Source organism: Homo sapiens, chromosome 5 (genome assembly GCF_000001405.40).
Source record: "Homo sapiens chromosome 5, GRCh38.p14 Primary Assembly".
Lineage (NCBI taxonomy): Eukaryota > Metazoa > Chordata > Mammalia > Primates > Hominidae > Homo > Homo sapiens.
In genome coordinates, this window is record NC_000005.10 from 55,616,624 (window position 1) to 56,056,813 (window position 440,190).

The 440,190-nt window shown below is 40.2% G+C and overlaps 4 protein-coding genes, 1 long non-coding RNA gene, 1 other non-coding gene and 3 pseudogenes across 76 annotated transcripts, besides 23 other annotated features; 4 read left to right on the top strand and 5 right to left on the bottom strand.

Moving 5' to 3' along the window:
• Nucleotides 8,719-9,533: an enhancer, noted in NCBI's record as "NANOG-H3K27ac-H3K4me1 hESC enhancer chr5:54921170-54921984 (GRCh37/hg19 assembly coordinates)". NCBI's record gives its function as "activates a minimal SCP1, AML or CMV promoter by ChIP-STARR-seq in naive H9 embryonic stem cells {active_cell/tissue: H9 hESC(naive)}" and the evidence as "EXISTENCE:reporter gene assay evidence [ECO:0000049][PMID:30033119]".
• Nucleotides 9,222-95,712, bottom strand: SLC38A9 (solute carrier family 38 member 9). 47 transcript variants are annotated; one of them, XM_011543174.2, is made up of 19 exons: nucleotides 95,594-95,712; nucleotides 94,829-94,876; nucleotides 87,699-87,811; nucleotides 87,420-87,517; nucleotides 86,116-86,268; nucleotides 81,223-81,369; nucleotides 55,940-56,072; nucleotides 53,135-53,256; nucleotides 52,934-52,997; nucleotides 52,605-52,698; nucleotides 48,070-48,240; nucleotides 40,092-40,151; nucleotides 35,906-36,100; nucleotides 32,584-32,691; nucleotides 29,166-29,272; nucleotides 18,921-19,034; nucleotides 17,131-17,279; nucleotides 11,268-11,357; nucleotides 9,222-10,036 (listed from the first exon to the last, which is right to left on the bottom strand). In XM_011543174.2, exons 6-19 carry the CDS (start codon nucleotides 81,333-81,335, stop codon nucleotides 9,871-9,873), a joined length of 1,686 nt encoding a protein of 561 aa, XP_011541476.1. In that variant the 5' UTR covers nucleotides 81,336-81,369; nucleotides 86,116-86,268; nucleotides 87,420-87,517; nucleotides 87,699-87,811; nucleotides 94,829-94,876; nucleotides 95,594-95,712; the 3' UTR covers nucleotides 9,222-9,870. The 47 variants fall into 47 exon arrangements, 43 of the variants coding, with proteins under 43 accessions (XP_011541476.1, XP_047272734.1, NP_001336312.1 ...); XM_047416778.1 differs by having other exon boundaries at nucleotides 86,116-86,271; NM_001349383.1 differs by lacking the exon at nucleotides 87,420-87,517.
• Nucleotides 25,540-26,039: an enhancer, noted in NCBI's record as "H3K4me1 hESC enhancer chr5:54937991-54938490 (GRCh37/hg19 assembly coordinates)". NCBI's record gives its function as "activates a minimal SCP1, AML or CMV promoter by ChIP-STARR-seq in naive H9 embryonic stem cells {active_cell/tissue: H9 hESC(naive)}" and the evidence as "EXISTENCE:reporter gene assay evidence [ECO:0000049][PMID:30033119]".
• Nucleotides 78,595-79,125: an enhancer, noted in NCBI's record as "NANOG-H3K27ac-H3K4me1 hESC enhancer chr5:54991046-54991576 (GRCh37/hg19 assembly coordinates)". NCBI's record gives its function as "activates a minimal SCP1, AML or CMV promoter by ChIP-STARR-seq in naive H9 embryonic stem cells {active_cell/tissue: H9 hESC(naive)}" and the evidence as "EXISTENCE:reporter gene assay evidence [ECO:0000049][PMID:30033119]".
• Nucleotides 95,149-95,228: an enhancer, noted in NCBI's record as "active region_22556". NCBI's record gives its function as "activates an Ori minimal core promoter by ATAC-STARR-seq in GM12878 lymphoblastoid cells {active_cell/tissue: GM12878}" and the evidence as "EXISTENCE:reporter gene assay evidence [ECO:0000049][PMID:35858748]".
• Nucleotides 95,799-95,848: an enhancer, noted in NCBI's record as "active region_22557". NCBI's record gives its function as "activates an Ori minimal core promoter by ATAC-STARR-seq in GM12878 lymphoblastoid cells {active_cell/tissue: GM12878}" and the evidence as "EXISTENCE:reporter gene assay evidence [ECO:0000049][PMID:35858748]".
• Nucleotides 95,939-96,128: an enhancer, noted in NCBI's record as "active region_22558". NCBI's record gives its function as "activates an Ori minimal core promoter by ATAC-STARR-seq in GM12878 lymphoblastoid cells {active_cell/tissue: GM12878}" and the evidence as "EXISTENCE:reporter gene assay evidence [ECO:0000049][PMID:35858748]".
• Nucleotides 95,939-96,607: a biological region, named in NCBI's record as "H3K27ac hESC enhancer GRCh37_chr5:55008415-55009058".
• Nucleotides 95,964-96,607: an enhancer, noted in NCBI's record as "H3K27ac hESC enhancer chr5:55008415-55009058 (GRCh37/hg19 assembly coordinates)". NCBI's record gives its function as "activates a minimal SCP1, AML or CMV promoter by ChIP-STARR-seq in naive H9 embryonic stem cells {active_cell/tissue: H9 hESC(naive)}" and the evidence as "EXISTENCE:reporter gene assay evidence [ECO:0000049][PMID:30033119]".
• DDX4 (DEAD-box helicase 4) lies at nucleotides 121,438-200,534 on the top strand. Of its 7 annotated transcripts, none has more exons than XM_024446119.2 (22): nucleotides 121,438-121,717; nucleotides 122,327-122,409; nucleotides 129,541-129,598; nucleotides 143,577-143,654; nucleotides 146,552-146,629; nucleotides 147,391-147,441; nucleotides 151,258-151,317; nucleotides 163,341-163,442; nucleotides 164,443-164,523; nucleotides 165,311-165,358; nucleotides 168,674-168,721; nucleotides 168,824-168,871; nucleotides 169,106-169,248; nucleotides 169,895-170,047; nucleotides 171,223-171,377; nucleotides 173,953-174,082; nucleotides 176,018-176,184; nucleotides 181,803-181,948; nucleotides 197,050-197,149; nucleotides 198,278-198,548; nucleotides 198,690-198,800; nucleotides 199,840-200,534. In XM_024446119.2, exons 2-22 carry the CDS (start codon nucleotides 122,341-122,343, stop codon nucleotides 199,915-199,917), a joined length of 2,175 nt encoding a protein of 724 aa, XP_024301887.1. In that variant the 5' UTR covers nucleotides 121,438-121,717; nucleotides 122,327-122,340; the 3' UTR covers nucleotides 199,918-200,534. The 7 variants fall into 7 exon arrangements, with proteins under 7 accessions (XP_024301887.1, NP_077726.1, NP_001136021.1 ...); NM_024415.3 differs by having other exon boundaries at nucleotides 121,438-121,478; NM_001142549.2 differs by lacking the exon at nucleotides 163,341-163,442 and having other exon boundaries at nucleotides 121,438-121,478.
• On the bottom strand, nucleotides 133,565-135,448 carry LOC107986371 (S-phase kinase-associated protein 1-like; annotated as a pseudogene).
• Nucleotides 160,846-160,964, top strand: RNA5SP183 (RNA, 5S ribosomal pseudogene 183; annotated as a pseudogene).
• Nucleotides 186,419-186,602: a silencer, noted in NCBI's record as "fragment chr5:55098870-55099053 (GRCh37/hg19 assembly coordinates)". NCBI's record gives its function as "represses an EF-1alpha promoter that drives an FKBP-Casp9 reporter gene in an ReSE screen in K562 erythroleukemia cells {active_cell/tissue: K562}" and the evidence as "EXISTENCE:reporter gene assay evidence [ECO:0000049][PMID:32094911]".
• Nucleotides 221,929-223,469, bottom strand: HNRNPH1P3 (heterogeneous nuclear ribonucleoprotein H1 pseudogene 3; annotated as a pseudogene).
• IL31RA (interleukin 31 receptor A) lies at nucleotides 223,166-306,227 on the top strand. Of its 10 annotated transcripts, NM_001242638.2 has the most exons (18): nucleotides 234,734-235,010; nucleotides 235,572-235,689; nucleotides 236,699-236,944; nucleotides 242,886-242,976; nucleotides 252,168-252,285; nucleotides 255,647-255,828; nucleotides 266,421-266,572; nucleotides 273,347-273,512; nucleotides 279,727-279,806; nucleotides 283,293-283,509; nucleotides 289,483-289,665; nucleotides 290,736-290,837; nucleotides 291,642-291,788; nucleotides 293,909-294,049; nucleotides 296,854-296,947; nucleotides 298,224-298,305; nucleotides 300,021-300,211; nucleotides 305,773-306,227. In NM_001242638.2, the coding sequence occupies exons 3-18, from the start codon at nucleotides 236,939-236,941 to the stop codon at nucleotides 305,807-305,809; spliced, it is 1,989 nt and encodes a 662-aa protein (NP_001229567.1). In that variant the 5' UTR covers nucleotides 234,734-235,010; nucleotides 235,572-235,689; nucleotides 236,699-236,938; the 3' UTR covers nucleotides 305,810-306,227. The 10 variants fall into 10 exon arrangements, with proteins under 10 accessions (XP_011541444.1, NP_001229567.1, NP_001229566.1 ...); NM_001242637.2 differs by lacking the exons at nucleotides 235,572-235,689; nucleotides 236,699-236,944; NM_001242639.2 differs by lacking the exons at nucleotides 234,734-235,010; nucleotides 235,572-235,689 and adding an exon at nucleotides 249,988-250,131 and having other exon boundaries at nucleotides 236,794-236,944; nucleotides 300,021-306,227.
• Nucleotides 286,278-286,779: an enhancer, noted in NCBI's record as "H3K4me1 hESC enhancer chr5:55198729-55199230 (GRCh37/hg19 assembly coordinates)". NCBI's record gives its function as "activates a minimal SCP1, AML or CMV promoter by ChIP-STARR-seq in naive H9 embryonic stem cells {active_cell/tissue: H9 hESC(naive)}" and the evidence as "EXISTENCE:reporter gene assay evidence [ECO:0000049][PMID:30033119]".
• Nucleotides 286,278-287,279: a biological region, named in NCBI's record as "H3K4me1 hESC enhancers GRCh37_chr5:55198729-55199230 and GRCh37_chr5:55199231-55199730".
• Nucleotides 286,569-287,218: an enhancer, noted in NCBI's record as "active region_22559". NCBI's record gives its function as "activates an Ori minimal core promoter by ATAC-STARR-seq in GM12878 lymphoblastoid cells {active_cell/tissue: GM12878}" and the evidence as "EXISTENCE:reporter gene assay evidence [ECO:0000049][PMID:35858748]".
• Nucleotides 286,780-287,279: an enhancer, noted in NCBI's record as "H3K4me1 hESC enhancer chr5:55199231-55199730 (GRCh37/hg19 assembly coordinates)". NCBI's record gives its function as "activates a minimal SCP1, AML or CMV promoter by ChIP-STARR-seq in primed H9 embryonic stem cells {active_cell/tissue: H9 hESC(primed)}" and the evidence as "EXISTENCE:reporter gene assay evidence [ECO:0000049][PMID:30033119]".
• Nucleotides 294,195-295,394: an enhancer, noted in NCBI's record as "BRD4-independent group 4 enhancer chr5:55206646-55207845 (GRCh37/hg19 assembly coordinates)". NCBI's record gives its function as "activates an origin of replication core promoter dependent on BRD2, P300/CBP, MED14 and CDK7 cofactors, and independent of BRD4, by STARR-seq in HCT116 cells {active_cell/tissue: HCT116}" and the evidence as "EXISTENCE:reporter gene assay evidence [ECO:0000049][PMID:35650434]".
• Nucleotides 306,209-306,809: an enhancer, noted in NCBI's record as "H3K27ac-H3K4me1 hESC enhancer chr5:55218660-55219260 (GRCh37/hg19 assembly coordinates)". NCBI's record gives its function as "activates a minimal SCP1, AML or CMV promoter by ChIP-STARR-seq in primed H9 embryonic stem cells {active_cell/tissue: H9 hESC(primed)}" and the evidence as "EXISTENCE:reporter gene assay evidence [ECO:0000049][PMID:30033119]".
• Nucleotides 318,472-378,340, bottom strand: IL6ST (interleukin 6 cytokine family signal transducer). 10 transcript variants are annotated; one of them, NR_157112.2, is made up of 18 exons: nucleotides 378,161-378,340; nucleotides 366,101-366,188; nucleotides 359,592-359,670; nucleotides 352,927-353,232; nucleotides 351,653-351,773; nucleotides 347,523-347,689; nucleotides 346,729-346,883; nucleotides 343,779-343,938; nucleotides 340,586-340,668; nucleotides 339,402-339,612; nucleotides 338,187-338,369; nucleotides 335,627-335,728; nucleotides 335,306-335,452; nucleotides 334,841-334,981; nucleotides 331,479-332,359; nucleotides 330,870-330,966; nucleotides 326,047-326,128; nucleotides 318,472-325,196 (listed from the first exon to the last, which is right to left on the bottom strand). NR_157112.2 is itself a non-coding variant. In NM_001364276.2 (17 exons), exons 3-17 carry the CDS (start codon nucleotides 359,653-359,655, stop codon nucleotides 324,459-324,461), a joined length of 2,547 nt encoding a protein of 848 aa, NP_001351205.1. In that variant the 5' UTR covers nucleotides 359,656-359,670; nucleotides 366,101-366,188; nucleotides 378,161-378,340; the 3' UTR covers nucleotides 318,472-324,458. The 10 variants fall into 10 exon arrangements, 8 of the variants coding, with proteins under 8 accessions (NP_001351205.1, NP_001351206.1, NP_002175.2 ...); NR_120480.2 differs by lacking the exon at nucleotides 331,479-332,359 and adding an exon at nucleotides 343,003-343,048; NM_001364276.2 differs by lacking the exon at nucleotides 331,479-332,359 and having other exon boundaries at nucleotides 353,137-353,232.
• Nucleotides 377,108-379,426: a transcriptional cis regulatory region, noted in NCBI's record as "chr5:55289559-55291877 region (GRCh37/hg19 assembly coordinates) targeted for CRISPR interference". NCBI's record gives its function as "positively regulates IL6ST gene expression in GM12878 lymphoblastoid cells {active_cell/tissue: GM12878}" and the evidence as "EXISTENCE:mutant phenotype evidence [ECO:0000015][PMID:33828297]".
• Nucleotides 378,071-378,550: a silencer, noted in NCBI's record as "silent region_16017". NCBI's record gives its function as "represses an Ori minimal core promoter by ATAC-STARR-seq in GM12878 lymphoblastoid cells {active_cell/tissue: GM12878}" and the evidence as "EXISTENCE:reporter gene assay evidence [ECO:0000049][PMID:35858748]".
• Nucleotides 378,120-378,793: a transcriptional cis regulatory region, noted in NCBI's record as "chr5:55290571-55291244 region (GRCh37/hg19 assembly coordinates) targeted for CRISPR interference". NCBI's record gives its function as "positively regulates IL6ST gene expression in BJAB lymphoma cells, Jurkat T cells and THP-1 monocytic cells {active_cell/tissue: BJAB | Jurkat | THP-1}" and the evidence as "EXISTENCE:mutant phenotype evidence [ECO:0000015][PMID:33828297]".
• Nucleotides 378,382-378,893: an enhancer, noted in NCBI's record as "H3K27ac hESC enhancer chr5:55290833-55291344 (GRCh37/hg19 assembly coordinates)". NCBI's record gives its function as "activates a minimal SCP1, AML or CMV promoter by ChIP-STARR-seq in naive H9 embryonic stem cells {active_cell/tissue: H9 hESC(naive)}" and the evidence as "EXISTENCE:reporter gene assay evidence [ECO:0000049][PMID:30033119]".
• On the top strand, nucleotides 378,544-387,026 carry IL6ST-DT (IL6ST divergent transcript). Its single transcript, NR_102755.1, has 2 exons — nucleotides 378,544-378,931; nucleotides 385,126-387,026. It is a non-coding gene; the product is annotated as an IL6ST divergent transcript (long non-coding RNA).
• Nucleotides 383,895-383,998, bottom strand: LOC124901197 (small nucleolar RNA U13). Its single transcript, XR_007059161.1, has one exon. It is a non-coding gene; the product is annotated as a small nucleolar RNA U13 (small nucleolar RNA).
• Nucleotides 386,538-386,832: an enhancer, noted in NCBI's record as "tiled region #5314; HepG2 Activating DNase unmatched - State 5:Enh". NCBI's record gives its function as "activates a minimal TATA promoter and a strong SV40 promoter by Sharpr-MPRA in HepG2 cells {active_cell/tissue: HepG2}" and the evidence as "EXISTENCE:reporter gene assay evidence [ECO:0000049][PMID:27701403]".
• Nucleotides 395,362-395,431: an enhancer, noted in NCBI's record as "active region_22560". NCBI's record gives its function as "activates an Ori minimal core promoter by ATAC-STARR-seq in GM12878 lymphoblastoid cells {active_cell/tissue: GM12878}" and the evidence as "EXISTENCE:reporter gene assay evidence [ECO:0000049][PMID:35858748]".
• Nucleotides 395,582-395,711: an enhancer, noted in NCBI's record as "active region_22561". NCBI's record gives its function as "activates an Ori minimal core promoter by ATAC-STARR-seq in GM12878 lymphoblastoid cells {active_cell/tissue: GM12878}" and the evidence as "EXISTENCE:reporter gene assay evidence [ECO:0000049][PMID:35858748]".
• Nucleotides 395,842-395,891: a silencer, noted in NCBI's record as "silent region_16018". NCBI's record gives its function as "represses an Ori minimal core promoter by ATAC-STARR-seq in GM12878 lymphoblastoid cells {active_cell/tissue: GM12878}" and the evidence as "EXISTENCE:reporter gene assay evidence [ECO:0000049][PMID:35858748]".

Here is a 440,190-nt window from a genome sequence, read left to right on the forward strand (position 1 = left end):
CCCTCAGCTAAACCTTAAAGTACTTACAGAATCAGGAAGGAGCCATCTATACCAATTTTAAGTTAATATGGACTGAATGAGGTCTTATTAATAGCAAAGAATAATTGATATCCCAAACTTACAAGGTTTTCAACAGAAGTAAAGTTTGCTAAAAGTTAACAGTATAAAATGTGTTATCCTAACTTCAAAGCTTGTGGAAATCAGACCCTATCAGTACCCCTCAAAGCTCAAGTCAGTTAGCACAGAGCCATACAACTAATACCCCTACTTAAAGGGTTAGGAATGGCCACTGCTACAGGAACCAGAATAGCCAGTTTATCTACTTCACTATCCTACTACCACACACTCTCAAAAGATTTCTGACAGTTTACAAGAAATAACAAAATCTATCCTTACTCTACAATCCCAAATAGACTCTTTGGCAGCAGTAACTCTCCAAAACCGCCAAGGCCTAGACCTCCTCACTGCTGAGAAAGGAGGACTGTGCACCTTCTTAGGGGAAGAGTGTTGCTTTTACACTAACCAGTCAGGGATAGTATGAGACACTGCCTGGCATTTACAGGAAAAGGCTTCTGAATCAGACAACACCTTTCAAACTCTTATACCAACCTCTGGAGTTGGGCAACATGGCTTCTCCCCTTTCTAGGTCCCGTGACAGCCATCTTGCTATTACTCACCTTCGGGCCCTGTATTTTTAACCTGCTTGTCAAATTTGTTTCCTCCAGGATGGAGGCCATCAAGCTACAGATGGTCTTACAAATGGAACCCCAAATGAGCTCAACTCAAAACTTCTACTGAGGACCCCTGGATCTTTGACTGGCCTAGAGAGTTCCCCTCTGGAGGACACTACCACTGCAGGGCCCCTTCTTCGCCCCTATCCAGCAGAAGTAGCTAGAGTGGTCATTGCCCAATTCCCAACAGTAGTTGGGGTGTCATGTTTAGAGGGGGGATTGAGAGGTGAAGCCAGCTGGACTTCTGGGTCAGGAGGGGGACTTGAAGAACTTTTCTGTAGCTAGCTAGAGGTTTGTAAAATGGACCAATCAGCACCCTGTAAAATGGACCAATCAGTGCTCTGTAAAATGGACCAATCAGCAGGACATGGATGGGGACAAATAAGGGAATAAAAGCTGGCCGCCCCAGTCAGCAGCGGCAACCTGCTTGGGTCCCCTTTCACGCTGTGGAAGCTTTGTTCTTTGGCTCTTCACAATAAATCTGCTCACTCTGGATCTGTGCAACCTTTAAGAGCTGTAATGCTCACCGCAAAGGTCCGCACCTTCATTCTTGAAGTCAGCGAGACCAAGAACCCACTGGAAGGAACCAACTCTGGATGCAGGACTGCAGACACATGCCACCATGCCTGGCAAATTTTTTAATTTTTAGGAGAGATGAGGTCTTGATATGTTGCCCAAGCTGGTCTTGAACTCCTGGGCTCAAGTGATCCTCCTGCCTTGGCCTCTCAAAGTGTTAGGATTACAGATGTGAGCCACCATGTTCAGCCCTGTGCCTATTTTTCTACTGGGGCACTGAAGGATTTTACAGAGAAAGGCATAGTCAGTTTCATATTAATTAAAGATAACTCTGGCAGCACTAGAAATGATGGCTCTATCTTTGCATTTCCAACTCTAGGACAATGAGTAAAAGTTTACTGCATTGGATTGGGCTTTAATCTATCTGCAATAAAGGTTTTATATATAATACAGCACCGAGGAGTGATAAAATTATTTATGTGAATTAAGTCTTAGTTTCCTCTCCTCAAGGAGTGTCATAAATTTCTAATTTAGTTTCTAAAAAAAACTTAACATTAATCCTTTAAAGCTGGGCACTTTCGTGCAGTAGAATTAGATCCTTTCTGGAACAAGGTGGAGTATAAAGAAATGTTGCCTTACTCTAATGTTGCTCTTGGTTGTTTGTTTTATGCGTCAAGAGCCCTTAAAAGGTTCCTCATCGCTAAGATAGACTAATACTAGAAACTCTTTGAAAATTAAACCGTTCTTTGAATTCTTCAATATTGCTGAAAGTATCTCTTAAAAGACCCATACCCAGGTAAAAACTTTCCAATCTAAAAAAGAAAAATGTCCTACTTTGATCTCAACCATTACTGAATTTGTATCCCATGCTATTTTGCTAAATCCAATTTAACTGTTCCAGAAATAATGCTTAGGTTTGGTAAAAGTTGCAGTTCTTAAAGGTAGTGGAGAAACTCAGAGCTTGACATAATCAAACAAGGTGACTGAAACATTTCTTCTTATTCCTCCTTCTAACATTCCTTCCAGTTGCCCCTGCGCAGAGTGGTTTGTGGATGGTTTGCCTTAAAGCTGCTGTCAAGGCTCCTCACTTGCATGGGCTCCTTTTTTTTTTTTTTTTTTTAAACGGAGTCTCACTCTTGTTGCCCAGGCTGGAGTGTAGTGGTGCGATCTCAGCTCACTGCAACGTCTGCCTCCTGGGTTCAAGCGATTCTCCTGCCTCAACTTCCTGAATAGCAGGGATTACAGGCACCCGCCATCATCCATGCCTGGCTAATTTTTGTATTTTTAATAGAGTCTGGGTTTTGCCATGTTGGCCAGGCTGGTCTTGAACTCCTGACCTCAGCTGATCCGCCCGCCTTGGCCTCCCAAAGTGCTGGGATTACAGGTGTGAGCCACTGCACCCGGTCGGCCTCCTTTCTAATTTGGGACTCCTAATGTTGTGTATCTCCTTAAAGAGATAACTCCAAACTGTATAAGCCTCAGGCCCCACAAAACCTGAATCTACCCCTTTCACCAAGGATCTTTCTCACCTATCCTAAAGGTTCTCCGTCGGTAGGTTCTTGATTTAATGGGTTGACTGTAGCTATATTTCTACAAGTCTTCTTTTCCATGATTTATCTTAGACAGACATCTTTTTAGAAAAATCTGTTAAATAATAAAGTAATAACATAAATGAGTCACTTAGAATCCCCCATAAAACGTCATTCATGTTCATTCTGTGACCACATAACCTTATGTGATTATCATTAACCTAGGTTTTTTGTTGTCGTTTTTTTTTTTTGCTCTGTCACCCAAGCTGGAGTGCAGTAGTACAATCACAGCTCATTGCAGCCTTGAACTCCTGGCCTCAAGCGATCCTCTCGCTTTGGCCTCCTAAGTAGCTAGGACTACAGGCAAGTGTGTCACCATGCCTGGTTAACTTTCTGTTATTATTTTCAGAGACAGCGTCTCATTATGTTGCACAAGCTGGTCTCAAACTCCTGGCCTCAAGTGATCCTCCCACCTCAGCCTCCTGAGTACCTGGGATTACAAGTGCAAGCTACGGCACCCAGCTCTAACTTTTTAAAAGCAGTTTTATTTTGATAAAAATGATTCACTTTACAGAGACCTACTTACTGCAACATTGTCCTATATTCTTCTCTTCAAAACATGTGTATGATGTGGCCACAGCACAGCATTCAGTTGAGACAGGCAGCAGGAAGGGGCAATAGCCTGGCATTTCGGTGACACCTGGAAGGATGACCTGGTTGTTGATGCCTAGAGGTTGGTGAGGGATATTAAAGTGTCAGAGCCACATCTGGCTTGTTCACCACTGTATGCTCAGTGCTTAGCATAAGGTCTGGCAACCAGTCAGTACTTAGTTATTGACTGAATGACTAATATTGAACCTGCTGACCCCAATTTTATTTTGTAATGGTTTTGGGGCTATGGAACAACATCCTAGATAATAGCAATTACCTTATTATTTTCCATAAAGAATCCTGACTAGTTAATTAATTGATTAAACAAGTGTATATTGAGTGCCTACTATGACCAAACAATAGGATCACTTGGGATTGAGAGAGAGCCAAAGGAGGAAAAATCTGGAGTGTGAGCAATTTCCCATCCCCATCGCAGGCCTGTACTTTATGGCCTGAGATAAGTAAGAATGGCCAGGCGCAGTGGCTCAGGCCTGTAATCCCAGCACTCCGCAAAGCTGAGCTGGGGTGGGTCACTTGAGGTCAGGAGTTTGAGAGAGACCAGCCTGGCCAACATGGCAAAACCCCGTCTCTACTGAAAACACAAAAATTAGCTGGTTGTGGTGGCTGGCTCCTGTTATTCCATCTACTTGGGAGGCTGAAGCAGGAGAATTGCTTAAACTCGGGAGGTGGAAGTTGCAGTGAGCCAAGATTGCACCACTGTACTCCAGCCTGGGTAACAGAGCGAGACTCCATCTCAAAAGAGAATAGAGAAGTTGAAAAAGACATAGCCTTATTTTATTTTTGCCGAAGAGATGGAACATAAAAATAATACTGGGGAAGAAGTAATAGTACTTAGAGAAGGGGGAAAATTAGAGCCCTCTATTGGCTTAAGTGGCTCTGGAGGATTAGGACATCAAGCTCTTCCAGGAACTAGGCTCTACTTAACATTCATCGGAAATATTCTTAGAGGGAGAGGTCACAACAGTATATTGTCCTAAAGATATAGTCATTTTAGGTTTCAGTTAACATAATGTAATGCCTTTCTTTAGGATCAGAACACTTTGCGGGGCTCCTTGGGGCCTGATGTGAGGCACAGGGGCAAAGTCACTTGAGAAGTTTGACCCGGCGAAAGATGGAACCCAGCTTCTTCCTGACCTTGGGGCCAGTGCTACCAAGCAATAATATTTCCCAGCAAAATTCAATTAAACAAAATCCCAGAGTTGTTTTCCTTCAAATTATCTTTGATTTAATTTCTTCTTTTATATAAAAGACAACAAATTACATTTCAGAGAACAATGTTTAGGTTATAAGGTTCCCGTCAGAGCTGTTTCACAACACGTGTTTACATAATCTGAAGTGAAGGCAGCAGTGGACTGTAAAACCGGCCAGCCAGGCCAGTTTGTGTGCATCTAGGGGATTAATTTCACTTTGGGTCACAAACTAATGTAACATTCTACTGTTTAGGTGTCAACTAGATTTGGATTTGGTTTTGGATATTCTAATGGGGATGAAATTGAGTTTAGAAAAAACAAAAACCACCACCACCAGATTCTAAAAAGCAATTAGGTCAGTGCTTTGTAAAGAAAACATACAACATCAATATTTTCTGCTCTTATCAATGAGTTCAAACATTTGACACTTTGAATACTGATATTTAAATAAGTCAAATCTTTGGTGAGAAAAACTTATGCATTTTTCTGTTTGTACCACCCAATGTGTTACTAATTATTTGCCCTATTAATCCATTGTGCTTTGCTGTCCAAGATTAACAGAATAATGCAATGTGTTCAAAATGCAAAGAGAATAAATAGCATACAGAAGCATTAAACAAGTCGCAGAAAACTTATCTTAGAGGAAATTTACCAAACTAAAAGCGAATACATTTAACCTATATGATTGCATTTGCTGGTGAAGGTACCAAATATTAAATTTTGGACAGTTATGAGGAGGAACCTGAAAATGGGTCGTTGCTGCTTGACCTCTCGGCTTCTTTTATCAACCCTCCTCAAGGCTCCCAACTGAAAGGGATCTGTTTCTCTAATAGTCCTCAGTATAAATTGCTTTGCATCATAGTTAATTATATACACAGTTCCTTTACTAGATTAAAAGTTCATTTCAGATATGAATGATGTCTTATACATCTTTATCTCCTCCAAAGCACTGGACAGAAAAGTCTTTTACTTCTATAGTTAGTAGCTGCATTGCATTTGCAAAATATACTTAATATAAATAAAGTATTTCCCTTTAATATAGTCCCCTTTTATGAATAAATTTATTCCTTACATCAAAGCATTTTTTGGGTGTGATAATAAAATTGATTTTGGATGATCACCCACAGGTGTCAAACTTAATTTTCTTTGTCCTTTCTGGCTATTAGCATACCACATATTCATATATAGACTTTCTAAGGAAGACCCCTCTAAATAATCCATATTTTACTTAATAATATCCTCAGTTGTATGTTAAGCTAAATTCAAGAGTTAAGCATGAGAGCAAAAAGTGAAAGAAATTCAATTAGAAAATTCAAAGAGATGACAGCAGACAAAGAAGGTCTAAAATTAGTTGAGATATGAATGACTTCATATCTCATCATTCTAATGTGTGGGCCAGGATATACACACTTACAAAGAGTTCTCTGACCAAGCCAAATAATAGGCCAAAGAGTTGATCTCATGAAAAAAAAACTTAAGAAGGCAAAGTCATACAGCGTAAGTCTAATACAAGATTTTAGAAGTTCTAAATTATCGAGTCTTTTTTTCTTTTTTTTGAGATGGAGTTTCACTCTTGTTGCCCAGGCTGGAGTGCAATGGCACGATCTCAGCTCACTGCAACCTCTGCCTCCCGGGTTCAAGCGATTCTCCTGCCTCAGCCTACTGAGTACCTGGGATTATAGGCACACGCCACCACGCCCGGCTAATTTTGTATTTTTAGTGGAGATGGGGGTTTCTCCATGTTGGTCAGGCTAGTCTCAAACTCCCGACCTCAGGTGATCTGCCTGCCTCGGCCTCCCAAAGTGCTGGGATTACAGGTGTGAGCCACCACACCCAGCCAATTATTTTTTTCTTTAATTAAAAAAATTGTTTTTTTGAGACAGGGTCTTACTCTGTTGCTCAGGCCGGAGTACAGTGGCACAATCAGGGCTCATTGATGTCCTGGGCTCAAGCAATCCTCTCACCTCAGCTTCCTGGGTACCTGGGACTACAGCTGCATGACACTGTGCCCAGCTAATTTTTTTTAAATTTATTTTTTTGTAGAGACAGGGTCTCACTATGTTGTCCTGGCTGGTCTTGAACTCCTGGGCTCAAGTGATCCTCCCACCTCAGTCTTCCAAGAGCTGGGATCACAGCTGTGCCCACATCAAGTCTTTTCGTTTTGTTTTGTTTTTTGAGATGGAATTTCGCTTTTGTCACCCAGGCTGGAGTGCAGTGGCGTGATCTTGGCTCACTGCAACCTCCGCCTCCTGGGTTCAAGCAATTCTCCTGCCTCAGCCTCCTGAGTAGCTGGGATTACAGGTGCACGCCACCACGCCCAACTAATTCTTGTATTTTTAGTAAAGACGGGGTTTCACTGTGTTGGCGAGGCTGAGTCTTGAACTCCTGGCCTCATGTGATCCGCCCACCTTGGCCTCCTAAAGTGCTGGGATTACAGGCATGAGCCACCATGCCCGGCCTCACATCAAGTCTTTTAAAGAAACAATAGCAAAGATTCACATTGTCTTTTAGTTTAGTAAATACCTCATTCATTGTCATATTCACTTAGTTCATTAAATGGACAAAAATATATTAAATCATTTTTTCCATGTGTTAAAACATTCAAGTACATTATTGAAAAGTGGCAATGAAACTCTGTCTCCACCTCTCAAAGAACTGGGATGACAGGCATGAGCCACAGTGCCCAGCCCTGTTTCTGAAGTTTTTACAGAGAAGGAAGGTGACTGGGGATAAACTGGGATTAAGCCTAGATCGCTCCCAGTGCTGTCTGGCTTTTGAATCCTATGTCTCTTAACTGAATAAGATTCTGAAGTCATAAAGATTCAGGGGCTCTCAAGCACAGAGAAGCACTTTCTCCATTCATTATACTCCTTTTCTAAGAGAAATTAACACAGTGATCTGACACCTACTGCAGAATTTTCCAATTAACCGAACTCCTACTACCAGCAATTTATGTGAACAAAAACTTTTGAGACTATTTCCATCAATGTAACTATGTTCAAAAGGCTATTACTAATAGCTGTAAATTAAGGTTTGTAGTGATGAAATAACATCTGAGATTGACAATATTTCAGTGGAAAAGAAAAAAAAAGATAGGTGAAGCAAATACAGCCAAGTTTTATAATTATTAATCTAGGGGATAGGCATTGTGAGGTTCACCGTATTACTCCATGTTACTTTTGTGTGGGCTTGAGATTTTCATAATGAGACTTTTTATTAAAACAAACGAGCTTTAGGAAATACAGTTCATCATTAATATAGGTCTATGGCTTTATGAATAGGACAGAAAGCTTTGCTGAAAGAAATTAAGGCTGATCTTGAATCTGGGCTCCTTACTAGGTTTGCAAAAACCATTTTTCTTTTTCAAAGGAAGGAAATAACACAAATCCATACACTATCTGAGAGGTGAACATACAATAGATTTTTAAACTTTAGCTTAAAATTAGAGAAATCTAATTTTTTCAGAAAAAAAAAATCACCATGTTGTATCCTGACCTGGACACAGAGGCTGTATTACTTGGAAAACGTGAATGTGGATACTAGTTTAGCTTTTAGTTCAGAAGAAATAAGGGAAGAGCGTCGATTCCAAGGATCCAGATTCCTTAATCTTTTTCTCAGATTTAAGGAGTTTTTCTCACAGGGTTTTAACTCTGTACTGTCAGAGGCATGTGAACCAGAGCAACTCCTGTCTTGAATAGCAGCTGGGTAAAATGAGGCTGAGACCTGCCAGGCTGCATTCTCAGATGGTTAAGGCATTCTAGGTCACAGGATAAGACAGGAGGTCGGCACAAGATTCAGGTCATAAAGATCTTGCTGATAAAACAGGTTGCAGTAAAGAAGCCGACTAAAACCCACCAAAACCAAGATGGCAATGAGAGTGACCTCTGGTCTTCTCACTGCTACACCCCCACCAGCGCCATGACAGTTTACAAATGCCATGGCAATGTCAGGACGTTAGCCTATATGGTCTGAAAGGGGCAGGCATGAATAATCCACCCCTTGATTAGCATATCACCAAGAAATAACCATAAAAATGGGCAGCCAGCAGCCCTCGGGGCTGCTTTGTCTATGGAGTAGCCATTCTTTTATTCCTTTACTTTCCTAATAAACTTGCTTTCACTTTACTCTGTGGACCTGCCTGGAATTCTTTCTTGCGCAAGATCCAAGAACCTTCTCTCACGGTCTGGATCAGGACCCCTTTCCTGTAACAGTACTGCCAGTTACAGAAGTAAGCAGATGGAGGTCTCTTTCTGAAGGTCATACCTCAAACAAAATCAATCCTTTTTTGTGGTGCAGAAACCAGTCCACCCCCAGAGGACACAAAATATGCTGGGCTGAGGCCTCTTCCTCCCTGGCCCCTTCTCTGTTCGCCGTCTCCCCTATGGGCCTCTCAGGCTCCTCTCTGCCATGCTTTCCCCACTGGGTCCATCATGACAGCCTACGCTGGGATCTCAGGGATCCAAAAAGCAAAAGCACCCCCTGGGTCTATGGGGACAATCATTCTTGTTCTTATGCAAAGTCTGGCTTGGGGAACTGTAATTTCGATCTAAGTCACTGGTACTGGATTAGAAATAAAAGAGGAGTTAGACAGCAACAAACTCTCCTACTTTATTTATTTTGTATACATTTCATGATCCTGGGGATTACATTGACATTACTTTTGTCTCTACTTTTTCTTCAAATAGAGATTAAGACTCAGTTAAAAATGTACTTTATTAACACTGATGCCATGAAAACTTCTTTTTAAAAATGAGGTATTTGGCTTACTGTCCCAAACAGTAGAGGTTTGGGCAAACTGCAGAAATGGTCTAGTAAGTAAGAAAATGAAAGTGAATACACTGAAACATAAAACAGAAGCAGGATTTGACAATATGCTGCTCTGACACCCTGAGAATCTTTACTGCAGGCAAAATAAATCCACCACCTTTTATCTCTAAAAGCAAAACCCAGCATGATTTCTTCCTAGGGCATACATTTCTATTCAGAAAAGACCACAGAATAAAGAGGTGAGTTAATATGAGAAAGGTAAAGACACTAAGATCATTCTTTTTGCCCCTTTCCCCACCCCAATAAAAAAATACTCATTAAGGGGCCACTATTTCCCTTGCTTTCAAATTATCTTAGAAAATATTTAGAATTACACAACAGCAGCATTTACAAGTGAATTTATATAGAACTGTTGTCAAGGCTCAAAATATCATGAGAGCTCTTGAAAAAAACAGTTGAGGTATTTCACATAAAAAACTGAACAATCAGGTTAGCCACGCCCAAAATGATGATGAAAACGTGGAAGATTAATTTAGGCCATGTCAGACGCTCTTCTTGGTGGAGGGAAATTATATAGATGAGAGATGGGTATATGAATACAAAGGCCAGTCCACATGCTGCTCCTGAATATCTGCAAAATAAAAGCTTTTGGGGTTAATATTCATCTTGCACTTTGCTTTTTACAATTAAGGTAAACATAGTACAATTTAAATCCTCCTCAGTCTGATAGCTCAACAAAAATTATTTTTGATTCATTTGTTGTTGACATAAAACATCTGGGTTTAAAACTTACTTTACTTGCTAAGTTAATATAAAATATGATTTCCTGCTCATCTTTATAGCATCTGCTTAACAAAGACTTTTTATTCATCCCTCAAATCTCTGTAGTTCCTCTGTATTTGGTGATTGTGGCTACTTCCTCAGAAACATCTGGAGCTAGGCCTCCTATCTTTGATCTTTTATAAACTAATTACTCATTCTCAGTTTTTGAGGGACCGTTAGCATCCCGGTTTAAGTATAAGAACAGATAAATGCTACCATGGCATTCAGCATGATTACGAAAGATAATAACAAAAATACTTAAACATGAGACTGTGACAGAGAAATATGCACTTTCTTCTCCTTTTCTCTATACTTGGGTTTTCTTGAGGAACAGTTCAATAGGAACTGGTAAGCCCTTTATATTCAATAAGCATCAGGCTAACAATCTCCCCTTCTTGTTCCTTGTTACTTTCTTAGGTAAGAGTGTTCCAAAAAAAATGACTCCTTCCTGCTGTCCATAGTAAGAGAAATCAGATCATTCTAAATCCCAATTTCCCATGAGAATTTGAGGTACAACTTTATTCCTACTCTATTCATCCTGTCACGTTTTTAGGAAAAGGATATTAAAGAAAGCCATCTAGGGTCTAAATTCTTACTTAAACTCTTACTTTTTGACTACAATTGACATTGAAAAATACTTTTGAGTAGAAATGGATTAAGGAACTTAGAATGGATTAAGGAAGCTCTGACAAATAAAGGACCTCCCAGGTAATCCCAAAAAGTTATACATATATTAAAAATAACTTTTTATTTTGGATATAGAGAGGAAATAAAGTGGAAGATGATGAGAGAAAGAAAAAGAAAATGATGCCTGAGGCTAAGGGATAATGGAGCTTCTAGAGTGAGTTCTCCACCAGAACAAACAGAAAGGGAAGATAATGAGCATCTTAACTGATACCAAGGGGCTGCATTTGAATATTACTAGTTTTAAATACTCATAGGAATTTCATACAATTAAATTAAAACAACAACAACAACAGGAAAAGCCTGAAAATAAAGACCAATATATGTAAGGGCACCATTCCCTTACAAGGCAGTACCTTATGATCCCTCCTATGTTTGGGTAGAAACAGGCCATGATCACTCCAGCTCCCACAATAATTAGATTAAGAATCAGCACATGGAAAATGCTAGAAGTTGAGAAGAGAGTTTGGAAGAAAGAAAAAATATAAAAATAGGCAAATTATAACCACTAATATGAGACTACAGTTCATTCTTAACATCGTTAAAATCAAAATGTCTTAAGCTTGATAAAATCACAGCAAAAATAGAAGGTAACAGTAGTCCTCAATTGTGGTAACGAGAAAGTGAAATTAGCTCTTCTGTGCAATTATACTGGTTAAATTTTGTAGAAGTACACTGGTAGTGTGTATCAGAATTCACATTCTTTGATCTATTATTCCATTTGGAATATCTTGAGAAAATAATCCAAACAATGAAAATGCTATGAATATCAAGATATTTATGAAAAAACAGAAGAATCCTGGACATAGCAAGACAATAATTTACTTGACAGAATATGTTAAAAATTATTTAAAATAACTTATCACCATTACCTTGTCAGGTAAAATACTATCTAGGCAATTCAGAAAAAAAGCCAGCTAGGTTTTCACTACACAAGAAAACCCCAAAAACATTTGGAAAAAAAAATCAGAAGGATATACACTGAGAAGGCAGTAGTGATTTTGTTACAATTTGGGGTTTTGGATAACATTGCCTCTTTCTATATTTAACAAACTTTTCATAAAGTGTTCAAATTACTTTTATATTAAACACATTATATTAAGGGAAAGACAAAATGGGCAGGTTTTTATCTTCCAGATTTAACCACTTAAAGAAAGTGGTCATACTTCATACTTTGACCATAAAGAAAGAACTTAAAGCTACTCACTACCATGAAGAGAATATTTACTAAATACTTTAACTAGATATTAACAATTCAAGGTTTGGGAAACAATTTTGGACACAAACAAAAATAATGTAGATGAAAATTTGATGCTGAAGAAAGAACTCCATTTCCCCTGAAAATGATTCTCAAAAGCCAAATGTACACATCAAAGCAACCCTTTGGGCCCAAGTCATCAGAGGTTAATTAATCCCAGATAAAGATTACAGAGAATTAGAAACAAAGAAAATTATTTATATAAATAAGTGGTTAGTCATATACCCTGATGAATTAGAAAGATATTAGGGCTTACAGATCTTACTGTTTACCCAGAAACTCTAACCTTAAAATTGCTTCAGAGCTTTGAGGTATTGGCTGGGCTTTTGTTATTTCTGCATTATAAACGGAAACAACTTTGTATACACAGAGGGAGGCAGTTGCATCCATCTGTATTCCTTTTCTAAAATTTTAATTAATTATTATTATTTTTTTAAGAGACAGGGTCTTGCTCTGTCATCCAGGCTGCAGTGCAGTGGGGCAATAATGGCTTACTGAAGGCTTGAACTTCTGGGCTCAAACCAACCTCCTGAATAGCTGGGACTACAGGTGTGTGTCACCATGACCGGCTAACACCCATGCTTTCTATACTCTATTCTTTAATGCCAAACACTCTCCAAAGTATAAAAAAAGTCCTTGATAAAGGAGTAGAACATTAATTTTGCTAAATCTCATGTTTGAATATATATCCTTTAAATATTCTATGTGATCAAATAGGAAAGTCATAATAAAGCACATCTGCGCGTACTGCAGTACAGTACGCTGGAAGTCTTGAGGAAAAGTACCTGTGTGGCTGAGCTGAAGGGGACCTAGCTGTTTTGCCTACCAAATGCTACTTTTACTTGAATTGCAGTCAAACTATGGTCATTCAAACTCAGGTGTTTGACAGAGATTTTCCAGAAAAATGAATTATATAAGCTTGTCACTTATATAATTCAAGGAAAACAACTGGCAGTATTTGTTGCCAAAGATAAAATTAAAGTTTTCAAATAAAAACTAGAATTTTGGAAAACTTGTATTTGCTACCCTGAGCTTGACAGTTTCCCAATGTTTAAAGGCTCTTGTGATGAAATTAGTGATAGTATTAATGAAAGTGGGTTTTGATATTGTAAAATGAAGTGTGTCAACATTTGGAAGATCCACAGAACTCAGTGAACCAATATTTTCCAAATGATCAAACAGATGTTACAAAATCATGCATGCGTAAAAGATCCAAAGTGCACGATAGACCAATTGGTTTTAATGTAAACAAGTTTCAGATTCCACGATGCAACTCATAAGAAGCTACCACTCGTCAGGTTTTGGCACAGTATCAAAGAAGAATATCCACAATTATATGAAAAAGCTATTAAAAGTACTCCTTCTTTTTCCAACTATCTATGTGAGGCTGGATTTTCTTCACAAATCTAAACGAAAACAGGATATTATAACATGGAATGCAGAAGTAGAGAGGAGAATCAATTGTCTGCTAGTAAAACAAACATCAGAGTTTTGCAAATGTAAATTAAAGGGTTTTTTTGTTTGTTTGTTTTTGTTTTTTTTTGAGATGGAGTCTCGCTCTGTCACCCAGGCTGGAGTGCAGTGGTGCCATCTTGGCTCACTGCAACCTCCGCCTCCTGGGTTCAAGCAATTCTCCTACCTCAGCCTCCCGAGTACCTGGGATTACAAGCGCCTGCCACTACGCCAGGCTAATTTCTGTATTTTTAGTAGAGATGGGGTTTCACCATGGTGGCCAGGATGGTCTCGATCTCCTGACCTCATGATCCACCCGCCTTGGCCTCCCAAAGTGCTGGGATTACAGGTGTGAGCCACCACGAACGGCTAAATTAAAAATTTTTTGAAAGCAGTTATTTTTATTTTTTTAAATTTTGGTGGGTACATAGTAGGTGTATATATTTATGGGGCACATAAGATGTTTTCATACAGGCATGTAATACATAATAATCACATCATGGAGACTGGGGTATCCATCCCCTGAAAGTGTTTTTTTACAAAAATGTTACTTATGTTAACAAGTAATGGTTTTATTATTGATTTTAAACAAATTAAAAATACTTTGCTGGGCACGGTGGCTCATGCCTGTAATACCAGCACTTTGGGAGGCTGAGGCAGGCAGATCACCTGAGGTCAGGAGTTCAAGACCAGCCTGCCCAACATGGCGAAACACCATCTTTACTAAAAACACAAAAAATTAGGCAGACATGGTGGTGGGTGCCTGTAATCCCAGCTACTCGGGAGGCTGAGGTAGGAGAATTGCTTGAACCCAGGAGGCAGGGGTTGCAGTGAGCCAAGATCATGCCACTGCACTCCAGCCTGGGCGACAAGAGTGAAACTCCGTCTCAAAAAAACGAAAAACAAAAAACCTAAATTCTATTTTTTAATATTTAAATACTGATAGCTATACCTGCATAAACTAAAGCTCCTGGAGTCCTCAATACATTTTTAAGAGCATAAAGGGTCCTGAGACCAAAAATTATGCTCCAAAGTATGCACACTCTATAAAGTGCTTATAACTGTCGGATAAATGAAAATGACAATGTGTTCTTGGTGGTAGGGGAAGAACTGTAATGTGAAAACAAAAGGGAAATCTCTGACTTTTTCCAAGAAGAAAAAACATTATTGTAAAGATAGCCACATTCTGCAAAATAATGGTAGAAAACAGGAATAATGTATTTGCTTAGCATTTTTTCATCTATGACTTCACTGTATTTATTTTCTTTGATGAATATAAATACAGCAGAGTAGAAACACAATCAGAGGCTTACATTTATTGAGCTCCAATCTTCTGGATAATAACACTAGAACCATAGCTGCTGCTATACTTATCAGTGCTTGAGACCTGGTAACTCCTGACTTTTGCTTTGTTTTGAAACCAACATATTTATGGCAAAAATTATTTATCGAAGAAGCAGACTACATCAGTTCATTTTAAACAAGAACTGATTAAGACCACTTGTTTAGTTGCTTACTGTAAATGCAATTTTTTTCAAATTTTATTTAAGTTATCTTTCTTTAAAAGAACATATGCCTAATAAAAGTGGACTAGGTTCTTTTCACTAAGATGAACCTATAAAAAGACTTAATGTAAGGGTAGGAGTTAACCAAAGGTCCACAAGAAGGCTGCTGGGAAACTCTGAAATGACATATAGAAATTTCTCTTGAAAAAAAAAAAGAAATTTCTCTTGGATGAGGGTAACCAGCTTTGAAAAGATTTTCAAAAGAACTCACAACTCCTTCATCCCTAATAAGAGGTTAACAATTATAGCAGTAATTTAAACTTGTTATATATCAAATAAAAATTAATTATATATCTGACCTTCAATTCTAAACAATTGATCATTTATGTAAAATTGCATAAATGTAGGCCGGGTGCAGTGGCTCACGCCGGTAATCCCAGCACTTTGGAAGGCTGAGGCGGGCGGATTACAAGGTCAGGAGATTGAGACCATCCTGGCTAACACAGTGAAACCCCACCACTACTAAAAAATACAAAAAATTAGCCGGGCATGGTGGTGGGCGCCTGTAGTCCCAGCTACTCAGGAGGCTGAGGCAGGAGAATGGCGTGAACCCGGGAGGTGGAGCTTGCAGTGAGCCGAGATCGCGCCACTGCACTCCAGCCTGGGCGGCAGAGCGAGACTCAGTCTCAGAAAACAAAAACAAACAACAACAACAACAAAAACTGCATAAATGTTAATGAATATAAAAGTAAGGATTGTTGGACTCAGAAAACCATACCCTAAAATGAAAGCCTCAGAAACAAAAGTTTTTCTCTGACCTTCTGAATCTCAGTCCCATTCTCCCGAAGCTATCTTAGAAACTAGAATCCCTCTTCCCCAAAGTGGAACATGGAAACCTTTTCCCTCAAGCTGGCCGTAAAACCTAAAAATATCACTCCAATTTCCCACTATTTCTGTGTAAAAACTAGCCATAAAGAAATGATCTGACCTGTCTTGTTTGACTGCAGGTCATAAGACTCCCATTCCAGAGAGGGTCCTGCCCCAGACGCAGATGAAAAAAACACATGCTCAGAGAGGCTAAGAATCTAGACAGAGGGGCCTTGCTGGAGTTCCCCACTCAGTCTATTAGCATTAGACATGGCTGTTCACATAAACATAACCATAAAAAAGGACAATTTCCCCTGTATCTTTGGGTCTTCTTTCTAAAGGCTCCCATGTAACATAAAACCACATTCAAATACATTTATATGCCTTTTCTCCTTTTTTTTTTTCTTTTGGAGTCAGGGTCTCACTGTATCACCCAGAGCAGTGGCGTGATCTCAGCTCACTGCAGCCTCGATCTCCCGGGCTCAAACGATCCTCCTCCTCCCACCTCAGCCTCCTGAGTAACTGGGACTACAAGCATGCCCACTATGCTCGGCTGATTTTTTAAAATTTTGTAGAGATGGAGTTTCAGTATGTTGCCCAGGCTGGTCTTGAACTCCTGGGCTCAAGCGATCCACACACCTTGGCCTCCAAAAGTGCTAGGATTACAGGCATGAGCCACTGAGCCGGGCCCTTTTTGCCTATTAATCTGCCTCTTGTCGGTCATTTTCAACAAAACTTCAGAGGGCAAAGGGGAAGTTTTCCCTTGGCCCTGATAGTTTCAATGACCAATAATTAAAAGTGTTGCTTCTCATTAGCTACACATTGCCAACATAGGTACTATACACTATAAACTTCTTGACAATATGTAAATCAATAGCAATTAAATAATAAGATAAATATAAATGGTATCGGAGCTAATTAACTATACTGGAAGGAATGAACTTTAAATCATTCTAGACAAGGGAGTGGCTTCTATTTTTAAAGCTCTTCAGGGAAGAGGACACCAATGATCTATCTTTAGTCACCACTTGCATTAGGCATTTTTATAGCAAAAGGATCAGTCACACTTTAAACTGACCTGCTTGCACAGTCATTTGTTGCTTGGCACATCCTGCTGGTCAAGAGAAGAGCCCTTACCTAGGATAAATGTCACCGAAGATATGGCCCAAAAGCTGGACACGAGCCAGGTAGCCTAAGAGTGGGTATACAGTCATCATCTGGAACAGCAGGAATATCCTTGCAATGAAGGACAGGGTGTCACTGCTAGGGAAGTTGTCTAAAAAATTCTAATCCAAGAAAGATAATGAGGTCATGTTAAAAATCAAATTCAGTACACACATTCATAAAATGGAATGTCTTCTGCTTATTTTGAACACAGGTGCTACTCCGATTGTGGTTTGTGGACTAGTGCCCATCCACAACTACTTGTTAAGTATTTTTTCAATGAGGTAAGTATAGAAACCGAAAGTGTTCAGAAACTTTTACAGGAATCTGACATTGCCACAATTTTATTCTATTTTACAAAAGTATCAGCCTGCAATTTATTTAACATTAAAGCAACAGCAAAGACAATTTTGTCCTTCACCACAGATAGATCGAGAAAGCATTGCTTTATGTGGTTCAAGGAAAATACCAGTCCACTTTAAAGATGTAAAGAGCTAATTTAATTCAGTGTTATTTTACCCTCTCTGGCTCTGCTGCTTTCCTCCTCTGAAGCACTGTAAGCACTTTTGAAGTAAAGATGACAGAATAAGGTGAGAGTATGTCTATCACCTACTACATCATTGTTTAGTCTATCACTAAATTTAAAAGGATTTATCTCTACTTCCTTTCATGACCCTTTTCTCCATTTTGGTTTGGTATCTTAAAAAAAAGTTAATTACTTAGAATTTTTATCTTTTCTTTCAAATACAAATACCACAAATATTCCTATTCCCAAGGGAGTAGGCTTTGTATGAGTTTGTTCATATCAGGGAAATTGCCAGCAAACATTTGGCTGCCAAAGAACTTCTGGAGTCAAGGAAATCAAGAAAATAAGAACATTTCCAAGCTGCCATAATAGCAGTAATTCAAACTTATTTCTCTTATAAAGATGAGAACACTATTAACATTATTTTGCTGAAATAACCATTATAATTCAGCTGTAATAAATCACATTAGTATATTCCATTGTACTCTATAAGAGGAATTTCTTCTGACCAGAAAGTCACTTGTGAAATGTTGTTTTTTGTGAGAAACTCTTCAGTCACTTATAACTAAAGACTATACTATTGCTAAGTTTTTGATGGGTTAAATCAAAGAAAATATTAGTTATGGCAATCTTTTATTAAAATATTTTTTTCTTTTACTCTGTCTCTCTTTTTTTTTTTTTTTAACCCTCTGGTGACTCATAGGACATCTCTCTCTCTTTTTTTAACAGCCAAATACTCTTTTTTTGTTTTGCTGCCTGTCACTCAATATAAGAATGAGAGTCTGATTAATCATTAGAGTCTGATAAACAAAGACTCTAGTTTATCCAGGGCATTCCTGATACAGGCTTTTAAAAATAGGGAGTTCCTTCAATGTATTCTCTGTGGTTTTATAACTACATGAGAACTACTTGTACCAGTTCCCCACAAAAAGAGAAATATATGTACATAATAGTAGACATTTATTTGAGTACCACAAGGTGCCTGGCATGTAGTACATTATCTCAGAGTCCATCTAAAAATCAAATGGGGGTACTTATTATACTATTTAATGGAAAAGAAAAATAAAGCTCAGAAAGAAAAGGGAAGGTGCCTAAATTCCCATACTTGGAGTAGATAGCAGAGATGGTATTAAAACCCAGGCCTATCTGATGTTATATCTTGCCACTGTATCACCCTACCTACTATAAATACATGAAAGTGTACACAATCACACAGAGAGGGTACACGGTGCCTTACCTGCTCAATACAATCTTTGGATAATGGTGGTGAAGGAAATGAAGCAAAAACCAGGACTCCAATATAGAGATAAGTTAATGTCACCAGCATATAAGCAATGCACAAGTCCCTCACCTGTAAATACAGAACAAAAGTCCCATAATACTGAAGAACCTTGTAGTAAGTCTACCTTAATAGGCTAAGGAGACTAACAAATAAATATAAAATTTGTCTTTTTACCTTGTACATGTGTGTATATACTTCTAGATATTCAATTTGTTCACAGAAAGTAGTTAAAACAAAATCCACACACTTTACAATTAGTCTGGCAATTTTTTTTAAAAAAGTACTCTGAAGTATGTAGACTAAGCTACCTGTTGGCAGACTTAGAAGTTAACATAGTGGTTTAACATGACTGAAATTCTGACTTAATTTCAAAAGATAATTTAGTTGCCAAATTACAAAATATTTAACTACAATAATAAAGCTAAGGGACAACAAGAAAGTAAGCATAGCCACTTCAGTATGGTCTGCAACATTTTAAAAATTCGTCCTTTGGTAAATTAACTTATATTATTAAAACATGCCTAGACCACAGCAGAGCAGAACATACTAAAATATATTTAATAAAGAAAGAAAGCTAGTTAAAGAACAGACAACAAGCAGTATTAAAGACAAGCTTAATAAATCTAAACAGTAAACAAAAGGAAATCAAAAGGCAGCTGTTCAAACAGCTGCACAATGTTACTGGAATCAGCAAACAAATGCAGAACATTAAATAAAGCGGACTGCTTTCTTCTATTGCGGTTCCCACCCTCCCAACCTCCCATATCCATGCAAAGTAAAAAGCTCCAAGATATTTAATGTAGCCAGCTGTCAGATCCAAACAGAACAGATTCCCCAGCTCAAAAATCTGGTCTTCATCACCACTGAAGTTATGGCCAAACAATTCAGCACAATTAAATTATGGCAACAAGCCTATTCATTTTTCATTTTAAACAAAAATTACTCTGAAAGCTAAGGAAACAAATTAGAAAAAAATAAACTTAAAAACATTTGATAGCACAATAAAAAAACTGGACATTTGGTATTAGGGAACATTTCTGACTTTTTGGATTACTTTCTTCCTTAAATGGGCTAGCTAACGTAGTAGAGTTTTATAAACTTGAATGTTGACAAATTCAGTTAAAAAGCAAGTAACAAGTTATGAGAAATCTTAAGGTCAGGTCTAAATTGACAATCAGCTTGAAAGTAAGTTAAGGGTTTTAAACCCTAAATTAGATGGTGGATAAGCCCATGGAGCTAAAGGCTTATGCAGATTGGTTCCAGCCCTCTCAAAATGCGTCTAATTGCTTAGGAATGAGGAAGAGGATGACCGGGCACAGTTTCAAAATCATTCCTCTTTAGTTCATGAAGCTCTAGGTCTGACGGGAGGCCAGAGTTCAGTCACCCCTAGGGTTGCCTCATGATCTTGTGTGGGATGAACAGCAATGAACCAGGCCAAATCTACTTTTTTGTCAAAAGTAGTAGTTTCCCATTATGATGGCTGAAAGTCATTCTACACTCAACCTACTCAATGCCACTCAAGAACAGAGGTAGCCTTGTAAAAAAATCTTGGGAGGCAAAGCAGCTGGGCCTGAGACAGCTCTCTGTAAAGTGGGACAGCCACCATCCCATAGACAGTTTTCAGCTTATCTACTACCTGATCACCACGTTATTTTGGTCTGACATCTTGCAAAGAAGTGTACCATAGCATACCTAGGGGGAAATCTGATTAAGATGCAAAGGCTATGGTGCACAGCTTCCAACAAGACTTTTCCCTTCCGCTTCTCTGTTCTCACGGCACTATATACTTATCTCAAATTCAGCAACTATTCTACTGTATTGTGACAGTCATTAATTTTTATTATAAAAGTAAACCATGTGCATGATATAAAGAATTTCAAGTGGAAATAAAATGTCCCTTGACATCCCTAAAATAGCCAAGGTTAATAGTTCTTGCATCATGTTGGTATTTTTTCTTCAAATGTGTCTGTACCACAAGACTCTGGGATTCTGAGGAGAGAGACCACGTCTTTTTCTTCTTTGTATCCCCAATACCCAGGACCACGCCTGGTACATAGGAGGAACTTGGTAAATGTAGATAAAGAATAATAGCCACACTGGCTTTATTAAGTGCTTGTAGGTGCCAGGCTATATTGCTAAGCACATTACAAGTGTCATCTCATTTAATCCTCATTGCAACCTTATAATGTAGATACTGTCATTTTCTTCATTTTACAGATGTAAACTAAGTGCAGCAAGGTTACAAAACTCGTTTGTGGCTGCAAAGTGAGTATCTGGTGAAACCAATATTCAAATCAAGATCTTTTTAGTTCCAAATTGCAGGTCCTTAGCTACTATGATGGGGAGCTGACCAGTCTCCAGTGCAATTGTGTCATAGTTAATAAACAATAATAATAAAAAAAAAGAGAGGTAACAAGTTATGAGTAACAACTATACAACAGAACACATACAGGGATGCTTCCATTTTGAGATACTAAAATCAGAAAAGTTTTATTTCACAGTACTCCAACATACCTTAAGTAAAAGTGGCTCAGGAGCTGCATATGTGTTTTCATCTGAATACTCCAATGAACAGAAATTATGCTTTTATTATAAAAGCAGCTGAGGTTTAGCATGACACTGGGAAACATGCCACTTATGAACAGTATACACATATGTGGGCTTTGCTATTCTCTGGCTCAAACACAAGCCATTAGGCCTAAAGATATAGCCTATTTAATGGAATAGCCTTGAAAGCCCATTTAATGGAACAGGATAGAAAAAAGCTATTATTTAGAAAACGAGGCTCAAAGTAAAAAATATATTTAAAAAGAGACACAAGCGACAATATAAGCTGGTAATTATGTCAAGAAGCCTATACATTAATAAGGTAACTGACTCTGTCTTGTGAATAAGAAATGGCTGGCAGGGTTGACGGTAGAAAACTAAAGACAGGTAGAATGCCAAGTCAGAATGAAAACTGGATCTACAACAGGCCCAGAAGTAGGTTTGGGAACACATTCTGTTTGTCAGACATGGTTTATTATTTGTTCCACGTACCGTTCATAGTGAAAATACTATTCAGTGGAGCATTTACTAACAAAAATGACAGAAACTGACCACACAGACTGACCCCAAACATTTACATAACTTCTCCTGGTATATAGCCAAGTAAACCACAGATTCATATGAAGAAGGAAAAAGTAAATAACAAATCACAATATGAGGTATTTCAAATCGTTTTAAAGAACAAAGCAGGGTAATACAACTAAACACAGACAAAACAAAACCAAACAAAAGAAGCACTTAGAGGTTCTGATTCAAATACAATGAGGAAATATCAAGAGGTCAATCCACACAACCAGGAGGGTTATAGGGACTACATATTCTGGTGATAAACTAGTTGGATGGTCTTCAGCTCCCTAATCCCCTTTTTTTGGTAAGATACGACAAAAGAATAGAAATGATGGCCAGGCGCGGTGGTTCACGCCTGTAATCCCAACACTTTGGGAGGCCGAGGCGGGCGGATCACCCCATTTCTACTAAAAATACAAAAGTAGCCAGACGTGGTGGTACATGCCTGTTATCTCAGCTACTTGGGAGGCTGAGGCAGGAGAACTGCTTGAACCGGGAAGGCGGAGGTTGCAGCGAGCCAAGATGGTGCCACTGCACTCCAGCCTGGGCAACAAGAACGAAACTCTGTCTAAAAAAAAAAAAAAAAAAAAAAGAATAGAAATGATATCCCATTTACACATATAACAAACTGCATTTCGTGGGAAAAAAAAATGTATGAAATGAAGTTGAACTTGGAAAACCTGGAAAATTTGCTCACTACACCTATTTAGGAGTTTGTTTCTTTCTTTGCAAATGTCTTTAGTTCAAGTCCAGCTATAGTTTATACAGAAGAGGAGGCCTTTTCTATTCTTTTGTCTTCTTTTCTATTTTCAAACTCTTGTTTACTGAGCTTGGAATGATCCAGTATCCACATTATGAATTCAGAGTCCCTGGCAAGCTTTACATTTTCTGACTTTAATCTCAAGAAAATATTATGCCATGATATTAACAGGACTTCTTTCAAAGTACTTACTGAAACTTGCTTAAAGGTATAATCATTAAATAAATGAAATGACAAAAAGTTTTTCTCAGAATATAGTACCCATTTAGGTTGATTTTTGCTAACATAAAAGCCAATTTCAGTATAATCAAAAAGAGAGTATATATATTTACATATAGTCAAAGTGTTTAGAATGTTGCTGGCACATAGTGCTTCATAAATGTTAGCTTTATCCTTAGTAATTATTAATATTTTAAGAAGTTAACATGAAGTACAACTAGTTTTTTGAAAGGTAGACCATCACTTCATAACCCAATTTCAATTAAGACAGTAAAAAAAAAAAAATCCATTTAAACCTTTGCTTTTTTTTTTTTTTTTTTTTGAGATGGAGTCTCGCTCTGTCACCCAGGCTGGAGGGCAGTGGTGTGATCTCAGCTCACTGCAACCTCTGCCTCCTGGGTTCAAGTGATTCTCCTGTCTCAGCCTCCCAAGTAGCTGGGATTGGAGGGGCCCACCACCATGCTCGGCTAATTTCTGTATTTTTAGTAGAGACGGGGTTTTGCCATGTTGGCCAGGCTGGTCTCAAACTCCTGACCTCAGGTGATCCAACCACCTCAGCCTCCCAAAGTGCTGGAATTACAGGTGTGAGCTACCATGCCCAGCCATTTAAACCTTTGCTTTTAAGCCTTTGTTTTAAAAATAGTTTCCACAAGTGACAAAAGGTGAATCAAATTGTATTAGCTGAACCTAACATAATAGTTCTACAAAGCCCTAGTCCTAATACTAAGTGGAAAGAACTCATTTTATGGTATTTACATATGAAATACGGATTTCAAGGCCCACTGAGTGTTCTACTAAGAAAGGCAAAGACATGTCCTCAGTCTTTGGGAGACCATGCATTAAGAACGCCCATCTCAGTCCAGCCCTGAGCTTCTCACAATGGGGCGTATACATCTCCAGATAAACTGGTGTGACTTTCCAGAAAAGCAATTCAACTTGAGAATTTTGGCGAGTGAAAAGTTAAGCACAGACAGTCCTCACTTTGCAGGGTAGTATGAGATTATAAAAATTACTATGCAACCTGAAACTGTGCAAAGTGATCACAATAATCAATGGGAAAAATTATAATTGTTCTAAGATCTTTAACAATTGTCAAAACATTAAATACTCTTACTGTCAGTTATAAATGTATAGGGAAATGAAGAAAAAGTAAAATATGTATATATATTTTTGAGACAGAGTTTCACTCTTGTTGCCCATGCTGGAGTGCAACAGTGTGATCTCGGCTCACTGCAACCTCCGCCTGCCAGGTTCAAGCGATTCTCCTGCCTCAGCCTCCCTACTAGCTGGGATTACAGGCATGTGCCACCACGCCCAGCTAATTTTTTTTGTATTTTTAGTAGAGATGGGGTTTCTCCATGTTGGTCAGGCTGGTCTCGAACTCCCAACCTCAGGTGATCCACGCACCTCGGCCTCCCAAAGTGCTGGGATTACAGGCATGAGCCACCATGCCCGGCCAACATCTTTTAAAGTACATTGCAATGTCAAAAATATTGAGCTTAAAATATTTTATTTTTTGGTAAAAACCTACCAAGAGTAGTCTGAACTATGTTCGCCTCCTTCTTCTCACTGTATAACTTAACAATATGGAGCAGGCATCTTTTCCATGCCTTGGTGAACTGCCATACTCCTTTATCCTTACTGTGCACCAGCTTCTAACATTTCATCTTTTGTGCTTTCAATGTTGTGAGACATCTCTGAGAATTCGATTAATGTGAAGTTTTCTGACAATGTCAATTCCTCTGGGATATCTTCATTCTTGTAATCATAACCACTTTCTGAATGCACGTTGATAAGCTCACCTTCCTTAAGTTTCTCTAGCTGCATATCTGGAGTCTCTTGTATGGCAGCAGTGTCAACATTTCCACAGTTGGCTATTTCTTTTATAACTCTCTATATAGAGTTCAATTCAAATTTCACTTCTTGCATTATTGTTTTGTTTCATTGTAGCACTTTGTTTGACAATTCCCCATTCAAGTATCCATTTTTTGTAAAATATCATGTCAGTTTATCACTGGGAGACAAGGAGTTAACACAACTATCTGCTTTGCAGACTGTACAGTGAAAAACATACACAGTGACCAGTCATTGACAGACTTTGAAAGAAGTTATGTGATTGGTTACTAATTATCACGTGCACTTGTTATTTATGTAGTGCTTTGTGAAGTGAGGGCTAGCAGCTACTACTTTACAAGTACTAATAGTTCAAATTCTTTGGTAACTGAGATTTGAACAAATGTTGTTAGGAGGAACTGATGTAATTTAACTAAACCAGATTAATGAAACTGGTGCATGTAAGAACCATGCAACATGAGAACTGCCTGTAATCTAACTCATTTTGAGCCCTTCCCCTTCCCCTTTCCCTTCCTTGTTTCTTTTTTGAGACGGAGTCTCACTCTTGTCACCCAGGCTGGAGTGCAGTGGCGCGATCTCGGCTCACCACAACATCCACCTCCCAGGTTCAAGTGATTCTCCTGCCTCAGCCTCCTGAGTAGTGGGGACTACAGGCATGTGCCACCACACCCGGCTAATTTTTTGTATTTTTAGTAGAGACGGGGTTTCACTGTGTTAGCCAGGAAGGTCTCAATCTCCTGACCTTGTGATCCGCCCGCCTCAGCTTCCCAAAGTGTTGGGATTACAGGCGTGAGCCACCGTGCCCAGCCTGAGACTGTTTTCTAGTAATACAAACAAATAATGAGCATGATAAAAATATGTGTAAATGTTTAAGATAAAACATGACACTTCAATAAGATTGTGTTTGTCTTCCCTAGATTCCTAGGTACATGAGGTTGTTCTGTTATTAGGGAGACTTTGGTGGTAAAGTTTGAGAAGCACAGCTTTATGGATAGGATCATCCAATACATGAGAATTCTACTTAACAAAATGAGTTTCTAGGGCACTTGGGCTAACTTGGCTTACAAGAACAGACTGTAAATATCAGGAAAGAAAGGGTAAGAGGGGTAAAAATACTAAAAATTTCCAGCCTCTATTGTATGTTAGATCATGTTAACATCACAACCCTGATAGGTAGCTATAATTTTTACATATGACAAAAATGGAATTTGAGATCAGTTCACCAAGATAGGAAGTATGAAAAATCCAGATTGACTCAAGTCCAACTCCATTTACAGGTAACATGCTACATGTATGGTCAGTAAAGATGAAGATGGAAAAGCTTAATTTATATTTTTGCTCTAGAGAGCTTACTTCCTCTACTTAGAAAGGTTTTTGCCTTCTTAATGACTGCCAAACATTACCCCTTACTCAAAGCCTTCTCAGAATCTCCAGGCACAGCAAATCCTTCCTTCTTTTGCATTTCAGTAACAACTGTATAGACCTCTATTAGAACTTCATTATGACTTTTGTTTACAAGGTCAGAAGCTGTTAAATTGAGCACAAAATCTGCAGACAAGCCAACAAGTAACTGGTTAACTTTTGTTTGCCTTGGGTTTAGTTTGCTTTACTTTTTCTATCGTCTAAGGTAGAAAGTTAGGTTTTTCAGATCTTCATTTTTAGTGTAGGTGTTTACAGCTATACATTTCCCTGTAAGCACTGCTTTAAGTAAACTCAAAGTAGTTCTAATTTTTCTTGTGATTTCTTCTTTGACCCATTGGTTATTTAAGAGTATGCTGTTCAATTTCCACAATTTGTGAATTTCCCAAATTTCTTTCTGTTATTGATTTGTATCTTCACTCCATTATGGTTAGAGAACATACTCTGTATGATTTAAATCCTTTCAAATTTATTGAGAATTGTTTTATGACCCAGCATATGGTCTATCTTGGAAAATGTTCTTATGTATTTAAGAAGAATGTGCATTCCGCAGTTGAGAGAAAACTTTATAAATATATATTAGATTAAATAGGTTGACAGTGTTTTTCATGCTTCCTCTACCCTTACTGATTTTAATCTATTTGTTCTATCAATTACTTGAAGGAGGGTGATAAAACGTCCAATTATAATTGTGGATTTGTCTACTTCTCTTTTCAGTTTTGCAATTGTTAATTCATTTATTTTGAAGCTCTGTCACTGGGTACATATACATTTAGGATTATTATGTCTTCTTGATGAACTGATCCCTACAGATCATTATGTAAAGTTCCTCTTTATCTCTGGCAATACTGCCAGTTCTAAAGTCTATTTCATCTGATATCAATTTGGCCACTCCAGCTTTCTTATGTTTAATATTTGCATGGTATATCTTTATGTTTAATATAAATTCCTTGTAGACAACATATAGTTAGGCTTTGTTTTTTAACAAGTCTGAAAATCTCTTTTATTTATTTATTTATTTTTTGAGATGGAGTGTTGCTCTGTTGCTCAGGCTGGAGTGCAGTGGCACGATCTCTGCTCACTGCAACCTCCACCCCTTGGGTTCAAGTAATTCTCCTGCCTCAGCCTCCTGAGTAGCTGGGATGACAGGTGTGCACCACCATGCCTGGCTAATTTTTGTATTTTTAGTAGAGACAGGGTTTCACCATGTTGGCCAGGCTGGTCTCGAACACCTGGCCTCAAGTTATCCACCTGCCTCAGCCTCTCAAAGTGGTGGGATTATAGGTGTGAGCCACCACACCTGGCCTCTTTTAATCTTTTAACTGCAGAGTCTTTTAATGTAATTATCAATACAATGGGTTTAAATCTACTATGTTGCTATTTGTTTTCTATTTGTCACTATTTGTTTTCTATTTGTCACATCTATTCTTTGGTCCCTTTTCCATGGCTTCTTTTGGATCAGTTGCATTTTTTGTTTGTTTGTTTTTGTGAGATGGAGTCTGGATCTGTTGCCCAGGCTGAAGTGCAGTGGCTATCTCGGCTCACTGCAACCTCTGCCTCCCAGTTCAAGCAATTCTCTGCCTCAGCTTCCTGAGTTGCTGGGATTACAGGCGCCCAACACCATACCCGACTAATTTTTGTATTTTTAGTAGAGACGGCGTTTCACCATCTTGGCCAGGCTGGTCTTGAACTCTTGACCTCGTGTCCACCCGCCTTGGCCTCCTGAAGTGCTGGGATTACAGGCGTGAGCCACCATGCCCAGCCGCATTATTATTATTATACTTTAAGTTTTAGGGTACATGTGCACAATATGCAGATTAGTTACATATGTATACATGTGCCATGCTGGTGTGCTGCACCCATTAACTCATCATTTAGCATTAGGTATATCTCCTAATGCTATCCCTCCCCACTCCCCCCACCCCACAACAGTCCCCAGAGTGTGATGTTCCCCTTCCTGTGTCCATGTGTTCTCATTGTTCAATTCCCATCTATGAGTGAGAACATGCGGTGTTTGGTTTTTTGTCCTTGCGATAGTTTACTGAGAACGGTGATTTCCAATTTCATCCATGTCCCTACAAAGGACATGAACTCATCATTTTTTATCAGCCGCATTTATTTTTTAAGATGGGGTTTTGCTCTGTTGACCGGGCTAGAGTGCAGTGGCATGAACACAGTTCACCACAGCCTTGGCTTCCTGGGCTTAAGCAATCCTGCTGCCTCAGCCTCCCAAGTAGCTGGGACTATAGGCATGTGCTACCAAACCAGGCTAATTTTCTTTGTAGAGACAGGGTCTAACCATGTTGCCCAGGCTGGTCTCGAATTCCTGGGCTCAAGTGATCTTCCTGCCTCGGACTCCCAAAGTGCTGGTATTACAGGCCTGAGCCACCACGCCCAGGGTATCTTTAAAAGATTTTACCACCATTAATGGCTTATTAGCCATACCTCTATTTTTTCAGTGGTTGCTCTATGGCAGGCACTGGCAAACTATGACTCATGGGCCAAATCTTGTCTGATGTCTGTTTTTGTAAACAGTTTCATTGAAACAATGCCATCACCCATTTGTTTATGTATTATCTATGGCTGCTTTCATAACATAACAGCACAGTTGGGGAGCTGCAACAAAAACCATAAGGCCTACAAGGCCTGAAATATTTATCATCTGAACCTTTACAGAAAAATTTGCTGACGACTGCTCTATGGTTTAAGTTTAAAAATTAAGATCTTGTAACAAAATTGCCTAATTGTACTCTAAATATAAAGTGCCTCAAATACTGACTTAAAAAATTTATCCTCGGGAGATACAAAAGTCAATTCCAAAGATAATTACTCACATTGTTTTCTTGTTTCTTGTTGTTCTTCAAGAGTGTGATGATACAATTATGAATAAAAAAAGCAAGGGTAAGCACTCCAGTCAGCTGTGGAAACTGAAATCTTATCTCTAGGAGAAAAATAAAAACAAGAACATTAAAACTGACAATTAGAAAATGAGTATTGGTAGCCAAAAGTTGACTACTAAAAATCAGTTGTCACTGTTTTATCCAGGGAATAAGAATATTAAAATGTCTTTACAAAGTTCCTCGAGGCCAGCATTATACTTGGGCGAAGCACTCAAAAGGGGGAAAAAAAGGTATGCTCTGGCTGAGTGTGGTGGCTCACACCTGTAATCCTAACATTTTGGGAGGCCAAGGTGGGCGGATCACCTGAGGTAAGGAGTTTGAGACCAGCCTGGCCAACATGGCGAAACCTTGTCTTTACTAAAAATACAAAAATTAGCGTGGTGGTGGAAGCCTGTAATCCCCGCTACTTGGGAGGCTGAGGCAGGGGAATCGCTTGAACCTAGAAGGCAGAGGTTGTAGTAAGCCGAGATCACACCATTACACTGCAGCCTGGGTGAAAGAGCGAGACTCCATCTCAAAAAAAAAAGTATACTCTGTGCAGGTGCTTTATATCAATTATTCCTATTTGAGGTCATACAACTGGTATGGAGAAGGGCAGGATTCAAATTTAGGGTCTGTCTGACTTTAAAGTCCTTCATTTTTTTAATACCTGAATTTGCCAGAAAAGTACCTCTAGAAAAGGAATTATGAAAGGGCAAACTGGTCATTTAACTTTCTTCACTGACAAATCTAAAAAACATAATGTAAAAATATTAGAAATAAGTGTCCACCTACAGAGGATTCATTAAATTGAGATACAGTTGTGCAGTGGTATATGGTATCAAAAATTATGTTGTGGAGGCAGTTTCTTTTTTTCCCTATGATTGAAATAGCATACATACTGTGATTTTACTTTTTATTGTTTTATTCTTTTTGAGATAGGGTCTCACTCTGTCACCCAGGCTGGAATGCAGTGGCACAAACACAGCTGACTACAGCCCCAACTTTCTGGGCTCAAGTGATATTCCTATCTCAGCTTCCCTGGTAACTAGGATTATAGGTGCATGCCACCACACCCAGCTAAGTTTAAAAGAATTATTTTTTTGTAGAAACAGGGTCTCACCATGTTGTCCAGGCTGGTCTTGAACTCAAGTAATCCTCCCACCACAGCCTCCCAAAGTGCTGGGATTACAGACATGAGCCATTGTGCCTGGCCTACTTTTATTTTTAAAATATATGTGTGTATATAGATGTGTGTATGCAAAGAAAAAAGACTGGTGAGGGGGTATCCACAAAAATATAAATAGTGGTTATGTCAGGTTATGCAATTTATTTTATTTTATTTTATTTTTTATTTTTTTTTGCAATTTATTTTAAATTAACCACTTACCTATAATCTCTAAATGTTCTGCAATAAACACAAAGCTGCTTTAAAGTGAGAATAAAATAACATTGCAAAAGCACTGCCAATTTCTGTTTTGACTGCTAATAGAAAGAAAAAAAATGATTTTATGTAGAATAAAACCATGATTTACTTGAAAATACTGCTGGTCTAGCCAAACCCATCTCAGAGGATTCCTTAGTGTAAAAAGTAGAAACGTATAAAAAGTCCACTGACTCTGCTATATTATTTTAGGAAAAGAAGAGAAAACAAGAATCAAGCACTAGCTCTAAAATAAAATAAACAAATCTAAATAAAATAAGATCTATTAGTTTTCAACACGTTCTTTTCAATTTAGCTGAATTTCCTGTCTCTCAGAGTAATCAATTCTGTTACTTAGTTAAGATACCCTGTAAAGCAATTTGTTAGCTAATCCTTTTCTATCTTTTCTAATTAAGGCAAGTAAGACCACTGTTAGGTTTCTAACTTGTCATATTACAGTGGGTAAATAGTCAGCTTTTTCCCATTAACTAACAAAAGCTATCTTTTTGAGAAAATTTCTTGAAAACCTGAGATTCTTTTTAATAGCACTATTGAAATAAAATTCATGTTTCACCTACTTGAAGTGTACAACTAGTTTTTAACTGAATAGCATATTCACAGAGTTGTACAACCATAACCACAGCACTTCATTCCTTTTCTATTGCCAAATAATATCCCATTGTACAGATATACCACATTTTGGCCGGGTGTGGTGGCTCACACCTGTAATCCCAGCACTTTGGGAGGCTGAGGCAGGTGGATCACCTGAGGTCAGGAGTTTGAGACCAGCCTGGCCAACATGGTGAAACCCTGTCTCTACTAAAAATACAAAATTAGCCGGGCATGGTGGTGCGTGCCTGTAATCCCAGCTACTCAGGAGGCTGAGGCAGGAGAATCACTTGAACCTGGGAGGGGGAAGGTGCAGTGAGTTGAGACTGTGCCACTGCACTCGAGCCTGGGTGACACAGTGAGACTCTGTCTCAAAAGAAAAAAGAAAGATATACCACATTTTATTTATCCATTTGTTATTGATAGACATTGGGCTGTTTCTATTTTTGGCTATTATGAATAATGCTGCTATAAACATGCATGTACAAGTTTTTGTGTGGAAAATACACTTTTTTAAAGAACATAGACATTTACACCATGATTATTACATAATACATTAAATAACAGACTCCTTCACAAAATGGTTTTAAAGAAGCTCCAAACTTCTCATCATTTTCAAACTGCTTACTTTATTCCTTTGAAAAGGCATATCAAGAAAGGATGTAAGCAGGAAGAAGATAATTGCATTACATGTATTTGAGAAAGGATTCATATTTGGAATGTGTAAAGAACTCCTATAAATCAGTATGAAAAAAACAGACAGTTAAATAGAAAAACAGAAGAAGCACTTCAGAAAAGATGAAATCCAAATGGCCAACAAACATATGAAAAGTTGCTAACTCCACTGATCATTACAGAAATGCAAATTAAAACCACATTGTACGTTCCCAACAAAAAGATAAATGTTTGAGGTGATGGATATCCCAATTACCCTGATTTGAGCACTACACATTGCATAGAGGTATTAAAATATCATATGTTCCCCCCAAATATGTACAACTATTATATGTCAATAAAAATGTTTAATTAAAAACCACAAAACCACAATGTAATAGCACATTATATACCCATAAGAAAGGCTAGATGAAAAACACAGAAAATTCAAGTATTAGTGCACTATAACTTAAATGAATTTCAACTAACAAGTAGAAATGACAAAGGGCCCTGGTTACCACTAACTGCAGGAAATCCAAAATAATCTCAACTGTAGTCCTGTTTTTAACTTAATAGCATTTATAAAAATGCTCAGCATAAAAAAAAAATCATTACTTGTTTTAGAATAGCATATGACAATGGTTAAGATCACATTATTATAATTTATTATTTTGCCAAAAAGCTCACCTGGTACAAAAAATTCTGTTGGTATAAACCAATGAAATTCCAAATGAAATCCCAAGCGAACAGCCTTAAAGGTGACAAGGAAAATCAAATAAAGGACAGACACTGTGCCTGTGAGGAAAAAATTCAGAAACCATTTATTATCTTTGTGTGTTTTACAGATTATTTTAAAATCAAGCATTGTTTCCATAGTCTCAGCAAAGTGTGGGAAACTGTTAACTGCATTGATTATCTCCACTAACACCCAGCTGGGATCTAAAGACTAGAAACAAGCTGAGGGAGTTACCAGAAAAAAAACAAAACACTCTATGTAGTAGGCCTAAGAAGAACCAGATGAGCTGGGCATGGTGGCTCACACCTGTAATCCCAGCACTTTGGGAGGCTGAGGTGGGCAGACCACCTGAGGTCAGGAGTTCGAGACCAAACCGGCCAACATGGCGAAACTTCATCTCTACTAAAAATACAAAAGTTAGCCAGGTGTGGTGGCACACGCCTATAATCACAGCTACTCGGGAGGCTGAGACAGGAGAATCACTTGAATTCGGGAAGCAGAGTTTGCAGTGAGCCAAGATTGCACCACTGCACTCCAGCCTGGGCAACAGAGCGAGACTCCATCTCAAAGGAAAAAAAAAAGAATAAGAAAAGAAGAATCAGATGAAGGTAGCTCATACAATGCTGAATGCAAAACTGCTTCATTTACTTATGAGTTGAGTTTAAGCAGAAGATACAAGCAGAGAGTCCATTACAAAATTATAGGATTACATAGGATTGAAAAAAACAACATGAAACTTACTTTTATTCTTTGAATTGGAAGTGTTAGAGTCAGTCTGTCACAGTATTTAATGTGAGATGGTAAGAGGGTAAAGAAAGAAAAGCAGTGAATGTGGATCAAAAGCATATTTGAGAAAGGTGAGAAGCCAAATACATGAACAATCCTGATCTAGTATCTAGATGAGGTTTTGACTGGGTAGCACTACTTGCTAGACAGAGATTCCAGACTCCATTCTCAGGTATTATATACAAGGTAAAATGGGCATTCAGAATATTTTAGTAGTGTAGAAGGTAGAAGATTATTCCTTTTAAGAAATTAAGTCTAGTCATTATGGAGTAGAGTCAGAAAATTCAGGAAGGCCTTAGATGCTAATTCCTCTAATGAAGCTATGGTTTTAAGAGAAAGGGAAAGTACCAAGGAAAAGAACAAAAGCAGAATATCCTTAAGGAGCTGAAGAATGAACAATCAACCTGGTTGGAAGTCTGGTGATTGTTGTGCCCAATTGAGCAAATCCTTCTATAAGTTTATATTCTTTTAAAAGATCTGTTTCACAGAAAAGTTGGCAAGCAAATCAGGAAACCACGAATGAGCGATATAAGCAGTACTGTGGGTTTGGAGATTAGCTGATTCAGAAAGGATGAAAACAGGACGCCAGAGCTTATATAACCACAACTCTTCATCTTCTGTGTGTCTATGGCAGCTTACAGTGAATCCTGTTCCTGAGGCAGACAGGCAAAGAGAAATAATTTTAACTTTTCCTTTGGTCTTCTGGAAACCTAGAAGCCACTGCCTTGTTCCTTGATATGCTGGGTTATTTATTTATTTATTTGTTGAGACAGAGTTTTCGCTCTTGTTGCCCACGCTGGAGTGCAATGGCATGATCTCGGCTCACTGCAACCTCCGCCTCCTGGGTTTAAGCAGTTCTCCTGCCTCAGCCTCCCGAGTAGCTGGGATTACAGGCATGCGCCACCATGCCTGGCTAATTTTGTATTTTTAGTAGAGACAGGGTTGCTCCATGTTGGTCAGTTTGGTCTCGAACTCCTGACCTCAGGTGATCTGCCTGCCTCAGCTTCCCAAAGTGCTGGGATTACAGGCGTGAGCCACCGCACCCAGCCTATCTATTTTATGCTCTAGACTGCCTGCCAGAGATCACATCCACAGGGAGGAAGTGAAATCGTATGGTTTATGTGGAGTTATCGATTCCTTATGAATGATATCCTTGTCCTTGGTTAGCCAGATCTGAACTTTCACTGGGGGGGTTCCTTTTGCCATCTTTTTTTTTTTTTTTTTTTTAAGACAGAGTCTCATTCTGTCACCCAGGCTGGAGTGCAGTGGCATAATCTTGGCTCACTGCAACCTCCACCTCCCAGGTTCAAGCAATTCTCTGCCTCAGCCTCCCAAGTAGCTGGGATTACAGGCACCAGCCACCACGCCCGGCTAATTTTTCTATTTTTAGTAGAGACAGGGTTTCACCATCTTGGCCAAGCTGGTCTTGAACTCCTGACCTCGTGATCCACCTGCGTCAGCCTCCCAAAGTGTTGGGAATACAGGCGTGAGCCACCACACCTGGCCCCTTTTGCCATCTTAAGTGGAGTAAAAACATTCGTTTAGTGGTTTCTGAAAAGCAGGGCTCACAGAAAGAGGTCTGTTCCTTGAAGAAGGCAATAGCGTTCTAAGAAAAAAAAGCACTGAGGAAGAGAGCAAAAGCAAAATAAACCTACGAAGCCTGAGATAGAGAATGATTTCCCAGGTTCAAAGTCAGGTGACAATTCTGCACAATACTCTTAGAGACTGTAGGAAAAAACATTCTATAACTTTCCTTAGTAAGTTCTGTTTCCAACCGTTAGAATCAAGAATTCCTATAATATCCAATTTGGATCTCTCCTCCTGAAATTTTCGTGTATTTCGTCTAGTTGTATCCTCAGAGAAAATGAGGAAGAATTGTTCAGTAAGTTTAGAATGAGAAACCAAATAATTCATGTCTCAAAAAAAAAAAACACACACACACAACAAAACCAAAAATGGTCATCTACACTTTTCTCCATGCCAAACTCCATAAAAAAAAATAGAAAAAATCAGGTTATCATAAGAATGAACAAATTGCCGGGCGTGCTGGCTCACACCTGTAATCCCAGCACTTTGGGAGGCTGAGGCAGGTCGATCACCTAAGGTCAGGGGTTTGAGACCAGCCTGGACAACATGGTGAAATCCCACCTCTACCAAAAATACAAAATTAGCTGGGTGTGGTGGCGCATACCTGTAATCCCAGCTACTTGGGAGGCTGAGGCCAAGAATTGCTTGAACCCCGGAAGCAGAGGTTGCAGTGAGCCAAGATTGAGCCATTGCACTCCACCCTGGGCAACAACAGTGAAACTCCGTCTCAAAAAAAAAAAAAAAAAAAAGAAAGAAAGAAAGAACAAAACAAAAACGAATGAACAAATTAAACACAGATGAACAGGCTTGGAAGGTAACTCCCCAATCAGACCATATTTCCCTAGACTCCACCACGTATTCTATTACACAAAGTCTCCATAATTCAGTGCTACTACTTACCTAGGATATTAAATTTTGAAAAAAATGAAGGAGACTTGAAATTGAGCAGTGGGAGGAGGAGCCCTACAAGATAAAAGGGGACTGTCCTGGACTTATCCCACCACTTTTCAAACTGTTGGGCTCCTGTGTCATTGGCATAGAAAATCATAGAGCTGTTGTCAGGATGGCCTCCACTCCCGGCACTTGGACAAATCACTGCAATAGGAAAGCACCAGATTAAAGAAGATGACAAAAAACAAAACAAAACAAAACAAAAAACAGAAAATGACTGCCTCTAGAGACAGACACTTGCTCTACCAACCTCAACTCTTCCTAGGAGCCTAAATTTCTCTTTTCTGGAAAAAATAGAGGGTTAATTTTAGGAATATTAGGACTCTTTCACCTAAAAATAAATAAGGGTGAGGGAATCTTTAAAATTTCTGAGATATTATCATTATTTTTATTTATTTATTTTCTGAGACAGAGTCTCGCTCTGTCGCCCAGGCTGGAGTCCAGTGGCGTGATCTCGGCTCACTGCAACCTCCGCCTCCTGGATTCAAGCGATTCTCTTGTTGCAGCCTCCCAAGTAGCTGGAACTACAGGCACACATCACCATGCCCAGCTAATTTTTGTATTTTTAGTAGAGAGGGCATTTTACCATGTTGGTCAGGCTGGTCTCAAACTCCTGACCTGAGGTGATCCACCCACCTTGGCTTCTCAAAGTGCTGGCATTACAGGCGTGAGCTACTGCGCCCAGCCCTGAGATATTATCTTTAAACTCTACTGGAAACTATAAAAATATCCCACCAAATATCCCTTGGTTCCATTGCCAGAGAGAAAATACTGGGCTGGATGGTATTTGGTCTTATTTACACAATAATATAAAAAATATCATTTAGGGTGACTGTTTATCACACGAATAACCCATAAAAAGGCCAAAGAGCAGATTTCTTTTAACAACAAACAAAATCTATGGGTTTGGAATAAAAAGCAAACATCATTGAAACAGCTGCCATGATATCATAATCACTGATAAAAATGCAAGAATCTTGAATCCCAACAATCCAAAATAATTCTGGAAGTTGATCATATTTGATAGAAGCCTAAGAGTCCAGATGGTATCCAGATGACTGGGAAATCAGTAAAATGTATGTTTCTTTTTTTTTTTTGAGATGGAGTCTCGCTCTGTCACCCAGGCTGGAGTGCAGTGGTGCGATCTCGGCTCACTGCAACCTCTGCCTCCTGGGGTCAAGTGATTCTCCTACCTCAGCCTCCTGAGTAGCTAGGATTACAGGCGCATGCCACCATGCCCGGCTAATTTTTGTATTTTTAGTAGAGACGGGGTTTCACCATGCTGGCCAGGCTGGTCACGAACTCTTGACCTCGTGATCTGCCCGCCTTGGCCTCCCAAAGTGCTGGGATTATAGGCCTGAGCCACCGCACTGGGCCTAAACGTATGTTTCTTAAATACTGATCTACAAGTGGCAATTTCTTCTGTTATCAGACAGAGTACCAGCCATTCTCATTGTTTCTAATGTCACAGTAGAGCTTTTGCTAATAATCAGCTTTTCGTAAAGAACTCTTAATGCAGGTAGAAAATACTCGTATTAAGTAACCCTTATGCTCATCATTTGTCAAAGAGAAAGAATATTCATTGTCAGTTCTATTTTTAATTTTATTCTCTATCCATTATTTGGCATGCCACAAAGCCAAACATTTAATTTTCTTTCTCCTTCTTAGTCAACATTTTAGTGTGCTTTTTTTCTTCTACGCTCTAGACAGAAATTTTCTTGTGCTAATTATAGTGGTTAAAAGCACAGGCTATGGCAGCTGGGCGCAGTGGCTCATTCCTTTAATCCCAGCACTTTGGGAGGCTGGGGCAGGAGGATCACTTGAGGCCAAGAGTTTGAGACTAGCCTAGAAAACATGGCAACCCTGTCTCTAAAAGAATAACAAAATTTTGCTGGATGGGATGTAGTTCCAGCTACTCGGGAGGTGGAGGTGGGAGGATTGCTGAAACCCAGAAGTACCAGGTTGCAGTGAGCTATGATCATTGCCACTATAGGCCAGCCTAGGCAGCAGAGAGAGATCTTGTCTCAAATAAAAAAAAAAAAAAGAGCACAGGCTGTGGATGGAAGTTAATTGACTGAATAATGAATCCCAACTCTGCCACTTAATATTTAGGTGTCCTTGGATGAAATTAACTTCTATGTTCCCTGGTCTCTTCACCTGGAAAATGGTGTTGACAGTATCTACCATTTAAGGTTGCTATAAAACATTTAATGCAATGCCTGCACACAGGCATTCAATAAATGTTAACATTCAATAAATGTTAGCTGTAATTTTTTTTTTGAGACAGGATCTCACTCACTCAGGCTGGAGGGCAGTGGCGTAACTATGGCTCACTGTAGCCTCAACCCCTCAGGCTCAAGTGATCCTCTTGCCTCAGCCTCCCGAGTAGCTCGGACTACAGGTGCACGCCACTATGGCCAGCTAATTAAAAATTTTTTTTTGTAGAGACAGGGTCTTGCTATGTTGCCCAGGCTGATCTCAAACTCCTGGGCTCAAGCAATCCTCCTGCCTCGGCCTCCCAAAGTGTTAGAATCAAAAGCGTGAGCCACCATGCTCAGCAGCTAAAATTTTTTACACTAACTGAAATGGATTGTTTCATACTCTCATTGTTTACTACACTGTTCAAAATAAACATTAGCAGAGAAATCAAGAAGTGCTGGATATAAGATATCACTATATAAACTGACTTTGCTGATGGGGTTCTCTAAATCATCAATGTGACTGTGATATTAATATTTATTACCCTAATGATGAACTGACTCCCTACTGGAGAAGTACTATTAACTTTAGATATTAGTAAACTAGTTTCATCAATTAATATCAGAATAGGTATAGTAAAATAATTTTCTCTTTAAATACAAGGATGTTATTTGATCCTTTGAAAATTCTGAAGTAAGGAATAGGGCACAAGAGATTTTAGGATAATAATTCAAAGGTATATGTGTATGTGTCCACAGGAATAAAAGCTAGTACTTTACTCACTCATTTTCTAGCATTAACAAAAGACAGGTTTAATTAGGGGGAAAAGTAAGACACTGAGTAGCAAACACTGGAATGTAAACTTCATGAGAGGAGGGACTTTTGTCTGTTCATTATTATATCCCTAGAGCCTAGAACAGTTCCTGACACATAGTAGGCTTAATAAATGTGTTTAATGAATCATCCTCTTAGTGATCAATGTGCATCTCCATCAACATGACATCAGTTTAGTATCCCTGAAATCTAAATACATAAAGCTTTAGGTGATGTTCAAGTTTAACAGCATAACTGTTACCAAAGTTATATTAATGTTTATATTCACTTTCCCTGTAACGGCCATACTGGATTAAACTCATTGGCTCACAAGGGTTTATTTTTTAAAAATAAAGAAAAATTTCTAAGAAATTAATTTCTTTTACAGGTTACAAATTTGTATAGCCTATATATTAATAACTAAAACAATAGATCTCTAAAACTAAGTTAAACTGAGAACTATGCTTCTAGACATCTGATATAATTAATAGTGATATAGGTTCTTGAAAATACTGATTATTCACAGGCAAATATGGATACTGTAGATAAAATTGTGAATTGTATAATATGAACTAAATGTTGCCTAGCTCACATTAATACAACCTATTGCTTGGTTGTATTAATAAATAAATTGAAAAAGCTTCAATTTATTTTTCCATATTTAGTTACTAACCTCTGTTTATTACTAGAAAATGAATTCTTTTACAGGTTACAAATTTGTATAGCATATATATTAATAACTAAAACAATAGACCTCTAAAACTAAGTTAAACTGAGAACTATGCTTCTAGACATCTGATATAATTAATAGTGATATAGATTCTTGAAAATACTGATTATTCACAGGCAAATATGGATACTGTAGATAAAATTGTGAATTGTATAATATGAACTAAATGTTGCCTAGCTCACATTAATACAACCTATTGCTTGGTTACATTAACACAGCCTTTTTGGAGGTTCTTTTTTTTTTAAACACACTACCAACAATTTAGTAGCAGCTCAGTAAACATAATAATTTTCTACTAATCGTTTACCTAAAATAAGGTCACATGTTCTACCTTAAATCCTTTTTGGAGCAAGGTGGAGAGTAAAGAAACAAACAACATCCCAAACTACTTACCAGGGTTGCTATTATTGGTACTCAGTATAGTGTCTGTGTCATTAATGTGATGAATAAAATCTAAAAATAAAGGAAAAAATATAGTTTAACACTGAATGAAAGACACTAAATCTATTACCCTTTAAGGTCTTTTATTTATAAAAATCTTTTTTTTTTCTTTCTTTGAGACGGAGTCTTGCTCTGTTGCCCAGGCTAGAGTGCAGTGGCACGATCTTGGCTTACTGCAAGCTCCGCCTCCCAGATTCACGCCATTCTCCTGCCTCAGCCTCCCGAGTAGCTGGGACTACAAGCGCCCACCACCACCCCTGGCTAATTTTTTGTATTTTTTTAGTAGAAACAGGTTTCACCGTGTTAGCCAGGATGGTCTCGATCTCCTGACTTCGTGATCCACCCACCTCGGCCTCCCAAAGTCAGTCACCGGGCCCAGCCTATAAAAATCTTTTAATATCTGTGTAGTAATCTAGTACACTGAACAAAGACTACTTCACTGTTAACATAGCTTCACCTTCTATAGTTTTCTTCACTTATGGGCATGATAATGTTAGTGTCTTCACAGTTCCACTGTGGAAAATCTTTACGTGTAAATTGAAGATTTCAAAAAAATCTATCCACAACACTGAATTAATGATAGTTTAAAGCCCCGGAATAAAGATATGTATGTAAGTTTTCTCTTATCCTCACACTAAAGTTATATTTCACACAGAGTACAGTTCTAAAGTGTGCAAAAAGGGGAAACCAACACTCATACACAGCTGATCTTACCTGGAAAATCAAAGTTTTTTTTTTTTTTACAAAGTACAATACATACTTTTATAGATCTAAGGCCATATACGAATTGTTATTTACATAAGAACCACTGAGTTAGACTAAAGGAAGTAACAAAGAACAAAGCACATGCAGATGGCTGAGCATTCATCATTCTACAGTGAAAGAGAGAACAGGCAGAGAATGTGTTTACTTGCCTCAGGGGGTTTACTTTATTCTGTTTGATATTAACCTTCTATAACCTGAGTAAGCATTAATAAAAGTATTTGTTGTGAAACTTGAATAAGATAGTAAAAGGTGCTGGGTTAGGTTTTAAGGTCATAAAAGTAAGTTAAATAGTTAAATTATTCATCTTCACCGTATGTTTCTCAAGATAGAATAAAAGAAACAGTATAGTACTTTGGGTTTTTATAATATCTCCAAAGGTTGTTTATGATTTAAGATTGGAATTTATGAATCTTTGTGTAATTTCTTGATGCCAAAGACTTACAGTAAGGCTAGTAAAATCTTGACACGAAGTGTACTGGGTTAAATAGCATTCCCCTTACCCCAAATTTATGTCCACTAGAAACCTCAGAATGTGACCTTATTTAAAAATAGAGTCTTTGTAGATACAATCAAGTTAAGATGAGGTCATAATAGATTAGGGTGGGCCCTAAAGCCAATGACTGATGTCTTTTATTTTATTTTATTTTAATTTTTTTGAGACAGAATCTTGCTGTCACCCAGGCTGGGGTAGAGTCGCATGACTGCAACCTCCACCTCCCAGGTTCAAGAAATTCTCCTGCCTCAGCCTCCCGAGTAGCTGGGATTACAGGTGCCTGCCACCACACCCACTGAATTTTTGTATTTTTAGTAGAGACAGGGTTTCACCATGTTGGCCAGGCTGGTCTCAAACTCCTGACCTCAGGTGATCTGCCTGCCTTGGCCTCCCAGAGTGCTGGGATTACAGGCATAAACCACCGCGCCCAGCCCAATTTATAGGAAGAGGGAAATTTGGACACAGACACACAGAGGGAAGAAGGCCATGTGAAGATGGAGGGAGAAACTGGAGTGATGTACCTACTTGCCAAGGAATGCCAAGGACCACCAGCAACCAACAAAGGTTAGGAAGAGGCAAGGAAGGATTCTTCCTTAGAGCCTTAGGAGGGACCAGGGCCCTGTTCACCCTTTGATTTCACATCTCTAGTCTCCATAGTTATGAAAGAAGAAATCTGTGTTGTTGTAAGCATATTTATGGTAATTTGTTACTGCACCCTTGGGAAACTAACACACCAAGGTTCATGGACAGCATGAAAAAGAAAAACCATAGGCCAATATTTGTTAGGAAAAGACACAAAAGATCTAAACAAATATTAGCTCCTACCCCTCCAAAAAAGCAAATTCAATCCAGTAAGGCATTTGAAAAATATGTCATGACTAATGAACTTATTTAAGTTTACCCCACAATACAAGGATGGTTTAAATTTTACAAAAAGTATTCATTTAATTCATCATATTGATAAAGGAGGAAATTTAATTAAGATAATCTCTTGATTGTCTCTTCATATCTTTTGATTATCTCGAGATGCAGAATAAATACTTGATAAAATTCAACCACTTTAATAAAAATACTTAAGTAGACAATAGGCGGGAATGTCTTTAAATTATTAAAGGGTACAACTGATATCCCACAATAAACATAATATTTGTGAAACATCAGAAAGATTTCCTTATGAACAATATAAGGATATCTACAAGCACCGCTTCAATGCAACTTCACATTAAAAAAAAAACCATCAATATATACATATAGATACACATTTATACGTATATGTCTGTGTACGTATATATAATTACATACGTATATAAATATAAATGTATGTATACATATATGAACTATTAAAAAAACTGGAAAGGTTTTTTTTTTTATTTTATTTTGATTTGAGATGGAGTCTCACTCTTGTTGCCCAGGCTTGAGTGCAGTGGCACGATCTTGGCTCACTGCAACCTCCACCTCCTGGGTTCAAGCCATTCTCCTGCCTCAGCCTCCTGAGTAGCAGTGATTACAGGTGCCCACCACCACGCCTGGCTAATTTTTGTACTTTTAGTAGAGACGGGGTTTCACTATGTTGGCCAGGCTGATCTGAAACTCCTGACCTCAGGTGATCCACCTGCCTTGGCCTCCCAAAGTGCTGAGATTACAGGCGTGAGCCACTAAGCCCAAACAGAAAGCTTTTTTAATTCACAGATGATATGATTATTTAAAAAGGAAACACAAAGTGCATCTACAAAATTTTTATTTTTTATTTATTTATTTTTTTTGAGACAGAGTCTAGCTCTGTTGCCCAGGCTGGAGTGCAGTGGCACGGTCTCCGCTCACTGCAAGCTCCGCCCCCCAGGTTCATGCCATTCTCCTGCGTCAGCCTCCCAAGTAGCTGGGACTACAGGCACCCGCCACCATGCCCGGCTAATTTTTGTGTACTTTTAGTAGAGACAGGGTTTCACCGTGTTCGCCAAGATGGTCTCGGTCTCCTGACCTCGTGATCTGCCCGCCTTGGCCTCCCAAAGTGCTGGGATTACAGGCATGAGCCACCACGCCCGGCTACAAAATTTTTAGAATCAGTAAGAGTTCAGCAAGTTTGCTAGATTAAAGATAAACATTCAAGGGGCAGGGCACGGTGGGTCACGCCTGTAATCCCAGCACTTTGGGAGGCCAAGGCGGGCAGACTGCTTGAACTCAGGAGTTCAAGACCAGCCTGGGCAACATGACGAAACCTGTCTCTACAAAAAATATAAAAATTAGCCGGGCATGGTGGTGGTATTTGCCTGTAGTCTCAGCTACTCGGGAGGCTGAGGTGAGAGGATCACCTGAGCCTGGAGAGGTCAAGGCTGCAGTGAGTTGTGATCACACCACTGCACCCCAGAGCCTGGGTGAAAGAGTGAAACTCTGTCTCAAAAAAACATTCAAAATGTAATTAGGTTCTTTTATAACAGCAACAAATAATTTGAATGTATAATCAAAAATTTATCATTACTTTCTGGGAAGATGGAAATGTTCTATTTCTTGAAGGAGGTGTATAGATGTATGTATGTATAATTAAGACTTGTTTATTTCAATGAATAAATTCTATCTAAAAGAAGAACTATACATATACTAATAGCTGAACTAGGTGGGGAGTGGGAATAGCATGGATTATGTCTTCTTAATGGATGTTACTCTCAAGAAGCACAAAATTCATTCTCAGGGTGTGAAAGAAACTCTTCCTACAGATAAAGCATATATATGCATACAGTTCATAAAGAGATTTACAGTATATCTTTGGTATTAAAATTTCATGGGGGGGGTGATCAGAAAAAAATATCTAAAAGGCTCCTTGAAGGGACAATAATGAAAAAATGGTTGAAAAACACTACTATAGATGATTTAAAAATGACGGAATGTTGATAACTGTTAAAACTAGGTAAGGAGAAATTATACTATTCTGTTTTTTTGTATGTGTTTGAGATTTTTTATAATAAAAACTGCATATTTGTATATTAGAACTACTGTTACAGAAAAAATGTTAAGATCCCGAGGAAAAAGTCCAAAAAAAAAGATACACAAGATCTTTATCAAGAAAAACTTAAAATTTTTTTTAAAGACCTAAATAAACAAAGAACTATGCCATGCCAAAGTCATGAGTAGGAAGACTCAGTATCTAGGCCGAGCGCAGTGGCTCACGCCTGTAATCCCAGCACTTTGGGAGGCCGAGGTGGGCGGATCATGAGGTCAGGAGATCCAGACCATCCTGGCTAACACGGTGAAACTCCGTCTCTACTAAAAATACAAAAACATTAGCCAGGCATGGTGGTGGGCGCCTGTAGTCCTAGCTGCTGGGGAGGCTGAGGCAGGAGAATGGCGTGAACCCAGCAGGCGGAGCTTGCAGTGAGCCGAGATCTCGCCCCGGCACTCAAGCCTGGGTGACAGAGCAAGACTCCGTCTCAAAAAAAAAAAAAAAAAAAAAAAAAAGGAAGACTCAGTATCTAAATGATATCAATTCTCTCCACATCAATAAATCCAGTGCAATGTCAATCAAATTCTAACCCAATACGCTACAATATCAATTACTATACGGTGTACCAACTGATAAAATCAATGCAATTCCAGTCAAGTTCTGATTGGAATTTTGTGGAACTTGATTAGTTGATTCTAAAATGTATATGGAAGAGTTGTGAATCATAATGGAGAAAAACACTAATTTTAAAATAAAAAACTTTTGAATAACACAGAGCTACCATATAAAAAGAGAAGACAAGCCACTAATTAGAAGATATTTGCAACACAATAATGGATAAATGGTTAGTATCCGAACTTTACAGAGTTCCTATAGGTAAGAAAAGGACCAACAACCCGATAGAAAAATGGGCAAAGGATATGAATAAGCTATTTAATGGTCAATATAATTAAGAAAAGATGATTAATGCCACTCCTTATGAGGAGAAATGCAAATTAAAACCACATCCTGATGGCAAAATTTAAGTCTGATAATACTGAGTGTGAGTGAGGATGTGGAACAAGGGTAACTTTCATAAACTGTTGGCAGGAGTGTAAGTAGTACAAGCATGATAAAGAACAATTCTGCAATTTCAAGTAAGGTTGAAAATGTGAATATCTTAAATTCCAGAAATGTGTCTATAAGGTCCATAACTTGGAGAAATTCTCCCCCATGTATACAAGGCAACAGAAATAAGGATGTTTAATAAAGCCTTGCTTGTAATAGCACAATAAGTGAAAACAAATTAAATGTTTATCAACGAGAACAGATAAAAAAGTTGTATATTCATATTACTAAATACTATAAGCAATCAGAATGAACTTTGTGTATTAACAGAGATGATGAAAGACAGAAAGCAAGTTGCAAAAGCGTTTATGTAGATTAAAAACAAGCGGCCAGGTGCCATGGCTCACACCTGTAATCCCAGCACTTTGGGAGGCTGAGGTGGGCGGATCACGACGTCAGGAGATCGAGACCATCCTGGCCAACATGGTGAAAATTTGTCTCTACTAAAAATACAAAAATTAGCTGGGTGTGGTGGTGCACGCCTATGATCTCCGCTACTCAGGAGGCTGAGGCAGGAGAATCGCTTGAACCTGGGAGGCAGAGATTGCAGTGAGCCGAGATCTCACCACTGCACTCCAGCCTGGTGACAGAGCAAGACTCCGTCTCAAAAAAACAAAAAAAAACCAAAAAAAAAAAATGCAAAACAAATAGTGTATGTTGCTCATATATTCATGTAGTAAAAGTCCAAAAAGTGCATGGGATTGATAAACACCAAATTCAGAGAAGGAAAATGAGATTGAGAAGGAGTGCATGTGGGGCTTCCACTCTATCCATAATATTTTCTTTTTATAGGAATACAGAACTACCTAAGCATAGTGGCTTGTGTCTATAATTCTTTTTTTTTTTTTTCTGAGATAGAGTCTTGCTCTGTTGCCCAGGCTGGAGTGCAGTGGTGCAATCTCAGTCACTGCAACCTCTGCCTCCCAGGTTCAAGAGATTCTCGTGCCTCAGGCTCCCGAGTAGCTGGGATTATAGGCATGTGCCACCACACCCAGCTAATTTTTGTATTTTTAGTAGACACAGGGTTTCACCATGTTGGCCGGGCTGGTCTTGAACTCCTGAGTTCAGATGTTCCACCAGCCTCGTCCTCCCAAAGTGCTGCGATTACAGGCGTGGGCCACCGTGCCTGGCCTGTGCCTATAATTCAAGCCTCTTAGCAAGCTGAGGTGGGAGAATCGCTTGAGGCCAGGAGGTAGAAACTAGTCTGGGCAACATACTGATACTCTGTCTCTACAAAAAAAAAAAAAAAAAAAAAAAAAAGGAGATCTAATAAAAATATGACAAAATGAGACACAAAAACTCATTAGTCAGTATACTGGTATTTATATTAGCTTTTGCATTTTTTGTAGTTTGAAATATTTCATAGTTTTTTAAACAATAAAGATGCTTGGGGCCAGGTGCGGTGGCTCATGCCTGTAATCCCAGCACTTTGGGAGGCCGAGGTGGGAGGATCACTTGAGGTCAGGAGATCGAGAACAGCCTGGCCAACATGGTAAAACCCCATCTCTAAAAATACAAAAATTAGCTGAGTGTTACCGCGGGTGCCTGTAATCCCAGCTACTCGGAAGGCCGAAGCAGGAGAATCACTTGAACCTGGGAGGTGGATGTTGCAGTGATCCGAGATCGCGCCACAGCACTCCAGCCTGGGTGACAGAGCAAGACTCTGTCTCCAAAAAACCTCTCAAAAAATAAAAATGCTTGGCAATAAAAATTATAAAGCTAATTTTATTCTTTAATGTTTAAAATGAAATAGAATTTATCTCCCTCATTCAAAGGCTCTTAGGGAAATTAGCTGTTGTGATTATGTTAGGACTTACTTTGAAATTTGGTTTTCACGTAAATCCAGATTTTAAATATATGCTTTATTTAAAGCTGCTAAACATATATTAAACTTTAGGTTTAGTGAAAACTTTAGTAAAACCTTTATACAGAAAAAGGTTTGGTATCTTTTACAATAAACTTCCAGCTCGGTACAGTGGCGTGAGTCTGTAACCAGGAGGCTGAGGTGGGAGGATCACTTGAGCCCAGGAGTTTGAGACCAGCCAGGGCAACATAGCAAGGCCCTGTCTCAAAAAAAGAAAAAAAAATTCATTAATTAAAAAAATGAACTTCCTCTATCTAACCTAAAAAAAATTATAAGAAGTATTTGGACTGATTTCTAAGACTCTCCTCAGAATTTAAGTAGCTGATTTGGGTAAATTATAATTCTGTGATATGTAAATATTAATAATATATTTATCACATAAATTCCATTATTCTTTGACTTCCTAATCTTATATCCTAACATGTTGAAAATAAGTGGCTGAAATTTGTTTTCCCTAGAGTCTACATACCAAATTCTTTAGTGAAACAAACTTAAAAGATCTGTTGGATTATAGACATATTTTATTTTAACTAAAGATTTTGGAGGAATATTATTCCTTCAAAGATTAATGTTTGGAAATAAGCATACACTATATTTGAGAGCACAACCACAGAAAGCCAACTGAATAAAATATATTTTCCAAAATTATATATGTTACTTCTTATTTTATTTATCCCAAGTCCTAGAATTTAAGGCTAGAACTAACATTACAGTGGTAATAGTATTTGAAAGTACTGTGTTAAAAGCATATGATATAGATACTTACTAAAAATAAACTTTCCAGTATTAAAAAGAAAATTTGACATAAGCACCCAATAAACTATCATTGCTCCAATGAGAGACACCAAGGAGAAAAGGAGACTCGACCACTGCCCAAAGGAGCCGAAATAATGTCTGCAGACATCTGGATATTCCCAGCTAGTGGTATCCAACGAAACTAGATAAAATAAGAGAAAGAATAAAACTAAATGTTGAACATATATTCCATATTCATAATTTGTGTTCCCCAAATAAACTCAAAATATTTGGCGAAAGATTATGGGTATTCTATCGCTAGACATTAGAATATATTATAAGATAATAAAATTAAAACATTATAGAAAAATAAAAGAAATGTAGATAAAATAGTACAGATAACCTGAGAAACAGATTATAGTATCATAACATTTTATAATTCATAAAAGCAAGTGATAAACTAAGGTTAGACAAATGCATCAGTAAGGGCCAGAAAATATTACTTAATATTTGGCATATTCAGATAACAACATTGCGGAAAGTTTCTTGAGTCACACTTTCTACCACATGCCAATATAAATTTCAGAAAATTGAGTCAAACAGGCCGGGCACGACAGCTCATGTCTGTAATCCCAGCACGTTGGGAGGCCGAGGCACGCAGATCACTTGAGGTCAGGAGTTTGAGATCAGCCTGGCCAACATGGTGAAACCCCATATCTATCAAAAAATACAAAAAAATTAGCTGGGCATAGTGGCGCGCCTGTAGTCCCAGCTACTCTGGAGGCTGAGGCATGAGAATTGTTTGAACCTGGGAGGCAGAGGTTGCAATGAGCTGAGATCATGCCACTGCACTCCAGCCTAGATGACAAAGTGAGACTCCATCTCAAAAAAAAAAAAAGAAAAAAAACAAAAGAAAGAAATCAAATAATAAAAAAGTTAGAAAACATAATGTAGAAATAGAACATGAAAGTTTATCTTCTAGCAACCGAAGAAACAAATTACAATGAAAAAGACAAACAGGGCTGGGCATGGTGGCTCAGGTCTGTAATCCTAGCACTTTGGGAGGCTGAGGTGGGCAGAATGCTTAAGCCTAAGAGTTGGAGACCAGCCTGAGCAACATGGCAAAACCCCATATTTAAAAAAATACAAAAATTAGCCAGGCGTGACAGCGTGCACCTGTAGTACCAGCTACTCAGGAGGCTGAGGTGGGAGGATCCCTTGAGACCAGGAGGTTGAGGCTGCAGTGAACCATGATCCCACCACTGCACCAAAAAGAAAGTAATTTAAAAGAATACAGAAAGTATATATAAAATATTTTTAGAAGAGTATTCTTTAGAATAGCAAAAACTAGCAATGACTTTAACATAAGACCTAGGGCAATGATTATGCAAATACAATAGAGCTGCCGTGTGCAACTGTATACAATCATTAAGAGACACAAATGGTGATCGTAGAAACATAACATGTACTAAAAAATAGGTGATAAAGTAGAAGACAACTAAAATACAATATGATTAACTTTAAAAAGCATGTATTTAGAGATTCCTATCATTTAGGATAGAAATTTACATAAGAAAACAAAAAACTAAAACCATTTGCTTTTCCATGATAGGATTATTATATTAGTAATATAAACTTTTTGTTTTACATTTCAATGTTCAAGAAAGAATATAGATAAGTATAACCTATGAAAGAGTATTTTAATTGTCATCAAAGGATAATTTTACAGTCTTTTTTCCTCTATGATCCCATGCTTTGAACTACTTTGAAATAATTATGTTTGATGAATACAGAAAAACTGAAGTTCTGCCACCTTTGAAGCAAAATATGGCAGCTAGTACATGGCAGAAAGCAGTCATAAGCCTGAAAAGTTGGGGACATTAGAATATGAGAATTCACATCTAGATAAAGAACATGAGGACAATATCACTATCAAGAATAACTGTTTCGGCTGGGCACGGTGGCTCATGCCTGTAATCCCAGCACTTCGGGAGGCTGAGGCAGGTGGATCAACTTGAGGTCAGAAGTTCGAGACCAGCCTGGCCAACATGGCGAAACACCATCTCTACAAAAAATACAAAAATTGCCAGGCACAGTGGCTCACGCCTGTAATCCCAGCACTTTGGGAGGCCGAGGCGGATGGATCACGAAGTCAGGAGATCGAGACCACAGTGAAATCCCGTCTCTACTAAAAATACAAAAAATTAGCCGGGCGTGGTGGTGGGTGCCTGTAGTTCCAGCTACTCGGGAGGCTGAGGCAGGAGAATGGCGTGAACCTGGGAGGCCAAGTTTGCAGTAAGCTGAGATCGCGCCACTGCACTCCAGCCTGGGTGACAGAGTGAGACTCCGTCTCAAAAAAAATAAAAATACAAAAAATACAAAAATTAACCAGGCGTGGTGGTGGGCGCCTGTAGTTCCAGCTACTCGGGAGGCTGAGGCATGAGAATTGCTTGAACCTGGGAGGAGGAGGTTGCATTGAGCTGAGTGACTCTTAGCATTTCTAATAAAATTATCTTTTGACTGATAATATAATTCTAAGTCTCTTCTAGTTTTTATATTATTTAGGGTTTTTTTTGCTGCATTTGACAATATCTCCAAAAAAAACTGATTAATTATGAATATTTCTATGTTTTCTTGACTTTAATGAAAACTGCTTTAGCATTTCATAATTTTAGAATGGTGCCGGTACTTGTCTGGGAATAAATAGACTTTGCTATTTTTAAGTAGTGCTTTTCACTTAGAGTTTTAATCAGAAACAGGTGCTGAATTCTATTAAGTGCCTTTTTGATATCTATTGATGTAATTATGAATTTTTCTTTAATTTGTTAATGTAGTGAATTATGTTGGATTTCTTAATAATGAAACATCCTTGCATTACTGGAATAAACCTTATCTTAGGCACAGGATATGTTTTGATATACTGTTGGATTCTATATGATAATGTTTTACAAATAAATTTTACGTTTCTATATTATTTTCTTTCTTTTTGGTAGTGTCAGGCTTTGTGTTAGGGGTGTGTGGACTTTGTAAAATGAATTGGTGGAAGTTCTTCTTTTTATTATTTTTATTTTATTTTATTTTATTTTAAGACAGTGTTTCACTCCATCACCCAGGCTGAAGTGCAGTGGCACAATCTTGGCTCACTGCAAGCTCCACTTCCTGGGTTCAAGCAATTCTCGTGCCTCAGCCTCTCTTCTTTTTAAATGGTGTGGAGTAGTTTAATAACATGGAAGTTAACAGTTATAGAGCCAATAATCCCAGCATTTTGGGAGGCAGAGGTGAGCAGATCACTTGAGCCCAGTAGTTCGAGACCAACTTGAGCAACATGGTGAAACCCTGTCTCTATGAAAAATACAAAAAATTAACTGGGCATGGTGGTATGCACCTGTAGTCCCAGCTACCTGGGAGGCTGAGGTGGGAGAATCACCTGTGCCCGGGAAGTCCAGGCAGCAGTGAGCTGTGATAGCGCTGCTGCATTCCAGCCTGGGTGACAGTGAGATCCTGTCTCCAAAAAAAAGGAAAATAAAAGAAAAAACAGTTATAGAGAGAACTCTGTGGGGGCTCTGTTCCAATTTTAAATGAGATGCTGAATTAGATAAGACATGAACTTACTGTATACATTTAAAGAAGTCTTCCAAGTTCAGCCACAATTTGCCTTAGAAACCAGAGGCTAAAATTATCTCCTCTTACCATTTAGAAACCAGAATGAATCTTCTCTCAAGACTTTTTTATTTTTTATTTATTTTTTATTTTTTAAGATGAAGTATTGCTACAGTGCCAAGGCTGGCCCCAAACTCCTGGGCTAAAGTGATCTTCCCACCTATGCCTCCTGAGTTGCTAGGGCTACAGACACACACCACCAGGTCTGGCTTCTCAAGACTTTTAAACAAATACTTGCCCAGTGACTAATAGGAGATCTGGTTAACATAAAGAAGGAAGCTGCTTAGTAGGCACAGAAAAAAACTGGAGGCAAAGTCTGGCCTGTTGATTCATACTTGCTAAGATTTAATGAAATAATGCATGTTTGTTTAGGTCCTAGACTACTTTAAAACAACCTAAAAAAGATATTTCCCTGATCCAGAATTTGTAGATACGAGTAGAGGTAAGGTGTTCACACAACTTCAAATATTCATTACTAGGGAGTTGCTTACATTTTCATATTTTTCTAGTTATAATTTCTACTTTTAGCAGATTCTAACATTTAGATCTTTTGGTATGAATAGGTCAAAACAAGTCACCATTAACTGACAGGAAGCACAGAATTCTCAATTTAGTTTTGGCAAAGACATTATTTTATAAATATGAGTTTTTAAATGATTCTTATGAAGAAACTAGCACCAAAGTGAATGCACTCTGCAAATAACTCCCAGCTTCTCTGAATTTCAAAAGCAGCCACTAAATATTATTAGCAAATCAATTTAGCTGAAAGCGATGAATTACAGAAGTAAATCTTTAGGTACAAAGTAGACAGCTGACACACATGTAGCATATACACACTAGTGATCTGCCTCAAAGGGAAATGCTTATTAATACCCATAATCTATTGTCACTGTGTCAAATTCTTACACATCATAGTCCGTGATTTCACTACTCTGTAGCAGCAATAAAGTGTTAAAAGGCCCATCAGTATGATGACACACATTCCAGTAGTAAATCCAGCCTGTTTAAAAATAAAAGTATAAAACAGCATATATCATCATGTAAGCATAAATTCATATGCAATTATTTTACCCTAAACAATCATGATAAAAACTTGACAACTCATGAAAAACTAAATATAACCATCTATTTTCTTTAATGAATTTTATGTAGATTTATTAAAACCTCTGTTATAAAACTTACAATATAAAGAGAAAAACATTTAGGCAAAAAGTGTGCTGAAAAATTAGTATTACCTGTTTTATGCCCCAAGGAATGCTTAGTATAGATGTTCCCATCATGGTATTCCAAATCATAAAACTGAAAACACAGAGTAATAGCAGTAAAAAAATGGAGTTTCACTCTTCAAACATTTTAATTGAGACAAAAATTTAAAAAACCAGTAATTTTCATCCATATACAGTTTAAGTCATGCTCCAAAAAGCAGTTTCACTCACATGGTTACTAAACTGGTGTTTTTACCGTATCCTTCAGTGTAACTTTGAAGTTTATAAGCAGAGCCCAATGGACTATACACATAGCACTCTTCTGGAGCTGGAACTACATGGTCTGGGGCAATCTGGTAAAAAGGAAACATAGATAAATTTCAGAACCAGGAAATGCAAAATAGGATATTTGTTACACATCAGAACACCTGACTCTAGACACCTTTTTTTTTCTTTTGAACGGAGTCTCGCCCTGTCGCCCAGGCTGGAGTGCAGTGACGCGATCTCGGCTCACTGCAAGCGCCGCCTCCTGGGTTCACGCCATTCTCCTGCCTCAGCCTCCCGAGTAGCTGGGACTACAGGTGCCCACCACCACGCCTGGCTAATTTTTTGTATTTTTTTGTAGAGACGGGGTTTCACCATGTTAGCCAGGATGGTCTCGATCTCCTGACCATGTCATGATCCACCCGCCTCGGCCTCCCAAAGTGCTGGGATTACAGGCGTAAGCCACCACGCCTGGCCCTCTAGACACATTTTAACTATCATAAACAAGTACTATGAATCTCTGATTAGTGAATTAAAAAATGACTTTTCAAATATAGAAAAACTAACTAAAAAAGCAAGTTTTAAAAACCCAAAATAATTTTGGAATTTTCAGAAAACGAGTGTGGATGCAAGTACTATGCATCCCTGATTAGTGAATTTAAAAATTATTTTTCAAATATAGAAAATCTAACTAAAAAAGCAAGAGTTTAAAAATCCAAAATAGTTTTGGGATTTTCAGAAAACGAGTGTGGATGTATACACACATTCATTAAGAATGGTTATATCATTGTCAATTTTACATCACTGTTTATATATTTTGACTTCCTAGACTCATCTCAGTGTCAGTTAACAAATGGCATTCAACTTTGGTGCACATGCTGACTCTATTTCCAGGCAAACAATATACATGCAGGTATAAACTTGCTCATCTGGGATCTTGGAGGTTTGTTTCCAAGAGCAGAGCCTCTAGAAGGTCTCAACTAGACCCAGAGATACAGGATTATCTCTACTCCTCCAAGGGCTTAAGTAATTCCATTATGGAACTAAGACTTCGCCACAACTACTGATGTCAAGGCCTAAGGGGAAAAAGCCGAAAAAAAAATTGGGAAAAAAATTATCCTACCCAGAACATTTTGGAAATCCCTATTTTGGCCATACAAGAGGAAATCTTAATATTTATTTCACATAGCTATTGTTTAGGCTTAAATGAGATAGCTACATTCCAGTGATGCCCAATCACTGGTCCTTATTAAATGTTAATGAATGTTGGTTCTCTTCTTTTTATTAATAATACTAATTTCAAAATCCTGTTTTCTCCCAGAATGTTCTTATTTTCAGTTAAACTTGCAAGTTTCTGACTATCTCATATGCGGTAGTTTTTATAAACTACCAAATTACTTATATATATTTTTTATCCTAAAATAGTAATAGAGATTTTTAGAAGATCAAGGGTCAACAAACTCCGGCCCATAGGCCAAATCTGGTTTCAACCTGATTATTATACAGCCTCTTTCCTGAGAATGGTTTTTATAATTTTATAAATTTTATAATTTATAATTTTGATGATCATAAACAAAATGAAGAATATCATGTGACCTCAAAGTCTAAGACATTTAGTATCTGGCTCTTTGACTCCTGGTTTTGATCAATAAAAGAATAATGCTAAATAAGAAACTACTATATTTATGTGTACATATTTCAGTTTCCCATTCTTCTTTTTTTTTTTTTTTAAGAGATGGGGTCACATGGCCGGGCACAGTGGCTCACGCCTGTAATCCCAGCACTTTGGGAGCACAGTGGCTCACGCCTGTAATCCCAGCACCTCAGGGTGGGTGGGTCACGAGGTCAGGAGTTCAAGACCAGCCTGGCCAACATGGTGAAACCGTGTCTCTACTCAAAATACAAAAATGAGCCAGGTGTGGTGGCGCACACCTGTAACCCCAGCTACTCAGGAGGCTGAGGCAGGAGAATGGCTGGAACCCAGGAGGCAGAGGTTGTGGTGAGCCGAGATTGCGCCACTGCACTCCAGCCTGGGTGATAGAGCGACACTCCATCTCAAAAAAAAAGAGATGGGTCACACTCTTTTGCTCAGTCTGGGTGGGATGCAGTGGCACAATCACAGCTCACTGCATCCTCAAGGGATCCATCCTGGGCTCAAGGGATCCTCCTGTCTCAGCCTCTCAAGTAGCTGGAACTATAGGTGCGAGCCATCATGCTTGGCTAATTAAAAAAATTTTTTTTTGTAGAGACAGGGTTTCACCATCTTCTCCAGGCTGGTCTTGAACCCCTGGGCTCAAGTGATCCTCTTGCCTTGGCCTCCCAAAATGCTGAGATTACAGGAGTGAGTCACTGTGCTTGGCCAGTTTCCCATTCTTGTAGAAAATTTCTAAAAAAATATTTCCCTTACAGCTTCAAAGTTAAAATTGTCCACACTAAGCAGAACATGTTATTATTTGCTATTAGTCAATGGCCTAACTTGCCATTTCAAAAGTAATTTATCCTCCTCAGAGATTTGGGGAATGGGGATCAGGAGAATTTAATCCAAAAAAATCTCCAGGTTGTTGTCAACATAGAAACATTGTTTCAAATTTAGATAAGAATGAACTGGCCTGAGATGTAGGATGTGTGTTAATTACTATCTTTGACTTTGCATGATGCTGTCCTTGAAATACAGTCAGAAAGAAGTTCAATCACTGGGAGGTGCCCTGGCTTATATTGTTCACTGTTCATTTCAACTGAATTTTAGACTATTAGTAATGTTTTGTCTCTTACCAGTGCCTTGTCTGCAGGAGTGGTGAGCCGGCTGTAGTAATGAATTCTCTTGTTCATGGCAGAGGCATGGTCACTAACCCTCTGAATGACATGATTCACATTCACGATGTTTGTGGGCTCTATACAGAAAGGCCTACAAAGGGAATATACACTTGACAAAAAGTGTTCAGCCAAAAATTCTGGAAGTCAGCCTTTGAAGAAAATAACTTCTTATCCTCCATTAGTAATGGGATGCACAAAGGCAAGGCATTGACTTCTCACTTTTGGTGCAAACAGAAAATGTTACAAAAGAAGTATTATCCTATCCACAGAATAAAGCTTTTGTCTCATAACACTTTTACTTTAAGCACACTTTTTTTGTAATCTTCAGGAATTTAGCAACCGAGAAGACAAAACAGAAAGAACTTAAAACAGTTATTAAAAAGAAATACAGCAGCTATCAATTTCCAACAATGAAACTTAAGACAGCTTTGAATAGTCTCTCAAAAAAGCTTTTGGCACTAAATCAGAGAAATTATGGACTAAAATGTCCCTCTCCTGAAGAGTCTCTACTCCTTCCTTATGGGCCCAAGTTATTTCCTATGATAAACAGAATTCTTATTCCTTGGTTCATGTATTAAGGATTAGTGACCTCAACTATCAGATCCCTTATGAGACTTATCCAACTCAGTATAAAATGGAACATCATGACAATGGAGATATTTTGCCTCATTCTACTTTTTGCGGATTTTAGTAACATACCCTTTTATTTATATACATGCTTCCTTTCCACGTCTGCATCCTAATCAACTGCAGATTTTGGTGTTCAATCATCCTTTTCAGTCATCAACCTCTTCAGTTCCTTTCTGAAACTCCCTCATTTTCTTCTGAAGTTTCCAGTAATATACTATCCAAAATGAAAAGACCAGGCAGAGTTTTATCAAAAGACTGTATCCCTCTGCTGATTCTTAGGCTCCTTGAAATCATAAGTGACACTGTGCCCCAAATTGCACATAATTTGCCATTTCAGGCACAGATCCAAAGAAAGAAGAAAAAAAATCCAGATTTATCATTGGTTCCACTAACTCCTCTATACTTATGGTTCTGAAAGGAACTTAAAATGTAGTAACATATGGTAACCATTTCTGGAGATACTGTTAATCTAATCTTTTTTTTTTTTTTTTTTTTGAGACAGAGTCTCACTCTATCGCCTAGGCTGGAGTGCAGTGGTGCGATCTCGGCTCACTGCAACCTCCACCTCCTGAGTTCAAGCAATTTTCTGGCCTCAGCCTCCAGAGTAGCTGGGACTACAGGTGTGCACCACCATGCCTGACTAATTTTTGTATTTTTAGTAGAGACAGGATTTCACCATGTTGGCCAGGCTGGTCTCCAACTCCTGACCTCAGGTGATCCACCTGCCTTGGCCTCCCAAAGAGTTGGGATTACAGGCATAAGCTACCTCACCCAGCCGTTAATCTAATCTTGTGGGAAGTACTTGAAAAGCCAAGTGACTGAACATTTAATTTCTGCTATTTTTCTTATTAATTCTGTGATATTTGAGAAATGGTAGCAGAGGTGTTAAACTTAGTTTTATCTCTCTAGTTAGCATACAGAATCTTTGAATCTTTTACTATTTGTTCTCTACCGCAAAACCTAAATATGCTGGGTACTATATAGGTCAACTCAATGAATATGTAAATAGAGCACTTATAGAGCAAATATGTGGATATAGGGATCAATATGACATATTATATATACTAGTGCTGTGGTTTGAATATGTCCCCCAAAGTTTATGTGTTGGAAGAAAATCTCCAATTCAACAGTCCCAACAGTGGGACCTTTAAGAGGTGATTAGGTCATGAGGGCTCTGAGTTCACAAACAGATTAATGACGTTATCTTGGGAGCAGGTTAATATCATAGGAGTGGGATCCTGGTAAAAGAATGAGTTCAGTTCCCTTCCTTTCCCCTACCCTCTCTCACGTACTCTTTGGCCCTTCCACAATGTTGTGATAAGCAAGAAGTCCCTCCCTACATGTGGGCCCTTTGACCTTGGACTTCCCAGTCTCCACAACTATAAGAAATAAATCTCTGTTCTTTTAAAATTACCCAGTCTCAGGTATTCTGTTACAGCAGAATAAAAGGAACTAAGACAATAAGCATATTATTGTTAAGTGAATTAAGTGGTGTCAATATATTTCAAAGGGATATAATAAAAATGAATGGATCAGAAGCTGAAAAAGCAATCCCTACTTGTAAATTTGGTAGTCTGCTGTAACTACCAATTATCCCAAAGCATTATGATGTCCAATATAATTTGCATCTCCACTATGACACTCAGTGGTACTAAAAAGCAACATAAAAATATTTATGTCTGGCAGATGGTTTAATTATACCTGGGGTCACACTCTATAGTGCATTCTCTTTTTGCTTTGCAAAAATGATGCCCTACAAAATTCAAGAAAGAATGATAGCTTTAATACCAACATAAGGCAAAGATTGAAGCTAGTCATGGATTACCAAAAGAGACTGATAAATATCATACTGATAGAAAGAGATGTAGATGTTCTACTGCTAGCCTTTTACTTTAAAAATTCAATATTATTGGTTCCAACCACTAAGTTGGTTTGAGGCCTGCTTGCTGAAAAGCAGTCAGGAAGTGCTAAATTTCTTGGCTCCTGGTTTCTTACAGAAGTGTTAACTGTACCAGTTTAGTTGGCTTGACTACTCTGAGGGCAGAATGACTCTGAAAGTTTTTCTTTTCCAACAGTTTTCATCGAGATGCTGAGTGCCTGTTCAAACAAATATTTTGGAATCTTTTCAAAACAGATTCTCTTCAAAAAATATACAACTCAGCATATTTAACTGAATTATTAGAAACATATGCTTAAAGCTTCATTTGAGAAGAAAAAATATAACTATATTTTTAAATTGAACTTTAGTTGGATCTGAAAACACTTTTAAAATTAAACAATACTATACAGAGAACAATATTCAGAATAAGACTTTTGAAACTTGGGCTTTCTTTTTTTGAACATAGTTTCACATTACTGCTCCCTATCAATGTTACTTCTCATTTGAAATGTAGTTCAGCTGTGCCACACTAAAAATAAATAAGTCATATTTGTCTTACCTTATAAATATTTATGGTCATGCCACAGAAAAAATGCTTTTAATATTAAGCAAAATGTACAAAATATTTTAAAATATGAGTCAAACCTCATATTTTCATTTAATACATGTATAAACAGAGAAACCTTATTTCTACCTAACACCTTTTCTAGGTTCCACTCCTTAAATTCCTTAAAAATTTTTGGCTTATACATCTGTCTCCACCCTCCTACTGACCAGTTATGCTTCTCTGAAATTTAATAACAATGCCATCACTCTTAAGAAGGTCTGTACCCCAAATAAGGTACAAAACCAGGTACAACTGAATTCAGTATTTAGGGATATACAGACAATAAAACTATTATAAAGCGTAGGGAAATTATTATACAAAGTCAAGATAGTGGTCATCCCTAGGGAGGATGGAGGATGTGTTTGGTGAAGGACACATGGAGAACTTTTAGGTTACTGCTGTGTTTTGACCTTATGTTGCTTGGATGGGTGTTGGCTTTATTATTCTTTCTTTCTTACTTTCTTTTTGAGACAGGATTTTACTCTATTGCCTAGGCCAGAGTGCAGTGGCATTAACATGGCTTACTGCAGCCTCAGCCATCTGGGCTCAAGCAACTTTCCTGCCTCAGTCTCAGCCTCCCAAGTATCTGGGACCACAGGCGTACACCACCATGCCCGTCTAATTAAAAAAAATTTTTTTATAGAGACAGGGTCTCGCCATATTGCCCAGGCTGGTCTCAAACTTCTGGCACAAGCAATCCTCCTGTCTTGGCCTCCCAAAGTGTTGGGATTAAAGGCAAGAGTCACCATACTGGCCTATAAATTTCTTAAATTGTACATATACAATGCACTTCTTTGTACATGTGATATACCAAAGATAAGCCTTTAAAAATAGATTTTAAGTGGACACATCCTTTCAAAATTTAGTAGAGAGACTCAAAAATATTTTGTATCATACAGAAATGTATTGGTTATGTTGTGGCAAACTTAAACAAGCTACCTATTTTTCTTCTACAAGAAACAACTGCTCCGAATTTGAAGACTTTTTCTACGACGACACATAGGTGTCAATAGTATGCTACGTAGGTACACAGCAGATATTAAAAACAAAAACAACCCCATCCCACATACTTAATTTATCTCCCTTCAAGATAAAGATGGTATTTTAATCGTCTGAGAAAGTAGTTGCTTTAAAAAAAAAACATGTTACACAAAGAACATTCTGATAATAAATGTTTAGAAATGTTTCCATTGTTAGATGGTTTTATTGCTGAACATGTCTGTCACCAATAAAAACTCCCATCTGCAATTTCACACACATGGATTCAAAATTTTCTAAGATTTAAAAACTTCCAAATGAAGAATTTAAATGGTCTTTGAACCTGACATTAAACATGACAGAAAAATCAAAGTAATAATTATAATTCTAAAGCAAATTGCACTACCAGTGTCTAGGTATTTACTCCATGTAATGCAAGTATTAATACTAATATTTTAATTGAAAAGTGTGCAGAAGTGTAACAATGTTTAGAAATCAGTGAAATTAAATACTCAACATACTTCAAATGTGGAAATTTACAAACATTATAAAGTATCAAATAAAACATTAATATATAAAACATAAACATTAAAAAATAAAAACATAAACATTAAACAGTTATGATTCTAACGTAAAGTATTCAATATGACTGTATGCAATGCTTCTTTACCCTTTGTAAACTTCCACCCAGTGTGTCTTTCAAAATGACACCTCTCAAGTAATCAGTCCAGAAAGACTTCAGGACCTTCCTAAAGTGTTTAGTACTCCTCCAATGGAACTTTCAGACCAGCTAGGCAGCTCCTTCACTCTGTACAGAAGCTACTGAATTGTAGGTCTTTTTTTGTTTGTTTGTTTTGAGATAGGGTTCCATTGTGTCGCCCAGGCTAGAGTACCGTGGTGCGCTGATAGCTCGCAGCAGCAACAAGAGGCTCAAGTGATCCTCTTGCCTCAGCCTCCCAAGAAGCTAGGACTCCAGGTGTGCACCACCGTGCCCAGCTAATTAAAAAAAAAAATTTTTTTTTTTTTGGTAGAGATGGGGCTGTTATGTTGCCCAGGCTGATCTCAACTGATCCTCCTGCCTCTGTCTCCCAAAATGCTGGAATTACAGGTGTGAGCCAACATGCCTGCCCAAGAATTGTTCTGTCTATCAACTCTTCTCCTTCCCCCAACAGAGAAACTTGCCACCTTCTGAGGGGTCCCTCTAAATCAATACTTTTTTTTTCTTTATTGTGTGTGTGTGTGTGTGTGTGTGTGTGTGTGTGTGTAGTGTGTTGGGAGGGAGGGTAGTGGCTGGAACAATTGGGTGGTAAAGTAGAGCTAGGAGGGTGTCAGAAATGAAGGGGAAGGCAGAAAAGTAGAAGAGAGGAGAGCTTAGGGGACAGGCTAGAGAGAAAAACTCAGACTAGACAGAAAACCACAAAAGGTGAACAAGGTTACTGGTTTTTTTTTCTTTTTTTGAGACAGTCTTGTTCTGTCTTGCCCAGGATGGAGAGCAGTGGCACAATCTCAGCTCACTGCAGCCTCCACCTCCCGGGTTCAAGCAATTCTCCTGTCTCAGTCTCCTGAGTAGCTGGGACTATAGGCATGTGCCACCACACCCAGCTAATTTTGTATTTTTAGTAGAGACAAGGTTTCACTATGTTGGCCAGGCTGATCTCGAGCTCCTGACCTCAGGTGTGCCACCCGCCTTCACCTCCCAAAGTGCTGGGATTACAGGCATGAGCCACTGTGCCCAGCCAATTACTGGTTGTTTCTAAATTAACAGTATTAAATCAATGAAAACACTAGTATTTTGAGCTTAAAAAATAGCATGGAATACTAAATATACAAACTAGTACTGCAATCACTAAATGTAAGAATTGAATGATATTATGGAGGATGAAAATTCATCATGCAAATTTCAACAAAAAACATCACATGTAATTGTTGGATAAGACTGAAATGAACTTTTTTTTTTTTTTTTTTTTTTTTTTTTTGAGACAGGGTCTTGCTCTGTCACCCAGGTTGGAGTGTAGTGGCGGTATGATCATTGGCTCACTATTACCTTGAACTCCTGGGCTCAAGTAATCCTCCTGCCTCAGCCTCCCGAGTAGCTGGGACTACAGGCATGTGCCACATGCCTGATTAATTTTTTTAATTTTTTGTAGAGATGAGGTCTTGCTATATTGCCCAGGTTGGTCTTAACTCCTGGCCTCAAGTAATCCTCCTACCTTGGCCTCCCAAAATGTTGAGATTACAGGCATGAGCCACTGTGCCTGGCCTGGAGTAAACTTTGAATCAGTTTAAATTACTGTGTGACAAACTATTAAATAATAAAGACTATTACAATGTTAAAGTGAAAACAAAAAATTGACTATACTGCCAATAAATCAAATTTAAAGTTAATTTTATCAAGATTATGTCTTTCTAATAATTAAAAATTTCTATTATGTTTTATAGAGTATATAATATGTAAGTATAGAAGTATATGTACATAATTTGCAAATGAATATGTGCATGCACACACACATAAGCAGTCTCATTTTTTTAAGATTGTTATTTTTTTTTTAACTAAGTGGCATGGTGAAAAAGCTTTTGAAGAAAGTAAATGTTAATAAACACTTGGTTGAAGATTATGAGTTCTCTGTTTTAGAATTCCAAACTGTTACTTAGCTGAAAGAAAACAACTTCATCAACAACATATAGACAAAGAACTTGACCTGAAAATTAATTCTCCGGCCCATGTATTTTATTACAGATTCTGCTGAGAATAAATTTCAAAATTCTTTTCAATGCAATTTATGTTCTTAAATTTTGGTTTTAAAAAAATCCATTAATTTTTAAAAATTCTACTATGCTGAGAATCTCTTATTTCTATGTCTACAAAATGATCAGTAAAAGAAATGCAAGTTTTTAGTTTTTTGTTTTTTTTTTAATAGCAGCAACACTGGAATGAGGCTTAAAGAATTATATAAACAACAGAAACATTTTAACCAAGTTAAGATGCTTCCATTTTTCTCTAGGTTGATGTAAACAGTAACACCACCACCACCACTGCAACCACTCCATTCCATCTACTATCTAGAAAGAGCAGTTCCAAATGGGAAATGGTGAGTGACATTCCACAAAGGAAAATTAGGAATGTGGAAAAAATTCCCAAGTGGGAAAGTTTTCCAAGCAGCTTCTCCTTTTATCCACTTTATTAGGATGTCAAAATAAATCGCAAATTGTCTCAATCTACTTAAGTGCAATAAGTTAAGAGTATTATTAACTTAATATTTTGAAATAAAGAGCATGTCTTAATTATAAATAAAGAGTAACTGCAATGCCATGCCAGTTATTACTCTCCTCCTTACACAAACCCACCAGAACAATTTCTGGAAAATTAATAAAATTTCCAGTTTCATAACCCAATTCCCCATGGGGGAAATAAAAGTGGGGAATAAGAAAAATGCCAGGCTAGCATTTTAACTAAAATTTCCTATCCTTAAAAACTAGAAAGACAATGAAAGACAGTAAAGGTTTCAGTGTATATATCTATATATATATAGAGAGAGAGAGATACATTTTATTTTTAATACTGTACATAGATGTGATGCAAACGAAACACATCTACTCCTTAAACAGATCACCAAAGAAAAATAGACTCTTTCTTGTTCCTTTCCCATATCTTAATGCTATAGTTTGAGTGTGTTCCCTCCAAAATTAAGGCATTGCCAATGTGATGATATTAAGAGGTGGAGCCTTTAGGAGGTGATTAGGCCGGGAGGGGTCCCCCCTCATTAAGGCCCTTACAAAAGAGGCTTAGCATAGCATTTGGCTAGCTTGTTCTTCAGCTCTTCTGACATGGATGACACAGCAACAAGGCCCGTGTCAGATCAAATGCCAGTGCCTTGATCTCAGACTTCTCAGCTTCCAGATTGTGAGAAATAAATTTCTGTTCTTTATAAATTATCCAGTCTCAAGTATTCCTTACACAGCACCAAATGGACAAGGCACTTAAGGAAAGGATTCTATACATCAAGCCTTAGAAATCCTCATCATAGCTCTCAAGAAAGGCAGACAGACAAAGAGAAATTCTGCTTTACCACTGGAAAGACACTGTCAACAAATGGTTTACACAAACTGGTCATTCAAAAGATGATGGCTGTATTTTCAATCCAGATGGCAAATATTGTAGTAGCCTGATCAGAATCTATTGCTAGTCGCATTCTGCAGATCAATCCCAGAATAACAGAACAGATAAAGGCAACAGCTCAAAGTGAAACCTGCCCTGCCAACTGGCTCCTATCAACTAATTTTTATCCATAGGAAAGTTTTACAAACTAAATATGAGATATTTTAGGAAAAAAAGAAAAAAGTAGTGCTAGAAAGTATATGCTGAAATAAGAACTGTCACACATTGCTAGTAGAAGTATAAGTTGGCACAATCTTTCTAGAAAGCAATTTGCAATATATATTACGAACCTTAATTCTGTTCATACCCTTCATTATAATACTTATATCTTTGAGACTCTGTTAGAAAGAAATCAAAATATGATATAAAAATTATGCAGAAAGCTGCTAATAACCGCATTTAAAATAATTAAAAATGTAAACATTTTAATATTAAAACACTCTTAAATTATGTATATTTAAATTTAAGATGATATTTAGAAAGAATTCCTAATATGGAAGAGTGCTTGTAAAACAAATTTCTTCTTTTGGCATTTCAGTGAGTCTTAAGGACAATTTTTATCATACCACTTTTTACTACTGTTTGAAAGCCAGTACTTTCCCCTTATCTATCATTCTTAGCTTCAGTCTCTACCCCTATGGTTTATGGCAGTTAAAATCTTTGGATGACCTTGCCAAAGGACTGCAGGTTTGCTTCAGGGTTTAGGAGAGGCTGGAGACTGTTTTGCTGTTTTGTTGTCCAAAGAGCCATTTTGATCAGAACATTTTTTATTAGAACTGTGGGGGTAGACTGAAATTAAGGTGAACGAGCCTGACCTTTTTATTAACTTCCTCAGAAACAAGGCAAGAGGTATCCCTATGGGTGTCACAGCAGTACGAAGTACAAGTCCCTATGGTTGCTGACATTAGAGTCCTTCTGTGCAGACCAGGGGTCGGTACACTATGGCCTGATAAAACAAATCCAAGCCCATGTCCTGTTTTCATAAATGTCCTGTTTTTGTAAATAAAATTTTTACTGGAACACAGCCAGGCCCATGCACTTATGTTTTGTCTATGGCTACTCCCACTCCACAACGGCAAAGTTGAGTCCGTATGCCCACAAAGCCTAAAGTATTTACTAACGTGTCCTTTATAGAAAAAAATTTACCAACTCTTGTCCTAGACCATCTTAAGGCCCCCTTAAGGACTCAGATGTGGAAAAGAGTCTTCCACTCTCCTCCTTGACGGGCAAAGGAGATGAATGAGGGAGGAGCCTACATGCCCTTAACAGATCCATGCCAGGGAGCATCTGAATAGGTTTTTCCTTCAGGAAAATAGGTAATATTTATAACCAGATGTCCCTAGGTGTCATTAGGCTTAATCCCTTGCAAAATTTACCTCTCACATTTAAAAACAAAAGCCAAACAAAAAATCCTCAACCTCAGCCAAAACAACTACAATAAATGTTCTTGCACAGAGCAGCACCTGCACAGAAACCTTCCCAAGGCACCTGGTCATCAATATTACATATGGCCTCATTCCACTGCTGGTACAACCAGAACCTATAGCATAGTCACTCACAGGAGTATGCCACAGGATTCTTGGTAATGCTAGTACAGGATGAGTTCAATTTGTATTTTTCCTAATGAAAAATGAGTTCTAAATATATACATGTATAGGCTGGGTGTGGTGGCTCATGCTTGTGATCCCAACATGAGGACTGATTGAGGCCGGGAGTTCAAGAACAGCTTGGGGAACACAGCAAGGCCCTTTCTCTACAAAAAATAGAAAAAGCAGCCAGGCATCCTGACATGCACTTGTACTCTCAGCCTCCAGGGAGGCTGAGGCAGGAGGACTGCTTGAGCCCAGGAGTTCAAAGTTACAAGGTGCTATGATCGTGCCACTGCACTCCAGCATGGCATGAGACCATGCCTCAAAAACAGACGTGTGTGTGTTTATACACATAAAATTAAGTATTTAGCACCCCTTATTTTTTGCTAGGTATCCATCTCCCCCACTGGAGGGTGGAGCTGTGTTTCAGTAAAGCTGTGTTTGAGTAAAGTGTCTGGCAAACAGAAGGAACATAATGAATGTTTGCTGACAAAAGAATAGAAGAAGGAAGGAAGGCAGGCAGGCAGAGGAGGAAAAGAGGGAGGGAGGGAGGGAAGAAAGATGGCAGGGAGGTGGGGAAGAAGAGAAGAAGAGAGGGAAGGAGGCAGGCAGACAGACAACTAGCGAATAACTTGCAGAAGTAATGATGGCATGTAATATAAATTTAAAATGAAAAAGCAGCACAATAAATTACATATACTATGTGATCTCACCTAAAAACGTCATAGAAAAGAAGGCTAGGAGTAAATACAGTAAATATACCAAAAGGTTTTTTGGTTTGTTTTACAGATGAGGTCTCATGATGTTGTCCAGGTTGGAGTGCAGTGGCTATTCACAGGCACGATCATAGTGCACTGTGGACTCAAACTCCTCGGCTCAAGGAATCCTCTTGCCTTAGCCTCCTGAGTAGCTGAGACTACCAAGGTAATTTAAACAAAGTTTTAAGAAAATGAGTTTTTCATTTTGTATATACCATTTTTATCCTAAGTTATAGGAATGCCATATTTTCGGAATAACTTTGTTCTCATTAGAAATGTAGCACATTGTCTACATTTAAGATAATCAAGAAGTTATTGAAGAAAATGAAATCACCTATCAGAAATAACCACTGTTAACATTTTAGTGCATTTCCTAGACACATATATGTACACACATGAATGAAATTAGTTTCATTTGCTTTCAAACTTCTCATAAAGTAGAATAATACAATATATATTTTTCTGTCTGGCTTCTTTTGCCAACATTATCTTTGTGACATTCACCCATATTCTGTATGTAGCTACAGTCTGTTCATGTTCATAGCTGTATAACATTCCATTATATAAAAACACAACAATTTACTTATCCATTCCTGTGATGGGTATCTGGGTTTCTTTGGAGCTCTTATAAATCAATTCTAATTTATATTCTCTTACATGTCCCTTTGTGCAATGTGCATACATTTTTACTGATTATAAACGTGGTGTATACTCAATGGTAGCAGATAATTACAAACTCATTTCCAAAATGACTGTACTTATACTTACTCTAGTACTATATGAGCATTCCCACTGTTCCACATTCTAGTCAACATTCATTATTGTCACTGATTTCTTAATTTGGGTACTGTAATTACAGAATTTCTATTTGATTCTTTTTGAAAAAACATTTTCCACAAATTTATTTTTTTCATATTTATCTCTAGTCACTGCCAAATTCTCAGTCTTATTTTAATTTCCTTGAACATGTTAAAGACAGTTCTTTAAAAGTCTGTTCCTGATAACTCCATTATCTGGATCACCTGTAAGTCTCTTTCTATTGTGTATTGAGTTTCTTAATTTCCAATCATCTTGTCCTGGCTTCTCTTACACTTGGCTAGTTTTTAGCAAGTTCCTGACATTGTAAATAAAAAAACTGTATAAATAACTTGAAACCTAAAGTATTTTCTTTAGAAAGAGTTTATATTGGCTTTGGGAAGTCAATTTGAGACAGGAGCAATCCTAGATCACCTTAATCCAGTTTGGGGGATTGAGATGAGTTAAAGTTGGGCTTCAGTTCCTGAAAGGAGGCCATTCTATTTCAAATTCATTCACATTTCTAGGCTGTAGCCCTTTGGGCTTCCAACCTAAAGTTTACGTGAAGTCTCTCTTAGTGGGCCCTGGATTCCAAATTTTCTTCCTCTAGCCCTATAGGCTGGCAAAGACTCTGGTTTTTGTTGTTGTTGTTATTGTTTGTTTGTTTGCTTTTCTGAGATGGAGTCTCACTCTGTCGCCCAGGCTGGAGTGCAGCGGTGCAATCTCAGCTCACTGCAGTCTCTACCTCCTGGGTTCAAGCGATTCTCCTGCCTCAGCCTCCCGAGTAGCTGGGATTACAGGCGCCTGCCACCATGCCCAACTAATTTTTGTATTTTTAATAGAGACAGGGTTTCACCATGTTGGCCAGGCTAGTCTCGAACTCCTGACCTCAGATGATTCACCTGCCTTGGCCTTCCAAGGTGCTGGGATTACAGATGTGAGCCACCACGCCTGGCCAAAAGCTCTGTTTTAAGCCTCTCAGCTAATAAACTGGAATTGGCAGATATTCTTGAGGAAATGCTGGGCTCTCCTTTCTGGCTTTGTCTTCTTCCTGATTTAGACCTCGGTATTCTACATTGTCTTATTAGTTGTCCTATGTCTTCAAGCATATTTTTAAAAACATTTTGTCAGCTTTTCTAGTTATTCTCAACAACTTGGTCAGCCCAAATTCCTTAATCTCTCAATTCACAGATTGATGACTGTACAGCCATCACCATAATCCATTTTAGAACATTTTTACCATCCCAAAAGAAGTCCCAGACCCCATTTTCCCCTTTCCCCAGCCCCTGGAAACCATTAATCTACTTTCTGTTTCTATGGCTTTACCGAATCTAGAAAGTTTATATAAATGGAATCATACAATATGTAGTCTTTTTTGTGTGGTTTCTTTCACACAGCATAATGTCTTCAAGGTTGATACATATTGTTGTTCATCAGTTGATGGACATTTGAGTTGTTTCCACTTTGACCATCATGAATGTTAGGAACATTTGTTTACAAGTATTTGTGTAGACATATGTTTTTAATTCTCTGGATAGATACCTAGAACTAGAATTGCTAGGTCATATGATAGCTCTGTATTTAACATTTGAGGAGCTATCAAACTGTTTTCAAAAATGGCTGTACATTTTTTTTTTAACTTTTAAGTTCAGGGTTACACGTGCAGGATGTGCCTATGTACATAGGCAAACATGTGTGATGGGGGTTTGTTGTACAGATTATTTCATCACCCAGGCATTAAGCCTAGTATCCATCAGTTATTTTTCCTCATCCTCTCCCTCCTCCCACCCTCCACCTTCCAGTAAGCCCCAGTGTGTGTTGTTCCCCTCTATGTGTCCATGGTGTTCTTAATATTTAGCTCCCACTTAAAAGTGAGTACATGTGGTATTTGGTTTTCTGTTCCTCTGTCAGTTTGCTAAGGATAACGGCCTCTAGCTTCATCCATGTCCCTGCAAAAGACATGATCTCATTCTTTTTTATGGCTGCACAGCATTGAATGGTGTATGCATTTTCTTTATCCAGTCTATCATTGATGGGCCTTTTGGTTGATTCCATGTCTTTGCTATTGTAAATACTGTTGCAGTGAACGTATGTGTACATGTATCTTTATAATATAACTATTTATATTCCTTTGGGTATATACCCAGTAATGGGATTGCTGGGTCGAATGGTATTTCTGTCTTTAAGTCTTTGAGGAATCACCACACTATCTTCCATAATGGCTCAACTAATTTACACTCCCACCAACAGTGTATAAGCCTTCCTTTTTCTCCAGAACCTCACCAGCATCTGTTACTTTTTAACTTTTTAATAATAACCATTCTGACTGGTGTGAGATGGTATTTCATTGTGGTTTTGATTTGCATTTCTCTAATGATCAGTGATATTGAGCTTTTTTTATATGCTTGTTGGCTGCATATATGTCTTCAGAAGTGTCTGCCTATTCATTTCTTTGCCCACTTTTTAATGGGGTTGTTTTTTCCTGTGAATGTGTTTAACTTCCTTATAGATGCTGGATATTAGACCTTTGTCAGATACATAGTTCGCAAAAATTTTCTTCCACTCTGTAGGTTGTCTGTTTACTCCATTGATAGTTTCTTTTGCCGTGCAGAAGCTCTTTAGTTTAATTAGATCCCATTTGTCAATTTTTCCTTTTTTGCAATTTTTTTGGCATCTTCATCATGAAATCTTTGCCTGTGCCTGTGTCCTGAAAGGTACTGCCTAGGTTGTCTTCCAGGGTTTTTATAGTTTTAGGTTTTATATTTAAGTCTTTAATCCATCTTGAGTTAATTTTTGTATATGGTTAAGGAAAAGGTCCAGTTTCAATTTTCTGTAAATGGCTACTCAGTTATCCCAGCAGCATTTATTCAATAGGGAATATTTCCCCATTGCTTGTTTTTGTCAGGTTTGTTGAAGATCAGATAGTTGTAGGTGTTCGGTCTTATTTCTGGGTTCTCTATCCTGTTCCATTGGTCTGTGGGTCTGTTCTTGTACCAGTACCATGCTGTTTTGGTTACTGTACTCCTGTAATATAATTTGAAGTTGGATAGCATGATGCCTCCAGCTTTGTTTTTTTTTTTTTTTTTTTTTTTTTGCTTAAGATTGCCTTGGCTATTCAGGCTCTTTTATGGCTCCATATGTATTTTTAAAAGTTTTTTCTAGGCCGGGCGCGGTGGCTCACGCCTGTAATCCCAGCACTTTGGGAGGCCGAGGCGGGCGGATCACGAGGTCAGGAGATCGAGACCACGGTGAAACCCCGTCTCTACTAAAAATACAAAAAATTAGCCGGGCGCAGTGGCGGGCGCCTGTGGTCCCAGCTACTCGGGAGGCTGAGGCAGGAGAATGGCGTGAACCCGGAAGGCGGAGCTTGCAGTGAGCGGAGATCGCGCCACAGCACTCCCGCCTGGGCGACAGAACGAGACTCCGTCTCAAAAAAAAAAAAAAAAAAAAAAAAAGTTTTTTCTAGTTCTGTGAAGAATGTCAATGGTAGTTTAATGGAAATAGCATTGAATCTATAAATTGCTTAGGGCAGTATGGCCATTTTAATGATATTGATTCTTCCTATCTATGAGCATATGAATGCTTTTCCATTTGTCTGTGTCATCTCTGATTTCTTTGAGCAGCAGTTTGTAGTTCTCCTTGTAGAGATCTTTCACTTCCCTAATTAGCTGTATTCCTAGTATTTTATTTTTTTATTATGTATTTATGTATTTATTTATTTTGAGACAGAGTCTCACTGTCGCCCAGGCTGGAGTGCAGTGGCGTGATCTCAGCTCACTGCAACCTCCGCCTCTTGGGTTCAAGAGATTCTCTGGCCTCAGCCTCCCGAGTGCTGGGACTATAGGTGCGTGTCACCATGTCCGGCTAATTTTTTGTATTTTTAGTAGAGACAGTGTTTCACTGTGTTAGCCAGGATGGTCTCAATCTCCTGACCTCATGATCCGCCCGCCTTGGCCTCCCAAAGTGTTGGGATTACAGGTGTGAGCCACTGCACCCGGCCGGTATTTTAGTTTTTTGTAGCAATTGTGAATGGGAGTTCATTCGAGATTTGGCTCTCGGCTTGACTGTTGTTGGTGTATAGGAATGCTAGCAATTTTTGCACATTGATTTTGTATCCTGAGACTTCACTGAAGTTGCTTATCAGCTTAAGAAGCTTTTGGACTGAGACGATACAGTTTTTTAGATATAGGATCACGTCATCTGCAAACAGGGATAGTTTGACTTCCTCTCTTCCTATTTGAATGAACTTTATTTCTTTCTCTTGCCTGATTGCTCTGGCCAGAACTTCCAATACTATGTTGAATAGGAGTAGTGAGGGAGGGCATCCTTGTCTTTGTACCATGTTTCAATCCCACCAGCAATGTATGAATTAGGGCATAATCTCTTTTTTTTTTTTTTTTTTTAAGACAGTCTCACTCTGTTGCCCAGGCTGGAGTGCAGTGGCCCGATCCCGGCTCACTGCAAGCTCTGCCTCCCGGGTTCACACCATTCTCCTGCCTCAGTCTCCAGAGTAGCTGGGACTACAGGTGCCCGCCACCATGCCCGGCTCATTTTTTTGTATTTTTAGTAGAGACGGGGTTTCACTGTGTTAGCCAGGATGGTCTCGATCTCCTGACCTCGTGATCCGCCCGCCTCGGCCTCCCAAAGTGCTGGGATTACAGGGGTGAGCCACTGCGCCCGGCCCTAGGGCATGACCTCTTTAAGCAATTATTTTTAATACCCCATTTACTAGCCTTAATAAAATAGAAAATATATAACTACCTAGAGACATAATTTTTAAAAAATAAAAATAACTCTCACTATAATAGAAAAGAGAAAGAAATGAAAATAACATAATGAAATTGTATTTTAACATGTAAATTCCCAGGCATAGCTACACTCAAAGACATAATAAAGAAGGCCAATGCTTGCCTCTATTTGAAATTAATAAGACAATTTAAGAGAAGTAAAACTAGAAGCCATTCTGTATATGAAGTATAGGTAAATAAAAAAGCAGAAGTTTTGATAGACATAAGTAAAAACTAGTGTTATTTTAAAAAGCTAGTGTTAGAATAAGTATCAGGTCAGATCTGTATACACTAAACAAAGATAAAAATAACCTTAGTTGAAGTAGTGATAATATACCAAGATAAACTATAAACTACTGAAGTAGAAAAAATAAGGAAGCATGATGTTCTAGCAAATGAACCAGGGCTTTTTATAAGTATAGCACCAAAACAATTCCCAATATGATTTTACAGAAAACATATCTCCTAACTTAAAATAAGGCATAGAAAAGCTATGTAATAGACTTCGGGGACAATTTCAGAATGAGACTAAAAAAAGTATCAGGCAAGCCAAAGATGCATAATCTCAATGTGTAATTTTCACACCAATTCCTTATCATTGGCCTATAGTCAGCCACTGAGCTATAACAAGACACTGGCATTTCATGTGCCTCCATCAATTCAATAATATTTGGTTTTAAGTCTGCTTGTTAAAAGAAGTTTCAAATCTCTTGTTATATACTTGCAATTGGTTTTACTGCTTTTATAGCATAATTATACTATTACACTAAAACCCTTTTGACTAAATATATACTTGGATGTGTTACAATATTGAGCAGACAGAGAACAATGCTAGCCCAACCCTTCATATTATTTCCTCCAAAAAACCCACACTTTTGATTTGGCCCTAACGAGTACCAGTCAAACCCAACGAGGCTCCCTCTTTCTTCAGGCTTCTCTAATACAGTCCCCAACTTACAGCAGTTCAACTTATGATTTTTTGACTTTATGATGGTTTTATCTGGGTATTAAATGCATTTTCAACTTAGGATATTTTTGGCTTATGATGGGTTTATCAGGAACACCCCAAAATAAGTGGAGAAGCATCATAATAATAATGAGACAGGAAGAAAAGATGATAAAGCAAAACTAGCTTCCAGGCAAGTAAACAAATAGTAAAATCAATTAGAACAGATTGATCTAGGAAAGAAAGAAGCCACTCAGGCAAGCAATTATGGATACAAAAGGGCAATTAAGCAAACAAAACTATTTGAAAAGAGAGGAAGAAAGAAAAATATATAAGGACAATGAATTTGTAAGAATAAAAGGATTCTAATGGGACTAGAAATAAGATCCCAGTCTAACAAAGTTTGTATTTAGATTTTTTTTGCTTTTGTAGAAATTTGCTAAGTTTTGCATATATCTCGCTATGTTGCCCAGGCTGGTCTCAAACTCCCGGCCTCAAGCAATACACCTCCCTCAGCCTCCCAAAGTGCTGGGATTACAGGTGTAAGCCACTGTGCCTTGCCTGTATTTAGATTTAAGGCATCTCTGACTCTAAGGCCAGGATTTGCTAAACACTCTTCAAGTGTTTAGCAAAAAGACAGTTCCTTTGAGGAAAAGTAACAGTGGAAAGTTGGAGAGAAGAGAGGGAGGCCCAAGTGTGAGAGAATGGAAGGGAAAGAGGATGGAGAAGGGTATAAAAGTAATACAATTAGCAAGTTGGCCATCCGCACTAGCCACTGATTAATGACCAAGGTCCTAGTCCATCTGTTTAACACTGATGTCAAGTTCCTCAAAATATAATTTATACAACTCTGGAAACCACCCCTCCTGGGAAAACTACTTTTCTGTCTTTTGTTGAACATCTGTATAATCCCAGCTATGAAACCATCAAGCCTCAATTACTTCCAATCACTGTCACTGGGCCAGGATCTATCTACTGTTACCTATTAATAGATAAACTCTTCACTTTGCCTTAGTAAATATCATTGTACTAGATTCCCCAAAGGAACTTTTTGTAAAGTGCTAAGAGGACAATCTGAGATGTGGAGTTAGAGATGTCTTAAATCTAAATATAAACTTGTTAGACTGCGACCTTATTTACAATCCCATCAGAATCCTTTTATTCTCTCAAATTCTTTGTCCTTATATATTTTTCCTTCTTCCTCTCTCCTAAGACCTTAAGTACCAAAAAGAGTCAACTTAGGCTGCTCTATAGTGACAGTATTAGTGACAGGTAAAACAGAAAGACCAATTTACAGATGTGCACGCTAGAGGACATTATAAAAAAGAGTGCCACAGCATACCTAGGTTGTTTGAAGGGCAGTAGGAATGCTGCCTGTACCCCACTTGGCTTATCAGAGCACCTGAAATGTTCTCAGTTAGAAAAATCTTGAAACTTTTGGTTAGGACTTCATATTTACCGGATTCTCCATGTTAAAATGCAAATAGCCATGGAAATGTAATAGACTAAGTCTCTGACATATCCAATTGTTTTCCATTATAATACCAAGCTGACAACAGAGCCCTGGAGGGAATAGGACAGATAAGTACTGGTGAATAAGGGGCAGAAGAAAAATATGGTTTACAAAGAATTGCCTAAGGGGTTAAGTCTGAGTGAATTCCTGCCCTGGGTAATACTGGGCATACAGAGAAGGATATGAAATCCCTAGGCCCTGGGGAAAATGGAAGAAGAGGAAACAGAGATAGAGAAAGACTGAAAAACAAGAGAAGCTCAAAAACAAATTAACTATTTCACAATCTGTTTGTAGGCTAGCTGGATGGGCAACTTCCCCAGGGCATAGTCCGAGAATAGCAGCAATCCTGAATATGCAGCAACATCAAGCAATACTGAAAATCAGGTTCTATCTTTGGCTACCAGAAAGTCTGAGAAAAACAGGAAAGTAACCTCTTAGACTGGTACTTGCTAATGGAATGTAGCACATATATCAAGATAGGAGACTTCTAAACCTTTCTGTCCCTCCACTCACATTCCTTATTCCACCCCCAAATCAGGGGGAAAACTGGTGGGGGAGGGGTATGCAGAATAAAAAGTAGGCCTGCATAGTTTGAAAAAGCCCCCCAAATGACTTGACATATATTATTCCCCTATAACAACAAGCTCCTTCCTCCACCTAAGTTTAGTTAGACCCCAGTTCCACTAAAAGGATAAGCGAACCATCATACTTTCAGTCCAAAGCAGTTATTAAAATTATGTGATTTTTATTGCCACCTAGTGGAAGAGATAGAAAACCACAAGCTAAACTGAGGATAAGTAATCTAAATATATACTTGACATACTCTGACAGCCAAAGACAGTTTCTCAAAGTATGGTAATATGTAAGATGATTGTAAGTAGCACAAGAATAAATGCTATTTAAACTAGTTGGTATTTAATGCAATGCGTATTAGAAAAAAAGCATAAACAACACTTCAAATCCATCGTTTTACAAAGCTGGGTTGAGGCTAAATTAACCCTAATTTTAAAAAGTAAATAGATTTTTGAAGAAACATTCACTTATATTATACAGGTACTATTGAAGATATTGCCAAAGTCATAAGGTAACTCTAAAATGACTACAGTTTTGGAAATAGTTGTCCTAATCTGGTTCTTCAAATGGAAGATAATTTTCCCACAGTGTAGATGAGTTTTATTTATATATGTAATGTGAAGTAATCCATATTTTAACAGAAATAACAATGTTTGAAGGTACTTACATTTTTTCTCATTAAATAGTTTGTTTTCCTAAACAAATTATTCCACAAGCAAATTAGCATTTAGTACTGCTAAGTCTCTATATTTGCCTTTCTTAAAACATGCTTACCTAGGTAGTTATGCCATGATTGTAAATAGCTGATTCCCTCTCATTTCAACAAGTTTCATTATAGAAAATATATTGCCATTTAATCTACGCAGTTAAACAAATTTACAGAGAACTGTTTGAACTCCTGCCAACTTACTGTAATGGAATGCACTTTAATGACTTACATTCTGTTGTCACAGTGGTCAATTATTTATCACAGAATTTAGAATTTTCAAGAAAACCCTGAGCATTCAAGTCAGCATTCATTAGTGCTTATATTTACTGACATTGGATTATATAAGTAAGAATCAAAAGTCTTATTTCATTATCTTTTCTGATGGCCACTATAAATGACAATGATAAATTTCTCATGTGATAAATTTCACATTTCCACCTCTAGTTTTAAGAAAGACTAAAAACTTAAGTATGTGCGAATGAAAATAGGATTATCAAGATTAGCTTAAACCAACCATCTTTCATCTCTTGGATGAAGACCCATTGTGACTCAAAAAAATAAGGATTCTGTTGACATTAAGGAATAGGTAGGGTTGCTGATTAATTGTTGGGTGTCTACCTAACAGTATCTGCCACACCATCCCGCCTAAAGCACTCAGTTTCCCTCTGAGGGGGCAACCATCTTACAGTTTCCTATTTACTACCCAAAACTTCATTTATACATATTATATTTATTTATTTTTACCCAAATGGTGGCATACTATACACACTGCTCTGTACTTCAATTTTTCACTTAACAAAATAAGTTGAAGACTTGTTCCATTTTGATATGTAATAAAGCCACCTCCTTTTTAAGAGGAAAAAATATTCCATTGTATAAATGTGCCACAACTTATTTATCCAATCCTGTAAGAAATTTTGATTGCTTTTAATCTTTACTACTATAAAAAATACTGCATTACACAACCTTGTACACATACAATTTTTGACAATGTGAATTAATGCTTAGAAGTGAAATTACTGATCCATATAAACTTTGGAATAGGCTGCTGGCATTTTAGGGGGGAAATCACATTAAATTTATGGATTAAAATTTGAAGACTATGACATCTTCAGAGTCTTCCCAATGAGAGCAGAATATGCCTCATTTAATTCTTTTTATTACATCATATTTTACTGATTCTAATATACATATTTAAACACTTCTAATTAAGGATGAATCTCATAATCTAGAACACTTTTTCATCACTGCCAGAGCCAGGCGTGGTGACTCACACCTGTAATCCCAACACTTTGGGAGGGCAAGGTGGGAGGATTGCTTGAGCCCTGGAGTTCAAGACCAGCCTGGCCAATAAAGTGAGATGCAATCTCTGCAAAAAATAAATTTGAAAAATTAGCCAGGTGCAGTGGTGTGCACCTGTAGTCCCAGCTACTTGGGAGGCTAAGATGGACAAATTGCTTGAGCCCAGGAGTTCAAGACCAGCCCCAGTAACACAGCAAGACCCCTTCTCTACAAAATAAAATTTAAAAAAAAATTAGCTGGTCACAGTGGCATGCACCTGTAGTCCCAGCTACTCAGGAGGCTGAAGTGGGAGGACTGCTTCAGCCCAGGAGATCAAGGCTGCAGCAAGCCATGATTGCACCATCACACTCCAGTGTGGGCTACAGAGTGAGACCCTGTCTCAAAAAAAAAAAAAAAAATCACTGTCAGCAAGTGACAATATGATAGTAGTTATTCCTGATGGCATGACAGGTAACTGCCATCCGTGGTCATGTCAGACAAACCATTTAAGGACCATTTGAGGAAGACAGATGGGTCATGTTCTTGTTAGAAAACCTTTTGTGACATCTTCTGGTAAGATCAGGAAAGTGCAAGCATCAAAACTTAAGTGTCAGTGACCTGGAAGAAAATCTTTTCAGGAAATGTTACAGCACCAGGGTTCTTAATGGCACTAAGGACAATTCTGTGTGTGTGTGTGTGGTGGGGGAAACAACTATTTTGATGACTCTACATCAAAAAATAATTCAGAAGAATCATATTCTAAATGTGAGGTGTCAGTAATACCTTAATCAATATACTTTGTTTCTATTTTCATTTTTATAATTGCACAAGAAATATAGGATAAAATATCACATAAGTCCAAGAGTTCTCCCTTTTCCCTTTTCCCTTCCCTTCCCTTCCCCTCCCCTCCCCTCCCCTCCGCTCCCCACCCTTCTCCTCTCCTCTCCTCTCCTTTCCTTTCCTTTCCTGACAGAGTCTTGCTCTATCACCAGGCTGGAGTGCAGTGGTACGATCTTGGCTTACTGCAACCTCTGCCTCCCAGGTTCAAGTGATTATCATGCCTCAGTCTCCCAAATAGCTGGGATTACAGGTGTGCGCCACCACGCCCAGCTAATTTTTGTACTTTTAGTAGAGACCAGGTTTTGCCATGTTGGCCAAGCTAGTCTGGAACTCTTGGCCTCAAGTGATCCACCCACCTCAGCCTCCCAAAGTGTTGGGATTACAGGCATGAGCCACCGTGCGTGGCCCAAGAGCTCTTGCAGTAAATACAAAACAAAAACTCTAAGTCCTAAGAGGTTATTGCATCAGAGTTATGGGCAGCAGTTTTTCTTAGTGTTAAATTTTTTTAATATGCAATTTATAATCAGTAGCATCTCAGATTTTATGAAATCCTCTAAATCTTATTTTATGTCAGAAGCATTTTAGTTTCTCTCATATAGATTTTACACATTCATGTTAAGACCATTTCTTTTTTTTTTTTTATTGATCATTCTTGGGTGTTTCTCACAGAGGGGGATTTGGCAGGGTCATAGGACAATAGTGGAGGGAAGGTCAGCAGATAAACAAGTGAACAAAGGTCTCTGGTTTTCCTAGGCAGAGGACCCTGCGGCCTTCTGCAGCGGTTGTGTCCCTGGGTACTTGAGATTAGGGAGTGGTGATGGCTCTTAATGAGCATGCTGCCTTCAAGCATCTGTTTAACAAAGCACATCTTGCACCGCCCTTAATCCATTTAACTCTGAGTGGACACAGCACATGTTTCAGAGAGCACAGGGTTGGGGGTAAGGTCACAGATCAACAGGATCCCAAGGCAGAAGAATTTTTCTTAGTACAGAACAAAATGAAAAGTCTCCCATGTCTACTTCTTTCTACACAGACACGGCAACCATCCGATTTCTCAATCTTTTCCCCACCTTTCCCCCCTTTCTATTCCACAAAGCTGCCATTGTCATCCTGGCCCGTTCTCAATGAGCTGTTGGGCACACCTCCCAGACGGGGTGGTGGCCGGGCAGAGGGGCTCCTCACTTCCCAGTAGGGGCGGCCGGGCAGAGGCGCCCCTCACCTCCCGGATGGGGCGGCTGGCCGGGCGGGGGGCTAACCCCCCCACCTCCCTCCCGGACGGGGCGGCTGGCCGGGCAGAGGGGCTCCTCACTTCCCAGTAGGGGCGGCTGGGCAGAGGCGCCCCTCACCTCCCGGACGGGGCAGCTGGCCGGGCGGGGGGCTGACCCCCCCACCTCCCTCCCGGACGGGGCGGCTGGCCGGGCGGGGGGCTGACCCCCCCACCTCCCTCCCGGACGGGGCGGCTGGCCGGGTGGGGGGCTGACCCCCCCACCTCCCTCCCGGACCGGGCGGCTGACCGGGCGGGGGGCTGACCCCCCCACCTCCCTCACGGACGGGGCGGCTGGCTGGGCAGAGGGGCTCCTCACTTCCCAGTAGAGACGGCCGGGCAGAGGCGCCCCTCACCTCCCGGACGGGCGGCTGGCCGGGCGGGGGGCTGATCCCCCCACCTCCCTCCCGGACTGGGCGGCTGGCCGGGCGGGGGGCTGACCCCCCCACCTCCCTCCCGGACGGGGCGGCTGGCCGGGCGGGGGGCTGACCCCCCCACCTCCCTCCCGGACGGGGCGGCTGGCCAGGCAGAGGGGCTCCTCACTTCCCAGTAGGGGCGGGCCGGGCAGAGGCGCCCCTCACCTCCTGGACGGGGCGGCTGGCCGGGCGGGGGGCTGACCCCCCCCACCTCCCTCCCAGACGGGGCGGCTGGCCGGGCGGGGGGCTGACCCCCTCACCTCCCTCCCGGACGGGGCGGCTGGCCGGGCAGAGGGGCTCCTCACTTCCCAGTAGGGGCGGCCGGGCAGAGGCGCCCCTCACCTCCCGGACGGGGCGGCTGGCCAGGCGGGGGGCTGACCCCCCCACCTCCCTCCCGGACGGGGTGGCTGCCGGGCGGAGACGCTCCTCACTTCCCAGACGGGGTGGCTGCCGGGTGGAGAGGCTCCTCACTTCTCATACGGGGCGGCTGCCGGGCGGAGGGTCTCCTCTCTTCTCAGACGGGGCGGCCGGGCAGAGACGCTCCTCACCTCCCAGACGGGGTGGCGGCCGGGCAGAGGCGCTCCTCACATCCCAGACGAGGCGGCGGGGCAGAGGCGCTCCCCACATCCCAGACGATGGGCAGCGGGGCAGAGACGCTCCTCACTTCCTAGATGTGATGGTGGCCGGGAAGAGGCGCTCCTCACTTCCCAGATGGGATGGCGGCGGGGCAGAGACGCTCCTCACTTTCCAGACTGGGCAGCCAGGCAGAGGGGCTCCTCACATCCCAGACGATGGGCGGCCAGGCAGAGACGCTCCTCACTTCCCAGACGGGGTGGCGGCCGGGCAGAGGCTGCAATCTCGGCACTTTGGGAGGCCAAGGCAGGCGGCTGGGAGGTGGAGGTTGTAGCGAGCCGAGATCACGCCACTGCACTCCAGCCTGGGCGCCATTGAGCACTCAAGACCATTTCTATGTATTTTATTTTTTCTTACATTTTCTCATTGGAAGTCTATTTATTTTTGCCTGTTTTGTAAGCAGCTACTTTATTGAATTCTCTTACTGTTTATAATTTTTTTGTGGATTCTTTTGGGTTTTACAGGTATACAATGAAATAAAATTTAAACTCAAATTATTTTAAACTATCTGCTGAAATTTTACCTCAATGAAGATGAAGATTTTCTATTACTTTTACTCTTCTACCTCGAGCACTTAGCATATTACCTTGCGCAAAGTGGGTAATCAATACATATTTGTTAAATGAATTATATCAATGTACCTTACTTTGTAAAGTTACCCCAACCACTCCCCCAACAGAGATGTTGAGTTTAGTGAAAAAAAAAAAAAAAAAAAAATATAAACCAGTAAATAGTATTCCTATTTACTTCTCTCCACATGTATACACACAAATCCTGTAAGAAAGTGGATATTTTATAATCAAATCTATACATGTTTGGTTATAATTAGATGTATTTTAATCATTAAAGACCCTAATTATGAAATGTGTTTTATTTTAAATGCTTACCTTTTGGATCTTAGATCCGATGGCTCAAACTGGATATTCATAGGTCCAGGATCTCTTTCATGATCTACCTCAGAGGTGCCAAGATGCCTAGAATCACTATTCATATTTGCCATTTTTCTCACACTCTAAGCACTGAAGAAGTTAGTCCTACACAAAGAAGATAAATAATTTAGTTTAATTTTAAAATATTTTATTATCCATCACTAATAAATATTCATGAATAACAAATTGGAAAAATACTGGAATTTGCTGAAGATATCTTAATGAGGTATATGCCTGAAATATTTATCAGAAACTTGCTAACCTTAAATGGAGTTATTTCTTGTTTTTCAGCTTACTAAAAAATAAGTGGGGCAATTCATTTTCAGTAATAAAACAGATTAGGCTATTCGGACTCATTTTTCCTGCGGAAAAAAAACTAAAAATACTGAATAAAATATTTTTAAAATCTTTGAAAAGCATCAAAAACAGTAAGGAAAATCAGGCCATTTGTAGGTGAAATTAAAGAACCAAGAGAGGAAAATGACTGAAAGAAACTGCTGCTGCCTGGAGGGTATTTGCTGTACCAGAAGAATTCCAGCTGAGGTTTTCAAAGCCTTGTGTAGTATTTGGGAAACAGAAGTCAAAGCTCAGTGTTCATCCAAAGTAAGGAATTATTATAATAATAAATCATCCCCTTTCCCCACTTCCCCACCACAATACAGCTGGAACTATAAAGACCTTTGCAATAAGAGTAAGGTTTAACAAGAAGTAAAATGGCTTATTCCCTCACAAGGGAACTACAAAGAAGTCTTCTTAAAATGGACCAGAGGCTATAGTGTCCACACCTGTAATCACAGCATTTTGAAAGGCTGAGGCAGATCGCTTGAGGCTGGGAGTCTGAGATTAGCCTGGGCAAAATGGCACAACCTCATCTCCACTAAAAAACAAACAAAACTAGCTGGGCATGGTGGCACATGCCTGTAGTCTCAGCTACTTTGGAGGCCGAGGCTGAAGCGGGAGGATTGCTTAAACCCAGGATTTGGAGGCTACAGTGAGCTATGATTGCGCCACTGCACTCCAGCCACCTGGATGATGGAGTGAGACCCTGTCTCAAATCAAACAAAAAACAACAAAAAAACAAACTGGCCAGGAGTGGTGGCTCACGTCTATAATCTCAACACTTTGGGAAGCAGAGGTGGGTGGATCACTTGAGGTCAGGAGTTTAAAACCAGCCTGGCCAACATGGTGAAACCCTGTCTCTACTAAAAATATAGAAAAATAGCCAGGCATGGTGGCACGCTCCTGTAATCCCAGTTACTTGAAAGGCTGAGGTAGGAGAATAGCTTGAACCCAGGAGGTGGAGGCTGCAGTGAGCCAAGATCGTGCCACTGCACTCTAGCCTGGGTGACAGAGCTAGACTCATCTCAAAAAAATAAATAAAAAAACACCCAAAACTACTGACCACATCATGTGTGTGTATGAGCTTTTTTGTTACCATAAACTGCACCTCATGAGAATTTGCAAGGAACACTTAAAGCTATGAATGTAATTTAAGATTAACCTGCTTGGTAGCACTTCTAGGTAACCAATAGAAGCAAATGTAAATCTTTCCTGTAAAGATACACCTTCATCGCAGGCCTCAAAGAAGTCCTGCTAACAATCATTTAAAGACAACAAACAGTGAGTCAAAAATAACCTAGCATATGAGGAAATAAAGTACTATGAGTGAGAACAAGAAACAAAAGCAGAAACAGACCCACAAGAACTTCAACTACAAAAATCAATGAAATAAAAATATAAAATAATGTTTCCTATGTTTAAATAAATAACAGAAAAAGTAGACATTTTCAAAAAGTGACTTAGTATGTTTAAATAAGGACCAGAGTGAATTTTTAGGAAAAAAAAAATTCAAGAGCCCAAATTCAACACTCAATGAATGAGTTTAAAAGTTGAAGAGAAAATTAACGACATAGAAGATAAGTCAGAAGAAACTACCTAGAATGTGGCAGAGAGAGAAAAATAAAGGCAGAAAATGTGGAAGGTGTTTAAGAAACATGAAGGATAGAATGAGATGGTCTGAAAAGCATGTAATTGGAGAATCAGAAAGTAAGAAGACAGAAGTAATATCTGTAGAGATAATGGCTGACCATTAAAGATACCTATCTACAGATTTATGAAATTTAATGAATGTAAGAGAATAAACATTACAGGGTTTGAAAAAAATAATTACAGCTGGGCACAGTGGCTCACATCTGTAATCCCAACACTTTGCGGGGGTCGAGGTGGGCAGATCACTTGAGGTCAGGAATTCGAGACCTGCCTGGCTAACATGGTGAAACCCCGTCTCTACTAAAAACATAAAAATTGGCCAGGCATGGTTGTGGGCGCCTGTAATTCCAGCTTCTTGGGAGGCTGTGGTGGGAAAATCACTTGAACCAGGGAGGCAGAGGTTGCAGTGAGCCAAGACTGCACCACTGCACTCCAGCCTGGTTGTCACAGAGTGAGACCCCAATTAAAAAAAATAAAACAAGCCAAAAAAAAAAAGAACTAAAATCCCAGACCAAAGGGGAAAAAAAAAGTCAGACGAAGGTCTTGGAATTAAAATGTCCAAAGGTCCTTATGTTGTCCAGATCAACATCACACATTGATGTTGTTATTTTAAGGTAACTATTAATAGAAAGCAGTGTATAACCTTAAATTTAGTAGAGGGGAAAGAAGAAGGATAAAAAATAACTGAACTAAAGGAAAGCAAAAGAGGAGAAAAAAATATAAAATAGGTGGGAAAAAATAGAAAGCACAAGATAAATAAGATCCTCTCATTCTTTCTTCAGCCTATGCTAATCATGATATCTTTCCTATCACTATACAGAAGCTGTTCTTATTGGATCACTAAAGATCTCCACATTGGTAACCCCAAGGGTTATTTCTCAGTCCTTAACTTACTTGACCTATTGGAAATATTTGCCAAAAGAATCACTTTCCTCCTTGACAAGCTGGATTCACTGGGCCTCCAGGTTTTTTCCCTACGTCACTGGTCCCTCCTCCTTCTCTGTCTCCTTTGCTGCTTTCTCATTTCTCAGATCCCTTTACAGTTGCAGAGTTCCAAGGTTCAGTCTTGACCTACCCTTGATCTCTTGGTAATCTTATGCAGTCTTATGGTTTTACTATCATAGCTCGTGCTGCCCAATACAGTGGCCACTAGTTAGGTGTGGCTACTTAAATTAACTAAAATAAAAAAATTCAATACCTCAGTCACACTAGCTACATTTGAAGTGCTCAAAATCCACATGTGGCCACATGTGTCTACCATATTAGACAGTATAGACATAAACATTTTTCCATCATTGTAGAAAGTTCTATTAATTTAGGCAATGACAATTTCCACACTAATATCTCTAGCCTAAACTTCTTTTTTGAATTTCAGGCTTGCTTATTCAACTGCCTACTCAACATCTTTAGCTAGATGTAATAGACAGCTCAAACCTAACATGTCCAAAATGGAATTTCTGATTTTCTTCCCCCAAAACTACCCCACCTAGTGTTTTCCTATTTCAGTTGATAAAATCTCTTTCTACTTGCTCAGGCCAAAATTCTTAGAATCACTCATGACTTCTTTTTCTCACAGTCCACATTCAACCCATTAGGAAATCTTATTGGCTTTTCCTTCAAATATATCCAGAATCTAATCACTACCATTTCTTACCAAGATTACCACAACAGCATTCTAATGGAGCTCCCTGCTTCTATCCTTATCCCCCTACACTGTACTCTACACAGCATGTCAAGAATTGTAGAAAAGGGTAATAAGGAATTTGGCCTTACCCAATTGGTTGTTAGAATTAAAGGGAGTGCTACTGACACCCAGTGGGTAGAGGTCGGGGATGCTGATGAAATAAATAGGTTTTAACATGTAAAAGCAAGGGATGTAGCTTTATTACTTACCCTGTAAATTACTATTATTATCCTCATTTTATAGATAAGTATACACAGCAGAGAAGTAACTGATCACAAAGTTAGTAAGTGGCAGAGTTGGAATTAAAAACGAGGCAGTCTAAATCCAGAGCCTGTTCTCTTTACCACTATGCTATGCTGTCTTTCCTGTTCTTTGTCATTTCTTTCTCAGTCCCTTGTATCTTTCACTTTCTTCTGTTACTTGTTACTGCCCAGACTACTTAACAAGTACAGTTTTATTGTTGCCATATTTGTTTAACGGACTCATATGTCCACTTTTCTTAATTTTCTAAATGTAACATTTATGAAACAGTAGGAAGAAAATAAAGTTTTTGAATTAGAAATCCTGTATCTAACACTCACTACCTGTGTAACTTAGCATTAACAATTTAATCTCCATGAGACTATCTCTGCATCTTCAAAATTTAAACAAATTAATGTTTGAGGATTAAATGAGATTATACATATTACATTTTAGCATTAATTTTTTTTTTTTTTGAGACAGGTTCTCACTGTGTCACCCAGGCTGGAGTGGTGCAGTGGCATGATCATGGCTCACTGCAGCCGCGACCTCTTGGGCTCCAGTGATCCTCCCACCTCAGCCTCCCAAGTAGCTAGGACTACAAGTGTGCACCACCATGCCTGGCTATTTTTTTTTTTGGTAGAGACGGAGTTTCACTATGTTGCCCAGGCTGGTCTTGAACTCCTGACCTCAAGTAATCTTTCTGCCTCAGCTTCCCAAAGTGCTAGGATTAAAGGCATGAGCCACCATGTCTGACCTCATTTAGTACTTTGTAATGGGAAAAAAAATGTTCAAATGTATTATCATTTCCATCAAAAACCAAATGAAAATACTTGCTCTTTTTTTTTTAAACATAGGCAGCCTCTTGAGGTTTTCCCTTTTTTAAGTGAAAAATTTTTCTTCAGTCATGAACATCTAGGCAAATGATGTCAACCTACCACTGATTATTATGTGACACAGATGTTAGTAACATGTTCTATTTCCCAAATATGTGCATTTTCTTTTCTCTGTTGTTTTGATTTCCACTTCCCTTTTCTCTTCTGCTTTCCTGCCCAACGTTTAAGCAAGTCAAAGCTCTCATTAGCTTAGTCCTACTAAAGACAAACAAATAAAGTTAAATAAAAATATTAAAGTAGTACCTTACAACAGTAACTTAAAAAAAAGTAAAACCAAAATACCACCATTTCCAAACAAGAAGGGCTTTATTTCTATATCTTATGAAGGGAGTGTGATGGTAAAAATGATTATCTATTTTAAGATGTGACAACTAAAATACTGAGTAATGGTAAACTCTGAACAATATATTCATTCAACAAGTTCTCAACAAGTCCCTACAATATACTGAGGTATTGAAAAACATAGAAAAAAAATTTAAGTCATGATCCCTACCCTCAATAAAGTTAAAAAAAAAATCATTTATGAAGCCTAGAGAAGTCAAGTAACTTGTCCTAAATCACTTGAATAATAAAACATATTAGGATGCTAATAACCAATTCCAATTTTCAGTTCATCATTTCACTTTCAGCTCAAATCTATACCAATTGCTAGCTCTAGCTGTCAAATTAGCTTAGTAATAGATCAGTGTAAAATTTATTCTTTTAAGATAAAAAGAATAAGTAAGTTGACTCTTTGAGACACAGATTCATATAATGTATTATACATATTCAAAAATCTATAGCATAAAAATGTTCTTGACTATAAAGTACATAATTCAGTGATAATTGTTACAAAAATCCCAGTAAGATGGGACCAACTGAGATAAAGTTACTCATTACTGTTAATTTCATTAAAATAGTTGAGCAGCAAAAAACAAAAGCCTGCTCTTTCTCTTCCTTCCTTTACATAATAAAACTGATTAACAATTCGGTTGACTTGTTTGGTCTTAAGTTTTAAAACTAAAAGGCAGAATTTTTCAAAATTAACCTACTAATTTATGACATTAAGATGGAATGAAGTTAGGATTGATAGAATCTGTTAAATCTTCTTAGTTTAAAACTGTCAAATTGACTAATTAACTTGAAAAGATGATTCCCCAGATGTAATAAATGAAAACATTCTATATAAATAGGCCTGGCATGGTGGCTCATTCCTGTAATCCCAGCACTTCGGGAGGCTAAGGCAGGAGGACCCTTTGAGGCCAGGAGATTCAGAGTTGAGACCAACCCTGGCAACATGGCAAGACCGTGTCTCTACAAAATTTGATTGATATATATATATGCATGCCAGGCATGGTGGTGCTCACCTACAGTCCCAGCTACTCAGGAGGCTGAGGTGGGAAGACAGTTGGAGCAAGAGGGTTTGAGGTCTCAGTGAGCTATGATCACACCACTGCAGTCCAGCCTGGGCGGAAGAGTGAGACCTTGTCTCAAAAAATAAAATAAAATACAATACCAACAGAAAATACATTTTAAATTAACCTGGGTGTAGCACCAGAATTAAAAGCTTAGGAAAGAAATAAACATATTGTAGAGAAGTTCTATTTAGAATTGTATTATAGCTTTATTGATTTTTAAAGCATTACCTCAATTTAAAAAATTAAACATTTTAGAAGTTGAAAAGATGATTGTAGGGAAGCCAGTATCCTTTCATCAAAAAGAATAACACAGAACTTGGGAAAAACTTATTCAGGAAACTCTGAAACACATGAAAATTTTAAAAACCTATAAGTTAGTAAGTACAAGCATTTAGAAAAATGTCAAACTTTTACCAAAGTCTGTGTAAGAGTTTACTATTATTATTTTTGAACTTAACGAAGGTTAATAAAATTTTTATATTGTAGGGAAGAACAGCAATCCATAGAATTGTTAAGAAATGCTAGAGAAAAATTTTAATATTGATAAGTAGCCAGAACCGTATCACTCCTAAATCTCCAACAATGCATAAAAGCACTTTCAGAAAGAACTGCAAGGCATTAATTTGTCTGAATTACACACATTGGGTAATTTGAGATTTGGGCTATTCTGGTGCTATCAAGTAGTGTGTGGTGGTTGATAGCTCACAAGTAAGATTGCCTGGATGTGAATCTTGGTTCTGCCATTTATTAACTGTGCAACTTTGGGCAACTTACTTAAATTCCCTAAGATTCATTGGTTTTGGAGATAATAAAAATACTAGTCTTACAGGGTTTCGGATTAAAATGAGATAATACATATAATGTGGCTGGTACACACTGAATATTCAACAAACATAGCTATCACTTTTATTATGAATTTGGCTGTTTAAAACTAGAAAAATTACTCGTTGGAAGGACATACAAGAAGAAACTTTTTTTAAAAGAAAAAGAAAAAATATGTATTGCCTTAACTTAGCGGCCTGAACAAAATCAGCTGATGTATCTACATGCCTTTAGTATAAAGTGAGCAAACTCAGCAAGGTAAGAAAAATAAAAAGGTTGACCTTTATATAATAGAATTATTGAACTGCCACAAACAAGATAGCACTAAAGGATATCAAAAAGACAAAACTTGGTGTCATTTTTGAAGGAAAATTGAGAGAAAAACACAAGTTAATAGAAGATAGTGGGAGATGGAACTAACATTTATTTATTGAATGCCTAATACTGGCCTAATGTTTTACATGTTATTGTTTAAATCCAATAAATCCTTAGAATTTGGGAAATGGGTATTACCTTCATATTACAAAAAAAAAAAAGAAAGAAAGAAAGAAAAAGAAAGAAATTAATTGAAGCTCAGAGAAGTAATTTGTCCTAAATCACTAAGCTAAGAAAACCATACTTGGGATTGAAACCAGGTCACTTTGATTCTAAATGTTATTTCCAGTATACTCTGATGTCTGCCTTAAAAAGGAGGAGTTAGGTTGGAAGACAAAAGAAGCATCTGAAAATCAGGTCTTCTTTGTTTAGTTTTGTAAATATAAAATAATAGCTATAATGGCAAATGGCCTTAAACTCTTTTTTTTTTTTTTGGTGACGGAGTCTCGCTCTGTCACCCAGGCTGGAGTGCAGTGGCACAATCTTGGCTCACTGCAACCTCCGCCTCCCCATTTCAAGCAATTCTCCTGCCTCAGCCTCCCGAGTAGCTGGGACTACAGGTGCCTGCCACCACACCCAGCTAATTTTTTTGTATTTTTAGTAGAGACGGGGTTTCACCATATTGGCCAGGCAGGTCTCGAACTCCTGACCTTGTGATCTGCCTGCCTCGGCCTCCCAAAGTGCTGGGATTACAGGCAGGAGCCACCGTGCCTGGCTGGCTTTAAACTCTTTAAGACATAATCAGGGCTAGAATGAGTGAAATTTCATGCCTGGGTATCCGGATTACACATTAAACACCATGAATCTGTTTTTCTTGAAGCAAGCTAGTTTAGGTAAATTTCTTTTGTTGCAAAATTTTTTGTCTCAAGGCTCAATATTTCCTTACCCAGCAACAACCCTTCCAGTGGCAGTGAAACAAGGGAAAGGACAGAAGCCAAGTCAGAGTAGCAAAAACATATCTGCCTAAACAATGGCAGAAATATATGGCTATACTTTCTAATTTACTTTGTAAACCAATATACTCTGTAGTATTGGTTCCTAAACTAAACTGAGAATGTGGGTGAGTTTAGAGAGAGAAGATCCTTTCACTTTCTGGAAATTAATACTTTACTTAAAGATTGAAAGTGAAGAAACCAGGAAAGAGGAGAAATCTAGAAAGATCCTTGGATTTCAGTGAACCTTATCAAAAAGTGAAATCAAGGTTGGGGAAAAATGTAAGGGCCACTGAGGAATTAAAATTTCCAGTTTAGTCACCTATGTGTATTTGTTCTGAGCAAATCCAAAGTTCTGCAGCATAGCAGAATTAGCTATTTATTCTAAATAAGTAGAAAACTGATGATTTCAAATAACAAATCATAAATGAGGAGTTCAAAGTCCCTGGTGCCTTTCAAAGATTTATAATATTCAAGTAAATATGAAGAACTGTAAGAAAACTGGTAATTTGCAGTTGTCTCAATTAGTCAATTAGCATGATGTTAAATTTTCAACAGAAATTTAATGTCCCCTCCTTTTTTCCCCACACAGAGCCAAGGTGGAATTTTTTTATTTAAATTTTTTAATTTTTATTTTTTTGTGTAGATGGTGCAAGTTTTGTCACAACAGAAACAACTGTACTCGTTGCTCCTGAGAATTTCAGGTGACAACAGATATGCTTTCTTTTTTTTTTTTTGAGACAGGGTCTCACTCTGTCACCCAGGCTGGAGTGCAGTAGTGCCATCTGGGCTTGCTGCAACCTCCTCCCGCCAGGCTCAAGCTATCCTCCCACCTCAGCCTCTAAAATAGCTGGGATCCCAGCTGTGCGCCACTATGTTGCCCAGCCTGGCCTCAAGTAATCTTCTTGCCTCAGCCTCCCAAAGTACCAAAGTGCTGGGATTATAGGCATGAGCCACCATGCCTAGTCTTAAAGCTTTTTTGAATGTCTTGATGAGAAGTATAAAATATCCCGAAGTTTGATGACTTAGGTTGAGAGGTGAATTAGAGTTCCACAGCAAATATTACATAGGTGATAATGCAGAATAGTTTATCAATGATTAACAAAAATGCTAAATACTTCTATAGTATTAATTTGTCAGACATTACATTGATATAATTTGGTAGGGGCTAAATATACAAGATGACATAAACAGACATATTCCAGCCTGGCCAACATAGTGAAACCCTGTCTCTACTAAAAGTACAAAAATTAGCCAGCAGTGGTGGCACACACGTGTAGTCCCAGCTACCCGGGAGGCTGAGGCAGGAGAATTGCTTGAACCCAGGAGGCAGAGGTTGCAGAGCAAGACTCTGTCTCAAAACAAAACCCAGACATAATCACTTTTAACATCTCACTCAATCTCTGAGTTTTAAAACAAAGTCCCAGATGCAAGACCACTAAGTCAAATCTAAGTCATTAAATGAGTCTCTAATTGTTTAAGATTGGTTTTAATAAGGAGTCCAGCTATGATTTGAATGTTTGTGTCCCGTCCAAAATTCATATGTTGAAACTTAATTGCCAATGTTATAGTATTAACAGGTAGACCCTTTTGGAGGTAATTATGTCAGGAAGGCAGAACCCTTATGAATGGAGTTAGTAACCTTATGAAAAGTTTGAAGGGAACTAGCTAGATCCCTTTTGTCTTTCCATCCCTTCCCCCATGTGAGGACACAGCACCAAGGCACCATCTTGGAAGCAGAGACCGGGTCCTCACCAAACATCAAATCTGCAGGTGGCTTGATCTTGGACTTCCCAGCCTCCACAACTGCTAGAAATTAATTTCTATTGTTTATAAATTACCTAGCCTCAAGTATTTCATTAGAGCAGCACCAAGAGACTGAGATAGGTCCCAGTAGGGAATGAACAGCTTAGTTGACTTGCTTGGTACTTTCGACTTTTATTTAAAATGTTGGTGACTGAGCCAGGCATGGTGGCTCATGCCTGTAATCTCAGCTACTCGGGAGGCTGAGGTGAGAGAACTGCTTGAGCCCAGGAGTTCGAGATTGCAGCGAGCTACAATGGCACCACTGCATTCCAGCCCAGGTGACAGAGTGAGACTGTCTCTAAAAGAACAAAAAATGTTAGTGCCTGTACTGAAGCACTTCTCTCCGTAAAAAGGACATAGAGAGCAATCAAAGTAAACTGGTATGACATTATTTTAAAAAGGTATTGACTGTGATTATTGGCGTATCTCAAAGAATATCAGCCCTTTCCATACTAGGCTCAGAAATGTCTTTTCACAATTCTTTGCAAAAATAAATCTATAGAATCTATGCCAAGATGCTAGCATCAATCTGCAATAGAATACACTAGCTTGTGCCCAAATAAATGTGACTATGGACCCACATACAACTATTATATATGTTCTTTCTCAGAGACTAAAAATGAATATTACTGAATACTTTTGTGTATGTTATAGAGTTTCAGATACTACATTTATACTCAGTGTCCTAGGCTAGAGGTTGACATATTTTTTTCTGTAAAGGGTCAGATAATAAATATTTCAGGCTTTTTGAGCCATATAGTTTCTGCAGCTACTCAATTCTACCTGTTAGCATGAAAGGCAATTGAGTGTGCATGGCTGTGTTCCAATAGAACTTTATGAAAAAAATATATCTGTCAGCAGGCCAAATTTGGTCATAGTTTACTCACCTCTGTAGTATGCCAACATAAAAGCAAATGGAACCACACCACAAAAAAGTCACCCTGGTGGAAGCAGTTATGCTATGTATATATATTTTCTTCTGTATTAGTCTGTAACAGCTATAAACTCCAATAACAAACTTATCTAAATCTCTTCCTGATGAATCATTTACTGGTTAGCCAATAGGATCTATAATGCTCCTATTCTGATGTGACAGTTGGAACATGCTTCCAACCTGATCAATAAATGCTTCAAAAGGCGTTAAATTTGACAGTGCTGGAGGATAGTGTGGTCTCACAAAAAAATTACCAAAGCAACGCTGTGGTACCAAAGAATCTCTCCTTCTACAATGGGAACACTAAATGCTCTCAAGTTATATTTCAGTGGTAAGAAAGAAAAAAACCCTAGCAAACGACAGAAATTTAAGTATGTTACAAAATGCAGGCCTGGTAGACATTTTTAACCTCTAAGTGATTTTTTTTTTTTAACTTTTAAGCCCATATATACTTTTTAAAAAATACCATATAGGTCCAGTGTGGTGGCTCATGCCTGTAATCCCAATGCTTTGGGAGGCTGAAGCAAGAGGATTGCTTGAACCTAGGAGTTCAAGGTAACAGTTAGCTATGACAGTGCCACTGCACTAAAGCTTGAGTATCAGAGCAAAACTCTGCCCCTAACCCCAAAAAGAAAAAAAAAATACTAAACAATACTATTTCAATTTGTAGTTCAGGTTGGTATTCCATCCTCCTATGCTGAGTTTACCCTTTATTGTAAGTATTTAGAGTATTATAAAATCACAATTAAAAGCATATTATTTTATGTATGTAACTGAAATATATAGTATTTAAGATTGTGATTAGAAATCTAAGGCTAACTGGCTGGGCGTGTGTGGCACACGCCTGTAATCCCAGCACTTTGGGAGGCCGAGGCAGGCAGATCAAGAGGTCAGGAGATCAAGACCATCCTGGCCAACATGGTGAAACCCCATCTCTACCAAAACACACACAAAAAATTAGCCGGGTATGGTGGCGTGTGCCTGTAGTCCCAGCTACTTGGGAGGCTAAGGCAGGGGAATCGCTTGAACCCGGGAGGCAGGGGTTGCAGTGAGCTGAGATTGCGCCACTGCACTCCAGCCTGGCAACAGAGCAAGACTCCATCTCAAAAAAAAAAAAAAAAAAGAAAAAAAAAAGAAAAAGAAAAGAAAAGGAATCTAAGTCTAACTGTTCTCAGAAGTCTAGGGGAAGGAAAGGTAAATTTTATTTTCTTAGAAACAAAGCAACTATATAGGTGACAACTTTTTTTTTTTTTTTTTTAAGACAGGATCTCCCTCTGTGGCTCAGGCTGGAGTGCAGTGGTGCAGTCTTGGCTCACTGCAACCTCCGCCTGCCGGGCTCAAGCAATTCTCCTGCCTCAGCATCCCAAGTAGCTGGGATTACAGATGAGACGCATACCACCACACCTGGCTGATTTTTGTATTTTTAGTAGAGACAGGGTTTCACCATGTTCGCCAGGCTGGTCTTGAACTCCTAACCTCAAATGATCCGCCCACCTCAGCCTCCCAAAAGTGTTGGGATTACAGGCGTTAGCCACCGCAATCCGCCGAACCTTCTATCTTAACACGAAGTTTGTAGTTGTTTATGAGGCAGAGAGATTTTTCTCAAGTTAGGACATGGGTAATTTTGACCTATTGAAACTTTTTTTGTTTAGTTTTTGTTTTTGTTTTTTTTGAGACGGAGCCTCACTCTGTCACCAGGCTGGAGTGCGGTGGCACGATCTCAGCTCACTGCAACCTCCGCCTCCTGGGTTCAAGCGATTCTCCTGCCTCAGCCTCCTGAGTAGCTGGGACTGCAGGCATGTGCCACCACACCTGGCTAATTTTGGTATTTTTTTTTAGTAGAGACGGGGTTTCACCATATTGGCCAGGATAGTCTTGATCTCTTGACCTCGTGATCTGCCTGCCTCAGCCTCCCAAAGTGCTGGGATTACAGGCGTGAGCCACGGCACCTGGCCAAAACGTTTTTAAAAAATCTTTCTCCTCAGCAGCTGCCTATCCTACATATGTCAGATCTTTGTCATGTCTGAAGGTATTAAAAAGAAAAAAGAGGCTGGGCGCAGTGGCCCACGCCTGTAATCCCAGCACTTTGGGAGGCCAAGGCAGGCGGATCACTTGAGATCAGGAGTTCAAGACCAGCCTGGCCAACATGGTGAAACCCCGTTTCTACTAAAAATACAAAAATTAGCGGGGCGTGGTGGCGGGCAGCTGTAATCCTAGCTACTCAGGAGGGTGAGGCACGAGAATCGCTTGAACCAGGGAGGCGGAGGTTGCAGTGAGCCGAGATCACTCCACTGCACTCCAGCCTGGGCGACAGAGCGAGACTCTTGTCTGAAAAAAAAAAAGAAAGAAAAGAAAAGAAAAAAGAAAACAAGGTGGAGGTACAACTTACAACTTATAGTGTGCTCATCTACAGAGCACGGCAATGGATAAGACACTGCCTGGGAGTCATGACAATTAGGTGTTGGTCGAGTTTGCCATTAAATGGTTACCTGGTGTTGAGTAGGTTTCTCCAACTCGGTGGACCTCAGTTTCCTTCTCTGTAAAATGAGGAGAATGCGCTTGACTAGCTGCTCTCAAACCCCTCTTCCAGCTTTACTATGCTGAGATGTCAAGCTACCCACTATCAACACACTCACTCTCACAACTGAGTCGTGTGAAAAGCGTGGCGAGGGCTTACCAGTCATGGCCCTCACCCCCTCTGTGGTCCTAGCTCAAGGCCCAAAGGGGGTTCCTCCCTCATGTTCCCCCTCTAGATGTCCCCAACTCGGGATGGAGAAAGGTGCTCCCAGCCGTGATCGCGCCACCTCACTCAAGCCCAAGCGACGGAGCAAGACCCTATCTCAAGAGAGAGAAAGAAGGGTGCTCCCATTCCTGCAAGTCCCACAATTCTCCTACTCCCTCCTTCTCTCACCCGAGGGTCAGGGTGTTCATTTACCCCAACCCTATCTTTTCTCTAAGGCTCCAGCTGACACCGACTCCCATAGACACTCGGATTTCCTCAGACCCCGAGGGACTCCTGACTTTCTTTCCCTGAGCCCTTGAGGAGCGCGCGCCGTGCCTCCGGAGCAGTCTCCGCGGCTCCAGGCTATGGCCTCCCTGAGCCCCAAAAGAAGAGACGGTTCCGATGCGCTGCAAAGAACTATCCCAGGTGACAGCCGGCTTCGCCCCAACTTCAACCCTTCCCGCCGCCTTCCCTCGGATACCTTCCCACCTCCCCGAGGGGCGAGTTTGCTAGACGTGGGAACGTGATCTACCTGAGCAGGCCGAGCCTTCAACCTCGGAGAACTAGACGAGAAGATAAAGATTCCCTTCCCAAATTCTCGCAATTTGCGACCGCGGGGCTCCTAGTCCAAACAGGAAGCGGCAATAGCCTGGGTCGCAGGGGCCGGCGGGAGTTGGAGTTCTGAATGCGCCAAGCCCGCGGTCGCTGTCAAACCTCTCGCCGCTACGGACTACAACTCCCAGAGGGCTCTGCGACGGCCAGCACGCCCATCACCGCAGGGCCCAGCCCCGAGGCTTCAGGAGGCTGGGCAGCCGGCGCGCCCAGGTGGGCGAGTCCAGTCGGAACTGCAGCCCCGAGTTTGCTCCAGTTCCTTGTCCCGGCTGGAGGCTGGGAGGGGTAGTAGAAGGAATGCAATCTCTTGCCATTCATAGAGCCCCGGAGGCCACGTGAGAAAACGCTGATGCGGCACCTCCATCGAGGGATCACCCCTCTTTTGGGCTTTCCTGGCGCGTGTTGTATGATCTGGTTACGTCCTTGGACCCTACAGACACAAAGGGAAGCTGGTTTGAAAAAACTGTTGAGTTGGCATGCTCCCTCCGTCGTCTAGATATTTGGGTTTGTTTTTTAAAAATGTGTTTGCAAATTAGTCTCTAGGCTAAAAGGGGCTTTAGAAGGATTTTAGAGGCCCACCCCACATACCCAGCAATTTTCCCCAAAACCTCCCCAAGTAAACATACAGTCTAAGTAAAATTAATGTGCTTGTTATGAAAATCAGTTCAAGGTCAGTCCCTGAAAAGCATATGGCCACCCTAAGCTCTTCTTACAAAGGAAGCCAGTGGCTCTTTTTGTTTCTTTTTCTTTTTTCTGTTTAAACCAGAAGAAACAGTGTCTGTAATGCCAGAAAAAAAACTAAAAATTTAGACCGGCTCCGTGGCTTATGCCTGTAATCTCACCATTTTGAGAGGCTGAGGTGGGAGAATCACTTGAGGCCAGGAGTTGGAGACCAGTCTGGGCAACATAGGGAGACCCCATTTCTACAAAAGAATTTAAAAAATTAACTGGGCAGGGTGGCACCTGCCTGTAGTCAAGCTTACTTGGGATGCTGAGGCAGGAGGATCATTTGAGGCCAGGAGTTAAGGCTGCAGTGAGCTATGATGGTGCCACTGCACTGCAGCCTGGGTGACAGAGCAAGACCCTGTCTCAAAAACAAAACGAAACAAAACAAAAAACCTAAACTTGAAAATTCAAATTTAGGCTGGGTGCGATGGCTCACACCTGTAATTGCAGCACTTTGGGAGGCTGAGGAGGGCAGATCACAAGGTCAGGAGTTTGAGACCAGCCTGACCAACATGGTGAAACCCGTCTCTGCTAAAAATACAAAAATTAGCCAGGCGTGGTGGTGTGCACCTGTAATCCCAGCTACTCTGGAGGCTGAGGCAGGAGAATCGCTTGAATCCGGTAGGCGGAGGTTGCAATGAGCTAAGATTGTGCCACTGCACTCCAGCATGGGCGACAGAGCGAGACTCAGTCTCTAAAATAAAATAAAATAAAAATTCAAATTTAACAAATAGCTAACATTGAATGCCAAGAATTTTACGTGTATATCTTTTTAAGTCTTTACCACAGTTCTGGAAATGATAATATCTCTTTAAGTCTTTATCACAGCTCTAGAAATGTATATTTTTCCTGTCTTACAGAAAAGGAAATAGTCCCAGAGAATTTAAGTGCCTTGTACAAGGCTAAACAACTACTAAGTGGCAGAAGATCTGGAATTCATACTAAGATCTTATCCCAAAGCCTGCGTGCTCTCAAACATTGCGTCTATTATGGAGGGCTTGACAAATGCAAGGCAAACGATTTAATGAATGTTGTCTTTAAGGGAGATAAAAGTTGTTTTGCTGATGGTATTCTTGTTCAAAAACTTTTTTAACTGTTCATTGGCCCTGCCTTCAAGTCAGGGCTGGTCAAGTAACACAAGTCAGTAATACATTCTTTTGATAGTTTCAGTGATAGCAACCTTTCTTTTTTTTCTGCATTCCAGGCTGAGAAAATAATTTCAAGCAAGGCTGGGAAACACAAAAGTAAATAGTATGAAATGATGTCAGCAAAAAATGGGAAAAAAGTAGGGAACTCAAAAATGAATAAGCTGGCAAAACTGTCAGGAGCACCTTTTTTGGAAACTCTGAAACTGATAAAAAAAACTCACAAAATCCAGGGGAACATGTAATGAAGAAAAAACTGCTGAATTTTGGTAAGAGAGTTCTGTGGTCATCTTCTATTCTCCAAGTTGTCAGTGGCCTTGAAGATGGCAGCCACATTCCTGGTGTGGGTTGCTGGCACCAGAGGGAGCACTATGGACCTTATCCTCAAGGAATTGTAGGTGTGTTTTGACCTCCCTGATGGTTTCCTGAAGGTTCAACTCAACGGCTTGCCTTTGTTTCACCTGCCTCAGAGCTTCCTCAGGGCTCAGGCAGCTTCCCAGGCAGTGTTTGTCAAAAACATTAAAGGCAAACAGCCAGTGTCACAGAAAGCAAGGTATGAAAGCCAGGACAAGCAATAAACAGACCAAAAATCCTGGGAAGGAAGAGGCTGGAGAAGGAGATAGTTGGGGGAATAAAGGCTTTGGAAAGCTTCATTTTATTCTGGGGAATCTAGAAGGCCATCGGCATGCCCTGGTCTGGATGCATACTCAGAGAAAAACCTAAGAACACCGTAAACTCTCACCTCTGACTGACCGTCAGCTTTCATGCAAGCAGGAAGTGAAGGCTAAGGTGGCGTTGTAAACTACCTCGTTAAGCATTGAAGGGGTGCCAGAACACATAGCTAACTGGCAAAGACTGGGAGTGTTTTCTCGCATTTTGGGCTTTTATCTTTTTATTTTTTGGTTTGAGACATTTAATAAAAGAAATAAACAACAACAAACTCTGGTGGGGAGTGGGAGAAGCAGATGTCCATAATTACCATATTATATACAAAATGTCCAGTTGTCAACAAGAAAAAATTATGAGGCATGCAAAGAAAAAAAGTATGGCTTATTTATAAGGAAAACATTTTTAAAGAACATTCCTTTGGGAAGCCCAGACATTGTCAACTGTCTTCAATATGCTCAAAGAACAAAGAAAATAATAGACAATAACTAAAGGAAACCAGGAAAAGTGAATTGTTCAATAAATAGAGGATACTATTAAAGAGGTAGAAATTATAAAAAGAAAGCAAATAGAGTTGCTGGAGTTGAAAAGCACAATAATTGAAATATAATGTTCACTGGAGGGGTTCAATAGCAGATTTGAGCAGGCAGAAGAAAGATTGGGGAATTTGAAGATACATCAAGAGTATACAGTTTGAGGAACAGAAAGAAAAAATAAGAAAAATGAACAAGACCTGTAAGGATTGTGGGACACTATCAAACAAACATTTGCACAGTGGGAATTCCAAAAGGAGAGGAGAAAATAAAGGAGTGTAAAGAATATTTGAAGAAATAATAGCTGAAAAATTACCAAATTTAATGAAAGACAGGCGTCTACACATCTAAGAAGCTCAATGAACTTCAGGGCGGATAAATTGAAAGGGATCGACACCAAGACAAATTGTGATTAAATTGTTAAAAGACAAAAACAGAGAATTTTGACAACAGCAAGAGAGAAATGACTGGTCATGTATAAGGAATCTTCATTAAGATTAACAGTAGGCTTATCATCAGAAACCATGGAGCTCAGAAAGCAGTGGAATGACGTAAGTGCTGCGAATAAAAGCCAAAAAAGAATCCTGAATCTGGCAAAAGTATCCTTAAAAAATGAAGGAGAAATAAATATGTTCCTAGAACAACAAAACGGAAGGAGTTCATAACTACAAGGAATACTAAAGGAAGTCCTTCAGCCTGAAAAGAGGCTAGGAGAGAGTAGCTCAAAGCCATATGAAGAACTAAAGAATATCAGTAAAGGTAACTACATAGGTGAAATTAAAAGTAAGTAGTTTTCTATTTTTGGATTTGTAACTCCTCTTTTTTAAGGAAAAAGGATTTAAAAAATAAATGCATAAAAGAATAATTATAAATCTATGTTAATGAGCACATAATATGTAAAGATGTAATTTTAGACAGTGCTACCCTAATAGTTGGAGAATTCAACACCTTGCATTCCATAAAGGCCCAGATAGAAGATCAACAAAAAAGTTGAAGACTTGAACAACACATAAACCAACTAGATCTAACAGACATTTATAGGACATCACTCCCTCCCAAGAACAGCAAAGTGTATGATATGGTTTGGCTGTGTGTCCCCACCCATACCTCATCTTGAATTGTACTTCTTATAGTTCCCACATGTTTTGGGAGGGACCTGGTGGGAGATAACTGAATCATGGGGGCAGTTTTCCCCATACTGTTCTTGTGGTAGTAAGTCTCATGAGATCTGATGGTTTTATAAGGGGTTTCTGCTTTCGCTTCTCTCTCGTTATCTCTTTGCCTGCCACCATCCATGTGAGATGAGACTTGCTCCTCCTTGCCTTCTGCCATGATTATGAGGCCTCCCCAGCCATGTGGAACTGTAAGTCCAATTAAACCTCTTTCTTTTGTAAATTCCCCAGTCACAGATATGTCTTTATCAGCAGCGGGAAAATGGACTAATACAGTAAATTGGCACCAGTACAGTGGGATGCTGCTGAAAAGATACCTGAAAATGTGGAAGCGACTTTGGAACTGGGTAACAGGCAGAGGTTGGAATAGTTTGGAGGGCTCAGAAGAAGACATGAAAATGTGGGAAAGTTTGGAACTTCCTAGAGACTTGTTGAATGGCTTTGACCAAACGCCTGATAGTGATGTGGACATAAGGTCCAGGCTGAGGTGGTCTCAGATGGAGATGAGGAACTTGTTGGGAACTGGAGTAAAGGTGACTTTTGTTATGTTTTAACAAAGAGACTGGTGGCATTTTGACCCTGCCCTAGAGATTTGTGGAACTTTGAACTTGAGAGAGATGATTTAGGGTATCTGGCAGGAGAAATTTCTAAGCAGCAAAGCATTCAAGAGGTGACTTGGGTGCTGTTAAAAGCATTCAGTTTTATAAGGGAAGCAGAGCATAAAAGTTTGGAAAATTTGTAGCCTGACAATGCAATGGAAAATAAAATCCCGTTTTCTGAGGAGAAATTCAAACCGGCTGCAGAAATTTGCATAAGTAACAAGGAGCAGAATGTTAATCCCCAAGACAATGGGGAAAATGTATCCAGGGCATGTCAGAGGCCTTCATGGCAGCCCTTCCCATCACAGGCCCAAGGCCTTGGAGAAAATGGTTTTATGGGCTGGGCCCAGGGTCCCCGTGCTGTGTGCAGTATAGGGACTTGGTGCCCTGCATCCCAGCCACTCCTTCCAGAGCCATGGCTAAAAGGGGTCAAGGTACAGCTCAGGCTGTGGCTTCAGAGGGTGGAAGCCCCAAGCCTTGGCAGCTTCCACATGGTATTGAGCCTGCGGGTACACAGATGTCAAGCATTGAGGTTTGGGAACCTCTGCCTAGATTTCAGAGGATGTATGGAAACGCTTGGATGCCCAGGCAAAAGTTTTCTGCAGGGGTGGGGGTGCTCATGGAGAACCTCTGCCAAGGCAGTGTGGAAGGGAAATGTAGGGTGGGAGCCCCCACAGACACTCCCTACTGGGGCACTGCCTAGTGGAGCTGTGAGAAGAGAGCTACCGTCTTCCAGACCCCAGAATAGTAGATCCACTGACAGCTTGCACCATGTGCCTGAAAAAGCCACAGACACTCAATGCCAGCCCATGAAAGCAGCCAGGAGGAAGGCTGTACCCTGAAAAGCCACAGGGGTGGAGCTGCCCAAGACTATGGGAACCTACCTCTTGCATCAGCGTGACCTAGACGTGAGACATGGAGTCAAAGGAGATAATTTTGGACCTTTAAAATTTGACTTCCCCACTGGATTTTGGACTTGCATGGGGCCTGCAGCCCCTTAGTTTTGGCCAATTTCTTCCATTTGGAACGGCTGTATTTACCCAATGCTTGTACTCCCATTGTATGTAGGAAGTAACTAACTTGCTTTTGATTTTACAGGCTCATAGGTGGAAGGGACTTGCTTGTCGCAGATGAGACTTTTATTTTTTTTAAGACAGTGTCTCACTCTGTCACCCAGGCTGGAGTGCAGTGGCATGATCTCAGCTCACTGCTGCAACCGCCACCTCCTGGTCTCAAGTGATTCTCCTGCCTCAGCTTCCTGAGTAGCTAGGAATATAGGCACCCACCACCACACCTGGCTAATTTGTGTATTTTTAGTAGAGATGGGGTTTCACCATGTTGTTCAGGCTGGTCTTGAATTCCGGACCTCAGGTGATGCCCCCACCTTGGCCTTCCAAAGTTCTGGGATTACAGGTGTGAGCCACTGCACCCAGCCTCAGATGAGACTTTGGACTATGGACTTTTGAGTTAATGCTAAAGTGAGTTAAGACTTTGGGAGACTGTTGGGAAGGCATTACTGGTTTTGAAATATGAGGACATGAGATTTGGCAGGGGCCAGGGACATAATGATATGGTTTGGCTATGTCCCTACCTAAATCTCATCTTGAGTTGTACTCCCATAATTCTCACACGTTGTGGGAGGGACGTGGTGTGAGATAATTGAATCATGGGGGTGGTCTTCCCCATACTGTTCTTGTGGCAGTGAGTAAGTCTCATGAGATCTGATGGTTTTTTTGTTTTGATTTTTTTTTTTTGAGACAGAGTTTCGCTCTTGTTGCCCAGGCTGGAGTGCAATGGTACAATCTTGGCTCACTGCAACCTCTGCCTCCCAGGTTCAAGTGATTCTCTTGCCTCAGCTTCCTGAATAGCTGGGATTACAGGCATGCGCCACCATGCCCGGCTAATTTTGTATTTTTAGTAGAGACAGGGTTTCTCCATGTTGGTCAGGCTGGTCTCAAACTCCTGACCTCAGGTGATCCTCCCACCTCAGCCTCCCAAAGTGCTGGGATTATAGGCATGAGCCATTGTGCCTGACCCCAAGATCTGATGGTTTTATAAAGGGTTTCCACTTTTGCTTCTGTCTCATTCTTTCTTTGCCTGCCGCCATCCATGTAAGATGTGACTTGCTCCTCCTTGCCTTCTGCTGGGATTGTGAGGCCTCTGCAGCCATGTGGAACTGTAAGTCCAATTAAACCTCTTTCTTTTGTATATTGCCCAGTCATGGGTATATCTTTATCAGCAGCATGAAAAAGGACTAATACAGTGTATGTTTTTCTCAAGTGCATATGGAACATTTACCAGGATAGACTATACGTTAGGCTACAAAACAAGTCTCAATAAGTTGTTTTTCGTTTCTTTGTTTTTTTTCTTGTTTTTCTTGAGACAGGGTCTCACTGTGTCACTCAGGCTGGAGTGCAGTGGCATGCTTATGGCCTACTGCAGCCTCAAACTCTCAGGCTCAAGTGATACGCCCCCCCACTTCAGCTTCCCCAGTAACTGGGACCACAGGTGTACACCACCATGCCCACCTAGTTTTTGTATTTTTTTAGAGACGAAAAATCCAAAAATATTTTGTAGGATTTTAGTCTTTTAAAACTTATTGAACAGGGTGCAGTGGCTCATGCCTGTAATCCCAACACTTTAGGAGGCTGAGGTGGGAGGACTGTTTGAGCCCAGGAGTTCGAGATCAGCCTGGGTAATGTGGTGAAACCCTGTCTCTACTAAAAATACAAAAATTAGCTGGGCATGGTGGTGCCTGCCTGTAATCCTTGCTACTTAGGAGGCTGAGGCAGGAGGATCTCTTGAGCCTGGGAGACGGAGGTTGCAGTGAGCCAAGCTTGCACCACTGCACTCCAGCCTGGATGACAGAGTGGGACTCTGTCTCAAAAAAAAAAAAAAAAAAAAAGAAAAGGAAAGATCTCAAATCAATAATCAAACTTTCCACCTTAAGGAACTTGAAAAATAAGGGCAAAGTAAACCCAAAGCTAGCAGGAGAAAGGAAATAATTAGGATTTTAGACGAGATAATTGATTTTTTTTAAAAAATAAGCCTGTCCAACATGGTGAGATCCTGTCTCTACAAAAAAATAGAGAAATAGCTGGGTGTGGTGGCATGCACCTGAAGTCCATCCCTTGGGCGGCTGAGATGGGAGGATTGCTTGAACGTAGGAGTTCAAGGATGCAGTGAGCTGTATGATTGTGTCACTGCATTCTAACCTGGGTGACAGAGCAAGACCCTGTCTCTCTTAAAAAAAAAAAAAAAAAGGAATAGAGAATAGAAAACAATAGAGAGAATCTACAAAACCAATAGTTGGTTCTTCCAAAAGATCAACAACATCAACAAACCTTTAGCTAGACTGGTAAGAAAAAAAGAAGAAAATTACTAAAAGAGAAGTGAAAGTGTGGTTATTACTACCAAACTTAACAGAAATAAAAAGGATTATGAGAGAATACTATGAACAATTATATGTTAACAAATTCAATGAGCTAGAAGAAATGGACAGATTCTTAGAAAATTGACTGGTATGTGATGAAAAAATGAGAGTTGATTGGGAAGAGTCCGGATAAACTACCAAAAGCATGTAATTGAATCAAAAATAGATTGGCAAAGACTTACAGTGTCGGAAACAACTAGGATTGATCCAAATTCTTCTAAATTCTCTAATCTGGAATCTACAGCTCTTGCACACTACAACCCTCAATTCTCATTCAATTGTTCTACAAAAATTTAAACCTCATACCAAATGTTTGAGTGGAGTTTTTTCTTGTAAGAGCTGCATAAGCTCCAAACACACGAACCTTCTCTTGTAACTAAATTCTTGACCTCTGCACAAAATACAATAAATGCCATCTGTGGCACTAAAGAGTAAGCAAAAGCAGGAGGGTAGATAACATTTGAAACAAGGGAACAGCACTAGGTCAGTTTCCCCTGTTTTTGCAGATTCCAGCATGAGAGTAGGCTCCAGTCTGCATCATGAGAAGTGGCTGGAAATCTGGTAGATCACCGCTTTTCTGGTCTAAAAAACTAGAGGACAGAATTTGAGACGATCAGCTGCTGGAAAGTAAGGGGGAATACCATAAGTAAAAAAGAGGGTAGAACCCCAAATTTTATGCATAAACTCTACCCAATCTTTCACTGACCACTAAATCATGCATGTAGAATAAATTCTAAGTAGTCCAGTTAAAAATTAAAGACCCAAACTGCTTTTTGAGTTGCCACCCATGAGACAGAGTTTGCAGTTTGAGTCCAAATAAGTGAAGTGACTCCTAAAACAAAGAAAATCAATGTTTTTTTGAGGGAACATAAAATAATCCACAGTTTCTACAAAATACCATACTTAAAAAATGACATTAAAGGATCAGTCATATTCTAAGCTCTTAATAAAAGAGGAAATGCTGGGATTGTATTATGTTTTATTTTATGCATGGCTAGAGACAGTTGACTATATAGTACACATGCATCATATGCATCATGTGGCAGTTAATCATAATATTTAATATGAATATTAACTCATTTGAATCCTCTGCTTTCATTTTTCTGTGTCATTTTTAGTAGCAATAAAAATTTACTTGAAGATTTTTTTTAAATCATAATGTCTAGGATACAATACAAAGTGACTCAACGTATGAGAAAAAAACAGGAAAACACACCCCATTTTCTTTTCTTTTTTTTTTTGTTTGAGACACATTTTCACTCTTTGTTGCCCAGGCTAGAGTGCAGTGGCGCCATCTCACTCACTGCAACCACCACCTCCCGCGTTCAAGCGATTCTGCTGTCTCAGCCTCCCGAGGAGCTGTGATTACAGTCGCCTGCCACCATGCCCAGCTAATTTTTGTAGTTTTAGTACAGACAGGGTTTCACCATGTTGGCCAGGCTGGTCTCGAACTCCTGACCTTAGATGATCCACCCGCCTCCGCCTCCCGAAGTGCTGGGATTACAGGTGTGAGCCACCACGCCCAGCCAAACACACCCCATTTTCAAGAGGAAAGACAACTAACAGAGAGACCAGTTCTAAGATGCCCAGATGTTTGAATTAGTAGACAGAGATTTTAAAGTAGCTATTAAACTAAGTCAAGGATGTGAAGGGAAATAAGATCACAATGATGAAAAAGTAGGAAATATTAGCAGAGAACTAAAAACCAGACATATATAAAGTACAAAACATCCCTGAAAATTTTAATATCTGAAATTAAAAATTCACCTTTTTACTGCATAGGCTTAACAGCAGAATGGAAGTGCCAGAAAAGAGTCAGTAAACTTGCAGATAAATCAACAGAAATTGTATAATCTGAACAACAGAGAAGTAAATGTTTGAAAAAAATAGCCTCAGGGACCCTTTTGATATGGGACAATATCAAAAGTTCTAACATAAATGAAATTATTTTCCTAGAAAATGAGGAGAGAGAGAATATTTGAAGAAATAAAAGGTGGGAAATTCCCCTAATGTTGTGAAAAATAAAACATCAGATTCAAGAAGGTTAATGAAACACAATAAGATTAATTTGGGGGACAGCTGGGGCCTGTGGCTCGTGCATGTAATCCCAGCACTTTGGGAGGCTGAGGTGGGTGGATCAGCTGAGGTCAGGAGTTCGAAACCAACCTGGCCAACATGGTGAAACCCTATACAACCTAATACAAAAAATTAGCTGGGCATGATGGCACATGTCTGTAATCCCAGCTACTCAGGAGGCTGAGACAGGAGAATCACCTGAACCCAGGAGGCAGTGGTTGCAGTGAGCCAAGATTGCACCACTGCACTACATCCTGGGTGACAGAGTGAGACTCTGTCTCAAAAAAATAAATAAATAAAAATAAAATCTGGAAAATTCCCCTAATGTTGTGAAAAATAAAACTTCAGATTCAAGAAGATTAATGAAACACAGTAAGTTTAATTGGGGGGACAGTGGGGCCCTGTGGTTCACACCTGTAATCCCAGCACTTTGGGAGGCCGAGGTGGGTGGATTACTTGAGGCCAGAGGCTCGAGACCAGGCTGGCCAACATGGTGAAACCCCATCTCTACTAAAAATACAAAAATTAACCAGGCCTGGTGGTGCACACCTGTGGTCCCAGCTACTTGGGAGGCTGAGGCAGGAGAATTGCTTGAACCCGGGAGGCAGAGGTTGCAGTGAGCCAAGATTGCACCACTGCATTCCAGCCTGAGCGACAGAGCAAGACTCTTCCTCAAAAAATAAAATAAAATAAAAAAGATTAACAAAGGGAAAAATTTGAGTGCCACACTTTTTCTCCACTCATTTCCTTCCTCTAACAAAATCTACCTGTTTAATGGTACTTTTTGTCTAACTAAGCAGGCATAGAGTTTTTTTTTTACAATATTTGTTTATTTAGCAATATAGGTTGTAAAAATACAAAGGTATAAAATATAAGTTGTAAAAAACTTTATGCCTGCTTGTTAAGAGAAAAATTCATATTTATTTAGCAATAAATATAAGTTATAAAAAACTCTGTGTGTTGTAAAAAACTCCGTGCCTGCTTAGTTGGACAAAACTCAGTCCCCAAGTCTGCCCCCCACCTCACCACACCAGTTTGAGTTGATTTAGACACCCTAATCTACTAGAAGTGAATAGGAATGACATGGTCTCTTCCAAGAAGGAACTTATATTCAAGTCAAGGAGAAAAACAATAATAATAACAATTAAAAGTAAACATTTTATTTAATAAATAGATGTTATGGTAAGTTCTGTTACATAAATAAACTGGGTGCCATTGTACAGTATAATGCTTTGAGGGTACTACTTTAAATCAAAAAGTCAGAAAAGGATACTGGAGTAGTTTAGATGAGAGATGATAACCACCAAACTACATTAGTGACAGTGGAGAACAGATAAATGAGCATTCAACGTATAAGATATTAGGATATTCAAGATATCCGAGGTAGAATTGACAGATTTTACTACCTGAATGTGGGGAGTGGTGGATATTGAGGAGTAAAGAATAGGATTCCCAGGTTTGGGAGTTGCACAAGTCTGTGAATGGTAGTGTCCTTCATTGAGATTGAGAATAAAGAGGGAAAACAGATTGGGAGGAGAGGTTGAGAGGATGAATTCAGCACTGGAAACGCTGAGTGAAGAGTAGCTGTAAAACATCTGACTGTAGGTATCTAGTGGGCTGCTGGGTGGCCAGATGTGGAACTCTACATTTGAGAGTTATCAACATGCAAGGGGTCATTGTAGCTTTCTTTAGGGAACGGAGATAGCTACTCTTATTTGCCCAGTAAAAATTTCCCTTTCTTCTGATAGTAGACCCTGCTCCCTTGGTCTTACCCAGGCCTCGTCATTCTACGTCATCCTCCCATATGGGGAACATGACTCAAAAGGCAAATCAGAGTCTTTCCCTAGAATTGGTGTCTAGACAGGAAGAGAAAGAAACTCTCTTCCTGGAGTTGCTTATTTGTTCACCAGATGGCTAAACTAGATGAATTTGATTCTGGGGCTGACGGTAGTCATCATTTTCCCTGCAGCATAAAGAGAGCCTGTCTTTAGAACAAAGACATCTCTGCTTGATGCATGGAGTTAGAGTGCCTAGACTAGTGGCACTAAGTCTAGGACTGATGTCTGGGTTCCTACAACTCTGATCTTCATTCTGTATTCTTCTCAGATAAATCTCCTTCACTGTTTTGTTTGTTTGTTTTGTTTTGTTATTTTTAAAGTGAGTTGAATAAGGTTTGTTACTGTTTGGGAGAAACTCTCAATGCATGTTTTTCCTCTGCTCTCATACTACCATGACAACAGTCATCAACACAGAAAAAGTCTTCTGTGACCAAGCGTGTTTCTTGGGTTTCTCCCCACCACCAAGCAAGCAATGAATTTTGCAGCGGACACCAACTGGGAGTCCTCCAATCAATTCTGATACTGGAGATAGCAACAGATTCCACAGGTTGAGGACTCAGTGCCCAAGATTGCCGCCAACCTCACAACACCAGTTGCAAGTCCAGGCCTCTGGAACTTCTGGTGGACAAGCTTCAAGTTGGGGTTCCCATGACCCCCTCTCTGGGTTCAGTTAATTTGCTGGAGTGGCTCACAGAACTCAAAGAAACACTTAATTATATGTACTGTTTTGTCATGAAGGATATTACGAAGGATATGAATGAAGACATGTATAGGGCGAGGTATGGGGGAAGGGGCATGAAGCTTCATGCACCCCCTTGGGTGCACCACCCTCCAGGAACCTCTACATGTGCAGGTATCCAGGAGCTCTCTGATCCCTGTCATTTTGGGTTTTTATGGAGGCTTCATTGCATAGGCATGATTGACAACTGTGTAGAAATGTGATTGGACAAAAAAAATTTGATTTAAACCCGGCAAGGCTTGTCTTTTCAGATTTTTCTTAGCCTCTCTGTATTGTATTCCTTCCTCTAAGGTGTGGGGCAGGGTGCTTTCTGGAATAAGGGTGTGTTGACCCACAATCAGATTACAGTCTTGGCTTGGGCAGGTAAAAGGAGGACAGGAGAAAGAAGGAGAGAGAGTCTATTTCCTAAGGCCTTAAGTGCCCCAACATTGTAACAAGGACTATGGGAGATAGGGGTCAGGAACCATGGACAAAAAACCAGTATATATCATAACATCATAGCCACTAAAACTTTGTTTTTGTTTGTTTGAGACAGGGTCTCACTCTATCGCCCAGGCTGGAGTGCAGTGGCACGATCACAGCTCACTGCAGCCTCTACCTCCCAGGCTCAAGAGATCCTCCCTACTCAGCTTCCTGAGTAGCTGGGACTACAGACGTGCACCACCACAGCTGCCTGATTTTTAAATTTTTTGTGGAGACGAGGTCTCCCTATGTTGCTTAGGCTGGTCTCCAACTCCTAGCCTCAAGTGACCCTCTCATCTCAGCCTACAAAAGTGCTGGGATTACTGGCACGTGCCATTGTAGCCAGAGGCCCTAAAACATTTTTGATTAATACACTCGTGCACTGTGAGAGAAGATAAAATCACTCAAGACAAAGAAAGTATGGGGCCAGGAATTGACAACAAATTCCAAGCAACCCCAACATTTAAGGACTAGGTAGAGACTCCCTGTATCTATCACTTATAGATGTTGCCTTATCTGTGTTATCACAGATATCACTCATCTGTGTTGCCCAGGCTGGCCTCAAACTCCTGAGCTCGAGGATCCTCCTGCCTTCGGCTCCTAAGTAACTGAGACTAGAGGTGTGTACCACTGTGCCTGGCAACTCAGTATGTATTTCTAAAAGATAAAGACTCTTTTAAGGCCGGGTGCAGTGGCTCATGCCTATAATCCCAGCACTTTGGGAGGCTGAGGCAGATAGATCCCTTGAGTCCAGGAGTTCAAGAAGAGTCAGGGCAACATGGGGAAACCCTGTTTCTACAAAAAAATACAAAAACTAGCTGGGCATGATGGTGTACACCTGTAGTCCCAGCTACTTGAGAGGATGAGATGGGAGGATCACCTGAGCCCAGGGAGTTTGGGGCTGCAGTGAGATTGCACTACTGCATTCCAGCCTGGGTGACAGAGTGAGACCCTGTCTCAAAACAACATCAAAAGACTCATCTAAAAATTATAACCACAATATAATTATCATATCTAAAACATTAATATTTACTTAGTATCATTTAGTATCATGAGTTTACAAATTCTTGAATTGTATTGTAATTTAATTCAGTTGGTTTGAGTCAGGATCCAAACAAGATCCACACATTGCAATTAGTTATGTTTCTTACATCCCCTTTAGTCTCTAAGTTAACCACCTCTTTTTTCCTTTTTTAAAGAAACGGAAGTATTTTTTTCCAGTAAAATTTCTTGTAGTCTAGATTTTGCTGATTATATCCCTGCAATGTTATTTAACATTCTCTATTCCCTCTAATTGCTGTAGGCTGGTAGTTAAGTCTGGAGAGTTGAACAATTGATCATATTCACACTTGATTTTTTAAAATCAAGCCTTTATAGATAGTGTTTTGTACTTCTATTGTAACACTTTGGGAAGCACATGATTTCTGGAGGTCTTTCTTTTGTGAGATTAAGGCTGTTCAGTGGGCTCAAATATTGTCTACGACAAAGTTCCTCATCTGCTTTTCACCTAATCGTTTCAGCAGCCGTTGATGATCATCCACTTGATCAGAAGTTCATGACACCTTTAGTGTCTGAATAATTTTTTCTCAGTTCCCATAGGTCAATAGAAGTACCTAACATTTCTGTTTATTAAGTAGTTAGGGTCAAACAAATTAATATTAGGTTGGTGCAAAAGTAATTATGGTTTTTGCTACTACTTTTAACATATGTATTTATGTCCTAATAACTTAGTAGCGACTTTAAAATATACACATAATTTGAAAGAGTAATACTTTAATTTCATTCTTAAATAACCACATTCGCTTACTAATGGGATGTCTATACCTCTTGGGCACCTCATAATTTCTGAAACCTTGAAATCAGGTGGGACACCACTACCCTCATTTCCTGTTCTTAACTGGATTCTGCACAACACTTTCTTGAGACCATAGCAACCACTGAAAACCTGACTGCAAAGATAGGTTAGTCAAAAGAATGTAATTTGCTCTAACGTTGAAAGTTTGAATTACCTCAGGCTGGTAGTTCACATGGCTTCTGACAGATGTCATCGTTGTTTCCCCCAAAATTTAAAATACCTACTGTGATGTCCCTGTGAGTTTGTTATAGTGCCCTCACGGTTTGGGCACTGGAGGTCATTGGCCATTATTCTCCCAGACTAGAGCAAGGATTGGCAAACTTTTTCTGTAAACAGCCCAGTAGTAAATATTTAGGCCTAGTAGCCACGCGGTCTCTGTCATAACTACTCAATTCTGCCTTTATGGTGTGAATGCAACCAGTATAGACAATATGTAAACAAATGGAGTGACTGTTGCCGTGCTTTGAATGTGTGTTACCTCCAAAATTCATGGTGAAACTTAATCACCATCATTGCAATAAGTGGGGCCTTTTTAGGAAGTGATGCTTATGAGAGCCATGCCCTCGTGAATGTAGGGCGTTTATAAAAGGGCTTGAGAGAGTACGTTTGCTCTCTTTACTCTTCTGCCATGTGAGGACACAGTGTTCTTCCCCTCCAGAGAATGCAGCAACAAGGTGCCATCTTGGAACTGGAAACTGAGCCCTCACCAGACACTGATCCTGCTGGTGCCTTGATCTTGGACTCCAAGCCTCTAGAACTGTGAGAAATAAGTTTATGTTCTTTATAAATTACCCAGTTGCAGGTATTTTTGTTATAACAAGCACAAACGGGCCAACACAACTGTATTCCAGTTTATTTACAGACACAGGTGTTGGGCTAGGTTTGTCCTGAGGACCTTGGTTTCCTGACCCCTGGCCTACAAAATAGAGAGGAATTTTTCATTTATTAGCTGGAGTTCTTCTAAGGAGAAGAATTTTCCCTCAACAGTTTGGTTACCCCAAGATAAAGTGTGCTTAAGAAATGTAGTATAAACATTTGCTTCTTTCTTTTTTTTGGTGGGGGGGGAACGGAGTCTCACTCTGTTGGCCAGGCTGGAGTGCAGTGGCACGATCTTAGCTCACTGCAACCACCACCTCCTGGGTTCAAGCGATTCTTCTGCCTTAGCTTCCTGAGTAGCTGGGACTATAGGCGCATGCCACCACGCCCAGCTAATTTTTGTATTTTTAGTAGAGACAGGGTTTCACCGTATTGGCCAGGCTGGTCTCGAACTCCTGACCTCGTGATCCACCCACCTAGGCCTGCCAAAGTGCTGGGATTACAGGCGTGAGCGACTGCACCTGGTTGCTTCTTTCTTTTTACTAGTTTTCAAAATTGGTTGATTCCCTAGCATCCAGCAAAGGGGGCCAATAAAGTTTTTGGGTTTTGACTTTTTTTGCATCGTTAATGATGAAGTCATAAAATTTAAAAATATATTTGATATGTTTCAGTCATTTGAAGATATTTTCTTTAATTTGAAAAAACTTCAAACTTGTAAAATATTGCAAAGATAGCACAAAGAATTCCCATATACTTTTACCCAGAGTTACCAATTGTTAACATTTTGCCATATTTGTTTTTTTATTCTCTCCCTCCTTCCCCGCTCCTGGCTTTCTCTCTCTCTCTCTCTCTCTCTCTCTCTCATATAGTTTTTCCTAAACCACTTGAGATTAAGTTGCAGACAATATGCCTCTGCCCTTAAATTCTTCAGTGTATATTTCCTAAAAACAAGGATGTTCACAGTACGGTTATTACAATTAGATCATTTTTTATTGACACAGTGCTCTTATTTAATCTATAAACCTTACTCAAATTTCACCAATTGTTCCAATAGTGTCCTTTATAGCATTCTTTTTTTCTCATCCAGCATCCAACCTAGGATTAATCATGCATTTAGTCTTCATGTCTCTTTAGGTTCCTTTAATCTGAATTAATTCCTTAGCCTTTCTTTGTCTTTCATGACATTGACATTTTTGAAGAGTATAGGCTATTTAGTAGAATGTCCCTTAATTCGAATCTATCCCAAGTTTCCTCATGATGAGGTTCAAGTTAAACATTTCTGGCAGAAATAGCACATGAGTATTGTAGTGTCTTTCTTACTGCATTACATCTGGAGGCACATGATGCATATTGATCGTCACTGATAGCTAGTCTCCAAGTTCTTCAGTGAACTATGTCCCCAGTTTTCATGGCCTTATGTTGTTCCCTCTCCTCGAATCTGGACTGGCCCAGTGACTTTCTTTTAACTAATAGAATGTGGCAGATGTGATTGTTTCTTCTTCTACTAGATCTGAAGAAGCCTTGCAGACAAGTGGCCTTGTCTCTTGGAATTTTGTCCTTGCAATGTTTGCTTGGTTGGAATGCTCACTCTGGGGGTAAGCAACCAACATAATAAGTCTGACTGAGACCACCAACTGTGAGGAAGCCCAAGCTAGCCACTTGGAGAGAGAGAGAGACACCTGGCCAGCACCCAGCTGTTCCAGGTATCCCAGTCACCAGATAGCTGAAGAAAGAAGCCATCTTGAATGTTAAACAAATTGATATCAAACGTTAAGATGAATCAAGTCCCAGCCAACATCTGAAGGTAACTGCATGAGAGATCCCAACTGAGCCCCCTCAATCAACAGAACCATGAAAGATAATAATAAATTGTTTTAAGCCACCAAGTTTTGGAGTAGTTTGTTATTCAGCAATAGATCACCAGAACAGTACTGTAAACTTTGGTCACTTGGTTAAGATAGTGTCTTCCAGGTTTCTCCATTGTACAGTTATTTTTTCCTTATAATTGATAACTAATTCATGGGGAGACACTATAAGACCTTATTAATGTCCTTTTTTCATCAGACTTTCAGCTGCTAGTTTTAGTAAGCCAGAGTCAAATATTAGTATGATAGTTGCAAAATGGTAACCAAAAAACTCCTCTATTAGTTCTTCTACGTTTGTTAGCTAGCATTCTGCTGTAAGAAAGAGATTTGCTGGCTGGGAAATCTCTTTGTGCCCGGCCTAGCACACGTTCTTATCCTTTGCTGGTTCCTTCTTTTCTTTCCATTTTATTAATTTTGGTTTATCCTTCCATTAAAAATGAGCAAATATGTCTTTTTAGATATAAACTAGCATACTGGACACACTACTCTGGCTTTTTTCCAATAATACATCCTGGCAATCACTCCATAGCAGTGTATAGAGATAATCCTCTTTTCTTTTAATGGCTGCAGAGTATTCCATTGGTAGATGTTTTGGCCTGCTATTGAGCAAGTTTTCAGTTGTTTTCAGTCTTTAGCTTTTGGTTGTGCAGTGAATAACTTTGTGTAAAATCCTTTTGTATTTTTTGCCAGTGTATCTCTGAGATAACTTCCAGAAGGAAGGTTGCTGGATCAAAGGGTACATGCATGTGTAATTTTGCTAGATCTTGTCAAATTCCCTTCCCTCAGGGTTATGCCATGGTACATTCCCAAGAGCAATATATGAGTGCCTATTACTTTACAGCTTTCTAACAGAGTACATTATCAAACATTTGCCATTCTAATAGGTGAAAAATTGTTTCTCAGTGTAGTTTTCATTTGCATTGCTCTTAAAATGAAGTTGAGATTCTCTTCATTTATTTAAGGACTATTTGCTTTTCTTTTTCTGTGAAATTCTTTGTTTATATCTCTTACCCATTTTTCTTGAGATTTGTTAATCTTTTTCTTTTTTACTTTTAGAAGCTCTCTCCATATTACAGATCTTAATCTTTTTACTGGGTGTATGTTGAAAATATATTTCTCCAGCTTTTCATTTGTCTTTTGGCTTTCTTATAGTTATTTTTTGCTATGAAGTTTTATTTTTAACCTTTACTTAGTCACATTACATAAAATTATTCCTTCGGGATTTTAAATCATAGGTAGAAAAGTTTTTGCAAGTACAGAAGAATTCATCAGTGTTTTCTTCTAGTTTTTGCATAGTATTATTGTTTCCATATTTGAACTTGTTATTCTGTATAATGTGAGAAACAGGTCAGATTTTGTCTTTTTCCATATGGCTATCTAGTTACATATAGAGTATTTTCATAAAGAAGTGGTCAACAGTGTCACTGACTGCTAAGAGGTCCCCTAGGTTAAGAACTGAAAACTGCCAATAGGGTTAGTAACAAGGAGGTCAATGTGACCTTGCCAGTAGCAATTTCAATAAAGCAATGAGGCAGAAGTCAGATTGCAGTGGATTGAGGATTGAAAGGTGAGGAAGTAGAAGGAACAAGTGTAGATAACTCTTTGTGAGGTCCTAAATTGATAGTCTTTTTATTAGGCACTACATATAAGTTTCAGAATTCCAAAAGACAGATTTCAGGCAAAGAAGTTTTCCAATAAAACCCCTGTATCAGTCAGGGACCAATCAGGCAAATAGAAACCATTCTAAGTATTTAAAATAGAGGGAATTTAACCTTTGTGAGAATTGGAATGGTGCCTCATATGAGTCGATGCAGCTGTGCAGGTGCCTGGCTTGTTCGTTAGAGAGCAGGCAGAGAGGGTTCAGCTATTTCTTGCCTTTTGGTTTGGTGCCTTTGTGCAGGATACAACCTCCATATCTGTATCTGATGGCCCTGGTTATCCCCGTTTTACAGAGAAAGATTAAATAACTTGCCCAAGGTCATATGGCTAATAAATGAATAATCAGAGATTACCAATGTTGAATTCACAGCCAATTCCTGGTGACTTTCCTCCTATTTGAAAGCTATAATCCTTCAGTCTTGGGAGAGGTAGACAAAAAGAGATTCATTCCTGGCCAAGGTTCATGGACAGGGTCTGGTCACTGCTTCTCCTCCTAGGGTACTATGCTTTCCTAGTGACTCTTCACTAAATTCCATAGTTCACTGGTCAAACACTGTTCTGTGACAAAGGGCCAATAAGACCCCTTGGTCTAAGGAAGTATTGTCCAAGGTAACCTGACACAGTGTTTGACTTTTATCCTTCACTTACTTTAAGCTCTCATTAAACACACTTATAACAGAGTTTAGGTGCCACTGAATGTGTTAATGTCATCTAGGAAGGCTGGTTGATTGCAAACAGGACCTCTCAGGAACACTAGTTAAGCTCAAACAAGACTGATTTGTAAACCAGAATTTCAATGTATGAATTCATAATAAGGAGCAAGTAAGGCTTGTATGTCTTATTTATGCCACCTCCTTTCCCAGTATCCAATCACTTGGGAAATTGAGTGATTAGTCAAGAAGTTGCTAAGTAAGCATGGAATCAGAACAGGTGCTGATGAAATATCTTTACTCATAATAGAGAACACTTCTCTAGTGGCCAGCCCCCAGATTTAGAGTCTTTTAAATTTTCACCAGTGTTTCCCAAGCTTCAGTCATTTGAATACCACCTTTATGATTTTACCATTCCTGCATTTCAATACACACATACTTAGTTTTCTTCCTTTCCTTCCTTTCCTTCCCCTCCTTCTCTTCCCTCCCTTCCCTCCCTTTCTTCCTCCTTTCTTTCCTTTTCCTTCCTCCTTTCTTTCCTTTTCCTTCCTTCTTTTCTTTTCTTTCTTTCCTTCCTTCCTTCTCTTTCCTCCTTCCTTCCTTCCTTCCTTCCTTCCTTCCTTCCTTCCTTCCTTCCTTCCTTCCATCCTTCCTTCTCTCTCTCTCTCTCCCTTTCCCTCTTTCCTTCTCTTCTCTTCTTTTCTCTTCTCTTTTCTCTTCTCTTCTTTCCTTGGAGTCTTGCTCTCTCGCCCGGGCTAGAGTGCAGTGGCGCGATCTCTGCTCACTGCAAGCTCCGCCTCCCGGGTTCACGCCATTCTCCTGCCTCGAGTAGCTGGGACTACAGGCGCCCGCCACCACGCCCGGCTAATTTTTTTGTATTTTTACTTGAGACGGGGTTTCACCGTGTTAGCCAGGATGGTCTCGATATCCTGACCTCGTGATCCGCCCGCCTCGGCCTCCCAAAGTGCTGGGATTACAGGCGTGAGCCACCCCGCCCGGCCCTTAGTTTTCTTAATTGAATAAGTTTTTAAAACAAAACATTTACTTTAGCTTCTTTCTAAGCAATTATATTTCTGAAATCATATTTGGTGTGCTAGTTTTCTAACACATATTGAAATAAATATAAACATTAAAATAACTACCAAAATGAAAATGTCCATGAACTGCTTAAACTCAGTGGTGTATATACCACACCTTAGTAAATATTGCCCTAGCCATTACTGGAAAAATAAAATACGTAAGTTTCTCTGAATCCTAGTTGGTGTGTTGAACACCTCTGTTGAATTTCTTCCTCAGGTGTGTACTAGCGTCATGGTATCTTGTACCATCATTGTACCCACCCCCTCTATTTTGTGTTGATTTTACAGGGCTCCAACCTACAGTATTTTATTCTATTTTATTTTTTTGAGATGGGGTCTTGCTGTGTTGCCCAGGCTGGAGTGCAGTGGTGCAATCTTGGCTCACTGCAACCTATGCCTCCCGGGTTCAAGTGACTCTCGTGCCTCAGCTTCCCGAGTAGCTGGGATTACAGATGAGCATGCCCAGCTAATTTTTGTATTTTTACTAGAGGCAGGGTTTCATCATGTTGGCCAGGCTGGTCTTGAACTCCTGACCTCAAGTGATCCACCCACCTCAGCCTCCCAAAGTGCTGGGATTATAGGCGTAAGCCCCCATGCCCCGCCTTCAACCTACAGTATTTGAAAGATAAAATATGAAATTTTATCTTTAGTATTTGTGATTTTGTGCATAGTAAGAGATTCTCAAATATTTGTGTACCTAATATTCTTGAATATTTTCTAACTATTCTCAAATATTTATAGTACCTAAGAATGAACATATACTCTACCATTTGAGGTGATTAATTTTGGCCTACTGGTGGATTAAAAGAATTTTTAACAGTGTCGACATGACGCTAGACACAATCCACATCAATAAAAAATCATTATTTGAATAAGACGAAGATAATGCTGAAAATATAAAAAGACTAAAATATCAGTTCTCTCTATTTGTATTAACTTTGAGAATTCAGTGTTTCAAAAGTGTGAAGGGTCTTAACTACAAACTTTGATTTAAAACTGAGACTTCTTTGAGGAAATTGTTTTGCTTTAATCCGTCCTTCTAAAAATGGGATTTAGAGAATTTGGAGGAAACTGTATACAATAAAGTTTTTTTTTTCACCTAAGCTTTCTAGTTAATCATTTGACACAGCAGTCTGAAGATTTTAAATTCCAGTTGCCACTGCCATTCTTTCCACTAGAATGTTGCTTGAGATATGGGCCAATTTTACTTAGCACCTAGCCTGGTACCTGGTGTATAGTAGGTGCTCATTTAAGGCTTATTTTACAACTAAGCGAATTCCTACCTTTTCTCTATGTTACAGAATATCACTAACACCAAGTTAAGATCTATAAGAGGGAATCAGAAAATAGAATATTAGTTTCACTTTCTTGGAACACACATGAAGGAGCAAATCTTTACAAAACTGTCTTTTTTCACTATTCATGGTCAATATTTGAATTATATTATTTTTATGCACTGCTTATTTATCCTTTCCTCAATATTGAACTTCAGTTCTCATCAGAATTCGCTTTTTCTTAACCAAGGATTCCTCTCACACACTATACATGCAGACTTTTTCATTAAGTCATTTTATTGCAATACCTGAAAGCAACAAGAATCTGTACTCTCCAAGTGAGTGAATAGCAGAGAATGTTTGCTAAGTGATTTTAAAAAATGTCTTCATTTTAGAAAATTTGCCCAAGTTTTCCATACTTGAAAAAAAACCTAGTTGTCATTCTCTCTACATGATTTTATATCTTGCTTTTTCTGCTTAGTAAATATTTTCCCATAGAATTAAAAATTTTGCAGGAACAATCTCTAATTTGAATTGAATTAATTTAATTCAATTGAATTGAATTAAAATACCTCAGAGGAATACAAATTCAGAACCTTGAAGATTGGTTGCTGTCCTCCACCATGCCTTGAGGGTATGTGATGTGAAAATTTGGTTTAAAAATGGAAATTATTTAAAATGAATTATATCAAACTGTATTTTGGTTTGGCCTTTGTTAAATATAATCTTTTTTTTTTTTTTTTTGAGCCGAGTCTCGCGATCTCAGCTCACTGCAATCTCTGCCTCCTGGGTTTGAACAAGCTATTCTCCTGCCTCAGCCTCCGAAGTAGTTGGGACTATGGGTGCGTGCCACCACACCCGGCTAATTTTTTGTATTTTCAGTAGAGACGGGGTTTCACCGTGTTAGCCAGAATGGTCTTGATCTCTTGACCTCGTGATCCACCTGCCTCAGCCTCCCAAAGTGCTGGGATTACAGGCGTGAGCCTCTGTGCCCAGCCTAAATATAATCTTTTAAGGTTGGGTGTGGCAGCTTATGGCTGTAATCCCAGCACTTTGGGAGGCTGAGGCAGGAGGCTCACTTGAGGCCAGAAATTGGAGACCAGCCTGGGCAACACAGGGAGACTCTTGGGAGGCTGAGGCAGGAGGCTCACTTGAGGCCCGGAATTGGAGACCAGCCTGGGCAACACAGGGAGACTCTTTCTCTACAAAATTTTTTTTAAAAATTAGCTGGGCATGGTGGCTTGTGCCTGTAGTCCCAGCTATTCGGGAGGCTGAGGTGGCAGGATCACTTGAGCACAGGAGGTTGAGGCTGCAGTAAGCTATGATCATTAGTGCACTCCCCTCTGGGTGACAGAGTGAGACCTTGTCTCAAAAATAAATAAATAAATAAATAAAAAATATATTCATTTTGATCATCTTGAGAATAGTCTGACAAAGTTTATTGCTAACTAGATGAATCCTGAAATTCTTGGTGGTGATGGTTCTAGAGATAAAAAGTATGAAGCAAGCCTGAGCCTATTAAGTGCTTTATCCTTTATGTACCAGTATCAAACTGTGTTGCTATTTATGTTCCTGAATGAGATAGGAATTTCTTCAGATTCAGAGAAGGGAAAATGACAGAAACGACAACAAAAATGAGAACTACACTTTTTTTTTTTTTTTTTTTTTTTGAGGCGGAGTCTCGGTCTGAGGCCCAGGCTGGAGTGCAGTCGCGCGATCTCGGCTCACTGCAAGCTCCGTCTCCCGGGTTCACGCCATTCTCCTGCCTCAACCTCTGGAGTAGCTGGGACTACAGGCGCCCGCCACCACGCCCGGCTAATTTTTTGTATTTTTAGTAGAGACGGGGTTTCGCCGTGTTAGCCAGGATGGTTGCATCTCCTGACCTCGTGATCCGCCCGCTTCGGCCTCCCCAAGTGCTGGGATTACAGACAGACGTAAGCCACCGCGCCCGGCCTCTGAGAACTACACTTTTAAAACAGCCCATGGTCACGCGTTTTGAAGGGCTGGGGAAATACTGAGGGATTTTACCTGCTTTTGGGGTGGGGGGTGGGGGCAGAACAAGAAAATCTGATTGAAGACAGCATGAAGTATCAAAATAACCCTTGGCCACTTTGGCTAGTGCCCGTAGGAATATAAACAGGTGGGCCACAAATCCAAGCCTTGATGAATGACCTATGCCAGCACCAATTTCCTCCCTCCTTCTGGATCAGAGCCTGTTTCCTTCCAAAGTGGTGGACCCCCGAAATCTTACAGGCTTTTTTTTTTTTTTTTTTTTCCTCTGTCTCACTCTGTCGCCCAGGTAGAGATCAATGGCATGATCTCGGTTCATTGCAACCTCTGCCTCCCGGGTTCAAGCGGTTCTCTTGCCTCAGCCTCCTGAGTAGCTGGGACTACAGGCAGCCGCCACCATACCCGGCTAATTTTTTTAATTTTAGTAGAGACGGGGTTTCACCATGTTGGCTAGGCTGGTCTCGAACTCCTAGCCTCATGTGATCCGCCCGCCTCGGCCTCCCAAAGTGCTGGGATTACAGGCGTGAGTCACCATGCCCAGCCGAGTCTAACTTTCTTTACGATTTCCTGGGGTCCCAGCTGGACGGAGTCTCATCCCTGCCCCCCTTACTGGGAGGAAAAGGGAATGCACCTCCTCCATGAGCCTCAGCTGCACTTTGAGGCACCTGGAATCCCCGGATGTGGAGCGAGTCTCTGAAATGCAGAACCCGAGGGGCCAACCCATGGACTGTGATGGGTAAAAGGGGAGAGAGCACTAAAGAGGCCAAGTAGGGAGGACATTATCCCTTTCCCCTTTTATTATTATTTTTTGTTAGAAAAAGGCAGGTGGACATATTTAGCTTGCGAAGCTTGCACAAGGAAAATCCAGAGCGTCTCCAGAATAAGGATCCCACGAGAGAACGTGGACACAAGTAGGCCCTCAGCCAGCCTTGTACCCACAGGCCCAACAGGCCACTTGGCTATGAGGCCAGAGCGTCGCCATAGGGGCCCGAACGCTAGCGTTTAGGGAATCCGCAGGCTAGAAGTGGAGGCGGGACGCCACTGGTCGTCTGAGCGCTGATTGGCTGGTGGCGCTAGTCACCAGCCAATCGTCAACAGACGCCATTTGTTGTTGGAGCCACGCACCTGACGCAGTGGGCGTCTTGCACGTGCAGCCGTTTAAGTCGCGTGGGCGCCTGCGAGGGCTTGGGAGAGCAAGCCGCGGAGAGGTGAGTGGGCCGCTTTTCTACGGGAACTGGCCTGAACTCGGCCGTACGGGCTCCCCAGTAACCGACCTTTGGCCAAAGTGTGGATGGAGTAGGAGGAGTTTTGAAGCCGTCCTTCGAAGCCTTTCTGCCTCGGGGTCTCAGAGTCCCACGGGTGCCCAAAGTCTGGGCTTGAGGCCTGCAGAGGAGGCGAAGGGGCCTTATTCCTGGCTTCTTCACTGCGTTTTCTCTGAACAGACATGGTCCGAGTACCATTTGTGTACAAATCCTTCTTGATGAAGCTGGTTGTCCTTTGTCGGCAGGATTTGGGCAACCATACCCTTCTTCCCTTCCCCACTAAAATCCAAGGCCTCCCTCTTCACCGAGTCGCCGCCCCCCTACCCAGTCGACTCCCGTACCCCTGTCCCCGCCCCCACGCACGCCACAAACACCCCAAAGCAAACATCCTATCCACCTTGGATGTTAATCATGCGAAGGGAGAAATCTTAAGTAGTTTCTGAAAAAAGTTGCCTCTCCCTTAATATTCAGTAAGTCGTTTGGGGACCCTTTGAGGGAGGAGATAAAGTCTATGAACAGATGTTTGGGAAAAGCCTAAGTCTTGCTGGGGACATGGCGATTGCTAGAATGACTAGGTAAGAGGTTCAACTAGTTTCTAAAGCTAAGAAAGGATGGAGATAAATGCCACCTTTAGATAAGAAGAGACCTAATTCCTTCTTTGGAAAAAACTTTTGGGGTATCAGCACCTAGTTGGGTAGTTTCAAGATGTATGTGAAACAATGAGTTTATGCTTTTAAAGTTATGATTCTGATCTAATTGAGTCCAAATGTGCATTTTTTTTTTTTTATGAATAGAACTTGAAGCCACCATGGGAGATGAAGATTGGGAAGCAGAAATCAACCCTCATATGTCTTCCTATGTTCCCATATTTGAGAAGGTAATAACATTTAAAGTTTAGTTATTAAATGCTACGGATTTTATCAAAGTTGAAAATCACTGTGGTGAGAGTTCTAAATTATACAGTCTGTGTCAGTGTTTATCTCCATGTGATTGTTATTAACTATTATATGGGGAATAAGAGACAACCTAAGCCTCGTATAGGATACAATAGCTTGAGGCAATTTGATAATTAAAAGCTAAAATAGATGTAAAAATATTAATGACCTAATTTAAATCTCAATGATTTAGGACTTCCTCAGGTGAAAGCAAACTTGGGCAAATGTGGTTGATATCAGTGAAAGACGCTTGTATGGAAAATTGAAAACAATAATTACGTTTTGGGAGATATTTTAAATTCTGAAAATTGATTTTGTGCAAGGAGGGTTCTCAGGATAAATGATACTAGGCTGATTGAGTTGGTAACATCAGTTTGTATGAATCTTCAGATCTTTTTTCTTAATGGCATTTGGGGAGTTACATTGTAATTTAGGGGACAGTGGGGTAAGTTTTTTGGGCTTCAGTTCTGACTTGGAAATTGGCTTTAAAAAGATGAATAGAAGGTACTTTAAAAGATAATAGATTATTTTTGCATGTGTTACTTACTATATGGTGTCTCTACAAGTTGATTTTTTTGTTCCCCTTCAGAATTTCCAGTTTGAGTGTATGTCAGTTCTGACACTTTCTGATTTCAAGTTTTGCCTTAGTGGAAGTTCTTATTTTAGACAAAAATATAAAATATGCAATCTTTTGTCTTAGTTGAATTTGATCTATATGTGAAGTTTATATTAAAATACCCAAAATACTAATATAAATTTATCATGTTTCTTTTCTTGGAACTTTTTAAAAGAAATAACATGTTACCTTTTTTTTTATTTTTTAAAATTTTTGTAGAGATGAAGTCTCACTATATTGCCCAGACTGGTTTCCAACTCCTGAGTTCAGGCGACATTCTCAAAGTGTTGGGATTACAGGCGCAAGCCATTGCACCTGGACTGTGTTATCTTTTTATAGTTCTCTTCTCATAATAAAAATATAGCTTTTTTGGGAAAAGTGGAGAAAGTCACCTACAAATCTTGCCCAATAGACAAGCACTCCTGTTAAAATTTTTAGTCAATTTTCTTCTGTTTTTTCCAAACATTTTTTGTTTGTTTTTGATACAGTGTCTTGCTCTGTCACCCAGGCTGGAGTGCACTCATGCAGTGTGGGCTCACTGCAGCCTCTGCCTTCTGGGTTCAAGCAATTCTCCTGCCTCAACCTCCCTCAGCGAGACTACAGGCGCATGCCACCACGCCCAGCTAATTTTTGTATTTTTAGTAGAGATGGGGTTTCCCCATGTTGGCCAGGCTGGTCTTGAACTCCTGATCTCAGGTGATTCACTCACCTGGGCCTTCCAAAATGCTGGATTACAGTCATGAGCCACCGTGCCCAGCCCAAACATGTTTTATATAGTTTTGATGATAGTATATAACAGTAATTTTTTTTTTTTTTTGAGATGGAGTCTCACTCTATTGCCCAGGCTGGAGTGCAGTGGTGCAGTCTCAGCTCACTGCAACCTCTGCCTCCTAGGTTCAAGCGATTTTCCTGCCTCAGCCTCCCAAGTAGCTGGGACTACACGTGTGTGCCACCACGCCCCGCTAATTTTTTTTTTTTTTTTTTTGTATTTTTAGTAGACACAGGGTTTCACTATGTTGGCCAGGCTGGTCTCAAACTCCTGACCTCAGGTGATCCTCCCACTTTGGCCTCCCAAAGTGCTGGGATTACAGGCATGGGCCACCACACCCAGCCATATAACAGTAACTTTTGAATCCATCTTTCTTGACACTTCAGCACTAACTATTCCATATTACAACTTTTGTGGGAATTTCAGTGGTGTTAGCTTCTCACTGTGTATTGTCATTAATGTTTACATCTTACTTGTTTTAATTTGGTAATTTTTTTCAAAAATGGAATTACTTGTTCAGAGGACATTTTTTATCATTCTTTTTCCTCCTTGTTCTCAATAGATTTGTTATAACACAAAGTTTAATTCACAGATAGATACTTTATTCCCCCTGGTCTTAATAGCCATCTGTCCAATTTCTTTTTTCTTAGTTTGAGATTTTTGTCTTCATGAAGTGTTTAAGCAGCACACTGCACTATAGCGTGTTGTGCATATTTATTGCATTGGGTTTCTGAAATTAAGGATGACTGTCAAATCTTTCAAATTTCCCTTTTTGGGATCTTTATGCTATTCAATAACATAGTTTCTTCACATTGGGAATACTAAATTGAATATGTTGACCAGTCTACCTTATGATGCTTAATACATTTGTGTTGGGTGAATTTGTAGTGTATCTTTTGCATTTGTCTGCAAACTTAACACCTGGTGTTGTGCTGGTTGTGCCATTAGTTCTATGCTTAGTTGACTCGAAGGAACATGGTGCAATCAGGATCTTTATTTGCCTTCCTAGGTTGAATAAAAAGTGCAGGATGGCCAGGTGCGGTGGTTCATGCCTGTAATCCCAGCACTTTGGGAGGCTGAGACAGCCAGATCACTTGAGGCCAGGAGTTCGAGACCAGCCTGGCCAACATAGCAAAACCCCTTCTCTACTAAAAATACAAAAAATTAGCTGGGAGTGGTGGCACACGCCAGTAGCCTCAGCTACTTGGGAGGCTGAGGCAGGAGAATCTCTTGAAATTGGGAGGTGGAGACTGCAGTGAGCCAAGTCCGGGCAGCTGCACTCCAGCCTGGGCAATGGAGCAAGACTCTGTCTGAAAAAAAAAAAAAGTGCAGAAACTAGAGATGAATACATTACATTTTTATGTAGAACAAATCTAAAGTCTTTCATTCCGTTTCTTTTAAAGACACCATTTTGATTTGTTCTAACTGAATTTGGTTTTCAAGAAAAAGCTGGCCTTCTCTTTTATAGCGGCTTTATCTGTGATCATCCTTTTCTGAGTGCTTCTCAGGAGCTTTATTTGGAGACTTAATGTTGACATACGCTTATATAATTTTGAAATAATTTGTCATTGTTCTAGTATAACAGATAGAATTTTGGGTAGAACTTCTCAATTCTAAATTTTAAAGTGAGTGTACCACCTGGGAATAGAACAGCGAAAGATGTGAAGTTAAGAAAGATTTTATAATGTGGCAATTATATAGTCCAGAAATCTCAACCATTAGGCATTTGCACGTTGCCTGCAGGCTTATTGGGGTGAGTGTTAGAATGGATGGGTATGGTGAGTGTATTAGATAATTCCGTTGCTTACTTACTAGCTGTGAGGCCTCTTGTTAACTGACCGTGAATGTAAGCCTGTATAGTGATCACTTCTGTCTGATCTATTTGCCATTTTTGTGGCACATTTCAGAAGGCAAAATCTCTTGTGGTTAAAGTGGAAACAGTAATTGAGTAATTAGACCATCCACAATTATAATTTTATTAAGCAGCAGTAGCAATGTTAGCAATAATTGTTGAGATAAGAAAATAAACATATATATGATATTACAAAATTGAAAGTAAGAATACAGGTGAAAAAAATGTGTTCATCAAAATGCAAAAGGATTATTTGTAGCTGCATGTGAGAACACTTATGTGTTAAACATTCGAAATTTCTGAATTGGTGCATTTGGGTGGTTTGAGAGATAATAATGGTTTACAGCTAAGTATTTTAAGAGGTAAGCTAAAGACAAGACCTATGATTCATTCAACATATTTTTGAGTTCTAGTAGGTGCTGGAGAGAGAGTGGTGAATATAAGGTGCTTGCTGTTACATTGTATTTTACTGGAGAAGACAGAATAAGCGCGTTTGAGAACCAAATAATTATAGTGAAAAGTACTATAAAAAATTAGAGAAATGTGTGTGTGAGACTGGTGTGGGGTGGATTTAGTTGGAGAGGGAAGGCTTCTCTCAGACAGTGACTCATGAGCCTGAGACTTAAAGGAGTCCCAGCAGGACATCAGGTGCAAAGGTTCTCAAGGAACCTTTGAGAAGGAGGAGGGAACAAACTTGGGGTATTAGGGCAACAAGAAGGCCAATGTGTTAGTTTTCTGTGGCTGCTATAACAAATTAACACAAACTGGGTAACTTAAAGCAACATAAATTTATTCTCATAGTTCTGGAAGCCTGAAGTTAAAAATCAAGGTGTCAGCAGCGCTGCCCTCCCTCTGGAGGTTCTGGGACAGAATCTTTGCTTCTTCTAGCTTCTAGTGGCTAAGGGCATTCCTCGGCTTGTGGCTGCATATCTCTTAGCTCTGTCTTCACATTGCACCTCCTTTGTGGGTCTTTGTGTTATTTCCCTCTGCCTCTCTATTATAAGGACACTTGTGATGGCAATTAGGACTCATGCCGATAATCCAGGGTAATCTCATCTCAAAATCTTTAACTTAATTTCATCTGCTGTGACCCCTTTTCTCTCTCTTTCTTTTCTTTTTTGAGACAGAGACTTGTTCTGTCACCTAGGCTGGAGTGCAGTGGCGCAATCTCGGCTCCCTTCAAGCTCCACCTCCTGGGTTCAGGCGATTCTCCTGCCTCAGTCTCCTGAGTAGCTGGGATTACAGGTGCCCGCCACCATGCCTGGCTAATTTTTGTATTTTTAGTAGAGATGGGGTTACACCATGTTGGACAGGCTGGTCTTGAACTCCTGACCTCAGGTGATCTGGCTGCCTCGGCTTCCCAAAGTTCTGGAATTACAGGCGTGAGCCACCGCGCCCAACCAGTTAAGCTTTTTTAATGATAAAATTCTGTTGGAAATTATTTTTGATGTATTTTTTCAAAATTCATCTTGGAATTTGTAAGTTGGATGTATGTGGGATATTAAGTTCCATAGCTTGAAGCTTAATAATAAGTTTTTCAGTTCTTTAGTGTAAGAGTGTTTTATAACACTTGTAAAACCAGCCTTTTTTTTTTTTTTTTTGCCTCTATTCACTCTATAGTACTTTGAGCCTTACAAACAAGAAAAAAGTCTTCAGATTTTAAATAGAAAATATTGGATAATTGTTCTTGTTTTAATGTCTGTGGTAGTAATAAACTGGAACTTTTTTTTACTGTAGCAATTACCAAAACCCCAAGTCATTTCAAGTATGTTGTTATTTTTGTGCCCTTAATGATGACTCGGAAAAATGTTTGGATGACTCTTGAGCTTTTTAAAAGTAGTTTTAAAAGTCAGTGTCTTTGAGAAAGAAATTTTAGCAAATAGATGTTACCTAAAGAAGCCTACCTTGGTGCATTCTCTCTAGGTTTGGGACTTAGTTAAATGAACTTATTTGAAGGAACATTGTAACTGTTGTAATATAGTTAGTTGATTAAGAGATCATCTGTAGATTTCCTTTCATTCTTAAATTATTAAATTCTGATTGTCATGTGCAAGAATTTCAGAGCCGTATTCTGAACTTTTGCCATAATTAAAGGAAGTTTACGTGAGAAGAAATAAAGATGTGGATTAATGATGATAAGGACACCCTAAGAGTTAGTGAGAAAAAAATTACTCAAATTGTCATTAATCTAGAGCTATCCAGAGAAATGTTGGAAGGTTCCAAAATTAACCTGCATTCAGCTATTGATTTTATAATAAGTTGAATTTTCTAAATCTGGCAGTCATTCTACCACTGCTAATGTAATGCATGTGTGTTAATAGTAAATGATTTTCTTTAGCCTAAAGTAGGGAAAGTGAACAGTTAGTATTTGGGAGCAAAGACAGTCTTCAGCTACTGCTGTGACAAATGTGATTAAAATTAACCATGAATATTCTGATGCTACAGCTGAGGATATACCTTTTCATTGTAGTTGTAGTGCAGTGGCAGGTTGCATATATAAATTGTTTCCAGTCCATAAGTGAATTTACTTTACAGTGAATCCTTTTTTTTCTTTTTTTTTGAGATGGTGTGAGACAGTGTTTTGCTCTTGTTGCCCAGGCTGGAGTGCAGTGGCACGATCTCGGCTCACCACAACCTCTGCCTCCTGGGTTCAAGCGATTCTTCTGCCTTAGGCTCCTGAGTAGCTGGGATTACAGGCGCCCATCACCATGCCAGGCTAATTTTGTATTTTTAGTAGAGATGGGGTTTCTCCATGTTGGTCAGGCTGGTCTTGAACTGCTGACCTCAGGTGATCTGCCCACCTTGGCCTCCCCAAAGTGCTTGGATTACAGGTGTGAGCCACTGAGCCCGGCCAGTGAATTCCTTTTTAAAACATGAGAGTACCATTAATTGGTTTCACTATAAATGCAGTAGAGATTTTAAAAATTTCTGTAGTACTTTTCTAGAGCAAAGATTAGTGTTAAATCACTAATACTCTGTAATATTGATGAATATACTGTAATATATGGAACTTGGCATACAATAGTGTGTATTGACCAGTGTTGATTTATTCATGTATTACTTGTCAGATTTTATAATGATATTTTATTATATTTTCTTTTCTATTTTTATTTTTTGAGACGGTCTTATTCTGTTACCCAGGCTGGAGTGAGTGGTGTGATCTCAGCTCACTTCAACTTCTGCCTCCCAGGCGAAGTGAACCTCCCATCTCAGCCTCCCGAGTAGCTGGGACTACAGGCTCATGCCACCACACCTAGCTAACTTTTTGTATTTTTAGTAAAGCTAGGGTTTCACCATGTTGCCCCGGCTGGTCTTGAACTCCTGGGCTCAAGTGATCCTCCTGCCTCAGCCTCCCACAGTGCTGGGATTACATACGAGAGCCACCACACCCAGCCTGATTGTACTTTTCAGGAATATGGGTGACTTAAATGACTAAACTTTTACTTTAAGTCAGGTGTCAGCAAACCCTTTCTATAAAGGGCCAGATAATAAATAATTTAGACTTTATAGGCCTTACCTGTCTGTCACAACTTTGCTGTTGTAGTACTTCAATCAAACTCTTTACAGAATCAGGTGGCCCACCAGATTTGGCTGGTGGCTGTAGTTTTCTGACCACTGTTCTATTGATATATATTAGTACTATATATACAGTGTTAAAGTGAAGATGTCTTGGAATAATTAGTAAAGGAACATCCAGTGATTTAGAAAACCTTACAGTCTATCATTATTTTGTTCTGAACAAAGCTCAATTGTTATAATTTTCTAGTATTTGTGAAATAAATGACACGTTCATATTCAAAGTAGGAAACTAGTTTTTTCTTTCTTCTTTCTCACAGGATAGGTATTCTGGAGAAAATGGAGACAATTTTAACAGGACTCCAGCTTCATCATCAGGTATGTGTTATGGGAAAAAGGTAAAACCCTTTTTAGTTTAAGGGTTTCATCTAGTGAATGAAGAGCAGCAGACTAGTAGACATCTTGTAGAGGGTGTTTTAAAAAATTTCTTAGTGAAAGTTCCTTCTGATTTGGATATTGTGGAATGGGGGTACTTCTAGTTAGAGGAATTGAGAGAGGGAAAAGAATAGACTGTATTATTTGATTTAATGGATTACTATAAAACATTTGCCTAACTTGGAAGTTGCACATTCAGCTTCCAGGCTGCTAGGGCATCATCATCATCAGGGTTCCTGACATAAGGGAGTAGAATATAGGACTATAAGGTTGTCGAAGCAGGTTACAATGGTGATGACCTGTCAGGATAATAACTGTTTAAGCCAAATCTGTCATACCATCAGGATATCTTGAGTTTCTTTGGGATCAGAAAACTAATTTGGGAAAGGTCTTAGGAGAACAATAAAAACGTGTCAAGGTAAAGGAACCCATATCCTTCCTGTTGCGCCCTCCTCCCAACCCCACTCTGAACTTGTTTTCACTTTGGTTGCCCCTCCCACCATCATTTTTCCCCTTGGGTTGTCCAACTCTATTTTACAGAGTGGATGTAGATGGGAAGATGGGTGGAAGTGGTAGGACTAGGCTGGGAAATTGAACTCATGGCAGTAGTTTTTCACATTGTTGAAGTCCAAAACAGGATGAAATGCAATTGTTACTATATTAAAATAATTTTGACCGGACTCTGGCTCATGCCTGTAATCCCAGCACTTTGGGAAGCCGAAGTAGGAAGACCATTTGGGGCCAGGAGATCAAATGATCATTTGAGGTCATTCGAGACCAGCTTGGGCAACATAGTTGGAGTCTTTGTCTACAGAAAATTTAGGCTGGGTATGGTGGCTCATGCCTGTAATCCCAGCACTCTGGGAGGCTGAGGCAGGTGAATCACAAGGTCAAGAGATTGAGACCATCCTGACCAACATGGTGAAACCCCGTCTCTACTAAAAATACAAAAATTAGGGTGTGGTGCTGCATGCCTGCAGTCCCAGCCACTCGGAAGGCTGAGGCAGGAGAATCGCTTGAACCCGGGAGGTGGAGGTTGCAGTAAGTCGAGATTACGCCACTGTACTCCAGCCTGGAGATGGAGTGAGACTCTGTCTCAAAAAACAAAAACAAAAAAAATTAAAAATTAGCTGGTCATGGTGGCCTGTGCCTGTAGTCCTAACTACTTGGCAGGTTGAGGATTGCTTGAGCCCAGGAGTTCAAGGCTACAGTGAACTATGATGATGCCACTGCACCCTTGCCTGGGCAATGGAGCAAAACCCTGTCTCTAAAAACAAAACAAAAACATTAAAAAACTATGATGAAGTATACATAAGATTTACCATTTTAATGTGTACAGTTCAGCAGCATTCAGTACAGTCTCATTAGTCTGTAACCATCATCCACCATCTACCCCCAGAACTTTCTTGTCTTCCCAAACTGGAACTCTGTACTCATTGAAAAATAACTCCCCATTTCCTCCTCTCCCCTGATCCTGGCAACCACCATCTACTTCCGGTGAATTTGAGTTACTATAACTTTACTATGAGTCTCTAAATCGAGTTACTACTATTTTTAAGGCAGACTAGCATAAGGAAGAGGGCCTGGTGGTATCAGGTAGTAATTTTATCATTTTTCTTATAAAAAATTAGTAGATGAGGTAAAACATTTTATGGTCAAGGGAGCTGCATGCTCACTGAAACCTGGCCTATGGTGGAAAACACCCATGGTGAGGTAGTTTCCAAAATGTGAGGATAGTTTGAGAGTCAGTTTATCAGGTTAAAGCAAATCTAATTCTCATGAGCATCTTAAGTTCAGGGTAAATATCTTGACAAAAGTTAAGTTTAAAAGAGATGACTTTGCTATTTTCAAAATATGTTTATCTTTTATAAGCATTTAAACACAGTGGTTTAATACAGAAATATTCAGATTCTCAGAAGTTCTTGGAATCCTGCCTGCTGAAACCCCAGCAAAGGGCTAATTTTGCTTCTACCATATAAACTCTGTGTGTACTTAGAGTATTCCAGAAAGACAAATGGATAAACGTAATAGATACCTTTTAACATGTCTATTTACATCGATTGCTGTGTAATCAGGAGAAACCTGGTTTTTTGAGGTATGAACAGAAGCCAATATTTGTAAAGGAATGAAAGTTTAGGTCTATAGTATATTAACGCATAACACTGTTTTGTATTGGAATTTTCAAGAAACTAGACTGAAATAACCACCAACTAAAAGCTAAGTTTTTTTTTTTAGCATTAGACCTATGAATGTTTAGGCTAATGAAATGAAATCATTAATGAAAATCACTAATGAAAAATATTGATTGCCTGCTTACCTTCTTCTAGATAACAAGTACTTTTTGTAGTTCTTCATAATTTTTTATTTTTTTATGAAAATTTTCTTATTAGAGAAATATAAACCAGGACAGTGAATGTAAGCCAAGCCAATACCTAAATATGCTTATTGTTTTAAAAAAAAGGAAAAAGGGAGAAATAAAATATGAAATCTTAGCCCCTAAATTTAGCTACCATTGATGTCTATTGACTCTGATTTTTTAGATTCCTGTGTATATTCCCACATACATGATCGTATGCCACTGGCATAATATATTAATACATATGTTCCTTTTTTATAAATACTTGTCTTGTTTTTCCTTTGCTTACCCATGCTTACCTTCCATGCCCTTTTCATGCTCTTAAAATTGTATTTAGACATGCGTCTTTTCATTCTGTATTTTATAGAAATGGAATCGTGTTATATCACATCTTGCTTTTATTTAATAGTCATGGAAACCCTTCTAAACAACTGGTATTATCTGATTATTTCCAAAATTAAGCGAAAACAATTTCACATTACTTGGCTTTAAAATGTCAATAGGAGGCAGGTGTAGTGGCTTATGCCTGTAATCCCTTTGCTTTGGGAGGCTGAGGTGGGAGAATTGCCTGAAACTGGGAGTTCAGAACCAGCATGGGAAACAAAGTAAACAAAGTGAGACACTGTCTGTACAAAAAATTTTTAAAAATTAGCTGGGCGTGGTGATGTGCACCTGTAATCCCAGCTACTCAAGAGGCTGAGGTAAGAGGATTGCTTGAGCCTAGAATTTTGAGGTTACAGTGAGCATTGATCACACTACTGCACTCCAGCAGGGCTGATGGAGTGAAACCCTGTCTCTTAAAAAAAAATTCTGCTGAACCTTGCCTGCCTTGTATTTGAGGGTGGATCATTAAAATCCTGGTTAGAAAGTCAGCTCTGTGCAGGGACGCACTGATGGGCTCTACCGTCAAGTGATTGGGCCAGGGCTAGGCTGTTTTGTTTGGGAGAGCAGGATCCTCTAGTCTCTGAGATTTAAGTTTTTGTAACTGTATATGCTAGTTCCAGCCTTTCCTTCCTCCCACTCTGTCCTCACTATATTGTACAGCTTCTATGTTGCTTTTGCTGATTTCTTTATTACTCATGTTTGATTTGAAACAAGCTGTTTGTGGGAGGAAGTTTTAGGGATTTTTTGCCCTCCCCTTCCCCAAAGGAGCAATTCTTTTGTATGTGTGTGTCTTTTTTTTTTTTTTTTCCCAGAAAACTTTTTGCAAGTTGTTTTATTTGCAATGCCCTTTGAAAGGCCACGAAAGTTAACTGGATTACAAACTAGGCAGAAATTGCTTTACAAAAGGAGGGAAATACCAAAATGTCAGTTTCTGTAGAGAATCCACAGTTCAGTTTTATTCAGAGCAAAAAAAAAAAAAACTTTTAATCACACTAGAAAAAACTCAGCAATAGATTTGGAATCTGTACTCAAACTACACATGCAATGACAGTATTCTGCTAATGCAGTCGATTTGCTGTTGTATTTGTCTACTTTTTTATATTAATAATTATAAACTCTAAAGCAGTGCAACTAGTATTTGGAACAATCTTTACAGTGTCAGGCACATTTCACTTTTCTTCACACCATTGGTTCTGTGTACGTGGGCTTCCTCCCCTTCAGTAAAGTCGTTTTGATATTGAAGGTCTTGGGAATGTCCACAGGTGTTTTCTCCTTGATCTTATTGGCAGCAGTCTTGCATGTAACAAACCTTTGATAATAGCTTGCAGCTAGAATAAGGTCAAAGAGAGTTCCTTGGTGAATTTTCAGGAATTCCTGGTCCCAAACAGGATTTTTATCTCTTCATTTTTCTTCTCATTATTCTCAGGAGGAGGAGGAGGGTCATCTTTATGGGGGGGTGCACCACTGAATGACCTTTTAAAATACTGCTTCATTATTTGGTAGAGGACTGGGTCATCATATCCTTCAATCATTCATTCCCAAATCTTCCAACGTGATCTTGATAGTATAGATTGTTTGGCAATTTCTACATTAACCTCAAATATTTCTTCATTGGAACTCCATAACTAATTGAAGGCAGGCTAGAGGCTGACATGAGCCGGGCAGCATCAGCACAGAAGGGAAGGGTGGAGGACATGACTGCTCTGTGTATGTTTTTAAACGTGTGTTTTCTGAGCATATTTTGATGTGTATTTTTAACTTAGAATTTTTTTTTTACTTTTCCCCCTCATCACTGTTTAAGATATATTCCTAATTGATAATTGATTTCCTTATTTCTAATGACTGTGTGGTATTTCATATACTTTTATCACCAAGTTTTATCTACTCCCATTCTTCCTCCATGATAGGCACTGAGATTACCTCCTGTTCCCCTCTGTTACCATAGGATGGGCATTCTTGTATATGTTCATTTATGGGCCAGAGTGAGAATTACTTTGGATAGTGGACTCGAGTAGAATTACAGGGTTATGGAAAGGAGTAATGTACTTAATTTGTCTAAATATTTCAAAAATTGCTCTCCAGAATAGCTATACCAGTTTATACTCCCATCATTAGGATGTGAGGGTTCTCATAGTCCCTATATTCCCACCAACATTTGACATTTTTAATTTTAATTAATTTTAGCCAGTCTATTTGGGTATAAAGTAAAATCTTTTTTTTGTTGTTGTTTTTTGAGACAGGGCCTTGCTCTGTTGTCCAGGCTGGAGTGCAGTGCTGCAGTCATAGCTCACTGCAGCTTCAATCTCCCAGGCTCAAGCAATCCTCCTGCCTCAGCCTCCTGGGTAGCTGGGACTACAGACTTGCACCACCATGTCTGGCTGATTTTTAAAATTTTTAGCAGAGATGAGGTATTGCTATGTTGCCCAGGCTGGTCTTGAACTCCTGAGCTCAAGTGATCCTCCTGCCTTGGCCTCCCAAAGTGCTGGGATTATAGGCGTGAGCCACCATGCCCAGCATCATTGCTTTACTATGCATGTATCTGACTGTCTCTTCATATACATGTTGTTATTCTGTAAGTTTCTACTTTTGTAAGTTGCCTGTTTGTATTTTTAGTCTATTTGTCTATTGAGCTAGCTTTTCCTATTGTTGATTGGCAGGCATTGTTAATATTCTAGATTTTAGGCTCTTTCCTGATTTAGACACTGAATATCTTCTTCCATTCTGTTGTCTGTCAGCTTTGTTCATGGTATGCCTTATTAATCAAAAATTTAATTCTGAAGTTATTAAATAATTTTTTTGCTTCTTGATTTGATTTTGTAGTTTAAGAAATTCTTCACCATCTCTGTCAAAAAGTAGCCTCCTACATTATCTTCCTTAGACTTTTGCCTTTCACATTGAGCTTTTAATCGTCTGAACTCATCCTTTTTGAATCATGGTGGCCATATTTATTTGAGTGTCAAATCAAGACATAGTGTATGCAGTATGAATATACCTAAATGACTCACAAAAAAGGAATCTTTGACGCTAAAGTTTTTCTGGTCAGCCCTGACCATTGGTCTCTAGTTATTGAGGAGTTTTGTTTGTGAACTGTGGTAAACTAGACATAATAGAAAATTTACTGTCTTAACCATTTTTATTTTATTTATTTATTAATTTTTTTCTTTTCTATTTTTTATTATTATACTTTAAGTTTTAGGGTACATGTGCACATTGTGCAGGTTAGTTACATATGTATACATGTGCCATGCTGGTGCGCTGCACCCACTAACTCGTCATCTAGCATTAGGTATATCTCCCAATGCTATCCCTCCCCCCTCCCCCCACCCCACAACAGTCCCCAGAGTGTGATATTCCCCTTCCTCTGTCCATGTGATCTCATTGTTCAGTTCCCACCTATGAGTGAGAATATGCGGTGTTTGGTTTTTTGTTCTTGAGATAGTTTACTGAGAATGATGATTTCCAATTTCATCCATGTCCCTACAAAGGAGATGAACTCATCATTTTTTATGGCTGCATAGTATTCCATGGTGTATATGTGCCACATTTTCTTAATCCAGTCTATCATTGTTGGACATTTGGGTTGGTTCCAAGTCTTTGCTGTCGTGAGTAATGCCGCAATAAACATACGTGTGCATGTGTCTTTATAGCAGCATGATTTATAGTCCTTTGGGTATATACCCAGTAATGGGATGGCTGGGTCAAATGGTATTTCCAGTTCTAGATCCCTGAGGAATCGCCACACTGACTTCCACAATGGTTGAACTAGTTTACAGTCCCACCAACAGTGTAAAAGTGTTCCTATTTCTCCACATCCTCTCCAGCACCTGTTGTTTCCTGACTTTTGAATGATTGCCATTCTAACTGGTGTGAGATGGTATCTCATTGTGGTTTTGATTTGCATTTCTCTGATGGCCAGTGATGGTGAGCATTTTTTCATGTGGTTTTTGGCTGCATAAATGTCTTCTTTTGAGAAGTGTCTGTTCATGTCCTTTGCCCACTTTTTGATGGGATTGTTTGTTTTTTTCTTGTAAATTTGTTTGAGTTCATTGTAGATTCTGGATATTAGCCCTTTATCAGATGAGTAGGTTGCGAAAATTTTCTCCCATTCTGTAGGTTGCCTGTTCACTCTGATGGTAGTTTCTTTTGCTGTGCAGAAGCTCTTTAGTTTAATTAGATCCCATTTGTCAATTTTGTCTTTTGTTGCCATTGCCCTATGAAGTCCTTGCCCATGCCTATGTCCTGAATGGTAATGCCTAGATTTTCTTCTAGGGTTTTTATGGTTTCTGGTCTAACGTTTAAGTCTTTAATCCATCTTGAATTGATTTTTGTGTAAGGTGTAAGGAAGGGATCCAGTTTCAGCTTTCTACATATGGCTAGCCAGTGTTCCCAGCACCATTTATTAAATAGGGAATCCTTTCCCCATTGCTTGTTTTTCTCAGGTTTGTCAAAGATCAGATAGTTGTAGATATGCTGCGTTATTTCTGAGGGCTCTGTTCTGTTCCATTGGTCTATATCTCTGTTTTGGTACCAGCACCATGCTGTTTTGGTTACTGTGGCCTTGTAGTATAGTTTGAAGTCAGGTAGTGTGATGCCTCCAGCTTTGTTCTTTTGGCTTAGGATTGACTTGGCGATGCGGGCTCTTTTTTGGTTCCATATGAACTTTAAAGTAGTTTTTTCCAATTCTGTGAAGAAAGTCATTGGTAGCTTGATGGGGATGGCATTGAATCTGTAAATTACCTTGGGCAGTATGGCCATTTTCACGATATTGATTCTTCCTACCCATGAGCATGGAATGTTCTTCCATTTGTTTGTATCCTCTTTTATTTCGTTGAGCAGTGGTTTGTAGTTCTCCTTGAAGAGGTCCTTCACATCCCTTGTAAGTTGGATTCCTAGGTATTTTATTCTCTTTGAAGCAATTGTGAATGGGAGTTCACTCATGATTTGGCTCTCTGTTTGTCTGTTGTTGGTGTATAAGAATGCTTGTGATTTTTGTACATTGATTTTGTATCCTGAGACTTTGCTGAAGTTGCTTATCAGCTTAAGGAGATTTTGGGCTGAGACGATGGGGTTTTCTAGATATACAATCATGTTGTCTGCAAACAGGGACAATTTGACTTCCTCTTTTCCTAATTGAATACCCTTTATTTCCTTCTCCTGCCTAATTGCCCTGGCCAGAACTTCCAACACTATGTTGAATAGGAGTGGTGAGAGAAGGCATCCCTGTCTTGTGCCTGTTTTCAAAGGGAATGCTTCCAGTTTTTGCCCATTCAGTATGATATTGGCTGTGGGTTTGTCATAGATAGCTCTTATTATTTTGAAATACGTCCCATCAATACCTAATTTATTGAGAGTTTTTAGCATGAAGGGTTGTTGAATTTTGTCAAAGGCTTTTTCTGCATCTATTGAGATAATCATGTGGTTTTTGTCTTTGGCTCTGTTTATATGCTGGATTACATTTATTGATTTGCGTATATTGAACCAGCTTTGCATCCCAGGGATGAAGCCCACTTGATCATGGTGGATAAGCTTTTTGATGTGCTGCTGGATTCGGTTTGCCAGTATTTTATTGAGGATTTTTGCATCAATGTTCATCAAGGATATTGGTCTAAAATTATCTTTTTTTGTTGTGTCTCTGCCTGGCTTTGGTATCAGAATGATGCTGGCCTCATAAAATGAGTTAGGGAGGATTCCCTCTTTTTCTATTGATTGGAATAGTTTCAGAAGGAATGGTACCAGTTCCTCCTTGTACCTCTGGTAGAATTCGGCTGTGAATCCATCTGGTCCTGGACTCTTTTTGGTTGGTAAGCTATTGATTATTGCCACAATTTCAGATACTGTTATTGGTCTATTCAGAGATTCAACTTCTTCCTGGTTTAGTCTTGGGAGAGTGTATGTGTCAAGGAATTTATCCATTTCTTCTAGATTTTCTAGTTTATTTGCATAGAGGTGTTTGTAGTATTCTCTGATGGTAGTAACCATTTTTAAATGTACCGTTGAATCCCTTTTTTTCAATATGGTGAGAAATAGGGATCCAATTTTATTTCTGTCCCTATAACAACCTAGTTTTTTCCAGCACCATCTAAGCATTCTGTCTTTTCCTTGTTGATGTGTGATGCAAATTTCATTTCTTAAACGATTTTGTTCTTTGTTGTCTTAAAGCATTGGATAAAATCTACAGTTCATTGACGAGTAGTAGAAATAACAAACATCTAGGCTTTTCCTCACTTCAATGGGAATGCTCCCAAATTTTTATAATTATGATGTTTGCATTAGGCTACTAATAGTTATTTTTTAAAATCATGCCAAGAGAGTTTCTTTTCATTTCTACTTGAATATTTGTTTTGTTCAGGAATGGCAGTTGAATGTTATCAAATGGCTTTTTAGAATTACTGATTTCTATTATTTCTCCCTTATATCTATTAATGTAGTAAATGAATTTTTAAATGAACTTTGTGTTCCTGGGCTAAGCCTTACGTGACTCTTTTATTGTACTATTGGATGAAATTAGATATTTTATTTAGCACTTCTGAATTAATGTAAGATTGGCGTATAGTTTTCTTCTGTCATGTCGTCCTCACTTGGTTTTGGTTTCAAGCTTTTCATGTTTTCCAGTAAGCTCCGGAACATGAAAATTACCTGTTTTTTTACAAGTTGTATAGAATTTGTTCATAAAACTGTCTAGGCCAGGGCAGATTCTTTTTTTTTTTAAACTTTATTGAAGCATAATGTACACATAGATTCAATATGTATTTCAGTAAGATACACAGCATAAATGTACAGCTCACTTAATTATCAGAAGCTGAACACTCCCTGAAAGCCAGCACTCAGATCAAGAAAAACAGCATTATTAACAGCACCCTTGAAGCCTTCCTTTTTCTTCCAGGCACCGTCCCTCTGTCCAGAAGTGACTATTATCCTGATTTCTAACAGCATAGATCAGTTTTCCCTATAAATGGCAGTCATATAAAATGGCGTCATACATTGTGTTCTTTTTTTGTTGAGGTTTTCTCCAGGTTGTTAGAAGTAGTTATAGGTTATTTGTGGATGTATGATATTCCCTATGTAAATATACCGTAAATTAAAATATTGATGGTCATTTTTATAGTTTCCAGTATTTGCCTGTTATGAGTGGTTCTCTTAAGAATGTTTTCCAATTCATGTCTTTCGGTGGATATAAAAATCTTCTCTGAATGTGATTGGCAGAACAGTAGCATTGGCATCACCTGGGAACTTGTTAGAAATGAAGAATCTCATACTGCACCCAGAACTACTGCATCAGAATGTGTGTTTTAATGAGATCACCAGGTAATTTGTATGCACATTACTGTTACACTCTGAAGTCTCTATTTGGAAGACTTGACACTGAATTCTAAGTGTTAGTGTTTCAGCTACTTGGGGTAATGAAAGGGATTAGAAGTCAGGAGAGCTGGCAGCCCTAAGCACCACTAAATAGTTTCAAAACTCTTTGCCCCTAAGTCTTTTCTCATCTTCCTTTAATTTTCCTCACTCTGGTTTAGGCAAATCACTGTGGAGAAAGGTTGGAAGATTATAGAGTCTTAGAGCGCATACTGAAGTCTCATACATAATTGGGTTCTTTTGCTTGGTGGTTTTAGTATATGGAATTTTTTTTAAGTTCTTGTTCAATATTTGAGCCTCTTTGGATTTGGTCCAAGTGTAACTATATTGAGAGATATTCTTTGTGGTCAGTTGTTGGGGATTGTGTACACTAACACTAAATTCATTTTAAATGGACTTCATTTTTATTTCTTTTGGTTTATTTTGGTGGATTTCATAGCATTCAAGAAGAGCATCTATACTCCATCATTTATTGGTATTAGAGTCTTATTTATTTTTATTGCTATGTATAATATGTATTGTGGGGATTGCCGTGATATATATCAATGACAGCATATCATTACATTCATGAAAGTGAATGTAAACTTTCACATTTACATGTGAAAGTACTGTGAGATTTAAAACTACTAAAAAATGGAAAGGAAATAATTGTATATTTTCCTTAGGATTGTGTGCTAATAACAAGGTAAACTGGGTTAATTCTTTCTTAGAACCTTCTACTCTTGTACCATCATTTTTATGTATTTTTTATTTACATAGGTTTTTGGGGAACAGGTGGTGTTTGCTTACATGAGTAAGTTCTTTAGTGGAGATTCGTGAGATTTTGTGAACCCATTACCTGAGCAGTATGCACTGTACCCAATTTGTAGTCTTTTATCCCTCACCCCTCATCGCACTCCTTTCCCCAAGTCCCCAAAGTCCATTGTATCATTCTTATGCCTTTGCATCCTCATAGCTTAGCTCCTGCTTATGAGTGAGAATATCTGCTATTTGGTTTTCCATTCCTGAGTTAATTCACTAAGAATAATGGTCTCCAATTCCATCCAGGTTGCTGCAAATGCCATTATTTCATTTCTTTTTCTGGCTGAATAGTATTCCATGGTGTATATATACACCACTCATTGATTGATGGGCATTTGGGCTGGTTCCATATTTTTGAAATTGCGAATTGTGCTGCTATAAACATGCGTTTGCAAGTATCTTTTCATATAATGACTTCTTTTCCAACTAGTGAGAGGTAGGATTCCCAAGAATAATTGTTACCCTGTGACTTTATTGTAGAATCTTTATTGAAGACCTTTTCATGAAAAAAATCTACTGTATTGAAGTCTTATGTAAACCATAAAGCTTAATGTTTTGAACCACCACTAATTTTAAGAACATTACCCACCGGGCGCGGTGGCTCACGCCTGTAGTCCCAGCACTATGGGAGGCTGAGGTGGGTGGATTACTTAAGGCCAGGAGTTCGAGACCTGCTTGGCCAATGTGGTGAAACCCTGTCTCTACAAAAAAATAAAAAAATTAGCTGGATATTGTGGTACACGCCTCTAGTCCGAGCTACTCAGGAGGCTGAGGCAGGAGAATTGCTTGAACCTGGGGGTCAGAGGTCGCAGTGAGCGGAAATTGTGCCACTGCACTCCAACCTGGGTGACAGAGCAAGACTCCATCTCAAACAAGACAAAACAAAAAAATTCTCATGCACATTTGGGTTGTTTCCTTTTTTGCTGTTATGAACAAACTCTCATCATTCCTTAGTTTGCTAAGTATATGTTAAGTCATGAAAGGTGTTAAATTATGTAATATACTTTATCTGGAGAGATTAGTTATTTTTTATTAATGTTGTGTGTTACCTTTTTTTAGATATGGTAGTGTTAAATACCCTTGCATACTGGGATAAACCCAATTAGTCATAATATATTTTATCCATTCAGTTTACTGTTGGGTTTGGTTTGCTAATATTTGTTTTTGAGATTTTGTATCTATGAGTAAGGTTTATAATTTTCTTCTGAACTTTCATATCAAGGTTATGTTGGTCTGTAGAATGAGTTGGTGAGTAATTTCTCTGTTTCCTGGAAGAGTTGTATGACAGTTGAATTATTTGTCCTTTGAGAGTTTGGTAGAACTCACCTGTAAAACCCGATCTCTCTGCATCTTTCTGATGCAGAAAATTAAGTACTGATTTAACTTCTGTAGGAGAGTTGGGTTTTTTATTGATTCTTGAGTCACTTCTGGTGAGTCAATTTTCTAGGAACTTTTTCATTTCTTTTAATTTACTAGCATAAAGTTGTTCAGAGAAGTTCTCTAGTTGTCTTTCTGTTCTTTGAGATTCTTTTTAAACACATTTCTAATACTGTTCACTTGTGTCTTTGTATCTGTTCTCCCTTCACCCCCATTATTAGTCCTCTAGTAGTTGGTTACCCTGGCAAATTTTATAGGTCTTTTCGAAGAACCAAGTTTTGGCCTTTTTGAGCTGCTGTATTACGTTTGTTTCCTTAAAAAAAAAAAAAAAAAAAAAAAAAAAAAAGAGGCAGACAGACAAGGTCTCTTTCTGTTTCCCAGGCTGGAGTGCAGTGGTTTAATAATAACTCACTGCAGCCTTGAATTCCTGGGCTCAAGTGATCCTCCTGCCTTAACCTCCTAAATAGCTGGGTCTACAGGTGTGCACCACCACACCCAGCTACTTAAATTTTTTTTTTGGTAGAGATACTGTCTTGCTATGTTGCCCAGGCTGGTCTCAAATTTCTGACCTCAAGCATCTCTTCCCACTTTGGTCTCCCAAAGCTGTTTCCTATTTTATTAATTTTCGTTCTTTATTTCCTTTACTTTTGTGTGATTTACTTTGTTTTTCTAATATTCTTGTTGAGATGGCTATTAAGCTTATTGAGTTCTTATTTTCTAGTATAAATATTTAAATACTGATAAAGTCACATTTTTATCATATAATTTGAAGTATTTTTAAACTTCCATTGTGAGTTTTTTTTTTGAGCTGTGGGTTATATAGAAATGTTTTTAAAAATACGTCACCAAATGGGATTTTAAACAATTTTTTTCATATTTAATAGCTTTTGATTTGATTGCATTGTGATAAGAGAATCTCATGTATATGAATTGATTATTGAACTCTTGTTGAATTTGCATTATGGCCCTTCTACATGGCCAGTTTATAAACACTCTCCATTGTTGAAGAATGTGAGCTCTTTAATGTTGAATGCTGTATATTTCTTTGGAATCCTTGTGCATACTATTGTATGGATGACCATAATTTCTTTATTCCACTTTGATCATTTATTTGGTATTACAGACAGTGCTTATAAAAATTTTTTTATGTCTGTCTGGATAACCATGTGATTATATCCAGAGGAGAAATTCATGTTACTGTACTTTCAGAGTATATGCCTTTTAAATTAGGATCAAGATTGATCTAGTTTATAATCTAAATACAGTGTATGTTTCGTGCCTGTTTCCCTGTGTCCTTGTTCTGGCTATTAGCAAATTTAAGACTGTTTTCCATTTTTTAAAAATTTATTTATTTTGTTATTTTCTTTCAGGGAATAGAAGGGACTTTTCCATTCAATTATGAGGTTAAAAATTGCTGTCTTTTGATTTCTAGTTCTTTATGAATCAGATTTAGTCACAATTTATTTTTCTTTAGGAGAACTGTCTATTCATGTAGCCATTTTTTTTTTTTTTTACTGGGCTGTTTGTCACCTTTTTTACTGCTATATAAAATTTCTCCTTTGCCACATGTGGCACAGAAGGCTTAAGGTTTGCAAGTACTAGATACTTGTTTTTATTTGACTTACTTCAAAATGTTGTTTGCTTTAGAAATGGATGATGGACCTTCTCGAAGAGATCATTTCATGAAAAGTGGATTTGCCTCTGGGCGGAATTTTGGAAACAGAGGTAAGCATCTTTGTCTTTCCTTAATCTCCTGAACTGTTGAATAATTGGATATATAGAGGCTTTCATGGCCATTTGGTACAAAGCTAAGTCTGTTGTAAGTCAGTGTGTAGTAGACTTGGTGTTGAGATAATGAGTTCATCATTTTTCCAAGTTCATTTTCTTTTTTCTGTTTTACTTCTTTGGGATAGTAGGGAGTAGTGTTAAGTTGATTAGACAGATTGGTTGGAGGGATGGATGGGTTGGATGGATGGATGATTCACAGAGCTGCTGCTTAATGTGTTTGTGATATTGATTTCCAACAATTGATGTGGGAAGAATATTTGTAAAAGCTTCAGGGATTAGAGGTGAGAGGGACTCTTTCTTGAATTTTATATTTTTCAAGAAAAGGCAGTATAGGAAACATTTGTTAGCTCATTAGTATTAATTTTTTAAGAGTTTATTTTGCCATTATTGGATTTTTAAATTTTACTTTTAGAACAACCACCTGATATGACAGATAATGACACAGCAAAACACCTTTCTACAGTCCATTTTTAGACTTAATATTAACATGCTAGAAATATGTGCTATATTTTATTATAGTGCAATAACATATTAGAACTTCAGGTTAAATTTATTTGAAAATCCATACGGTCATTTTTTTATCTTTTAGGGGATGCCATAGCGAGGGCTATTTGTTAAACATACTTGACACTTATTCTTGAATTTATGAGATGTTATTTTTTGAAAAACTCTATTGAGACTTGCAGATATTTTTGCTGTGGAAACTAAAAGATGCATGATGTTTTATTTGACATTTGGAAAATTTAATTTCTTTAGATACAATAAACACAAATTTGAGTTTTATATTTTGACATGTTTCTGCCACTAATAGAAATGATTTATTCAAATATACACATATATATTGGTTTTTAAGCCTGCATATTAAGATGCATTGTTTATTTGGACAATGTAATTGTGCTAAGAGATTCAGATGAGATTTTGTTAGCTACTATTAAAATTAGAAATATTTTAATATTACATTTAGGAGCATATTTATTATTTACGTATCTTTTAAAATTATATTTTAGTAGAGGTTATGTGATATTTTGATACAGGCTTCTAAATATTATTGAATAAAACCTTTTTCAGTGAGAAAATCATCACTGAGGCAGATTTTACCACAAATTATTTTCATGTTTTAGGTTGAAATACACATAAAATTTCCGATCAGAACTCTCAGTTGTTAATACTTTAAACAATTAGCTTTATATTACCTGGGACATTGTAGACCCATGAGTATAACTTATTTTCCATATGATTCTTCTAACATTTTATATAGTTTCCTTTTTTTTTTCTTTTTCTTTTTTGAGACAGTTTTGCTCTTGTTGCCTAGGCTGGAGTACAATGGCACAATCTCGGCTTACTGCAACCTTCACCTCCCAGGTTCAAGTGATTCTCCTGCCTCAGCCTTCCGAGTAGCTGAGATTACAGGTGTGCGCCACCACGCCCAGCTAATTGTTTTTTATTAGTAGTAGAGACAGGGTTTCACCATGTTGGCCAGGCTAGTCTTGAACTCCTGACCTCAGGTGATCCACCTGCCTCGGCCTCCCAGTGTGCTGGGATTATAGACGTGAGCCACCACGCCTGGACTGTATAGTTTCAATCTTGATTTTCTTCTCAGTAGAACTTGCATAACTAATAATGTGGTTTTTGAAGTTGACTCTTCATTGCTTAAAATATCGACTAGCTTGTTATGTCCTGTGAAGTATGTCTGAGTAGCTTGGACTTCTTGAATCACACATCTTTGAAATCTGATTAAAATACTTTTATAGTTGGGCATACACAATTTTACAGGTGGTTTCAGGAGTTACACAGATCCCTTTTAACTCCCCTCTACAAGGGTTTTACAGAGGTAAGTAAGACAGTATATAGGGATCACAGGGAATGCTTTAATTTTTTTCTCAGTGATAGTTTAAAGCATCATTTTATGCTGTTTTGGATGTCTCTCCTGTTCTTTTTTTAATGTTTTATTTTAAATAATCGTTCTTGCTATCACATCTCTGCTCTCGAGATTTTTAATTTAGTGGTAGAGAAACACATGGAAAGAAATACTACTTTAAAAAGGTACAGATAGTATGCTGTGGGAATGTGGAAGAAGGATAAATTATGACTGGAGGGCTAAAGGAAGACTTCACATAATTGGTTTTTTGAAGAATGAAGTGAATTTTGATAAGACAAATAAGAAAGTAGGGAATGCCATGCCAAAGGAATAGCATGTACAAAGATACAAAATATTAGCAGTTGACAGTGTGGAGTATTGGAGTTGTTTGGTGTGAATTAAAATGTTGGGTGTTTAGAATTACATAGTGAGAAACAAAGCTAAGAAGGTTAGTATGGGGAAATAGTATGGCGAGATGGGGAGGCCAGGAGGGGAGTGGTAGTCTTAGGTTTTTCCCTTATGTAGCCCCTTGTTTTAATTTTAAAAATGGAAAGGATATGATAAATATAAGAAATAGAAAAATAAAAAATAGAACAGTTAAACAGGACACGAGTGTAAGATTTTCAATAGCAGTGACTTTCACACAGGGCAGAGCGTAATAGCTGGCTCTATCAGGATGAGAATTCAACATATAGAAAACTATGGAGCAGAATTTTCCTGCTTGAAGGTCTCCAATATAATACCAACTAGTAGAAAGCTGTGTTTCACCGGTAGTAGATTTGTTTTTACCTTGGTATCATAATTTAAGAGTTTTTCTTTTAAGTTGCAGGTATATTAATTAATTTTAGGTTTCTGTGCTACTCTTTTCCCATCCTTGGAAGTCTCTTTACGCCAGAAATTCATTTAATTCTTAGTTTTTGATGATGACACACTTAATTTTATATGTTAAAGAGTTTAACTGTCCACCCTTTTTCAGATGCTGGTGAGTGTAATAAGCGAGATAATACATCCACAATGGGTGGTTTTGGAGTTGGAAAGAGTTTTGGAAACAGAGGTAATTACTTGGTTATGATATCTTACAATCAAAACTTGAGTGATTTTTTAATAATTGAGTTTAAATACTGATTGACAGACATTCCATATTGACATTTAATTTCAAGGTATATATTCTGTGAGTGCCTTTGCACTAAAGATTATCTTATTAAAACTTATTAAAAACATTTTTTAATTTTATGAAAGATTACTGATGAATGCTTTTAAAATTAATTCTAGAGACATGTCTGTATGCTTCAGAGATGCATAACTCTTAGACATAGGTTTTTAGGAAATAAGTTTGAAAGCAAAACTTGACGACTTTTTAAAAAAGAGTAAACAAAAAGAAGCTAACAAGATTTTCATGTTATTGAGGAGAAAATCATTGAGTTATTGGGTTATAATTTAGTTGTATTGTCCTTAGCAGATGAAGAGATTGAGTTTGTAAAATTTTGAGAATTTTGATGGTTTTAAATAGAAAACATATAGTGGTTACACTGACATATTCCTCTGTTTTGCCCATGTGCATACAGAGGAGTATATGACAATTGAGGTAATACAGAATTGGCTGAAAAGAAAGTTGTTTTTAACCTTAAGAGAATGGAGTTGATAAACTGACACAAAGCAGAAATTGTTGTACAGCCTGAGTGAATTTGCATGTGATAGCTATGTATACAATTGTGTATCGCTTATCTTAGAAGGCATCATAACTAGTAGTTCCTGTGTGGTTATCATTTTTACCACAGAGGTACAGGAAATTGTTTCATTTTATATTTTGTATAGGTTTTTCAAACAGCAGGTTTGAAGATGGTGATAGCTCTGGTTTCTGGAGAGGTAAGGTTGATATTTTTGTGTTTTAAAATTTAATGTCAAGAGTACATGCTAAAAAAGAGAAATTAAGATTAAGTCTCTTAGTCCGGGCCAATTCTAACTTATTTAAACCAGATTTTATGAAGTAGCTATATCCAAAGCCTTAACCAAGGATATTACTGCTTTGTACATAAAGAATTCAGGCATCCTAATTTGGCCTGTTGCCATCTGCCTTAATCCATGAGGTACAACTTTTGAATGCTCTGAAACTTAAGAAAATGGGGATAGATAATAAAAAGAAGTAGTCAAGAAGTGAAACTTCACTCTCTATATAAATACAGTTTGTGATGTATAGGGTCACATTTAGATTCAAATAAATCTAAGAAAAAGTTTCATGAGAATGTAAATCAGTGCTGAAATTAAAGACAATTCCATTGAAGGTACTGACACTCTACAGGAATACAGAGAATGATGAGAATGATGAAAATAATGATACCAGAAGATGGACTACGATAAACCAGTGCATTCCCAAATCTGATTGAGTCGATTTGGGTGAGGTCTTAGAACCTGTATTTAAAAGCATCCATGGTGATCCTGATACCTCCTGTGTTTGGTAATCATTGATGTATGAAATCTTTATAACATAGAACACTTTAGGGTGCCAAACTTGGCTTCATGTCTCTGCCTTGCTACCTGCTAGTTGAAGTAGAACAAGTTGCTTAATTTTTCTAAGCCAGTTTTCTGTTCCATAGAATGGAAGGTATTCATTTTATAGGTGGTTAGGCAGGCTAAGTGAGAATGCGTGTAAAAGCACACAGCTGAATACCAGACACATTCATGACAAACACTCAGATGTCATCCATCTATCTTCATTAAATATTTGAAGCTGATCTTATTAAACACTTTGATTCCCAAAGTCAAAACCAAGCCTAGACCTGATCACCTTAAAACACTTTTGGTATAAGGCCGGATTTTAATTATCAAATGAGACTGTTTCTCCAAACTATTGCCAGTCTCTTTCTCCCTACTTCTCTTTTTTTCTCCTATCCCGTTCAAATGAAAACATATATGATGTAGAACTAGTATTTGTGAGAGAAGAAAAATACCATCATTTTTATTCTTTTCCATTTCTATGTGTTTCTGTTCTGATCTCTTTTAACTCATTTAATATTCAAGATCATTTCTACTTATACACAGACCTTTCTACCTACTTGACCCCTTTGTAGAGATGGTGGGCCAGGGAGCTTTTGAATACAAATTCCAGTTTCTCATGGCACTTGAGAGAACTTCTCTCCGAAGTGGCCTGCTTGCTTTGTTTTGATCTACTTTCTTCTTTTTTCGTTTTTAGTTCCCCTAAAAAAAAAAAAAAAAAAATATATATATATATATATATATATGGATTGAATTCATTCATTGTCTCAGTTGTTAGCAAGCCCAAGTTCTGAGCTCACGGTAGAAGCTTTTTACTCTGGACACAAATGGATAGTATGTTTTTAAATTTTTTTCCCCTGTCATCTACTTTGCTTAAGCTGGTATATTGTAGTGATAAGGAACTCAGATACTGGATTTGAACACGTAGGTGTGAGACTCAGATCCTCCTCCTGGCAATTGTATTATCTTGAAAAAGCCTGTAACTTTCTGCTTTTCATTTTCTCTATTTGTATAATGATGACTATATCTACTTCACAAGGTTTTTGTGAAACTTTAGACTAAAGTTAATACATGTGATACATTTAGAACACGGCCAGGTACATACTTTATGTGTTGTTATTATTATTTTTCGAGACGGAGTCTCGCACTGTCACCTGGCCTGGAGTGCAGTGGTACAGTCTTGGCTCACTGCAACCTCTGCGTCCAGGGTTCAAGTGATTCTCCTGCCTCAGCCTCCTGAGTAGCTGGGATTACAGGGGCCCGCCATCACGCCCGACTAATTTTTTTTTTTTTTTTTTTGTATTTTTAGTAGAGACGGGGTTTCGTCACGTTGGCCAGGCTGGTCTCAAACTCCTGACCTCACGATCTGCCTGCCTCGGCCTCCCACAGTGCTAGGATTACAGGCATGAGCCACTGCGCCAGGCCATATGTTATTTTTGTATAATTAATAGGTTGTAACTAATCTTGGTATCATTATCTCATTTTTGTTTGTGCTTAGCTTTATTTCCTAACTGTATAGAGATCACTTATTTTTTAAAGTAATTTTTTATTTTGAAATAGTTTTATTCATAAGAAGTTGCAAAAATAGTACAGAGGTTTTTCATGTACCCATCACCCAACTTCTCTTAATGTTTTCTATTTTTATTCCCACTGTGATCAAAATAACTGTAGGTTTATTTTAGGGAAATAATTGGCCAAAGATATTGTGAGACTCTTTCCCTTGCCAGGTCCCAGATTAGTAGTTTTGTTTTTTTTTTTTTTTTCTCGAAAGCAGTAAATATTAGTTATCATCATTGTTATTCCAGGGCCAACTTTTCAAAACTTATTTCTTTCCTGCCCTTCTACATTGTATTAAGTCCTGCCTTCCAGAAAGTTGTCTTGTTAATGGCTCTTCAGGATTGTTTGTCAGTTGTCAGCTGCAGCTGAAATAGGAGACTGCAACAAGAGCTTTGGGTCACTGTTTATTGTAGAACATTATTAGTTGTTAAATGGATTGGGACTTTCACACAGGAACTTAGCTAATAACCTGCAAGCTGTTTGGTCACTTGCTGTCATTATTTTGACTTAATGTTCCCAGATATTAAATATTAATGATATGTACAAAGATCCCTTGAAACCATCTTTGTATTCCCAAATGTGACTTTTTTTGGAATCTTCTGGAAAGCCTGATGTCATAGTAATAACATAGAACTTTTACATTTCGAAAAATCATTCCTTTCAGAATAAACATTTCTGGGAATGGGGTCTAGGAATTTATTTTTAACCAACTCTCCAGGTAGTTTTCAGGCAGCCTTCAGTATAGTAATCTCTCATACTACTATTTTAAAACTCTGGGAATGTTACTTACTAATATCAAAAATGGAGAAGCTAGGATATCCCCAAATTATTTCATTAGCATGAATGGGGGAAAGTTTGCATATATTTAAGAAAGCACAAATGTCTTGAGTTTATTAAGAATGGTAAATTGGCCGGGTGTAGTGGCTCACGCCTGTAATCCCAGCACTTTGGGAGGCCAAGGTGGGCGAATCACCTGAGGTTCAGGAATTCAAGACCAGCCTGGCCAACATGGCAAAACCGCATCTCTCCTAAAAATACAAAAATTAGCCAGGCATGGTGGCGCATGCCTGTAATCCCAGCTACTCGGTAGGCTGAGGTGGGGATAATCGCTTGAACCCGGGAGGCGGAGGTTGCAGTGAGCAGAGGTTGTGCCAGTGCACTCCAGCCTGGGCAATACAGCTTGACTCCATCTCCAAAAATAAAGTAAATTACAGAAAAGATATGACATTATAAATAGAAGAGTCTAGTGGTCTATGGACCTTATGTGAGAACCACTTGATTACTTAATAGCTTAGATGTTCCTGAAATCATTTTTGGTCAAACTGAAATTTATGAAATTCTTATTTTTTGTTTTGTTTTGCTTTGCGTAGTATAATGCTTGGCAAATAGTAGGTTCTCAATTTCATATAATAAACATTTAATATTTAGATACATGAGATGATTTGTATAGGGAATCGACTCTGAGTAATGTCTTTATATATCTGTTAAAATTATTTGAAGAAATATGTTTATATTTTAACTTATGAAAATATTTTGTCTTCTTACTAATTTATCTTGTGACAGTGCTATTCTTTATATATTGCATCATTTAAGTTAATTAAATGCTATTTACATGTTAAATTTTTATTGAAGAGTCTAGTAATGACTGCGAAGATAATCCAACACGGAACAGAGGGTTTTCCAAGAGAGGCGGTAAGGACCACATTTTGGAACAATTTGTACTTAACACAGAGACACTAAACTGGTAAAACTGATTTTGAAGGAGCTGGATGAAAAACACTGATCGTGAAAACCTTTGAAGAAAAATACTTTGGTATATGTTTTCTGCTTTTAATATTTGAGTGAGTATTCAGTGGGTGCCCCTCCTTTCACTCTTTTATTTTATTTTTTTAAGTTTTTGGTTCAGGGGTTCATGTGTAGGTTTGTTATCTAGGTAAATTGCATGCCATGGGGTTTTGGTGTACAGATTATTTTGTCACCCAGATAATAAGCATAGTCCCTGATAGGTAGTTTTTTGATCCTGTACCTCCTCCCACTTTCTACCCTAAAGTAGGCCCCAGTGTCTGTTGTTCCCTTCTTTGTGTCCATGTGTTCTCAGTGTTTAGCTCCCACTTATAAGTGAGAACATTCAGTATTTGGCTTTCTGTTCCTGCATTAGTTTGCTTAGAATAATGGAGCTCCATTCATGTTCCTGCAAAGGACTTTATGTCATTCTTTTTTATGGCTGCCTAGTATTCCATGGCGCATATATACCACATTACCTTTGTCCAGTCTACTGTTGGTGGGCATTTAGGTTGATTTCTGTGTTTTTGCTATTGTGAATAGTGCTGTGGTGAACATATGTGTACATGTGACTTTATGGTAGAATTATTTATATTCCTTTGGGTATATACCTAATTATGGGATTGCTGGATCGAATGGTAGTTCTGTTTTACGTTCTTTGAGAAATCGCCACACTGTTTTCCACAATGGCTGAACTAATTTACACTCCCACCAGCAGTGTATAGGCATTCCCTTTTCTCTGCAAGCTTGCCAGCATCTGTTATTTTTTGATTTTTTAATAATAACCATTCTGACTGGTGTGAGATGGTATCTCATTGTGGTTTTGATTTGCATTTCTCTAACGATTAGTGATGCTGAGCATTTTTTCATCTGCCTGTTGGCTGTATATTGTCTTTTGAAACGTGCCCATGTCCATTGTCCACTTTTTAACGGAGTTGTTTGTTTTTCTGCTTGTACATTTAATTTCCTTATAGATTCTGGATATTAGGCCTTCGTCGGATGCATAGTTTGCAAATATTTTCTCCCATTCTGTAGGTTGTCTGTTTACTCTGCTGATAGTTTCTTTCGTTGTGCAGAAGCTTGTTCATTTAATTAGGTCCCATTTGTCAATTTTTGTTTCTGTTGCGGTGGCTTTTGGCATCTTCATCACAGAATCTTCCAGGGCCTGTGTCTAGAATGGTATTTTGTAGGTTATCTCCAGGGTTTTTATAGTTTTAGGTTTTACATGTTATTCTTTAATCCGTCTGGAGTTGATTTTTGTATGCGGTCTAAGGAAGGGGTCCAGTTTCAATCTTCTGCATATGGCTAGCCAGTTATCCTAGCGCCATTTATTGAATAAGGAATCCTTTCCTTATTGCTTGTTGTTGTCAACCCTGGCAAAAATCAGATGGTTGTAGGTGTGTGGAATTCCTATTTGCAGATGGTATGATTTTATACCTAGAAAACCCTATAATCTCTGCCCCAAAGTTCCTTGATCTGATAAATTACTTCAGCAGAATTTCAGGATACAAAATCAATGTACAAAAATCAGTGGCATTCCTATCCACTATATTGTTAAAATGGCCATACTGCCCAAAGCTATTTACAGATCCAATCTACCAATAACATTCTTCACAGAATTAGAAAAAAACAATTTTAAAATTCATATGGAACCAAAAAAGAGCATGAATAGGCAAGACAATCCCAAGCACAAAGAACAAAGCTGGAAAGCGTCACATTACCTGAGTTCAAACTATACTACAAGGCTGTAATAACCAAAACAGCGTGGTACTGGTCCAAAACCAGATACCTAGACCAGTGGAACAGAATAGAGAGCACAAAAATAATGCCTTCTTTTACTTTTTTTTTTTTTTTGAGATGGAGTCTCACTCTGTCACCCAGGCTGGAGTGCAGTGGTGTGATCTTGGCTCACTGCAACCTCCACCTCCCAGGTTCAAGTGATTCTTGTGCCTTTACCCTCTCTAGTAGCTGGGACTACAGGCATGTGCCAGCATGCCTGGCTAAGTTTTGTATTTTTAGTAGAGATGGAGTTTCACTATGTTGGCCAGGCTGGTCTGGAACTCCTGACCCTCAGGAGCTGTCACCTCAGCCTCCCAAAGTGCTGGGATTACCGGCATGAGCCACTGTGCCTGTCCTTGTTTTACTTTCTAATGTCACTGGATCTGTTGGTTGTGGTTTTTTTTTCCCCCCTATGATCTCCAGAATGTGCTATCAATTACAGAAGAGGGACAATGTGAATCTTGGTCAGTTGCAATTTAGATGAACTGGGGATGTCTTTGTCTCTGAATAGAGTCATTGGAAATTTGAGGGGGGAAGAAATTGTAGATTATTTTTTGTTCAAGTCTAGCTGTATTTCACCATACTCTGGTAATTCAGCTTCTATTGAATTTGAGATGAGATTGTATCAAAAATTACCATGCTTAATTCTTGATTATATATGGGCAGTCATGTTAAAATAGCAATGACAACAAAACGTATGAAGAATATAGTGAACTTACTATAAAATTGCTGAGGATGTGCAAATCTATGATAAGAGGTTTTATTGTTTGGAACTACATAGTAATCAGATACATCAGTGTTTTTACCGCACCTTGGAGACATTCTTTTCCTTTGCCCATTAGGTAGGTAGCTGGCTGAATTAGGCCCTCCCTAGTGAAGGTAGGACTTGTGGATTTCATAATGAGGGAAGACTGTCTCCTTAATTACTTCTTATGATAATTGTGGAGAGGGGTGGTGGTGGGGAGAAAGTTAAGCTAAGAAAAAACAAGACTCATCTTTTACCATATTTTTTTTAACAAGCAATTTTTGGCACTTAATGTTCCTAAAACATAGCTCATATTTGAAATTTTTTTCTTCAGACCAGTGAATATCTTTTGTACTATTAACATTTACTTTAAATCAATTTAATTCATATTTAAATGAGGCAGTCGAAACCATTTGCAGCTCTATGTGCTTGGTCCTGACTTACAGATTAGTGTAGGATAATTAGCAGGGGCACAGCCATTTTGCAGGGTATCCCTGATTTCCATTCTCTGTAGATGTATACATTTGAGGATAGGAAGTTTGCATATAGGGGTCACTCAGAAAATACACGTGTGTATATATGTTTATATTAAAATATGTAGACAGGTACACATACCATAAGTGTATAGTTCAATTATGTTTCACAAACTGAACTCACTTGAGTTCAGTGTGTTCACCAGCATTCAGGTCATGAAATACAAATTACTGGCACCTCAAAAGCCCCTTTTCATGTTCATTTTTTACTCACTAATGACTCATTACCCCCAAAACTTCTGTTATGACTTCTAACAGCATACGATAATTTCGTCTATTTTTATACTTGGTATAAATGGAATCATATAGTATGTAGTGTTTTATGTTTACCTTCTTAGTGTGTTTGTTGCAATTGTAGATCATTATTACTGTTTAGTATTCTTTTGTTTTACTGTTTTTCTATTAGTGATAGGTATTTGGATTACCTCCAGTTTGGGGCCATTGTGAAAGTGCTTCTGTAAACATTCTAGTATTCTTTTGGTTGTCATTAGTACATACTCAGAAGAAGAATTGCTAGGTCATAGGCTATATATATTTTTGGCTTTAATAGTATTGTCAAATGTTTTCAGCGTTTAAACTAAGATACACTCACATTCTAACCAATGCTTGGTATTTTCTTTTTCTCTCCTTTTAACCATTCTGCTGGTTGTGTGGTGGTGTACTCATTTTGTATTAAATTTCTATTTTTTTGGACTAATGGAATGTGGAGCACTTCTTATGTTTATTGGCCATTTGGACATCTGGACATCTTTTGTCAAGTCGTTTGCCCATTTTTCTGTTGAGTATCTTTACTTTTACCTTTTTATTTGTAAATGATTTAAAACTTAAAAGTTGCAAGAATAGTACATACAGATAGGCCGGACGCGGTGGCTTATGCCTGTAATGCCAGCACTTTGGGAGGCGGGCAGATCACTTAAGGTCAGGAGTTCGAGACCAGCCTGGCCAATATGGTGAAACCCCGTCTGTACTAAAAATACAAAAATTAGCTGGGCGCATGCCTGTAGTCCCACCTACTCGGCAGGCTGAGGCAGAAGAATCGCTTGAACCTGGGAGGCAGAGGTTGCAGTGAGCTGAGATTGCGCCACTGCACTCCAGCCTGGGCGACAGAGAGAGACTCCGTCTAAAACAAAAAAAAGTAATTGTCATTAATCTGGAGTTTATTTTTGTATATAATGTGGGAATCAATATACATTTTTTTTCCATATAGATGTTCAGTTGACCTAGTATCACTTACTGAAAAGACTGTCCCTTCTGCTTTGCACTACAGGGCTGCCTTTGTCCTAAATTAGGTGGCTTATATATGTGTATCTGTTTCTCTAGGTTTTATTCCGTTGGTCAGTTTTTCTATTTTTGTACCATTGCCCCATAATCTAATTACTGTGGTTTCATAATAGGTCCTGATATCTGGCATTGTAAGTCTTTCAAGTGCTTGTTTTTCAAGTGCTATGGTTTGGATGTTTGTCCTTCTCATGTTGAAATTTGATTCCCAGAGTTGGAGGTAGGGTCTAATGGGAGGTATTTGGGTCATGGGGGCGCAGATCTCTCATGAATAGACCTGTTTCCTTGTGGGGCTGTTGAGTGAGTTGCCTACTAGTTCCCTTGACAGCTAGTTGTTAAAAGGGCCTGGTACCCTCTACTTCCTCTGCATCATATGATCTCTGAACACACCAGCTCCCTTTCACCTTCAGCCATGGGTGGAAGCAGCCTGAGGCTCTTCCCAGATGCCCAGTCTTGAACATTTTCAGATATCAAATCTTGAGCCAAATAAACCTTTTTTTTCATTAATTATCCAGTCTCAGGTATTCCTTTATAACAACACAAAACAAATGAAAAACCTCAAGATTGCCTGTTATTTTTAGTCCTTTGCATTCCTGTGTGATTTTTAGAATGAGCTTAATCAATTTCCAGAAGAAAAAGCTATCTTAATTTGCATTGCTATAACAAAATGCTATAAACTGGGTAGCTTTGTAAACAACAGAAATTTATTTCTCACAGTTCTGGAGAGTCAGAAGTCTGAGATCAAGGCACCAGCAGATTCAGTGTCTGGTGAGGGCCCATTTCCTGGTTCATAGATGGTGTCTTCTCTCTGTGTCCTCACATGGTGGATAAGGCCAGGCAGCTCTCTGGGGCTTCTTTTATAAGAACACTAATTCCATTCATGAGGGCTCTACTGTTGTGTGGTTACATCACATTTGTTTATTCTTCAGCTGATGAATGTTTGAGTTGTTTCCACTTTTGGGCTATCATGGCTAATGCTGCCGTATTCATTTGTGTACAAGTTTTTATGTGAACCTGTGTTTTCATTTTTCTGGAGTATATACTTAGGAGTGGAATTGCTGTGTCATGTGCTAACTCTTAATGTTTAACTTTTTGAGGAACTGCCAAATTATTTTCTATAGTAGCTGTACCATTTTATATTACCACTCTCAATGTTATGAGGGTTCTGATTTCTCCACATCCACCGATACTAGTTATTACTGGTGTTTTTTTAATTATAGCCATTCTACTGAGTATGAAGTGGTATCTCATTGTGGGTTTTTTGTTTTTTTATTTTTTTGAGACAGGGTCTTACTCTCACCCAGGCTGGAGGGCTCTGTCACAATTTCGGCTCACTGCAGCCTCAACCTCCTAGGCTCAAATAATCCTTCCACCTCAGCCCTCTGTGTAGCTGGGACTACAGGCGTGTACTACCATGCCCTGCTAATTTTTGTATTTTTTTAGAGATGGGGTTCCACTACATTGCGCAGGCTGATATTGAACTCCTGAGTTCAAGCAATCTGCCTGCCTCAGCCTCCCAAAGTGCTGGGATTACAAGCATGTGTGCCACAGTGCCCAGCCCTTATTGTTGTTTTGATTGCATTTTTTGATGACTGTGATGTTGAGCAGCTTTTCATATGCTTATTGACCATTTGTATATCTTTGGAGAAATGTCTTTCAGATCCTTCACTCATTTTAACAATTGGGTTGTCTTTTTATGTTCTAAGATTTATTTATATATTCTCAATGTGAGTATCATCAGCTACCTGATTTGCAAATGTTTATTTTTTTTTAATTTATCTAATTTTTTTTTTTTTGTTTTTGAGACAGAGTCTCGCTCTGTCACCCAGACTCTGGGGTGCAGTGGCACAGTCATGGTTCATGACAGCTTCAACTTCCTGGTCTCAAGCAGTCCTCCCACCTCAGCCTCCTGAGTAGCTGGGACTATAGGCATGTGCCACCATGCCCAGCTAATTTCTTTATTTTTTGTAGGGATGGGGTCTCACTGTGTTGTCCAGGCTTGTCTCAAACTCCTGGGCTCAAGCAGTTCTCCCTTCTTGGCCTTCCAAAGTGCTCGGATTACAGGTGTGAGCCACTGCATCTGGCCTGCAAATGTTTAATAACCTCCTGTGGGTTGTCTTTTCCCTTTCTTGATAGTACCCTTTGAAACACTAAAATTTAACATTTTTATCAAACCCAGTTTATCTTTTTATGTTCTTTTGGTGTTATAACTAGAAAACTGTTGCCTAATCCAGAGTCATGCAGACTTTTTCCTTTGTTTCCTTCTAAGAATTTTATAGTTTTAGTTCTTACACTTAAGTCTTTGATGCATTTTGAATTCATTTTTATAGATGGTGTAGGGTGGGGGTCCAAATTCTTTTGCATATGGATACCCAGTTGTTCTAGCACCATTTGTTGATGTTTTATATTGATGTGTCTAGATGTGGATCTTTTTGGGTTTACCCTCCTTGGAGTTGAGCTTCTTGGATTTATAGATTAATAGTTTTCATGAAACTTGGGATATTTTGAGCTTTTTTGTGGTAAGATCTCTATAACATAAAATTCCCATATTAACTATTCTTAAGTGTATAATTTTTGGCATTAAGTGCACAGTATTCTGTCATCACTATCATCACCCAGATAGAAACTTTGTATTCCGTTAGACAACAATTCCCTGTGTACTCCCTTAACCCTGGTCTTTGGTAACCTCTATTCCATGTTCTCTATGAAATTTGTCTATTTTAGGTATTTCATACAAGTGGAATCGTACAATATTTGTCCTGTCGTATTTGGCTTATTTTACTTAGCATCTTGTTTTCAGTGTTCATCCATGTTGTAGCATGCATCAAAACTACATTTCTTTTAATGGTTGAATAATATAATGTATTTACCACATTTTGTTTATCCATGTGACGGACACTTGGATTGTTTCTTCTTTCCGACTATTGTAAGTCCGCTATGAACATTCACCTACAGTTATCTGTTTGAGTCCCTGTTTTCAAATCTTTTGGTTATATACTTACAAGTTGAGTTGCCGGGAGATGGAACTAGGTAAGTTAAAATGCTGCGAAATTTGCTGTTTAAAAGAAAAAATTCCCTGGGTTGCTTCAAGCCTTTTATTGATTTCTAGAGTTTGGAAAAAGTTAATTCTGACAGTTCTTGCCCATTTTTTTCCTTGCCTTTTTGGAGTAGTGGAATTTAGAGTTCCTTACTTGGCCATTTTTGCTGATATCAGTGATACATATCATTTTAGTGTTTTCATTTTATTCATTAGTATGTAGAAATATAATAACTATCTGGTAAGTATTTTTTTAAAAAGTAATAAAAGATGTTCCATTTTCTTTTATACAAAGGTTAGAGGATTTATAAGGTAATTTCTTTCTGAAGATATTGTCACCAAACATCTTTAAGAGTTAGATTGTCAGCTGTCCCTTATGAAATGCAGACTATACCTTCTGGGAGGACTCAGGTTACTTTAAGAAATATATTTTGTTGGCCGGGCGCAGTGGCTCACACCTGTAATCCCAGCACTTTGGGAGGCCGAAGTGGGTGGATCACCTAAGGTCAGGAGTTTGAGACCAACCTGGCCAACATGTTAAAACCCCGTCTCTACTAAAAATACAAAAATTAACTGGGCGTGGTGGTGCAGCCCTGTAGTCCCAGCTACTTGGAGTCTGAGGCAGGAGAATCACTTGAACCCAGGAGGTGGAGGTTGCAGTGAGCTGAGATGGCGCCACTGCACTCCAGCCTGGGTGACCGAACGAGACTCTGTCTCAAAAAACAAAAAACAAGAAAAGGACTCAATTTGAATTTTTAGAAACTTACAGAAAAGAACAGAGTGATTAAAGGTAAAGATTAAACACAGATGAAGAGAATGAATTAATTCAAAGATAAATCTGTGGAAATTCTCTAAACTTGGAAATGGAAAACACGAGAGTGGTTAATAAATAAGGTATGGAAGATAGACTAAGACCTGTGGTTCAACATATGACTGTCTCCTGAGGAGTGGCCAGAAAATGGGAGGAGGACAGGAAAGAAGAATATTCAAAGAGAATAGATGAGACTTTTCCAGAGTTAGAGAGGCACAAGAGTCCTCAGCAAATAAAATTAAAAAATTCATACCCTTATGCATGTATTGAAATTATAGTATTACAAAGATTTTTTAAAACCTATAAAACTACTAGAGAAAAAAGGTAGATTCACCTTTAGAAGAACATTATATTCACAACAGAATTTTCTTCAGTAAAGGTAGATTTCAGAATGTAATAGCATAGTATATTCAGAATGCTGAAGGAGAATAGCTCTGAATCCAAATAACTATATTCAGATAATTAGGTGCCAGGGAGAAATAATGCCATTCAGATAAAAATGGTGTTTAATACTCTCATATTGTTGAGTAAGAACTACTAAATTGTATACAGTAGTAAGACAACTGATTGCAGGAAGAAAGGCATAGGAAACAAGAAGCAATGAGGAGCGAAAAAAAAGATATGTAAAACAGGTAAACATATTGGTAAACTTAAATAAGTATTGACTATATAAACTAGCAATAATGACTATTAATTTAGGGGTTCCAGAAACAAAAGTGAATTAAAATACTAGCAAATGAAAAGACTGAAATTCTTGCCAGCTCAGTTGAAAGGAAAAATATTTCTTAATAAGTAAAATGAAGGGTAATCAGAGAAGGGATAAGATAAAATGTGTAACTTGCTGATGGAGGAAATCCAATAGAAGGACAGAGCTTTGTAGGAAGGAAGGTAGATTGAAAATAGTTTATTTCCTAAATATTCGTGGTGAAAATTGGTAAAAATAAAATACATAGCTTTACCATTTGGGGAAAACAGGACAGAAAGGAGAACAAAAAGCATCGAAAAAACTCTGTAAAGAGAAAACACAAAGATTGTAGAAATAAAAGACCTATGTATCAGTAATCATAATATAGGTAAGCATATTTCAATATGGAGTTGAAAGTAAAGAGGTCAGGCATGGTGGCTCATGCTTGTAATCCTAGCATTTTGGCAGGCCAACATGGGAGGGATCTCTTGAGGCCAGGAATTCAAGGCCAGCCTGAGCAACTAAATCTTGTCTCTACAAAAAAAAATTTTTTTTTTAAATTAGAAAATAGGCTATGGCCATACCACCCTGAACGTGTCCGATCTCGTCTGATCTTGGAAGCTAAGCAGGGTTGGACCTGGTTAGTACTTGGATGGGAGACTGCCTAGGAATACTAGGTGCTGTAGGTGTCGGGGGAGGGCAGGTGGGGGAAGAGAGCATTAGGGAAAAGAGCTAACGCATGCTGGGCTTAATACCTAGGTGATGGGTTGACAGGTGCAGCAAACTACCATAGCACACGTTTACCTATGTAACAAACCTGCACATCCTGCACACGTACCCTGAAACTTAAAAGTAAAGAGAAAAAAGTGTTCAGTAACTCAAAGCTGAATAGAAATAGAGACAAAGTATACTGTAAGGTAGAATTATTAAGGATAAATTCATCAGGAAGACATTATAGTTCTGAACATGGTTCTAATCTAACAATATACTAAGATGCACAAAGGAAAATAGACATAAGGAAAAATTCGCAAATCCTAGTAAGTTGAGACAGCAGAACAGAGATTAATAAGAATATAGAAGATCTGAATGCCACTTACTCAGCTTGATTTAATATTTGTTTGGAATCATATACTCTAAAATTATAAATCATATATTTTTCCAGCATGTATGGAAAATATGTACAATTTGATCATCTTTTAAGGATGACCTATGATAAATATATCATAGGTCATGTTCTCTTATTAAAATAAAAGAAATCAATAAGTCTAACCTTCATGATTTAGAAACTGAATTTCTCAGTTTATGAATAACAGTTCATATGGAAATCCTGAAATATTTAGAATTTAATAACAGTAAGAACAGAGCACATGAAAACTTTGAGGATATAGTTAAAGCAGCTGCCTCTTAGAGGAAATTTTATAGCCTTAAATGCATCAGAGAAAGGATAAAATGTAAAACTTGCTAATAGAGGAAATCTAGTAGGACAGAACTTTGTAGGAAGAAGACTAGATTAAAAATAGTTTAAATATTTCTTTTCTCAGAAAAAATAATGAGTTAAGTGTTCAAGCCAAGTAGTTAGAAGGGAGAAAACTCAAATAAAAAAGGTAGTAGACATAAATGAAATAGAAACAGATACAATAGAGTGTTCAGCAGTAAAAGAAAATGAGGTAGTTTCATATGTCAACAAAGTTGAATAAAAGGAAAAAGACGTGGGGCCAGGCGCTGTGGCTCACGCCTGTAATCCCAGCACTTTGGGAGGCCAAGGTGGGCAGATCACCTGAGGTCAGGAGTTCCAGACCAGCCTGGCCAACATGGTGAAACCCCGTCTCTACTGAAAATACAAAAATTAGCTGGGCATGTTGGTTCATGCCTGTAATCTCAGCTACTTGGGAGGCTGAGACAGGAGAATCGCTTGGACTCTGGAGGCAGAGGTTGCAGTGAGCCGAGATGATGCCACTGCACTCCAACCTGGGTGACAGAGTGAGACTTCGCCTCAAAAAAAAAAAAGATGTGGAAGACGATAAGTTCCATTTAGTTCGTAAAACTCTAACATAACACTAATATGTTGCTTAAGGCTAAGTACATAGTTGATAAAATTAAGAGCAAGGAAATGAAAAACTATTCAGGATATTGGCTTGTTGGATGTTAGTTGGAAGGAGTGCTCAGGGAGAAGAGAAGCATAGGGCAAAAGAAAAACATGGGCTGCAAATATGTTGGAAACATTTTAGTCTTAATCTGGGCAGTGGAGATAAGCTTTCATTTTATTATATTTTTAACTTACATATGTGTTCTTTTACTTTCATGAAAATATACCTTTACAGAAAAGGTTCCAGAAGATACAATTTTTTTGAAGAGTTTTGTTTCATTTTTAAATAGGTTTTAAAATACATATACTCTAATATTCAGAAATAGCATATATAGAATTTATCTTTATTCATCATTCTCTTTAAGTATAAATAGTTGCAAGTTTACAAACGGAACAGTCTTTATTTCCTGCCCAGTTGGCACTTTGGTTTTGCATTAATCTGGTTCTGCCCTATGAGTCTGCCCTATGAGTCTGCTCTATGTGCAATTAAATTTTACTTGAACTGCTTCTACTAATCTTTTGGTATTCAATTCAATTAAAAATTGTTCTTACCTGGAAATCAGACTTTATATGTGCCTGCATGTCTGTGCTTTGAGTAAGATGTTTACTATATTCTATATGGAGCAGATACAAGCCTAGGATTTATTTAATTCTTTTGTGCATTGTGGAAATCCAGTTAATGGTGCAGTTTTGGTGACTTTTAGTGTTTTAATTCAAGTGCTACTTTTTCCTTTAGGTGATTTTTAGACTTGATTCTCAAAGCAAGCAGTGAGGTTTTAAAAAATTGTAGCCATATCTATTTATATTAGTAAAATTGAACACTTAATAGGTCAAAATGTCATTTCTTTTTGACAACAATGCCTTTAAACACTTGTTTAAAGTTACTGAATTATTCAAGGCTTAAATTAAATTTGACCATGTCCCCAAGATTTCTTTGTTGTTGTTTTGTGTTGTTCTTGTGTGTGTTTTAACATTATAGGCTATCGAGATGGAAATAATTCAGAAGCTTCAGGGCCATACAGAAGAGGTGGAAGAGGTAGTTTCCGAGGTTGCCGTGGAGGATTTGGTCTAGGAAGTCCAAGTTAGTACTGGATTTGCAAATGATGTGCTTCATTAACTGTTAAAAAGAAAATGATTTAAAAAAATACGTATCAAAGAAGGTTGTTATGAGGATTATATGAGAATAGCTTAGCTCAGTGACTAATACACATTAATCACCACATTGTATATAACATTATTTTTTAGAGAGATTTGATTGCATATTGGTTAAGTTAAAATATATGAATTTAAAAAATAAGTTTGAGTGACTCAGTACTTTAATATTACATACTGTTCATTGTTTTAGAGCTTTGATAATATGGCTGACCTTATAAACAGGTGACCTTCTATGTGGCTTTACCTCCCCACATACCTTCTTTCACCAGTGTGGCTTTCTACCTTAAATTTTTCCAGCCATCATTTTTTAGAGATAAGGTACTGACTTCAGAGGTCACTGTTGGAATGTATGTGCCTCTTAACAGAGGAGAACAGATTTATGGTTTTGGAAGCTAAAAACATAAATTTGTAATAATGATTTAATAGATGCGTAGCAGACTAGTGAATTGTCACTTTCACAGAAGTTTAGGGATTTTGAAGGGTTACCATGCAGGACTGGTAAGGTTTGATTTGGCAACAGTGGGAGCAAGGGGTGCTATTTTGAAGAATAAGTAGTGAAATGATGCAATGTGAAGTTTCTCAGGCAATTTCTAGAGATTTAACTTGCTTGTATCATATTTTGGCATAGCACTGGCCCTAATTTATTTAACGAAATATTTTAAATACATTTTGAGGAAGTAATTTATCATTGAAGGACATTATTTGTAGAGAATTCCTTTGCACAATACTTAGTTTAACTTGGTTTAATAGAATAGTTTAACTTAGTTTAATAGAATAGTTTAACTTAGTTTAATAGGACAGTATTTTTCTATTTTACCCTGCATCTTTTAACTTCTGATACCATAACTTGATTTTTTTCTGTTTACTGAACGATTAAAAAACTTCTTCAAAGTAATGTAATCTAATTTTACTTTCTGCAAATCAAGATAATGACTTAGACCCAGACGAATGTATGCAGCGCACTGGTGGCCTTTTTGGTTCTAGAAGACCAGTATTAAGTGGCACAGGTGAGAAATAGAACTTATTACTGAATATTAGTTACTGATGTATGTTTTTAGCACTAGGATTAGTAAACCTAATATATATGTTAAAGTATACTAGTTTGGCTTATGATTTTCTCTGCTTTTAGATCTGTAGGTAAAAATATGTGGACAATTTTGTCTCCCTTATAAAATTTGTGCAATGTGAATTATTTATTCTGTGTTATCTACCAGTTAATTTGAGGTGTGAATTATTAACTAGAGGAATAAAGGATTCTGAGTTAGGGGAAAAGGATTTGTGTGAGTTGAAGTGAAAATGAAAACACAATTGATGAAAAATGTTCAAATGAGGTTAAGGTTAAAGTTAAACCTAGAGGCCGGGCGTGGTGGCTCATGCCTGTAATCCCAGCAGTTTGGGAGGCTGAGGCAGGTGGATCACTTGAGGCCAGGAGTTCGACACCAGCGTGGCCAACATGGCAAAACCCTATCTCTACTAAAAATACAGAAATTAGCTGGGCGTGGTGGTATGTGCCTGTAGTCCCAGCTACTCAGATGCCTGAGGCATGAGAATTGGTTGAACCCAGGAGATGGAGGTTGCAGAGAGCCAAGATCACGCCACTGCACTCCAGCCTTGGTGATAGAGTGAGACTTGAAAAAAAAAAAAAAAAAGTTAAATCTAAAATTAAGAGATGGATGGGTTAAAGGACCAGGATTCCTAAGTAATAACTTTGTTGAATAGAAATAACAACATGGTTTGTGTGCTTGAGCAGCAGCTGTGTTTTATCTAAATATGTTGTGAAACAATGCCTTACAGGTAATGGTGATACTTCTCAAAGCAGAAGTGGCAGTGGAAGTGAACGAGGTAAGTTCTTATTTTGTTTACCCGAAAGAAGTTAAAATCATTGTATTCCAAATTTAATTTTTTTCTGTACTTCACTGGTTGGAAACAAATTTAATTTTTGAAGTTAAAGGTAACTGTTATTGCTTTTATACACTGTGAGGACCATAAATTTACACAGCCTGTTTTAGATAGTTCCTTAATACCCTCCAGGTTATTGCCTCTCTGATCCAGCAATTCCATTATAGGAATTATATACTATAGATGTATTTGGAAATAAATGTACAAGGATGTTCACTGAGATGTCATTTATAATAAGTAAAAACTGAAAATCACCTAAAATTCATAAATAAAAAACTGTTTAAGTCCGGGTGCGGTGGCTCATGCCTGTAATTCTAGCACTTTCGGAGGCCTAGGCAGGCAGATCAGAAGGTCAAGATGAGACCATCCCGGCCAACATAGTGAAACCCCCGTCTCTACTAAAACAAAACTTAGCTGGGCATGGTGGTGTGTGCCTGTAGTGCCAGCTACTCAGGAGGCTAAGGCAGGAGAATCGCTTGAATCCGGGAGGCGGAGGTTGCAGTAAGCCGAGATCATACCACTGCACTCCAGCCTGGTGACAGAGCGAGACTGTCACCAGTTTTTTGTTTGTTAAACAAAAAAAAACTGTTTAATAAAATAATAATCATGAAATGAGATGCTGTGTGGAAGTTAAAGACAGATATAATATGTACAAATCCTTATTAAAACAATATGCTTTTTCTTATGGAATAGTTGATTTGGTCTGAAGGATAAAGTTAGCTCAATATATAATTTTTTACTCTTAAAGTTTTTTCTTTTCTTTTTTTTTTTTTTTGAGACAGAGTCTCACTCTGTCACCCAGGTTGGAGTGCAGTGGTGTGATCTCGGCTCACTGCAACTATCGCCTCCAGAGTTCAAGCCATTCTCCTGCCTCAGCCTCCCTAGCAGCTGGATTACAGGCACCTGCCACCACACCTGGCTAATTTTTGTATTTTTAGTAGAGATGGGGTTTCACCTTTGCCAGGCTGGTCTCAAACTCCTGACCTCAGGTGATCTGCCCACCTCAGCCTCCCAAAGTGCTAGGATTACAGGCATGAGCCACTGCGCCTGACCTTAAAGTTTTTTCAAAGTATAAATACTTCAGTGTCATATAAAAGTTAAAATGCTCTCCAGACTAGTAAATCAATGAAGCTTGCTCGATGTATTTGGAAGATTCTCAGTAATTATTATTAGTCTGAGAGAATTCAGAGTGACATTTCCCCCACCCCTGCTGATTCTTGGATTCTTCAATATAGAAAGAGTTTATTAAAGACTAGCTAAACCAAATCTCCTACAAATATTCACAGCCTATATGAAGGAGGATTTCAAGACCTGTGGACATACAAGATAAGAAAATTAGAGTTCACATATAAAAAATGTTACATCTCATTAGCTTTTGAATCTAATGCAGTCATAGTACCTAAAAGTGGAACAACAGATTACTCGTTATCTAAAAACCAGAAAGGTAATATATAGAAAGGAGTTAACAGGCCTGATTGTTCATCAAAAATTCATCAGTAAACGAAATTGAAAATCTTACTTAAAAGGCTGTTCCTTGGCTAGTGTATATTAGTTAGGGTTCTCCACAAAGACAGACCAAAAGGAAGGAGGGAGGAGATGGATGGATGGATGGATGGATGGATGGATGGATGGATGGATGAATGGATGGATGAATGGATGGATGGATGAGAAGGAACTAATTAGGGGAATTGGCTCGTGAGATTATGGAGCCTGAGAAAGTCCTATGATAGGCTGTCTGCAAGCTAAGAACCAGGGAAACCAGTAGTATTGTTCAATTCAAGTCCAAAGGAACCAGTAAAGTTTTTTTTTTTTTTTTAATACTTTAAGTTCTAGGGGACATGTGCACAATGTGCAAGTTTGTTACATAGGTATACATGTACCATGTTGGTGTGCTGCACCCATCAACTCATCATTTACATTAGGTATTTCTCCTAATGGTATCCCTTCCCCTGTCCCCCACCTTCCAACAGGCCCTGGTATGTGATACTCCCCTCCTCGTGTCCATGTGTTCTTATTGTTCATCTCCCACTTATGAGTGAGAACATACAGTGTTTGGTTTTCTGTCCTTGTGATAGTTTGCTGAGAATGATGGAACCAGGGAAGTTGATGGTGTAACTCTCAGTTCAAGGCCAAAGACCTGAGAACCTCTTGGTGGGGCGGAGTCAGGGGGCGGGGGATTGCTGGTACAAGTCCTAGAGTCCAAAGGCCAGAGAACCTGGAGTTCTGATGTCCAAGGACAAGAGAAGAAGGGTGTCCCAGCTCCAGAAGAGAGAGAAAATTTGCCTTTCCTCTGCCTTTTTGTTCTGTCTGGCCCCTAGCCTATTGGATGGTGCCTGCCCAGATTGGATGAGGGTCGATCTTCTTACTCTGTCCACTGATACAAATGCCAGTCTATTCTAAAACACCTTCACAGACATACCCAGAAATAATGGTTTATCAGCTACCTGGGTATCCCTTAATCTGGTCAAATTGACACCGCAAATTAACCATCACAGCTAGCATCTGAAAACTTGGATTTGGGACGGGTTCCCACCATCCTGATTGGTAAGAGCAACTCATTGTGTGTAAACCATTTGTGCATTGTGGTTTTTGCTGAATATTTGCTTTCCTTCTGGGAATCTGGAATTTGGTATGTGCCAGGCAGAAGGTGAGTACATTATTAGCCCCTAATAAAAACCCTGGGTACTGAGTCTCTAATGAGCTTCTGAGTCTCTAATACTCTTCTCTGGTAGAGTTTACATGTGTTGTCACAGCTCATTGCTGGGAGAACTAAGCACATCCTGTGTGACTGCAGTAGAAGACACTTGGAAACTGGTGCCTGGTTTTCTCTGGGTTTTGCCTATGTGCCTTTTCTTCTGCTGATAGTACTCCCTATTTTTTCACTAATAAATCATAACCATGAGTATGACTATATTCTGAGTCTGGTGAGTCTTCCTAGCAACTACTGAACTGGGAATGGTCTTGGGGACACCCCTCCAACACAGGTTCTTTTAGAAAATACATTCCTTTGCTGATTAGGAAAGAAATATAACAGTTTAAACAAAGTGTAGTAATATGTAATAGTCTCCTCTACGTAAAATCATCTTGAATACTACAGAAACTAAAAATGTACAAGGTTCTATTTAATTGTTTCAAGTATTTGTAAGAAGGGAATTTAAAGTTTTTTGGAACTTGTTCTCTTTGAAGACAAGCAACGAAAATAAAGATGTGCACAGCCTTACATCTTGACCGATTGTCACTTATGAATTTCTTTAATAGGTGGTTACAAAGGTTTAAATGAAGAAGTAATAACAGGCTCTGGAAAGAGTAAGTTTTCCTTAAACAAGGTGTTTGATTTTTATAGTGAGAGTTCTTTTACCTTTCAATTTTAAAAAACATGTATCTCTTTTTTATTTGATCCTCTTCAAGATTCTTGGAAGTCAGAAGCAGAAGGAGGAGAAAGTAGTGATACTCAAGGTATATTAACATTTGTGTGACTCACATAGAAGTATGTTGTGTTTTAATAATGCTTAAGTATTTTACTTAAAAACAAAGTTATCTTTTAAAAATTTGAACAGTGAAAACTTTAAAGGTAAGCAGTGGGAAGTTCCATAGTATTTAAAATTTGATCTTGTCAATTTTTGTCTATTTTCTCTTATATTTTCTTGTAGTCTCTGTAACGTACATTATGTTTTTAATTTAAATTCCAAGGACCAAAAGTGACCTACATACCCCCTCCTCCACCTGAGGATGAGGACTCCATCTTTGCACATTATCAGACAGGCATAAACTTCGACAAATACGACACTATTCTTGTGGAAGTGTCTGGACATGATGCACCACCAGCAATTCTGGTCAGTGTATTAATTGTTTCTGTATTAGCTATGTAGCACACTTTGCCTTTAAAATACATTATGTAGTTTGTAAAGCTGATATCAACACATAGATTTCACCTTTCGTATATAAGGTCTTAGGTTGGAAATTTAGAATGATGTCTTACCATCTATAATAGAATTAATTGCTATGTCAAAAGAGAGTAATAGATTTCATCCCCACTCCCCATACCAGGATGAGAATTTTATTTAAACTTACTTAAAAAATGCTTTTCCTAGTGATTCAAGATGTTTTCCCAAGATTGTGAGAAAGTGTGTCTTAGGGCAGTGATTTTTCTGAGAGGGGGAGCCCTCTGTCTCCTATTGATAATTATACTTAGAACAAGCCATTACTGAGCAGAATTCTTCATATCTCATAGGTTTTAAGGGGGCAGGAAAAATGTTTTTAAAGCCACCATTTGTGGAGAATACTTCATGATTCTGTCAAATCATATTATAATATACAGGCTTTGAATATTTACTTCTGAGTGGAGGCATGTTACTAAAGTCACTTTAGTATATAAAGTAGAATTAACAGAACTTGGAAAGTAGCTCGAATGAAATATGCTTATAAATGATCTGCATATGATATATAGAATGTAATCACTGCTTTTTTTTAAATTTTCAGACTTTTGAAGAAGCTAATCTCTGTCAGACACTGAATAACAACATTGCTAAAGCTGGTTATACTAAGCTTACTCCTGTGCAAAAATACAGTATTCCTATCATACTTGCAGGACGAGATTTGATGGCTTGCGCTCAAACAGGGTCTGGGAAGACTGTAAGTCTTTCCCCACATGTCCAAACTGTTAGGTTTTTTGAGCTTTGGTTCTTCCTTAGTAACTTGGTTTCTTCTTTTGAGTAGAAGGTTTGTAGATGGTTTCAGTTACCTGTCATAAGTATTGATGGTTTTGCTTCTGATTTTTATTAGGATTTGTGTACTTCGGAAGAAAGAATTCTGAACTATTCCTGGGGTGGTGTTGCTGTCCATAGATGTTTAATCTTTTCTGTGTGCAGCTCTTTCTGAAACATGGTAGTATCTTAAACAAAGTGACTGAAAGTCAAAGCAGAGCTTATAAAACAGAGAGGGAGAAAGTAATTTCTGTATTATAGCTGGTACACTCGAAGTCAAAAGATTAAAGAATGAGAAACAGTTATGCATTGTGCATGATTCCTTAGTATTCAGTGACCTCAGGTTATGCTAATTATAAAAGAAGTCTGATGAAACCAGTTGGTTTTAGGACTAATCTGGGAGATTTGTGTGTTAATTAACGACTCCATAAGATGAGACTCTTATTTCTATGATCATAGAGTCCATGAGGTCATACCATTTTAGTCTTAATCAGCCTTCATAGTAGAATTGTAGGGAAAAACAGGTATTGTATAGCAGCTGATGAGAGTGTTAAACGTGGTTTTGGAGGTGGATTTTAGCAAGTGTCTTATTTGCTTAAATGAGAAAACTGTAGCACAAAATTTCTGTTGCCAGATGTAACTTCAATAAGGGTAATGTGTTCAGTAATACAGATGATGATTTCTAAGTTTTTACTCTGTGGGCCACTTTTGTCATCCATTCTGAATGATAATTTTATGACCTCAAAAGGACTAACTTAGAGTAATTGTTCACTGTAATGATTTGCAGCGATTACATCTATCATATTCCTCTATAAATATGCTAATGTTGTTGATCTGTTTAGAATTCGTGGGTATGCTTTTGAAAATACACTGAAAAACTTTGATAGGTTAGATTAATTTTACCAAATTTTATATTGTATAATAAGAGCATAAAGACATAAATGTTAAGAACACCTTGAAATGAAAGTTGTTTTCATTTCTCATCTTAAATTTACCAGTAAGATGGAAGTAGAGTCTAAAGGCTATAAGGACATGAGGATTAGCTTTCCATAGGGATAAAAGTGTTGTGCTATAAGTTTGTAAACTAAGCAACTTAACTTCTAGGCGGCTTTTCTCCTACCAATTTTGGCTCATATGATGCATGATGGAATAACTGCCAGTCGTTTTAAAGAGTTGCAGGAACCAGAGTGTATTATTGTAGCACCAACTCGAGAATTGGTCAACCAGATTTATTTGGAAGCCAGAAAATTTTCTTTTGGGTAAGTACATCAGAGTGCTACTCACAAAATAGTTTTTTCTTTAGAGATTTTTTTCCCCTCACTTTTGGAAGAACTCAGTAATAATGCACTCATGTAATTTTTAGCATTACTTAAAGTATTTTTTTATTATCTTGTTTATGGAATCCTTTTCATTTTTGAAAAGAAATATGCTTATTAAAAATTAGGTTAATAGGTTGGACTTGGTGGCTCATGACTATAATCCCAGTGCTTTGTGAGGCCCAGGCAGGCAGACTGCTTGAGGCCAGGAGTTCGAGACCAGCCAGGGTAACATGGCAAGACCCCATCTCTACAAAAAATAAAATAACTAGCCAGCATGTGGTGATGCACACCTGTTGTCCTAGGAGTTTAGGAGGTTGAGGCAGAAGGATTGTTTGAGTCCAGGAGTTTGAGGCTGCAGTGAACTGTGATTGCACCACCACACTCAGAGCGAGACCCTGTCTCCAAAAAAGTAAAATTTTAATTTAAAAAACAGATAATACTAGAAGTAGAAAATAGTGAACATACTGGTATTATTTCTTGGTAGTTTTTAATGTATATTTAAAAATGAACTCAGGGTATTCTAATAATTTCCTATTCTTTTACATAAAACTTTATAACACAGAAAATTCTTATTTCATAATAAGAACTGATTTTTAATGACTTTTAAATTGCCCATGTGTATACATTTTATTTCTCTGTTCTGAGGTATTTAGGTTCTTTCTAACTTGGGGCTATTGTAAACAAAATTGCAATGTACATCTTGCTACATAGTTTTTCTGTTTTGGCCAGATATGATGTCTTACACCTGTAATCCTAGCACTTTGGGAGGCCAAGATGGGCAGATAGCTTGAGCCCAGGAGTTCAAGACCAGCCTGGAAAACATGGTGAAAACCCATCTCTACAAAAAAGAACAAAAACTAGCTAGGTGCAGTGGTGCACCCCTGTAGTCCCAGCTACTTGGGAGCCTGAGAGATTACCTGAGCCTGGGAGGTCGAGGCTGCAGTGAGCTGTGATTGCGCCACTGCATTCCAGCCTAGATGACAGTGAGACCTTGACTTATATATAAAAAAAACCAACAGTTTTCTGTTTTAAGTATTTTCTTAGAATAGAGTTTTATCAATTTTAATGTTAAAGAGCAGGAACTTATTTTAAAGCTTGTAATTAATGTATATTTGTGCCTGCAGTCTATCAGAAGTCCAATTTCAGTATACCCTTTGCCAACATTTAGTTATCGCTGCCTAACAAACTCCCTTAAAACATAGTTGCTTTCAACAATAAACATTTACTGTCTCACCATTTTGGGGGCTTAGGAATTGGGGAACAGCTTGGCTTAGCTGGGTCCTTCTGAGTTAAGAGTTTCTTATGAGATTGTAAACGAGATGTCAACCAATTCTGGTTTTATTGTCAACCAGACAAGATGTCAAGGCAGTCATCTGAGGGCTTCATTGGATCTCTCCATAGGGATGCATGATTAAATGGCACTGGCTTCCCCTAGATTAAGTGATCAGTAAGAACAAAGAGGAGGCTGTAATAGCTTTTATGAAATAGTCCCAGAAGTCACACATTGTCCTTCTGCCACATTCTCTTTGTAAGAAGCAAGTCACTAAGTTTGACCCCACTCAGGAGTGGCTATATTATAATTTATTGGAACTAGTGCAAAATTGAAAGTGCAGGGTCCTTTGTTGTAAAATTATTACAAATTTCAAGGCAGCGACAACAGAGCATTAAATGAAACACGGGATTCTTCTGAACTTGGGACTCTGTGTGACTGGACAGGTTGCACACTCATGAGGCCAGCCTTACCCACACTGAAGGGGGAAGGTAGAATCCATATTTGAAGGAAGGAATATATTGAAGAATTTGTATATGTATGTTAAAACCACCACAGGTGATTTTATTCTTTTCCATGCTTGAAATCACTTTAATATCAAACCTGATAGATCTTTTGGAAAAACATGTGGATTGCTTATTTCAGTGTTTATATCTTGCTAATCCTCATGTAACATGTTGCTTTCAGGCTTTTAAATCAAGTAAAAGATCTCAGAAATCACCACTAAATAACTTATCCATGTAACGAAATACCACCTGTTCCCCCAAAAGTATTGTAATTAAAAAAAAAAATCAAGTAAAATATCACCTTTTTTTTTTTTTTTTTTTTTTTTAAGATGGAGACTCGCTGTGTTGCCCAGGCTGGAGTAGAGTGGTGGGATCTCGGCTCACTGCAACCTCTGCCTCCTGGGTTCAAGCGATTCTCCTGCCTCAGCCACCTGAGTAGCTGGGATTATAGGCGCATGCTACCATGCCTGGCCAATTTTTTGCATTTTTAGTAGAGACTGGATTTTACCATGTTGGCCAGGCTGGTCTCAAACTCCTGACCTCAGGTGATTTGCCCGCCCTGGCCTCCCAAAGTGCTGGGATTACAGGCGTGAGCCACTGCACCCAGCCAGAATTTAATATTTTTTTAGATAGTTGAATGTTTGTTTTTTTCTTTTTGGATTTTGTTTTATATCTTGTTAGAAACAGATGCCTAATTTTTAAGTAACTAGAAAATAACATTTAGTTTTCTTGTTAATAGGACTTGTGTAAGAGCTGTTGTTATATATGGGGGAACCCAGCTGGGACATTCAATTCGACAAATAGTACAAGGCTGTAATATATTATGTGCTACTCCTGGAAGACTGATGGATATCATAGGCAAAGAAAAGGTACGCCTTATAGGAATAATGAAGTTGTGAGATTGATACTTTTTGTTTGGTATGGGAAAAGGAAAGAATGAGGTAAAGACAGATGTATTTAGTAGAGCACTATTTATGTGTTAGCCTCCATCACATTCTTTGAATGCATTCTTATATAATTCTCAAGATAATCGCAGGGAATAGTGTTTTCTAATTTATACTTGGGAAAACAAACTCAATGAGATTATGTAATTTATTTTAAAAATCCCTGAGTTAGCTCTAGTAAGTATAGAGCTAATGTTAGAATCTGGGTCTGATTCCAGAATCCATATTCTACATCCCACTACGCTGGGGGAAAAATGTAGTTAATAACTTTTTATCTGGTTTCATACATGTCTTGGGGAAATAGTTTTTCTCCTGTAAGAAACCCTTTGTGGCATCAATAATTCTGTCTCCTATGTAAGCATGGGAATGATATTAACCAGGATTGTTAATTTTCTAAATCTTTAAAAAGATTTTAGGGCCATGTACTTATTTAGGAATTCATATACTATATTTTTGTATCTCTCAATCAGTACTTTCAGTTCACCTTAATGAACCAGATTTGCTTTTTAAAAACTCTTTAAAGGGTGCTTCTGAGTTAAGAGTCATTTTCATCCCTCTGGGTTACTCAAAAAAATGTTATTTCTGCATAAACACACCTTTCTTAGTATACTTATTAAAAGGACCCAGAGATATCTACCTTACTTTCTTGCTAAACATCTTCATAGTGGTACCAAAATCACTTTGCAAGTGTGTTCTTCTGTTTATAGTAAAAGATGTTCATGCAAAGGTAAGAGGTTCCTGATTGTTCCCGAGTGATTAGAGAATGGAGAATTTACTAAGGATTTAAAGAGGTTAGAAAAAATTTTACCAGTTAGAAGATATTTGAATATGTCATGCTGTTAGGATATTTTCTTTCTTACATTAGAGTCTAACTTTATCAAATACTATAATCTAGATCTGTATTGTCCAATACAGTAACCACTAGCCACATGTAACAATTTAAATTTAAGAATGATAAAAATTCAGTTCCAAGTCACAGTAGCCACATTTCAAGCGCCTAATAGCTAGCTACCTTTGGCTAATGACTAACACGTTAAACAATGCAGATAGGCTGGGTGCAGTGGCTCACGCCTATAATCCCAGCACTTTGGGAAGCCGAGGCAGGCATATCACGAGGTCAGGAGATAGAGACCATCCTGGTTAACATGGTGAAACCCCGTCTCTACTAAAAACACACACACACACACACAAAAATTAGCCAGGCATGGGGGCATGTGCCTGTAGCCCCAGCTACTTGGGAGGCTGAGGCAGGAGAATCACTTGAACCCAGGAGGCAGAGGTTGCAGTGAGCTGAGCTTGTGCCACTGCACTCCAGCCTGGGCAACACAGCAAGACTCCTTCTCAAAAAAAAAAAAAAAAAAAAAAAAGCGCAGTTAATAGAACTTTTAAGTAATTGCAGAAAGTTTTATTGCACAGTGTTGATCTAGACATTTGGTTTCTTTTAGACTTAATTTTAAAAATGCTTTATAACAGAAAATTGAACTGAAATATACAGTAATATTATCTAAGCATATCAATTCTCATTTTATACACTAATTTCTAGTCTTTTTTCTTAACAGTATTTTATTTTTTTTTATTTTTATTTTTTTCTTTTTTTTGAGACGGAGTCTCGCTATGTTGCCCAGGCTGGAGTGCAGTGGCGCGATCTTGCTCACTGCAAGCTCTGCCTCCCGGGTTCACACCGTTCTCCTGCCTCAGCCTCCCAGGTAGCTGGGACTACAGGCGTCCGCCAACACGCCTGGCTAATTTTTTGTATTTTTTTTTTTTTCTTAACAGTATTTTAACAGTTGGAATTGTAGAGAATAGTTTAATATAAACTAATATGCATTTTCTGTTTTACCTTTGAAAATATCCTTAAAGATTGGTCTCAAACAGATCAAATACTTAGTTTTGGATGAAGCTGATCGCATGTTGGATATGGGTTTTGGTCCAGAAATGAAGAAGTTAATTTCTTGCCCAGGAATGCCATCAAAGGAACAGCGCCAAACCCTTATGTTCAGTGCAACTTTTCCAGAGGAAATTCAAAGGTTAAGTTTTTTTCTTAAAAATAATTTAATTATATATATATACATACTTTTATCAAAGTGGAAGCACTGTGAATATCCTATTTTTAGAGATTTGTCGTTAAGATTTTAATATAGGTAGTTTAAAAAGTAGATGTATTTCTAAAACGTTTGCCACATTTTCCATTGTTTCTTACCTTTATTCCTGGCTTTGTGTTAACATCACATTTTATTTAAAAAGTGTGTGTGTGTGTGTGTGTGTGTGTGTGTGTTTGTGTGTGTTGTTGTTGTTGTTGCATAGAATCCAGCTAGGGTTTAATAAGTGCTTACTAAATTAAGTTATTTTTATTATTATGCCTTCTTTTCAAACCTAAATCTATAGGATTTGGGAGAACTGAGGCTTTGGTAGAAAATTCATATACCAATTATTGGCAGATATTTGAGGATCATGTTATATACCATGGGGTCTAATGAATTCAGAGATTAGGGTGACACATCCCTACTGGAATGGTGACTCTTTTTCCTGCCAGCCCCTTGTCTCAAGGAGCCAGAAGTGCCCAGGCAACAGCAGAAGCTTATACAGATGGGTCCTATGGTTCAACATAAGATTTTATGATTTTTTTACTTTATAATGGTTTATCATAGGTATTAATTGCATTTTTGACTTAAGATATTTTGGACTTAAAATAGGTTTATCGGGATGTTAACCCTGTTGTAAGTTGGGAACCATCTGTAATTCAGCAGGACTCTTGCTATTTTCTCTAGTGGAACTGCGTTCTCTTTGGGAACCAAGACGTCAAAACCTGTAGAACATAAAGTTGGAGGACAAGAAGGGATGGGAAGCATAGATTTCCCTAGTGGGTCATTGAGAGTGATGGTAGGTGGGCCAGTAGTGCTTGCTCTCCTGGATTCCCAGACTCATGCACCATATATGGATATTTGATTTGAGGAATTACCGTGTCATGTTGGATAATGCCCTGTCTTCATAAAGAGTTGCCTCCAAACTCACCCTTGAACTGTTTTTTCTGCAGACAGTTCCAATGTTCCAATGTTCTCTCAGGTTGGCAGCTTCTGAGTGGTGCAGTATATATATTACCTGTGAATCCTATGGTTATGGGCCTGTCCCAACACCTCTTTTGCTTTAAAGTTGGTCCCCTGGTTTGATAGAATGTTACATGGGATCCTGTGCTAGTATATCAAACATTCCCAAACCCTTGAATAGTGGTGCTGGCTATTGATTTATTTTTTATATGGTAAATCTTTGTGTAAAGTTAGGAAGAGTTCTTTATTGGGGGAAAATAGAACTCATAAGACAGCATTAGGTCAATTGGCAGGATATTTTTCTTTCTTAGTGGTACATAAAACAATCATTTCTTAACAATTGAATAGTATTTTCTTTCTTTTTTTTTTTTTTTGTGATGAAGTCTTGCTCTTGCTCTTGTCCCCCAGGCTGGAGTGCAATGGCGCGATCTTGGCTCACTGCAACCTCAATCTCCCGGGTTCAAGCGATTCTCCTGCCTCAGCCTCCCAAGTAGCTGGGATTACAGGCGCCTGCCACCACGCCTGGTTAATTTTTTTTTTTTTTTTTGTATTTTTAGTAGAGACGGGGTTTCACCATGTTGGCCAGGCTGGTCTTGAACTCCTGACCTCAGGTGATCTGCCCACCTCAGCCTCCCAGAGTGCTGGGATTACAGGCATGAGCCACCACACCCAGCCCTATATAGTATTTTCAGGTGGAAATGGGGTATTTGCATTCCCACCATTTGCTTTGGTAACTATCTAATTAGCAGCCTGACTCTTTTTAGATTCACCCTGAAATGGGAAAGTATTTGTATGTTGGCCACCCAAAATGGCAAACGTACTATTGTCAGTCAGTAATATTTGTCGAGGATCTTTTGTGAATCATATTTGATTATAAGCTCTGGGGATATATGTTAAACAAAATAAGCTCCTATCTGACCTTGAGTTGTTTACATTCTTTGCTTCCTGACTCTCCCTCAGTTGCTTCATTTTATCTGTTCTTAAATGTTACCAGTTGCCCATCATTCTGTGCGAAGTCCTTTTCTCAATGTGCATATTCCCTGAGTTATGATATATCCGTTCCCTTGGCTTCTACTTATACCTGTAACTCTCCCAAATTTCTTCCCTGTATTCCTAATCTCTCTCTGTAGCCCCAGACCTTTTTTTTTTTTTTTTCTTGAGACAGAGTTTCGCTCTTGTTGCCCAGGCTAGAGTACAATGGCACGATCTCGGCTCACCGCAACCTCCGCCTCCAGGGTTCAAGCGACTCTCCTCCCTCAGCCTCCTGAGTGGCTGGGATTACAGGCATGTACCACCACGTCCGGCTAATTTTGTATTTTTAGTAGAGATGGGGTTTCTCCATGCTGGTCAGGCTGGTCTTGAACTCCTGACCTCAGCTGATCCGTCCGCCTCAGCCTCCCAGAGTGCTGGGATTGTAAGCGTGAGCCACCGCACCCGGCCCAGACTTTTAAATTTAACTTCTTGGGGTGTTTGTTCTCCCAGATGAATGACTAGTAACTCACGTTCATGTCCAAAATAGAACGTAATTTTTCTTCAGTTCCCTTTTTCCCGTTTTCTTTATTCTGGTTATTGGCATCATGATCTTTTAAAGCCAGAATTGTTTGAATCGTGGTGATTCTTCTCTCACAGTCTTTTAACTCCGCTTTTAAAAATACTGAACTTGGGCCAGGCGCAGTAGCTCATGCCTATAATCCCAACACTTTGGGAGGCTAAAGAGGGAGAAGCATTTGAGCCTAGAAGTTCAGGCCCAGCCTGGGCAACATAGTGAGACCCTGTCTCTATAAAAAACATTTAAAAAATTAGCTGGGTGTGGTGACACGCACCTGTAGGTTCAGCTACTCAGGAGGCTAAAGTGGGAGGATCTCTTGAGCCCAGGAAGTTGAGGCTGCAGTGAGCCATGATTGTGTGCCCCTGTACTCTGGCCTGGGCAACAGACTAAGACCCTGTCTCAGTACAACGTGGCAGTGATATTAGGGTTCTCCAGAAGGACAGAACCAATAATATATATGTAGATATAAAAGGAAGTTTATTAGGGAAAATTGGCTCACACAATCACAAGGTGAAGTCCCATGATAGGCTGTCTGCAAGCTGGAGAAGAGAGAAGCCAGTAGTGGCTCAGTCCAAGTCTGAAAGCCTCAAAACCAAGGAAGCTGATAGATTCCCCCAAGAAGCTGCTGGTGCAAGTCCCAGAGTCCAAAGTCCAAAGAACCTGGAGTATGATGTCCAAGGGTAGTAGGAGCAGAAGCAAGCATCCAACATGGGAAGAAGAAAGAGAGCCAGAAGAGTCAGCAGGCAAAGTTATCCCACCTTCTTCTGCCTGCGTTCTTGTAGCTGCGCTGGTAGCCAACTGGATGGTGTCCACCCACATTGAGGGTGGGCCTTCTTCTCCCAGTCTACCAACTGAAATGTCAGTCTCCTCTGGTAGCACCCTCAGAGACACATCCAGAAACAATGTTTCACTGGCCATCTAGGCATCCCTCAATATAATCAAGTTGACACCAAATATTAACCATTACGGTAGTAATCTCTAAAATATTTCACATCTGTTAGCTTCTCTATTTCCCACCTTAATTTAGGTCCTTATCAATTTTGCCCTGCTCACTGGAAGTGGCTTTTTAACCTGTCTCCCTGCTTCTAGTGTCACTTCTGCATTAGTGGCAATGCCAAAATAAAGTCTGATTCTTTTAAACATTTATTTAAAATAAACCTTCCCATATCTTTCCATCTTCATAGACTGATTTTTAAACTCTTTAACACATGACAGTCTCAGGCTCACCTGCTACTTTCTTACCTGGAGTCGTGTGTTTCTAGTCTACTAGAGCTATTTCCTCTTGGCTGAGAAAGCTGAATTTTACTTTCCTCATTATTTGTGCTTGTTTCTTCTTTCCTACTGCTTAGAATGCCTTTCCACAATCATTAGTGTTCCACATTCTTGCCTGCTGCTTCCCTAGATCAAGCTTCAAACTTGAAGACTTTTCTTTTCTTTTTTTCTTTCTTTCTTTTTTTTTTTTTTTTTTTTTTTTTTTTTTTTTTGGAGACAAGGTCTCACTCTTCTCGCCCAGGCTGAAGTTCAGAGGCACAATCATGGTTCACTGCCACCTTGACCTCCCTGGCTGAAGCGATCCTAGGCCCACCTCAGCCTCCTGGGTAGCTGGAACTACAGGCATGCGCATACACACCTGGCTAATTTTTTATTTTTTGTAGAGATGGGGTTTCACCATGTTGGCCAGAATGGTCTCAAACTCCTGGGCTCAGGTGATCCACATGCCTTGGCCTTCCAAAGTGCTAGGATTGTAGGCATGAGCCACTGTGCCCCGCCTCAAACTGGAGGATTTTTCTAAATAGACATCATTTCATCCATTTCCTGCCAGTGTATCTTGTGAAAGAAACTGTTTAAGTCACTTTGCACATTTCTTGGAACATAGTGTTCAGTAAACATTAACTATTCTAACACTAAACTGTAATTTTTCTTAATATATCTTTCCTACTTGAAGTGAGGATCTCATAGGCTAACACCATCATGTTCATCTTTGTACTCCCAGTACCTTGTACACATGACACAAAACACTCAGTAGTTTTAGTGAATGAAAAGGGTGATGGATAATCATCTGAAGAATTTCAGATGATTTCAAGATTTGTGCCTGGGTGAGAGAGTGACTCTAAAAGAAGGTATAAAAAAGCTTTTCTTTTATGATAAGAGATCAAGTAAGGAGAAAGAAGAAGCAGTGATTTATTAAGAGTCTGGATATGCTGAATTTGAGCTGTTTTCATGAAGGACTCAGCTGGTAAATAAGGGACTGCTACATAGGAGGGAGAGGCATTGAAGAGAGATTTGGGCCTCCCCATTTATCCCTAAAAACTCATCTTTCTCATTAGCAACTTTGTCCACTCCCCTATATTTCTATGTGATCTAAAGCAAGACTTCTCAATTGCAGCTGATAGTGAGTTAACTGTGTGTCAAGATATTGATACCCTTAACCTTTGGGGCAGGCACACCTATCCTGATTCCGCTATGTCCCTGGGCCTTTCATCTCGTCTCACTTGTTTTGCCCAATTGTGCTATGCAAATACTACTTTCTATGTGTGTCGTGACAGACAGAGCACTGACCTAAGATCTGGTTTGCTTGAAATCATTCATTTGAAGTAGAGTAATTTAATAGGTAATATTTTCAGAAAACAACTAATAATAGCATAAATAAAAGCAATGAGTGGAGAACAGAATTTGTGTCTCAGGCTTACATTTCAGGTTTTACTAAAAAATAATTCCTGCTTATTGCAGTTTATTTCTTTTAGTTCATGCTTTTTTTTAAGTGTTATACACATATTTTATATAGTTTTGCGTGGATAGCAAATCCACTTGTAATTACCATATCCATACTTTGACAAACTTTTTTTCTAGTAGTTATGTATTTTGCAAAATCCTAATATTTTATACTGATCTTTCACAATAGTACTTGGGTGATATAAGTAACCAACCATCTTATAGCTGTTATAATCTGCTGTCTGATTAATATTGAGATAACACCTACAGGAATTCAGTGGATATTATGGATACTGATGGAGAGGAGGATAAGTTAAAGAATAATCTTTTGTTTTTCAAGGTTGGCTGCAGAGTTTTTAAAGTCAAATTATCTGTTTGTTGCTGTTGGACAAGTGGGTGGAGCATGTAGAGATGTTCAGCAGACCGTTCTCCAAGTTGGCCAGTTCTCAAAAAGAGAAAAGCTCGTTGAAATTCTGCGAAACATAGGTATCTTACGTTGATACATTTTTTTGTCATGATTTTGATTTTTTTTAATGAATAATTTAAAAAATCACTAAAGAATTGTTTGGTCTGACTTTTCATAAGTTTGTTTTAAGTCTCTCTCCCTCTAAAGCTCTTTTATAAAAAATTTTATGATTCAGTTTTCTGGGTAAATTATATAAAAATATGGTCGTTTCTCCACCATTAAGTTTGAAAATAGGAAGGATTTGAGACTTCATTTTAACTATTCCACCAGAAATGTATCTATTTTTTGTTTTAGGAAACTAGAAAGGCTTAGTAGTGACACATATTTACATCACACTATTACTCCATCAAAAGCAGATTGTTTTTCTGTTTCTGGTTCCTAGCTCTTGCTTCCTAAGGCTTCCCAAATTCATAGATTTGAATAATTTTTTTAGCTAAAAGGGGCTTAAGATCTAGTTCTCTTCCTTCACAATATCTGTGGGAATTTTTTTTTCTCCTCTACTCCCCCAATCAATTTTTATTTTTATTATCTTTTTAGAGATAAGGTCTCACTTTGTTGCTCGGCCTGAAATAATTGTGTAGTCATAGCTTATGGCAGCCTCAAACTCCTGGCCTCAAGCGATCCTCCCACCTCAGCTTCCCAAGTAGCTGGGACTATAGGCATGCGCTACCATGCCTAGCTAATTCTATTATTTTTTGTAGAGATAGGGGTCTCACTATTGACCAGGCTGGCCTTGAACTGTTGGCCTCAATCCTCCCACCTTGTCCTTCCAAAGTGCTGAGGTTACAGCCATGAGCCACTGTACTCACCCCAATTTTACTTTTTATTATTTTTAATTTTTTGAGACGGGGCCTTGCTTTATTGCCAAGGCTGGAGTGCAGTAGCATGACCATGGCTCACTGCAGCCTCAAGCTCCCAGGCTCAAGCAGTTCTTCCACGTCAGTCCCCTGAGTAGCCGGGACTACAGGCGTGCACCACCATGCCCAACCAGTTTTTTAGTTTTTGTAGAGATGGGGTTTTTACCATGTTGCCCAGGCTGGTCTTGAACTCCTGGGCTCGAGTGATCCACTCACATTGGCCTCCCAAACTGCTGGGATTACAGGTGTAAGCCACCATTCCTGGCCCAATTTTTATTTTTGAAGTCATTTTTTTTAGTTCGGTTGTTTAGCCTTATTTTGAGACTGGAAGCAAAAATTTTAAATATGTTCATTTTAATACCTTCTCATTACCTCATAGGCTAGGTCTACTTACATGTTACACTTTCTCCATCCACACCCTCCATTTTAGTACTTGCGTTTCAGCTTGAATGTCAGTGTTGAGAGAGAAATGCGAAGGTGGTTCATCAGCTAATTTCCAATAATGAGCAAAAAGAAAAAATGGAAAGGTGACTTAAAAAGCACTTACAGGCTTCTGGTCTTTAATTTGTCCTAAGTTTTATAAAAACTTTTAAAAACCAAATACTCATCTTGAGTTTGAGAAATTTTATTGGTTGGCTTCATCAAATGTTTCATAATATACACTAATAGCATATAAAAATAATAATAGCTATGGGCCACATACTGTTCTAATTATTGGACATGTGTTAGCTCATTTAATTCCCAAAACAACCTTATGAAGTAGATTTTGTCATTATCCCCATTTTAGGGATGAAGAAACAAATATAGAGAGGTCAAATAACTTGTCCACCATAAATTGATGCTGCTAATGCCGAAGAGATGAGCACTATATGGTTTTGCTGAAGTTAGAACATATTTCTAATATAGTCACCTTAAGTTTTTTTTTTTTTTTTTGAGATGGAGTCTTGCTCTGTCACCCAGGCTGGAGTACAGTGGCACAATCTCGGCTCACTGCAACCTCTGCCTCCCGGGTTCACGCCATTCTCCTGCCTCAGCCTCCTGAGTAGCTGGGACTAGAGGCACGTGCCACCATACCCGGCTAATTTTTTTGTATTTTTAGTAAAGACAGGGTTTCACCGTGTTAGCCAGGATGGTCTTGATCTCCTGACCTTGTGATCTGCCTGCCTCGGCCTCCCAAAGTGCTGGGATTACAGGCATGAGCCACTGTGCCCGGCCAAGATTTTTTTTATATATGAGCTTGTGGGATAAAGTTTATTTTGCAAGTAATCCAAAAGGAGAGAGTTTTTCAGAAGAGCTGGTTTGCCCTTGAGAAAAGGTCAATGTATTATATATGAGCACTATTGATATACTTCTGTATTATTTAAGCTGTGAAATATTTTTTTTGGTTTAGTGTTCATAGTTGATACCTTTTTAACTTTGCATGTAATATCCATCCAGTATATCCTCAAATTATATAAATTTTGTTCATATGATTTATCTCCTTTTCTACTCTTTCACTTAATTATGCTATTTTTTTCCTTTTGCCTTTAAATATATAAGTTTATTTCGGAGTGGCATAGCCCAACTGCCTTTTTCATAATTTTAATTTTAAGTCAACAGAGATCAAAGAGTTTATTGAGCTCTTTAGTTACGAAAGGAACCAGTAAGATGTTACAGCTAGTCAAAAGGAGAATTAAAAAAATACATGTATATTTAGGCCAAGCTTGTCCAACCCACAGCTCACAGGCCACATGCATCCCTTTGATGTGGATAGCTTTGAATGTGGCTCAACGCAAATTCGTAACCTTTCTTAAAACATGATGGGGTGTTTTTTTTTTTTTTTTTTGCGATTAAAAAAACATTTTTTTAAAGCTCATCAGCTATCAGTAGTGTTACGGTATTTTATGTGTGGCCCAAGACAATTCTCCTAATGTGGCCCAAGGAAGCCAAAAGATTGGACACCCCTGGTTTAGGCAATTAGGAATGCTAAAATTAATTTAGAGGTAGATGTAAAACTGGTCATTATTCAAATGCAATAATCACATTTCAGGGGAAAACTTTATTTGCATTTTTACTGAGAATCATTGGCATTGCTATCCATTGCAACAGTTATGAAAAAGAATATAGAAGGCACAAAGAGTGTGCTAGACAGTAATCTTTTTTGCTTACTTCAAATTCTTCCATAATTTTTTCTGACAGCCTGTGTCTACCTCATGACCATAATAATCTCAGAGATAGTCTTGATGACAAGAAGTTTGGTCTTATGTTTGGCTTGCTTATTGGCATGGGTGCAGCAAGATTGTTCATTAACAATAAATGGGCCTCCTTAAGTTTGCTGAACAGTATTGACTTACTAAAGTCACAAAATTAACTTTTGTCTGGAAGTTTTCATAAGGAATGTCAGATTGAACTTTAAAAATCCTTTATTATTTGCTATCTAAGGGATAGGAAACTAAGTCTCAGAAACTCTCTCTACTAGGTTTCACCTGCAGTACCTATAAATTGGAGTGAATCTCACTCTACGAAAGGTCCCCCATATTTCCTGTGGTTCCTGTCCTGTCAGGAAGTGTATGACCTTCCTTAAAATCTCCAAGGCTGGGCCATGTAAGCCAAGCACCAGGTCAGCTTATATGGGAGGTCTTTGTAGGCATTGGTTCCATAAGGAAAGCCAACCTTTGTTCCTTAAAAAAAAGTATCTGGTCCTACCTACCATTCCATTTTCAAATACGAAATCCAGGTGAGATGTTAGTTGGACAGGTAACTTGTCCACTTATATCTTGGTTAAAGGAGGCAGACAGATTCTTATTTAACTGTTGCAGGTAACTACCATGAAAACTAAGGAGACTTAGTTAAGAAATCTGAATTTGGGTTGGGATGGGGTGTCAGTGAGATGCGAGATCAGATATGATTTTAGAATGTTTGATTTTAGTTTACAAAAGCAGAGTCTACTAAAATGTGTAAATGACAGCTAGCTTAAGAGGAAAAAAGCCTTCTTCATATATCCAGAAAATAGAATATTAAAATAATATTAACAGTATTGCAAACAAATGGCCACAGAGAGATATTCTCCATAAGCTCATTCAGTCCTTATGTAATTCTTATTTCATTGTATATGTTAGGGATCAGCTTGCATGATTCTGTCTGTTTCTAGAAGGACTAGTCCTGGAAATCTCACTCAGTCCAGTGATAGGGTCTAAAAGTTGTCAAAGCAGTCAACTTTAGAACCTTCTACCCAAGACTCTATTCTTTGAAGTATTAATAGTTCTTCACAAGGCTTGGAGTCTGTCCTTTAGGACATAGACTCTGATCTATAGCTTACAGCACAGCCTTTGGGCAAGCATCTAAAGAAAACAAAAGCTGTCTGAAGATGACAGATTTAATGATCATGGTAAATTTGTTACCGGTAATTGTTAAATATTGAGGGTCTGAGGAAGGTTCATGATAAGAATAATGCTACTGATAAATTTTTTTCTATGACATGCAAAATAAAGGTAATAAAGCCATTTAAAAAATACTAGGCAAAAAATCTGATTAAGCTTATTTTCTTTCTTTTTTTTTACAGTAAACCCTTTTTTTATTATATACTTTTTTAGGGTACATGTGCACAACATGCAGGTTTGTTACGTATGTATACATGTGCCATGTTGGTGTGCTGCACCCATTAACTAGTCATTTACATTAGGTATATCTCCTAATGCCATCCCTCCCGCCTCCCCCCACCCCACGACAGGCCCCAGTGTGTGATGTCCCCCTTCCTGTGTCCAAGTGTTCTCATTGTTCAATTCCCACCGATGAGTGAGAACATGTGGTGTTTGTTTTTTTGTCCTTGCAATAGTTTGCTGAGAATGATGGTTTCCAGCTTCATCCATGTCCCTACAAAGGACATGAACTCATCATTTTTTAAGGCTGCATAGTATTCCATGGTGTATATGTGCCACATTTTTATTATTATTATACTTTAAGTTTTAGGGTACATGTGCACAATGTGCAGGTTAGTTACATATGTATACATGTGCCATGCTGGTGAGCTGCACCCACTAACTCGTCATCTAGCATTAGGTATATCTCCCAATGCTATCCCTCCCCCCTCCCCCCACCCCACAACAGTCCCCAGAGTGTGATGTTCCCCTTCCTGTGTCCATGTGTTCTCATTGTTCAATTCCCACCTATGAGTGAGAATATGCGGTGTTTGGTTTTTTGTTCTTGTGATAGTTTACTTGAGAATGATGATTTCCAATTTCATCCATGTCCCTACAAAGGACATGAACTCATCATTTTTTATGGATGCACAGTATTCCATGGTGTATATGTGCCACATTTTCTTAATCCAGTCTATCATTGTTGGACATTTGGGTTGGTTCCAAGTCTTTGCTATTGTGAATAGTGCCTCAATAAACATACGTGTGCATGTGTCTTTATAGCAGCATGATTTATAGTCCTTTGGGTATGTACCCAGTAATGGGATGGCTGGGTCAAATGGTATTTCTAGTTCTAGATCCCTGAGGAATCGCCACACTGACTTCCACAATGACTAGTTTACAGTCCCACCAACAGTGTAAAAGTGTTCCTATTTCTCCACATCCTCTCCAGCACCTGTTGTTTCCTGACTTTTGAATGATTGCCATTCTAACTGGTGTGAGATGGTATCTCATTGTGGTTTTGATTTGCATTTCTCTGATGGCCAGTGATGGTGAGCATTTTTTCATGTGGTTTTTGGCTGCATAAATGTCTTCTTTTGAGAAGTGTCTGTTCATGTCCTTTGCCCACTTTTTGATGGGATTGTTTGTTTTTTTCTTGTAAATTTGTTTGAGTTCATTGTAGATTCTGGATATTAGCCCTTTGTCAGATGAGTAGGTTGCGAAAATTTTCTCCCGTTTTGTAGGTTGCCTGTTCACTCTGATGGTAGTTTCTTTTGCTGTGCAGAAGCTCTTTAGTTTAATTAGATCCCATTTGTCAATTTTGGCTTTTGTTGCCATTGCTTTTGGTGTTTTAGACATGAAGTCCTTGCCCATGCCTATGTCCTGAATGGTAATGCCTAGGTTTTCTTCTAGGGTTTTTATGGTTTCTGGTCTAACGTTTAAGTCTTTAATCCATCTTGAATTGATTTTTGTATAAGGTGTAAAGAAGGGATCCAGTTTCAGCTTTCTTTTTATGGCTAGCCAGTTTTCCCAGCACCATTTATTAAATAGGGAATCCTTTCCCCATTGCTTGTTTTTCTCAGGTTTGTCAAAGATCAGATAGTTGTAGATATGCTGCGTTATTTCTGAGGGCTCTGTTCTGTTCCATTGATCTATATCTCTGTTTTGGTACCAGTACCATGCTGTTTTGGTTACTGTGGCCTTGTAGTATAGTTTGAAGTCAGGTAGTGTGATGCCTCCAGCTTTGTTCTTTTGGCTTAGGATTGACTTGGCGATGCGGGCTCTTTTTTGGTTCCATATGAACTTTAAAGTTGGTTTTTCCAATTCTGTGAAGAAAGGCATTGGTAGCTTGATGGGGATGGCATTGAATCTGTAAATTACCTTGGGCAGTATGGCCATTTTCACGATATTGATTCTTCCTACCCATGAGCATGGAATGTTCTTCCATTTGTTTGTATCCTCTTTTATTTCGTTGAGCAGTGATTTGTAGTTCTCCTTGAAGAGGTCCTTCACATCCCTTGTAAGATGGATTCCTAGGTATTTTATTTTCTTTGAAGCAATTGTGAATGGGAGTTCACTCATGATTTGGCTCTCTGTTTGTCTGTTATTGGTGTATAAGAATGCTTGTGATTTTTGTACATTGATTTTGTATCCTGAGACTTTGCTGAAGTTGCCTATCAGCTTAAGGAGATTTTGGGCTGAGACGATGGGGTTTTCTAGATATACAGTCATGTCATCTGCAAACAGAGACAATTTGACTTCCTCTTTTCCTAATTGAATACCCTTTATTTCCTTCTCCTGCCTAATTGCCCTGGCCAGAACTTCCAACACTATGTTGAATAGGAGTGGTGAGAGAGGGCATCCCTGTCTTGTGCCAGTTTTCAAAGGGAATGCTTCCAGTTTTTGCCCATTCAGTATGATATTGGCTGTGGGTTTGTCATAGATAGCTCTTATTATTTTGAAATACGTCCCATCAATACCTAATTTATTGAGAGTTTTTAGCATGAAGAGTTGTTGAATTTTGTCAAAGGCCTTTTCTGCATCTGTTGAGATGATCATGTGGTTTTTGTCTTTGGCTCTGTTTCTATGCTGGATTACATTTATTGATTTGCATACATTGAACCAGCCTTGCATCCCAGGGATGAAGCCCACTTGATCATGGTGGATAAGCTTCTTGATGTGCTGCTGGATTCGGTTTGCCAGTATTTTCTTGAGGATTTTTGCATCAATGTTCATCAGGGATATTGGTCTAAAATTCTCTTTTTTTGTTGTATCTCTGCCCGGCTTTGGTATCAGGAAGATGCTGGCCTCATAAAATGAGTTAGGGAGGATTCCCTCTTTTTCTATTGATTGGAATAGTTTCAGAAGGAATGGTACCAGCTCCTCCTTGTACCTCTGGTAGAATTCAGCTGTGAATCCATCTGGTCCTGGACTTTTTTTGGTTGGTAAGCTATTAATTATTACCTCAATTTCAGAGCCTGTTATTCGTCTATTCAGAGATTCAACTTCTTCCTGATTTAGTTTTGGGAGGGTGTATGTGTCCATGAATTTATCCATTTCTTCTAGATTTTCTAGTTTATTTGCGTAGAGGTGTTTGTAGCATTCTCTGATGGTAGTTTGTATTTCTGTGGGATTGGTGGTGATATCCCCTTTATCATTTTTTATGCATCTATTTGATTCTTCTCTCTTTTCTTCTTTATTAGTCTTGCTAGCAGTCTGTCAATTTTGTTGATCTTTTCAAAAAACCAGCTCCTGGATTCATTGATTTTTTGAAGGGTTTTTTTTGTCTCTTATTTCCTTCAGTTCTGCTCTGATCTTAGTTATTTCTTGCCATCTGCTAGCTTTTGAATGTGTTTGCTCTTGCTTCTCTAGTTCTTTTAATTGTGATATTAGGGTGTCAGTTTTAGATCTTTCCTGCTTTCTCTTGTGGGCATTTAGTGCTGTAAATTTCCCTCTACACACTGCTTTGAATGTCTCCCAGAAATTCTGGTATGTTGTGTCTTTGTTCTCATTGGTTTCAAAGAACATCTTTATTTCTGCCTTCATTTTGTTATGTACCCAGTAGTCATTCAGGAGCAGGTTGTTCAGGTTCCATGTAGTTGAGTGGTTTTGAGTGAGTTTCTTAATCCTGAGTTCTAGTTTGATTGCACTGTGGTCTGAGAGACAGTTTGTTATAATTTCTGTTCTTTAACATTTGCTGAGGAGTGCTTTACTTCCAACTATGTGATCAATTTTGGAATAAGTGCGGTGTGGTGCTGAGAAGACTGTATATTCTGTTGATTTGGGTTGGAGAGTTCTATAGATGTCTGTTAGGTCCACTTGGTGCAGAGCTGAGTTCAATTCCTGGATATCCTTGTTAACTTTCTGTCTCGATCTGTCTAATGTTGACAGTGGGGTGTTAAAGTGTCCCATTATTATTGTGTGAGAGTCTAAGTCTCTTTGTAGGTCTCTAAGGACTTGCTTTATGAATCTGGGTGCTCCTGTATTGGGTGCATATATATTTAGGATAGTTAGCTCTTCTTGTTGTATTGATCCCTTTACCATTATGTAATGGCCTTCTTTGTCTCTTTTGTTCTTTTTTGGTTTAAAGTCTGTTTTATCAGAGACTAGGATTGCAACCCCTGCCTTTTTTTGTTTTCCATTTGCTTGGTAGATCTTCCTCCATCCCTTTATTTTGAGCCTATGTGTGGCTCTGCACATGAGCTGGGTCTCCTGAATACAGCACACTGATGGGTCTTGACTCTTTATCCAGTTTGCCAGTCTTTGTCTTTTAATTGGAGCATTTAGCCCATTTACATTTAAGGTTAATATTGTTATGTGTGAATTTGATCCTGTCATTATGATGTTGGCTGGTTATTTTGCTCGTTAGTTGATGCAGTTTCTTCCTAGCCTTGATGGTCTTTACAATTTGGCATGTTTTTGCAGTGGCTGGTACCGGTTATTCCTTTCCATGTTTATTGCTTCCTTCAGGAGCTCTTTTAGGGAAGGCCTGGTGGTGACAAAATGTCTCAGCATTTGCTTGTCTGTAAAGTATTTTATTTCTCCTTCACTTTTGAAGCTTAGTTTGGCTGGATATGAAATTCTGGGTTGCAGATTCTTTTCTTTAAGAATGTTGAATATTGGCCCCCACTCTCTTCTGACTTGTAGAGTTTCTGCCGAGAGATCAGCTGTTAGTCTGATGGGCTTCCCTTTGTGGGTAACCCGACCTTTCTCTCTGGCTGCCCTTAACATTTTTTCCTTCATTTCAACTTTGGTGAATCTGACAATTATGTGTCTTGGAGTTGCTCTTCTCGAGGAGTATCTTTGTGGCGTTCTCTCTTTCCTGAATTTGAATGTTGGCCTGCCTTGCTAGATTGAAGTTCTCATGGATAATATCCTGCAGAGTGTTTTCCAACTTTCTTCCATTCTCCCTGTCACTTTCAGGTACACCAATCAGATGTAGATATGGTCTTTTCACATAGTCCCATATTTCTTGGAGGCTTTGTTCGTTTCTTTTTATTCTTTTTTCTCGAAACTTCTCTTCACATTTCATTTCATTCATTTCATCTTCCATCAGTGATACCCTTTCTTCCAGTTGATTGAATCGGCTACTGAGGCTTGTGCATTCATCCTGTAGTTCTCATGCCTTGGTTTTCAGCTCCATCAGGTCCTTTAAGGACTTCTCTGCATTGGTTATTCTAGTTAGCCATTCGTCTAATTTTTTTTCAAGGTTTTTAACTTCTTTGCCATGGCTTTGTATTCCTCCTTTAGCTCTGAGTAGTTTGATCATCTGATGCCTTCTTCTCTCAACTCGTCAAAGTCATTCTCCGTCCAGCTTTGTTCCATTGCTGGTGAGGAGCTGCGTTCCTTTGGACGAGGAGTGGCACTCTGATTTTTAGAGTTTCCAGTATTTCTGCCCTGTTTTTTCCCCATTTTTGTGGTTTTATCTACCTTTGGTCTTTGATGATGGTGACGTACAGATGGGGTTTTGGTGTGGATGTCCTTTATGTTTGTTAGTTTTCCTTCTAACAGTCAGCACCCTCAGCTGCAGGTCTGTTGGAGTTTGCTGGAGGTCCACTCCAGACCTTGTTTGCCTGGGTATCAGCAGCGGAGGCTGCAGAACAGCAGATATTGGTGAACAGCAGATATTGCTACCTGATCGTTCCTCTGGAAGTTTTGTCTCAGAGGAGTACCTGGCTGTGTGAGGTGTCAGTCTGCCCCTACTGGGGGTGCCTCCCAGTTAGGCTCCTTGGGGGTCAGGGACCCGCTTGAGGAGGCAGTCTGTCCCTTCTCAGATGTCTGGCTGCGTGCTGGGAGAACCACTACTCTCTTCAAGGCTGTCAGACAGGGACATTTAAGTCTGCAGAGGATTCTGCTGCCTTTTGTTTGTCTGTGCCCTGCCCCCAGAGGTGGAGTCTACAGAGGCAGGCAGGCCTCCCTGAGATGCGGTGGGCTCCACCCAGTTCGAGCTTCCTGGCCGCTTTGTTTACCTAAGCAAGCCTAGGCAATGGCAGGTGCCCCTCCCCTAGCTTCGCTGCTGCCTTGCAGTTTGATCTCAGACTGCTGTGCTAGCAATGAGCGAGGCTCCATGGGGGTAGGACCCTTTGAGCCAGGTGTGGGATATAATCTCCTGGTGTGCCCTTTGCTAAGACCATTGGAAAAGTGCAGTATTATGGTGGGAGTGACCCGATTTTCCAGGTGCCGTCTGTCACCCCTTTCTTTGACTAGGAAAGGGAATTCCCTGACCCCTTGCGCTTCCCAGGTGAGGCGATGCCTGGCCGTGCTTCAGCTCACGCTCAGTGTGCTGCACCAAGTGTCCTGCACCCAGTTTCTGACACTCCCCAGTGAGATGAACCCGGCACCTCAGTTGGAAATGCAGAAATCAGCCGTCTTCTGCGTCACTTATGCTGGGAGCTGTAGACTGGAGCTGTTCCTATTTGGCCATCTTGGCTCCACCCCTGATTAAGCTTATTTTCAAAGAAGAAACCTGATTTATGAAAATGAGCAGATATAATTTTTCATATCAAGAATATAAAGTAAATAGATTTAGCAGTATAATTATGAAATCATTGTTTTTACCTCTCAGACCTCTTTAGAGGATCTTGGAGACTCTGGGAAAGACTTACTTTGTCATAAAGTGTCAGTTTGTTCCAGAACATTGAAAAAGCACAATGAAAGACAAAATGGGAACTGAGTTCACCTGTAGATGTAGAATAGGGTCCAGACATTTATATTTTTACAGAATGCCATGTGTAAGTCTGATGTACATCCCTAGTGAAGAACCACTGAAGAAGATGTTAGATTCAAGTTAGGAAAGAGGTAAGGTTAGAGACGTTTTAAAAAGTGAAATTATGACTGGCAACACTGTACTATTGCATCAGGCAGCATACCTTCAAGACTTTGATAAATATAGGGAAACTCTATAGAATTACTTTATAGAATTTTGAGCAGTGTTTCTCCTGAGGGTAAAAGTATACTTTGGATGGTGAGAGAACTTACAAATCATGAGGGACTCCCGTAAAGCATACACACACACACACAAAAAATAGAGGCCGAGTATCACTTATCCAAAATACTTGAGACCAGAAGTGCTTCATATTTTTTTTTTCTTTTTTTGGAGACGGAGTTTCGCTCTTGTCGCCCAGGCTAGAGTGTGACTGCGTGATCTTGGCTCACTGCAGCCTCTGTCTCCTGGGTTCAAGCGATTCTCCTCCCTCAGCCTCCCCAGTAGCTGGGATTTCAGGCACCTGCCATCACGCCTGGCTAATTTTTGTATTTTTAGTAGAGATGGGGTTTCACCACATTGGCCAGGCTGGTCTAGAACTCCTGACCTCAGGTGATCCGCCCGCCTTGGCCTCCCAAAGTGCTGGAATTACAGGTATGAGCCACCATGCCTAGCCATGTTTCGGATTTTTTTTAATTAACTTTTGGAATATTTGCAGTACGTTTATCACTTGATCATCCCTAATCCAAAACTCTGAAATGCTCCAGTGAGCATTTCCTTTGAGCATCATGTCAGTACTCAAAGAGTTTGGGATTTTGGATTTTCAAATTAGGAATGCTCAACGTGTATTAACATTTTATCTATTCTCTTTAATCTTGGAAAAGTGTAGTCTTTTCTGGTTTGACAACTCTTACCATACAACTCTTAAATAGTAATACATCTAAAAAAAATAATTTCTAGAATCCCTTCCTTTATAATGAAATAATAAACCTTTGTGCTTTTCCTGGGGCTCTCTCTGAGAAATCTCAAAAGTTTTCTGGGTGAATTTCTTCTTCTAAATTTTTAATTTGATCTTAAAAAGACAAAAGGAGTTGTCAGAGGAGAGTTGAATATTTGATTAGTGTAGGATTCGTGGGTATCAGAAAAACTATTTGGTTATCAATTTAATTGAAGTGACAAAACATTTAGAAGTAAACATAGAAAGTGACATGGTTGTAAATAACCACAGCTCTTTCATAAATAGGGAACCTTTTCTCTTTAGTCTTTTTTTCTTCTTTTTTTCCCTTCTTTAGTCTTTTTTTTTTTTTAAACAGACCTAATAAAGTCAACAGAATCTCTGCTGTCTAGGCTGATTACAAGGAAGGTAAAGAATAACTTTTTATCCAGTGTAATGGCTCTGAGGAAAAAAAACTCTCATAAGCGAAAGCATTAAACAGTAAATTAAGAAAGTAATTCCATACAAACTGAGTGACCTTTGCTAGAATATTAACACCTTTTATAGCTTATTTTAACCCAAGTGTTTTAAATCAAAGCAGATAAAATTCAGTTTCCAAGTTTTATCTTTCATTGTGCTTTTTCAGTTTTCTGGAACAAACTGACATTTTAGGACAAAATGTGTCTCCCCCAGGTTCTCTAAGATCCCCTAATTGGGTCTGCAAGGTAAAAATAATTTTCATGATTATACTAAGAATTATTTATTTTAATATGCAAATATTGTTCAAATAAAGATTATCTTGGTGTTAATTTTTAATATGGTAAATATCAAAACACACAAGAAAAACTCCAGGATTGTCAGTGTTTTATGAGTTTAAAGGTAACACTGACCAAAATGTTTGAAAGCCACTAAACTACTTTTTTTCCTTGAAGCAAAAGCAATTACAGTTTTTATTTCTGTCACTGTTATTCCTAGTGTAGTTGCAACCACTTATGTTAATTATATCTTTTAATCATAGTAACTTCTATTTCATAAAGGAAATTGGGAGCAGGGAGATGGGAAACTGGGAGATGTCATACACAAGCATTGTCTACTGTTTTCAGTTACCTGAAGATTTTGGAAATTATCTTCAAGATGATGTTTTTCAAAACATAAATACTGTTGAATAAATGACTAAATTTAGTTGAACACAGATTTCCGTTTTCATACTCTTAAACATCATGAAGGAATAATACTAGCTTATTTGGCTAGTAAACCTCTATACATTAGGAAAAACAAACCCAAGTAGAGTAAGTGTATTAAGCTTTACACTGATAATAGGGAGAAGATGTTTTGGTTTTTTTTAAACTAAAGGTATTAGTCTCATTTACCAAAGATTTCACTTAATTATGTAAACTTGGATTCTTAAAATGATTCTGATTCTTGTAATACGTTTTTTCAAAAGTTTAATATAGTTTAAAGTATATTTTTCAAAAGTGCAAGTTCAATTTCTTTACTTTCTGAGATTTTAGGAATATTTACCTTGATAACATTTCTCTTTTATTCATCTTTATAAACAAATTTGAATAGAATTCCTTTAAGAGACTTTGTAATTTAATGTGTTAATACTTCCGTAGGGGCCGGGCGCGGTGGTTCACGCCTGTAATCCCAGCACTTTGGGAGGCCGAGGCGGGCGGATCACGAGGTTAGGAGATTGAGACCATCCTGGCTAACACGGTGAAACCCCGTCTCTACTAAAAATACAAAAAAAAATTAGCTGGGTGTGGTGGCAGGTGCCTGTAGTCCCAGCTACTCAGGAGGCTGAGGCAGGAGAATGGCGTGAACCCGGGAGGCGGAGGTTGCAGTGAGCCGAGATTGTGCCACTGCACTCCAGCAAGCCGAGATTGCGCCACTGCACTCCAGCCTGGGCAACAGAGCGAGACTGCGTCTCAAAAAAAAAAAAATGCATTTCTCAGAGGCTTAGACTTGTCTTTCACTCTTCCTTAAGCTCTTTTCCTAGATACCTGCACAGTTCACTATCTTTATATCTTTACTAAGATACCATCTAATTGGGGTATCTAAAGTAGGCCTGTCTAATAAGCCTGTCTTAAAGTATCTAAAGTAATCATCTCTGGACCCTTTATCTTGCTGATTTTTTCCTTTTTAGTACTAAATGCGTAATATTTATTTGCCTCCCCATAGTGAAAGCAGGGGCTTTTATTTCCGCATTTCCAACAGAAACATGACAGGCATCTAGTAGGCACTAAATGTTTGCTGAATAAATGAATGAAGTGAGATTACAGAGAAATGGGGAGAGAGATTATGAACAGTAATACATTTTTATATGCTTTAAAGCTATAAATTATCTTTCTTCTCCAACATTTTATAGGGAAATTCCCTGTGTGGGAAAATCTCCGGCCCATGCTTGAATTTCTACCGGTTAAATATTTTAAGGAGTAAATATTCCTTAACAAGTTAAGACCCTGGGATAAGGTTGTCATTTAATTTTTTAATATGTAAGATATTTTGGGAATGAAGGGATTTGAATTAGAGATAATGTTTGGAACACTAATTATATAGAGTTAAGCAGCCCCAGGTCAGATGCCACTATTGTAAACACCTCAGGCAATCATGGGAGAATGAAAGATTGGATTATCTTGAGAGGTAGACAGCAAAAAACATTTATAGAGCGAGGGAAATGGAGGGGAGGAAAGGACTGAGACAATTTTATATTACTAAGAGTTGGCAGGCAGATATGATTTACCTTTCCCTAAGGTTCTACTTCTTGTGTTGGCCTGGGAGGAGGAAAGAGAAGCTAATTTTTTAAATCCCTCAACTAGGAAAACAGTCCTGTGTCTTTGACATCCATTCTGGAATTAGAGTCCCTCTTATGTACCAGGCTTGGCTGTGGTGCTGGTAGTAAATACAGTGGTGGACAAAGTTTCATATTCAAGCACTGCCTCCTATCCCTGCTTTATTTTTCATTTCCTGATTTTGAAGTTTGAATATTAATAATTTCATTGTCTTGTAGGGGATGAAAGAACTATGGTCTTTGTTGAAACTAAGAAAAAAGCAGATTTTATTGCAACTTTTCTTTGTCAAGAAAAAATATCAACTACAAGTATTCATGGGTGAGTAGATGAATATAATTACCTATTAGGGGAATGACTTCTATTTGGTATTTAAGAAACATCAGTTTATATAACTAATATGATATAATCCTAGGATTGGGATTCAGAATTCTCTCAGATCTAAACTGTTATTCTCCTTTATATGAGGAAAAGGATAATACCCAGGAGTACTAAACTATTATTTTTCATCCTCATTCTTAGTTTTTAGAACTAAGTGGTTGTGGTGGGTAAGATAAAGGTCTGCCTTACTCTCAAAATAAGGAGTGGAAATTTCTCAAGAGATCTCACTTAAGGATCTCTGGCCCCTTATCAAATTTTCCTTTGCTAAATCTAATCTTTCTTAGAGCTTTTTAAAATTGGAGTGCTTTAAAATGTCATATTAATACCGTTTTATGGGCACTTCATTAGTAGATCCTAAAATATCACGTAGTATATAGTGTTGTGAAATTATACTTTAAAAATATGTTTTTAAGCAAGCATTCTAATCAAGTAGTTGTATATTTTATGTCAAGACTATAAAGCATAGAGATTATAATAGGATTTGATTTTTGTCAGACTTGAGATTGTAGTCTGTCTCTACATATTAGCTGTTACTTTACCTCATTTGCAAATGGGGATAATTTTTGCAACTCAAAGTATTATATTGAGGATTAAATAAAATGGTAGCTTGGAAGGAATTAGTATAGTACCTGGTATGTAAGAAGTGAACATTAATGTTAAATGCTGCTATTCTTTTTTTTTTTTGAGAAAGTCTTGCCCAGTCATCCAGGCTGGAGTGCAATGGCACGATCTCAGCTCACCTCTGCTTCCCCGGTTCAAGTGATTCTCCTACTTCAGCCTCCCTAGTAGCTGGAATTACAGGTGCATGCCACCATGCCCAGCTAATTTTTTGTATCTTTAATAGAGATGGTGTTTCATCATGTTGGCCAGACTGGTCTCGATCTCCTCACCTTGTGATCCACCTGCTTCAGCCTCCCAAAGTGCTGGGGTTACAGGTGTGAGCCACTGCGCCCAGCCAAATGCTGCTATTCATACTATTATTAAAAAGAAATTTGTATGTTGAACTTTAATGATTCACTTTAATGATTTTAAGAGTGGTTCTAATAACATGCTTTCTTTTCTTTCAAGTGATCGGGAACAGAGAGAGCGGGAGCAAGCTCTTGGAGATTTTCGCTTTGGAAAGTGCCCAGTTCTTGTTGCTACTTCAGTAGCTGCCAGAGGGCTGGATATTGAAAATGTGCAACATGTTATCAATTTTGATCTTCCTTCTACCATTGATGAATATGTTCATCGAATTGGGCGTACTGGTCGTTGTGGGAATACTGGCAGAGCAATTTCCTTTTTTGATCTTGAATCGGATAACCATTTAGCACAGCCTCTAGTAAAAGTATTGACAGATGTAAGTTAAACTTTTATGATGGAATGGATAGTTTTCTTACTTTGTTGTTGAAAGTAGACATTTTATGCATGTGTATATAACAAGTAAACTTTTCCAATATTTAATACTTTATGTTGCATATGAAGTCAATTTTTTTTAAAGGCTCAACAGGATGTTCCTGCATGGTTGGAAGAAATTGCCTTTAGTACATACATTCCTGGCTTCAGTGGTAGTACAAGAGGAAACGTGTTTGCATCAGTTGATACCAGAAAGGTTAGTAGAAAGGAAAACTTGAGAACTTGTCTTCTAGTTACTCTTTGTAAATGTTGTGCTTAATATTGTGAAGTAACTATAATATTTAATAATCAAGCCATTGTTTTCGTGCCTGGAAGGTAGCTACTTTATTATTTCATTAACATTTTATGTATATACATATTTTTGGTTTTAAAGGTCAGGAATTAACTTTGAGATTTATGCCTAAACAGTCTCCTTTCCCAGATTTTAAATTTTAATTTGGAATCTTTTAAACTTCTGATGGAATTATTTAATTTTTGAATTCTGACAACATTAATTAATATAAAATACAGGACCTGTTGGGGTTACAAGTCTTTTCTTTTTCTTTTCTTTTTTTTTTTTTTTGAGATAGTGTCTGGCTCTGTTGTCCAGGCTGGAGTGCAGTGGCATGATCTTGGCTCACTGCAACCTCCGCCTCCCAGGTTCAAACAATTCTCATGCCTCAGCCTCCAGTGTATCTGGGATTACAGGCATGTGCCACCATCTTAGCTGGTTTTTTTTTTTTTTTTTTTTGTATTTTTAATAGAGACAGGGTTTCACCATGTTGGCCAGGCTGGTCTCAAACTCCTGGCCTCAAGTGATCCACCTGCTTCAACCTCCCAAAGTGCTGAGATTACAGGCGTGAGCCACTGCGCCCAGCCACGAGGCTACAAGTCTTTTCTGGTATGTCAGGTTTTTATAGGCTGAACACCGCCTTTATTCAGAAACAATGAGCATGTTAATTAAATATTTATGCTGATTCATTGAGTGTAGTGCATTAAGTTTTCCCCACTTGTCAAAACTATTGACTTAAAAAATATTTTTCTTGAAACATTTTGTGCAATTTAGATTTCCTCATTTGACAGGAGCCTTTTTTCAGGTGAATCAGATTTAGTGAGAATAAAGTTCTTTGATTATTTGGGGAAGACATGGTAGATACTTTGAGTCCTTGCTCTCAGTCTGAGTGATGTAACTTTAAAGCTGTCATAAAATTAAATGTTTGTTTGTTTCTTTTTTTTTTTTTTTAAATAATTACCAGGGCAAGAGCACTTTGAACACAGCTGGGTTTTCTTCTTCACAAGCTCCCAATCCAGTAGATGATGAGTCATGGGATTAAAGCCAAAACATCCTTCAAGTCTGTGGTTTTGATGCAGAGAAGAAAATAGTTTTGATTTTTGAGTTTTTAACAGAAGTATAAAACTTAACATTCTCATAGCTCCTGTCCTTGTATTCTCACTCCTACACTTAAAAAAAAAATCCTTACTGACTAGTTATGTGAGATGCTAAAACTTACAACATTGCAGTTACTGATACAAATGGTGTTAACTGGGAATATTAAAGCATTCTAAATGTCTTTCTTATTTCTGGTATATTCTTTAGGGGGCTTAGACATGTTTAATGTTTAAATGCCAAGTCTTACTATAGTGTTTATTGATCTTATAAAACAAGCAAATAGGATATGATACACTTTTGGTTAAAAATTACTGGGTCTCATTTTTACTTGAGTCTTTAAAACAGTAGTGTGTCACTATAATGTGATAATCTTTAAGAGAAAGTAGAATACTTAAGCCTTTCAAAGTGATTTTGATTTTTAGATCATCAGATGTATGATGAAAATGGTTAAATGTTTGTGATGGGAGCTCTGTACTCAATGGCATAACAATGTTTATTTTTATAATATACAATCTTTCCTTGAAATAAAGGATGAAACACTTTTCCCTTAAGTTTTCCATCAGCACTTTAAATTTTTCTTTGTTGCATATCCTAGCCCAAACTCCTATATTTTTGAAACTGTTTTTTTGTGTCTTGCGTAACCAGTGCAGTGAACAAAGTCTTACATAAATTAAATATTAATGTATAAACATTACTGCACAGATGTGGCAATGAAAATCAATCTTAGAACTCAAACCCGTTTATCAACAAAAAACAATGCTGCTTACTCTTTCCATAAGTTTTTGATTCATATTTTAAGATTGATGAAAGAACCCTGTCTTTCTTCATTTTCCATTATATATCTTGAACTTACTATGCCTAGAATAATGAAGTTCTTTTTTTTTTTGAGACGGAGTCTTGCTCTTGTTGCTAAGGCTGGAGTGTAATGGCGTGATCTTGGCTCACTGCAACCTCTGCCTCCCGGGTTCAAGCAGTTCTCCTGCCTCAGCCTCTCCCGAGTAGCTGGGATTACAGACACGCGCCACAATGCCCAGCTAATTTTTAGTAGAGACGGGTTTCACTATGTTGGCCAGCCTGGTCTCGAACTCCTGACCTCGTGATCCGCCCGCCTCCACCTCTCAAAGTGCTGGGATTACACGCGTGAGCCACCGCACCCAGCCCGAAGTTATTAATTAATTGTTAAATGAACGAACCCAAATATTTAAGACCCAGTGAGGTGTAAATACTGGGGAGACAAAAATGATTGGTATTAAGTGTTACTGTTCACCTAAACAATCCAAAGTGACATGTCCCTGATGTATATCTTGTTATAGGAATTTAGTTAATAAATGAGGCATCACATATGAAAAAGGAAGGCATATCAACAGATAGTGTTAGAATAACTGGGTAGATGCCTACCTCATGCCATATTTAAAATTAACTTCATGTGAATTATAAAATATTAAAGCTAATAGTTAAATATTAACCCTTTGAAGGGTTGACTTTAAGCTAAGGAACAGAAATCAAAAAAGAAACAACAGATTTGATCACTCAAGGAAAGATTAGTTGCCTACATAAAAAATAGTGAAAAGTAGACAAGGAAAAATATTACTGTGACCACAGTGGTTATCAGTGTTCTTTATATGTGGATATACTAATAGAAGAATACAAAGAACATAGAAACTCAAAAAGGGCACCAGCATGGCACATGTATACATATGTAACAAACCTGCATGTTGTGCACATGTACTCTAGAACTTCGAGTATAATAATAAAAAGAAAAAATGTTGACAACAAGAAAAACTCAAAAAGGGAAGTTCAATTAATAAAAATATGGGACATATTTCACTTTTCTTCTGTTATCTCACTTCTGGGAAAGGCTAAATGAATGAAGGTGTTTGGATTGTTATTTGTAATATCTGTATGTCTTAATTTTCTAGTTTCGTTTAGGAAGAGTATAGGCCAGTCTTGTCTCATTTTTTTCATTGCTTTTTTTTTTTTTAACAGATTGCTCCCTCTGAACTGATTCCTTTTAAGCTTTTGCTTGATTTGTCAGATTACCATAGTAGCATTACTGAATCAAATATAAAAAAGGAAAGGAAATGTATCATACATCTACCACCATTACAGATGAACTGTAAATGTCCCTATGTTTAATTACTCTCCTCATTTCTAGGTATAGGTTTGAATCATCTCTTTAAAAATTATCAAAGTAACATGCATAAATTAGAAAAGAAAATGCCATAGAAGCATTTATAATAGAAAGCAATATTTTTCTGCCCCTCCCCTTCCAAATTGCCATTCCACATCCAACAATCAGCTATTATTAACAATTTCTGTTCACTGCCATCATATACAGGTTGAGTATCCCTTATCTGAAATGCTCGGGACCAGAAATGTTTCAGATATCAGATTTTTTTTTGGATTTTGGAATATTTGCATAATATATAATGAGAGATCTTGGAGATGGGACCCAAGCCTAAACATGAAATTCATTTGTTTCATTATACCTCATATACAACTTGAAGATAAGTTTTGATATTTTAAGTAATTTTGTGCATGAAACAAAGTTTGTGTACCTTGAGCTGTCTGAAAACTAAGGTGTCACTATCTTAGTCACATGTGGACAATCTGAGGCATCACATTGGTGCTCAAGGTTTCAGGTTTAGGAGCATTTGGGATTTTGAATTTTTGGATTAGGGATGCTCAACCTGTATTTTTATGTCACCAACCAGAACGTCTGTTGACTTTGATATATGAAGATTTAACTCACATCTCTGACTCGCCGTAGAAGTATACCTGTGAGATGATTTTAAAGGCACCTTTTCCTTTCCTCTATTTGTATGTCATAACATCTGTAAACTGCACATTTACATTTCCCAAGTTAACATTTGCATTTTCTATAACCATAAAGTCTCCCTTATATACACAGATTCCAGAATTGAAAATCAAAAGCATGTGTTTATATAAATATTGTTCACTGGATGGGCCAATTCACACAGTCTTGATTGCCTCACCTTTACTATCTTCCTAATTTTATGACTTTTGTGTCTGCAGGGAGAATGGGAAGTGTCAGGGTCAAATGAAAACTGCCCAAAGCCATTCCACATACCAGCTTGCTTTGAATTTGGATCACACAATTTTTGAGCAATTTGTTTACCCTGTTTGTAGTGTTTTTTTGTTTTGAAGGAGACAGATCATGCATTTTTCATATTACCTTCCCAGGTTTGATGTTAATTTTCTTAAAAGATCCCAAAAGATATTGGTTGTCTTCACTTTTATGATGAATGCGACTTGTGTGTGATACTCAGGGTGCTTTGAAAATTGTTTTTTTTTTTTTTCTTGGTCCCTAGGAGTGTTTTTTGTATTTGATAATTTTTTTCCCAAGTTTTCTCTGTTCTCTATTTTTGGAGCTTCTATTAGATTCCAGAACTGAATTCTCTATTGTATCTTTCCTGTTTTTTTCATCTTTTATATTCTAGTATATATTTTTTACTTTCAACCGTTTTATTAGCAATTGTTTTTAATTCTCCAGAGCTCGCTTGCTCACTCTATATATGTTTAAATGTTGCTTAATAATAGTGAATTTTCTGCTTTACTAGTGCTTTTTAAATTCCTGGAATTTAACCTAAGAAATCATGTCTTATGTTGATCATTTGTTTTTCTGCTGCTTGGTGTCAGATATCTTAACCCTTGATCATTTTATAAGTTGTAGGTACACATGCTTCTCAATTTACAATGGAATTACATCCCGATAAACCCACTGTAAGTTGAAGATATCAGTAAGCCAAAAATCCATTAAATACACCTAAACCTGCTGAACATCATAGCTTAGCCTAACCTGCCTTAAACGTGCTGACAACACTTACATTAGCCTAAAGTTGGGCAAATTCGTCTATAAAAAGCCGATTTCATAATGTGTTGAATATCTCATCTCATTTATTGAATACTGAAAGTGAAAAACTGGTTGTATATGGGCACTCACCATTAACGTACACAGCTGAAAGCACACTGGGCCAAAGAATGTTTGAAACATCTAGAATTGCTGGATGACAGGGATGCCACGGTGACAGGGCAATCAATTTCTCTTCTGGTGAGGCTCAAGAATAAGCACTTGGGCATCCACACAGAATGCTTTAGCGTTTGGGTGGTTTACACTCGTGGTCTCATGGCTGGCTAAAAGCTGTGTCTGGCTGCTGCTGCCCATCATCACAGTCTCCATCCACCACATACTGCTAGCCTGGGAAAAGAGCAAAATTCACAGTACGATTTCTGCTGAATGCATATCGCTTTTACACCATCATAAAGTCAAAAAGTCATGTAAGTTTAACCACTGTAAGGGTCCGTTAGGTATATTTAATGCAACTCAAGATCAACTTTCATCAGATTCTGCAAGCTCTTCCATTTTTGTACTTTTCCCCTCAGCCCTTAGAATTGAGTGTCCTTTTTCTAATTATTTCAAGGTCTGCTCTCAAGGCAGAGGTTGAGATGTGACTGATAAGGCTTAACTTTTCTTCTTTGAATTCTTTGCATTTTAATAGGAGTGAAAGACTGTGGCCTTAGCTAAAAGGAAGCTCAAAATGTGGAATCACCATTTTGAGCAACATATGCTACGCAAACACCAGCTACGTATGTGAGAGTTGGGGAATAATGGTGATGTAGTGGGGAAGGAACATCAGGGGATACCTGATATCACACAGGATGGGTAACCTACCTGTTCCACCAGTCCCTGGGATCTTGGGGGTGGAGTAGATATGTCTTTTCTGATTTCACTGTTTGCACTTACAACATTTTCCCCTATTTATTTACTAGAGACAGGGTCCTGCTGTGTTGGCCAGGCTGATCTCGAACTCCTGGCCTCCCAAAGTGCTGGATTACAGGTACATGCCACAGTGCCTGGCTTTGATAACATTTTTATTATATAGGACGGCAGCAGTGGTCAGTTTTCCCCTCGCACCTTCCCCATAGCTTCACACTTGTGCTGGTTTGCGTAGATCTCTCTCATTAGTGCCCTAACTTGGGAGCAGCCATTTTTTCATTTTGTTCGGTGTGGCCTTCATCGATTTTTTTAGCGTATTGGAAATAGGGCGGTATTTTGTTTTCTAAAGCATTTTCTAAAAACTTCGACTTGCCAGTATGTGCTTATGCTCACTGTTGGATTTAGATTCCCCGGTCCACACCGAAGCGCGATCCTAGTACCTCCAGCGTGAAACAGTCCAGAAAGGAGTCGTCGATGTCCCGGGGCCCTGGCCGGGAGAACGCCTCGCGGGGCGGGCTGGTGGGTGGCTGTGTGCGGGGAGCCGCGGCGAAGCTGCTTCCGCCCGCGTGTCCCGAGCTCGCGGAGGCGGGCTTCCACGGGCGGCCCTGACCCGGTGGTCCTGACGCTCTCCCAGCCAGCGGCGGGAGGCTTCCCAGGGGCGGAGCGAGAGGTTGGCCCGGTAGGATCGGGGGACTGAGCCGAGAGTCACCGCGGTTCCTGCCCCGGGAGCCCGGGCTGGCCACACCCAGGTGAGTGGCACTGTGGGGCGCGGCGCAGCTAGGCTGGCCCCGCGGGTTTTCCTCGGGCTCTCACTTTAGAATAGCAGTTCTGATCTCTTTGGATCACATAAATTATAGAACCAAGTTTTACATAAAATTGCAGGGGCTTTAACCTTTAACCTCCTTGAAATCCATTAACAGACCCACCCAAGGGAGCCAAGAACTGCACATTGACCCCTGCTCTAGAGACAGATGGTGCCATGAGGGATTCCATGCCAGGAGGGGACAGGGGACCAGGGGTTGGTGTGTGGGGACACTGATGCTGGACACTGAGCAAATGAGATTTGTCCCAGTTCTTTGATCTTTACCTAAGTGATTCATTGTTTTGCTGTAATTTTTAGGATGTTTATCAAATCATCAAAGTAGCTCATCTGGAAGATACTTTTCTGTGGGAGATTTCTTGAAAGATTTTTTTGTCTCCATCAGAGTTTTCTGGATTTAGAGTCTCATATTTCTGTGGGATTCTTTTTCAGAATCAAAAATCTTTTCCCTCTCCTTCTGAACATAGGAACTTACTATCCCACCATCTTGGATATTTTAACTTGGTTTTAGTTTTGGAATGAGGCTTACCGTGTGGGAGATTGAAGAATTCTCAACAGAAATCAAAGCACTTTAAAATAGTTTTAAAAATTATGGATAGCAGGAGAAGCTTCTTCTATATAACAAAGTAAGCCTGATACTAGTTGGAGTAGCCTTAACATTGGCTATATTTGCCGACTTGTGTAGTACCTAGTGTTATCAATGACCTGCTTTAGGCTTTGATTTGCTTATGTGTAAAAGGAAGATAATAACTAGATTTTTTTCCCCACATCTCCATCTGATGAAGTCACACAGTCCATACAGTTACATAAAGTATTTTTAAGAGGCAGCCCTGTGTAAGAAGGCTCAGTATCATAGCTGAATGCTGGTGCACTTGGATTTTAGTGCTCAGGTCTTATTCTGGTATTGCATTAACTGCTTTGTCGATTTTAGAGAGTTGATTCTTAAGAAGTCAGTGATCACTTTGCCAACTCTAGTGGTTGAATCTCTATTACGATACAGTTTGCCCTTGGGATATCATACAGCAAGAGTGATGCCTGTTAATTGACCATTTTGGCATCTTATTATATACCTCCTCTAGCAATTGTTTCATTAATCTTAGATTGTTCCATTACTGGAGATTTATTCATGATAATCCACTGATGCCAATCAGCTAAGCATACTTCCCAATGTGTTCATGCCAGTTAAATGTTGCAATACAAGTTCTGGCAATTTCATCTTAACATGTTTGTTCTTCAGCTGAGGTATTTTATTGGGCTAGCAGTCATCTGGATAGGTGGAAAGTTTGGTTCCAATAATTTACTTCAGTTTTATAAACAGAATTACTGTTGCTATGATGCCACAAAGAAAACACTATCATTTGGAGTAGAATTTAGAATGTATACGTGCCAAAATAAGTTCAGTTTATCATAGTGTGAATACTATAAAATATGTACTGAGAGTAATGCCAATCACTTATTTAAATAGTAACAAACCTGTAGTTTTCTCATCTGTGTATGTAATTCACTAGGAAAATGAACCCTACTCTGGTGAAATGACTCAGATTAACCAAAGTTTGAATCCTATTACTAATTGTGTGATCTTGGGGAAGTTAATTTTTTTAATTTGAAATAAAACTTACCTACAATAAAATGCACAAATCTTAAGTTTACAGCTTAAATGTTTACCTATGTGTGCTCCTTGTAACCATCACCTAAATCAAGATGTGAAACATTTCTATCACCCTAAACAGTTTCCTCTTGCCCCTTTACAGTCAACTCCCTGGCCCAGAGCACTATTCTGATTTTTATCACCATAAATTGGGTTTGCCTGTTATTGAACGTCATATAAATGGAATCATAGAGTATCTCTCTTTTGTATATGGCTTCTTTTGTTCAACATAATAGCTGTGAGATTCATCCATGTTGTTTTGTGTAATAGTTTCTTTTTATTGTATCATGAATAACTACAAATTATTTTTGTAGTCTCCTATTGACAGGCATTTGGATTGTTTTCAGATTTTGAACAAAGCTCCTACAAATATTTTACTACAAGTCTTTTGGTCAACACAAGGACTCATTTTTCTGGGCATATACTCAGAAGTGGAATTGCTGGAACATAGGGTATAACTTTTTATTAGAAACAGCCAAAGAGTTTTCCAGAATGGTTGTACCATTTACTATAGCCACCAGCATCATAAGAATGTTCTGTTTGCTCCACATCCTCACCATCAGTATGTGTTACTGTTGTTTTTAATTCTAGCCATTTACTGTGGTTTTAATTTATATTTCCCTGATGATTAGTGATATTGGGCACCTTTTCATATGCTCATTGGCAGTTTCCTTCTTTCTTCACCTGTTTACGTGTCTGTCCAGTCACATAAAAGGGGGTGGAGAAAAGGTGGTGAAGCGGTGTTGTTTGTCTGAGGTAATGCCTGAGATTCATTGTCTCATGCCAAGGAAATCGAAGATGCGGCCATACAAGGAGTGGATTTAGGAGCAGAAAGTTTAATAGGCAAAAGAGAAAAGAGAATAACTCTCTCTCCTGCAGAGAGAGAGGGATGCCAGAGTGGGTCTTCTGGTCCCATGGTGAAGTGCACAGGGTTTTATAGTCTGGCTTGAGGAGGCAGTGTCTGATTTACATAGGGCCCAAAGATTGGTTGAACCAGGTGTGATGTTTATATAACAGTTGAAGAAGCTGGCCACCCCAATCTAATCTTTTATTATGCAAACAGATTTTCTACCTGGCTGGTGCCATGTTGTCTGCTCCCTACTGTACATATGGCTGACAAAGAAAAGGGAAGTTGGAGCCACCATGTTGAACATGCCTAGCCCCTAGGTAGCCTTTTCCTATTGTCACAGCTGCCAGCTTTCACCCGTGCAAGCTTCTAGCTTGCTTCTCTATGTCTGCGGCTCAATTTTACAGGCTGTTTTTTGTTAGAAAAGAAATGATTTGAAGGCTGCTTTTTATTAAAAGGGAAACCTGATCAAGGACTTCCTTACCCTCACTGTCTGCCTAAATAATTTTTTTGAACTCCTATATCATTGGGATCAAAGGATGAGGTGCTGTCTTGCTATTCAGTGGTGATACCAAGAGTTGTGAAAATAGTTTATCCTTAGGCTAAATTACAGTCCTTTGGGTTGCTCATTATATCTTTAGGGTGACATTTGCTGCTGTTACAACCCCAAAACTTCAGTGGCTTAACAAAATAGAAGTATGTTTTTTGCTTACCTGACTGTCCAAAAAGGGTATTCCTGGTAGGTAGGTGTCCTTCCCAGTAGTTACTTAAGAATCCAGGTTCCTTCCATCCTGTGGCTCTGCAGTCTGGTACAGCTTCCAAGATCTTTATGCTTCTCTTTATCAAGCCAGAGAAAGGGAAAGAGTTGGAGAGGAGAGAGACAAAGTGGACTTGTGGAACATTTTTATGGGTCAGGCAAAGAAATAAGCATATACATCTCAGATTCCACTGTTACAAACTTAGTCACATGTAACTGTAAGAGAGACTGGGAAATGTGGCCTTATCTGTGTGCTCAGAAAGCTGGGAATCAGCTAGCAGTTTTTGCCAATACTGTTGAAATGGGTTGTTCTCCAGGATGGTCAATGGATTTCTGTAGTAAATTGAGTCAGGACAAGACTTCTTGATCTTCACGTATCAAGGAATCTGTGTAAGCTGCTAAGAGTTCTTAAATAAGACACCTTCCCATTCTCTGCTTTCTGCAGCATGAAGGAGAGTGACCATGGAAATATAGATAATGATAACTGAAATCCATTCTGTGATGGTACAGAATGCTTGGCTGAAAGCTGTTCTCCATTCATGATGATTTTTTAAATCTAGTATCTAATATTTATAAAATAAATGCAATTTGGAATAAAGTAATCATATTTCATCTTTCATAAATAATCCAGAACTTAGGATTTTAAAAGTTTAAAAAAGTGATTAAGTAGTTTTAGTGACTTATTAGAAAATGACTTCTAAGACAGTCCGTGGGGAAAAGCAAAGCTGTTTCTTTCACACCTTTTTTTCCATTGGGCTACTAATATACTCCTATATTTGAGTTGCCAAGTCATTATACTGTTCTTTTGTCTTAAAATCCTCTATCAACGAGAGAGAAATTACTGTAAATCATTTAAACCTTGGGTCAGCAATCTTTCTAGCTCTTAAGAGTTCAGTACACATCATTGTTAGAGGAAGGAGAGGAAGAAGAAGGTAAAGGGGGAACAGAAAATGATCATGAGTTGAGGTGCAGTAGAGCTTCTCCAATTCCTATGTCTTGTAATAAAGTGGCCTTGTGTTGTCTAAGCTTTTCTTGGACAAATCATTACTCTAGAACTGTCCTGTAAAAATATAATGTGAGCCATATATGTAGTCGATATATCCCAAATACTGTCATTTCAACATGTAGTCAAATGTAATGATTATTGAGGTATTTTACATTTATGTACTAAATCTTTGAAACCCAGTACTTATTTTGCCTATGCTTACATCTCAATTTGGACACTAAGTTATCATTGGAAATACTTGATCTTTATTTAGAGTGTATGAAATGTGTAGTTATAGAGTAGATTCACACACCCAAGTTGTCCAAACATACTTGAAAGTTTTCCAACAGCTGAATCAAGTCTCAATTTTTAAATTTAAATTTAGACTAAGAAACATTAAATAAAATTAAAATTCAATTTCTTATTGCATTAGCCATGTTTCAAGTGCTCAATAGCCACATGTGGCTAGTGGCTACCACACTGACACTACAACTCTAGAGTCTAGATTGAGTTTAGACTGTAAGCTCAAAAAATGTTTGTGGATTGAAAATATTAATGTAGTTTTAAAATGTCTAAAATAGAATTGAAAGTAGTGCTTAATAAATAAGCTAATTTAATTGAATAGCTGGAGGGAAGCCAGACTTCCAAAGCTAAACCTTTATTTCAAAAACTTATTCCTGGTAAACATGCGAAGTGCAGATACTTAGATCAGAATGGCTATACCTTTTTTTGGAGAATGCCTCTTTCTAGCCCAATGGCTGGCAATTCTAGTCAAATTGCATGTTAATTGCCACATAACGGTTAGCTAACCAATTGTGGAGGAAAATTTTAAGCTGTCATTTCTGTAATCCATTGGTTTGCATTTGGGCATTATAAAGTAAACATGAATGTAGTCAAAACAATTAGGGTTGAGATTCTGAAAATAATTATGTCCCATTCCATATTCCATGTCACTCTGCAGAGGAAACAATTTTATTGTTATAGGGGCATGCACATCTAATTTTGAAAATCTAACCTGCCAAATATCCTGTGTGAAGAAAGCACTCTATTCTTTGAGAATGTGACTCTTCTACCCTAATGCCCAGACATCTTTTGTACTACCCAAATTTTACTAGTTCAATGCTTTACTCGAGTCGACCTTCTTTCACAAAGCTTTCCTTGATTACTGTAGTTCACATTGATCCCTCCCTTCCCTGAATTTATTTCTCACTCATGGTAACAACCAAATATTTTGTCAACCAAATACTATGTATCTACAATGCTGTGAATTGTTTCCCATTTGATTATTGAGTGTCATCACATCTAGCACATCCAACTCAGTGATTGATAAGTGGCAGTTGCTTAACATTTGCTTGAGTACACAGAAAACAAGAACACCATAGAAATCCTGGGTAATAAACATAAGAATCTCTGACTGTTCCATGCTTTGTGCTCAGATTGCTTTACTGCATTCTCTTGTCTTGAGTAGTGTCAGGAGCTCGGCTCAACTGGAGAGAGAGTGCTGAACTGCCAGGTGTTGTTGGAATACTGGATTAAAGGACAATCAAAATAAAAGTGACAGTCAAGCTTTTCATCACTTATTGCAATAGTATAAACAAGAGTCTAAACCAGAGAAAGCACCTGCTCCATTCCATTCCTCTCACAGCCCCCATGGAATGGCCCACTAGTTGAAAGTCAAGTAGACCAGCACAGAGAGAGGAGTTGTCCTCACTGTCTGAGAGCTCCAAACAAAAGGCTTGGGCAGTTTTATGGGCCCAGGGCCTAGCAGGAGGCAGAGGGAAGGGCTAGGAGTGCAAAAGCACTGAGTCAGGGTGGAGCAAATCATCTTCGAGTTTTCCCGATAAGGATACCTCTAAATGGAGGCAGCTGAGCCAGGAATGCAGCCATGTGTAAGGTCATGGTGGACCAGGGGACTGTAATGACTTCCAGAGACTGCAGTGCACTGGCAGTGCCACTAAGTCTGATGTGGAGAGAGCAGCTTTCACCCGTGAGGTCTGTCAGATAAAGTGTTTGTAATTGCCTATGATCAGGCCTGAAAAATCACTCAGGTTTTTTTTTTTGCCAGGAACCAGGCTCCTCAAGTAGGAAATCACTTCTATTGTCAAGGCCCAAAACTACTCTCATCTATTCTAGAAGGCACATTTTCTCACACTTTAACATCTCTGAAAGCAGGATGCATTTTACAATTGATGTCCTACAATTGTAGTGTCAGGTAACAGTTTATGATCTAGTTCTATGAAAAGCTTCTTTTGACACTTGTGTAAAGTCAAGAAAACACTGGCATCAAAAAGTCTTAGGTTTGATGAGATACAGTATTCTTTTACATCATAAACAGTGTCTACATCACATCTAGAGTTTGGCAGGTTTTGTCTTTGGCATCTCCATTTTAGTCCTTCCTAACATGTTCCAGTGAGCTTCCCAAGACTATGTAAATTCTTTGTCTGCCAGCTGAGAAGAATACAGTTTCTTTTCTGTTTTTTCTTTGACCAAAGTCTCTTGTTCTGTAAAGGTCAACATAGTCTTAAAAAAACCCTATCAGATCATATATCCTTTTTTTTCCCTTACTGATGTTTACCTTTTCCAGGGATTTTTGGAATCTTAAATCATGCCAAGCCTTTCTGGGAATAGCTTGAAGAATTTTGAGAAATAAGTGACATGACTAAAAATGAAATTTCACTCATTTGGCTAGCTGATGGGTCTAAAGTGGAAGGAGTTGGGAAGACCCTTCACACATGCAATGGATCCCCTCACTTGACTCTGTTGGGACTGCTGTGAACTGTCTTAAGCTCTGCCAGGGCAGAACAAATGAATTAAACTGTGGAATGTTCTGTGGGCTTCAGCACCCAATTGGAACCATTTTCCCCAAATCCAACTGTTAAACCTGTTTAGGATTAAGGACTGGGGATAAGATTCTGATGACATTCCAGTGGTGAACATCTGCACTGTTATTTGTCTTTAATGCAATTTGGGAACTAAATTCAAATGGTAGATAGGAGGAGGAAACCAAAGGATCCTCAGGGACCACATAAAAAATGTGGCAAGCAAAAGCCCTTTTATAGAAAAAAGATTTGGAGACCAAATTTTGGGATAGTGGTCCTGACAGCCCTCTCTGCCAATGACTGAACAAGAGGCTTAGGCACTGGACTCCCTGAAATGGACTCTACCTTCCTTCTTTTGTGTGACCCTTCTTTACCTTTTCCATATATTCTCTCTTCTAACACTCTCCTTAGCCTTGGGTTATTCTGATGTGCACCCCGCTCAAGAACCACTGGCTAGACTTTAGATATAGACAGCATGTTTAGGTAGATGTATAGTAACACCTTCTGTTCATTTTCTGCCTTCTTGAAATTTGTTTTAGTTACCCATCGCTGCATAATAAGTTACCCCAAAGCTAAGTGGCAGAAAAACTACATGTATTATCTCACTCTTTCTGTGCATTAGGAGCCTGGGCATGGCTTAGCTGGGTACTCTGGTTCTAGGTCTCTCACAGGATACAATCAAGGTGTTGGCTAGGATGCACCCATCTCAGGGATTAACTGGGAAATGATCTGCTTCCAAGCTCACTTGGGGTTGTTAGCAAGGTTCAGTTCCTTTGGGTTGTTGGACTAAAGGTCTCAGTTTCTTATGAGCTGTTGACCAAGGGCTGCCCTGAGTTCCTTACGATAAGTGCCTCTCCCTAGTGCAGTTTACAGCAAGGTAGCTGACTTCATCAGAGCAGGCGAGTGAGAGGGCTGGAGGGAGTGTGAGAAAGACAGAAGTTCCAGTCTCCTAACCTGATCTCAGAAGTGACATTCCGTTACTTTTACTGTACTCTGTTTGTTAGAAATGACTCACTCACTAGTTTCAACCTACACTCAAGAGAACATTATATAAGAGTGTGAATTGGGAGACATTTTAGAAGCTGTCTACCACAGAATGCAAATTATTGCATGAATGATATACCATTTAGAACAAGGGTATGGGTTTGAATTCTATTCCACATGTCTTGAATGTAATAATGTCACAGCGTTAAAAATTCAACTTGAATCTGACAGTCCCCATCCTACTGGAATAGCTGGAAGTTTTATCTCAGTCATTAGCGGGGAACCCCTCACCTTGTCACACACACTCATGCTTGTGCTGAGGTTCCAGGGTCATGAGCACCACCAAAGCCCTCGGGAAACTCTTCAGTTATCAATTGCCTGTCCACACTGCTTACTTCCAAGTTAGTTGTGGTGCTCTCAGCTCCATAGGCAGTGCTTTCGGGGCCAGTAGCCTTGCTGCTGCTGTGCCATCCTGGGGCAGGGAGTCTTTGTCAAGGCTGAGAGCTCCTGTTCCCAAGACCTGGCCACCCTCAATGTACCCTGTAGTCACCCTCTTTGGAGCATGACTACTAAGAGGAACACAGGCCACCAAACTATATGTGTACGTAATCTGGCTTTTGTTGTTAGTGTAGAAGTGACATACATTCTCTTGCAGTTTTCTACATTCTAAGCCAAAGTCTGAACTCAGCGTTCTATGACCTAGAATAAGCAAGACATTTTCCACAAATATAACTATAAGTAATCTTCAACGTAAAATCTATATTACAAAAGCAGAACACAAAACGTCCTTGTTGTAGTTAATGTAGAATCTTACAGAATTGTTCTCACAAAACAACAGCAGCAACAACAACAACAATACACACACACACAATGATAACAAAATGAAGAGTACACATAATCTTCCAAGAAAGAAAGCTTCATCCCAACTTGGTTAATGGGATGTTTATATTCTTAGTGTCTTCAGGATACCTTCTGTGTGCATACATATCTTTTGGTTTTTTAGTTTATCCATATAGCAAGATGTAATGGCCATCTGTGTCAACTGTCTTTTGATTTTTTCAAAATTCTTTGACAAATTGCAATATGAGTCCTGTGCTCTCTGGCTTTAGCTCTACTTGGCCAAGACTGATTTCCATTCATGCATTATAATAAGCACCCCAATAATAGTGCAGGTTGTGTTTGGATCTGGTGGTTCCATACCACGTAGCCCTAGACCTTGATTTATTTTTATCTGCTCCTTTGGACCCTTAGGATAAATACAGAGTACATGTATGTTTTAAATCAGCTCTCATATTCCACCTTATGACAGGCTTTACTTTGTAACAGATTAACTCACTCTTCCCTTTCACCTTACATATCCTGCAGACTTCCAAGGAATGAAGGAAAAGATTGCAGTTACCAGTGTGGGATTGATATGGTTTGGCTCTGTGTCCCCACCCAAATCTCATCTCGAATTGTAATCCCCACATGTCAGAGGAGGGGCCTGGTGGGAGATGATTGGATCACGGGGGCAGATTTCTCCTCTGCTGTTCTTGTGATAGTGAGTGAGTTCTCATGACAGCTGATGGTTTTAAAGTGAGGCACTTCCCCGCCTCCCTCTAGCACGCTCGCTAATGCCGCCATGTAACGTGTGCCTTTGCTTCCCCTTCACCTTCCACCATGATTATAAGTTTCCTGAGGCCTCCCCAGCCATGTGGAACTGTGAATCAATTAAATTATTTTCTTTATAAATTACCCACTCTCAGGTTGTATCTATAGCAATGTGAAAACAGACTAACAGTGATGTATCCCTTGTCCCAGCTTTGGGGCAGATCTGTGTCAGAGGCAGTGGTTAGTCTCAGGGACAAAACCCCTTTCTGGTAGGGGTTTTGATTTTTGTAAACCTTGGCTTTGATTCTGTCATCCTCTCCTGAGAAGGTAGGTAGGTGGCTTCTGTGCTCTGTGTTGTTCAGGGAAACGGATGCTTTGATTCTCATGTGGTGATATAGTTTGGATATTTGTCCCTGCCCAAATCTCATTTTGAAATTTAATCCCCAGTGTTGGAGGCAGAGGTGGGGCCTGGTGGGAGGTGTTTGGGTCATGGGGGTGGATCCATCATGGCTTTGTGCTGTCTTCCTAATAGTGAGTTCTCATGAGACCTAGTTGCTTGTGTGGCACCTCCCCCTCACTATCCCTCTCTCTTGCTCCTCCTTTCACCATGTGATGTGCCTGCTTTCCCTTTGTCTTCTGCCATGATTGGAAGCCTCCTGAGGCCCACCCAGAAGCAGATGCTGCTATACTTCCTGTACAGCCTGCAGAACTATGAGCCAATCAAACCTCTTTTCTTTACCCAGCCTCGGGCATTTCTTTATCGTAATGCAAGAATGGACTAACACAGGCCTGGAAAATGGCTGGTCGCGAGAGGGGCGGCCGGTTGCTGGGGAGGGAGTCGGGGCTGTGTGGGGGCATTGGTTCAGCCCCAGCGGAGTCCGAGTCGGGGTTTGCAGCATGTTTTGTGGTGATGTTTCCAATCTCTTTCCCAACCAATGGATCAGGACGGCGATCAGTAGCTTGGACGGTCGCGGATCCTGGCTCCGCAAACGTTAAAGGAAATTGATGATGTCTATGAAAAATATAAGAAAGCAATGATTCATTCCATGTTCATTAAGTGAGGGAGTGTCACAAGAAGATGAATTTCAAGAACTATTTGAAGAAAGAGAAAGAGAATGGTGAGTTCTTCTTCTAGGGTACCATTTGGAAAATGGCTATTCCCAGTGAATTATCCTTCCCAAATAGCATTTTGATGCTGTTGTTCCTTTCTTTGAGGTTCACAATGGTTCTTAATTTTCATCTAATTTATGAGACCCAGTTATCCAGCACATGAGCTATGGGAGGGCCTTTCCAACATAGCTCACAATAAGCTTACTGCTCTGGCTTGGCAAAAACACTCCTCTGCTCCTCAAACACTCCTTCTCCACTGTGCTCTGGGATGTAGCACCTGTCAGTCCTTTACTCAGAATGCTCTCACTCTGTTGAGCTACATGTTTTTCCTCTTCTGAAATTCTGTTTGAGACCCATCACTCTAGGAAGGCTTCCCTACTGGCTCACTTTGATTTGATGGTAAGTATGTTTCACATTCTGCTGAGACTGTGAGCCTTTCATGAGAAGGGACTGTGTGGCACTAGCATGTTAATATGTGGGTGCCCAATAAGTGGTAGCTGGCTGGTTGTGCCAGGATCCCCTTGGTACTTATGCTACATTCCACTCACTGCTGTGGGCTCAACTTCCATCCTTTGTGCCAGGAAAGAAAGCCATGGGAGAGATAGGATGTGACCAGAGAAGAAAGCCTAGGAATCACAGAAAATGTGTGTGACAGTAGAGACAAAGTAATGCAAACTGCAATGATGAATTTTAGTTATGGTTGCCATGTGTATTTGGGAAAGGAATTAGATGATTCTGATTAGCACCCCTCATTAAGAACCAGACCTGGCCGGGCACGGTGGCTCATGCCTGTAATCCCAGCACTTTGGGAGGCTGAGGCGGGCAGATCACGAGGTCAGGAGATCGAGACTCATGCTGGCTAACACGGTGAAACCCCATCTCTACTAAAAATACAAAAAAATTAGCCGGGCGTGGTGGCAGGTGCCTGTAGGGAGGCTGAGGCAGGAGAATGGTGTGAACCCAGGAGGCGGAGCTTGCAGTGAGCCCAGATCGGGCTACTGCACTCCAGCCTGGGTGACAGTGAGACTCCATCTCAAAAAAACAAAACAAAACAAAACAAAACAAAAACCCAGACCTGTGGACAGGACTGGCTATATACGTATATACGTTGTGGAGCTTAGTGCAAAATGAAAATATGGGGCTTGGGCTCAGAAACTTAAGAATTTCAAGACAGCAATAGCAAGGCATTAAACCAAATTCAGGGACCTTCTCACTGTAAGGCCCTGAGTGACCCAATTGTGCAGCTTGCGCATCTTGTCTATAAAAGATTAACAAGTAAGAGACAGAAGGTTGAATGTGACTCACCGAAAATAGAGATTTCTTTATTTAAAATCAAAACCAAAAAAGCCTATTACATTCCCAATAAAAATTATAGAGTCATGTTAGACTAAATCTTCTTGGTCTCATGGGATACAAAGAGAACTGACTCTATCTTCAATAAGTCAGAGATTTTCAAGTAGAGAAAGTCACCGACTATGTGCTATCTCTGAGAGTAGGAGTGAGTCAGATTTTTATGTTGATAAGAAGAGTGGGCCAGGCACGGTGGCTCACGCTTATAATCGTAGCACTTTGGGAGGCCGAGGTGGGGGGATGCAACATGGAGAAACCCCATCTCTACTAAAAATACAAAATTAGCCGGGTATGGTGGCACATGCCTATAATCCCAGCTACTCAGGAGGCCGAAGCAGGAGGATCACTTGACCATGAAGGTGGAGGTTGCAGTGGGCTGAGATCATGCCATTGCACTCCAGCCTGGGCAACAAGAGCGAAGCTCCGTCTAAAAAAAAAAAAAAAAAAAAAAGTGAACTTTTTATGTTGAAAAACATGGCTCTAGAAGAGACATAAATTTGGATATGAAAGATTGCTGTGAGATTTGCAAGAGACAGTGATTGGTCTGTCTATACCTTCATTCAATAAATATTCATGGCCTAATATATTGCCAAAAGCCAAGCTGCATGGCCAACTTCCTCTTGTATTGTGGAAATTTCCTGTGCTTGCTTTACTTTGGGGCTTTTGGGACATAGGGTGTTTATCAATGCCTGTGAATGGGAAGGGGCAGGAGCAGGCTTGGGCAGAGGGAGAACTCTGAATTGAGTTGCAGGTCCAACAAAGCCTGGGGATCTGCATTTCTTTTTTGTTTATTCTTCTTTTAGAGACAGGGTCTCACACTGTTGCCCAGACTGGAGTGCAGGGGCACAATCATAGCCTCAAACCCCTGGTCTCAAGTGATCCTTCCTCCTCAGCCTCCTGAGTAGCTGGGACTATAGATGCATGTCACCAGTACCAGCTAACTTTTTTTTTTTTTGAGACAGAGTCTCACTCTGTCACCCAGACTGGAGTGCAGTGGTATGATCTCCGCTCACTGCAACCTCCACCTCCCAGGTTCAAGCAATTCTTGTGCCTCAGCCTCCTGAGTAGCTGAGATTACAGGCATGCACCACCATGCTCAGCTAATTTTTGTATTTTTAGTAAAGACGGGGTTTCATCATGTTTACCAGGCTGGTCTCAAACTCCTGACTTCAACTGATCTGCCTGCCTCGGCCTCCCAAAGTTCTGCGATTATAGGCATGAACCACTGCACTTGACCCAATTTTTTATTTTATTTTTATTTTTATTTTATTTTTTTTGTAGAGATGGGGGTCTCACCATGCTGCCAGGGTGATCTGAAACTCTTGGCACTAAGCAATACTCTCACCTCAGCCTCCCAAAGTGCTGGGATTACAGGCATGAGCCACCACGTCTGGCCAGAATCTGCATTTCTACACAAGTTTCCAGTTAATGCCCATGTGACTGATCATGGCCACAGTTTGAATAGCAAAGTTCTGTAGCAAACTGACTGGTTTTCAGCTGATAATAAAACAATGAAGGAAGAAATGAACAACTGCTAACTGTGTCTATGGGTTCTTCATGGTTTCTTTTTTAATTATAATGATGTGGAAAAACTGTGAGCTATGCTTAATTATGTGATGAAAATGCAAATAATACTTTCCCTTCATGGTCTTAAAGAAATATTTTTGAAGATTAATGAGGTGAATGATTGAAAGGCTGGTAGAGTTTCCAGAAAGCATGGTACTGCTTTAGTGCTTGGCATGAATATGTAGTGGAGTCCACAGGTGAGTATTTCCTCGGAAAGTTGTTATGTGATTCTATTATATTTCAGAAAAGGAGACTTCAGAAACTGCATTTGAAAGTTTCTTATTCACATCACTGTTCTTAGGGACAGTGGGCACAGAGGTTTGGGCATTTTACTGCAGCTTTCCCTGCTGAGTTAGTGTAACCACAACCATATTCCGTGATTAGCCTATTAAGCTCCCAAGCCCTGGGAATGGGATTGTTTCTTCCTGAAGGTATAGAGTTGGAGGTGAGCACTGCAGAAGGCATAACTATACAGTCTAGAGATTTATTTTTTGAAAACAAACCAGAATTTAGTAATCTGAAAGAGTGTTATCCATCAGGGTGTCTGCTTATAAGACCACAAATGTATTTCAAGGATATTGCAGTTGCTCAACACTCAGTAATTCCATCTGCCCTTTTGGATATCCACGTCAACTGGCCTTTCTCAGCCAGGGCTCTGTGCAAGAATTAAGCCTGATTCCCTAAAGGTATCCATTGTATATAGTACATATTGTATGTGATAGGAATTAACTTCTCTTCTGTACATTTAGATTGGTACTAATTATGTTCCATTCTTGGTAAAATAAGAGTCACTTAAATTCTTTTCTGTGTTTTGTGGTTCAGATAAGGAACCTGGATGGAAAGGCTGCCAGTGATTCTTATTGTTTTCATAGAGCTATAATTATTAACTGGCAGATTGCTGTGTAATTAGTTCCTGCTATAATTATTAATTACAATAATTTAATAATTATTAAATTGAAGGAAGAAGGAGGGAGTCAGAAGTTTAAAGAAACAGTAACATATTTGCAACCTCCATTTGAGCTGGGCCAGGAAAATAGTCTTTGACTTAACACCAAAAAGTAGTATAGTGCAGCTGAAGATTTTCAGAGGCGGAGTAGAGGAGGAGAGAGGTAGAGGCAAGTCTGGAGTAAAGATCTCGAGCAGCACTGTCCAATAGAAATACAATGTGAGGCCGGGAGTGGTGGCTCAAGCCTGTAATCCCAGCACTTTGGGAGGCTGAGGCTGGTGGATCATGTGAGGTCAGGAGTTCAAGACCAGTCTGGCCAACATGGTGAAACCCTTTCTCTGCTAAAAATACAAAAATCAGCCAGGGGTGTTGTCGGGTAGCTGTAATCCCAGCTACTCGGGATGCTGAGGCAGGAGAATCGCTTGGGAGGCGGAGGTTGCGGTGAGCCAAGATCACACCACTGCACTCCAGCTAGGGTGACAGAGCAAGACTCCATATTAAAAAAAAAAAAAAAATCACAATGTGAACCTCATTTTAAAAAGTAAAAAAGATAAAATTAACTATAATAATATATATCATTTAACCCAAAGTGTTTTTAAATTATGATCAATATAATTATTTTTAATGAGAATTTTACATTCTTTTTTTGTATTCACCTTCAAAACCTTGTATGTATTGGATTTCCAGCACCACATCTCAGATTGGAATTGTCACACTTCAGTTGCTCAGTAGTCACCTGTAGCTAGTGCTACTGCATTGGACAGCACAGCTCTAGATGCCATATCACTACAAAGATTATGTAATTTATAATTAAACAGTAAAGTTGTATTTTTCAAAATGTCATAAAATACAAATATGCTAAAAGTAAAAATAAGTCATTTGTAGATTTTCTCTTTTTTTCCTCTCTCTCTTCCATCTTTCCTTCTCCCTCCATTCCTTCTGTCTAAGCCTTGGGGCACTCTACAATAGAGAGGTCAGGGAGAACAGGAGGCCTAGGTAAAGGGACTGAAAAAAGACCGGTGAGGCAGGAGGAGAGCCAGGAGAGTGTGGTGCTCCAGAAGCCATGGTATCCTGGAACCAGCTTCTGTCAGTTCACGAGGGCTGATTGGTAAATTTTCTGGAATTTAGTAAACAGGTTGAAGTATGGTCATTAGTAAAAATTATATAATTTAAATAAATTGTACTTTTAAAAAGTAGTACTCAAAACTCATTTCTTCTTATTTTTTTTTTAAAAATGAGGATTTATTTGACAAGTTTTACTTAGCTCAATATACGTAAAAGGAAATCACAGTACAATGGAAGACTTAAATCAAGGCCTCAGAATCTCATACAAACATCAAGACCAAAATCCTAAAGTATTGGTATTGCATCTCAAATTTTTCCCATTAACTTAAAAAAAAACAAAACTTAAACTTATGTGCCTTACAGGTTATTAAATAAAACTAGAATTAACAAAGAAGCCAAAATGTTTCACTTTAATTGTAGACAGACACAGCTCCTATATTGAGTTTTACAACAAAAAAACCCATGTCTTTCAGCATGCATCTACACAGTGTTCAATGTAATGTAGCAAAGGGCAACAGTGAACATAATTCAACTCCTTTTACCTCAATACACTTACTGCTTAAGAACATCCTATAATATAACTAACTTGAGCAAAGCTGGAACTTGTTTAACAGTTATAGTTTACTCAACTTCAGTGTTACATCCTAGATGAGTATTGTGTTAAAAAATACTGAGCCTTAAGTCTTCATAACAATCCTGATTTCTACTTAGAGAGTAAGCATAAATCATAAGTTTGTATTGCAGAAACTGTTAAACTGAAGTTTTGGGTTTTTCTTAAAAAAAAAATTGAGCAAGGGTCAGTGATCAATTATATTCCCCATCCACCACTCATACTGGACATGGTAGACATCCCTCCCATTCCATTCACACCTATAGATGCACAGCTTCCATTACTGTAGTAGCTGCTGTTCATTGCTCCTTGGCTACCTATGCAATGTCTGATTGAAAATCACATGAGTTTTCCTGTAAAACTTGGTCAAATCCACTCATGCTGCTGTGGCCACCATAGCCACCTCCATAACCACCACTCAGCTGCGGGCTGGCTGGGCCACCATAACTGGACTGGATTGACAAGCCCATGCCCCCCATCATTTGGCTACCGTAAGCAGTACCGCTGGCTCCTGCTGCACAATTCAAGAAGGGTTCTACATAGCTGTGTTGCATATTTGCTTTGTCTTTTGACATAGCTGCCACAGCATCTTCATGAGTTGCAAACTCAACATCTGCTTCACCAGTTACTCTGCCATCAGGACCAATTTCAATGTGTACCCTCACAGCATTGAGCAGTCAAAAAAATTACAAATGTCATTCTCAGTAGCTCTGTAAGGTAATCCACACGTATATACAGTGTCCTGTTGTGCTCTGGAAGGTAGAGCCACCATCCCCATATTTGTGATCAGACATTCCTGAAAAACAATAATTGAGGTCTCTTCCAAATCTATCTGACCCAAATCCATAGCCATAGCCATTATAATTGTCACAGGCTCCATATCCTCCACCATAAGCACCATGCCTCATCCTCTGAAAGCCAGCTCCTCTGCCAATGCTGTTAAAACCTCTGCCAGAACCAGGTCTGTCATGGGACCTGGCCGCCGCATGGCCATAAGCTTTTATGGTGGATTGTAGTGAGTTCCAACTTCAGCCCTGCTGCTTTTAAAGATTTCAATATACCTGTGCCCTATTCTTTCCTTGTGTTTCTTTAGAGCCTTTTCGGTTATTTTCTGCGAAGCAAACTGCACGAAGACCTCCCCTATACTCCTCCCCTGGAGTCCACTGGCAATGTTATCCGATTTGGCACGATTTCCAACCCTGAGAAGAACTGAACAATTTCTTCCTTGCTGCATTCAAAGGGAAGTCCTCTAAGCTGTACAAAGCCATCATTGGCCGTGTCAGGACTATTTCGACCGGTATGCTTCAACACCCAATCCATTTCAACGTTGTTTGACTTGAATGCTTCAACAAAACTGTGTCCCATAGTTTCTCTGTCCTTTTTCAGGGCCAATTTGACTTCATTTTCTGATTCAAGTTCAACAAAAGCCTTGTCACCCAGCCTGCCTTCTCTGTTGTAGATGAAACGAATACCTTGAGCCTTATTTTGAATTTTGCAGTCAGAAGAAACGCTGCACTTCATCGGCCAAGCAAGACCAGGGCAAGCCGTGGACCTTCAACATAAACCCCTCGCCACCTTTGGTGCCCAACATCATTGTCTCTTACCTGGTCTGGTGTCAAAACAGACCAGACACCTGACTTCGGCAGGGCTAAAAAGAAATGGCCCACTTCTTAATTATTTTGGTAGACTTTACTAGTATCTATGCTCCTGAGATTATGGCTGTTGCATCTGTGTGGTGGAAATACTACATAATGGAGTGTACTACTGTTCATCTCTTTCTAACTCAGCAGTCACGCTGGTAGACTGAAATTGGCCATAGTGGAAGTACTTACATCACAGAAATCAGCAAAGGCAACAAATTGGAACTTTTGAAAATTTTTCTGGAGAACCTGTTGTTAAACATTTACCAGCACACTACTGCCTGGAAGCCAAGAGAAGATGGAGTATCAAGGGGAGAGGAATCAGTTGTATCAAGTGCTGCTAAGATGAGGTTAGTAACGTAAGGTTTGGAAATTGAACATTGGATTAAGCTCCATGGATTTCACAAGGACTAAAAAAGACAAAATCGCTGCCTTTGTGGAACTTACATTCTGATGATTGACTTGGAAATTTAATAGCAAATAGAACAGAAAAAAATGTCCTGCCTTCATGGGTTGGGATGTAGTAGGCATTTTGAAGGACCTGCTGTTCTTGGAATAGTAAATTTCATTCTCTCCACCTTCTAAGCTTTGTATGTTCTCTGTGTTTAGACTGCCCTTTGCTGTCTTATTCTGCTGGTGTACATCTGTCTATTCATTTCTTTAGGATTCAGCTCAAATGTGTATTCCTTTGGGCAGCTGTCTCTGAACTTTGCAGGCAAAATTAAATGCTTGCCCTGAATATTCCTGTGTTTTTCTTATGCCTGTATTTTTCTCATTGCTGTAATGATGGCCCATTTCTACATCTTTCCTTGATGAGCCCACTGACTGATAATGGCTGCGATCTTCATCTTTGTATCTCAGGGCCTGCCACCATCCTTGGCACATAGTAGATCCTATGTTTCTCTACATCTTTAGAGACTGAAGGAATCAAGTAATTAACCTGGGATTAAGATATTGAGATCTGATCCAAGGCAGAGGGACCACAAGACCTACTCCATGGGGGGATGTAAATGGTTGTCAGTAGAACTGTGCTTATTTCTGTCTCTGGACCATTTGACACTCTGTCTTTATCATTCTCTCTCCTGATTTGAATATCTAATCTGGGGCCTGAAACAATCAATGTGCTATATTATAAAATAAAACTTGTTTGCTTTTCTATTCAGAGACCTTTTATTGCTAAAATTTTCCACTTGTTACCTTTTCTTTCTCAATCAATTTACACTTTGAATTTATTCATTTGTTTAGCAATTTCCATTTTATTTTCATCTCCTCATGTTTTCTTAAAACTAAGTTACTTCTTAGCATCATGGTTACATCAGGGATCATTTGGTTGCAAGGAACAAAAACATGTTCAATCTACTTTAATAAGCAGCAGTTTATTGCATTGATATAATAGGCAATGTCATGGGCATCCACAGGCAGGGACTTAATACAACAGGGTCTCTTGTGTTCCACATGAGCACTTGTACTGAACTGTCAGTCATCACATGGACTCTCACCCTTGCTTCTCTCTTTGCTTTTATTCACTCTCTCCTTAGCCATCTTTCTTTTCTCGCATGTCTAAAACAGGGCTGCCAGAACCCATCACCTGATAGCTCCACTCAGCTGACTTTGTTTCACATTCCCATGTGAGAGGATCCGGTGAGTTAGCCAGGTCTATGAACCACATGTAACCTGGGATCCTATCTCGATGAAAGGGTGTGTTCTTCATTTCCTAGGGATGTTGTAGCAAATTACCACAAACTTGGTGGCTAAAAAACCACAGAAATGTATTCTCTCACAGTTCTGGAGACCAAAAGTCCAAAATCAAGATGTCAGCAGTGTTCCTTCTGGAGTCTCTGAGGGAGAATCTGTTCCATGTTTTTCTTTAAAAAAAAAAAAAAAATTTTTTTAAGAGATGGTCTTGCTATGTTGCCCAAGCTGGTGTTGAACTCCTGGCCTCAAGCAATCCTCCCACATCAGCCTCCTAAAATGCTGGGATTACAGGCATGAGCCACTGCCCCTGGTCTTATTTCATGCCTCTCCTTCTCCTAGCTTGTTGTGGCTCCAGCAATCCTTGGTGCTTCTTGATTTGTAGACACATCATGCCAATCTCTACTTAGTCACGTGGTTTTTCCTTGTGTCCCTCTGTGTCTGTCTCTTCTGTTTCTTACAAGGGCACTGATTATTAGATTAAGGGCCACCCTAATCCAGGATGATCACATTTCGAGATCTTTACCTTAATTATATCAGCAAAGACTCAATTCCAAGTAAGGTCATATTAGGGTACCAGGTAGACATATCTTCTGTGGGCCACTATTGGACCCACTATGGGAGGTGTATGGGAGTATATGAGAGGTATAGTCAAAGGCTACCAGCATGGCTTTGAGGCCCCATTGCAGGTGCCAGTAAATGCCTAGTTGTTCCACACCTCTACCAGGAATACTTGTCACTTTATCATTTTGAACACTTACTTTCAATTAACATGTTCTGCTGAAATGTCCCTTTCTCTAAATAACTTTCAGGGACTCACATCCCTTAGGGCGGAATTAATGACTTGCCTTTCCCATTTCCCATAGCATTTTATACACACCTCTGACAACACTTGCCATTTTCATTTATAGCACTTTGTTTACGTGTCCATTTTCCCACTTAAGTTGTGGACTTTTCCTGGGTGGGGCCTGTTCTTTACTCAGTTTTGCTTCCGCAGTGTCAAGCACAGGATCCAACTTTGAGTTATGTTTGTGGAATTGCGTTGAAAGTCTGGGCTTCATGGATTGAATTTCTTCCCTTCCAGCCTTAGTGTTACTTGATTCAATTGTGTTAATTGTCCATTCCAGCCAGTTTCGTCTGGGATTGTACTCTGTTGTGTTCTCTGTTACATGCTCAGCTCTGCCCCGTCTTTCCTGCTGCCACAACCTATGTTAGCCCTCATCAGCATACTTCTGCTGCCCAAATTCTTTAGGCCCTGCATTCTCAAGTTGTCCCCACCACCCCTTCTGTTCAGGTTAATCTTCCCTTTTGCATGCATGTGCCCACACATGGGGATCCACTTTACATGTTTATCTTAGCCATGGTCGATGCAGTTAGGATTTCCAAATTACATTATCAGTACCAAATTAGGTTTGAAAAAGGAGAGGGAGCATTTCTTTCTTTTGCAATCTTGTCACAGTGTTTCCTGTGGTCCCAGAAATCATGGTGGAAAGAAAATTGGGATTTCAGGAAACATTGCTTGATTCTGCAGGAAGTGAACAACGTTTTCTAATGATTTCCAGAAAAAGAAATGTCATATTTTTCTGGAGTACTTTAGGAGGAAGTAGTGCAGTCAGTGGTGGGAAATATGTCCTCCACTCCCTGTTAAGTTCTCTGTGGCAGATCTTACATATTGCCAGTGAGTTCCTGCTCTTATTTAAAGAATGAAGATAATGATATTCTGCAGCTATGAATTTTGAGTTCAACTATGTAGTTGCTGATTTTCTGCCTACTGGGTTTGTCCATTTCCAATACAGGGGTGTCAATATCTTCACTATCATAGTGGATTCTTCTATTTCCCATTGTAGTTCTGTCAGTTTTTGCCTTATGTATTTTGATGCTCTGTTGGTAGATGCATACAAATTAAGGACTGTTATGTCTTCTTGGAGAATTGGCCCCTTTACCATTATATAATGTCCCTCTTTATCCCTGATAACTTTTCTTGCTCTGAAGTCTGCTGTTTCTGAAATTAAGGCAGCTACTTCAACTTTCTTTTGATTAGTGTTAGCATGATATCTCTTTCTCTATCCATTTATATTTAATCTATATGTGTCTTTATATTTAAAGTTGGTTTCTTTTGTTTCCTTTTGTTTGTGTATGTAAAATGCAATCTTCCTTCTGCAGCTTTCTTTATTGAAGTGTTTGGTATATATTTGGTGCTAGCATGGCCATTGCTAATTCATGAATTTTTTTTTACTTTATTTATTTGTAATTTCAACTTTTATTTTAGAATCATGGGGTACATGTGCCAGTTTGTTACATGGTATATTGTGTGATGTTGGGGAGCCAGAGGGGAAAATAAACCACCTTTCCTATAAAGGCACAAAAGAATTACATCCAATGTCTCCTCAGAAATCATATAAGGAAGATGAAAGTAGAATGAAATATTTAAAGTGTTAAGAGAAAAAAACCCCCACCAACCTAGAATTGTTTATCCTATAAAATTATCCTTCAAAGTGAGGGAGGAATAAAAACTCTCGGACAAAAATTGAGATAATTTGTTGCCGGTAGACCTGCCTTGCAAGAAATGTTAAAAGTTCTTCCAAGAGAAGTAAATAATATGAGTCAGAAACTCAGATCTACATAAGGAAAGGAAGAGATCACAGAAGAAATAAGTGAAGGTAAAAGAAACACTTCTATTTTTCTTATTGTGAGTTGACCTAACAGATAAGTTTGTTCAAAGTAATAATAATTATAACAATGTATCTGATTAATATAGTTTATGTGTAAGTGAAAAACAGTCATTTTACTTTTCATTTTCTACAGTTTTAATGATATACCTAGGTGTAGTTTTTCTGGAATTTATCTCACTTGGTGTTCTCTGAGTTTATTGGATCCTTGGTTTGTTTTCTGATGTTAATTTGGGAAAGTCTCTGTTTTTACTGCTTTAAATATTGTGTCTGTTCTTTTTTCCTTCTTCCCTTTCTGGTATTCCCATTATGAGTATGTTACACCTTTGCAGTTGTCCTGAAATTCTTAGATACTATTGTTTATTTATTTTTAGTTTTTTTCTCTTTGCTTTTCCACTTTGCAAGTTTCCATTGTCAAATCCTCAAGCTCAGAAATTATTTCTTCAGCTATGTCCAGTCTACCTGTGACCCCAATAAAGGCATTCTTCATTTTTGTTAGTGTTTTTAACCTCTAGCATCTCTTTTTTATGCTTCCTTAGAATTTCCATTCTGTGCTTAAGATATCCATCTGTTCTTGCAAATTGTCTACTTTTTCCACTCACCCTTAGCATATTAATCATAGTTATTTTATATTTATAGTCTGATAATTTTAACATCCATACCATATCAGGGTCTGGTTGTGATGCTTGCTTTGTCTCTTTAAACTGTGTTTTTTGCCTTTTAGTATGCCTTATAACATTTTGTTGAAAGGTGAACATGATGTACCAGGTAAAAGGAACTGGGGTAAACAGACCTTTAGTGAGGTCATGACAAGATGTGAAGGGAGAGGAAGTGTTTGACAGCCCTATGATTAGGTCTCAGTCTTTTAGTGAGCCTGTGCCTCTGGACTGTGAACTTCACAAATTGTGTTAATTGTGGTACAGGTGGATTTCACTTAGGTGGTACAGGATGGCAAGAGAGGGCTGTAGTGGGGTATTTTCTTTCCCATTAGGTTAGGCTCTTGAGGGCAGGTGATATGGTTTGGCTGTGTCCCCACCCAAAATCTCGTCTTGAATTGTAATCCTTGTAATCCCCACGTCAAGGGCAGGACCAGATGGAGGTAATTGGAACATGGGGGCTATTTCCCCCACGCTGTTCTCATGATAATGAGTGAGTCACATGGGATCTCACGGTTTTTTAAGTGTCTGGCATTTCTCCTACTTGCACCCATTCCATCCTGTTGCCCTGTGAAGAAGGTGCCTACTTCTCCTTTTCCTTCCGCCATGATTGTAAGTTTCCTGAGACCTCCCTGAGCCATGTGGAATTTATAAAGGAAACCTCTTTCCATTATAAATTACCCAGTCTCGGGTGTTTCTTCATAGCAGTGTGAGAACGGACTAATACAGCAGGCCTTGTTAAGAAGAACGAAATGCTCTAGTATATTTCAAAATGGTTACTCCCCTCTGTCCCTCTGCTACCTGCTATTTTTCTCTAATCTTTGCTATGAGAATTTGGTGGTTCTTATACGAGCTCCTGTAGGTAAAACTCACAAAGTATGAGGGCCTCTTTATGACTCGGGCTCCCTGGAGTTTTTGACTCTTATACTTGTCCACACTGAGCCTTGAGTGATTTAACAATGATAATTCAGGTTTTCCTACCCTGGTACTGGTTCCTGTGGAAATGAGTTTGTGTTCTGGGGAGCTGTGATTCTCTGTATATCCACCTGTCTGTCTCTCCAATTTTGGGGACAGTGGTTTGTCCTGTGACCTCACTTCTCTGATGGATCTAAGAAGAATTGTTGATTTTCAGTTTGTTTAGCTTTTTACTTGTTGTTAGGACAGATTTATGCCATTTAAGCTCCTTACATGGGGAACCAGAACCTGGAAGTCCCAGCTGTAAATATTGAAGGCATAATGATTTCTTAACTTTTATATTCTGATGCGTATTGTTTGGTTCTCTGCCTTTCCAAAATAGGAATTGACCCCATAATATTTCTGTACATTTTAACTGGGAATGTTAAGACCTGGATAAATTCTAATCTTGGCTCTGCTGCTAATGATGTTACCTTGGGCAAATCAGAGACTGAGTTTTCTCATCTATAAAAGTGAAGGGTGCAGACTCATTTCTAAGTCTCCTTCTAGCTTTAAAATTCTGAGGTGGGCGGATCACGAGGTCAGGAGTTCGAGACCAGCCTGGCCAACATGGTGAAACTCCGTCTCTACTAAAAATACAAAAATTAGCCAAGCTTGGTGTCGTGCGCCTGTAATCTCAGCTACTTGGGAGGCTGAAACAGGAGACTCGCTTGAACCCGGGCAAAGTTCAGTGAGCCAAGATCATGCCACTGCACTCCAGCCTGGGTGACAGAGCAAGACTCCATCTTGGAAAAAAGAATCTATATTTTATGATGTTACAAAATATTCTCTGATTTTGAACACTAATACCAGTACTCTGGGTAAACCTGTGTGCTCAAGCAGGTGCCCTATTATACTTTCTGGAATTTAAAAATAAACTTTTTATTTTGGAATAAATTTAGATTTATAGAAAAGTTGTTAGCCAGACATGGTGGCTCACACCTGTAATCCCAGCACTTTGGGAGGCTGAGGCAGGTGGATCATGAGGTCAGGAGTTTGAGACCAGCCTGGCCAACATAGTGAAATCCCATCTCTACTAAAAATACAAAAATTAGCTGGGCATGGTGGTGTGCACCTGTAGTCCCAGCTACTTGAGAGGCTGAGGCAGGAGAATCACTTGAACCCGGGAGGTGGAGGTTGTGGTGAGCCGAGATCATGCCACTGCACTCCAGCCTGGGCAACAGAAAAAAAAAAAAAAATAAAAATAAATAAATAAATAAATAAATAAATAAATAAATAAATAAAAAGAAAAGAAAAGTTGCAAAGATAGGGCTGGGCGCAGTGGCTCACACCTGTAATCCCAGCACTTTGGGAAGCCAAGGCCGATGGATTACTTGAAGACCAGCCTGGCCACCATGGTGAAACCCTGTCTCTACTAAAAATACAAAAATTAGGTGGGCGTGGTGGTGCACTCCTGTAATCCCAGCTATTCTGGAGGCTGAGACAGGAGAATCACTTGAACCCAGGAGGCGGAAGTTGCAGTGAGCCAAGATCGCACCACTACACTCCAGCCTGGGTGACACAGCAAGACTCTGTCCCCCGCCAAAAAAAGTTGCAAAGATAATGCAGAGTTCCTGAATACCCCTTACTGTTTTCCCCATTGGCAACATTTTATATTATTATGGTACATTTGTCAAAACTAAAAACCAGATCATGAATGGTACATTACTATTAGCCAAACTCTAGGCTTCTATTTGGATTTCACCAGTTTTTCCATTAATGTCCTTTTTCTGTTCCAGGATCCAATGCAAGCTACCATATTACATTGAGTCATCATATCTTTCCAATCTCCTCTGGTCTGTGACAGTTTCTCAGTCTTTCCTTGGTTTTCATGACCCTGATGGTTTTGAAGAGTGTTGACTAGATATTCTGTAAAATGTCCTCAAACTTGGGTTTTTCTGATGTTTTCCTCATTACTAGACTGGGCTTGTGGGTTTTTGGAAAGAAACCACAAAGATGAAATACCTTTCTTGTCACATTATATCAGGGATTGGTTATATCTATATAACATCACTGGTGATGCTAACTTTCATTAATTGGTTAAGGTAGTGTTTGCCAGGTTTCTCCACTGTAAAATACGCTTTTTGTCTTTCCCAACTCTGTTCTTTGGAAGTGAGTCATCAAGTCTAGCATACCCTGAAGGTGGGAGAAGAGAGGGAATTAAACTTCATTCACTTCTTAAAGATAGCAGTATCTACAGATCACTTAGAATTTTTCTATAAGGAAAATTAGTCTCTTCTTCCACATTTATTTATGCAATCATTTATTAATATTAATATGAAGTAATGTATATTTATTTTATACTTTGAATTATAATCCAGTATACATTATTCACTTTTTTGCTCAAATTGTTCTGGCTTTGGCTGGAAGTTCTTTCAGATTGGTTCCTGTGTCCCTTTGACATGCTCTATCCTTTTGCTTTTTCAACATTTCCTTACTATCTGGTACTACAAGATACTCCAGGCACATTTTGTATTTTCGTTGCCCAAGTCCTGAAATCAACCTTTTCTCCAAAAAGCTCTGGGTTTTAAAACAAATTACAATTTATCTGTTTTGGTTTTTATAAGCATTGCCATGATGACCATCCTTGATGTTATATCTCTGGAAAACTCCATGATTATTTCTTTTAGATAAATATCTAAAAGTGGAATTCCCGGATTAAAGGCATCTAAAATGCTTTTACTATGTTTTCCACTAACAAGGTGTGAGATGGGGGGGCTGCCTCAGGGGCTGCAACTCAAAGCCCACTTCAAATGGGAAACACTATCCATCCGTCAATCCATTTATCTATCTTAGAACTCTCTTTCTATGACTTTCTTATTTTCAAAACAAACAAGGAATAAAGAAAGAAAAAAATGAAACAAGTAAACAAAAGACCTCTCATCTAGACTCTCTAACCACCCAACAAATCACATTGCTCCTCCTAGGAGGAAATGGTTGAGGTGTCAGACTGAGAATGACATCTATTTCCCTTCATGGGGAGAGCACTTGTTAATTCACCTATTAATTCACTTTTAAAATATAATTTTACATTTTATCAAAGTAATACATATACATAGTTTAAACATTCAAGTGGCACTCTAAGACTTACCACGAATAACAGCAATACAGTGCTATATCCCTTCCCATTGCCAAACTTTCTTCACAGAAAAAATCACTTTCATTTCTTTTAGCTTTTTTTTTTTCTGGGGTTTATTTCCATATCTATAAAGAACATGTTTATACTGCAATTTAATTTTTTTTTCAATTTTAGACATTATCTATTGACTTCTTACTAACTATGGAAGATAAAGACTGAAGTCTCTTACCAATTCTATACACAAACACACACATATGTGCATCCTTTCCTAACCCCATTCTTTCAATATAGTTATAACTTTTGTTAAATCCATTAATGTTTTCATTGTTGTGACTCTATAGTTATTCATAGCTGAGCCACATATTGGACTTTAAATATATTTTCTTATATAACATTTTCTTTTTCCTGGAATTAATAATTATGCCATTTTTTGGTTTCCTTAACTTACTGAGCCGATTACTCATCCTTCTCCAAACTTTCTAAGAGTGCTGCAAAACTTTTCAAGTTTCAACATCTGTCAGATCCATTGGGTCCCCTCCATGTATTTTTTCATTGGAAATATCCCTCCTTGAGCCTGGCGTCTGCCACTCACTTGGGCTAGTTGCTCTCCAAGCCTGTTGTACTCTTATCATCTTGGGATCTCCCTTGGCCACCATTCTTGGAATTCTCTCTCTTCTATTTGAAATTTGCTGTTTTTGGGAGCCCATTTTTCCTTTTTGTTTTGGCTTATGCTCTTGTTTTTGTAGTCACTTTTTTCAATAACATCTCGAAAATGGTCACATGGGAGATAAAGTTCTTGAAACTTGGCATGTTGGAAAATGCAGTTTCAAGAACGTTGTTTTACCTTTCTTTCTGATGGATCATTTGGATGGGTAGAGCATCCTAGGTGAGAAATAATTTTCCAATAGAGTTATAAAGGAATTGATCCATTGCTTTCTAACTTCTGGTTTTGTTATTAAGTCTAAAGCCATTCTCATCCTTGATCCTTTGTATGTGACTTATTTTTTTCCTATCTGGAAACATTTTTTTTCTGTTTATTCTTGATATTCTGAAACTTCACTGTTTTGTACTTCAGTGTAGATTTATTTTCATTTATTATGCTGTTTACAGTGGGCCCTTTCAATCTGGAAACAAATGTTCCTCAATTCTTGGGAATTTTATTGTATCACTTCTCTCATTATTTCTTTCCCTCCATTCCTCTGTTCTGTGCTTCTGTACTGCTGGTAGTCAGATGTTGGCTATTCTTCATCTCTTTGTCTTTTCTTCTATCTTCTGGAAGATTTCCTCAACTTTATTTTCTAGTCTTTAGACTTCAGCTCTCATATTTTGAATCTCCAAGAGTTCTTGTTCTCTAATTATGCCTTTATCATAGCATCCTATTCATATTTTGTGGGTACAACATTTTTTCTTATTTTCTATGAAGGTTTAACTAATATTTCTTTTAAAAAATATTCTGCTTTCTGCATTGCCTTTCTTTCAAGTTTTTTCCCCCCATCTGCTGTTGGGATGGGAGAAATTTAATGAATTTGGCTTTGTGGGGTTAGGATTAGGTAGTCTATTTCTTTTTCAGATTTTCAACCAATCTTATGATTTTTGTTTCAGAGGTATAGTCAATTCTCATTATTCCTTCATTATTCCTGGCAATTATGTTCAATAAAATCGCCACAAACACTGAATTAGAAAATACTGCTGAGCGTGGTGGCTCATGCCTGTAATCCCAGCACTTTGGGAGGCCGAGGCAGGTGGATCACCTGAGGTCAGGAGTTTGAGACCAGCCTGAACAACATGGAGAAACCCCGTCTCTACTAAAAATACAAAATCAGCTGGGCTTGGTGGCGCATGCCTGTAATCCCAGCTACATGGGAGGCTGGCCTGAGGCAGGAGAATCACTTCAACCCGGGAGGTGGAGGTTGCGGTGAGCTGAGATGGCGCAATTGCACTCCAGCCTAAGCAACAAGAGCGAAACTCTGTCTCAGAAGAAAAAAAAAAAGAAAAAAAGAAAATACTGAATTATTCTCTGTGGGGGAAATATAGAGTTAGGTGCCTGTGAGCCTCTGGTCACAACATTTTTGTCAGCTAATCAATACATAACCTTGTTTTGTGTGTGTTTCTGTTTAAAGACACCTTATTTAATATACATTGTTGATTCATCAACATTGAACTCATGGCTAATAACAGTACTATGACTCATGCCTGAATAGAGCTTATTTAACACACATATTTTCTCCATGAGGCACAGCCTCCTTCTGCTTAGGAACACCAGACAGCACTCCAGCACTCTGCTTGGGGGGCATTCGAAACAGCAAAATCACTCATAAAAGGCAAAAAATTGCAAAAAAAAATAGTAATAACCAGCATGGCACTAAATAGACCATGAAAAGACATGTGTGTGCAGTATGAAAATTGAGACAGGAAGGCAGAGTGTCAGCTTGTTCCACCTCAGCTGGGAATGTGCATCAGGCAACTCAAGTTTTTCACCACGGCATGTGTCTGTGAATGTCCGCAAAACATTGTGAGTATTGATTTGGGGGGTTACAAATAATTCCTAGCAAGTAGGTGAATTCACAAATAAGGAAGCTGTGAGTAATGAGGGTTGATTTTACCTACCTAGTGTCTCAAATCCTGAGCCGTATGAGATTCCGTGGCATAATTATGTTTGCTTATTGTTGGCAACCTTATTAGGCATTTCTAGGTTTCTGCTTTCTCATCTTTACCAGTTCAGTTATGGCTTGATTCATTTCTCTTTTTCCAAAGATTTGTTGACATCTCTTATTTGCTGTTGCCTCTTCCCATTTGTTTTGTCTTGTGGTTCTATATCTTTGCCATAATTTTTGTGGAGTTTCCTGAGAGAGTAGAGATAAATGTATATGCTCAATTGGTCTTGTCTTAACCAGAATTCTATTTAATACACAACACCTTTAGTGAGCTGTTATGCATGTAATAGGTGTTTACTAAGTATTGGTTGAATAAATTCAAGAAATGCTTGCTATTTTTGTGCTAGCATTTAGCTTTTCTCTATAGTATATTATAATGGAATTTTATTTTATTTTATTTTATTTATTTTTTGAGACAGAGTTTCACTCTTGTCGCCAGGTTGGAGTACAATGGCACGATCTTGGCTCACTGCAACCTCTGCCTCCCGGGTTCAAGCGATTCTCCTGCCTCAGCCTCCCGAGTAGCTGGGATTACAGGTGCCTGCCACCATGCCTGACTAATTTTTTTGTATTTTTAGTAGAGATGGGGTTTTGCCATGTTGGTCAGGCTGGTCTCAAACTCCTGACATCAGGTGATCCACCTGCCTCAGCCTCCCAAAGTGCTGGGATTACAGGCGTGAGCCACCACGCCTGGCTGGAATTTTAAATATCTCATAATTATAATCTTCTAGGTAAAAGACTAGCTCTCTTTCTCACCCTTATTCCTCCTACTTAGTGGAACATTGCCTAAGGAAGATGGGGAATGGGTTAAAAATTAAAATGTGGGGCTGGAAAGCATAGCTTGTTTTAAAACTTAGTTTTCTTTCCTTTTGCATCATAATCTCTTCCCCGGTCTATTTATTTCTCGTGGTTTTGTCAGTCCATTACAAACGGTTGCAAAATTGTGGTACTAGAAGGGATCCTAGAAATAATCTAATTTGAACCTTTGATTGCTAGGAAACTGAGAGTCAGGCTGCCTTGGTTCAAGTCTTGGCTCCACCACCCATGTAGGACATGTTGCTTACTGTTTTGACCTCAGTTTCCTTGCCTATAAAGTGGGAATAAAAATACTCCTGATGTTATAGGATTGTTGTGAAGATTAAAAGAGATAATTAATGTGAAGTTCTTAGTACTATGCCTGACACACAGTAAGAGCTCCACAAATTATTAATGATGATTATTACTAGTGGCTAAACTGAAGCTCTGGTTTCTCAGTTCAGTATGTTTTCCTTTAGACGTAAATAAGAATTTGTAAGCCTCTTTTTGGAGTCAGCTACCATTATTTTCTTTCCTTCATCTCCTTCATTGTCTAAAGACAGTTAACATGATTGCGTATTTCTCATTTCAAGCTAAAGATACTCTCACTGTTTCAGCTATTACCACATTTGTAAGGACTTCCTGAAGAGAAAATTTAAAAGTTAGTCACTTCTTTTAGTTGTTTCTGGTCTTTCAGATGATCCTTTTTTTTTGTAGAGTTGAGTGTTTTTGTTTTTGCTTTTGTTTTTAGTTAACAATAATGCAATCCATTTCCCAGCATAAGTGGGTAAGTGCCACTTTGACTTGGGCTGGGCTTAAAAGCACAAGAAAAGCTCGCAGACAATCAGAGTGGAAACACTCCCACATCTTAGTGTGGATAAATTAAAGTCCAGATTGTTCTTCCTGTCCTGACTTGTGCTGTGGGAGGTGGAGTTGCCTTTGATGCAAATCCTTTGAGCCAGCAGAACATCTGTGGAACATCCCCTGATACATGAAGGTGAGTGCTAATTCATTTAGAAGAGTGATAGTTTGATCATCTTTTTCTACTTTATAAAAGTCTTTTTCTGTTTTCTTCAGTGAAATTATGGGTCAGACCCACCACGTGAATTTCTCCTTGAACTGGTTGTTGATAGTTAAGGGAATCTAATCTTTTGGCAGGCAATATTTTAAAATGCTGAGATCAGAATGGAGAATCATGAGTGTTAGAGGTGAAGGATTGGGGAAAATATCTGAAATAATGGATTTATCTTTCAGGAAACTCTAGGCTAGAGAAAATTAGACCTAGAGGATTCAGAGGAAAATCCTTGTGTGTACTGGTATTTCATGGCAGGAGAGCTGAGAGAGAGTAAATCACTAATAGCTACCACATGATTTTAGTGGAAAGAGTCCAGGTTTGGAATAAGACAGTCGTGAGTTTGAATCTCATTTATGCTGCTTACAAACTATTATTTTTGGACAATTTACATGATATCTCTTGGCCTCAGATTCCATATCCGTAAACTAGAGATGAGTAATACAAACCCTACACGGATTTTTAGAAGTACAGGATGTAATTTGTATAGTGTAGTTAGCACTTTGCAGGCTGTCACTGTTCCAACATGATAGTGCTTTTGCCAGTCTCACTACTGGCTGTCTCAGAATGTTCTTTAAATGAAGGCAGCCCACAACCCAAATGGATTTATAGACTTTGAAACTGGAGGTAGTCATCTGACAGCTCGCAATCTCATCTTGGGCAATGTATATATAATCAATATCCTCATCCAAAAAGTAAGGATGTCATTATTTTATTAGGCTGAAATTGCCAAGATTTAACTGTTTTTGACTTAATAAAAATAGCAATTTCATTTGATTTAACCTAAAACATAATATAGAAATAAAATTTAAAATATGCAGGCCGGGCAAAGTGGCTCACACCTGTAATCCCACCACTTTGGGAGGTCGAGGCAGGTGGATCACCTGAGGTCAGAAGTTTGAGACCAGCCTGGCCAACATGGCGAAACTCTGTCTCTACTAAAAATACAAAAATTACCTGGGCCTGTTGGCAGGCACCTGTAGTCCCAGCTACTTGGGAGGCTGAGGCAGGAGAATCACTTGAACCCGCGAGGCAGAGGTTGCAGTGAACCGAGACTGCACCACTGCACTCCAGTCTGGGTCACAGAGTGAGACCCCGTCTCCAGAAAAAAAAAAAGAAATAAAATATAAAATATGCAACTATAAATATAAAATATATAAATAGAAAATATAAAAATATCTGTCTCATTTACCTGAAGGGTGACAAGAATCTAAGGAGATAGTATACATGAAAGTGCTTGTAAATCTAAGGCCATTATTACTGCGACTATTATCATTACTGCAAGCTCCAAATAAACATTTAAAAGAGACTGAGAACAGGGCACCCTTCTACTTGATCAGTGAAAGTATAAACCAAGTCCTGTGGGTCTTGAGGAATTCTGAGGCACTGAGAGAGGCTGAGCAGTGCATCGCTTGACTACCTCCCTCTCAGTGTTATGAGTCTGCAGGTGCTTGAACTTATGGCCATAGTGCTGGCCCTAGAAGTTACTCCCTCTTCTTTGCCATTTTTTATTTTTTTATTTGAGACAGTCTCACTCTGCTGCCCAGGCTGGAGTGCAGTGGTGTGATCATAGCTCATTGCAGCTTCAAACTCCTGGGCCCAAGCATTGTCCCACCTCAACCTCCTGTGTAGCTAGGACTACAGGTGTGCACCATGACACTCAGATAATTTAAAATATATATATATATATATTTTTAGAGACAGAGTCTTGCTATGTTGCCCAGACTAGTCTTGAACTCCTGGTTTGCCATTCTTTAAAAACCCAGTTCTATACTGCAGGAGATAGTGTTTGGCACAGAATGAGAATCAACAAATAGTAGCTGAGTGAATGTATGAATGAATGAACCAAAGGAAGGCAAGCCCTGGGAAAATCACGTAGTGGTACATTCTTGTACAAGTGAAATGAGATGAAGCTCAGCACCCAGGACACAGCCTTGAGTGGGAGCTGAATGGCCAAAGAGCACCCTGTGAAGTATCCATTTTATGGGGGATTGCGTGGGAGTAAAACAGCCACACTCTATTTCCTTTGCTTTGGTCCTGTGAGACAGGATGTGGGGAGGCAGGGATAATTTAACATGCTGAAATGTGTAGCGTTTCCCAGCAGAGGCAGTAGCTTCCATCTTTGCTTTCTTCTCGCTGTGTTCCCAGCCACTGCTGGTAGTCAGTAATAAGTGCTTAGATTTGTTTGCAGTCGTTCTACTCCAAACAGTAGCTGCTACTAGGTTTACATCTCTTTTGTTGTTGGTTTTGTTGTTGTTTGTTTGTTTGTTTTAAGATGGAGCCTTGGTCTGTAACCCAGGCTGGGGTGCAGTGGCACAACCTCTGCTCACTGTAACCTCTGCCTTTTGAGTTCAAGCAATTCTCCTGCCTTAGCCTCCTGAGTAGCTAGGATTACAAGTTTGGGCTACCTTGCCCAGCTAATTTTTGTATTTTTCGTTCAGATGGGGTTTTGCCATACTGGCCAGGCTGGTCTCAAACTTCTGACCTCAAGTGATCTGCCTGCCTTGGCCTCCCAAAGTGCTGGGATTACAGGCATGAGCCACCACGCCTGGCCAACATCTTTAAGCATAGGACACCACTAGTTACTTAAGTGGCATCACTGTATATTCTAAGAGTCTTTTAGTTCAATATGGCATATTTGTAGTGTTGTTGGAAGATTTTATAGAGCTCTGCTAAATGCTGTACTCAAATGAGATCCCACCAATGTGAGATTGTTTCTAGGAAATGACCCCTTTTTGAAGACCAGTTATTCAAAACTGCTGCATTTCAAAGTTAAGGCTGATGACCCAGGGATGCAGGAAATGATTGATGGCTCTCCTCAAGAGCACAGCAGAATCTTTGGGAATTTCTTATGGCCCAGATTTGGGGAGGCTGATTCACCTCATTTAAGTCTTCAAGAGACTGATATATTGAAACCAATAAGAAATAGTCTTTCTAATGCCTGGAAGGCTCATATTCTTTGTTCAGGGCCTTCTTCCGTTAAATTAGTAATCAGAGAGGGCATCAGAGAATCAGAGCAATCAGAAAGGGAGATTCGGGGTTTTGAAGTATCTTTCATCAGGTTCATGGTGAGGTCTTGTGGCTGCCCTGTCAGAGTCTTTCGCTCCAGTGACAGGAAATTTCATAATTTCCTTTCGTAGATAGTACTGGATAAAAACTGCCAACTTCTGTCTTTTTTAACCATCAATATTTTACATTCTAAGGTGACCTCTCCTTTCTTTCCTCAAAGTCTTCTGTTTAGGATACAATTAGTTGAGTAGATTCCCGCAACTAAATGATAATGAAGGTTTTCCAAATCCAACTCTTTGAGATTATACACAGGTTTCTTTGGCTGGAGTCCTGAATGAACTCAAGCTTATCAACTGCACATCTACCCACCACAGATAACCAGGATCACCTTGAACTCTCTACTGGACTTATTTCTAAGCCCCTGGGAGGCATCTCACCTTTTTGCATTTTTTTTTTTTCTTTTTTGAGACAGCATCTGGCTCTGTCACCCAGGCTGAAGTGCAGTCATGAGATCACAGTTCACTGCAGCCTCAACCTCCCAGGCTCAAGCCAGCCTCCCATCTTAGCCTCCCAAATAGCTGAGACTACAGGCACATGCCACCATACCCGGCTGATTTTATTGTGTGTTTTGTAGAGATGGGGTATCACCATGTTGCTCAGGCTGGTCTTGAACTCCTGACCTCAAGTGATCCGCCCACCTCAGCCTCCCAAAGTCTTGGGATTACATGTTGTGAGCCACTGCGCCCAGCCTTTGTTCACATTTTTTACCAGCAAGCAGTCCTTTTTGTGGTGAGAGGAGAATGTGGGAAAGGCTGTGGAGGACAAGCAAGTATTAGAATGAGAGATTTCATCCTAATGGCAAGGCTTGTTGACTTCCCACAGTCATTAGCTCATTTCTCTTTTTAGATGCTCTTTGCGCTCATTTCACTATTGTAACTATACTTACTATGTGATATATGAGACTACTATCCAGGCTTCTGTCTCTGCAAGTGGACCAGTGGTTCTTAACCCATTTCTGTTCAAACCTACTGCAGAAATATGACATGAGAGTCCTCAGTAACAGCAGTTCACTCTGAAATTGGTAGTTTCCAAAAATATTCCTGCTATCCTCTCCATCCTTTTCTCCCTTCCCTTTGTTAAAAATCACTGAACTAGAATATGAGCTCTTTGAGGTCAGAGATGTGCTCTTCTTTGATTCCAACCACCTAACACATGGCTGGGACAGTGCTGAACACATAGAAGAATGCCTGAGGTCACCAGTTTGTTTGTGAGAGGGCCAGGACCACAACTCAGGCAGTCTCAATTTCTAGAATGCTACACTTTTCAACTACTGTAACTTTTCCAGTTTTGTCTCTGGGATGATTTAGTACTGCTGATTTTTTTCTAAGGTTTTTTTTTTAAATTTCACAAATAATAGCTGAGTATTTTTATTGTAAAGGAGTCAAGCAATAATTACCATTAACTTAAAAATATTTTAATATTTTATTCAACATTTAATATTGATAGGATTTTAAATGCAAAACCGCTTGTCAGAATAGCAATTTTAGTTTTAGCATCTATTATTATTCATTGATTCACTTATTAAGACTGCCAGCATCTTGGCTTTCATAGCCTTCCTTTTTAATGTGCTTTTAGGACTTGTAAATAATGTGAGCTAGGACTAAAGGCGTGTCTTCTTCTTAACAGATGGAGAAGATTAAGACAACATTCTGAATAATTAGACACAAAAAGAATGTTCTTAGTGTTATAGTTATTTTTAAAGACACCTTTTTTCTTCATTGAAAAATTGAAATGTTTCCCTTTGAGTTATATACCCATTTAAATCAAAATGGCTATCTTTATTATCTTAGGCAGTTCCAATTCGCTAAGGATTTCAGTTGGTTCATATGTGAGAAAATGTTATCCCTCTAATTTTCTCCAGAAATCCTGCATGCACATTTTTCTAAAGTAACTTATTTTGTAAAGAACCCTTTTCTTTTTTTTTTCTATAATGATCTGGCAGATGAAAATGTAACATCATTTATTTCTTCCTGAAATGAATTACTGGTTTTACATTTGCTTTATTCTTAGACTATCCCACCATTTCATCTTAGATGAGATGAAGAGCCAGCATTCTTTTTGTTCCAATAAACAAGTAAATGCCACAAACAGTATTGTCTACCAGGTACCAGGCACTGCCTTAGATACCAAGGCTTCAAAGAGGAAGAAGAGAGGTTCCACTCTTAAGAAGGTCCCTGTATGTAGGGAAGCCGTCAGGTAAATTGCTGACCACCATTCTTGTGGCAGATGCTGTAGGACACATGATATAGTGGGGCATGGGGCACAAAGGAGGGACCAACTGGCATCTCCATGCGGGAATTCAGAGAGGGCGTCTTAGGGAAGGAGAGCCTTGAAATGAGTCTGGAAAGGTGATTAATTTGTCAGAAATAAGGGGAAAGGAGCACTGTGGGCATGCATAGAGCATGGAGATGTGAGATAGCGTGGTGCTTGGCAAAACTGTGAGTTGTTCCATTTGGCTGGAGGGCCTAGGCACTGAGGCAAGGGCCAGAGGATGGCCTCATAGCTGCACATACTCATTTTTTTTTCTGGAGCACATTCTTGGTAGTTGGTATACTTTTCATAAGACATAGTGGAGTAGACGATGGACGAAAGGAAAACGTGTTGTAATTGCAAATCTTTAAAATGTTGACTGGGGTTGATGGAGTAATTATGAAGGATCTAGGTGATGATAGTCAACAAATAAAATAAAATAGGATCCTTCCTCCTTCCAAAATCCCCAGAATCTATTTGCCATTGGAAATAGAGCTTTTGAAAAGAGATATGAAGCAAACCAACTCTTGACTGATGTCATTTTCAGCTCTCTCCCCAGCCTTCATGTGTTAACCTGGGGATGATGTGGACCTGGGCACTGTGGATGCTCCCCTCACTCTGCAAATTCAGCCTGGCAGGTAGGTTGACCTGGGCCCTTTTACAGATCATGTGATTATTATTGCCTTCTTTGGACAAGAGTTGTTAACTTTAAAGCGACACCTGGATTATGGACATCCACAGATAGAAAAGGGGACTTGTGAACACCCTGAATTTGTGTGTGTGTCTGTGTGTGCACACATGCATGCAATTTCACATATACTCATGCATGTGCAAATGTGGCAAGATGGCTTACCATATTTTCAAAGGGAGATACAACCCCCAAAATGCTGAGATCTACTGTTTTAGAATATAGTAGTCTCTCCTTATCTGTGGGGGAATATGTTCCAAGATCCTCAGTGGATGCCTGAAACTGTGGATAGTACCAAACCCTATATATAGTACATTTTTCCTTCACATATATACCTATGATGAAGTTTAGGTACATTTAGGCATGAAGAGATTAAAACAATAACTAATAATAAAATGGAGCCATTAAAACAATTTACTATAATAAAAGTTAGGTGAGGTCTGGCACAGTGGCTCATGCCTGTAATCCCAGCACTTTGGGAGGCTGAGGCGGGCAGATTTTTTGAGGTCAGGAGTTCGAGAGCAGCCTGACCAACATGGTAAAACCCCGTCTCTACTAAAAATACAAAAATTAACCGAGTATGGTGGCTCACGCTTGTAATCCCAGCTACTTGGGAGGCTGAGGTGGGAAGATCACTTGAACCTGGGAGGCGGAGGTTGCAGTGAGCCTAGATTGTGCCACGGCACTCCAGCCTGGGCCAGAGCAAGACCTTGTCTCAAAAAAAAAAAAAATGTTATGTGAATGTGGTCTCTCTCTCTCTAAATATCTCATTGTACTGCACTCACCCATTTTCAGATGGCGTTGATCACTAGTAACTGAAACTACAGAAAGTAAAACCATAGATAAGAGGGAACTACTATAATAGGAAGTGCTTATCTCCATAGTTTTTGTGTTGTTGTTATGGCTTCATATAATACACATACATAAATACAAAAATAAGCAGTTTTCATACTATTTGCCATAAAGGGAAATAATGAAACAACATTTCTATAGTGTTCCAACTCAAGACTACAGGCCTGATATCCATACAATAGCTTGTAGATCTAAGATCCATTTGTTTGATTATATCTTAAGTTTAAAACAATATTAAGAGCAGAGACACTGGTCTGGTAGTGGGAAGGTGGGGAAGGCGTCATGTAGCGTATTCGTGTGCTTGGGCTGCCATAACAAAATACCTCAGACTGGGTGGCTTAAGCAACAGAAATTTATTTTCTCACGGTTCTGGAGGCTGGAAGTCCAGTGTCAAGGTGGCAGCAGGGCTGGTTTGCAGGTGGCCTTCCTTTTGCTGCCTCTTCACATGGTCATCCCTCTGTGCCCACACAACCCTGGTGTCTCTCCTCCTCCTAAGGATGCCAGTCAGATTGGATTAGGGCCCATCATAATGGTCCCATTTTAACTTAATTACCTCTTCAAGTGCTCTATCTCCAAATATAATCACATTTTGAGGTACTGGGGGTTAGGACTTCATTATGTGAATTTTGGAGAGACATAATTTAGCCTATAACATGTACTAATTGGGGTCACCAAGAGGGCAGTCATGACCCAGAGATAATGAGAATGCCTTCAGACTTCTGTCCTGGCATGGCCTGCCTTAGCCCCTTGGGGTTACACCTGTGGCACTCAGGAGCTTGATAGACCAGGGGTCCCCAACCCCCAGGCTGCAGACCATGTTAGGAACTGGGCCACACAGCAGGAGATGAGCTGCTGGTGAGCCAGAGTTACTGCCTGAGCTCCGCCTCCTGTCAAATCAGCAGCGGCATGAGATTCTCATGGGAGCACGAACCCTATTGTGAACTGTGCATATGAGGGATCTATTAATAGGTTGTGTGCTCCTTATGATAATCTAATGCCTGATGATCTGAGGTGAAACAGTTTCATCCCGAAACCATCCGTACCCCAGGTCCATGGAAAAATTATCTTCCACAAAACTGGTCCCTGGTGCCAAAATGTAGGGGACTGCTGTGATAGAAAATAGATGATACAGGCAGGCAGGACTATTGCTCTCCCTCTCATCAGCAATTGCTCCCAGTTATCTAATCTAAACTTCTAATTACAGACACTGTGGCTCCTATCAAGTCACCCTTTCCCTCCACTTGTCTTTTTCTGTCTTCTATCTCTGTTTTCCACTCTTCCTATGTTGTACATATACCAGCTCCTACAAAACTGGCTCCAATATCCACCATTCTTTTCATCTAGAATATCCTTCCCTTGGTCCTGCTCAGCCTTGCTCTTCTATGTCAAGATATTTTTCAAAACACTGACTTTGCAACAGCACCAAAGTGATATGAGTATAGAGGGAAGGAGGGAGATGGAGAACATCTCTATAATTTTGGAAAATGTTCCTCTTGCGTATGGGAAATTCTCTGATAAGCAAGAACATTCTCCCAATTTTTCTTAGAGGAAGTGATGAATGTTTTTCCCCTTATTTCTAGAAATAGGGGAATATTGCTATGGTTCGTATTTTGAGGGAATAGGGAAAGAAAGATGGGAGTGACCAGCAAGCCTAACCTTCAGTTGTTTGTATTTATAAAATAAAAATTCTATTTTGACTAATTTTAGATTTATAGAAAAACTGTGAAAATAGCATAGAGAGTTCCTTTCTACCCTCATCCAGTTTATCCATTGTTACTATCTTATAATACAATAAAAATTTGCCAAAACTAAGAAATTGATTTTGGCACATTACTATTGACTAAATTCCAAATTTTATTTGGATTTCACTAGTTTTTCCATGAATGACTTCTTTCTACTTTATTTTTAATTTTTTTTTCTGAGACGGAGTCTCGCTCTGTCGCCCTGGCTGGAGTGGAGTTCAGTGGTGCAATCTCAGCTCACTGCAACCTCTGCCTCCTGGGTTCAAGCAATTCTCCTGCCTCAGCTTCCTGAGTAGATAGGATTATAGGCGTGTGCCACCATGCCTGGCTAATTTTTGTATTTTTAGTAGAGATGGGGTTTCACCATGTTGGCCCGGCTGGTCTCCAACTCCTGAACTCGTGATCCGCCCATCTTGGCCTCCCAAAGTGCTGGGATTACAGGTGTGAGCCACTATGCTCAGCCTGAATGACTTCTTCCTATTCCAGGATCCAATTTAGGGTACCACATTGCGTTGAATTGTCATGTCTCCTTGGTCTCTGCCGGTCTGTTACAGGTCCTTAGTCTTTCCTTACTATTCATGACCGTGGCAGTCTTAAGGAGTACTGACAAGTATTTCTGGGTTTAGGGGGAAAAAGGCAACAGAGGTGAAGTGTTCTTCATTGTGCATCACAATTTTACCCATGTTTGTGACAATCTTCTGAGGGAGAATTGAATAAGACTTAAAATAGGCACACTGATTGCCAACAAGGAGGAAGGCAGGACAACAGATGTGTAGGCTCTGCCAGCCAAGGCAGTTCTAGTACATACAGCCAAGGTCGTTCAGCTATGTGGAATCACTCCAGATAACTGAAACTGGAAAAGGTAAAGAAAATCTAGAAAGTAGAAGTGAAGTCTAACATTGTTGATTTGGTTCAATTTTATTCCAGTTTCCCTCAACCCCCTAATCTGTGATAAAATGAATCTAAAATCCTCATATGCAGAATTAAAATGTCATGAGGACACAAAACTAGGGAAAGCTATTGTTAAATTCCTCCTCCAAGTCTGAGAATACTGGAGAGAACAGGCTATTTAGGTATTAGTCAGGGAGAGTTGTTTATGCTGTAATAATAAACAAGCCTAAAATATTAGTATTTAAAACAGCAAACTACATGTCCATCACAGGTAAGCAGGGGCTCAGGCTGGTGGGGCTCTGCTATCCTCACACACACCATGTCAGCATCCGTTTTCAAGGCGTGCAGTAACAGGAGGAGGAGAGAAAAGAGAGTCATGCGCCATCACTTGGACGCTTCCTCTCACATGGCAAAGGCCAAGGCAAATCCCATGGCCACCCTATTGATGAGCACTGGAAATATTGGTGAGCATTCATTTTATCTACCACAAATCTCTTCTGTAACACCAATATCAAGAGAGCCTTTGTAAGACTATTGTTCTCTCTTACCATGTGCCAACCAGTAAGGGAAAAACAAATGTAGTCTCATAAGAACAGCCTGGGTTGAGCGGAAAATCATTTTTGGAACCACTTACTCTTCTCCTGGTGGCTCCAAAAATCATTGACACCTGGTGACACTTAACGGTTCTGAAAAACAGATATTTAACTCTCTTTTTAGCTTATGGCTTCTCATATATGTTAACCAAAGCTTTTGAAGAAGCTTAGGAGAGGTATTTAAGGAAGAACAGGAAAGAGCAGGATTCACTTAGGTTTGACTGGAGTGTATTTAGATCCACAAGGATCTATTCCTCCATTGATATCTTGGTGGCTGGCTTTGGATTCAACCAACGCAAGGGAGAGCAAGAATGAAAAGGAAATAAAATAAAATATGACTGCAGGAGGCCGTAATGAGAATAATATAAGACTAAGACTATTCTGGGGAAATGGGGAAAGGCTTCTTGTTTCCTTGTTCTCTGGCCAAGAATCAACTTTGAAATCCTCCGGCGAGTTAGTGTGACGAGTATGAGCGAAATGGGGGTGCGGCAGCCTACCCTTTTGTGAATATTTGTAAGAAACTTGGCCAGAGACTGAGGATAGATCCACATATATACACACAGACACACACACACACACACACACCACACATATACATCACACACACCACACTACACACACACACACACCACACACACTACACACACACCACACATATACATCACACACACCACGCACACACCACAAACATACCACACACCCCACACTACACACACACACCACACATACTGCACATATACATCATACACACCATGCACACATCATAATCATACTACACACACCACACTACACACACACTATAAACACATCACACACACTACACACACCACACATATGTCACACATACCACACAAACACATCACACACACCATAAACATACCATACACACCACACACACACAGACCACACGCACACACCAACACGCTCCAGCGGACACACACTATATATGCATTATAAACACATCACACATACTACACACATACCACACATACACCACACATACCCTGCACACACTACACACACACCACGTACACATACACACTACACACATACCACACACACTCTACACACACACCATTCACACATATACTATGCACACATACTACACATACCACACACATCACACACATACCCCACACACATTTTACACATGACATACACACCGCACACTACACACACACCCCATACACACACATGCACTGTACACGCACTGCCCTTATCTCTGAGCCATGGAGACAGGGAGTGAGTGGGACAGTGTGTGAGTTATTCCTCCTGGGTGTTGCAAGCTAACCCTTGGTTCACCTCTTGTAGGACTTTGCACTTCCTCCTGACAGTTGGGAGGCATGAGGTTTGTTAACATTCTGTTTGCTGACCCCAAAAGTCCTCAGGGAGGGTTCCAAGCTGCGTGGGCTCTTTGAGAAATGTGTTAATGGTGTAGCTTTCAATCTCTATGTAACATGCAGTATTATTTGATTCAGATCCAGTTAACTTTGGTCTTTTTAAGCATTTGGATCTGGAGATCACTGGCTTCCTCATGGTTTTCAGCATGCAAGTAGCAAAGATAGAAAGCCTTTGAACTGCTTGTTGGATGCGTGCTGTGGGTGCCTGGCTCATGTGCAGGACTAGGAGGAAGGCAGCTTCTCTGGAGAGAGCGAGAAAAGTTGACACAACAGGAAGCCATCTAGCTCTCCCTCACCCTCATTTGTCATTCTCAGTGGCTCCTTTACCCATGTAGACAATGCTCAGTTCATAGACCAAATACATGAATGTATATACAAACACACACATTTACAACCCTTTTAAAATCCCAAACCTAAACAAAACAAAACAATGAATGCTACCCATTCTGGAACCCCTTTACACCACCTTCTTGTTATAGGGTAATACCTCTGACAGAGTTGAAATATATATAATATTATTCAGATGTGCAGAGAAATGGAACATCCCTATTTTCTATGATCAAACGAGTCATTTTCTAAAGTCCCCTTACCACTGGAAAGTCAGGCAAGGGTGAGAAAGAGGAGGGTGTGGGTAGCACTTAAATTTGTTAACGTTGTGTCATTTCTTCTGGTTTAAGATGTCTTTGGCTAGCTCAGTCTCTTTGGGGTTCCTGCCTTGCCCTCTGCTCCTCCTTAAGATTGTGTCTGAATATATGAGCAAGGCTTATGTGACTGCAGACTTGGATGCGTGGGAATAAGTCCTTGTGTTGCCCTCTGTCTTCCCTGAACTGTCTGGTGTGGTCTGATCCCCCTCTGCCATCTGCCATGGGGCAGCTGGCTTTGCCTGTGCTTTGGGCCACAGCTTATGCTCCAGTTGTTTGTCCATGGTCCTGAAGTTCCTCTGTGAATGGAAGCTGCTTCATCCTCATCCCAGGCCTGGTCCCGTCTCACAGCTGTATCCTCGCCCCTGACTTTGAGGGCACAGGGAAATTTCTGGATCCCTGTGTGCTACATTCACCTGCATAGAGCTCACATGAGGAGCTGCACCAGGCCACCCTCTGCCAGCACATTGTTAGGACTTCCATGCCACCATAGAGTTGGTGCTTAGTGGAACATGAGGCTTCCCCTAGACTAGTGGTCCCTAGCCTTTTTGGCACCAGGGACCGGTTTCATGGAAGACAATTTTTCCATGGACAGGGGGTGGGGTTGGGAGTTGGGGGATGGTTTCAGGATGAAACCGTTCTACCTCATATCATCAGGCATTAGTTAGATTCTCATAAGGAGTGAGCAACCTAGATCCCTCACAAGCACAGTTCACAGTAGGGTTCAGCTCCTATGAGAATCTAATGCTGCTGCTGTTCTGAGGCAGGGGTAGGGGTGGGGGCGGGGAGCTCAGGCGGTAATGCTCGCTCACCTGCTGCTCACCTCCTGCTGTGTGGCCCAGTTCCTAACAGGCCATGGACCCGTACCTTGCCCAGCGGTTGAGGAATCCTGCTAGACTACAGCCTGGCAACCTCCCCCGGACTTGCTGTACCTGGTGAAATAGGCTACCAGCCAGATGACCTTGGTGCATGGGACCCATCCGCATGTTTGTACCGCTCTATCAAGAACACTGACATCAGAATTCTTTGCTTTACCTTCCTTTCATTCCCTCCCCATCCCTGCCCCCATATTTACTTGTTAGAAGTGATCAGCTTTTTCCTACTTCTTGTCTGGTAGAGACTGCCTTCCTAGGAAGCGCTAGACCTTCCTTTGATATATAAAGGTAATTTAAGAAGTTGCCCTCCTCTCACAAAAATGCCTGCTTCTTAAGACTATGATCTTTCCAGAGGCTCAACAAAGAAGTTAGTATAAGCCTCAGAGCTGAACATGGCCCTTAGTCTAAAATTGCTCTTAGTTCTTAGTTGTGCATGTGTGTTTGTGTGTGTGTGTTTGTGTGTGTGTGCATGTGTGTGTTTGTGTGTGTGTGCATGTGTGTGTGCATGTGTGTTTGTGTGTGTGCATGTGTGTGTGCATGTGTGTTTGTGTGTGTTTGTGTGTGTGCGCATGTGTGTTTGTGTGTGTGTTTGTGTGTGTGTTTGTGTGTGCGTGTGTTTGTGTGCGTGTGTGTGCATGTGTGTGTGCATGTGTGTGTGTGCGTGTGTGTGTGTGCGTGTGTGTGTGTGTGTGTATGTTTAGGATCAACCCCTTGGTCATCTAGTGAAGTCTATGGGCTGATTCTCAAAACAATGTTTGTAAATGCACAAATAAAATAAATAGCATTACAAAGATACCAAAATATACTGAAATGAAATCATCAAAATATTAATGAAATCATCAAAATATTAAAGAAACAAATTTGTGATCTGGTAATATGTGGTCTTCTTTATTAACACATTAAATAAGAAGACCTAATAATTGCCTTAATTTAGGTCTAATATTAATAATTACCTTAATTCAGAAATAGTGATAATAGTATTTCATATTTGTATTAGTCCATTTTCACGCTGCTGATAAAGACATACGCGAGACTGGGAAGAAAAAGAGGTTTAATTAGACTTACAGTTCCAATGGCTGGGGAGGCCTCAGAATCATGGTGGGAGGCAAAAGGCACTTCCTACATGGCTGCAGCAAGAGAAAATGAGAAAGAAGTAAAAGCGCAAACCCCTGATAAACCCGTCAGATCTCGTGGGTTATTTACTTATTTACTATCATGAGAATAGCACAGGAAAAACCAGCTTCCATGATTCAATTACCTCCCCCTGGGTCCTCCCACAACACATGGGAATTCTGGGAGATACAATTCAAGTTAAGATTTGGGTGGGGGCACAACCAAACCATATAAATATTTTAAGGTACCTGCAGCAACGAAAATATAATATGAAAATATTTGTGATTTATAATGGTGACAAAGTCACAGGCAATGATGCTATTACTGTAGTTTGTTGATTACACTTATGATGGAAGGAAATCCTAAATTTCAACAGTAGGTTAGTGAAAATTAAAGATGTAAATTTTCCCCATTTAAGTTCATGGACCCCTGAATTCTACCCATGGACCCCTTAAAGATCTAGGTCCCTGTTCTAGATGGTAGTATCTGGTTTCCCTATGAAAGTGTGGATGCTATGGGGTGGGGAGCTCTCAGGAGCAAGATTTCTAAGATATGAAGATACAGTTGAAGATATTTCATAAATTTCTCTATTGTACAATCTTCTGGAAAAGAAAATTGTTGATACATATGGTTGAAGTGTGGCATGGTTGTATTCTTGCTTATGCCCACATCATCTGTTACCCATGAATTATCCAGAGTGATTCTACCATTTGATGCTTTACTGAGTATATCACAAATACTTTGTATGTATTTCTTGGTGTTTTAAAAATGCTTGCTGCTCAAATGTTACATTTAAGTAAGAATGTAAAAAGGGATTTCTTAAAAAGTAGAAATCTAGCTCTTGAAAGGGAATAATTAAAGAGATGAAGTTAGATTCTTTCCATTGAACCTGATTGCTAGGTTACACCTAGCAACTAACCAAAAAAATCTAGCTTTTGATCAGCATATTTTCCATTAAAAATGTTCAATGCTGGCAATATTTATTGTGTACTGAAATTTTTGTGTTTGTGTGTGTGTGTGTTTAATTTATTTAGCTCTGCCAGCTAAGCCTGAGAACATTTCCTGTGTCTACTACTATAGGAAAAATTTAACCTGCACTTGGAGTCCAGGAAAGGAAACCAGTTATACCCAGTACACAGTTAAGAGAACTTAGTAAGTACAGGAGCTTGTGTTTTATCAGTCAGGGCATGGGGGAGGCAGAGGCTTCTGATTCATTCATGATTCACATCCCATATGAAGCAAAAAGTTTCCTCAATGACAGCTTCTGGGTGATTACTGTGTGCAGCCAGTGGCTTGTGGACGGGATCTGGAGCTGCAGAGGGAGGGGAGGCATAGCCAGTGTTGACCTCCTCCTGGATTCCCCATTGGCTGAGATGAGTCACCAGTTATAAGCACAGTGGAAAAATCTGTTTATTTACTACACTCAACTATACCCTGCCTCTTTCCAGAATGTGTTATATAAAACTGTTCATTCTTTCTGGATCCAGATATAGTAAGTAAGGTTGTAAACCCAGAACTAACAGGCAATTGACCATGGTCTGCCACTAATTTGCTGTGTGACCTCTGTCAAACACTATTCCACAGGACAATGATTCCCCAATTTTTTTTACTACCTCAAGCATCCCTCTTTATTCCAATTCTGTAGAATGAAAATTTTATAATTTTTAATTATTATTCTAGCCAAAAGCTAGATGTTTTAAGTAAATATTTGCAGGTTAAAAAAAAACTTTTTTTTGAGACAGAATCTCACTCTGTCCCCCAGGCTGGAGTGCAGTGGTGTGATCTCAGCTCACTACAACCTCCATCTCCCAGGTTCAAGCGATTCTCCTGCCTCAGCCTCCCAAGTAGCTGGAATTATGGGTGCACACCACCATACCTGGCCAACTTTTGTATTTTTAGTAGAGACAGGGTTTCACCATGTTGGCCAGGCTGGTCTCGAACTCCGGACTTCAAGTGATCCGCCCACCTCAGCTCCCAAAAGTGCTGGGATTACAGGCATGAGCCACCGTGCCTGTCCTTTTTAACAAAAATTTTTAACATAGCTCATTACTTCCTTCTTGTGAATAATGAATAAGGGGGCCCATGTTGGGAAGCATTGTAAGATGACCTTTAGTCTTTTTCATTTCAAAACAGTCTGTGATTCCAAATTCTTTATTTTTAAGCTAAATCTCACATTGCAAGGGAAGTCCACTTTATGTTTTCAGTGGAAGAAATGAAAAAAACAAGCAGTATTCTCAGCAGCACTGATATAGCTACGAGAACCTATGTCAGAGAGATGCTTTAAAACAGGAGTCAGCAAATTTCTCTTCTAAAGGGCCAGATGGTAAATATAGTAATATTAAGAAGGAGATCGGTCTCTGTCAGAACTTTTCAACACTACTGTTATAGCACTCATACAGCTATAGGCAATATATAAACCAATGGGTGCGGCTGCTTTCCAACGAAACTTTATCCATGGACACTGAAATGTGAATATTATATAATTTTCACACGCCCCAAAGTATTTTTGTTCGTTTTATTTATTTTTCAACCATTAACAGCATGTAAATAGTCTTAAGCCTACAGGCTGTGCAAGATCAAGAGATGGGCTATATTTGACCTACAGGCTGTCGTTTGCTTATCCCTGTTTTAGAAAATAAGCATGATAAAGGCCCAATAACCCATGATCCAAATGACTTTTCTTCCAGATTTGTCAGTTCTAGTCCCAGTGTTGAATATCAATTGCTAGTAGAATGAGAATCTGGGCACCTTTATAGGTTTACTGCTATTTTTCTGTCTTATAGAGACATTTCCCCTCTTCCTCCATCTTTCCCTTTGGGTTGTTATTATTATCACCAGTTGGACATGGAGAAATAGAAAACACCTGGGAATCCCCAGGCCTATACCCAGCTCCCCTTGATGGCCTCAGGCCAGCTAGGCTGTCTAGAACTCCTAGGCCACTTGCATTTTTGTGAATTTATCACCAAGAGGATCTCTTCCAAGCAAAGTGGAAGGGTTTCCCTGTGGATGGCCTACCTGGGAGCACTTTTCAGTAGGTCATGGAATAAGCCAAAAACCTTCTGATGTCCAGAAACAATAGGAAAGAATTTTTCCTGGGGAGTTGGGGATGCCTTCATGGAGATAATGATTTTTGAACTGAGGCTGAAAGGAGGTCTAGAGGTGTGGAAAAGGAGAGAAAGTTTATTTCTCAAAGGTCACAGCATGAATAAATGCAGAAATATTCAACTACAATTATAGTAATAACAGCTCACATTTATTGACTCTGTGCTGGACATTTTAAAAGTGCCTTATGTGTATTAGCTCATTTCATCCTCATAACCCTATGCTACAGATATATTACTGTCTTCATTTTACAGATGAGAAAACTAAGGCACAGAGAGGTTAAAGAACTTGCCCAAGTCACACAGTTAATAGGGGCAAAGCCACGATTCAAACCTGGTCTGATTCTAGAACCTGTGCTTATAACCACGACACATTGCCCTGGAGGCCATTTTTGTGCTGTAAAATAACCATCAACCACTCTTGAGGTCCTTTCTAGTTTCAAAATTCCATGATTCTATGTGTCTATGTCTCCCTGTATGTATTCCATGTGTATATGTCTTCCCACACACCAGCAAACACTGGTACCTTGCAAGGTGGGCCTTCTTTTCTGTTCTCAGCCTGCTTTATCTCCTCCACAACCCCCAGAACCATGTGGACTATAGCTAGAACCACCCATCTGATTCCCACTAATATGTGTATTTGTTTTCATTAAGTTACAGCTTGGTAGTATATATCTAATCTATCATCTATCTATCTGTTTTAAAGATTTTTCTGAAAACAATATATACCAATGTTCAAAAATTCAACCTGAAAAATTATAAAGAATGTAAAAAGTTACCCAGAATCCCACTGCCAAGGGTAACAGCTTGAACATTTTGATGATCTCTCTAGATATCTCCACAAAGTTATGTAAATATCTTTATGTTTATGTAACTGTGATCATTCTATACATGATATGCATCCTACTTTTTTTCACCAGCAGTAGATGCATCTTTCCATATCAATAAATACAGTATGTTAAAAACCATCACTTACATTCTATTTATGTATCTACCATAATGTATTTAACAAATCCTTACATATATGAATATATTTTTACATATATATGTAAAAGAATAAATTTTTAAGGCTAGAATCTGGAGTTTTCAGGGACCTACTCATGATTTCTTGCAACTATAGCTTTTCATGCTATATAGGACATGCATTGCAACTATAGCTTTTCATGACTTACAGGGATCCAAAGAGGTTTTCATGGCTCCTAAAGCATCTCAGGCAGCAGAAAGCAGGTAACCTTTACCTTTCCTTGGAGGTGAGGAAGGAATTTGGAAAGAGGATAACCAAATATCCTGGACTATACAGTTCTCAAGAAAACCCAGAGAAAAACTAACAAATTACTGCTTAATACATTAAATATGGTTATGTTTCCAAACCATTGTACTAAACTCATGTTGAATCACTTTTTCTTTCAAAGCGCTTTTGGAGAAAAACATGATAATTGTACAACCAATAGTTCTACAAGTGAAAATCGTGCTTCGTGCTCTTTTTTCCTTCCAAGAATAACGATCCCAGATAATTATACCATTGAGGTGGAAGCTGAAAATGGAGATGGTGTAATTAAATCTCATATGACATACTGGAGATTAGAGAACATAGGTAAGTGTTATTTGATACTCTTATATACTCTTTATTAAATGTTTACCTCCTTCTCTGTTCAAGAGGTATCTGTGGACTCAAAAGTAGGCTCATCAAGTTCAAGGATATGTGTTGTGGGTATACAGAAAATTCATCTTCTAATTAAAGAAGAAAGGAAGTGGGGGAAGGAGGGAAGGAAGGAAGGGAGGGAGGGAGGGAGGGATTCACCAAATGGGAAAAAAGGAATGAGAAACAAAAGCTATTTTGTGGGCCACTGGTTTCCTCTTGTAGTTTGTAATTGCACTCAAAGAAACAAAAAGGTCTCTCCCCACCACCCCACCCTGCCAATGTCATTGCTCATAAACGAAAAGAGCATAAAATTATTATTTTTTAAAATGCCTCACCACTTCTGACTTAAAAAAAAATCTTTTTCAAAGACTAATTTTCACCATATACTTTTAAAATTATAACTGTATTGAGATATAATTCACATTATATAAATTTCACCTTTTTAAAATGTACAGTTCAGTGATTTTTATTGTATTCACAAAGTTGTACATATGTTACCACTGTCTAATTTCAGAACATTTTTATTGCCCTCAAAAGAAAATTCATACCCATTAGCAGTCAGTCCTCAATCCTTTGTTTTCTCTTTCCTCCATTCTCTGGCAACCACTAATCTATTTTCTGCCTGTATGGATTTGCCTATACATTTTATAAAAATATAATATGTGGTCTTTTTATCTAATTTCTTTCACTTAGCATAATGTTTTCAAGGTTCATCAATGTTGTAGCATGTATTAGTGCTTTAATTCTTTTTATAGCTAAATAATATTCCACTGGATGTATATACCACATTTTGTTTACCCATACATCAGTTTATGGACATTTGGCTTGTTGCTACCTTTTGATTATTATGAATAATGTTGCTGTGAATATTTGTATACAATTTTTTGTGTGGACATGTTTCAATTCTCTTAGATATATACCTAGTGAAATTGCTGAGTCACATGGTAACTCAATGTTTAACTTTTGGTAGAACTGCTAAACTTTATCAAAGTGACTGCACCATTTAACATTCCCACTGGCAATTTATAAAGGTTACAATTTCTGCATACCCTCACCAACACTTGTTATTGTCCATCTTTTTTTAATTATAGCCATCCTAGTGGGTGTGAAGTGATACCTTGTTATGGTTCTGATTTGCATTTATCCAATGTCTAATGATATTGAACATTTTTCATGTGTTTATTGGCCATTTGTATATCTTCTCTGGAGAAATGCTTATTCAAATCCTTTGCCTATTTATAATTGAGTTGTCTTTATTGTTGAGTTTTAAGAATTGTTTATATATTCTTGGCACAAGTTCCTTATCAGATATGTAATTTGCAAATATTTCCTCCCTGTTTGTGGGTTTTCTTTTACTTTTTAAATGGTTAAGGTAGAAAAATATTTATATGAAGTCAAAAATGTATATATTTTTTATTTGATTGTTTGTACTTTAGGTGTCATATCTAAGAAACCATTGCCTAACCTGAGGTCAGAAAGATTTACTGCTGTAGTTTTTTCTAAGAGTTTTGAAGTCTTAGTTCCTACATTTGAATTATTGATCCATTTTGAGTTAATTTTTGTATATGGTGTTAAATAGGGGTCTAACTTTATTCTTTTGCATGTGGATATCCAGTTATCTCAGAATCATTTGTTGAAAAGATGATTTCTGACCCCATGGCCCCATCCCACGTTGTTGAATTGTCTTGGCACCTTTGTAAAAATCAATTATTTCACCATAAATGTAAGGTATTTTTCAGGGTCTTCAATTCTATTCCATTGAACTATATTTTTGTAATTAGGCCAATACCACACTGTCTTGATTACTGTAGCCTTATAATAAGTTTTGAAATTGGGAAAGTGAGTCCTCCAACTGTGTTCTTTTTCAAGATTGTTTTAGCTGTTGGGTCCCTTGCATTTCCATATAATATTTTAGTATTAGCTTGTCAATTTCTGCAGAGAAGTCAGCTGTGATTTCAATACGGATATTGTCATCTTCATAATAAACAATCTTCCAATCCATGAACATGGAATATCTTTCCATTTATTTAGGCTGCCTTCAGTTTCTTTCATTAATTTGTTACAGTTTCCAGTGCAGAAGTTGTACATTTCTTTGGTTCAGTTTATTCCAAAGTATTTTATTCTTTTAAATGCTATTGTAAATGGAATTGCTTTCTTAATTTTATTTTCAGATTGTTCATTGTTAGTGTATATAAATACAATTGATTTTTGTATATCGATTTGGTAATTGGCAACCTTGTTGAACTTGTTTATTGGTTCTAATAGGTTTTTTAGGTGGATTCCTTAGGATTGTCTGTATACAAGGTCATGTCATCTGCAAACATAATCTTATTTCTTCCTTTATGATCTGGATACGTTTTATTTTTCTTGACTAGTTGCCTTGTCTAGAACTTTTAGTATAGTGTTGAATAGAAGTGTTGAAAGCAGACATCCTTTTCTTGTTCCTGATCTTAGGGGGAAAGCATCTAGTCTTTCACCATTTAAGTTTGATGTTAGTTTAGCTATGGGTTTGGTAGATACCCATTGCACATTGAGAAAATTTCCTTCCACTCATAGTTTGTTGAGCATTTCCTTATTGTGAATAGGTGTGGGATCTTGTCACATGCCTTTTCTTTATCTGGTGGGATGATCATATGGTTTTGTCTTTTATTAAAATGGTGTCTTACATTGACTGGTTTTCATAAGTTAAACAAACCTTGTATTTCTGTAATAAATTCCACTTGGTTGTGGTGTATAATTCTTTTTATATGTCGCTGAATTTGGATTCCTGGTTTTTTATTGAGGATTTTTGCTCCTATATTCAACATGGATATGGTCTGTAGCTTTCTTGTGATATCTTTGTTTTTGGTATCAGGGTAATATTGGCCTCATAGAATGAGCTGGTAAGTGTTTCCTCATCTTCTATTTTTTGGAAAAGTCTGTGAAAGACTAGTGTTAATTATTTTTAAACCTGTCAATAGATTTCCTCAGTGAAGCCATCTGGGCCTGGGCTTTCTTTGTGGGAAGTTTTTGACTTGGTTTCTTTATAAAACTTTTTTTTTAAGACCTCCCTTTGGAAGACTTACTCCACACTGTAAACATTGGTGTTAATTCATGATGATAGACCTGGAAGGGGACAAGATTATTCACTTTTTCTCAAAAACCTTCATTATTACTATTTTTACTTTCTTAAAATAAATGTATTATTACTTTAGCAATTAAAATATTAAAAAGCAAATTCAGTTACAAAGAAAACTCAAAACAAAACAAAGCAAACTTTCTAGTCCTTCTTTCAACTAGATTTAGTATCTATTTAAATATTCTGTAATTGCCACTGCTTAAAACTTTGAGGAGGAATTTTGGCCTAAATTGATACAATACTGGAATTATAAAATTAAACTCTGAAGAAACTCTGTTTTTATAATATGTTTCTAGGACCTGGTAAAGTGTTGCTAAGTACTAAGATTTTTTTTAATCCTTTAATGAAAGCATTTAATATCAGAATAATAAGCATAATAATTTTATAATAATTAGGTTAGTACAAAAGTAATTGTGGTTTTTGCCATTACTTTCAATAGAACTTTTCTTATTTAAATTCAAGTGGATAGAACTATGACAGTGCTTTTAAGAGCAATTAAAAATATTTTGGGCTGGCGCGGTGGCTCATGCCTGTAATCCCAGCACTTTGGGAGGCTGAGGCGGGCAAATCATGAGGTCAAGAGATTGAGACCATCCTGGCCAACATGGTGAAACCCCGTCTCTACTAAAAATACAAAAATTAGCTGGGCATGGTGGTGCGCACCTGTAGTCCCAGCTACTCGGGAGGCTGAGGCAGGAAAATCACTTGCACTCGGGAAGCAGAGGTTGCAGTGAGCCGAGATCATGCCACTACACTCCAGCCTGGTAACAGAGCAAGATTCCATCTCAAAAAATATATATATTTTGATCTCTAATTGAGATACGTCCTTCCTACCCCCAGTTTACAGTGATAATTTGCTTAAACCTTTTTCACAGATAATGCCGGAGTTTACTTTGGTCCAGCCTCTGACATAAATTATTACAGTTAGTGGTATCTAAATAAATAAACTTTAGCTATGTTTGATATGCATCAGTTTTTGACTTAAAATGTATTCTGTCTGATTTTAGTATGCCCACCCTGCTCTCTTTTGTTTACTATTTGCATGGAACATCTTTTTTCATCCTTTCACTTTCAATCTATTTGTATTTTCAGATCTAAAGTTAGTCTTTGTAGATAGCATATAGTTAGATCTTTTTTTAATTTAAATTTTTTATTTTATTTTTTATAGAGACTTGCTATGTTACTCAGGCTGGTCTTGAACTTCTGGCCTCAAATGAACCCTCTGCTTTGGCCTCCCAAAATGTTGAGATTACCAGCATAAGCCCTTGTGCCCAGCCAGTTGGATTTTTTTTTCTTTAATTATCTGCTGATCTGTGTATTTGGGTTGGAGAGTTTAACCTATTTACATTTAAAGTAATTGTTGATAAGGAAGGACTTACTTTTGACATTTAAAATTTTTTCTTTTATATTTTATAGCTTTTTTATCCCTCTTTTTTTCATTATTGTCTTCTTTTGTGTTTAGTTGATTTCTTTGTGGTGACGTGTTTTGATTTCCTTTGGTGTATTTTCTATAGATACTTTCTTTGAGATTACCATGGGGACTACAAATAGCATCTAAAGTTATAACAATCTAATTTGAAATGATATCAACTTAACTTCAATTGCATATAAAACTCTACTCCTACACAGCTTCATTCCCCATCCCCATTTTATGTCATTGATGTCACAAATTACATCTGTATCCACTGTATACCATAAAGCTATAATTGTTTTTCATACATTAGTCTTTTAAATTCTTTGGAAAATAAAAAGAGGAATTATAAACCATAATTACAATAATACTAGCTTTTATATTTGCTTGTGTATTTATACTAGAGATCTTTATATCTTCATCTGGCTCCAAGTTAATGTCTAGTGTCCTTTCATTTCAACCTGAAGGACTCCTTTTAGCATTTCTTATAGGGCAGGCCTATTGGTAATGAACTCTCTCAACTTTTATTTATTTTGGAATGTCTTAATTTCTCCCTCATTTTTGAAGAATAGTTTTGCCAGGTATGTAATTCTCAGTTGACAATTTTTTTTCTCTTTCAGCACTTTAAATGTATTATCCCACTGCCTTCTGGGCTCTAAGGTTTTTGCTGATCTTAGTTGAAGATCCATTGTATGTGATGAGTTGTATCTCTCTTGCTGCTTCCAAGATACTGTCTTTGTCTTTCTGGGGTTTGGTTGTAATGTGTCTTAGTGTGGGTCTCTTTGGGTTTATCCTACTTGGTATTCACTGGGATTCTTGGATTTGTAGATTTGTGTATTTCATCACATTTGGGGACTTTTTAGCTACTATTTCTTCAAATAATCTCTCCACCACTTCCTCTCTCTCTTCTCTTTCAGAAACTCCCAAAATGTGTTTATTGGTTGGCTTGATCCTGTTCCACAGCTCCCTTAGACTCTGTTTATTTTTCCTTATATTTTTTCTTTCTGTTCCTCAGACTCAATACTTTCAGTTGTTCTATCTTCACATTTACTGATTGTTTCTTATGCCTGCTTAAGTTTACTGCTGAACCCCTGTAGTGAATTTGTATTTCAGGTACTGTGATTTTCAACTTCAGAGTTTCTGTTTGCTTCTTTTAAAAAAATAATTTATATATTTTTGTTGATATTCTCATTTTGTTCATGTATTATTTTCCTGATTTCCTTTAGTTATTTGTCCATGTTTAACTTTAGCTCTTTGAACATATTTAAGGTGATCATTTTAGGGTCTTGGTCTAGAAATTCTGATGGCTGGGCTTCCTCAAGGACAGTTTCTGTGGATTTGTTTTGTTTACTTAAATGGGCCATGTTTTCCTGTTTCTTTGTATGCCTTGCAATTTTTGTTGTTGTTGTTAAAAATTGGGCATTGGAAAAAACAGCTACCTCTCCACGTCTTTGCAGACTGACTCTGTGCTGGGGCTGTTCTTCATAGATTAGCTGGGCTTACTCTGAGCCTAGGGATCAGCCCAAGGTGAAAACTTAAAGTCTTCTCAGTTCTTTTCTGAGTATACATCTTGTGTAGGCCTGGCTGGTGCTTTCTCAGTTACACTGTATATACACACAGCTGCTTTTTTTTCTTCTTTTTTTGAGACAGGGTCTGGCTCTGTTGCCCAGGCTGGAGTTCAGTGATGCCATCATAGCTCATGGCAACCTCCCCTTCCTGGTCTCAAGCCATTCTCCCACCTCAGCCTCCCAAGTGGCTGGGACTACAGGCACACACCACACCTGGCTACTTTTTATATTTTTTTGTAGAGGTGGCATTTCACCATGCTGCCCAGGCCAGTTTCAAACTTCTGAGCTCAAGTGATCTGCTTGCCTCAGCCTTTCAAAGTGTTGGGATTACAGGTGTGAGCCACTATGCCCGGCCACAGCTGCTTTTGAATGTCTTAATTTCCCAAAGAGTCTTACCCAGTTTCTCCTTATGATTTTATATAATTTATTGTATGTCTGCATACATAATCTCTTGCCCCAGGCTTCCATGTGTCTGTAGTCTCCCTGTAGCTTTTATGAGCAGTGCCTGGCTCTTTTCCTGCCTGAGATTAAAGTTAGGCAAAACAGAGACCAGTCGTTTAGTCTGCCCTCAGACAGGCTGGAATATAAGTAAGTGTGCTCTGTTCTCTTTAGTTGGTAGAAGGGAAATAGGACCTGAGATGCCACCTTCTTCAAACCAAGACCACTGATGTTTCAGGGAGAGGGTGGGGCAAGGGCAAGTAAGACAGCCACAAAACTATTTTCCTGCCACTTTGAAGGTGACTTTGTCTTGATTTGGTGTTTATAATGGTTATAAACCTTGGGTTGATTTCCAGAGCTCCTACAAGTTTAGTTCAGCCAGTTTCTGTCCTTTTTTTTTTTTTTTTTTTTTTTTTGAGATGGAGTGTTGCTCTATCACCCAGGCTGGAGTGCTGTGGCGCGATCTTGGCTCAATGCAACCTCCGCCTCCCAGGTTCAAGCGATTCTCCTGCCTCAGCCTCCCAGGCAGCTGGGACTACAGGCACGCACCACCATACCCAGCTATTTTTGTATTTTTAGTAGAGACAGGGTTTCACCATGTTGGCCAGGATGGTCTTGATCTCCTCACTTTGTGATCCACCTGCCTCAGCCTCCCAAAGTGCTGGGATTACAGGCATGAGCCTCCAAGCCCAGTCCAGTCTTTTTTTTTTTTTTTTCAATGTTTTCATGGGAGAACAAGAACTTAGAGCTACCTAGTCTGCCATTTTGCTGATGTCACTTGATATAAATCAGTTCTTAATGAGATATTCTGAGAGCTATTTTTATTCAGAGGAATAACTAATACTTTCTATCTCCTTGGTTATAGAGTATTAGAGTTAAGTGGAACTACAGTAGGTATTTGTGTTTATTCTGACTGGAGGTGGTTAGTGTAATGAACAAGGGCAGAAACTTTGGTGTGGATACAAATGAGTCTTAGATTGGCTTCTTATTAGAAAGTTATTTTCCCTTTTCCAATACCAGTTTTATCTTCTGTAGAATGGATATAATAAATGTTAGGTGGTTGAGAGGATTCAACAAAATGATTCACCTAAAAAAATACTTATCAAGTGCTCAATACATATAAATAATTTTATGGAAATACTTAATATGTCTATTGTATACAGCTCTACTTACTAGTGGCCACACGGATTGATGACCACCCTTTAGTCCAGGCATCAGTACAAATTATTTTTTGAGTAGCTACCAAGAGTTTTCTGAATATTTTTACCCAGTTAATGTTTTAAAGTCCATGTCTCTAAGTAGGGATTTTGCTTTCTAAAACTCTTCAAGAATTACAAAGACCCCATTCTCCATGATGTGATTATTTTACATTGCATGCCTGTATCAAAACAGCTCATATGTCCCATAAATATACACACCAACTATGTACTCAAAAAATTAAAAATTTTAAAAATTAAAAAAAGAATTACAAAGACTAAAAAGATAATACTATTCAATTCTAGCTAGCAAGAGTCTGGTGAGATGGGTATTCATACAATGTTGATGGAAACTGAAATTGGTATAACCTTTCTGGAAAGCTAAATGGCACTGTGTGACAGCAGCCCTAAACATGGTCATGCCCTTTTACCCAGTCAGCCTCTGCTAAGGGGTCTAGGGAAACCACCAGAGATGTAAAGGAAAATTCAACCATCATCCATTTACTCATTCACTTAACAAATATTTGATACCTGCTAAATGTCAGGTGTTAATTCTAGACTCTGTGATCAAGACCAGCCTTTGTCCTCAAGGAGTTTTAAATGAAAAATTAGAAACACTATTGTTAGCGGTGGAAGTTATCTGAGTTACCAGCAGCAAATCCGTATGGGTCTGCAGCAACCTCAGTTCTTGCCTCCTCGGAAGAAAGAATTCAACTGAGGGGCATACGACAGAAGAAGAAACTGAGGCACGTTTTAGAGCAGGAGTGGAAGTTTATTAAAAAGCTTTAGAGGCCGGGCGCGGTGGCTCATGCCTGTAATCTCAGCACTTTGGGAGCCTGAGGCGGGCGGATCACGAGGTCAGGAGCTTGAGACCGTCTTGGCTAACATGGTGAAACCTTGTCTCTACTAAAAATACAAAAAATTAGCTGGGCGTGGTGGCAGATGCCTGTAGTCCCAGCTACTAGGGGGGCTGAGGCAGGAGAATGGCGTGAACCCGGAAGGCGGAGCTTGCAGTGAGCCGAGATCGCGCCACTGCACTCCAGCGTGGGTGACAGAGCAAGGCTCCATCTCAAAAAAAAAAAGAAAAAGATAAAGAAAAAGAAAAAAAAGCTTTAGAGCAGGAATGGAAAGAAGGAAGAAGGTAAAGAACACTTGGAAGAGGGCCAAGTGGGCATCCTGGAGGTCAAGTGCCCCGTTTGACCTTGGACTTTTCTGCGCCTTGGGTTTTCTACGCCGGCCTACTTCCGGCACCTTGCGTCCCATTTCCCTTGATTCTTCCCTTACGGTGAGCTGCCCACTTGCACGGCGGCCTGCTAGAACTTAGGAGGTGAGCATGCGCAGTGTATTTACTGGAGTCGTACGCATGCTCAACTGAGGCGTTCTTCCCTTTTCCATTGGAATGCCCCCAGAAGCTCATATACCAGTTAAACTCTGCCATTTTGCCTCTTAATGGCCATGCTTGAGCCCACTCGCCCAGTTCCTGAGATTTTTTTTTTTTTTTTTTTTTTTTTTTTTGAGACAGAGTCTCACTGTGTCGCCCAGGCTGGAGTGTGGTGGTGCAATCTGCCACCTCTGCCTACTGGGTTCAAGTGATTTTCCTGCCTCCTGAGTAGCTGGGATTATTGGCGCCCGCCACCATGCCCGGCTAATTTTTGTATTTTTAGTAGAGATGGGGTTTCACTATGTTGGCCAGGCTGGTCTTGAACCCCTGACCTCCTGATCTGCCTGCCTCAGCCTCCCAAAGTGCTGGGATTACAGATGTGAGCCACTGCGTCCAGCCCAATTCCTGAGATCTTACTGGGGAGCTGCCAATCACCAGTTACAGGTGTTTTTATATATTGGGAAACTGCCTTTCCCTGGTGCTGGCTACAGCCAATTATTAGGTTTGCAAGGCAGCGTGACAATGGTCTGAGCATCACCTGATGGTCACCTGACTTTCCTGGTGGGGTGTAGGGGGAGCCCTCTCCTGTCCTTCTCATGCCTGATTAGCTACCTACTGTAATACCATGAATGTGCGATAATAGAACATAAGTCAAAAAATTATGTTCATTCATAAAGTAGAATATTATGAACCTTAAAAATCATGTTTTGAAGAATTATTAATACAAAGGGATATATGCTGATTGCATAATGTTATTTTTAAAAAACAAAAGCTTTATTTAGCGTAATACCAATTTTGTTAGAAGATAATGCAAATAATTATACGGAAAACGGCTGAAAGGAAATATAACAAAATGGTAATAAGGGTTATCTCTGGTTGATGGGATAATGGATGATTTTTAGTTTTTCTTTGTATTTTTCTACACTTAAAAAATGTTGTATAATAAGCATATGCTACATTTATAACTAGAAAAATGCATATTTTCAAAGAGAGAAATTTAAGGCTAAAATGTTTGCAGTGTGCAAGGAAAATGAGAGTTATTTTCTAGTGTTTATAGTGGGTATTCCATCATCCTAGGGGTCAAGGAAGGAGAGGCCTAGGGGAGGTGAGAGTAAATAAGAGAGACAGCCTATTTTCTGGTTGTGTGGTCTCTTTTTACCTCCCTTCTGCTTGGCATAGCATATGACCAATCAATAAGAGGCTGATTTGCTGAAAAATCACAGGAATGCATCCTTCTCTCACTGGGTATTCCTTTTTCAGAGGTGTTGGGGTTGGGGGGGTGACATTCCTTTTGTACTGCCTTGCAAATGCCATCTTCGTTCCATATAGCAGACCACAATGCACGTATCATTTTTTTTCAATTTTGGGTGGATGCTATTAGCAAATTCTTATCTTTTTGCAGATATGAGAGTTGTATGATTTTTATTTTCAGCGAAAACTGAACCACCTAAGATTTTCCGTGTGAAACCAGTTTTGGGCATCAAACGAATGATTCAAATTGAATGGATAAAGCCTGAGTTGGCGCCTGTTTCATCTGATTTAAAATACACACTTCGATTCAGGACAGTCAACAGTACCAGCTGGGTAAGTTATGCCATTATAATAATATTCCAATTAGAGGCCCAGAGGAAAAGAATCATTGACAACTATTGTTGACCTGGAATCATTATTTCACTTTTTACATTAAAAATAGAAGAGAGACATTGCTAAGTACTTCTCCTTCCAGTTTTCCATTTTTCCATCTGGACCTTTTAGATTGGAAGGGTGTTCTACAATAGGCATTTTTGCCTTCTGAGCACAGGGACATAATAAAGAGTGAGAAATTTACTTCTGCATTATATCCAAGTTTGTGTCTGGCTATGTTGGCTACCAGAGAGTCTATGGTTTGGCCATTTTATTTTTTATTTTTCTGACCTTTTATAAAATCATGAGGTATAACATACATTTGGAAAGGTGAACAAAACGTAATATTACATTTAACAAATTATTATTAAGTCAGTGCTCATGTAGAAACCACTGCGGCCAAGAATAGAACTTCTCCAGGATGCCAGAGCCCCCTGCTTACCCTTTGCTCATGACCTCTGTTAGAGCTGTTACCCTGATTTTCATGGTAATCTTCTTTGCTTTCATTTTTTACCATTTAAGGCTGCATCACTGAAGAACATAGTTTAAGAGACTATGCCCTGTTTCCTTGAGTCCCAGGATGAAGAAGCGCCCAGTAGAAATAGAGGAGGAGCATATAAAGGGAATCCATATATTTTGTATTTTCTAATGTTTGGCTTCTATCTCTCAATATTGTGCTTTTAAGACTTATTCATGCTATATAATGCTGTAGTTTATACATTTTCATTGCTGTGTAGTATCTCATAGTATGAACATGATGGAATGGTGGCTTTAATTTGCATTTACCTGACCTTTAATGAAGTTACACACCTTTTCACATGTTTATTGGCCCTTTGGATTCCTTCTTCTGGAAGCGCTGATTTAAGCCTTTTGCATGTTTTTTCTATTGGCTGGTCTGCCTGATTTTTCAATTGATTTGTAGGCATTCCTTACATATTCTATTTATGAGTCTTTTATTTGTTACGTGTATTGCAAACATCTTTCACTATGTGGCATGACGTTTCACTCTCTTAATGGTGACTTTTGAGGAATAGTCACTTAATTTTAATATGGTTAGAGTTTTATCAGTCTTTACCTTTATGCTTAATGCCTTTTGTGTCTTAGGAAATGTTTTCTTACCTCAAAGTCAAGAAAATATTCTGCAGTTTCCATCAATGCAGCCTGAAATTGTATCACCTTTTTGTAATCATCTCATATTTATTGCCTTTTTATAAATTTTAGACAGGGTCTCACTCTGTTACCCAGGCTGGAGTGCAGTGGTGTGATTGCAGCTCATTGCAGCCTTGAACTCTTGGGCTCAAACGATCCTCCTGCCTCAGCCTCTCGAGCAGCTAGGACTACAGGCATATGCCACCATGCCTGGCTGATTTTTAAATTTTTTTTGTAGTGTTGCCCAGGTTGGTCTGGAACTCCTGGTCTTAAGTGATCCTCCTCTCTCAGCCTCCCAAAGTTCTGAGATTACAGGTGTGAGCCATCATGAGCAGACACATTATTGACTTTTAATCAACTATTAGCCAATTAAATCTTTAAGACTTTTTACCTCCTGAAGACTTGCCAGTAAAACATACCTCTACTATCTTATCATTTGTTGGTTTTTAACCTAAGTTCAGGTGTTTTATTTATTCTTATTGAATGTCTTCATGTTGGTCTTATCTATCATTCCAGCCTATTTAGAATCCTGTTTGGTCACCCAAAACTTATGATTAACTTTTTACTTTTTAACTTTTCAGTATCCCCAGATTTGATAACACTTCCTTCTATACCTTTATCTAATTATTAATAAAAATGGTGACTACATCAGAGCCCTGTGGTAAACCAGTAGAAACCATCCAGAGGATCAACCCCTCCTTTGGATATGGTCATTTATTCAGGTTTCTATGAATATACCTAATTACCACTATCATCATTCAGCCTACTTTTTTTTATCTTGTCCAGGAGGCTATCATGCGACCCTTTCCCTTGTGGAAACCCATAGACACCCTGTTTACTGCAGCATGCTCTCCTTGTCTGGAACTCTTTCAGAAAAGCATTATTTGTCCTATTGTTGCAGAATTTTTGCTCCTTAGTTCAGCTAAATCCGGGTTCTTGTGTCAACAGGAAAAATTAGGCACGTGGACACATTGAAGGGTGAGGAGAGAGGAATTTATTGGGCGAAAAGGAAAAAAGAGAAAAAAATTCTCAGCAAAGCGAGATGGGCTCCTGCTAACAGGCTACCACCTCACAGACTGAATACCAGGCCACCACACAGGAGCTAAAGAGGCCAGGCTCCTTCCCCCTGCACAAAGCGTGAACTTCCCGTGGCTCCACCCCATTCTCCCAGTGCACAGGCGGGTCCCCAGTCTGTTGTCGACATGCGCGGACAAGACCCTGGGCAGGTTTCCTCATCTACACAAAAGCATCTGATGTAAACACTTGGGCGGGTCAGAGATTCTCTGGGAACCCCCCTTATCTGCCTTCTGCCTCTATCACTGTGTTCAGAGAGATGATAATGGCCACTTCTCCCCCCAGCTTCCTTTCTAAGCCAGCTCTGGAACCATTCTCTTTGAACCTGCCTACATGGAACATTAGATTCATTAATTGTAGTTTGGGGAACCCCTAAGCAGAGCAGTCCCCGGTATAGCACAAGCTCCTCTTCATACCACATGTCATGGTCTCCGTGAACCTGAGAAACTTCTGGGATAGTCTACTGGCTATAAACCCTTAATTCCTTCTATTTGGCTGAGTGCAGAGTTACTACAGCTGCTGGGGGATAGGATTCAACAAGAAAAATAAACCAGGACCAGAGTCCCTCTGGAAAATTACTATACCGCATATAACACTAAGTGAGGGCAACGGGTATAAACTACCCAACCCTTGGCATCCTGTACCCCGTATCTTTAACAAACTCACCCACATCTGTACTCATCTTTGCTTCCTGCCAGTCCCAGAGGTAAAATGTCCTGCCTCCTGTTTTCCTGGAGGATGCAGGAAGGAAGGTGGAAGTCTGTACTACTCTTTCTCTCTCCTTAGCTAGCTTGCTTGCTTGCTTGCTTGCTTTTTTTTTTTTTTTTTTTTTTTGAGGTGGAGTTTCACTCTTGTTGCCCAGGCTGGAGTGAATGGCATGATCTTGGCTCACTGCAACCTCCACCTCCGGGGTTCAAGTGATTCTCCTGCCTCAGCCTCCCAAGTAGCTGCGATTACAGGCTTGTGCCACCACACCTGGCTAATTTTTTGTATTTTTAGTAGAGATGGGGTTTCACATGTTGGTCAGGCTGGTCTCGAACCCCTGACCTCAGGTGATCCACCTGCCTCAGCCTCCCAAAGTGTTGGGATTATGGGCATAAGCCACCATGCCTGGCCTTCTCCTTAGCTTTCAAATACAAGCAGTTATCCTCAGTTGCAATCCCAGCTAAACCCAACTCTGCTCTTCCCAACCTTCTATCAAAGATTTCCATTGTTGATGGAAAAGGGTCCAAATTATTAACTCTGTGAGACCTGGCATCTACCGATCCCTTCACGCTCTTGCTCTTGCCTCTCTGGTCATTCTGAATTGCTTGTTTCCCTTGCATCATGTTCTCTCACTCTTTCTGTGCCTTTCCTAGAACACCCTCTGCTTTTGCACCTCTCCTGCCCCAATCTCCACCTTTCAGAACTCAGGCCTGACATATTTCCTTCTGAGGGCCTGGGCCTGGTCCCTCCTCTGCATGCTTCTGTCATTGCACTTAACAGCAATGCATTTCAACTTTCTCTTCCAGTTACACTGTAAATTCTTCAAATGCAGGGACCTTAGTTTTCATCTGTTTTCCCTTTGCCTGGTGCATGCCTGTGCTCAATAAATATTTGTTTAAATGTAGCCATGTAAAACTAATGCTAAAATTCCAACATGTCCGTTTAACAAGACCCATATTTGTATGATATTATGAGTAACAAAGAGCTTCCTTATACTCCAAATTATTTAATCCTTGCAAATATCCTGTAATTGAGGCCTTGCTATCCCCATTTTTGCAGATTAGGAAATCAAGATGTTGAAAGCTTAAATCATCTATTCAAGATCACAGGGCTTGTCAGTTGCAAACCTAAGCTCAGGTTTTCTGTCTCCCAGGTTTGCCATCCATGTGACCTTACCTCAACACCCTCCAGATTCTTTTGTGGCCCTAGTCTAAAGGGTTTGCACCTTTGTATAATAAAGCCATGTGAGCCTCTTAGAAAGGGATCTCAAAAGTATTTTAAGAATTTGATTTATGGACTGGGTGCAGTGGCTCACGCCTGTAATCCCAGCACTTTGGGAGGCCGAGGTGGGTGGATCACCTGAGATCAGGAGTTAGGGACCAGCCTGGCCAACATAGTGAAACCCTGTCTCTACGAAAAATACAAAAAAATTAGCCGGGAATGGCCGGGCACGGTGGCTCACGCCTGTAATCTCAGCACTTTGGGAGGCTGAGGCGGGTGGATCACAAGGTTAGGAGATCGAGACCATCCTGGCCAACACGGTGAAACCCCGTCCCTCTAAAAATACAAAAAATTAGCCGGGCGTGTTGGCAGGCACCTGTAGTCCCAGCTACTCGGGAGGCTGAGGCAGGAGAATGGCATGAACCCAGGAGGTGGAGCTTGCAGTGAGCCGAGATCGCCACCGTACTCCAGCCTGGGTGACAGAGCAAGACTCTGTCTCAAAAAAAAAAAGAAAAAATTAGCCCGGCGTGGTGGTGCGGACCTGTAGCCCCAGCTACTGGGGAGGCTGAGGCAGGAGAATCGCTTGAACCCGGGAGGCAGAGGTTGCAGTGAGCCAAGATCGTGCCACTGCACTCCAGCCTGGGCAACAGAGTCAGGGAAAAAAAAAAAAACAAAAAACCACACACACAGAATTTGATTTAGGTTTTGTATCAGAACTTCTGACTCATCTATTAAGACAAACACTTTGGGTGAGTTAGGATTTGGCACAAAGCATAGATTGTTAACAGTGAACATGATGAAGCTAATTAATGTTTTAGTAGGGTTCCATTGCCTGTGCAGAGTTGGGGAAGTTTTGGATCTAAGCCTGTATATAAAGGATCAATTGATCCTGGATCCTGTCGGAGCCAGAGGCACCTTGGCTGGACAAAATAACAAAGTAAAGGAGCCTTACAGGCACCTTGATTAAAAGACTGAGCAGCCGTTTCATCTTCTCTGAGGCCGGGGCTGGGAGGAAGAGGCTTCCGTGGCTACATTAGGCAGAACTTTCTGTGTAATGTACGTGATGAGAACCACTACACAGGCTGAGCATGTGCTAAGGGTACAACAAAGCAGGAGGAAAAATTGAAAGGTTAAAAAGAAGAATATTATATATTTTTTAAAGCATGACAAGTAAAATAGAGGTTTATTAGACTTCCTTACACTTGCTGTATGGATTAGTATTTTTATTTTAAATCACATATGGAGGGCACCATGTGGTTGGGCCTTTCCTGGCAGTCTTAATCCTGTTCTAGTTGGATCCCTAACTAACAACAGGCTGTCTCAAGTTACTCTCTCCACAACCCTAGTCTGCCATCACAGCATCTCCGGGGCCTGTTTGAAGAGGATGCTCAGGGAACCTGGGATTTAGCCCCCAAAGTGTCATTGCCTCTTCTTGTTCCACCTCCATCTCACCAGGCTGGGAGTTCCAAAGTCCATCTGCGGCTGTCAGCTTTCTGCCATAGACACATATCCTCCTTCTGCCCAATTTCCTTAAAGCACAGGAGCTGCAATTAGGTACTAATTTTCACAGCTGGGACATAGATGCAAGTAGTATCAGGACTTCCTTCTCTTGCAGGATCCATGGGACGATGCTGTGTGCATACTAGTTAAATAGACATGCCTATTAGTGCAGTTTATTTTTTTATTAATCAGCTCAAAATAAGCTTTATAAACCTTTAGGCTTTGGGTTTTATAAACTTTAGGTTTATAAAGCTAATATTGAGCTAAATGTTTATATTGAACTAAAGGTTTATATTGCAGCAACAATGACTGTGCTCAGAAAAGGAATAGCTAAATGTTTAGTTTCTCTTGGAGAGCTGAGTCCCAGAAATTATATAAAGCAACACCTTCACTTTACCAATGAGAAGCTGACATCTAGAGAAAATAACTGATTTTATTTACCTCTTTCCTCCCCAAGAGAGTATCAAAATTAATTTATACATTCAGGCCATTGAGACTTTCAGCAGCTTGACTGGTCACCCAAAGACCAGTGCTTTGAAGTGAAAGATTTGGGTAAAACGAAAAAGCCGAGGAGTGAAGAAATCTGTGTTCTGATCCTATTCTGTAGATCTTCTAACTTTCATTTAAATGGTTATTTAACTTTCCTGGGTCTCGTGGATGACGTGAGGATTGCATTTGATGCAGCTAAGGTCTCTGTTTCTGCTGTTCCATGAGGCAGTATCTCTAGGTGTTGGAGTCACCTCCTAGGCCCAGGTTGCCCTGGGTCATGAGGCTTGCGTCTTCTAGAACAGCAAGCAGCAGAGCTCTGCTCACCCAGACCAGGCCAGAGGCAGGAATCTCTGCCCCATAAGCTTAGATACAGGAAATGGGAAGGGAGTTGGTGGTTCATGGGGATGTTCATATCTGTGTAGGTACCAATTGTTCCCAGGCACATATGGAAGTCTGTTAATAAAAATGATATATTTTAAAATTTGATTTAGAGTGTTACTAGTTCTAAAAATGTAAAAGTACACTAGGTAGTGAAGAGGAAAATGGGAGGATAACGTGTGGTCTCCATTTCAGTTTAGGATTGTCTCTGTCTTGTAGATGGAAGTCAACTTCGCTAAGAACCGTAAGGATAAAAACCAAACGTACAACCTCACGGGGCTGCAGCCTTTTACAGAATATGTCATAGCTCTGCGATGTGCGGTCAAGGAGTCAAAGTTCTGGAGTGACTGGAGCCAAGAAAAAATGGGAATGACTGAGGAAGAAGGCAAGCTACTCCCTGCGATTCCCGTCCTGTCTGCTCTGGTGTAGGGCTGCTTTGGGCTAGACTTGGTGGGGTTTGTCACCACCTGGTTGGGAATCATGGAATCTCATGACCCCAGGGGCCCCCTGTACCATCGAGAGTGAGCCTGCACAACTTTGTGCCCCAAAGGCAAAGGATCACATTTTAATACTCATGAGGTTCTTATACTATACATGAAAGGGTATCATATCATTTGTTTTGTTTTGTTTTGTTTTTGAGATGGAGTCTTACTCTGTCACCCAGGATGGAGTGCAGTGATGTGATCTCGGCTCACTGCCACCACCACCTCCCGAGTTCAAGCAATTCTTGTGCCTCAGCCTCCCAAGTAGCTGGGATTACAGGGGCCCACGACCATGCCCGGTTGATTTTTGTATTTTTAGTAGAGAAGGGATATCACCATGTTGGCTAGGCTAGTCTTGAACTCCTGACCTCAGGTAATCTGCCCACCTTGACCTCCCAAAGTGTTGGGATTACAGGCGTGAGCCACTGTGCCCCGCCAGTATCATATCATCTGAAGGTATCCTGTGATAAATTAAAGATACATATTGTGAATCCTGGAGCTACTACTCAAAAAATAAATAAAGGTGTAACTAATACAATTTAAAAAATCACATTTTTAATGACAGTGAGGAAAGGAAAGAGGCATGGATTGCAGGTTGATGGAGTGCTTACTAAGTGTCAGTATGGTCATTAAGAGCAACGCTTCCAGTCAGTGGCCTTGGCTTAAATCCCAAGCCAGGTGTCTTTGGGCAAGATACCTAAACTCTCAGTTCATTCTCAGCAGTTTCCTCGCATTTATTCCCCTTTTCTATATTGAAATAGAATATGTAAGTTGAGTTTATAGTAGTACCTATTTTTTAGTATTATTTTAAAGATTAAATGAAATAATGTGTTTAGCCCATAGTAGATATTCACTAACTGCTAGACTTCCTATTCTTATTATTTATCCTCCTACTATTATTTTTAATCCTCCTTAAAGCACTATAAAATATGTAGAGTCACTCCCATTTTGGAAATGAGGAAACTGAGTTTCAGAGATGCTAATAAACAGCTCAGGGTCACTCAGCATGTGTTACTTTTCTCAAGAGCCTTGCCCAGAGTCTGACCCTCAGTGGACGATCAATAAATGTGTGATGAATGTATCAGTTTTCTATTGCTGCTGTAACAATACAAATTTAGTGGCTTAATGCAACACTAATGTATTCTTTCATAGCTCTGGAAGTCAGATGTCCAAAATCAGTTTCACTGGGCTAAAGTCAAGATGTCAGCAGGGCCATTTCCTTCTGAGACTCTGAGTGGAGAATCTGTTTCCTTGCCTTCTCCAGCTTCTAGTGGCTGCCTGCATTCTTTGGCTTGTGGTCCTTCTTCCATCTACAATACTTATCCCCCCATCATCACATCACCTTTCCCCACTCTTGTGTGTCAAACCTCTCTGCCTCCCTCTTATAAGGACTTTTGTGATCACAGTTAGGACCCACCTGGCTAATCCAAGATAATGTTCCCATCTCAAGATCATTAACTTAATCACATCTGCAAAGTCCCTTTTACCATATAAGGAAACATTTACAGGTTCCAGGGATTTGGACAAGATTTTTTTTTTTTTTTTTTTTTTTTTTTTTTTTGAGATGGAGTCTCGCTTTGTCGCCCAGGCTGGAGTGCATTGGTGTGATCTCCGCTCACCGCAAGCTCCGCCTCCCAGGTTCACACCATTCTCCTGCCTCAGCCTCCCGAGTTGCTGGGACTACAGGTGCCCACCACCACGCCTGGCTAATTTTTTGTATTTTTACTAGAGATGGAGTTTCACCGTGTTAGCCAGGATAGTCTTGATCTCCTGACCTCATGATCTGCCCGCCTCAGCCTCCCAAAGTGCTGGGATTACAGGCATGAGCCACTGTGCCCGGCCTGGACAAGATATTTTGAGGGCCATTTTTCAGCCTAACAGTAAATGAATGACTAATTGGATGAATACTTGGTGATGGCCACACATCTTCTTCTGAATGATGGACAAGAAATTTTAAAATGCCCACCCTTCTAACCTTCCTCTGAGGCTTTAACCTTATTTATTTATAAGGGATGTGAGTTTTAGAATATGAACTCCCCCCATGGCCATGATTTCAGGCCTCATGATTTCAGGTGGTTTAGGGATACCCATATTGTAATAGAAAATTAGATTTCAGTCTCATACCCAAGTTGCAGACTGGTCTCAGATAACATCTGGGGTCAACTTCTGTGCTACCTCATCCACACAATAATGATTTATTCCTTTGGATCCTGGTTGAGTTTCCAGTATTAACACTAGTATTAACAGATGTTTGGTGCATTCACCACTATGGTCAGATGCCTGGAACCAATTTGATGCCTTCTGAATTTTGTGTTCCCCACTGGAGATGTTCATGCAGTATCATTTAGCAAATAGTTCTCTTCCTTTGCCTCACTTTTCAGCAGGCAAGCTGATGATTAAGTGCTCCCTTGGGTGCCATTGTGTTTTGCCTAGCTCTTCCCCTGCCATGGCTGTCACTCTTCTTTCTAGTGACCTCCTGGTGCCATCGTGGCTCAGAGTCTCAAGCTTATCACAGACCAGCCAGTCCCTCGTGTCAGTTTTCTCAGCTTGTTTTGCTGCCAGAAAAAAGATTTGCTATTTCATCTGATTTATTAGTTCAGCTAGCTTGATTTAATTAGCAAACACTTATTTATCAAAGTCACCACTAGAGAACTTTTGCTTTTGTCCTTCTTCATTTTTTCAGGATCCCAGAAGAAACTGATTAAAATGCACCCCCCAGCCAATCCTCATTTCTTGTTTTCAAATTTATAAAGCGTGTGTTTTCCTATTTCAATGAAATGCCATTTGTTTAATGCGTACCACTTCAAACCTCTCTAATTGTTTCAAAACATGTATTCTAAGTTGAATGTGAAGCACTGCCTATTTTATTTTGGATTTCAATATATTGATTATTAGAGTTACTTACCTATATTTAGGCATTTAAATATCTACTCACTACATGATACAGAAATAATTTGATTCAAATCCTGGCTTTATTTCTTAAACGCTTATGATATTGAATACCTGCTTAATTTCTCTGTGCTTCAGAAATGATGATTAGTAACATTATTGCTGTATCTGATTACAGGGCTGTGGGCATTAAATGAGAAAATTCAGAGAAACTGACACTTGCTAAGAGCTAGCTTGTATTATTGTTGGTCTCTAGCAGGGGCACCTGCACATGTCTAACTGCTGCTGGTTGTGGGGATGCCCATACTGTCATAGAAATGGTATAGCATCAATTGTTGCTGCATCAGTCCAGACAATTGATGCCTTTGAATATGTAGACATTTTGGTTGATTTGGAAAATTTTAATTTTTTTTTCAGAGTCCTTACATTTCCCCCTTTGATTAAACTGAAAATCCATGATCAATTTACGGTTAATGGAAAGCTGGCTATAATAACTATAGAAGACTTACATGGTAGTGAGGCAGCAGTTTCACTAACAGCTGCATCTGTGGGAAGTCTATACTGAGAAGACTGTCTCTCTTTGGACCATATTTGCAGGAAATAGTGGCCTCAATGAAAGAAGAAAATATCAATTTAAACTCATTTATTATTACCATCTACAAAAACAAAATGGCTGCCTATGAGATAATTTTTTTTTTTTTTTTTTTTGAGACGGGGTCTCACTCTGTCACCCAGACTGAAATGTAGTGGTGAGATCTCAGCTCACTGCAGCCTCCGCCTCCCAGGCTCAAGTGATCCTCCCACCTCAGCCTCCCGAATAGCTGGGACTACAGGTGTGTGCCACCATGCCTGGCTGCCTATGGGCTAAATCCAAGAAGAATTTCACTCATATTTCTAGTCAAGTGCCTGGAATGATTATTTAATAATCAGTTTAGCTTTGCCTGTATCTATCCTTGAGATGAATATTTAGGACTGGGTAGTAATGAACACCTTGTCTTTAGATTTTTTTTTTTTTCTTACTCTCAATATTACTGGCCTTAAGTTTGACTCTCCACATGATTGGAACAGAGAGATTCTGCACGTGAGAGATGGAGTAAAGGTCCCTCTAATCCTGCGGGTTTCCTTGGAAGGTCTAATGACTTTGTAGTCCTGTACAAAGGCTGTCTTCTGGGAGGAACTTGGCCACTGCTTACATCTCACTGGCTTGTAGACAGGGTGAAACCAGCCTGTTGCTTCCTGTCTGAGAAATTTGAGTACCGGCTGTCCTGTCTTATGATTCAATAAAAGCCTTTGAGAAATCAGAAAACTCATGGCAGAGCTTTTGAGACAACACCTCAGTGGGATTCAGATGAAATAATATGTAAAGTCAACACAGTTCAATATCCTTATAAGCAATTCTAATGGAATTGCATTTATCTCATTGGGAGATCCTGGGCCTAACAGCTAGACTGTGTTAACTAGACTTTGGCTTCTGCAAGAGTAGTTGTAGAAGTGTGACTCTCCATTAAAGGCAAAACAAGTTATTAACTCAATTGTACTTGGTACATTTTCCTCATTATAAGGTTGTCTTTAGCTGGAGTTCAGTTATTTTACTTTTTTAAAAACAATTCTTTTGAGACACGACTCGCTCTGTTTCCCAGGCTGGAATGCAATGGCGCGATCTCAGCTCACCACAATCTCCGCTTCCCGGGTTCAAGCGATTCTCCTGCCTCAGCCTCCCGTGTAGCTGGGATTACAGGCACACACCACCACACCCAGCTAATTTTTTATATGTTTTGGTAGAGACAGGGTTTCACCATTGGCCAGGCTGGTCTCGAACTCCTGACCTCAAGTGATCCACCTGCCTCGGCCTCCCAAAGTGCTGGGATTACAGGCATGAGCCACCGTGCCCAGCCAGTAATTTTACTTTAAGATATCCAATCACCTACAGTTTAAAAGATCCCTGAAGACAATCTCTTACTTCTAAAAAATAGTTTAGATATTGGTCTGAGTGGTAGACTCATTCTTTGTGGACCTAATTACATTATCTCCAGCCATGCTACTTCCTCAAGAAAAAATTCAGAGTGCAACTACTGCAGCTTTGACTAGGGACATTTACTCTCTTCTCCAAATCGTGGGCCGCTAGCCGTCTCGACATTTGTTTAGAACTCTCTGCTTTCCTCTCATGGCTAAGGTGGGTGGGTCGTTCTCTAATCAGTAGCTCAGCATTTTGATATTTCAGGTGCATGTCAGGGCATTCAACTATAAATTGCCAGTGAGCCATCTCCTGACAAAACTTGCTTGAGACAGGATATTTGAGAGATACAGTCCAGAAATCAAGTGAAATGTAAATTCCTTGTTTTTTGTTTCATCCCTATATGGTTAGATCATCAGAAGCCTGTACACTTGGACTATTGTCTCAGACTGTGTTGTTTACTGGAAAAAGGCATGTGTCAGGATTTATGCCCTGGCTATTTATAGAAAACAGCTATGAAAAATGCACATATATGATATTTCTGTGCTTTTGCTCTATTGGGATTACAGATATTGGCTTTTACGTTACTCTCTGTCCTTTTTGAAAAGATCCACGTGATAAATTCCATTTATGATTTCAGTGTTCGTAACCAGAAAATAGTTTCCCTTCATATGAATTTCTAGGTTTCCTTTTTATTGGGCCATGGGAAATAGGCACCTCAATGTGATTCTTTTTTATTTTGGGAAAACCAGCGTTAAATTTAGAGCTCAAGGAGGGACCTAGTGAAGCTTATTGTCTTATTCCTTTGTCATTTAATTTTTTCTTTTATTTTATAACATCTCAAGTATGTGGTTTTATTTTTTTGGAAGTAGACTTGGTATAAATTGTATATACATATATCTCCTTGTGAGTTATCTGTGTCATTCCCAGCTATAATATATATGTTAGATCTAGAGGACATTAGATAGTCACATTTTGATCTAGATTTGGGTGACAAATTATATTACAATGGGGCCTATTATACTTTTCCTTTATCTTACATTAAATCATCAGACTCAAGAGCAGTTTTATTTTTTTATCTTTGGTTGATTCCAGTTCCTTGACCACAAAATGAAGACATCTTTGGTCATTGCAAAGCTGCCATCCCTCCACTCCTCACCTTATTCCCAATGGCTCCCTCAAGCAAATCCTTCCCAACTGCCCAGCTAACCTTTCCTGTCTCCTCTGCAACTCCCTTATCTCTGGGTTGAGTACCTCATTCTTGTTCCTTACAGCTCCATGTGGCCTGGAACTGTGGAGAGTCCTGAAACCAGCTGAGGCGGATGGAAGAAGGCCAGTGCGGTTGTTATGGAAGGTGACCTCCCTCTGGATTCTTTTTCTCTCTCTTTCTTCCCCTTCCCTCCTTTCCCTCCCTTCCCTCCCTTCCCTCCCTTCCATCCCTTCCATCCTCCTTCCCTTCCCTTCCCTTCCCTTCCCTCCCCTCCCCTCCCCTCCCCTCCCTTCCCCCCACCTTCCCCCTCCCCTCCCTTCCCCCACCTTCCCCCTGCCCACTCCCTCCCTCCCCTCCCCGCCTCACCTTTCCCCTCCCCACTCCCTCCCCTCCCCTCTCCACTCCCCTTCCCCCTCCCCAGTCCCTCCCCTCCCCTCCCCTTCCCTCTCCTTCCCTTCCCTTGCCTTGCCTTGCCTTCCCTTCCCTTCCCTTCCTTTCTCTATCTCTCTCTCTCTTTCCCTCCCTCCCCACCGCCGCCTTTCTTTCTTTTTGGCAGAGTCTTGCTCAATCACCCAGGCTGGAGTGCAGTAGTGAAATCATAACTCACTGCAGCCTTTAACTCCTGGGCTCAAGTGATCCTCCCACTTCACCTTCCCAAGTAGCTGGGACTACAGAAGTGTGCCAGTACACCCAGCTAATTAAAAAAAAAAAAAAAATATATATATATATATTTTTTTTTTTTTTGGTTGAGGCTGGGTCTTGCTGTGTTGTCCAGGCTGGTCTTGAACTCCTGGGCTCGAGAGATCCTCCCACCTTAGCCTCCCAAAGCATTGGGATTATAAGCATGAGCCACCATGCCCAGCCTGTTTCTTTATACTGTTTAAAAGCCCTTGATCTCTTACCCTTCTAAAAACTGTGATTCTTGAAATTTTACCCCCAGAATTTCCTTCCCTAGAGGGCTTTATGATGCCCCAAATCTCACATTGGTTGGCCAGCTCAAAAAAGCCCTATAGGTCATCTTGCAGATGGCCCAAACATGCATGACAGACGCTGGTCCCCCTCCTCTTTGGTCTGAAACATTAACATTCGGGGTGGGTAGAAAGTGAAAGTGCAGGAGGCACCATGACCTTCTGGAGGAAACGATCACTGACCAGCCTCTGCTGGAAGGCAGCGTAAGTCTCCGGAACCCCCCTCCCCACCCAGCTGTCTCAGAAGAGCTCTGATCAGGGTCAGCTTGCTGGTGTGTCCTCGAGTCATTGGCAACATATATGGCACATGTGTGTTGAAATAGTGGGGCACAAAAACAGAAGAGGGACCACATGGTCCTTCCTAGGGCGGAGGCCTGGGAGTGAGGAACAGGAGAAGTCAGGTGGGGAATGCAGAGAAGAAGAAGAGGGAAGAGGACCTGAGAGAGGGAAGTGAGAGAAGGAGTAGAAAATGGGGGGACAAGGGAATAAACAGAAAAGGAAAAGGGCAGATGGAGAAAAAAAGAGTGAAAAGATGGGGAAGAAGAAGGAAGAGAGGAGTGAGATGCCAGAATTCCTTCGTGTGCCTCCAGAATTCCCAGGAAATGCTCATGATGTTAGCTCATATTTGCTGAAGTCCAGGCAAGTTCAAAATCCTGTTGAAAATGGAGCAAGTGTCCTGCTTTGCCAGATGACATTCCAATTACCTCAGGGTTGGAGGCTCCCGCACCATCGCCCACTCCCTCCACACCCGCAGGGCTATGGGACTCCCTGGGTTGCGGAGGCGGTGCTGCCGCCGCATGGGACAACAGCCAGAGATGGCGGGGAATCCTAGAGAATCAATCCCAGATGCTGTGCTGTCTTTCTCAGCCATCAAGTATGAAAACAAATGATTGTGGCAACACATTTTTGGGGGAGGAAAGCCAACAACCTCACACGCCCACATGTGGTCTTAGCTACATAGCAGTGGCGAAGGGCCAAGTAGGGCAGCTTGCGAAGTAGAGAAGATGGATTTCAGTGCCCGCCTCCTCCCCGTCGCCTGTTGGGTCTGGTCTTTTTCTCCACACCACCCCCCCGCCCCCCCGCACCTTCAAAAGGAAAGAGCTCTCTAAGAATTTGAGTTGGTTAAAAAAGAATGTACTAAAATGCTCTAAAATTAAATAATAGTGATAGTTGCATGACTGAACATACTATTAATAAAAGCCATTGAACTCACATTAAAACAGTGAATTTTATGGAATGTGAATTGTATCTCAATTTTTATTATTTTAAAAAGAATGTTATTTAAAAAAGTTATTTAAAATGTTAATATGTTATTTTAAAAAGATTTTAAATAACATATTAATATGTTATTTTAAAAAGATTTTAAATAACATATTAATGTTATTTTAAAAAGATTTTAAATAACATATTAATATGTTTTTTAAAAAGATTTTAAATAACATATTAATATGTTATTTAAAAAGAATATGTGTTATTTAAAAAAGAAAATGGGGCTGGGCGTGGACTGGGCCGGTAATCCCAGCACTTTGGGAGGCCAAGGCATGGGGATCACTTGAGGTCAGAAGTTCAAGACCAGCTTGGACAACACAGCAAAACCCTGTCTCTACTAAAAATACAAAAATTAGTCGGGCATGGTGGTGCACACCTGTAATCCCAGCTACTCGGGAGGCTGAGGCAGGAGAATTGCTGGAATCCAAGAGGCGGAGGTTGCAGTGAGCCAAGATCAGGCCACTGCACTCCAGCCTGGGCGACAGAGAGAGACTCTGTCTCAAAATAAATAAATAAATACAATAAAATAGAAAATGGGTCGTCTTGAGAGATAAAAGGCTCCTGGTCATTAGGAAGATTCTAGCTGACCTTTTATGCCTAGACATAAAAGTAAAGGAAATTCCTGAACTGGGAAGGCAGTGGGACGAAGTGCCTGCTAAAGTCCCACTTATAAGTCCTGGACTTATATTCAGGCATTACGCTCCATCTATGTGTATAATCAGTAACAGAAGGGGAAGCCCTATAAATTCTGGGAAATACTGTCTCCTAGGCAAATGTCTGGTGAGTGGGCCCAAGTTCAAGGCTGAAAATAAGAGTTTAGCTTAAAGTCCTCAGGATTCCACCTTAAACTTCTCGCCAAGGGTTTGGGACTGGCAGTGCGGCCCTCTTAGCTAGGACGCCTGGCTGGGGCGCCTGGTCCAGGGAAGCTGGCTCCCTTCTCAGAGGGAGAGGCATGGAAATAAAAGACTAGGGCATAGGGTACTCTCCAACCTTTGGATACTCCAGGCAAGAGATGACTCAGAGCCAGACCAGACTTTGGATGGGCTGAGAGGGAATGTGTCAGCTTTTTAGCCCTTACTCCTTTACACGAGTGGGATGGAGCGAAAGATACAGGCAGAAGGAAATAAGGGTGGCTTGTTTACATTGTTTTGGGCATTCTTCTAGTTTAGCCTCATGGAATTAGATGAAATTTAGTAAATCCCCTCTTCTGGCACTTGAAGTGTTACTATCACAGCCCAGGATCTTATTCATCCCTGGAGGGTAATTACCTGATTGTAGTTTAGTATCTAATAGTTAGCCTTATTCCCCACCCTCACCCCCACCGCTTCTCACTGTCTCAATGCCTTTCTTTTTCTTTGTTATTGGCAATAAATTTTGTTTTCTTTGGGTTCAGAAGGCAAGAGGAGCCCCAGTCCTAGAGAAAACACTTGGCTACAACATATGGTACTATCCAGAAAGCAACACTAACCTCACAGAAACAATGAACACTACTAACCAGCAGCTTGAACTGCATCTGGGAGGCGAGAGCTTTTGGGTGTCTATGATTTCTTATAATTCTCTTGGGAAGTCTCCAGTGGCCACCCTGAGGATTCCAGCTATTCAAGAAAAATGTAAGTAGAGCATCAACTTCTTCCTTAGGTGCCTGGTCCCATCAATTGGCCAAGGAGCAGTCCCTGTGCTCTCAAGGGTGGCTGTTTCTCTTGAGTCAAAATGAAAATGGAGTGGGAACCTTTTAGGTTGTGGTGAAGCAATGAGAATTTGCTGGTAATTAATGAATCACTTGAAGTCATGTTCCTTTGGAACAAAGCCTGCGTTAAAAATCAGAGACTTTATAAATTACAGAATACAAAGCCATACACCTAGAAGTTCTGTGTGCAGCTTTGATTTGTTCTGGTCTGGGTGAATGTAAGCTGGGTCAAGTCCTATGAAACTGTCCTATTTCTCACATTTGTCCTCCGTGACCGAAGCTGCCCTTGAACTCTTCTCCCCACAAATGGGTACTCACCACATCCCCATCCTTGGTTTAATGCTTGCTGTCCTGTTTTCTTCCTTTTCCCCTTCCATTTGTCACTATGGAAAAATTCTAGTGTTTATACTTGCCAATAAATTGTTCATTACACTTTTGGTTAAGTAGTTTTTGACATATTACTGCTCCCAGGCAAACTCATATTTATCCTGTTTTGGAATAAAAAACTTTCATTCAAAGAATTGCAGACAATAGATTTCCTCTTTTCTCTCTTATTTTTCTCTTTCAAACTTAGTACTATCCCTTATTCTATAAATTATCTTATTTATTTTACTACCTTTTTCTTCCTCAATAGGATGTAAATGCCATGAAGGCAGTGATTTTTTGTCTGTTTTCCTTTCTTTTTTTTAACCTAATTCCCAACACTTAAAATAGCATAGAGCAGTTGGCATAGAGCAGGTGTGCAGTAACTATTTGTGGAAACATATCATAGTCAGGAATGTTCTCTCCAATTCACCACCTTTCTCTATTTGCTTACACCTAGACTGGTTCAGACATTTACACAACCAGTTCTAGAATTCTCTGCCTGTGCTGCCTTCCATCTCTTCTCCTTAAACCCTCATTTTATAATTCCTAGATATTTATATTTTTGTATTTTGAGCTACACTTGATATTATTTTAGTTAGCATTTAATAGTACTCCCTGTAGTCCTCATTTCCTGACATCCTAGTTCCCGCCTGTCCAACACCCTAGTGATGAAGTTCCTGACAAATGCACGTGTCATTGGGGCACACATTCTTTATTAATAGAGGTGCTGTTAAATAGTAACCTCAGTTTCCCAGTGTGGCCCCAGGATGGGAGGTGGTAAAGAATAGGGTATAAAAGCATGGGCTTTGGAGTCCAGCAGCCCCGGGTTCAAATCTTTGCTCTTCCACAAGATACCATTAACCTTGGGCAAGTTACCTAACTTCTCTGAAGATTAGCTACTCGTAAAATGGAGCTATTATATAATAATACCTACCTCACAGAGCTGTAGTGAAGATTAAATGAGATCATGTATGTAAAATGCTTTGTCTGGTGCTAATTATTACTATTGTCATTATTATTATTATTATTATTATTATTATTATTATTATTAATTTTTGAGATGGAGTTTCGCTCTTGTTGCCCAGGCTGGAGTGCAATGGTGTGATCTCAGCTCACCACAACCTCCACCTCCTAGGTTCAAGCAATTATCCTGCCTCAGCCTCCTGAGTAGCTGGGATTACAGGCATGTGCCACCACACCAGGCTCATTTTGTATTTTTAGTAGCGACGGGGTTTCTCCATGTTGGTCAGGCTGGTCTCGAACTCCTGACCTCAGGTGATCCACCTGCCTCAGCCTCCCTAAGTGCTGGGATTACAGGCGTGAGCCACTGCTCCTGGCTTATTGTCATTCTTAATAAAATTTCTGATTGATCAAATTTCTGTTAGACACAGATTATCGACTTTAAAAATATTATAAAATACACTTTAAAGTTATGCTAAATTCACTTAGGTTTTTTTTGGCTTTGTGTCAGATACGACTGTGTGATCATCAATTATAAGGGTCCTAGATCAGGTATTGGCACACTGCAGCTTGCAGGTTAAATCTGGTTGGACACTTGTTATTGTAAATGAAGTTTCACTCTAACACAACCACACATATTTGCTCACATATTATTTATGGCTTCTTTTGTGCAACGGTGGCTAAGTTGAATAGTTATGACAGAGACGACCTAGCCCACAAAACCTAAAATCTAAAATATTTGCTATCTGGCTCTTTACAGAGAAACTTTACAGATGCTAGTCCCAGACATAAAAGAAAATAATGTTCTGGATGTGCACGATGGCTCACGCCTGTAATCCCAGCACTTTGAGGCCAAGACGGGTGGATCGCTGAGTTCAGGAGTTCAAGACAAGTCCAGGCAACATAGTGAAACCTTGTTTCTACAAAAAAAAAAAAAAAAAAAATACAAAAATTAGCCAGGCCTGGTGGCATGTGCCTGTAGTCCCAGCTACTTGAGAGGCTGAGGGGGAAGAATCGCTTGAGCCAAAGAGGTTGAGGCTGCAGTGAGCCGAGATTGTACCACTGCACTCCAGCCTGAGTGACAGAGCGAGACCCTGTCTCAAAAACAAACAAAAGAAAGTAATATTCTACAGAATTTTGCTTACTAAAGTGGAGGCAACTGGAGAATGAGAATAATAACTAGAGAATAATAAGATAATTTTTGTAAGTATAACTATCATTAAGTAATAGTTATCATACATTGTCTACTAGTATGTGTCAGGAATTGTGCTAAGATAACATAGGTTTTCCCATTTTAGCCTTGACATGACTCATGATGTAGATGCTGTGAGATCTATTTTATAGACGGCAAAGGGATTCAGGCAAGCTTAGTAATGTGCCCAAGGTCTCTGGAGTGGGATGATTCCAGCTCGGATCTGCAGGATTCCCAACTTGTACCATATCCCACAACCTTAGATGTGTTATTCATAAAGTGACTTGAATTCCGGTCACAGATGCTGTGTGACACTGAACTGGTTATTGACCTGTGCGGGCCTCCACGTTCCCCTCTTGGAATAAGGGCTTGGAATGAGGTTCCTTCTGCTCAGCACGCCCTGGGTTTTGTGAGACCCGAGACAGCAGGCAGCGGTGGCGTGGTCCCAGGCAGGGCATCGGAAAGCCCGGCCACTGTGTCATAAGGCCAGAGGAGGAAGATGGGCCCAAGTTGGGGCAGAGCTCAGGATGGGCCAGGACGGTTGGCAAAGGAGAAGCAGCACCAGCACGTGAGCCCCGGGTGACTGTCTTCATGCAGATCACAAGAAATCAATGGCTTTCACAGTCAAAGCCCCTCCCTGCTTCTTCAAGGAAGGATCTGTGTTTCCCACCACACCTGGGGATGTTTGGAGTAATTGCTCAGAAAGCTCTTGTTGAATGATGGAAGGACCCGGCGATTCGTTTATATTGAGTAGAGTGATGACTTGGAAATTCCCCTTTTGGCGCCCCTTGGTGTGGCCAGGCTTTCCCCTTTCAAGGTTGACTCATGGTTTCCTGGGGCCGGCGCCACGCCCCTGTGGTCTCCGCAGTCTCTGCAGTGCACTTGGCGCTTTAGACCCGGATCTCCCTGCTCCTCAGAGCTCCAGTGTTGGTGAGAAGGAGTGTGGGTTTAGACACCAACACTGGCTTCTTCAGGCCAGGATTTGTGGGCAATCATTTTTTAAAAAAGTGCCTCCAGGGAGATGAGGAAGCTGCAGAAGCAGGCCAGGACAGGGCAGAGGCTGAGATGAAGGTGGGCTTTCAGGGCTGCCAAAACGAAGCACTGCAGACTGGGGGGCTTCAAACAACAGAACTTTATTGTCTCATGGTCCTGGAGGCCAGAAGTCCCACATCAAGGTGCTGGTTGGCCATGCTCCCTAAAGTCTCTAGGGGAGAATCCTTCCTTACCCCTTCCAGCTTGTAGTGGCCCCAGGTATTCCTTGGCTTGTGGTAGCTCCAGTAACTCCCATAAATCCAATCTCTGCTTCAGTCTTCACATGGCTAGCTTCTTGTGTGTCTCTGTTTCCATGCCCAGATTCCTCTTTTCTTATAAAGGGCCCACTGTCTTAACTAATTACATCTGCAATGGCCTATTTCCAAATACAGTCACATTGTGTGGCACTGGGTATATACTTTGGGGGGATACAATTCAACCTGTAACAGGTACAATCTGAGATAAAAGCCCCAGGGAGGGGGGTTCCCACTGGATCTTGCAGGGGACTCTATCTAGAGTGTGAGTGACATCTCATAGTCATCCCAGCCAAGCAAAACACAAGCACACAGTAAGAAGGAAGCTGAGTGGGTCTGGGTGGAGCGCCAACATTGGCTGCTAGAAGAGTCTAGTTACATCTCCAAGGCTCCAGCAGGGACTTTCAGCCAGGACTGGCTGGGTATGCTTCCAGGCGGTGAGCAGGGGAAGGCTGGAAGGAGAAACTCAGAGCCCTAGGGTTAGGTGGGGTCAATCTCCAGGCTCTGTGCTTCTTGCCCCGGCCTCTGCTCCTTCTGTGGCTTCACATTTCCTCCATGCCTCAGTTGTCCTTCTCAGAGTTACCTTTTCAGGTTGACAACTTACCTGGCCTTGCTGCTAGGACTAGCCCCTGGAGTGTCTCATAAGGACCCTGTTTGGGAAAAGGATCCGTCAACTGTGGCTTACAAGAACAAGACTCCTAAATATACACACAGCCTGCTGGGGTTTGTTGCCAAGGAATAGCAGGATGCAGGACCCCTGGTCCCCACCCCAGATTCCTACATGTGGCCTAGGCTTCCAGCTTCAAAAGACTTTTGGGTTTCTTTTTTTTTTTTTTTTTGCAGGACACTTTTGTGCCTGTATCCAGGATCATCTCTGACATTCATTGAAACACTCTTCCTGGCTGGGCGTGGTGGCTCGTGCCTGTAATCCCAGCACTTTGGGAGACCGACTGAGCTGGGCAGATCACTTGAGGTCAGAAGTTTGAGACCAGCCTGGCCAACATGGTGAAACCCCATCTCTACTAAAAATACAAAAAATTAGCCAGGTGTGTTAGCATGTACCTATAGTCCCAGCTACTCGGGAGGCTGAGGCACAAGAATCACTTGAACCCAGGAGGTGGAGGTTGCAGTGAGCCAAGATCATGCCACTGCACTCCAGCCTGGGTGACAGGGCGAGACTCTGCCTCAAAAAAAAAAAAAAAAGAAAGAAAGAAAGAAAAAGAAAAAGAAACGCTTTTCCCATGGATTCGAGTTTTGCAGGTTGAGGAGTGCAACGCTGGTGAGGATTGGGTGAGGGGAGAGCATGCCCTGGAATTTCTGAGCCCCGCCCAGTTTGTACCTTCCACCTCTGCCTTGCTGCACCTCCAAGAGTTCTCTTCTGTGTGTTCGAATATTTTCAGTAAGATCTCTGTCTGATTCTGATTAAGTTCCAGATGTTGGATTGCAAGCCACACACTCAACTTTTCTATTAAATAAATCCTTGTGACCTGTTTCCAGATTATTTTGGCCAGTCCTGCAGAAAATGTTGCCATTTATGTATTGATCCATACTAGGTAATTTGGATGGCAATGTCTTTATCTTTCTGGTAGAAATGCAATATTTGCTGCCTTGAGGATAGGAATTCATATCCAGTTTGTGCAGAGCCAGACTATATAGTGAAAGCGTAAAGCCATCTCCCTGGTATGATTTTAAGGTCACCATCTCCCAGCTTCCCAGCCACACAATTCCCCAGAGCCTGAAATTCTACCTTTGGAGATTCTCTGTTTCAGGTTTCCTTTCCATTTCACTTGCAGAGACACCTGTGGAAGGTAAGTCTTTTTAGTCATCAACTGTCTAGTGAGATCCTTTTCTGGAAACAGGTCAATTTGGGGTTAGGTAAAGGAAGATTAAGAAGCCACTTACTCCTCAAGGTGTTGTGTAAGGAAAAAGGATGCAATAAGGGGAGTGAAAAGAGCCCCATCCGGGGAGGCTGCAGTGGAGATCCTGAACTTTGGCCTTGTTTTACAGCTGAGGCAATGAGGATGCCAGTGTGGTTGTTGCATTTGGGGAATGAGTTGGGTAGCTGTGAAGCAGTCCTTTTCTCTCCTTTCAGCATTTCAGTGCATTGAGGTCATGCAGGCCTGCGTTGCTGAGGACCAGCTAGTGGTGAAGTGGCAAAGCTCTGCTCTAGACGTGAACACTTGGATGATTGAATGGTTTCCGGATGTGGACTCAGAGCCCACCACCCTTTCCTGGGAATCTGTGTCTCAGGCCACGAACTGGACGATCCAGCAAGGTAGCCAGGGCGGAACTCACAGGTTCCCTCAGTGCAGGGTTTGGTTTCATTTTCATCCATTTTTAGATCTTTAACTTTGGCTTCAAAGCTGTTAGTGTGGTTAATAGCATTTGTCAAGCTTGTGCAAGCTTAATGAAGTGACACGCTTCTTGGTATTTCCAAGGCAAGGCTGGCACAGAAAGCTGTGGGTGTCAAGCAGACCAGGTATCTGATCGATCTCCAGGTGGAAAACACCATCTTAACACCCACCATCAGAGAGTCCTTCCCGGATAGCTGGGTCATCCCATGGATAACTCCAGAATGTGGATCCCAGCTGGCCTACCTAGGATATTTTCTTCAGTTCTGATTGCCTGTTTAAGAGTTAGGCCCCCTTCCCAGGTGATTGTTATAGGAATAGCCTTCTTTTCAGGAAAGTCCCTGCCCTACGTAAGATATGCGAGTGAGGCTTTACTCTTTATTTTTAATTTTGTTTAAATTTTTATTTTCTAGAGACAGGGTCTTGCTTGATTGCCAAGGATGGAGTGCAGTGGCACGATCATAGCTCACTGTAACCTCAAACTCCTGGGCTCAAGTGATCCTCCTGCCTCAGCCTCCCTAATGAGGCTTTACCCTTTTAATCCTGTCACCACAATCATTTCTTAATGCTTCAAACATCCATATTAAGAATAATACACAGGCAGGGATGCAGGCAAGTAGAGGAGATAGAAGTCACAGTGTTTGAGATCCACAGGGTGATGATATGTTGTTCTAGAACTTAATTAGGCAGCGTGTTCAGCGATCCTATGGATCTCTCTGCTGCAATAGTATTTGGTCAGAACAGACCTGGGGATTCCCTGCCTCCAAAAAATAAAAAGCTAAAAAGCTAAATTTAAAAATAAGAATTAGTTAGAAAATCTGAGAAAAGCAATAGATATTAGAGACCATTCAACCTAACCTGTTTATTTTCCAGAGGTGGAAACTGTAGAGAAATGGAATATCTTCTATAAGTGTTTGGCCATAACTCTTAGTCTAGTATTCCCCCCACTCTGCCGTGCTCTGCACTTACACTTTTTTTTCTTTCTTTTTCACAGATAAATTAAAACCTTTCTGGTGCTATAACATCTCTGTGTATCCAATGTTGCATGACAAAGTTGGCGAGCCATATTCCATCCAGGCTTATGCCAAAGAAGGCGGTATGAATGGACAAGACCCTGTGGGGAAAAGGAAACAGTGTGACCTGTCCCACATGCCGATAAGGCTGCAAGTGCCTGTAGCTCATTCCCAGCCATCTTAGGGCTCATTTGTGCTTCATCTTGTAGTGAGCTCTGTATGTTATGAATTTGCTGAATTCTGAAGCTGGGGTAGACATTAGAGATCATTGAGTCCAATCCCCTCATTTCACAAATGGAAAATTAAAACTCAGAGAGGTGAAATAACTTGCCCAAAGTCACAAATAAACAGTGCAAATAGAGCTGCTACCAGCAATAACACTGAATTAAGACCACATCAGGGAGCCTAGAGTTCATCCTAAGCTAGGGATGTTAAAAAATTATTTTTAATTATGTAGCAATAAGCAAAGGCTTTACTGGTGAATTGCTCAAGCTTTACTTTTATCTTTTTGGAAGTTCATGTCTTCCAGATTCAACACTGGAAAACATCTTCTGCCACTCAAAGGTAGCCTATGGAGCCATATTCTTCAACTATTTGATAATAACTACACTTTACAGATATGAATGAAAAAGCTGGGTACCAAATTGGAGACATCTATGAGAAAGGACTTTTTCAAGTGGTCTTGTTGCCACTTCTCTTCTTGCTTAAGAGAGATGGTTCTAGAAAACAATTTTCCCAAACAAGCTGATTCATCAATTCCCTACTCAACCCTCACCCGTCGCCTCCAGCACTATGGTTTGGTCTGAGTACTGGCCAGGGCCTTTGTGGGGGAACGATCTCCTGGAGTGCGGTTCAGTGATTATCATTTATCCCTCTGTCCTTTCCAGTTCCATCAGAAGGTCCTGAGACCAAGGTGGAGAACATTGGCGTGAAGACGGTCACGATCACATGGAAAGAGATTCCCAAGAGTGAGAGAAAGGGTATCATCTGCAACTACACCATCTTTTACCAAGCTGAAGGTGGAAAAGGATTCTGTAAGCACGCCCATAGCGAAGTGGAAAAAAACCCCAAGCCCCAGATAGATGCTATGGATAGACCTGTTGTAGGCATGGCTCCCCCATCTCATTGTGACTTGCAACCTGGCATGAATCACTTAGCTTCTTTAAATCTCTCTGAAAATGGGGCCAAGAGCACCCACCTTTTGGGGTTTTGGGGGTTAAATGAGAGTGAAGTGACAGTACCTGAGAGGAGAGTCCTGAGGAAATGGAAGGAGTTGTTATAATTTGTCCTGGTTAGGCCCTGAATTGACCTCCCGGGAGCTCCCCGACCATCATTCCCAGGAATGGCGTGCCTGGCTTAAAGAGTGAGGAGGAACAGACCCTGTCACCATGACTTCTACTGCCCCTGCCAAATCATGCTTTTGTTTTTCAGTCCACCTTATCTCCTGACATCTTAAATACTGGGCAAGGCTTGGATTCTTGCTTAGGCTAAATAATTTTTTCTTATGGTAAAATACACGTAAAATATTTTTCCAGTTTAAACATTTGAAAGTGTACAATTTAGTGGCATTAGAAGCATTCACAATATTGTGCAACCATCACCACTATTTCCAGAACTCTTCTATTTCTGCCCAAATAGAAGCCCTATACCCATTCATTAGTCACTCCCCATTCCTCTCCTCCCACAGCCCCTGGCAACTACCAAACTGCTTTGTGTCTCTATGGATTGCCTATTTTGGATATTTCATATACATAGAATCATAAAATATGTGGTCTTTGTGTCTGGCTTCTTTCATGTAGCATGTTTTCAAAGTTCACCCATGTTATAGCATGATTTTGTACTTATTCATTTTTATGGCTGAATAATATTCCATTGTGTGGATATTCCATATTTTGTTTATCCATTCATCAGTTGATGAACATTTAGGGTGTTTCAACCTTTAGGCTATTGTGAATAGGGCTGCTATGAACAGATGTCTGCTACGAACATATGCTGCTGTGTACAAATATGTGTTTGAGTTTGTGTTTTTCGTTCTTTGGGGCATATACCTAGAAGTTGAATTGCTGGATCATACTGTAACTCTAGTTTAACTTATTGAGGAGCCACCAAACAGTTTTCCACAGTGACTACTCCACACTATACATTTTTTACTAGCAATGTATGAGAGTTTTCATTTCCCTGCATCCTTGTCAATACGTGTTATTTTTCATTAAAAAAAATTATTATGGCTGTCCTGGTAGGTATGTAGTGGTTATCTCATTGACTTGCATTTCCCTACTGACTAATAATGTTGGGCATCTTTTCATGTAGTTTTTGCCCATTTGTATATCTTTTTTTTTTTTTTGAGACGGAGTTTTGCTGTTGTTGCCCAGACTGGAGTGCAATGGCACGATCTTGGCTCGCTGCAACCTCCACCTCCCAGGTTCAAGCGATTCTCCTGCCTCAGCCTCCCAAGTAGCTGGGATTGCAGGTGTGCACCACCACGTCCAGCTAATTTTGTATTTTTAGTAGAGATGGAGTTTCTCCATGTTGGTCAGGCTGGTCTCGAACTCCCGACCTCGGGTGATCTGCCTGCCCCAGCTTCCCAAAGTGCTGGGATGACAGGCATGAGCCACTGCGCCCGGCCAGCCCGTTTGTATATCTTCTTTGGAGAAGTGTATTTTTCATCTTTTTTCTTATGTTTAAATTGGGTTATCTTTTCGTTATTGAATTTATAAGAGTTCTTTATATATTCTGGATATAAGTTATTTATCAGATATATGATTTGTAAATATTTTCTCCCATTCTTTGGATTATCTTTTCATTCTTGATATTATCTTTTGATGCACAAAAACTTTGAATTTTAGTGAAGTCCAGCTTGATCTATTTTTTTCTTTTGATGTTTGTGTTTTTAGTGTCATATCAAAGAAACCATTGTGAAATTCAAGGTTGTGAAGATTTATCCTATGCTGTCTTCTAAGAATTTTTATAGTTCTAGTTCTTATATTGAGGTCCTTAATCCATCTTGATATTTAAGCAGGACATGAATAGGGGTCAGAATATGAGACAGCTGAGCTTGGAAGCACAGGTTCCAATGCTCTTATTTTGGTGCTACTGGGACACAATTTTCAGTCTGGTTTGGCTGTGGTGTTTGACCTTTGTATTTTTCCTTTAGCCAAGACAGTCAATTCCAGCATCTTGCAGTACGGCCTGGAGTCCCTGAAACGAAAGACCTCTTACATTGTTCAGGTCATGGCCAGCACCAGTGCTGGGGGAACCAACGGGACCAGCATAAATTTCAAGACATTGTCATTCAGTGAGTATTTCCTTCAAGCCTTAGGTACCTCTCCCTCACGTTTACCTTACATCAGAGAGAAATGACATCTGCCAAAAGCTGGAGGAAGCCAAATGAAAGGGCAGTGCCTAGTGCCCTGCCATCCTGCTCTCTGTTCACCAACCTTCCTGGAAAGCATATAGGTGAGGAGATGGGAGGGAAGAGCAGGCAAGTTGAGAGCCGAATTTGGAAATGCTGGTCATTTTGGTCGTTCCTCATGGGCAGCCACAAATCATCTGGAGGAGGAGGTGTCAAATTAATGCCAACTTCAGTCTTAGCACCAAACCAGCTCCCATCTCAAGGCTGTCTCCCCGTTCATAGTCACCAGTTTCTGCATGTTATAGGTTACGGTATGTATTAGTCTGTTTTCACGCTGCTGATAAAGACATACCCGGGACTGGGTAATTTATAAAGAAAAAGAGGTTTAATGGACTCACAGTTCCACGTGGCTGGGGAAGCCTCACAGTCATGGTGGAAGGTGAAATGCACATCTTACATGGTGGCAGTCAAGAGAGAATGAGGACCAAGTGAAAGTGATTTCCCCCTATAAAACCATCAGATCTCATGAGATTTATTCACTACTATGAGAACAGTATGGGGGAAATTGCCCCCATGATTCAATTATCTCCCCCTGGGTCCCTCCCACAACATGTAGGAATTATGGGAGCTACAATTCAAGATGTGATTTGGGTGGGGACACAGCCAAACCATATCACTGTACAACAGGGCCTTCAAGGGAAAACCTTGGTTAACTCAGGACTACTGACCCATAGGAAGGGGCTTAACCTCATCATTTGTGGAGGTTTTTTTTGAGCAAAAAGACATATGATATATTTAACTTACCCACTTTTACATTAAAAAATAGCAAGAAAAATTTACTAGAGACAACAAATAATGTAAAATAAAATGTAGCTTCATATGATGGCTGGTTAAGGGAGATATTTAGAGGCAGGCAGATGGAATGAGGAGGGGGATGAAGCAGAAAGAAGGAAGGAGAATGGGAGAAACAGATATATATTAATTTTGCTAAGTCCTTGAGTGACAGAGATTTGATTTTTAAGTACGTACTAAAACTGTCTTAAAGAATGAACAACGCTTTTTAGATTAAAAATGAAGGAACACTGCCAAGTTTTTGCAATAACTGAGGCAAGCTAAAAATTGCTTGAAATATTCTTGAAAGCCTCTTATGCATCACATTTTTCAAGAATAAAATGCTTTATCACTCTGGAAAATGTGAGTATGACATGTTTTTTTTACAGAGAAAACATATTCTGTTTTGATGGACTAACATTGCCCTCTAGGAACTCTTTTTGATATGCTGTTTAAATTTTTTTAAAGCTGTATTGAATTTTTGCAACACTGGGCACAAATTTCATCAGCTCAAGGAGTTTTCTCCAAGGGTTAAATGAAGGCAAGATCCAGCCCTGGAACCTAGAAGTTTCCTACCCTGGTCTATAGATTATAAATCACCCTGCTTCCATTTTTGATCCTCTATAATCCATTTTCCACACAGCAGCCAGAGTTTCAAACCCTGAATTCTCTGCTTAAAAGCCACAGTGACTTTTATTATATTTTAAAGAAAATCCAAACTCCTTCCTATAACTTTCAAGGTCTTTCATCATCTGTCCCTTACTGACCACATTTTTCCTACTGCTTTCTGCCTCTATTTATCTTCCTTACCTTGTTGCTGCTTCAAAGCTTTTGCATCCACTGTTTCTTCTGCCTGGAATGCTTTTCTCCATGGTTTTGCATGGCTGGATCCTTCTCACTATTAAGATCAGCTTGAATTTCACTCCTTCCTTGGACACCTTAGCTAAAGTTGCTGTCTGGACGCAGTGGCTCATGCCTGTAACTCCAGCACTTTGGGAGGCCAAGGCAGGAGGATCACTCAAGGCCAGGAGTTCAAGACCAGCCTGGCCAACATGGTGAAACCCAGTCTCTGCCTAAAATACAAAAATTAGCCGGGCTTGGTGGCACGTGCCTGTAATCCCAGCTACCAGGGTGGCTGGGGCAGGAGAATCACTTGAACCCAGGAGGCGGAGGTTGCAGTGAGCCAAGATGCACCACTGCACTCCAGCCTGGGCAACAGAGCGAGACTCCATCTCAAAAAGAAAAAAAGTCTAAAAATTAGCTGGGCATGATGGCTTGCACCTGTAAGTCCTAGGTACTTGGGAGGCTGAGGCAGGAGGTTGCTTGAGCCCAGGAGTTCGAGGCTACAGTGAGCTATGATCATGCCAGTGCACTCCAGCCTGGGCGACAGAGCAAGACCCATCTCAAAAAAAATTTATAAAAATTAAAAAGTAAGTGCTCAATAAGTATTCACTGAATGAATGCTGTTGGAATGAATGCTGCCAGGAAGACACCTAGATGGGGAGGCACAAAATTCTGTTTTTTGTTTTTGTTTTTGTTTTTGTTTTTGAGATGAAGTTTAGCCCTGTCGCCTAGGCTGGAGTGCAACAGCATGATCAGCGCTCACTGCAACCTCCGCCTCCCAGGTTCAAGCGATTCTTCTGCCTCAGCCTCCTGAGTAGCTGGGATTATAGGTGCACACTATCACACCCGGCTAATTTTTTGTATCTTTAGTAGAGACGGGGTTTCACTATGTTGGCCAGGCAGGTCTCAAACTCCTGACCTGGGGTTTTTTTAGTGGAAAGAAATTGAATTTAACTGAAAGAAAACTAATAAGACATTGTGTTGCTGAAGCTACTAGAAGAAAAAGTTAATCATTGATTTTTGTCAAGAAGGTGAGGAACTCACTACTGACTTTTGTTCTTTGTTTTTCAAAGGTGTCTTTGAGATTATCCTCATAACTTCTCTGATTGGTGGAGGCCTTCTTATTCTCATTATCCTGACAGTGGCATATGGTCTCAAAAAACCCAAGTGAGTCTGCAGACAACAGTGGGTGCCTTAAAAATCAGGGACAAAAAGGGGTTGAAGTCATCATAGGTGCTTCGTAGGAGAGGGCACTCTACCATTAAGGGGTGTTCATTCATTTATTAACTTGGTGCGTATTTATTGAGGTTATTAAAGGCCACGCTCAGTGGCTCACCGGAATTCTGACCAAGCAAGAGCACTTTCGTTTCCCAGAGCTCCATGCCCAGGTCTAGGCCTTTTTGAGGCCAGGAGAGTGCCAGCTGCCCCACAGGCTCTGTCTGCTCCATTTGCCATCTGAGACTGGAGTTGGAGAGCAGACCCTTTCTCTCAGTGTCTAGCAGGGCCCCTGGCTGCAGCAAGAGGCCTTCTTGCGAGCTCTGTCTCAGGCAGAGCGGGGAGCAGTGTCTCCACGGTGTTGGAGTGCTGGCCAGTCGTCTGTGGGTGCAAGCTTATTGCTTGCTTGTGGTGCAGTGTTGAGGGTCTGGCTGCAGGGGCCTTTAACCTGCTTGCCCTGGCCACTGTGGGGAAGAAAGCATGTCTTCAGGGTCTTAGACTTTCTCTCTGCAGTGAGCCTTATGGCACCCTAATGGTCCTCCCCTGGTTGAGCTGTCTCTCCAAATTAGACAGTTGTGAGTCATCTCTGTCAAGCAGCTGCACTTAGTTAATGGTCAAGCTAATATCAACCTCCGTTACCAACTGTAGGTAATAACCAAGCCACCAGCATAGATTCTTGTACATTATGCACTTAAGTAATCATTTTGATCTTAGCATGCATCAGAATCAGGCCTCACCCCCAAAGTTTCTGATTCAGTGGTTCTAGGGTAAAGCCCCAAAATGTTCATTTCTAACAAGTTCCCAGGTGATCCCAATGCTGCTGGTTGGGACCACACTTGGAGAACCATTGCAGGAAAGTATGGGTAGCTTATAAGGTTTATAAAATGTTGTCTTTCCCAGAGGATAAGCCTCAAAGGAATGACTCTGTGATGGTGCAATTTACAGCATTGGGACCAGGTATGGAGATGCTGGGATGGGAGAGAGGGGAAGATAGGCTTTGTATGGGGAGAGTCTCCTTTGATCACATCCCACAGAGAACTTGCAATGTCACCCCCCAACACACACCGCAAAACAACTCCACTTTCCCAGGTTCTATTAGGCAGACATGCCCTTATTTAGGAGGGAAACTTACAATTCCCTTTAGCACAGCCTCACTCTTTTGACTCAGCCATATGGTGCTAATGCTTCTTGGATTCAATTCCCATCTTAAAATCTTCTCTCTCATTAGCAAATTGACTCATCTGTGTTGGCCCACCGTTCCCAACCCTGCTGAAAGTAGTATAGCCACATGGCATGGAGATGATTTCAAGGTAAACTCTCCTGTTTTTATTAAGGAAATCATTGCCGTGGGAGGTAGACGAGGTGAATGGAGATGGGGAAAGAGTCCTAGGCTGAGCTTTTTTCAAGGTTCACATCAAGAGAACTGGAGTTGAAAAGTCTCAGGGAATGGCAGGCAGGGCAGATGGACTCAGCCTTCCTGGAATGACTTTGACTTCATGCTTTGACAAGGGGAAAGGGCTTCACCAGGCTCATGAGGACCCAGTGCGTTCCCAGGTGGAACTGGTCCCATAAAGGATGCTGCAGAATAAAGACACTGGCCCTACCCTTCCTGACCTGATGGGCTAATTAGAGAGAGAGGAGCCTTGGCTATAGGATTTGAAGCCATTTACAAAGCAGCCAAGAGCACATTAATCTAAAGACTGTCTAAATATCACCAGGGAATGTTGATGGGCATGGCAGTCTGAGGCTGCCTCAGGTTGTTTTTCTCAGGCTGGGGACGTCAGAGTCAGGCTTTATTTAACTGGCATTGGGGTTTTCTAGTGAGTATTCCTTAACTAGAAACCCTCCATTTGCATAAATTTTTAAGTGGAAAACCGTTAGGGAAATTTTAAGGTTTAATTTCTTGCTTACGTAGAAACAAGCCCAATCAAATATAACCTTTAAATCCTTGTTACTGAAAGGCTGTTTCCAGTTTTTCCTTGATGCACAAATTTTAAATATTAGTCCTCGTTCCCACTCAGAAGTCTTTTTTGAGCATGGGCCTTTTGTTATAATGGGCTTTCTTTCTGTTTCCTCCTCTTATCAGTCCGGTATACTGGACTGATTTATACCCCCATTTACTTTCCTGCTTATTAAATGTCATTTAGAGAGTAAATGGATTCATAGGCAGTGCTCTCTGATAACTAACATGCTTTTTGAATAATCCGTAGGTTGGACCTCTAGAGCCGGCACTTATTAATCACTCACTACATGCCAGGTGCTGGGCTAGGCCCTAGGGATACAAATGACAAAGTCACTGTCCCTGCCATGAGGCCACTTCTGATTTTCTGGTGAGGTTGAACAAGTCTGTCTCTATGATGTGGTTTTTCCATCCCTAAGAGTTCTAATTTTAGTTCTTCCATCTTAACTGGGGTTTTGTGAACATGGGATTGTGTGGAAAATAGCCTTGCACACTCTAGCAGAAGAAATTGTTTGAATTGGCTGGGTACAGCGGCTCATGCCTATAATCCCAGCATTTTGGGAGGCCAAGGCAGGGGGGATTGCTTGAGCTCAGGAGTTTAAGACCAGCCTGGGTAACATGACAAAACCCCATCTCTACAAAAAATTAAAAAGTAGCCAGGTATGGTGGTGTGCATCTGTAGCCCCTGCTACTCAGGAAGCTGAGGGGGAAGAATTACCTGAGGCTGAGAAGTTGAGGCTGCAGTGAGTGGTGATCATGCTACTGTACTCCAGCCTGGGCAACGGGAGTGAGACCCTGTCTCAAAAAAAAAAAAATTATATACATATAAATAAATAAATTTTAAAAATTGTTTGAATCCAGGGCACTGTTTCTCAGGAAATGTGCCACTCCTTCCAAGCTCTGTGGAAGGGCATGCAGAGAGGGTTGGCTACCACTTCTGGGCCTGGGAGGAAGGTGGGGGCTGTTCCAGAGATGGGCATTTGCTGTCCCAAGCCTAACGAGTTTTTGGCTATGTCATATGTGACTCCTAAATGACCACTTGGGATGTCCCTTTTTCTTTTCCAGGATAAGCTAAACCTGAAGGAGTCTGATGACTCTGTGAACACAGAAGACAGGATCTTAAAACCATGTTCCACCCCCAGTGACAAGTTGGTGATTGACAAGTTGGTGGTGAACTTTGGGAATGTTCTGCAAGAAATTTTCACAGATGAAGCCAGAACGGGTCAGGAAAACAATTTAGGAGGGGAAAAGAATGGGTATGTGACCTGCCCCTTCAGGCCTGATTGTCCCCTGGGGAAAAGTTTTGAGGAGCTCCCAGTTTCACCTGAGATTCCGCCCAGAAAATCCCAATACCTACGTTCGAGGATGCCAGAGGGGACCCGCCCAGAAGCCAAAGAGCAGCTTCTCTTTTCTGGTCAAAGTTTAGTACCAGATCATCTGTGTGAGGAAGGAGCCCCAAATCCATATTTGAAAAATTCAGTGACAGCCAGGGAATTTCTTGTGTCTGAAAAACTTCCAGAGCACACCAAGGGAGAAGTCTAAATGCGACCATAGCATGAGACCCTCGGGGCCTCAGTGTGGATGGCCCTTGCCAGAGAAGATGTCAAGACTCGGCACGCAGCGCTTGCTTGGCCCTGCCACATCCTGCCTAGGTTAAAGTTTCCCCTGCCCCTTGAGCTGCCAGTTGAACTTGGTCGGCAAAGATGCGACCTTGTACTGGGAAGAAGGGATGGTGATAAGCCCGAGTTTTGTAAAGGAACAGCAGTCTCTTTTCGTTTGTTCAGATACCAAGCTCTCACCGAGGCCTCCTGACAGATTGACTTTGAAGGAAGGGCCCAGGTTCTGAGCCCAAAGGACCCCCAGGGTGGACATATCTGGCCTCCCAGGAATTGGGTCATGGTCCCAGCCTTTGCTGGGGCTGAGCCTCAGAGTTCCAGAAGGCCTTTCCCTGCTGCCAGAGGACAGTTGTTTTGTTGGCTCTTGGGTGGTCTGGTGGGAGCCTGGGCTCTGGTCTTCCCCTACAAGGTAGCCCTGAAGCCTTCCTCTCTCCCCATAGTTGGGGCTGGAGGTGGAGTGGACCTTCCTAAGGGGTTGTCTGAGGCTCCTCACATCCTCTTAGATCTCAAGTGCCTGTAGCAACACCGCACCTGAGAATCCTCACCCCCAATTTAGACTGCATTGACTACTAAAAAATCAAGGAATGGGGAGGGCCCTGGGGAATGTATGCTGCCGGGCGCAGCTCTGTCCAGTCTCCAGGGGGCCACTTCCCAGCTGCTGCTGCCCTTCTATTCAGCACCCAGCCTGGGAGCAGAAAGGCACCTGACATTGCAGTGGTTGTCATATAGGGACGCTGGCCCCTCACACTGGTTCAGAGCCCAGGAATGCTTACTTAAAAGGCCTCTTCCCGGAAGCAGCAGGGCAGGGCCTGGGAACATGCAATGCCTAGCAAATTTGCAGCCCCAACAGGAGGACTTCTGCTCCTTTTCTCTAGCTGAGCACAGAGCTTGTGACAGTTAGTGGAGCCTTTCACGAAAGTGTGGATTGCTGGCTTCAGCACTGAGATAGTACTGGGCTCCTCCTGTAACTATAGTGACAGAGTCAGCTGTGACTCCCTTGACCTTTGTGGGAGGCCACTAGGAGGCTGGTGAGATCAGGGCAGGCGAGGCAATGAGTGAGTGGCCCAAGGTGCAGTGAACCCAGCACTTGCCAGCCAGGAAGGCTGATGGTATTTTTTCTAGGAGAGTTTGAGGAATCAGTACTAGGATTGCAGGCATGAACTTCGCAAGCCACCCACTCAGGTGTGCAAAACATCACTTTACTTTCCTAAAACTAAAATTAATTGCCAGCCTGAGACCTGACACTTCAAAGTAACCTCAGCCCAGTATGATGATTTCTGAGTTGCCGTAGGTTTGTGACTCAGTCACATTTGGGGTTTTGCCCTCCCCTGTCCTGCCTGGGACTGGCTCTGAGTGCCGAGGATGTTCAATGGCGCAGCGTGCATGGGGCAGAGTTGGTCACTCAGTGGCATCCTCTGGGTCATGTATTTGTCCGGCCGTGTTTTTGTCTCTGGCCTCGTGTGTTTACTATGGTCCCTCCTGTCCCTGTTGGGTCACCTACCACTTACCTTAGCCAATTGCTGCCTCGTTACTGTGGGCACAGGAAGGTGTGGCTGCTCTCTCAAAGCTCTGTCCTCCTAACATCTCCAGCGGCTGCAGCCACCCCCCCACCACCCACCCAGGACTCAGTACTCCTGGTTTACGGAACAGTGACTTCTGGTACACCAAGGAATGAGGGAGGCCCGAGGCAGGGCACTGGGGAATAAGACTCTAGGGCAATGCCCCTGTCCCGTTGTCCTGCACTCAAGTCCAGGTGTAGGAAGGGACCAAACAAAAGAGATGCGTCCAATTCTCATGCCGCCCCTGATGTCTGCTCTCCCTGCTCTCCCTGTTCTCCACCCCTTCTATGGTGTGGGCTCTTCTGTGAGCCCACTGTCCCCAGAGTTCCAGATGGGGCCTTTGGCAACCCCACCTTCAGATTCATGAACATATGGGGAGATTCTAGCCTTGCCTCCTGTCTTGGCCCGAGGATGGGGGAGGGCACGGGTACCCCCACAGCTGTTCTTTCAACCCTCCTGCCCACCTGTAGTTGGGGGAATTTTCTCAAATTCTGTGGGAGGTGGGTGAGAGGAGAGCCTGGAACAAGTTCTCCCAAACTTGTCTGTCTCACACCTGGATGTAGATGAAGCTTCTGAACCTAAAATCTAAGAATTTGATGGGAGAGAAAATGGATCCCCAATGGCTCCTGTGAGTGGATTCCAGAGATAAGGATGTTGCCCTCTGGCCCCTGCTCCTTCATCATCAAAGCTGGAAGCGTCTTTTGCTGGACAATTTGCAAATCCCCACCCAGCCCTTCCTGTTTCATTTCTTCTTTCCTTTCTCTCCTCTTGCCCCTATCTTGTGCTTTGTTTTCCCCCACTGCCAGAGCTTCTCATCTTTTAACACTTGCTATTGTTTTCTTGTTTCTTTTCATTCCTTTCTCCCCTTCCATCAGCCTCCTTTGATCATTTTCCATGGTTTTATTACCTTTGAGGGGTGGGAAGATGGTGGCTCTGTTTCTTTCTAGGTGAGAGGAGCTGTTTCTATGAGTCCCCAAAAGGCACTGGTGGGCCACACCTTAGCTCTCCTGAGCAGGTTCACAGGATGTGAGCCTCAGAGTTCAGGGCGCAGGTGACTTCCTCTCCTGGATCGAGTCACCAACTGTCCCCGCTCTGGGCACCAGGGACTGCCTCTGTGGCTGGAGAAGGCCATCTGTGTTTTCCCTGTTTACTGTCAGAGACATTGTGAGGACACAAACAGGAAGACTTGTGTTTTAGCAAGGTTATTAAAAATGGATAAACCAGTTTTCTGAGACCCTGGGATCCATGCAGACAGCTAGGTTAGTGGCCTTTCTTTAACAGTAAGAGCAGAAAATTTTTAAAGAATGACAGAGAAACCAGTCTGTGGCTTAAATAAAAAGACCACAAGTTCCTTCTGGTGTCTTGGGAGGCAGCGGTGTGAAAACACCACGCAAGGGTCTGGAGGAGGCAGGAGATGGGGAGAGATGAAAAAGGAGAGGCCCACAGTATGGATGCCTCCGGCTGCTCTGCTGATGCTCTGTGTGCGAGGAAAGCCTGTGCTGGCCTGTCCACCCCAGTCTGATTCTGTCCCCATTTCCAGCACGCCCCTAGTTACTCCTGCTGCAGCAGGCACCCTGCCACCCAGGGCAGTGGCCCACGGGCCAAATCCAGGCCCTGTTTTTGTAGGTTCATGAACTAAAAGCTATAATGACCTATTTAATGGTTGAAAACAAAAAGAATAACATTTTGTGACAAGAAAAGTCCAAGAAATTCACGTAGTGTTGACAAAGTGTAATTGGAACACAGCCATGCCCATCGTTGACCTATTCCCTATGGCGGCTTGCCCCTACAAAGGCAGAGTTGAGTAGTTTCAACACAGAGTTTTTCCCACAAAGCAGAAAACGTTTACTCTCTGACCCTTTGCAGAAAAAATTTGTGGACGCCTACCATAACCCACAGACATGAAACTCAGACTGCCACTATGTTTCAACTTTGAATTAGCTGCAAATTAAAAAGAAATCAGGATATGTCATTCTGAATTTCTGACCAAATAAGGACTGCCCTCTTTGAAGGGTGCACACACACTTACTGGTTCCCCACCAGCCCTCCTAAATTCCTGTCCCCTTCCCATAGCTAAGGTCGAGAGTTGGTGGCTTACACCAGTGGTCTTTCAACAGGAGTGATTTTGACCCCCAGCCTCCAAACCTCAGACATTTGGTGATGCCTGGAGATATTTTTGATTGTCACGACTGGGAAGGTGCTACTGGCATCTAGTGGGTAGAGGCCGGCAATGCTGGAAATTATCTTATAATGCGCAGAACAGCCCTCACAACAAAGAATTATCTGGCAGAAAATGTCAGCAGTGCTGAGGCTGAGAAGTCGTGGCCTGAACTACCCTCTGCCTTCTAGATCCACACACAGTGTTCACATGGGTGAGACTCCCCTCTAGGTGTCCCCTCTTTTTTCTAATTTAAAATTTGTTTTAAATTCAACTTTACAGCAGTAATCCCAAGAGTTTTAAATAGCAATTATTTGTCATGCTTAATTAACTCCTAACATGATCTGTGTGCACCTGTACACATTTTTCAGCTAATTGCAAATCATACTGAATACATTATGTTCTCCCATATATAAAAATTCATGCATGAGCAAAGCATTTTGAACATCCATGAAAAACCCCATGGCGGGCCTGCATGGTGTGGTTTGCTAAGGCATCCCTTGGTTGATAGGATTCGTTTAAAGGTCCTCCTAGTATAGAGTGCAATGCGATAAACATTTATCTTTTCTTACCTTTGTCCTGTCTCTTTGGGGCTGTTTTCAAAAGTGGAATTGCTGGTCAGAATTTTATGGTTGTCACATTTTGCGTGACTGTGTCCCATCAAAGGTTATGCTGATTTACAGTATCACCAGACATGTCTGACGGATCCTTTGTCCTTTTCCACTGAGAATCAGCTGTCTACCACTGTGAGCTTGATTTTGTCAATTTATCGGGAATAGTTAATGAAACTTTATAGTTATTTGTGTTGCTTTAATCCTTGTGAAGCCAAACTTTTCTTTTTTTATTGTTGCCATGTCCCTGTGTTGACATTACAGAATGTTCTCTGCCTCCGTGCTCCTGGGGACATTGACAGACCAGCTGAGTTGCTAGAAATAAGAGGGACTCAGTAGGCCCTTAGCACAGCGGGTGGACTTTGCCATTTGGTTGACTATTTAAAATACTTGTTTTTGTAGGGCATCTGAAAAAGAAATTTCACACTGGTGTATTTTGTTAATTGTTTCTACGTAAATGTTGATTATTGACAAGCCTACTTGTAATCAAAATGTGTAGTGTGGTCAGTGTCTTGCACTCTTATGTTGTGGCGGGGGGGGGGGGCGGTTCCTGAAGAGTGGAGTGTGACTAAGGATAACAGCAGTCCTCATTTCCTTTGGACACTGGGGTCAGTGGGGAGAGAGTTTGCTCCGAAGCACAAACAGCTCCAATCCATGCTGGAAGAGACCCCAGGCCACAATAGCCCTTGACACAGAGCTCTATGCAGGGCTGTGCTGCCCAAGACGCTTGTCGTGTGCTGATGAAAAGGGCTGGGGAGAAGCAAGGGGCAGGGGAGGGGCAGAACTCCACAAGAGGGCAAAACCTGCTGTCAGCAATGCTCTCGTGGCTGTTCAAGGGAAGTGAGATACTTGTACTATGCATTTCATTTTTAGGACTAGAATTCTGTCTTCCTGCCCAACTTCAATATAAGTGTGGACTAAAATGCGAGAAAGGTGTCCTGTGGTCTATGCAAATTAGAAAGGACATGCAGAGTTTTCCAACTAGGAAGACTGAATCTGTGGCCCCAAGAGAACCATCTCTGAAGACTGGGTATGTGGTCTTTTCCACACATGGACCACCTACGGATGCAATCTGTAATGCATGTGCATGAGAAGTCTGTTATTAAGTAGAGTGTGAAAACATGGTTATGGTAATAGGAACAGCTTTTAAAATGCTTTTGTATTTGGGCCTTTCATACAAAAAAGCCATAATACCATTTTCATGTAATGCTATACTTCTATACTATTTTCATGTAATACTATACTTCTATACTATTTTCATGTAATACTATACTTCTATACTATTTTCATGTAATACTATACTTCTATATTAAAGTTTTACCCACTCAGCCAGGTGCAGTGACTCACACCTTTAATCCCAGCACCTTGGGAGGCTGAGGTGGGCAGATCACTTGAGGTCAGGAGTTTGAGACCAGCCTGGGCAACATGCTGAAACCCTGTCTCTACAAAAAATACAAAAATTAGCCAGGCGTGGTGGTGCGCACCTGTAATCTCAGCTACACGGGAGTCTGAGGCAGGAGAATCACTTGAACCCGCGAGGCAGAGATTGCAGTGAGCCAAGATCGTGCCTCTGCTCTCCAGCCTGGGCAACAGAGCAAGACCCTGTCTTAAAGTTTTACCTACTCAGCTATCTAAACTGAGGCTCCACAATGTAAATACGTGAGAGATCAGGGAAGCCTGGTGGCTGTGGGAAAGGGCTCCAGTTGACCAGGACTCGGCAGCTCATTACACTCTTTGCTGCAGGAAATGACTCCTGCCTGCATTTCCTGTGGAGGATCCGAGACCCACGCCCGGGCTCTCATTGTCTTCCTATTCCAGGCTCCTTCCCGCTCCTGGAGCTGCCGCTGGGTCTCAGCTCTCTGCTCTGAGGCTACGCCGCAGCTACAGCTCCCTGACCTGTTCCTGTTCAGGCTCCCAGGAAACCTCAGAGTGGCAGGTGCCTGCTGTTTCCTCTGTCTCCCGCCCATCCCACCACGGCCTCTCCTGTACTTTCAATTTGTTTTTCTTTAGCCATTCCTTCCCTTCAGCTTCTAAACACAGTTGGGTCACTTCCATTAAAGAAAGAAAGAGCCCCTGGATCTTCCTCTCCCTCTGGCTGCCCACAGACTCTTGTCACAACGCAGGCCGTGGTTTAAAGGGAACGTGGTCTACAGCCCGTCTGGCAGCTTCTCCAGGCAGCTGAACTTGTTTCCGTTTTTGGTAGTGAGAAAATTGCACCGCTAGAACTTTCTAGAGGTGTAGAAAGCAGGGAGTCACTCAACCCATTCTGGTTCGGGGGACTGCCAGATTTTTTTTAAAAAAAAGGGGGTGTAGAAAGCAAGTGAGACCAAACAATTTTGGGACAAGGAATACGGACACAGAACAGACTGGTAAGTACCCAAGTGTATGACAAACATCCACCATGGATCTAGGAGAAGCCCTGGGGCAGGGTGATATTCACCCGCAGAGACCCCTGTTCATCACTAAGCTTATGAAGAACCATTGACTGGCATTTAACACCAGGTGCTGTGCTCAAGGTGTGGCACGCAGTACCCAGTAAGCCTCACAACTGCATTGTGAGTAGGTAGCTCTGGCCAGTGGCAGATGAGGAGGCTGTGCTCAGAGAGGCTAGATGACTTGGCGGAGGCTCTCTGAGGCTCTAAGCGGGAAGTGGGGGGTTGGAGCCCAGCCCTTTGACTTTCCTTGTGCTTTTCTACCTCGGGTGAGTAAGATGACCAAGGGACTGGGGAGATCAAGAGGAGTGGAGACTCCAAGGGGACCCCTTTTTGGTGAGACGTGTAGACCATTCCCCTCTCCCCTGGGTGCCTGCAGAGAGCTCTTGAGACTGGTTTTAGAGCCAGTGAGGTCTAAGAGAAATGCTGACGGCAGGTGTGGGGATGGAGAGGGGAACCATGTCCATGTTCACAGCCCTGGTGACAAGAAGACAGAAGCCCCCAGGGACCCAGAGCTTCAGAAGGGTTTACGATGGCTACAGAAGCAGGTAGTCCCATGACGGTGTAGAATCTGTAAGCACCCCCAGGAGCTGGGCAGGGCAAAAGCAGGTCTGCTGGAAGAGTGGATGTCCCATGACTGTTGGAATAAGGTACCACGTGGGTGCCTCCTCCCACCCCTCCTTCCCCCTCCCCCACCCCCACGCGCCCTTGGGGCAAAGCGAGACTCGTATCAAAATAAAAATAAGTTATTGGCTCACGAGTTACACTTTCAGAGTCCACAGACTTAGCAAGGATTCGTGTCCTCTTGCCGCTGTAACACATTTCCATAAGCTCAATGCCTTAAACAACAGGAATTGATGATTTCACAGTTCTGCAGGTTGGAAGTCACACTGGGCTACAGTCCAGGTGCTGGCAGGGCTGTGTTCCTCTCTGGAGGCCATAGGGAAGAGTCTTCCTTGCCTCCTCCAGCTCCTAGGCGATGCCTTTATTCCTTGGCTTGCGGCTCCTTCCTCCGTCTGCGGAGCCAGCGGTGTTGCGTCTCTCAGTTCTGCAGTCACACTCGCTCTGTGTGCAGGACCTGGGCTGCACAGCATGAAGGCCCCAACTAAAGCCTCCGTCTCCATGTAGGGACTTTCTCCCGAGATGCCAGGTTTGTCCTTTTAGGAGTTCCTGGCCCATAGAAGACTGTGGCTATATAGTCTTATGTGAGATCAGAACCCAATGGGAGCTTGATGGGAACTGAGCCCAGAAACCCATCAAAATCTCATCTTATTGTTGTCAAAGCTATAGGGCCAAAGGATCTAGGGCCTAGAAAACCTAGCCCTAGATCCATGGCCCAGGGGGCTCACTAACAGTGCCCCTAGAATTAGACATCCCAGGTCCCTGGCCCAGCTGGATTCCCACAGGCCTTGCTCTGCAGGGACAAGATCCTGAGAGAGCAGGAGGGGCAGACTCTGGGGGTAGAACCAGGGGCTGTCTTGGCCTCGGCCCATCAGAACCACAAGCGCAGGCCCATGGAAGGGCGAATAAGGGGAAGTCCAATAACAATAAGGTCCAAATGAACTTCCATCTGAATTCAGAATTCTTAAGGATTAGCAAGTGCTGGAGTTTGTGCAGGGCTCAGGGGTCCAGGAAGGTGCACCCCAGTTAGTGAAAAGCCTAGGGTGCTGGTTCAGTCAAAACCACGACTGCATATGTGCACCTCACACATCTCCCAGGGGCTTGATTTCAAACCTTCCTTCATAGGAAACAAGCCACAGGACACAAAACACATCCAGTTGGCCTTTTGAAAGAAATAATATGTATTTACTTAGAAACAAAATTGCACTTTTCCCTATAAGTCAACAAATGCTAAGGATTCTGGACGTCAAATACCTCCCAAGACGTTTTATCAGCCAGACTTTGTTGTCCTTCAGGAAAAAATATGAGTTCCAGGAAAAATGACAGGCATGCAGGATGCTGATTTCCTTCCTGATGGTAAGACAGCAGCCTCCTAGACTGACGATTTCGTGACTTCTCAGGGGCTGGGTCCGGAGAACACCTTACTTTAAACAAAGGGAGAATGCTCTGTCCAAAGGCATCTTCTCTTGAACCCAAAGCAATGTTTTCCCATCATATATCAGAATTTTCACTCTTTTCTAGATCCTTATCCCCTCACTACCCCTTCCCCATCAAAAATATAAAACAAGAAATTTTAAAAAAATCTTTTTTTTCTTAGAAACACAGTCTAACTTTGTTGCCCAGGTCAGAGTGCAGTGGTGTGATCATGGCTCACTGTAGCCTCCATCTCCTGGGCTCAAGGAATCCTCCCACTTCAGTCTCCCACATGGCTGGGATTGTGCCACTACACCCGGCTGATTGTTTTGTTTTTTTGTAGAGATGGGGGTCTTGCTTTGTTACTCAGACCAGACTGGTCTTGAACTCCTGGCCTCAAGCAATCCTGCTGCTTCAGCCTCCCAAAGTGCTGAAATTACAGGCATGAGCCACTGTGCCCGGCACAAAATCTTCCAAAAAACAAAACAAAATGAAAACCCCAGGAGTCCTGAATATCATCCTTTGAGTCCTCCTGACCTCCTTGTCTGAGAGAGCCTTGAGTGAAGGAGCTCAGGACGGTACCCCTGAGGCCTGCACTCCAGCCTAGGTGACTGAGCATGGGTGACCCGTCACTGTGCTGCCGACAGCAGAATGGACTGACAGGGCTTCCAGATGGACACCGTCCCTGTAAGAGCATCTTAATGCCTCAGGCTAAGTCCCATGTCAGAGTCAGGGCTTAGCTAACTTAACAGGTGGGAAGCTAACTTAACTCACGGCATGTTTACAAGTGTGATAACATTTATAAATTCTAAAATAATAAAGCTAATTGTATTAGTCTGTTCTCACACTTCTAATAAAGACATACTTGAGACTGGGTAATTAATAAAGGAAAGAGGTTTAATGGACTCACAATTCCACATGGCTGGGGAAGCTTCACAATCATGGTGGAAGGCAAAAGGCACGTCTTACTTGGCAGCAGGCAAGAGAGAAGGAGAACCAAGTGAAAGGGGAAACCCCTTATAAAACCATCAGATCGGCCAGGTATGGTGGCTCCTGCCTGTAATCCCAGCACTTTGGGAGGCCGAGGCAGGCGGATCACCTGAGGTCAGGAGTTCGAGACCAACCTGACCAACATGGAGAAACCCTGTCTCTACTAAAAATACAAAATTAGCCTGGCGTGGTGGCACGTGCCTGTAATCCCACCTACTCAGGAGGCTGAGGCAGGAGAATCACTTGAACCTGGAAGGTGGAGGTTGCGGTGAGCTGAGATCGCGCCATTGCACTCCAGCCTGGGTAACAAGAGTGAAACTCCATCGCAAAAAACAAACAAACAAAAAACAAAAAAACACCATCAGATTGCGTGAGACTTATTCATTACCACGAGAACAGTTTGGGGGAATTGCCCCCATGATTCAATTATCTCCCACTAAGTCCTTCCCACAACACGTGGGAATTATGAGAATATAATTCAAGATGAGGTTTGGGTGGGGACACAGCCAAATCATATCACTAATGAACCCACTTAATTAAATATTCTTCAATTTTGTGATTTTCTTTTCTTGGTTATTTGCCATCAATTGTTTTCTTCAGGTCAAGCATATTTTTGTAGGTCCCCAAAAAAACTCACTGGCCTGGGAGCCTGCCTCTCTGTTGCCAGGTGGATAGAATATCTCTGGCTAAGTGTTGTAATGAAAATGCCCTGCTGGCGTCTAATTGGAGACCATTGCCGGGTGGTCCCAGGTGGAGGGCATAGGGTTGGGGTCAGCTTGGGCTGTGGGTGGAGAGGCAGGAGGTCACCTGCAGGCTGACAGGACCCAGCCATCGTTTCCCCTCGTCCCAGACTAGGTGTTAAACGTGAAGCATTAACAGGTAGTCCTGATGGGCCTTTCTGGAGTTTGCTAAACTGAGGTCTGGTGAGTGAGTCTGACGCTTTGGGTGGTTCTGTGTGCAACTATCACCTGGACCCTCCTGTGAACACTGTCACCGCAGATAAGGACCACGCCCAAAGTGTCCCAATTCTGAATGCTGTATTTGTACAGGGATGGGGTTAGGAATGGAACCTTAGGTTAAGTCCCCCCAAAGCAAATCCTGAGACAAACATCCAGGTGTAACTAATTCATCCAGGGCACATTCCCAAGAGAAACTGGTGAGCGAGTGAGGGAGGCTTGAGAGGAGGGGAAGACGCCAGGGCAGGGTGGGATTTCAGGCAGAGCCCTGCAGGTCAGCGCCAGTCTCATCCCCAGATGATGCTGGAGGTAAGTGACTCAGTCCTTGGCGCGTGTCCTCCCCAGGCAAGGGGCCTGGGCTATCACACTCCTAAGCTCCTCAGTCTACTAGTAAACAGCTGTCCCCACAGGGTATGAAACCTCCAGGCACATTTGACTGTGTGCTTGGAGGCCAGGAGTCAGGCTCCGGTAGCCTGAGGGAAGCTGTGGAAAGATAACTGCAGGTGCCCGCAGTGGAAAGCAAAGCCCAGGGAAGCTGGTGGAGATGGGGGCAGATCCTGTTGCCAGATTTGGCAATACAAAATGCAGAGCACGTATTTACATAACACACACCAGGTACTGTCCTGTGTGTTTTTCAAAGACTATCTCGTTTAATCCCAGCCTGGCCAGCTCTGGAGTGGGTGCTCCCCTAGTTGTTTTTTTTTGTTTGTTTGTTTTTTGGGTTTTTTTTTTTTTTTTTTTGAGATGGAGTTTTGCTCTTGTTGCCCAGGCTGGAGTGCAGTGGCGCAATCTCGGCTCACCACAACGTCCGCCTCCCAGGTTCAAGTGATTCTCCTGCTTCAGCCTCCCGAGTAGCTGGGATTACAGGCATGCGCCACCACACCTGGCTCATTTTGTATTTTTAGTAGAGACGGGGTTTTTCCATGTTGGTCAGGCTGGTCTCGAACTCCTGACCTCAGGTGATCCGCCCGCCTCAGCCTCCCAAAGTGCTGGGATTACAGGCGTGAGCCACCGTGCCCAGCCCAGTGCGCCCCTATTTTGAAGGTAGAATGTAGTCGTTTGAAGCAGGAGCACTGGGGTCAGACTGAATTTTAAGCCCCAGCGTTGCTCCCTGCTCCTCTGTTGCCTTCCACGAGTTCCTCAACCTCTCTAAGCTTCAGTTGCTTTATCTGTAAAATGGGTGAAATAGTATCACCACAACAATTGGGGCAGTGAAACGAAGCAGTGATTCTACCACTTCATTCTACCACTGTTTGCTGCACATAGTGCTTGGCACATAGTAAGCGCGGGGTGAGTAACAGTGGGGCTTGTTGTCATCATTACAGATGAGGTAACTGAGGTGAGGAAAGCCCATGCTGTTTCTAAAGGGTGGCTTTGCATTGGTTTTCATTTCTGTGTGGGGCCAGGGGAGGGGTGGACTCTGGGGAGGTGTGAACCTGGCTGTGAGTGCATAGGGCAAGAGTCCCCTATTTTCCAGCCCCCTCTCAGGGTCTCCTTCCTGATACTGTCCACAAACAAGAAGGGGTCCGCCCAGTCTGAAGGACCCCAGAACCTCACGGCAGGCCTGGGGAGGCTAGGCGGCGATGCTGAAATAAAGGAGGAGGCAAGGAGGAGAAGCCGGGCAGGGGATTGTCTAGAATTGTCCAAAAAGAGGAAACGAGCTATTTCTCAGCTCTTTGCCTTTAGTGCTTGCCTGGAGATGCCATTGTTAGGGTCCCAGGCCAGTCCCACAATCTAGAAACCCTCCCTCCCCACATTTCATAGACACAGCCATAGTCGTGGCATGGACACTGCATGAGCCCCTGCAAGCAATGCACAGGCCTCCTCAGGAGGGGAGGTGCCACCTGGTTTCTGGAGCCTCAGGCCTCCCTCACCCTCCGCAGGATGCTTCTCCTTGGACATGATGTTCCCAGGCTTGGAAGCAGCTACCCTTCCTTCACCTCACAGGCTCATTGCCCCTCTCTTTCCCTGGAGCCTCCAGCTAACCAGTCGCCACGTCTGGCCGCGCTGCTCCTGAGCTGGCTTTGCTTTCCTATTTTTCTCCTGGCCTCAGCCCCCTTCAGACTTCACCCTGATGAGAAAAGTGCTCCTGAGTAGTGTCCTGTCTCAGGCTTACCCTCTCTTGTCCATTCCTCAAGTAGGTGTTACAATAATCTCAAAGACAAGAAAGAACTAGAATAGTCCCCATCTCATGGGATGAATGACGGAAAGCCCAGCTCCCCAGCTGGTGACATCATCACCAAGCAGGGCCTGGACTGGGGCAAGTCTAGGGCTCCCAACAGAAGGAGGTGCTCACTTTCGGGGTCACGCAAGGGCACCAAGTACCTCCCATGACTGTGTGCCCTGGGTACCTCTCTTATCTCACCCACTGTGTTTCTTACTCTTCTCTCTGCTACGGGAGGCCCTTTGACATCACCAGATTGTGACCTTTCATTTAGCATGGAATCAGTAGAAAATCTGACACCTGCAGAATTATCTGCACGAAGAAAGCCTCCTTGTTTGGAAATGGGGCTGGCTTACATTCACACATGACTCTATTGGAGAAGACAGAAACCTGTTTGATGTTGCCTTAAATGTAGTAAAAATGTTGTGGTTGGACTGGCACAGTGGCTCACAACTGTAATCTCAGCACTTTGGGAGGCCAAGGCAGGAGCATCACTTGAGGCCAGGATGTTGAGGCTAGCCTGGGCAACATAGTGACACTCCATCCCTACAAAACTTTTTTTAAAAAATTAGCCAGGTCTGGTGGCACACGTCTGTCATCCCAGTTGCTTTGGGGGCTGAGGCAGGAGGATTGCTCCAGCCCATGAATTCGAGGTTGCAGTTACCTAAGAGCGCATAACTGCACTCCAGCCTGGGCCACAGCATGAGATTGTGTTTCAAAAACACGGTGGTGATTAGACGTCTCTTTTGAACCTGCCTCAAGGTCAGAGGTGTATGATTAGGTGCCACCTTGGGCATTCCTTTCTGTCCTGGGAGTAGAAAAAGTGTAAGATTACCTCCCCACGAGCACTTGAGCATGGGTTGTAGATAAATCCATCTGTGTCCCTGCTGGGGCTGATGGAGATATGAGGACTGAGGGGTCCTCCTTGCTTGAAGTCACATCTTTGGCAAAGGGCTGGAAAGAGGGCAGGGAATATCTAGATGTTGCTCAGAGGGGTCAACAAAAATTCTTCCGGCCAGTCCTGAAATACAAGTCTCATTGTAACAATAAGAATTATAGTTTAGTCTGACCCAGAGAACTGAGGCAACATTGATTTGAAAACAGTTTGTGCACACTGCTGGCTCTCCTGGTCACCAGCTCATGCCTGCACGACAAAATTCTACAGAAGATGCTTTTCCTCCAGGAAGGCATCCCGATGAGCACAGCTTTTTGCCCGAACATAAAATGTTTTCTGAAAAATCTTTCCCCAAAAAAGAGGGAGTGCTTTAGTAAAGTACTTACAAAGTTTCTCATATCACAGTTTCTCTCTTCTTATTTATTTATTTATTATTTTTCTGAGACAGATTCTCGCCCTGTCACCCAGGCTGGAGTGCAGTGGCATGACCTTGGCTCACTGCAGCCTCCGCCTCCCGGGTTCAAGTGATTCTCCTGCCTCAGGCACCCAAGTAGCTGGGATTACAGGTGCCGCACCACCACGCCAGGCTAATTCTTGTATTTTTAGTAGAGACGGGGTTTCACCATGTTGGCCAGGCTGGTCTCAAATTCCTGACCTCAAGTGATCTGCCCACTTTGGCCTCCGAAAGTGCTGGGATTACAGGCGTGAGCCTCTGTGCTTGGCCTCTCTTCGTTATTTAAACACAAAAGTTCTGTTTGCGAAAGACCCATTCACTAAAATGACCTCATCCAATGTTAATTTTTAATTTTGAGAATCACACGGAGATCACCAGAAGGAACTGGCATAAAAGGAGACAAGGGATTTAGTCATTATTCCTGGGATATGATCTCAATATTAACTAGGTTAGATTTCAGTGTAAAGTTTTTTAAAGACCATTTTAAAAAGCAAAATGGTAACAGGTTACATTACTGGGATGGGGGGAAAGTCTCTTAAGATAAAAGTGGATACTTAAGGCTTGAATACTGTTTTCCACGACAGCATTGTCTGCTGTCTCTCACACAACTAGATGGAAATGTTAGGAACGAGCTCCCAAAACCTGTGCCTATGATTCACAAAGGGGATCTGGTAATGACGAGGAAGGACCTCAGTGTCCAATTGCAAGTGAAGAGTTGCATGGAACTATCTTCATAAAGTACGAGTGAACAAAATCAATTCTATATTTCTGCATTGTTCCACATCATCTTATTTAAAATATGGATCATAGGCAGACATCTGACTATTTAATCAACATCTGTAAAGCTCACACAGTTAAGCTGTCCAAAAACTTTTCTTGGGATCTTCTCGTTGAGGAATTGGGGGATTGTTTTATACTGGGAGCTGCCTGGTGTTTGGCCAGGGGTTGGTCGTAGCCTGGTTTGTAGGGCCTGAGCCTACTTGCACTTTCTGATGTGTTCTTAAGGCGGAGCCTGATCCTGGTTCACTCCGTCTTCCTCACTAGACAGTAACTTCCCAAAGGGCAGGGCCGTCCTTTTATAACCCACAAACCCAGCGTTTTCTCCTGTGCTGTTGGAAAGTTTGCTGGCCCCTCTTCTCTGGACCTCATTTTCCTCGTCCAGGATGAGGAGTTTGGATAAAATGATTTAATAAGGATCCATCTGACTTTAATTTTCTCTAAATTTTTGCTTTTGGATTGAGTATATATTTTGCTTCAAATGAAAGCTCTTGCCAAGGCACGGTGGTTCAGAGATGTAATCACAGCACTTTGGAAGGCCAAGGATGGAAGATAGCTTGAAGCCAGGCATTTGAGACCAGCCTGGCCAACAAAGTGAGCCCGTGTCTACAAAAAAGAAAAAAGAAAAATTAGCCGGGCATGGCAGTGCTGCCTGTAGTCTGAGCTACTTGAGAGGCTGAGGTGGGAGGATTGCTTGAGCCTGGGCAACAGAGCAAGACTCTCTCTCTCTTGGTTGGGGGAAGCTCTTGCCTGTAGCCAGGGTGGGATGGGAATCAGGAAATGATCCCAGGTTTGAGATGCGAAGGAGGCAGATTCCTGACTGCCTATGGCACTGTGCAACTCTGGATTAGAAGAAACCTGAGACACATTTTAAACATTTTTTAAAATTAAAAATAACTTGTTTATTCACCCACTTACCTGTTCATATAAGCAAGCTCTGCCAAACACCGAGCACTATGCTGGGCCAGGAGAGGACTGAGCTGGGGCCCTCTCTCCAGAGGCCCAGCAGTAGGTGCCAGGATATAGAAGGCCCTTAACTCAGGGGGAAGGAGAGAGAAGAATGGAAGATTTCCCTCAAGAGGGTATCTATTTGAGTTGATTTTTGGTGAACCAGTAAGAATTTCCCAGCTTAACAGGGACTGGGGACTGGAGAACATTCTAGGGGAGGAAATCATGTGCATGGGCTAGGTTAGAAGAAACTCAGTATGTTCTGGAAACTATAAAGTGTGCAGCTGGGGGGTTGGAAAGGTCCAGCGAGGCCCCAAAAGGACAGAAAGCAAATGTGGGGAATGAGGTCAGCACAGCGGGGCAGCAGCAGGCAGCCCCTCTGGGAGTGGCAGGAGATGGAGAGGAGTGGCTGGCGGCACCGTGAAGGTGAGGCAGGCTGGAACGGGTGCTCGCGCTAGGCAGCGGGCCCGGGGAAGTCTGTGGACAGAACCACCTGGGGTAGGACCGTGGTCTGAGCACCCAGGAAAAGCCCCTGCCGGAGATCCTCCTGTCACTAGTTGCCATGGGCTAGATTCCACCATTAGAGGAGTCTTTCTTTGGCCAAAAGAATGAGACTCCAGGGGTCGTGTGAGGGTGCATTCTCAGGAAAGTGGGACACATTGACCTCTTTTGCAGGGGTTGCTCTATAGGGTCAGAGCAAATGTATGTGCTAGTAGGGGTGGGGAGCCAGCCTCGGAGTAAACCTTGAGGGCATAAGGAGAAGTACTGCTCTGGGCTCGAGGCTCAGTTAGGACACTTCAAGGTAGGCAATTGCAGGGGGCTGCTTGAGGGCACAAGGTGCCCCATATTCACAAATAAGGGTGGTGGGGAGGGAGATGAGGGGAAGAGAAACTCAGAAGAGTTTGAAGGGCCTGGGAAGCAGGTGTGCATTCTCCTTAAGCTAGCCTGGGCATGACGTCATCAAGAATTTTGCTTAAGTGGTTGGGTACAATTGGTGTACACATCAAAGAATGCGGACTTTGGATCAGGTTGGAGTTGGAACTCCACTGTTTGTCAACCACATGACCCCGGGCAAGTTATTCAACCTCTTGGAGGCTGCATTTGTAAATGGTGCTGGTATTTACCTCATAAGTTTCTAGGATTTCATAACCCACAGTAAACACTTCATAGATGGCATATATTTGCTCACCTTTGGACACCCTGCTCCGGCATGTGGCCCCCAGCAGGTGATCAGAAAGGTCTGCCGGTTCATTTGAAGAGGAGCGGCCCCTCACCCCCAGCAGCAATGTCTAGTCTCGATTCTGACCGTGGCAGTTAAAAGTTTCTTGGAGGTCCTTTCCTAGGCACTGATGCTGGCTGGGTAGCCCTGGTGTTCGTATGTCTAGATTGAACAACTGGCAAAATCCACACTGACTTTGACCTGAAGAGTGGCTGACTTTTCATTCTCAGAACGCTTATGCAGAATTATGGTTTCTATTGTCAGAATCTCAGTGCCTTTTTATTTAAATATTCCCCTTCATGCCATTCCTTTAAAAGCATTATCCCTCTCATAAAGCTTATAGAGCCTATTTCCAAGAATTTTCTATAAATTCATTTAAAAGCTATCATTAGTCAACAGGCTGCTTCTGACTACAGGCAAGACTGCAGGGAAAACCTTTTCCTACGGGGAAGGGACCCAGATGTATACTTAATAGTTGTGTCTTGGACCTGTTACTAAGTGAAGATTGTTCTAGGAAAGTAGGCCTGGACTGAGGTATTAGATTTCTAATCAACAGGCTGGTCTCATTCAGAGTTTGAACCAGCACTCTGGGGGAGAAACCACTTGTGGCCGTTGAATTACTCTGGCTAGCCTGTCTCAGAAAGACCATCCACAGCCAGGGCTAATGAGACAGTTGAAGAAAGAGAAATACTTTACCTGAGGGTTTTGGTTTTTTTTTGGCTTTTATTTTTGTGTGTGTGGATTACCACCATATAGCTCACCATGTTATCCCAGAAAGACTACAATTTCATACAGAATGCACAGATGTTTAAATAAAAAGCCATTTAAGTGAGGGGATAATTCTCACTAAAAAAAGCTCAAAAATAAGAAATGACAATTCTAGATACACTTTTTTGACATGTAAAATGACATAACCATAGTCACAGGGAATAAAGAATCAGGTTTGAATGTCCACAGGTTTCTAAAACTAAGCTCTGGCTTCGTATCTGTTGAAAATCTTTAGCGGTTGGGGAAAATAGCTATATTTAAAAACAAATATTGAATTTTGAGTTGAAAGGTACATTTTCCTCCCTTGATGGAGACAGAACTTTTCTATGGAGAACCCAAGCAGCCTTTCCATGATCTTACTAAGTTGTCCAAGAGCCAACCCCGATCAGCAGCAACAGGACTCAAGCTGTTCACCCTGCTTTCGAGTTGGCTGAGCTTCCTGCTGCTTTCACACATTCTTCTTTTTCTACCTCAGTTCCTCTTTGCTTGTAGTCTTTCACTCCATTAACTTGCCCAAGCACTGGACTTAAGTATGGAAGAGCCTATACGCAGTTGTAATATATTTCGTATTTTGAAAGTGTAGAAGTTTGTATTAATTTAAAAAGAAAAAGCTTAAATGGAAAGTTAAGCAATCCTGAACAAGAAAACTCTCTCACTGCCTTTGGGCTAGAGAAAGAGTATGCTCTCAAGGAGTTACATAATCTTTTCCAAAGCAGGATGGACTGTATCTATCATACACATTAGGATAAGATGAGCCACCACACCTTAAAGAAATCAGGCTTGAGCCTATACAAGCCATAACCAAATAGAAGATTTTAAACAAAGGAGCACATAGCCCAAAGCTGACATGTTATTTCTATAAACTCTGGTATATATGTGAAGGAGTTACTGTTGGCTGGCTTGTGGGTTTTTTGACTCACTACATTTTTTTAGACAAAATCACAATGTGAAGGCACATTAATAGTTGAGATTTTCTTTTCCTTCCAGGTGGACTTGCTGACTGATTAGTTTCATATACTACTTAGTAACCTCAAGAAGTAGCAGGAGGATGCCATGTATCAATCTTGAACTTCAAGTCTCACTGCAACAAGGATGGAGACTCCAGCAGAGTGCAGGGTGGGCACAGACAGGCCACAAGATGGCGCAGCACCTCCATACTTGGGCTCTTGACAACCAAGTAGGTTTTTTTTTTTTTTTTTTTTTTTAATGTCCACTAGGAGGGAGGATGCTACGATTTCAGACCTCAGCTATTAAATAGTAAATCTGGAAAACTAGTGGATAAATTTGCCATCTCCATTCTATGTTATTAAGACCAAGATAGTGTACTGGTTTTCTTTTAAATCACATTCCATTATGTCATTTAAAATGTCACAAAACCCACACGAAGCATCTCATTTACACTAAGATGCTTATTTAGCTAACACCACTAATGATAAATGCTGTTACAAATATGCATAGTCAGATGATAGTAACCACATACAGAAAAAAAATTTGAACAAGTATTTATTTCTTAAAATTTACTTAAGGGATTAGAGCTAATATATAATAGAACATTTAATATAACATTTGGAGTTATGTCAACATAAAAATAGCTGTGGTTACAATTAGCACATGCAATTCACTGCAAAGGTAAAAATACATGCTATACTCTAGACAAGCCTTCCAAATGAAGTTAGAGTAGATGGGGTAAAACAGCAAGTGAACATGAAAGGATTGCACTTAGAAGAAAGTGGGACATAGCTAGGATATAAAAGAAACATACCTAATGCTAGTCAGTCACTGCATTGTCCTACTAGCAAATTGCACATTTATTTTTAGAGTATATTCAATACACATACATATTGAGACTAGAGAATTTTCAAATATCTACCTTTGAAATATCCCTTTGTTTCTAACACATCACATTATGGTATTAATGTAACAGCACTTAAAACCTGTAGTTATCATTCAAAGCTTGTGTTCAAGAGATAAAAGAACATCATTCAGACAAAGCCTGTGTTCAAGAAATAAAAAAAACATCTATCACTATCGGCCTTAAATGCATCTCATCACACGACCCATCAACTTTAATGAAATGGGTAATGAAGTTAAACTAACCAGTTTGTACAAACTATTGACTGAGAAAAAGCCCTTAAAAATTTAGGAACAAATGAGCAACAGAAGAGCTCACCCTGAGCTGCCACCTTTTAATTTTTAATGCAATGTATATGAGAATATCATGCTAATGCACATACTAGTAGCATGTATGATGGAAAAAAATAGGTTAATGCAAAAGATAATACGCTTGGCTTTGTAAAGTTTTGTTTTGACTTACATCATCTGAATTCTGTTTATCGAGTCTGAAAAGGAACTGCTGCCAAGGACCAGTCCAAAGAAGAATTAGGCTGTAAGACTGCTAGTTCATACCTTCTTTGAAATCAATGACAATGTCCAATTTTAGGCTAATCCTAAAACACTTGCCATTTTATGACTCCATATTCTTTTAATTTACAGAAAAGTACAAATTTTTTAGAAAGTAATCTTATCAGCACAATATAATCTAACAATACCTGTAATAGAAAGCTATCCCAGTAAATTTTTTTTGAACAATTGAACTTTTGTCTTATGCAGCTTATAACTTTGTTATTTTATTCATCTCAACAAAATAAAACTTTATTGAAACAAAAGTGTATGGTTTAGGAATATGCTCTTAATAACAACTGAGCAAAATTAGAATGATGTGGACTATAACAGAATGAAGGAAGATCTCTCCTGCTTGATGTACTTGGTCAATATATGTTAGTAAACAGAAATATTTTAGGGAATTCTATGATTATTCTACTTCTACATTTACATGTCATGGTTTTAACTAGTTAAATGGGTAGAAAAAAGACATCTTTAATAATTGATTTCTATTTCTCAAACTAGATGCTCTACTTTAAATATGAGCTTTAATGAATGTTTTGTAACATTTTAAAGTTGTAACATTTCTAAGTATACTCCACTAACTTCACAATAAGAGCTAGGGTCACTGGATGACTTCATGTGGTAAAATCCCTTATCAAGGAATAAGGCTGAAATTTAAATGAACAATTAGGTAGAGAAGAGGTATGAACACAGAACATGTGAATGAAATTTGCTTTTTTTCCTTGCTGCTGTTCCCGAGTGCCGACTGATCCATAGTAAAAAAGGACAAGATTAAAATTTTAGGTTTTAATGGTACAAAGTGTGAAGTTTTATAGTTTTCTAATAATTATTCAGTATTATCCCTTTCAGAGATGAGGGTAGGATACCACAGACATCAGTAACTGACAAGTTATAATATCAACACATGTAACATTTGGGTCATTATTTTATAACCCTAAAGGGAGCAACTGCAGGTGCAGAAGCAGTGAGTGAACTAGTTTTGTCCAGACAAGGTTTTCTGATGTGCTATTACTTTAAACACCACTTTTGGACACTAAAGATTTAAAGTGATAAAGCCACTAACTAACTTTATTAGACTAGTTTTTACATAAATAACCAGATTTCTTTGCCTACCTAAAGTACAATTTACATGCATCAACACATAGATTATTCTAAGACATGCTTGGGAAAGTAATTTTGAATGTAAAAAGTTTTATAATTTATTTTCTCCTTAGGGCAGGTGTACATTACATATTAGTGCTCAAATATATGTTCATTTCCAGAATGAATTTTTGCACAGTAATCATATATCCATTTAATATGTATAAAGTGTTCTTGGGGATGGGGGTATATTCACTCACTGTACCATGTTTTATACAGGCTTCAACATGCAAATTTGTTTATATCATGGCCTTCAATGATCCTCCATTCTCATTCCTGTAGATTAAGAGTTCATATTGTATATCTGACCCTGAAATGTACAAACTTCACACTACAACATTCTTCATGACACTATTTGTTATGAGGAAAGTTGCAGCTAAATATTAGTCATGTGACTTAAATTTTGAGAAAATGGAAAATGTAATAGGTATAAATTTCCTGACACATACAGCAAGACAAATCCAGCCCAGCCTTTGATGATCAACTTAAAAGCTGGAGATGTCATTATCTTGTTGTGTAAATTTGGGTCTATCCCTACCTTTACTTCTCTGTGCCTGATTTTCCTCATCTACTTTGAATTCGTCATTCTATTAATCTACTTTTGCCTAAAGTGGGAAACTGAATATATCAGAATGAAACATCTATTTTTTTCATAAAGAAGATCATATAATATGTGAAAGAACTTTGAAAGGATGAGGCATTATATAAATGCAAGAATATAAAAGATAAACAGGAAGTCTAATGTGAACAATATTCTGAGAGTAAAAAGTGTAATTATATTTCCATTGTAAATGTATACCAAGTTTTCTTAGCTTTCTATTCTCCAATAACCTCTAGAAACTATTCTAAGCATGCCTGGTTTCTGTAACTTAAATATGGCATAAAAACCTGTTTCCTTTGAATTCACTTGATAGCAGTAGTCAATCACTAATAACGCTTGCTAATTTCCTCTTACTTTCTAAGAAAACCCCTATATTTAGCATCTGCTTCCATATCGCACGTGGTGGTTAGGGGACAGCATAAGTACACTAGCGGCTTTAGCACTAAACTCGAGGCCTGGGTCACTTCTCCCTTGAAGAAAAAAGGTTTTAAAAATTCCTAAATCACAATGTAGAACTAAGTTCCACCCTACCTCAGAACTGCAGACATTAAAATACCATCTCTTTATTAAGTGTCTCTACAATAATGATATTTGCTAAGAACAAGATGTACATTTTTTGGGGTTCTGTTTTGTTTTGGCAAATATTGCCCAAGTTGTCTTAGTGTGCCTCAAACATTTACTAAAAATAAAAAAATTTAAATCTTTGCCTACTTATTTAAAAATAAAAAAAATACTCAAAACAAATTTAAGCTGAAGATATATACTGTATAAAGTGTTCATCTACCCAGTACTCTGAAGTCTTAAGAAAAGTCAATGATATGTGTGTGTATATATATATATATATATACACACATTAGCAATTTAAGCCTTTTAACATGCCAATTTTTTAGATGCTTTATTGGTTTTTTTTCCCCTTTACTACTACTTCCTGTTTTCCCCTTTACTACTACAATTTAAGCCTTTAAAAATGGCAATTTTTTAGATGCTTGAGATAGTTTGGGGGATCCCTAGCTCTTATCATGGCACTCTGTTGAGTTTGTGAAATGCATCTTCAAAGAGGTTGTCAATAATATGCAAATTTTTGAAAACTAGTGAGATTACTAATTATTGATGAATAAAAAATGAGTACTTTTAATCTGCCAAGTTAAAGCTCTAGAATTCCTTTTCTCCAGTAATAACTCGCAGCATCACTACCAATGGAAGGGACCTAAGGAATACCGTGTACACTGATATACACGAAGCTGCTCCTCATTTTTTTGTCAGATTACAAAAGCTGGGCTCATGTAGTTATGGCCTATGGACCTCTTTTTAAGTTATTTTAGCAGAAGTAGATGATGGTCTACACCTTGCTCCTCTTTTATATTAACTGTCCCTAAGCCACTCTGATGACTATTCTAATCAAAATCAGTATAGCTGTGCTCACTAAGCATATCACTGCTTATTATTCAAATACCTTCTGTTTTCTATGTAGCAAAACAAAAAGTTTTATAAATTTCAGATAAGCTTTCTGTTTTTCTTCAGTGCAAACATCCTGAAACAGCACAAAATCATTCAGCTAGTCTGAGGATAAAGTCAGTTTATGTAGTGCTTAAAGTAGAATCCCAGATATTCTGGAATGGAAATAGCTCATGTGAAACTTCAGTTCATTTTTGTCCTTAAGGGCAAATGATCATCTTCAGAGAGTGAAGACTTTTTAAAATCTGAATTCACAGATAAAATCATTTTAGCTTTACTTTATAGGTACTGCTGAAGTTGTAGCAGGAACTACTAGTCCTTCACTGAGGCATGTAGCCGCCTTGCCGTACAGTCTGTGGTAAGTAACTTTTAGGCATGCCTTCATCAGTCGCAGCCTCCATGCCAACTGTTTCAAATCTTTCTACTTGTCCCTCAGTACCTGGACCAAAAGCATCTGCTGCAGAAACTTCCTGAAACATTTTCATTTGCCCAGATCCACAGGATTGTGAAATATGATCTGAAATCTGCTGTTTAAGTCTAACAAAATCTTCCTCATTGACTGATGAAACTTGCTTTGACCTTTCAAAATGTGAAATATCTGGACTGGATTCATGCTGACTGCAGTTCTGTTTGAAGTACTGTTGCCTGGGCAAAATACCATCACCGCCATCTACATGATCTACTAATTGTAGATCTTCTGGCCGCTCCTCTGAATCTAACAAGGGCTGGGTAGACTCGGATCTTGAGAAGACTTGGACTGACGGAACTTGGTGTCTGTAGCCACTGTGTACCACGGTAGAATACTGGACAGTGCTCGAAGTGTTTTGTGAAGATTCATTTTCATCACTGCTAGAAATGCTTGGCCTAGAAGATGACATGCATGAAGACCCCCCAATACCACTGCTGTGTCCTTCAGTATTAATTTTTTCCTTTTTGAACAGGTCCAATGATTTCAGATCTTCTGGAAAAGGCTTTTTGTCATTTGCTTCTATTTCCACAACACTTACATCAGTGAAATTGCCATCTGAATACATTTGATCTTTTGAATTAAAATTGTGCTAAGGAAGAGAAAAAATTGTATATGGCAAGTATTAGTTAAAGCCACAGAGCTAATGCATCTCTGAAACTTCCCAGTAACTCTCAGTGGTACAGAAATAACCTGTATTATGTCACTAAGTCACTGTCAACTACCCAAAATGCAGATACTATAAAATGAGTCTAAGTAGTCTAAATCAATATTGTTGGTGTTACATTTTGATAAGCTAATGGTCTACAAGTAGTATTTAATATTTCATGCCTAGACTAGGCAGCCTAGGATTAACTGGACAGAAAACTAGAAAACATTAAGGAAAATCAAACCTGAATGACAGAGATTTTGTAGAATATAAAAATACATAATACATTTTAATCTGTTAATATAAAATTTAAGGACTACCGGAGGATAATAAATATAAATGAGTTCCCCTTTGGGGCATATTTAAAATTCAGAGTTTAGAGTAGGTTCCCAGAGATCATTTCATCAGTGCTAAAATGATAAACTGTTGAACTTGGTTTTAATACTCAACCCAAAATGCTTGAGGTAGTTACCATCACATAGCAGTTTCAGCACCTCAAGTTTTCAGTTTGCAAGTTCAACCAAACATCTGTAATGTGTACTAAACAATTTAAAATATCAGAACAAATATACTATGATGGTGATAAAACCCCTAAAATATGTCATACATATTAAATTTTGATTAAAATTTTCAGTTATGTACTGTTTTATCTTCATTTACTTTTTGATTCAGCTTGAATATCTTATCTTTTGGTACATTTGTAGATACTCAATATACCTACTAACTGTAGATACTCAATATACCTACTAACATGTCTGTATATTATAAACAACTCAGAAGCATTTTCTCTTACCCTTGGAGGAGTGTGAGGTGACCACTGGGCAATATGACTCTTTGAAGGATCTGGAACATTAGGCCAGATGTGTTTTTTAATTCTGAAGAGAAAAGAAAAATGGCCTATGTAAAACCACACATAATAAACAATAAATAGTCCCTATTTCTAAACATGTTCATCAAAGACTCTTACAAACCAAACCAATTACCTAAATGAACAAAAAATACCTACTCTACCCCAAACAAAAATTATTTTTCTTATAACCAATAGAAAAATACTGTTGAAAATGCATAAGGATTATAATGTATTCATAATGAATTAACAAAGCTAAATCTAATCAGTGTTCAAATTTTTTTTTAAACTCTCAAAATTCTGCAATTAAAACCACTTAAAATCTTTACCCAGGCCACATGTTGTGGTATTCCAATTAAAAGAATCCAGATAACAAATTAATGTTCCCACTGATACCAAAAAAGTTCAAATATAAAAATCAAATTTAAAAAAGTGACTGAGAATGGTGCTTCAAAGAGTGAGAGCCTACCAGACTGACTCTCCTGTAGGAAATACCTATAACATTTGGAAGTAATATAAAAAGTAGTAAAGCTGACAACCTAGACAAACCAATGAATGAATCCTTGAAAGACACAAATTACCAAAACAGATTGAAGAAAAAGAAAGCTATATTTATAAAGAAATTGAATTTTTAATTAAAAACCTTCCCACAAAACTCTGGGCAAAAGGAAACAATTGTATTAATACTATACAAACTCTTTCAGAAAACAGAGGAGGTAACATGTTCCCATTCATTTTATGAGGCCAGTATTATCCTGATTTTAAAACCAGACAGATAAGGCACATAAAGACAGACTAACTTCACTCATGAACACAGATGCAAACAGTATTAAACTGAATGCAGCAAAATCCAAGGAATGCAAAGATGTTATATGAAAAATCAATAAAATGCACCATATTCATGGAAGGAAGGAGAAAAACCATATGATCATCTCAATAGATTCAGAAAAAGCATTTGACCAAATTGTGACACCCATTCATGATAAAAATTGCTAGCAAGGCAAAACAGAAATAAGAACTTCCCCCCTGCAAGTAGTAGTAAAGGGGAAAAAAAAACACAAAGCGGCTGGGCGCGGTGGCTCACACCTGTAATCCCAACACTTTGGGAGGCTGAGGTGGGTGGATTACCTGAGGTCAGGAGTTCAAGACCAGCCTGGCCAACATGGTGAAACCCCCATCTCTACTAAACTAAAAATACAAAAAAATTAGCCAGGCATGGTGGTGCATGCCTGTAATCCCAGCTACTCGGGTGGCTGAGGCAGGAGAATTGCTTGAACCCAGAAGGTGGGGGTTGCAGTGAGCCAAGATTGTGCCACTGCACTCCAGCCTGGGCAACAAGAGTAGAACTCAGTCTCAAAACAAAAAAACCCCACAAAGCAAAAACTTCAACCTACAGCTAACATCACATGTGATGGTGAAAGACTAAATACTTTCACCTCTAAAATTAGGAACAAAGCAATGCTCTTATATGGTCTAGATGTACTATATGTACTAGAGGTCTTAGCCAGTGCATTAAGACAATAAAAAGAACTAAAAGCATAAAGATTAGAACAACTATAATTACTCCCAAGAAGCATGATTGTGTATCTAGAAAATCCTAAGGATCCAAAAAGCTACTAATAAATGAATTTATCAAAGTCTCAGTATACATGATGAATATATTTTAAAAAATCAATTGCATTTCTATATACTAAGAATTAGAAAATATTTTTAAACATTTCATTTATAATAACAAAAAATACTTTTGTCATGAATTCAAAAAAAGTTATGCAAGGCCTGTCTACTGAAAACTACAAAACACTGCAAAAGTAAATTAAACAAAACCCAAATAAATAAAGAAATAAACCAGGTTCACGGATTGAAAGACTCAGTAGCGTTAAGACTGCAGTTCTCTCTCGGCCTTAGCGCCATTTTTTTGGAAACCTCGGCGCCATGAGAGCCAAGTGGAGGAAGAAGCGAATGCGCAGGCTGAAGCGCAAAAGAAGAAAGATGAGGCAGAGGTCCAAGTAAACCGCTAGCTTGTTGCACCGTGGAGGCCACAGGAGCAGAAACATGGAATGCCAGACGCTGGGGATGCTGGTACAAGTTGTGGGACTGCATGCTACTGTCTAGAGCTTGTCTCAATGGATCTAGAACTTCATCGCCCTCTGATCGCCGATCACCTCTGAGACCCACCTTGCTCAAAAACAAAATGCCCATGTTGGTCCTCTGCCCTGGACCTGTGACATTCTGGACTATTTCTGTGTTTATTTGTGGCCGAGTGTAACAACCATATAATAAATCACCTCTTCCGCTGTTTTAGCTGAGGAATTAAATCAAAAAAAAAAAAAAAAAAAGACTGCAGTTCTCTCCTATAGATTCAATTAAATCTGACCTATAGATTCAATAAAATCCCAATCAAAACTATAGTTTTAAAAAAGTTGACAAGCTGAATTAAAATGTATATGAAAAGGCAAAGAACCTAGCCAAAATAACTTCTTTAAAAAAAGAACACACTGGAAGAATTCTACCTATTTTCAAAATTTACTATAGAGCTATACTCATCAAGGCAATGTGGTATTGGCATAAGAACGGACATATATACATTTATGAAACAGAAGTGAGAGTATGGAAATAGATACAGACTTATAAAGACAATTGCTTTTGGCAAAGGTACCAAAGCAATTCAATGGGGAAAAGACACTCTTTTCAAAATAAATGACAATGGAATTAGACATCTGAAGGAACAAAATGAACCTTGACCCTGACCTCACACCATGCACAAAAATAACCTGAAATGGATCATAGACTAAGAGCTGAAACTATTGAACTTATGGAAGAAAACATGAGAAAATATTTTGATACTGTGTTTGGCAGGACACAAAACTCAGGAACCACAGAAAAAAAACTGATAAAATGAACTTCATCAAAATAAAAAACTTATGCTTTTTTTTTTTTTTTTTTTTTTTTTTTTCAGACACTCTGTCACCCAGGTTGGAGTGCAGTGATGTGATCTTGGCTCACTGCAACCCATGCCTCCTGGGTTCAAGCAATTCTCCTGCCTCAGCCTCCCGAGTAGCTGGGATTACTGACGTGTGCCACCATGCCCGGCTAAGTTTTTGTATTTTTAGTAGAGATGTTAGCCACTGTGTTAGCCAGGATGGCCTCAATCTCCTGACCTTGTGAGCCGCCCGCCTTGACCTCCCAAAGTGGTGGGATTACAGGCGTAAAACTTCTGCTTTTCTAAAGCCACAGTTAAGACAAAAAAACAAAGCACAGACTGGGACAAAAGTTTGCAAAACGTATTTAACAATGTTGTAACCAGAACATATAAAGCACTCTTATAGCTCAATTATAAACAAAATAACCCAATTTGAAAATGGGTAAAAGATTTCAATAGACACATCACAAAAGAAAATATGTAAGTGACACATGAAAAGATCCATTACTAGTCATCGGAGAAATGAAAATTAAAACGATATAGTACTACACACCCACTAGAATGAAAGAAGTCTGACAGCACTAAGTGTTGGTGATAATATGGAACACTGCTGGAGGCAATCCAAGATGGTGTAGCCACTCTGAAAAAGTTTGGCAGTTTCTTATAAAGTTGAACATATACTTACCATATGACCCAGCACTCTCACTCCTATTATTTGTTCAAGATAAAGGAAAACATATGCTCGCACAGTTTTGTATGTGAATATTCATAGCAACATTATTTATAATAGCTAAAAATTAGAAACAACCTAAACTTCCATAACAGATCAGTCTAAGTTTTGATATATCCATACTACAGAATACTGTTCAGCAATAAAAAGGAAAAAGGTAGGCCAGGTGTGGTGACTCATGCCTGTAATCCCAGCACTTTTGGGAAGCCAAGGTGGGTGGATCACTTGAGGTCCGGAGTTCGAGACCAGCCTGGCCAACATGATGAAACTCCGTCTCAACTGTAAATACAAAAATTAGCTGGGCATGGTGGCAAGTGCCTGTAATCCCAGTTACTCAAGAGGCTGAGGCAGGAGAATCACCTGAACTCAGGAGGTAGAGGTTGCAGTGAGCCAAGATCATGCCACTGTACTCCAGTAAGGGAACAGAGTGAGACTCCATCTCAAAAAAAAAAAAAGGGAGAAGTATATGCAACATCATGGATGAATCTCAAAAATATTATGTAAAAGACATACGCAAAAGACTACACGCTATGTGATTCTATTTATATAAAATTCTTGGCCGTGGCTCACACCTGTAATCCCAGCACTTTGGGAGGCTGAGGGTGGATCCCCTGAGGTCAGGAGTTCGAGACCAGCCTGGCCAACATGGTGATACCCCATCTCTACTAAAAATACAAAAAATTAGCTGGGTGTGGTGGTGGGCGCCTGTAATCCTAGCTACTTTGAAGGCTGAGGCAGGAGTCTGAACCAGGGAGGCAGAGGTTGTAGTGAACTGAGATCGCACCACTGCACTCCATCCTGGGCAACAAGAGTGAAACTCTGTCTCAAAATAGATAGATAAATAAAAATTCTAGAAAAGGCAAAACTACAGTTACAGAAAAGCAGATCAATGACTGCCTGGGGTTGGGCTGAGAAGAAGACAGATTACAAAGGAGAACAAGGAAGCTTTATAAAAGTGATGAAAATGTTCTATATTGTGATTATGGTGGTAGTTATACATCTGTATGTAATTACAAAAATTCATCAAACTGTACACTTAAAATGGATAAATTTTATTGCATGTAAATTCAGCTCAATAAAGCTGGGGGAAAATGCAAAAATATGAATAAAGTTACTTACAGGTCTCGCTTATTAAAGCAGAACAGCACTCCCAGAAGAGTTGTCAATAGGAATGCTAAGCAAACAGGCACGACTATGGCTTCAATTTCTCCTTGAGCTTAAAAAAAAAAAAAAAAAAAAAAAAAGAGGTGTGATGGGAAATAATGTTGACATATGAACTAAGAAGACATAATACAACTTCCCAACCAGACTTACTGTTGAAAAGATAAAATACAATCCTAATTATTTTTCAAGGTCTCTTCAGACTTGATGATTTTTACCCTCTTCTCTCTTTGGTAAATCACATCCCAACCATTTATGTCTTATACATTAACCTGGCCGCATAGCATAAAATATATGTTGGTTGGGGGATAAAAATGATCAGTGTATCGGGTAATCTACTGGGTTAGAGCTTTCAAACATAACCATTTGTAACATTTATGATCTGCATTTGGTAGAATCTTAGTAAAAGTTTATCTCTGAGTTCTAATACTGTATAACAGAGAAATTATGTCAGAACAAATATAAATACTGGGTAAAATGGAAAAGCTATAAAAACATAATTGAACTACACATTTAACCTTCTAAAAAATAAAAATGCAACTCTCAGAAGTTTTAAGAGTTATTTACCATTTTTCAAAAGGAGGATATAGCTGGTACAGGGCTAAGAACTTTAGGAGCTGCTCAATGGGCATGAGGAGTGGCACGAGTAGGAATAAACTAAAAAGTAAACAAGCCTAAGATCCCTAAATACCACACAAATCCTCATCTGCATTTAAAAGAGGACTTGTTCATCAAATTAATCACTAATTGGGATAATTAACATTGGAGATTTTTTAAATGACTGTCCTGATTAATTTTGAATTTTACTTAGTCTTTTACAGTAAAAAATGTATGAAAGTAATATTGCAGCCATATACTATTCACTTAATTTTATCCTTCCACCACACATATCCCTTTGTAAGTAACTAACATCCTATGAAGCTCAGTAGAAATCAAGAAATCAGTTAAATGCTTGAGAATAAACTATGGGTTGGCAAATATTAACTCTTAAATGCTAAGCATCATATATATATATATATGGGTGTATGTATATATATTTATGTGTGTATATATTGATATATGTGTGTATATATATATTGATATGGGTATGTATGTGTGTATATATATATAAAATGCCAAATCTAATTTAGGCAGAAACTTTGCTTTATTAAACATCTGCTTTTATGTTTTCAAGCCTGTGCCTTTGCTCATGCTGCTCTCTAAGATGCCACCTTCTTCCTATTTGTCCACATACTAACTCAAGGCTCAAGTATTTTCTTCTTCATAAAACCTTTGAAGGTAAAATTATCCACTACTGGTATATTTAAATTCCTACTCTATTTACTGTCTACATAGTCCACAGGTTCTCCTTTTTCTGATTTACTTATGCAAAATTTCTTCAACTAAGCTGTAAGGTCCTCGTTGGCAAGACTCAAGCCATGTGAAGAAGCCATAATGGATCCATGAGACTACAGATAGAGAATTGAAAAAAGGTAGGTTATAAAATAATACTAAGTATAATTTAATTTTAGGAAAAAAATATATACAAAGAAGACACTAAAAGGATACACAAATATGTTATTTTGGGGTAAGGGACTAGGACTAATTTTTCTTCCTCTCTACATTTTACTGTACAGTCTAAATTCCCTATAATGAACACCTATGTAATAAAAAAATTTTAGGCTGAGCATGGTGGCTCATACCTGTAATCCGGCACTCTGGGAGGCTAAGGCAGGAGGACTGAGGCCAGGAGTTCAAAACCAGCCTGGGCAACACAGCGAGATCCCATCTCTACCAAAAAAATTGTTTTAACTAGCCAGGCATGGTGGTGCCTACCAGCAGTCTTAGTTACTTGGGAGGCTGAGGCAGGAGGATTGCTTGAGCCCAGGAATTTGAGGTTGCAGTGAGCTATGACTGCACCACTGCACTCCAGCCTGGGAGACAGAGCAAGACTCTGTCTCAAAAACAAACAAACAAAAAATATACATATGGGCTTTTATGTGTGTGTGTACACACACACATACATATATACAAAGCTCTGTAGAGATGGCTGGTCTCCACAGAAATACATAAAATATACATTTTTAAGTTTATTTTTTAATTTTTCTCAAGATTATGGTATAAAGTTTTATTTTAAATAACATACCTATTAACATACCACCACATGGGACCAACCTTATCCCAGAAACTATATTCATTACTGACCCTAACAGCAAAGCTCAGGAACTTTTATCATTTATTTTATGTAGTCACTCATTCATTTATTCCCTCATTCAGCAAGCATTCAACCAACAAGGCACATGGAATTTACTACTTATCATTAACTAGGCTGGCACTTGGGGGTGGGGGTTACAATTATGGTAAAATAAGGTAATTTTCTATAATGATTCAAAATGTAGGGGGAGCAAGAAAGAATGTTGGTTAAGTTTGCTTTAGGGAAGATACAGAAGAGCCAGATGATGAGGTGAAGACCTCACTGGGGGCAATGCACTAAGAAAAGAGAAGTTAGCATGAGGAGCTTGCAGTTGAAGAAAATGATGATGAAAGGGTACGCACAATCAACAGGACTTGACACTCAGCTTATGTGAGAGAAAAATATACAAATACATTTATTGTAATCACATTTAAATTTATGGCTTTGGCATAGAACGAGGGAGGGAAAATGTATTTGGGAAGGAAAGAGAAGATGGCTAAAGCCATGGACAGAGTTTGAATAGGCAAGTAAGAAAACAGGGTCAAGAGGCCGGGTGCGGTGGCTCATGCCTGTAATCCCAGCACTTTGGGAGGCCGAGGCAGGTGGATCACCTGAGGTCAGGAGGTCGAGACCATCCCAGCCAACATGGTGAAACCCCGTCTCTACAAAAATACAAAAAATTAGCCAGGCATGGTAGTGGGCACCTCTACCCCAGCTACGTGGGAGGCTGAGGTAGGAGAATCACTTGAACCTGGGAGGTGGAGGTTGCAGTGAGCTGAGATCGCACCACTGCACTCCAGCCTGGGTGACAGAGCGAGACTCTGTCTCAAAAAAAAAAAAAAAAAAAAAAAAAGCAAAAAAAGGAGAAGAAGAAGAAAACACCAAAGAACAAGGAGACTCAGGAGACTGTGCTAGCAGAAAAAGTATGGTTAGAAAACCCAAGGGAGGAGGGAGTTTCAAGGATGGAAGGCCAACAGAGTCAAATGCAGAAAAGGCTGGAGGCAGTGGCTTATGTCTATAATCCCAGCACTTTAGGAGGCCAAGGCAGAAGGATCACTTGAGCCCAGGAGTTTGAGACCAGCCATCTCTATAAAAAAAATTAGCTGGATGTGGTGGCACTGGTCCCAGCTACTTGAGAAACTGAGGTAGGAGGATCACTTGAGCCCAGGAGGTCAAGGCTGCAGTGTGCCATGTTCATGCCATTGCACTCCACTGTAGCCTGGGCAACAGAGTAAGACCCTGCCTCCAAAAAAAAAAAGTAGAAAAAAGATGAAAACTAAAAAGCATGCAGTACATATGATGATCAAGAGGTCTTCTGAGTGACACCAGAGAGGTTTCAGTGCAGGGGTGGGGTAGGACCCCTAATTTCAGTATGTTAAATACTGAGTGGGAGGTACGGAAGTGAAGACTGTAAAGTGGACTAGTCCTTCAAGTAATCTCTCAATAAAAGAAAGAAATGAGGATAGAGAAGGAAAGAACACACCCAAACCAGTGAAAAAAATGAACCCACATGGAAAGATACACAAATTCTTTTAGGATTTTTAGTACAGCTGAATATAGTCAGAAGCAGTTAATAAAATACCAAAAAGGTGAGGAATAACACTTTCTATAAAGAAACCACCAACCAAAGCCAGATAATATAAAAATCATCATGAATCCAAAGATGTACTTTTTAACACAATTTTAGCACATAAACTAAGTTCATTTCTAACCTAAGTTTGAGAAAGAAAAAAAACCAAACTTCATTATTTCTTACCAAACTTTGGGGTAGTAAAAGTGAATTCTGGACCATCCTTCCCACCTTCATCTGTGTATGCTGCCATTCGTACCATGTACAATGTGTCACTAGTCAAAGAGGACAATGTATATTCTGTGTGGGAAGAATCCACATTCACAGCTGGAAGAAATAAGAACTGTGCTTCATTCAACTATTCAATGCTTTTGCTTATTTGGCCTATATTTGGCATTGTGAAAGTGTTAAAAAAGAAGCGAAGTATTTTTGTTGGAAAACAACTTTTATAATGTTCTGACATAATTTTATGTTCTAAAGCACAACACAATACTTTTTCAATAAATCCATGAAAGTAACCATAAGGCAAATTCTCAGGTGTCTCCTGAGGCCAATATACTATAAGATGTATAAGAAGAACAGACTTAAATTAGTACTTAAAAGCTTAAGGAAAAAATAACTGATTCTTAATAACTGATACAGTTTTATTACCAGTTTCATTTCCAATGATGGTTCTATAAAATATAGTATAATTTCTGATAAATCCATTCTGAACATCAACAGGAAGTTGGTCCCACTCTAAGACAGCTTCGTTTTTCCCTACTTTTTTTGTCCGAACAGTAGGTCCTTTGGAAGGTGCTGTAACAGAGTGAACACATTTGCTAACTGAAAATCATTTACAATCTAGTAAAATTTCCTTGTCATAAAATCATTTGAACATAATGAGATACATCTTTATTTAAAAGCGATAAAATGTTTCTGTTAATACAAAGCCCTAAACTTTTTTTTTCAAAGAAGTGAGTTTGGACTTACGAGCTTGTTTAAGGTATGCCTTTATGGATTCAGGGCTTCCTGGTCCATCAGCATATACTGGAGTAACTGTTATCAAATAGCATTTGCTCTCTGCTAAGTTCCCTAAAGCAAGAATAGCAGATTAAGCATGTTTTTCCATAATGAAAAAGTCAAGTTAATACCGTAATTTATTTTTACATTATAATTTCATGACCACTTAATTTTCTTTTAAAACTGCAGTTTTCTAAGTAAGCATTGTCTTTTGTGTACTGGATTCAAGCTTAATCAGGTAAAACTGTCTGTAAAAGTATTGCCAATGCAGTGGATAAAAAATACATTGTTAAGAACAATGATGGTATTTACATTTAGAATTTATAAAACAATGATCTCAAATTACTCTGGATTTTATAGAGTCTGACAATTTTTGTATGTCTTACCTACAAGAGAGAACAGCCTAAGGAGCAAGACGACTAAAGCAGTAAGACCTAGGGGAAAGCACTAACGGTCCTAGTTTGCGAGTTGGAAAAAAGGGTATCTTAAAAAATTTCCTCGGCCAGGCGCTGTGGCTCACGTCTGTAATCCCAGCACTTTGGGAGGTTAAGGTGGGAGGATCACTTGAGGTTAGGAGTTTGAGACCAGCATGGCCAACATGGTGAAACCCCCCTTTACTGAAAATACAAAAATTAGCTGGGCATGGTGGTGGGCACCTGTAGTCCCAGATGCTTGGGAGGCTGTGGCAGGAGAATCACTTGAACCCAGGAGGCGGAGCTTGCAGTGAGCCGAGATCGCACCACTGCACTCCAGCCTGGGCGACAGAGTGAGACTCTGTCTCAAAAAAACAAAAACCAAAACAAACTTCCTTTATTTTTATCTTTTTTAGCATGCACCACTAAAATTTTTCTTATTTATACAGTATATTATCTGTACATATTAGAAAATGTTTTATTGAAATTTATACCTTCAATAAGAATGTATATTCCTTAACTATTACTCATGAAGTTACATGCTCCTTTACCTTCTTAAACAGATTTTACCTTTTCTTAATGATTCAATATTACCAAAAAATGAACAATTTTTATATTCTACTCTAATGTGATGCTTTCAGGGTTACTGAGCAACATACGACTACCTACCCAAACTTAATGTCTCCACAACTTATGCTAGCTTCTATTTTTTTTGAGATGGAGTTTCGTTCTTGTTGTTCAGGCTGGAGTGCAATGGCATGATCTTGGCTCACTGCAACCTCCGCCTCCCGGGTTCAAGAGATTCTCCAGCCTCAGCCTCCCAAATGGCTGGGATTACAGGCATGTGCCACCACGCCTAGCTGATTTTGTTTTAGTAGAGACGGAGTTTATCCACATTGGTCAGGCTGGTCTCGAACTCCCGACCTCAGGTGATTTGCCCGCCTCAGCCTCCCAAAGTGCTGGAATTACAGGCGTGAGCCACCGCATCGGCTGCTGCTTTAAAAAGTTTCTATTGGCTCTGAGCAGTGGTTCACGCCTGTAATACCAGCACTTTGGGAGTTTGAGGTAAAAGAATCGCTTGAGGCCAGGTGTTGGAGATCAGCCTTTGCAACACAGTGAGATTCCCTCTCTACAAAAAAATAAAATTAGCTGAGTGTGGCAGCATGTGCCTGTAGTCCCAGATACTCCAGAGGATGAGGCAGAAGGGTCACTTCAGCCTGGGAGTTGAAGGCTGCAGTCAGCCATGATCATGCCACCATACTCTAGCCTAGGCAACAGAGTGAGACCCTGTATTTATTTTTTTTTAAGAAGTTTCTATAGTTATTTCCAGCCTGTTTCAGGACTTCCTAAGCTCCACCATGTTTTTAATTTGATAAAGTCAGTAAACTAGATAACCAAGCTTATTAAAACTGTACACTAATAACATGTAAGTCCAAACAGCCTGTATTATGACTAAAGCTCAAAAACTTTATGGCAGGAATCTCTCTGCTTAGGGCTTTTCTCTAATTAACCATATTATTCACAGCTGAATTCTAATTATTAATTATCAACAAAAGACTATAAACTGAGTTTTTTTCTCTTCAAAGTTGTTGTATCACTTTATAACCACTTAAGCAGCACCATAACACACAGACTGGAGCGCTACGATTCATTACTTCTGTCCTTTGTTACTACTTCCAATTGAAAGACATAAGGAAATCTGAGTTCTAGTTCTGCTTCCTCTATCTGATGGTTCTAAGACATTACACAAGTCATCCAGATGCTCTAGGAAACTATTTTCTCATGTGAAGGATGAGGTACAGAGAACATATAACTAATCAGCAGCAAAGGTTGGACTCTTATATTTCTCTATACTCTATAGTTTTAGGAGTTTTCCCTTGACGATAAAATCATATTGGGGTACAAAAAGAAGAAAGTATTAACCCCACTCTGTTCATAAAGAGACTGTAATTCAGAGAGGTTAAGTATGACTTGCTGAAAGTCACACATCTAGTAAGTAGTGAGGCTATGATAAATTGGAAGTCGTTTCAACGGACCAAAACACTATAAGCAAAAGAAAAAGCTGCCTAAAGAGTTAGAAAAAGGATATCAATTTAGATGTTTCTAGCCAGGTATACCTCTTAAATAGGTGCGATGCACGGTACCATCTTCTTGTTGCCAGTCTGTGATACAGGGTGCTTTATCTGATAACACACACCACTCAAGTATATATTTCTTTACAGATTCCCTTGGAGTAGTCCATTCCACCCAAAGCATGTTATCTTTGGGGAATGCTTTAAGATCCATTACAGGGTGAGTAGCTTTAAAACAAAGTTTGAATATTGAAATAATAAATATTAACAAATTTGAAATTTCCATATTTTACAGTCATTTCCAAAACATGTGATTTATCAATTTTTGTAGCATATACTTCCTTGCCTAAAAGCACTTTATTATAACTTACAGGTAAAGTAGTCAATTTTTAAACTTAGATTTTGCTTCCCCGCTGGGCACTGTGGCTCATTCCTGTAATTCCAACATTTTACGAGGCCAAGGCAGGTGGATCACTTGACATCAGGAGTTCGAAACCAGCCTGGCCAACACGGTGAAACCCCGTCTCTACTAAAAATACAAAATTAGCCAGGCATTGTGGTGCGTGCCTTTAATTCCAGCTACTTGGGAGGCTGGTGCACAAGAATCGCTTGAAGCCAGGAGGCAGAGGCTGAGATCGTGCCATTGCACTCCAGCCTAGGCGACAGAGCAAGACTGTCTCAAAAAGAAAAAAAAAAATTTGCTTTCCCTAAATTCTTCAAATGCTTTCGGTTTGTAATTGCAATTTTTCTTCTTTGAAAGCTACGAATAAAGCTACAGATAAACGTTTCAGTCATATGTATACAAAGTTCTCAAAATCTTGAAATAATATTTTAAAAACCAGGTAAGTAATCAGAATATGCTTAAATGAATGAAGTAGCTTACTGTGAAGTTTAAGTGAGCATGTAGTGATGGAAATGTTCTTGCATCCTGATGAAATTTGTCTGCTGACTGATTCCTAAAAATGCGATCACTAGCTGGGTTTGGTGGCATATGCCTGTTAATCCCAGCACTTTGGGAGGCCAGGGGAGATCGCTTGAGCTCAGGAGTTCGAGACCAGCCTGAGCAACCTGGCGAGACCCAGTCTCTGAAAAAAAGAAAATCATTATTTATAAAATTTAAAAAATTAAAAAATAAACAAGTGATTATCCCTGATACTGAGGAGACAGTCTTAGATAACTTGTGTTTTTTATGGGAGCCCTGTCCATACCTAACCACCATTTTTCCACCCAAGAGTCAGGCTCCATCTCACAGATACAAACCTTGAAAGTCACAGGCAGGGATAGTTAAAACAGCTGCATCTGATTTGCCAACAAGATTTCTTACTGTTAGGGTTGCTAGATAGCGATCATTTGTGAGATTTACTGTCAGTTTTGTGGCATTAACTGTGTAATTTTGTAAATGTGATTTCCATCTTGTGAGAGTCACTTCATAATCCAAGATTTTTCCATTGGCTTCAAAAGGAGGCAATGTCTGTAATAAAATAGTTTATTTTTAAAAATAATCTCATAAATCTTGAATAAAAAATCAGTTTTTCTTCATATTCACAAATCATGCCATTATGTCAAATCTCTAAATATTTAACTGGAAAGGATTCACAATCTCCATTTTAAATTTGGTTCTAAAATAAAACTAGTACATACTAAATGAAGAGTAAAAGCATGACCTCAACTAAAAAAGGGTAAGTAGCATCATTCCGTTAGCTTTTGGTTCTGTATCAATTCTGCACTGTGGCTATGTAGGTCTAAATTATTTATTTTATGCTTGAGTATTTTTCTACCTTCTTTTTTAGTATGATCTACTCATGCACTTACCAGCATACATTTTGATTATCACAAACTTTTATTATTTTCTGAGTTACTCTGGAAAATTCCAAAGTACAAAAACAACATTCCTCTTCTTATAGAACTTATACTTTCACAGAACTGTACTTAAATACCTATAAGGTATTATTTGTAGTTTATGAACCTGACTTCTATATAATATTAATACATATAAAGCATTACCTTTCTATTTAGTAAAAATAGTAATCAAATGCTTTGCTATTAAAATGAATAAAAATTTATCTATTTAAAAGACCTCCATTCATAATACCATACAAAATGTATTTATAAGGGCTGGGCGCGGTGGCTCATGCCTGTAATCCCAGTACTTTGGGAGGCCGAGGCAGGCAGAACATGAGGTCAAGAGATCAAGATCATCCTGGCCACCGTGGTGAAACCCTGTCTCTGCTAAAAATACAAAAATTAGCGGGGCGTGGTGGCGCACACCTGTAGTCCCAGCTACTCAGGAGGCTGAGGCAGGAGAATCACTTGAACCTGGGAGGCAGAGGTTGCAGTGAGCCAAGATCACGCCACTACACTCCTGCCTGGCAATGGAGCGAGACTCGGTTTCAAAAAAAAAAAAAAAGATTTATAAGAGATAAAATATAAATGTGATTTTTTACCTTCCACACGAGTTGTACAGTTCTGTAGCCTTGAGTATGGGATGGATCTATTTTATACCAGAAACTTGGTGCTTTAGATGGTCCTAAAGAAAAGACATAAACTCCTTAAAATAAAAAGGTTTTAACAGTAAAATAAAATTCTGCAAATTATTCTTTTACTTTGTTCTTAATACTCTTGCCCTCCAATTGCATGGTGTCTCTACCTCTTTATACCAGCATTTTCCCAACCCAGCACAAAACACCTGGCTCTTCCTTTAGTCAGGGTGATAGCCTGATCAATTATACTGGAACTCTTTTCTAACCTCAAAATTGTAAAGGTAAAAATGTATTCTGAGCAACAACTAAAGAGGCATCACTCTTTCTTATAACTTCATGTTCTTTATTCTGTTTGTGTGCTGGCACTGTATTTATCTACTTGAATCTCCTGTACCAGCAGCCTTTTCCCAGCCTTCCTGGTCTGCCTGTCCTCACTTCTGTTTTGTCATCTGTAATTGCCTCTTCATGATCAACACATCACTGCTTAGATTTTATTCAACTCCTCTCTTATTCTATTAAATACCAGGTCTTCTAATTATATTTATAAAAATTTTGAAAAATTAGTTAATATGATTTTTTAAAGAAAAAAACTTTTTAAAATAAAGTTTTTAACAGTAAAAAATAAAAATGAAATAAACATAAGTTGATACTACTTATCGCTGAAAATCAAACTGGAAAATCTATTTAAACACATTGCTTACTCCTAAATATTCACAAGAATAATAAAACAAATTAAGATAAATGTACTAAAATAAGTTTATTACTTTATATAAGGATGATTGAGAGTGATGGGATGTAATAAAAACAAATTCACAGTATTGTTGTGATAATCACTAACCATCTGAAAAAGCAATCCATAAAACATAGTGGTTTTTTTCCAGAGACAGTGTCTCGCTCTGTTGCCCAGGCTGGAGTGCAGTGGATGACTATAGTGCACTATAACCTTCAGCTCCTAGGCTCAGGTGATCCTCCCACCTCAGCAACCCAAGTAGCTGGGGTTTGGCCACCATACCCAGCCAAAACATAAATTGTTAAATACCAGTAATTAAATTCGGTTTTAAAAATACCTGTAGTATTAATTTTTCAAAACTTATAATAGCCATTAAATGTAGCATATAATTTTTAATTTTTTAGCAATAAGTAATATCAACTGACATTTCATTTTTACTTATCATTGTTAAGCTTTTTGTAAAAAGTTTGTCTTAAAAAAATCAATGGCATTAACTGATTTCTCAAAATTTTTATGAATATAATAACAAGATATGGTAGTCAGTAGAATAAGACAGGAGTTGAATAAAATCTAAGCAGTAAGGCTGGGTGTGGTGGCTCGTGCCTGCGATCCCAGCACTTTGGGAGGCCGAGGGATGTGGTTCACTTCAGTTCAGTAGTTCAAGACCAGCCTGGGCACCATGACAAAACCTTGTCTCCACAAAAAAATACAAAAATTTGCTGGGCATGGTGACACGTGCCTATAGTCCCAGCTATGTTGGGGGCTGAGGCATGAGGATCGCTTCAGCCTTGGAGGTAGAGGCTGCAGCGAGCCGTGTTCATGCCACTGCACTCCAGCCTGGGCAATAGAGTGAGGCACTATTTCCAAAAAAAAAAAAAAAAAAATTTAAGTACTGATATGTTAATCATGAAGAGGCAATTACAGACAGCAAAACAGAAAGGATAGGACAGGCAGACCAGGAAGGCTGGGAAAAAGGCTGCTGGTACAGAAGTTAAAATAGATAAATTCACATGAGTACAGTGCAGCACTCAAACAGAATAAAGAACATGAAATTATTAAAAAAAAATTATGAGCTGGAAATATTTCCTAACATAAAGGGAACCCAGAGACTTCATTCACGCATTGATTTGACAAAGATTATGTACACTTGTCCATTAAAAATGCACACAGGCACTAACCACAATATTTTACCTACATTTTAAACTATTTCATGAACTCCTCCCCATGTATCTCATTTTAAGAATTCCTGGTCAAGACAAAGCAATCTGGCTGAGGACTCCCACAGCAGCAATAGCAAAATTGATTTCTTTCTCAGCATTTATGAGAGAAATCTTAGGGCAGAAGGGTACTTTTCTGCCTTTGATGTTCTCAAGTCACATGACCTAAACCTCTAGAAGAGCTGGAAGTAAAGGGATATAGGTGGTAGGGGATTTTTTCAGCCACAGCTACTGCCATTGATAACTAAGAGATGAGTCTGTGATAGGAAGGTCTCAAAATGAAAAATCTATGCCACGGGATTATTTCTTGAACTTAGTAACATCAGATGCTTTGCAGTGAGGATCTTACTTTAGACTGTACACTCTTTTTGTGCCTTTTTTATTCTATATCATATATATTATCTATAGGAGAAAAAAGGAAAATAAAAACTAACCAACCAAAATTCCAGGATCAACCGCTTCCCAGGGGCTTATCAAGTGCTATTAGAAAAAAAATGAATAAAAGGTATAATACAAGTATATTTTTGATAGTGGGGATCTAAGGTGTAGTTTGCTAGACAGTGTGGTTTTAATGATTCAGGATATGATTCTCTAGTTAGGAGTATCTCTGGACAAGTCTCCTTGAATAAAATGTTCTAGACTTATCAACAGTTAACGGTTTTCTGATAGATGTATCTAAGTCACCATTCCATGATGAATTTTTTTTTTTTTTGAGACGGAGTCTCGTTCTGTCACCCAGGCTGAAGTGCAGTGGCGTGACCTTGGCTCACTGCAACCTCCACCTCCTGGGTTCAAGCGATTCTCCTGCCTCAGCCTCCCGAGTAGCTGGGACTACAGGCGCCCACCACCACGCCCGGCTAATTTTTGTATTTTTAATAGAGAAGGGGTTTCACCATATTGGCCAGGCTGGTCTCAAACTCCTGACCTTGTGATCCGCCCACCTCGGCCTCCCAAAGTACTGGGATTACAGGTGTGAGCCACCGCATCTGGCCTCCATGATAATTTAATTAGGTATCAAATAGACTTATACTATCAATGATCCATATTCAATTTTACATCTTAATGTCCTTAAAAATTAAAACGTTAAAATACTGCAGTTTGAATAAAATGATCACAAACTAAGAAGCAATGAGGCTATATTATTAAAACCAGAACCAGTTCACATCTGGAATTCCAATAGCTTTACTTCTTCATATACTTATGTACTTACTATCTTCATAGGTGATCCCACTTGCTTCTTCACTCCAGTCACTCCAGTATCCCTTACCATCTTCCTTCATACAGCGAATCCTAAACACATATTCTGTAAAAGGTTTAAGGTCTTGGACAGTGAATGAAGATCGGGTGGATGCTGTGTCTTCAGGAGGAATCTGAAACAAAGCAAACCAAACAACAGAAAACCTCAATTAGTAAGGTCTTCTAAATTGTGTTAAAATTCAGAAACTTTTTTTTTTGAGGCACAGCCTTGCTCTGTTGCCCAGGTTGGAGTGCAGTGGTGCGATCTTGGCTCAACACAACCTCTACCTCTCCCAGGTTCAAGCGATTCTCCTGCCTCAGCCTCCTGAGTGGCTGGGATTACAGGTGCCCGCCACCACTCTCAGCTAATTTCTGTACTTTTTTAGTATCAACAAGATTCACCATGTTGGCCGGGCTGGTCTGTAACTCCTGACCTCAAGCAATCCACTTGCCTCGGCCTCCCAAAGTGCCAGGATTACAGATGTGAGCCACTGCGCTCAGCCTAGAAACTATTTATTTTTGAGACAGAGTCTCCCTCTGTCGCCCAGGCTGGAGCTCAATGGTGCAATGGCGCGATCTCAGCTCACTGCAACCTCCGCCTCCCAGGTTCAAGTGATTCTATTGCCTCAGCCTCTTGAAACTATTTTATTGACACAAGACTAATACATTAAACTCAACCTCTGGAGAGAAATAAGTGTAAGTTAAAAAGCAGTCCAAATCAGTAAAGTTATTTGGTTTTAGAAGTATGGAAACATCTATTATCTTTCCTTTTTTCCCTTTATTTCTTCCACAGGGCCTGTAATATAACTTAGGATTTCTGCAGGAAACAGATGGCACACTCCATTTAGAATAATTCAAGGAGGGCTTCATAAAGGGACTACATGCAGAGTATATGGAATCCTTAGACAGTGCAGTTAGTACTCTGGGGCTTAGAGCTGTTTCTACCTCTAGGCCCAAAGGGATGAGGGGAAGTACCAGAACCTGAAAGAAGCCGGTCAGCTAGAGAGGGCTGTCTTGACAGGTAGTGACCCTAAGTTGAAAGACAGCCGGCTGGGTGCGGTGGCTCACGCTTGTAATCCCAGCACTTTGGGAGACTGAAGTAGGTGGATCACCTGAGGTCTGGAGTTCGAGACCAACCTGGCCAACATGGTGAAACCCCATCTCTACTAAAAACACAAAAATTAGCTGGGCATGGTGGCACACACCTGTAATCCCAGCTACTCGGGAGTCTGAGGCAGAAGAATCGCTTGAACTAGGGAGGTGGAAGTTGCAGTAAGCCAAGATCATGCCATTACACTCCAGCCTGGGCAACAAGAGCTAAACTCCATCTCAAAAAAAAAAAAAAAGACAGCCAGTTCCTGGAAGGAAGCAGGGAAAATCAACATGCCAATTTCACTTTTCTTCTGTCTTCTCTCCTGCCTAGTCCCTTCCTTCCATTAACCACAGTCACAAGGAAGCTAGAAAGAATGGAAACCCACAGATGAAATCTATACAGGTCAGCATGACACAACAAAGAGAAGGGTAGAGCGTAGATGTGGACAGGCAAAAGGAAGATATCCAGCCCAATCAAGAAAAACAAAAGTTTTCCTGGCTTTTAAACTTGGCTTTCAGAAAAAAAGAGGAGATTAAATACAGATAAATAACTGGTCATATTACTCTGATAATTTAGTATTAGATACAAAATAAACATCAGTCTTTTTTGTAGCACTGAATTAAGATTCTATACTTAATACCACATTTTGAAGAACTTCAGGTATGTATATTCTCTGTACAACATGAAGCATTAATCCAATTTTGTTTTATTGCTTTTTCTGATTGTATTCTGAGCACTTTAGATAAGTGGGGTAAGGAGAGAAGTAGTAAAGTCATTAGCCCAATTCCCTAACAAGCTCACTGTGACCAGAGCAACAAAAGCAAAGACATACTGTTTGTGATAAATGGAATCAAAACAGAGAAGAGTATGGATAGCTGAATGCTATGGTGATAGCCTTTTTAAAAGCTCCAAGTATTTCTTTTGCTGGTAGCATCATCTTTGGGTATACTATCATTTTCAGTCTTACAAGCTCCCTATCAATCCCTTCCTCTACCTCAGTGGTTGGCAAACTTTCTATAAAAAGGTAGATAAAATATTTACTAATATTTTAGGCTTGTGGGCCAGAGACTCTTTTTGCAACTACTCAACTCTTCCACTGTAGAATAGAGACAATATGTAAAGAAATGAGTGTGGCTGTGTTCCAGTAAAACTTTATTTACAAAAACAAGTCACAGGCTGATTTTGGTGGACTGCAGCACACCAATCCCTACACTAGCTACCTTATCCTTATAATCTCTTTATTTTTGCTCCTCTACTTAATTTGCTTTATTACTTGTATTCTTTGTAACACCCATCAAAAATGCCATTTCTAGGCTGGTAGTGGTAGCTCACATCTGTAATCCCAGCATTTTGGGAGGCCAAGGTAGGAGAATCGCTTAAGGCCAGGAGTTTGAGACCATCCTGGGCAACACGGCGAGACTCCATCTCCACAAAAAATAATAATAATTTTAAAAAGCCAGGTGTGGTGGTGCACACCTGTAGTGAGACTAAGGCAGGAGGATCACTTAAGCTCGAGTTCAAAATTGCAGTGAGCCAGCGGCCTGGGCAAATGGAGACCCTGTCTCTAGAAGAAAAAAAAAAAAAAGCCATTTCCTATCACCCTATATCATTTTCATGTTTTACTTAAAGGCTACTGTATTTAGCAAAGCTGTATTTTCTATCTGGATATCTTCCTGATTCCCCTTGTTTGAAATAACAACCCAGAAGAGGTTATCAAGCAAAATATTTCACATAACCAGAAACTTAAAGACATTTAGAAAATGACTGAAACTTTTTAAGATTAGAGGGTTGAAAGAAGGACTATTTGAATAAACGGTAACTTTCAATTTACCTGGCTCCAAGTTGAGGCATCTTTGGTCCTATATTGAATGTTATATTTTAGTATTATAACACTCTTAATACTTGGGTTGGTCCATGTCAATTTTAAGATACTAGACAGTTCCTCTGAGTTGATCACTGATAAATTATGTGGCGGATTGGGCTTCACTGAAAAATAAAATAAATCCTAAGGTTTATTATGTTTTCCAATTTCATATACAAACTCAAATATACTCTTTATATTGTCCTTCCTTTATTTTACAATAATTTATCCTTACCAAATGAACTAATTTCTCTGAAAATTATGCTATGCTATATACCTTATAATGGAAAAAAAAAGATTTCTAAAGAATCTTCAGTTCTCCTTGTTAATTTACATTTGTTAATCTCTTCAGGTTCATATGTCAAAAGACAAATATTTATGATATCAAATTTTTAAAAAAGAATAAAAATGGAACATACATACTGTAATTACAATGGTGTAAGATGTTTGAGAACAGAAAACATTCAAAGTGAAAACAGCTGTTAAGTGTGGTTGGATTATGGATATTTTTCTTTTTCCAAATTCTATTTGATATTATTGATAAAATGACTTCATAAAAATCACTAAGATAAATGCTTGTTTCTACATTAATTAAAATCTAAAATCTACATTAATTAAAATCTAAAAAAGTAAAATCTAAAAACTACATTAATTAAAATCTAAAAATCTACATTAAAATCTTAAAAAATCTAAATATAAAAACTACTTTAATTTGTAAACGACTACAGTGTCAAATAAACTCTCAAATTCAGGTTTATAACTACCTTTATATACAGGATCAAAATTGATATGATCTGATGTAACCTTCCCAAGGGCATTCTCTGCTTCTACCCAGACTTCAATGTTGACAAAATACACAGTAGAATAATCAACAGTGCATGAGGTGGGGGTGTCACGTTTTGCTTTGCAATCAGCAAACTTGTGTGTTGCCCTAAATACAAAAAATTGAAGAATCAGTCATTAAAAACACATCTGAAAAAATTAGAGTGAAAAAAATTACTTGCAAAGAGTTTGATGAGACCTAGATTGTTGTAGCAAACTTTGCAATATAACTGCTGGTCACTAACAAAATTTCTTAAAAATAAACCTTTCTTTAAAATTAACTTTGATCTATATCTTAAAACATAAAATTATTTTCAAATTTGTAGTCTAAAAATATTGTGCTTTAAAATTTTATGCTCCATCCCCACTTACTCCTCTCCAAAAATTATCTATTTCCTTGTGATCCCAGTGCTGTTTTTTCTTTTTCCTAAAACAGAACCCTTACTGTACCACAAATTTCTTTAAGCACAATATGCTAGAAGGTGACAGGAGGTTAGGGGTAAGAATTTCTATTACCCCTTAGCCTTTAGTCTTAGGGCTAAAATCTCTTAGCCTCTTTCTAGTCAAACTTAGGCAACTACTTTCTGATTTCTATCACCATGGAAAGTTTCAAGTAATATTACTATATTTATTTACAATTATATAAATTATGCCTCAATTAAAAATATTCATATACAACACTGTTTTTAAAAATAGGATAAACCAAACCCCAAATTGAACCAAAACAAAAATGGTTAGCCTCTAAGGAGAAGGAAATAAGGTAGAGGATTCAGGAATAGAATATAGACTTTTCTGAACAAGCCTTAATACTATTAATAGATTTGACTTTTTGGATTGTTTTATATAATTATTAAGAAAAATTCCTAAAAATTAAAAGCAAAATGAAACATATGAACTTGTGTACTGAGTATGTAGTATAACCACATAGAAAAGAACTATTCCAAGTAACATTAAAACACAGTAATCTGACTATTACACATCCTTCACAGAGAAAAACAATCTTAAAATCATTCTTGGTAATCATTTTGTTGGTGCTAATACTGTTGTTATTATTCTGCAGCTGCTGTATTAACCGTAGGATAAAGCAAATGAATAATTATGTTAGTGTTGTTGTCAACTATGTTTTTCAGTTCATAAGAAAGAAGATGTAGACGTCAGGTAAATATAATTATGTAAAAACCTATAGCCCTAATTTTAAACTGAAAATATCAGTATGAATTTGTATTTTTAAAAGATAGTATTATATCTCAAACCACAAAACATGTCCTAGCTCTTTCGACTGAAAAAATCTAAAAAATCTAAAAACTATGACAAACCAGTAGTGATGAATTCCTGTAGCACCCAGATTGTAGTCTGTAAATATTATTTCACACTAAATGAAACCAGAGAGTTTTGGGAAAAGGTTGATTCCAGGTCTGGGTGAGGAAATACATGATGACCCTGTAAAAGCATGTTATATCAGAGAGCTATCAAAGGCTAAGGAAGTTGTGTCAAGACGATGAATGAGCCGGGCGGGGTGGTGGGTGCCTATAATCCCAGCCACTCGGGAGGCAGTGAGCCGAGATCACGCCACTTCACTACAGCCTGGTCAAAAGAGCAAAACTCTGTCTCAAAAAAAAAAAAAAAAAAGGATGAATGAGCCAATTTGAGTAAACTGCCACTGATCAAAGATGGGACAATCCATAATGAGTTAAAACATATCAAATATGTTTAAATATAAATTTATAATGAGAAAGAAAAGCCCTCATTATTCTACCTTTGGAGGATACTAGGGAATCAACTAATTATAAAACTGGTAATTAAGGAAAAATATTAAACCTATCTTGCTTCTCCTATCTGAACTGTACTTCAGGGTAAACCACAGTTGATAAAGGCAAGTTTTTCTTTAAGTATTTCAGCTAAAACAAAACACAGAATACCATAGTTTTGTAATTTATATACAAATTATAATCACTGATGACTGCTCAAAGCTGTAAGGGAAATACTAGTGGGAAAACAACATGATTAAATTTCGGAAACATTCTGTTGAGTTATAAAACTTTTCACAGAAGAGTATATACTATATAATCCCATTTATATGAGACATTCTGTAACAGGAAAAAATAATCTATGGTGAAGAATATCAGACAGGTAGTTGCTCATGGGGTGGGGCACTTGCTGGGATTGACTGAAGGAGCAGGAAGGAACTTTTTAGGTGTGTTAGTCATGTTCTATGTCTTGATACTGATTGAGTTACACAGGTGTCTGTACTTGTCAAAACTCACTGAATGATACACTAAGATTTGTGTTTTCACTATATGTAAATTTTATTTAAAAACATAATACTGAACTCTAGTTCATGTAAATACTGAAGTGATTAAGAATGAGGTATATTAATGACTGTAACTCACTATGAAATACTGAAGTGATTAAGGGTGAGGTATATTAATGACTGCAACTCACTATGAAATACATAAAAAAGAGATAGATTGAGAGATGGAGAGAAGGATGCATAGATAAATAGGTGATAAAGCAAAGATAGTAAAATGTTAATTGTAGAATCTAGGGTATGCAAGAGTGTTCACTGTAAAACTCTTTCAACTTTTCTGTTTGGAAAAAACAAATGGGAAACTTAGTAAATAAAGGAATAAGGCTGACAACACCCGAAACCACTGCTCAATCTTAGTATCAGAAAAAAGAAAAACAGTGAAACATTATCTGGTCTTTCCTGACAGAAGTACACATCACTCCTACAAAATATTTTTTTGGGGAAAAAAAAAAAATCAAACCCAAATCTGATGAAATCTGTAGATCTAAAAGCAATTTTTTGGAAAGAAAAAGACAAGGGGGCCAGGCGCGGTGGCCACGTCTATCATCTAAGCACTCTGGGAGGCAGAGGCAGCCAGATCACGAGGTCAGGAGTTCAAGACCAGCCTGACCAACATGGTGAAACCCTCTCTATTAAAAATAGAAAAAAATTAGCTGGGCATGGTGGCACATGCCTGTAATCCCAGCTACTCAGGAGGCTGAGGCAGGAGAATTGCTTGAACCTGGGAAGCGGAGGTTGCAGTGAGCAGAGATCATGCCACTGTACTCCAGCCTAGGTGACAGAGCAAGACTCCATCTCAAAAAAAAAAAAAAAAAAAAAAAAAAAAAAAAAAAGACAAGGGAATATGTTAAACAATGTACAATGTATAACAGTTTAACAACTGAAATGTAAGAAAAAAGAACAAATAGAACCTATAATTTAAGAGACAAGACATAAATTCACAAAGTATGGAGCTTATTCGAATCTTGACTGAAACAAATGTAAAAAAAATTATACATATAGGCATATTCATGAGACATAGGGGAAATCAACACTAACTGAAAATGTAATATTTTATATCTGAGTGTAACAGTGGTATGTTGTTATGCTTTTTTTTAAAATGTCCTCATCTTTTAGAGACGCATACTGAAATATCTTTGGATGAAATATGATGCCCGCGATTCTCTCTTCAAGACAATATAGGCAAAGAGTACCTTTGAAATAAGACTGGTCATGAGCTGACCAGTGTTGAAGCTGAGTGATGGGTATGTATGGGTATTCTACTATTCTTTCTACTTTTATTTTTTATTTATTTATTTTTTTTGAGATGGAGTCTCACTCTGTTACCCAGGCTGGAGTGTAGTGGTGCAATCCGGGCTCACTGCAACCTCCGCCTCCTGGATTTAAGTGATTCTCCTGCCTCAACCTCCGAGTCACTGGGATTACAGGCACCCGCCACCATGCCTGGCTAATTTTTGTAGTTTTGGTAGAGACAGGGTTTTGCTCTGGTTGGCCAGGCTGGTCTCGAACTCCTGACCTCAAGTTATCTGCCCACCTCAGCCTCCGTAAGTGCTGGAGTTACAGGCATGGGCCGCCGCGCCTGGGGGATTACAGGCATGAGCCACCGCGCCTGGCCTCTACTTTTACATATATTTGAAATGTTACAGAATAAAAAATTAAATGTTTTAAAATAGCATTTAATATTATTACTTGGTAAAATAAAAATTCCAGCAAAAATGACTAACTTTAATAAATCTAACATGAAACAAATTTAAAATAACGTACCATTCAGATTTTAAAGTGAAGTTTGTCTCCAAGTGTGTTTCCCTTCCACCATCCCACTCACACCTCATTTTCTTCCCCTCGTTCACAATGCAACTCAAATTTTTAGGTTTTTCTGGAGGCACTAAAAGGGATTAATTAGCATCTTTCAGAAAGCTTTATATCCACAAATATTATGCAATTTATATACTACCCAAGGCATTTGCGATCTAAATTAGATGAAAAAAATCAAACCCAAGCAAAAAGTATGGACACAATGAAAGGCTGATGACAATTTCTTTTCTATCCCAACTCTTACACTTCTTTTCAGGAAGTAATATATATACATCCATCCTAACTGTCATCAACTGGTTTGTTTCACATTAATTTTCTATGTAAAATCAACTTTCATTTATAACTGGAAAAAAATATCAACTGATTTCTCCATTAAGTATATTTTTAAAAGTAATATATACATATGTTTGTAAGAGGCAACTAAGTAGAAGCCAAAATGATTCATTTATATTTCTCTTCTTATTGCTTTCCCAAACTCGTTGGAAGAAAAGCAAATGCCAAAACAGTAAAGTCTGGGTGATCCACAAATTAGATAACCCACTTTTGGATCATAGTAAGTTTATTTTGTTTACTTTGTTACTCCAAGGCCAGGCACAGTGGCTCACGCCTGTAATCCCAGCAGTTTGGGAGCCCGAGGCAAGTGGATCACCTGAGGTCAGGAGTTTGAGACCAGCCTGGCCAACATGGCGAAACCCCATTTCTACTAAAAATATGAAAAATTAGCCGGGCGTGGTGGCTCATGCCTGTAGTCCCAGCTACTTGGGAGGCTGAGGCAGGAGGATTGCTTGAACCCGGGAGGGCAGTGAGCTGAGATGATGCCACTGCACTCCAGCCTGGGTGACAGAGCGAGACTCTGTCACCAAAAAAAAAAAAAGGATTTACTCCAGTATTTGTTCGCTTTCTTCAGGTAGCTGCTTTACACGTGCATTTTCTCAGCAATTAAGGGATACTGAGAATTACCATCATTATGTCAATTCAACAATACTTTCCTGTGGTGGGGGGGGTCTCATGTCAAATATTTCTCTAGTAAAGTGAAACTGCTTGACTTTCAGGAAAGACAGGAGACTTGTGGTTCCTACTTCTAAGCTTATTTTTTAAAAACCAAACATGTCCAAGTCACTAAGTCCACAAGTTACTACATTTTATAAAGATGAAAGGACAACATTAAAAATGCAGTTCAATAGTCATGACAAAGTCTGAAATAAGACAAAAACAAAACTTACAGCCTGAAATTATTGTGATTCCATAAACATTCTGTTCAAGCTGTCCGAATGTAAGAATGTTGCAAGTGAGCTGAATATTTAATGAAGCTATATCTGTAAAGGTGACACTGGATGCTGTTCTGTTTATGATAGTATATTGCTCCTTAGGAATAGTAAAATGGTTTGTTTTCCAGACAATGTAATTAGCATTTACATGAAAATAATCCATACATTTTTCCTTTAGCACACAAACTGCAGTGAAATTAGAATGAAGTTGTACAACTGGAGATTCAGGACTGATATAACCACATGGATCTAGAAGTTCACCTAAAAAGGAACAATAGAAAATATATAAATGGACTGAATTTTTCTGGTACAAAATGATATCTAGCTGGTAGCACTCAATGTAGAGTCCCTCAACCGTCACTAAAATATCCCTAAAGACACAGAAAAAGACAATACACAACTGAAAATTAATATGGTTAGAATTTAATGCCTGAATTTGTAAAGAAATATACAAATTATAAAGATAATAGAGCTGAATTAAGAAAAACCCATTCATGCTTTATAGCCCATGGTATAAACTATTTCTTTAAGAAACACAGACTGCCTGCAGCATGATTCATACTTGCCCCACAACGTATCCTGTCCCTCCATTTAGATCCCAGGTCTAAACTAAACTCTCCAGAAAACAGGCAGTGGTGGTCTCCTCTACAGTCCTGAATGCTGTTGTGGAGTACAGTTGGGGTCACAGACAGTATACATTGTCCACACATCAAAACTCAGACAACAAAGGAAACAGCAAGGGACCAATACAAAACAGGAAGAATAGAACAAGATGGCCAAATAGTTTAGTTTTAAGAATAAATGCATGGCCCTGGGTATGATGGTTTGCGTCTATAATCTCAGCACTTTTGGGAGGCCGAGGCAAGAGGATCGCTCGAGCTCAGGAGTTTGAAACCAGCTTGGGCAACATAGGGAGATGCCATCTGTACTAAAAACAAAAAAAATTAGCCGAGCATGGTGGTGCACGCCTATAGTCCCAGCTATTCGGGAGGCTGAAGTGGGATGATGGCTTGAGCCCAAGGGGTCAAGGATGTAGTAAGCCACTGCACTCCACCCTGGACAACAGAGTGAAAATAAATGCATGGGATAGGATCCCCTATTTAAAAACAAAGAATCAGCCTAACCAACATGCTAAAACCCAGTCTCTACTAAAAATACAAAAATTAGCTGGGTGTCATGGTGGGCACCTGTAATCCCAGCTGCTTGGGAGGCTGAGGCATGAGAATCACCTGAACCCAGGAAGTGGAGGTTGCAGTGAGATCACGCCACTGCACTCCAGCTTGGGAGACAGAGTGAGACAGAGTCTCAAAAAACAAAACAAAACAAAACAAACAAAACAAAACACAAAGAATCAGATTGGGTAAAAGAGAATTAAACACAACTACATGCTTTACCTATCACCTACTCCACATTGATGACATCTCAATCCCTATCTCTAGCACTAAACCCCCATGCTTTCAATAGCCCATTAGACATATATCTACCTGAGATATCCCATAGCTATTTTTAAATGAGCATGTCCAAAACTATTATGTATCATAATCTTTTCAAACTTATTATTTTTTATTCTTATTTCTCTGCCTCTGCTAACAGCACCACTCCCATCCAGACATCCAGGACAGATACTCTGTAGTCATCTTCCAACATCTCCAATTAGCCTCCTCTAACCTCCAACTTAACAATAGTGCACTGTATTGGTTCTATATGCTTAATAAGCATATCAACATCTTCTTTCCAATGCTACTTTGACTGCTGAAGCACAGGATACTATATCAGTCTGACCTCCTTCCAGTTTATCTTACATACTACTGTCAGTTACTGTTCTAAAATAATTAGGACATTTGTCTACTTTAAATTATTTAGTGGCTACCTACTACCAAGATAAAAGTCCCAACTATTTGACATGATTTTATTCTTTTTCTCTAGCTTCAATGTCCACAATTTTAAGGTGGCTTTCCTCAATGAATCCTATTTGCTGTGGGGTTCCTGGGTAGTTACCCATGAAGTGTTTTTGAGATTAAAAATTACTAGCCTGGGCAACATGGCAAAACCCCATCTCTACAAAAAAAATATAAATATTAGCCAGGCATGGTGGCACACGCCTGTAGTCCCAGCTACTTGGGGGTGAGGGTCGTGTGCTGAGGCAGGAGGATTGCTTGAGCCCAAGAGGTCAAGGCTGCAGTGAGCCCAGAAAAAATTAAAAACAGTTTTTGCAGTCAAAATTGTATCCCCAAATGGAATCCCAGGACCTCTCACAAAGCCTGTAAAACCCAGAGCTGGAATGTGTATTTCTTTGTTTCAAACTTATAATGTGGTCTGTTTATATCATCTTGCTGTTATTTATAAATGCCTACTGTAAATCTTAGTGCATATATTACTCTCAATTTCCAATAGCATGGTCCTTCATCCAGTGGAGAATCTCTACTAAGTTACTCTCTGATACTGGGTCAGACCTTACAATTCCCTAGACATCACTTTATTCTTTGGCAAAATCACTTGTTATACTTTCTCTAAAGTAATCATAGGGATGTTAAATATGAAATATACTCTAGAGTTCTAAAAAGATATAATTAGAGACTCAGTATGAATAATTTTTAATCACACAGAATAAGAGAAATATTAAAAATGGGCAAATGGGCTGGGCGCAGTGGCTCACACCTGTAATCCCAGCACTTTGGGAGGCCGAGGTGGGTGGATCACGAGGTCAGGAGATCAAGGCCATCGTGGCTAACATAGTGAAACCCTGTCTCTACTAAAAATACAAAAAATTAGCCGGGCGTGGTGGCGGGCGCCTGTAGTCCCAGCTACTTGGGAGGCTGAGGCAGGAGAATGGTGTGAACCCAGGAGGCGGAGCTTGCAGTGAGCCAAGATCACACCACTGCACTCCAGCCTGAGCGACAGAGTGAGATTCAGTCTCGAAAAAAAAGGGGCAAATGTTCCGTTTTTCAAAGTGAGACACAGCTTCAATAATACCATCCCATGTCAAATTAATCCCATTTTACAGGGCTACCAGGCTGAGATTAAATTGTAAAAAGAAAGTATTTTAATTAAGAAAGGTATCTGATAAAGTTATTTTGAATGTTTATAGGGCAAGATGAAGAAATGTGAATTAGAATACACTATAACTGGGTTGGACGCAGTGACTCACGTCTGTAATCCCAGCACTTTGGGAGGCCGAGGTGGATGGATCACCTGAGATGAGGAGTTCTAGACCAGCCTGACCAACATGGTGAAATCCCGTCTCTACTAAAAATACAAAAATTACCCGGGCGTGGTGACCTGCACCTGTAATTCCAGCTACTCAGGAGGCTGAGGCAGGAGAATTGCTTGAACCTGGGGGGCAGAGGTTGCAGTGAGCTGAGATTGTGCCACTGCACTCCAGCCTAGGCAACGAAACGAGATTCCATCTCAAAAAAAAAGAAAAAAAGCAAAAAAAAAAAGAATATACTATAACCGATATTACAATGAACATTATGAAATTGCTGATATTTTGCTACTTTTATAGGTTCATACTCAAATTTATATTTGATTACCCATATATAAAAAAACTGACTTAAGAAAAAAGTCAATTAGAGGATAGTCTTAAGTAGAATATGCTGAAGTGCATGCCCTCAATCCTTGGAGAAGACTGTATTTTAAGAATGGCCACACCTACATATTTATCCCATCCCACGTTTTTCTTACGATGTCACGCATACTCTTTTCATGAAGAGGTGGGGACTGCATTTCCCCCAACCACATCAGATCTGTATGGGTGCCTTGTGTCCACTCCAGCCAATGGAGTGTGCTATGAGACTTCAGAGGCTAGATCATTAAAAGAATACAGACTCCAATTAGCTTTCTTTCTCTCTCCCGGGATATCTGCCCTTAGAACCCAGCCACACATTGTAAGAAAGCCAGGGCCATAAAAAGAGGCCACGTATGGTGTTTTGGACAATGGCCCCAGCAAAGCCCTCAGCCTGCAGATACCATTAACAACAGACATATAAGCGAAGGAGTCTGAAGATGACTCCAGCCCCCAGTCTGAATATTGCAGCTGAGGCCCCAGACATTGTACAGCAAAGATGAATACGTCTGATTGTGCCTGCCTATCTATAGTCTTGTCCTATACAAATCATGAGAGGTATTATTATCATTTTAAGCCTTGAAGATTTGGAGTATTTGTGAGGCAGCAACAGGTAGCTAATGCAGTCCTGTTATTTTCAACATTTTAATCAACAACTTGGGAAAAGACAGACACACATGCTTATCAAATTAGCAGAGGACAGGACTACAAACAACTGCCAACACTTCGGATGAAAATGTTGGGATTTAAAATTATGCTGAAAGAGTAGAACACCAGGCTAAAACTGATAAAATGAAATTAGCAACAGAGGAAATATATCCTATTTAGGTAATAAGAAATATACATTGGGTGAGGGAGAACTAGTTTAAGAGTAACTCATGTAAAAACCACCTGAGAATTTTCACTGATCACTAGCTCAACATGAAACAAGGGTATATCTCAGCTACCACATAGTTACGTAACTTTATAAAAATGATGTTCAGATCAAAGTAAGTATGAGTGCCACTGTAGTCAGATTGGTTTTGGTATATTACGTTTATTTTTTTCATAAAGAAACTTTTATTCAAAGACAACAATAACCTTTATAATAAATATGCAGTAACTATCATTTTTATAATGCTTACTGTAGGCCAAACACTGTCCAAATATTTCCTCTATATTAACTTATTTTTGGTTGTTTTTTGAGATAGGGTCTCAGTCTGCCACCCTAGGCTGGAGTGCAGTGGCACAATCTCCACACACCGCAACCTTTGCCTCCCGGGTTCAAGTGACTCTCCCACCTCAGCCTCCCAAGTAGCTGAGACTTTCAGGCATGTGCTACCAAGCTCAGATTTTTTTTTTTGGAAACAGGGTTTCACTCTGTCACCCAGACTGGAGTGCAGTGGTGCAATCTTGGCTCACTGCAACCTCCGCCTCCCAGGCTCAAGCGATTCTCCTGCCTCAGCCTCCTGAGTAGTGGGGATTACAGGCGTGCGGCACTACCGCCTGGCTAATTTTTGTATTTTTAGTAGATACGGGGTTTTACCATGTTGGCCAGGCTAGTCTTGAACTCCTAACCTCAAATGATCCACCCATCTCGGCCTCCCAAAGTGCTTGGATTACTGGCATGAGCCACCATGCCTGGCCTCTATATTAACTTCTTTAATCCTCACTAATAACCCTAGGAGGTAGTGGCCTTTATTATCACCATTTCATAGATCAGGAAATTGAGGTACAGAAAATGACTGACCAAGGTCCTACAGCTAGTAAGGGGGACAGCTGGGATAGTATTATTCATACACACACACACACACACATACACACACACACACACACACACACACGTACACATAAATATTTTTACGAGACAGGGTCTTGCTCTGTTACCCAGGATAGAGTGCAATGGCGTGACCATGGCTCACTGTGACCTCGAGGTCCAGGGCTCATGATTCTCCTGGCTCAGCCTCCTGAGTAGTTGGGACTAGAGGCATGATATGGTTTGAATCTGTGTCCCCACCCAAATCTCATGTCGTATCATAATCCCCAGTGTTGGAGGTGGGGCCTGGTGGAGAGGTGATTAAATCATAGGGGTGGATTTCTCACTTGGTACTGCCTCGAGATGGTGGATGAGGAATGAGTTATTGTGAGCTCTGGTCATTTAAAAGTTTGTAGCACCTTCCCTTTCTCTCTCTCTTCCTCCTGTTCTCGCTATGTGAGATGCCTCACTCCCCCTTTGTCTTCTGCCATGACTGGAAACTTCCCAAAGCCTCCCCAGAAGCAGATGCCACCATGCTTCCGCACAGCCTACAGAACTGTGAATCAATTAAACCTTTTCTTTATAAATTACCCAGTCTCAGGTATTTCTTTATAGCAGTGTGAGAATGGACTAATACTTGGCTAATTAAAAAAAAAAATTGTAGAGATGGGGCCTTGCTTTGTTGCCCAGACTGAATTCCTGGACTCAAGTTATTTTCCTGCCTATGCCTCCCAAGGTTCTGGGATTACAGGTGTGAGCCACCATGTCCAGCCAGTATTCTATTTTAAATGTAATACAGGCAACTAAGAGAAGAATCAGTAGGGTAATCAGCATGCACAGGGTTAAAAACCAGATCCTATAGAATGATTAGATATCTGGGTAACTGTAATTTGGGGACAAGGACTTACAGACACAGGAAAGCAGCCCTTCAATACCTGAAGAGCATGTAGTATGAATGACGTAAAATTTAACAAGATTTAACAAATTTTCTCCTATTCATTTACTGAAGAAAAAAAAAAAAACCCACACACTTCTTTCCTTCCCCATTTTAAAGTTATTGTTAGTATTGATATACAGCATTTAAGATTACTGACTTAAATTACTGACTTAGCATGTAAGATGACTGTTACAACTCAAATTATACAAAAACAGATTATCAAGAATATTTTTATTAAAATCAATTTAAGATATTATTCTCTCGATTATCCTAGAAAGAATATATGAACATAATAATTAAACATAAGCTTAATTATATAATAATATAAAAATATATAAACCTAATTTGTGAAGTTAGAAGATAGGGTATTTCATGAACCTTACCTGTAGATTCAGTGGTGAGGAAAATAAACAAGGCTTGCACTAGCCAAGTCTGCAACGTCAACATCTTGCGCGGATATTTCTGCAACAGACACATGTAATATTACTTTTAATATTTTTTCTCTTATATACACATAATTTAAGACACAATCTTGTTTCCATGCTGTAGCTGTGTTTCTAAAAGGTGGTAAAATTCTTATGAGAATGTAGAAAACTTAAGTCTTCACATTATTTTTCTTTATTCCCACTGAAGTTATGGCTATGGAAAACACTGCTAGAAAACATAATTTATACTTTAAGGTTAATTAAAAGAGATATCTTGTTTCTTTCTTATGTGAAGTCTTATATTAGTAAATAACTGTGAGATTAAGAACTTCAGACTGACAAATTTCTACATGGCAAAACTCACCATAATATGTATCCTTAAAAGATACCTGACAAATGGAAAAAAATGTTTGTAATTCATAGCATGGCCAAAAATTTTCCCGATATATAAAGAATGCCTACAAATCACTAAAAAATTCTAACACCTAATAGAACAGGCAAACATATTTGAATAGTTTATAGAAAAGGAAATACAAGTAAATCAAGCATGTGAAAAGATACTTTCAACCTCACTCAAAATGAGAGATATAAATTAGAACTACTCAGATAGGAACGCAAAATGATACAGACACTCTGGTAAACAATTTGATAGTTCGTTACCAAGTTAAAAGCACACCATAAGACTTGGTATTTCCACTCCAAAGAGCGTACTCCCCAAAATAAAAACATATGCCCACAATAAGACTTATACTCAAATGTTCACAGCAGCTTCATTCATAAGTCCCAAACTGGAAACAATCCAAATGTCCACCAACTGCTGAATGTATAAACATACATTCAAACAATGGTAGAGACATATAATAGAATACTACTCAGCAAACAAAAAAAAAAGAGTATGAACTGGTGATACATGCAGTAGTATGAATGAATCTCAAAAGCATTACACTGAATAAACGAAGCCAGACACAACAGGTTATACATTGTATAACTCTATTTACAGGAAATTCTTTTTTTTTTTAAGAGATGGGGGTCTCACTATGTTGCCCAGGCTGTCTCAAACTCCTGGGCTCGAGCAATCCTCCTGCCTCAGCCTCCCAAAGCACTGGGATTACAGGCATGTGCCTCAGAAATTCTTGATACGGCAAAACTAAGGTGACAGAAAGCAGATCCAGGGTTGCCTAGGGCTGAGGTAGAGAAGGCACACGTAAAAGGGCATAAAGGAAATCTGGGGTGATAAAAATACTCTATGACTTGATTGTGGTGGTGACTATAAGACTCTATACATTTGGCAGGACGCGATGGCTCACGCCTGTAATCCCAGCACTTTGGGAGGCCGAGGTGGGCAGATCACTTGAGGTCAGGAGTTCGAGACGAGCCTGGCCAACATGGTGAAACCCCATCTCTATTAAAAATACAAAAAGTAGCTTGGCGTGGTGGCGGGTGTCTGTGATGCCAGCTACTCGGGAGGCTGAGGCAGGAGAACTGTTTGAACCCGTGAAACAGAGGTTGCAGTAAGCCCAGATCATGCCACTGGACTCCAGCATGGGCAACAGAGCGAGACCCCGACACACACAGACACACACACACACACACACGCCAGGTGTGGTGGTGTATGCCTGCAGTCCCAGCTACTCATGAGGCTTGAGGCAGGAGAGCTGTTTGAACCCGGAAGGCAGGGGCTGCAGTGAGCTGAGATGGCACCACTGCACTCCAGCCTGGGCAACAAAGCGAAATTCTATTTAAAAAAAAAAAAAGACTACATTTGTCAAAATTCACTGAATTCTGTGTCAACTGTTTCAAAGGCACTGAGATTTTACCTTACTTTCAAGCTAACAAGTCAGCCTACCACAGTGTCATGGATACTGGCAAAAGGCATGACATTTTTGCGTCAGAAGCAAAGGACTGTATTACTCATAACAGTAGTCAGAGTATCAGCATTTTCTTGCGCCAGCTGCTTGAGTCCCAACTGTCACAGGGCATTGTGAAGTCAGATGACACCTGAACAGGCTGCTTCACAGGAAAGAAAGACAGATCTTAAGTAACCCTAAACTTGAAAAATATGCAGGAAGCATGTCTGCCATTTACTCTAGAGGGAGACATTATCTGTATCTTTGAAGACTGTAAGTAAGCCTGTCCTTTGCTCCACGGCTCTGAGAGTCTACCTTCCAACATTCTTTAAAAGGTAAGTTGGCTGGGCATGGTGGCTCACGCCTATAATCCCAGCACTTTGGGAGGCTGAGGCGAGTGAATCATGAGGTCAGGAGTTCAAGACCAGCCTGACCAACATGGTGAAACCCTGTCCCTAATAAAAATACAAAAATTAGCCAGGCGTGGTGGCGGCCGCCTGTAATCCCAGCTACTCAGGAGGCTGAGGCAGAGAACTGCTTGAACCTGGGAGGCGGAGGCTGCAGTGAGCCGAGGTCACACCACTGCACTCCAGCCTAGGTGACAGAGCGAGACTCCGTCTCAAAACAAAGTTCAGAAAAAAGGCAGCCATCAGGGTTTTTGCTGATAAGAAACGCAGAAATGTTAGACTCATGGGTTTCCTATCAAGTTGTAACTAAAAAATGGTGAATTTTATTGTTTATAAATTAGACCTTAAAACAAACAAAATCTGCCCAGATAAGGTATAACCAAAAGAAACGAGTGCTTAATACCTCCAAAGACATCTACAAGAATGTTTACAGAAGTTTTATTCAAAATAGATGAAAAATAAAATCAACCAAATATCTATTAACACTAGGATAAATTATGGTATATTCAAGTAATTGAATCACAGCAATGAAAAATAACAACAGATACATGCATCATGGATGAATCTCATATATAATACAGAATGAAAGAAATCAGACAGGTTGGGTGCAGTGGCCCACACCTGTCATATCAGCACTTTGGGAGGCTGAGGGGGAAGAATTGCTTGAGGCCAGGAGTTAAGAGGCCAGCCTGCACAAAATAGTGAGACCCTGACTCTACAAAAAAATTTTAAAAGAGAAAAAAGGCAAGAAAGTACGCTCTGCATGATTTATTTTACAGAAGTTCAAAAAGAGGCAAAAGTCTACGGTGTTTGGTGACAGAGGTCAGAGCAGTTGTTTTTTGTGAGGAAGGGTATAAAAGGGGACATTCTGGGTGCTGAGCATGTTCTGTATCTTGATCTGGACAGTGATAAATTCACTGAGCTGTACACTTATGAGTTCTGTTTTGCAGTATGTAACAAAAGGTAAACAAACCAAAAATTATCCCAATACCATTCTTACATATTAGTGTTGGCAAAAATATAAAAACCCAAAAAGTATCAACAGGGTGTTGTGAGACTAAGCAACGAAAGTATCGTCACACACTACAGGTTATAGTGTAAATTGGCATAAGCTTCCCAATACATTGAACACTTTAAAAATGGTCAGTTTTGTTGTTTGTAAATTAGACCTCACTTAAAAACAAAGAAAAAAGCTCTACCCAAACAAGGCAGAGAGCCAGTTCGGCAATATCAATCAAAATTAAAACACACACATTTGATTCTAATGATTCTACTTTATTTTATCCTACAGATATGAATAAAACAACACATGTACAAAGTTATTCACTGCATTGTTTTTAACAGTAAAAGGCTGAAACAACCTGATTATGATGGGACACTAGTTAAATGATGGTATACCAAAACCATGTAAATGTAAATACTTGTAGCCATTTAAAAAAAATGAGGAAGCTCTATATGTACAGAAACATAAAGTTATCTAAAATACATTGTTACATTGTTAAGGTACAGAACAACGCATTTGCTATTATTTGTGGGCAAAACAATATACAAGAAAACAAAACACACATTCGTTTTTTTATATATGCACAGTATCTCTAGGAGGATAAAAGTTCAAATACTGGCTGTGACAGGGTATTTGAGAGATCAGGGTGGTAGGGAGACGCTCCACCATATACTCTGCAGCCTTGCAATGTTGACCATGTGAATCTTTAGTACTTATGCAAAAAATAAATTTAAATTAAAAAATACTTAATGTCAGCTAGGTGCAGTGGCTCACGCCTGTAATCCCAGCACTCAGGGAGGCCGAGGTGGGTGGATCATCTGAGGTCAGGAGTTCCAGACCAGCCTGGCCTACATGGTGAAACCCCGTCCATACTAAAAATACAAAAAGTAGCTGGGCGTGGTGGTGGGCACCTGTAATCCCAGCTACTTGGGAGGCTGAGGCAGGAGAATCACTTGAACCCGGGAGGCGGAGGTTGCAGTGAACGGAGATGGCGCCACTGCACTCCAGGCTGGGCGACAGAGTGAAACTCCGTCTCAAAAAATAAATAAAATAAATAAATACTTAAGGTTCAAACTATTGGGTACTATGCTCACCAACTGGGTGACAGTTCAATCGTACTCCAAACCTCAGCATCACACAATATACTCATGTAACCTGTACATGAACTCCCTGAACCTAAAATAAAAGCTAAAATTATTAAAGACAAAATACTTAATGTGTAATTTTTTTCTTCTAAATAAAACTATTAACTCTTCTTGATGAGAAATGGCTTCCTAGTTCTGCACTTGGAACACAATATTGTTTTATTAAATATACATACTAACTTGATTTTATGCACTCCCTAATCATGTAACAGCTTGCCAGCATGCCCAGCTAATTTTTTAAAAATTTTTCTGTAAAGATGGGGGTCTCACTATGTTGCACAGGCAGGTCCCAAACTCCTGGTCTGAAGCAATCCTCCTTCTTTGGCCACCCAAAGTGCTGGAATTACAGGTGTGAGCCACTGTGCCAAGCCAAATGTACTATATTCTTGCAACAAAGCTGCTCCAGAACAAGAGGTCCATGAAAGAATTTATGATTACTTCAAAGCAATTAGATTTGTTTGAGTAGTACCATGGAACACAAGCAAAGCGAACTAGGCAAAGGTAGATTCCACATTTCACATTTAGAAAGTAATCTTTCCTAATTTTTAAAAGATTGTAATGGAGAGGTGATGAAGAAACATCTATTATGGGACTTGATTTCATAGTCCAAATCTAAGAGATGAAGACACAGTAACACTATATAAAATATTATATGCAATACAGTTAACTTCACTTGGGGCTTGCTTAAAAATTGACAGAATTATGGCCGGGTGCGGTGGCTCATGCCTGTAATCCCAGCACTTTGGGAAGCCAAGGCAGGCGGATGACAAGGTCAGGAGTTCAAGACGAGCCTAACCAATATGATGAAGCCCCGTCTCTAATAAAAATACAAAAATTAGCCGGGCATGGTGGCGCACACCTATAGTCCCAGCTACTCAGGAGGCTGAGGTAGGAGAATCACTTGAACCTGGGAGGCGGAGGTTGCAGCGAGCCAAGATCGTGCCATTGCACTCCAGCCTGGGTGACAGAGCGAGACTCCATCTCAAAAAAATAAAAAAAAAAATTGACAGAATTGACAGTAGTTTGCTTATTTTTTCCCTCCTTTCCTTCTGTTGATACTAATATTTAATTTAAAATTATATTAATAGCACTATTACCTCACCTCTTGCAGAGTTTTCTATGCATATATTATAACCATACATTGCATACACTAACCTTCCTTGAAATTTGCAGGTAACTTGAGAAGCTTCTATGAAGCCAAAACCTAACTAGTAACCATAAATACAGGAAAGATTATTTCTGAAAACCAAAAGCTGTAATCATTCCTCAACTATGGTGATATAACATGGTAGTGTGCCGAAAGGAGCTAGATGATGTATAACAAGTATTGCTACTTTTAATGTTAGAGAAACAAAGTTCATAAATGATTTATTTAAAATAGAATAAATTCAAGATTATCCCTATAGTTGTTCATTCTCATTTACTTTCATTTCCATATGTTTTCTCAAGTGAGAGAAAAAGCAGTAGAGTTACAATGGATAAATATTTAATGGTTAGGCTCTTTATAAATTATTTTTGTCACCTATGGATTGTGATTTTTTTTTCATTTTCTAACTTAACCTAAGGATGAAATAAAAAGCACGAATATATTTAGATTTACATTGCATGTGAAAAAGAATGTCAATATAAACTTTGTTACTATGGTAACATTACTATTACAATTGTAGAACAGTATATGAACTAAAATTGCCAAATAGAAGGCAAAATAATGCTTGTTGAATTAATAAGTTGCGTGGGGATCAAGATGAAGAAAATTTCTATATATCTTTCACAGTACAGTGTTACTGTGAATAAACTGCCAGAAGTTGGTAATACCTACACAAAATTAACTAATTATTAAATTAGTTTTTAAATTATCCACTCTGTTCTCTTCCATTAGTATCAATTATGAGTTCATAACAATTAACACTAGGATATTATTTTACATTACACAAAATGTTGTCACATAAATTATTTCACTTTAGTCTCCTAATATCCTAAAGAATCAGGTGAGTAGGGCAGGGATTATTTATTGGAACTTTGTAAAATAAAAAAACAAAAAATTCAGACAAGATCAATTACTTACCCAAATCACAAAATTAGTAAGTGAAGGAGTAGGGATTTGAAGCTAAGTCTTCTACTTCTAAATGTCATGCTTTTTCCATTGGGTTTCACTGTAAAGAGAGGAGAGTCTTGTTCAGAAGGCTGGCTTTGATAATTTTATTATATGTGTACTTTAAAAATCCCCATCTGCTCTTAGGCTTTTGGGTTTGCAGAAAGTATCCTACTTTAGATATGTTCTGAGCTTCAGAATAAAATAAACCCATAAACACTTGTATAAGAGTATTCAAATATTCTAGTGCTTTTTTTTTTTTTTTTTGAGACAATGTCTCACTCCCATCACCAGGCTGCAGTGCAGTAGCACAATTACAGCTCACTGCAGCTTGAACTTCCCAGGCTCAGGTAATTCTCCCACCTCAGCCTCCCGAGTAGCTGGGACTAGAGATGGCACCATCATGCCTAGCTAATTTTTTTATTTTTAGTACAGATAGTGTTTTGCCATGTTGCCCAGGCTGAGCTCAAAGGGATCTGCCCACCTCAGACTCCCAAAGTGTTGGGATTACAGGCATGAGCCACCGCGCCCAGCCCTAGTGCTATGATTTGATATACGCTTGCAAACATTATTGGCTCACCCACACCTAATGCAAACTTCCCTGACGTCTATGTAATGTCACAGAAACATGACAGGAACATTTATGACAGACGGAGTTCTTTAACAATCACATATTTCTTCTTCTACTAGCACTAAATTAAGCCTGCTAACAACTATTCTATGTAACCAGAGATAAAAATCCATTTTAAGATTTGTTCACTTAAATTCTAGCTTAAGTACTAGTGCTCCTCTTTGAAATACAACAAGTAACTTCAAACTTAGGCAAGGAGTTGAATCTTCCATTATTGTTTCATACACATTAAGCCTTTGATATAACTTAATAACACATAAGGAATTAAATTTATAAAAATATTTTTTAAATGTCTAATGAAAAGAAACTGAAAAAATGCCATGTGAAAGTGCACTATAATCCCACCAAGAGATAACTACCATGAACATTTTGGTGGATATTCTTGCAAAATTTTTTATACATGTATTATATAACTTTACATTGTATAAATATACACACTTTTCTATTTTACAAAGATGGGATCATGTAAGTGAGAAATGTTTTATAACCTTTTTCACTTAACACTACATAGTGGACATCTTCATAAGTTAATATATAGAGAGTAATTCCTTGTAGCCTTTGCTCAAATTCACCTCCTCATAGAGATCTTCCCTAACCACCCTGTGTTTCTTATACCCCTTTACTGATTTTTTTTTTTTCTACAACACTTAACACCTTCTAAAATAGGCTAGCAAACATTTTCTGTAAAGGGCCAGATAATAAATATTTTAGATTTCGTGGGCTTTAAGTTCTCTCTTGCAATTAGTTAACTCCGTTATTAAAGTGCAAAAGCAGCCATACACAATATGTAAATAAGTGGGCATAGGTATATTCCCATGCAACTTTATTTATAAAAATGGCTGCAAGCTGGATTTGGCTTATGGGCTATAGTTTGCCAACCCCTGTTCTAAATACAATATAATTAAATTAATTTTCTTTTTGTTTGTTATGGGCTGAACTGTTCCCCCCAAAAAATATGTTGAAGTCTTAACCCCAGTAGCACAAAATGTTACTCTATGGGCAGATTTAATTGGATGTTATAGTGGAGTATAATAGGCCTTTAGTACAATATGACTGGTGTCTTTAAAGAGACAGAGCCAGGAAGAATACCATGTGAATACACAGGCAGAGATTGGAGTTATGCAGCTGTAAGCTAAGGAATCTCAACGACGATGGCTACCACCAGAAGCTAGGAGAGGCAAAGGAAGATTCTATCCAAAGTCTCAAAAGGACTTCTAGCCTCCAAAACCTTGAGAGAATAAATTTGTTGTTTTGAGCCACCCAATTTGTGGTACAGGTTGAACATCCCAAATCTAAAAACTGAAATGCTCTAATTCCAAAACGTTTTGAGCTCTGGCATTTTGGATTTCAGATTTTAGGATTTGGGATGCTTAACTTTAAGTATATAATGCAAATACAACACAAACTGAAAAAAAAAAATCCAAAATCCAATATACTTCTGTTACTAAGTATTTCAGGTAAGGGATACTGTAACAAAGGGATGCTCTATTACAGTAGCCCCTAGGAAACTAACACATAGTGTGTGTCCCCAAAATAGAAGGTAAGTGAAGAGTGGAATGGCTAGGCCCTACGGCAGGTGTGTGCTTGGCTATATCTTCTTTGATGATGTGTCTGTTCAAACATATTGATCAACTGGGTTTCCTGTTTTCTCATTAAGTTTTGAAAGTTCTAAGAAGATATTCTGGCCTTTATTAGAAAATGGATTTACGCATTATTTTCTTGTATGCTTGTCTTTTCATTCTTTTAACAGTATCTTTTGACGAATAGGAGGTTTAATTTTAATAAAGTTCAATTCATCAATTTGTGTTTTTGATGTATCTAAGAAGTCTTTGCTTAATCTAAAATCATAAAGGGCCCGACGCAGTAGCTCACACTTGTAATCCCATCACTTTGGGAGGCCGAAGTGGGTAGATCACCTGAGTTCAGAAGTTCGAGACCAGCCTGGGTATATGGTGAAACCCTGTCTCTACTAAAATATTTTAAAAATTAGCCGGGTGTGGTGGTGCACATCTGTAATCCCAGCTACACAGGAAGCTGAGGCAAGAGAACTGCTTGAACCCGGGAGGCAGAGGAGGCTGCAAGTGAGCAGAGATAGCACCACTGCACTCCAGCCTGGGTGACAAAATGAGACTCCTTCTCAAAAAAAAAAAAATATAAAAAATAAAAATAAAGTCAAAAAGGTTTTTTCCTACAAGTTTTATAGTTTTAGGGTCATTTAGGTCTCAGTTATTTCAAGTTAATATTTATGTGTGGTGTCAAGCTGAAATTTGAGTTCATTTTGTATATACGGATAATTGTTTCAAAACTATTTGCTGAAAAAATTATCCTTTCTCAAGTGAATTGCCTTTGCGTCTTTCTTAAAAATCAGTTGTTCACAGGTGTGGGTCTATTTGGCTACTCTCAATTCCAGGGTGGGCAAGCTTTTCATGTATGAGGTAGGAGGTAAATATTCTAGGTTTGTGAGCCATAAGGTCTCTATTGGAGCTACCAATCTACTGTTACGACACAAAAGCAACCATAGAAAATACATAAACAAACAGGGGTGGCTGTGTTCTAACAGTACTTTATGAAAACAGAAGGTAGGATGACTCCTACTCTATTTGTTCCACTGATCAATTTGCTTATTTATATGCTACCACCACACTGTCGTGATGACTTTAGCCTTATAAATCTTGAAATCAATATTCTGTGTGCACTTAAAAAGCACTGCTGCTGCTGGTAGAGTGTTACATAAATGGTCATTACGTGAATTTGGTTGATAGTGTTCAAATCTTCCATATCCTTACTGATTTTCTGACTACTACTTCTATCATTGTTCAAAAAGGGATATTGAAATCCCTGAATATAACTGTGGATTTACTTCTCCTTGCAGTTTTTACCCTGTTGTGTTTTGAAACTATGTTATTTGGTAGATCCTTTTGATAAATTGACCCTTTTATCATTAGGAAATGCCCTTCTTTACCACTGGTAACATTCTCTGAAATCTACTTTGATATTACTATAGCCAATTCTGTCTTACTTTGATTAGTGTTATCATGACATATCCTCTCCCATTCTTTTTTGTTTAATCTGTATGTTTCTTCATATTTAAGTGGCATCTTTAGGGGGTAGGCAGCATGTGGTTGTATCCAATCTGATAATCTCTGCTTTCCAATTGGGTGTTCAGACCATTTACATTTAATATAATTTGTGATATGATTAGGTTTAAAGCTATCAGCTTCATATTTGTTTTCTTCTTGACTGTTCTTTGTTCCTGTTTACTTTTCTGCATTTATTTTTCTTAATTATTTTTTATTCTCTTTTCCTTGTTAGCTAATAAGCTATAATTCTTTGTTTTCTTATTGGTTGCTTTAGGTTTATAGTGTACATCTTTAACTTTTCACAATCTATCTTCAAGTAATATTATGTCACCTCAGGCATAGTATATAATAGTATACTTCCATTTCTCCCCCCAGACCTTTGTGCTATTTTAGCATATATTTTACTTTTGCATATATTAAAACTTCACATTGGTAGCTCCCACCTGAAATCCCATCACTCTGGGAGGCCAAGGCAGGAGGATCACTTAAGCCCAGAAGTTTAAGATCAGGTTGGGCAATATAGTAAGACTCTCGCCTCTACAAAAAATAAAAAGTTAGACAGCTGTGGTGGTGCATGCCTGTTGTCCCAGCTACTCAGGAGGCTGAGGTGAGAGGACTGCTTGAGCCTTGGAGGTCGAGGCTGCAGTGAGTTGTGGTTGCACTACTGCATTCCAGCCTGGGTGACAGAGTGAGACTGGCACATATTTACTCGTGTGGTTACCATTTCTAGAGCTTTTAATTCCTTTGTATAGATCCGTATTTCCATCTGGTATCATTTTCCTTGGGCCTGAAAAACTGCCTTTAACATTTTTTTGTAGTATGGTTAGAGAAAAGTCTAAATAGATTTGAAAACAAAACCAAAGTGTGAATGCTAACAAGTATTTAGCCTAAAATAAGCACAGTTCAAAATGAGAAAAGATACTGCTAATTACTATATTAACAGACCAAAGGAAAATGACAGGGTCATTCCAACAGATGTTTGAAAAGCATCTGATAACATTCAACAACTGTTCATCTAAAACTTAAAAATAACAACAAAGTGTCAGAAAACTAAGACTGAAAGAGACCATCCTTACCTTGGTGAAGGATAACAAAGATGATACAGGGACTCTAGAACCAGATTGCTTGTGTTCAAATTTCAGTCCCTATATTTTAACATCTTAGGCAAGTTTTTAAATAGCCTTCACTTTTACTTCCTTTATCTGTAAACATGGGGTACCACCACCACCTACCCATCTAGGAATGTTATGATGATTAAATAACTCATTATACATAAAGTGCTTAGAATCATTTGGCTCATTGTAACTACTCAATAAAAGGTTAACAGCTGTTATTATTAGTGCAGCTCTTGCTGTTGCTGCCACAGGTACTACTATAAGAAACCTACAAGGCCAGGCATGGTGGCTTACGCCTGTAATCCCAGCACTTTGGGAGGCCGAGGCAGGTGGATCACAAGGTCAGGAGTTTGAGACCAGCCTGGCCAATATGGTGAAACGCTGTCTCTACTAAAAATATGAAAATTAGCTGGTCGTGGTGGTGGGCACCTATAGTCCCAGCTACTTGGGAGGCTGAGGCAGAAGAATTGCTCGAACCCGGGAGGCAGAGGTTGCAGTGAGCCGAGAATGCACCACTGCACTCCAGCCTGGGCGACAGAGTGAGGCTCTGCCTCCAAAAAAAAAAAAAAAAGGAAGAAAGAAACCTATAATAAGCATCTATAGGTTTAAAGGTAAAAATTAGAAGCGTTCCTATTAATGTCAAGATTCAGACAAGATGCTTGAAGTCATCAGTTATTCACCACTGCTCTAAAGGGCTTAAGCAAAAATATAATAAATAAGATCTAAAAATGGAAAATAAATTGTGAATGATATGATCATCTATCAAGAAAGAGTGAGAATCACATGACAAACTATTAGGACTATTGAGAATTTAACACAGTAGTCAAACAAAACATCATCAAAAAATAATAGGACTATTTAGAGTTTAACATAACAGTCAAACAAAACATCATCAAAAAATAGCTCTCCAGCTGGCGCGGTGGCTCACGCCTATAATCCCAGCACTTTGGGAGGCCGAGATAGGCAGATCACCTGAGGTTGGGAGTTCGAGACCAGCCTGACCAACATAGAGAAACCCTGTCTCTAATAACAATACAAAATTAGCCGGGAGTGGTGGCGCACACCTGTAATCTCAGCTACTTGGGAGGCTGAGGCAGGAGAATCACTTGAACCCAGTAGGCGGAGGTTGCAGTGAGCCGGGATGTCGCCACTGCACTCCAGCCCAGGCAACAAGAGCAAAACTCCATCTCCAAAAAAAAAAAAAAAAGCTCTCCTACATACCAGTAATAACTAATTAGAAAATGTAACAGAAGGCTGGGTGCAGTGGCTCACGGCTGTAATCCCAGCACTTTGGGAGGCCGAGGTAGGTAGATTGCTTGAGCCCAGGAGTTCAAGACCAGCCTAAGCAACATGGCAAAACCCCATCTCTATAAAAAATAAAAAAAAAATAAAAAAAAAAATCAGCCGGGCATGGTGGACCATGCCTGTAATCCCAGCTACTCAGGAAGCTGAGGTGGGACAACCACTTGAGCCTGGGCTTATAGAGGCTGCAGCAAGCTAAGAAGCCAAGATCTTGCCATTGTACTCCAGCCTGGGTAACAGTGCGAGGCTCTGTCTCAAAAAAAAAAAAAGTCTCGCAGAAAAAAAAAAAAAGGGCAGTCTAAAGGTAAAGTAAACATAGCACTGATTGGCAAATGAATAGACAACTAAATCAATGGTACAAAACAAAACACACTCAAGTGTATATAAGAATTTAGTATCTGATTTTTTAAAAGGTTGCTCATTTGCTGGGAAAATAAAGGACTATTCAATAAATAGTATTGGGACAACTGGCTCCATAAGCAAAAAAGAAAAAAAAGAACCCCATTTCATCAGACAAAAAGACACACACTCATGCACGTGCACATGCATGTATAAGCATACACTCTCTCTCCAGATTAAGGACCTAAATGCAAAAGCAAAATTATAAGCATATTGAAAAACACATAGAATATGCTTATGACCTTAGGGCCTTTTAAAATTAGACTATTTTAGCCAAATGAAAAGGTTTACAGAGCACTTTGATGAACATCCATGTTCTCACCATTGCTTAAGAAATAAAAGCTCAAGCTTTTATTCAATTTTTATTCCGTTACAAACATAATTGAAGCCATATAAATAGTTCTTGCCTTTAAGAAGTCCAAAGTTTAGAGATGCAGAATATGCACAAAGTGCCACAGGAGCACAGAAAATACCCAATTCAGACAGGGGCCAGGAGCGCCCAGTCTTAAAATAAGGGTAGGGGTTCCTAGATAGAGAAAATAGCACACATATGAACTCTACATCATCTTTGACTCTAATTGTCAAGTGAAGATTACCAATGACAAAATCCCAGAGCATGCCAGTCTAACCAGAGCTATGCTATCTGAAACATAGCTCTGATTAACTCACTTTGCACTAGGGGGTGGGGTTGGGGGTAATACATAAAACAGAACATCCAAACAAAAAAAGACTGAGCAGATCAATCAACCTTAGAGCAAAGGGTGAAGCTGATTGCTTAAAAGAAAATGAAACTTTGGAGGCAGAACATTCCAAATGTAACAGGGCAACAGATTTACAGTGCTGAAAGGAATGAATCTCCTGCTCTGGATATGTATACACACAGCTTTAAAACAATCATCTATATACTATAGCCATTTTTCAGCCAATGTAGCTCTCTTATTCACGATCAATCAGCTAATTTCTTATTAAATCTTACTAAGATACACTAGATAGCCGCAAAGTTTAAAAAAAAAAGAAGAAGAAGAGACTGTAGCCATTTTGACTATATATATCACAAGTGTTTCTGAAGCCTTTCACATTGTTGACCATCCCTGGTTCTTGAATTTCTCCTATATCCTGGTTTCTATGTAACCAGATAATGTAGTTGAATTCTTTCCTTTATCCTCTTTCTTGTCTCCTTTACTGAATTCTCTGCTAGCTTTTATCTCCAGGCTATGAAGGTACCCAAAGATAAAGTACTGGGCATCGACTTTTCTTTTTAAATACCAACTTCTTTGAAGACATGACTTCAACTACTACCTTCAAACAAAATAATTTCAAGAATTTTGGCTTGGATCTTTCTTTTAATTCCAGTTACATTTCATCTTCTTAGATATTCTGTCTCTGAGTCTTATCAATTTAAGAGGTCTAAAAACAATACACCATAGGTACATGCTCATGAACACATATACACATAAATGCCCACCCACTTTTTTTGTTTATTATACTTTAAGTTCTAGGGTACATGTGCACAACATGCAGGTTACATATGATACATGTGCCATGTTGGTGTGCTGCACCCGTTAACTAGTCATTTACATTAGGTATATCTCCTAATGCTATCCCTCCCCCCTCCCCCTACCCCATGACAGGCCCTGGTGTGTGATGTTCTCCACCCTGTGTCCAAGCGTTCTCATTGTTCAATTCTCACCTATGAGTGAGAACATGCGGTGTTTGGTTTTCTGTCCTTGCAACAGTTTGCTCAGAATGATGGTTTCTAGCTTCATCCATGTCCCTACAAAGGACATGAACTCATCCTTTTTTACGGCTGCATAGTATTCCATGGTGTATATGTGCCACATTTTCTTAATCCAGTCTATCATTGATGGACATTTGAATTGGTTCCAAGTCTTTGCTATTGTGAATAGTGCTGCAATAAACATACGTGTGCATGTATGTCTTTATAGCAGCATGATTTATAATCCTTTGGGTATATGCCCAGTAATGGGATGAATGCCCACACACTTTTTAAAAAGTCACAAGGACTTACCATTTTTCCCTATCTACAAACAACTCATCCTCTTCAACTGCCTAAGTCAATGGAGTCCATCGTTTCTCTCATCTATGCAGTACATTTTAGCTTTTCTCAGTTACAAATCTTATCCTGTCTTCTCTCCCATAATATCTTTCCCACCCATCTCTTCTTTTTACTCTCTACCACAAACTAACCTAATTTGGACATTGATCACCTCAATAATTTCAACTGTGTTCCTGCTTCCAGTCTCTTTCCTCCCCACCAAGCATTCTGAACATTGTTGGTGGATCACTCTCTCTACAACACAACTTTAAACCTGTCATTCTTCTCCTCAACAGCTTTTTAAAGGGTGAATAATAATGCCAAATATTCTAACTATTTAAGAACCTAAAATTTTGGCTTTGATGTGCCTATCCAATCTATCTTTTCCAATACTCAAGTTTCTCTATTCTAAAAAAAAAAAAAAATCCTTTCCTCAGACTCCTCCCTCAAGCTACCTTACTACTATACTTCTAGAGAGAACTGCTTGCAATTGCAAGCAATCTGGCTTTTTTACTCCAATAATGCTGAAATTATTCTTGTAGTTTCCAAACTGCAAAGCAAATACTTAAGCTCCTCATTTTGCTTGACCACACCATGCCATTTATAATTCGGTCTTATCTTTCATCACTCCCTACTAACCATCCCTGTAGACTCAGCAAACCACTAGACTTCCTCTAACATACCTTGTTCTTTCAGTCTGTGCTTCTACATATATTATTCCAATGTCTTTCCTGACTCTGCTGTGCACTACAAACTGCTTTTGAAGTATCATCTCTTATATGGAATTTCCCCCCACTTCAAACATCTTTGCTGTCAGTGTACTCTTACATCATTCCCTAACAGGACTCAGAACACTGCACAGTAATTGTTTCACATATCTTGATATCCTCAGAATCTACCATAGTTTGAGGCACCTGGTGGACAATTAAGGGTGGGTTTTTATAGACTTTCTGGTATGATCTTATTTTCTATCTACTCGCTGTCGCTCAAGCGTACTGTATGGAGACGCAGGATGTATCATGGTTAAGAGGTCAGATTCTGAAGCCAGGCTGTCTATGTATGACCTTTAGATCTACCACTTAGCTGGGCAAATTAATTAACCTTCTTGTGCCTGGGTTTCCCTATGTGTAAAAAGAGGATTTTATCCTATTATTATTAGACCTACTTCATAATATTATGAAGATTAAATGCCTTAATATGGGCAAAGTGCTCAAAACAGCAACTGGCACAACATAAGCACTAAATATATTGCCTGTTTTAATTAATAGACCTTAGTTACTGCTGATCCTTTCCACAAGCTAGTCCTATATTATGTTCTATATTCTCCATTCTACATTTTGTCCTCCATTCGCTATTATTAATGGGCTGTCTTCATTTTTCCCTTTATCCAAATCCTACCCAGGTTTCAAGGCCAACTTCTGGTAAATCCTTTGCTCATTCCAATCCTTAAATGCTCACTCCAATCCTTAAACGATCATTCCCTAATTTTAATATCTACAGGATTTTCTGCATCACTCTGCATTTAATTAAAACTGCTTTGCATCCTTGTAGTTTTTTTCGTATAAGTTTGTCAATCCAATTATTATAAACTCTTTGAAGGTCCTGATTACATCTCCTGCACCTTTGTGAGTTCGTACAGCAGGTAGTAATTGCTTAGTATTTGCTGTGTAAAATAATAAAGCACAATAGGAACCTCAACTCTGATCATTCTGCCTTTGCAATCAAAGAAACGGAGAAGCTGTGAGAACATTCCATGCTTCTCTAGGAGCCAAGCTGCAAATGTATTAGGGCCAGAGAATTCTGACTCCCATTAAAATGAGCAGCTCTGAAAGGAGGGAGCGGGGAATCCCTCCCTGCCACTGTAGAGGATTTATGGGTTGCCCTTAAGTTCCCAAACCAAATTGTGGCACTGGGGTTTTTATGAGAAACGTGTCAACATGACAAAATGATTCAGAGCACAGGATTTGGAGTCACACAGATCTAGTTTTCAGCGAGACTCCTGTTTCCTTCTCTATAAAGGGGACATTTTAACACCTACTTCACATGTATTTAACTTTCGCCCTAACACTGAACTGAAGTGCAAAGCCTTGGAAACAAATTTAAATAAATTGAAAATACTGCAATTCACAAATAAGAGTGAGAACAACATTTTTAGTTACGTAAGACTATATTATATTAAATTAGGTGGCAGCAGTATTTATAATAATCTAAATTGCCTGTGAGAAAATTAAACTGGTATTGTCAATACATACTTAAAATAAGAAAAAAATCCCACTACAGTCTGTCCTTTTTGACACTTTCTCCTTCCTGTAATTTTTTTCTTTCACTCAAGATTAAAAACAAACGTTCAAGATTATCCCTAAAGAGAAATAGTTGGAAAGCACAATTTAATAGCAAGTTGGTTCTATAAATGTAATATTTCAGTTCATAGTTCAAAAATACTTCCAAATAGGAATTAACATGAATTTAAGAAATTAACATAATGGCACACAGCTAAACTGATGATCTGAGTCCGTAATTTCAAATTAAGAGTTGTTCCAACTTGAAGCTGGCAGTCATACACAGTTTAAAGGGTTTGTTTACAGCACTGTCAAAAGCAAATACCACAATCTTTCAGAAAATTCACCCTGGCATTCTAATAACTAGTTATTTTAAGGCAGTATAATTGTTGAAATACTTCACAAACTAAGCCAAAATGCGTTTCCTTCTGAAGGCAAAAAAAAAAAAAAAAAAAAAAGGTGACGTCTTATTTTTAACCTGTGATTTTTTTTTTTTTTCAGTTTCGGATTATGAAATAAAATGCTGTTCATCCACTGAAGAACAGACCCTTGCTTCCTGCACTATCTTCAAAAGTTTAGGTCGGAGGAGGTAAAATTTTAAAAACTGATTTGTTCTCCTTGGGATACAGTGAGATGTGGAATTCGTTAGGAATGATAATTATTAATAGAAAAGATCAAAAGAAGGAAAGAAACGTTAATAGTGTTTATAAGCATTGTGAACTTTCAACAAAGCTGAAACGTTACGATTTCAAGATGAAAAAACGGCTTTGGGGAAGGGAAATCCACCTCGAGAATGAAGACAAGTGCGGAGCGAATAGAATTTCAGGGGAGATGAAAAGGGGATTGGGAAAAACGTGGGATCTGGTAACAAAAAGGGGGGTTTGTTCTTGAAGGGCGTTCTGCGGGGCGGGCGTTAAGAGGGGTGCGTGCGTGCGCCTGGGTGAAGTTTGTACTCAGGGCTGCGATAATCGAGGTGACAAAGTTGTGGAAGTAGAATTCGGAGGTCCGGGAGCAGGAAGGGGAAGGAATGTGGGGATTTCCAGGCTGGGCTGACAAGTTCCGGGCGCTGCTCTCAGGGGGAAGGGAGGTCTCCTCGAGTGCCAGATAGCCCGTCCGAAACCACCGACACTCTAACTCCAGCTACGCGACCCAGCACCCGGCCCCTCCTCACCTCAGGCCGCGCCGCCTCGACCCTCCGCGTCTCCACAGCGCACGAACCCCTTGGCGCCAGGCTGGGCCAGACCCGTCGGCCTGGCAGGCGCGGCCCCCGGTTCAGCTGCGCCGGGGCGGCCCAGCGCGACTCCGCGGGCCTTTTGGCTGCTCGCCCCGGCTCCGGAACACTGTCAGATCCTTCTCCGCAGAGGTAGCGCGCCACCCCAGTCCCGCGGCGGGGCGGGGCGCTCCCCAATCCCGCCCAGCTGCGCCCCCGGCCGGCCAACGCTGCGCCCCGCCCCCTACCGGGACCTAGGCGCTGATTGGCCCCTGAGAGACCCTTTGCGCCCAGGCATTGGTCCAGTGGCCGCCTGTCGACGAGGGGGCGGGACTCCGAGGGGTAGCGATTCCCGTAACGCGGCTCTTCGCGTCCCGGATTCCGGTGGCTGCGTCCGCGTCGCCTCTCCCAGACTAGATCGAAGGGTTCCCCCCACCTCCCCTCTGTGGGCGGAAAGAGCGGAATGTTCCATTTTTCTGTGGAATAACGGGGTCATGAACTGGAGCCCGGGTGCTGCCCGCCGCCCGCTGCCCCCGCCCTCCCTTCTCGCCAGGGCGCCTGCGGCCTCTCTTCGCGGCCTTCCCCGAGGGACTCAGAGCCGCGAGGGACCGCCTAGCTCCCTTGGGGATGGGGAAGGCGTGGGAGCCTCTTGGGGAAAGTGAAGAGCTCGGTGGCCGTGACTCCGCACGAGACTGCGGCAGATTGTGGCGGCGGCTTCTCTCCAAGACTTACGTAAACGAGCCTTGCCACAGTACTTTTTTAAATTAGTAAATGAGTTTGGGTGCGATTGATCAGTGAGCCCCAGAGGTGGTGGCCCACCAAGCGACTAGTGTTTCTTTGCGGTTTGTACCTCCCCGTTTATGATAAAAAATACCGGGTAAAAACCTATTCATCCCGCCTCCGCCCCCCCCTTTCCCTCAGAAAATGGACCTCAAGGCTCATGATGTTTGTTTCTCCCCAAAGGAAGATGAGAATCTTGAGTTAAAAGATAAGGCATGTGCGTGCGTGCGTGTGGGGTGTGTGCGTGGGTGTCTGTAAAAGTAAACACCCAAAGGTAGAGGTTTTTGTGGAAGAATGAGAGGATATAGGAAGGAAATAATGGTTTAATGAACTTAAATTATATCCATAAATTAACAATTATAAAGTTCTTCATTATATTGAGGATTCAGATAGAGTAAAACATAGATCGAATTTTAATCTCTTAGTTGTTGATCAGATAATTTATAAAAGGGCAAAGTGGGCCTGCTAACGGAGTCGCAGGCAAAGTAGATGGTGCTGCAGCTGATGTGTTCAGCTCTTGCTCCTCCCTGTCATCCTATATCTAACCTATAGATTGTGACCAGATTCTGTTCTAGCTTTGCCATTTAGAGGGGTGTTTATTTTAAAACAAATTTTTATAAAAATTTGTTAAATTGAAAATTTTGTATAGATCCAGGAAACTTGATTTTTTTGTTGTTGTTCACAGTCTCACTCTGTCACCCAGGCTGGAGTGCAGTGGCTGGATCATGCTCACCGCACGTTCAAATTCCTGGGCTCTAGCGATCCTCCCACCTCAACCTCCCAAGTATCTCAGACTACAGGTGCCCCTACAATACCTGGCCAATTTTTAAAATTTTTGGAGAGACAAGATTTTGGTATGCTGACCCGGCTGGTCTTGAACTGCTGGCAACAAACGATCCTCCGGCCTTAGTGGCCTCCCAAAGTGCTGAGATAACAGGTGTGATGCAAAGATGTATTTAGGGGAGATGTATAGTGGTTAAATGTACCCTCTGGTTCTAGATTGCCTAGGTTTAAATGCTGATGCCTCTATTTCTCATCTCTGTGACCTTGGGCAAGTCTTTTCAAATTTCTTCATCTGCAAAATGAGAATAACAATACCAACCTAACAGGATTGTTGCAAGGATTAAATGAGTTAAAATACATACAGTGTTTGGCACATAGTAGGTGCTCTGTAAGTATCAGCTATAATCATTATTGAATGTCTACTCGGTCAACACTTCTGAAATATTTTAGTATCACAACATATATTAAAAATGATGATATTTTGCTGGACGGGGAAGGGCAGGTACACAGAAGTGGATTGATATGTCACAACACACCAGCCTGCCTTGGCACCATTAGGAAAACAAATGACTGAGTTAGTGCTTTTATGGGTGTCTTTTTATTGGCTCAGCTCAGGTCCTGCTCCCAAGAAACTCACATTTTATGGGAGTAGTTAAAGTCTGAGGCCAAAAGGATGAATCAATATTGGAGAAGTATTTTTCAGAGCAACAGGACGGAAGACCTCTGCTGTGCTGGAATTACATGACTTTGCAGATACCTCTGTAGAGTATTGGCCTTGAAATTACGAATTTCAGATTAAGGATTTGTTACTAGAAAGCCTTGTCAAAATGCAAAGGTAAGTAGGGGAAAGTAGTATATTAATGGAGAACTCTCCATTTGTGTCCTGTGACCATTTGAGATTTTAGATATGTCAAGAGCAGGCCGGGTGCAGTGGCTCACACCTGTAATCCCAGCATTTTGGGAGGCTGAGGCAGGCGGATCACTTGAGGCCAGGAATTCAAGACCAGCCTGGTGAAACCCCAACTCTATTAAAAATACAAAGATTAGCCAGGCATGGTGGTGGGTGCCTGTAATCCCAGTTACTTGGGAGGCTGAGGCACGAGAATCACTTGAACCCAGGAGGCAGAGGTTGCAGTGAGCTGAGATCCTGCCACTGCACTCCAGCCTGGGTGACAGAGCAAAACTCCTTCTCAAAAAAAAAAAAAAAAAAAAAAAGAGATTGAGGAAACTGTACAGTGAGAAAGTAACATGAAGGCACCAAAATTACAATTACTTGGGAGTAAGTGAGCAAAGCTTAGGAAATTGTGCCATGGAACAAAGGTGATAAATGTCAAAGACAAACTTTGCCTGCATTTCTAATTCCCTAAATCTGGTGCTGACTAGGATATCCCTTTACTTCCTTGTCTGTGCCCAGTTATGTTTCTGAAATTCTGTGTCAGCCCTGGAATTATCCTCATGTTCTGTATCACCTTAATGATTTCAGCATCCATGTTCATGACTCATTAGCACTCTGACCTCACAATTTCTCATCGTTTTCTTTTCCAATCATCTTCAACTTCACTCTGTATCAGCAACCCACAGATGGAGCCACACCTTCAACCTAGTCATCAATGAAATTACTTCCCCTCCAAAATGCTGGATTGTGAGTTTCCCTCTCTGTACCTACAGCCACCTACCCCCATCTATCTCTATTCTGTGGTCATTCCCATTGAATCTGTAATTTGTCCTCAATGTGACAGCCTGACAGCCAGTCTTTCTTCTCATAGTTTATCAGCTGTTTCCTATCATTTTTTATCTTACTTACCAGTAAGAACCCCCTTTTTTTTTTTGAGACGGAGTTTTGCTGTTGTTGTCCAGGCTGGGGTGCAATGGCACGATCTTGGCTCACCGCAACCTCCGCCTCCCTGGTTCAAGTGATTCTCCTGCCTCAGCCTCCCAAGTAGCTGAGATTACAGGTGCTCACCACCATGCCTGGCTAATTTTTTGTACTTTTAGTACAGACGGGGTTTCACCAAGTTGGCCAGGCTGATCTCAACTCCTAAAAGTGATGGGATTACAGGGGTGAGCCACCGCCCCCCAAGAACCCTTTTATCAACCATTTTAACTGCACTATTCTCTTCAGTTCCCTTGACCTTCAGCTATGTTTACCTTATCAGGCTATTTCCTAACTATTTCCTTTTTCCTTGAGCTATCAGCCCCACCGTAACATTTATTCTTAGTACAGAACCTTGTTTTACTCCCTTAAAATCAAGACCATCATTTGTGAGCATCCTTGACTTTTCTCCAACTTAGGAAGCAAATAGATATTTATCCTCTTTCTCTTTTCCCCACTCAGAGGAAGAAAGGCCCCTTTACTTTTAAAAGGTTAATTTCTCCTCCTCTGTTCTTGGTACTACTTTAAGTCTAGTCCCCTAGTTTTATATTTTTCATTATTAACACTAAATGACTTTGAAATGTTTAAAAATTAGATATTAACTCAGTGGTGAGTTGAGGACAGCCTCTCTGCCTGTGTTAAAACCTTTGTAACCTGATAGCACCTAATTCACCAAAATTAAAAATAATTAAATGTCTAAAAATGAAGAATGTTAAGCTACATTGAAATTCACTTAACAAAATGAGGTGAGAATGAAAAATGAACTTAAATTTCCAAACTAGAAGACAAGAGAAATTCATTTCATAGCAACAAAACTCAAAACCATTATGACTGCTATTTCAAAAAATGTTTTGAAGAATGTATATTCAGAAAAATCAACATACCATAAGAGTACAGCCTGAAAATTTTTGACAAAATGAACACATTCATGTTTATCATCTATATCAAGAAACAGAAGGCCTGGCACGGTGGCTCACACCAGTAATCCCAGCACTTCCGGAGGCCAAGGCGGGCAGATCACGAGGTCAGGAGTTCGAGACCAGCCTGGCCAACGTGGTGAAACCTCATCTCTACTAAAAATACAAAAATTAGCTGGGCTTGGTGGTGCATTCCTGTAATCCCAGCTACTGGGGAGGCTGAGGCAGGAGAATGGCTTGAACCTAGGAGGCGGAGGTTGTAGTGAGCCAAGATTGTAGTGAGCCAAGGTTGTATAGTGAGCCACTACACTCCAGCCTGGGTGACAGAGCAAGACTTGGTCTCAAAAAGAAAAAAAAAAGAAAGAAATAGAAAATAGTCTGGGTGCGGTGGCTCATACCTGTAATCCCAGCACTTTGGGAGGCCAGAGGCTAAAGCGGGTAGGTCACAAGGTCAAAAGTTTGAGACTATCCTGGCCAACGTGGTGAAACCCAGTCTCTACTAAAAATACAAAAATTAGCCAGGCGTGGTGGCACACGCCTGTAGTCTCAGCCACTCGGGAGGTTGAGATATGAGAATCGCTTGAACCCGGGAGGCAGAGGTTGCAGTGAGCTGAGATCACGCCACTGCACTCCAGCCTGGTGACAAAGTGAGACTCTGTCTTAAAAAAAAAAAGAAACAGAAAATGACCAGTACCCCAAAAGGGCCCTCCTCCCATCCAGTTATTGGAAGGTCATAACTGACCACTATTCTAATGTCATAGCGTTGTACCCAAGCGAGTTAGAGAAAACGACACACTTTGAGACGAATTAAGAGTCCTTTATTAGCCAGCGACCGAGAGATAGCTAACGCTCACAATTCTCTCTGCCCCGAAGAAGGGGCTAGATTTTCTTTTATACTTTGGTTTAGAAAGGGGAGGGGGGTCTAGTTAAAACAATTTTACAGAAATAAAGTAGGCAAAAAGTTAAAAGGATAAATGGTTACAGGAAAGTAAACAGTTCCAGGTGCAGGGGCTTTAAGACTATTACAAGATGATAGACTCAGGGCTTTGGGTGTTATCAATCAGACGAATTCCTGGGAATTGCGGATATAGCTTGCCACAGTATCTTATCAGTTAATTGCATTCTTGGATGTGCTGGGAGTCAGCTTGCACAAGTTAAGTCCTTGAGGAAGGGGCTGCCAGTGAAAGAGTCAAGATGGAGTCTGTCTGGCTCTCTTAGCTAAGGGAGAGTCAATTCAGGTGGAAACAAGCCTAAAAACAGGGTTAGTAAAAACAAGGTTGGGCATTACAATAGTTTTATGCTGTCTTTTTAAACTTGAAAAGTGTACAGAAAAATTTTTTCACATCAGATGGGTAATGTGCCAACGTCGTAACAAGGTTTGCGGGAGGCACATCTCACACATGCACATGAAAACCCAATCATCAGGCTTATAAACTACAAAAGAATCTGAAACTTCTTAGGCTTAATATTAGGTTGGTGCAAAAGTAATTTCTGCCATTACTTTTAATGGTGAAAACCACAATTTTACACCAACGTAATATATTTACTTATTTTATTTTAATGAATATACTAAACCAAGAGAGTTTAAAATGAAATAAGTACTGCTCTGTGGCCGGGCGTAGTGGCTCACGCCTGTAATCCCAGCACTTTGGGAGGCCGAGACGGGCGGATCACAAGGTCAGGAGATCGAGACCATCCTGGCTAACACGGTGAAACCCCATCTCTACTAAAAAATACAAAAAATTAGCTGGGCGTGGTGGTGGGCGCCTGTAGTCCCAGCTACTTGGGAGGCTGAAGCAGGAGAATGGTGTGAACCCGGGAGGTGGAGCTTGCAGTGAGCCGAGATTGCACCACTGCACTCCAGCCTGGGTGATAGAGCAAGACTCTGTCTCAAAAAAAAAAAAGAAAGAAATAAGCACTGCTCTGTAAAGGTAAACACAGAGGAAGGGATCTAGCTCAGAGATCTCCATACTGTGGACTTCCAGGGATAACCCTGGTCAAATAGCCATGGGCTGGTCAATGATTTTGAGTTACTCTTTGAGAGGGAAGCTTGGCTTCAGAGAAGGAAAGGCCAGTGCAAGACATGTGAGCAGCAGTTAGGTGCATCCTATTCCTAGACACATACATAGGATAAGGAAGTCAGGTATTGGGACTGTAGCTTTGGAATGGACTATACTTGCTTCAGAATATTATCAGGGGGAGTTTGAGAAGCAAGGGCTTTCCTTCGTTGATTCTCCTTTCACCAGTCTTCCTGGAAAGAATATTCTGCAGTTACAAAATAGGTTCCTTGGCTGCCAGTCTGATACTTGTGCTAAAACCAAATAGATGAAAAAGTATCAACATGAATTTTAAAAAATATATTGTGTGAGCTTGTATAGCTAAGAATTCCCAGCCCCCTACATAGGATCTGAAGAAAGATCTAGTACTAATTGTATTAAATAATGGTTTAGGCAAATGTGTATCTGTCTCCTTAAGAGAGGAAGGCAGTCCCTACTGTAAAGTAAAAATGAAATGGATATACTTCCTGAGAGGGCTGGAATTTTCTGATAATTGTCCCCTCTGATTTTTCACAGGATTTACGGAATGGCCATCTTCCATAATTAACAAATAAATAAATGAAATTTAATGTCAGGGTCAAATGAAACTGGAAACAAAGCTTATCTGGTGATATATCAAATTATGAGAGTCATTATTTGGATGTAAGGATATATGACAGATAGACTCTTAGGAGAAATGCTATGACCTCCTGCTTCTTGGTATTCCTTGTGTGATTTCCTCCTCTTGAGTGTGAAGGCATGTATGTCATTGAGTTATATAAGATAGTGCCCATCTTGCTAGTGTCTCTCTCTCTCTTGTGGCTCTGAAAAATCAAGCTGCCTGCCATGTTTGAGCTTTGATATGGAAAGACCCACATGTTAAGGAACTGAGGGCAGACTCTGCCAACAGCTAGCTTTGAAACTGAATCTCCCGGCCAGGCACAGTGGCTCATGCCTTTAATCCCAGCACTTTGGGAGGCCAAGGTGGGTGGATCACAAGGTCAGGAGTTCAAGACCAGCCTGGCCAAGATGGTGAAACCCCATCTCTACTAAAAATACAAAAATTAGCTGGGTGTGGTGGCAGGCACCTGTAATCCCAGCTACCCAGGAGGCTGAGGGAGAGAATTTCTTGAACCCAGGAGGCAGAGGTTGCAGTGAGCTGAGATCACGCCACTGCACTCCAGCCTGGGTGGCAGAGCGAGACTCCATCTCAAAAAAAAAAAAAAAAGAGAGAAAGAAACCAAATCTCTCAGTCCTACAACCTCAAGGAACTGAATTTTGCCAACAAAAGCAGATCCTTCCCCAGTCAAGCCTCAGATGAGACAGCATCCTCAGCTAACAACTTGTTTGCAGCCTCATGAGAACTGAAGCAGAGAACCCAGCTAAACTGTGCCTAGACTCCTGACCACAGAAACTGAGATAATAAATGTGTGTTGTTTTAAGCTGCCAAGTATGTGATAATTTGTTATGTAGTGGAGAACTAATACAACAGGGAAAAGTTAAAAGCTATTCACATAAATATTTATAATGGATACTATTTCTACACATTTAAATCAAGCTTCTCTTACGTTCATAAGAAGATACGAATCTGGAGAAGGAAATTATATCAAGCAGAACGCTGCTCTGGTGTTGTGAAGACGGGATCCCACCATTCTAATGTATTCAATTTATTTATTCAATAAGTTTTGAGCATCAACTATGTTCCAGGCACTGAGATATTAATCTAAGGAAGACACACGTGTTGTCCTCATTGAGGAGCTCAAAAGTCTAATACATAAACCAACAATCATACAAAAATCATAGCCATGTTACAGTGCTATGAGGAAGATGTTAAGAGAATATTCTGGAAGTACTCATACATAAATACTTCAGAAACTGGGCATTATAAGAAGTCAGTTGCCTCTCTCTACTTTCAGTTCTACATTTTTATACCTTGTAGTGGATTTAAAATGGCCACAAATTCTTCAATACTCTTCTATGGAGAGATTTGAGGGCTATTTCCCTTCATCTTGAATTTAGGCAGGCTTGTTCAGGGTCTGGCTTTTAAGAGGAGCTTTCACCTTGGTCTGTGGAAGTCCTGAGTCACTGTGTACAAAGTCCATCTACCTTATTACACCATCTGGAGAGAGCTGAGACTACAGGGAGAGGGGGAGTGGCCCGGCTGATCCCAGTCTTCCTAGTGACCCTGCCCAGGAACTTGGCATGTGAGTAAAGCCATCTTGGAACCTCCATACCAGACCAGCCACGAGATGAATAATACTAACTGATCCCAGTCAATGCCACATAGAGCAGAAGAACTGCCTAACTGAATTCTTTCCAAACTGCTGACTCAAAAATTTGTATGGTATAATAAAATGTTTGTTTTAAGTCACTGTTTTGTTAGGAGTAATAAGCAACCAGAATAAAATTCTAATCTTTATCATGTACCGTGCTGAAAATCTGACCATCTCACTCTCCTTAAAACTCCGTCAATCCCTTCCCATTACCCAAATCCCTCTTGTATGTCATAGAAGTCCCTCATTACGTGACCTCTACCTACTTCTCTGGTCTTGTCTCCTAACATGGCCTCCAACTCCAGGCTCTCATATTACCTATTTGCTAATGGTTCCTGGGCCAGCATCCAACATACTGTTCCCTCCTTCCATGCCAAGAAGAGACAGCTTATTCTGTTTCCTTGGCCGGTCATTGCCTTCTTCATTTGCTTTGCCTAACTTGCTCACCGTGTAAAAATATTCATCTAAGTAGTTACTTCCTCTCAGAAGTCTGCTCTAGGCCATGAGAAACTCACAGCCAAAAATGCAAATGATTCCAGATGATCATTCACTGTAGAAAAGGAATTGATGGGCCGGGCGTGGTGGCTCATGCCTGTAATCCCAGCACTTTGGGAGGCCGAGGCATTAGGATCACAAGGTCAGGAGATTGAGACCATCCTGGCCAACATGGTGAAGCCCGGTCTCTACTAAAAATACAAAAACTTTGCTGGGCGTGGTGGCGCACACCAGTAGTCCCAGCTACTCAGGAGGCTAAGGCAGGAGAATTGCTTGAACCCAGGAGGCAGAGGTTGCAGTAAGCTGAGATTGCGCCACTGCACGCCAGCCTGGTGACAGAACGAGACTCCATCTCAAAAAAAGAAAGAAAGAAAAAGAAAAGAAAGAAAAGGAATTGAGGAAGAGATTTCTAGACCACAGAGCAAAAAGGGAATGGGGGAACCCAGATAAAATGGCAGACTGAAAAAATTCTTTGCTCTTTAAGTTAGTCTCTCCCAACATATACAATGTCATGGATGCTGTATTAGTCATTTGAACAAAGTGCTATGTTAATTCAGAAAAGAGACAATTAATTTTCCCTGGAGAGACTGGAGATGCTTTCTAGAGGAAGTGTGACATTGAAGCAAGTTCATGAAAGATGAGTAGGAACTCACTAAGGGAGATAATGGAGGGAAGCAGTTCTTGGCAGAGGGAACAGCAAGAGGAAGCAGTGGGAATGCGAAAGGACAAGGTATTACCAAGAGGTCTGGTGAGAGTAGATCAGGGAGTGCGGGGTGAGAAATAAATTGAGACGAGAAGGTGGAGGCCTTCCTTAAAAGCCATGCTACACAGGGGATTTACACTTTATTTTGTAGGGAGATATTAGAATTTTTAAAGCAGGATACTGTTGAGAACAGATTTGTGATTCAGAAAGCAAATTATATTAATACTGTGAAGGATGAATTGGGGGAACAAGAAACTGGAAGAGAGCTTGAACTAGAATAGCTCCTTATTTTGGAAGAGAAGGAAGAGGGTGTTCTGAATAATGCCAGGGAGATAGAATGGCAAGACTTGACAGTGGGATATGGTAAGAAATGTATGGACAGATCTGTGATCAAAGCCTGGGTTAATCATTGCGGATAAGCTGTATATTCTTAAGTAATTTCTTCCCCCTCCCCTCCCCTCCCCTCCCCTTCCCTCCTCTGTCCTCCCCTCCCCTGTTCTCTCCTCTCCTTTTTTTTTTCTTTGAGACAGGGTCTGGCTTTATTGCCCAGGCTGGAGTGCAGTGATGGGATCATAGCTCACTGCAGCCTCAAACTCCTGGGCTCAAGCGACTTTTCCACCTCAGCCTCCTAAGGAGCTGGGACTATAGGCACACACCACCATGTGTGGCTAATTTTTTTGATTTTTTGTAGATACAGGGTCTCACTTTATTGCCCAGACTGATCTCAAACTCCTGGGCTTTCACTCTAGTTGTGTCCTTTGTGGTTCTTGGATGTCATCACCCCCACATTAGGCACCTGCAGGTATGTCCTTGTCCCCACCTGAGCTCTGGATGTACATTCCATGCTACTTTCCACTTTTGTGTCTCATGGTCATGACTGTAAGTCCCCTTGGACCCTTTGTCAGCTAAATTATGTGTCTTTCTTGGGGGCCCGTTAGCTTTTCTGTGCCACTCTCGGGGCTGCAAAAGATTCAGAGGGACTGCCTCAGACTTTCCCTACCTAGGGCACTATATGTGGTCATCTTTACCTTAATTCTGTGACAACATTGTGGTCTAGGAAACATCTGCTAGGCTGCTGCCTCCCAGGATTCCAGATGTTAATAGATTCCCAACATTGTCATGAGCCTCCACCATGTCTCCCCAACTTGGAGCTAACCCCAAGTAAGGGGCATGGTGGAGGACCTTTTCTTAGATCTTTATTACCTGAAGTTATTTTGCTTAACACTCATTTCTCTACTTTTGCGCTCCCCAACTTGGAAAGTCTTTATCTAGCCTAGGGGTGGGGGTGGGGTAGGGGGGTTGATATTAGTGGGAGGGGCAATTAAGATGGGTCAGCAAGTATCTCCCCAAATCTTTCTGTCTTACTACTAAGGCTTTTGAATTTGAGAGTCCAAGAGTTTGGCACCTTCATTCTCTGCTAGTCAGTGGGTTTTTGTTGTTTGTCTTTCTAATGCAATCAGGGAGAGTTGTTAAGTGAAGAGTGTAGAGAGAAAAAAATTCTGGAACAAATACCTTACTTAAATATCTTGATATGCTGAAATAAAGTTTTTGTCTCTTCCAAATATATGCATCCTCTTCTCACATCTGCCAAGACAGTCATAGGTAAGAAACCTCAAATTAGAATAAAGAGTATCCGCTTCCTTAATCTGATTTCTGTGTGCAGATAATGAGAAGAGGCGAAGGATCAACCAGATTCTGAAAACTTGCTTTCAGGTACCAGGGGCCAGAGCATAAAACTAGATATTTTCCCAGGATTGATTGATTTAGGTACTGACCCTCAGGGGTCACATAGAAAATTTCCCAGTGACATTAAAGGAAGCCCATACTCTATTGTGTAAGAAAAGAGAAAAACTAAACAAGCTGCCAGGTGTTGAACTTCTCCTTGTGTCCAGTTCTCGTTCTGCCTTGTGGAGCTGTAGGAGAGGGTCACCAATGCCCAGACATGCCATTACACCTTCCCTTCTTTTGCCCACCTTCTTACCTCTTAACATCATTCTCATGAATTTTTTTTCATATACTTGCTACCTTTTTCTAACTTTATAAAGACAGAAAAATAAATGAAGAATGAATCATCTGTCTTGTGTGTTAGATGTCATGGCAGGAGGTAGAAAGGAAACTGAATATGTCTTTAAACCCCTGGAGCATCTAGCTACAGATGGACTAAATGGTCCAACCCAAATGCAGAAAATCAGTGTAAACCACTTAGACTGTGATTCTGATTTCAATAAAAAGTGAATTTTTTTTCCAAGTAGGAATATGTTAAGCTGTTTTCTCTAATCAGAGACAAATTTTCAATGCCTGGATAACAAGTATTATCCTAAGTGCTACCCCTTTTTGTGTGCCAGCTATGTGACAGAAACTCACTATACCAGACACTTTATATCCCAATTAATCTTTGCAACAAACAGGGCAGGAAATAGCAGTTGTTCACTGTAGTCACACTCTTATGACCTAGAAGTGTTAATTTATATATATGTAAATTGTACATCTTCCTTATATATTATAATTATATAATTAAATTATACAATTATTATATATTATATTATATATTATATATATTATATGATATATGATATATGATATATATTATATTATATATTATTTATATATTTAATATATATCATATATAATATATATTATATATTATACAATATATACATTATATATTATATATTATACAATATATACATTATATATTATATACTATATATTATATATCATATATACTATATATAATATATAATATATGATATACTATATAATATATAATATATGATATAATATACTATGATATATAATATATGATATATGATATATCAAATATATAATATACGATATATAATATATAATATATGATATCATATATTATATATTATATATATTATATATTATATATTATATTTTATATATGATATATGATATATCATATATCATATATAATATATATGATATATCATATATCATATATAATATATATATTTTATATATTATATATGATATAATATATATAATATATGATACATGATATATAATATTATATATTATATAATATATTACATATAATATATAATATAATATATATAATATATACTATATAATATAATATAGGATATATAATATATATAATAATTATATTATATAGTATATATTATATATAATATATACTATATAATATAATTATATAATTATATAATTAAATTATATAATTAAATTATGATTTATATAATTATATATTCCTTATATATTATAAATGTATATATTATATATTTATTGTATATAAATATTATATATATAAAGAAACACAGTCTCTCTGTCATGCAGTGGCTCTATCATAGCTCACTGCAGCCTCAAACTCTTAAGCTCAAGTGATCCTCCGGCCTCAGCCTCCTAAGTAGCTGGGACTACAGGTGTGTGCCATTACGCCCAGCTAATTAAAAAAAATTTTTGTAGAGATGAGGTCTCCCTATGTTGCCCAAGCTGGTGTCAAACTCCTGGCCTCAAGCAATCCTCTTGCCTTGGCCTCCTAAATTGCTGGAACTACAAGCATGAGCCACTACACACAGCTATTTTGGTGTATTTCTAATATCTTTTAGATGCATATAATTTTTTATTTGTTTTGTCAATTACCACCATGGCCTAAACAATTTCCTATGTTGTTAAAAGCTTATTTTACTGACTACACTCATGACGTTTTTAATAGTGCATTGAAATTTTCCAATAAATTTCACAGATATATTGGGAGTAGACATAGCAGAGGGTATGGTAGCCTCAGATTAGCCTGGGTGTAATCTTGGAAGGAGGCAACTGCCTTGCTGCTCCCTCTACTTTTGCCTCTCCTGTAGCCAAGCCTCAGGAGAGGCTTTTCTGCATGGTTTCCAGGGTTTGGTTTGTGAGGGAAGAAGATGAGGGTAAAGTCAACTCAAACTTCATCATAGCATTGTGCCCACTTTGCCCTGTCACTGCCATTCTCCAGCAGAAACACTTTGGACACCAACACATGCTCCCTCTTGGAGAAACTTTCTAGTTTGGGTAAAAAGACCAAAAAGTGGGAAAAAATTAATTAGAAATATGGAGATCATGGGTGGAAGGAGCTACCATGGCATGACCCTGAAAGCCCTCAGCATATTCTGGCATGGATCTCTGAGGAAATACAAGATGACCTCTGTGTGAGGTGTTTTTCATGTTGGTTGGAATTTTCACTGGTAAGAACACAAGTACCTTTAAGCTTTGGCCAGAAGGTTTCAGATCTTGAATAAACCCAAACTCATTTGTGCTTTTTCTAAGTAGAATAGTCAGGTTGAACCTGTGGATCAACAGTTGACATTATGCCAACCAAAATATTTCTCTTTTTGGAAGCAACTAATGAGTTTCAATAATTCTTCTTGAGTCTTTCTCACATAAGGAAACAGGGCACATCATTAAAACTGCCCTGGAGGAAATTATATGATAATCTTTGTAAAACTAACATTCCAGAAGGGAGGGGACTTTACCAATGCAGGGGATTATTAATAGCTATTTTGTGCCTTCAGATGGCATGATGCTTTATGTGTTAGTGAATTTCACAGGATCACATATGTGCAAGGGGGCCAGGCTCGGATCAAGGGGGTATGTGGCTGCTGGCTCTGATTTTTGTTCTGCTGGGCCTTGGTGGAAGCAACCAGTTAGGCAAATAGAGCCAGGCACACTATCCTTAATGTATTAGACAATTGGTAATTCTTTGTTGTTTATGATGATAGGTTTGATAGGAATCTCTGGACATGGAGATAGAAAACCAGGTGGCTCTACCATTTATTAGTTCTATAACTATAGACAGATTACTTGTCTCACCTGAACCTCCATTTCCTTATCTGTAAAATGGAAATACAATCTCTTTCAATAAGTTGTTATGAAATCTAAATAAGATAATATATGTAAAAGTGCTAGACATGGAAAAATATTTTATAATTTTTAAGGTATATTATTATTGTTGTTATGATTATCATTACTAGTAAGTTTAATCATGGAAGACTTATGGACTGACTAGTAAACTAGGATAACTTAGTGGGGATCTGTGGTTTGGAGTCTCAAAATAATAATGAAAGCCTAAATGTCAGACCTTTTTTTTTTCCCCTGAGACGGAGTTTCACTCTTGTTGCTCAGGCTGGAGTGCAATGGTGCAATCTTGGCTCACCGCAATCTCTGCCTCCCGGGTTCAAGCAATTCTCCTGCCTCAGCCTCCTGAGTAGCTGGGATTACAGGTGCCTGCCACCACGACTGGCTAATTTTGTATTTTTAGTCGGGACAGGGTTTCTCCATGTTGGTCAGGCTGGTCTTGAACTCCCAACCTCAGGTAATCCGCCTGCCTTGGCCTCCCAAAGTGCTGGGATTACAGGCGTGAGCCACTGCGCCTGGCCCAGACCTTTATTTTACACACACACACACACACACACACACACACACACACACACACACACTGCAGTTTGTTTCACTGAAGACATTGGGACTTGGTTTCAATTAGTTTCTGGTTCAAACAATTAGTTAATGGCAGGATCAAGATGATAAACCACTGTTTTGGCCAGGCACGGTGGCTCATGCCTGTAATCCCAGCACTTTGGGAGGCCGAAGCGGGTGGATTACTTGAGGTCAGCCTGGCCAGCATGGTGAAACCCTATCTTTACTAAAAATACAAAAATTAGCTGGACATGATAGCTGGTGCCTATAATCCCAGCTACTTGGGAGGCTGAGGCAGGAGAATCACTTGCACCCAGAAGGTGGAGGTTGCAGTGAGCCAAGATCACACCACTGTACTCCAGCCTGGGAGACAGAGCGAGACTCTGTCTCAAAAAGAAAAAAACAGCAAAAAAATGATAAACCACTATTTCAAGTAAATGTGAAATAGGACTGAGCGTTGAAGCAGCCTGAATCTGACATTAAATCCTATGGTGACCTATCACATGGAGACACAGAGGCTTGCGGGCAAATAACTGAAGTTCTTGATAACTAAGCTTGATGGAGGACACAGAGAGATTGTTCAGGCTAAGAATCACCAATGGATTTTTGTCATTTTAATGATATTATTAATCTGTAAAGGTATTGTTTAGAAAACATTGCCATCATATAATTCTTGTTAATTGCTTAGGATAATAAATAATATCTGCCATTTATTATTAATCACCCATTACATGCCAGGCATTCTACTTAAATCATGTCACTTAATCCCTTCGACCATCTGGAAAGTGGCACTACTGTCCCATTTTACAGATGAAATCAAAGCTCAGAGACACTAGGGAACTTGCTCAAGGTCACACAGTGGGTAAATGTCAGAGCCAGGATTCTAATTCACATTTGTATGACACTGAAGCTCAGGCCCTTTCTATCACTTACAGTTAATGAGTGTGGATGACCCAGAGACTAAGATTGTTTCCTTCATGGCCACATCTTTAATTTCTGCCAATCTGAAAACAAAACTTCTGCACAAGCGTTAGTGTCCTTAACCAGAGCTGCTTGCCCAACACAGTCCACACCATTAAGATTCTCTACTGCAAACAGGGCTTTCGATCCTTCCCTTTTACAGTGAATTCACACTCAGTTTGACCCCAGCTCTCCAAAGCTTTCTATCTGATCTTGTTTTCTGTTTTCAATTTTCATAAGCATGTCAGATTCCTTTCTTGAATGTGAAGGGGAGGAAAAGAATCATTATATAGGCCGGGCGCGGTGGCTCACGCCTGTAATACCAGCACTTTGGGAGGCCGAGGCGGTCGGATCACCTGAGGTCAGGAGTTCGAGACTGGCCTAGCCAACATGGTGAAACCCAGTCTCTACTAAAAATACAAAAAAATTAGCTGGGCGTGGTGGCGGGCACCTGTAGTCTCAGCTACTTGGGAGGCTGAGGCAGGAGAATCACTTGAGCCAGAGAGGCATAGGTTGCAGTGAGCCATGATCACACTGTTGCACTCCAGCCTGAGCAACAAGAGCGAAACTCCATCTCAAAAAAAAAATCATTATATAAAGTCAAATATGGATACCTTTTGTTTGAATAAACATGAGAGATTAGGGCAAACACTCAGGTTAAATAGGATATGACTACTGCTTAGGGTTAAAGCATGACAATAAATATTTTTAGACAACTAACTGAAAGACAGGTCTGTCCTCTCATTTTCCTGAGACCCATATACATACTTGAACATTAAGCAACGGGTCCTGGAGAGGGAGGTAAGAAGTATTTCACATTTCTACAATTTTGCTGAAATAATCTTACATGTAGAACATACACATCATGCTTTTATTTGGAAAACCTCATTCCACATGGAGGGCATTTGGGCTGTGACGGGGTGGGCAGATGACTAAGTCGGAGTCAGAACATCTCTATTTGAGCTCTGTAACTTCCTGACTATGCAGCCTTTGGCAAATCACATAATCATTCTGAATTTCACTTTCCTAATCAGTAAAATGTGACTAACAACAGCTGTCCCTGACTACTGCAGAAGGATAGTATGAGGGCCAAATGGGAGAAGAGATGGGAAAGGGCTTTCTAAACTGTAAAGTGCTGGGCAGATGTTAAGAGTTAATGTCAACTCTTGGAGAACATCCTAGCTTTGTGTATTACTATGAGTGAGAAGGTGGCAGGCTGCGGAGGTGGTGGTGGTGTGCTAAGGAGGATACTGGCAGTTTTTATATTCAGATGCTAAATCACAGCTGTTGGGCAGGCAGAAAGCCAGGGCAAAGCCTGCTCTCTCTAGCTGCACCTGAAACCCCAGTTTCCTCTACACTATTCACTAACTGCCCTGCCTATGAGCAGGGAAGTGTAAGGCCCTTCACCTCCCACAATCACAAGCAGGAGGGAAGAAGCCAGCACTGAGCCACAGAAAGGCTGAGTCACTAATAAAAACTACCATTTATCAAATGCTTACTATGTGTCAGGCAAGATGCTAAGCATTTTACATATATGATCTTATCTATTTCTCATATCAGCAAATAAAGCTGGTCTGATTATTATCCCCATTTTACAGATGAGGAAAGTGAGAGTCAGAGAAGTCAAATGACTTGCCTACGATTGTAATTAGACAGGAGTCTCTACCAAGAGTCAAATCCAGGAGATCTGATTGTAAAACCCACATCCTCAAACACTAAGCTATACTGCAACTTCTGGTTGCAACCTCACATGCTCAGCTTCCTGCCACCAAACACAACTCCATTGGTGGTATCCAGTTCCAAAGAGAGCAAATACAGAAAAGGACTTTGGGCGCTGATGCTGGCCGGGCAACTCCATTTCCTACTCACCACGCAGACCTCCCTTAGTACAATAATGTCCTAACTTGAGGAGTGACCAGGCATTTACCTGGTAACCTGTATCTTCTCAATGGGGAAAGAAAAGGAGAGCAAAATATGTTTGTGCCTCGAGTGTCTGGCTAATAGTTGTCATAAAGTTGTTTAACTCTAGTTAGGCCACAGCAGAATTAGAGTTATAATTTATTTTTTTTTTTGAGACAGAGTCTTGCTCTGTCTCCCAGGCTGGAGTACAGTGGCTCAGTCTCGGCTCACTGCAAGCTCTGCCGCCCGGGTTCACACCATTCTCCTGCCTCAGCCTCCCGAGTAGCTGGGACTACAGGCGCCCACCGCCACGCCCAGCTAATTTTTTGTATTTTTAGTAGAGACGGGGTTTCACCACGTTAGCCAGGATGGTCTTGATCTCCTGACCTCGTGATCCGCCCGCCTTGGCCTCCCAAAGTGCTGGGATTACAGGAGTGAGCCACTGCACCTGGCCAGAATTAGAGTTATAATTAAGGCAGGACGTGCCAAGGTGATCACAGCCAAAGGTCCCACTGTGACCTGGGAATGCGGTTGTTGTTAGCAGCGGCAACAACTGGTACTTCACCCAATCCCTCATTTCCATAGATCAACACAATCTCCATCTATAGCAAACATTTACTTAGCATCTGTGGAGTGCCATGCTCAACGTCAGGTGCCAGGAACATACACATGATAAGGCACTTTGACATGAGAAAAAGCAGTAGAAGGAAGTATATAATAATAACAGATTGGTGCTTCAGAAAGTACATGAAATTGAATTCTGAAGAGGAGGTGATATGGTTTGGCTGTGTCTCCACCCAAACCTTATCTTGATTTGTAGCTCCCATAATTCCCATGTGCTGTGGGAAGGATCTGGTGGGAGGTAATTGAATCATGGGGGCAGGTCTTTCCCATGCTGTTCTCATTATAGTGAATAAGTCTCACACCATCTAATGGTTTTTTTTTTTTTTTTAATTTTTATTTTTTTTATTGATCATTCTTGGGTGTTTCTCGCAGAGGGGGATTTGGCAGGGTCATAGGACAATAGTGGAGGGAAGGTTGGCAGATAAACAAGTGAACAAAGGTCTCTGGTTTTCCTAGGCAGAGGACCCTGCGGCCTTCCGCAGTGTTTGTGTCCCTGGGTACTTGAGATTAGGGAGTGGTGATGACTCTTAACAAGCATGCTGCCTTCAAGCATCTGTTTAACAAAGCACATCTTGCACCGCCCTTAATCCATTTAACCCTGAGTGGACACAGCACATGTTTCAGAGAGCACAGGGTTGGGGGTAAGGTCACCGATCAACAGGATCCCAAGGCAGAAGAATTTATCTTAGTACAGAACAAAATGAAAAGTCTCCCACATCTACTTCTTTCTACACAGACATGGCAACCATCCGATTTCTCAATCTTTTCCCCACCTTTCCCCCCTTTCTATTCCACAAAACCGCCATTGTCATCCCGGCCCGTTCTCAATGAGCTGTTGGGTACACCTCCCAGACGAGGTGGTGGCTGGGCAGAGGGGCTCCTCACTTCCTAGTAGGGGTGGCCGGGCAGAGGCGCCCCTCACCTCCCGGACGGGGCGGCTGGCCGGGCGGGGGGCTGACCCCCCCACCTCCCTCCCGGACGGGGCGGCTGGCCGGGCGGGGGGCTGACCCCCCCCACCTCCCTCCCGGACGGGGCGGCTGGCTGGGCAGAGGCGCTCCTCACTTCCCAGTAGGGGCGGCCGGGCAGAGGCGCCCCTCACCTCCCGGACGGGTCGGCTGGCCGGGCGGGGGGCTGAGCCCCCCACCTCCCTCCCGGACGGCGTGGCTGGCCCGGCAGAGGGGCTCCTCACTCCCCAGTAGGGGCGGCTGGGCAGAGGCGCCCCTCACCTCCCGGATGGGGCGGCTGGCCGGGCGGGGGGCTGACCCCCCCACCTCCCTCCCGGACATGGGGCTGACACCCCCACCTCCCTCCTGGACGGGGCGGCTGGCCGGGTTGGGGGCTGACCCCCCCACCTCCCTCCCGGATGGGGCGGCTGGCCGGGTGGGGGGCTGACTCCCCCACCTCCCTCCTGGACGGGGTGGCTGGCCAGGCAGAGGGGCTCCTCACTTCCCAGTAGGGGCGGCTGGGCAGAGGCGCCCCTCACCTCCCGGACAGGGCGGCTGGCCGGGTGGGGGGCTGACCCCCCCACCTCCCTCCCGGACGGGGCGGCTGCCGGGCAGAGGGACTCCTCACTTCTCAGACGGGGCGGCTGCCGGGCGGAGGGGCTCCTCACTTCTCAGATGGGGCGGATGCTGGGCGGAGGGTCTCCTCACTTCTCAGACAGGGCGGCTGGGCAGAGACGCTCCTCACCTCCCAGACGGGGTCGCGGCCGGGCAGAGGCGCTCCTCACATCCCAGACGGGGCGGCGGGGCAGAGGCGCTCCCCACATCTCAGACGATGGGCGGCCGGGCAGAGACGCTCCTCACTTCCCAGATGGGATGGCTGCCGGGAAGAGGCGCTCCTCACTTCCTAGATGGGATGGCGGCCGGTCAGAGACGCTCCTCACTTTCCAGACTGGGCAGCCAGGCAGAGGGGCTCCTCACGTCCCAGACGATGGGCGGCGAGGCAGAGACGCTCCTCACTTCCCAGACGGGGTGGTGGCCGGGCAGAGGCTGCAATCTCGGCACTTTGGGAGGCCAAGGCAGGCGGCTGGGAGATGGAGGTTGTAGCGAGCTGAGATCACGCCACTGCACTCCAGCCTGGGCACCATTGAGCACTGAGTGAACCAGACTCCGTCTGCAATCCCGGCACCTCGGGAGGCCAAGGCTGGCGGATCACTCGTGGTTCGGAGCTGGACACCAGCCCGGCCAACACAGCGAAACCCCGTCTCCACCAAAAAAGTACGAAAACCAGTCAGGCGTGGTGGCGCGTGCCTGCAATCGCAGGCACTCGGCAGGCTGAGGCAGGAGAATCAGGCAGGGAGGTTGCAGTGAGCCGAGATGGCAGCAGTACAGTCCAGCTTCGGCTCGGCATCAGAGGGAGACCGTGGAAAGAGAGGGAGAGGGAGACCGAGAGGGAGAGGGGAGAGGGAGAGGCAGAGGCAGAGGCAGAGGCAGAGCCATCTAATGGTTTTATAAAGGGGAATTCCCCTACACAAGCTATCTTGCCTGCTGCCATGTAAGATGTGACTTTGCTCCTCCTTTATGTGAGGCCTCCCCAGGCTTGTGGAACTGTGAGTGAATTAAACCTCTTTCCTTTATAAATTACCCAGTCTCAGGTATGTTTTTATTAGCAGTGTGAGAACAGACTAACACAGAAGGTGGTGACAATTTGGGATGGAGTAGTCAGGGTAACTTTTATGAAGGAGGGAGTGAATAAGACTTTGAAGGATGGGTGAGACTTGACTAAATGAGAAGGGATGGGATTGAAAGCAGAAATGTCAGAAGAGATGATATTGTGGGAGAAGGTCTAGTGCAAAGATAGGTTCAAAACAAGTGAGAGTGAGCACTGGTGTGTTAGTATGCTTTCAGCTATTTGAAGTAGAAATGGCTTAAACCAATTATTTTTTTCACATAGTCCAGAGGTAAAATGGGCTTCTGAATTGCTTGATTCAGCAGTCAAAGTGTGCCATGAAAGAACCAAGTCCTTTTCATGTCTCTGCTCTGCAGTTCACAGAGTCATCGCAGAGTCAGGCAATATGCTCCCTTGTTCACATCCAACGAGAGAGATTGATTTATCTTTCCCAGAAATCGCAAACTAGCCCCTCTCTGTATGTCATTGGCTCAGGCTGGCTTGGGACCTGCTTATTCCTAAACCAATCATTGATAAAAGAAATGAAATATTTTAATTGGCTTAGACTGGTGGACTAAAACTTTAGCCTCCATTGGAGGGCTTGTAAAAACATATTGCTGCCTGCCCTACTCCAGAGTTTCTGACTCAGTGGGCCTGGGGTTGGAATTCGCATTTATGATGCATTACCATGTGATGCTGGTGCTGCAGGTCTGGGGCCACAAGTTTACTTTTTTTTTTTTTTTTTTTTTTTTTTTGAGACGGAGTCTTGCTGTGTCACCCAGGCTGGAGTGCAGTGGCATGATCTCGGCTCACTGCAACCTCTGCCTCCCAGGTTCATGCTATTCTCCTGCCTCAGCCTCCCGAGTAGCTGGGACTACAGGTGCCCACCACCATGCCTGGCTAATTTTTTATATTCTTATATTTTTATTTTTATTTTTATTTTTATTTTTTTATTTTTTTTTTGAGACTGAATCTCGCTCTGTCGCCCAGGCTGGAGTGCAGTGGCACGATCTCGGCTCACTGCAAGCTCCGCCTCCCAGGTTCACGCCATTCTCCTGCCTCAGCCTCCCGAGCAGCTGGGACTACAGGCGCCCGCCACCGTGCCTGGCTAACTTTTTTGTATTTTTAGTAGAGACAGGGTTTCACCGTGGTCTGGATCTCCTGACCTCGTGATCCGCCCTCCTCGGCCTCCCAAAGTGCTGGGATTACAGGCGTGAGCCACTACGCCCGGCCTTTTTATATTTTTAGTAGAGACGGGGTTTCACCATGTTAGCCAAGATGGTCTCAATCTCTTGACCTTGTGATCCGCCCGCTTCGGCCTTCCAAAGTGCTGGAATTACAGGTGTTAGCCACCATGCCCGGCCCCCTTTTTTTTTTCCTTTTTTTTGAGATGGAGTCTTGCTCTGTCACCCAGGCTGGAGTGCAGTGGCGTGATCTCGGCTCACTGCAACCTCCGCCTCCGGGGTTCAAACGATTCTCCTGCCTCAGACTCCTGAGTAGCTGGGATTATAGGTGTGTGCCACCATGCCTAGCTAATTTTTTTTTATTTTCAGTAGAGATTGGGTTTCACCATGTTGGCCAGGCTGGTCTTGAACTCCTGACCCTGTGATCCGCCTGCCTTGGCCTCCCAAAGTGCTGTGATTACAGGCGTGAGCCATTGCTCCCGGACCGCAACTTTCAAGACCACTATTGCAGGATAATTAATTGAGGTGGAATAGATGTTGGGGTATCAATCCATGGTCTCCTATAAATGTCCTGGTTTGCCTGGCTGAGCTGGTGTAATTATGTCCCCCTTTACTGTCAAAAGTGTTCTGGTTCTTTTCTTTTCTTTTCTTTTTGAGATGGAGGCTCACTGTTGCCAGGCTGGAGTGCATTGGCACGATCTTGGCTCACTGCAACCTCTGCCTCCTGGGTTCAAGCGATTCTCCTGCCTCTGCCTTCCGAGTAGCTGGGACTACAGGCATGTGCCACCAAGCCCAGCTAATTTTTGTATTTTTAGTAGAGACGGGGTTTCATCATGTTGGCCAGGATGGTCTCGATCTCTTGACCTCGTGATCCGCCCGCCTTGGCCTCCCAAAGTGTTGGGATTACAGGTGTGAGCCACCGCGCCCGGCCGGTTATTTCATATATAAATTATGTGATCACCTTACCACACAGGGCTTTGAGTTCAAGTCAAGGTTCTTTCACTACAAGTGAACACAGGAGAGTGAACCAGTATTGGTCAATAAAATGTGTGATTCCAATTGGGAGATCTCTTCTTTTTTCCTTGTCCAAGGATCTATAAGAGACAGAGAAAAAAGCCATCAGTATCAATCATATTTCACATTAAGTATCCTGACTGATGTGTTTTAAGGGCATTGCTTTTAATTTATATGGAAACTATTCTTATAAATATAGCTTTTGCTATCCTTTTTGCTTAACATTCTTAATAGCATGATTTGATTTATAAAAAAATAAGGCATTGATTGCAACTAATTCATTTTATGTCTTAAGTTCATTGACTTATAGTTTTACAAAAATGTGAAACGTGTATTAAGCTAAACTATCATAGTTTTAAAACATTGGTCATGGCTGAGCATAGTGGCTCACACCTGCAATCTCAGTACTTTGGGAAGCCAGGGTGAGAGGATTGCTTGAGGCCAGGAGTTCAAGGCCAGCCTGAGCAACATAGCAAGACCCTGTCTCTACCAAAAAAAAAAAAAAAAAAAAAAAAATAGCAGGCGCCTGTATTCCCAGCTATCTGGGAGGCTGAGGCAGGAAGATCACTTAAGCCCAGGAGTTTCAGGCTGCAGTGAGCTTTGATTGTGCTACTGCACTCCAGCCTGGGTGACAGAGTGAGACCTTGGCTGCAAAAAAAAACCAAAAACACACTTTGGTTATAATGCAGGTCACAGTTAAACAGAGTTCAGAAATAGTGTTTGTTGCCAAGTATTTCTGGTTCATCCAGAACTAAGAGTTTTTTATTGAAAACTAACTATATCTGGCAATCTTAGTAGAGGCCATGTAATTTCTGAGAGCAAATAGTGAATACATATTTTTGTTTTTCTTTCTTAATCTAGTTTCTTTTTCTTGTTTTTTTCTACCTAAAGGTTGCCAAAGACTAAGTTTGAAATTATCTTACATATTAGATACCTCCAATCTTGTCATGGAATTAGATGTAATCTCTTTAAGGTCTTTCTTCAGAAATTGATTGCAAGCAGTTTGGGATGCCACTTAAGAATTTGCTTAAACCACTTCCTCCCAACCCCACAAAAAATCACAAACCCAAGCACAATCCAGATGAGAATCATAAACGTCTCACTGCTCTTTGCAACAGCATGAATTGTGAAATTTTAGTTAATCCAAGAATTTTTTAATGTTGTTGTTTTAAACCTTTTATTAGATTTTCTTCTTATGCCAAAATAACCACATATGGTTCCAATCCTTCAGGATAAGGACAATTTGGGGTAAGTCTAATAGAATAGCAACATTTAAAAAGTTCAAATATGGTAGAATTGTTTTGTTTATATGGTAGAGATAAATTTTTGAGTTAGAGAGATCTAGCGGTCTTCTGTTCTAAACTTACATTCATTGTAGGAACCTCCTCAACATCCCTGAGAGAGAGGGTTCTTTAAACTGAATTATTAATTCCAGTAATAGAGAAGCTGCAGCCTGACGGGGAGGGGTGGCATTGGTTTTATTGTTGAACCGCTTTAGCTAGTTTTCTTACAGTGAGTTACACAGTGTCTCCCAGTACAGTTTGTGTTAGAGGACTATAGACTATGCTATAGACTGTACTGTACCCTCCTCAAATTGATTTGTTGAAGCCCTAACTCCCAACGTGACTGTATTTGGAGATGGGCCTTTTAGGAGGTAATTAAGGTTACATGAGTTCATAAGAATGGGATCTTGGCCAGGCACAGTGGCTCACGCTTGTAATCCCAGCACTTTGGGAGGCCGAGGTGGGTGGATCATGAGGTCAGGAGTTCGAGACCAGCCCGACCAACATGGTGAAACTCCGTCTCTACTAAAAATACAAAAATTAGCCAGTCGTGGTGGCACACACCTGTAATCCCAGCTAATCAGGAGGCTGAGGCAGGAGGATTGCTTGAACCTGGGAACTGGAGGTTGCAGTGAGCCGAGATTGCCACTGCACTCCAGCCTGGGTGACAGAGCGAGACTCTGTCTCAAAAAAAAAAAAAAAAGAATGGGATCTCTCGACGGAAAGGCCATGGGAGGACACAGTGAGAAACTGTGGCTATCTGCAAACCAAGAAGAGAGCCCTCGTTATAAACCAAATTGGCCGGAACCTTGATGTTGGACTTCCCAGCCTCTAGAACTGTGAGAAATAAACCTCTGCTGTTTAAGCCACCACTGTGGTATTTTGTTATGGCAATATGAGTAGACTGAGATAGGCTATATGTAATGCCTTTTCTTATTTTTTTATTTATTTGTTCTTGAGATGGAGTCTCGCTGTGTCACCCAGGCTGGAGTGTGGTGGCACGATCTTGGCTCACTGCAAGCTCTGCCTCCCAGGTTCATGCCCTTCTCCTGCCTCAGCCTCTGGAGTAGCTGAGACTACAGGCACCCGCCACCAGGCCTGGCTAATTTTTTTGTATTTTTAGTACAGACAGGGTTTCACTGTGTTAGCCAGGATGGTCTCCATCTCCTGACCTCGTGATCTGCCTGCCTTGGCCTCCCAAAGTGCTGGGATTATAGGCATGAGCCACTGTACCCAGCCTGTACTGCCTTTTCTATACCACATTTCTCAGCTATCAAGCCAATCCTAACACATCTATTCTTTAAAATTAAACTTCACAGGCCAGGCACAGTGGCTCATGCCTGTGGTGGATCACCTGAGGTTAGGAGTTCAAGACCAGCCTGGCCAACATGGTGAAACCCTGTCGCTACTAAAAATACAAAAATTAGCCTGGCATGGTCGTGGGCACCTGTAATCCCAGCTACTCGGGAGGCTGAGGCAGGAGAATCACTTGAACCCAGGAGGCAGAGGATGCAGTGAGCCGAGACCACGCCATTGCACTCCAGCCTGGGCGACATGAGTGAAACTCTATCTCAAAAAAAAAAAAAAATTAAACTTCATGGTGAGTTCCATTTTTCTTTATTTGATACAATTTCCAGATTGTTGTTCCAATTTGCTGCCCACTTTGAGATCACATCAGTTTGTGTCTACCTCATCAAAATGATGATGTCTAGAACTGAACATAATATTTTAAGTGAATTCTGATTAATGCAGAATATATTAAAACATTACTTTCTATGAGCTGAATTCCATATCTTCTTGTGGGCCACACATAATATAGTGTTGGTTTTGCTTTTTCAGAAAACACATTATATGCAGGTTAAACTTGTTGTCACATAAAATATGCATATTTTTAAGATGAGCTTTTTTTCTGGGCCTTGTAATCCAGTAGGCTTTTGGATTACCAAGTGTGAAACATACGAAAAAGTGCGAATGTTTAGAGGAACCAATATTTCACCATGCAGGTGTGAACTCCAAAAAAAGAAAGAAGCAACAACAAAAACCAAAAAAAAAAAAAAAAAAAGGGAGATAAGATGTTAACTCCAAGAGCTAGTTGGTTTAATGGTAAAATGAATTCTGTATTTGAAACCTGCCCTAGTACACATAACTTCGTACTCAAAAATTGACGCTGTATAAAAAACGTTAGACTGAGTGTTAGAAGAGATGAATTTAAATCCCAGCTTTATAAGTGATGAGCTAAGTGGCTCTTGGGAAGTCACCTACTCTTTCTAAGCCTGAGTCTCCTTATCTCTTTACCTGTAAGGAGTTGTAGCATACCTCTCCTAACATACAGGAAAACACATACACACAAACACATGCCACCAGTTACCATCTACTCTCACGAGTATTTTACCAAATAAAAACATTTAACACCAAAAAAAGGAAGAACAACAGAATTTCAGGATGACAATTGGCAAATATACATGCACATTTCCTTTAAGGCCTGGTGAAAACTGTCACTTACTAAAGGACCTTTTGGAAACTACTGAACTAGATCATCTCTAAGGTCTTATCTAGACCCTCAAGTTGGGTGTGGGGCATCTGAACACTGGATAGTAGTGAGATGATAGATTTGGGGGTGTAAAGTTATTCATTAATCTATTCATGTGTTAAATCAACAAATATTTATTGAATACCCACTATGTGCCATATATTTAAAAGCTGGGATATATCAATGAACAAAATAGACAAAAATGCCTGTCCTCACGGTACTTATATACTGGAGGGAAGAGACAGAAAACAAGTAGTAAACATAAAACAGAAGGCAATTATAGGCTGGGCGTGGTGGCTCACGCCTGTAATCCCAGCACTTGGGGAGGCTGAGGTGGGCGGATCATGAGGTTAAGAGAGCGAGACCATCCTGGGCAACGTGGTGAAACCTCATCTCCACTAAAAATACAAAAATTAGCTCGGCGTGGTGGCGTGCGCCTGTAGTGCCAGCTACTTGGGAGGCTGAGGCAGGAGAATTGTTTGAACCTGGGAGGTGGAGGTTGCAGTGAGCCAAGATTGCGCCACTGCACTCCAGCCTGGCGACAGAGCAAGACTCCGTCTCAAAAAAAAAAGAGGCAATTATATACAGTGTACTACTTTGGAAGATGCTGACTGCCATGGAAAACAAGAGAAAGCAGAGCAGGCAGGGTAGGCAGGGAGTCTGGGGACATTTTTCTGGTCACAGCACAGCAAGGAGCACTGGATCTCATTAACATGATAGGCACATTTTTTGGCTTCTACTTATTGCCTCAAACCTAGCCATGAGTAAATTGATTAATTTAGAAATTTATTACTTATTTCACATATTTAATATCTCTAATGCAGGGTTGTTGTAGATCATAGTAATTAATTCAGCTTGGGAAATTGTCACTGAGTTATTTATTTAGAATAACAGCTTGTGATTTTATTAGCGGTGTATCTGATTTTGAAAATGCCTTAATTCAATCAATTGATTAATCATTTATCATTTAGTCAATAAATATTTATGGATTGCTTGTTATGCAGAAGGCTGAATTATATGTGCATGTATTAAAGTTATAGCTATAGAATTATTAAGTCTAGAATTCCTGAGTGTTTATAAAGGTGGAATTAGGTGCTGTGAAGTATTACAGAGTTAAAAACGGCAATATTTTTAACCCAGAGAATATAGCGTATTTGTTTGCTAATTTGCTTTAGAATTATCTAAGAACAGGTTAGTTGATCTCACAATACTTCTCTGGTAGATAGGGTAGCATATTTTCCTTATTGCATATGTAGGCAGACTTGAGATTCCAGGAAGTTAGATGCCTTATCCTTAGTCACTTAGGGAGTGTAGTGTCGATATCGCAACGAGGACCTTAGGTTTCAGGGGTCGTTGTTTAGCAATATCTGATCTTGAGCCAGTTGGTATAAGAGGACACATACCTTTGGTTCCTGATCTCTCTGGGAGACGGGGGTCCTTTAATGTGCCCACCCAGAGCTCCCCTTCCACAGCACCCACCTCTTTCTGGATTCTACATCTTTGATGCCAAAAGGCCTCAGATTGCAAAAATTATTTGGTGCTTCAGGTCTTCTGTCTCAGCGAATGGGGTTCAGGCCTCCCTCTGGTCTAGGTGTTGGCAAGTACAGAAGGAAGGTGGAGGGGTAAGAAAGGGGGCAGAGGAAAAGGCCAAAAGAGAAACTACCATGTTCATTTCAGCTCTTTCTTCTTCCTGCAGCTCGCAGCTTACTAATTATTCTTCTCCTTCCCAATTACAGAAAAAAGAGAAAGGATCATCATAAAGAGATTCTAGAAATGTGACCTTGACCATTTAGCTTTTGGGAATGACATGTCTAGCCTTAACTTTTGGACATTTTTAGCTAGCAATTTTCAACTTGGTTACAAAATGAGCAGAAGAAGTATTATCCTATGAAGGATATTTTTTTTTTTGAGTCAAAGTCTCGCTCTGTCGCCCACGCTGGTGTGCAGTGGTGTGATCTTGGCTCACTGCAACATCTACCTCCCGGGTTCAAGCAATTTGAAGGAGATGTATTAAAAATACCTGAAGGGAGCCAGGCATGGTGGCTCATGCCTATAATCCCAGCACTTTGGGAGGCCAAGGTAGGCAAGTCACTTGAGGTCAGGAGTTCGAGACCAGTCTCGCCAACCTAGTGAAACCCTATCTCTACTAAAAATGCAAAAATTAGCCAGGCGAGGTGGCGCATGCCTGTAATTCCAGCTACTTGGGAGGCTGAGGCAGGGGAATCGCTTGAACCCAGAGGCAGAGGTTTGAGTGAGCTGAGATCATGCCACTGCACTCTGGCCTGTGTGACAGAGTGAGACAAGACTCCGTCTCAGAAAAACTTAAAAAATAAAAACAAAATAAAAATAACTGAAGGGAGGTTGTCAAAATATGGATCTCCCCCGTCTCCCAGGATCTCATTCTAGCAAAAGTTCTCAGTCTTGGCTACATATTAAAATCACCTGGAGAACATTCACAAAATGCCCAGGTATACAGCCTACCTCTAAGAGGCATTCTGAGTTCATTGTTCTGGGATATAATCCTGCTGATATTGTATTAAAGCTCCAGGTACTTTTAAGGTGCAGCCAGGATCACTGCCCCGGCAATCCTGAATTACTGACAGGAGTGTGTCCTAATCCTGGTGTGCTGCCCCCAGGTGTGTTGGAGTGTGGAGAAAAAAACTCGAGAACCATTAATCCAGTGTTTCTCAAAGGGTGGTCTGCAGAACAGCAGCATCGGCATCACCTGGGAACTTACTAGAAATGCAAATTCTTGGGCCTAACTCCAGACCTACTAATTCAGAAACTCTCAGGGTGTGACCCAGCAATCTAGGGTTTCAGGAGCCCTCAGGTGATTCTGATGCATGTTGAATTTCAGAACCACTGTCCTAATCTAACCTGTAGTATTCTGAAATGATAATCTGAATATAATTGAGTTAGATACCTTCTTTTCTGATAAAAAGAACATTATATCTATAAGCAGGTGTAGGGAGCTTTGTTTAGCTAAAGAAATTAAAGTGCTATGATAGGAATGTTAGACATTAACTAGAAAGGAATCTGGGAATAGGGGCAGAGGTTGTTCATGATTTTCTTTTTGAGGTACAGGATCCTTCCCAGAAAAATCACACCATGTGGTCAGCCATCTTCTCTCCTTGAGCTAAAGCTCTTTTTGTGTTGACTATGAGTTTATATTTTAACCTACTCCAGGCAAACTCTTCCCCATAATCAAATAAAGTTTTCAAAGACAGTGAAGATTAGCAAACAAAGCCTTGCATTAGACAGAAGGGCTGGGAAACACTAAAAGCAACCTTGAGCCAAGATGTCTCCCTGGTAATCCAGCAGGTCCACCACTAGGATAGTAAATAACTCTGATGACATCATGGCATGATGTCTGGTGACTCTCGGTCACCACAGTAGGGGCAGAAGAGTGAGGTTTTCTGATCCACTGATCCATTTGGTCCTTCAGTGACCCCTTTGGCGCTGATAGAATCTTTTTTTTTTTTTTTTTTTTTTTTTTGAGAGAGGGTCTGGCTCTGTCACCCAGACTGGAATGCAGTGGTGCAATCTCGGCTTACTGCAGCCTCTGCCTCCTGGGCTCAAGTGAGCCTCTTGAGTAGCTGGGATGACAAGTATGTGCCACTACGACCAGATAATTTTTGTTTTTTTGTTTTGGTAGAGATGGGGCTTCACCATATATTGCTCAGGCTGGTCTTGAACTCCTGGGCTCAAGTGATCTGCTGGTTTTGACCTCCCAATGTGTTAAGATTACAGATATGAGCCACTGTACCTGGCTCATAGAATTTTTTTTTTTTTTTTGAGACGGCGTCTGTCTCTGTTGCCCAGGCTGGAGTGCAGTGGCACGATCTCGTCCCACTGCAAGCTCCGCCTCCCAGGCTCACGCCATTCTCCCGCCTCAGCCTCCTGAGTAGCTGGGACTACAGGCGCCTGCCACCACGCCTGGCTAATTTTTTTTTTTTGTATTTTTAGTAGAGACGGGGTTTCACCGTGTTAGCCAGCATGGTCTCAATCTCCTGACCTCCTGATCCGCCTGCCTTGGCCTCCCAAAGTGTTGGGATTACAAGGCGTGAGCCACCGCGCCCGGTCAGCTCATAGAATCTTTAGAGAAGAATCTTTGTAGGTGGGATGATACGTGCTTCTGGACATCATGTGAATCATCATATTTCCAGCTTTTAAGCATATTAATGAGGATTTGAACAATGTCTTAAAGCAGGAGTACTGTTTTATTATGAAAGAAGCTTCCTAGTTGACAAACTTTTCATACAGAGTCAAACTTCATTCTAATGGCAATAATTATTATATTATAAGAAACTGGGGGGCCGGGCATGGTGGCTCACGCCTGTAATCCCAGCACTTTGGGAGGCCGAGGTGGGTGGATCACGAGGTCAGGAGATCGAGACCATCCTGACTAACACCGTGAAACCCCATCTCTACTAAAAATACAAAAAATTAGCCAGGCATGGTGGCGGGCGCCTGTAGTCCCAGCTACTCGGGAGGCTGAGGCAGGAGAATGGTGTGAACCGGGAGGCGGAGCTTGCAGTGAGCCGAGATCGCGCCACTGTACTCCAGCCTGGGCGACAGAGAGAGACTCTGTCTCAAAAAAATTAAAAAATTAAAAAATTAAAAAAAAAAAAGAAACTGGGATCATGTTGAATTTGCCTGAAACAAATCCAAGGAGTTAGATTGCTTCAGAGGTCACCTGATAGAAATAGCTCATAAATTCCCTAGGAGTAAATCACTCTTACTAGGCCTGAAGACATGCTTCAAGTCAGAATGTGATAGTAATGATTCACTCTGGGATTTCATTTCAAGCCACAGGAACTAAAAATGCAAGTACAGTTCCCAATGCGAAACGCAACCTGTAATCTTAATCCATTTAACTTCCTCAAATTGCTGTATTACTCAAAACAGCTGATTTCTTCATTGAGCATAGATGAATTTCCTCTGTGGCAAATGTCACCATCTGACCCAAGGATATGTCTAGGCCCTCCTTACCACCTGTGAGCTCTCCTTCAAGGAAAGGCCGTTGAGCAAGCCCAATTGGTCTAGTTAAGAGCCTGTGCTTTGGAATCACTTAAGAGCCTGTGCTTTGGAATCAGATTACCTGTGTTGGAATCTACCAATATGGCTTGGTAGGAGCGTATTTTTGGATGTATCTCTTAACCTTCCTAAACTACAATTCCCTCAACTGGAAAATGGAGAAACAATAATACTGACGTCATAGTATCAGCAGTTGCACAGGATCTAGTATAAAGGTGGTCAGGTATAAAAGTGGTCAATAAATATTAGTTCTTATTTAAGGAGGTAATATTATAATGGTTAAGAGGAGGATTTTAAGGCCAAATTGTCTAGTTCGAATCCCAATTCTGCCACTTACTTTGTAAAAGTTACCTAATCACTTGGGGCCAAGGTTGAGGACAGGTGCCTGGGAAACACCGGGAAGTACTCCAGGGAATAAATGAGAGGCTCCAATTTTTATTTTTATTTATTTATTTATTAAGGCGGAGTTTCACTCTTTTGCCCAGGCTGGAGTGCAATGGTGCGGTCTCAGCTCACTGCTATCTCTGCCTCCCGGGTTCAAGTGATTCTCCTGCCTCAGCCTCCCAAGTAGCTGGGATTATAGGCACCTGACACCACGCCCAGCTAATTTTTGTATTTTTAGTAGAGATGGGGGTTTCACCATTGGCCAGGCTGGTCTCGAACTCCTGACCTCAGGTGGTCTACCCACCTTGGCCTCTCAAAGTGCTGGGATTACAGGCTTGAGCCACCGCACCTGGCAGAGGCTCCAGTTTTTAAAGAAAAAAGGACAGCTCCGGAAAAGGGATTGAATGCAAAAGTTGTTCATCAGGAATTCTCATTAGTTTACAGGAATAACACTGAATAGTGATTGGCTATACATTGCTGAACTGTAGGCTATGAGTTATGGTGTCCAGGATATGGCATTTTTTGGCTCCTTTGTGTCAGTCTAGAGCTCATATAGCAAGTGGCTTCAAGAAGTGATTCCTGGGCCGGGCGCAGTGGCTCACGCCTGTAATCCCAGCACTTTGGGAGGCCGAGGTGGGCGGATCACGAGGTGAGGAGATCGAGACCATCCTGGCTAACACGGTGAAACCCCGTCTCTACTAAAAGTACAAAAAATTAGCCGGGCATGGTGGCGGGCGCCTGTAGTCCCAGCTACTCGGGAGGCTGAGGCAGGAGAATGGCGTGAACCCGGGAGGCGGAGCTTGCAGTGAGCTGAGATCATGCCACTGCACTCCAGCCTGGGAGACAGAGTGAGACTCCATCTCAAAATAAAAGAGGTGATTCTTTAGCTTGAGGGAAGAGTGATAGTCCTGTCACATTTCAAATGCCTCTCTGGGCATGATAATTTAAAGGGGCTTGCATGCCTCAGATGCAAATTTCTTTTTCTTTCCCATAGCACACTAGGAGAGAGTACAAATGAGGCCCACCTATCGTGTTTTAAATACTTAGAAGTTGTACATCAAGTTAAATAACTCTTAAATAAAATGTTTTCTGTTCTCCTATCTTGACAAATATACCTTCATAGCAAACTAGGTTCAGGTTCAAATGTAGAATTTTTAGAGTTCCACACCAGAGGTGGGAGGAACAGAGGGAGCCAGCCCCTGGACACTGGGTTCTGGCCTCCAGCTACTTCTCTTACCCAGCTTCTTCCTGCACCCAGCCCTAGTATCCAGGGCTCCCCAGCCCCCGTCCCATACACATACCTGTGGTAACAGTGTGCTACCTGGAAATCTCCAGGGAAGTGCCAGGTAGATGCTCTGGAAGTTGGTGTGCGCTCTTTCGGCAAAAGAAATTCCAGAGTCAGCCGGGCACAGTGGCTCACGCCTATAATCCCAGCACTTTGGGAGGCCCAGGCGGGCAGATCATGAGGTCAAGAGATCAAGACAATCCTGGCCAACATGGTGAAACCCTGTCTCTACTAAAAATACAAAAGTTAGCTGGGTGTGGTGGCACACGCTTGTAGTGCCAGCTACTCGGGAGGCTGAGGCAGGAGAATAGCCTGAACCAGGAGGCAGAGGTTGCAGTGAGCTGAGATTACGCCACTGCACTCCAGCCTGGTGACAGAGTGAGACTCTGTCTAAAATAAATAAATAAATAAATAAATAATTCCAGAGTCCAGGAATGCATTCTGAAGTGGAGTATTATGGACTAAATGTTTGTGTCCCCCAATATTCCTGTGTTGAAGCCCTAACCCCCAGTGTGGCTGTATTTGGAGATAGGGCCTCTAAAAAAGTAATTAAGATTAAATGAGATTATAAGGATGAGGTTCTGATCTCATAGGCTTAGTGTCCTTATAGGAAGTGACATCAGAGAGCAGTCTATGCACAGGCACTGAAGAAAGGCATGTGAGGACAGTGAGAAGGGGTCACCTGCAAGCCAGGAGGAGGGTCCTCACCAGAAATGGACTATGCTGGCACCCTGCTCTTGGACTTCCCAGCCTCCAGAACTGTGAGAAATACACTTCTGTTGTTTCAGCCACCCAGGCTGTGGTACTTTGTTATGGCAGCCTGAGCTGACAGTGAGTGTGGGGCTGGTTCCTGGGGGACACACCCCTGCAGACTCCTTGGTCTGTGAGGAAGAAAGGCAACCAGAGAAAAGCTAGAGTCTCCTCTAAAGAGCAGGCCTTGGTGTAGGGACCCCCTTGAGCTGCAAGGACAGAACAGCTCTTCAAAGGTGCTCAGGGAGAAGTGGAGAAATGTTGAATTTCATGTATACTTGGCCTGGGCAGACAGACTCAATGTGGAAATTTAAGCCAAGAACTAAGTGGACCTGACAGTTATGGTCACAGGCTGTTTGGCTAGAAATTATCTTAGAGGTCATCTAGCCCTCATACAGTTAGAGAACAGAACTCCAGGGACTTTCCAAAGGTTGAACAGAAACTTGTTGAGATCATGGCTCTCTAAAATCTCAGGCATATACCTTTGTATGTGTTAGGTTATAAAAGTTTCCCAATTTGTGGATTAACTTTCAGAGGCCTGCTGAATTTGCTAGGAGGAGAACTTTGAAGAATGCATTAAGAATTCTTGCTTCACTGCAGGCCAGAGCTACTTGTGTTTGCCTAACCTGGAGCTGATGAAACAAAGCATCTGGTTAAAAAATTATACATAAGGCCGGGTGCAGTGGCTCACGCCTGTAATCCCAGCACCTTGGGAGGCCAAGGCAGGTGGATCATGAGGTCAGGTGTTCGAGACCAGCCTGGCCAACATGGTGAAACTCCATCTCTGGCCAGGCGCAGTGGCTCATGCCTGTAATCCCAGCACTTTGGGAGCCTGAGGCAGGCGGATCATGAGATCAGGAGATCAAGACCATCCTGGCTAACACAGTGAACCCTGTCTCTACTAAAAATACAAAAAATTAGCCGGGAATGGTGGTGGGCGCCTGTAGTCCCAGCTACTCGGGAGGCTGAGGCAGGAGAATGGTGTGAACCCAGGAAGCGGATGCAGTGAGCCGAGATCGCGCCACTGCACTCTAGCCTGAGCGACAGAGCGAGACTCCATCTCAAAAAAAAAAAAAAAAAGAAAAGAAAAAAAGAAAAAATGCTCAACGCCACTCACTGATTATCAGGAAAATGCAAATCAAAACCACACTGAGATATTATCTTCCCCCAGTTAGAATGGGCATTATTAAAAAGACAAAAACAAAAACAAAACACAGATGCTGGCGAGGATGGGGAGAAAAGAAAACTCATCTCCACTGCTGGTGAGAATGTAAATTAGTACAACCACTATGGAAAACAATGCAGAGATTTCTCAAAGAACTAAAAGTAGAACTACCATAGCATCCAGCAATGCCACTACTGGGTATTTATTCAAAGGAAAAGAAATCAGTATATTAAAAAGATACCTGTACTTCTTTATCAAAGCACTATTCATAATAGCAAAGATATGGCATCAACCTAAGTGTCCATCAGTAAATGAATGGATAAAGAAAATGTAGTATATATATATATATATATATATATATATATATATATATATATATATATATATATACACACACACACACACATATATATATATATATACACACACAATGGAATACTATTCGGCCATAAAAAGAATGAAATAATGTCATTTGCAGCAACATGGGTGGAACTGGAAGTCATTATGTGAAGTGAAATAAATCGGCACAGAAAGATAAATATTGCATTTTCTCACTCATATATGGGAGCTAAAAAAGTTGATCTCATGGAGGTAGAGTAGAATGATAGGTACCAGAGGCTGGGAAGAGTGTGTGGGTGGGTGGTGAGGATTAAGAGAGGTTGGTTAATGGTGAAAACATACAGTTAGATAGAAGGGATAAGTTCTAATGTTCAAGAGCCGAGTAGTGTAACTATAGTTAGCAACTATGTATTGCATATTTCAAAATAGCTAGAAGAGAGGACTTGAAATGTTCCCAACACATAGAAATGATAAAGACTCAAAGTGATGAATACCTTAAATATCCTGACCCGATCATTACACATTTTATGCATGTAACAAAATATCACATGTACCCCATAATTACGTATCAAAAAATGATCAGAAAGTATAAACATATCTTACTCAGGCTTTGCCTGTGCTTATCCAATGAAATTATTTTTAAGACAGAAAGCAGGCCAGGCACGGTGCCTCACGCCTGTAACCCTGGCACTTTAGGAGGCAGAGGAGGGTGGATCAGCTGAGGTCAGAAGTTCGAGATCAGCCTGGCCAAGACGGTGAAACCTCATCTCTACTAAAAATACAAAAAATTAGCCGGGCATGGTGGCGGATGCCTGTAATCTCAGCTACTTGGGAGGCTGAGGCAGGAGAACTGCTTGAACCCGGGAGGTGGAGGTTGCTGTGAGCCAAGATCACACCATTGCACTCCAGCCTGGGTGACAGAGTGAGACTCTGTCTTAAACAAAAAGACAGAAAGCTGATATATTTTATCTTTTCCCAGTAGAGCTCCAAGTTTGCAGATGTTTTCTGCTTACAGCTTGGGCAGTCCAGGTAGTTTCCAAACCTCTCTCTTCTATTTCCAAGACAGAACTGCGGCCCTTTTCCTTCACAGTAGCTCTGCCTTGGACAGAAATGATCAAGGGCCACTACCACTGCTCTTAGGTTTGAGTAGATAAGATTTGGGGGGGTATCTCTAACTGGTATTCCATTTATCTCCCCAAAAGAGTAAAAGTGGCTCAAAATAATGTTCCAAATAATTTTCTCAAAACAATATAAGGTTCATTGGCTTTTTCTCATTATAAAAGACATTTTTGTTCTGTTTTGTTTTGTTTTTTGAGATGGAGTCTCGCTCTGTGGCCAGGCTGGAGTGCAGTGGTGCCATCTCAGCTCACTGTAACCTCTGCCTCTGAGGTTCAAGTAATTCTCCTGCCTCAGCCTCCCGAGTAGCTGAGACTACAGGTGCGTGCCACCACACCCAGTTAATTTTTGTATTTTTAGTAGAGATGGGGTTTACCATGTTGGCCAGGCTGGTCTCGAACTCCTGATCTCAAGTGATCTGCCCAAACTTGGCCTCCCAAAGTGCTGGGATTACAGGCATGAGCCACTGTGCACAGCCTTGTTTTGTTTTTGAGACAGGGTCTTGTTCTGTCAGCCAAGCTGGAGCACAGTGGCACTATCATAGCTCACTCCAGCCTTGACTTCCCAGGGTCAAGTAATCCTCCTGCTTCAGCCTCCCAAGTAGCTGGGACTACAGGCATGCACCACCACACCTGGCTAATTTTTAAATTTTTAGTAAAGAGGAGGTTTCGCTATGTTGTCCAGGCTGATCTTGAGCTACTGAGCTAAAGTGATCCTCCCACCTTGGCCTCCCAAAGTTTTGAGATTACAGGCATGAGGCACCATGGCTGTCCAATAAATATTCTTAACATGATTATCTATTTCTAATTCTAAGATCCTTAGAATTGATTCTTAGAAGTGGAGTTACTATGAAAGAGCCTTAATACTTCAAGTCAAATTGCTTTTCGAGAGGCATTACCATTAATTCCAGCAACAGCAGTGTAGAATAGTGCCTGTTTCACTACGTCCTCCTGGATAGACTCTTGCCTATTAGTGTAGCACTGGGATCTGACTTCTGAATCAGCCTGTCTAGAATTGAATTCCAACTCGACCACTTCCTAGCTGTGTGGATTGGGAAAAGTTGCTTAGCTGCTCTATATCTTGGTTTATCTTTGTTCAAATGGGCATAGTAATACTGCCTACTTCATAGAGTTATTATGAAGTTTAAAATAATATATTACAGGTACTCAATAAAGGCTAGTCTATTACATTAATAAAATTATCTTCTAATATGACATGTGAAAAACTGTACTTCATTGTTGCCTTAAATTGCATTCTCTAATTACTACTGATTATAAACTTTAAAAATGTTTATTGGCTAATTTGTGTGTGTGCATGTCTGTGAATTGACTATTCATTTCCATTGACTTCTCCTAATTGTGGCTGGTGTTTTCTTGTTATAGATTTGTTGGAGCTCTTTATATATTGACATTAATCTCATGCATGTCATATACACAAGTAGTTTTCACAGTATTTAATTTGCTTCTAATCTTTATGATTTTGGGGGTTATATAAATGCTTAAATTTCTATGTAGTGAAAAGTGAAATCAAATATGATAATGTTTTCTTTGACTTTTTTTTTTTTTTTGAGACAGAGTCTTGCTCTGTTGCCCAGGCTGGAGTGCTGTGGTGTGATCTCAGCTAACTGCAAGCCCCGCCTCCCAAGTTCATGCCATTCGCCTGCCTCAGCCTCCCGAGTAGCTGGGACTACAGGCGCCCGCCACCACGCCCGGCTAACTTTTGTTTGTATCTTTAGGAAAGACAGGGTTTCACTGTGTTAGCCAGGATGGTCTTGATCTCCTGACCTCGTGATCTGCCTGCCTCGACCTCCCAAAGTGCTGGGATTACAGGTGTGAGCTACCGTGCCCGGCTCTTTGGCTTTTTTAATTGCTTTTTTATTTAGAAATCCAGCTCTCTTCCCAGGTTAGTTTTTTTGTTTTTGTTTTGTGTGTATGTGTGTAGAGACTAAGTCTCGCTATATTGCCCAGGCTGGTCTTGAAACCCTGGTCTCAATCCTCCCACTTCAGCCTTGCAAAGTGCTGGGATTACAGGCATGAGCCGCCATGGCCAGCCCCATGTTAGTTTATAACACATAATTTATTATTCATAAATTGAATTTTTACATAGTCTGAAGTTTGTTTTGAGGTTCCCTAAAAGATTCCATTTTTAATCAATACTACTTTAATTATTCTAGGTTTAGAATAATTAAATAGTTAATTAAATAATAAATAATTAAATAAAATTATAAATAGTTAAATATTAACTGTTAATTAAATTACGGTTTATATATTTACATTTTCTTAATAATATATCATTTATTATTAATTATAATTCTAAATTAAATTATAAATAGCTAATTACACTATAGCTAATTAAATAATTAATACCTGATAGCCTTTTTTTAAATATTTCTTAAAAATTCTTGAATGCTTATTCTTTCAGTTTATTTATTTATTTATTTTTTTGAGACGGAGTCTCACTCTGTCGCCCAGGCTGGAGTGTGAGTGCAGTGGCACCATCTCGGCTCACCGCAACCTCTGCCTCCCGGGTTGAAGCAATTCTCCTGCCGCAGGCTCCCAAGTAGCTGGGACTCCAGGCGCGCCACCACGCCTGGCTAATTTCTTGTATTTTTAGTAGAGATGGGGTTTCACCGTGTTAACCAGGATAGTCTCAGTCTCCTGACCTTGTGATCTGCCTGCCTTGGCCTCCCAAAGTGCTGGGTTTAGAGGCGTGAGCCACCGCGTCTGGCCTCTTTCAGTTTATTAAGCATCGACAGATGTTAACATCTTGACAAGATGTTAAATTTTAACATCATGTTAAGTTCCCACACGTGAATTTTTTTTTTTTTTTTTTGAGACAGGGCCTTGCTCTGTCACCCAGGCTGGAGTGCAGTGGCACAATCTCGGCTCACTGCAGCCTCTGACTCCCTGACACAAGGGATCCTCCCACCCTAGCCTTTTGAGTAGCTGGGACCACAGGTGCAAGCCACCACACTTGGTTAATTTTAAAATTTTTTGTAGAGATGGGGTCTTGCTGAGAGGTGGCAGCGTGCTGGCAGTCCTCAGAGCCCTCGCTTGCTTTCGGCACCTCCCCTGCCTGGGCTCCCACTTTGGTGGCATTTGAGGAGCCCTTCAGCCCCCCCCACTGCACTGTGGGAGCCCCTTTCTGGGCTGGCCAAGGCTGGAGCCCACTCCCTCAGCTTGCAGGGAGGTGTGGAGGGAGAGGCACGCGCGGGAACCGGGGCTGCGTGCGGTGCTTGCGGGCCAGCTGGAGTTCCGGGTGGGCATGGGCTTGGTGGGCCCCGCACTCGGAGCAGCCAGCCAGCCCTGCTGGCCCCGGGCAATGAGGGACTTAGCACCCGGGCCAGTGGCTGCGGAGGATGTACTGAGTCCCCCAGCAGTGCCGGCCCACCGGCGCTGTGCTCGATTTCTCACCGAGCCTTAGCTGCCTTCCCGCGGGGCAGGGCTTGGGACCTGCAGCCCGCCATGCCTGAGCCTCCCACCCACTCCATGGGCTCCTGTGCGGCCGGAGCCTGCCCGACGTGCACCACCCCCTACTCCACGGCGCCCAGTCCCATCGACCACCCAAGGGCTGAGGAAAGCGAGCGCACGCCGCAGGACTGGCAGGCAGCTCCACCTGCAGCCCTGGTGCGGGATCCAATAGGTGAAGCCAGCTGGGCTCCTGAGTCTGGTGGGGACGTGGAGAGTCTTTATGTCTAGCTCAGGGATTGTAAATACGCCAATCAGCACCCTGTGTTTAGCTCAAGGTTTGTGAGTGCACCAATCAACACTCTGTATCTAGCTGCTCTGGTGGGGCCTTAGAGAACCTGTGTGTCGAAACTCTGTATCTAACTAATCTGATGGGGACGTTGAGAACCTTTGTATCTAGCTCAGGGATTGTAAACGCACCAATCAGCGCCCTGACAAAACAGGCCTCTGGGCTCTACCAATCAGCAGGATGTGGGTGGGGCCAGATAAGAGAATAAAAGCAGGCTTCCGGAGCCAGCATTGGCAACCCGCTCGGGTCCCCTTCCACAGCGTGGAAGCTTTGTTCTTTCGCTCTTTGCAATAAATCTTGCTACTGCTCACTCTTTGGGTCCACGCTGCTTTTATGAGCTGTAACACTCACCGCGAAGGTCTGCAGCTTCACTCCTGAGCCAGCGAGACCACGAACCCCCCAGAAGGAAGAAACTCCGAACACATCTGAACATCAGAAGGGACAGACTCCAGACGCGCCACCTTAAGAGCTGTAACACTCACCGCGAGGGTCCGTGGCGTCGTTCTTGAAGTCAGTGAGACCAAGAACCCACCAATTCCAGACACATTGCTATGTTGCCTAGGCTGGTCTTGAAATGGCCTCAAGTGATCCTCCTGCCTCAGCCTCCCGCAATGCTGGGATTACAGGAATGAGCCACCACGCCTGGCTGACAAATCTTTTAAATTATATATATACATATATATATATATATTTTTTTTTTTTTTTTGAGACGGAGTTTCGCTCTTGCTGCCCAGGCTGGAGTGCAATGGTGCGATCTCGGCTCACTGCAACCTCCACCTCCCCGGTTCCAGCTATTCTCCTGCCCCAGCCTCCCGAGTAGCTGGGATTACAGGCATGCGCCACGACGCCCGGCTAATTTTGTATTTTTTTTTTTTTTTTTTTTTTTTTAGTAGAGATGGGGTTTCTCCATGCTGGTCAGGCTGGTCTCGAACTCCTGACCTTAGGTGATCCGCCCACCTCGGCCTCCCAAAGTGCTGGGATTACAGGCGTGAGCCACCGTGCCCGGACTTAAATTAGATTTGACTTAAAGCTACATATTAATTTTGTTTTAGGAACATGGAATATTTCTTCATTTATTACAATTTTATTTTTTAAAGTTTTGCCAGTTTGCTGTTGTTTTTGTGGTTGTTTTCACATAGGCATACTCATTTCTTGCTAGGATTATTTCTGTAGTTTTAAATATTTTTGTATTATATTTGGGCTTATTACTCCTATTAGGTTGTTTAACTTACTGATGGTATATGGAACATTTATAGATTCCTGGATATTTTGTATTTGATGACACTGAAGAACTTTCTTAGGAATTCTGAAAGGCTTGTAGTTGAGCCACGCTGGGTTTTCTGAGTACATAATCCAATCATCTGGAAAAAACATTAATCTTTTCCAAATCATTATGTCTCTTATTTCTGTTTCATGAGTATTTTTAGTTGCTGAAAATGTGTGAAAAGTGCACTGTCTAAAGCAATCTCTTTTCTGCTCTCTTCACTCCTACAACAAATACAGTGAACTGAGGATGAGGTTGGGGGAGGGGAAGAAGGAGAGGAGCAGGGCTGGTGCTTATCTGGGAAGCGCAGAAGATGTCTTCGGGCTGCAGGCAGCAGTTTCTGTAGATCTAAGTGCTGGCCAGGGGCTTCCCAAGGCAGCTGTGGTCTAAGCTACTGATTTGCTGTATCAGCGATCTGCCACCTTCCTTCCCCTTGTTTTCTTGCCCTCTGCCTCAGCCTTGCTCCTCTCTCCCCAACCTCCCTTCTCAGCTCTGCTCCTCTCTGTCTGCTTCCTCAGTAGGGATATGGCAGTGGCCACAGCCTCTGCACTGAGGAGAGAACTTGTCAACATGTTTTTTGCTCCAGTAGGAGCTCGTTCATCTGTGGCCAAGATCAGACCTTGGCTCAGTGGCATGGGCTGCTTAGTGCACCTACCCTGATGTAATTCCTCCCTCTGTCCATCTTCCCTGCTCCCACCTTCCTTTGAGCCATCATCAGCTATCACCTTGACTCCTGCAATAACTTTCTAAATGGCTCTCCTCCAATACATTCTTTTCACAGGGCAGTATTTTAAAAACATAAATCAGAATACACTCCCTTATTAAAAACCTTTCAGTGACTTCCCATAGCACTTAGAATAAACATAAACTCCTTAACGTGGCCCTGTGTGATTGGTCTCTTCCAATCTCTCGTAGCCTCTTTTTATTTATTTATTTATTTATTTATTTATTTTTTATTGATCATTCTTGGGTGTTTCTCGCAGAGGGGTATTTGGCAGGGTCATAGGACAATAGTGGAGGGAAGGTCAGCAGATAAACAAGTGAACAAAGGTTTTCCTAGGCAGAGGACCCTGCGGCCTTCCGCAGTGTTTGTGTCCCTGGGTACTTGAGATTAGGGAGTGGTGATGACTCTTAACGAGCATGCTGCCTTCAAGCATCTGTTTAACAAAGCACATCTTGCACCGCCCTTAATCCATTTAACCCTGAGTGGACACAGCACATGTTTCAGAGAGCACAGGGTTGGGGGTAAGGTCACAGATCAACAGGATCACAAGGCAGAAGAATTTTTCTTAGTACAGAACAAAATGAAAAGTCTCCCATGTCTACCTCTTTCTGCACAGACACGGCAACCATCCGATTTCTCAATCTTTTCCCCATCTTTCCCCCCTTTCTATTCCACAAAACCGCCATTGTCATCATGGCCCGTTCTCAATGAGCTGTTGGGTACACCTCCCAGATGGGGTGGTGGCCGGGCAGAGGGGCTCCTCACTTCCCAGTAGGGGCGGCCGGGCAGAGGCGCCCCTCACCTCCCGGACGAGGCGGCTGGCCGGGCGGGGGGCTGACCCCCCCACCTCCCTCCCGGACGGGGCGGCTGGCCGGGCAGAGGGGCTCCTCACTTCCCAGTAGGGGCGGCTGGGCAGAGGCGCCCCTCACCTCCTGGATGGGGCGGCTGGCCGGGCGGGGGGCTGACCCCCCCACCTCCCTCCCGGACGGGGCGGCTGGCCGGGCGGGGGGCTGACCCCCACACCTCCCTCCCGGACGCGGTGGCTGCCGGGCGGAGACGCTCCTCACTTTCCAGACTGGGCAGCCAGGCAGAGGGGCTCCTCACGTCCCAGACGATGGGCGGCCAGGCAGAGACGCTCCTCACTTCCCAGACGGGGTGGCGGCCGGGCAGAGGCTGCAATCTCGGCACTTTGGGAGGCCAAGGCAGGCGGGTGGGAGGTGGAGATTGTAGCCAGCCAAGATCACGCCACTGCGCTCCAGCCTGGGCACCATTGAGCACTGAGTGAACCAGACTCCATCTGCAATCCCGGCACCTCGGGAGGCCGAGGCTGGCGGATCACTCGCGGTTAGGAGCTGGAGACCAGCCCGGCCAACAAAGAGAAACCCCGTCTCCACCAAAAAAATACGAAAACCAGTCAGGCGTGGCGGCGGCTGAGGCAGGAGAATCAGGCAGGGAGGTTGCAGTGAGCCAAGATGGCAGCAGTACAGTCCAGCTTCGGCTCGGCATCAGAGGGAGACCGTGGAAAGAGAGGGAGAGGGAGACCGTGGGGAGATGGGAGAGGGAGAGGGAGAAATAGAATCTTAATTCTTTTTTTTTTTTTTGAGACAAAGTCTTGCTGTGTTGCCCAGGCTGGAATGCAGTGGTGTCGTCTCGGCTCACTGCAACCTCCGCCTCCAGGGTTCAAGCATAGAATGTCTCTCATAGCCTCTTGTACCACCTCTCCTCTTGTTCTCTGGAACACCGCTCTGTCTTCTCTTCTGTCCCTGGAACATACCAAGAGTGTATTCACCCTAGAGCCTTTGGACTTGCTACTCCCACTGTCTGGAACATCTTCTCCTAGCCCTTGGTGTGTGTGTGCCTCCTCATTATTCAGGCCTCATATGCAATATCCATATTCCCACCCTTTCTGCTCTCAGAGTACCCTGTTTGTGTTCTTCATGGCATTTACCATAATCTGTAATGATCTTGTTTATTTGTTCACTTATTTGTGTCTTTGCCACCTGGAATGTAAACTCTATGACAGCAGATAATTTTGTCTTGTTTACTTCTGATTTCCTGGAATCGAGAACTGTGGCACATAGAAAACACTAGAAAAATACCGTTTTTGCCTGGGTTCCCTCAATAAAATAGTCTGTTATCAGGGGTTGCATGCATTTTGGGAAGTGAATCATGCAAGAGGAATGAGGTTGGGGAAGTAAAACAGTGAAGGAGGGAAGGCCAATACAGATATCTGTTGTAAGTGGTCACTGCAGTGGACTACTCAAGACTGGATTGTGATGATGGGCATCTTCTGTGAAGCCATGTGTCTAAGAACTGTGCATTCTAGGGAGAGTGGAAGGTGTATCTACCCACCAGATTCTGTTTCAGCTTTGAGTCAAGGGCTTACGTTTCCATGGATGCATGTAGGACCAGCGACATGATTTGCAAGGCCCAGTGCAAAATAAAATTACAGGTCATTGTTCAAAAAGTATTCATAATTTCAAGATAGAGATAGTAGAGCCCTAAACCAAGAATGAGGCTCATCTGAGCACAGAGTCCTGTGCCACTACACAGGCCTCGTGCCCTTGCCCTCATGCGCTAGGCCAGGCAGGTTCTTGCAGCATCCCACTGATGTCAGAGTGTCAGAGAAGCCCCAGAGCATGAGAGCTGGAGTGAAGAAGCATGGCTGAAGTCAGGTGCTGTCACGTTACACCTGTAGGAAGCAGGTTGCACAGCAGTGGTTGGAGCAAAAGGTGGACTGAGAGGATGTCAGGCCTTGTCACTTGAGATAACAAGATATCCAAAACAATAAATGAGTTTAGAGTTTCTACGGCTTACTGTCATTTGCCAAAAATTCCAGAAGATTTAAATGGTAATTTTGAGAGTAATTACTCTTGTAGTTTTGATGATGCTAATGGATGGAACTCTTGTGCTTTCCCATTGAGTATGATCATGGTATTGATTTAAATGACTATATTTCCTATGTGAGAAGCCCTATTCCTTATTATTATTTTTAATTGAGACAGGATCTCACTCTGTCACCCAGGCTGGAGTGCAGTGGCACAATCTTGACTCACTGCAGCCTGCGCCTCCTGGGCTTAAGCAATCCTCCCACCTCAGCCTTCCAAGTAGCTGGGACCACAGGTGCACACCACTACTCCTGGCTAATTTTTTTTTTTTTTTTTTTGGTGGAGACAGGGTCTCACCATGTTGCCCAGGCTGGTCTTGAACTCCCGAGCTCAAGCGATCAGCCTGCTCTGGCCTCCCAAAGTGCTGGGATTATAGGAGTGAGTTATTGTGCCCGGTTCACAATTTTCTAAGACACCTTAGATAGAAACTCTGTCCAATAGAATGTTCTGTGATGATGAAAAACGTCTTGTCTACACAGTTTAATATGGTAGCCAATAGGCACATATGGCTATTGAGCACTTTACCTGTGAGGAACTGTTGGTTAAATTTTATTTAATTTTAATTCATTTAGGCCAGGCACGGTGGCTCACGCCTGTAATCCCAGCACTTTAGGAGGCCGAGGCAGGCGGATCATGAGGTCAGGAGTTCGAGACCAGCCTGGCCAATGTGCTGAAACCCTGTCTCTACTAAAAATACAAAAATTATCTGGGCGTGGTGGCTGGCACCTGTAATCCCAGCTACTTGGGAGGCTGAGGCAGGAGAATCCCTTGAACCTGGGAGGCAGAGGTTGCAGTAAGCCAAGATTGCGCCACTGCACTCCAGCCTGGGTGACAGAGCAAGACTCCATCTCAAAAAAAAAAATTAAATTAAATTTAAAAAGATTAATTCATATAAATTTAAAGCACCATGTGGCTAGTGGCTACTGTATTGCAGAGTGCAGCTATTGATAGCAAACGACACTTGTACATTCTACCAATGGTAAAATTCAAGTCTTTACTTCTGTTCAGTCTCTCTGTGAGCTCCACTAACTCAGTAAGTTATCTCAAGCCTGCTTTATTTTAAGGCAATGGATTCTAGATCCAGGAAAAAAAGTTCCATTTCCCTATCTTGTGTCCAAGGCAGACATAGCTAATTGACCATGGCATTTTTATTTTCTCTGAGTTTAGAAGTAGCTTTGTCATCTTTCTCACAGTGAGGATCTGGAAAGCCACTACTCGTTGAGAGGGGGTAACAATAAACTCATATTTATTGAGGGCTAACTGCGTGCCAAGTACTTTAAGTTACATTAGAAGTAAATCCCAGTCCCTCCAACCACACAGATCTGCATTGTCTTCTTTGTGTTGGGAACCAAGATACTCTTCCAACTGGGTTGGATGTCAACCTGCTCAGCCACCTCCATGGGACAGACCAATCAATCATTCAAAGGACAAAGGAATTTATTTCTCCCCTCACAATATTTGACAAAACTTAAAACACTGATCTTTCCATCTTCATTCCACTACAATAATTATATGTTCATAATGGAGACTGGACATGGGGAAAGCAAAGTAAAAGAACATTTACTACGTGTCGATGTCAGCGCTGTGCAGGATGCTTTAGACATTTTTGTCATTTAGCAGCTATAGGAACCACATGGACAGGATATATAAAGCATCTTTAGTTTGTCCTTTTCTGCTGTGCCTCACAAGAAGTGAGTAATTAATTTTGTCAGAGGGTGTTTAATTCAGTTTACTTATTAATTCATTTACTAAGTCAATGATATTAATTAAGTGTCCAGTAAGTGCAAAAAACAATGCTAGGTTCTGGGAAGCCACATAGACATCAAGGTCCTGGCCTCAAGACATTCAGCTTTGTGGACTATAAACGGAGTATAATGAGCCATGGCGATACAGGGAAGAGAGAGTTTGAGGAGACAAGGAAGGCTGCAAAGAGAAGGTGGCCTTTGAACTAAGTGTTGATGAATAAAAAGAATTCACCAGGTAAGAAAGGAGATTCTGGACTGAGGTAAAATTATGTGTGATAGCATAAGCACAACAAATCCATATGGAATATTTCAGAAATGGCAAGTGTTTTAGTGTAATTTACCAACACCAGAAATTCTGCTCTTGGAGTGACGTGTATCTACTTATAATGGTACATTGTAAATTACTTTGCCATTGCATGATGAACTCAAAGCGTACGTAAGTTAAGCTGTCAAGAAAATATCAGCATATTATATTATTGAAGTAAAATCAGAGGGAAAGTGATCTACTGCTAACTAGCTATCTGACTTCGGGCAAGTAAGCTTGGTTACTTTAGGTTTTAGTTGCCTTATTTATAAAATGAAGAGGTTGATGTAGAATGTATTATTTATCCTCTACACTATTCTAAGAAGCAACAATAATACCAAGGGCTTATTCTCAGAATGAAGGAAAGAAGAAAATCAACAGGTACTTACTGAATCTGCCCCTAGTAAGTTGACAAAGGAAAGGAGATAAGTATATATTCATTGTCAATTTGCACAAAACAATTAAAAACTGCTAAGAAAATATTAAGGTGTTAGTTTGAACTTCTGAATTCTTTATTTTTTTTTTTTTTTTGAGATGGAGTCTCGCTCTGTTGCCCAGGCTAGAGTGCAGTGGCGCGATCTCTGCTCACTGCAAGCCCCGCCTCCCGGGTTCACGGCATTCTCATGCCTCAGCCTCCCGAGTAGCTGGGACTACAGGTGCCCGCCACCACGCCCGGCTAATTGAACTTCTGAATTCTAATGGCTGGGAGAGGGTGGGACATGGTAGGGAAAAGTGCAGATATGAATCTAAGAGGCTCGTTTTGAGGAAGGACTGCCAGATTTCTACAAAGCAATCAGAAAAAGGATACTACTATGCTCTTTCAATATCTTGTTCTTAAAAAACAAAAGTGATCATTCCTGGAACTCTGATAAGAAAGATTCCAGTAGGCTGTTTATTTACTTAACATTGCCATTGCCTGGACTGAAGAGAGATAATCACTTTTAGTTTCAAACTCGATCTAGTCTATAACACATGGAAAGGGATTTCATGTGTTTTCTAGGAAGAAACAGATGTTACCCATAAAAAACAAAGCAAAAAAACCCAAAAAATCTATATTGCTATTGCAAAATCTGAGTGTGAGAACTCATGTCATATTCATACACGATAAATGCCATATGTTATTTGTATAAAGAAAGGTAATAATGCATTTTCAAATAATTAGTTAAAATAATTTTGGTTGGTCAAAACTGTATTAGAAGATGAATTCTCTGAGGCCAACTGGTGACTGTCTGAGGCTCCCACATTTACAGATTTTATGTTATTTCAACAAATATCCATGGAGTGTGGGAGAGGCACTGTGCTAGGTGCCAGATATACACTGGAGGATGAAACAGACAGAGCCCTTGTCCTCATGGAGCTTAGAGTCTGGTAGGGACAACATACCTACAAAATAAACACCATAATAGGTATTTCATTCATGCCTTAAAGGAAAACAACAAAGATCGGGGGTCGGGTGGAACTAATTCAGGGCGGGGCAGCCAGGAAAGCAGAGACCCTGGCTACTCTCTTCACTGACAGTTAAACAGATCCATTCAGCTGTTCACCAGGAATTTCTCAGTGTAACTTTCAGAGTAAGAGTAAAACAATTCCTTTTTTAAGAGACCAGGGTATCACTCTGTCTCCCAGGCTGGAGTGTAGTGGCATGATCATAGCTTACTATAACCTCAAACTCCTGGGCTCAAGTGATCCTCCCACCTCAGCCTCCCAAGAAGCTAAGACACCAGGCACATGCCACCACACCCGGCTAGTTTTTAAGATTTTTTTGTAGAGACAGGGTCTTGCTGGTCTTGAACTCCTGGCCTCAAGTGACCCTCCCACCTTGGCCTCCCAAAGTGCTGGGATTACAGGAGTGAGCCACCTCACCTGGCCATAACACAATTCTTTAAGCATCTAAGGGATTTAAGTATCATTTCAGGGTTTTGTGGTCACAAGAGTTTTAAAATCTCCATCCCTGACAGGTGAGTCAAAAACTACTCTCATTCATGGCACCCTGAACCACATAAAAATAACAATGTAAACCATACATCATTTGGGGATTGCTGGTTCCCTCAGATTTAGACGACGTTTCTTGAAACCTCCCCCATCCCATGCTCAGTAGAAGTCAAGGCCCATTCCAATACTTCTGCAAATTCCATAGGAGTGGCTCTGACTCTGAACTCTTTGCTTTTGCAAATGGGTTTAGATCATGGAACGTGTTGCTTTACTATAAATGTGGTTTGTGTTTCATGCCATGTTAACCTAGATGTGAAACGTAGTCTCCTTTTGATTGCCACAGAGCTCTTTTCTTTTTTTTTTCCTTGAGATGGAGTCTTGCTCTGTTGCCAGGCTGGAGTGCAGTGGCGCGATCTCAGCACACTGCAACCTCCGCCTCCCAGGTTCAAGCGATTCTCCTGCCTCAGCTTCCCGAGTAGCTGGGACTACAAGCACGTGCCACCATGCCCAGCTAATATTTTTGTGTTTTAATAGAGACGGGGTTTCACCATGTTGGCCAGGATGGTCTCGATCTCTTGACCTTGTGGTCCTCCCGCCTTGGCCTCCCAAAGTGCTGTGATTACAGGCGTGAGCCACCGCACCTGGCCAGAGCTCTTGTAGGACATTTGTATGTATAGTAGTTTTTTTAAAAAAAGATTTCAGAGGGGATGAAGTGAAGAAGAGGTTTGTATTAGTCAGGATAAGTCAACTGCTGTAACAAACAAGCCCCATTATAGTAACTTAGCAATAACAACAAAAGGATTCTTTCTTTCTGATATCACTGTTCAGTGGGGGTTGGAGAGGGCCTGATCCATATAGTCCTTCACAGACTGGAGCTCTTCTCTGGCGGCTTCAGAATCTTCTAGGGTATTAGAGTCCCCAACTTGATTCTCTGCAATCAGCCTGCAGGAGAGGGAAAGGCATGTGGAAGAACTGCCAGATTTGAAGAGAAGTGTTTGAGGAGACAAGGAAGGCTGCAACGAGATACTTTGGGAGTTATATTGGCCACATCTGGAGGTGGCACACACCACTTCTGCCCACTTTCCGTTAACTCGTAGTCACATGGCTATACCTAACTGCCGTGGAGGGTGGGAAATATAGTTTAGTTTTGAGGCCAGGATGAAAACAGCTTTTGTAATCTGTCTCTGCCACAGGATTTATTCTGTAGTGGCACAAACAACTTCAAATTTAACGTTTAATCTCCTAGTTTTTAGGAAGTCCTTGGCCTTCTCACTTCTATGGATTTTTTTTTTTTTTTAAGACAGAGTCTCATTCTGTCACCAGGCTGGAGTGCAGTGGTGCGATCTCAGCTCACTGCAACCTCCACCTCCTGGGTTCAAGTGATGATCCTTCCTTAGCCTCCCGAGTAGCTGAGAGTACAGGCACGTGCCACCAGGCCCAGCTAATGTTTGTATTTTTAGTAGAAACAGGGTTTCACCATGTTGGCCAGGATGGTCTCGATCTCTTGACCTTGTGATCCACCCACCTTGCCTCCCAAAGTACTGGGATTACAGGTGTGAGCCACCACGCCTGGCCTACTTCTACGGATTTTTAATGTAATTTTCAGACTCATGCCAACTCCTCTTCCCCTCTCCACTTCATTCCTTCCTTCCTTCCCTTTCTGTCTTCCCATACGCTAATATTTTTGTTTTTTTTTTTCTGGCAGAGTGTATTCAATGACCCCTCATTGCCTTGTCTCCAACAGGCTACTGATGTAACTGGGCAGCTTAACTTCGACATGCATCTTAAAACCTGTTTTCCTTTCTCTTGGGTTTCAAGATATAACCTTGACACAAACTGCAGAAGCCTTTTTCCCTTAGCCTTAAGATATCCATGTCCCTCCCCTTCTCACCATATATACTCCCTTCACATTTACCTAACTGTATGCTAGTATCTAATTATGTGCCTTCTTAGTTCCCGGGGCTAATCTTAAGACAGGCAGACCAAGCCTGAGACCCAGCTGCAAAATTTGAGAGATTACTTCAAGGCAACTAGTCAACAACCCAACCATTGTTGAGATGATGCCAGCCCACGCTCCAGGTAGACTGGGACCCAAGATATCCAACAGAACAAGACATGCAGACATTGTACTCAGCACAATTCTTGCCTGCCTTCCGTATCAAGTTTCCCCCCCAACTTTTTTTTTTCTTTTTTTTTTGAGATGGAGTCTCGCTCTGTTGTCCAGGCTGGAGTGTGATGGTGCAATCTTGGCTTACTGCAACCTCTGCTTCCCGGGTTCAAGTGATTCTCCTGCTTCAGCCTCCCGAGTCACTGGGATTACAGGCACCCGCCACCATGCCCCCCTAATTTTTTGTATTTTTAGTAGAGATGGGGTTTCACCATGTTGGTCAGGCTGGTCTCGATCTCATGACCTTAGGTGATCCACCCGCCTCAGCCTCCCAAAGTGCTGGGATTACAGGCGTGAGCCACCATGCCTGGCAAAATTTTCCCTTTTTAAGCCCTTGCCTTTCCCCCAAAAATCAAAGTGATTACTTTGGAGGGCATCAGGCTACTTCCCCATTGCTAGATTTGGTTAATGAAGTCACTTTCTTTCTGCCATACCTCACTCATGTTAACTGTACTCTGCAAACGACGAGCGACCAAACCTGCATTGAGTTACACTGAGACTCTCACCATCCATCTAACTGTCTTATTTATATAGGCAGGAGGTGGGAAATACTGGGTAGAAGAGGGCAGGGTGCATGGTGAGGGCTCCACCCTCAAGCATGGACCCATGGCCCTAAGTGAGCACATGCATTCCTGTTTTCCCATCTGAATGTTGCCTTTTCCCAACCACCCTGGCCTGCCATGCCCCTGGCCCTGTACCCATAAAAACCCCAGGCTCCCCTGTCAGAGGAGCAGAATGGTGCAGCAGAGAAAGAGAAAAGTGTCTGAATGTCGAGAGGAAAAGAGGCAGCTGGACACCAGAGACTATGGTTGGAGGGGAGTTTGGCCAGGGATGGTCAGAGAGGAGCTCCTCTGGGGACGGCCAAACTCTAGGGGAAGATGATCTTCCCACTTCATCCCCTTTCCAGCATCCTATCCCACTGAGAGCCACTTCCATCACTCAGTAAAATTCTCCACATACACCACCCTTCAATCCTGATTCTTCCTGGATGCTGGACAAGAATTTGGGACGCACTGGGTGCAAGAACCCAAAAAGGCTGTCACACTGACTCTTCACTGAGGTGTTTAACCCTTAAGCCCTCTGTGGATGGCAAAAGCTAAAAGAGCATTGTTTATAACACGTGCCTTCTGGGGCTCCAGAGGTCCCGGGCAACACCTAGATGCTACTGTAGTCTGGTACGGGGCTTGTTCCTACCAGTACCCAAAGGCACTCACCCAGGCTCCTGCACCTGCTCACCTGCGGCTCCCTCTCTCACAAGGGAGTTGAGTATGGAGGTAAACAAGCCACACCCCTGTTGCAAGGCCCGAGAAGGGGTCAAAGGAACTCTCCCATCTCATTATCAGAGAACCAAGGCAGTTCTTCACTAGAGAATTCATTTATAGGACATCACATTTGAAACCCTCTGAGGCCTATATGACATATGGCATATGTCTGTATTTCTCAAACTGATGTAAAATATATTCTTCGGACTGTGGGGCTTTATGCCTGGAAATTCCTGAAGCCACAAGCTAAAAACAACCTGGTTTTAGCTCAGAACAGTTCCCCCCAGGGCTGTGTCTGTGCTCTTCCCCTCCTTTTGGGGGAGTTGTTCCTTTGCACCCTACTGTTTTAATACACAACTTGAATCTTCTAAATATGATGGGTATGTTTGCATATGTATATTATATTAATTCTTTTAATTAATTAAAACTGAAATATGGGCCCACAAATCCACTGCTTGTGTAAAGAAACAAAAAAGAAGTGGAGAGGAAAAGTTTTCTTGTGGTCATAAGCTTTTCTTTTTTTCTTTTTTTTTTCTTTTTGAGACGAAGTCTAGCTGTGTTGCCCAGGTTGGAGTGCAGTGGCTCAAGCTTGGCTTACTGCAACCTCTGCCTCTCAGGTTCAAGTGATTCGTCTGCCTCAGCCTCCTGAGTAGCTGGGACTACAGGCGCCTATCACCATGCCCGGCTAATTTTTTGTATTTTTAGTACAGGCAGGGTTTCACCATGTTGACCAGGCTGGTCTTGAACTCCTGACCTCGTGATCTGCCCGCCTCAGCTTCCCAAAGTGCTGGGATTGTAGGCGTGAGCCACTGCACCTGGCCTACAAATATTTTTATTTTTATTTTTTTTGAGACGGAGTCTTGCTCTTTCGCCCAGGCTGGAGCGCAGTGGCGCGATCTCAGCTCACTGCAAGCTCCACATCCTGGGTTCACACCATCCTCCTGCCTCAGCCTCCCGAGTAGCTGGGACTATAGGCACTCGCAACCACGCTTGACTAATTTTTTGTATGTTTAGTAGAGACAGGGTTTCACTGTGTTAGCCAGGATGGTCTTGATCTCCTGACCTTGTGATCCACCCGCCTTGGCCTCCCAAAGTGCTGGGATTACAGGCATGAGCCACCGCACCCGGCTGCTCGTAGGCTTTTCAATCATCCTTTCCCTTGTCCTTCCTGCTTATATGAAACAAGAGGTGCCCTTTTCTTTCTAAGGTATTTAAGATCGTATTTAAGTTCAAAATATGGTCTGTCACAACCAAAAGAATTCTGATTCATACAATAAACATAGCAACTTTCCTGAAGAGTCATTTTTTACTATCAAATTTTTGCAAATCTCCCAATGTCATTTTTATTTTAAACCATAGATATACAGTTGTTACTCAATATCCATGATGGAGATTGGTTCCAGTACCCCCTATGCATACTAAAATCCATGATGCTCAAGTCCCTAATATAAAGTGGTGTTGTATTTGCATGCAATCTATGCAGATCCTCTTGTATTGATACAATGCAAATGCTATGCAAACAGTTGTTATGCTATATTGTTTAGAAATAATAAGAAGAAAAAAAGGTACCTACATGTTCAGTACACAGTACAGATGCAGCCATTGTTTTTTTTTTTTTTTTGAGACAGTCTTGCTCTGTTGCCCAGGCTGGAGTGCAGTGGCGTGATCTCGGCTCACTGCAGCCTCTGCCTCCTGAGTTGAAGCAATTCTCTGCCTCAGCCTCCTGAGTAGCTGGGATTACAGGCACCCACCACCATGCCTGGCTAATTTTTGTATTTTTAGTAGAGACAGGGTTTCACCATATTGGCCAGGCTGGTCTCGAACTCCTGACCTCGTGATCCACCTGCCTCGGCCTCCCAAAGTGATGGAATTACAGGCGTGAGCCACCGCGCCTAGCAGCCAACCATTTTTTTCCCCTGGAACATTTTCCATTGGCAGTTGGTTGAATTCATGGATGCAGAACCCATGGATATGGAGTGCCAATTGTATATTATTAAACAGAATGTCGGGATATGCTCTAGGTCCCCAGGGCTGTGCATTCCTACCTAGAGGCACTTAGGTGAGAAAGTTGGAGGACTGCTGTCACTGTTTTAAGCTTAAGACAGGGTCAAATTACTTTTTTCCTTCTTGTATATTCCTTCATGGGGGAGGAACTTTTGCTGGGAACCTGTGAAATGATGAGCTTTTTGTGCACTTTCTAGTTGGATGCATTTTTGAGATGTGGGGCAACAGAAGCAGGAGGCTGCAAGAGAGCAGCAACATCTGAAAAGTCTGCTGAGCCATCTGGCTTCAGGAGAATTTACTTAGTTTGCTTCCTGGAAGTTGTGATAAAATTTATAAATAATTTATAACACAAGGACTTCAAGAGAGGCATATTGGAAAACTCAGTGCTATCTCAAACTGTCTGGAGCAAATTATAAGCCTCAGCTATCTCCCCCACTACAAAAAAAAATGCAAGTTTTGAGTGGAAAGGAAACACTTGTAGCTCCATTTCCTCTCAGGCACAAGCAGCTCTAAAAAAAGAAGCAATGTGAACAGAGTGTCTCAGAAAGAGTTGCAGCTATTGTTTGCAAAGTAAGGAGGAAGCAAAGCAATAATATTAACAGAAATAGTTTGAAAATAGAGCAAGCAAGGAGAATTGCAAAGTAGAAAGTATACCTAAGGGGGTAGAAACATCAGATAGGATCTACCTCAAGGCATGGAGAGATCTTTGTTTGTTTCCTTTGTTCCACAGTTGAAATTATCTTTATCTTCCAATCTAAACATTGCCTACTTTTTGTTTCTTTTCTTCTTATTTTATGTGGGAGTTTCTATTTGAATTTTAGTCATGTTGTTTTGAGTGGATGATCAGCCACAGCAGGATATGCTTTTTTTTTTTTAAGTGAGATTAAACACGAGTTAGATGGTAATCAGTGAGGCTGGTTATATACATAAATATCTGCACATTATTTTAATGTTTTCCATAGTTGTAAATTTTCACAAAGAGATCCATGATTCTATGAGGAGTCTATTATAAAATATGCTATCTACTCACTTTGAATCTTGTCTAAGTTAACCTCTTTTCTTTTCTATAAAATAGGTATTGAACTTTATGAAAAGAACCAAAATGATCTTCACTGGAGTTGGTTAGGATCATTAGCTTTATCACATAAAAGCTTCTGGATTTTTTTGTTTATTTGTTTTTTATTTGGGGTTTATCTTTGTCTGTTTTCTGTTGCTTATACCAGAATACATGAAGCTGGGTAGTTGATTTAAAAAAAGGAATTTATTTTTTACAATTATAAGAAATGAACTTATTTCTTTTTTTTTTTTTGAGACGGAGTCTCGCTCTGTCGCCCAGGCTGGAGTGCAGTGGCGGGATCTCGGCTCACTGCAAGCTCCGCCTCCCGGGTTCACGCCATTCTCCTGCCTCAGCCTCCCAAGTAGCTGGGACTACAGGCGCCCACCACTACGCCCGGCTAATTTTTTGTATTTTTAGTAGAGACGGGGTTTCACCGTTTTAGCCGGGATGGTCTCGATCTCCTGACCTCGTGATCCGCCCGCCTCGGCCTCCCAAAGTGCTGGGATTACAGGCGTGAGCCACCGCGCCCGGCCATGAACTTATTTCTTATAAGGCTGGCAAGAAGGTCAAGCCTGAGGCTGACAAGTCCAAAGTCAAGAGGCTGAATCTGGTGAGGGCCTTCTTGCTGATGGGGACTCTCTGCAGAGTCCTGAGGTGGTACAGGGGCTGAGCATGCTAGCTCATCTTCTTCCTCTTCTTGTAAAGCCACCAGTCCCCTCTCATGAAAACTTGTTGATCCATTAGTCCATTAATCCATTAATCCCTCTTGACCCAAGCACCTCTTAAAGGCCTCAGCTCTCAATACTGTCACATTGGGGATTAAATTACAACACGAGGCCAGGTGTGGTGGCTCACACCTGTAATCCCAGCACTTTGGGAGGCCAAGTCGGGTGGATCATGAGGTCAGGAGATTGAGACCATCCTGGCTAACCTGGTGAAACCCCATCTCTACTAAAAATACAAAAAATTAGCTGGGCGTGGTGGCACACACCTGTAGTCCCAGCTATTTGGGAGGCTGAGGCATGATAATCGCTTGAACCCGGGAGGCAGAGGTTGTGGTGAGCTGAGATTGCATGATTGCACTCCAGCCTGGGCAATAAGAGTGAAACTCCGTCTCAAAAAAAAAAAAAAAAAAAAAAAAAAATTACAACACAAGCTTTGGAGAGGATAGATATTCAAACTATAGCAGGACTGATCTTAAAAATCAGTTGCTAAACATTATGTTTTGTTAAACATGTTTCAGTTGTTCAACATGTTTTGTGCTAAATTCATAGATTGTATTTTGATCACATCAGTGGGAATGACTTTCATATCAATGGATCAAGATTAATTTGATGAGATAAAGTATAACTCATTTTAAAGAAAATTCTAAAGTCACTACATATGGTGTGGTGATTTCAGCTTGGCAAACACTAGAACAAAACCATTATGTAGCCAATGCCCTGTGGTCTGTCATATACTCAAATACATACCATATGTGTTGTGTCAGCATGCCAGATTACTTTTGTACCTCTACTCTGTGGAAAATATTCAAATGCTATGATAATGACCAGATAAATAGTAATGATAAGTCAATGAGTCCCGAGTGTCCAAAGTGTAACTTGAATGGATTAAAGAATAACTAGGTTGTCTAACATCATCCTGATATGGACAGGAGGCAGGGAAATACTAGGTAGAAAAGGATGGGGTCCCTGGAAAGGGCTCTACTCTCAAGCCTGGACCCACAGCCCTAAATGAGAGCATGCATTCCTGTTTTCTTGCCCAAACGTTGCCTTTTCAAAACCACCCTGGCCCACCACACCCCCCAATCCTGTACCCATAAAAACCCCAAGGGTCACTGGCAGAGGAGCAGAGCAGAGTGGCAGAGAAGGAGAGAAGAGAAGAAGCAGCTGGACATCGGAGAAAAGCAGTTTGACTTCAGAGGGATGGTTTGATGGGTGGGACTTTGGGGAAGAATTTGGCTGAGGATGGCCGAACTCCAGGGGAAGATTATCTTCCCACTCCATCCCCCTTCCAGCTCCCTTTCTCACTGAGAGCCACTTCCACCACTCAATAAAATCCTCCTTGTACACTACCCTTCAATCTGTTTATGTGACCTGATTCTTCCTGGATGCCAGACAAGAACTTAGGTACTAAGAGGGCAGGGTATAAAAGGCTGTCACCTTGACCCTCCACTAAGCTGGTTAATGCTTAAGCTGTTCACAGATGGCAAAGCTAAAGGAACACACTGTAACACACACCCTCTGGGGCTCCAGGGGTCACGGGCAATCCCTAGATGCTGCCACGGGCTGGTAGGGGTTTCCTTCCCACCAGCGCCCAAAGACACTCACTGTGGCTCCTGCACCCACCTACCTGTGTGGTCTGCCTCCAGCAAGGAGTTTGAGTGCTGCAGGCTGAGTAAGTGAGCCACCCCTTTGCAAGTCCCGTGAAAAGGTCAAAGGAATGATCCCATCTCAGTCCTATGAACTAGTTCCCCAAATAGGCTGCTCATCAGAAACCAACAGAGAGGTCTAAAACTTTGTAAAATTTAAATCTAGTAAAATTCACACTTTTGGGGGCTCTATGAGTTTTGACATATGCTTGTCACTACCACCACAATCAAGTGACACAACTTGGGGTAGAACAGTCCATCACCCCTCCAGAAATGCCCTGTGCTCAAATACCCCTTTGTGCTCAAAACCCAGCCTCAGCCTTTCAATCCTGGAAACCACTAATCTGTTCTCCTTCACTATGGTTTTGCATTTTCCAGCATGTCATATAAATGGAATACAGTATGGAAAATGGGTTGTATCCCTGCGTATAATACACTGGAGAGTCATCCTTGCTGTTGCATGTGTGTTCTTTTTAATTGCTGAGTACTATTCCATTGTACAGATGTATCACTGTTTCTCTGTGTGTTACTCAACTGAGAGACATTTGGGTTTTTACCAGGTTTGGGTGATTATGAATAAAAATATTATAACTATTCATGTATATAGTTCATTGTAGGAACATGTTTCCACTTATCTTAGGTAAATACCTAAAAGTGAGATACCTGAGAAGTTTTGAAAAATATTCCCCTTCCCATGGATTTGCAATTTCTTCAGTATGGGGCCTTGGAATATATACTTTAAAAATGCTCCTCTAGTGTAATTTCTTTGTTTTTTGGAGACCAGAGTCTTGCTCTGTTGCCCAGGCTGGAGTGTAGTGGTGCAATCTCGGCTCACTGCAACCTCTGTCCCCCTGGTTCAAGTGATTCTTATGCCTCAGCCTCCCGAGTAGCTGGGATTACAGGTGTACACCACTGCACCCAGATAATTTTTGTATTTTTAGTAGAGATGGGGTTTCGCCATGTTGGCCAGGCTGGTCTTGAACTCCTGGCCTCAAGGGATTTGCCTGCCTCAGCCTCCCAAAATGCTGAGATTACAGGCATGAGCCATAGCCCAAGTGTGATTTTTTAATGGGTAAGGAATGTCCTTGCGAGTGGTGAAACTTCTTGGAAATAGTTAGAGGTAATGATTGCACAACATTGTGTATGTACTAAATGCCACTGAATTGTATGCTTTAAAATGGTTAATGGTTAATTTTATGTCATATACATTTTATCTCAATTTTTAAAAAACCTAAAAAAATGTGCTCCCAGGTCATTCTGATATTTGGAAGATCTGATCTTGGAAGGTTGTACCTGGCTGGACTTTATGTTAAAAGATCTTTATTTATTTATTTATTTTGAGATGAAGTTTTGCTCTTGCTGCCCAGGCTGGAGTGCAATGGTGCAATCTCAGCTCATTGTAACCTCTGCCTCCTGGGTTCAAGAGATTCTCCTGTCTCAGCCTCCCAGGTAGCTGGGATTATAGGCACCCGCCACTACACCCGGCTAATTTTAAAAGATCTCTATACTGATCTCAGCCTCTGGGTCTTGGTCCAATCTTCTCCTTGTGAATCTGTAACAAACTGAATTCTCTTTAGAAAGTTTGAGGAATCTTAAAAAATTGTTGATAGTTAGCAGGTAAGCCTGTAGCTTTTGTGCTATCTTGGAGATTGCTCCTGGCTCACATGGACCCAGAGTTCTGAGGTCATCATCTCTGCTGTGGTCTAACCAGAGCTCTGAGGGCTCAGCATAGGTCTGGATCCAATTTCTCTGAGTGGAGTAGCGTGGGTGAGATCCTTCTTACCAGAGGATTAGCAAGGCTAGACTAGTCCTAGAGTCTGTTGAGACAGTCTACAGAATAATTTTGAGTGCTTGGGATTGACTGGCTATCAATTTGCATCTCTCTGGGGTTTTTACTATTTACCAATAGATATACAACTGGTTATTGCAGCATCGAAATAGATCCAATCTCATTCATTGGCACAAGTTACACCATAGAAGACCTTATATTAATAACCCTGACCGTGTTAGAGTATGGCCAGGCTTGCAGATATGAGAAAAACTAGCCAGACATCCTTACGAGACAGAGTTGTGATATAGAAAGAGCATAGGATGATGATAGTCAATACCTTGGTTCTGGAAGTTTCTTTGTCTTTAAAGACTAAAGCAGAGGCACAGAGTCAGAGAGTACCCCCTGTTCTCTATGTGTATCCATTCTCCATTCTAGTCTTCCTTCAGCCTCTGCTGCTATAGACACCCCTATGTCCTTATACTTCCTGTTTTTGTCTTTTCTGTGCCACTTGAACTTTGAGCCATCTGTCAAACCAGGGGATCCTTATACCCGAACACTTTCTTCTTCCGGGTTTTGTGTATGCCTAGCCACTTTGAGGATGAGGGAATAAGCCAAAGGGAGAAGGTGGTTGGGAGTTGGAGCTCAGAGTTGAGCCCTGTCCCCGTGGAATTTCCTAAGCTGGCACCACAGTGGGGTGTGGGGAGTGCTTCTGAAAGACAGGCATCATCCCAAGCCCCGTGCATCTCAGGTAGGACTGAGTCTTAGACTATGAGGAAGACATAGTTTGGGCTCCTTATTACTACCTCCAGAGGACCTAGCATCTACGGGGAGTATTTTCTCTTCCCTTTTCTTGCCCTCTGGAATGGAAGCCTCTTCAGATAGATTCATCTCATTGTTGCAGAATTTTAGACGTTTGTCTTTTCCATTTGCTTGGTCATCTTGCCTTTTCGCATTAGGTTTCATGACTTGAATCATGAAAGGGCAGAAAAGCAGACAGTACTCTAGTTAAAATAAAACAGAGATGGAGGGAGGGTCCTGGAGAAGAAGGGTACTGTGTATGATGCTGGGGGGAGGAAAGAAGAGATGAGGGAACCGGGGGTGGGACCACAGAGAGCTTATAATTCTGACCTGAACTTGTGAAGAAGAGATCATTGATTTGAACGTTCTGCCATCTGCCTAGATTGCATTCGAACGTGAGTAAGAAGAGAAAGTTACTGCCTACCACATATAACTTTCCTTTCCTACCCTCCCTCGATTTCTCAGACTGACTCAGGTA

Excerpts from the sequence above, each read along its gene's own strand:
- SLC38A9 (XM_006714539.4), bottom strand. The coding sequence starts at position 81,335 with ATGGCAAATATGAATAGTGATTCTAGGCATCTTGGCACCTCTGAGGTA. Across the intron at positions 36,101-40,091 it reads TACCAATAATAGCAACCCTG|TGATTTGTCCAAGTGCCGGG; the intron begins GTAAGTAGTTTG and ends TTCCTATTGCAG. Across the intron at positions 17,280-18,920 it reads CCAAAGATTGTATTGAGCAG|AATTTTTTAGACAACTTCCC; the intron begins GTAAGGCACCGT and ends TTCTTGGATTAG.
- DDX4 (XM_024446119.2), top strand. The coding sequence starts at position 122,341 with ATGGGAGATGAAGATTGGGAAGCAGAAATCAACCCTCATATGTCTTCC. Across the intron at positions 171,378-173,952 it reads GCCAGAAAATTTTCTTTTGG|GACTTGTGTAAGAGCTGTTG; the intron begins GTAAGTACATCA and ends TCTTGTTAATAG. Across the intron at positions 181,949-197,049 it reads TGAAATTCTGCGAAACATAG|GGGATGAAAGAACTATGGTC; the intron begins GTATCTTACGTT and ends ATTGTCTTGTAG.
- IL31RA (NM_139017.7), top strand. The coding sequence starts at position 234,948 with ATGTGCATCAGGCAACTCAAGTTTTTCACCACGGCATGTGTCTGTGAA. Across the intron at positions 235,011-242,885 it reads GTGAATGTCCGCAAAACATT|CTCTCTCCCCAGCCTTCATG; the intron begins GTGAGTATTGAT and ends TGTCATTTTCAG. Across the intron at positions 289,666-290,735 it reads GAACTGGACGATCCAGCAAG|ATAAATTAAAACCTTTCTGG; the intron begins GTAGCCAGGGCG and ends TCTTTTTCACAG.
- IL6ST (NM_002184.4), bottom strand. The coding sequence starts at position 359,655 with ATGTTGACGTTGCAGACTTGGCTAGTGCAAGCCTTGTTTATTTTCCTC. Across the intron at positions 340,669-343,778 it reads TGGGATCACCTATGAAGATA|GACCATCTAAAGCACCAAGT; the intron begins GTAAGTACATAA and ends TCTTTTCTTTAG. Across the intron at positions 326,129-330,869 it reads TGCTTTAATAAGCGAGACCT|AATTAAAAAACACATCTGGC; the intron begins GTAAGTAACTTT and ends TTTTCTCTTCAG.